This window comes from Hirundo rustica, chromosome 4 (assembly GCF_015227805.2).
Source record: "Hirundo rustica isolate bHirRus1 chromosome 4, bHirRus1.pri.v3, whole genome shotgun sequence".
In the NCBI taxonomy this organism is placed as follows: domain Eukaryota; kingdom Metazoa; phylum Chordata; class Aves; order Passeriformes; family Hirundinidae; genus Hirundo; species Hirundo rustica.
Window position 1 is genome coordinate 28,518,106 of NC_053453.1, and position 487,587 is coordinate 29,005,692.

The 487,587-nt window shown below is 37.7% G+C and overlaps 4 protein-coding genes across 44 annotated transcripts; 3 read left to right on the plus strand and 1 right to left on the minus strand.

The window, feature by feature from the left end:
• Nucleotides 1–3,134: 3,134 nt before the first annotated feature.
• On the minus strand, nucleotides 3,135–36,333 carry LOC120752335 (arg8-vasotocin receptor-like). Of its 4 annotated transcripts, none has more exons than XM_058420460.1 (3): nucleotides 36,223–36,333; nucleotides 9,016–9,253; nucleotides 3,135–7,949 (listed from the first exon to the last, which is right to left on the minus strand). In XM_058420460.1, the coding sequence occupies exons 1-3, from the start codon at nucleotides 36,235–36,237 to the stop codon at nucleotides 7,750–7,752; spliced, it is 453 nt and encodes a 150-aa protein (XP_058276443.1). In that variant the 5' UTR covers nucleotides 36,238–36,333; the 3' UTR covers nucleotides 3,135–7,749. The 4 variants fall into 4 exon arrangements, with proteins under 4 accessions (XP_058276443.1, XP_039919174.1, XP_039919173.1 ...); XM_040063240.2 differs by lacking the exon at nucleotides 36,223–36,333 and adding an exon at nucleotides 24,241–24,516; XM_040063239.2 differs by lacking the exon at nucleotides 36,223–36,333 and adding an exon at nucleotides 9,401–10,077.
• Nucleotides 24,064–60,860, plus strand: PNPLA8 (patatin like phospholipase domain containing 8). The gene is made up of 10 exons (XM_040063236.2): nucleotides 24,064–24,205; nucleotides 24,894–26,106; nucleotides 27,004–27,153; nucleotides 28,339–28,490; nucleotides 29,230–29,324; nucleotides 32,650–32,821; nucleotides 37,516–37,573; nucleotides 39,787–39,981; nucleotides 57,981–58,176; nucleotides 60,014–60,860. The coding sequence occupies exons 2-10, from the start codon at nucleotides 24,985–24,987 to the stop codon at nucleotides 60,286–60,288; spliced, it is 2,415 nt and encodes an 804-aa protein (XP_039919170.1). The 5' UTR covers nucleotides 24,064–24,205; nucleotides 24,894–24,984; the 3' UTR covers nucleotides 60,289–60,860.
• Nucleotides 60,861–78,104: 17,244 nt separating this feature from the next.
• On the plus strand, nucleotides 78,105–225,567 carry NRCAM (neuronal cell adhesion molecule). 37 transcript variants are annotated; one of them, XM_040061077.2, is made up of 35 exons: nucleotides 78,105–78,238; nucleotides 124,559–124,654; nucleotides 145,381–145,537; nucleotides 158,839–159,029; nucleotides 161,375–161,392; nucleotides 163,329–163,434; nucleotides 166,322–166,518; nucleotides 167,414–167,536; nucleotides 167,912–168,082; nucleotides 168,528–168,584; nucleotides 170,587–170,698; nucleotides 172,642–172,826; nucleotides 174,307–174,438; nucleotides 182,310–182,453; nucleotides 183,458–183,569; nucleotides 183,898–184,064; nucleotides 184,148–184,295; nucleotides 184,841–184,965; nucleotides 186,245–186,274; nucleotides 187,664–187,765; nucleotides 190,556–190,753; nucleotides 190,866–190,936; nucleotides 191,819–192,044; nucleotides 192,333–192,448; nucleotides 195,241–195,445; nucleotides 195,605–195,727; nucleotides 196,816–196,992; nucleotides 198,070–198,105; nucleotides 205,430–205,495; nucleotides 206,024–206,149; nucleotides 207,180–207,332; nucleotides 210,785–210,916; nucleotides 213,559–213,637; nucleotides 222,390–222,447; nucleotides 223,009–223,136. In XM_040061077.2, the coding sequence occupies exons 4-34, from the start codon at nucleotides 158,939–158,941 to the stop codon at nucleotides 222,421–222,423; spliced, it is 3,762 nt and encodes a 1,253-aa protein (XP_039917011.1). In that variant the 5' UTR covers nucleotides 78,105–78,238; nucleotides 124,559–124,654; nucleotides 145,381–145,537; nucleotides 158,839–158,938; the 3' UTR covers nucleotides 222,424–222,447; nucleotides 223,009–223,136. The 37 variants fall into 37 exon arrangements, with proteins under 37 accessions (XP_039917011.1, XP_039916998.1, XP_039917004.1 ...); XM_040061064.2 differs by lacking the exons at nucleotides 222,390–222,447; nucleotides 223,009–223,136 and adding exons at nucleotides 215,410–215,547; nucleotides 215,656–219,181; XM_040061070.2 differs by lacking the exon at nucleotides 222,390–222,447 and having other exon boundaries at nucleotides 223,009–225,567.
• Nucleotides 225,568–261,177: 35,610 nt separating this feature from the next.
• CNTN1 (contactin 1) lies at nucleotides 261,178–478,587 on the plus strand. Of its 2 annotated transcripts, XM_040062019.2 has the most exons (24): nucleotides 261,178–261,246; nucleotides 321,214–321,259; nucleotides 399,922–400,051; nucleotides 408,923–409,052; nucleotides 411,718–411,890; nucleotides 413,873–413,968; nucleotides 414,813–415,019; nucleotides 416,280–416,376; nucleotides 416,532–416,713; nucleotides 417,897–418,021; nucleotides 420,060–420,177; nucleotides 421,788–421,938; nucleotides 422,403–422,530; nucleotides 425,167–425,342; nucleotides 436,757–436,877; nucleotides 440,024–440,182; nucleotides 443,377–443,526; nucleotides 446,949–447,019; nucleotides 450,305–450,539; nucleotides 454,127–454,230; nucleotides 460,364–460,550; nucleotides 462,049–462,161; nucleotides 464,583–464,739; nucleotides 476,000–478,587. In XM_040062019.2, exons 3-24 carry the CDS (start codon nucleotides 399,940–399,942, stop codon nucleotides 476,077–476,079), a joined length of 3,072 nt encoding a protein of 1,023 aa, XP_039917953.1. In that variant the 5' UTR covers nucleotides 261,178–261,246; nucleotides 321,214–321,259; nucleotides 399,922–399,939; the 3' UTR covers nucleotides 476,080–478,587. The 2 variants fall into 2 exon arrangements, with proteins under 2 accessions (XP_039917953.1, XP_039917954.1); XM_040062020.2 differs by lacking the exons at nucleotides 261,178–261,246; nucleotides 321,214–321,259 and adding an exon at nucleotides 349,140–349,606.
• The last annotated feature ends 9,000 nt before the right edge of the window (nucleotides 478,588–487,587 follow it).

The window sequence follows — 487,587 nt, forward strand, 5'->3', positions numbered from 1 at the left end:
TGAGTGACTTTAGTGGGCACCTGGTGACCAGACAGGGTCAACTCTCCAAACAGTGAAGTCTAAATTTTTTTGCCACTAATGAAAACTCTTCTAAAAATTACCTTTGACACCAGATAACTGAGACCCTTTAAAATAACTTGAATTAATAAATTAAACATATTAATTTTGAGAGTCTGAAGCAATCTGTGAAGAGCTGAATTTAAAGAATCAGAGCTTAAAAATATTTTCAGAGAAGAATTTTCAGAATTATTTCTATTTAATTTTTCTATTTTTATTATTGCAAGGTAAATCATAATTGATAAAAAAGTGAAATTATACAGTGCCAAAATACTAACTATGAAGGTAAGGGATATTTATACACTACCACACTATGACACTTTCCAGATACTTAGCATACTAACAACATATTTTCGTAACATTCAGTGTAAGAGAAATGTTGAAACTTCTAGAAAAACAATATTGCTTGCACAATTCACTTCCATTACAGATGCAAAATATTCATGAATAATTTGAATGCAATTCAGTTCTGAGACTTCTACCTGAATCAACTCTACATTTCCCTCCAAGACAAAAATGCATTCATAAACTTGTAATTGATTTCCTTACCTGAAGGCAGAGAAAATATTTCATCTTTGAAGCACAGATGAAAAAAAAAAAAAAAAAAAAATCAGAGTATTACAAGATGTAGTTTGTATTAAATCTCAAAATTAAATTTTAACATATAAACATATATCTATCTGGCATGGATATTTTATTGTAAAATTATAGACTTACCTTAGAAATTGATTTATAAACCAGGATTTTTTAGCTTTCTATGGATAGTCCTTTTGTGCCTCCAGTTACTTTACATATAGTGCACATAAAATACTGTATTTTAAATATCAAAATCTCAAATGAATTCTTAGTCTTCTATCAATAATTTAATTGTATCTTGCAGTCTTGGCACAGCTTAAAATTCAATAGGATTAGACTAATTTTACATTAATGATATTCCTCTCATCTGCTTTAATTTACAGAAAAAGAATCTTTATTAAAGGAAAACCTGAAGCTACTGAATTAATAAATAAGTCAGTTATTCAGTCAGTCTGGTTTCTTAATTTCAGTGACTGAAAATCTAATTTTTGTAGTGTCCCTCAGGTGATTAATACAAAATTCAGCTCTTCGTGGCATACAGTCCTTGCTTAAATTGCAGGTAAGATGAGTTTAATTGTCTCATTCTCAGCAGAACAAAACCTCTATCACAGCATAATGCCCTTCTCTTGCAGAATCATTTGGAAACAACGCCAGAAGTATCAGGCTAAGGTGACACTGCAGTGAAAGGAGCCCGAAGATGAAGATATTTACACATCTATATGTTTATAAGTTGTGTAATGCAACTCTGTGCTGTGTCTTCCTTTTATCCTCACGGAATAAAGAAGATGTGAAGAGTGTTGGGCCACAGAGCACCTCTGCCCTCTGGACTCCTGAAATAAGCAGTGGCATCCCAGCAGGACTTTTACACAATGAAGTCAACTTCCACCCACTGATTGCTCATTTTGGTGTGTTCATGCCCAGCTGGACACTCAATACACAGTTTCATGACACAAAAAAAGCACAGGAAGTAGTTATAGATATGCCTGTGCTAGTGCCTTCAGTATGGACATCACCTGAGATGCTCCTTGATCACTTTGCCTGTTTGTTTTCATATTTCCATGTACAGACAGCCTTAATAATACAAATGATCTAGTTCTGCTCATCTGTTATCACTGCTGTTCACAATATGAACACAGAGTGCTTCAGCCTTACAGTATGCAACACTAGCTAGCGCATGTGCTCTCCTAGTGCCATCTTATTGCTGCTTGGGGAGCATTTGGAAGGGAAATTTCCTAAAAACTGTATACATGCTGGGCATGCTTCATCCATGATCCACAGGAGCAGCTGCAGAGCAGTCCTATGGCAGATCCATGGCATCAACCAACTGTATTATGCACATGCATGCTAACATCCAAGCAGGAGTGAGGTAGAGATTAGTCTCTTTCCTGAGGTAACAAGTGACAGGACAAGACTAAATGGTCACAAGTTGCGTCAGGGGAGGCTTAGATTAGATAGTAGAAAAAGGCTTCTTCACTGGAAGAGTTATCAGGCACTGGAAGAGACTCTGAATGGAAGTGGTGGAATCACCACCGCTGGAAGGGTTTAAAAAGCATGTAGATGTGGCACTTGAGAATATGGTTTACTGGTGAGCACGGTGGCGATAGATTAATGTTTGAACTTGATGATCTTGGTGGTCTTTTCCAGCCTTAATGATTCTATGAGTCTATGGGTCTATGAGTCTATGACTCCAGAGCACTAAGCATTCGACTCGCTGTGGTATCATTCCTTTAATAAGATCTTCATTTAAGGGTCATACAATCCAGTATTAATTCTTTGTGTGATGCAAACAAAATCCCAAATGCTACAATAATGTTTTTAACTTCATCTTTCACAGCAAATGTATTGACCTCCAAGATTTCGTATTCACAGCTGGTGAGCTAAAAATGAAGAACTTCTTTTCTGTGGTTTTTCTCACGTATTTTTTGGGAACAGATAGTTACAAATAAACACATATTGTCTCAGAACATGAGTCTTGTCAAGAAAGGATGAGGAATATGAATCACATTCCCAGCAGACTGTAATTCGTATTAAATGTATCAATAAGCAGTGCATTCACATCATGACTTTGCTTGCCAGAAGGCTTTTATTCTCCATGACAAAGTACAATTTTTCCCATTGGTAAGTCAAAAGCTGGAGCTACTCAGCATTAAATCATTTGAGGCCAGACATCTATTAACACATTGAGACACGGGCAAACATTTCCAATGTACTGTGATAGCTAGCAGATAATTTATTCCTAGTATCTCTTCAAAGGTGGTGATACAGATAATAACTGAACTCATGAATACGCTAAGGGATACAAGAACAGCATCTTAAAGCAAAAATTTTAATATCCAAAAAAATGTGTAAACATTAAACAAAATTTTAACATTTTGTACCAAAATTCATCTTAAGGTAGTTTCATGGAATTGAATGCACAGCAATAATACTGGAACAACAACAACAAACAATCTTTATCCTTTTAGCCAAATAAAATATTAGCATCATATATAAAAGTTGCATTTGTGATTGAAAACATGCTTCTCATATTTCAGCTTCATAACTGCTCTACATATATCAGAGTGTCCTAAATTTCTTTTCTTTTAAAACTTATGGTTGGCTATATGATGATTTCATTTAAATAATAGTGATGATGGTGATGATGGTGATGATCATGATGAAGTAAATGATAACGATGAAAAGATTATGATGTCTTTCTTGGGTCTTAGTATTTGTTACTACAATGCTTGAAAAGTGGTCACTAGCATGCTTTTCTAGTTATATCTGCCTCCAGATGTTTTTCTAGTTATATGTGCCTCCCCAGCCATAATTTCCAGAGATCTTCAAGTTCAAATGTTTTTGTTTGGCATTTTTTTAAACTTCTTCCCCAGATGGCAATGTAATATTTCCTCCACTAAGTCCTACTGATTCCCGCATTGTTAACTCAGAATTCAGAAGATTTGTAGCTAAAATCTGGGTAACACACAATTTAACAATTTTTGGTACACTGCAATGGATGCAAGAAGCACAAATTCAAAATTCTGAAGATCGCTCAAAGTGTGAGTCATGATATAAAAAAGCTCCTGATTAATACAGTAGCACTTGAATAGGTTTGCACTGTGTCTCTAGGGCAACATTTGGATGGAAAGGCAAGAAGCCTTTGCTTAGTTTCATTGCCCCCAAAGTTCATTATGGAGATGGATGATATACCTTAGTTGAATTAGATGCTACAACCTACCAGCAGAAAGTGTATGCTTTGGTCTGCTGAACTGGCAAAAAAAAGAAGAATGAGAGAATGGGTATGGCTGCCTAGTTTCACTCAATGTCTATTCTTTTTTTTTCACCTAAAGAGTGAAGTGCAAATTAATAAAAAAATTTATGGAGAGGTTGTAAATATGCCCAGAATCTACACCCTTAATGAGATGACCTTCAAAAAGTCCTCAAGTGGTCATAGCAGGGGCATCATATAAGCCCAGGGAAAAGACACAGCTTCTGTCCTTTTGTTCCAGAGAGACAAAGTGAAGACAACCTTGGCCACCTTAGCAAGGCTGGTAGAGTTTGGGATATATATTGCAGATCATGAAGGGACCTGGGACGAGGAGAGCAGAGAGGGACCTGCTGCTGACACACATAGGGCTGAAGAGGTAGGATTTGGAATGGAAATCAGAGTTTTGATTTGGTAGGATAGATTCCATCAGTTTTTATTTCAGCTTTTCTAACAGCGTGATTTCCTTTCAATTCAAATCTATATGGATCAGCCATGGATCATCCTATAAAGGTCCTCGATAGAGAATAAATTATTTATGGCTGCATTACTACAAGTAATACAATTCCCATTTGAACTGTTTGCAGCCCTGTTTTTCTGCTGTATGAACAATCTGTTTCATAATCATGGATGTTTCCTGTAGATAGCCAGGGCATTCAGGCCCAAATCTCTACCTTATGAAGTCAGAAAACAACTTTCTTTTTTTTTTTTTTTTCCCTACTCCAAGGAATCCAACCCAAACTGAATTTGCCTAAAAGAACTGAATAGCTGGGTCATCTTGCTTTGCCTTTGTCAATTCATGACACCCTTAAGCCAAAAAGTAGCTAACATTCATAAGCTCTTGAGGATACTTTTGTCCTGGTCAGGTGTTAGACGACTAGAGAATGTTAGACAACTAGACAACTAGAAACTAGCCATGTTTGTCTCACAGAATAAACCATGCCAGTTCCAGCTTGTGTCTCCATGTCACTCTGCCAGTCTTCCCCCAACAACGCAGACACAGGAGCGGTTAATTCCACTCAGTATCTGGTTTCTCTTGTCAGAACTAAATTATCAAAGTGAAATTGTCAGGACGATAGTTTGGCACCATCTGTAAAATTTCTCAGCATTATTTCATTGCAAGATTAAAAAGTTTATCATGTAGCACTTCTGTCTTCAGTGTTCACCATTTAAAAGAATGTGAACTGGGACTGGCTATGAAAATACAGAAGCAGTTCTGTACCATAAAAGAATTATCAAAGTATACTGTTAAGAATGCAAAACATGGTGGGTTTTTCTTTTCATTGTACTAGGTTGTTTTTGTATTTTTTTTTTCTGTAATAAATCCATACAGAATTAATAGATTACATTGTCTTTGATTCTTCTTATCTGTACTGCAAAATATAAACTGCTAATTTTTAAGCAAGAATCTAATTCCTTTTAGTGGACTGTGCCTTTCCCAAGTAGTAACAAAACCATGGAAAGTAAAAAAAAATCCCCACCCAGATAACCAGAAAGCATATCACAGTGCCAGCATCAACAACATAGTAATTAATTTCAAGACTGAGAACACTAGGTATTTTTCTACTCAGAATTTATTTGTGTGAGAAAACAGAATCTATGCTTTGATGATAAAGGCTTTCATCTGATAACTGGATTTTTTCCTTTTTGTGGGCTTCCACTGTGCCCCAGGGGACTCATATGTTTGAGTTACTGATTCTCCTATATAGATTAAACACCTTGGCCAGACTGCAGTGTTGTGCCAAAGTCAACCCTCTCTCTTAATGAGATACTGCAATACCTGCTGGAAATCTAAGTGCAGTGAATTGAAAAATATATAGTTCAGATGAAGACTCAAAATATAGAGTAAAACAAGGGCACAAGATGTTCAAACTACAACTTCCAAGAACACTGATGGCGAAATTTACAGAGAGAAAATTTTATTTTATTTTTAATTGTCTTTTTTTTTTTTTTTAATAAATAAGAGAAATCCTGTAAAGCTCACTTTATAAGGATTTTAAAAAAATTAAAAGGAAAAGGGAAAAAGATACTCAAATGAATTTCCCATAATTTGAAAATAAGTTTTGATGGAAAAAAAGTGGACCTGAACCACACTGCCCACTGAGACCGTTAGTCAGTGCTACCCATCAGGTAGGCAGGGCAGGGTATGTCGGATAAGGACACACATCTGGAAAATGCAGCCCAGCTTTTTTTCCTATGAGAAAAAGGAGGAATACCTGTGTTCAAATACCTCTTGACAGACTGAAACTAAAAGTATCCATAGCCTGTAATTTGCACCATAGTACAGCAACCTTAAATTTTTTTTTTTAAGAGCAGGGCTCATGTCAGGGGAAGGAAAATGAAAAAGTCAGAAGGAAAGCACTTGAGAGACAAAAATACAAGTGTTTCGAATATTATAGGCAGTGAACAATCATCACTGAACTTGAGAAGTTCTGATGTTTCATTCAATACATGATGAAAATATGTCTGAGATATGGACAGTTAACACTGCTCTCAGACTTTGAATGAACACATCGAGGTACTGTTATTTGCAACATCCAGCTCTACCAAATTATTTATAGAGCCAGTAACAAATATATCAGCAATGCAGAAGTATAATTAGTAGAAGTTAAACTTCTATGTGATCAGTATTTAGTTTAAATCAATATTTCTTTTACTGCAATTTAAATACTATTAAAGCCCCACAATGTTATAGCTGTTCTACTGATATTTGAGACTGCTAGCACTCAAAAAACTGAAATGTAATGAAACACAGTATAATGTAGATACATTACATGTGACCAGATATAAGTGCCACAAAGATTCCCTGGGAATGCAGATCCATTCTTACCTGAATGAGCCTTGCTCATATTCCTTTCATATTTCTCTGATGAGACTGTAGACATTGAAATGAAATACAGTTACCTGCATATAACACCCACAAAACAGCAACCAAATGGCATTTGAGATAAAGATAGGCAGATTTATTTTTACAGCAAATGGAAATATTTGAATTTGAACCTAAAGGGATACTAAGGAATAGAATAATAATTGGTTCTCTGCCAATAAATCCCATGCTAGAACAAATGGGTTTGAGTGCCAAATGAAAGTGTATACTCTTAGCATCCACTTTTTGTTTAGAGTATGTATATGTGTGTGTGTATGGGGTTTGTGTAGGTGTCCAGTTAACTGCTTGCACATCGGGAAACACATGGAAAATCAAATCCCAAGGTGTGAAGGAAAAACCCCTGAACTGCTGCTATGCTGCTGATACCTCCAATCCACAATGGAATTTGAAACTGAAATAGTGGGTTCAATGTCACAAGCACACCAAATTCTTTTTTATAATTATATTAAGCTGCTTGGCATTTTATAAATGTACATAAAGAGTTAATTTAAACTAGGTGCTAGCAAACTGGCAAAAGCTTTTTCTGACTTTGTGCTGCCATCTCAAGATTTGTCACTGTACCTCAATCACACCAGAATGATGAGCAATTAGTAGTTCACTCTGAAAACATATTCAAGTTTAATTATATCAGGTTCCTTTTCAATTATGTTTCAATTTGTTGGACCAAGTAATAGTAAAATTTTACTACTCAGAAATCCAGATGGGGAAGTACTTTAGGACACAAAATATCTAAGATACTTTTGTGTCTCTTTGTCAGTCTTTACAGGAGCTCATTCTGATAAGACAGTGGTGATTGAAGCACTGAGCCAGGCTTGCACAACACAGAAACTTCCTCTATATGCTACAGAACTGCAGAGAAATATATTTTTTACAACAAAACCCAAATTTTTAGCTTCCTTATCCACGAAATAACGGATAGTGGTACAATATCATTTTGTCTTGTGAACAGAGGGAATGTAACAAAACAACAAAAAGCTCTCAGCATTTATGCAGAAGTACTATTTTCCTCAGGGTCTCTGTCTATGAGATGAATGCTCCCCGTGAGCACGGATTCCTCTTGAGCCGAGGTATTCTCCAGCTGCTTATTTGTGCAATATGGAATCTGGCCACAGAAATACATGTAAATCCATGGGTTGGCACAACTATTTAGATTGCCAAGGAGCATTATAATGGTGAATGCTGAACCTAGAACAAAACAATTAAAGGAATAAGAGACCAAATAAAACACTCTTACAAATATGTCACATTTTCACAGTCTGCTGCTTTCTGCTATATCTATTCATATATTAGAGCTAATCTGTTAGTAGGAAATTGCCATTTCAATGCAATTTGGAATTGCTGAAGGTATAAAGCACACTTTATTTTACGCATTCAGAGTTAAATAGTTTCATATAGCTCTCTTTTGGATGTAGTTGCATTAATTTTAAAAGCAATTACTAAGATGTTAAACAGATACAAATAAATACAGATACATATTTTGACTTAAATGTACGTGGAATAAGACTCAAATTCACACTGACAAGAAGATTTCTTAAAGTTCAGAGACTACTATTTTTATCAGGCAGGACTATTATATTTTTTCCCTTTTTTTTTTTTTCCAACCTTCGTTTAGAATAGGTGAATTTAAAGTCACATATAGAGTCTGCCTTTCACAAAGAGGCAATAAAATCAGTTTCACAAGACTATTCTTGTTTACATCATGGTGTTTGATAACTCTCTTGCTTTTTTTTTTGCTTTAAAAACAGCTGGTTGAAAACTTTTGGTTGTTTCATAGTGTACTACAGAGATCTCATCAATAGGATTTCAATATTAAAAAAAACCAAAACCACATATGTCTTATAACATCACTGTTCTACCCAGTAAATAAGAAATAATTTTATTACTTTGAATAGTCAATTGCTCTTTTTCACTTCAAGAACCCAAAATACTGCTGCTATAATACCTAAAACCTCTAAAAGTCTGAGGCTTTACTGAAGCACATGACACTTTTCACCATGCTGTTCATGAATCTTTAAATTGTTAATCACTCAAGACACACACACAAAATAGACACATGACATTTTGATCACATAACACAAGAAGTTATGTGATCAGTTGAATACAGGAGATAATCAATCCAGGTATTTCTTTTTAATCATCTTCAAATGACCACATGCAACCTTTACACAAAAGCAAAATGCAAACATAAAGCACTCAACAGCAGTGTGCTAGCCTGCTCTGCAGCTATGACTGAGGAGGGAGAGCATCTTACCTTCGGTCACGATGCTGGGGAACCACACGGACCACAGCTGCGCAATGAAGAAAGGTGACCAGCAGAGAACATATGCAACAACTGTCACCACCGTCATTTTTACTGTCTTGATCATAGCCTTTGAAATACAGTTCACGCTGCTTGCTCGGGATGGCAGGACTTGATTCTGATTTGGTGCTTCACATTCATTCTGTTTTTTCAGATTTATATTTCTTCTGATTATTTTGCAAATCTTGACCTGGCATGTGATAAGAATTGCTGAGGGAATGAAGAATATAACTACAAAAATCCAAGTCACATATGCCCTTGGGCCCCAAGGCTGAATAAATTCACCCCAACATTCAAAGACACCTGGAGATATTTCAGTCTTAGAAAAGATAAATACCTGTGGTAGGCTAAGAATCAGTGCTATAGACCAGCTGGTGCAAATGGGGATGTTCCAGAGAGCTCTCTTCTTTTGGAAAGTGACCATAGGGTAGCAAACGGCTTGATATCTGTCCACTGTCATGACCACTATCATATAAGTAGAGGCAAACATGCCCAGCAATTGTAGATACTTGATAAATCTGCACAAGAAATCTGGCCCTATGAAAACATCTGTAATATCCCATATGAGTTGAGGCAGCACTTGGAAAAAGGCTACCACTAAGTCAGCAATGCTGAGGTGAAGCATGAACACATACATCCTAGACAGCTTCTTCCTTCTTCGCCACAGCACCAGTATGAGAATGAAATTGCCCACAGACGCTGTCAGAAATATGACCCCCAGTACAGCAATCTCTACTTGAGCTAATTGCTCGTCTCTTTCTGGTCTTCCAATAGGATCTGACTGATTTGTCAAACTCAGGAATCTGTGAGGAGGAGGACTCTCGGTCTGATGTGTGTTATCCTGCACAGGAAATGAAAAATTCTTCATAATGCACAGAGGCTACTCACAGTAGCTGCCACTTGCGACTCAGATTGACAGCTGTGAAGCACTGGCTGGCAAACAAACCAGCCTGGGTTTCAGGATATCTTCAAGCAAATCTTCCTGCTCATGCGAACTAAAGCAGTGGGACTTGGATCGTGATAAAATTCTGTCTCTTGCTGGCATGCAAAAAGGCTTTATATAGGCTCCCAGCACACAGAGCCTTATGTAACTGCAGAGCCCTCGGGTAGGCTGCAGGGACAGCAGCCAATGGCAGACCGAGCCACACAATTGGGGGAAATATATAAATAAAAGGCAAACTTCAGAGGCTCAATGTGATTCAATTACTCACTTCAGTCAAAACCCAAACTCGTAAATAGCTATGACCAGACTCATACTTAAATGACCTTACTCGGGAGAGTTCTTGCAAAAATTTTTCTAAGCAAACCAGAGAAGCACACTTCAGAAGGATTGGGAGGAAGGTTTATACGTAGATAAAATTAGGTCCCTCAGCTCAGGCACATTGTAATGGCAACCTCCAGGCTCCTGAGGCATGACCACATCCTAAATGCAGCACAGACAAAGAAATGCATTTTCCCATAGCTCTTTTTTTTTTCCTTCTCTTCTTTGGAGCCACCTGGTTCTAAAATAAAAAGAAAAATATTTGTACTGCCCTAAAAATAATATCTTTATTTCAAGACTGCGTCAAGACTTAGAGGTTTTTTCTCAGCAAAATGAAAAATAACACATGTGAAATAAATTACTTTTATTGGGACTGTGAGTCTACTGAGAATTTAATTTAAAAAAAAAAATAAAAAATCAGTGGCAAATCCAACTGTGGAAAAGGTCTCTATGATGAAAAAATATCCAAAGGTCTCTATTCTATTATAGTGCTAAAGTCTGCGAGGTGATTTTTCAGTATCTAAATATTTTCATTTTTGTGGAGTAAATTGTATCATGAACACAGGAAATTCATTGTTCTTCAACTTTCCAGTATGACTTTTGCATAAAGTTAGTGGCAGATAAGAATAGAAAATTTAAACCAATCTCTTTTTTTCTTAATCTCTCAGCCTGCCCTCTTTATCACAAAAGAGATATTTAATAAAGTTGATTAGTTTAATATGAAAAATAACAGATAATTGTATGCACCCTTACTTGAAGCTAGGGCACTCATATCCTTCTGGTTACAGTCAGGAGACTGGTAATTTGAAGTCTTTCTGAAGAGGAAATCAGGAAAGTGAAAAGCAATATCCATGCTGCATATATAGTACATAATACTGCACCTAAGCTGAATAATCACTGTGCTCACAACTATATTATAAGACCAGCTCAGGAAGCTCACAGACAGACTACTACTTCTTTGCCACTAAAATATTTTCAGGTACCAGCAAACAGGTGAAGGGAAAAATTCATAAACAGTATGCTGAGGTAGACTACAAAAGTTTATAAAACCTACATGGCCTCTTTTCTCTTCCTCTTTCCCCCTTATTTGCCAATAGTGCATGAAAGGGTAAGACTTTGAGAACAGACAATAGAGAAGCTGAACAACCTCAGGAAACTTTTCCACTGACAGCAGCTGTAAGTATCCATAATCTAGACTTGGCTGAACACTGCTTCAGCTGCCTGAGTCTACAAAGGCTTTTCTCTAAGACTGTGTTGCAAAGAGTATGAATCAAAACAACTTAATCTAATATACCTGATTTTTTTTTTTTTTTTTTTTTTTTTTTTGCTAAATTAAGGCCTATTTGTAGGAAGCTTGGATTCCTGAGGTTTTTTTCTTTTAGTTTTTCCTCTCAATTTGGAATCTATCTCAATTAGTGGGAAATGGGCATAGCAAGACCACAGGGGAACAAATGGGTTTGCCTTAATCCTCACTCTCCCTTCACCCAGCAACTTGCAGAAGAGTAAGTGAATTGGCCACAAACCATAAACCCCTGGAAATGCTGCTGATGGCAAACACTGAGCTGGAGAGCAGCTGGGCTGATCTCAGCTTCTGTCTTCTGATGGAGACTAAGTTTCAGGTTTGTGCTCCAAAATGATTTACCTTCACCATCCTCACTCCACAACTTGACAAAAAGCCAAGTGGGATCTTTATTCTTCCAGCAAGATATGATGTGAATGGTTATATCTCGGCAAAGCTAGGATTAAGTGGGTTGGAACAGGAACATGTTGAAGAGAATATTAAGTTCAGGGTCAGGTATGGAAGATAAACGTAAATTTATATTTCATTATTAAAATTCAATATCAAGAAATTAAACGCAAAAAAAAAGCGCAGTATATGCAACAGAAGTCAATTCTGGGATACTTTTGGAAGATTAATCAACAGAATGCCATACCTATTTGTATGATTTTTCACAATGCATAAGGTATGGATAGACATATATTTCAGGCAAATGAGTTTTATCAGCTATACATAGAATGGCCCAACAAGAACACACCACTCTTCCTCAGTCTAGACATGCACACAAAGCAGAGTGTCTGGGCAACAGCCCAGGTGTCAGATCCAGCATATGGACACAGGATAAAGGGCAAGCACACTGTGAAACAAGTAGCCTTCGCTATGTTTCCAAAAAGGGTGGTGGCCCTCCTTTACAAATTGGCCTAGTGATGTAAGACTCTATTCCATCTTGCATATAATCAGTCAAATAAATGTTAATTGTTTCATAACTTTATAATTGTGCCCTTTCAATCTTTTTCATCCGTGCAAGCAGATAGTCAGGATAATGTTAAATTGAAATTTAATCCACTCTGGGAATATAACTTGCTGAGAAAAGAAAATTAAGATAACAGATTAAAATGTTTAAGTAGCCTTAGCTATTCTTTTATGCCAACATTGTCCTCCTGTTGCCCAGCTTTGCTTTATTACAAACTGTATTTGTCCAAAGTTATTTTAATTAACTTCTGCTGAACTTGTCAGTGTGGACTGTCATCTAATGTCTGTTAGTTAGCTAAAGGGAGAGATCCAGCTCACAGATTAAGATTCCAATTTAGCTATCTGCTCTGAATTTCAGAATCACACAGCTGCTCAAGGCAGGGACAACACTGAATTCACAGCACTTTGCCCAGGGTTTGTCCAGTCAGCTCTTGAAAGAGCTTAGAACACCAAACCTCCCTGGGTAACTGGTTACAAATGCTTATTTTCATTGTGAAAAAAACTTTCCTTATATGTCACCAGACCCTCCCCTTATTCATGCCACCTTCTCTCATTCTTCTGGCAGGACTTAAGTAAAATCCTGGCTTGGACCTCTTGCCAGCATCCTCCTAAGCAGTGCAGGGGCACTGTTAGTTCCTCTGAAGCTGTCTCTCCTCCACGCTGAACAAGCTACATTGAGAGCATTGTGGAAAATACTGTATTCAAGGAGTTAGTGATCTTGAACAGGACATGTATGTTCTACTGAGCCTTGTACTTAAAGCCTGTGCTGACAGTGGTGAATATTTTGAATGAGATGACATCCCAGTCCATCAGGAAAAAACACATGTGATTCTTTGCCACACAAAAGAACAGGCTCCACATTGTGGGAAGAAGGAGGAGCCTCTCCACAGATAGCATCTGTGCAGCATCCATGTAATGCCTGTCTGATGCTGCACAAAAATGGAGTTCCCACCATTTGAAGGGACCTAAGATTTCCTCACTATCCATATTTCTAGGGTTTACCCTACCTTAAGAAAACAGCTATTTAAACACCTTCCTTATTGTTGCACCCCCTGGTGCAGAGCACAAGCCCAGTTCCCTCAGCCTCCCTCAGTAGGGTACATCTTCCAGCTGTCCGATCATCTTCACAGTGCTATGCTGAGCTCTCTCATGCTCATCAACGCTTTTTTTGTACCTAGGGGCTCCAGGACCAGAGGAAATATTTCATGTGTGGTGACTGAGGAGGGCTGAGTTGGTGGGAAAAAAACACCTGACCTATGAACTCCATGTGATCTGTGTGTGTGTCAAGTTCCATTACAATCTTTGTCTTCCAAAAACTGCATGAATTGCAGTGCATTTCAGATTTTTTTTTTTTTTTCCAATACAAACAAGGAATATATGCTGAAGCAGAAATATATGCATTTTAGGGTTAAATGCCTTTGACCAGTTTCTAAAACCCAGAAACTGTTTAATTTTTGAGAAATATTACTTATTTAATACAACTTGTGAAGGAATAGATCTGCAGTTTTTTACTTTGGAATGGATAAGCAAGTTCTAAACCATTCCTATTTAAGGAAAGATCAAGTGGAAAATATTGCTTTTGATGTAAGAAACCCAGGTCTGCCTCTTTTCTCAGTGAGATTCTGTAGGTGTGAAGAGCTAGTAAATTATTATTACTGCACTTGTCAAGTCATGAAAACCAACTAATTAAGAAGAATTATTTCTTGTGTGATTTGCTACATATTTACAGGATTTTGGAACAATCATTATTTCCTTAGTGCTGATTTGTTTCTATTTATTTTCAAACATTAAAATGTAAAAACAGCTTCCATAGGCCTTATAGGGAGGAAGAGACTAGAATGCGCAGTAAAAGATTCAGTTACCAAGAAGATGGTAGAAACATTTACTTAATTTTTTTTTTTACATGAAAAACTTACTTAGTAATATATTCTGTAGTAGATAAAAGGAGTCAACATAGCATTACATTGAAATTGCCATATTGATAGACACTATGTTTGAGGAGATGTATTAAGTAATGCAAATACATCAGTAGCATGAATTGTTATGAGAACTGTTTCAGGAAGTAGTGCAATGGATAGCAAATTGATTCTTTCCTACAGGAGATTAGTCAAAGTTACACATGAATACTGTTAGCCTGTAGCACAGAGGCATTTACAGCAAGGTTGGTCCGTCCATATTTTTCACGAATGTAATATTGCTTATTTCCCAAACATGATGGATAAACTACTTTGCTGTAAGTCTTTATTTCCTGGACTAAAATTATGTGCACCTTAATGATGCTGTACAATCTCCTACAGTTCTGGATTCTTAAAAAAAACCCCCACCATTAGTATACTAGTTATATTAATATACAAGGTTCTTTGGAGGAGGCTTAACAGCGCAGTTCAACCTCATATAGTTAAAAAGTTACATCTAAAGACAATGTGCCAATAGAAGACAGACACAAATACATTATAGACACTATTACAGATAGCATATAATAAATCATGCAATGTAGGCAGCTACCAATGCCATTGTCACCACACAAGGAGACACAAAATGACGAATAGCATCAATAACTTTATTCCTCAGAAAGAGTTAAGCTTTGATTCAGACAAAACCACTTCTGGGCAGGAAGGAGAGCTCTTAGTGAAGCCAAAAAAATATTAGAAAATGCCAGGACAACCCAAAATCTCATCCATTTCCAGTCAAGATGAACTAGAAACCACCCTTAACTTTTCAAATTAACATTATAATGAACACAGGACAACATTTTGTCCTGCTAACCCAGTTTATACTCCAAAATGGAACTGCACACATCTGTGTTTGGTGTACATGTGTTATGTGTTTGTAAACACTAATCTGCACACACACGACCTGGAAGTCCCTCACTTTATAAGAAACTATGTTCATTTATCAAATGAGTAAATTAACTGTGTATTTAAAGGAAGAGGGTATTACTTCAGTAAGATTAAAGGTTGCATCAAAACAAATGCAGGTCTACACAGCCTTAGAATGTTGGACTGCAACACATCAAACAACAATATTTACTCTTAGGCAATATTTTGGAACAAGACCTTCCTAAATTAAGTGCATCCTCCAGTAGGAATTAGCCACAGGCATTAAAGCCAGAGGGAAAAAATGTGTATAGGCCCCCTGTGACTTGTAACTAGGCACGTCCCAAATACTTACCACAAAACAGTACCACTAACTACGTAGAGTACTACGTGCCTCTTTTTAATCCCTAGAGAGATTACGTCTGAAACAATAACTTTTTAACCTGTTTCAGTAAGAACTTTGTTATTTGCTATTGCTGACCGCATTCTTTAGGTAAATTTCTGATTTTACGGCTGTTACTGACAGCAGTGAGTGTGGGTTCTACTGGGTCCAAAGCCTGGAATCAGTTTGCTTAATTCATGTACTTATTATAGTGCTAGAATTATCTTCCACAATTTGTAAGCTATTCTCTAAGTAATCCTTCTTTCCTACTGCTGCTGTAAAATTTCATGCAATTTCAATAACATGTTTACCCGTAGAGTACAGAGTTTTTAGTCGCTCTTGTACATCTTCCATCATGCTATTTTAAGACAGAAATAAATCATTATAAATCAGTGACATCGGCTTCTGCCAAAAACTGTCTTTTTCATTTGCAGTATTCCAGACAGTCTGGTTTCTCTACCAGGACGCTAAATGGCCTGATAGCTCACCTGCCACAGGGTCGTGGAAAACAACTGACAGATAAGGAGCTTCACCAAGGCTGGTCAGAGCAAAGAAAAATGAAGAAATAATGTGTAACTTTTGGAGAAGGAACTACGATAAACTGGTTTGATGAAGAATTACAAACCACTTTTTCCACAGATGAGAAATTTTAAGTAGGGCTTTTTAATAAGGGCAAAAATGTTAAGATGGTACCTAGTATAATACTTAGAGGTCCAGAGCAAAGATCAGCCATATGTCAATAACTGAATTAAAAGACAATGTAAATAAAGATGGCAGTCAGTTTCTCCAGCAACACTGAGTAAGCAGTTGTAAACACTGTGGATGGTGAATTAACTCCAGCAGATGTAAAGAGACTGTGCATTTTCATCTCCTTCCATTTATACCAAAAACCTTGGGCGACGCTTTTTACAATCATAGATTCAACCAGATGCTGCAGTAACAAAATCCATATCTATCATTTCTTGTGTGCTGAAAGGTAAGAGAATGACTCATGATAATCACAGGGAGCTGAAGAGGAATTTACAATATGACCTCCAGCAGAAGTCTAAAATGTAAATTCTAAGTAATCAACTCCATTATTCATATCTAGTATATAATTATTTGATTTGTACACTCTTGGGAGATAGATGTCTAGAATGCACGAAAGGGCAGAGACCATCGGCTATGAGCAGTGGAGGTACAGGAAATCAAGGACAGATGTGAAAAGGACTTCAGGTCCTGAGCAGGATCCCTGATTTAGGGATCCAAACACCTTTATGTTGTGTGGGAAGCATGAAACTGCTTGGATTTAGCAAAGCAGGAAGATGAACAGAGAAGGACATCACAAAATTCCAGATCCTGATAGTAATCTAGAGTCTTAACTCTGCACAAGAGCCAGGTACCTTTATGCATTTAAAATGCAAAGTCTATAACTCATTTAATGATGTCTTACAAGCACTCCTTCAAGATACAGGCTGAACATTGTCTAGTGCTTTGAAATGGGGTGAGGAAATGGAGTTCCTGGGTGAGGAGAGGAGGAACAGCATGAACAGGAGGGAAGAGGAACAGGAACAAGGCTATTGACAATATCTAGGAAAGGATTATTTTCAATGGAATATTTACCCAGGTGGTACAGGAAAATGGGATTAGTGCTATTTTCCACCTGAGAAGGCTTAAATACACATTTCTGATTTCTTAAGAGAATTTCCTGTGCACCAACTTATTGGCAAGGCAGAACAGAAAATGCTTTCTCCTCTTGTTGAAACTAGGTGACTACAAACATAAGAATTCATGAAACTAAGAAGAAGCCCTGGAAAGAAAAGGCCATGTATCCTTGTGTGTAAAGCACTCCTACGAGAAGGGGAGTGCTTATATATATACATTTTATACCAAAAGCTATTGTGTTCTGAGAATAATCTGAGAAACCAAACCTAGAAGCTATGGACATCTTTGTGGCTGACTTTCTAACTGTGAAACAGGCAAGTCATACTTTGTTTTGCACATCCTTCCATTCCAGTCCATTCACCTTTCCCATTTGGAATAACTCCACCACGGAAAACACCATGGGAATAACTTGGATCTTTTCTGATTTAATTCCATAAAGCTGTCAGCACTGGAAATAGGCAGCCTGACTTTCTATCTCTGCAGCCACAGTACAAGCACTGAGAAAAAAAGATGAGGTGGGATTTGGTGGGATTTGTTATAGTTCTAGTACTGTGTATGGACATCATGATTAGCTAGAAGAACTGACATTTTAGAGTGAGATTCAGAATCTTCAGACCCTTCTTTTTTGGAGGATGTATGTGTGAGGGGAAGGGGATAACAACCCAAAATATTCACTGGCTTCTAGGTGAACTGATAACATAATGTTTGGCACACTAATTTGTAATATTCTGTGAAGAGAATAGCAAATGTTACTTCCACACTATTGTCTAAGATTCGATGACAATAAGGAGCCAAGGAGCCAAATTACTTTGGGTAACTGATGCAAGGCAAAGATACTAAGCAGCTGCAAGGTAAGCCTTACATCAACTGCTCTTTGGATTTACAGAAGACAATTTCACATTGTGACTACCTGGCAAGGACAGGTTTTTTTGAAAGCTTCTCTTTTAACTGAGTTGCTTAACCCTTTCTAAGGCTTCCATAATTTTTAGGTATTTGACAAGAGCAAAATATTGAATGGAAGTAACAGATAAAAAGGCAATAAGAAAACAATGTAGAAAAGTTCCACTTGATTATTTTCAGTGTTTGTGCCAAAAAACACACCCAAATGAAAGATTGCAGAAATTATCCATGCTGTCATAAGCATGTGTTTAATCGTCTTAGTTCTTACTACATTGAGAGTTTTCAGTGAATGTTCATTCAAGTTGGAAATTAATTATTCAATGTTCTAGCCCTGAAAACAAGGAAATGTTTTCCCATTTTTGTCTGCCATCTAGTGTTAAGAGGCAGAATACAAGTGTTTGCAAAGCCTAAAATATTTGCTAGTACTCTAGCACTACACAGCTTCTGTCCATGTCATATTATGTTGATGAAAATAGAAAACAATGTTTTCCCTACGATGTTCCCAATGTTTTCCTGCTTGACTGAAAATGTTAGATTTAAGCAATTACCTCAGACACCATTATTAGCAGAATACTCCTCTACCAATATATGTTACCTTGTCACACTGCTTTGAAATGCGTGGTTTTGGTGGTGGTTTTTTGTTGTTGTTGTTGTTGTTTGGGGGTTTTTTAATTATTATTATTATTTTTTTTTATTTGTTTGAGTCTCTTAGGTGATAGTTCTGTATTTTCAGAATACCACCCATAATCAATATGACAAGTAAAAATAAACTAATGCTATATATAAAAATACTATTCATATAATAGCTTTTTATCAAACATACAGTGAGAGTATGTGTAAAACTATTTTCTCAAAATAAAAACTTCCATATTTCATAGATCAAGAGTGAGAATCCTAGACTGACAAATTTTGGAACCAATATTTCTGGTAAATATCCAATTTTTATCAAACTGCCTCATAACCCATTATGACTTTCTCTCCAAGCAGCAGTCCAAGACAAACATACAAATATGACTGTTAGAAGTAATTAATGGCATTGAAAAGTATAGCATGCATGTAAGTGAATACAGTTAACTCACCTGAATTATTGACACCACAATATTTGGCTATAACATGACAAAAATCAAGTACACCAAACAACTTTCTTTAAAACAGGAAGATTCACCACAACTGATGTGTAACTACATTCACAAGTTTCAATCCTACCTACAAAAACATATATTAACAGGTATAATGAGAAAATATTTTGAAAGCTTTTGACAATTTTTAATTTAGTAACAGAGATGGAATACATTAAAATCAAACTACTCTCCGTGTTGTCCTAAACTGAAGACAATCACGTTTCAAGGGACCACTCTGTTAAGAGCTTGAGTGCTGGGTATGCAACCTAATAGAGATCAACAAAACCCCATAAATAATAACAACAGATTTCTTTCTTGATATTTCCCACAGAAAGTACTGAAATGGAAGTATTTCTCAAATAGCTAATGTACATCCTATTAAAATTTAAATATATCTCAAAATTATTTAAATGAGATGATATTTATATTATGTGAAAATAATAGTTGGCCACTGTCTGAATACCATATGTGGATTCATCTCTCTTATCTAAAAAGCAGGTATTTAGTTAAACAGAATGAACTCATCTTTGACTACTATAAAAGCTTAAAAAGTCTATATTTTAAATAAATTTGAGATAATTTCTTCTTAATGTCATGACTACAGTAAAGAGAATACTAAATCGGCAAAATGTTTGAGAAGGTGTAGAATTTGTGCCTGGGAATACATAAATTTATCTTTTCCTGTCCAGTGTTTTTCAGTTCTATTGTATTGTTTCATGGTTGTCTTGAGAAGCTGATGAATCATGCACCTCTGAACATGTCAGATCAAACAGGTCTGTTCATCCTTGGGGAGACCAACGTGGCAAGAACACATGGGTTTGTGATTGGACCAGAAATGTGAAATCCTTGAATCTTTTCCTTAGCAAAGGTATGAATCAACACACCATTGTGCATATCCCAGTGGAGACAAATGTCTGAGCAGGCACAGGAGAGAATTCTACAATGAGATAATGGGATAAAGTGTGACTGTTTAGGAAGGAACCATGTGCAGCTAAAAGGGATCAGTTGCCTCCTACCTCCAAGACCTTATTTGCAAGTCAAAGAGAGGCAGGATGTGCCCTGGCAGGATGAAGCTATTATCAATCCAAACTTCCTTCTTACTGAAGTTGTAGGTTTTGTTTCACCTTAGCTTTTGCTGTTGTAAGAAAGTAAGCTATCCTACTCAAAGCCAGCTCAGACTGTGGCTTCAGATGGGCCACTATATCTTAAGTCTAATGAGCTCCAACTTGCTACAGCACACTGGCAAATGCACTAGAGCCCTGAGGCTTACAGAAGAGCAAACACATCCAGAGGAGCTCCTCAAGCTAACACTGCAACACATTCTAAAACTATCTGTACTGTGTCGCTCTCATAACAGTACTCAGCTTTTTACATTAAGTAACTCATACATCAACAGGCAGTGAATCTTCCCTGCTTAGCGGCATACGGCACTTAGGGCAGACCCCACTACTGTTTGAAATATTTGGTTTAAAAATTAGCTTAAGCATATCTAATGACATCCTGTGATAAATTAAAAAATAGTGGATACATCTTGACAACACAAGTATACTACCACTGGGTAATACAACCGGATGTGTAGTAATCTACAAACAAGGCAGGCAGACCATACCTGCAGAACAGGACAGAAAGCAGGAGCTCTGGAAACACTATTAGGGAACAGATGAGCACCTGGGTATGAACTGCCACTGTATTGTGCAAGAGGATCCTAATAGTACGTGGCTCATGAGTTGTGTTGATTGAGTACTTCACCAAGGAATGTCATTGTATTGGGTTAATGTGACAAGGTTTTGGTGGGAAAGAGTGGGGAGTGAGACTACAGAGTGGCTTCTGGGAAAAAAAAAAAAAATCAGAAGCTGCCCCTGTGTTGGAAGGTGTCAATTCCAGCAGGCTCCAAGATGAACCTACCACTGACCAAAGCTGAGCCCACCAGCAATGGTGGTAGTGCCCCGTGATAACATATTAAGAAAGGATAAAACCTTCTGTGCAGCAGCAGCAAAAGGGACAGAAGGGTGAGAATACATGTGAGGAACAACGTATCTGAAGGCATTCGAGTCATTGAAGAAGGAGGGGGAGGAGATGCTCCAGGTGTTGGAGCAGAGATTCCCCTGCAGGTCCTGGCAGACCTCATGCCAGAGCAGGCAGGTGCCTGAAGGAGACTATGACCCCATGGGAAACCTGCACTGGAGCAGGCTCTTGGCAGGATCTGTGGCTCCATGGAGAGAGGAGTCCACACAGAAGCATGTTTCCTGTCAGGACCTGTGCCCCTGCAGGAGACCCACACCGGACCAGTCTGTTCCTGAAGGACTGACTCTGTGGAAGGGACCCTCACTGGAGCAGTTTGTGAAAACTGCAGCCTGTGGGAAGTACTAATACTGGAGAAACTTGGGGAAGACTGTCTCCTGTGGGAGGGACCCCATGCTGGAGCAGAGGAAGAGTTTAAGAAGTCCTCCCACTGAGGAAGAACGGGTGGCAGGTACAGTATTTATTGAACTGACTGCAGGTCCCATTCCTCATCCTCCTGCTCAGCTGTGTGGAGAGCAGGGAGAGAATTTGGGAGTGAAATTGAGCCTGGAAAGAAGGGAGAGGTGGGAGAAAAGTTTTAGGACTTGATTTTATTTCTCATTACCCTACGCTGATTGATTGGTAATACATTCAACTAATTTCCCCAAGCCAGGGAAACTTTCCCCAAGTTCTGCCTATGATGGTAAATGGCAAGTGATCTCTCTGTCCTTATCTCAATTCACAGGCCCTTTGTTCTACCTCCTCTCCCCTGACCAGTTCAGGGAGTGACAGAGTGACTTTGGTGGGCACCTGTCATCCAGACAGGGATATCCTGCTCTGGGAGATGTGGATAATTTCACCTATTCAATTTATAAAAAATACATTATAAAAATTATAATATGTAAGGAGTATAAATTTTCCTTTGGGGAATAAAATGCAAGGTAAGAAAATTAATTTTGCTTCTTTATTTGTGAGGAAGAACAGAAGCAGACAACTGGGATCTGAAACTGTAAGTGTGATGCAACCCTCCCAACCATTGCGGTAAGGCCTCCATTGTTCCACCTGAGTACATAGTGCATCCATCCTCTTCTGCCATTGTCACCTGAAGTTCTGGCAACTTCATTAAAACCGTGTTTCAGGCAGGCCACGCAGGAGGAATCTCAGGGCCTGCTGCTGCTCTGAAGCCTGGCTGGGGAAGACCAAAGTGCCCACTAATCCTATCTGACCCATGAAAAACATGTCTGTCATCATTCCCTAAGCATTAAGCAGGAGATGGTGGGGAGCACGTTCCTGAGGCACCTGCATTGAGGAGCTACAGAGCTCGGATAGGGGCCCTTCTCCTCTTCCCAGCCCCTTGCTCCCAGTGACTCCACAGGGCGCAGCATCCAGAGCCCAGCGCTGCCAGAAGCGTGGGGCACAACCTGTTCCACTGTGCCCGACCTGAAAACCAGACATGTCCTGGCCTGCACCAAAAGCAGCATGGGCAGCAGCACGAAGAGAGGGGATTCTGCCCCTCTACTCTGCTCTGGTGAGACCCCACCTGGAGCGCTGCATCCAGCTCTGCGGGTTCTCCACATAAGGACATGGACCTCTTGGAGCAAGCCCAGAGGGCCATCACGCTGGTAAGAGAAACGGAGAACCTCCCCTAAAAACACAGGCTGAGAAAGTGAGGGCTGCTCAGCACGGAGAAGATTGTGTGGGGACCTTAAAGCACCTTCCAGTAGCTGAAAGGCACCGACATAGAAACCAGAGAGGACAAGAAACTAGAGTGACAGGACAGTAAGTAATGGACACAAACTGAAAGACGGGAAATTTAGGTTCGGTATCAGGAAGAAATTATTTACTCTGTGGGTGGTAAGGCACCAGAACAGGTTGCCCAGGAATGTGGATGCCTTGACCGTGGCAGTGCTCAAAGCCAGCTGGACGGGGCTTTAAGCAGCCTGGTCTGGTCTCGCCGGGAGGAAGTTGGGAGCGGATCGTCTTTCCCGTACCACCCAACGCCTCCGCCCTCGGCGCCTCCGGGAGCGCTCACCGGGCGGAGGAGGCACAGCCCCGCCCGCCCGCCCGCGTGCCGCGGCGCACGTCTCCGCCCGCCCCGCCCCGGCGCGCAGGCGCAGCAGCCCCGGCCCGGCCCTGCCCTGGCCTCGCGCTGTCGGACCCGGCCCCGCGAGCCGTCTCGCACCACCCCCCATCAGCTCCGCCCCGCCCTCCCCGGCGGCGGCTCGCGGGGCGCTGGCGCGCGCCCCAGCTGTTTCCGGCGCGCGGAGCGGGCGCAGGCGCAGTGGCGCTTCCGCGCGCCGCGGGTGTTGTCGTGCCGGGCCCCGCCGCCTCCCGCCCGCTCCGCCGGGGCGGCACCGCTCGGGAGGGCGCGGCTCCTGCCTGGCGCTCGGCGGCCGCCTGGGGAGAGGGGGGAGGTGGGAGCGACTGTCCAGCAGGTACCGCCGCAGGGACGGGCCGCGTCGCCGAGCCGCATCTCCATTGGGTCGTGGGGCAGTTGAGGACGGGGGGAATACGATGAGCGCGTGCCGGGCACGCGCGACTCGCTCGCGTAACGGGAGGTGGGCCGGGGACAGCGGGGCCCGGACTCGGTGCTTGTTTACGCTGCCGCTCTCGGCAGCTTTTCTGGGAAACGGCGCAAGGCACGAATAGCGCCCGCGCCTGCCCCCGGGGCCGGAGGCGCCCCCGTGCCTATATAGCCGTGGGAGCCGCGGCCCGGCTGCGCGGCGGTGGCCCGGCGGGACGGGCACAGCGTAGGCGGAGGAGACTGTAAGTAACGATGGCGGTGCCGGCGGTGGTGTTACCTCTGCTGTCACTGTGGAGTCGGCCTGCGCAGGAGTTGGCCTGCATGCCTGCCTGGCGGCCCTTCTCGGCATTTGTCACAGGCGCTGGAGAAGCCTGGGCTTGCTTTTTCGGCAAATAATAGATTTGCGCCTGCGGTATCAGCACAACTTTGGTGTGCTGTGTGAAACGCTGCTCCACCAGTTGCATCTTTCTTTGCAGAGTAAGGATTATGTACTGCCCTTGGCTCTTAGGATGGGCACGTTTCGTTGAACTTTGCTCAGAGTATTGGTGTCACTTCTCCCCTGTGAGGAATTCTGCTAAGGGGTGGTAGTATGATGGCATTTGAAACGTTGTGTCTGCACAAGATAATTTGCTGAAGAAACAGCAATCGCTTTTCTATATGTCATGAAGTGCTTTTGAGAAGAGACGTGTATTGCTCAAGAGGAACTTAAACTGGCCTTTAGGGAATAGTGTGTTGAAATGTTGGGGTGAGCTACCAAATGTCCTGAGCAGTAGATATTCCCATGAGATTATTTGATTTGAATGTTTATCTGTCTTTACCAAAAGGATACATAAGCTTAATCTATTTTAAACAACTCTCTGATTTTAGTTTAACTTGTTTCTGGTTTGGAGTTTCCATTGTTGTGTTTTGTTTTGTTCTTTTCTTTTTCAGACAACACTACATTACTGGACTTATTTATTGACATATATTTTTTGGAATGAAGTAGAAAGCAACATAGAAAAGGTGCAGTTATTTATAAGTAATGACAGTTCATTTTCCCTTGGACGCATATTTATTCTTTTTGGTTAACCCAAAAAGTCTTTGGTGGAAGCAGAGAAACAAATACCTGTGTTTCTGTAGACCTAAAGCCGGCTGGAGGATAAATCATGCAGCACACCTGAGACTTTTTCATACAAGTGAGCCTTGGTGTAAGTGGGCCAGAAGCAGAACATTTTGGTATAACAAGTACATTTATAGCCATGAGTTTTTATACTACAGAGTTTCCAAACTTTTAACTTCTTCTTCTAAAGGACTTACAAGGGTGAGCATTCGCATGTCACGAATTAAGAATACTCTAGAATCTGTTTCAAAGGCAGTGTCTGGCACTCACAGTGAACTGGTGTCACGGATAGCTCGATTAAAGTCCCACTCAGGTACTTTGGGTAAAGCAAATAAAAGTAGTGCAGATGCAAATAACATCAGCACAAATCTAGAAAATGATAAACAAGTTACAAATGTCAGAACTCAGGATGATTGCAACAGAGGCCCAGCTGCAAAGAAGTCCACTTGTGCAAGTGAAAACTTGGAATCTGTGTTAGTAAGTTCAAGCGGCACTTGTCAAGATACTCCAGAAGTTTCAGCACCTACTAGAACCCACCTTTTTCATATAAGCTACTTTTCTACAAATTTTGGAGAGACTTACAACTTCGTAGCTGATCATATCAACTCTTACTTTAATAATTCTGTTATGGAACAAGGAAAAAAAAGGAATGCTTTATTGCAGGACTCTGAAAGTGAAGAGAGGAATAAGCTTGATTCATCAGCAAATACTGTAACAAGTGAAGAAAAGAAAGTGGATTCAACAGGTACTTTAGCTCCTGAAACAGAGACCTTGGATACTGAAAAGACAAGTACTGCTCTCCCAGTGTCCACTAAAAAAACTTTTGCAAACTTTCTTTCATATCCCAGTAACAGCGTACAAGCTTTTGTAGACAGCTACATTGGCGGGTTGGTTCCAAAGTTAAGATCTGATACAAAAGTGTTTTCACCAGAAAAGAGTAAACAGCAAGAACAAGAAGTGCCTGAGAAGAGTGATGAGGACAGAGCAAAAGAAGCCAGGATTGCAGAAGAGAGGGAAAGGCATCTGTCTATTCAGAGAGAAAAGGCAAGTCTTTGTTTAGTGTTAATATATTATTTCTATGTATATTTTACACAAATGTGTATATATGCTACATTAGTGTATATACCTGTATGTAAGCAGAGATACACATACACGCTTACATAAGTAAGTATATACTTATATACATACGTACACATACTTTTACTTATAGAAAAGTACTTGTACTTCCATGTAATATGTATGCAGTGTTCCTGCCCACAGCAGAGAGGTTGGAACTAGATTATCTTTAAGGCCTCTTCCAACTCATACTGTTCTGTGAGCTGTTCTGTGTATTTTGATAAATACATACATATGTAAAACGGTATAGCTTTTATGTTTATATGCATACTATATATAAACTTACATATATGTACTTAAAAGTAGGAATAGATAAATCTGTGTGGAAGTATTAAATGTTTTATGTAAGTATAGATATGTTTATGTAAGTTTATGTATAAAGAGTGCGTGTGCCTATATGTATATATATACACCTCTGTGTGTGTGTGTGGTGTAGGTACATATATTTAGTTCATATATGCATAGAGTCCATAATTACAGACGGATCTAGTTGTGCTATTTTTTTGTAGTTATAGTAATTTTACAGTTCATGGTTTGTTAATGGTTTAAATACCAGAGAGTTGCTATGAAAAACCATCCTAATACATACCGACATATTTGTTTGGTATTCTTGCTGTAAAATTTATTTAGTTTTCTACTAAATAAAGAATCACAAGGTTTTTGTTGATGATTTAAACAGTGCTTACTTGGAACCTGTAGGAGATCTCTAGTACAACATGCTGTTCATTGCTTCTGAGAAATCTTAAAATAACATGTTGAAATTTGTCTTCATAAATTTTACACATTTCTTAGAGTAGTTTTATGTTATCTGTTTGTCTTCTTTAGATCATTGCAAGAGTGAGTATTGATAACAGGACTCGAGCTTTAGTTCAAGCCATACGGAGATCCTCTGATCAAAGAGTCTGCATCAACAGGGTTGAAGAACTGACCTATCATCTTCTAGAATTTCCAGAGAGCAGAGGAGTTGCAATTAAGGTGCAAATAGTTTTTATTCTTAGATAAAAAACAGTCTGATAAATGATTGATCTAGAATAACATAAAACCTCCTTCTGTGCTTTTGTGAACTAGTCATATTTCCTATTTGCAAAGATTACAGTTTGAGTGTCTCTTTTTATAAGTTTTTAGCTGGTTCAAGCACCTGTATATGAAAACTACTGGGAGTTTAGCTAAAGGCTCTTAAGATTGCAATGTTTAATTTAGAAGCATACGGCATGGTCATGTGGACAGGTAGTATAGCTTTTTCCAGTGCTAGATAAAGGTCGTACGCTGTGTTCCCTGTGGCAGTTGACCAGATGGGAATGTGCTGTACAGTTGATCTGTATATGCACAGTACTTTCTATGCTTGTTTACATGCTTTCTTCAAGAGACAGCAAGAAAACCATTAAATAAGTACATGTAATCTAGTCCTACTTGTTTCCTTCCTTGCACTGAGACAGCAGGAGGTGGGTGGTAGATTATTCTAGAAGTACTAGCTGAATCACAGCATTTGTCAACCTTGTGCCTTTTTTCACGAGATGTGACAAACCTGTGACACAGATTGTAGAATTTCTGGAAAAGTGGCCTTTGGGAATGGAGTGCAGGCTAGATGAATCATCTGGGCAGGGTACAGGTCGGGCATTCACATAAATATATGTGAATTACTTTATTATGAACAAGTTTATTCACTACTCCCATTTTGATTGTAATGCTGTATATCTTTGTGGTAATGTACCTTTTAAAAATAATCTGTGTGAGAAAGCATTTTATGTTTTGTTTTCGTATTAGCTTACTTAGAAGGCATTTCTTGTTTTGAAGCAGTGTGATACTCACTAAGCAAATCTGGGTGTGCTTCATGCTCGAGTCTGTTCTTGGCTGATGTGATACTAAGTCAATAAAACTAAACTGGTAAATGTAGCTTTCCTAGCTATTGAAAATATTTACGTATCATCTTGATTGTTTTATTCTGATAGGTAGTTACTATAGCAATGAGGTCTGTACAGCATAATATGGACATCCTTTCTTTCCTTTGTTGCAGAAAGACATGGGTAAATACAGATTTGAAGAAGTTTTCTTCCAAGTAGTATATTACTTCTGTACTTTAATGCCACACGACTAAATTTAAGAATTAATTATTTTGGTTATACATATGGTTAGAATGAAATATCCTTGTGTTATCAACAGGAAAAATTAATCCCATGCCTGTTGCGACTAAGACAGGCTAATGATGAAAGTCTTCAGGCTGCTGTTAGAGAGACTTTAGCTCTGATTGGATATACAGACCCTGTGAAAGGCTGGGGAGTTCGAGTCCTCACCATTGATGGAGGGGGAACAAGGTAAAACTTCCGGGGATTTACATACTCATAAACTTTTAAATACTGTAACTAGAAGTAAAATTTAAGTCTCTCTTTAATAAATGATAGATAAATGCCCAAAGAGGCAATTTATGAGTTACATTTCTGTTACATATGACTATCTAAGGGATGGGTATTTTTTTATGCATTTCTGCTTGAATGGTGTTTGTATTGGTGCTCATTTTGCCATGCACCGTTATCTCGCTCTATCCTAGCAGAGTTCACACCACAGCATGCCAGATACTGTTTCCTGCTAGAGAAGCACAAATCTGATGGTCTCTAAAGCATCTCTCCCAGTTTTTCAGATACATTGAACTGAAGCCAAACAAACCCCTCACTGGAAAATACTATGCCCCAGGGGGCAGTATAGAGCCTTGTTAAGTCCAAAATTTAAGTGCTGTGTGGTTGGGATGCAGCTAAAATCTGTCCTTAGTCTACATGTACAGACATTGATCACCCTCCAGGCCTTTGCTATAAAACAATATAGCTATAGGTGTTGAATACTATTTTGGGTGTGCCTGAGTATGTCATTCATACTTAGTATTCATCATTTGATTTTAACTGTGTTCTGCTGCTCTTATTTCCTGAAATATTCAGGATTCTTACTTATTGTAGTTGTTCAATTAGAATTAGTTATAATGAAGCAAAGGTGATTGAAAAATAATTGGAGCTATGTAAGATAAGATTGCCATTGTATGTGAAGAGGAATTTTATGTTTCAGGGGTTTAGTTGCACTTCAGACTCTACGGAAATTAGAAGAATTAACTGGAAAGCCGGTTCATCAACTTTTTGACTACATCTGTGGTGTAAGCACAGGTAATTATTAAGTCACAAGTTGGGGTTTTGCTGTCAATATAGTAAAAGAACATCTGAGAATAAATACTGATTCTGCAGTTTCTTACTTAGAGTGTAAGCTGGGAAAGTTATGGTTTTTAGAGTCTCTTTGTTCTGAATAAAAACTTTGGGCAGTTCATGATAAACTTTTGGCTTCAAACTGACTTGTTGTTTTTTCAATTTACCTGAAATCTTCAATTTGCACACATAAACCATTATCTTAGATATTTATGGAGCTTTACAGGTTAGTAAGGTAATACGCCTCAGGAATTGGTACCAGGTCAGCCGTGTTTCCTTAATATTAGATTAACAGCAATGTTTCATCTTTCTTAATTACCTGCCAGAAGGACAGAATGTGTATGTAGCAAGATCTTGAATGATCTAAATTAGAGGAAGTGGTCAATGCTGTGGTACCCTCTGTTCATGTTGGTCTGTACAGGCTGGAGAAATGGCTTGGCAGGTTCAGTAAAGCCAAATACAAAGCCCTCCATATGAGAAACCAGCTTTGCAGAAAAGGACCCAGTCTTGTTTTGAACAAGTTGGACATGAATCATCACTGTACTCTAGAGCAAAAAAGCCCCCACCACATTGGTTTGCATGGACGAAGGATCTTTGGCCAAAAATGCCTTGTTATGGGCTCCTCTATAAACCCTTAATCTTTTGGGTATGTTTTTGTACATAAATGTTGAGTCTGATGGAGAGCCGGGTAGATGATCAAGAGACCAGAGCTCATGACATGTAAAGGAGAGAGTGCAAAAAATGGATTTATTTGGTATTGAGAAGAGAAGGCTAAGAGTAGGCCTTTATCCTGATTCAACTAATGGGAAAATAAGGAGATGGTGGATCTAGAATAATTTTGAAGGTGCACAGTGGTAGGGTGAAAGCCAACAGACACATTGGAGTATGGGAATTTATAATTAGGTATGGGATCATATTTTTCTTGCAGGGCTGGTCAGACACTGCAAGAAGTTGTCTGCACAGACAGTGTAATTCAAAATTGGCTGAGCAAGTCCTGAGTAACCTATTCTAATTATACCTGTCAGAGCAGGAGGTTGGACTAGATGATGTCTACAGCTCCATCCCAGACGTAATTATTCCTGTGACTCAGTGATAAGTTACTCCTCCCTAGAAAGCAGGAAACTCCAGAGCATAAGTTTCCCCTTTAAAGACAATGATGTCCTTCAGAAATTATGTTAGACCAGTAGCCGCACAATTATGTTTTCTAACATAGGAGGTACTTTACTAGCTCAGTTTCCTAGAAACCCACATTCTTCAAATATTTTGCTATACTTATATTCTATACAGTTTAATTCAGAAATTATATTAAACAGAACAGCATGAGTAGATAAAGAGAGTTTCGAGAGATTTGCTTAATAGACTCAAACTAGTGAAGGAGAATGTTTAGGTCTCCTAGACAGAATTTGTTTGTAGGCACAATATAGTTCCCTGCTTTACATTTTTAATAGTCTTCCAAATAAATCCTGTACTAGTTAGTTTAGCAGTATGTGGTTGTTTCTTTGGAAGATGGTTTCCCTACAAAATACTTCTCCAGTGTCATCTTCAATGATAATAAAGATGTTTTACCTTGGATAGAGAGACCTTGTGTTCTGAATTTATTCCCATTACTGTCACTAGAACTAACTTTGTTTTTAATTCTTACTTAAATTTGGGGATTTATGACTCCTAGTAAGTACTTAGCATATTCTTTTAAATTTTGTTTACATAATTAAGCTGTTATCTGCAGTTGTCCAGATTGCAGTAATAAATGAAAAGACATGGCTGGGTGAGATTGTGCGTGTCTGCCAGCACTGCTGGCAGTTCTGTTTGTATTGACAGTACATATGCTGATAGTCTTGCAGATGAATGAATTGTGCTTTACCAGATGGATTAAATGATAGGAAGGATGCCTCTTGTGCACTGCACTTCTCTTTTCAGCTGTAGTTTTTAATTTCTTACTTTTGTTCAGCTGTTTTGCCTTTGAAGTTTAGAAATGCTCTTCCTGTGAATTCAGCATCACTGTCTTTGTAGTTACCTTCCCTGTGCTTCTCTTCATTGGGGGTCAGAGGGTGGAAATGTGGGCAGTCACAGAGCAAGATCATTGCAATGATGCTGTAATAGGCCCTGCATACTTTGAATTTGCTCACCAAAATAGCAAATGTGTGATATTACAGAACTGCTGCTGGAGAGTTTAGAGGAAGACAATGTGGCAGAGGATTTGCATAACTTGGGGAGAATGCTGTTTCTCTGCTGCTGAGTGTTGAGTCTGCCTTGAATACTGGCATCTGGTGGTTTGGCAATTGAGAAAGTTTCTCTTGATGAAACTTTGTGTCAAGTTGCCTTAAACATGTGTGCTACCTTTTAAGAAACTGGGACCATCAATCCACTAATGCTCAGCTATCACAGTGGTGAGCATTGTGAGAGTGAAAAAGGGCTTGGAAGTCATGTTTCCTTTAAAGCCATCTGTAACTTCCAGCATGTAGTGTTTTCTGCACATGCACTATATTCTTACTCTATTTCAAGAATTGGCATCTTTTAAAATTAATCTTATTCAAGCCTATGGCATTTATTTCCAGATTGAAAAACATCATGTGTCCTAATTATTCCTAATGCTTAATTACACGTTCTCACAGTATGGCACAACTAGATTTAAAGGTTATGTGTGTCCCTTTCAGTTTAATATATCTAAGTGTTGTAGTAATGCATTAATTGTATTTTTCCACAGTCCTTTTAATGGTGTTTAGCAGCAGTGCTTTTTGAATGCTGTTACTTTGTTCCTACAAGAGTAGATAATATTTTTTGTCAGGCACACACTAGATGGCAGCATGTATGAAACTAATTATAAATGGTTGCAAGCAAATGTAATCCAAACTACTGAAATCTCCTTCATTTTTACAGAATTTTTCTAGAATATGTCTCTACTGACTTAAGAGTTTGCATGGTAGCGAATAATCTGCAGATAAATTTTTAATACTATAGCAAAGGTTTCTCTTGCTCGTTTCTCTTTCCACATGAAAGAGTGGATTTCATTTGCTTTCTGCCATATGCTTGTAATCTGCAAAATGAAATAATGTAATTTTTCAACTTCTGATATTTCTGTTTTTGAAAATAGACTTTTTCTATCTGGTATGTTTTATATAAAGCATGGTTTGTGATCTCTGAGCAGGAATTTAGTGATACAAACGTCAATTGGTCTTGCTGTTTCAAGACAGATATTCTGTTAACTAATGAACTATGTTAACTGGTAATCCATTTTTTGTAATCTTACTCCAGGATACATTTTACATTGCAAAATATTTATTTTTTTCAGGAGCTATATTAGCTTTTATGTTGGGGTTGTTCCATATCCCCCTGGATGATTGTGAAGAACTGTACCATAAGTTAGGATCGGATGTTTTTAAGCAGAATGTCATTGTTGGAACAGTCAAAATGGGCTGGAACCACGCTTTTTATGACAGTGATATATGGGAAAAAATGCTCAAGTAAGTAAAAGATGATCAGGTAAAAAATAATTACTGCAATGTCTGAGTGCATTTGATTTTGTTATTGCTTCACTGGTGTGCAGATTCTCTAAAAAACTAGATAGGATTAACGTATACTCTCATTCTGTTGAAATAGCTGTTTTCATATTTACCAAAATGTTGAAAGCTTTTAATGTAATGATTTATGTTTCTGGGGAATAAAGTAAGTTTTACTGCACTGATTTCTGATTATATTCCTGTATGCTTGCCAGCTCTGCTTAATCTGACTCATTACAGATTTGCTACAAATTTTACTAGCCACCTGCTGTGCCTTTTTTCTTAAAGGAGATTGGTGAGAAATGAAATAATCGGTAGTAGGAATTTTTAACATTTGCTACTATGTTGGAGGGCTTTGTCCATTCCCACTTTCTTTGAAAGGGAAATGAGCTGTAAGGATTGCAGTGAAAAATTATCCACAGTGTCAAGAGTTGCCTGTGAAATGTATTCATATGCATTCAAGAAAAGCCACTAGAAAGATTTATTATATTACAGGTTTTATTTCTTAGTTTTATTCTTCTGTATTTGTATTGATAGTTCAATTGTTTATAATTTTAGCGAACTAATGTTGTAGTTTCCCAACCACCATAAGTTGACCCTGCCACTGAAAGAACTGGAACAATCTTTCCTGCGAGAAAAATGTAAAATGGTAAAAGGTTCTTTCTGATAAGTAATAATAAGTTCCTTTGGGAACGTGTTTTATGTGTTTTATGGGATTAAAAGAGTTTTTATGACATAATAGTGAGAATGCCGGTGCGGTCTGAATTTTAAGCATCTTCTTTTATGAAGTGGAGAGAAAAGCTGCTAAGCATTTCTTCTCTGTGGTCTTGCATATTTTCAGAAATAAGTCCATTTATCAAATTAATATCATGAGCTTTTGTTCTCAGATATCTGAAGCTCTTTTCTTAGAAGTTAGATTTTTCTGTCTTCCCTCATTACCTTCCCCACCTCATTAAAAGAAATATTGTGAAAATCACAATAACCTTGTGTGAAAGTATTTTACATACCTCTAATGAAAGTACTATTATTTTGCTATAGCTACATGCAGCACATGAAGGAGGTAAAGAACTACTCTTGTGCAATAGACAAAAGCAAGCAATTACTATATTATCCATAGAGTAAATTAAAAATTAAATGTGCTGATGAACAGATGACTTCTTGGTGACCGGCAGTGTTGAAGGGAGATGCTATGCCTGCAGAGCATTGTGTTGAAGGGATTCCTAGAGGCTTCCCTGTGGTGTGGGGGACTAGAGCTAAGAAGGAAATTGTAAGGTTATATAGTATCTCTTTACTATGGAAGATTTGACTATTTTCTCTTGACTATTTGAAGATCCAGTCTAACATTGTCATAGCATGAGGAAACTGCTTTATGTTTTGCTTTGAATTTAAAACCATTACTTGTGCTATGCACGTTTTTGTAGTTTAAATGGTAACTTGTCAGCCTTGCTTGAAATAGCAAAAATCCACTGACATTGTGCAGACATTTAATACGTGTTTAGTCCTACCACAATTGTCAATGGTGGTATTTTCTGTCAGAATGTATTCTTGCTGAAAATAATTAAGTTGATGTTTCATCAGGCTAATGTTCCATGCATTCATGGGTTATATTATAAATTACATTTCAGAAAATGACAACTAATTTTGGTTAACTGACATTTTATTCAGAGTACTTTAGGGAATTGGTTTCATGTGTTCTGTATGTCTGTTTTAACTCCTCTTACATATTTCTTGAGTTGCAGTTTGAGGACTGGTTTTAATGCAATTGCAGTTTATGCAATGCTATATTGAATTGCATTGGTAAGAACCTGGCTTATAGTTCCAATTTCTCTGTTTTCTTTTGACTGTTGTTGACATATACAATTTTCTTCTTGCATGCTGTCTTAAGAAACTCCTGAAGAAATTTGATGAGCAGCTAGGAGTTTTCACAAGGTAGCTAAAATCTCATGTTGGGAATTTATAGTCTTGAGAAGCAATCAGTTGCTGTAGAGAGCATAGAATAAAAATTACATGTTCTCTTTTGGTAGGAAAATGGATAAATACGTGTGTTTGGGAATACAAGTACTGATACTTCAGTATTTGTTTTGCCAAGTTAAATATGAATTAACACCGGTCTCTAGTGACTAGATGGGCAACACATTCCATACCAGCACATGGTATAAAAGTCTCTCATGTAGGTTTGGTAAAGATGTTTCTTGGTACTACTGTTGTTACAAGAGGGTAAAAGTTGCAATTTTGCCTTTTGCGTTGAGTGCTCTTTATCCAGAGTATTTGCATCACTGCTATAGTCCATTAGAATGTTTCTTCCAGCATGGTTGGCAATATGTTCTTCATAGCGTTATTGAAATAAGTGTTGCAACATTAGTGACTTGAAGCAATGAAAGAGCAATGTTTGTGAAACGGGCTCGTTGTTTAAGTAGGTCATGTCTAGAGGACATAGGTCACAGACAGACCCAGACAAAGAGATAAATGGAAAAATAGGAATTGCAAAAGAAATTATGTATAAAGTAATAACTGATGAGTGGAAAAATGTAAAATGCTAACAGGATTTAAAGGAACTTTAATATCAAAAGTGATTTGGGTGTTGTCACAGACAGTTTAATAAAACATCTGTATGCTTGTGGTCAAACAAGATGATTCAGTGTGTGATAGGATTGAAAATACAAAAAGTACTATAATGGCATTACATTAATTTACAATACAGTTTCATTTAAAATATTATTATTTACAGTTCTGGTTTCCTCATTTTAGAGAATGTTTCTGTTGCAAGATTGGGGGAAAAGTAGCCAGTGACCTAAAGACAATACACATTAGGAGTCTATCATTAACAAAAACAAACAAGTTAAAGTGGTAATCTGAGACAGTAAGGCATCTTGAGAATTACTGGTTTCTTCTTTTCTTTGAAAATGGGGGACTAGTCAATAAAATTAAAATGAGAAGACTTTATTTTTTAACACAGTATGTGAATAAACTGTGGAATTACTTCTGCTGTGACTTTGTAAAAGAAGATTGAACAGTGAGACAAACACATTTATTTAATATGCAATTACAGTATTAATGCTAGCAACAGAGCTAAAATAAATGTAGAGGTGATATTAAACTTTTCTCCTTAGACTGTAATGTCTGAGGTTGCACAGTAGTTTAAAGGATATCTTGTACCTACTCTGGAGTACCAGTTTCTGGCCTTCATAAAAAACAGGATGTGATGAGATAGTAATTCAGTTTGATGGTTCCCATAATTAAGCAGGGGATACTGCTTATGCATTTTTTTAATCTTTGCATTTGGGGTTTGGGAAAAAATACCTAATACAGACATTTCAGAAGTAGATGAAAGTGATGCAAATCAGTAGATGTCTTTGATATCTCACCTCTGTCAGTCTCATTTCTTTTATTCTTACTTCATGGTTCTGCGTGCCTTCATCTCCTTCTGTAATCAGTGAGTGCAGATGTCACTCTTCCCCTTCTGGCTGGTGATTCTGAGACTAGAATCAATGCAAAAATAAAACAAAACATTGCTACTGGTACAAGAATTGTGTCAGCAGGAGTTTTCCATCATAGGACTGGAACCTGTCTTCCTTCCTTCCTCCTTGTCAAGGACATGTATGCAGCCATCCTTCAAGCACAAGTATTCACTAGAAGAGCAGCAAATTGTCCTAATTGCACATACTGTCTGCATGGAGGACTGCTGCTGCGGTAGCCTTTAAAGCTTCTTTTATCTTCTGACCTGAGTAGGTGGATAAAGGTGTTGTTTTTAACAGTGGAAGCGCTGCTCCCTCCTGTCATGGGTGCAAGCTGTAGATGGATGACCTTGTAACAACAGCACATGGAATATCTTTATTTAAAAGTGTGGCAGTATGGAAAACTGTCATTGCAGAATAAGGCAGATTTGGGTGTTTGGGTGGGCTGTGTTCTAGGGGAGGAAGAAAGCTTGCTGATTTAAAGGAAAGCCTGTTTGGAATCATGATGGGTGACCACATCTGTAGGAGACTTTTACCTTTATTGTTAGCAAATCAAAGTTGAAGTAGAGGTGAGAGGTGAGATTGCTGGCAAGTATGGTGATTTGGTCAAGTTTCCTCTACTGTGCAGAAGGGCTGTCTTCTAGATAGCAATGGGAATACTGACCCTGATATGATGAGAAGTTACAATGCTGACCATTCGTGTGATTTACAAAAATGTATTTATGTGAAAAAATATTACCTCAGAAATGAATGGTAAATGCATATTGGATTACTGTTATGGAAGACTACATGTAGATGTTTTAACTTTCCTGTAAATCATATGGGATGCTGTGTTTCTGTAACTACAGAAGAGTGATTTTTCATTACTGTAGAACCACTTAATAACGATGTTGGTTTTTTTGATTCCTAAATGTAGCAAAGTATTTTGTCTAACTATTTAGCTGAATAATCCTAGTGATTTATGGTTAAGTATGTGAACTGAGTAACTTGAATCAAGACCTCTTCATTCAGTCTTCAGACTTATTTCCAACAGACTAGAAATGTTGGTCCATTGCAGTCAATTTTAGAAATTTGATTATTAAGGTACAATACAAATATTGCTTCTTTTAAATGCAAAGGTCTCAGAAATAAGGATGATAAAAATGCATGTCTTGTTCATGCTAAGCTGATGGAGCATTTTCAATTCTTTACACTTTCTTGTAGAGAAAAAATGGGCTCAAATCTTATGATTGAAACTGCAAGAAAGTCCAAATGTCCAAAGGTAAGTGCAGTTCTCTAAGGTAGAAATGTAAATGTACATATGTCCATATACATTATGTATATTTCATATGTACTTTTAAGAGTTCTGAGTAAATTCTATACCTAGAAGAATATTGGATAGACAGCATGAGCCTTGAAGTGCTTTTCAGGCTTCCATATGTGATAACCCATGCTTTTAAAGAGTAAAAATTAATTAGAGTCTTAAATTTTGGCAGAAATTTCTCATATTTTTAATACTTCTAGCTGGAATATATTGCAGAGATGTTAAACTTTTAAGCATAGAAATACTGGGTCAACATTTTGGGGTTGTGCAAAGCTTGTTTTTTTTCACGTAAGAATTCTAGTGTCTGGATATCCTGTCATGTCATCTGTGATCTGTGTTACTTGTCCTCTGTGTTGCAAGAGGATAGGGTTTCTTCTCACTTTGTTGGGAGTACCTGGTTTTCTCCAGTCACATTCTTGGGCCCCAAGATCTCTTCCTGTATGATAGAAAAGGCACAAAGTCATAGGAGGGGTATTACATACACCAGCAGCACAAGAGTGAAAGATGAGAAAGCATGGGTATTTTATTTTTGGTGAAGGATAGGGTGTGAAGAAAGAGGAGAAATATAATAGGATATATTTCAGAACAATCTGTAATTAACAGGTGTTTTGGTGTCATAGCACTATATTCAATGCTTTACTGTTAAATGGAAGATATTCTCATTTTTCTAAACATAGAAACGTGTGCCTTACTGACTGCGTTCCTAGTCCATGTCTAAAACAAGGACATGAAAAGGCTGGTGTGGTATGTTGCTTTCTGAGAGAGAAGCTATCCTATGTTGACTTGAAAGTTATCTTTGAACCGGGATCTTTGGCTTCCTTCCATGTTCTTCAGTAATAAAATGTGAATATAAATAGAGTTGAAACTAGCTGTTCCCAGTAATCACTTTATAGTGCTGTCAGTACTGGCACTCTTTACAAGGCACAGCAAAATCAAAATAAAACATGAAGTTCTGTGCTCTGCTGCTGTTAAATTCATGGTAAAATGGATTTTTCCAGAAGGTGCTGAGCGCTTCGCAATTTAGACTGTATCATAGAGTGTACATGGGTATTGCCAAAAATGGAAGCATTCTTTAAATAAGTTTTCTATTAAATTTTCTGGATTTATTTTTCTTACTACTTCTGTAGTGCTTATAACTAAATTCTCCTTTTGTGGAAAACAGGTAACTTCTCCTCCATCAAATGATGGAGTGCAAATCAGGCAGTTTTGCTTTTGCATTGTAATGTGGAAGTTATACTTTTGTTTTCTATAAGGATGAATTTACAGTGAATAAAACTATTTAAATTAAGTAGCTGAAGAGTGAAAATGCATACAGTGATATCACAGTGTCAGCTGTGCTGTTGAGTAACATTTCATAAAAACACCCTACTCTGTAAAACAGTAAACAAGATAGAATTGATAGAACACCCACTTGGCTGGTAAAAAGGGTTCTGACAGTGCCAGCCAGGCTGGCTGCAGCGCCTCTAAAGGTCTTGCACATTCTAACACTTGCCCGTAACTACATCTACTTTCTCCTTGTAGTTAGATCTGTAAGATACATTCTTTTTGTCATCATAGTTGGGTTTTTTTTAATGGAAATATAATTTTGGCTTTTCACTTAGATGAATATATGTGATTTCTGTTACTGATATTTCAGTATGCTCACAAATCTTGAAAGACTTACGTTTGCTTCTTGTGCATGAGAAATTCTTACTACAATTCTTTAACTCCAGTTGCAATATTAAGTAATCATTTTATTGGATAAAGAAATTGACAGTTCTGACACTCATATTTAATGGCATTGTTGTTTTGCTGCTTACAGACTTCTGAGAATGAAATACTATTTCAAAAGGAAAAGTATTTTAAAATCATATAGTTAACACTAGCATTTTGTTTAAATATCATGGGTATTCATAACAGAATAGCCAGTGGAAACAATTAATTGCAGGTTAAAAATAGCATTTTCGTTAGAGATTTGCATCTCTTGTTTGTGTTTTACTTTCACTTTTAGATTTAATTTAGATAGACAAATTTAGCTAGACATTATAAAAATGTAAATAAATAATGAACCGAGTAAGATTCCAGAGGTGCATTAATGTATAAATTGAATTTCATATGGTGGGAAGCGTTCATTCTCATATTATGGTTATTATCAACATATATAACTAATTTTGTTCCTCCTCACTCACTAGGTAGCTGCAGTAAGCACCATTGTAAACAGAGGAACACCATTGAAAGCATTTGTGTTTAGAAACTACAACCACTTTCCTGGTGTGAAGTCCCATTATATTGGAGGCTGTCAGTATAAGCTGTGGCAAGCAATTAGGGCATCATCTGCTGCACCAGGTTACTTCCAGGAATATGTTTTGGGCAGTGATCTTCATCAGGTAAGTTGAAAACTTCTCCTTGAGTAAATATTTTCCAATTTTACACCTGAAAAAAAACCATGAACTGAATCTCTGAATCAAAACTAAGCAACTAAGTTGGTATCACAAAGGAAATCTAGGATAGATGGGGTAAGAAAGGATATTTTTAGCTTCTATAGCCCTTACAGAACTAGAAAGGCTTAAAAATCTTAGTCTTCTCAATACAAACCTAAGCTCTTCTGCTGTTGCTTTCTTCTCTGCCTGGAAGGAAACCTTATATGAGTTGTAAATTGCCTCTAACTTCCTGCTTGCAACTGATATTTCACTGAGCATTATTTCACTAAATAGATTGTGTAACTTAAAAACATAACAATATTGTAAAATGTGAAAAAAAGCAGGTTATACACTTCACTGTTCTTTTTATTAGTGCAGAATTTCAGTTTATGGTCTACTTTTTAATTCTTACCATTGATAGCTTATTCAGGTTTACCCTGGTTCTGGGCTAGTAAGAAGAGTAAGAGATGCCACAGCAGTAAGATTAAACTCAGAGGACAACTGCAAAAGAAATTCCCTTGCAGATAAATCAGTGTCTCCTATGAACAGTGCATGCTATTTTATTGTCTTACACCCTCTCTTGATGACCCTGATAAGTGAAGAGGAAAGCAAATTTGTTTCTTTAGTAGTTTTTTAACCACAGGGCTTTAGTCCTCCAGTGCCTCTGTATTATTCTGCAGTTCTTCAGGTTTTCAAAGAATACTTTTTGTAATGCATTATTTTAAAACTATTAGTATTTATTTTAATAAATACCTAATGCAGATCTACAAGATCTACAGTAGAAAAGACTACAAAGGGTGACTGAACCAGAGACCTTCAATAAAGAGAGCATAGGATTGAATCACTTAAGTTTAATGAAAGCATCTGTTACATTTTTCATATTAAGTCATATGATGGCATTCAGCTCAAATGCTAGAAAAAAAAGTAACATATTTTGCGTAATAAGATGTACCTGGATCACATAGAGAATTTCCGATGCTGTCCATTGGAAGACTGTAATATTCTTAGCATTGTAATGTGCTTGATTAGTGAAATGAGTATAAGATGAAATAGAGAAAAATTCATTAAGAGGTGGTAAAAAGAAGCATTGGTACAAACAAACAGCTAGAATTTCATCTGAAAAAGCATATTTCCATGTTTTGATTCAACATTTATAAGGTGATGAAATAATTTGGCTATGTAAGAGCTTATAGAAATTCAGGGGTGAAGGGGGAGGGCTCCCATGGAGGTTAAGATTCAAGAGATTCTGAAATTTCTTTCATTTTATTGTTTCACCTTTTTGTCTAGGACACTCTTCCACCCCTCCCTCCCTCTGTTATCTGACTGCCCCCACAACCTTCTCAGTATGGTAGATCTTGTTATCCTGAAATCATTTTAATCAACTACTATCTGAAATAAGAAAATAAGTTTTTTTGGGGTTTTTAAACCTAAAAGTGGAGTAACATCAGATTCCAAGCCAAAGCACTGCTTGAAATCCTGAAATATGTTCATCATCCATCTGGACAAGCAAAACTGGAAAGAGAGCTGCTTTAGCCTTGGGAGCTGTTCCAAGCTGTTTCTTAACTGATTGAATAGGTCAGTGTTAATCTATGTGAAGAAGTTTTCTTTCTCTTTTCACCTTTCCACCCCTTCTTTCCTTGAATTGAAAGTACTTGGAAACTGATCTATGCTTTTACGTGAATGATAGCTGAATGAACAACAAGATTTTATAACGTCTACACAGTGCTTTACACAATTCTTTGTGTTAACATAGTTTCTGAATTGCCAGACTTGAGGCTGGTACTTATTTCATCTATGTTCACTTTTAAGTCCAGTGTACTGGACTAGAGAATGTATAATTAGTAATAATAGAGACCAAATCCAGTATTTTGGGCTGGAGTGAAGCCTACTTTTTTTTCTTCCTTGCTCCACAGTCTTTGGACAAAGCCCTTCCATCTGATCTTACAAACCCTGTTTCCCAACTTCAGCATTCTTCTCTGTTTGATGTATTACAATTACTAGAAAGCAAGGGCTTAGGATGCAATTCACCTTTGTCAGCCATAAAAACCTAAATATGTTCTCAGTTCTAAAACAGTTTATTGTAGTAGAACTAGATGCTAAATTTCGGATTTAAACATTTTCATATCATCTGAAAAATATCTCTTCTCCCTAGCCAGGAATGTTTAAACACTTGAATTCTTATAGAAACCACCTTTCATGTCTGACATGCTTCTCTTTCTCCAGATTACACTTTTCTTACCACATTTCTACTTCCATATTTATCCAGTTTGTGGGGGGGGGGGGGGTACTTGGATGTCCAGGTGGCAAGTTACTACCTGGCAAATGCTTCGTAACTGTCTTCATGCGGCTTTCTAAAGGAGGTTGTCAATCCACTGCACACTCTGAAGCAACCTTGAATTGCCTTGTTTTAACCCTGGGGTAAGAGCCTCTGTGCATATAGCAGACTGTTACCCTTATTTTCCTGGGAGTTAGTGGTACTTCATTGGAAAATTCAAGATATTCAGAAGTTTTATCTCTGCTGAAATATCCAGCATGAATTGAAAGAAATGCATATGCATAAATACATTTTAAAATAGAATCCCGAATGCAGTCATATTCTTTCTTAAAATAGCTTTCTTATTAAAATATGTTAATATTGGTAACTCTTTGTTCTTACAGTTCATATCATAAATACGGGAACAGTAGATTCATGTTAAGCATCTTTATTCTGAAAATGCACTGCGAGTGTAATTTTAAGTTCCTTGGTCAGTGTTATATAAGTAGTGTATTTGGAAAAAAAAAATTGCTCTTTTCTGTGTGTCTTTTCTGTCTAACAGATTGAACTGCTTTTGAACTACATGAGTAAATGAAGCATAACATTGTTAGACATTTTTGATAGTACTGTGATTTTTGAAAAGTGCATCAGCACAGTGTGCATTAAGTGTACATAATAATTTATGCCAAAGGCTTCGAAATTGTAGTATAGTGCCAGAAAGACGGTATTTTAAGAATACTTTTCATTGATTGGGAACTTCCATTAATCACCTTAATCTGTTTTCTGAACATAAACTGTGCTAGTTTCTTACTAGTTAATATATAACCTCCCTCTGAAGTGTTGATATTTCTAAACAATTCCAGGAACAGAGGTATCCAAAAAATATACATGAAAATTCAGACTAAGTACAATATTTGTTTCCTAGCTTTGAAGTTTGGGACTCTTAAGAATTATACAGAGACCAGATTCTCTATTAGCTTACCAGTCAGTTGAAGATTTAAATCTGAATGAGAACCACTCTGGCAGTTCTGACTGAAGACTCTTCAACTGTGTGAAAATATTTATTTTGATAATGGAAGTTACTGGATGTTTTTAGGGTCATCCTGCATATTCATGGCTTTTGTTATCTAGCTTTTGTTGGAATCAGAGTCCTTTCATAAACTGTATGAAGTAGCTGAATGAGAGTTACATGTAGGGTTGAGATGAATTCTTGAAGTTTTTATGTATGACTCTAGATGTGTATGGTAGAGTCATGGCTGAACTTAACTGTTGGCTTTGACTCACTTTTGTGTAATTGTAGAGTTACATATGCATGTGCATTTGTGTACACACATGCATGCCCTTTCACTGGAAACATTTGTTTGATTTCCTATACTGGGTACTCCCAGTGTAAATTGTATTAATTTTTTTTAATGAGGTAATAAATTAGTTTTACAATTTTTCTGATGTCATTGTTTAGAAAGAGGTTTCTAGGTGCTTGAACACTTGTGCTGCAGGTGGGCTGATGACTTGGTTTGTGAAATTTCTGCAAAAAGCCATGAGTTGTTGCAAACAGCAATATTTGCATTCAGTTCAATCATGCCATGCTATCTGGTTCTGCTCTGTCAAGTAGGAAAAAACAGTGCAGCTGTTGGTAGATGAGGGGAGTAGGATTAATATTCTTTGTGGTTCAAAAGAGGAACACATTAACATTCAAAGGGATTTAATCCCTGTAACATGCATCTCCAGGAGCCCTGCAAGTCAGGAGACCAAGTCATGATGTTACATTATAGAAGCTGTATTGCCATGTCAGTACCTTTATTTTAAAGTATATTTTTGAAGCTCTGAGGGCTCTTAACCTCTCCTCAGTCTTGCTGCAGCCAGTGACTTTTTTCCCCCTCTACTTCCCACAGTGGGGTGTTACTTCTTATATCTATTCTTTTTCTTTTTTTTTTCTTTTTTTTTAATCCTGTAGTATGAGAAACATTTGAAGTGCTCAATAATGTCACTTCAGTAGACAGTAAAGTATGCTGAGGAAATTATCAATAAATTAATTAAAAGAGCAATTTAAAATGTAAGAAAAACATTATGCACCCTTCATTTAATAGCTTTTACAGTAAAAACTAAATTTGTCCCACAGGATTAATTCAAAGGGCAGCAGGGATTGTGTATGTGATGGTGGCAAATTGAACAAAGCCTCAGATTTTTCTCAAATAAAATATACCAAATTTAATACAAAGGACTTGATCACCTCTTTCTTGACAGCTTCCCATGATTCCCCATTGTTGTATTACAGTTATATTTCTTATAGTGCTGATGTTAATGTATAAGATAGTTCAAATAATTGTGTTTTCTCTGAGTAAGATTGATAGTGAAGCAGTTAAATTGGCACCTAGTCTGTTAGTGGAGTTGTAATAATGCAAGTGTAGCAGGATTTATGATGAGAATACAATCTAAAAATAAAAAATGTATATGGTACAATAGTATGATATAACTAAAATTTCAAGTTATACGTTTATTTGAAAAAGATAATTTGTGCTTTTTGCATATTTTTCAAACTTGCCCTTTGCTTTTATTAGGTAATAAATATGTAAAGGCAATTCATCTTTGTAGCTTGTTACAGGAGAGGCCTTCAGAAGTGATTCACTTAGTGCATCCTACCCTAATTGGTTTTACATGGTAGCTTTTAAAATTAGATTCAAGGGAGCTTCCCAGGCCCTAAGAAGACATAGAATATAGGTCACATTGAAGTTCTTTTCATTCTTAGGATATGCCACGGTGATCAGTATGCGCCAGAGCTTATGCAGACTGCGGTTTAATAGGTGTATCTTGTTCTCACAATGATAGAAACAGCTCTTTCTTTGTTTCTCTGTCTACTTGTTGCCATACACATTTGCCTACAGTCCTCAAGGCACTGTTGCTTACTGTTTAAGGAAAAGGGAATTTACTGGAACATGTAAGCTACATGGATATCTGCATTTCTTTCTCTCATGGGTTCCATAGGTTTGGATAGCAGCTTGGAAGGTGGACACGCCCTGTGCAGCCTTTGTGAAATTGCTGTGGTTACTATACCAGTGGTATTCTGCAGAGCAGACTGCTTGAAAGATTCCCTGCAGGGGCTTCCTAAGTGACCTGTTATTGCCAGATTTGTTTAGTATGATGAAATTTGAGAGTGTCTGTTATTTAGGCATTTAACTGGAAGCCTTCTATTTTTTATCTCAACTGTTTCAGGGTGATGTTTTCCTAATGTAATCTTCAGAGTATTTATTTAAAAGAGGAAACAAACCCTTGCTTTCAAATAAGCTGAATTCATTTAACTATTTTTTTGCTTAGACTTTTGAGTCCATGTATCTTCAGTGACACTGCTGACCAGCTAATATTTACTGTAAAATAAGTCTTGTAAAATCAGAGGCGGCTGCTTTGAGTGGAAAATTATGAACTGGGTCCATTCAGTAATCTCTCTACAGACAGTCTAGGTTCTGCACTCATGTTCTGATGTAGGAGCCACCGTTTCTTAGATCAAAAAGAAAAATTTTCGGTTCTTAATAGCTTATAGTTTTTATTTTCCTAGATTGTGTATTTATCCAGCACTGACTTAAATGGGGCTGTATTTCCAAAGAAAATAGCTTTGTGATATTCATTGCAAATAAAAGCCTAAGTATGCAGTGAGACTATTGATATACTTTTACATCTTCCCTCAAGGAAAGCTTGATTTTGATATATAGTGGTCCGGTGCTAATGTGGAAAATCATTTCATGTTTTGTCAACTACCATCCAGTCTCTAATCTGCCTTCTCTGTTTTAGTTTAGGAAACTGCCCTCTTGCCATGGATGCAGGGGATAGGAATAATTTTCACCATGCATGCAAATGTGCATAAAGTTCAGTATCCAGTGCATTCCCATTGAATAGGGCGCATTGTCTAAGCCCTATTTCCTGTACTGAGCTTCTCTTCTGAGGATTAATCCATGGTGTTAATTTTGCAAATCTGAAATAATTTGGTAATGTCTTCAAAGTTTATTTGCATTTCAATGTTTCTTTTACTTGGGGTACATTTACACTGTTATTTTTAGTAGCAGATATATATAGATTTTTGGTTACAGAATTTAATTATTTCAGCTGCCATTTCCAAAGGAAAAAAAAAAATCAGGGAGTACAGAAAAAACCAGTTTCCCTCTGGTCAAATTTAGTCCTGTCACTGTCAGCACAACAGCATCACAGGCTGTAACAAGTGAACACGTAAAGCTGTGTTTGCTGTTGCTACTCTTGTAGAAGGTTATTTCAATAAGGTATTTCATTTTTCTCATGGCCAGAAAATTTCACATTTTCACTAATAAGTCTGTTCCTAGCTAATGGATACAAATTCTTTTTGTGCCAGCACTGTTCTCTAGTTTAATTAACTTTTCTTACTGTAGTATTTACCCTTCAGATGCTTATATAAAAACACTCATATATTTTTTTTAAATTTTCTTAGTCTAAATATGCCAACTGTCTCATTTTTGCAAAACGGACTCTGTTCTCTTGGTCACCCTAACGGACTTCCACTGCACCTGCTGCATTTTGAGTAATTTTCTTGAAACTGGACTATTCAGTATGGTTTTGGCATGACCCAAGACACTTTGTGCAATGTTGAACAATATACCAGAATCAAAATTAGCACTTTTAAATCAGAAACAAAATTCAGAGGAGTTAACTTGGTCAGGCTGGAACGTGGTATTCCACATGTTATCTTAAGAGTATAATAATGTGTTTCCTTTTTCAGAGGATGATACAGCTTAGAATTACACTTGCCTTTCCAACTGCAACTTATATGTTGGTGGGTTAAAAAATTGTGTGATAGGTCTCTACTCAGAGCTTCTTCATGATGGTTCTGATAACAACTATATTTTGTCATCTAGCCATGTACTTCTTAATTTAGGGGACTTGTGAAAGTGCAGAACTTTTCTTTCAGCTCTTTCTCTTTGTCTGCCTGTCTCCACTGTGGATACAGGTACTAGGTAGTTCATGTCCAAATCCTGAACTCTTCACAGCAATTATGTTCAATCATGAATTCACTTTATCTCATACATTTTGTCCATTTTAAGATCAAATCCTTTAGCTGCAAACATACTTTGCTTCAGTTGCAGTGGAATGAAATTAAATGTTTGAGTCAAAATGTAAAGAGTAAAACTGTCTTAAGAAATTTAGGTAGCTTGCATAGTTCTGAAAATAAAGGGGTTTAATTGGCAATCCAATTTTAGTTTGAAATTTCAGTATGAAAAAAAAGAAATTAGTGGAGTCTGTAATACATTTAGTTTGGAAAGTTGACTGTAGAGTTAGCTTATAGCATTGATCCACATGTTTTAAGTAGCATTTATAAATTATATATCCAATAATGAGCCACCTACATTCCCCATGGGTCACTATTAGTCTTTCTGTATTTTTCTCAATGTATCTTGAAGTTCCTGACATTTTACTATTATTTAATAAACTAGCAGCTAAAAATGCAGACCGCTTAATTAGGAAAACTAATATCAATAAGTAATAGCAATAACGTTTATCAAGTTACTGATATAAAAAAGTATTGAGTCTAACTAATATTTCCATTGTTATCTTGGTAAATAAAATTTAAAGGATTTTGAAATTTTGAATATTTAGCATGGTCACATTTCACGAAGATTAGGATATCTCCGTGTCTGGGATTCCTTGCTCACTTGCAGAGGTTTTATATTAATGTAATTGCTTTCTACAGCTCCTAGAGCTTTCCCCTTAGTCCAATATATTCTGCCATAGCAAATAGAGTATTCACATGCTTCTTAAGTTGAATGTTGTCAACATGGACAAAACTTCTTGACCTGAGTATCTTGATGTCATCTGAATACAGAAGGATTTTGTTCAGACCCATGAGCTGGGTGGTTTTATTGGTTGGTTGGTTTGGTTTTGGGGTTTTTGACTGTACTGTTGAATCTTGCCTGTGCTTCACAGGTATAGTAAGAGAACCTGAGTTTGGGTCTGTGTCTGGGATCAGTGTAGGTTCAGCCATGGGCCCATTTTTTTCTTAGGTTACACACTGTGATCTTTGCATTTAATATTACAGGCAATTCATCATTTGGGAAACATGGTTAAAATACATACTGTTTTTGTGATGTGTGCTGTTGTTAGCGGCAGAATTAATGTAATTAGATCTGTCATGCACAACTCACGCTTTTAATGAAATATCTGACAACATATTTTATTTTATTGCCAAACAGTTCTTTATTACATGATGTCTACTGATATTTAGCAACCTTCCTCAGTAGTAAGCATACATTTTCTGTATCTGACATAAACCCATAAATTCAGTGCTGTCTTCAGAGCAGCTGGTCATTTTCTGTGAATTAATGACTCACTAGCATGAGTTAATAATTCAAGATAATCACCTAGGAGTCTACCTCAGCCAGGTATTCTTTCGAATGAATGTAAAATACATTATTAAATGTTTTGCATATAGGAGCATTGGTATTGACAGTCCTCTGAAGCATTGTTCGTGACATTTGGGTGTATGCCAATTGTATTATGGTGTTGCTAGTTATTAGGGGAGAAAAATGATAGATACTGTATGAGAAAGCAGCTGAACTGAAAAGGAAGCTTCTCAGTAAACTTTCAAACATTATTAGGTTTATTTTTTTTTACTTTGTCCTGTGATCTCAGTATAAAGTCTCTATAACCGATGTGGCAGAAGTGCAAATAAAGCTAATGCACCTTCAGTTTTTCTTTAATTGTATAAGAATGCAGTTATGGAAATTCAGTATTGGTGTCATTCAAGAATATAAATACAAATGCATTTAATTTTCATTTTCTGTATAGATGTTTTCTCTAGAATCTTTCCCAATGGCAGTTCAAGGAAAATCCCTTTTTCACTGCACTCTTTAGAACTTTGACAAGTAACTTAAGTGTTCTTGGTCACTATATATTTTAGACAGAGATTTGTTAGAAATATTGGCACCACCATCCATTGCTTGTCAGCAGGATAAAAAGAAAGCTGTTATGCTTCTGTCCTGTTTCATATTTATAAAACTTTATATTTGTTGCCAAATAGTTTGTTAAGGAAAATAAAGATTTCCTGTCTTACTGGGACCTCCTCTTCTTCAGTTTCATCTTTGGTAGTACTGTAACCAGTCTGACTAATTACTCCCAAGAAGAGTCGTAATTCATGTATATTTAAAGCACATTTGTATATATGTAACAGAGCGGGATCATCATGTAATCTTTGTATTGAAAAGGGTATGTTCGTGCTGAATGCTATAAGGGGGGTAGTTTATTGTACAGTTAAACCTGAATGCATAGATTTCTTTTTCATAAAGCATATGTCAAAACCAGTAACTTTTTAGCCCAGTGATGCTTGACTGAGCAAGCCTTAAAGCTTAGGGTACATATGCTGACATTTTCATAACAACACTGGGTGCCCAGAGCAGTGAGAGGACTATGCTGAGATATGAATCTTGAAGTTAGCTCTATTGATAGACGGTACTGCCTTAGGCAGTGAAAGAATTCTCCCCTTTTTTCATTCCTGTCTTCTACTCTGAGGATGTTTGCTGCTATGTACATAAATGTATTGAGATGATTTTATAGAATGTATTGGCAAGGCATACCCATTTACTTATGGAAAATAGAGTAAATATTTTTAAAGTAGTTATTTTAATTTTTCTAAGAAATAACCCCTTATTACTATGCAGCAAGTCCTCAAACTCATCATTTGCAGCAACTAGACTTATCCTTAAGCTGCATATTCATTAAATTTATGTTGACTTTAAGCATAGAATTAAAAAAAATACTTTTCAAAAGTCCATTCAGAATCTTAGCCTGTTTTGTCCTGTGATAGTTTTGTACTAATTCTGTCTTTGCTTTTTTTGCAAAGACAATGAAAGTAAACAACAGAGCAAGTCTGTAAGAGTGAAACAAAATGCAGAGCATGTCTGCATAGGCAGTGAGGTGAAGTGGTTACTATGGAGCCAACAAACTCAGCTTCCAAATATCAGACTAGACTTTCATACTTTATATATCCTTCATTCAGTGCTAGATTATTTTCTTCATGAAGTTTAGCGTCATTTAAATGAAACTGTGTAGCACACAAGGTGTTATACAGAACAATTACAAGGCTCAACTTGGGTCTGACAGAATTAGGAAATGCAATGAGAGCCTGTGAATGTAGAGGATATTCTTGTGAGAGACAGCTGCTCTCCTATGGTAAAATATGGTATGATTTTTGAATTGTAGTATTTTAATTTTAAATAATTATTTTCAAAGTATTGACTTAAGTATGTAACTGGTGACTTCATACCCATCCACCATTATTTAAATAGGACAAGATTTTCAGAAAGTCCTGTGCTACCAGGTTCCCAAGTGCTCTGGAACACTTCCTTTGAGACCTCCCAGTCTATTTTCCTTCTGACTGTAGAATTTGCACTCATCTGTTTCACAGTGTTTAACCAGGCCTTTCTTTACCTCTAGAACTGTGCAAGCAGGGTATCTCCATCAGAGTATTTATTGGAGTATTTATTTGTTTAAAAAAGGTGCATTTTTCCTGCTTTAAATAATTTAAGATCTATAAATCAAGTCACAGAGGAGCCTTGCCATGACCATTTTGCAACTATCAAAACACTGATAGAAAATACTAGCTTCCACTTTAGACTCCTTGTTTACCAACCAGCAGGCCCTAAAAATATGGTTACTGTTGCATTAAGGAATTTTTGTGAAAAAAATCTGTATGCAGAAAATTAATTGGTTTCATCTGGGAATAAGATGTTAAATGAAACAGAACAACTGAATGTTTACCACCTGGAAAGCCTTTGACAAAAGACTGAAAACAGTGTCCCAGTCCCTGACTTCACTGCTTTGCTATCACTGGCAAATTTGGGGTTGCATTATTATTAAGTTCCATCTTAATATTAACTTACCTGATTGCTTCAACTATTTTTAATTTAGAAATACCTACTTTTTAGTTAGAAATTTTTAGAAAGCCTTTTTCCCTACTGCTTGCCTGCATGATGACATTGGGAGAGTTATGCCCCCTTTTCTAGTATCTCCTTGCATTAGCATTCTTACTCCGGCACTTTGTGTTTGGTGTACTGCCAGCAAATCAGGTTGACTCAAGTGCAGAATGGTTTTGCAAAGTTCAGCAGATGGAACAGTGTCTGGCACTTGCCGCTGCACTGAGTGTAGCAGCAGAGAAGGGAAGGGGTGACTCATATGTGTTTGGGAAGTGAAAAAGAGAGTTTGCGACTGGATTGAGATCCAGCTAAATGAGAAGAGAGAGTGAAATGTAGGGAAGGTCAGATAATCCAAGAATGGGAATACAGAAAGAAAAAGGGATCTGCACTGTCTCGGTGCAGGGCAATTTGAGTCAAAATTTGGGCCAGTTCCACCTGTTGTAGATACAGGTCAATGGTTTAGTCATTTGAAGAGTTCCTGTAAGTTGCCCTTTCTGTTAAAGGTTGCAAGATGTGAACCATAGGCTCATTTATATTGAAAACAACCTTAAAAATCCAGCCATTAACATAATACTGCCCAATCCACCACTAAACCATGTCCCTAAGCACCACATCTGAACGTCTTCTGAATACTTCCAGGGATGGTGACTCTACCAGTTATCTCTTCAGTGCGTTCTAATGTTTTTTTTTGTGAAATCATTTTTCTTAAATGTCCAACTGAAACCTTTCCTGGCACTACAAATTTTGCATTTTCCACAAGACTGAGACTGGCCTGACAAAATTTAGTTTCTAATAAGAATGGATTTTGCAATGTAATTTTGCTTTACAGCTAAAATTACATGCATCTGTGATTCATGCATATTTCCTTAAATAGAGTAGAACCTTAGGAAAATTGGAGGAGGAAGGGATCTAGGTGGTTATCTGGTCCAGCCTCCCCTTCAAAACAGGCTAAACCTCAAAGTTGGGTTGCTCAAGACTTTGCCCAGATTAGTTTTGAAAATACCCAAGGGTGGAGATTCCACAGCTTCTCTGGCTCTTATTCTGTACTTTTTGAAAGAGTCTGGGTGTTTCTACTTTAGATAGTGAAACACTGTGATTAGCTTTCTCTTTTTAATGGGGTAAGCAAACATAGTTCCCTGCATCTCTGCTCATATGTTACGTGCTTCAGGCCCCAAACCATCTTAGTGGTTCTTTACTGTACGTGTTCAAGTTCTTCAGCGCTTTGTAACTGGGTATCCAAAGCTGTACAAACTATCTATCCTCTATCTGGCCTTGTGCCTACTGAATACAAGGGGAAAATTACTTCACTTGATCTATTGGTTTTGCTTTTAGACGCAGTGTATGTCGATAATGTAGTAATTTATTGAATATTCTGCTCAGGTAGCCTCTCTTTTTTGGTGTGCACACAGTCAGTACCATCCCATAGGGTCATAGCTAACAATATAGAGGAAAGGAGTGATACAGTGAAGACATTCCATCTGTCATAAGGGAACTGATAATAGGAACCAAAAAGGTTTAGGGCTGCACAAAAAGTTAGCAATGCTTTGTAGAATTTGAATTGTAGCTTGAAGCTTATAGTATACGTTAAAACTTGATGCTCATAGTATAAGTTAAAATATCATTTTATATCAACAAGATTTTTGCACCATCGTATGTGGTATAAATATTCTTATTTTGTTTTGAGACAAACAGGGATTGATGTTGCATCTCTGTAGCCATAGATCAGATAAATTAGCTTTGTTTACTTCCAGTTGTTTAATTGCACAGAAGTAAACTCATGGAAACTGGCATGGATGAGGAAGCTGTTGTTACTTACCAAGACATTCCATACTACTGGCAATCATTCAGTGTTTATGTTTATTGCATTTTGGTTAATGTATTTTTATAAATATATTTTAAAAGCTGAATGCTTACAATAAAATATTTTAATTAGTAAGTGATAAATAATTTAGATGAGTTTATATAGTATTTTATAGCTATAGAATAAGTTCAACAGAATCAGAAAAAATTTAAGACAGCAGATTTAGCAATTCTCCAAAACAAGGTGTGATCTTAGTCTCTTATGTACAACGCTGCGGAGTTGATCACTTGGGAATTCTTCTCCTGCGTCTCAAGGGCAAGCATGGAGAAGGAAATGTCATTATTTCTTAAAATCAATTTTAAAGCATTTAGATCTGGCTTTCATATTTCTGTATTGCTAGTTCAGTAGACTTATTGGGTTGGGTTTTTTCCAGCTTTATGAAGTTAGAGGAATTATTCAGAATCAGAAGGGTTAGTTTCTGTTCCTTAATTTTCAGAATGGAAAATTCTTTGTTGTTTATGTTTTGTTAAAATGCACATAAATGTGAAATCGTAACTAATTTTAAAAATGGTGCAAATGCTTTTTCACAAGAATTTCAGCTTTTGACATAATTAGCTGTATGGTTGCTGGAGCTGCAGATTTAAACAAATTACTGCAGTATTTCCTTCACTGAGTCCTTAATAGTACAGTTTAACTAATAGCATTATTTACTCCTTTATTAGTTGATCATTGTAAGCAAAAGCAGTATGATGAATATCGCTTTTTTAACAGAGTAATCTTATTTGAAGTATTGATTAGGATGTGGTTATTGTCACCCATAATCTCTTTGGAGGAGAAGAAAAAAGTCAGTTGCCTTTCTTAGTTCTGCTTCTAACTTTCAAAAACTGACGTGTATTATCTGTATAAATGCTAAAAGCTGTGTCAAAATTGAAAATCATTAGGAATTTACTGTCATTGCAATAAATCTAAATTGGAGAATGTTTAAATATGGAAGTCATTGCACAAAGCTGTTAGTTATCACAAAAACATTTGGTATGTGTAGGTATTTTATGTTCCTTTGCTCTTTTGTTTGTCAGTATTATAAAAATATTGTAGTATTCTAGTATTATATACCCTCAAACTTCTGATAATGCTAATTTTCCCATGGTGTAGCAATCATGTTTAATTTAATTATATTGACAGTATCAGTGGAAATTATATTGTAAGCATGTTTTAAATCTGGGATTTAAAGAAAGAATTAAGCACCACTATGATAATTATTAAGATTTTAGATAAAGATGCATGGGGAATTATATAGAGAACAAAAACATCCTTGTATTTAGTTTTCTAGACTAAATATGAGCAAAGGGTAATGGGCACTGAAGAGACCATTCATGTTAGCAGTGTATTTGGTGTTTTGAGCAAGGCGGATGGTATCCAGAAAGGGATCAAAGAGCTTTTTGTAGGTCGAAATGAAAGCTTAATTAAAAGAAAGCAAACTCAAAAAACTAAGCTCAGTAATCCTGTTTCTACTTATCTAGCACAGCTGTAGTTGCAAGGAGTTTCTGTAAAATGTTTTTCATCTCTAAAACCTTTTTTATTTTAAGCTACTCCTGGATAGAGTTGCTTTTCCTTATTGCTCTAGTAATGTGATGGTCAGATATTGGATATAGGGATAGGGAGTTCAGGGAACTTTAGAATACGAGGAGTGCTTGCATTATACCTATTCTAGTAAATATTCTGTTTCTTTTATATTTTACTTGTTTGCATAGATTCTGAATGGATACAGCTATCTTGATCTCTGCTATTGATAACGTTCTCAAGCTTAAGTTTTGCCTTTATTACTGCTGGTTTTAAGGCATTCCCAATAAAGAGAAAAAGCTCTGTTCAATTCCATTTCCAAATTAATCTACCTCTTGGTTGGAGTGAAGGTCATTTTACTTCCAGGAAGTGCTCAATATACTTCTTGAGATTCAATGGATCAAAATCTCATTGTCTGAATGCCTCTTAAGCTTACTGTCATTCACACTGATTCTTACTAGTCTTGAAGTATTTCATCCCAGCCTCATCAACTACACTTTTAACATGTAGCTAGTAAAAGATGTCTCTCCTCAATTCCAGAGTAGCATTTATTCTTAGTAGTACTGGGCTGAATTCTGATCTTCAGACAGCTTAAAGAAGCCTCATATCCCCAGGGCTGGTCCTCACAGGAATCATCCTGACACGTGATGAAAGGACAGTACAGAAGAGCTCAAGCCACCAAGGGAGATCTTTCAAGTGTATTGATGATAGCAGCTGTTGTAGTTGATGGTGGAACCAACAAGGAAAGGTGCTTTGCTGGACCTAGTGATTATGAAGAATAAAGAACTGGTCAGGGATATGAAAGTTCAAGAAAACCTTGGCTGTAGTGACTGTGAGAGGATGGAGGTCAGAATTCTAAGAGGAGGAAGCAGTGGAAAAAAGCAGGACTAGAGCACTGCATTTCAGGAAAGCAGACCTCTTCAGAGCTCTGCTTGGAAGAATCTCATGGACTATGACCTTGAAGAGAAGAGGGGTCTAGGAAAGCTGCTGATAGTCAGTAATCACTTCCTCCAAATTCAGGAAAGGACCACCCCCATAAGCAGGAAATCAAGCAAAGATGGCAGGCAGGGATGAGCATGGATATTCTAACTGAACTCCAACATAAAAAGGAAGTGTATAAAAGGTGTAGGAGAGACAAGTGACCTAGAAGCATAGATGTCCTGTCCAGTCTTGCAGAGGTGGGTCTAGGAAGACAAAAGCTGGCCTGGAGAGGGATATGAAGGTCAACAACAAAAGATTCTACAAGTACATAAACAGCAGAAAGACTAGGGGAAATGTGGGCCTGCTACTGATTGGGGCAAGAGAGCTTGTGACACATTATTTGGAAAAGTCCAAAATGCTTAATGCTGCCTTTGTCTCAGTCTGGAATTCAGGAATCCCAGCACCCTGCAGCTAGAATGAAAGTTTGGTGCAAGGAGGACTTGTACTTGGTGGGAGGAGAACCAGGTCAGAGAGCAGTTAAATGAACTGGTCATACGTAAATTCATGAGGACTGATGTGTTGCACCCATGAGTGCTGATGGAGCTGTCTGAGGCCATTGTGAGGTGACTTTGATTATTTTGAAATGGTCATGGCTGTTGGGAAAGCAGATACCATTTGTGTCTTCAGGAACAGCAAGAAGAAAGCTCTGGGGAACTTCAGGCTTGTTGACTTCAGCCCAACCCCTTGGGAGATGATAGAGGAAGTCCTCCAGAAAAGGACTTAAAAAGTCATGAAGGACAAAAAGGTGATCATGAGCAGTCAGCATGGATTTACAAAGTAGTTTACTCATGATTGACCAACCTTGGCAGCCTTCTGCAGTTGGTAGACAGGTAGAAGGCATTGGATGCCGTTTACCTCAACTTTGTAAAGCCTTTGAGATTATCTCTCATAATAGCATAGACAAGTTGACTAAGCGTGAGTTAGCTTAATAGACAGTGAGGTAGATACAGACTAGCTGAATGACCAAACCCAAGTTGGGATCAGTGTCACAAAGTCAAGTTGGAAGCAAGACACTCAACTTGTACCTAGGCGTCAGTACTGGGGCAAATTTTATTTAATATCTTCATTAATGACCTGGATGATTGGACAGAGTATACCTGCAGGAATTCCATAGGTGATACTAACTTGGGAGAAATGACTGGTACATGAATGGTTGGGTGGCCATGCAAAGGGTCCTTGACAGACTGAAGAATTCTTATGAAGTTCAAAAAGGCTGAAGGCAGAGGCCTGCATATTGTGGAGGAATAGCCTTATTACAATGAATTGTAAAGCAGCTTGGCAGAGGTGGCACCTTGAGGTGCTGGTGGACAACAAGCTCAACATGAGTGATGCCCACTTGCAGTAAAAAGGGCTAACAGCATCCTGGGCTGCAGAGGTCATGGGGAAGGGTCCTTCCTCTCTGCACTGCTGAGGCCACATCTGGAGTGCTGTCTCCAGTTTCCCAGTACAAGAGAGACAGGAGCCTATTGAAGTTAGTCCAGTTCAGGGCCACAAAGATGGTTAATGGACTCTCCTGTGAGGAGAGACTGAGTCAGCTGAGAGTATTCAGCCAAGAGAAGGGAAGGCTCAGAGAGGGGATTTTACCCATGTGTACCAATGAAGAATGGGTGAGAAAGATGAGGAAGCTGCTGTCTTTCCAGTAGTGTCCACTGGTAGGAGAAGAGACAATGGTGTAAATGAAAATAGGAAATTTCATCTGAACACAGGAAAAATATTTTACTCTGAGAGTGGTCAAACACTGGAACCGGTTGCTCACAGAGGTTTTGGAGTCTCCATTTGTGGAGATACTTAAAACCCAACTGGACATGGCCTTGGGCAGCATGCTGTAGCTGACCCTGCTTGAGCCAGGGGGGTTGGACCAGATGAGCTCAGTAAGTTCTTTCCAACCTAAATGACTTTCCAGCTCTTAAATCAAGGCTGTAGCATCCTGTGTGATGACTGTGCTTACAAAGTAAGCTTTGGCCAAACTTAGTTCTTGTGATTTTTCTTTTCTAATTAGTTTTGGAATCTGCAGGTAATGATTTGGGTTTTGTTACAGAAAATTGCCTTGTAATATCACTAATACGCATTTAGAGGGGCAGATTTTTGATTAAGAAGTTGTCTATATGAATATCTGTCTTACTGAAAAGGTCTTCAAAAAATGAAGTTACAACTTCTCTAGATATTCCAGTGAATGCTACTGCTTCAGCCTCCCACTTCCATATAATGCAGCAGAAGCAATCACAAGCCCCAGCAGCTGCTCTGACGGTGCCTGGGAGGCCAAGCTAGGCAGCTGCTGCATTGCACAAACAGATTCAATTCAATTTCACAAAAGTTGGAAATGAGTGTTTATTTGTTTTAATTGGTTGTATATTAGGGCTGTGCTAGTTTAATTCATAGTTGCAATTTCTTTTATGACCGTATGTTATGTATAGTAACAATATTTGTATTTCCTCTTAATTTACAGGATGGTGGTCTGCTCCTAAATAATCCTTCTGCGCTGGCAGTTCATGAGTGCAAGTGTCTCTGGCCAAATGTTCCATTGCAGTGTCTGATTTCGCTGGGCACTGGTCGGTATGAAAGTGAGGTAAAGACCAATGTCACACACACCAGTCTGAAAGCCAAACTGACGAATGTTATCAACAGTGCAACTGATACAGAAGGTTGGTGTCTTAAGATACACTTGTACTGTGACTGTCTTCAATTTTATTTATGTTTCTTAGAACTGTAGCTCCAATTCAAAGAATCTTCAAACCTTTTGTCTTTCCCCTTCTCCTCTCTACCAGCCCCATGAAACTAATTGAAGCATGTCTCTTTGTAACTTAATGTGTATAGTTTCAGTACCAGTCTTTCATGTTTTCTGGAGGATAAATCTTTTTACTTGAGCTTGGATAAAAGGCATATTCAGGAATTCATAAAAGGCATATTCAGGAATTCATTTAAAAATCATATTTTCTTATATTTTATTTGTTTTTCCATAACACAGAAATGCTTAGTAGTTAATATAGAACAACGGTTTTCAACAGCTTCAGAAAAAATATTTGATTTCTGATCTTTTTTATATGTGCTTTTCCAAGGACTATACTGTATCTGCCAGTGTTGATGACTTCCATTGCTGTCAGGAAGAGCCAAGTATCTGTTTTCTAAAATAAATTTGCATTCCTAGATAGAAGTACACTGGAACTCTGTTACTAGCAGATTACATCTGTTTTATTTTTATTTTTTATTTTTATAAACAGAAAATATTGATACATAGATAATTGCCCACTCCCATTCAAAAGGAAACTGATACTGTAAAAAGCCAGGGAACAAAAAATGCTCCAGACCCCTTGCTGTATAGTCTCTGTCAGCTGACTGTCACTAGTAGGAAAACGCTAGATTTTGGATTGCCTTTTGATTTTTTACGCAGTTGTGGGAATTGTGGGAAGGAGATATATGCTGTCCACTTTCTATCAGAAAGTTTCATTGCAGCCGAAAAATGAGGTAAGAAATTTGGAGGGAAGAGGAAGAAAGGAAAGTTCATTGTGAAGACCAAAGGAAAAGAAATGGAAAGAGAGGAGAGTGGATTTGAGCAAATGGGAACTTATATTATGAAGAAAAAAAGGGAGAGTATTAAATAGGGCAAGAAAGACTGGATGTGGTGAGACAAGAACAGACATAGCTGAGTAATTTGCAGGAGGAGAGGCCAAGCCAAGAGGACTTCATATTTACAAGAATCTTTTGCTTTGATCTTATCCGTGGTATTTTTTCACTTCAAAATTTTATATGACAATAGGTGTTTAAAAGAATGGAGGAACATGGTAATACAAAGAAGATGGAATGAATGCAGAAGGAAGTGATAGAAATGGAATTTTAAATGAGCCAACAAAAAGGTCTAAAGAGATAGAGAAACAGGTCATTAAAAAAGAACATAAAAATGCATTACATAGTTTTTTTATTTTACTAGTTAACTGAACTTGAATATTTTAAATAAAATGCATGTTAAATTCAAGCGTCAAATCTGTAGTAATATATTTTAAAAATTAATGGTTGTAAACAAAATAAGGCTTTAATCCTACATATTTTTACTTTGAGATTGCAGAAGAACATATCTGTTGTTTTCATAATACCTACTTCTGTTAGTACCAAGTGTAACAAATCACGTGTATCCTGAAATGGGAATATGCAAGTTACATTCCTGCTCTCCAGGATATGCTCTTACTTGTTAAGGAATGGAACGTAATTAAAAATCTAGATAGCTGCAAAGTCGACTTAATTGTCATACCAGTGAAGTCTTGAAATAAAAGATGAAGCTTTTCCAGAGTAAACAGAGCTACAGGGTCATTTACAAGCCTTCTAATGAGAAAGGGGTTTCAATGAGGCAGTGGCAGAAGAATATTTACTCAGCAAAGCAGCACATATTTACTCTTACTGTGTCATTCCAGAGCAGTTGTTGGTCAGAGTGCTTGCAAGACTCTCTCATGTGAATTTAACTGTTTTCTTCACTTGTTTTCAATATAGAAGTTCACACCATGCTGGATGCACTGCTACCTCCAGATACTTACTTCAGATTTAACCCTCTTATGAATGAAGACATACCTCTTGATGAAAGTCGTAAAGAGAAACTCAGTCAGCTGCAGACAGATGGAATTCGTTATTTAGAACGAAATGAAGAAAAGCTGAGAAAAGCTGCAAAAATATTAACACAAGAAAAATCAGCTTTACAGAGGCTTCAGGACTGGATAAAATTAAAGGCTGACATGTATGAAGGCTTGCCATTTCTTTCCAAATTGTGAATAAGTAATGCATGAAAGATAAGTGTAAATCTTGTTCCAGAAAATCCATTTGCTACTGTAAAGGAAGAATAGTGATTCAGGGTAAGGAACATCTTCGGAAAGCTATCAGAATTCTGGAGAAAGCCATTCAGAGTGGCTGTTTCGTGCACACTTGTTACAAGTTTTTATGGTGTTAATTAATTCTGAAACTTAATGAATCTTACTGTTGCTCTACTTTAATTTCTGAAAGTCAGTAAAACTGAAAATTATGGAAACATTTTTGGATGTACGTACTATAATTACGGTGGCAGAAAACCTTTATTTATCAACTATTGGGCTTATTCAAAGCTAATAAAAAAATTAAATCCTCATTCACTTTAGTGTAGGCATTATACCTGTTAGGCTGTTATGTAGGCAGTGAATTTAATAGAAATGTAATGTTCTTGCAAAAGCTCTTTCTGTATTAATTGCACTTTTACGTCTGAAAGATAACATTTAATTTTCTTTTTTTAGTGGATTTTGTACATAACAGTATTGAGTAAAATGTTTGGATGAATATAAATGGCCTATTAAATTATCAACATTTACTGGTATTTTTAGAACTTTCTGCTTATTGGTTTTGTGGGAATAACTTCAGATTGATTAATTTGTTGTTTAAAAGTAATCCCAAGCACCAAAACTTCACTTGAGCAGCTATTCCAGTTACAGGATAAAGAAAATAAAATACTGAAATAGTTAATATGAATGAGACAGTTTCTTAGAGAAAGTTCAGTTTTGGGTGCCAGACTTGAGGTGTAGTTCTGGTAAAAGAGAAAATTAGAAGTTGAGACATCAAATTATATAAATTTCCTTTTGTCTTCCAACTTTGATATATGCATTCTCCTGAAATTATGTCAGGGCTGTGAAGTTAGTATTAAGAACTCTACTCCAGTCCTACTGCCCATTCCGGGGTACTTCCCTGCATTTGCCATGAGGAATATCATGAGCTGTGACAACCCAGTGTGTCAAACAGCATTTTCAGGAAGGTATGTGGCAAGGTATGTCTTCAAAAGAGTGCAGTGAAATTTCAGGTAGAAACAGCTGCTGTCATCTGTTGACATGTACCTCTTTATAAGATTGTTTGCCAGGTGCCTGGGTGAGTGTTTGTCTTGTATTAGAGAGCTACAGTGCATGAGAATATTTACTAGATAAAATATAAGTTCTGTGCAGTAGCTGCAACATCCAATTTCACCAAAATCAGTGCATTTGTCACCTTGCTGTTTGGAACTAATCACCTGCCATTGCATTATCTACTAAAAATAACATTTATTATGATAGTCACCTTCTGTACTTGTTTTAAAACATTGAAAATATAAGGCTGCAGTTCAAAAAGGAACTATGAGGCAGACAGCTGAGATACTTGGAGGTGCTACATAGTATTCTTGACAGTGCAAGAATACATTTGATTTTTTTTAAATTTCATATCTTTTTAATTTTGACCTGTGTTATTTTATTCAGATATTCATCCTTTTCATCCTCAGTTCTCTTCCTTGTGTTTGCCACGCAATATGATCATAATCCAGCTTTCATCTGTACAGCCTTCCTCTTGCATTCCAATTACTAAGAACTGGTTAGAAGAATGAGATCAAACCTTTCCCATAGTGTGAGATTATTTAAGCATATAAAAAAGAAATGTCAACATTATTCTGATAGAGGTACTTTGTACAGAGTTAAACTGTGTTGCTTGCATCCTAAGTCAAAACAGACGGTATCAGGTAGTCTCATGTAACAACACACATTGCACACTTCCTTTTCTGGCACAGCAAAGTCACAGCATTATCCATGTGATATCAAAGGCATTATTCTGAATTCCTAAGTTTCCAGTCAGTTTTTTGGGGCAAGTATTATCTAAGGAAGCATGTACCATAATGAACAAAGTGAAAGTGATAACATTTCCATTTAATTTTTTAATATAAATAAAACCTCGTGTTCTGAGGATTTTATTTCAAATAGGGTAAGATCTGGATCCGTGTCAATACTGTTTTTGCTGGAAGCTGCTGTCTTATCTTCATTCACGCCTTTTTCCCCCCACTTATATTGGTATAACAATACCAACACACTTTTCATAAGTGTGGCTTTTAAAAGTACATGTGGAATTGAGTTGAGCTATAGACTAATTAATTCAGGCTGTTTTAGGCCTCTGTGTACATAAACTCACAAGGTGCTTGTATTGAATGCCTTCAGATTAACTCTTTGATCCTCGGTGTTGCAAGTGCTGCACTGTCTGTCAGGCACTAATGAGGAGTTTGTTCTCTCTTAAAACATTTTAAAATGTGGAGATGCAGTAGGTATTTCACTTGAGCTGTAATTAGTTTTTAGCTGCTTCAAAAAAAAATTAGCAATTGCCCAGAAATCATAACTACTATGGGTGCATTCCTACACCACTCTATATAAAGTAAAATTATTTTCAGGAAGTTTGAGGCATTGGCTGTGGAATACTGCATGATACTTTAACAGCAGAAAATGGAATAAGATCTGTAGTGGAATGAGATCTCACTAAATTAGGAAACAAAGTTTTAATTTAAAAGTAGTTTATTGATAGGGAGCAGGGGAATTAGCACTGGGTCGAATACAAGCAGGTTTTAACTGATCATTGTGATGGACTGAAGAACATGGTAATTCCCTTCAAAGATGACTCTAGGAGGGATCATGAATATTTTGAACAACATGATTTCAGTGCAGCATGGATTTAAAAAGATAATAGATTAGAATGAAAAAAGTACCTCTGAAGAATAAAAATGTTAACAATGGGAAAAGGAATACTCTACTGCAGAACATCATGTTAAAGGAATCCTCCTTTGAAAAAGTACCCCTGGGAATGCTGTGGGGCTATCCAGTTAAAAAACTGAAATTGACTCAGCAGTCACAGCTACTAAAATAACTATATCACTGCACCAGAGAATTCCCTGGCCAGGAAAATGTGAGCAAACCTGAAAAAATTAGATCAATGTGAATTTTGAATCTAGAATAAGCAATCACAAGAAGACAGTAAGTAGACAAGTGTTCTAGGTAACCTGTGCATTCAGAAACGACTACAAGGTTTGTCTGACCAGGTGAGTGTTACCATTTGAAAATGTGCCTGTATCCTGGAAATAAAATCAGGAGCTTTATTGGTGCCCCTGCCCACAGCAATGGGGTTGGAACTAGATGATCTTTAAGGTCTCTTCTAACCCAAGCCTTTCTATGGTTCTGTGATGAATTTAAACTTTAGTTGAGAAAGTGAAAATGTCAAATTTGCAAAATTGACAAAATGTCTTTGCTTTGATTTTGAAAGGCAGAATGAAAGAGTCCAGAGTAGGAAATGAAAAGGATAGGCATAAAATAATCTCCTTTTATGCCAAGTCAGAAAGAGAAAAGCCTCTTAGGTTTTCTTTGATGACCTCTTAGGTCACCTCTTAGTTTATAATTATCTATGCAGAAGGCGATGCTAATTGGAGGAGGTTTCATTGCCAAAGAAAAGAAAACTTTTAAATGTTGAAGTGTGATCACTGTAAGGTACTTCCTGTCAGTGCCCATTCCAGCAGTGAAATGAAGATAATGGTTCTATTGCACAAGCTGCAGGCAGCCACCATTGACTACAATTATAGTTTTGGTTAGTGCTATTAGAGAAAGAGATATTCAGACTAAAACAGATGCAAAGAAGGGCTGCCAAAGGGAAGATTAGGAGAGTGTGATTTGTTTCATCCAACAAAACAAGGGCTAGAAGGAGGGAACCTGCTGCTGTTTAAAAGTACTTCAAGAAGGAAAAGATAGTAGGCTAAGGGACAACACTTGCATAATACCAAAAGTGCTCAAACTTAAAAAGTAAATTTAGCCAGAATGTAAAAGGTGCTAAGCCCCTGAGGAGCAAGGTTAGAGAATGGCTACACAAAATTAAAAGAGCAAAAGAAATTGATTTAATACAAATTTTAGAAATCTGCCTCCTGAAGGGCATTCTGTAATGCACTGTGCCTACCAGTCTCCATGGCCAACTGAATCCCTTTAACCTATGAAGCAGGTGAGAACTCGTTAATCCTTCCTATATAGGAGAATTCATAGGACTGTGGAAGTGTCTAACAGCATCTTCTCTTTAGTTCTAACAGATAAGGATTATGTCTTGTCTTTGATCCATTACTTACATTATTACAGGCTGAAGTAATACAAGACACATGACAGGTGAAGGAAAAATCTGGTATGTACTTAGTATTTATTACTATTACTATTTATTGGTCATATTAATTTTTCATCAGAGATTAAAATACTTACATTCTGCTGGGTCAACAAATAGTGCTGGTTTTCTTCCATTACAAGATTGTTCTCAAAATGACAAGTATTAAATACAAACATAATCTGTTGCAGGGGAGCATGTGTTAAGGCCTCCTCTTTCAGCTTGAGAACTGCACCACAGGCCAGCTGTGATACAAACCCATCGACTTTTACATTCAAATATATAAGGCAAGACAGAAAACCCAGTTGTTTGGTTTTTTTCATGCAGTTGCTCAAACAGTAAGTCAGATTTTCAGATCTTGCAGAACTGTTCTGTTTGAAGGACAGTTTGCTGCTAGACATAAGATATGTTGTTGGTGTAATCATATTAATTTGCAAAGAAAAATAAGCATGCCAAATGCCTCTTCCTCAAACTCTGCAGGAGCAAGATGAGTAGGCTCTTCCCTTGCTCCAGCTGCACATCACTGAGGTGTGAACTCAAGGAGGTGCTGTCCACCAATTCCCCTGTTCGCTGCTCAGCCTCCTCATTCCCATCCCTGAAGTTGTCTCTCCTGGTATGTGCCCATTAATTCCAGCGTGCCACCTGGAGTACTCTGTTGATGGCCTTCACTGTTTGCAGATACTCACAAGTTTTTATATTGTTCTTTCTTCAAGATTTAACAAGAACAATTCTATTTTTTATTTTAATAAATTTTAATAATTTTTGGCAGTTTTCAGTAAATGGGAACCATTAGCAATTTTCAGTATACTGTAAAAAGTAAATAAGCACTGAAATTCTGTACTATTTATATCCCTGGTAATGCACGTTTAATTTAAGGAAATAGTTCAATTTTGCTTTTTATTTATGATTTCATTTTATTTATTGGTTTCTCATATCAATATCATTAACAGCTATTTCCCCATATAGTTGCAATAGCATAAAAAGTATACAGGAGCATTTTGATAACTTTACCTTTCAGGAAGAAGCTGTAATACAACATTTTCACATAAAACCACAGAGACAAGCTGGAAAGATAACTAATACCTTTGAAGTGCAATGCCGAGTTATGCTGTTAGCATTTAAAAGCTTGTTTTTTCTTTTTAAAGACCTTAGAAACTGGAAAGGGAACAGATTTTTGTTCTTACACCATTATTTTCTAATTGAATGATGTAATAATCATCACACTGATACCACAGGGAAATAGAATGTCTCAAAATTTGGATAGCAAATCCCCAAAAGTAACTCCTTAAAAATCTGGCCTGTGTCCAGGGCATCATTTCAAAAAAGATGCTTTTCCATGATTCCTCACTGGCTGCTCTGTGGAAACCAGAAATATGGTCCCGTCATTTTGTAAATCTCATTTGAATGTATTTTCAGGCAAATGAGTCAGTAACAATGGGACAAGACCTATATTGCTAAGAAAGAAAGAAAAAATGTTGGAAGAGTTTACAAGCTGAGTAGGGAGTGTCTATATCATCCTATTGGAAAGTAGGTGTTTCAGGTAGTGTTTAATATGAGGAGTCAAAGGGCAAAATAATTGACACTGCTAAATCTGACTTCAGAGCATTTCTTTCTGGAATCTACTAGGACATAAGCATGCCATGACTTCCAAACTTGAGCACTGTGTCCATTCCAAGCAGGTCTAAACAATCTCATGAATACAGCAGGAAAAACAACAATATTTCTACAGCAGAATAAGTTTTAAATAATTTGCGCTAGATATGTCATAAATCATTGGGAAGAGCTGCAGATTAGTAAGGAAAGCTTAGACAAGATTGTCAGGAAGCAAATGTGCTTTGGACAGCTGTTTATTGTGTGGGTTCATATATATATATATATATATATATATTTATAAATGGTTCTGTATATTGGAGATAGTAAAGAAAAAAACAAGGCAAAATACTTCCAGCATGATGTTGTTCCTATATATTTTATGCCCAGTCTGTAGAGTGCATCTACTTCTGACTGTCTTTGAGAAGTGGAAAGCTTTCCCTCATCTATTATGCAGGGCTTAGCATACTGCCGCCTTTCCAGTAAACACTACTCTTTTCAAACCAATACATTTACAGGAGGTGCATCATAATTCCACTTCAAAGAAATACTGTTAAAAAAGAGATTGGTTTCCTGAACTGCATATATCCAGCATGTGTTAAATCATGGCTGTGGGATTGCTGCTGGGTTTTGTCAGTATGAGTTGGTCAGTGGTATGAGGTGCTGTCCCTATGGCTTGCCCAGAAAGCAGCATCATTACCATGCAGTTCATGCTGCATGGGAGCTTGGTCATCCTGCAAATGGCCCTGCTGGCACAGAACACTACAGCTGCTGGACATAGGCAGCAACTGGGCATTCAACAGATAACTCCTCCTTCACACTGGAGTTGGAACCACTTCACATTAGTGGTCTTTCTGACCAGTCAGGCAGAAAGTCAAAGCACACAGAACAAGATAGTTCTCTTTCCATCTGGAGATAATGAGAAAGAAGACATAGTTCATTATTGCCATTGAGGACACAATGCCTTTGCTTTCCTTTCTCACAATAGCTCCTTGTAAAGAAGAAGCTCTTGCAGCCAAGCCTCAGAAAACAATACTCCATGGTCACAATAGCTCACAGTCAGCTCAAAGTCACTAAAAGCACTGGAAAGGACAAGGTCTCAGGTCCCCAGAATACTTGAAATGTCTGGTTTCCCACTGGGCTTAGAATGCCAAACCCTGAAGGCATTATGAGAGGCTACCAGTGTCAAGAGGTCTATCTGAAGAAGGTTCCCATGATAAGTTCCCCATTGCAAAAGCACTTCAGAGGTGTGGAGTCTCCAGAAGAAATAAAATTCATCTGACAGCAGGTACTGTTCTAGTAGCCTTTGCCCTGGAGAGCATCCCTGACAGACCTGGTGTCAAATGCCCGTCTGACGTACAGGGATGTTTCTGAAATAAGCAGCTATTCTTAGTGGCAAGATGGTGCCAAGCCTTCTCCTTTCTGCCTGGGATAGTTCCTCAAAAGAAGACTCCCATGCCAGCCTTCTGACCCACAGAAACCTACTGTACAATGAGACAACAAAGTTTCCAAGCCAGATTTAGCACTGGGCTGAGGGATGTTCGATCAGGTTCTCAGATGGGTGTGGAAAAGAGCATGTTTCCTGAACAAGCCAAAGGATCAGCATGGGTGCTGCTCTGCTAACCCTACAAGCCACTTGTATGACTTTGGTTGTCACCATGGGGTGACATGGGGATAGGCAGGCTGCTATTCCAATTTTATTTCTCTGTTATGTGAAAGGGCACTCTGCTGCTGGTGGTGGTAAAACGTATTTAGTCCCAATATGTGCTGCCATGCTTTTTTAGAGAAATGCTATCTGTGATTCTATAAAAGCATGCTTCATGGAGGGCCATGGAATATGTGCTGGCAGCCTCAAATCACTGCAGAACACGAGGAGGTGTTCTGACTGAAACTGTGAAAGTCATGTTCCTTGAGGAACATGGATCCTCTGGACAACAGCTGAATCTTTCTCCAGAGCCTGAAAGCATTAGGGATGCAGCCAGAGGCATTCTAAGGGAAGATAATGAAGGAATATGAAACTGCACAAGCAGAGCAAAAGCCTTTTCGAAGTAGCAAAGAAAACTTCTAATTAGGTGCTCAGAAGTATGTACTTTTTAAATGACAGTTCCTGGACAGCTTTTCTTCCCTAGTTACCTAAAAAGAAATGAGAATAAAGAGCTTCTTCAGAGGGTAAGTCTCCTTGTCAGAATGTATTTGTAAAAACAAACACACTGAATCTCATAAACTCTTTATCCACAACAGTAAACAACTGATTAGAAAATGATTGAATGCAGTTAATTTTCTAATCTGATGCAGACATGTTCAAATAGCTTTACAGAGATATAGCACTGTAGCCTTCCTTTAGCTTAAATTAAACGATAACTGCTATAGCTAGTCTGTATTTTAGCATAAACCTCTGGTCTGAAGTCACTGCTATGAAGGTCAACAAATCAGATCACAGAAGGCTCAATGTCAGTGTTTTACATCTTCATACACAGATATACCATGCATATATCTACATATGTGTGTGTATATATATATATACACAGGTATATGTGCTAGAGCTGTGTTGTCTCATCTCTAAGCATACGTATCTATTATTAAAACAAGACGTCACAGTAGATGATGGCAATTAGTGAGCTGTGCACTCAGCTGCATCTACCCTTCCTCATCATGGTGAAGATGTGTAGGATTTCAAAGTTCCGCTCAGACAAGTCATCTTGCCTTATTCTCATTTTGATTTCAAGGTCTAGAACAATAGCTGTTGTGAATCCAGGTCTGGGTTTACTCCCTTAGGGACAAAAGGTATGATAGCATTTCTGTAGGAGTTCCAACCTGAGTACTGTTTCAAGATGTTCCCTTTTTCTTTCCCAAAATAGATCAATTTTTTTCTGTGTCATTGTTGCCCATTCTGAAGAAGTCTTAACATTTTTTAGCTCTGCCCTGTGGAACTTGACTGACTTCTGACACCCTTCTACATCTAAAGCTGTGATGTATAGTCTTGGAAAATCACATGCCTAATTTTGAAACCCAAGGCTGATGTTACAAACAATTGTAAATGGTTTATAGAACAACCTTTGTGCTTATATTTTTCTCTGTTTATTTATGGAGAAGAGTGGACTTGCCTAAGATAGCTCTCTTCATGTTAATTCTTGAATTTCTGGCATAGAAAATAAAATGATAGAAGTGTTACAGAAAAAAAAAGCAGTAGTTCAAAATTGCAGTGTTGCAGCATTTCTAAACCTTTGAGCAGAGCACAAATGTTTCTTAGAACAACAGATGATACAAGAAATGAGAAAATCATTACATAGCTACAGTAACAGAAGATCATACATAGATGGTGCCAAGAGTTTGATTTTTATGGTAATATAATCAGAATAACAACAAGTAACTTCAGAACATAAGTGAAGTTTAGCAGAAAAAAGTCAGTTTGATGTCAAAGGTAATATATATATAAATATATATATATAATGTTTTTGAAGAGATGATTAATTTAGTTGGTTTGAAGGCACAGATTGAAACAGCAAGCTGCAAATTCATCTGTGTATTGATTACATGTACTCATCTGTAAAATGCAAATTACTACTGAATGTGCTATATGAAATTATTATTTAGCATATTTAAATATGTGAGAAAGCTCAGACTTAAAGCTGTTTCCATGATCCATGGTAGTGAAAAATAGTGAGCATGTGCATGCACGCATCCAGAAAAAATGTATCCACACCCAGTTAGAAGTTCTCTGTAAAGAGTACAGGCATTTTTCCTGACTCCATTTTAGGCACTGCATCAGACTTAAAAATCACAGAATCAGTTCCACAGATTCTAAGGTTGGTTGACCCATATTGTCTCTTGCCGTGGACATCGGAGTCTGCCAGGTACACGTGTGAGAGCCAGTGCCAGCCTACAGGCCAGCTTGCTCATCACCAGTTGATGCACCAAGGAGCAACAAAACTGCAATACTTTAACTTTTTATGCTTGCTTCCACTTTGCCTATATTATTAAAATATGATTATCAGAGAATCATTGTCTATCCTGAGTCAGAAAGCCCCTGAGAGAATCATTAGGTTCAACTCTGGGCCCTGAACAAGACAGCCCCAAGAGTCACACCATGTGCCTGAGAGTGTTGTCCAAACACTTCTTGCACTCTCTCAGGCTGCGGCTGTGACCACTTCCCTGGGGAACCTGTGCCAGTGCCCAGCCACCCTCTGGGGGAGAAATCTTCTCCTGATATCCAGCCTAATCCTTCATGCCTTTGTCTTGGGTTCTATCACTGATCACCAGAGAGAAGAGATCAGCATATGTCCCTCCTCTTCCCCTCAGGATGAAGCAGTAGGCTGCTGTGAGGCCTACCCTATTCCCCTCTAACCCGTTTCCCATCTCTGTGGCCCTTCTTTGGAGACTAATAACTTATTATATTTCTTATATTGTGGTGTCCAAAAGTGCACACAGTGCCTGAGCTGAGGCTGTATCAGCACAGAGCAGAGTGGGACAAGTCCCTCCCTCAACTGGTTGGCAATGAAAAAAACCAAACAAAATATCAGTTGCTATTAGTCAGTTTGAGTAAACCAGGAAAATCCTTTTTCACCACTCATGGTGAATGATGGATTATCACACAGTCTGTGCTGTCACTTCAGCCATCTGATTTGAGGCCATATAGCTGGTAATGACACTAATTTGCTTCTGAAATCTTTCAAAATCCTCAAACTCCCGAGCTGAAGAAACTGCTGGACTCCTGTAAGACTCAGCATCACAGCAAGCAGGGAAGCCGTTTCTGGCACTGGAAGAGGCGAGTGATTATCCTTTAAATGTGAGCCCTGCCTGAGCACTTTGGAAGGAGCAAGGGTATTTACAGAATGAAAGACTGACAATTTTAGAATACAAACTGGAAAAGGGTTCACTTCCAGTGAGAGGAAAGCATGAACACCAGGGATCATACATCATCATTACAGGGTTTTGTGTATTTTGAGTGACACACAGCACAGAAGTGGAAGATACCCAAACTTAATGATAATTGCTGTATGTGATAATGGCTCTTCCTATAAATAGTGTAAATAGTGATACAGAGAAGAGTAATTTCCAGTGTTTTTAGAAACTGTGTAACTTTCCTCTAGTTTGTGAAAGGAAAATGATATGCTCTTGCCAGAAAAGAATGGAAAAATAACAAAGTTCAGGGACTGTGTGGCAAAGGGCAGAGTGTTAGGGGGGATTACACAGAAGAGGACATAACAAAGCTTTTGGGTGTTGTACTGAGGAGTGCTGGGCCAGTAAACCATGAATTGGAAATGATTAAACAAAATACAAAAACACAAGCAGAAGCTCATCTGCTAGAGACAGATTTGAAAACTAAAATATACTTGCTGTTTATGTATCAGTGCAATTTTCTGTTAGGAATGAGGAGATAAAAGTACTCCTTCTGTTTATGTTGACGGTCCCACTGCACATAAAACAGGACTTTCACAAATTTGTGGCACCTCAAGTTAACCTCAAAAGCATGTGAAAATTATGTCTAGCAGTATGTCATCTGATAGCATCTGGAAAATCTCAGCATTTTAAAATCTTAAAAATTCCTTTCTTTTGTTAAATGTGTGTAATTACATTTCTTATGAATGCACAAATGCATTAGATTTAATTAATTTCTTATGTTCCCTAATTACCATTTTCAGCATTTTTTTTTTCTGAGCAATTTAAAGTATTTGATTTATCTGGGGCAGATTTCTTGAACCCTTCTAAATTCCCAGTCCATATCTAGGGGTCCATGCAACTAGAACATTCCCATGGGATCTCAGCTCCTCTTCCTAGTTTCAAAAGGGTGGCTGTTCCAGTGATCATCAATCACATCTTCTAAACACCATTTGGTGCCTCAGCTATGACAGACCCTAGGGATTATTAACTATTCGCAGTGCCATTTAAAGATGAGAATACTAGCACACCCTGTAACACTACTCACTGTAACTGGGGATGGGCTGCACAAGGATTGCTTTTCCTCATACCCTGGGTGTTTTGTCAGTGTGAATTGTACATTTTCAGAGTCAAATCAGGGTTTTTTTCTGTGGTATTTTGGACAACCATAAATAAAACCATTAAGAATGAAACCTTTAATTCAAAGTAATTATAGTTTTCTGGACTTTTAAAAATACATCTTTGTCCTAATATGGTGATCAATACAAGAAAATCTTGGTAGTATGTTTGATTATGCAGAAAAAAAAATGAAGTTGATTGTTCACTGTTGTCTGCTTCAGAAAGCTACAAGGACCATGACCTGATATCCCTCTGCTGTAGAGCCAGTTAATTTATCAAGATATTTTCTCACTGCTAAAGAAATCCAAGCATAAGCCATTAGGGCAATGGTGTGTTCATAATTTAAAACTAATTTCATCCTCAGAAGGTACAGCAGATTTAAAGAAAAGGTGTATCCTAAGCAAGCACACTGAAGTCCTTTGGGTATTTTTGTAGTTCAAGACTAAGGGTAACTTCAAAAGGACTTAATTGATACAATTTTTCACAAAGTTTTCTTCTTTGTCTTCTCAGTTTCCCAGGCAAAATCTTAACCCTTTTTCTATGGCTTATACATGTGATTGAAATTTATATTTAGGTATTGGAAAAAGGAGCAGCTTTTTACTTTTACTTTTTACTAACTTTGCTCTTTTTCTCTGTCATCACACAAGACTTAAATACATGCTTAGTTTTTGTGAGTCTGTATGAAAATCATTAAGTTCATTCACATTATGGATATGCACAATAAAGAAATGCATAAATACTTGAATAGGATATCCAAGTGGATAGGAATAAAGTTTCACTAAAGCAATAGTTATAGCTCTGATAGCTATTATTAGGCATTTCCAGAATCTTGGCATTTCTTCCTAGATCATTTCCATAATGGAAAAAACACTGAAGACAAAGTCTCTTAACATGTGAGACACTTTGCTGAAGGATGAAACATGTTAAATCATAACATCAAGCTTGACTTTAAGCTCCTGCATTTGAAAATTGAGCTGCGTAGTATTCAACACTTTAGAAGTCCTTTGGACAATTTGCCTGGTGTCTGTAGGCTTTTGATCTTCATGGAGCAGTTTTTCAAGAACCTTGAACCTTGAGTTATCCTTCTGAGAGATTTTTAACTGTCTCAGCCAACCTCTTCTAATGGAAAAATGTGAAATCTAATTATACATATAAAAAGTGTTTGGTCTTTGCAGACAGTTTAATCCACTGTGTGTGAAGGACTTCCTTTATTTACATATCAGATGAAACATTGGTCCTGTTGAAATTAATATCAAATTTCCATTGACTTTAGCTATTTCACCATGTAGAACACAGAGTCAGAAATAGATGAAGTTTCTGTAATATAACAGGGATCATATTAAATACAAATTTTATAATCCTTTCTCTCAAATTTCTGAAAAGTTCCAATGGTCCTTTATATCCCTTGAGATCACCTCCTGAGCAAGGACAAAGGTACTGTTGTCTGCATATGATGGTATCTGCGAATGTTTTTAAAAGTTCATCTCTCCGTTTTACCTGAAAATTTTGGTCTCTTAGGCATTCTCAGAGAACATACACTTGATTGATTAAACTTAGCACAAAACCAAGTTGATGGTGCTGTCTTCCTGCAATTAGAATTGTTCAGGGTGTTTTACACATTCTTAACTCTTTTCCCAGCCTTTGCTAACTAGCAGCTAAGAAATTGACTATTCCTAAATAAAATGGTGTTTTCATCTCTCCTTCTGAGGTATTTCACTTTCCATGGAATTATTAAATACTCACAGGCACAAGAGAGAATGCTCTAATCATTAGTCAAGGTATAATTTAGACACTCAAGCTATTGGGGACAACTGAGGCCACTTTAAAATCTAACAATAGCAACAACAAAAATGACACCAAAAAACCAGCAGTGAAATATGTGTAGACATAGGGTTAAAACTCAAGTTTCCCTACACAGTCAAATATATCGATTATACTTTTCTTGCTTGTGTGAGGTGTATTTTATGTGTGTAATCTTACTTACTCTCAGTGTTGAACTATCCTCGAAGGGTGGATTGAAAACTCTACCTTCATCCTCAGATGTTTTGTAAAGTTTATGCCCTGAGAAGTTGAAGTTCATTAAGCAAAAGAAAGAACTTAGCCCAGAGTTCCCGCTTTCTTTATCAGCTCTCTAATGATCAAACTAATGAAAGATGAGGCAGGTGACAGCACCGACAGTCCCTCCCTTCCTCCTACTTCTCAAGAACAAGATCATGTCCTTTAATTTTTCATTCAAGCACCTAATTCCTGAAGGAAGTTTCAACCCTGTGAATCTCTGGCAGTATTTGCCACTAGCTTTGGATATCTAAAGTCCTAAATAGGCATGATTTCCATGTGGCAGTCTCCAACTGGCTCTTTGCTTAGCCTCCTAGCCTTCTCAGGTTCCAGCAGAACTCCGATTTCTTGTAAGGGAAACCTAGGTGGTTGCTTATGAATCAGGCATGGAAGTACCTAACTCGAGTCACAGATTGTCTTTTGAGAGACCAGCTCTGAAGCCTGAAATTATTTTTCAATTGTTGACAGCACATCACAACACTTCTGTGTAATGTCTTTCCTGTACAATCCTCTTGCTACCCTACTTCTCAACATATTTTACATCAATACATATCCTCTGCCTGGTGCTCTGTGAAAGTCAATTTGTTACTGTTACCAAGAAGTGCTTTTAACATTAGACATTATCACTTAAGCTTTTGATCTTGTCTTTGGTCTTTTTTCTACTTAGAAATATTCTCATTTCATGCTGCTGTAGTAAATAAAAACTAGCTTCTGAAGAGTATTAGTCCAGCAGTTACGTGCATTTACTTTACTACTATGGTATAAAAAAACCCAAACAAATAAACAAAAAACAACCAAAAAACACCTCTGAAAGAAATATGACGTGCCCATAAATAAACTAGATTCAAATTAATCTCAAAAGTTATTTATTGTTTGATTGAGGGCCCCCCAAAATCTACTGAATATGATTAAACTAAATTTTATTGACTTTCAATACATTCAGTGGAGTATACCTCACCCTTTTACTCTGTGCAATGTACTTTGCAGACTGCACCATTCACCACTGTACAACCTCAAAACAAGTGGAACAGTGGGACAGTGGGATAACTCAAAACCACATGGATGGCATTCAGCTGAGTATATGCAGGCTCTTACAAAATGTCGACATTGACAGCTAAATTAGACACCCGCTGGTCCTGTTACAGTCAACACAGAGAAACAGGCATTTCTAGGATGCAACTTGGCTTATTCTAATGTAGACATCTAAAATAGGTTAGATGAATCATACACTGAAAGTGCCTATTTCTGGTTCCCTTTATGCTCAGTGGAGAGAGTGACTAGCTCAGATGCAGACATTCACATAGTAGACGTCTAAAGTTAGGTGAGATGAACAACCAAAGATCTCTTTCCACATCCATTTTAAATGTCTGCTTTAGGAAGAAAAGTCAAATAATTATTTTCAGCTAACACTAGCCTTTACCAATGTGTAAGCTCTCTGAGTATTTTATTTGTAACCTCTTCCTAAAAACACTTTTCAAGATCCAGATCACAACTGATATTCACAACAGACAAGTTTTTGATGGAATTTTTCCTTTGTCACAATACTGCAATTATGAATCAATTTTGTATCTCAAATAAATGTGTTGTGTACCCACCTGATCAGTGCTTCCCTAAACAAAGACTAAAAAACTCTAACAGATGAATATAGAAGAAAGCAGTAGACCAAGGCTGGCAATAAAGGCATGTGAAGACTATGTTCGGAACTGCCCATCCATGGATATAATTGCAGCAGACAAAGTGAGAAGAAAGGCTACAAAAACGAATGTGATGACTTCAGAAAAGATGCAAGGCAGCAGCGAACTCTGATAGCTGATATTCCTTCAGCCACAAAAGTCTGTTTATCATAATGGCTGTTGTCTATGCCACCAAGTTCACATGCTTCTTTTTGGTTGGTGCTATCGTCCTACTTTCAGTATGGGTAGCAGTCATCCAGACTAGCAGATGCCATCACCAGCATTACCAGTAGCTGTATAAACCTTTGAATTTACTTGTTTGCTAATAATTATGCCACAATTTGGGAAGATATATTTTGTGCTATTGAATGTGTATATCTGTTCATCTATGTAATATAAAAAAATATAGATTTAACATTTTATGGGGAATCACAATGGTGTAATCATACCAGCTGCAACACTTCGGTTTCATCATACATCAGTAGAGCTGTTTATTATATCAGTATAGAGTTGTCTTTTATGCCCTCCCTGCAACAGTAAAGTCTCTTAATTTACATAGGTTTTGGGGTCTAATTTCCACCGAGTTGTTTGCCACAGTGCACTGGTTTGTGCTTATAAAGTATTGTATGCTGGCCATCCAAATACTGACCAGATCTTTGATCCTACATTTTAAGAAAGGTAAACTTTCAACTCAAATCTTTCCCTTCAAGTGTCCTGCAGTTCTACAGTCCACCTCCTGAAGGTGAAGGTTTGGCTCACCATGTTGCCTATGGAATCCATTAGGGATGCAAACAGACAGATAATTTCTCAGATGGTTTTCTCTCTGCATTTTATACCTATATTTTCACGAAGCCAGGAATGGCTACATGATCTCCTGATGGAACACAATATTGTAGAAGAAAGATCAGGCAATATCCTAGCATTTTAGGGCCATCTGTGTATACACTGATGCACACTTACTTAGACTGTAGTGTTTCTGTAGTTAAATCAGTTGGAAACATGGGAATTGTATAACAAAAAGGAAAATGTTTGCAAACAAATGAAAGTAAAGAACATTGGAACACTCATCTCTATATAAAATGGCTTTTCTTCACATTAATCTAATCTTCTTTGCATATTCTGGTCTCAAACATTAATATCCTGGCCTCAGATTGATAGGAGTTTGAATATCTCCAAAGTCTGAAGCAGTAATGTCTGACTTATTGTTTAACCCATGGATATTTATATGCATGTGCTATATCATTTACAGAATCTATTATTCATCTCAAGTGTTTTTCAGAAGGTCAGATGTTTAGATTTAACTTGCAAGAGTAGTAATGTGGTTTCTGCAGAGATGCAGAGTAAGGGCTATTTGCTCGTCCTAGGCATTGTGTTTTGCACTATTAAGTTATGACTGTAAAATTCACCTTGAGAGCTGTTCCCTGGAATGTTAACCACTACAAAAGTTGTCACCTTGCAATGCACAAAAGGCTATTCCTACAGCGGCTGATCCAAAGGCAAATTCAGCAGCAGCAGCTAATCACATTTACTACATATTAAAGGTATAGTCGGATTAATTCCGAGCAGTACTGAGCACAGCCCATAGAAGTCTCAAAATTACATCAAAATAATTTCTGATGTCGTGCATTAAACTGGTGTGAAAGGGAAGGAGAGTTCTGTGAGTGGTGTGTTAAACAGAAAGGTTAATTGGGAATAAACCCTGTTCCCGACTCTTCTTCAAACGGTGTCAAGCAGCGCTTCCCTTTCAGTGACCGCATCCAAGTGCCCGCCTTCCTGAACTTGTGAACTCTAAATTTAACGAGTTCAACAGGACAATTCTCGAGTGTAAAATAATATCCTTGTCTCCAGTTTGGGAACTCGCTGAAACCATCTATTTAGAGGGGCACTGCCGGGCTAAAATAATGCGGCTATTTAAAACAACGCCCGTGCCGGGGGGGGCAGTTTCGAGGGTGCCGCCGGGAGCGCTCGGCTGTCCCCGGCCGGGGGAGGATACGGGCGGGGCCCGGGGGCCTGCCAGGCAGGCACGGGCGCTGCTGGGGAGGCTTGGAGCAGGCTCGGTCCGGGAGCCCCTGAGCAGCGGTACCACGGCGATTCCGCCGCGGTTTTAACCGAGGTGGCGGAGGCAGCGAGCGAAACGGGGAAGGAGGGAAGGATGCCCAAGATGGAGGCGCGCCGCGCCTCCTCAGGTGCGAGGCACCGCGCCCCGCCCCAGCCCCGCCCCGGTCCCCGCGCCGGCCGCGCGCCCGCCGCGGCGCGGCCCGCGCAGACGCGCGCGCCTTCCCCGCCCTCCCGCGGGAGCGCGCCTTCCCCGCGGCGCGGCGGGGGCGGGCGCGGCGGGGAGGGGATAGCGCGGGAGCGCGCCCGCCGCGGTTCTTCTCCCGGGGCTGCCGAGCGGGCAGCAGCAGTAGGAGGAAGAGCGCGAGTACCCCCTTGACCCTCTTCTCTCCGGGCGGAGGGGCCGCACGTTCCCGTGAGTACCGACCTGGCCGTCTCCGTCACCGCGCCGCGCATCACGCTGAGGGAGCTGCTGCGCCCACCGTCGCGCCGGTGTCACATCCCGCCGGTGCCTCATCCATCCCTCCGCACCGCCCGTGCCACATCCATCCCTCCGCACCGCCCGTGCCACATCCGTCCTCCCGCGGCGCCGGTGTCACGTACCCGCAGCGCCGGTGTCACATCCCCCCGCAGCCGCCGCCTGGACGGCGAGGAGCCGCCCGTCCTCCCGTGGGTGCCGGGCTCCTCCGAGGGGCGGGCGAGGAGGCAGCGGCTGAGCCCGCCCGGTGCCGCGGCGGCCGCTGCGGGGCTTTGTTGCGGCGGCGGCCGGTGGCACCTCCCGGGGCGGGCGGGTCGGGGCCGGGCAGAGACGCTCCCCGGCTGCGACGCGCCCACGTCCCCGGGCAGGCTCGGTCGCCATTTCGTGCGCTGCCCGGCGGGGGCGACGGCCGGGCGTGTGCGGGGGAAGGAGCTGTCGGTGCTGAACTGCCGCGGTCCGCGTTTCGGCTCTTCGGCTCTTGCGCCTTTATTTATCGCCCGTACTTTTTTTTTTTTTTTTTTTTTTTTTTTTTTTTGCTTTGCTTTGCTTTGTTTTTTTTTTTCTTTCCCACCTCCTCACAATTGCGATTTTGTTTAGGTGTAAAATAGCTAGAGTGTGTCTGAATTGCGGGATTTTCGTGTTTTCCCTATTTTGGCTTCTTGATGGCGATTAATGCACAGTATCGTGATGAAGTCTGTTCAACGAGTGCACTTGTCTCTTTGGTTATAAACTAATAATTAACCAAACCGCAGTTGTTGCTGAGGTCTTCAACATAGATGTGTTAGTTTTGAAGTCTGAAATGTGTTTAAACCGAGGCTTCGGAGTCTAAGTGTAAACAGTACTTGATTAATAGTGCCAAGCTGTTTAAATATTTAAGATCATAGTGTGCTTCAGCCCAGTCAATAAGGCTGTTCCATATTGACAAGTACTCTGTGAAAGGAATGCTATTGCTTAGTTCTCTGTGTAATTGGGTAAAACAATGGAAAATGTGATATATAGCTCTACAGTGAAACCTATAGGTCATGACATGATGTTCTTTTATCCATAAAGGTCCGGCTTTTGTGTGTTTATTCAAAATAACCTCCTACTGAGTGATAAAGCCAGTATTAAACACCTGGGTTTCTTTTTTCTAATGTTCCATCTTTTGTGTATTTCTTTCTCCGTGTCTGATTTTGATTCTTAATTAAGTATATTGTGGAAAAGGCAGATGAAACCTGAAGACTTTATTGTATCTAAGAGATGCACTATTAATCATTTCAACATCTTCCATAATTTAATGTAATAGATGTGATAATTTATGGGTAATAGTTATATGGGTCTGTGCATAAAACAGGTCACCGTACGACATCAGAAAGCATCTGGACAGTATTTTGAGTTTGAGAGCAGCGTATATGCCAAGAGGCTGATCTTACTGCTGTTCTTTGGCAAAAGATATCAGCTGGAAAGGGAAGGATAGGTTAGTGTTACATAGCTCAAAGGACCTAGAAATCAGGAAACTGAGTTGCAGGCGCAGCATCTTTTCAGTATTTGTCTAATGCGTTTGATGTTATAATTTGTGTGAATACACCTCAGGCATTTGTTTAGTTTTCAATAGAAATTGCAATGCAAGTGACCAGAGCTGCTAAAGAGTGTGATGCCAAAGTCGGTGAAAGTTACTTATTTGAATTTCAAAGTACTTTGAAATTCTCTTGGGTGTCTAAAATTAGCTGTCAGACTGTATCAATATAGAACGGGGAAAGTGTTACATTCTGAGAATATAGAATGTAAAGAAGCAAACCCAGAAGGCTGATTGGTGGTGACAACTTGGGATCCACTGAGTGAATTCACATTCTGGGCTGCACAAAGGGGGTGTAGTTAAAGGCAAACTGTACAGCTGTGTGACCACATCGGATGGTGGAGTAGTATATACCATCTGGTGCCAAGGAGGGAGCTAGAACCTTCTTCACAACTCACAGATAATTCCACAACTAATCATACTCGTATGAGTATCTTATTTCTGTCATTAGCATTACTGGCCACAGTAGAATTATTCAAAAGCAATAATGTTCAAGTTGAATGAGATCACCAGAATCTGAGCCATAGATACTGTTCCTGATCCTCTTGAAGAAAGCATATTATTTATCACATATGCTGCAGCTTGTTTGACAAAAAAAATGGCTGTAAAAAGAAAATTCAGCTATTTTAAATGGGTTTTATTATAAGAAAATGAAATTACAAATCCAGTGATGCATACGGATACCTCCTGCTAGCTTGTTGCACTCTGATGTTTCTCTCTGGTGCTCAAAAAGGTGACAGCAGAAGCTTTAGTAACCAAGTTAAGAGTTTCTTGGGGTTAATGAGATGTCTCTCTAATTGTCAGATTTTATTATTTTGCAGATTCTGATTTCAGGAAACAGTAATGCATGTTGCCCATTCTTCCTGCTTTAGCGAAATGACTTGCCATGGTATCAGGACATAAAAGACATTGGATACACTAATGGTTTGGCATTTTTAAAGCAGATGATTGCACAGCTCAAGTAGCTCAATCAGCCTAAAAATTAAATGTCTTGCCTGCACCTGTGAAATTGCTGTTATTCAGTGGTTTTATTAATCTGTCTCAATCACCTTGCACTGTGATTACTTAACTTCCATTATACTGAAATAGTACAGTAAAATTGTGCTGTTCAGTTTTCACTGGACTTGCTCATTTTTTCATGTTTTATGAACAGAGTTGGTAAAATGGGAAGTCATACAGAGGAAAGTATATCTTGGTAATGAAAGTTGAGGGAATAATGTAGGAGGTAGTGTGTTGGGCAATATGCAGTGAATTTGATTTTGCCTTCCTGAGTGGGCTGATAGTATTTAAAAAATTCCATTATACTTTCTCTGCAGTGATAATTTGTTGCATTTTAAATTGGTAAGTGTGTGTATTGCTTGTTCAGTTGAGTATTAAGGACATTGTAACTTCTGCATTTATGAATACTGTCTCGTAAATGTAATATTAAGGGAATTTGTAAAGAGTTAATCTCTAATAATAAGATTAACATGATGCACTGCAAGTTTTGTCCTCCAGTTTGTTAACTACGAAAGGATAGTTGCAAGCTAGCTATATTGCTTTCTTCTGAGCTACTGGAGGCTGGCTGAGCTTTCAGTTATTTACCTCAATAGAAAACTGAAAGGGAAAAAGTGAACAAAGGAGGTCTGTTTTGCCTGTCCCACTTGCTGGGCTGTTGTCTTAGCCCTTTTCAGTGAAGGAGGGGGTAGAGCTGGGTCAGAGTTGAGGAACATTGAAAAGGAATTCAAGTCTTATATTGAAATGTGAATGATAGCTTAGTTTGAGAGCCGAACACATTTGTTTGAATTGATTTTTTTTCTGTCTGCAGGAGCTTTAACTGACAGATGGTGATGGACTGGCATATAGACTGCTAGAAGGTACAGCTAGATATGTGTTCAGACCGTGATTAGATGCTCAGTAAACAAGTGCATATCTGATGAGACTTTTAATACTGGAGATACTGATGCTAGACACTGTGTGACACACTAGACATTTGATTGTGTGAATTAAGGGCAGACCCCTGCAGCTGGCATACATTCAGGCTTACTTGTCTAGCCTAATTGCATTGCAAATACTCCTCTGGATTGATCTTTAGCTTCTCCCTTCTAGTAAATGTTGAATAAGTACAGAAATGTTCATCTGGATCCTCTATTAACTGTTGTTAAGAAGCTTTCAATTTTTGTTTTGGTTTGCTTTATGAACTGGGATCTATCTTAGTATTCATTTTGTGAATACACTGTTTTCCTACACTGTTTTGGTTTAGAAATGGCTCGATTCATAATGTGATTACAGCTTTCCCCTTGTTAACTTTTTAGTATGGAAGCATAACAGCTTGAATTATAAAATGTTTCTGTAAGAGCTCACAGTACCCCCATTCTCCTTTAAGCAACTAAACTTTATGTAAAAAAGCAGCATTTGATGTAGAGCATCTCAGATGCATGAAAATAGCCAAGAGAGGAAAAAAAGGCTAGTTCAAATTATGAGGACGTGACAACTTTAAAAAACAGCCTCATTAGAAAGGAACTAGCTGTCTAAAATGTCAGTTACATCAGACAGAATTGGTACAGATGTTGTCTCTCTAAATTCTGTAAATACTCAAGTAAGGCTGCTGTATTTGGATGCATCCCAGTTGGAACTGAGTTGCCCTTATACTGTGTCTGCACCACTAGGTATGCACGACCTTTTAATTTCCTCGGGTTTAAAGTGTGTAATTGTTACTGTTCAACAGCTTGTTTGAGGAAAAAAAAAAAAGCTGATCCATAACTTCCCACTTGTATCAGTTAGTCTTTGGCCACTAATTAGGTTTTTCTAGACAGCCAACCAAAATATTAACACACCATTTTCTTTTAGACCGTTACCTAAGTGAGGACTTGACTGTTTTTACATGAGTGCAGATTGTCTTTTTCTGATCTGTGCCTCTGACTTCAAATTTTCTTTTCTCTGTGTTTTCAGTGCTGCTGTGTTTGTCCAGCATGATTCTGAGGGTTCATGTAAAGAACTGCCTTTACAATGTCACAACACTGTAGGGCTCTGTGTGTGTCTGTGTATTTGCAAAGGCAGTGTGTAATCAGTGAGTGCAGAAGTCAGCCTTTGTACCAGATTTGGAGTCAGGAAGCAGTTCCGCTGGTGGAGAACAATTCCATGGAGTTAACGCGGCGGAGCACGGGCACTGGACAAGGGAAGGCTTCCCCACTGAGTATCGTAGCAGGGTAGTAGAAATCAACAAAATTCAGAAGAACAGGAAAAACAAATCTTGAGAGGGACCACTTTTCAAGAATGTTTAAAGAGTTAAGTGGTGTTCATCAGTAGGCTTGTACACAAGCTACCATTTGTAACATGATCGATGGTTTTCTTCCCTGTTTCTCTGGTGTTTAGGAGGAGGAGTAAAAAGTAAGGTTTCCCACCCTCCTGCTGTTCCTATCTCTAAGACAGTCAAAATGTAGAAGGTGCTTGATGTGCCTTCCTTCTTAGAATTTTCAAGTGATAGCAGGAAGAGAAAGCTTGGCCACATCTCTTCTTTGGGTGTGATAAACAGGTTTAGTGACTTGGTTACTGCTGCTTTGAGTAAACTGGAATCTGTGGGTCACTCCACCCAGCCCCACCACCACCTGTAGACCAATGCTGTGGTCTCTGGACAAACTAAAAATATAACAGGAAGTTAAATCCTCTTGTAGTGATGCTCTTTTGAAATGGAAGTAATTTTTAAATTGTAAACTCAGCTGAATTTGGTATTTTTTGTTGCATTTGTTACATGGCAACAAAAAAATCACAACCCAGTGTTCCCATTGAGTGAGATGAGATGTTGATAGTCTGCACTAGCCATTTTACTGATTTTTCATCTCTTCTGACTAGGCGATGCCTACTAAAGCTCGGAAGAGCAAGATATATTCCTTGTTCTTTCCCATCCTTTCAAAATTGTACAGGATTTGAGTAAGTTTACAAGAGAGAACTCTTAGGAGGAGAGAACAAAGAGGGAGTTTTTGCATGCAATGCTCAATACACTGAAGCCTCTAGGCATTCCCAAGTCTTGGAACTGTAAGTTTTGTGTTCTGGTCCAGCTGCTGTGAAGAGCTGTGTTCTCTCACTGGAGGGAAAGCTTTTTTATGTTGAGAACAATCAACCATTGGAATAATCTCCCCAGACGAGCGGTTGATTCCCCAACACTGGGCACTTTTAAGATGCATCTGGACAGACTGTTGGAACATCTTGTCTAGACTGTGCTTTCGCCAAGAAAAGCTAAACCAGAGGTCTTTGAGATCCTTTTCCAACGTGGTGTTTCTAAGGTTCTGTGCTATGTTCTTGAGAGTCTTACAGAAAATCCACAGTCTTCTAAGCTCCCTTCTGATGCAGGTATCATTATTGTTTCCTTGGCCTAGGTTTGGTTAGGGCATAGAGGCAGATAAGAATTATCACAATTGCTGCAACTCAGTCTAAGTAGTACTACAAGGGTGTTTGGAACACCTTTGGCCTTGTGAAGGAACTCATCGTTGGTATTGGAGCAGTATGCACCTTATGTATGGTTTGGTTTGCTTTTTGCCTACTGGAGTGATTGTGTCTTTATAGAAGTTTCTGTACAGTGGAGCTCTGACACCTGTAATGTGAAAATAGTCTTTCAAATATCCCTGATTTCCCTCAGAAGCATTTCTTGTATTTATGGACCTTGGAGTCTTGTAGCCAATATTTCAATGTATTATGCGGTGCAACATCTTTCCCAGACAACAACAAATTTATAACCTCAATATAAATTGAAACTTCAGGTTTCTGGTTTTCTGCTTTTCTGTAGTTGGAGTGATTTAAAAATTATATCTAAACTTCGTTCTAGACAGGGACAAAATGACAAATATTTTAACTTACATGTGAGCTATTTCTCAGTGGTAAGGTTGAAATGTTGCAATTGCATAACTGGAAAATAAGCCAATCCAAGCTAACTAAAAGCTAAATATCTCTTAGACCTTGTAGGTAGTATTTGTATAAAGGGCATTTTTAACTTAAAAAAAGATAAAAAATGTTGGAGCATATAAAAAGAAAGAATGTGACCACCAGAGGGCAGACACAGTGTTTAATGACTCCAACCCCAAATCCTTTGAAAGGAGTCTATGCCTATAAAAATGCAGTGAGAAAATGACTGAATAAATGGCAGAGTAAAAATGCACAAAATTTCATACATTGACAGAAATATTATACTGATTAGTGTTAAGATGAAAGTAAATACATCTGTTAGGAACTTACCTGAGTGGAAGTCAGAGAGGTTAATCAGATCATGCAGTTGAGCTGTGAATAATGAGTTCTTAAACTTAACTCACTTGCCTTTATACTGAGTCCAGTAGTTTTAATTTGAGCATGTTTTTCATTTGAAAATGAAAAGTACACTCCTTTCTCAGTAGTTTCTCCCTTGTAGTTAAAAGAATAAAGAATCTTTCTGAATTAAATTTCATGTTTTCCCAGTGATACCCCAGGATTTACATATACTTTTATTAATAACTTTTATTCCTTTAATGTGTGTAATTTTGCTCTTCAGAGTGTTATGGAAAATATTTAATGTTATGGACCTAAAATTAAGTGCTTCAATAAATAACCTTTTTCAGGAAAGCTGTAGTGTAGATTTTAGGGAAAGATGATGTCTAATAATTTTTATTTTGCTTACTTGATGGGAATGTAGGTGTTTAATTAAAGCAAGTCATGTTTTGGCTTTTACTGCTCATGCACTGTCTCAAGTTACAGCGATAGTGTCTTTGAATTACTTTCCTCCAAAACCTAGACTGTTTTTTTGAGGAAAGAAAGGCCTGTAACCCTTTGTTTGGAAGCCACAGTATTCTTTACAATCGTGTCTTAAAACCTTTGGTTGCTCTCTGGGGGACTCAACTCTACCAGTTATGCTGGAGCGAAGCATCATCAAAACAGTCTTAAATGCTGCGCCAGATTTCCAATCTCCCCACTATAATTTCCAGCAGGCACGGTTCTATTAATAGCAGAATTTCTGGAGAGTTCCTTTGTAAATGGTTTGCAGGTATCATCCCCAAAACTTTACCTGGAGGAATTTCTCCAAGTTACTACTAAAGTTTTATGTAGTTCACAACTTTCTCACCCTCTTGGCATTGAAATACAGGAATAGGTTTCTCATCACATCCAGAATTGACAGGATCAGACACTTGAAAGTGTCTGATAGTATAATGGGAATTAACTATGAATATACAAATATTAGTAAGTCATTCACTTGAATAATGTGTCCTAGCTTTTCCCCACCCCCCATGTCTAGAAGCCTAGAAACACCTAAAAATGAAATCAGAGTTGCAGTTAACAATTGGTTGATTTTTGCACCTTAAAAAAAAAAAAAAGTCTAACGTTATGAGACCTGATAGCTCTCTACAAGGGCTCCATTCTGTTCCCTGGATACAGTGACAGAAACACTAATGCTGAGAGCATCTGAAGCATCACAATCTGTTGGAAGTTAAGTGGTTGCCAGGGCTAATGCCAAAGTTCACATTAGTAGGAAGATTACTCTTTGTGTTCATTATGTTATACAGACATTCGTGTATGGTTTTGTTCCTGAGGTAAAGCTGTCCTGAAAGAATCAAACATTGCTGTGAATTCCCTGCTTAGTTTAACTGAGATTATATTGAAATACAGCCCAATCATACTTGTGACAGCAAGCTGTAGTAAATAAATACCATTATTATTATAGATTGGAAAGTTCAAATTGCAAACTCATAGGTAGCTTCCTTGATTGACTGTGAATAAAAGGACTTATTTATTGGAATGGAAGAGAGAAGAGGAAGAAAGTGCTGAAACCAGAAGAAAATGTGAAGATAAAGTGAGGGGAAACAGTGCAAAGAGAAGTCTATTTAATTACATACAAATAGGTACTAACAGGATAGAGCTATGATATATTGTTTACTAAAACAAAACCTTGAGCCACAGTTTTAGTGAGTGATGCTCATAACTCTGAGGTATTGTCTGAATTAGTAAAGAATGAAGTTTAAAAAAGTAATTTGTAAGATTCTTCTCATAAATGTTGCTCATCTGTTCCTTTACTTGCTGCTCACAAGTGGAAAAATGACCTTTCTGTAATGGTCCCTTGATCTATGCTCCAGTGATTATTCTACACACATCTGAGTTTTGACAGAACATTGGAATGGAAATTGCAAAATAGTACAAGAACATATTTCTGGGAAGATGCAGACCAATGCTGATCCCTGAAGTTGAGTGCCTGGGTTATCCTGGATAGTAGAGGATGGGGTGAGACTTCTGTTTCTGAAAGCATATTTAAAAATAGTTGAATATTTGCTTTTATTTGTTGAAGATAAATATCTGTGGTTGCAGGAAATAATTTATAATTCAATATGATGAGCTAATGTACTAGTTTAATTTTTGATTGTGTTCAAAACTAGAATTCAGATTAGTGGAATTAGGAATTGTTTCATAATTACAGTAATGCTCCCCAGTTTTAACATTAATTTAGTTTTATAATTAACAAAGGAATGAACTGAACTGATGGCCTTGAAATATGACTTGGAATTTAAACATTTTAGGACTTTTCAATATATTGCTATTCAAATATTACTATGGGAAATAAAGATATCGATAATTTTAACATTAAATATCATTGGAAAAAAACCAACCCATCGCTTTTCAGATAGAACTAAAAATGTAACTCAACCCTTGCAATGTAATTCAATTTCTGAACATTAATCCTCTAACAAAGACTTGAGCAGAGACCAAAATTAAATGCTTGGAAGTCTATAAGTAGGACCCAGAAGAGCTACGTTTTTTACTCCCTTTTCTTCTTTATCCTTTTATTTCTGTTTCTACCATCCAGTGATAGATTTTTAAATACCTGCTATTCAGGCCTAGGCAAGTAATTAGTATGTAAATCTTGCTTTGAGTGCAATTGAGTGTTAGTAGGCACAGAAATGTAAAACAAAACGTAGTTTCCTTTTAGGAAGGCTTACATACTTTAATCAGACAGTCAGACTTGGAAGTATCTTAAAACCTTTGTTGTCTAATGACTTCTGAATTTTCATACAAAATTATTTCACAAATTTCTGTGTGTTCTTTGAGGCTGTGGCTATCTGTCCATACATTACCAGTCTTAATGAGATTGTAGCGTATGATTACAGCTTCCAGACACAATTGATGGGCACTATGCAGTACAGTTTTTTAGCACTTAGGTTTTTCAAGAATATTAAAGCTTGCTTCATTAAATAGATTCATATTGGTGAATTTTGTTACTGTTTTATTGTGTCACTGTTCAGTACCACAGTTTAAAAAAATGTGTGTGAAAGGACACATGGTTAGCATAAGTATTCCACTTTGAGAAGCACTTCAGGTAGCATGCCTTGCTCATCAAAAGTTTCCTTTGCTGTTAATGAAACTGCATTTGAGGTGATGACTCTTATTGGTGATGTGGAAAGGAAAACTTAGATTTAGATCAAACTAGTTTAATTCTGAATAGTGCTTCACTAGCTTCAGTACTGGAAAGCTAACAACTCTACTGTAAAGAAAATAAAATATCCTGAATACGGCTGAGGACAGTGCCACTAATACTGTGTTTGGAGAACAAGCATGGCCAGGTTATACTCACTGATTTCAGCATGAATGATATTCTGTTGCAGTGAAGTTATTGATTAGATACAAAGCTTGATGACCAAAGGTGATATTTTTGGGATTTCATTCTTTTTTGTTATACTTTGAAGCAGGGTTTGGGTGGAGCACCCCTTGCACATCCAGCCAACTGTCCCAGGAACTGGTAGTGGTTTTAAATGCTACACTGGCAAGTTGTAATCAATAGAAGTATTATCATACTGTAGTTTTAAATAAAGATCTTTCCATTATGTGTATTTCTGTTGATTCTCCAACCTGTGATTTCAGTAAGGTGATTCCTGTTTATTTTTCAGGCTATGTATTAAGTGTGTTATAAATGTGGGTAAGAGAGCAGTAGAGTAATTTTTTGTGCTGTGCTGTCTGATCTGAGGTCAGTATTAGTGAAGGGATTTGTGTCCATTCACAGTCAGCAGTTCAACTGACTTCCTTGACATCTGTTACACTGCTGAGTGTTCTTCTGTAACTTATTATGCGTATGCATGTGTTATCCCTGTGGCTTTTAAAAAAAACTTTTAATAATTTTCTGATTTCTTTACTGCCTTGGATAATTGAAATAAAACTGTGCTCGTAGGGAAGGAAATGAGGGTGAGAATGACTGATGACTGTACTGTGCACATCAGCATCGGTTCCCAGCTGGTCCTAACCTGTATTTGAGATTACTGCTGCTCATCATTGTCCATTCAGTGCAGTCATGGCTGACCTTTAAGGAATAGGAAAACTTTTGGAATCGCCTAACTGTTTATATGAAGAAATCAAAATAAGAGCCAACTTGTCTGTAGTGTCTGGGTTTTTTGAGAAGCCATAGTTGAGAAGCTAATTGCACTTGGACAGAGAACCTGTAATGCAATGGTAGGTGCAACCTTCACTTGGAAAATACTGTTCTGATCCTGTCTGGGTAGTAATTTAAAGTACTTACAGGAACATTGGTAATACAGTGAATTTACTTCAGCTATATGAGAAAAATGTGTGAGAAATGAGTGGAGTTCTACTTCTCCATCTGGTGTCATTATCTTAAAATTACATGAAATTGTCTCAGTGTTACTGGCTTTTTCTGGTCTACCATCTATGTAAAATGGAAATAATTCCTCTAGGCTTGATCTGAAGCTTGAATTGGGCTTTTGATCATTTGCTGTCATTTAGTTCAGTGCAACTTTGATAAAACAGGTATTTCGAGGTACTATGCCAAATATCTAAATTTGGAAACCATTAAGGAAGCAACACACATGCAGATAAAGTAGGCTTAACGTGTCTGACAAATTTTGTGAGATGACCATAATGTGTCCTTGAAAAAGACAATGTAATCCCTTGTCTCCAAATAACTTTCTCAATGTTGTTGCACAGTCAGCTGTTTGTTTAAAGAGTGAATGGGAAAAGTTATTGACAGTTTTCTGTTGTATTGAGTAATGCTCATCTGGGGAATCTAAACTGTTGGATAGGGTCCTTTATCACATGGTGGTGGAAGCCTCTTCATCTGGATTAAATGAGACTGCACAAAATATTTTCTGCTGATTATGCACTATCTGTTTCTTTCAGTTTACCATAAACTATTTGATTTTGTATTTCCTGGCTGTCTTGCATATACACAGGACATTGCGATGTAAATAGGAACAGTTTCAGCTTCCTCAGGGAGTGTCTGGGAATGATGGATTCTCAGCATCAGATGCTGGTCATGCTTACAAACAACTCCAGCTGGCCTGTCCACAGCTGGAGCTGCCTAGGGAAATGTCAGGGACTGTCCATTATTCCTGACTGAAGAGGTCCTGTTTACCAGCTGCCTTGTTAGAAAGGCAGGTGAGAGTTTATTCAGTCATCATTCTGTGCAAATGCTCCAAGGGACTGATTTGAAATATTTCAGTTGAACAGTTCCTGGTCCGTGCTGGAGGCTGGTGAGTAAGTATGCTCGGTGTGCGCGTATTACCCTGATACCTGGAAAGTGCATATGGTGTTTGGAATTTAATTTTGTTTTTCTCCACAGTAATAAATTCTGTCTGTCTTAACACAATATAGAATATATAAGTTTAGACCAAATTTTAGTAGTAAAATCAGGATAAAGAAACACATTTTACAAACTTTCTGGAAAACTTTTGTGGTATTGTTCTGGAAGCACACTATGTCTTAAGTAGTTTCTATGCTAGTGTTAATTGCTAACTTTACAGCCATTGCTACTAACAGCCTATAATGTTTCAAACAGCCTACTGTAGCTTCTGAAACTGGATGTTCTTATTCTGATGACAACATGGTGTACAAATGTTAATACTTCGTCAAGCTGGTATAGCAGTAGAGTTGAGCAATGGGAAATTCCATTAAGCCTCTGAGCTTTCAGATGATGAAGGCTGGGCAAGTGTTGCCACAACTGTATCCTTTTCTCTCCTGCATCTGCTTTTAACTACTATCAGAGATGACACCTTGGGATACTTGTTATTATACTGGGAGTATGCCAGACTTGGTGAAACACGCAGTACTTGTATATTCAAATTTAAAGAGACCATAAGACTAAACTAAACCAGATCAGGACTTGGAACCCTATTGGACTCTAGGGTATTTTTCTGACAAATGTTACTGTAATAATTGAACATATCTGTAAACATAGTGTTCATTGTGTGTTTATGTGTAATAAAGTGGAATCCTGTCTTCATAACTTAAACTCAGCTGTACCAGAATCTAAACTATTTGGTATAGGGTAGATCTCCCCAATAGAAACTTTGTTTTTAGCATTTTGCATCTTGTTGAAAAATAAGAACTTTCTGAAGACCAGTCCAATGAAATCTTTGTCTGTCTTTACCTAAAAGCATTAAGGAATCATTAGGATAGTGTATTTAACTTTGAATTTGTTCCTGTGCTGAACAGAGTGAGAGGCAAATGTTTAGACCAGGTGACTTTGAGAAATCCTTTCCAGCCTTAACTACCCTAATTATTCTGATGTCTTCTGTCCATTTCAGAACAAGTTTGTCTGTTGTTTTTCTGTGGACAAATGTTTCAGAGCATTGGAAGAAAGAACATTCTTTTTTCTCCCAGTGACTGGGTCATAGAAGAAGTGGGAGATCCTGGTTCTGTCATTTTGTTTGTTGGGTGTTTTTGTTTGGTTGGTTGGTTTATTTAGTGTTTTTTGTTTTGTTTTTTTCCTGGGCTTCATGAGCTCTCAGTCACTTCTGTGCACTGGGTTCTAGCTGCCAGGACGCAGAACATGTTACATGAAAGTTTCCATCTGCCCTGAGCCCCTGTGCAACAGGGAGCGAAAGGCTGGCAGAGATTGTATGCCAGATTATGCTGTCCAGTGAGGCTGTATTCTGTAATAAACCATCAGCAGCCCTGTTCGGTCAGCTCTTCTCATGTGGAGCTTGAAGTTGGATCTCCCATCATTATGTATGTGCTATAGCAACCTGGCTGAGGAAGAAGTGAGCAGAATTATCACTGTTCCTGCTTCTCAGGAATTGTGATCCCCACTATATCTGACTTTTGGAGTTCTTCAAGAGAACTGTTGAAGACTTCAAGTGCTCAATCACATCTACTTAGAGATCTGTAGAGTGTTAAACCAAAGATAAGTGTTTATCTACTCAGATCATGTGTTGTGTGCACAGCTGGGGGAATGAAGTTGACTCTCTAGGAACTTCTAAAGCTAAACTGGAACCTGTGCAGTGTACTTGGGTATCTGCCTACATTCTGGGACTTTTTTTATGCTACAAACTATATTGCTGTTCAAAATTTAAGTGGGATAAGGTGAATTTGCATAAGTTTTAATATCAACTTCCTACATAAAGTTATAATCTGTTTTGTTCTATGGCAAAATTTCGTTGTTACCATCCCATCCCACGGATGTGAGTAATTCACCAAACTGGAACATTATACTCTAGTTTAATTTCCAAGGTTAAGTGATGATAACTCTCTAGCTTACTTTTTGTACTAAAATACTAAACTTCAGTTCATACCACTGTGCTATTTATGTACACCACAAATGCTACAAGGACTACCCATAAAATAATGAAAAAGGCCCAAACCAGGACTACTACTTGAGTCCCGGTTTGGATGTTGCATTTGGCAACGATTGGCAGACATTGATTTGATGTCACAAGTATTTTTAACAGGATTTACAAAATGCAAATAGCATTATGTAAGACAGATTACCTATGGCTTTAATACAGGATTGTTTTTAAGCCAGAGGCTACATTTTGCTGGGTTATGTATGTTTAAAACAGAGCACATTAGGATTAGGCTTGGCTGAATACCATTTTCGAAATCCTTGATATTTCAGGTTAGATGACTTCTATTTTTTAATTTAAATTATGAGTTGAAAATTTGCATTTTGATTGGTTTTTAAGTACCTTTCAAGGTGGATAGCTTTGTCAGTCAGGATTGTTACAAACAATCTGATTTGTGTTGGTAAAATCAGAAATTGCTGTAGTCCATCACACCCCCATAAAGTTTTTTTCAGAGAGCTACTTGGTTCTAAAAGCAGCAGAAAAGACCAAATGCATTTCCTGCACAGCAGAACATATGGGGACAACACATCACATTGCCAAGCAAGTCAGTCAGGTGCTGGCTTTGCAATGAGCCATGAGGAAAATCTTACAGGCACCTGAACTCCAAATAATTTATCAAAGGCCTCATGTGCACAGTACCACAAGTTCTTGACCTTTAGGTGAATGAAATTTCAGGAAATGTACACAGCTGGCATGGAATAACTTCATGTGACTCTGCATTGTTGCCATTGCTTTATGCTCTGAATGCCTGAAATACGGCACTCCCTAATAGACAGGCTAAGAAAGTCTCTACAGTGGTAATGTTTCCTACTGGAAAGGTAAATTGTTTGATGTACTCAGCAGCCAAAGTTTTCTATTAACAGACAACTGGAAGGATGCCTTTTTGTCCCCTCAGAGTAATTTCAGTTTTTCTGTTTCACATACATTATGCCTGGTTTCATTCAAATATGTTGACATCTGATTTGTTCACCAGATTTCTTCCAAGCCTTTGTTACCCTAGTATTTTTCCCAGGGAAACATTTGACAGCATTTCCTGCATTACAAGGTACATTTAATATATAGAGGCCAAGGAAGGAAAAGTAGAAACTTTAAGAGGAAAAAAAAAATTAAGCACTTGTGACATGTTAGTATTGCACATAAATATGCAAGAAAATCCCCCCAACCTGTACTTTGCATGTAGATGGTTTCTTCTATTTTAAATAATAGGAATTCTTGTATTCTGTGACATGTATTTATGTCTTAGTACAACTAGATGGTTTTCCCATCAGCTTAGTTGTAATTTCTGTGGAACTCACTTCTCTAAGCACCAAAATACAGCTGCCAAATGCCACAGGCCATAAGAACTCTAAATGTTCTTTAAATCAGAACCTATCCTTTTAGAAGATAAATTCCTGTAGTATTTTCCATCTGCCATTTCTAGGGAACATTCAAGTAGATGCTGATGCTGTCTTCAGTGGAGGATCATGATTATTTCTGAGACCTGAAAAGTGGATTCTGACTTTCAGAATTTTAGGATGGTGATAATTTCTGGTAAATTTTGGCTGGAAGACACAATAAGAAAAGCTCCTTTTAAGTGATAACATACAATTTATGTTTAAAGAGACAAAAATATAATGAAGTATGAAGCTTGATGTTTCTAAATACCAGGGCAGGAGCTGGGAAAGCCCATGGCTTCCTGCAAAGCTCAGCTTTCCCTGTGCCCCTGAGTTCCACGTAGGCAGGAATTAGTTCTGGGGACATCATGCTCTCAGTTATTTGGTGACAGCCTGATCAAGGACTTAGCAGTGTTTTACATGGCTTTTACACCTCTGCTCTTGAATAGATGGGATTAGCGGGGGTTCTTGGATTTTACAGTGTGTACCCTGAAATGCGTACGGAGGGAATGGGTGTGGAACAGCTTGTGATGGAATAGTAGAACAGCAGTGATTGCTTCCTGGAGTGACAGTGCTGCTGGAAGAGATGGGCCCTTTCTCTTATGCCTGTTGAACTACAGGTGTTGGCTTGGTTTTGTTCTCCAGTAGCTTCCTTGTTACTCTCTGTGCTGCCTTTTGGTCAAGCTGGGCAGTTTGCAGAGCACTTGTGCCACAGGCAAGTCTAGTATGAAGCATGATGCAAAGGGGAGGTTTAACATCTTCCAGTCAGAAACTATTTCCTTTTCTTTAGACTGATACAGGGAAGGGGTAAACATCTACACCTGTGTAATAGATATACCCTCAGAGTGACACCTGCTAGCCTCCACCATGTTTTTACCCCATAAACTAAATTAAATGGGGAAAAAACAACAACAACAAAAAAGGCGACAGCTCTTCTCATGGGTACAAATGGGCCAGAAATTGCCAGGAGTTGTTAAGCAATGAGTTAGCAGAGCTGAGGTAAATACAGCAGATGTCTAGTAAGTTCTCTACAATCACCATCTCGCACTAGTCCTTAAACTGAGCTGTTTCCTCTGAAAGCAGGAGAGTGATAGTCTACCTGGGGAAATAGAACCACTGGTTTAGCAGCTCTAGACAGCTTAAGTCCTAATGCTGAGTCTGATCCTCCTGGATGCAGTCTTTCCTGGAGGAGGCTGACACAGCACTCTGACCAAAAGGACACTGGTTCTTTTTCATGCTGTGGATGTGAGCAGGGTGATGATCTAGCCTCCTGTTTTCCAAAGCTGTGTTAAACCACTGTGGCCCAGCCTATGTTACTGCTTGCTCAGCCTGTTCTAAGAATCCAAACAATTAGCTCTTGATAATATCACCTAATTCCACTGTGAAATAAAAGAGAATGGGTGGTTAAAAACCTCCTGACAAGAGCTGTTTTGCTTCAGATAATGCAAATGAAGCATCCTAGCCCAGTGAGCAGGGAGCTTTTTGCCTGTAGCCACAGGTCTTTGTTCCCTTTCCTGACAGACTGCGTATCCATTCATCTCTCTCATTAATCGGAGCTACTGCTACAGTCAGTCGGAAATGGTAAGTGTGTGTCTAGCTGATGTTGGTCTCCCTCGTGTTTAGGAAGTCTCTGCACAAGCACATTTAGCTGTCTTTATGTTTGAGCTTGTTAATGGTGACAAGCTAATATAAATTAATTGGCAGATCAATGCTTACTCCATTCCCTTTGTCAGATATGTGAGCAAAAACTAGTATCTCTGCATAACAGAACTGCTAAATGTATTTCAAGAGAGGGAATATTTAGCAGAAAATCTTACTTTTTAATTTTTTTTTTCCTGGAATGTGGTATTTTAATACAATCTTTTCCATAATCATTTTGAGAAAGCAGAAGTTGGACACTATTAATCCATGATGGGCTTTGGTGAGTCTTAGTGAGAAAATACTTGTATCCTAAAGCCAGTTGTTTAGACAGCTATTTAGAAAGCCATATTTTAAAATAATATGTGTTATTTCTAATTAGAGAAATAACAATTTCTATACTTGAGAGAAAAGAGACAACTGGAAGATTGTTTTCAAAACTGTTTCCCAGTGTGGCTGTAGACTTTTTTCTGAGATTTGGGGGAGAAAACATGTTTTTGAAAGAGGACAAATACCACAGCAGATGCAAATGCAGCTGTATCATGGAATTATACTCTAAATATCAAAGATATATATAATATACATTTTTTAAAAAATCATCTTTTGTTTCCGTGTTGTTTTCCCAGTACTTGGTTTGGTTTTTGTTCACCCAGTGATGAGTGCTGCACGGACCTTTGTCTCATCATAAACTTAATCATAAACCCTGAACATAAATCCAGTAATTTATTCTAGCTATTTTTGACAATGAATTCATAATTCATTATATAGCTATCTTTTGGGTTTGCTATTTTATTGTCTTTTGACTTTGTACTGCAAGGCCCTTCTTCAGTTAGTTGTAGCCAGTCCTTATCTTTACAGTCACAAGGATTTTGGAACTCTAGGAGGCTCAGAGTTTACTCCTTTTCAAGGTCATCTCTGAATACACTGAGCAGCATAAGCCTGATAATAGATCCCTTCAGGACTCAGGATAACCTCCATTCCCTCTGACATGATTACCTAGTCAGAATTTTAAAGCTGACCCTCTCAAAGTAAGCAGAATCTGTAATGAAGGCTCCAAGCTTGTACTTTTTCCTCTCCCACGCTTAATGCCTGGTCTGCATTTAGTAACCAGTAGTTCAGTAGCAGTGTTTTTAGATAATTTCTCTATCTACTGGTTGCTGTGGTTTTAACCTGCTTTGGTGTCCTAAAATACAGACTTATCCTGTGAGACACCACTAACTCTAAGCTATGGAAACCTGGAATGAGGAACGGGGAGAAGGGCATGCAAGGGAGGACACATTTTAGATCTGTTTTATGCAGTAGCTCATTGGAAATAGTTGGGAAGAAATTCATAGCTGACTACAAATCAATGTCCTTTTTTTTCAAGGCCTAGTACTGTACTGTGCGTTAGGATTTTGAATTATTTTTAAATAATGTAAATGAAAGTCTGATCATGGATTTTTCAATTTTTACCAGCAAAACTTCTTTAATACTCAGTTCCATGTTCGAAACAAACTTTTTATAAAATGGAAATGGATACTTGGACTGAATTACTATAATTGTTTTAATTGCTTATGGTATAAATGCAGAATTCAAAAGCACGTAACTGCTCTCTCCCAGAGATGTAATCATTTAATGATAGTCACAGTTTTATATAATCTTTGTATAAACACTTGTTCCACTTCAGTTGCTGATTCAGTATATGGTAACAGTTGAAGATGAGGTTGTTGTGAGTGCAATCCATTATCAAATATTACTGACCTTTGCATCATAAAAGCAGAACTAAAATGTATCAAATCTGCAAAATGGGAGGTTGTGTGTGGCATGATGGTGTATTGTTTTGGGTGTTTGAGCAGCTGCCAGGTTGTAAAACCAGGCATTAGAGGTGGGGAAAGTGGCAGCAGAGCCTCTTGCCAGTGAGAGGATGGTGTGATGTGACTCAGTGCTCTCAATGACCATGAATGACTTTTGAGTGCTCTTCCAGACTTTTCCTGGATCAAGATAGCTGTAACTTTGGGGCAGCCTGACAACATTGCCTTTCTGTGTAGTCATGTTGAGAAATTTGACTGATTCAGACTCTTTTTTAAATAGTTGCGTGTGTAGTGGCTTTTCTGGTTTTGCAGTGCGTTGGTTGTTATGTGCTGAGTTGGACTGGCAGTAATTCCTTGCTATAATATATTCTTTTGCGTATTTTTTTCTTATGATTCAAGTTTCCAGTAAATTGGAAATAGCCTTCTTTGTTCTGTATTTCTCCTCTCCTTTCACTAGTCAGTGTCAGTGTAAGGATTTCATTAGGCAGGACAGTAAGAAAGGACAGACAGTTGGCGAGGTGACAAGAGAATGAAACCTCAGAGTTCTCAAGGGATGATAAGTGACTGGTAGTGGCAAGATAGCAAAAGATTTCTTTGAAAGAACTGTGTGGAAGAAGCAGAGAACTAAAAATGTTTCCAGCTATATTGAGAGAAGAAACAGACTGCAGGCTAGAAAACTCGGGGAAAAAAATGGCAGAAAAACCACAGAGAGAGGATTGCCTTGATGTCAAGGTTCAAATTGAGAAGAAGAAAATGCCTTTGCATTGTAACATACTAGAAGACCATCAAATTTCTCAGGCAAAATTTGCTCTTAGTGAAGCCATGTCACCAATCGCCCTCTTATTTTCCATATGCCTAAGCATTGTTTCCAAGAGTATTCACCCCATGATCCTGTCAGGCACAGTAGTGAGATTGGCCTGTATTTCTGTGGGTCTTCCTTTTTTCCCTCTTTTAAAAATGGGAGCTATACTTCCCCTTTTCCAGTCAGTGGGAACTTCATGGGACCGCCATGACTTCTCAAATATGATGGACAGCTTAGCAAATTCATCTGCTGATTCCCTAAGGGCCTGTAGATTGATCTCATAAGGTCCCATGGCCTTGTGCACCTTCAGGTGCCTTAGATGGTCTCAAACCCCATCTACAGTGGGTGGTTCTTTACTCTGCCAGTCCCTGCCTTTGCCCTCTGTGATGTGGGTGATGTGCTTGGAGCAGCTGACAGTGAAGATTGAGGCAAAACAGTCACTGACTACCTCAGAATTCTCCATATCCCAGGTAACCAGGTTTCCTCCTGGAGAGGGCCCGTATTTCCATAATTTTCCTTTTTTGGTGGATGTACCTGTAGAGCTTTTTTGTTGATTAAGTTCTGTCCGGGCTTTAACTTTCCTAACCTGATTCCTGGTCGCTTACACAATCATTCTGTATTTCTCCCAGGCTACCTGTCCCTGCTTCCACCACCAGCAGGCTTCCTGTTTCAGTGTGTCCAGGAGCTCCTTATTCATCCATGCAGACCTCCTGGTGGTTTTGCCCTCTTTGTTAGGATGCATTACTGCTGAGCTTGGAGAAGGAGACTTTTGAATATTCACCAGCCTTCTTAGCCCCCTGCCCCCCTTTCCTTCCAGGGCTTTATCCCATGGTGTTCTTCAAGCAGATTCCTGAAGAGGCCAAAATCTGCTATCCTGAGGTCCAGGGCAGTGAGCTTGCTGTGTGCACCCCCCTTGCCCCAAGAGCCCTGAACTCAGGCTAATCTGAAGTGGAGCGGCTGGTGTTGCCCCTGTGGCATCTTTCACTCCCTGTTGCACTGTTGCTCTCAGGCTCATACACTTTATACAAAGTTTATATACTTTGAAAGGGAGTGTAAGGAGTCCACATTGTCTCTAGGGCAATAGCCTTATGTGCAAGAGGTTTTCTTTCAGTCTCTTTCTTATCAAAGAAATATGCAATTAGAACACAACAGAAAGTCCTCCCATATTCTTTTCCTGGGCTGGATTAATTAAATATATAACAGGCTGTTTTAGCACCATCTCTGTGATCACAGACATGCTGGTAGAGAATCGAGCTGACAGATGAAGGCAGTACAAAGCACTACTGAGGAGGAGTCTGTCCCAGCTCTTTTTTCCCCAGAGTCCCTGAGGCAGTTCACCTCAGCACAGTAACCTATTTCAGTCTTAGTGGGCTGGGCAGCAAATTTCATTAAAATACAACTAAAATTAAATACAACAGAACTTATAAGACAAGCTTGATTAGGAGACAAACTGTTAGATTCATATTACTCCTAGGTGTTACTTGATCATTGTAATTTTTATTTGAATTTGAGAGCAATTATCTGGTCTAACTTAATCTTGATTTATAAAAAAAAGGATTAAAAAAATCTTATGCTTTGGAAGGCTTAAAAATTACAATTTTTGTAGTTGATTTGTGTCTGTTAGAGCCAGAGTTTACTTTTTTTTTTTTTCAAGTCAGACTGTGTCTAATGTTCATCTTCTGAACTGAGATGTCTTGGGTACAGTTAGAAATAACGTTGGAACTTCAGTTTATCCCTAAGGTCAGTCTTACACACTTGAAATGATAGTAATTTTTTGTGAATTGACTGAAATGGGGTCATTGTTCATTGAAAGGGGTAAAATTATTCTACTCCTAGGTTTCTGAATAAGCATAAATGCATAAGGTGGGGATAGGCATGAAACTCACTCTAGGAAGCATCTGTGAACAGAGGGGAACTAAGGCTGTCCTGCCTGGAGATGCAGAAGTTCAGGCATGAGGAAATGACACTTTGTTTTGATTCTGCGCCAGAAAACAGGCTTGTGGCCTTTCCCCTTTAGTTCTTTCCTACACTTTGTGGGTTGTCACCTACGTCGTGTGTTACATCACAAATTTAGGTCAGACAAGACCTGTTTTGTTAGACAGAGACGTAATTCACCGTCTGGGAGCAGACTTGGCCTGTGAAGGGGTAGCAGAGCTCGCGTGAGTCTGAAATGGGCAAAGAGCCACCCAGACTCCAGCAGGGGAACATCAGACACTATTCCTGTGTAGATCTAGTGGTTAGCACTGTGAGGCTCCCTTCCTTTCCTGGTGAGATTATCTGCCTGTTTTCATGGATTTCCATGGACTGGACTATTGGTTTTCAACAAAGCTTGGAGCTCACAGAAGAAGAAAATGATACTTGTTTTAAACTGATTTTGGTCATCCTTACTAATTCCCTTATATTTCAGTCAGTTCCTCTTTCCATATGCACCTACCAGCGCCAAGGTTTTTATATACATTCCTAGGTGTTGCATGTAGAGACATTTCTGTTAATACTTAGTCCATTACCTGTCTTAATGCTTGTTCACTTTGGCTGGAATAAAGAGGCCTGACAATCTGTACCTGCCTGTGATCCACTGCATTCTGGAACTCTGAGAAAACTTGCTCATAGATTTATGGATGGCGTCTTGGTTTGAAAGACAGGTATCTGCTGGGGAGGGGCGGGGCCTCTCTAGGAATGGGGAATTCCAATCCCTTCCCTCCAAGTTATTATAATTTAGAAGACTAAATGGCTTTTCAGTCAGAGCTATGGGGAAAGGAATAACAGTTCTTTACTAGTAAGTATAACAAGGCAAACAAACAACAACAACTACAGCATTAATAATAAACAGAACCAGGAACCTCGAGGAGCTTTGTTTCACAAACTCCGGGGCAGTCTGATCCCTTGGGACACTGAGAGCACCAAGCTGGAGTGGTGGAAACTCCGGGGCTGGTGGCTGGAACGGTGGGGTGTCCCCAGCAGGCAGGGGGCAATGTCCCAGCAGGGAGGAGGGGTGTCCCGGCAAAGTGAGCAGTGCTGAAGAAGCCGCAATGGCTGGGCAGGGCAGGCGAAGGGGCTCCCAGTTCCTGGGCACTCCAGCAGATGATGGTTGGTGGTAGAATTCCCAGGACAGGACCTTCCATTAACAGTGGACTCCTCACACAGCGAGCAGCAGCCTGACTGTCCTCTCCTATGCCGAGAGCAGGAAAAAGAAACTCGGCTCCCCCCCACCCCCTCCCGTCCTGTCCTTTTCCCCGTCTCCCTCCCGGCCACGTCTTTTTATGTTAGTCAAGTACCCTCTAAGTATCAGCAGTCTGTTTCCTAGTAACTTATGGGGAAAAATTCTTTAAGACATAAAGGAACAAATTTAACCCCCAATAGATGGGGGTGTGTTAGTGGGAATTTACTTACAATTAACTTTACCAAAACATTTATTTATTTGCTACTGAACACATTTGCTTATCAGTGTATACTCTTTTTTGTTCTGGCTTGACCTTTAATACAGAAATCTATTATTTCCCAGTGCTGGCGATTTCAGAGTAAAAAAGTAGTTCAGTGACTCATAAACATGCTCCCATGTGTATTTGTGGCTTAGTAAATAAGGCTTCATTTTAGTGATACTCAATTTTGGTATTTAATACTGCGTTTCAAAATAACCTAAGTGGTTATTTTTCAGCTTTTAAAAAAAATGTTTAATTAATTAATAATCTAGGAAAAAAAATGAAGATTTTTATCTAGGAAAGTGTTAACCACTGGGAAATAATTTTACTGCTCCTAGTATTATAGCAGGAAAACCTGTTCTCTGTCATTCACAGTGTAAAACTAAATTATGTCTGTTCTTGTATGGCTAAATCTTAACTTCACGTAATGACCAAAGATTACTACTCCCTAAAAATTCTGCACACCTTGGCATTTTTTTTGTTTGTAAGATCATAGCAGCTGCTCCTAGAGTGGACAAGTGTCAGTGAAGTACCCACCCAAAGTGGAAGGCTGGATAAGCTTGGTCAGGGAGGCACATAAAGTTCCCACTCAGTGCTCAGCACTGGCCCTGCCTGGCCTTGGGCTGTCTCCTGCTGTTTCCAGACAGGGTGTTTCTGCTCTGCTATCCTCAGCAGGTGCCAGGAGTTTGGTTTAGGTTCACTATTAGATCTAAGCGAGCCTTATGCATTCATGCATTAAATGGGAAGCTGACAAGCTCTCTTGAAGTTTAGGGTGCTGGGTGTGTCTAAAGTCTCTCCAGTAAGCAGCCTGAGATTCCAGCATGAGGTTGAAAGACCTAGTCTGACTGTTTACAGCCTTCCCAAGCTTGGCAGGATTTACTAGCCCAAGGCCCGCCTGAGTGTGCTGCCCCTCACAGGGTATCTGAAGCTGGTTATATGCAAATTTTCATACAGAGCTGCTTTACATGGCTGTGCTGTTGTTGAGCCCACCTGTACCACGCTGCCTCTGGTACTGGGACCAGCAGCAGAGCCCTCAGAAGAGGCCAGATAACCTGTAATCACCATGGGAGTCACTGCCAGGTCCCAAGCTGCCCCAGAGATTGAGGTTTATAGCACCTGAGCTGCATCAGATGTAGCTGTGCTGTGCCATGGTGTCTACGGGGATACAGGGGAAGAGATAAAGCAGTTATTTGAGACAATATTTGTCTCAGTTTTAATGTTAAGGAGTCTCGGTTTTTTATTCCAAGATTCAGGTGGTTTTAGAGTCTTTCTGCCTTCTGCAAAGCTCTGAGCCAAATGCAAGAAAGAGACGGAGTCTTCAGGTTCTGATTTTTCAAGGCTGCATGCTTTGTTTATTGTTTCTTATCTTACAATTTTCTCAGTGCCCAACAAAGGTCTGTGCAGCTGCTCGGGCATCTGGTGACTCCTCGACTCCTCCTGGACTGGGCTGTCGCTATCTTTTATACTAATTGTTACCTGTTCTTTATTTATCATCACTTGCCAATGTCTATCACTTATACTAAACAGGTCATCTCTACTTTGACTCAATCCCTTTAAACTACTTTGTGCCACCGTCACTGCAGAAAATGGAGTGAGGGAAGAAGAAAGAAGAAGCAGGAGACAACGCCTCAATCCTCCATCTTGCTCCCATTCACTTCAATACCAAAAACCCAAACCTACTGTTTTTTTCACCCTGTGATAAGCTAAACTACTATCTTTCACACTCTTGTGGCTAGCAATCCATCCCGCAGTACAGGAAGCCTTTCCCATGGACTGAGATCAAAGCCAATGTCCCTCTGGGCTCTGTGCCAGGGTCCCAGACCCCCCTGTCCAGGTCTCTGACCCTCCAGGGCAGCCAAAGGAATGCCCTGGACTCCAACAAAGGAGGAAAGTAAGTATGGACAGCTTGTAATGAGTGGGGGTGGAGGATAAAAATGAGAGAGAAAAGGAAAAAGTGTGTCAAAAGTGCATCTTCACTTGTGAGAGAGGGAAATTTCTCTAGTGAGGGAGAAGGGGATGTGAATAGTGAGGTTTTCCAGTTGTGAAACCTGGACTGTTTCTTGTGTGCCTCCTGTTGATAGTGGTTTGATAGAAATGATTCAGGGGCTAAACTGTGTGGTCTCTCCTTCAAGACAAGTATCTTTACCCAGCCTGATGTCCAAGGCAGCAATAAATGACACCTTCTGGACTGGCTGAGTGCCCTAAGGAGGAATATCTGACTCCTGTTCTCGTGACTGTGTGCTGGAGCATGCAGTGACCCACCTACAGTGAGAGGAGTTGACACTTCTCTCATACTGGCTTTATTCTTTGGCTGAGATCAGTGCCCTGAGAAAAGGAACAGGGTGGGTTATGTTCTGCCAGGGAGGAGTGGGTGTTGAACCACTGTAAAATACAGTGGTCTTAACATGCATAAGATAATTGTGGTTTCCACCAGGTTTGGATCCCAGATGATTACCTGCTGTCCCAATGTCCAGCACCAATTCAAATAAAGTGATAATGAAGTGCTGCTTCACTCGGCCTATGAATTAGGAAGACCCTTCCCCTCCTGTGAAGTACTTACCTGAGATCTAGGGCAGAGGTTTTTTCCTCTGGTCTACTTCATGGAATAAGAGTTTTAAATTTCAGTCACGTAGAAGCCTTGGTTAAACCCTTGATTGCCTAAATGAAACAGAGAGAGAGAAAGAAATCCCAGTTGGTTTTTGCAGTTCACACCAAAGGCTAAGGTTGTCTAGACTTTCCCATTCTACTTAGCTTTTGGAGAAGTGGCAACGTAATTTTTTGTTTGTTTGTTTCAGGCTTTTGTTGTTGTTTCATTATTTTTCATGCAACTAGGTCTAAGAAACTATAAACTCCAAGAAGGAAAGGGTTTTTAGATGGAGAAAAGTGATAAAATATGTATTTTAAAATATTTTTTAAAGCTTTAAATAGGCATTTGTAGTTGAAGGTTGACTAGTGGAATACTTTCTGTAGTGTGAGAGAAAGGTGTGGTGTTTCAGGGTGGGCTTTTTTGCCATACAGAAATGTAAAACTTCTATTTCATGTTTATTGTAGTATGGAAAGATATGGAAAACAGAACTTGGGTGTCAGGCTCAACAGGGATTCTTATGACTTCTTTTCATGTTTCCCTCCTGCTTAATCTTGTGTAAATCAAGAGAAATACTTTGTTATACTTTCATATAATGTTGTAATTTCCAGTCACGGTTAGTGTGCTTGATAGGCATTCTTATTTCTTCAGTAATTAATAATGATTGTCTAAAAATTGTTGGGATTTTTTCCTCTGCTGCATTTCATACGCTGCTTCTCAGGGAAGGCTAAATGACTTCACTGCTTTTGACCTATTTCAGTTGTCATCATTGTTCTGTATTGAATTCTAGGATGCAATGTTGTCATTCATTTAAATTCTTTCTCTGCCCTGTGAAGACAGCCAAAGATGCCTGTGTATCAGAACCACTTTTGTTGAAATAATCAATGAGGTTCAAGATGATCTATAGAAAATGGTGGGCGATCCCCCTTTGCTGGAGCATCCTTTGTAATCCTAAGGATGGCACGTCAGTGTGGTATGGCAGTGAGTGGGCTCTAAAGAGCAAGGGTGCATGTGGGGTGATTCATGGAGTACTGAAATAGGATGATTTCAAGTGAGGCTTTTCTAAGTTCAAGTGCAAAATGCAGGGAAACGTTTTCTACACGTATAAACACTGTTTGGGAGTATGTGAAATATTCATTATTTTACATTTCATTTAAAGTATTAAACCAGCCCAACACAGCTCTGGAGTTTGTCCCTGCTTTCCCTCCTGTTGGTAAGTGTGCTGCCTCATTAACTTCCTGGCCTAACAATAAAGGCCTTGGAAAGACTTTTGTGTATTGCCAGATAGATGATGCAAGGCATAAATACAGCCTTGGGAACATCTTTAGTGTCTTTCTAAGTGAAACCTGAACATAAAGGTTGGTATTTTTAACTGACAGGATTTCAGTAGACTTGAGCTACCATTGGAGCCTAAGTAATTTTTTTTTTTCTTGCTGTACTCTTCAAAGTGGTGTAATGAGGGGGGAAAAAAAAAATATTACAGCATTTCACAAGGCAAGAAAGAAAACCCCCCATGGCATCTGAGTGCTGGTTTTGACGCTTTTTAGTATGAAGGAGAGTGATGACAGTAGCCTCCAGTTCAGATAATGATTCCCAGTTAATCATTATTTGTGAGAATGTGCTGTATTAAGAATTCTATGCTTTCCTGACATAATTTTCAATTAACTTAATAGCTGTTAAATTTGACTTGATTTCTCCATGCCCTGCTTAGCATGTCTGGCTTTGGAAAGCCTTGTTTTCCTCATTAGCTCTCTGTATCCTCAATTATATTTTTTCTGCCTTCAACAGGATTGTAATTTAGCTTATTAGATGTTCTAGCATAGAGTGATACCTAGTCAAATGTCAGATGTTTGACAAACTTCACACGATTTCCCCAGATGACTTCTCAAGGAATTATGAAGCTCTTTTGCCTTCTAGCACTGGACCCATAAACTATTTTTTGAGCAGAATGAAAAGAATTTATTCAAGGTGTAAGAAGAAGCATACCCAGTTTACTTTTTAGACAAAGTACTTGCAGGTTTTTACTGGAGAAAATATTTTGCTTTTTCTCCTTTTATTTGATTACCCAGAAAGTGAAAGATGCAAGAAATTATGTGCCAGGCAATACTTATTTATTTTTTTAACCTGAAGGCCATCTTCCTTTTAGACCAGTAATTCCTGACAAAGAAGTTTTTGCTCAAATGAGCATCATGCTAAATACAAAATTTAGTGATACTGCTGAAAGTGCACATTCTAAAGGAAAGCAAACTACTGTTGTCTGTTCTCATTTCTACAGAATGCAGAACATTCTATGGAATAAAGATATTCTATGGAACTTCTGTGGAACTGTTTTTCAGGGGTTTTTTTAAGTGTCATTTAAAAATGTTTTGCAGTTTCTAATTATTTAACATTTTTAAAGCCAGTATCTTTATGTCAACAGATAAGCTGGGAAGCTTAGTCACTTACTGCTCTCTATTAGAGGGTCAATGTTTTAAAATGGAACAGTAAATTGAAATGCTTGTTTTCTGGAGCATGTTGTTAGCCCTCACATTGGAAATTTCCTACTGAAGCAGCGGTGGTGGTAGGGAAATTAGCAGCATTTACTTAAAATACAAATCTCTGCCCACCATGCTTAAATCATCAAATATTCAAGTGTCCTTTTTAAAGGCTTATTGCATAGTCAAAGCAGTCATATACTTTTGTTTCTAATAACTGATCTATTTTATTATAGTAAAATGAGCTCACACAAAATGTGCACAGCTGTCTGACTTGTATGGTTGTGCTGATCAGTGTGTATTGCAGTATTCCTTATGCTTAAAAATATTGTATTGTAGGTATATGGTGGAGGTTTGCTTTTGTTAAGGTCAGCCACTTGGGAGTTCTTCATTTGGTGAATCGTGTAGGATGGTGCAGGGATTACATGCCAAGTCACGATCCAGTGCTTTGAGCTAAATTTACTTCCAGTGTGCTGCTTTTGAATTAAAAGCTCTTCCTACTGGCACTGTTATGTTTCAGGCAGGAAAGGAGCTGTCCTTTAGCTGCTCCTTGGTGCAGGGTTCCTGTCAAGGGTCTGTGCCTCGCAGTGCAGGCTACTAGCTCTAAGTTCAGGCTCTAAGGATCCCAACTGCTCCCCTCTTCTTTTAGTGGATGGCATGTATGTGTATAGGAGGATGCTTCTGCAGTCCTGAATACAGAGGAGGCTTTTAAGAATGTGGAAACACTGAGCCAAAAGTCAAGTGTTGCTCTGAGCAGAGCAGACCTTGCTGAGCCATCTGAGTAAGCTGTGTGCTGCACCAGATCTGGATGCAGCTTTTCCTCCAGTTGCTTTTAAAAGTGATTGAGAACAACTTCCTAATTTAAATACTTGGAAGGCAATTACACCTGAGAAAACTGTTACACAATACTGAGCTAAAATTAGAATTCTGTTCAAATCTGAAGATGAGTTTTTGTTATGTATTCATTCCTGTTTTGAGTCATTTTAGTTCATACATATGGGTACAGTGCTGCCAAATTGCATGAAATAAATATAACTTGTAACTTTAAGCTGTCTGACTCTAGTGTTTGCTGCAAGCTAGATTTGTTTGAAAAGTTTCAGCCAAAGTAATTTGGTCACTTCCGAAGATGATGACAGATTAGAAGTTATTAAAATAAAAAAAGCCACCGTTTTTACTTAGAAGCCTTTCCCTTCCTGTACTTTGTCATTGCTGTTACTAATTACTGGCTGAATTAAAGAACCTTTGATAAATTTCAGCTTGTCTGTTTTCAGTAGCAAGGCATAAGCTGTAACAAATACTGTAACTATACTGAGTGTATCCCCAATCATACCTGCAGGTGTCTGACAAGGCTTTGTATTTATAGTAATAAGCTGTTGGAGCTGGCCAAGTTTGGGGCTTGGCAAAAGAACCAGGGACTTGGGAACAGGAAGTTTTCCCTTTTGTTAATAATGTTACTTGTCAGTAATTTTGAGGAATGAATAGCTGGTAATGTGGAAGGGCAAGGAGAATCAGCAAGAGGGTGAATGGTTAGGCCCAGACTTTGTGAGAAGTTGGGAAACTGATGAAGCTGGAACTGGGAATTGCTAAGCAAGAAACAGATCCTTCCCTGTTAAGCTACTGGGATAAGGTGTCTGTCTTGACACTGGTAAGTGCTGCATCCTCTAATGGCATGGGCACTTACACACTGTGTGCTGTCTCCTTAAAGTCCTACGTGGTAATCCTGTGTCTTTCATCAAACGATGGTTTTAGAAGGTTCAGCTCAGTGTCTGGTATATTGCCAAGACTCCAGCTCAGGAGGATCTTTTTCATAGCATGGCCTTGGTTATGTATGTTGTGTGTTCTGGGGAACGTAAGAGCATACAAGAGCCAGGAGCTGCCTTAGATGGTCTTGGAGCACTGTTGGCTGAATCAAAAGTGATGCTGTCCATTTCCAACAGCCACCGAGTGAAGTGATAATTTAAAAAGCCAGCTGAGGGAACCAAACACTGGATGGTCAAGCAGATCAGTTCTTAAGCTCCTGCACAGACCTTTTTTGTACTCATGTGTTGACATGATGAATGAGAAACAGATTGACCTAAAGGACTGGAAGCTTGTTTATGTGTATGCATTTGGAAGACAGAAAGGATGAGTGCAGTAGGTAAGTGCTAAAAACAGCTGGGAAGTGAGGCGATACCAGGAGAAACCTAAAAGAAAAGCTGAAGCTTGGACAGCAGAGAGCATGAGACGAGGTCAAGGTGTAGCAGTATACAAGGTGGAATGCAGATGCACAAAAGGTTCCTCTAGGCTGAGATGTGCTTTGAACAGTAGCCATTGGACAGCTTCAAAGGTTGACTCCAAAATTTTGGGGTCATCTTTCTATTGCTGTGTATTCCACAGCAAAAGTCTAAGTTGTCTCTTCTGCTGGTGGTGTTTTATGAAGAAGTTTCCTCTTTCATTTTTCTTCTCTTTAGATCACTTGTGCAGAGGCAAGGTCAGCGTTTCAATCACTTGGAACAGATCTGAAGTTCCAGTTCTGCTTTTAAGCTATGTCATTATTTATAATGAGGAATAAATAGAATTTATATTCCCAAAAATTTCTCTGAAGTTTTACTATGAAAGATTTGCTGAGAGAAATAAAAAAAAAAATTCCAAAATAAAGCATTCAATAGAAACATTAGAATAAATTTGCAAATGTGGTAAGAACTTTAGTCTCATAGTACATGTGCATGATAATAATTACATGATAAGGCATGCTGAAACTGATATAAATAATCATTTACTTATATAAGGGGTAGGGCTGAAATTGTTATTGGAAAATTTGATTTAATTATTGTTATGGTTATGGAGATCAGTGTAAAGATAACATCCTTAACAGTGTAATAACAGTGTAAAGTTCATCCTACCACGTACTATTTATGAAATATATCTGGAGTTGGATGGAGGGAAAACACATGTAGAAAGAATCCAGAGTGTTAAATATCAAAATTTTCTGGAAAAAACATTTTGCAGAAACTCCCCTGTTCCCTAGGACTGAATTCCCAATTATTTCTAGAATGAACGACTTGTCTTTTTTTTTTTTTTTTTTTTTTTTTTTCTTTCTTTCTTTCTTTCTTTCTTTCTTTCTTTCTTTCTTTCTTTCTTTCTTTCTTTCTTTTCTTTCTTTTCTTTCTTTTCTTTCTTTTCTTTTCTTTTTTTTCTTTTTTTTTCTTTTTTTTCTTTTTTTTCTTTTTTTTTTCTTTTTTCTACCTACTCATAGTCTTAGGGGTCTTTTTCTCACTTCTTTCCTCTTGGGGTTCATGTTTGCAGTGTGGCTGAAGCCCCAGCTTCCAGGCTTAGTGACAGTGCTGTCTTTGTGGTGCTGGCAGGTGATCTGTCAGCTCCTTTCCTGCCAGGCAGTGGGGGTTTGCTGCACACAAAACCCCAGTTCCCTCTGCCTGTTGGGAGAGCACAGAACTTGGCGGCTTTCATCATTTGCCAGCTCACAAAAATATGTTCGGTTTTCCAACCTTGTAGCTGAGACCAAAATCATCTCTAGTGGAAGTTCAGTTTTGTTCCTAGCCTCTCCTCTTCAGGAAAAAGCAATTCCTAGGTATTGTAAGGAAAGAGATTTAGGGTTTATTTCCTTCATATCTTAGTTTTGCTGCTTATTAGAGGAGTCAGGTGGTTTCTGTGGATTGCTCACTTCTCAGCAGGTGGTGAAAATCAATTTGATGCCCTGTAGTTTTGACAGGTGTTACCAATATATGTACTGGGTGCAAAATGAAAATAATCTTGCTGTTGTTCTACACTGACTTGTCTACTCCAGACTATGTTGTTACCAGTTTGTTGCTTTAGTTTTGTTTCCAGTGTTTCAAAAGGTGCCTAAACTAGCTTCCTAAATACAAATGCACTTTTTACTTGCATCTGATACTTAAAAAGGATAAGGACATATTCCACACTGATTTCAGGGAATGAAGCAGAGATTTGTTGAATGGGAGGCTGATTTAGACTGTCAGATACGTTTAGCAGAAAGCTAAACATGCCATTAACACAGGTACATTACAGTGTTTGCTAAAAAAGAGGGCATGATTTGTACAGGAGGATTCTGGCCACTGCTGACACTTACTTGTAACACTGCAATTTGAATTGGATTGGGAACTGAGGTCAGGAGGATTGGGCTGGGGAGAGGGTGTGGTGTCCTGCTAGCTGCAGAGTGAGGAGACAAAAAGCAGAACCAGGTAAGTCTGGGAGGCCCATACAGAGTACAGTGAAGTACTAGTATCTCTTACCGTCACCTTGTCATCACCAAAGTTTTTTGTCTTCTGAAGCTTGGGTGATTGTCATACTGGTGTATATCATCTGCTCTCTAGCCCTGAGTCATTGCAGCTCTCAATAGAGAGAGGCCACCTTGACTGTTGCCGTGTTAAGTAGTGCTTTGCAGCTTGTAGAATTCTCTGTAGAACTGTCTTCCATTTAAATCTATAATAAAATATTTTTTTAAGCTTTCATTTTCCGAATAAGTGAAGGTTCTTGTACTTTATTTGTGGCCATCTGAATTCTGTTAGCTTCTGTATTAACACAGAAGGGATGAGGGACTATCTCTTTTCTTCAGCTGTTTTCTTCCTTTTACTTTGCTGTTTGCCACCTAATTTAATCCAAGTTCAACATCATTTGTCAGGTTACATGGAGGATGTCATGTCTTTGTAAGGCTGGCAGAAAAGTGAACTTTTTAACAGAACTGCCCTTAGCATGAGGCTTCAGTGCATTTAGTTCTCATTCAAACATAAAACCAGAATGACGTTCTTAAATTATCAAAAGCCATTGTTATTTTATCAAGACTTTTTTTCAAAATAGGTTTTGTTTTTGACTTCCAATTTTTTTTTTTTTTTTTTTTATTTTTTTTTAAATTCAGAAAGCATCACCCTGTTGGTAGTGTTGTAATTGGCATGAAGACACAATTATTCAAATGTCCTCAGGAACTGGAAGCTGAAAGTTTTGCACTCCATGCTTTAAACCTGAATCTCTATCTCAAAAGAGTTCTTTAATGAATTTTTTTTATTTTGCTAAAATAGACATCTTGCCAGTGTTTAAAGTCAAAACAACATTAAACGTTAATAATGCTAAAGCTTTAACTTGCTGTGTGTTTTAAACTGTGCTTCAAAGTCAGTTGGTAGCACTCAGTGTTAACCTCAATCAATATATTCCTGTAAATCCTTTTAGAGAACCTGCAATGCCTATTTTTTTTCTTATACTATTTGTTTGCTTGTTTTTTTTTCTTCCTTTAACCTGTTTGAATTCCAGTTCCCATCTTGAATTTGGCTTTGTCAAGAGTATACACTTACTCTCTTGCTATTTGTAGTGTTTTGAGATTAAAAGTGTTTTTGAAGTTGTTTGCTGCCTGTGGTCCTTGCCCAAGTATTTTTCCATTTTTCATAAGGACCACTGGCTGTTCCCATGAGTTATCCTAGACAGACTATGACACTGTGGCAACTGCAGAAAATAAAAACAATCTGATTTGCAATTGGAAAACAGTTCTACAGCAACAACAGAAGAAAATATGCTTTTTATTTTATTTATTGGTTTACTGAATATGTCTTGAACTCTCCAATCTTTGTTTTTCCATAATCGTCCTTTAGGTTTTTACTGGTTTTATGTACACCCTAATAAACTTTACTGTTCTTTAAAGGAAAATGAAATAGTAGCTAAAACAATTAACTGGTTAATTTTAGATTTAGGTATATTTTCAAACAAGCCCCCTGAAGCTTAGCAAAGTGAAAACAGAATTTTATTTCTGTGTTTGTAGAAAAGAATCGCTAAAAGCTTATTTACCAAGTCAAGAGGCCTGCTTGAATAATCTCTTATTTAAGATGAAAAAGAAATGTTTTCAGTGTTTTGAGGCTAAATCATCATTTTTTAATAGGCTATGTTTGCTAAGGTAACATCCAAATACGTTTTGCAGAATGTCAGTAAGACTTTGGTTTATCATAAGTTGGCATTTCACCCATCACAGATCCTGAGCCAAAATATTTCAGTTTAAAAATGAGGTAACATCTCTATTGTCATGTTTCAGGAAAGACTAATAATATATATTGATACCACAGACCATAATAGTATAAATAAAATAATCAGGTTAGATTAAAGTTTGCAGTAAATAGTGAAGGTAGAGAAATACTTGAAGGTTGCTGGGGAGAAGTGTAAGTCATTGGAACTGGGGATTTTCTTAACAAGGAGAGGTAGTACTGAGAGAGAAGTAAATTAGGAGACCATGTGATAAATGGACGTTCAGGCTTTAAAAGGGGTATTCATAGATCCCTTCTATACCAAGATTTTTCTTTGTGTGTCAAAATAGTGACTAATATTAGTATGCTGGATAAAACAGCATCAAGTTTAATCATGGTCTTAGAACCCCCTCAAAGACAAACCCCTTTCTGAGTTCTCATTTGATTACTATGTATGTTGTAAACTCATCACCCTCTGAGGCATGAAGCTGCATTTGTTTGGTGCATGTGCTATACTTTTGGAAGAGAACACAGCACAATTATCTCAAGCACCTGTTGGAAATGCACTGGTTTCCTGGGTATAGCAGTTTGGAAAACAGAGCTGCAGGCTCTTGTATAAGTAAAACCTGTCCTACAAATGGAGATTTCCACTGTGTTTGTGAAACAGGTAGCTATTTTGCAATTCTATATACAGCATACAATTTGGTAAGCAAAAAAAGTGCTTTAAATGGATTATATTTGAATATAGAAATTATATGTAAATTATACTCCTCCTTCTACAATTGAAAAGTAAAATAATTTGATACCTTTGGACTTGTGTCATACACTGCTAATGAACGGAGGAGACTGTGTTATTGCAGAGGGACTACATGGCCTCAGGAGGCAATCTAACATAACTGTACCCTGGTGTCGCGGCTGCTAGAGTTACAGCTGTGCCATTTTTCCAGCTGCTGCAGTTCTGTCTGTGCAGCAGTTCTGGCTGCTACAAACCAGGTTTGCTGTACAAAAGGCAGTTAGTAAATAACTGGTCTGGATGGTTGGCAGCTCCAGATGTGTGAAGTAGGGAAAAACTATAAAGGGCAAAAGTTCTTTGGAGTTTTTAAGCAGTGATAAAACCAGTTTCTATGTGTGTGTGAATATTTAATCTCTTACTGCAGAAAAGACAAAATCATGCAATGCATGCAAATCAAAACCTGGACCTGTGAGTTTGGATGTGTGGTAATTTGGCTGTAATGAATGTGACATTAATTCTTTTAATAAAAATTCCATATTATAATATATAATAATAACAACTTTATTTCTACATGGATCCTACCCATCCTTTTTGGTCTTTTTGGATAGCAGATACAACCTGCTACTTTCTTCTTCCACTGCCAGTATTTACATAGTGTATTTTCTTGCTGAAACTATCTTTTCAATGGGTGATTTTATTGTTTAGTTCATCTCTGTTGCCGTATAGTTTTACTATCTTTAAAGGAAATACAAGTAGTTAAATTTTTTTTGTCGTTGGAGACGTGAAAAATCTATTATGCATATGTGGCTTCTGCTTAATATTCCCACAGTGGCTACTATAAAAATGAAATATTTATTCTATTCATGCAGCCCAAATTCAGCAGTTATTTGCTACACGAAAGCATTTAACAACTTACAGAATATTAATGACACGTAGTCTTTGTGAAGATGTGAATGGCACATCTAGAGATAATACTTTGAAATCACAAGTATAATTACAAGGAAAAATACCAAATGTCCTATTTCCATAAGTAATGCCAAATTATTCAAATGTATTTAAGATGAAATGTAGTTCTGACCAGAGTGCAGCAAGGAATGGTTTCAAGCCTTTGGGGGGCGGGTGTGTGTGTGTGTGTGTGTTTGAGTTTTTTTTGTTTTGTGGTGTTTTTTTTGTTTGTTGGTTTGGTTTTTTGTGTTTTTTTTTTTTTTTTTTTTTTTTAATATATATATTCAGGTCAATAGTTGAAATTTGTTCTAGATCAGTAGTCATGAAAATTAATTTGCTTATCAGAAGATTGACAAAAAAGTCTTTTTAAAATTGAGACCTTGAAGTCTTAATTTTATAGTATGAAATGGTTCTGCCATAGTGAAAAACTTGCAATGTTTAAGAAGTTAAATCTGAAAGCAATTTAGTGTGTATTTTTGGGATAGATGTTCATGATTTAGTCTCAGAAATAGAAACCAGGTTTAAAGTGAAAGTTTGTGGAGGATGAAGCCCAGAAATGCAGTTATGTGCAACTTTTCCCTTTTGAAAATGGTCAAATTTATTAAAATGGGGGCTTCCATGCCACAGCAACTGTGCCCACTGTGGGTGTGCCTGTTCACACAGCTATCATGTGTAGCTGCTCAGTTTTTAACATCCCCTTCCCTTCCCCACTTTGTGCCGTTCCAGTTGTGCACAGCAGTGGTGCCTCGAGGGAAGAGCTGGAACACAGCAAGACTGGCACAGAATCAGGGCGTCAGGAGGTGTCTCCATCTGGTTTTTTATTAAGACTGCTTTACTGCTGAGTGCTGGTTTATTGAATGAAAATCTTATATTTGAAACTAAGTGGAAGAATTATTATGGCTTTGTGTCTTTTCCAGCAAACAGCCTTGACTGCAATACTTGCTGGAAGAGAGACTTGAGATAAAATGTAGCTCTCTGCTAGGTAGATGCAACTCCCCGTGGTTTTTCTATGAGGAAAATCCCTAGTCATTGTCATTGTGTTTTAGGATCGTTGGGTAGCATGGACAAAGGGGTAGAAAAAAGTATTTTTCTTTTTTTTTTTTCTTCAATATGTTCCTCAGATGTGATCTACAAGGGAGAGAGATTGGATTGTCTTCCCTGTCTCTCTAAACAAGCTGTGTCACTGAGGGGCAAAGTGCTGAAGACTGGGTGAGCCACAGCCAGTGCTGCTCAGTGTAAAGGAGCACCACTTTCTCCATGCTGTTATTTAAAAGAAAATTAAAGCTTTCTGTGCCAGTGCTTTGGGGAGCCCAGTTCTTTTCTATGCTTGGCATGCTCTGTGTGTATGTACTGAAAACAGCCCTTAAGGAGTTTCAGGTTGCTAAACTGAGTTTCACGTTGTCAGTCAAGTTATTGACAGAATTCAAGCAGACAGCTTCTAAATTCTATCAAAATGATACAGAGGAAGAATGGTAGATAGCTAGAGAGCGTTCAAGTAAAGTTTAAAGCACTGATAATTTGATCTTTCTATGTGTGATGGTAGATGAGGGTGGGCAGAGGAATATCAGCAGCTGAATGTGGCCTTTATTCCTGCCAGATTTTCTTTGTGTAGTGCAGGCTCAGGTATAGCGCAAATAACACATGCAGAAGTTCAAGCCATATATGCCTTACCAAGAAAAACAAAACTCTTGGACAGCTGAAGCATCCCAAAAAGATATCTACATCCAAAGAAGACTCTATTTCAATATTTTTTTTCCTTCCCTTGAGAATGGACAGAATCTTGATTCTGTCGTGTTGGGATTTTTTGTTTGCCTATTTGAATGATCTTTTAAATGATGCTCTTTGAATGGTGCTTTTTGTTTTGTGTTCCTATTTGGTTGGTTTGGCTTTTTTTACAGAATCAAGATTGTAACCTCACTTTGTAGCTGTCATCTTCATTATCTTCTTCCTTTCCCTTTCTTGCCCAGGCTTGATTCTGTGTGGGTTTTGTTTGTTTGTTTTGGGGGGGGGGTGTTTGTTGTTTGTTTTTAATTAGTAGATTATGTAAATTCATTTTGACTATGCACTTGATGTCTGTAGTTCAGTAACTTCTAGTTAGCTACAGGCACTGCAGAACCAGCAGATCTGTTTTGTTCCTGAAGCTGCAATTGGTTTTCTAGCTGCTGATAAATATCCACATCCTGAGGTTGGGAAGTGCACATTTGTCTACACTTACACTGCGTTTCTGTATATTTAAATGGCTTTAGGCATCCAGTAGTCAAGGATACTCATTGCGCACAAAGAGGAAGGGCAAAGCATTTGTTTCGCTATGAAAAGGGATGGAGAACAGTGCTAGAGAAACGGGTAGTATAATTAAAGTTAATGCTGTGTGTCTTACTATGGAACTTCCTCATTCAAAAATAGCATGAAAACATAAAGAGAGCCCATGTACAAGACTTAACTGGATGTGCTGGTAAAATAATCAAGTGAATGAACCTTGAGTTATTTGAAGAGGACCCTTCTCAGTCAGCTGTGCTGGAATCACTTCGGGGAAATCTCACACTCCTTGGCAACCTCTCTGTGTGATAAATGGCTTATGGGCCTTATGTATGTGAACAAAGGCTCTCCCTGTAAAGGATTAAGAGAAATGGAATCTGTATGAGTCTGCATCCCCCGAGCATTGAGAAGGGGTTTTCTGTATCTGGCAGATAGTCTGCTTTGGATGGTACAATAAACTTCAGAAAAATGTAGAAAGGAGACAAATGTCTAAGAATTGTGATCAGGACATACATGCTACAATTATTTTGGAATAAAGAATAGTTATTCAGGTCTAGTTAAAAATTACTTAACCTGATTTCTCTACCATAATGTGTTGGTAACTGGCTATGTTCTTGTATAGAGAGGGCATCCTGTTGTTTGTAGGAAAAAAATGCAGAAGGAATAAATGATTACTGAGAGAGCAACAGCAATGGTTTAATTTAAGTATGTCCATGAAATTTCTGTGGCATCAGCTTAAAGCCAGTAGAAGTGGTTATGATGAAGTTTTAAAATAAATTCTATAATCCTTAGAGGATTCTGCTCTTCACAATTTTGCTTTGTAGCATCACTTAATTTATTAGATACTCTTTAAAATTTACCTCTCAACCCAAGTACTTGGGTTGACTTTTTGGGATAAGGATACGGAGGTGACTGTGAATAATGATCTTGCATATCTTGTTGTCCTTGTGAAACTGTCTTTTTGAATGTCATCTCCACTTTAAAGTATTTTCAGACTTCACAATCATAAAGGCATTCTTCATAAAGAAACTCAAAATTTTTACACACAAAATTATGATTGCTGAAAACTTTACTGGTAAAGGAAATTGAAGCTAGAAAATGAAAAATAATAAAAAAATCAAGTTTGTATATGCAAAAACATGGCCAAGAGAAGATGAATCTATCAAAACATATACAAGGAACAAAGCTAAAGCAAAGCTATGCATTTCTTTAAGTCTCATGTAGGAAATGGAAACATTTTGCCTCTTGCTTTTCAAACAAACAGTAGTACTAGTAATATTATCCAGTGTGCCTAATCTTGGTTCTGGTGTGATCATCAAAATGAAATACCATCTTGGTTGTTTGGGCATACCAGAAGACTTAATGGTGTACCTTTCAATACTTTAAAAATTATAATATTGACATGACTTCAGTTGTAATTGTTAGGGATACAGAAGCTTTTAAAACATTCAATGTGCAAAGTAACTGGTAAAAGAAGCAGCCCATTTTATTATCATACTGTGATTGTGAGTCTTCGCTCTTCATTGCCCTAACCTCAAAATAGGGAATTGTGTGCTGTATGTGCACATCACAGATTTTTTTCTGCTTAAACAGTTCAAGAGGTCAAAAAAAAGTTTTATATTACACGTGCTAATAGGTAAATTGTGCCCTAAGTCATTCATAATGGTTATATTAGTTTAAAGCTTCCTGAGGCTAAAATGGTACTAAGATTAAAAAAAAAAAAAGTGCATATTGCAGTGAACATTTCCAGAGGCAGACATGATTATTTCTGTTGAAGAAATAAACTATTGTGACTGAAAACCTCCTAATAAAAATGTATTGGGAAGTAAAGGAACCATTTCAAAGGCTTCTTTTTAAGTCTCCACCACAAAGAGCCTGTTTTATTATGATAGCTGCTGTCCTAACATTCAAGTGACAGATTTTGCTATGGGTTTTGAGCTGTCCATTAAATATAGCACCTCCATTTTTTGAGTGTTTTGAGTAGCCCACTGAGTAGTTACTGTCTGAAAAGTGGGAGTCGCAGTGGGAAGCTGAAGGGGAATGGGCCTCTGGAGCATTTAGTGTTTAATGGATCTACAGCTGTAGTGAAGCAGTGTGCAGAAATAATTCTGATTAGGCTTGGTCAATCAGATGACAAACTGAGCCCTACACCTCCATCATTCAGCTCTAAAATTTAGAGGGCGATTTCTGCTTAAACCCAGTTAAACACAAAAACTCTGGTCAATCAGTTATATATGAGCTGATTTCTTGATATAATATGCTGTCAAAGGCAGAGGGGAGCAAATAATTAACCTACTGCATTGCCCAAATTGTTTTCTTCTGGGACTTAATTTTGGAAGGAGTGATTAAAACCATGAAAATAGTTTTGAGAATTGAGCTTTTCCAATAATTAAATGTAACTAAATAAAAACAACAGACAAATACTGTGCCACATTTGTGACATGGTAAGTACCCTCTTATTTACAGTTTCATGTCTGCTGTTGTTGTGTGAATGTACAGCTCTAAATGTGCAGTTAAAGATAAGTAACTGAATGGCAGAGGTTTTGCCTGATTGACACTACACATTTGATGATAAATTTCCACATAAAACAATTAATGACCTGTAATGGTAATTACCCTCCGTTCTTTTATCCTTCTTAGCTAAGTGATTGCAGCTTTAGAATCAAGACACATATATGAAGTTTGAGCTCAAATTAGGATACTCTGGTACTGTTTTGGCAAGTTTAAGTGTTAAGGTGGATGCCGTCATTACTGAACCTCACTGGCATTCTGCTTTGAAGTACATTATGTCAAGCTCTTGCTTTTGTGAGGAAAAACATTGTTGTAAGAAGCCTTGAAAATGGAATAGGTTTCAAAAGGACCAGATGAAGTTATTGTTCTGAACTGACTTTGGTGCTAATAGAGACTGACAGAATTGATCCTGCTACTGCTGCCTATAAAAAGGTGCAAATCCCTTAAAGTTAGAAATATTTTAACTGGACTTAAAAAACCGAAACAAATGAACAAAAAGCCAAAACAAACAACCCCCCTCAAACAAACAAAAAATAAAAATCAAACAAAATCAAAGCAAAACCAAAAAAGTCAATCAAACAAGCAAAAAACCTTCAAACCAACCACCCAACCAAAACCAACCACAACAACCACACACACACAAAAAAAACAAAAACAAAAAAACCCCAACCACAAACAAAAACAGGAGAAAAACCTGGATTTGTAATGGAACAAATGAGAAAGTTTTAAATACAGTTTCTTTCTTTAGGAGTTGAAAAAAATGTTAGTTTTCTGTACCAGTGTTGCTTCAAGGTAGTTCCTTGGAAAGGAAGGTGGTTGGGAGGCTCATATGGTGTATGAAATCAGCGTCTTTAGGACTGCAGGCAAGCACATTTGATTCCTTAAAATGTTTTCCTTTATTTCTCATTACATTTTAAATTTCTTCCTTACACTGGAATATCACCACAGAGATTGTAATTTTTGCAGAGATCTGTCACGCTGGTTTTTCTGAATTTTTTAAAGCCTTTTGATTGTTCGTAAGATGGAGTCAGACTTTTTAGCTTCTGTTACAATATTAGGAGCAGTTTTTGCCTTTTCTCACACATGTAACATAAACAAATCCTTTGTTTTTCATTCTCTGTCCTTTGTTTGCATATTTCTAACCTGAAAACAATTGTAACTGACAGTTGGTCTGGCCATTCGGCTGGGAGGTGATAACTCCAGAAGCCAATCCACAGCCAGACCCACAAATGTATAAAAAGTAAGAAATAAACAGGCAGAAGGGCTCTCGGCCTTGGCTCTGCCTTGGGCTCTCTCAGAAGAACATCTCTGTCCTGCAAATCTCTCGTCTTCGTGTGGTTGCTTTGCTTGTCGTGATCACAGAGATCTGTCTCTTAAACATGCTCTTGGAGATAGGGAATTGTCCCACTGGCAAGTTGTCAAGTAGAATAACTGTAAAGGAGAAATGAAACTATATCTCTAAATAAATAGGCAAGTCACAGGTAACTGCTTGGAAGGAAATTGTGAATAATATAAGACCTGGATAAAAATCTTAATGTTGATTGCAGTTTTTTATGTACTACATATAATGAAAAAGCATACATACATACATATATATATAGTTGTTTAAATTTTTAAATTACTCTTAAAAACCGAACAAATGGGAAAAATGCCTAAATAGCGTGAGCGTAATTTTATTAAAAGGTTCATGCAGCTAAGCAGATTTAGCTCTGCTTTTCTATAAATACAGGGAAATGTTTAACCCCTATTGTATGGCCACAAAGCCTGTGCTGATCACACAGAAGCTTGGGAGGGCCGAGGACAAAGCGACGGGCGGCTGGAAACGGCCCCTCTTGTATGTGCCCCTGCACACAGGCCAGCAACAGCAGGGCTTAGCACCAGAGTTTCGTCAAGTTTGCAACTTGAAGGGGAGTGTGGTACAAATTCTTACCATTTACGAACAGGAAGAAAGGAAAGAGTAACCCACCAACAAAGGAAGAGGACCAAGACAGCTGTATAGCTACATACACACGGTAATGGCTGAGTTGCCTTTTCTAGTACTCTCAGTCACTCAAATAGCTGATATTTATGTATTAGTTTAATTTATTGGAATAAAGTGTTGTGGAAAAATTCAGGTTATAACTTTGAACAGGAGAATAAACCTATGCTATGTAACTTACTGGGAACATTCAACTTTGATTAATAGTCTAGGAATTGAAAAAATGAGGTTATAATTTGTATCCATGAAGGAAGGGCATGACTTTGCAACATATTAAAGATCAGATGAAGTCTGTGTTCTCTCTTGGTTAGAATGATATGCAAAAAATTTGGGCATTATTCTTATGGATGTTAATGTAATCTAGGCTGGACTACCCACTCTAGGAACTGTCTTCATGAGGGTGTGTATCAGAAATGAAAATAACAAAAAACTACTTTTGTTGTATTTCCAGTATATTTTTTTCCATTATTACTTTGGCAGAATCATCTGGGGTTGGTCACACCCTGAAACAAGATAGATATGACAGCAAGATGGATCACTGCCCTCATCAACCAACCAGGGTGGTTTCTCCTTTTCTGAGAGCTCCTCATTAATCCTTAGCTCTGAAAGAAGAAATTACACAAGGCTGAACAATGGAGCTCTGCAGTACTAGATTGCATAAAACTGTGCTTAAATGCATTAAATATCACAAAGCAAATATTTTATATTAAAGAACTTTGCACAGTATTTTAAAGTAAACAGAAACTGAATTATATATATGTGTATATAGGTACATTATTAATTTTATGTGAAAGCGGCATATTGTCTCTATTGCTTTTTAAGGTTACATTAAAAATATTAAAGTGTCTTGACATTTTAAAGAATATTTTGGAGTACATTTTATGTTAAACCATTTAGTCAATCAGATTATGAAATAAAAAATGGATATTTTGGATTTTTCACATTTGAGCTTTTTACATAGTTACCCATTGGAATCCATGTATTTCTTTTTCTAAATTTAGCTTCCCTGAAACATATCAACAGTTTTACAAGAGAAGCAACAATACTATGTAAATTATAGTTATTTCATGAACATCTGAACAAATAAGTATGCAGTAAGCATAATGTCAGGTGCAGAAAATTAAAAAGTGTGCTTTACGTTTCCACGATATTTTAGTGACAAAGCACATTATATGACCCCAAATATCTCATAAATTTTAAAACACATTTCATCTAATCTAGGGACTTGTTTTAGAACCATCATTTTTACCCTCCTCCTTGATTTTTATTTCCGACTTGTTTTTCCCCTTCTTTTAGTGAATCCTAGAAGTCTGGAAAAGACTACCCATGGTGTCAACAGAGCTGTGGTTTTCTGCTGTGTATCAGGTCTTATACAAGTCATCCCTGGGTTTCAGAACATGCCTAGCTTTTAAACAATGCCCTTGAGGCTACAGATGTTCTTAAGCGGCAAAAACAAGAAGACAGGGACAAATACCTGTCATCAAGGCAGGCTGGTTGGCAAGGGCTGGGCTACATCTTCATTTTAATGCTTTAGAAAATGAGTCTCTTATAAAAGAAGGCTGACCATAATCTGCGTGTGGTTTGGGCGCTGTGGTGTTCCTGCAGCCCTGATAAGTAGCTGGTGTCTTTTAGTTCAGAGAACCTGGGATAGTGGGAGCTGTGTTGCAGCCCATCAAAGTCATAATATTACAGGCTAATAGTGTAAATCCTGGGGTCTGCTCCAGTGGGTCCCACAGAGGCAGGCAGAGGCTGCAAATGAAGATGCAGTGCCTGGAACACGAGGACTGCAGGGCTGGCAAGAGTGGAGAATCAAAACTTAAGGCAGTCTTACCCATGCTGTTGTTTGGAAGGATTCTTCAGGCTGGAACGTTCCCTAAAGAACATTCAGGTTTTGTCTTGGAGACAGTGTGCTGGGGGACTGAACCAGCCAGGAAACAGCGTGAGTGGCAAGGTGGATGTAGCAGTACCACGGTGTCATGGGATCTATGTGATCACTGTCAGGCTGTGCTGTGGTCAGTTAGGAGCTGCACGTGTGTAGCACAGCTGAATGCAAGTTCTGTGTTGACTTTGGCTCATCCAGGTCCTGCTGGTTTGCAGGCAGCTTTTCCAACAGAATATGGAGGTGGGGAGTTGGAAGTGATTTGAGTGCCTGAATAAAGATTAGGGCAATGAAGTGAATCTCCTAAAAGAATTTCACCATAGTGAAATAAATTATACACATATGTCAAAACTCCTGATGTTACAAAGATAATGTATTGTTTCTGATGTTTTATTATGTAAGAGCAGCAACTTGTTTTGGAGGAACATGGTAAAAAATTTATGAGAAGTGTTGCTTCTTACTGAAAGAAATAGCTACAAGAGAGTTCTAGTCACCAATTAAGGTTTGGCCAACTGGCAGGCCAATCTAACAATAAAAAGTCTTTTAAAAGTATATGGAAAGAAATTGTATGATTGAATTATCAATTTGATGAGAAATTAAACTGATCTTCCTGTATCACCATTGTAAGCTGGGATGTTGCAGTCTCTCCTGGTTTACTTCACAAAACAGCATCACTCTGCAGTTAAGACTAAACAAGGAACTTTAATTACTTTCCTACAAATAGAATGTATATATTTTTATGTATGGGACACAAAATAACAGGTGCTGTAGTGATGGTAATTTGCTGCAGTTCATCACCAGTACACTGAAATAAGGACTGCATATTGTGGCAAGCATAACTGGGTTTGCTGATAAGCAAACCGTTAAAGCTGAAAGACTGTAAGGGGAGTCCTCAGGTTTTTGAAGCTCACTTTCAAAATTCCTGGTCCTTCTTGAGCCTTGCTTATTTGAAACTCCTCATGTGCACTACCATGGAAAGATAGGCAACTTGTTCTCAACAAAACATTAAATGTGTTTAAAATAGGTTAAAGTAACAAAAACTAAGAGATGAGAGGAACTTGTTGCAGAATTCTTGTCAGTAAATGAAGAAGGTAGCAGCTGAATTCAAAACAAACCTCTCCTGCTGTGTTTTTGGTGCTTTTAAACTGGGGGAGGAGGGGAACAGGGATGTTAGTCCCATCCTTCCACTGGAATTTAGGATATTCTCCTAGGAAGTGGGAGTTAAATTAAAAATTTCCCTTAAGTCACAGCCCTGTCTTTCAGGGCAAGTACTGTCTGTGACCAAACATTTTCTTGCAACAGAGGCCTGCTGTCAGCTGCTACCACCTCTTCCAGTGGATGTCTTTAGAGTTTTGGACACCTGTAGCACAAAGAGCACTAAGTGTTTAGTCCTGAGGTACCTAGTGTGCTTTAAGCTGGGTTATTGAACACTGGGAAGAAGTTCTTAGGCTTCCTGATTGCCTTGCTCAAGCTTTGTGCAGCACTGACTGGTTATCCCTAATGGTGCAGTGAATCTGGATAAACTATGGTTGCTCTAGTTTGATCTGATGTAAGTGGCTATTTTAGAGAGCTAAATGCAAAACACAACTTTGAAACCTAGGGAGCTGCTTTTCTTTCAAATGCTTCTTGTTTTCCTTTGGCCCAACATATATTAATTAGTTACTATTAAAATATCATTTACTTTGACTTAATTAAATTTAGTATTGCGGCCTTAGCAAGGCATATATGAAGTATTTGTTCTAATTTAAGAATGAATGTAATTATTTGCCTCTATAAATATTTCAGGTTGTGTGTTATTTTTTTCAGGCAAGGCAGTAACATAAATACCTGTCATACAGGAGATAAGAAAAGGAGGAAAAGTAATGAGAGAGACCAACTTTCTCAGAAGTTATTTGTACAAAGGTGAGATAAATTTTCCTTCTAAATTTTATTTTCCCTTGCTAAGTGGGGAAAAAAGTTCAAACTACTGGCATTGATTTTCTATCTCTCAAGTTTCTGTCTTTGAATTCAGCTTCTATTATGTATTATCCAGGATAGTCATATAACATGTTATATGATTATTTTTTTTTTTTAAATTTCAACTCAGATTTTAACTGAAGGTCATATCAAAGTGTGTTAACTAGAAAAGCAGCTAAAAATATTTCATAGCTTAACATAAATGCAGATAGCCTGAATCATCTCTGATGTTCTTCTTTAGTGGAGAAAACAGGTGTTGGGGAAAGTCAACTAGTGAATCACTGAGTCTGGAAAAATGGACTTAGAGAGAACATGAAATATTATGCAAAAAAATTGGAAGTTTTTTCTTCTAACATAGACCACAGATTTAGTGATGGGAACATTCTGAAATCTGAAGGTCCTAACAGCTTTTCCCAATCCCCCATGAAAACCTCCCTGCTCTTGTGTTTGCATTGCAAACTAGTTTAGTACCTGCATTTTTTAAAACAAAAAATCTTATTTGGTGGTCTTGAATGTGGTGGTATATGTAGTTAAGTGGAACAGAACTTCTATATATTTTACAGTATGTAGGCGTGGATGGTTGTAAAGCATTTTATCCCTCATTTATGTGGCCAAGCAGACAGAGCATCTGAAAGCATCAGTCACATATTTAAAACAGAGAAGGGAAGAGACGGTCACTGAAGCATTTTGACTTCTGAATTACTTGCTGGCAGTGTTACTGAAAGTAACATTTACTGCATCTCTCCCTGCAATGAAGATATTTTGTTTGCTTGGTTGTTTTTTGCGTCTTCTGAAATCATTCTTGTGTTAGTCACTCAGGAGTTAAATGCATCATTGGATAAAGAGAACTGTTACTGTAAGGTTTTTAAACTAGACTGCTCTGAAAAAAAAAAAAAAAAAGACCATTGAAGACTCTGAAAGGCTTTTTGCATGGTAAACAAGTTAAGGAAGCTCTGTAGTTCTTTGGCTTCGCTACTGGCTGCTCTCACTCACCAGGATCCTGGCACCCTGTCACTGTGCCTTCATCGCCTCCATTGCTCCAGTTCTCCTGTCAGGGAATGCCACCATACAATACATCCCCTGGGGCTAATTGGATGAGTGACAACCAGCCAGCTCCAAAGTGACAAGTGTTTGAATGCCTAATTGGGTCAGTGCACAGGTGCCTGCTCTTCATGAATGAGATGTTCTAGCTTTTCTCTGTGACGTTCTCTTGGTTCCTCTTATTTTTCCTACAGTTGTGAAACAAAACCGTCAATACTTTGATGTGAGAGAAGAGGGTTTATCACAGGAGAGGGATGATTTCCCATTACCCTCCTTTGGTTAAACTAGCTTTACTGCTTGAGTACTTGCTGGAGGAGACGCACAGAAATTCATTAAAGTGATGGAAGTTTGCTGATACAAATGGACATTTCAACAGACAATAAGGCAAATTATTTGGCTGGTGAAAACAAATACATTGCCTTAATCTCTGTGTTAGGTGGTTCCCATACTGTTTAGGGCTACAGGCAATGGGCATCAGAAAAAGCATGGGAGAGAAAAAGATCTTCTTTTCTTGTATCTGCACAGTGAAGCTTTTCCTAAGTCAAGTAAACAACTTGCCTTCGTATACTGAAGTCAAACACAGCAACTGTTTTGTCTTATTAAAGGCTTGGTGTGTGCATAGAAAACCACTGACATTTAGCCCATAGTCTATATTGATGGATAGATGAATTTGCCTTCCTTTTGTCTCTTCCACAAAGAACCATAGGATACCTGGTTAGAAAGGGTGTCTGGTGATTGTCTAATAAAGCAGCTTGCTGCTTGGGCAGCTGTTGTGCAACCATAGAGTAGAAAAGGGCTTTCCTTTGTTTAGGTGGAATTTAATCTGTTTTAGTTTTTGCCTATTGCCTTTTACCCTGTTGCTGGGCACCACACAGAAGTATTTACCCTTATCACCCTGAGGTATTTATACACATTGGTAAGATCGCTTGGAGCCTTCTCCAGGCTGGAATCTCAGTGCTTTCAGGCTCACCATGTCAGATGCTCCAGTCCCATAATCATCTTGGCAGTCCTACACTGGACTGAATTCTGGAATGCTTATGTTTGCTTGTACTGGGCAGCCCATGAGTGGACACAACCCTTCAGGCATGTCTCAGCATTGCTGAGTGGACTGGAATGATCTTGACCAGCTGACAACATATTTTCCTAATGCAGCACAAGACGCTTTTGGCCTTCCCTGCTGCAAGGCTACACTGCTGGCTTATCATCTTGCTTGGTGCCCATGAGGACTCCCAGGTGTTTTATCTCACTGTCCATTTCTGTAGTCTGTGCTTTATCAGTTTGTCTATGGGGAATTCATCTGCTGCTCTCCTGTCACTCATTGAGTGATGTTAGCTGGTCTGTTCTGCCCAGAGTGTCTCAGTCCCAGCAGGTGCTCCTGGCAGGGTGGCTCCAGGATATCAGTCTCCCCAGTTCAAGGTTTGTTTAAAACAAAATTCTCACTTTTGCTTTGGCTGACTTGAATGTGTATTTCTAAAATAATGCTTTTTCATTGGTGTATATTTAAAAGTGTGAAGAGAGTTATTTAAACATAGTCAAGTTTGAAAATATTCTAAGTGGTGTGAAGTCAGCTAGGTAGCTACTGTCAACACTGTTTGTACAGCAACTGTTTATGTTCCTCACTGTCCTTACTAATAAAAACCTGCTGATGGAAGTGGAAAATAAGGAGAAGAATGGTGTCTCACAGATGATTAAGATAAACAGACTGAAGAGAGGGTACTTTTAATTGGTAGGAGTCAGAGGAATTGTTTATAATAACAGAAGTAGAATTTTTCGACTTCACATTATTCCTCATAAAATTTTATTGTGAAAAATGCCCTCATTCTAACAAGGCTGGCATATAATCTAGGTAAATTTAGGAAACTTGATAAGAGAAATTGCCTGGAAAAGAGAAGCATATTTTAATAATCTGTAGTTTCCCAACATCAGCAAAGAAAGGATGAAGAGAGTTTCTTATTCAAGAATCAAAATGTAAGCATTTTACAGGACAGAAATTATCTCTAGAAATCAGAGATGTTTTTAATAGATTGGAAAATGGAAGGCTCTAGAAAGACAGCTCTTCTGTTTTCATTTGTGGTGGAAGGACATCAATTTATTTATGATTTGAAAAAATACCTTACAAAGCTTTCATTTATTGATAATAAACTGATGTGTTTCATAAATGTGTTTACAGCTAAAAAGAGTTTAAAGAAAAGTAGCTGTAACTAATTTAGGGATCACAGCCACTGTAGTTCCATTGAAGCCTGCCCAAATGTAGTAAGTATATAGTGTCTAGGATAATTTTAGTGTTCGTACGAAACATTAGGTTTTGTCCAGCTTTGTTTTATTTTTCTTACTTCATAATCTCTGATTTCCTCATATGTAGATTAAATGGACCTCTTTAATAACTTATTCCTGTTTTAGATGTCTTCCTATATGTTTTTCAAATATGTTCAAAAAGGACAGCATGTAAGGAAAATACATAATCCTGAGTTTCTCAGCTATTGATGTATGCTCATCTTACAAGAACTTTGGGTGATGACTTGTGTAGGATAAAAGTGATACTCCTACATCATTGCAGATCTGAGTCTGTTCCTGTGGTAACTGTGCATGCAACCACTGATGCCATAAATAAACATTTTATAACTTTTTTTTTTTTTAACATAATGTTAAAAGGGGAAGGATGGTAAAGAAAAGAAACATTAAACCAAGTTTTATTAGTTTGAAACTCTGCGGATCATTAACAGCAGCAATTAAAAGCATTTTAAATTTTATTAAGTCCATTACATGCTTCTAAATGTACAATCAAACATTTCCTGAGTGTGTCACTAGTTAGAAAGAGAACCAAAAGCAAGTTGCAAGTTTTCCAAGTTGACAATGCTCCCTGTAGCTGATTCTAGTTTAATTACAGAATAACTACTAGATTACATCTAGTTCTTTCTTAGTTAATACTTCAATAGCTTGGGCATATCTTTGTATATGTATATTGTATATTATAAAGAAGCATAGGAGTAAAATATAGGAGAGGTATTGAAACAGTAAAGTTTATAAATCTGACACAATTTTTAAGCTTCAGTGGGAGAATTTCTTTTTATGTAAGTGCATATAAATTTTACTTGTGACTTAAGTTCTCCTGAAGTTTGGAAGACAGTAAGGTTTACATAGTTTTGTCAATAACCTTTCCCCCCCATAAAATAATATTGCTTCAGGTAAAGCTTACATGTAACTTACACACATGCATTTACTTATTGCAGCTAGTCTGTAAGGCGGATATATAACCTGATCTTTAAAGATTCGTCAAGCTATATAATTAGCAGAAAAATACAATACGTTTTTGACGTCTTCTGGTAAAACTGGAAGTCAACCAGTACAGCTTCCTGTTCAAAGCAAGGAAAACTGTAGTCAGAGCAGATTTTTCAGGGTTTTGCCCCATTCAAAAATCTCCAGTGGTGGAGGTTCTATAGTCTCCTTGGGCAATACAGTATGTCCGTACCAGCTCTACTTGGGAAATTTCTTATTTAAGTCTGATTGAACTTTTCTTTGCTGTCGTTTATTACTAGTGCATCTTGGCTTTATGTGGTACACCTTGAAGTCCATTTGTGTATTTTCTGACATCCCCTTTCTTCTGTGTCTTTAGGGATTGGTACTAGGGATATACAAAAACCTGAGCACCATGCTGACTCAGTACTTTTTAAAATTCTTAGATACTGTTGCATTTTACTTACTTGCCTTACATCTAAGTTTACTAAATATTTTTTGGAGTATGTTAACATGAGAAATGGGCAATAAAATATGGTCCTGAAAGAGAGCTGCAGCATGGTGCCAAGCCTTTCTGTACAGAAAGTTATAGAAGAGTTAGTAAATATAATCAGCGTACATATCATTATGGGATAATCTGGATAGATAGATTTATGCATCAGAAAAATGTAATGAAGGCAGCAAATGTTGTACATTTTAATATCTGGAGGGTTTCAGCCTTTGCTGAAGGCTGATGTCGTTTTGCAGAGGAGTCAAAATAACCCTTTAATTATCTGAGTATTTTTCTAGTGTTTTGCAGCAGGACTGTATTACGTCTAAATGTATGTGAATATTTAAATGACTGATACACTGTAGCTCTTCATTTTAATTTTGTACTATTTCTATCAAGGAATTAATATTCCTGAAGTGTTAAGACGGAGTCATTGTGTATTATTGGTTTAGCTACATGTTCATCACTGTTATCAGTGTTACAGGTTGGTAGTGCATGGAGAGGTATCTGGAATATGTGGATTTATTTCTAAAAATGTAATATGCTAGCAAATCTAGATCTGTGTTTTATATAGACTAAATAAAGGGCAAGTAGTGTCTTGTAACTAACTTCTCCCTTCTCTTAATTTCCCAGTAAATATCTGTGTCAGTTATTTCTCCCTTATCAGAACCCTACAGTAGCACCAGGGGAAGGCACGGAATGAATAGGAAGTAATTTACTGCTGAAAATAATAGTAATTGCTCCGCTGAATGGGCTTTAATCATGATTTCGCTGCAGTCTTCAAATTCTGAACTGTGTTTTGTTATCTGTCTCTAGGAAAAAAATACCAGTCCCTTCACTGGGATAGGAATTGCTTATGGTTTCAGAGCCTCAGTTTCTTCTGAGTAAATTGAAACTTAGCCTTCTGAAACTTGCAGAATTGTTCAGAGAAGCCAGATAGAAGCTGCATTTATTCTTTAGGCACTGCACTGCTCCCAACATGACACTGTGTGTATGTCACCCAGAATTAATTCCTCAGTGACCCCTGTTGTCTTCAGAGCAGGAGGAGGCTGGTGCCTGACATCAGGACAGTTTTCCATGAGGGGCTTTGCTTCTTCAGTGCAGAAATTTGGCCTATTCGCAATTCAGAGGCCCAGCAGAGACAGAGAAGAAGCACCTCTAGTATCTCTGGCTTGTGGGCAGAGGGAGCGCTGTTGGTGCGCTCCAAATATACATCACATGTGCTTCTGCAAGCAGGTCAGACCAAGCTTATAATAACAATTTAGCTTCCCTACAATTCTTAAAGCTTATTTTTAATTAAAAATGAAATAATGCCATTAAAGTTAATCCTTCATGATAATGCATTCCAAAACCATTAGCAGGCCTGAGTATCTAGTGTGTACAAGTCGTGATTTTTCTGAATTGAAAATTTAAAGAATATTCACTAAAATATTAATAATAAAATGTGTCATGAGTGATTTACGGCCTGTAGTCTAGCATAAAACTTTTTTTCTTTTTTTGTAGAGGACTTGTTTCCAAGCAAAAAACCCCAAATGGATTATTCATTCTGTGCTAGGTATCTAGTATTATTGCATCTCAGTGTCACCTCAGTTTACATTTTCCTAACAGATAACAGAATTTCCAGAACTGCATGAGTTATATAGTTTACAGTATTGTGAGATGAATTCAGCACTTTCAGTATTTTTGCTGAAGTTATTTGGTGTTTTCTTTTAAAATGTCTCTAAAATAGATGATTGTGGTTTAACCTCCATATTTTCTATCTTATGAGAATTTTGACTCTTTTTGTTTCATTATTATCATAGGTTAGCACAATTTTGTGTTCTAGTTACAGAAAAATGTGAAATGTTTTTCCCTGCCATGACCGTAGAGTGGTTCTGCGGGGGGGAGGACAGGGACCTATCAAGAAGCTGGCCGGGATATTGGCAGCTAGTTTGACTAATGGGAAATGTTGATGCGACTTTGGAGGGGACATTTAATCTGCTGCAGTTGAGTCTCTCGCTCGCTTTGGAATCAGCCATGAGGTAACATCGGAGGCTGCAGGCTGGCCCGGGTCAGGCCCTGCTGCCCCTCTGGGCGGCCGGGCTGGGCTCAGCCGGGCCTCTGAGGGCCGCTGCCCGCACAGGGAGGGCCTGGGCCGGCTGAGCCCCTTTCCCCTGCTGCTGGCAGAGAAGAGCGGCGGCTGCAGTTCGGCAGTGCAAGCCCAAGCCACATGCTTGGACCGCGGCAGAAGGGGCCAAGACATGGCCCAGCTTAATCGCTGCTGGCAGCAGAGAAAGAAAGCCTGCATCTCCATAACAACTTTAAGCTGAGCCGGCCTGGATGAGACAGAGGGGTGGAAAAATGACATTTACCAGCTTCCTCCATCAGCACAGCTTTGTATTTTCTTCCGCCTCATGCAGCCCTGCGCTTGCGCGTAGCCCTTGCAGGCCCAGGTGGATTTAACCCTTTCCTAGCAACATAGAGCATTTAAAGTACAACTCTTCCTTGAGAGAAAGAAAGAAAACAGAGGGTATGTAGAACAGACACTGAATAAAGTCAGTTAGATTCGAAGTGAAAGAACTAATAATATTGGAATAGGAATGAAGAAGTGGACATTTTTAACTGGACTTCTCTGAAGTAAAATATAGAGAAATGGACTGTTCCTTGTAGCAACTTAGTGTTGTTGGGGAGAATGCCAATTCTAATAAAAATTGAGGACTGATGTAATTAAAATTTATTTGAGAACTTTAAAGCCCCTAGTCCTGGGTTAAAAGGAGGTCTCAGCCTTTGAGAAAAAAATTATTTTAGACTAGAAGAAGTATTCATAAATAGTACCCCAGATACACTAAGAAGCTTTGCTGATAGAACATCACAGTCTGTGAAAACTCCGGGTGGCAGCAGATGTGTGACATTGGGAGCACTGGACTATTTTGTCTTGTGGCAAACGTCTTCATGAAAAAATCTTAGAGAGACTCTTCTCCTAAAGTAATGAGTGATTATGTCTAAATAATGAAACTGACTGAAAATCACAAGTTGTGTCTTTCTATGTTATTTAATACGAAAGTTAATAGTTTGTAAGGAGAGAGAAGTGTGTTTTAAAGTGTCATTCTGTTTTAATTTAGGTTTTCTTTTTCTCAACTTATTTTTCATTCTTTTAGTGTGTGTCAATAAAACTATTTTTGTTCATTTTTAAGCTTAAGCCTGCTTTGTTTTTTTTTCTCCTAATCTCTCCCTCCCACAGAAGAAGAATAAGTACGAAACCCCTTACAATTATGCACAGTTATTTATTTTGAGAAGCGCTGAATGTGAGACTCTAGAATTGCTTCAGTTACCAAAAGGAAAATATTTTACTAACTTCATGTTCTTCTCTACTGTATTTCTTATGTTTTGTCATTTGAACCTTGCTGACATGAAATGTATGGTACATAGTCAATTTGGAAGACCTGCCAAGAATGGAAGAACTGTTTAAGGGAGCTGAATAACTGCAGATGTTTAAATTTCTAAGAAACATTTTCAGACAGGAAACATTTTAGTTGTATTGCCGATGTAGTTAGACACTAATGTTCTCAAAGTATTGTTCCAGTGGAATGCCAGATTCCACAAAGAATGGTGAGAGGTTCTACTTCCTGTGTATGGCTGTATTTAGCTCATTAAATTTCATCCAGTCAAATATTGATTTTTATGAGTGAAGGGCAACTCTGCCCCCTCACTGACTGTGGAAAGATGAATTACAGGCTGTTCCCTTGGAGTCTCTCAAAGCTGATCTATGCCTTGGAAGTTTTGTTGGCAATTTACTGGGCAATTAAATTCCCAGGAAGTACTTCAAAGGAAAATGGATCTTTGGCTGGAAGGAGTGGATGTTTTCCAGCCAAAGAAAAGAGAAAAATATTGCAAGAAGATTTAAACCCTGTGGGTATATATTAAATAACCTACCACTAACTGTCAGGTCTTAGTACCAGCTCAAGTGTGTTCAAACAGGTTCCTCCAGTCCACACCACGTGAAATGGCAGCTCTCAGACCACAAAGGTTTGGAAGGTGTTGACTCCTTCACATCTAGAACATCAGACACCAGAAGGATGATTGATATGCTTCCACCCATTAATGTCTTTAAAATAGTTGTAAAGGTTATGAGGTAGAACCATATACTGAGTGATGGTGTTGAATAGCATAAAGCAGCCGTTCATCCACACAGTAATAGTTGCCTTGGACTGCTTGCAGAGCCCTGAAGAAACTGACAACTTCCGTTCATGCAAATTAAATGGATTAAGTTTCTTACCATATACTTCAACTTTTTTTCCCAATACTTCTCCATGTCTCATTGGTTCAGCTAGTGGAGTGTTTGCTGTTGAAAGACTAGACTGTAGTTTGTGGGTTTGGGGCCTTTGGGATCCTTTCCAGAACAATGAGGTAGTTCAGGAATGTGGAAAAGTGATATATTCATGAGTTATATTAGTTGATATAACATGATGCAAAGGCACAAAATACTCATGCAGCCTGCAGATACTAAAGTTGTTGTGAGATTTAATGGGAACTATAAAAGAGTTATTTTTTACATTAACATTTGAATCTTGTTTCTTTCCTTACACAGTTCTCACAATACGCTACCAGGTGTAAAATACAATTGAGATTCTCAACATTTTCACATGAATGTTGCTATCAGCTTTTAACTTAATTTATAAGTAAGCTTTTTAATCTGAAGGTTTTGTAAAACCATTTTGCAAACTACAGAAGTATCCTTTGTACAGGCAGTTGAAAATTAACACAAGTCAAGAAACGCTGATGGAGCATTTTTTTTACTCCTTTTTGGAATCGATGCAGAAAAGTGATGAATAGCTTATGCCTAAACTATAAAGAAACTGGATCCATGCCTATTTTTTTAAAAACCAAAGCTTTCTTTCCAAGGTGTTTTGATGCTTATTTGTTGGTTTCAAAGAATTAAGTTATGAAGAGGATTTGAGAGTTGATTCGTCATACTGCTGTTCCAAAAGTCATGCAGATAACCTGTATGAAGTTGCAGGAGGATTTGTCATTGATGCAAGGTAATTTTCATTGATGTAACTGTTTCACTTAAAGGTCCAAGAAGAAATCTTAGTTTATTCTTCTCACAAGCACCGTATAACACGATCTGCTCTTCAGCAAGTGAAACAGAGCAATCATAAAAACCAGGAACAGCTTCGACAAAACAGAAACTGATGTACCCTGTTAGAGGGCAGCCCTACACAAGATGATACCTGGAGTTTGACAGGCAGTGTACTTCTTATATACTCCTTATAGTTCTTCTTTGCTGTACTTCATACAAAAGCAGCTAGGTTTTCTTGAGTGCAAAGAGTCCCATCTTATGGAGTAATAGAAACTTCTGAGAGTCTCATGATTAGGGCCTTTTGCTAGCTTAAACATTATATGCTAAAGACTTACTATACGTTTCCTCGTACTGTGTAGCTATATGAGCACTAGAACTGGCTCCCTAGGAAGGTGATCACAGCACCAGCCTCTCAGAGTTCAAGGAGCATTTAAATAACACTTCCAGGCAAATTGTGGGATTCTTGGGACTGTCCTATGTAAGGCCAGGAGTTGGACTTTACGATCCTAATGGATCTCTTCCTACTCAGCATATTCTGTGATTCTGTGATTCTACCACACTAATGTGCAAAGTGTTGTTGCAATCTTTTTCCATATTCAAAGTCATTATATGTTTTTATCACTGCACAAAAGGTTTGCAGCTCTCTTTTCTGGTTCTCTGCTGATATAATAGTACTTTAAACTCAGGAGAAAGAATTTTAGAACATTAGTTTCTGTTGCCTAGGTAGATATTTCCTCACTGAGAGCTGTTTGAATACTATACAAAAAAGTGTCTTTTGTGTTCAGTATAATAGGGGACATAGATGCTCAAATCAGCAATGTGAATTACTCTTCTTAGGGTGTTCAGTGCTTGAAAACCTGTGTCTGTTGTTTCTGAGTTTGGTCCAAGGTGTTCAAGTAGGATCTTGTGTCTTGTATACAGTATTTCATCTTCTCAGCTTGTTCATTATCGAGTCATTACATATCCCTGAGTTCCATAGGGTCCAGTGTTGAATGACCTAACCAGTCAAGAACTAGGTTTTCTTCTTTGGAAAAGTACAAATAAACAAATATATGAACACTGAATTGCAGGTTGTAGCAGCAAGTGTTCCTGCACCCATGATTGTTCTTGCAGCTGCAGTAGCACATCTGATCTTGTAAAGGTTCAGCTCTTCTCCTATACCTGTTCAGTAGAGGGCTTTGCTGTAGGTCTTGCCTTCAGGAGAGCTTCAAGAAGAGGTATTATACAAGAAGTGAGCCTGTGAGAGAAAAGTTACAAACTACACAGGCTTAGGACCCAATCAGACTATAGGGCAATATGCTGTGTGTGCATTGTACCTTGACAGGTGTCAGCACTTATCTCTGTTCTGTGTGCAGTTTCCATCCTTGTCTGTTTGGTACAATGGCTTCCTGTGACATGTGTCTGTCAGTGGCTGCTCTGTGAAGCCCATGAGATATGATTGGCACAGCACCTTTGCTCTCAGGCACTCTAGCACCTTGCTTTATTCTCACAGATCTCAGGGAGGCTTGACCTGTACTCCACTCCTGAATTTAAATCACATTGGTTCCGCACACCTTCCATTTTGCCTCCAGGAGGAACCCATTTTGTACCAGGTGATGTAGCTTCTTTGTTACTTGTACTCATCCAGGTGATAACCTTATTTGTTTTGGATGCATTTTTGTCTAATTGAACTTAGCAGCAGAATTCCTATTGACAGTACATTAAGATATAATTCATTATCTTTGGGTGTCTGTGGTGAGGTTGCATTCCTAGTGGTATATGAGAACTGATGGAATTAGGGTCAGAATATTTAATTTACTTCTCTAGTTGATTTTGTGAAGTTCTTTTCATCTGTACTAGTCTACACAAGTAGGAAGATCCATACAAAAATGACTATGCTTTTTTCAGCATAATTAATTTGAAAGGAGAGTGGCCATAACAGGATATAGAGAACTTTCTGTGACACATTGTGTTCTGATTTTGGCTTGGATAGAGTTCATTTTCTTTGCAGAGACAGTACGGGGCTGCCTTTTGGATTTGTGCTGAAAGCAGTGATGATAATATAGAAATGTTTTTACTGTTGAGCAGGGCTTACACACACCCAAGGCCTTTTCTGCTTCTTGTACTTCCAGGAAGTTGGAACTGCATATGGGGCTTGGGAAAAGACACAGGCAGAACAGGTGACCCCAACTGACCAAAGGGAGATTTCAGACCATGTGACATCATGCTCAGTGTACGCTCTGGGGGGAAGGAGGAGGAAGGGGGGATATTTGGAGCCCTGGTGTTTGTTTTCCCCAGGAACCTGCTCTCCTGGAGATGGCTGAGCATTGCTGAGCAGTAAATTAATTTCTTTTGGTGCTTTGCACACCTTTTGCTTTTCCTATTACATCTGAGGATAGAAAACTAAAAGTTCTGGCCCCAAACTTGTTAGGCAGAGGCAGGAAGAAGGACCTCAGCTTTCAACAGAACTGAGGTAAAATCTCACTGACCCTATAATGTTGCGGTGTAGGCACTATGATCAGAGGGGAAAAGTGCTTACAGTATCACTTTGCATTCACTTGGGATCAGTGTTAGAATATTACAAAATAGTAGATGATTTCAGACTTCTAATTAAACACCAGGGATTGTATTCCCTCTTGCAAAAGGTGAAGTATAATATTTGTGATATGAAAATTGTCCAGTTGTGCCCTTTCCTGCAACCATTGTCTTTTGTGAAATAGAAAAACTATTACATTCGAAAAGCATCTGTGGGGCATCTACATTTTCAGCCTTTTATTAAATGGTTAATCTGTATGGGATTTGTAGAATCCAAAGCAGAAACATTGTTAAACAATGCATGCTGAGGAAAACATAATCTCATGTTTATTCCACAGAGGCTTTTGGTTTTGTTTTGGGATTCATGAACTCTCGTGGGCCTTTTAAAAATTAGCAGATCTGAGTACTGTAACAGCTCAATAATGTAATCTGTCTGGCATCAGGAGCCCTCTTTTGCAGAAGCTAAGTGTCTTTTGCTATGTGATGTGGTCCGATAATATTATAAAGCTCTCTGGCTCCACCAGAGAGTAAATAACGGAGTATCAGCAGTTTGTAAAGCCTTTTAATACTGCTGAAAGAATAGATAATGACAGTGTACAGTACTAGAACAAAACAGTAAAGACTGGAATATACAAAAGTTGATGGCCACTTAGTTTCTAAAATAATTACAGTTCATGTGGTTTTGGCTTTTACAGCTTTTGAGTATAAATTCTTTTTGTTGAATTTCTATGAAGTGTTATTCCGGAAACACATTTCTGCAAGAAAACTGTCAAATGTTTAGCCACAGAAAGCAAAAACAGTTCTTTGAAATCTGTCATCTAGTCATCTGTCTGTGTATTTATTAGTTTTTGAAATGCCACCAAAGCAGCCATGAATTAAAATGGAAAAAATTGTTTTGAAAGATATATTCTTCTCGTGTTAAAATTTATACTAGAGTTTTGTAAGGAAATTACTGGCCTAATCTAGTGGCAAGATGACAGAAGAAATTGAATTCTGCCTGGCAAAATTAAAAAAAAAAATAAAAAATTGAATCTTTGAATTACTCACAGAATGCTTTTGTTTTGTAATTCCTTTAAAGGAAATCAAGATAGTGTAGAAGAAAGGATGGCCAGACTCTCTGGGAGCAGTAGAAAGTCTCTTTTGTGTCTGCCTACTGCAGTGCACTCTGTCAAATGGCAAAAGGAAAGGCCCTACTCACTGTCACTGCCAGTACCTCTGTACAAAAAGTGTGCTTTCTTTCATCAAGAAAGATTAACATGCTTTTCATTGCATTCTGTAGTCAGTAAGATCATGTGTAAATTAATTTTTAATTTCTCTGCACAGTGCCTTTAAATGTACAATTAGCTTAGTAGAAAACTTCCTGCAGAAGTTCTTGTGCCCATTGACATCCTTCTATTATTGTTACTAAGACATGTGGTACTTCTTTCATGTTTAAAGTACCTGTCCACCTTTAGAGAACAAAATAAATGGTTAATTATTGTTCTGAGATAAAGCTTCCTGATGCTGATAGACTGACTTAGCTACTGTGCTTTGTCTTGACAGAGCTAAATGCTTTTCCACTCAGAAACATTTCTCCACAGAGAAGCCTCCAAAGAAATAAAGGATTCCTACAGATCTGAAAAGATGACAGCTAGCATGTGTGCTCTCACTGACAACACTGCAAGAGAGAGGCTTAAACAGAGCCTGAAAAGTGTCAGTGGCCTGGGCAAAGTGGAGGCGGTGAGCTGCTCCACCAGGGTGCTGCCTGAAAAGACCATGAAGCTTTGAGCACAAAAATAGCACTGGATTAATTTTTGAAAGAATTTCACATTAGACCCTCATAGAAGAATTAAATGTGTTTTTTAAATCTACTTTTTGGAATAACAGTGGGATGCCTCTTGGCCAGCATTCATGTCAAAAGCAGTATTTCTCTTCTTTTACTGTATTGGCAGTGTTTTACAAGTTCCTTTTTTCTTTTTTTTTTCTTCCTAAAAGGATAACAACAGTTGAAATGAAATTAGTAGTCAGAACCTTTTACAAATTTGTATTCTTCTATGAGCTTTTCTTTAACATGGTGCACAGTTTAGCTGATTATTTGAAAAAAATAAATTTAAAATTCTGATACTAGCTCAATGAGTTCTAATGGAGAATGTTGGGTTAATTCTCCCTCTTTGTCACATTCCAGAATATTATATCAACCTAACAAATTTTCTGTCAATAATCTTTGTTTGCACCCTTTTCCATAAATATCTTAAATATATTATTAATATGTTTGTCTGTATAGTAACTTCAATATAGTAACTTTATCACTTATGTACACCATAATTTTTATAGAAAAATAGAATTGTTTGGGTTGGAAAGGACCATGGGCAGGAACATTTTACATTAGACCAGATTGCTCAGAGCCCCAACCAGCCTCTCCCTGAACACTTAAGGGATGGGACATCCACACTTTCTCTGGGCACCTGTTCCCAGTGCTCCACCATCCTCACAGTAAAGAACAGTTTCCTAATATCCAAGACAAAACTACCCTCTATCAGTTTAAAGTCACTCCCCCTTGTCCTGTCACTACTTGCCCTTATAGAGTCCCTCTCCAGCTTTCTTTTAGGCCCCTTTAGGGGCCTTTAAGTCTCCCCAGAGCCTCTTCTTCAGGTTGAACAACTCCAATTCTCTCAGCCTGTCTTCATAGGAGAGGTGCTCCAGTCCTCTGATCATCTTTGTGACCTTCCACTGGACTTGTTCTATCAGGTACACATCTTTCTTGTGTTTGGGATCCAGGTGGGGTCTCATGAGGGCAGAGTAATGGGAGAAAATCACTTCCTTCAACCTGCTGCCCACACTGCTTTCATGCAGCCCAGCACATGTTTGGCTTTCTGGGCCCCAAGTGCCCATTACCAGGTCATTTTGAGCTTCTCAACACGCTCAAGAGCTTCTCTTCAGGGCTGCTTTCAGCCCATTCTCTGCCTAGCCTGTTCTTGTGCTTGGAATTGCCCTGACCCAGAACCTTGCACTTGGCCTTGTTGAACTTCATGAGGTCTGCACAGACCCACCCCTCAGTCCTGAGGGTCCCTCTGGTTTCATCCCTTCCCTCCAGCGTGCTGATCACACCACATAGCTTGGTGTCATCAGCAAACCTGCTGAGGTACACTTGATGCTGGTGTGCGTGTCACTGACAGAGATGTGACACAGTGCCGGTCCCCCCACACTGACCCCTCCAGAACACGACTTGCCACTGGTCTCCATTTGGATATCGAGTCATTGACCACAACTCTCCGAATGTGACCATCCAGCCAATTCCTTACTCACCGAGTGGTCCATCCATCAGATCCATTTATCTCCAGTTTAGGGATGAGGATGTCATGCAGTACAGTATCAAATGCTTCACACAAATCCAGGGAGATTATGTTAGTTGTTTTTCCCTTATCCATTGATGCTGTCATCCTCTGTCAGGCACAGTTTGCTCTTAGTGAAACAATGTTGACTGTCAGCAATCACCTCCTCACCTCTTTCCTGGAGATTCTGCTCTTGATCTCACTAAGCACTGAGGTGAGACTGACGGGCCTGTGGCTCCCTGGGTTTTCCTTTGTATCCTTTTGTAAAAATGAGGGTTATGTTTCCTCCTTTCCAGCCAGTGGGAACTTAACCAGACTGACACAGCTTCTCAGATATGATCAAGAGTGTCTTAGTCATAATTTTCCTATCTTTAGAAATAGAAGTTTTCAGATACAAAATTTGTGCTATTTATAAAATACATCCTGTTAAATATATGTGAAGGATGATACTATGTTTGAATTATTTTGCAGGAAACTGCATACATTGGTGTATGGTAGTTGCCTATGCTTTCTTGAATTATTTTATTCCTGATAAACCAAATACACTAATTTATTCAAGTATGATTAAAAAGGTTAGTGGATATAAAACTCAGTCAGGGAAGTCCAGTAAAGGTTTGACATTCCTTTTTACATGACGTATGGAGTTTGAAGAATATATTGCTTCTCTTCAGAAGTAAAAATTCACATATCTAACAGCTTACACTAGGAGTAATAGTGCAACTCATTAGAAAGAAATACAAGGACGTGCTTTGAATCATAAAGATGGGAAAAATAAAATGTCAATATTCTTTAATAAAAATGTTCAGTGAAATTTATGAATGTGTCTGTCATCTTATGTGTCTGAGATATGGTGAGAGAAAAATCAGTATGGATTTTACAGCCTACTCTGCTCTTGTGATACAAACATGTCACAGGAAGTATGTGAGGGCAAGAGAACCAAGTCTGTTCTCTTCTTCCCTGTGTGTGTTAGAAGAAATTCTGCTGAGGATAGTACAATTCTATGCTGTGAAGTGATATAAATGAAGTAGAACTCAGTCCAAGTTAGTATTCTTTTTAGATAGATTGTTACATCTGAAGTCAGTTTTCCATGAGGTAGAAATTTTAGTGCAGGATTTTTAATGTTAGGAGTACTGTAGATTGTTTATGGCATCCAGCAGTTGAATGTATTTAAACCTGAAAGTTTTAAAATCTGGAAGGAAATGGGATGCTATAGTAGAAAGTAGTTCAAAAAGAAAGTATGGCTGTGAATCGCAGACACATAGACTGTGTCCTTGCTGAAGGTCATGGAAAAGAATGTCTGAATGAAAGTCATTCAGAATAATCAGCTGTTCAAAATACTGGATGGCTGATTAGTCTGAGTGAAAAAGCCAAGCGTAAACAAAATTTGAAGACTGTGATGGAATTCCTTGGGAAAAGCAGTAAATCTGCAATTCTGAGGAGTACTTGCCGTAGCAAAGTAGGTGAAAAGAAAGCCTATTTGGGAGGCTGTCTTTGAGGAACATGTTTTAACTTTTATGTGCTTGGTAGTGATTTGAAAATCAGTGGATGTTGCTGACTCACTGTTTATTGAGTCTAATGGATTAAGTAAGAGACACTAGGATCTTTATTGGATTTTTTAAAATTAATTTTACATACCTATTTTCAGATGTTTGCTTCAGAAGGAATTGTCCTTGGCTTTGCAGAGTATTCCTTGCCAATGCTTCAGTAGGGAGTCAGCGTAGAGTGATAGGAATACTTCAGTATTACGTTCACCTCGCTCAGATCCATCAAGACTTAGGCTAGGGATACAGTTTCACATGTTGCTTTAATTGTTTCATTTCGGGCTGTCTTCCAAAAGAAGTAGTTCCTTTGAGAAATCTCTGTCCTGTCAAAACCTGATCTTTTCTTGCAGAGGTTTGTTTTCCCTTTATCAGTGAACTGATGTAGCTCGCTGGGGATGCTACAATTCTTAAATGTGAGGGGAGAGGGCAGGGGCTTGCAATGAGGAACAGAAGAGCTCAGGACCTCTCCATATCTTCTTGACAGCTACTTCTCTTTAGATCAGAGCAAGTCTAGTGGGAAAATCCACCCGTTTTCATTTAAGTAAAAGGGAATGTTGGAGAGAATGCTAAGGTTTGATCTTGCAAAAAGAAAGGAGTATAGCCAGTGAACGGGTGGCCGTAATTCCACCCCTTCACACACACACAAATGTTCTATTTTAATTCCTGGAAATAATTTCCCTTCATAATTCTGTGACTCCACCCAGCAACCCAAAGAAGAAAAGTTGTTGTTCTAGTCTCTGTGAACCTCCCTTTTTTCATCCCTGCAGTTGTTTAGGGTATATGGAAGATTTAAATACTAAAAAGTACCTTCTAATAAAGTACTTCAATGATCAAGAGATTACAATGATTGCTGGCAAATAAGGGGGAAACTACTTTTCTAACCTGGCCCTTAATGCTTCTATAGTAGCAAACCCAGTTGTATAGATGAGTTTATTTATCAACCCATTTGGTTTAATTGGATTTGTTTTCTGAACTCAGATTTTACTGGGGGCTTTTTTTGGTGCAGGTGTCTTGACTCAAATACATTAAAGTGGTTAATTTTGTTAAAACAATAGTTTAACTACAGTTCTGTCCATTTTAAATATTTGAGTTTTTCCTTCCTCTTTCTGTTTTCCCCATGACATTCAAGATCTCTGCCAAACCAGCGTGATGGCTTAGGTAGACTTTCTCTGATTAAATATGTGAGAAAGCTTGTATGTGAAGTTCAGACAGTCTTGGTCACGCCAATCTTGATTTTACATCTGGAAATACTGGTTTTTGACATTAAACAAAAGGTTTATCATACTTTTCCCAGCATATACTGATGTGAATACATCTTGCAGCATTGAAAATAGCCAAGATTATCAGCTGTTGTGGGAAAAAATGGAATGTGGTTTAATTAAGCAGAAATTTATTATCTTACCTGGCAATTACCCAGCAGCAAGCATTATATGTGAAAATACATTTATTCTGTTGGACCCAGCCTTATGCTGGGAACTCACTATCAAGATTAAAGAAGAGTGAGAAAATATGTTATTTCATCTTTGCCTTCTCCATGATTTCACTGACAGAGCTTCCAGGCAACTTCTTTTTAAAGAAACCAGCTCCTGTTACATAATGAGTTACGAAGTTAAAAATGAAACATGAGTATGAATGCAGAGATCCCTGTGAAAACTTGTACACATTTTTAAAACAATGATAAGTGATACAAAAAGCCTGGTTGCCTTTGTGTTCCGCTGGCATTTCAAATGTGAGAAAACCAAAACACTTTAAGATATGAATCTTAAAGGAGACACAGATTTTTTTTCCTTTTTCTGCTATTCAAGTTTATAGGAAAAGTATTCATATGTCCTGCTGAAAACCCCTGAATGTGTTGATGCCTGTTTTCTGCTTTTTCCTCCAGGAAGAGGATTCCTGCAATGGTTTCTTTGCTCGTTGTGACTCTAGTGACTGCTGCAGAGGCAACCAGCTTGATAGAACCCCTTTCATATATTTGATCCAATTCTTTATAAAACTCGGTGCAAAACCCCAATCAAACCAACAAATGTAGAAAACCTCAACACATTCCCCACACACCCATCCTTAGAATGTTTTGTATGTACTGAATGAGAAACATTGTTTTCATGCATTTAGAGATGAACATTGATGTGCTGCCTTAAATTTGACTTTCATAGGAAGTGAAGCTTTTAATTTCAAGTTAAATGTTGCCCAGAAAATTTGAACCTAACTGAATTGTAGAATGTAGTTATGAATTTACCTTGTTGTTTAGGCTAGAAACTGGTGAACTACTTACCAAATCATTGCAGTGAAACAGCTTGAGTCAAGTTCCTGTAAGGAAAGAAGGAGGAGTAGGAGAGGGGCTGCCCTAATTTTGTGCCTGGGTTTCCTAGCCAGTCTAAGCTATTGTAACTGACTTCTCTGTAAGGGTATTATTGATTTAGTATTTGATTGTTCTGACAGTAAGAAAAGCCATGTCTCAAACCCTCTTCTGGTTTCTTCCCATGATGGGCTTTATTTCCCATCACCCTTTCTCTCACCGTAGATGGCTGCACTCAGCAGTATGGAGAACAGCTTTTCTGTCAGTCTGGTGGTGCTGGCTAGCTTACAGGTTTTGTGAAGGAAGGAAAGGCAGTCCCCTTCTGTCTTCTAGAAGGAATGGGACTTAGGAGAAATCAGGATGAGGGAGGGATGCAGTACATTCACAAATGCTTGTCTAAGGAAGGTCTTGTCTTTATTTTTTTGCTCCTTTTTGGAAGGAGGCCTTCCAGTTCTGTAGTGCTCACACAGGGGTACTTTCATAAACATCAGGAACCTACCTGGTGGGTAGAGTTGCCTTTTTGTTTCTGCTATGTCCATGTGGTCTGTGAAGCATTTCCCAGGAGCCTTATCTTAGGTTTCACCTTCTTCCCATAGACCATATAGAAAATTTGGTAAGACATCCCAATTTCCATATGTCTTGATTTCCAGAAGCACTGCTTTGAGATAAGTTATTCTTTTGAGCAAATCTGAATTGGGAATTGAAGCTGTGGAACCCTAGGGAATAATGCCTGAAGGGAGGTTAAAGGTGAGAGTGCAAACCAGGCTGGATTCAGAAATGTAAGAACAGAAGATCAAAAATTTCTTTCTTCCCTATGGTGCAGTAGTTTCTACATGTCCTTACAAACCTAATTAAAATAACACTTGATTAAAATGAATACAACAAAGCACAGTTTTAAGTGGTACTATATCTCTGGATAAATTGAAAAACCAACAAAATTTAATTATATATTAAAAATTCAAGAGTACTTTCTGGTTTTAGTTATATTACAGTTTCTCTGGTGTATAAGTAGTAAGGCAATTTAATGCAAAATTAAAAATCCTGGGACAACATCATCTCTCTCAATTCAAATTAGCATGTCTTAGAAAAGAATTCTGGCCTTTAATGTTGATTTATAGCAATTTTTCATTCTTTATGTGCTGAAATCCGAAACAGTGTTATGCTAATATGGCTGTGTCACCTGCAGGTGTTGCTTGAGAGTCGAGTGAACAGTCCTTTGTATTTTCTTCGAAGTATCGATATTTCAAGATGTGTGAAGGAGAAAGGTCTAACTGACGAGCTGCCTTGATACACAGTTATTCTAACTATGACTGGATTGACTGAAAGTTGCCTCAAAGAGTAAGGTAATTTATAAAAACTATAAAACATAGCCAAGTGTTTGAAGTAATCAAAGCTAATGAGGAATGATTTATTTTGACTTTTTAAACGTTTTGCCTTCACTGTTATAGTTCCTTAAGTTTTTCTGTCTGAAATGTTCATATTTGATACTGAATTTGCATGGAAAAGGTGCATTAGATGTTACAACAGGAAAAAAAAATAGAGCTGGCAAAATTGAATTAAATAATTTTTAATAGTTGTGGTGTGAGAAATTACTTTTAGTGTAGTAGTGAAATTGCTTTAGTGCTTCTTAGTGTAATTTGAGAGAAATTTGGTTTTTATTTTTTGTGTATGTCTAGAAATTGAGCAAATAACCTTGTTTAGGAAAAAATGGTAGTTTGGAAAGAAGATGGATATGTAATTATAAACCAGTGCCTTTTCATGAAATAGGAATTCAGTTCTTTTCAGTGCTACCTCATTTCTCTGCCTAGAGATGTTGTCATAACAGGCAGATACTTCTCTGGAAGCCTCACTGTGTAATACAAATATTATATATGTATACATGTAAATAAGCTCTTTTTATCTTTGAATGATTAAATGTAGTCATTCTCTAGTGTGGATAAAATAATATGCTTATCAGTCTGCTAGTACCAATGTACAGTCTGGTTTACAAGTTGTGTAGTGAAGTGCTTTTGCAGTACTAATGACAGAATTTCAGGAATATTTTTTGTTGTTATTTTGGGATTTTTGTACTGTGTTTTCCTCTTGCAATATTCTTTTTCCTTCACCTTGAAGAATCTTTATTTAAGTCAATATTTAGTATTATTTTATGGGAGGATATTGTATATGCTTAGAATAATATTCATATAATGAGAGAGAAGGTAATTCTGACGGAAAAAAGCTTTTCCTTATCCATTGGTGTGACTGTGCAGGACTGTGGTGAGCTTAATTTACACAGAAAAAATGCTGTTCTTGTAATGTGTGCTGTTTGCATCTGAGATTTTGATGTAAAGGATAAATTAGTTTTAAAAAGTCAATCAAAGGAATTACTAGTGAACACAGCAATATGAAAGAAATTTCTTTTATCTCCTCAGTGGTAATATGCATGTGAAATTCAAATGATTCTGTAAACAATGTAAATTTTTACATCAAAATGTTTACTTACATAATAGATGTGAAGTCCTGGGTAATTTTTTTTGTTTGTTTCATTAATGAATAGCGTAGACATACAAAAAAAATGCAAAAAAGTGTTCCTAGTTAGGGAACAAACTGGATTAACTTCTTGATGAATAAATGAGGTTTTTTTCACCCTTAAGGTTTAAATTAATGATTTTATTAAAAGGCATACTCAGGCTCTAGTTACTTGCTTTGTTCTATTCTGCTTGCTTAAATTGCACCTGAAATTATGTTATTTCAGTGGTGTTTAATGCCTTCTCTGATTCTTTTAAATGTGAAATTGAAAATATTCTTAACATATAAAACATATTTCAAATGGAAGAGCAACAGCATGGAAATGTAGCTTAGCACGTCCCATTTAGGTTTCAGTTTTTTAATGATGTTTTAAAACTGTATTAGAAGTGTAAGATTTATTGTGAGAATTAAGCCACCAGGTTTTATTTTTGATACATTAAACTAAAAAATACATTCATTTAAAAGCCATATTAATCCTTTAACATTATAATAGCAGAGGAATTTTTCACATTTACATAATTGTGAAATCCATAAAAATAGGCATTTATTTATATATTTTTTAATAAATTCTCTTTTCTTGGAATTTGCTAATGAAGAGACAAGAAAATGGCTGGAGAACAAAAAGTTAACAGAATCAGCTGCAGTAGAGATAGAGCACATCTTAATCAAACCAAGATTTAATTAAGCCCGATGAAGCCAGTCACAGATTTGATTGAATAACACTGGCAAAATGAAGGATAAATCTTAAAATTATGAATTTTAGTAAATTATATCTGTTACTTGAAGTCTTCCCACTAAAATAAGATAACATTTCCATTTGGATGATGTGGTTTAATAGTGTCAGTAAATGGCTAAAATCAAACAGTTTCTTTTCAACAAGAAGAAAAAATATAGTAATAAATGGAAAAAATTCTGGATAACAGTAGACTCCGGGGGGAAGTAATAACAGGTGCAATGCTGGTTTATCCAGAATGTCATCTATGCTTCCAGAGTTTTGATCCAAGGTACTTACTCTGCTCTGAACTGAAAATGTTCATTTTTACAGAATGATAGTATCACAGAATGGGTTAGGTTGGAAAAGACCTCTAAGATCATCACATCCAGCCATTAACTCAGCATTGTCAAGTCCGCCACTAAACTATGTCCCAAAGTGCCAACTGTACACGTCTTTTAAATACCTCCAGGTATGGTGACTAAGCCACTTCTCTGGGCAATCTGTTCCAGTGCTTGACAGCTCTTTCAATGAAGATTTTTTTTTTTCTCATAACCAATCTAAACCTCCCCTGGCACAACTTGAGGCAATTTCCTCTTGTCCTATCTCGTGTTACTTGGGAGAAGAGGCCAACCTCTACCTTGTTACAAACTCCTGTCTTAAGGTCCCACTTCACCCTGCTTTTCTCCAGGCTAAACAGCCCCAGCTCCCTCAGCTGCTCGTCATCAGATCTGTGCTCCGGACTCTTCACCAGTTTTGCTTCTCTGGACTTGCTCCAGCGCCTCAAAGTCTTGCTTGTAGTGAGGGGCCCAGAAGGGCCCCCCAGAGGGGCCCACACAGCACTCGAGATGCCGCCTCACCAGTGCCAAGCACAGGGGGACAATCCCTGCCCTGGCGCTGCTGACTACACTATTGCTGGTACAGGCCAGGTGCCGTTGGCCTTCTTGGCCACCTGGGCACACACTGGCTCGTGTTCAGATGGCTGCTGGCCAGAGCTCCCAGATACTTTTCCACCGGGCCACTTTCCAGCCACTCTTCCCCCAGCCTGTAGCAGTGCCTAGGGTTGTTGTGACCCAAGGGCAGGACCTGGCACTTGGCCTTGTTGAATCTCATGCAATTGGACTCAGCCCATCAATCCAGCCTGTCCAGGGCCTTCCCTCCTTCCTCCCAGCATATCAGTGCTCCCAGCCAACTTGAGAGTTGCCTGCAAACTCACAGAGGGTGTACTTGATCCCTTTGTCCAGATCACTGGTAAAGATACTGAACAGGATGAGCCCCAATAGTGAGCCCTGGGGAACACCGCTGGTGACCGGCTGCCAGCTCGCTGCCATTCACCACCGCTCTCTGAGCCCAGCCACCCAGCCAGGCTTTTAGTCAGCAAAAAGAGTATGCCCATCCAAGTAATAGGAAGCCAGTTTCTCCAGGATATTGCTGTGGGAAACAGTGTCAAAGGCTTTACTGAAGTCTAGTAGACAACATTAACAGCCTTTCTTTCAACCATTAAGTGGGTCACCTTGTCATACAAGGAGCTCAGGTTGTTCAAGCAGGACCTGCCTTTCTAAGATCCCTGTTGGCTGGTCCTGAACCCCTGGTTGTCCTGTATGTGACACATGATGGCACTCAAGATGATATTCTCCATGAACTTCCAGTTCCAGATGTTGATGAGGTCCCCTTTCTGTTGTACCTTCTCGAGGCTGAACAGCCTCTTAATCATCTTTGTCACCCACTGTGGGACCTGCTCCAGGAGCTCCATTTCTTTCTTGTCCTGTGGAGCCCAGAACTGCACAGAGCGCTCCAGATGTGACCTCATTAGGGCTGAGCAGAGTTTCAAGGAAAACAAAAAAACAAACAAACCAAAACAAAGGCAGCAGAGAAAAAAACCCAAACTTGAATGCTAACCTTCCCTGCTTTATTTTATCTATACAATTAAGGTGTCAAGCTGCAACAGGTAGGCTTTCTGATAGTGATGAAGTTAATAAGAACTTTGTGAGTTGTTATGCATTATTTGAGAATGAGGGGAAATTAGAGATGTTCATATAAAGATGTGGTAAAAATCAATTCAGAAATCACTTTCAGAAAATCTTGAAATAGACAAGCTCTTTCTGACCATTGTTAGGACACTATTCACCCCTGCACATATGATCCTCAGGAGCATTCCCGAGCATAGCGACCTGGTTATGAAATATACCATGGCACTGGTGATATCTGCAAACACATTATAAGTTGGTTCATTTACTTAGGTCTCACATAATTCTGCTGGGAGCAGTGGCAGCACGAATTAGTGCTGTATAAAGCAGGAACAGACTTGATTTGCACAGCTATAATCATGGTGAAGATTATCAACACTCACTTTCAGAGAGAAAGGCAAGAATATTTCTGTAATGTTGAAGTGTTTGTATCAGAGTTATCTGTTCATTTCAGTTTTTAATGGTGGGCAGGTAAAAGATTTAATTGTAAATACTTTAACAGAATTATTTAAAATTAAATGAGTAAACGGGCTAACTTTTACCTGTTGAATAGGTGTTGCACATAGGTGGCTAGTCCCCAACCCCCATCACCAAAATAATGTACCCAGGGCAGCTAGCTGGAGTTTGTACAGCTTGTTCCCTTTGTGCTGTTTACCCTCCTTTGTTCATGTACTTGTTAAGGTTTTATATCTGACAGAATGCCTTAGTCCTCAGTTTCTGGCAATGTCCTTATTCTGAGTGATCCCCCTCTTTAGCATAACTATTCCAGCATTTCATGCTAATATTAGTGGTTTCTGCTCTACTTCCCCGAGGGAGGAGTTGCCCTGTCTCTGAATCAGATTCTGCTCTTTTGCACAGTATGGTTTTCTCAACAGTATCTCCAGGATTGCAGGAATACTTCTGGACAGTCAGTGCTTTGGGGGTTAGTTGTAGGGATGCAAAGAAGATAATTAACCAGTGTAATACAGAGTGTATTACCTTCTCCTTAGGTACCTCTCTGAAACCCCTGCTCTGAATTCTGATGGATAGAAAAAAGTTAGGAAAATAGAAAAAAAATCAATTTCATCACATCTCCCAGGTAAAGGAATCAGTATTTTGGGGAGTATTTCAACTGAGCATCTTCTTTGCATATTTACAAGGAACTGAACTGGGAGTCTTCATTCCCAGGGTCAGGGTCAGTAAATGTGTATTTTCCTTCTGCCCACTTTGCAGTTTTCCTCTGGCTCTGTTTGCACACGATGGTATGTCTGTCAAAGCAGGCTGATGATACACTGATATTTTTTCTCATAAGCACTGTTTTATTCTATAGCAAAACCTTTCAGAGGGAAAGAGATGGTCTACATGAAAATGTTTGCCTTGTTGAAGTTTGTGCTGAATTATTTGTACTTAATGAGAGGTGAGATCATTTGCATGCTCTAACAGTATCAAAGTGTGAAGAACTATCCTAATGATACCATCATCTAGATACCTGGTTTTACCATTGATAAGCTGTAAAAATGTGTTTTCTTAGTTTATTTTGTCTCATTTACTCTGAATTCTTTCTAACTTACTGAGAATTTTAATGATCGAGCAGAATTCTTTCCTCTCCTTGATCCCCATATTTAGTGATTTGTTCAAGTCAAACTAGTTCTCTCTAAACCAATGCAAGTTATGTTTTCACTCCCTCCTTTGTAAACTCATGGTCTTCATCAGGTTTGCAAGGTTACACTCTGTTCAAACATCTCAAGCAAGTCTTTGAAAGACAGTTGAGTATGTATACATGCATCAGAGATGAAGTGTATTTGTTCAGGCTGTCATGACTCTAAATGACTACTGAAATATATGTCACTAAACCATTAGCTTTGTGATCCATTCCATCATTTTTCTGTGAGGGGATTAAAAAGGTAAAAGAATCTGAATCCAATCAAGAATTTAGGACACCGGAAAGGACCCAAGCAAGACTGAGACATCTGTTTAAATTCACAGTACAAATGTGCTGTTCAGATGCTGATTTGACTCTGGAGGCTTCTAAACTTGCCAGGCTTACCTACCTATTTGAGGGCTATCCACAGCTTTGCTTGGCCATGTCTATAGTCACCTCAGCCAAAGAAGTTTATAATTTAGGCTGAGCAGGATCTAAAAAGTAAGTGCTGCTCTGTTTAAATCCTCAAAAGGGCCAAATCCGATATAGACCTTCAGGGAATATGTGAGACAACTGTAAAATGACAGATTAGCCTTGCTCCAGTGTTTTAAAAAATCAGCCCTAAGTGGTGCTTTAAGGATTCAAGTCTGTGACACATGACTGAGCTTACAGGCTTACCTGCAGCCCTTAATTAGATATTTGACCTCTGTACTTAATTGTTAATTAATTTGTTTTCTTTTTTTTCCCTGCATTTTTTGATGCACATAGATTGTATTTCTTGAGCAGACAATTGAAATAAAACTGGAATTTTTAAGGACCCCTATCTCTGCTTTTTTGGCTGTACCCAGTGTTCATAGTGATTTACCAAGGAGATCTAGTTAGCAGCTATGAAATTTTAGGTTTCAGGGAAGAACAACGCAAACCCTGCTCAGTCCGGGCAGGGCCAGAGGAGTCAGCCTTGTGCAAGGATGCTTCAGCTGTGTTGGTGTCCAGTGACCTGGTACAAGTGCAGTTCAGTGGCAATGGAAGAATGGGTGGATAATTGAAGCGGTTCTCTGTTGCTGGTTCAGCAGTTAATACTGAAGTTATTCTGGAAGCAATGGGATCTCGTTGTGCTGGGGCTGTGCAGTTGTACTGTCAGTACTGGTACTTGTGTTGAAAGAGCTTCTGTTCTCATGGCAGATGTGTTGGTCATTGCCATGGTGGACACAAGCAAACAAATATTTAGGGTTTTTTAATAGTCTTAGATACAGGGTCAGCACTGTTTTCTGATGTTGTTACAGTATTTCAAGTAACACGATGAATTGGAAGAAAAATTATGACGCATCATATTAGGATGGAAAACTTCTTTAGTCATAGTAACCATTTGCAGATATTGAATAATATGTGTTGAAGATACATAACTTTATGTCATTCAGCAAGTCTAGGTGTGATGGTCTACCTGTGAGCTCCAGAGGAGCCAGTGGGGAAGACATCTGGTTCATAGGTTTTCATTTTTAATATGCTCCTTAAGACTGGAAGAAAGCTGGTGTTCTGCCCAGATTCAGAATAGACAAGCAGATTGAGCAGGGTAAATATAGCCTGATATAAATCACTGTGAACATATGGAAAAAGCTGATTGGGGACTCAGCTGATAGGGAATTAAAGGCCTTGAGTAAAATTGATTCTGCTCAGAGTTTTATGGAGAGTAGGGCTTGTGAAACAAATGATTGACAAAAACCTGATTTTAATATTTTAATATCTGGTAAAATTACAGGTTTGGTAAGGTGATGGTGTGAGTGTAAAAGACTTTGAAAAGCGTTTGACTTAACTGCCACGTGAAACCAAGTAATACAAACATGAATTGAACTGTGTAACAAAACAGACCAGACTTTGATGAATAACAAACCAGTTAGCAGGTCTTAATATAGGATTGTCAGTAAAGAAGTTTCAAGGATTAAGTGGCTTTTCCATAGCGGAAAATAGAGAGTGAGAGTAGCAAGACTATAAACTGTCTGGATTGGGGAAAGGAAGGAGATCACTATGAATGCTTAAGTACATTCTCAGAGCCAAAACAGTAAGGCTGAGTGTAGTGGTGGTTCAGGAGTGTAACCAGGCTGACATTTTTTTGCTGTATATAGAACCACTGAGAACATTTAGAGTATGGCACACAAAGCCATCTGCCTTTATAAAAGAGCTTGAAAATGGCTAAGTGCATATAAACATCTAACCCTGATAAGTACCTGAAGCATCTGAATTAGTCCTGAGGAGATCTTGTTGAATTCAGGAGTTCTATCTGATGAGTTAATTTTTTATCCAGTTCTTTTTAAATGGATGTCCCTATAACATGTACAGTGCAGCCAAATCCAAAGCAATGAGCTTAAGTTTCATAAACGGGAGGTCACAAAAGATGATTTAGATGACTTTAAAGGATAAATTTATAGTAGATTGTGACAAAAACTCGGAGGAAAGCAATGTGGTGTTTTCCAGGGTTCTAGAGGATGAGAATAGTTCAATTTGATGTGCTTTTAGAAAGTTTTAAGAATTGTTCCTTTTTATTGACACCTCTGTTCAGACACTCTAAAGCTATGTGTCCTGTGGTACGTAGATTAAGACCAGCTACCTGGAAATAGTTCATAACTTGGATAATTTACATCTAATAGGTAAGAGATGGATGGGGAAAGCAAACCAGTGGGGGCTGAACTTACTGCAAAATTATTCAAGAGCAGAATTTTGAATGCTACTCAACTCTGTCAACACATACATGGGTGTTTAGTCTATTACGTCATGGTACCTCCATAAAAACATTTAGAATTATTCTTGTTATATAGCATTATTGTTTCTAGTAGTGCTGTGTCCATGCCACTTAGGTAGTACAATGCTAAGTGGGTTGTTATCTGTTTCTGTTTGCAAGATTTTTATTAAATAATTGTTTCCAATTAGTGGGGGTTTTTATGTGACCTATTATTGCAAATGCTAGATAACCTAAAAAAGAAGCATGACATTCAAATTTATTTGTTCAAAAATGTTTCAAATCATCTTATTAATACTTGCATAGTTAGCATAGTTGTGTAAAACACATAAGTCCTGTAAAGACCTTCCATTAAGTGATAAGGGTATTGCAGTTGTCCCCAAAAGCAAGCATTTTGTGCTTTTTGATTGTAGTCTTCAGCACCTTTTTTATGTACAAATCATTAAATACCTTCATACCATTTGAAATTGCTTTTCATGTTTCTGTAGATTTGACTGCTATGAAACAGATTTCCTTGAAAACTGTTTATTTTTTGTATATTCCAATTATATCTGATTTTCATTGTGAGAAAAAATACAGGCATTAGACAAATGAAACAGAGGAAGTTTTTTGCTAAGTAATAATTTTTCTCTAATCTGCACTGGCTAACTTATTCTGCATTAATTAAGTCATGTCTATATGGAAGAGAATGCTTTTTTTCCTAATGTGTATGAAATATTCCAGTTGTTCTGTCTTGCAATTTAATAACCCTTTCACATTTCTTATAATGATTTCCATTCACATTTCTAAAGATGTTTTTGTCTTAAATATAATGTAATTGAGTAGAAATGCATAATTAGTGGTGCATCAAATCTCTCTGAAACAATATTACATTTAGAAAATACTGTCTTAACTTTGCACAAGGTTGAATTTCAGTAAACACGCTTCCTTACGCTCTTACATCCTAAAGAAGAAATATTGCAGCAACACTTACAAGGAAATTAAAGATGCTGTATGCTTCTGTTGAAGATAGCTAGAGGAAAAATGTGTCCTCTCTGTCATTTGGAGTGTCAATTGACTCAGCCTTGAGGTGCCAATTGATAGTGTGTGTGTCTGTATTAATATTCCAATCAGAAATCAGTATTATTCTGTACTGGTATAGTATAGTAAAATATCCTCTGTGTGTGCATGTGTGGATGTGTGGGTATTTGCTCTACACTCGTGGATACTGTTCAGATGTTAACACTCTCTTTGGCAGCTCCTCACCTGACCCAATGGTAATTCTTCTACAGTGCCTGGACACAATTCAGGGAGTATCAGAGTGAGTAGGTAGGATGGATACTCCTTCAAAGGGGAAGGATGTAACCCATTGTGTACCAGTGTCTTCTCCCAAGCTGCGAGGGAGGGGACAGTCTCAAATTGCTCCAGGGAAGGTTTAGATTAAATATTAGGAAAAAATTCTTTACTGAAATAATTATCAAGCACTGTAACAGGCTTCTCAGGGAAGTTTTTGAGTCCTCATCCCTGGAGGTATTTAAACACATGTAGTGTGGCACATAGACACAAGTGTCAGATTTGGCAGTGCTGGGCTGATAGTTAGGCTTGATGATCTTAAAGGTCTTTTCCAACCTTAACAATTCAGTGATTCATTTGCTCTTGAGCTCTTAAAATTGAGAAGATCCTTGCTCCTTTTGATTTACAAAAGGAATCTTTAAGTCTGCCTTCCAAATTATTCCTTCCACATACATGCTGTTTTTCCTAGTTCTTCAGTGTTTGTGAAGTATCTGTTTTTGCTGTTTATAGCCAAATGGTCCCAGTGAAGAGATGACTGGGAACAATCAGTATTTTGATCTTGTGCCATACAGTCTACATCAGGCTCACCTCAGGTTCTTTCATTCTTCTAATTGTGGCTTTCTGTGGGTCATTTTTAAAAAGCAGTTGTTTGGTTGGTTTTTTCTAAGTGAAAAAAAAGGTTGATGTCTCTCACTTGATCCTGGTTCTTTTGTAATACACAAATAAAACCCTTACCTTTTGAAATTATACTTCGTGATGAAACACTGCTCCACTTTGCTTATGCATTTTTATTTACCTCGACTCCTGTTTGCTACCCCATAGCTTCAACCTTTAGTCCATGTTGTTAGTCACAATCAGCAGCTCATCAAGAAGCACAGAAGACATAACAAGTGACATTTTGTTAGGTGCATATCAGATACGGAGGTATAGAAAATCTTATTTTGTACAAATTGGTGAGTAAACTCCTGAACTAACTGTCACAATATAGGTGTTTTCCTATGAAAGGGGTAGGAAAAAATGTCTGAGTTACAAGAGATTGTAAATAAATTATCTGGAGGAAAAGGCAATCTGTTGTATAAATATTTCATGTTTTGCAATCGAAGCCTTTACATAGATATGTGCTTAGAGGCCTGTCCTTATTTTGTAGCAGATAATGTTTTGTCAAAGCAATGTTTAATTCTGCATAGCAGCTGTTGTATTCATACTAAATTATGCCAGATTTAATCTTGACTATATTCAGCAAGAGCACCCAGTTGTGCTGACAACCCTAAAATAATTTTCTGTAATGTTCTATCGCAAACCCTTTGGGCACATTGGCTCTCTGAGGCTGAATTCCCATATTATATCCAAACATCCTGGCAGTGGATTCAATAGTTATCCTACTGGAACTTTGCAGTAGCAGAGGTAGACAATATGAGACAATTTCTCAAGAGTATTACTTTCCCAATCATATTAATTACCCCTGCCTGATTCACCAGCGCTTGTGTATTCATTTGTACTTCTTCAAAGTGAATGCTATTTAATTTTACAATACTCTCAAATCACTGCAATACTCATTTTACATGTCGAAAGAACAAGACAGTAAAGTGGATAATCAGGTTTTCAGGGTTTCATAAGGAGAACTGAAACTTTGCGTGGAGAAGAAACAACAGAAGTCAAGGTTCACTTGTGCAATACTTCAAAGAGTATCCTGTAAACCCCAGGTCACTCACTGCACAGTGAGGGCACCTCGATAATTCAGTGATACTGTAATAAGGAGATGGCATAAAGATCAGGAGAACAGTGGGTTAAAAACTAGTTTAACTGGAGAAGAGCAGACAGCTGTAGTTGATGGAATAAAATCAGCTTTTCTGGAGAGCACTTCATTGCAGGAAATGTGTTGGGCTGTTCTTAGGCACTTTTGACCGAAACTCTACTCCTTCCCCTTGCTCTCTGCAGCAGGGTAAACTGAATGTGCCAAAATGGGGTGGAGGAAACACTTCTCACCTTTCCCAGATCAACCCCCAGCAATTTAGGGTGCTCATTTAAAATGTAAGAAAGTTCAGTTTATTTTTTCTTGGAAAGTCTGAATATTTTTCATGCATTGCCTGCTATATGTCTGAACCCCTTTCTAATTATTTTGTAGGTAGGCACGCCACCTTGACTACTTGTGCAGTTTCAGTATGTATAAATAATTATGCAAAGGCCAGAACTATGGTGTAGTCTCTTCTGATGTATTTTGTAATTTTTCTAATCTGCCATGATAAATAATTAGTTGTTACATTACAATATGTAGTCCTAGAGATGGTTTGGAATGTCAATAAGCAACTTGCCCTCTCCCATGATGCCCCAGTCAGCAGTTCCCAACAACTCCAAGTAATACATGTCTAGAATTTTATCCTACTGAAATATTCTTATTTTGAAAGAAAAATCTGTTTTACAGACAGTGACAGTAAGAATCAGGGAGTTTGATGTCCTAGGTTTGGATGAGAAGTAGAACTCCACACCTCAGTTCTAGTTTCTAGTTCCAGTCTCTGCTCAGAGGGCTGTACAAAGAGAAAGATAATTTACAGCGGCAATTAAGAGGCATAATTTCTTCTGTAATGTGAAAATTCAGGGCAATTCTTACCATAGGCTGGTTTTAGTAACTTCAGGAAGTACAAACAACATTTAATTTAACATGCATAAAGCGGCTGCTTCTTTGCAACTTTAACTCCCCGTAGACTGGCTAGCATTGTGTTTCATATCTGTAGTCAGAACTGAGCAAGTGTTCCCTTCAAGGTGTATTAATGCTGATCACTGTGAACTTTCTGATCCATCTGGCATCTGGAAGGTACTTTCTCAGTGGATGTCCATTTGCTGAGAACGCATTGTGTAAGCATCGTTTGGACTTCTAGGGCTGCGTAGCTCTTTGTAGGTCGCTGGTGATGCTGATGGGGCTTGCAGACAGCTAGTTTTCACTCCTCCAACTTTCTTCTCAGCTAGAGCTTGGTCCTGAATGCAGAAAATAAGGAGGGAGACAGAATCATTCTGCATGGCTAATATGATCTCTCATGCTTGGCTGAGGGGGGAAATCGAGCACATTTCAAAGAACAGATTTCCCTTAAGTTTCATTTCTGACAGTTCGTCACATCTGAAAGGAAGAGAAGAGTGTCTGAGAATATGCTGGCAGTTAATTAGATTTTGGGTTCAGGCTAGAAATGACAAAGTATTTTGATGTTATCTATTTTGAGAGGAATCAGATATCCAGAAATAGGAGCCTAGGTACAGTACACATGGTAGCACCTCAGCACCTTCATGAAATCTTGTGTATTCAGTCTAAAGCTGTTTTATTAGAAAGAGTTCCAAAGTAGGGAGAAGTGGGATACTTATACTCAAAGCTGTAGAAAGATTCCACAGTTTACTTAGCAAATTCATGGCTTGAAATCTTTTCATTGGAGTAGATGCCTAAAATGCTTCTTTCCAAGAATGGTGCAGGGTGCTTGAAGGAGAGACTTAGGTGAGCATCCAGAGCTTTAATCCACTCAATCTACTTCAGAAGACTATATCTTTAGTATATACTCTTTTTTAATGAGATGGATTGACTGATGCTTTATCCTTCTTAAGACAGGCATTTGTATTTCCATTCACTAAGGTTATAGGAGTTCTTCAATAACTTCTTTAGGAAAGTGTTAAGACCTAGGTGACCTAAGGACTTGTGAGTTTCTTGGATTTCAGTAGAATGCATGGTGTAACTCTTATCTTTAGATATAGTATTTAGACTGCTTGTATTTCATGATATTATTAAGATGCATGTGATCATTTAAGTCTCCACTGTATCCGCATATTGTTCTTTTTTTATTATTATTTACCAGGTTTCTTGTCTATACTTACATAACTACTGCAAGCTATCTAGTCTTACGAAGTTGAGCTTCACATTCTTCAAGTGTGATTTACTCAGTACAGCCTAAAGCAATGATGAAAAAGATGAGCATTCCTACAAGCAAAACTTCCCTGGTCCTCTTTCTGTGCCAAATTATTTCTGCACTGGATGTACCTCTTGACTGTAAGTATTAATGTGATAAATAAATGCAGAATAATGGAAGATTAGTTAAATAATTTCTGTAGGAAGCTGAAGATAACTCCAGCATGGAGCTAAAAATAGAGTGTGGTCACTTCAATCAGGACATTATAATTATGAATATTTACAATTACTTACTGAAGATTTTCAAAACCTGTGCATATAAAATGAGTTATGTTGTTCACTTGAGGAGGTTTAACAAAGGATTCTCACAGAATCCTACTTACACTTCAGTGTGCCTTTGATCAAATTGAAGAAGGGCAGAAAAGCCTTGCTAATTATTTGTGAAATTAAGAACATATTGATAATTTTCTAAAAATCCCAGGATAATTCCTGCTTGCTGTAAACAATCACCCTTACCTTCAGAGAAGAGGTTCCCAGGAGTCGATATGAGAGCTAATAAAAAATTCAAATACCTAAAATTCAGACACTCAAAGCATCTTTTTGTTGATGCAAAAGGGTAAGTAAGACTCTTGGGTTTCTTAAGTAGTGCCTGAAAACTGTTAAGGACTTTTACTTAAAAACATGTTAAAAATGTGCTGAGCAGGGAACTCCATGTTCCAATGTGAGGAAACATCTGGAGGAGGGGAAATCCCAAGATCTGAAGTTCTTGTCTAATATAAGACTCTGTTAGTGAGGAACCTCGAAGGTAGCACTCCTTGCTGAAAAGGAAGCAGTGGTAGCTGCTGCATTTCATATTCTCAATAGCTAATTTTATTAAATTACTCATGTTTCAGGTTGCTGTTTGCTTTCTCTTGATCACATTTTCAAAATTCAGTGAACCATGTTGCACCTCTCAGTGACTATTCATTTGTTTAACTAATTACCAAGAAGAGAACATTAGGGCTGGTGTTTAATTGATGGATTAATACATCAGTAAATTTGCCTGTGATTTTAATTTGCATGGTTTTCTTTACCCCTGTGGTTTTGATACCTTCCTGCCTTCCAGAAATGCACGTTTTTCTTTAATCATCATTGACATACATTGCAAGTGCTTCGGTGTTTTGTTTTTCCCCATGCATTTTACAGGCCTATCAAACCAATGACCTGTGTTTCTGTAACAAAATCAATATATATGAATCACATCCAACTTGTTGTGTTGTAAATGCATTTAGAGCAAAAAGATGTGGGTTAAAAAAGGCCTTGAAAGTCTCATGAATAAATTAATGTGTTACTTTAAAAACATAGTTTTTCTCTTTAAACATCTTTGCAGGCTATATATAGTGTTTTAAACCATCTTATAGTTTAGCAACTAATACAAATCCTGCACCTCTCTAATATCATTATCTTAAGAGCAAGATTTTGGGTTAAATTTACCTGAAATGCATCAAGAGACAAAAATGAATAGCCCTCTTGGATGTATGATTTTAATTCTGTACTGAGAATTTAATTCCCTTCTACTTCATGCTTAATAACTTTGTGAGATCTGATAAAGTCACATACTTGAATTTTTAGCCAGAAATTACATCTAGAATGGTGGTATTGCTTTCATAAATAATGATGAGAATGGGCTCTGGGAGAGCCCCACAAGGGGAAGGACTTCTGCTTTTTTGTGGGTCTTCCCTGCATATCCACCATAGAGATCTGGTGGTGAGAACACACTTGATTAGTTGAATATTTAGGTTTCATCCAGGTTAGAAATTCCTGTTCATAGCAAGTTCATTAGTTCCTAGTCAGTGTCTCCTCAAAGCAGGCAAGGAATGACTGAAAATGTAGGGGACTCAAAGACATTTGGCTTATTGATAAAGAGACATGTTTATACAAAACACTGGAAGTAAGCAATAAAGATCTGACAGCTAAGATGAAATTTTTTTTGTTTAGTTATTTTTCAGACAAAAAAGGGTTGCAAGTCTGTTGAGTAGAACTAGGTGGTTTTGTCTTTACAAGAGTAATTTTAGCCTGAGGCATTCTCTTTGTTCTTCCATGTTGGTGGATTGATTTTGACTGCAGCATGAGGGTAGTGCACTCCCTTAATTCTGATTTGCTGCTGTCTCCTCAGTTATTAGTGTTTTATGTCCTTGCAAGGCCAAAATCACATAGCATAGTTGCTTTTAAAAAGTCAACACTTCAGGAAAGTTTCTCATACCAAGAGCTTTAAGATAAATGTAGTAATATCTGACATAATGGAAATTGTGGCAGGAATTTCAGCCATCGCTGCATGGGTTGCAGTGCTGAATGCTTTAAATGTTTTCTTTTTAATGGTGACCAATGTACTACTCAGAGATACTTATCTTCCCTCTCAAATTTGCTAATTTTCTCTTCACTAACAAATGTTTCTCTTTAATCTCCATTTGTCCATTCAACTGCTGATTCTGATGTGGGAATAAAAGCAAAACTTCTAGAAGAATGTAAGTTACTTTTCACTAAAAATAGGCTGCGTGCTGCTGAAAATTAATACAGTTTTTGTTGCAGAATGAATTTGCAGTCCAAAAATGTGTGTTTCTGACATTTTGCTGATAATTTGGTTTGCTTTATCTAGATGTTTTGTGCATGCAGTGTTCAGAAATTACTACTGTACATAAAACATTCTGATATTCTGAATAAATTAACTGTGTGATTTTTGATGATGTGCTATTTGAACATTGGAATCTTCACTCAATATCAGCATGTGCATTGTTTTATTACTACTTTCAGGAGTAAATATATTTGATAAAAATAAATTTATTGGAATATATGTACTTTTGTACTGTTTTACCTATCTGATAAGGACATATTTTTATATCCACGGTAGATATAGCTCTTTAAGTAGACCTCATATTTTATTGGTTCTAACTTAGCTTTAGTTTTATGGTTAATTTAATAATTTTTAAGTGCAGTCCATAACACAGGAGTGGAGATTCCAGGTATTTGATGTACATCAGATGGAATATCCTGTAGGTTGGGCAGTATTTGTGTCATATTCTTTTTCAGAGTGTATTTGCTTTTCCCAAGTAAGCATCTGACATGTACTGACCCTGAGAAATGCCTCTCTTAAAGCGCCGTGTAAAAATGTTGCCTCCCTCTTTAAAGGATTCTCCCCTGTGCAGTGAGGAGCAGAACCCAGCTCCCTGTGGCCTGTTCTGTTCTGTTTACCTGCTGTGATTTTTTGATTCCATGATCTGATTTCTTTTCATTGCTGTTTCTTGCAGGTAGGATTTTACAGACAGCTACCTCTGTCTGTGCCAAGGAGTACTTAATGTATAATGGTATGCTTAAGGAAGACTTAAATAAAAATCCCAGTTGTAAAATTTTAACTGTCTAGAGTGAGGCATGAGAACACAGCTAACTCTGATGATTGCCAGTGGCTAGAAATTACCCCAACACACTAGCAAAGGGTATTGCTGGACAGATGATTTACAGCACTAAGACAGGGATGTTCATGGGCATGTTATTAAACAGGTTTATTTAGGTGACACTAAACTATAAACACATGAATAATGTTGAGGAATTTCTCACAATCTTATTATCACAAACAGTATTTTTTAACGCAGAAATGGGCATAGATAATGGTAATAGGTTATGAATTACTTACAATAGGTAGACCCCAACTACTTTATCAGGTGAATCATTTTTTTTCTGTGCTACTTGCTTTATAGTACTGAGCAAATCACAAATGTTAAATGGTTGCTTCTTCTGGGACAGTTCACTAGACTGAGTGTTTTTTTAATGGGTTTCTTAAGGGGAATCAGTGCTTTACTTTTCCTACATGTTTACTTTATTTGGAAACTAGATACTATTTTTTTTGCTATTTATGTTATGAGCATTTTTTACTCCTGAAAAGTAGTCCTTAAAAGCATGCTTTGTAGATTAATGCTGTATGTTAAGCACAATAAATGTGTGGCAAGATTTCACCCACAGAGAATTTGAAAATACAAAAAATGTTTAGAAGCACAAAGCAATGTATATTTTTTCCTTCTGTGTGGTAAAAAACCATTTTGTGGAGGTTTATGTCTTGCAAGTCTTCATTTCAGATTTGTTGGACTTAGAATTTGAGTGTCCTTTGGTTTTGTGAAAATCTGTTGAAATCTGAGGTATAGAAATGATACTTTCATTAAACTTTTTGGCCAAGATCTTCATCCGCTGTAAATCAGGATATCTCAGTAGGAAGTTAGTATGGCTACGCTGATTTACAAGGGTAGAGACCTTCAGCCTCCTGATACAAAGGGTACTTTCTATTAAGGGTACTCTTCTATTAATGATTCGGTTGCTAACTGCAATTCTTCTTTCTCTGCTTACAAAAGTGTCTTGGTGATACTTTGAAAATATTGTTGAAATCATCTCTCTTTGTTGTATTTCATAATGAAGTGTCACAACCTCCTACGATAACTCAGCAATCTCCAAAAGATTACATTGTTGACCCTCGAGAGAATATTGTAATACAATGTGAAGCCAAAGGAAAGCCACCTCCTAGGTTAGTAGCTTTTTTGTTGTTGATTTGGTGTTTTTTTTTTCTTTTCTTTTATTGGCCTAAGGGCATGGAAGAACTCTGGAGTTCAAGGAGAACATACTGTAATTTTTCTAAACTAACAAGATCAAGTTTATCTATATAGATGTGCTTGCACATGCAAAAACATGTACACTTCTGCACCTTTGTAAATGACATAGCTACCAGATAGTGGCACAATTTTGACTCTTAAAACACTTGATATTTAAATGTTTCTAGAGTCATCAAGCAATTGTAGCATTTTTTTCTTCTCAAAACTCTAACAATAAAATAATACTTGATTATTACAAGAGCAGATAGGTAAATGCCAGTGGAACACACTAGGAGATATGCTGTACTATGAACTGAATGATGTGCCAGGTTTGGGCATAGTTTAAGCAGAATGGACATTGAATAAAGTCAGACTAACGCTAATGCATTTGAATGTAATGTTTTGTAAATAATTCCATTTTATGAGGATGATCTTGAAATATAATTTGTCAGAAATTAGTCTGTATAAGTTTTATTGTTCAGCAGCCTTGTGCATTTAATAGCCTTAAGTTTTGGTGTTGGCAGAAATGGATCAGATTCCTGATCATCGTCTATTTTAATATCCTCTTTTAGCATCTTGAAATATTTGGAATGTACTCCTTTCAAGGTACTGAGTACCTGCACTGGAAACATCAGTAGCCATTATACATTCTGGCATTGTTAGTAACTGCTTCTGATTGCAGAGACTATGAACATAGACATGTGTATCTCTCTGGTCCAGCAGTGTTGTGCTACACCTTACTAGCAAGGTTCATCTAAAACTGCTCATTCTGACGCAGACAGAACTTGTTAGATGTATTTTTTCTGAATAACCAGGTTTTTATCTGCATTATTCCTGCTGATTGCCTTGACATCATTGTCATTATCATGCTGGGCAGCAGAATGGAGGAGATGGAGATTATCTGGGATACTCTTACCCTACTCTCACCCTGTTGAGGACAATAATGCCACAGAGCTGCTGTGTTTACCAGCATTTTAATTTGGCTGGCCCAATGCCACTTTTAAGAGTGTGGGTGTTGATCTCGAGGACCAGATGATTATTGTCCACTTTGGGACAACTGTATTGCTTCTGCAGATGTTTCTCTTGAACAATTATGGTTGGAATTACCAGTGAGAAAAAGAGTGCTGTCTGTGAGACTGACAAACTTGAGCCATGTGCCAAGGCTTTCTGCTCTACATCCTCATCTTCCCTGTCAAACATGGATCAGGCTTTCTTCCCATGCTACAGAGGAAGTGACGGGATTTAAGTAAAGAATTTTCTAATGAGCATGAGCTTGTGTTTAGTCTTGTTTATTTTTTAAGATGTGACATTAATTTAATTTGTATCAGTAGTTAGTCTGGTTGGTTCATCACTCTTGATAACCTGCAAATGCATGTTGGAACTTGAGCTGCTCCTGAGCTTTGAAGTCAAAGGTAGACTTTCTCAGCCTGCAGTGTGAATTGTGTGATATGTGTGATAACTTCTTATTGGTCAGAGCATCTGGCACAAATGTTTATGGGTATGCTGCTACCTACAGCTAGAACAGCAAAGACTCTGAATGGCATGTATCTCAAATTCAAGGGTCTGTACCTCAGTCTGTTCCCACCTCTTATTTGAATCTGCATTACACTTTCTTGCATCCTTAATATTCATGGTAACCGAAACCCCAAATTCTGAAGCTTCACCTGCAAAGTTGTAAGAAAGAGGTTCACTGTTGGTTCACTCTGCATGGTAGTCCTCCCAAAAACACTTCAGTGTGGTGCAGCACTGCTGCAGGTCTGGTTCTTCTGTTCCCCAAGACAAGGTGCAAATATCATGTCCAGTCCTGCCCAGCTGCTGCAGAAGGTCAGAACAACTATCTGAGTCAGTTAGAATTTGAGCTTTTCCAGTACCATTTACATTTATACTTTAGGAAGCATTCTAACCAGCAAAAAGAGTGTTTGTGCTTAAGATTCTGAAGCTGAAATATGTAACAAGTACAAAAACTGCTGTTCACAGCATTTGAAACCGTGAGTGCTCAGCACTTCAGTTGCTCAAGTGTTGTCAAGCTCTCTGTGACTATACTTCTGACCATTAAGAGAGCATAAGTAAGTGGTGTTTACAGTAATCTAAGTTGTAGACTGTGAATCTCTGCTTCTTTACAATTTTTTATGAGTTCTATTAGTCTTCGTTTCTAATGGCTACTTTTCAAAACATCTCTTGTTTTGAGTAGCATCAGTATAAATCTACTAGTCTAAATAAAGGCTATCAGACTATATAATTTCAATTAGAGAATTATATTTGCATTAGAATAATGAAAAGAAATCAAACTCACTGCAGTCTTTAATTCACTTGCATAACTTCAAAATCACCAAACCAATTAAAAGAAATGGCCTCCTGCTGGGGCCTGAGATGACACATTTCAGCCCTGAGCAAGTTTTTAAAGACAGGTTTATGAACCCTTTCAACAATAGGTTTTATAATGGAAATGCTAATGCAGCTGTAGCAATATCTGTTCTTGCAGATGTTACCGCATCATTGTTAGTAGAAAGGAAATAAATTTTTTTCCATGTATGATTACCCTCAAAATTTTTTACTGTATTTTTGAAAAAAAAAAAATTGACTTTGAAATAGCTCCTGTTAACAAGTTCAGTCAAACCTTTTATCTTAAAATATTACCAGATTTCTTATAGTGAAAGTTCTGTATTGCTTTATTAGTTAATTTAGTTTTGGAGTGTGTCTTACTTATCTGCTAATGAAAAAATGACATGTATTTTTGTTAATTAGTTTTTTCTTCTTTTTCTTCATACAATCTACAAAAAGAAGCTCAGAATAAACTTTTCTCCTTTTTTTAAATTGTTTTAGCTTCTCCTGGACACGCAATGGAACTCATTTTGATATAGATAAAGATGCACAGGTAACAATGAAACCAAATTCAGGGACTCTTGTCATAAATATTATGAATGGTGGGAAGGCAGAAGCATATGAGGGAGTTTACCAGTGTACAGCAAGGAATGAACGAGGAGCAGCCATTTCCAACAATATCGTTATAAGGCCTTCTAGTAAGTAAAGCTCTTAATGTTCAATAAAGTGTGAAACACTTTGGTTTTCTTCTTTCCTTATGAACTTTTTGCCTTTTTGTTTTCCTGTCTTAAAAATTCAGTCATCCAAATGACCATGCTAGAAGTTATTGCCTGTTTTCTAATACTCAGGTATAATACTGTATTACATGTTCTCTCAAATACTTTTTTTACAAAACTTTAGTAACTGAGTTTTTTCTTGATACATCATAATAATCTTAGAATGTTTAAAACTGAGTTGTATGTATGACACTACTGCTAGAATAAAATATTTATAGCCTTAAGGGTTTAAGGATAATTTATTGACATTGATGGTATAATTGATGATAATGATTTTTAGCCTGTTTATGAAGTCTGTATTCCAGAGTTTTTGTAATGGCTTTAAAACATAACAGATTGGAACTAAAAAGAAGATAAAAATTATTAATTAATGGTAGGTTGTTTCTACAGCTTTTTATGAGCTTTATCTCAGTTTCGTTTTCAAGCTTCTCAGCTTAAAATGTGCTGTTCTCACATCTTAATTAAAGAGTGTGTGTATCATACTGCTTCAAAAATGTCTACCTTTTTTTTATTTTAGCACACCACCTTTTTTTTTCAGGTATTGTTAAAAGTTTGCAAGATACTGTTATAAAACCTTTAGTGAGTAGACAAAATAATTTGAATCAGTTGATTATACTTTCAATAAACCATTGATGTGCTTTTCTTCCAAGAAAACATAAAAAAGAACAAATATAAAAACTTTAGCAAACATTTAAGGACTTAACATTCTGATGGATGTAGTTCTTCCATTTGTCTGGAATACTTTGTGCACTTTCCCTTTAAATTTTTGAGGTTTTGCCAATTCATAGTTTGTCTGTGTCAAAATTACTTTCTATAGGGTCGCCTTTGTGGACGAAAGAAAAACTAGAACCAAATCATGTTCGTGAAGGTGATTCACTAGTACTGCACTGCAGACCTCCTGTTGGCTTACCACCACCTATCATATTTTGGATGGATAATGGTGAGTTTGTTTTTTATGCAGTTGACATTTTGCAACTTTTCTACATAGTGGATCATTGCTTACCAAAACCACAGATGGTGAAGTTTCACTCTTAAGTTAAAATTCAGTGAATTTCCATTTCTGTAGAACAGAGGAAACAAGCAGACATACAGCCCAAAAGCATGAAGCCAAAAGCAGCTGAGATCCTAATGTAAGTTGTAGATCAACCTACTGGGGAAGAATGGGTAGACAAGGGATTTCATCAGGAAGCTCAGAAATGTCTATATATGTACCAAGCCACAAACAAGTGTAATTGAATGAATGTGGAGTCTGCAGATCATAGTAATACAGTGTGTCAATTATATTTGCCATAAATATGTTCTTGTTTTCCCTTAGCTTTCCAAAGGCTGCCTCAAAGTGAAAGAGTTTCCCAAGGTCTAAATGGAGATCTTTATTTTTCTAATGTACAACCAGAAGACACCCGGGAGGACTATATCTGCTACGCAAGATTTAATCATACGCAAACTATACAGCAGAAACAACCCATATCTGTAAAAGTATTTTCAAGTAGGTATTCCATCACCAAGTTACATACTTACACAGCATGTATCCAGAGTTCTCAAGTTACATGCTTAAGTTAAGTAGTGTTTTGCTAGGAAATTTTGTTATTTAAATTTTGAATAAGAAATTACATTACTCTGTAAACTTGAAATGTAATCTCCATTTTTCTTGAAATATAATTGATTTTTAAAGCTATAATTTTTCCCTTTATAAGGCTTTGTGTTTTGAAAAAATGTTTATAAATATTTGATACATAGAAAAAACAGTGTAAAAAATAGCAGTTTTCAGATGTTTTTCCAAGAATATTAAGTTGTTATGATTACTGTAACTATTGAAACAAATTAATCAATCACTTGATTAACTCACCGTGACCATGTCATCACCTTTTGATTCCCAGAACTTTTATTTATCCCTCTTGTATGCTTTCTTCATGATATTCTGTTTATTTCAGTGGATTCATTGAATGACACTATAGCTGCTAATTTGAGTGACACTGATATTTATGGTGGTGAGTTACACTGGTCCCCACTGGTACTCCTTGTTTCACAGTAGCATTTAGTTAACTAACTTCACCTCCATGGCTACTTAATCTTTTGCTCCTTTTTTCAGTTTCTAATGAAGGTATCAATTAGTGCTGGTGATAATACATGCTTTACAAAGGGAATGCGCAGTGTGATCCTTTCAAATATTTAATGTTTCAAGGCTCTTGTAACATATGGCTAATAGAAAATATAAAGACTTATAATAAGAGTGCTTTCACACTGCAGATTTTAAAAACTACTTCTATACCGTGTTGATTTTTTATATTTTTCTTCATATTTACCTAGTAGTTTGATTATGTTCATTATCACTAGAACTATAATGTCATGTGCTGCATAATAAATAACAACAATTAAGCACCTAACAGATCCACTTCACATTTTATAACGTGCTGAATGTACCAATAAATTCGTAGGGGTAGGATAAATTTTGTTTGTTTGGTGTTTAGGCTGGTCTTTCCATTAATCTGTGTTGAACGGTCTTATGTATGTTCTGAATTAAATCCTCCTGAACAGATGTATGTGTGTTTAGCAAGGCTGACTTTGGAGCACCTCTGATTCTAGACTCTCCGCTTGATATTGGGTGATATAGAAAATACTTGATATTTATTCCATTTTTTGTCTTCTTCCTTGTGAAATGGGGCTTTGTGCATTTTAAACCATAACTTAAGTGAATCTAAAATAAAACATGGGCACAGAGTATTTTACTTCTCCACATAAAAATTACGTGTTATTCAGGAGGGACAAACAAGAAATAAGCTCCCAAACAAAAACAGTGTATTAGCTACAGTTAGTGAGGAAATCACTGTTGGGTTGGCTCCCAGCTCAGAACCACCATGGGTAATTCTTCTGAACACTCAGTCTGGCCAAGTGAGTCAGCAGCCCTTGGCAGTGCCAGCAGTTGAGTTGTTGCTGTGGCTGTCGGCTGCTCTGTTCTCCCACAGCTTTAAGTTGTTTGTGTACTGGTTATTAAGGAATTCACAGCACATACTGGATTAAAACAAAGTGTTGTATTTATGTTAGTGTATCAGTAAATCCTGTACCCTAACAAGCTTTGAGTTTATTATGTTTATAATCTCGTTTTTAAAAAACAAAATGATTTACCGTAATGTTTCAGACTCTTAACAGCACTTCAGAGCAATTTAATTCTATATTTTAAAATTGCTACAAGAGAACATTAGAGTATTCACAGAACACACTCTGTAATTACAGAAAACTCTTACTCTGAATTCCATGAAGGCATAGGAAATATCATATACTTCAAAACCCAACAGAGTATAATGTCAGAAATGAGTCTTATATTTATAACTGCCTGTGTTATTGCTTACAGGTTAATCAAAGTTCTATATTGCAAGACTGGGGAACAGCTTGAATTAAAGTTAAATATATAGTAAGAGAAAAATACAAGGATTAATTTCTTAAACAATGCCTCACATTATCTAGAAAATATTAAAGCATATTCCAAAGCAGACTGTACCTTTCACTCCCTTGGTTTATATTTCTGATTTAAAATAACTTTGCCTTACTTTTATTTTGATGGAAGCCCAGTAGATTTCATTAACTTTCAGTCTTGCACTGTGCCTCACACCAGTGGCCTTACTCCCCATAATAGTTCTGTTGAATGAAACAGCAGCTACTGAGGATTAAGACTGCATAGTTGCCTATGCAAAAGCTTTGTATCAATTGTTCCTGTCTTTTAATAACAAAATTTCTCTTCTATGTGTTCAAAACTGTGGCATTTAACAGATATGTTATGTCTGTCAAAAACCTAATGTGTTCAGCTTTGTAGTTGTGCTGCACAATTACTTTTAATCAAATGGCCAATGTGGAGCAAAATCTCTGTTCAAAATGTGAGAATGGATGTATGCGCTTGATTGGTATTAGTATACGCTTTAAATTTTTTTTTTTTTTTTTTTTTTTTTTTTTTTTTTTTTTTTTTTTTTTTTTTTTTTTTACCTTTTCTTGTTCCAGCAAAGCCAGTTACAGAAAGGCAGCCAGTTCTTCTAACACCAACAGGTAGCACAAGTACCAAAGTGGAACTCAGAGGAAATGTGCTTTTGTTGGAGTGCATCGCAGCAGGATTGTGAGTTACTTTTGAGACTTTTTTTTCCTAAATATAAATACAGAAAGAGAGGGGAACATTTCAGAGATGCTTAAAATGTGGCCACTCTATAAGTTTATGTGTTTCAAAGAAGCAGAAGCGTAAAATGGAAAGAGCTTTTTTAAGGAGCACCACCATTTACTTGGGCATCAGCAGACTTTGGAATGTGAACATGTATGGCCTCTGCCTTCTCATACCCCCAAACCCTATGCACAGGATATAGGTTGTGCCATTGTTTTTAAAGGACACAAGCAAGAAATTCTATAGGATAAACTCAGGCACATATCCACAGATTTGCAGTCAGAAATAACTCCTCCGTTGTTTTCCTAAGCTTACAGTCGTAAGGTTCTCAAATTATATAAAAATAGATAAGGATTTCTTGTTCTAATCCAAGAAAACTGCTTATATGTGTTAATAATTACTTAGTAGATCCACTAGGTGGGAATCACTGAAACAAATCTTCAGGTCCTTACATCTAATTTCTCATTGTAATTAACCTTAATTGGTACTTGTTTCTTCAATGCAATGCAAGTTTGCTTCTGCTCATTATTGTGCTAAAAGAAAATTACTAAGAGCAATTTAACTTTGTGAGTTAGGTTGATCTTTAAATCAGTTTCATTCTCAGGAAGAAATCTGAAAATAGATTGGTTATAGAATAGTAGCGGAAAATCTTTAGTACCTATTTCAAGAACTGTAAATATGTTTACAGTGCACAAAGGCATATCATGCAGAGTGCTCTCAGGTAGCCATGAGGAAAGCCAATAATTGCAAATCATGTACCACAGCCCCACACACGTGTTCACTTGCATGAGCTCCCCGGGGCACAGGCACAGCTTGATCTGAGCATCAGTGCACATCTGTCTCAGCTGTGGCCTGCTCAGGTGCCTGCCCCAGCAGCAGCAGCAGCAGCAAAACCAACCCTGTGAGTGGCTGTAGCATCAGCACAGGTAATCTTCATCTGCAATATAGTTATATGCCATTTGACAACCCTGCAATAAAAGTATTTGGTGATCCAAACTCCAGTAAAATGGCTGGATAAAACCTGTGAAAAAAATACAGTGTAATATATTTTTATATATTTTTATATATTTTGTGTCTTTAGCTGTCATATAATGAAAAAGAAAAAAACCCAAAAATCAGTGAGGGAATACTTGTCCACTAAGGGCCAGATGCAGATTTTGTTTGAAACAAACAAATCACTGACACCATAATTAAAAGACAGCTTTGCTAGGTGTCTGCGTTATAAAATATGTTGGACTGCTAAGGGAACATTTGCCTAGAGCCATTACTATCTGAGGGAAGACATTCTATTCAGTAAGCAACAAATTGTGATTTCTTGTAATTTTCAAAATGTATCTCCATGTGTTTGAACAACTTTCAGCTTCAGTGGACAACATGGGGCATAGCCAAGATTTAGACCTGGTGCAGTGACAGGTAGCTATACTTGACTCAGCATTGACATTTTTTTTCTTGATTTCTCACAAGAAATGTTTCTATCTCCTTACAGCTCTTTTGTAAAGTTTATAATGATCATGAACCATTAGGATGTATTGCTCACACAAAGGACAGTTATAAACTTGTCATTTTATACAAGCTCCCTTTAAAAGCACCATAAGCATCAGTTTAAAAGTAGAAGCTTGTCTTCATTTATTAACCATCAGGTTTTTTAGATTAATCAGAAGACTAATGTATTCTGCAATTATTAATCTTATGAACAGATGGCCATTGACAATGTTAGTGTGACTTGTCATTTCCTAGAAACAAACGCTGGCATATTTTTCATATTTGTTGGGTGTGGCCCAGAATCTGTGTAGAGACTCTTAAAATAATTATTTATAAAGCATATATTAAAAATATTAACATATTGAACTCTTATCTTCCTTTTCTTCAGTCCCTAAATTTGTTCTGTGGTTTTACTTCTCCAGACCCACTCCAGTAATCCGCTGGATCAAAGAGGGTGGGGAACTTCCAGCCAACAGAACATTTTTCGAAAACTTTAAGAAAACTCTCAAGATTATAGATGTTTCAGAAGCTGACTCTGGGAACTACAAATGTATAGCAAGAAATACATTAGGTTCAGTTCATCATGTCATTTCAGTAACTGTGAAAGGTAATACTAAAATTATGCTCAATGTAATGTTGTCAAGGGTCCAGGATGTAGGATGGAAGCAGGCTTTCTAGGATGAAGTATAGCTAAAAGGATGAATGATAATAGTTAAAAATCACCCTGAGGAAACATTCAACTGCCTGAATTCTAACACTGGAAAGCCTTTACTTACCTATAATATCTTTTTTCATTCTTTAATGTTACTTTGTAAGCATCAGGGTAAACTGGTATTTTACTGTAACAGTAGTAAGATAATGCCTTAGTTTGCACAAGTACGACATTTATTTATATCCTTTGATTATCTGTTATTAGACTGCATCTTTCTCTTGTTTCTCTGTCTTCCTCCTCATCTCTCATCATCATCTCATCCTCAGTTTCTCCATTTTGCTTCTCTCCATTCATATAGCCCAGATTATTTCTTTCCTCTATTTTGCTATCTTACAGTCTTACGTTTTTCTTCCTTTTTCTCATTTACTGATATTTCTGGGTTCTTGTCTTCTTCATGTTTTTTACCCAACATGATGCCTTATGGTTCTAAAAACATTGCCAACATGTTTGTCTAAATAGGAATTGTAAGTATGCTGTGAATACCATGGAACAAAAAACTGTAATGACAGTTAATTAGTCATTGAAATAATCAGCTGTATTGCTTGCTTTGCATGTTCAATAGTAATTTATTTTGTTGTAGATCAGCATCTTTTTATGATCACATTTAATCTCCTTTCTAAGAACAGAAGTTTAATTTTCTGTTTGCATCTGTCCATCAATCTAAAGTCTGAAAATTAATTGCAAGATATGATAATATGTGCCGTTTGTGGTTATTTATTATAAAAAAGGATGGAGAATGAGAGTATCTTCCAGTAAGGACAGTGTTTCACCCATTTAGATCTCTGTGTTTTCATCTGTCTCAGGTAAACATCTGGCCCCACTGCAATCATCCATTGAATTGAGTGAGACCAAGGATTTTGCCATTTTAAAATTTCACCCTTGACATGAAATCTTTTTGTGTAATCAAACCTAAATTCATTCCTAACAGCCTAATTACTAAGAGCATGGATATCTCTGCAATTAATCAAAAGACCACTGTAGTGCCTGCAAATGCCATACTCAGATGAATTGTGCTTGCTTTAGGAAAGGCAAATTAGATTCAAAGCAAGCAACCCTAAATGAAGCAAAGATCCTCTTGTTTATCTCAGAATTTTAATGCAGTGGGTGACCAGAGAATCAGTTCAGCCAATGTGTGATCTACCACAATTGAGTATCACACACACGTGTGTATATATGTGTATATATATATGTGTGTGTGTGTGTATATATGTATATATGTATGTGTAAATATAAAGTAACAAATATGAAGTAACAGTGTAGCTGTAAGTCTATATCTACACATGCCTTGTTTGAATTATCTTCTGATTACCATGCCTTATGATTTTCTATATATAATTTTGGAAAATAATTGCTGCCTTTCTTTTCTTAAACCCAGCTGCTCCATACTGGATAACAGCACCCAGAAACTTGGTCTTGTCTCCTGGAGAAGATGGAACACTGATCTGCAGAGCTAATGGCAACCCAAAGCCTAGTATAAGCTGGTTAGCAAATGGTGTTCCCATAGCAAGTAAGATTCTTAATTACCTTACAGGAGCATGAGTAAGAAAATATGAGGAGTCTCAGGGTGGTTTTTATCAAATAGATGTGAAGAGCCTGCATTTGTGTAGTTTTTGCCTGACTAATGCTAAATCATAAAAATGTGATAAAAATGTGTGTTGCCTAGGAATCCTAAATGTGACAGAACAAGTGAAGTCCTCACATGTGGCAGTGTGGATATGCAGAGCACTTGTAGGATTTGCAGTACACTGCAGGATTTGCAGCTTAGTATATATTTGAGCCTTCCAGGCTTCAGCTCTAAGAAGCTGCAGCAGCAAAACTGTCTGAATGTGTCAGCAGCTACCTGGGAAACAGTTTGTGCCAAGTAGATGTCAAAGAAAAGGAACCCCTAAGGCAGTGGAACAGCTGTTTCTGTGTGCATGGGTAAGAAAAGCAGCCCTGAACTGGTGATTGAGCCACTTAATTGCTGCAGTGTTAGGACTGGCAATGCTGTATGACAGACACGAGCTGCTATATATAGTACAACTTGCCACGGAAAGAACTTGGTGGAGGACACTGCAGTGTGGTGTCAGCTGGGTGTGCACTGAGCATATGCAGTACTGTAAAGTCACACTTGGTTCTTCTACCTTTATCCTTCCTCTTTCTCAAAACTATAATAAAAACCAGACAGTCTCACCTGTTGACTCATGAGAGATAAAGTACTCTAAAATACTGGTGTTGCCATATTCTATTAGCCTTCTGTGAATGTTTACATTCCTAGTGGAGTCTTCTCCACGCTTGTAACATAAACAAGTGGTTGTTTTTCGCATTCCTCTCTGATGAGGGACAACTGATTGACTTCTAGCCTGGCCAGTGGGATGGAGAGGTGGTAACCTTGTTCTCCAATCCCTGGTCATTGTCCAGAATCTATATAAATGAGGTAATCCAAATGAAGACACCTTCTTTTGCTTTGGAGTTGGAGCAGGAGTATTATTTTCTCTTCGTGTCCTCTAATGACATACTGGTCTGCTTAAAGTATGACAGTGTCCCTTCTGTCACTTTCAGAACTTTAAGAGTTGTTTTAAGTCTGTTGACAAAATATAATTCACCCAGTTTGGCATGTGGAGAAGGATTGTCTACAACCTAGATTGTCTAGAACCTAGGTAATAGCAAGAGGTAAACGAGAACCCTCATTACATATATTTGAAGTATTTGGTATACAAAAGAGATTAAACTTGCTTGTAGAGAAAAAAATGCAAATTTGGGGGGCAAAATAAGGCTATATACTGAAAAAAATAAAAATACTTAGCAAATAACCTGTTTCAGGAATCATAATTAAATGGAAGGTGAGATCTACATCCTGAGATTTCAAATGAGAAGTTTCAATTGATAAATAAGTTATGTAAACTGACATTAATCACTTCATCAAACAATGGTAAGACAGGAAAACAGGAAAATATCAGTGAAATTTTGTATAGTATATATTTATAAATAAATGTATCATAATGCATTTGTTATCATCAAAGTTCGGTACCTGCCCTTCACTTTCCGTTCTGGGGTTTTGGTGGTCTCATCTTCCTTCGTCGTTTTCTGTATACTCACCATTCACTTTTTGTTTATTTGTTTGGAGGGGATTTTTATCCTGCAGTTCTTGTAGTTTAACTAGTATTTCAGGCCTCTTGACTAGTAAAATCTTTTTCACCTGGTTATGAGAGTCAGCTTTGCCTTGCTCATCTTCCTTATCAAAGCTATAGGACAAGTTGTTCAAATGACCGACAAGTACATTTTCCAGTAAAGCAGTGACGAGTTCTGCATTCTTTCACAGTAACAGTTAAACATTAAGAAAGAGAGTTTTCAGAAGCAGTGCCAGGATGCCACCAAATTTCCCAAATACAAGGGCAGCATATATCAGACTGGCCTTGAGGAATCAGTGCACAAAGTCTTGTTGAGGGGAATTCAGTAAAAATTACAGGACTTTAATTAAATTACCCACTCAAACTCAGTAGGGGAAAAAAAAATATAAAAGAACACAGGAAATAAGTAAGTGGGTAGCTCAGCCTTATATTAAAGGTCACTTTCACTGCTGAGAAAAGCTGAAGTCTTATCCACATTAAATATTTAAGTGCAAGTTGATTGGATGCTGCAGTACACTGCATCTGTCAGGGCATCTGTGAGAAGCATCGTGATCACAGAAAGTGCAGTTCTTTAAGATGATTGTGATTTTTTTATTATTCTGAGTTATCAAAAGCTGTTCTGGAAATTAGCAAGTACAGTGTGCGTTTTTGTTCACTTGTTACTAAATTATAGAATTGAGCCCCTCATCTTCCAGCTGAATGATTAGGAAATCACTGTAAAAGGAAACTAAAGCAGCTGTTTCAGCTTCAGGGCAGTGCTGAGAGAGCTACACCCATGGCAGAATTTCAAAGAAAAAGAGCTACATTTGAATTTCAAAGCCCTGCTGTCATCTTATATCCCACAATGTGCCTCTTGTGGCCTAGTAATCTGTTTGCAATACTTTAATTTTCTGTTTTTAAGCACAACTGGGAGATACTTAATTCTTCCGGTTTTGTTTTTTCATAATAGAGTCAGACAAGGAAGGGGAATGTTGAAGAAAGAACCATTCGTCTGTATCTCAGTCAAAGGCTGAGGTTTAAATATCTATAGGGGAAAAAAAAAAGAGTAGAGAAAAATGTAGTGTGTGTTAGCAACTATAAAATGAAATTGCAATGGTGTGAATTTTGTTCAATATGACACTAATCTGGGTAAAAATATATTTTTAAGCAAGAATTTAGTTTCCCTGAAATATTTTAATTAGGTTTCTTCAACAGTCGTGCTGAAAACACCAGCATTTCTAAAAGAAAAAGCTGCCTTAGACATGTTGGAATGATAAGGACCTAACCTAACCTCCTAATGTTTACTCACAGGAGGAGTGTGTTGGACATGCCCAGTCCCGTTAAGGTCAATTAGGATTACTTTGGCATGTAGCAATTGAAAGTTCAGGCCATGACTCTGTGTTGCGTTGTGTTTCAATTAACAGTCAAGATCTGCGTTATTTATATCACTGCATAATCCGTTGTGTCTTACTACTTAGATATTCAGCATGTTTTTATGAAAGGGAAGCCATGCATGAAGTATGTCAACTTTTAAGAAAGTAATAACCCAGATTAATTGGGAAGGGGAAAGGCTTTCATAATTGGACTTCAGAAAGGCATTGCAAACACTGTACAAAAACTGTTTTTTTGGTCCAGTGGTTTATAGTTCATGATGAGCTATTAAATATTACATAGAGACACTTATATTTATACAAAGTAGTGCAAAGGTGCTGTTTATCTTCTTTCAACACATTTTCCTCTTGTTATATCACATTTCACATTGAATCTCTGGGTTTGAGTTAGTCTCCATTAGTATCACACTGAATTTAAAGGAGAAACATTAGCCCTTAGATTTCCTTCATGAAAAGCCTTGATAATCCCTGACTGAAAGATTCATCATCCATCATTTTCACTGAGAATACATACCACAAGCTGTTCACCGCAGCCGTGGGTGGGGAGAAATTTTCTGGACCCTAATGCCCCCAGTATTTCAGTCTTGCAGAGAAAACTGCTTGGGAAGATCTTTATCCACAGCTTCTGCTGTCGTTGTGTTGGAACTTTGCATCTGGTCTAGCAAATTCAGCAGATGAAAAAACCTTTGATGATCATTTTTTTTTCAATTCTGCACAAAATAATCAAAGGATAGTTATAGTTAGTGCAGGTAATGCTGAGTCTTTGGAGACGATAGAACTGTCAGAATCAGAAACTCAGGAAAAAAAGTATTTCAGTGATCACAGGAAAATAATACTCTGAGGAGTGAGTGAGATTGGTAAGAAAAGGAGGAGGACATTATTTAACATTTCAGTTATCCATGTTTTTTTAATCCAGATTGTTTTCCCTTCCAGTTTTAAAGTCTAACTGTATGTTTTCACTGCCTCTGTTCAGAGAGCGTGTCATTGTCTTTTTTTTTTCAAGAAAAAAAGTGGTTATTTAACCACTAGGTGGTTACTTAAACATACTAGCAAAAGTAGTTGCTTAGGCTGTCAGAAGTATATGAAACAGATGGAAGTGTGCATTCAAATGAACAGAAGTTATTCAGGGTGCTGATCTCTAACTATGAGAAAAGTATCTGATGGAGGCCCTGCCTTCTCTATGTAGAAATATGCTGAACATGGCTAGAGTCAAGAAGCTGTATCATTGTACAATGCAATGAAAAAATTAGGTGAAACCAGGTCTTTATTCAGAAAGGACCGAAACACATTCATAAGCTGAGATTCCATGTTATTGGGAGCAAATGTTGGCTGTTAGATGGCACATGTTCACCTGTCTCGTAACAGCAGCAGAACTCCTATAGCAAATCCTCATAATTCATTATCCTGTTTGTACAAGGCCATTTAAAGAATTAAGTAGGTTTTTGCTATTTTGGCTATCAGTGCCAAATTCAGCTTTGTCTGATGTGTCACAAGCATTTTCCCCTTCACATGCAGCTATCGAGTAATGTGATCAGAATATTCATAAACACAAGCAAACAGTGCTTGAGTGCCCCTGCCATCCCTCCTTTTCCCCAGAAAAAGAAAAACAAAAAAAAGTCCAAACCAACCAACCAACCAACCAAAAAACAGAGCAAAAAACCAGATAGACTGGTATATGGAAAGGGCTGAAGTACTACATGCTATTTTTCCTCAGCTTTTACTAGCAAGACAGACCTTCGGGAATCCCAGGCCCGAAATACCAGGGGAAAAGCCTAGGATGAGATGTACCCTTGGTGGAATAGGATTAGGTCAGGAGCAAACTGAACATACGGAAGTCTGTGGGCCCTGATGGGATGCAGCGAGTGCTGACTGAGCTGGCATATGTCATTGCAAGAACAGTCTCCATAATCTGCTTGATTGTGGTAGCTGGGTTGAAAGTGCCTAAAGATGGAGAGAAAGCAAATTCTACTCCTGTTTTCAACAAGAGCCAAAAGAAGAAACCAAAGAACAACAAACTGGTCACCCTCACCTTTATTCCAGTGAAGGTGATGAAGCAGCTAATTCTGGAAACCATTTCAAGGCACATTGGGGACAAGAAAAATTTTAGGTGTAGTTTTCATGGCTTCACCAGGGGGGTGACCAACTTGATATGTTTCTATGATGAAATAAATGAGTGGCGAGATAGATGAGAGCAAGAGCAAGAGAGCTAGACTGCAGTGAGGCCTTCAACACTGTCTCCCATTAGATCCTCATGGACAAGCTGTTGATTTAGGGGCTGGATAAACAGATGGGGGTGGATAGAAAAATGCCTGAATGGCTAAACCCAGAGAGGGTGATCAAGGGAACAAAGTCCTGCACCTGGGGAGGAAAGGCCTTAGTGCCAGTACATGCTGGGTGCCATCCAGATGGATGGTGGCTTAGTAGAACAGGACTTGGGCATCCTGCTGGACACCAAATTGACCATGAGCCAACAATATGTCCTTGTGGCAAAGAGGCTAACTTTATCCTCGGCTACATGAGACAAAAGTATAGCCAGCAGGTAGAGGCAGGTGATCCTTCCCCCATCTGGACACGGTTCTGGATGACTACATCCAAGTGGCCATGCTTGAGCAGGGGGTTGGACCAGATGACCTCCAAAAGTCTGTTCAAGCTCAATGTTTCTGTGTCTGTGATTGCAGCAGTGGGTGCTTCAGACCATTAAAGAAGCTGTATTCAGCAGTTGAATAGATGCCAGTCTTAACAGGGAGCTTTTGAATCAGTGCCCTTCAGCACCCACGTGGCTAGACCAGTTAACAGAAAGCACCAGCTAACCTGACACTGCTGTCTTCTTTCCTCTTGGGATCCCAGCTTGAAGCCCTTTTCAGAGAACAGGCACCTACCTCCTTTCCTTCAGATAGCTCAAAGGGGATATCCTTTTTTTGTTCAGTACAGCTGTGGGAAGGGAAGATGCTGCCCCTCTTTTTATACTGTAATTTAGTGGTTAGATAATTCTTTTATGATGCAGTTCCTTCAATCATAGAGGATTGAACTAATGGCTTCCATTTCTTAGGAGTGGCCCTACCATCATCCTCTACGGGATTATGTGTTGGAGTGCGTGTGAATCTGTGCTCCTACTAAAGAACTGCCTGTGTGCAGAAAGTGCTGCAGGATTCAGAGGGTATGAGTGGGGGGCAGCCCAGAGCTCAGGGCTGGAAGCAGCCCTGCTTGGAATGGTTGTGGGCAGTTCTCCTTCCTTATGGGAAGAGCAGTTGTGCCTGTCTTCTATTTAACTGTGATTTGTATGCAGAAACAGACTGCTTCCCGCAGCTGACTGGCCTGCCTGCTGGGCTACTCACCTGCTCAGGCTATTTTCAGCCCATGAATCTTTTAATGAAAATGGCATTTACATAGAAAAGGAAGCAATGTGAAACATGGAACACAATAGGAAGTAAAGCAAAAGAGAGAAAAATATGTGCCAGCAATCCAGAAGTCCAGAGAATAAGCATTTAAAATCTCAGTAGTACCTTTTTCTTCCTTCCTGAATTTTTTGAATTTGTGATGTTGGTTTGAACTCAGAGTGATGGAAGACCAGAAAAAACAGAAATTGAAATCTGTTCTTGAGGCAGCTGTTTGGAAATTGTTTACGTGAAAAATGGCCTTAGATTTCATCCAAGCTGGAAATACCCTTAAGCAGAAGCACAGAACTGTTACTTCATCTGGTTACTTTTGTGGAGAATTCAGTAGTAGGTACTTTAAGAAAATGAAGGAGAAATGTCTCCATTTTCTTTACAGATGAGAACTAAGGTATTGTCTGAATCAAAAGGTTCCTGTCACAGAAAATTGATGTTTATTTAGTTAATTGATCTTTTTTATCTGTTCAAATAAGAATTTCCGTATATGAGAATGTGTTCCACAAATATACTTTTTCAAGCTTCAATAAGGGTGTCAATTTTGATGATGCAGCCAAACTAGGACCCATTTATTTATGTATAAATAAATCTATTTCTCATATTAGTAGATCAGTAATTTTACCATTAATTTTCATTATTAATAATATATGTGCTTCTCAATACAATAATAATATATCTCATAATATATGCAGTGCAGTGTTGCAACCTAAGATTTTTCTTCATTATACTTCTCTATTGCCATCCAGTTGTATCAGAACTGACAGCTGTTATTTTTCTTCAGTATTTTCTTAGAATTTTATTTTCAGTTATGTCCTGGGTGCTTCTATGGTGCAGAAGCTGTTTAACAGCTCAGACCCCTCCAGAACAGCTGAAGAAATGGCATTGTATAATTCTTACATAAGGGATAGAGTGCCACCTACTGAATTGCTAACTGCTCTTGTGAAGATTGTTTCTTGATTTTGTGTGAAGCAATGCCTATTTTTTAATCTGAGATCATTTAAACTGAGTATGATAATTTAAATCTGAATATGGCTTTTTTTTATATTTGGAAAATTATTTATGGTATAACAATTGATTCAAAACTTTAAAGTCACAAAGAACTATGTCATTGTATCAGCATTTTCTTTTGATATTCAGAAATATTTCTGTATTTTTCTACATATTGACTGTATTTGCCTGAATCTTGTCATATTGGTATTTTTTCCTCTGTATTGCATGAAAAATACAATCTCAGTTTCACTTCCTTGGAAAACAAATTTAAAAACCTCCAAAAAATGGGAACTCTACCATCCTGAGTTAATACCTGTAGAATTAGAAGAACTTTTAAAGCTGAATTAAAATTCAAATTTTTACCAGTGATCAGTCAACCAGGGGAAAAAAAAAACAACAAACCCACACACATAAAGGGTATATTGGTCTTTCAGATTCTTCCTTCTTTTCAGAAGTATGAAACTTGCAATCCAATAGCAGTTTAGGAAAAGCAATGACTCTTCTTCTTTACACCAACAGTTGCCCCAGAAGATCCTAGCAGAAAGGTGGATGGTGACACTATTATTTTCTCACATGTGCAAGAAAGGTCAAGTGCTGTCTATCAGTGCAATGCTTCTAATGAATATGGATACCTGCTAGCAAATGCATTTGTGAACGTTCTGGGTAAGAAACAGACCTTATATTTTTCTGTTTTCTTGTGTGTTCAGTTATGTCCTGCTAATATACAGACTCTCTGCTCAAGCCTTGCTTGAGGTCTTCACTGGGAATTGATCTATTTCCTGGCTCCTGTAAAGAGCAAGCGTATACGTACCTTGCTTTTTCTAGGAAATTCCTGAATTTCACTTTGACTGTTCAAAGTGAGAAGCATAGATGTGAAAGCTGGAAAAACTTGGAATAAATTTTATCTCTTTTGGATTTCTTTATGTAAGTCAGTCAAACAGAAGCCCGACAAAGAAGGCAGGAATTTATATTGCTTAAATTAGTACATTTCAATACAGTTTCATTGAGTCTAGATGTTTTGGATTAATGGAATAGATGATCTCTAAGTTGCTGTTTGTTGTAAGGGGACATGATTATGCATTTGTCTCTAAGGATTCCCTGGCATGTATTTCTGATTACAAAATGTGGCCCCTCTAATTCTTCTCACTGAATTTGACAAAGCTAGTAGCAAAATCCTAGGCAGAACAGCCTCCAGTGACTCTCCTGCAGGAACTGGCAGATATGTTGATTGACACTGTCATTTAAAAGAAAGAAAATGTAGGTGTTAAGACAAAAAATGCATCCTAGCTTCTTTCTGCCTGCAGGTTTGTTTGGAATTGGATAGTTTGGTCTGTACCCAGGAGATTATCTTCTTGAATTAAATACTGATTGAAATTTTCCAATTGAAATCATTGCCTTTGGTTCCCATCACTATTACTTGTAAATAGGCAAGAAATAGTTGTTTTTCACAAGATAATTTCCCTGCATTAATTTTTCCTCAGGCTAGTACGAGTAGAATGTATTTGAACCTAGACTGAGACCTGAAATAATCTCAGAGAAAAATGTTTATATGTAATTCTTTAGGCCATTCTTGATGCCTTTGTGTTTTGTATTTGTAACTATACTTTTAACTATGTATTTACTATTTGGAACTTTGTAACTAGATGCAGATATCTTTGTCTTTTCAGCTGAGCCACCGAGAATTCTAACTCCTGCTAATAAACTGTATCAAGTCATTGCAGACAGTCCCGCATTGCTGGATTGTGCTTATTTTGGGTCACCTAAGCCTGAAATTGAATGGTAAGCTCTAGATGTGCTTATGTTACAGAAGATGAGCCAGTTATATCTATGGAAATGAACACTTAGTGCTGTAAAACTCTTTAAACTCCATTTACAATTTTTAAATTGTGATTTTAAAATATATGCTGTTTAAAATTCACTGATATGATATTGCATGTACTTAATGAACCAGCAGTAAATTTATGCCTACAGAGTCAAGTTTAAATTTCTTTGGGTGCTTTTATCTCTATTTTCTACAGTGGCAGTCCTAAGTTGGTATTTTATTGATAATAAAACCATACAGAATTTAACTGTGATGCTGGCTAATGATATTACTTCTTATATAAAGGTTTAAGGGAGTGAAAGGTAGCATCTTGCGTGGAAATGAGTACGTTTTCCATGATAACGGAACCTTGGAAATTCCAGTGGCTCAGAAGAATAGTGCTGGTACATACACATGTGTAGCAAGGAATGAATTAGGAAAGATACAAAATGAGGTGCAGTTGGAAATTAAAGGTGAGAAATTAGTCATTTTTTCATCACTGATTAGTACAGAATTTCAGACTTTCTGAATATCTAATTTTAATTTTAAATTTCAGATCCAACAATGATCATCAAACAGCCAGAATACAAAGTGATTCAGAGATATGGCCAGGTTTCTTTTGAGTGTATAATAAAACATGATTCTACCTTGCTACCAACAGTAACATGGTTGAAGGACAATGATGAACTGCCAGATGATGAAAGGTAAGGACCACATAGTTTTTAATTTTCAAGGTCCTTTTGTCTGCTCCTTCTTCTGATCTTTGAAAAGAACATGTTGACCTATTAACATTTTCCAAAGACTGGTAAACATCATGGCTATCCAATATTTGGTGACCAAAGGACTTACCTATTGTGATGAAAATATTAAGATAGAATTAAAAATAAAATTAGATGTAAACATTTATACAAATTATGCACACTGACCTTACAGGTTAAGTGTAAGGTAAAAATAATTGACATAAGAAACCAAACAGATAACAAAAAACTGTTTTGCTCTAGATCACATATATTTAAATTTTGTTTGAATAAATTTGGAAAGAAAATCACATTAGAATAAACAGTTACTGAGGGAAGATGGTCGAGAGCAATGAAGAAAAAAAAAGCTGATGTTGTCTCATAGCTTAACTTGGCTAAAGATAGCTGTTTAGGTATGCACAAATATATGGGATTTGATAATGTTTTATGCAAGTTTCTTACAACAGTGCCAGTTATTGAAAAATCAGTGGCTGAATCTATTGTATTTACAGGTTTCTAGTTGGTAAAGACAACTTGACCATTATGAATGTAACTGATAAAGATGATGGAACATACACTTGCATAGTTAATACTACTCTGGACAGTGTTTCAGCAAGTGCTGTGCTTACTGTTGTTGGTAAGAATACTCAAACTTCTACTGTTTAGTATGAATACAGCATTAGATTTAAAGTGAAAAGCACAAACATAGTTTTGTTTTTTAGGACAGGATAAAGGAAATGCCACCTATGTGTCAATGTGTTTCAGTTTTTAAAAAGTGTAGTCTCGCCTTACAGTTTGCATTTGAATCAGCTACTTAGAAAATGACTGAGTAGCTACAGGACAGATTTGTGCTGTATAGCTTTTTATTTTGACCACATCTGAGCTACTACAGAAGATTAAATTTTGCAGAGTATTTCAACATTAACATGGTATAATTGCAGAATGGTTTGGGTTGGAAGGGACCTTAAAGGTCATCTAGTTCTAACCACCCCGCCTTGGGCAGAGACAACTTCCACACAACCTTTCTGGGCAACCTGTTCCAGTGCCTCCTGATGTAAAAAATATCTTCCTAATACATAACATAAAACCACTCTGCTGCAGCTGCAGCCATTCCCCCTTGTCTTATCACTACATGCCCTTGTGAAAGGTCCCTCTCCAGCCCTCTCCAGACTCTTGTAGCCTGATTAGGTGCTGGGAGGCTCCTCTAAGGTGTCCCCAGAGCCTTCTCTTCTTTGGGCTGAACAGTCCCAACTGTCTCAGCCTGTATTCATAGGAGAGGTGCTCCTGTGCTGTGGTCACCTTAGTGGCCCTCCTCTGGACTCCTTCCAACAGGTGTATGTCATTGTTCTCTTGGGAGAATGTTATCTCAGGAATCTCTTAGCTAACTTATGCTTCAGAAAGACTGAGCATAGTTGGTTGTATGACTTCTCATGGGTTGTATTTTTAGTTTAGTTCTCTGTTAAGTTTTTAAGATTGCAGATTCTTGCCAAATATATTACTTTGCTCCTCCTCCAATTTGTAAGAAAGTTTTAAGTAGATGCCCTGGATGATTCTTACATGAGTTCTATCTGAGACTCAATGTCAAGTATGTTTATGTTTTGTAATTCTGCTGTGATCTTATGCCTATCCAGGAATGATCTAAGCCAAAAAACTAGTACTTTTTTAGGCATTTTTATAAGATTGCTTGCTTCATTTATTTTCTTAATCTATCCTTATTTTAAAAAATTAATAAAATATTCAATAATACTATTTTAGCTCTTCAGTGGAAAATTATAATGTATTTTTTTAAATTAACCACTTAATCTTTATAAGTTAACTTCTCTTTGTCTCTAATAACTACAGTCTTTAACTACCTACAGTATTCTGTTTCTTTGGCTACTAACTGATTAAATCCTTTATATTAATGTTCTTTTCAGCTGCTCCCCCAACACCAGCTATCATTTACGGTAAACTAAAACAAAGTTATCTTTCTACATCATCAGGCAGATATATTTCTTATTTGCCTGTTGCATTTTTTTTCACCTATTTTTTCTCCTTTTCCTCTGTGTGTCTGTCTTTGTGTGGTTTCATCCCATATTACCAACTGCTTCATTACTGGAGTGCTGGACTTGGAATGTTAGAGTGCAGGCTGCTTTATATTTAGGGAATAAATGATTTTCAGAGATAAATTGTTTTTAATTAAGATTTGGTATAGTATGGCACTATTTTTCTCATAGACCACACTGTAATACAAATTAGTTATATAATAAATATCTAAAATGTAAGTCCAACTCTTTGGTGAAAGGTAATTCACTATTAAAGATGTTGCACCAGCCATATTATGTTTTCTGTCAACATCGGTTTTGCAGCTTTGTAGGCCTGCTCTATTTTATTGAATAGTTTATCTTCATTTTGCACCACTCATAAGATGAATATGACCGTATTGACCAGTTTGACTTATAATTGATGAAATTGCCAACATTTTAAAATTAAAGTTAAAACAAAAATATATATATATATATATAAATAAATCTGTTAGGCACAGTCTTAAATTTAACAGTATAGAGCCTTTAATTTGGTAGCATGTTTTCTGAATTTGGGGGTTCAAATGGAGTATAATAAGCTAAAACACTTTTAAGTATAAGGTTTTTAAGCACTTTTATGTAAATCCTATCAGGAAAAAGATTCAGTGAAAATGCTTATGTATCCTTATATGAACCTACTTATTAGTCGTGATTTTTGTGTAACAAATCATATAATAAATTACCTTTGTGAATTTGGAACAGACAATTACATCTTTTGCATTATAAAGATGTATAATAACAGCTTTTATAATAACAGTATTTCTGAGGCTTTTTAAAAGAACAGCAAAAAATAAATAATTTAGTAACTTGCAATTAGTTTCTGTTTGAAGTATACTTGCCTTGAATTCACATTAAAAATATTTGTAATGCTTCTAGAAAAGCTTCTTTGATTTGAATGCTTTTTTATTTTTCCATGTTGTATGAGTTACATGTATATCTGTTACAGTAGATAACACCCATAATCATTGAAAGATAAACTGCATTTCATAATTCCTCACATCTCATCACATTTTTATATCACAGTGCACTCAGACATAGATAAAAATAAATACCGATTCTTGTTGATGCAGATAAGTTTCCAGGTTACATCAGTTCTCCATTTTTGTCTGTTTTGTAACGGCTGCATGCTATTGGTCTTTAAGTCATGCTTACATAAGTGAGTAGGTCTTCCCTGCTGTATTTGTGCAATTCTTTGATTGGAATGTATGGATTTTTTTCAAATATAAAGCTACATATTCTGGTGCAGTTACTTTGTGTTCCTTTGATTTGCAGCTCGGCCAAATCCACCCTTTGACTTGGAATTGACAGGTCAGCTAGAAAGGAGCATTGAACTCTCATGGATACCAGGAGATGAAAACAACAGTCCCATTACAAGTATGTTTATTTGTATCTGCGGCACTACACTGAAAGCCTTGTTCTAACTGTTCTCAAATTCCAAATGTTTTGGAATATATTTTGTGTACAGCATAGGAAAATGATAAATTAATTCTCTACAGCTGCCATGTATTTACATAACATACCCTTAATAACTTACTGCATAGCCAAGCAGGAAGTCTTATTTACTGCCCAGAAGAGCTGGGCTTTTTATTCAAAAACTTGTGCTAGATAACATAGAAGTTATGTACACTGATATGTAGAGAGCAGACTTGTTCGTTGCTTGTGTGCCTCTGAAGAGAGCTACTAACATCTTCCATTAGCTCTTCTGTAATTCTATGAATTTGAAATAGCATCAGTATCACCATCGTCAGTGATTATCCACCACTACTGGTGCAGAAGTTTGTCCTTCATGAAAATATATGGTAGATAGTTTTTCTGGGTTTTTTTCTAGTCCAGACAGTTAAAAGAATAAACCATATCCATAAAACTAAACAATTAAATATCTATAAAATTTTGAGACAGTAAATGATCTTAAATGCTGTTATTCTTCCCAGTAAAACATAATGGAAGACTCTTGCTTACATTGAGGAGACAGGATAGAGGGGGAGTTTAGGAGCAAGGAATAAAGATATTAGTGTTTGTTTTCCAAAAAATCATGGGATCAGAAAGACTTTTTGGCTTTACTTTTTCCCTATGAGCAACTTAATTATTTCATTATTTATGCAGTGTGTTTTTACTTGATTATTATTATTAGATAATAACTGCCACAAGTTGCCAAGACCAGTGTCCATGTTATGTTTGGAATTAATTAGTTAGACTGACTTACTGGGTGTTGCTCTCCAGGGTTTGATGCTGGTCAGTATCAAGACTGAAAAAAACCCATAAGGATCAGATAGCTGGAAAGGAAGATCTGTAAAATACAGAATTTCACAAGTTTCTGAACACAACAAAGATTTTGACTGCATTTTAATGAAACACTAAGTGATTTTTCTGAAATTTTACAGTCTCAGGCATCTCTAATGTATCTCAACTAGTAATATACCTTAAAAACATAATACATAGAAGGTCAGTGTAAATAGTTGAATAGTGACTTATTCAGATACATATACTTTTATTAGTATTCTCATTTTTTTCATGCCAGAAGACACAAGTGTTGTCCCTCTGTAGCAATAAGATCACACTGTTCCAAAGAAGTTAATCTAGGCAGTGTTGTCTCTTGTAGGTTTTTCTAGAATGAGATACTGCTTGCACTCTCATATTGAAAACTGAACTCTTCTAACTAAATAATGCTGTGTTTAATTATAATACAATTTATATTGCTGCATGGTCTTCTTAGAGGCTGCAAAATAAGGCATTTGGCTCCTAAGTAAGCCTATTTCTTTTGCTGCTGCTATCACTTCAAAGTGCAGATGAAGACTCAAGTATTGCATTTCATTAGGAGTGATCTGTTTGCATAATATGAGTGGCATACTAGAATCTCTCTGAAAGTTCAGATAGTTGTTTTCTTCCTTGAAGTTGCCTATAAATTATTCTGCTAGAGTTGCAGGCAGATCGCTAGTGACCAGGAAAGGAAAAAGCGGTAGTGAAAACCTTTTTGGCATATAATATTCTTACCTTTTCAGCAAAGCTTTTATCCAGAAGACATCCCATCCCAAGACCTTTGTCACTGAGCACACAGCAGCAGCAGCAACTCAGACAGTAATTTGGGTTCAATTCTCCCTCTTTCTCTTACTACTTAAGTCAGAATGAAATCTGCCAGCCTTAAGCCCAGAAGGCTATGATTAGTACTAATTACCTCTTTTACATCTTGCTCCTCAAATTGCGGTGCATTTTTCCATGTGTACTCTAAGTATTCTAAAAGAAATTTCTAGATGCTGCTCCGAACTTTTTTAGTAGTGCAAACAGGATGAATCTTGAGTCATATTCTATCTCCACCCACACATGAGATAGAGGAAAATTCTTGTTACACAACACACAAATATTTTATGCTCAAGGTTCCGTGGAATGTACTCAGACTGTGCATTCTTCTCCCATTTATTTATTGTGTCCTAAAAATTCCTTCTAATTCTTTCAGAATTCATATCTCGTGTCTTACAGCAAGGTATTTTTGGCTGTTTCACGCCTGTAAAAAACCCCACATCCTTTTGTCTTTCATAATGCATATGATTTTCTTTTTGGAATTCTACAAACCTACTTATCCTGGAGGTTATATACTTCATAGGGTCTTAATAGTAATCATCATTATGTTCACACAGAGAACTCTCAAGAAATTTAGTTTCTGAATGTACATTCCCTGATTTAATATGAAGATAATGAAAAGTGCTCTCAAAAACCTTCCTCAAGTATAGGTTCTTGACTCTAAATAGATTTTCATTATGCCAGTTTCACTGGGGAAAATTGAATATTCGGGGAGTTTTAAATTTATACAGGTATTGCATGATGTCTGCTCGATACAAGTAAGAACAATGTATTTGGCAGTCAAATTCCACTTCCCTTGCTGTGATAGTTCAACATTATTATGTGTTACCTAGAGAGATGGCTGTATTAGTGACAGTAGCAAAGGATAAAAGTAAGAGTTTATTTATTATGTTTCACCTATATTTCTACTTTTGATATCCACATTATAGATTTGGTTTATGGTTTATGTATTTACATGTCAAGTTCCATGACTTTTGAAAAGCATTGGTGGAGCAATCCCTTCTAGCTAGCTCATTCAGAAATGCCTATACTTGTCTGGGAAGCTGTTTCAAGTTTTGACATAAAGTTGGATTCAATTCCCGCTTGCAGACTTTGTAATTGAATATGAAGACGCTCTGCATGAACCAGGAGTGTGGCATTACCAGACGGAAGTCCCTGGCACTCAGACAACGGTGCAGCTGAAGTTGTCTCCGTATGTCAACTATTCGTTCCGTGTGATAGCTGTCAATAAGATTGGCAGAAGTCAGCCAAGTGAACCATCTGAGCAGTACCTGACAAAATCTGCAAGTAAATAATTATTCCCACTTACCAGGGATTGATTCTTGCTATGAAGAGCATTGAATGTGCTTGGAATCACACAGCAGCTATTCTTGTTCACGTGTAATTACTTTATTTTTAGGCCCTGATGAAAATCCTGCTAATGTACAGGGGATAGGCTCAGAACCTGATAATTTGGTAATAACATGGGAGGTAAGATGGGTCTTTGTTCAAGGTTTCATTTGTATTCAGGTTTGTGAGTAGCTGGGGTTGGTTTTTTTTGGTGGGTGGTGGTTTTTTTTGGTTTTTTTTTTTTTTGAGAACCATTGATAAGAATATCCAATTGCTTGCTTTAAATATTCTTGAAAACGAGCTAAATTCAGACATTCCCCCATCTTCATTTTAATGAAAAACTGGATTTTTTTTTTTGAAAAATATGAAAATAAGTTAAGGAGGGGCATTTTTCCTGGAGTGATTTCTCAAGATAAGCCAATAATTAGGTAATACAAGATGTTTTGCTGCCAGTTTAGGAAAACTTCAAAATATAAATACAGGTTATTTCAAGTAGAGTCTAATTTTTAGAGTGAATTCTAATGTGAATGCTACTTCTACTGTCATCTTTTGTGATAAACTACATTGTGCACTTTCCCACCAGAACACTTCTGCTGAAGTTTTCTCTGTCATGTCCTTACCACCATGACAGGAGCTCAAGGAAGCCATGTATAACCAACTCGCCCTCCCAGGCAAGAAATATTGCCTAGGATACGCTCTTTACAGGGAGTTGGTGCAAGTGTGGTTTTCTCTCTTCCACTTCTTAAGAAATACTTCAAAACAAAATATATATACAGAAATCACAATGTGTTGTTTGTGTAAGAGTAAGCCATCAACATAATTCAATGTGCTTTTTACTAAAAGGTGAAAAGCAACTGATCTCCTGTAAAAGATAAATTGCATAACTTTCAGCAATGCTTCTGTGTTGCAGAGTACAGTGGTAAAATTAGAGTGACATTCTATAAAAGAATCAATGTATTTCCTTTTAAGTTAAGAATTTTCAGATGCTTCAGAATATTTAAAAAATATTTCTTTTCATTTCAGCCTTTAAAAGGTTTTCAGTCTAATGGACCAGGGCTTCAATACAAAGTCAGCTGGCGCCAGAAGGATGTTGATGATGAATGGACATCTGTTATAGTTGCAAATGTATCTAAATATATTGTGTCTGGTACACCAACTTTTGTTCCATATGAAATAAAAGTGCAAGCTTTAAATGACTTGGGGTATGCACCAGAGCCATCAGAGGTGATTGGACATTCAGGAGAAGACTGTAAGTTTTGTAGTTTGACTCGGTTATCCTAATTAAAAAGAATTAAATGTGTAACCTAAATGGGTATTTAAATTATTGAAATATTGATAAGGGGGATAGTAGTTATTTTTTTAATTAAAAGGAAGCAATTCAGAGATAGTAAGGCTTCATAATACTCTGCAGTATCAATCCTGAAAACATAGAAACATTTCAACCTATTCAATGAGTACAGTGCAGACTCATTCTAAAAAACTATGTTTATGGGGTTTCTAATTCTAACTAGGTGCTTGTTGCATCCTTTCCACACAGTGCCAATGGTTGCTCCAGGCAATGTGCAGGTTCATGTTATTAACAGCACATTAGCAAAGGTGCATTGGGACCCAGTTCCACTAAAAACTGTCCGAGGACACCTTCAAGGGTACAAAGTAAGTACAATCAAAAGCATTCTCTTCCTTGTTTATTAAAATAGATCAGTCTTCCTTTATGAGATTGTATCTGGATTGAAGTAACTGGCATGTTAGAGGGCTTGAGTTAGACAGACTAATTTGAACTATTTCTGTTTAAGTGAAAGGAGGTAAAAGAAATATTTGAAAAATTAAAGCAGTAAAGAGTATATGGAGTAGAATAAATATACACCATACTTATAAAATGGAGCAGTCAAATCATTGAAACTGAACTTTAGTGCCCTATAGCTGGTTACTAGCTATGAATGTGAGTTTCTGGTATGTGGATATCTCTTTCCTGTCAGAAAACACCACCATCCAGAGAGACTTAAATTAGTTATGTATGACATAGAGTGAATGTAGTTTCTGTGATGCTTTGCCATGCTGACTCAATAAACTCAGATGAGAAACAGCACTTCACTTGTCCCTTGAATGTTTATCTATTAGATGACAACTTTATATCAACCTGGTATTTCACACACAAATGGACAATCAGAAGAAAATGTCTATTATGTAAGGATTAAAGAGTTAGAACCTGGTGAAATTTGTGTAATTATTAATCAAGTTACAGCAGCACTAAAGTTCATAATCTAAATCACAAAATTTCTGTTAAAGATCTATAACAATACCAAAACCAAAGACCATAGACACATTTCTGCATATACATCAGGTGTTAAGCTCAACAGCATAGTTACAGTGAGTTGTCATCATCCAAAATTTAGATGGACATTTCTTTTTTCCTCCAACTTTCAGTGCCTGAGGGTTTTCTTCTGTCCTGTAATCACTAATGGGATCGCTTTCCTTTCCATGTGATCTAGGGGGTTAGTCATGTCATGATTACTTCTATTTAATTTGTTATGCTTTCTCTATATACAGTGTATATATATATATATATTTTTTTTTTTTTTTTTTTTTTTCCTGTGGGGAGGAGAGCCACGCAATTACACAAAGCTAAGCAAAACTGAACTCAAATAAGTTACTTGATAATAATAAATTAAACAAGCTCACAACCAACAAGGATTGACAACAGACCTGACCACTGAGTAGTTTTGCTGTTCTGGCTAGGACAAATGTCACAATTACATATCCTTGAATAAGTTGCAGATGCAGCAAGAATATTTTAAATAATTTTTGCAAATACAGCTAAATCAAGCTAAAATAGGTTAAAAACTAGACAAGGCATGAGAGATCATAAGACCTGGTGGATAGCTATTATTATAAAGCTTTCTCTCAATACAAACTGAAAGCTTTTCATGGATAAAATATCTTCATCATTGACGTAGTTTACAGAGCACATGATGAACCCTTTGTAAACACAGAAGGAAAATTCTACTAGCACACTCAGGCTTTCCTAATTAATAAAATTTCTGTCAGAAGCCCAATATACAGTGTTGCACTGGGGACAGATTTCTTAATAAAGAGAGAACTAAGAGAGTCTGAAGAGTCACGTCTTGAAGGCAATGTGTGAACAAAGCAGGAACATGTAATTAAGCAGCAGTCTACGTACAGCACATAATTCATATTTTGCTCTTGTATTGATCTAACTATTACTCAATATACTGTGGTACTATAAAGTTTTTCAAACTTAAGAATAAATTACGAAAAATATGATGCACTCTCGTTTACTATAGCTTACAAGTTTCAGTACCAGTAGTACCAACACTTAATTTTCTTAGCTTGTAACTGATTTTCTACACTAGTTGATAGGATGAGAGCTAGAGGATGACAGCAGGTGATACTGAAAAACATTAACTCAAACCGTGTAAAACACAGTGGCATTTAAAAGTGATTGGAGTGAAATGGTATGTTAAAAGCTGGTGTAACATTGCTTTATAGCTATCTAGCTGAGCTTTGCAAGTCTTAGCAGACCCTTTTTTTTTTTTTTTTAACTCCAATGTGAAATCCCAGCTTCCTTAATTAAAGAGGTGTTTTGCCTTTGACCTGAATAGGAACAGATTTTTTATTCATTTAGATTTCTTAATCATCTTTAGCTTGTGATCATATGTGCTTGAAAACAATGCTGTGAAAAATAAACAATTACATATTTGAGGATGACAATCCTTGGAGTAACACAAGTCTTTTGGAGGGGCTCCTATTAATATCCTTCGAGTTATCATGGTAGAGAGACTGTAATAAAGAGAGTGCAGTGGAAGTACCTCTGAGGCTCATATGTAGTTTCTTAGAAACTCAGCTCAATGGACATGGGAATCAGCTTTCTCATCTGATCAAACTGTCACATAATTGGAGGAACAGTTTTCCCATCCTTGGGTGGAGATCATTCCAATACTGTAACCTTAGAGTCGTTTCAGAACTGATCTTTTTCCAGCTCAGTCAAATGTTTTAATTTGTTCCCCATTTAAAGGTAATCTGACATCAAGGAATAGCATGGTCAGGGATGTGATCTAACAAGGAGGCAAAGTCCAAATCTGCTTTGGAAGGCCTGTAGACATCTTACTGAAAAAATGGATAACTTCTGCCTCACGGATAGACTGGATAACAGGAGAATGATCACAGACCAATGCAGTTCCCAACCAGAATTTGCATCAAACTGGTTTTGAGCATTAGCAGAACTGGCAGGTGGTATAGACTGTTTCTGGACGAGGTCTGTTTCTGGAGTAGGAAAGCTCTATGCTGCGTTTAACCTGAGATTATTAAAATTGCAGTTATTTCTACCTAAAATTCATGGATGTTAATGGAAAAGCTTAGAGTTTAGAAAGTCAGAACAGCTAAGCACTCACTGTAGATTATTTCTTTTTTTTTTTTTTTGTCTTTAGGTTTACTACTGGAAAGTGCAGAGTTTATCCAGAAGGAGTAGACGACATGTAGAAAAAAAGATCTTGACTTTCAGGGGAAACAAGACTTTTGGAATGTTACCAGGGCTGGAGCCCTATAGCTCTTACATGCTGAATGTTAGAGTTGTTAATGGTAAAGGAGAAGGCCCAGCAAGCCCAGACAAAGTATTTAAGACCCCTGAAGGAGGTATGAAATGAAAAACCAAGATATTAAACTTAAATGGGGTTTACTTGGACTTTGTAAAATAATAATCTGTCTCAATACAGTTATATTCTTAAGAATTAATAATTTATGACCTGTTTTAAGTTAATCTACTTTGTATTTACTCTATGTTCTTTTTAAAAGTTCCTGGCTCACCCTCCTTTCTGAAGATTACTAACCCCACACTGGACTCTCTGACTCTGGAGTGGGGTTCACCCACCCATCCAAATGGTATTTTGACATCTTATACACTGAAGTTTCAGCCAAGTAAGTTAAATATGAATATATTTTGGGGGTTGGACTTTTGATCTTTCAAATCTTTTCCAAGCCAAACTGTTCTTTGATTCTGTGATACAACTCTAATTTAGGCAATGTATCCACCAAATAATAATCCATTTATTAAGAAAAAATTATGTTAAATTTATAATGTACAAAAGATATGATTGCATTGTAAATATCAAGTTTGAAAAATACTAATATATTTTGATAATATAGATGACTGTACTTGGAAAACTTTCCTTGCTGTAGTACAAGGTTAACATTTTTATTACTTTCATTACTTCAAACCATGATTCACAGAAAAATGGAGGTGAGATCCTACGTATAAGTGGCATCCAAGTTAGATGCAAGATACCACTACTTACAAATTCTATTTTCTAACTGCAGAGAAAATGTCATTTGAAGTAAATCAAAGTATGTCCAATTATATTGTTGTCTGCTTTTTCAGTTTTCATGGTATTATAATTCTAAAAAGAAAATTTTGTAGAAGTGCCATTTACTCATCTCAGACCTATTAAATCACTTCTTTTGGATCCTAGCTGCTTTCTTAGCCCAGAAATTTCTCAGCAGTGACACTGGAAAGGAAAGAGTGTCATATACATGGAACAGATAAAGGAAGCTTACTTTTTTCCACTTAGCTAATTCTACTGTTCTTTGGCATTAGACACGAGTAGCTTCAATGTTTTATTTTCTTAAGCATACTGAACTTAGATTTTTTCAATGGTCAGGGCTTCAGTTCTGCATAAATTCAGATTATTTGAATTGAACTAATTTGCCTTGGATTCAGACATTTGTGAGAATGAAACTTGATCTTGAAAAAATTGCTGGTATTTCCTGTCTCCCAGATGGATTTTGGCACCTTTATACAAAGGTGACTTTCTTTTGAAAGTGTAGATGCAGCAGACAAGCAAAAAAAAAAAAAAAAAAAAAAAAAAAAAAAAAAAAAAAAAAAAAAACAACAACCAAACACAAAAAAACCACCCCCATATAAACAAAAAAGCGCCTTTTTTAACATGAGTGTATGCAAGTTTCCTAATTTTTTTTTTCTTTTTTTTTTTTTTTTTTGGTAACAACAGTCAACAACACACATGAATTGGGTCCCCTGGTAGAGATAAGAATTCCTGCCAATGAGAGCAGCTTGATATTAAAAAATTTAAATTACAGCACCCGGTACAAGTTTTACTTCAATGCACAAACTTCAGTTGGATCAGGAAGTCAGATAACCGAGGAAGCAGTAACAATTATGGATGAAGGTAAGATGGGTATGTATAAGGAAAGTCCATTGAGTTTAAAAACCAACCAGGTTGTGTTAAACATCTGTATCTAAATATTGCTGCTGCTTCCTTTCCACTAAGGAAATAGGGCCAAGCTATTTTTTTCTAGAGCTTTCTTAACTGTGTTATACACTAATAAAGTATTTTAAATACTTCTAAAGAAAATACAAGTAAAAGTTTTCTGCTATAGTGGGAATCCCTGAAGAGGTATAAAGCCTCTTCTTTTAATATCAGCTCATAAGCTCTAAGACAGACATTGGCCTTTCTGGGCTTCAAGTTTTATGTAACTTACATTTTCAGTGGTCTTTGTCTATTCACCTATTCTGCATCATTGACCAACTTTGGTCACAGAGAAAATGGAATGATCATGGAAGGATGCAGGTTTGTGATTAGAGGAAGTTATTTCTTTTCTGTAGTATGCAGCAGCTTCTGTGAAATCTAAATTGCTTTCACAATACTGGCAAAAACCTGTAAAACAGTTGAAATAAATTTTTCATCTATGTCCCCAATTAACTGTATATTAAGCACCAAGTATATTGTTAAATCCTATTACCATTGATTTTTATATCTGTAGCCATTCTAGGGCTTTGTTAAAGTTGCTTTTTAATTAAATATGGATGCTTAACAAAATAATAATTTATAGCAAACAGGAAATTTGGTAATTTTTTTATCATTTTGATCATCTTAATAATTTGGTACCATATTTTCACATACTTTTATGCTCAGTGAAATGATGGTTTATTGGAATTGCCATAGATGAGTTGTTATTCAATGCAATTTCTCTGACAGGTTATTAAGTTTGCATATGAACTGCATTTGTTTTAAATCTTGCACCCTAACAAGCATGAGCAATACATTTTTTTTAAATGCATGTACCTTAATTTTGTCTTGTAGTAGTCTGTCAGGGTTCAGCATAAGTGGATTGTTTCTAATTTATTTGAATTAATACCTTTTAACTAGTCTGCATGCTTTTTATAGTGAAATTACGTATGTGTACTTCCTTTGGTGTTGTATCTAATTATATAGTGTTCCTATTCTTGTTTTCCTCCATTAAAGCTGGTATTCTCCGTCCTGCTGTAGGTGCAGGCAAAGGTAAAATGAAACTGCATGATTTATTAATGTGTGGATTTTGCAGAGTTGCAAATGGGGAAATTGCAGTGGTAAGGACAGAAAATCTTGGACTACACATTTTTGTACAAAGTGTAAGCTGGAAGAAAACAGTTGTGGGGGATTTTTATTTTGCTTTGTTGGGGTTTGTTTTCTTAAGGAATCCAGAATGCTTATTAATACTTTTCATCTGTTTATTTTGCCACAGAGTTCCAGGGGAATTCATTAGCTTTGCTCCAGCAAAGTCTAATTATTTCTGAGCATTTAACAGATGTATGTCATTGTCATAAATATTCAGGATCCAGGTGCACTAGCACTGATTAGCTGGAGTAGAATAAACAACACTTTTGCAAAGGAGATTCATTTACTGCTTGTGCCATGCTCATTTTTTGTTTTAAAAATCTATCTGCAATCTTGTTCTCACTGTGGATTACTGCTACCCACTTGAACACATTTACTTCATTTGCAAGCCAACTGTGCTTAGGAGACAGATGACTGACAATACCCTCTGTCTACTTCTCAGTTTGAGTATCAGATTGAATATACAGGCAAATGTCTTCCCACTGTTTTAGGTTCACAGATCTTGTGAGTACTTGGGGATATTTCAGTATCATCCTTATTCATGCATTTGGTAATATTTTGTTCATTGTTGTTATTCTTTATGATGCAGTTTTGCACACAGTTTTAATGAATTTTGATACCTTCATTGTCATAAGCAAAAGCTGTCCTGAGATAGCTCAAACTCAGGAATATCTCTCTATACAGAGGTGTCACTGAATGACAGAGGTGTCATTAACACTAATGAACATCTGTGCTTCAGATTCTCAGACCATAAACATCACAAGTCAAAATCTGTATATGCAATACTCAACATTTTTTATAAACTTAGAAGAGACAGCATAAATTCTTTTACATATAATTTCTTTTCACTTGATTATCAGGTGTTGTGAATGATAGCAGCCATAAGAAACAAATTAATTTACTCAGACTGGTGTAAATCAGACAATATATAAATATATGTATGCCTGCATTTGGGCACATATAGTACATATTTTTATATGTATGTATAAGTGTATTATGATATCTGATGTGTTTCTGATTAGTGTGTGACATTTTGGAATTATTTTGATGAAAAATCTTTTTTTACTATTTTAGTCTAGTCGTATCTGAGAAGTCAGCACAGATTGGAACAATCAAACTGGCTTTAGTCCTGGGCATGCACAGCAGAAATGTAAATTAAGTTCTCATTATTTATAGCAGACTCTAAAAACTCATGCAAGGAAAAATGGATTCTCTGTGTGAAACTGAGGTCTAATTATAGCTGTACGTGGCTATCGGAAAGTCTCTTATTTGTAAGATCAGCTGGAGCAGCTCACATTTCAGAGCTGTCATCTTAGATTCTCTGAAAACGAAGCGCACGTCTTTGTTTGGTTCCGTGTTGTTTATGGTTTCAAAGTTTTCAAATATCCCTGTAGCATATAGCTCTTGCTATTACAAAGACAACTTTGGACCTGTGAACAGCATGGAACTAAAGCCATGACGTGTTAGGACATCTGAGTTACGCAGGTCTGAGATGAATGTTCTCAGTGGTTACTGCATTACCATGTTAGCTGCTTTGCTACTGATCAGGGACCACAAGTAAGGAAAAGGAGGATTGTATTATTGAGATCAAGCACCAGATTACTTGGTCTCATGGGTGGGTGGATTTGGAAGATGGAAGTGCTCAGCCCACTCAAAAAGTAGCTGTACCCAGCAGTGAACTTTCCTTCCTCTGCTAAGTGCAGGAGGGCCTATATGTCTATATAGTTCTTACTAATTTGGACCCAAAGCCAGAACAAATTTAGATATTCCCAACTTTTTTGTGGTCTATCAAAAAAATATCAGGTTTTTAATTTTGAAGGGCAAAACTTCCAGAAAAAATGTAATTATCCTTTTTCTTTCAGTTTGAACACAATTATCCTGGAATTTAAGCAGATAGTAGGTCCCAGATTCAGCCAGCCTGAGCTGCTGAACTGAAATTTCTGCATTTGTTTTTTCTACTGGATAGCTGCCTGTGAAGACCTGCAGCTTGGCCAGTCACATACATTAGACACATGGTCCTGGAAGAATTGGAATAACTTAAACCTTAGTGAACTGTGCCACTTGGGACATATTTAATTTCTCAGAGTAAAACCATAAATTAAAGTGCAAATGGATATATTGCTGTGGTAAATCTAAGGATCTTAATAGATTCAATATATTTACTGTTGCAAGCCTACATGATTAAATCATGAGATGTTATTTACTAGATGAAAAAGCTATTCTATTATAATTGATATTCCTATTTGACTTGCACTGTCATTTTTCCTTTCTAATACTGTAATGTTATGAATTACATAAAATTGATCAAATTAATGGTACTACAAAGAAAAAAGAAATTGTTTTTCTTAGCAACCTATATTCTAAATGTGTCTGAAAACTTAATATGTAAAGCAGAATTTATTATACCTAATGTTAGATATTAAGTATGCCCTGGTATTGCCATTTATATATTGGCATCCAACCACAGGTATGAGGTAACAGAGGTGTGAGAAAAATGGGGTAATAACCCAATTACATATAAAATAATTACAGTAGCAGCTGGAAAGGAGTCTTTTCTGTCCTTTTCCATTAGAAGTTTTTAATAACTGTCCTATAGAGGAAGGAAGAGAATTCCTCTTTGACCAGTGGTAGAAATTAAAGTTGCTGGTTTAAATAAAGAATCATAGGGGTGCATGTTTGTTGTAAGCTGAAGTACAGGGAGTCATGGCATGGCATGTCAGCCTCATTTTACAAGCCTTCTCCTTTTTAGTTTCTTTTTGATTTAGTCAACATTTATATTTGAAAACATGTTCTTGTAATCTGCATGCATGCAAACACTGGTAATTGGGAGTCTTGAAAAGCAATTAAAATGAGTTTGTGAGGTCACAGTAACCTTTAATTGTAGCTAGTGCCTCCTGTCACTGGTACTCAATCTGGTCTGTCTTTTTCATGTGAGTACTAGTGATAAATAATACTCCCGTTTGTTACAAGGAAGAAAAAAAAGTAGTCTGTCCTCTAGGTTTGGAACTATTATTTCGGGGGTTTTGGCTGAATCACCAGTATGTAACTCCTCACTGTAGGCTAGAAATTAGTCTCAACTAAGTTTGTATCTCTGATCTCTTTGTAGAAGATCATCTCGGCTTTCTTTGTTCAGTACAAAATGCAGTTCTTGAAATCATTTTCTCTGCCCACCATCTGTTTTCCCTCCCTCTTGAATCACTTCACATAATGTCCCCATGTCTTTTGCTAACAATTTCAAGCTGCTTTTACAGTCAAGTTCAGTGTAGTATTTTTGTATTGCTCCTTCAGCCCTCCTCCTGCTGGATTTCTCCATTATGTATTTCTGTGATTCTTCCCGTACAGCCTGCTATGCAGAACCACAGCTTTGTCCTCTTTTAAGTTCACTGGGAAAAATGCTGATGCTATGCATGCTAGACTAGAGGAAATTATCAGTATCACTGTGCAAAAATTCCTGCAAATACCTTTTGCTTTCTAGATGCCATGCCAAATGCTCATCAGTGAGATATTTTTGTGCGTTTCTTCTTTGGCTTCTGTGTTTCTTACACTACAGAAATGATCTTGCAATTGGCCTAAATAATCCCAGAAGTGACTAATGCCCATTTCTCACTGCCAGAAATGGAATTCACTCCTACTGTTATACTAAAGCTTGAATTTCATACTATGAATGTTAAAAAGGCAAAGGAAAATAAACCCCTTTTCTGTGTCTGACAGGCTCTAGCAGAATCTATTACCTTTATTTTTTTCTGGTGTGGGTTTGGGTTTTTTCCCTTAAGTTAACTTTTCTCTTTATATATGCATTTTGACTTAATTGTGTATGATATATTGTTTTGTGGGGGGGTTTATCTCATTTGACACTAATCTTCAGATTTGTGCTTGGCACTCACCCAACATTTTTTTTCCTGAATATCAGGTGAATTCAATGAAAATTCCTGAAGTTTTGTCACTCTGGGGATTATTTGATTTATTTTTCTTCTGGACTAAATTTTGAGAAAGAGTACCTATTTCATTATTAAAATACCTTCCAATTTCATGTCCTGTCTTATTAAATTCTATTGATTCTGCAGCCTGGCTGTAACTGATATTTGTAGGAACTGTGTTCCTCAAAGGCTGAAAAATTAAATAAAACTTTACCAAAAAACTCCAGTAAAAAAGCACTGGAATTAATTTGAAAAGAAAGGAACGTTTTACTTCGAACCTAAGCCTCTTTCTCAACAACTGGCAAATGCTTTTATATGACACTACAGGAGAACCCTACTTAGAACTGCCAGCTAAATTTTGCATTGTATTGAGGCAGGTATGAAAAAGCTTAATTTGCCAGAGGCAGATGAATAAGAGTGGGTCCGTATAAACCTGTAGCTTCCTAACACTCCATTCCCATGTTTTTTAGAGTGATGCTTTTGCCAGCACTGCTGCACAGTGTGGGGCAGTGTTACAGATGAGAAACACAGTGCTCTGCTCTCCAGGACAAAGTTTTCTGCCCGCCCCTCTCGCCCCCTCTTCCCTAGCTGGTGTTTGCGCACACTGGGAGCTTGTGCCAGCTGACAATTACACATTTTCCATTTGTGAACAGTGCTGGGGAACATATTGAAGAACCGGAAGGTTAATTATAATTAGAGGTGTGGTGATTGAGAAGACAAAGAGTCTGGGTGGATTGACTGCAAGCTTTAAGTGTCATAACCAATTCACCTCCAGGCTTTCATCACCTCAGGATCCATCAGCCATCTTTTGTGTTCTTCTGTGCGTAGTCACGTTGCAAATATGGCACATTTAACAGACTTTAGTAAAACTTGGCAGGCCTGATAGCAAATGAGACCAAGCAATAGCGCAAAAGAAGAGAATTGCAAAAATAATAATTTTGTAAAGAAATTTACTACTGAACAAATTTCCTGGTGCACCATATGTTAAAAACCACAGAATTTAAATCTGACCAAATACTACATGTGGGTAAATTTGTACAAACAGCTATTGGTAAGAATCAGATACATCTGATAAATATAAACATAAATCAGTCACTTGAGAGGATTTAGAAACTAAGATACCAAGGAAATTAGGCTAACTTTCAGAGCAAACTTGATTGTTATATGCACTCATATGAACAGAAAGACTTTTACCAGATATTTTAATCTAGAAGGCAGCTCTTTAATGAGAGTAGAAACTGGAAATTGCAGACGGAAAAATACCCCACAAGCTAAGACTGAGCGATTATTGAGTTTTCTTAGTAACTCAGAAGCTCTCCATCATCTGGAGTCTTTCACAGAAGATGATGCAGTTTTCCTTCATCCCCAAGTGGTCAGGCATGAGAAGGGAGAAGTTAAGGGTAATGCTGTGGCATCTGTTTGCAGGAGTACAAAACAGATTATTGCTAACAGTTTTTTCTGTCTTTAATATTGTGACAAATATCAGTCAGACAGTTGGGCTGCTAATTATGCATCTTCCATGGAAGACCAAAATCCAGGACAATATGGCTTTGAGAAAATACAATTTAATGAAACAAAACAAAGTCATATTTCAACTACAAACCACTTGTTTTCTTGGCAAAGCAAAAATGCTGAGATGGTTATTGAAACAAACACCTGTTCCTATGTGTAAATCAGGAAGGAAGTTTATACATCCTGTCTGCAATCTCAGACTCTGCGCCCTCTAAATTTAGAGACTGCTTTTCTTTCCTCTTGCTCCCTCCAAGTGGCACAGAGAAACAGAATCTAATCCCCTTGCATTACCATAGTGTATATGGTTACATGCTATATTTCCCATAGACAGCTCTGGCTTTGGTACTTCTTGGGGTGGCTTTTGTCACTTAGAGACCTAGATGGCTTTTTTTTTTTTTTTCCTAGCGCTTTCTCAGTTATTTTGTTCAGGTGGTTTTAACAATAAATAAATCTATTCTTTATTGTTTAAATAATATATTCCTTATTATTTTGGTTGGTGAAAGAAATTATATATAAGCACAACTTAGTGACAAAAACATCACATTGGGGAGCAGTACAGATTGAATTGTTGAATGAGTCTACTGGAACAGAGTGAAAAAGAAATACTTGATGCAAATATGGGGATAAAAAAATTATTTTGTAAAACATTGTAATAATCAGAAAAAATTATCAGAAGAATGGATGGAATTTTCCTAATTTAGGTATTTAAAAAAATACTCAGAAACTATCGTTTTCAAGACATGATACTCATATTATTTCATCTGTTTTAGGGGCCCAAGTAAGCCATTTTCTCTGTGCATATAACTTTGAACTTTTTCCAGCTGGCCATATGGACAACGCTAGCCTGTTAGAAGAAGAAAATAATTTAAGTGGATAGATGAATTCTCTGCAGCCCCTTTGCCTTGAAAACAGGCTTTTGCTCATTTTCTAATGTAGATGAAAACATTGGAAATCTGTCATTTGTCTGTACTGAGACTAGATTTTTACCTCTAATGTTTCATGGTCCTTTGGGAAACATTTTTAATGTTCCTAATAGAAAAGATATTTTTAGCAGGATAGAAAAGTCAGTGGCAAAGTGAGGCATTTTCAGTTAAAAATAATTTCATACCTTTGAGGAGCATCCTCTTTGTATCTGCCCTATTACAGCATTAGAACTATTAAAATCTATTTTTTCATTAGTCTTAGGCAAGCAGAGGCACTGAGCTATATGCCCATTTGTAACAAGCATTACTGGAGCTAAAGTATGAGCAAAGAACTAAGGTATGAGCATAGAAGTGGCTAATTTCAGAATGCTGAAGAGAGAAGCTCTTATTTTGACAGATGTGGGCATTTTGTATATATGTGAAAAGTACTGCATTATTTACATACTGCTTTTTTTTACACCAAAGTGGCTGCAGTAAGACACAGCACCTTACAGTGGGCAGCTCCTTGCATTCTGGTGGTTTGTGTCCTTCACACCAGAGTATTTTGATACTGGCTTTCCAATGTCTGATGTCTAGTTTTCCAGTGTCTAAAGGAGCCATGAGTGCATAATATTACCAAAAGCTGATTTGGGGAATGTCCTGTGAAAAGCAAAGCCGTCACTACATACATACTTCAGTTTGTTTTCGAATACATGTGTATCACTTAGCTGTTTCATATCTTAACAAGTAAAACTAATTGAAACCTGCATGATCTTAGAATGTGCATGTGTTATTTACTTAACAGGTAAGGTTTTACTGTATTAGTTAACTGCTACTTTTTGATGCAAAATGTTTTTACTCTTTATTTTTTCTTTCCTACTATCTCTGATGATGAAGGATATTCAGAAATCCTTTTTGCAACTTCCCCAGTCATGCACACTGTCCGTCCAACATTCTATAAGGGTATTGTCTTCCTTTTTTATCACTCTCATTTCAATAGAGCCAAAATCCTATAAGGGCTTACACATGGGGGCATTTGCAGTCCATTCAGTGCCATGTGCCATAAAGGGAGGAGCGTACCACCTTCGTACCTCCCTTCTGTCCTACAGTTCCCATTTCCGTGACAATTCTCATTTTTCAGCTGTCTTCATTTTACTCACAGATGAACAGAAATAATGTTTTTCAAAATTTTGGCAGTTAGGTACTGTTTAAGTATTTGGCAGTTTTTGTGGTAACAGAGCATGCTCAGTAAAGTAATAGATTTTACCTTATAATACCTTAGTGTAGTAACTGCCTGGGATTAAATTTCAAAATACAGTACTTTAGTTACTAATTTCCAGTAATAGAACCAATGAAAAATGTGCTATGCTTTCCCTCTATATGGTCTAAATTAACATAGTAACATTGTTGGTTTGTTTTTTGTTGGGTTTTTTTTTTAATGTATGAAGTCACAACTGCATATTCTGCTTTGTTTTTCTATTGTGTATTTAGTTCAACCACTTTATCCAAGGATCAGAAATGTTACAACAGCTGCTGCTGAGACCTATGCCAATATCAGTTGGGAGTATGAGGGACCAGATCATGCGAACTTTTATGTTGAATATGGTGTAGCAGGCAGTAAGAAGTCATTTCATTAAATTCTGATAAAATTTTTAATGTATTTTTGAAGATTTTTATAGTAAATGGGGCCTTAAGTTGACCCAGTGTTAATGATAGCTCTGAAATATCTTAAATTATTTTTTAATTTGATCAGGAAGATCAAATAATTTTCCTTTTAATAAACATCAATGTTTAGCAGGTTTTGGATGAATAGATAGAATATGAACCTTTGTTCCTTTGTATTGTTTTATAAATTATTTTAAACATGAACTTCTAAAAATGTAGTTTGCATTAAGTTGTTTATCATGAAGTGATTAAATGTGTAAAAATATGATTACTTTCAAATAGGAGATAAGGATTTTCCTAAATTATGCACAATTCAGGAAAGAAAAAAGATTAAATAAGATATCCTTTGTTAAATTAAACCTTAAAATGGGATATAAATCAATTTATGTACTCTTACTGCCTAAAACCAGGTTTAAAACTTTGGTAATAATTAAAACAAAGTTAGCTAATAAAAGCAAGATACTTCTTTTCAAATACCCCATCCTTTTAAAGCTATGACTAAAGGTGACTAAACTGAAAATTGGACTAGAGATGCATTTTTCTGGATATTGGCCAAAGAAATAGCTGAGACTGTCCTAGAAAAATGATAAAAGAGAAATTCAGATTCTGAATTAGAACTTCTTGACCAAAATAAATATTGACTGAAAGTGCAGAAGTGTGATTTAATTTAATGACTAAATCTGTTTTAATATATCTCATAATGACAAGTTCAATAAGCATTTTAAAAACAAGTTAAATTTGTATTTCTTAAGTACAATGGAACAAATGTTTAAAATAGTTTCATAATTACTGTACAACGTATTCTTCAATATGTTGCATGCAATTTATTACTCATGATTTTATAATTTTTGAGAGAACACCTATTTTTCTCAGATGATCCATAGTTTAATCAAGTAACTGTCAGTAGTATTTTGTCTAGAAACTTTCAGTAATACAGAGAAAATTAAAATTCCAATATGTTGTTTTCCTAAAATTTTTATAGGCAAAGAAGATTGGAAAAAAGAAATTGTAAATGGTTCTCGAAGCTTCTTTGTCTTAAAGGGTTTAACACCAGGAACAGCATATAAAGTCCGGGTTGGTGCTGAGGGCCTGTCTGGTTTTAGGAGTTCAGAGGATGTGTTTGAGACAGGTCCAGGTGAGGCACACTGTACCAATTCTGTATCGTAGTCAGAATCGTGGTAGACCAAGTGCTGAAATGCTGAACTGCTTCTAGCCAAGAGGTGTTGCAGTTAGAATCTTTGCATGTTCCTTTTATAGAGCAATGTTAAATGATTTTATAAACTCCTAAATAATGCCAGTACATTTATATGTAGATTATGAATGTCTCCATCCTTTCAATTTACTCTACTTGACTGATGTTTGTACTAGGGGCAAGATATGCCCTGCTCCCACTCCATCTGTGTGCTGTGCACTGAAGATGACCTATTTCTTGTATTTTCAGTTAGTATAATTAGACAGCTGTATTTAAATATCTCTTTTTATAAAGCTAAAATATTTGCATAATCAGAAATTGCAGATTCAATTTGATGTCTCATGTAATCTATACCAGTGTTAAGACATTCCTACTTGTAAATCTCTCTTTTCCTGCCATATACTAGTTTTATATGGATTTTGATGTCACACATATATCCTGGGAATCAGTAAGGCTGTTCAAATTTCTTTAAGTTCCTTATATTGCAGTCCTATTTCTTCATAGCAAATCAGCAATGCCTGCCAATTCCACTCAGGAAAAAGTTTCTATTGGAAGGTTTTTTGATGTCATGCTGAATATGTTGTTGCCATCACATGCCATGCCATCATCATGTTCTTGGTCAGCTGTTATTATTTTTGTCTTTGCTAGACACTTCTGCTCATTCCAAGTATTTTGGTCAGTGCATAGTTATATAGCAATAGCCCCACCAACTCCAGAATGTTGTTACAAGAAAGTTACTTAAATATGAAAATACACTTGAACATTATGTTATAATTATCAAGCCACAATATAGATAATGGGTATGCCAGTTTGAAAGTGAGCACTTTCTAAAATTTTCTCTTTGTTTGCTTCGTTTTGTTCCATTTCTGTTCACAGTTTATCATGTTGCAGGAAGGTTTGAAAACGTGGTGCTGAATAACAGTGCCAGGCAAATACGTACGGGCTGAACATAGAGCCAGAAAGAGCTAGTAGTACAAAAGCCTACCTGTGAAATGTTATGCAGATACACATCTGAAGCCTAAAGGAGATGTAAACAAGGATCAAGACTTTAATATAATTCAAAACAAGCTGCATGGAAACCTTCCCAAAAGCATCTTTCTGCACAAAAAGTACTGAGCTAGTAGATAAGGACTTCTGTACTTACCCAGTCCTGTTGATTGATGCCCTTTGTAGTTAAGGAAGAAGGGACACTTTAGACACTCCTTTCTGCTTCTTGATGATGGAAAGTTTCAGTGTTCAGCATGAAATTATAAACATAGCCTGTTTCTTACAGAAAAATCTTGTTTCACACTGTCTTCAGCCTAGGTCAAAGCTTTTAAATGCTACAAAAAGATGGAGGGGACAAAGAGGTAAACACTGGAATATATCTTTAATTAGGAATAAAACTTTGATATTCCAAACGTGAGGCTTTTCCCACATTTTTTTCTTTGAGAAGGATTCCTGCAGAGCTTCTTCACAATGTACAGGTTTATCTTTTTGGGCATTCCCAGTACTGTGTTCTGCATTGAATCCTGCATTAGTGGTTCACCAAGATGCAAGGTTTTTCTGTCTAAAGCAAATAATTTGCTTAGCGTAGGCAGGAAATGTGCCATTTTTAAAGATGCACAGAGATCAAGAAACCCTTTCCTACTAGAAATGCAGTAAGTTAATACAGGAAGCTATATAAGTAAGTTTTCATCTTCCTATCTACCCTGCATATTTTTATGCATGAGTTGTTTAGCTTGATGCTCTTTCTTACTACATTTGAATGTGAATTGTTCTTTTGCATTTTGTTACAGTATGTATTATACAACATTTAATGTCTTACTATGAATGCAGATGTGCAAAACTCAAAATAATTATAACCTTAATATGAAAACAAAGTTTTTTATTTTCATTTGTAGTTCAGAGGAAGATTCCCTTTGTGATTTTTTTAATTGCCACTTTTTAATATTTATATATATTTATGTATATTTATATGTGGCATATTTAGGTATACAAACTATATATTTATATGACATGTAGAGACTTTTATGTAAAAATACTTTAAATTCTTGTGCATATAAGAGTCAGTTTCTAAAATATCAGGAAACATAAACAAGGGCTGAGAAATCTCCTGATTTTATCTCCACAATAACCAGGCACTTTAACTCATTGAATTATTTAAATGAAAATCAAGTCATAGCTTTGCCCAGTAATACCAAAAATAAGCATTTAAATAAAGAGTTAATTTTAGCATAGTACTTCAAGGGTGGAATACACACTGGTCTTCTGTATGGAATGCACTGGAGATACTGTATCCAGACATCAGAAATACTTTGTATTTTCAAAGAATCCCTCAGGAATTTGGGACCATTGGCAGCTGCTTTTCCAAACTACCTGTCTCACATTCCTTCTTAATGAGCAGCTCTTCATAGAGTTTCATACTCTTGGGTTTTGGGTCTGGAGAAGAAACTGAAGAATGAATAAGATAGGTTTGGATGGATGTTCATCTTCCTCAATGTCATATTTTCTTCTGTTTGGAGCATGTATCCCTAACTCCTCGCACTCTTCCCATTTTCTCCCAGCAGCAAATCCTAAGTTGCCTGTAGTGTGTTTCCAACATTGGAGTAGCAAAATAAGCTTCACCAGAATAATCCTCCTACTGTGTTGGAGTCCAGTAGATCTAGACCCTAGACCACATAGATAATTCCTGCTCTTATTATGCCTGCAGTATTTTCTTTGTAGATTACTTATTATTTACATTAGCTTCCAGCTAGAGTCAGCATTTGGAGAGAAATAGTGCCAAGGCTGCCCCATTGCATCATGTTAAGCCCTCACTAATGCTAAATTGTGGCAATCATGATAAATTAATTGTAGGATGAGGTATAGGTTTGAGGAAAGAAAGAAAACCTGGTGCTTAATAAGGTTTTAAAGGATGCTTCATTGTTGATTTTTAGTTGCAACTGAATGTTAGGGCCCTTGAATGACCCATCTGTTTCCACATTTCAGAATGATGGGAATGCATTAACTAATCAGTATTGGCTTTTTATTAATTTTGAGAATGCGGTTGATATGTTTATGTGAATTATAATTTGCAACTTCCTTTCAGTAGTTTAATTAATTCAAAATAGTTGAGAATAGTTTTGAGGTTTGTGGAAAATAATGTAGTATGTGCATAGATTTTGCAAAGTAGTTGCTAAGCTTAAGTGTTAGCAGACTTCTTATATACTGTAGAATAAGTTCTATGCATAGGTACTTGTAAATACTCTGAATAATGAAAATACTCACAAAATACAGAATCACTGTTTCCTTAATGCTATATATTTTTCACAGTGAATGTTATTCTTTAATGAACATTATATTGGCTATTATTTCTCTGAATTAGCATAGCGTTTAAATGCAGCAAAACATAATTTTTCTTCTTTTATCCCTAGCAATGGCAAGCCGGCAGGTAGACATCGCTACTCAAGGATGGTTCATTGGTCTTATGTGTGCTGTTGCTCTTCTGATCTTGATTTTACTGATTGTTTGCTTCATAAGGAGGAATAAGGGTGGCAAGTATCCAGGTATGCTGTTTAACCAGGAATAGTAAAATTCATCCGTTGGTAATCCATTTAGACAGATCTCAGGCTTACTGGAAAGTTACATTTGCTGCTGGTTTACATTTACACTGTGTATATGGCAAATCAGTCTTATCATTTGCTGGGCCTGACAGGAGCCATCGGCCTATTGGCAGAAAACCTACGTTTATTTTTGCATAAGAGAAGGACCTTCATTCCTGGAGGGTCATAGCAGTGCATGTTTTATAATTTTTCATTAAAAATTGGAACTGTACAATGTATGTCTTCTATCAAAACATGCGCCCCTCCTGGTATACATATTACAAAAGGCATGTATGTGTGTGTATGTATGTTTATGGACATATAGATATCATATATATCTTTCCCTGGTCTTATATTTCTTTCTATGGAGTAGGTACATAGACCAAAGCTGTCTTGAAAAGGATAGTGAGAACCAGTTTGCACAGTGCGGCCAGATAGGATCTCAGAGCAGCTGTTGAGGTATGAGTAGCTATGAATGAACTTCAAGTGAGCATCAAAGGATAATCTGATTTTTCATTCTCCTATTTTAGCCACAATAGAAAGTACAGTTGCTAAGTTTCATGTAAAATCTTGATTTCATGAAAAAATTATTTTCTCCTAAGGTTTGGAAATAAGATAAATGTCCAGACTCTAGAATGCTTATTTAAAGTCGACTCAAACTTCTTGAGGTCCATACTGTTGATTTGGACATGAAAAAGATGGATGCATTTTAGAAAAATACAAAAGAGAAATCCACACTTGGTTTTATTTTCTCCTGCTTGTTTTGACCAGTGCACTTCTGAAAACTTAATGTCAAGGAACACTAAGAATTTTAGCTCTTCATAGGGAAATTTGCTGAAATAGAATAGCAGATTATTTTTCTGAGAAAATCACTTTATTAAGTACAAGAATCCTACTCTGCCCAATCTAACTGTTAGATTGTTTTACAGTGACAGCAAAGATTTGTAGTGACAGCAAGAATTAGGTAAGAGAAGTTTCTGTTCCAGCTGGCTATGGCTATGTAGAAAACAGATGAATAAGGAACATAGTGTTACATAGTTATATGACAGGCTGAAGACATCATCTTAGGGTGTTTTCCTAACATTTGGATTTTTTTAAAGAGAAAATGAGATAAGAGAGGATATTGAAAAAGTGATTCAGATGACTGAAACAAGTGAAGTGATGAAACTGAAAAGAGTAGGGAGGATGTGGAGTGAACCACCATCTAGAGGCAGGTAAAACAAAGGTTTTGAGTAAAAGTGCAGAGAGCAGTTGGATGCTGAGGTTGTCATTACTTTGTGGATCCCTGATATTCTGTCCTTTTTGTTGCTTCTGCAGTATTATTAGTTGTATGGTATACGTTTTTTCATGCGCAGATACATATGCATATACACACACATACATAAAGATGGACCTGGACTGTTTATAAGATTTCCAGAATCAGTATGTACTGGTGTTTATAGCAGTGACTTCGTATTTCTTGGGTCATTGCAAATGTACTGTTCCACAGGTAGTGACAAATGGAAATCACTAAGTTATGAAATCTATGAAAATTTAAGTTATGAACTCTTGTTCATCACAATTTTTGCATGTCATCTTGAGGTTGCCTTAGTAAATACTGTCAGGAATGATTCATATCCTCTTAAATAACAGCAAATAAATCAATGATGTACAAAGAAGGTGTGGAAATTACCAGAGTAAAAGACAAGAGATTGTGTATTGGATTATATAACTGTATCTGCTAGACAAGGGAAAGATTTGAATAGACGCCAGAAAAACAGAAATGAAAAGGCAAAGGGAAGAACCATAAATAGAATTCCTTAAGTCAGTATATTGTTTTATCCTGTCAACAATCTTAACTTATATGAATACATGTCATCTGTAAATATCTGACTCCTCAGGTGCTAGTGGGTTTCTGTGTCAATGTGCTGCATTTATTACTTTATAGGAAAAAATTATATGCCTGGATTTATTCTCACCAGTGAACAAGGATTAAACCTGAAACCAGAATGTGCAAGAAATACAATGGTGTAAAATTTACGTTCCAGTATATGTGACTTTGCATTGGGTTTGATCATGTTGTAGAAAAGAAGAAATTAACAAACCATGAGAATGGGTTTTCAGAATTTTTTGAGAATTATTAATAATGGAAAAAAGTATCTAAAATTCTCTGGAGGCTTCCTACATGAAATTAAGGCAGAAAATGTACAAACTGACAGTGAACAAAAGTGAATCTGATTCAGATTGAGAAGAATATCAAAAAGAAATAGAGAGCATTGTTAAGTAGAACTAAATAATTCAAATTTGATTAAAAAATAACTCTATTAATAATCCAAATAAGTTATTTTAGTAGGGTTTTTAGCAATTTTCTCTCTTTAGTGCTAGAAAGAAAGAAAAGTTCTGTTAATACAAAATGTCATACAGTCATACTTGAATGAAAATAACATTCTATAACTAATTAACTGATCTTTTTCTTAGAGAAAACATAATAGCCTAAGGCCCTCTTTAAAAAAAATAGTTTTATTCAAACCACATTTCTGCCAAATGTGATCAGTTTGAGAAATTAAGGTCTTAGATTTTCTCATCTTGCTGTTTTATGATAAAAATGACTATTTCAAATATTTTAGTGAAGGAAAAGGAGGATGCACATGCTGATCCAGAAATACAACCTATGAAGGAAGATGATGGAACATTTGGTGAATACAGGTGAGCAGCTGATGTGGTTTGTCATGTTCATTGTTCCTGTCACACATGTTCTGTACATAGTATCACACTTACTAATTTAAGACTAACTTTTTCTTCCATGTCAAAAATTCTGTATCCAGTGTTATTTAGAACTAAAAACAGCATTTCAACCACATCATTAGAAAAAAATTATCCAAGCTTAGTATAAGCCATTTGCTAATGCAAAGTAAAAACCTGATTCAAACACAATTGCATGTGTTTGAAAGTCAAAGTGTGGAGTCTTTATTTACAAAGCCATCTTTCAGATAGTTCAAATGCCAGATACAGTGTCCTTTCAGTTAGGGTACTGTGTTGAGCATTATAGTTTTTGAAAATCAATTTCTAACTGGAGCCTAATGAAGACAATCTTGTGTTGACTGGAAAATGAATACATTTAAAATAGCTGGCAGTACTAACATCTAATCCTAATAACAAAGAAGTGATGTACACAGGGGTGAAGGAGTGTCCTACAAGAAAGCAAATCTCCCTTTCACATATTTCAGTACAAGATATATAGCAAGCAGCTTCAAAGCATGCAACACCGCTCGTATTCCTGACTCTCTTCCTTTATAGTAAATGCAGTCCAGCCAAATCTGGCATTACCAAAAGCATGCCTTGGCAAGACTATTCATACAACAATTATGAGTATAGCTTATTAAGCTTATTATTAAATAAGCAGTTTATTTGGTTTTTGATTAGCACAAAAATTAATTATTTTCTAAATAGGTCAATATGATTATGTTTTACGTAGGTGTTAGGTAGTGCATTCATGTGTCAAAAGCAGTGTAGAAGTCCTTTATTATTGCAAAGATTTGGCATTTACAAATGTACATAGAAAAATCAGGTTTTTTTCAAGAAGGATGTACTTTGTTGCCATAGCTTCTTCATAGAAGGGAAATGTACATCTTGATCTGACAGGACTAGATGTGCAGTTCTGAATGCTAAGGAGCAGTTTCTGTTTATTCTTCTTTGAAAACAATATATTCTGTTCTTAGGTTAATGAGTTCAGAATAGTATTTTATTACAGCTGTAAGTGCATATGAATTACCTAAATTCAACTGATAAAAAGGGAAGTGGGATGCAATCTTTGGAAGTAGAGTTTAAAAAGTACTGTTTAAGTTCTCCTGGGAAGCCTAGTTTGCATACTCCTTTGTTGCTCCACTGGTTCTTGATACTTGGAACTTTCATCAGCAGAAACTGACCTTAGTACAGAATTGTACAAATGATACGACCTCAATACATTTTCTCAGGCCTGGAATAAGTATTCAAGCCTGCTTTCATGTGTGACCTGTAGCAAGATTTGAATTTATGTCTCCATTTAAGTGAGATGAGTTAATCTAAAGAATGATCTAGAGCTTTATTAAATTATTTTAAAATGCATTTATTCACTCATGTCTGGTGAATATGGGCACATGTATGCCAAGTTTTCACACTTGTTCACCCGAAAGAGTTTATTCTATGTACCCTGCAAAAACTCCTTTTTAAAATGTATTTCTGTGTAATTAGTCTATACTGGGCTTTCCTCTTTTTTCCTTAGAGACAGGGCAGGAGCAGCAACCAGTCAGATTACAGAAGATATCTTGTCATCCTCTCTGCAGCCCAGCATCACTGCAGTCACTCAGTTCCCAGTTTGTCTGCCTCACATGATGTGGTGCTTCTTTGAGGAAAAAGGGTATAGGGTTTCCCTTGGAAAGAAATGTAATTTTTGAAAGATCTAGGAATTCGAATATTTTGAACTTTTTTCATCACTTCAGGTCCATGTCTGCTTGGACAGGAAAGAAACTGGACAAGGAAAAGAAAAGAAAAGGTAGCTGTGCCAATTCTCCTGAAGCAGTCCCTGTCTTTACCAAAGCAAAGTCTGTGAGATCTGACAGATCCAACTTCTTCAGAAGGTCAGGGGATCAATACTCCAGCACCAGATCAGAGACCTCCTACACCAGGAGGAGGGCTAGGCAGTCTTCAGAGCTTACAAGGGTTCGTTCTGTCTCTGCTTCCCTCAGCCGAGAGGAAAAGAGGTCAGACGAATGGAAGTACAGGCATGGCTCTAGACATCATGCTTCTGAGCAACAGATAATGGGGTCGGAGGAGGAGGGCTCAGATTCTCAGGCAGGACAGCCATCCCCTTTCCAGCAACCTCTCAGCTGCAACTCAATTGGTGGCTTACTGCCAAGGCAGCATTCTTCTCTCCAGCACAGCCAGACCCCAGACTGCAGCTCAGATTCAGAAGACACTCAGAGCTCCTGCCAAAGGAAGGTAAGACCTTCTACTGCTACTCACTTCTCTGAATCTGAAAAGAATTCACTAATGAAATCTGTGATCTTGCCTGAGCTGGCCACTGTCTTAAAGGATGCTTTGACAGCAGCCAAACAAAGCATAACATCTGTGGCACAGGCTAGGCCCCATTCAGTAAAGCATCCCAGAGTACCAATAGTAGAAGTTCCACTGGTTCCTTTGGAAGCATCTGGGAGCAGTTCCCAGACGTCTGTGTCTGATCCTATGGACAGCTTAAAAGATCAAACAGCTTCTGGGAAGGAGAACCCTGAGGCTGACAAGGCCTTGGAGGTTGAATCAGCCACTGAAGACAAGGAGGTGGCATCTGAGTCCCCTGCAGAAGATCCGGAAGGACCAGATCCTCTGCGTAAATTTGACATGGAGAATCAGAATTACCTATTTGAACACATAAAGAGAGTGCTAATGCTAAAATCTTCCAAATCTGAATGTGCTTCAAAAGAACTGCTTATCCCCACTGAAGAAGGCAAGGTAGATAATGCGCTTCCTATCCCTTCAGCTGTGGAAGATCTTGTCTGCAGGATTTGGGGAAATCCTGAAGCCAACCATGAAGCCCCACCAGTCCTACATAAGCTCTATCCTTTTCCAGTGGATAAAGCTGCTTTGTGGGGGAACTTGCCTGAGGTAGACAGAGCATTGGTTACTGGTGATTCTGTACTATCAGTTCCTGATAATTCATATGCTCTCCCTAAAGATCCTACTGACAGAAAGATTGAGGAAGCAATTAAAAGATCTTTCAAGCTAGTTGCAGCCCAGCTTGGAGTATCTATCTACTGCACTTACGCTTCTAAAGCTTTACTAATATGGTTAGAGGAAGAACGAGCCAGATTCAAAAAGAAGTGGGTCCCATCTGGTGTCATGCAGAGGAAACACAGGCTGTGTAAAATTGCAGCTAATTTTATCCATGATGCAGCTGAGGATTCTCTTAGCCTCACTGTTAAAAATGTGGCATGCCTCACTGTAGCCTGGAGAGCTCTATGGTTGCGTCCTTGGGGCTCATCGCTAGATCTGAAATGTAAACTTCTGTCTTTACCGTACACAGGGGGAAAACTGTTTGGTGAATCCTTAGTCCAGATCATGAAGGATTTCTCAGAACACAAACACTCCTTACGTCCGATGAAAAAAAAAAGCTCTGTTGGAAGCTCTTCCTGTTCTCCTCACAAGTGTCTGAGCTCCTTGCGTTCTCCTCCAAAGTTCAAAGGAGGGAAGGGAAAGTATAAAGTCTCACAATCATTTCATGCCAAGTATGAAAAGACATCTCACTTTCAGAGAGATACCAGACCATCAAGAGGAACTTTCTAAGAACACAGACTTGCTTCCTAGTTTCTCAGGAACTGGGAAGAGTGGAAGACATGGAAATTTTCAGTATTTCTGGACAAATAGACACAGTGATTAGAAAATTAATTGTTTCTAAGTAAGATTTAAATTATGAAATTACTTAAATCTTAATGACTAAATAAGATATTCTAGAGAAATCATAGCTCTCAGTTTTAGGGGAGGGTGTTTTCACTTTTCATTTCTAGGCTTCCTAGTGGTCTTGGGATGGTTTGGATTTGTTCGAAGTTTTGCACTCCTCAACTTCAACTAAGAGAATACGTTCTGCATGAGAAAGTAGACTGTTGTCTGGTCTGCAGGACCAGACAACATCAGATTTTTCTGCCATATTGAGCTGGTGAAGGAAATAACTCTTTAGGAAATGCAGGTGTTGCAGGAACTGTGGAATGATTGTGGATGCTATATTCCTGTGACTGAATGGATTCCTTCATTTTTACTTTAAAAGGGAAAACAGTACCTCTGTAGCAATCTGCACTGCATTATTAGTGGTTTTCTGAGTTGTAGAAGACTGAGACAGTAAATTGTGGACATTTTCTACACTAAGAATCTGCAAGAAACAGATTAAGTACCACAGATGTGTGTTGAGGTCAGCATAGGTGTATAAATCAGCCTAAATTTTCCTCCTGGTCCATAAATCAAGAGAAATTAAGAAGTTATGACAGCTACAGACCCGTGGGTTCATGGGTAGGAAGACTTTGGAAGCAAGGCACTACAAGGGAAGGACGAAAGTCTGCAGAGTGTTCTTAGATGAAACAGGACAAGGCAGCTACAGTAGTAGGCTTGATAGTGTGGTAACACAGGATATTTGCACATTTTGGTGAATTAGCTTGCCTTTCTTCTTCAATATTTTGTCGCACAGTATTTTTCCTAGAAATTCTAGGATGTGCTGTGAGACACTATGGCAGAGAGTTCTGGGATTGCTAGATAATACATTACTCTTCCTTCTTCTGAGTTGATTAACAATGAAAATAAAGTTTGTAACTACAACTGTCGGGTTTTTTTCTCTTGTAGTTACTTGTCTTGCAGCTTAGGTGTGTTTCCACAGGGATCTAGCCATAATTTGTGCCTCAGGACTGTAATTCTAAGCTTGGTCCCTTCCAGAACAAGAGATTATCTCAATGGACTGCCTGAAGAACTGAATAGTCCAATTCGATTTGGCAGTGGTCTTACTGTATTCTAATTTACACACTTACTTTCTTTGACAGTTATTGTTTTAATTCTTGAGTACTTGTGTGATTAACAACTTTTTCAACACATTGCTTTTTAAAGCCAGAACTTCATCACCCAGTTTCTCCAGCTTCTACCAGGATTGAAGATTGAGTATTACAGAGATGTTAATGAAAAACTACTCAAGAACACTAATATAGGTGTGCTTGAGTCTTAGCTAAATAAGAAATAGTAAAATGGTTTCAAATCTGGATTGACACTAATAATATTAGGACTCAGAGTCCTAATAATTTAGGAGTGTGAGCAGATACCTGTTAGGTGCAGGGACAGATTCTCCTGGAGTATGCAAGGAAGCCATAGCAGAAGGTATTTCAGCTGCTTTACCTGATTGCTTTTACTTAAACATTTCTGGGCTATTGACCTGAGGTCACAGAAAAAGGAATTTACTGCCAACAGTTTTCATCTTCTGCATCTACTTTCTGTGTCTCATAGCCCACAATGCCTTAGCCACTTTGTTTCATGTTGCCTTTCACCTGACAGTTGTGCTCTAAGGAAAAGTAGTATATTGCTAACCATATATTGAGTCTTTTTGCATGTCTATGAATGTGGCAAAGTTTAGTTGGGAACTAGTTGCCTGCTGGACTGCAGAGGCATCGTAAAAGTGTCTTCCCCATTCTGACTGGTTGCTGCATGTACCCATATCTAAGGAAGAAAAATTGAAAAGTTGAAAGAAGAAAGGAGATTTCAAGGTACATATTTCTTTCAATAACTGATAAGCTTGTGAAATTAAATTACTTTTTTTAAGCTAATAAATTTGTACTTTGCACTTATGTTATTGTCACCTTCATAGTTCTTCTATCTCTTTATAATTAGCTTCAAGTTTGAAATGTTTCATTAAACTAAGAAGAAAAAGGAACATATTCATATAATAGCAATCATTAACGATTAATACTTAAATCATGCTTTCAGAGTATGCTTTAATATTAAACACTTTTCTAACTGAAAAGAAGTGTATGTGGTATATATAAATCCTCTAAGAAATTTTCATCCTTAAAAAGATACTAGTATGCAATTTATTTATACAGCAAAAAATAGTAAAAGTATGAGTACACTTAACTTCCACGGCTCTAAATAAAGAATTCATACCCATTCTCACATGATGTTTGGTTCCCTTCCAATATTGTTTTCTGACTATTAATTATATGCACTGCGTAAATGACACTTTCAAAAACTTCTTCTATTTCCCAGTGTAATTTTAGTCAACCCAATTCGCACTTCATTTTTTAATATCACAGTATTAAACGAGGTACATAATAAAGTCAGCAAGCAAAACCACAAACAGAAACTGAAAGTATGATTTATCCTGATTGCAATTTAGAATAGTTTTATGAACAATTGTAAGCAAGGTTGGCAAACCTTGTGGGTACAGCATCAATACTTACGGTTTTACCATGTTTTGGCATTATAATATTATATATTCTACAGCCTAAAGTGTTCTATAGCTCTTCCCAATGTAATTCAGCAGGTTTTGCAGTTTGCTTCTTGGCAACAAACAGATAATACATTCATTTTGCTAGAGCACCAGAGCCCCTCCTGTGTTTTGAATTCTCAGGGTAGCAAAAGTGTTGTCCGAAACATTGATGTGTTCACTTTTTTCTTCTTCTCCTATTCGTTTGATGTAGAAAAAATGGTACTATGGTATACATTTTCTTTTCTGAACCAGGAATGTAAAGCATCTTGGATAATCCCGCTTGTTTTTCCACTGCCAGAGTCCTGGCAGAACCTCTTTCTAAACTTATATAGTGCAACAAGTGAAGGAATCGCTGGGTTCAGATTTGATTTTTGCATTTGCTGTGACTGTGCTCTCACACCAGTGACCACTTCTGTGCACATACACTCCTGGGTAAATCTGGAATTTTGTTTGGTTTCAATTATAGAGATAGTAGAATTCACATACTGACTAAAATACAGAAAAATTTTACACACAATGCAACCAACTGTGTAAGTATTTCTTCATTGTTTGTCTTGTACATAAACTTTGTTTGCAAAAATATAAATAAGAAAACCATAAGAGCTACACAAAGTGGAAATTCTCATACTCAGATTTTTCTAAATTGTAAAGGCAAATCAAGCTTTTCATTGGATTAAACACAAAAATGTTGATACTTTTAATACAGTAGCGGCATATTATTTATTTATGTGTATTCCAGCCTAGTGAATTATACTGGCTAGGGTCATACTTTAGAATATTTGCACAGAGATTCATGACCAATTGGAATATGATGTAATTGCAATTTTAATTTATTTTAATTTCTGCATATTATGGTTTAAGGAATTATGAAGTTATTCACTTGAAGTTAAACAACAAACCATATGCCAGTGTTCTTTCCTTAACAGTCTTACCAAGAAAGCAGATATTCCTTCGGAGTAGGACTGGTTACAATTTCAAAGGGGGAGCTGGGCCTTCATTTGACTCATACGGCCTGTTTTAATGACTATTAACACCTTCTGATGGGGGCATTGGAGAAACTACATTGTGGATGAATATCAAATACTCTATCCCATCTTCAACCTTTTAAACATAGCATCCTTCCAAAATGAACTCTCTTCAGTAATGTCTCTTTAATCTGCTTGTGTTCACAGTGTTATAAACATTTTCACTTTGCTGCTGGATTTTTGAAACTTTGGAGTACAATCTTTTAAATATTACTGGCTTATATGTTTGCAGCACCAGTGAGCAGAGATCAATGACAGACATTTATCCTCGTGCCTTGTACACAGCAATAAGTAAAACATCAGGCCTGATAGAGTCACATTTAGTTTTGCTTCTGTGTGCTTTGAGCATGAAGATTTTCTTACATGTAAATAAGAGAGATATTTCTACCACTTTTTTTCTGGTGTATATGCAGAATGATAAAATCTCTGGTATGCTCTTCCTGTAAGTATATGCATATTAGAGGTGGCCTTCTTATAGTACTTAATAACTTAGTGTTTTCCAAAACAAAAATAAAGGTGATGAGATGAGGAGAAACAGCTTGATGGAAAATGGGTGTAATGGTTTTCTAGCAATAGTTTCTACACGGCTTTTGTTGGCTAACTATATGAGCTGTGTGGTCTTGTACATCCTACATTATATATAATATGGTTTCTCTGGGCATTCAAAGGTATTATAATTAGGAAAAAAATGCATTATTTGAAGAACTAAGATATTAGGCTTTAGGAATTAGGGGGTTAAAATAATTTGCTGAGTATATATTCAGCTTAGTGTTCTAAAAATTGTAAAATGTAATTTTGTTTCTTTAATACTTTATATGTGTTTCTTTATATTTCCCATAAGCTGTGAATCTAAATAAAAACCTCAAACCACTTCCTTTTTTTGTACTCTATATGCAAATCAAGTCCCATGTTCTGTTTAAGACAAGGTAAATAATTGCACCCAACACTGCAGCTGGCAATAGTGGGTTTCAATTCAAAATGCTTTGGAGCTGCTGCTGAAATCTTCATCTTGAAAATGAAGTGCGGTGTAAAGGATTCTAAAAGAGCCTAACTGTATCTATTGCATGAAATACAAGCCTACCACAGCTGCAAATTTATTTGAGGATGCTGATGGTGCTGCATCTTTTCCACTCACAAAGGAAAGACCACAGTACTTCACTACTGAGATATCCTCTACTGGCGTTTCTTTCCTTTCCTTTCCTTTTTCTGTTGTATTCCAAATCACCATCATCATTGTAAGATCATTATCTGTCATGGAGTAGGGTAGGGAGATGGAGCTGATAAGAAATGAAAAAGAAAAAGCATGCTCTCAGCTAAATTCTAGCTACTGTAAGCTAAATTGTTGCTTTACTTATAATACAGTAAATATTGTAGCAATTTTAAGAGCAACTTCTTATTGATAAAATACTGATCACTATCAGGATATGGACTTTGCTTTTCTTCTTAGGCTATTTTCATTTGTTTCTTCTGCACCCTTTTAATGGAATATATAGGTCTCTTGAAAGGTAAGGTTGAAAATTGCAAGTTTGGCCTGCATTATGTAACAAATTATTTGAAATGCAGCACTTTTATTTTCTTTATACTAGTAAAGAAAATCAGTATATTTCATTTAACCAAATTCATTCTTCATTCATTTTCAAGGAGTCAAAGAAATTAAGAAGTTTTAACAGACTAACTTCACGGCACATCATAAGCTTGTTACTTTGGAGAACAAATAAATTATTTTTATAGCTTTACAACCCAATTCTTAATGCTTGCAGCTGCATCTACATGGCCTCCAAGCCAGGGGCCCAGGTCTTACCACTGAAAAGTCATGCACGATGGGAAAAAAAAAAATAAACCACAACTGCCCCTCCCTCCACTGAAGACATTCTCTGTTTAAACCATTCTTACACCATGTTTTCATGTGAACTGCATCATATTGATTTGTCTCTACAATGTGATGTGGGTTTACTAAAGGACTGTAGGGCTGACACACGCTTTTCATAAACTCTGCATGCATGGCTGATTTTGTCTTAATAAATAGTGCATCAGTTAATCCCATGTTTGTTTGTTTGTGTCTCCAGCGATGCAGAGGACCATAAACCTCTAAAAAAAGGAAGCCGGACACCTTCAGACAGAACTGTGAAAAAAGAAGACAGTGATGATAGTTTAGTTGACTATGGAGAAGGTGTAAATGGTCAGTTCAATGAGGATGGCTCCTTTATTGGACAATATAGTGGTAAAAAAGAGAAAGAACCTGCAGAAGGAAATGAAAGCTCTGAGGCTCCTTCTCCTGTAAATGCCATGAATTCATTTGTGTAACCACAGAACTTGATGCCCTTGTATCTTCAGTTTGCTTAAAGCACTTGTACATCCTCCTTCTCATACTATGAACACACAGGTAACGGAGCTCCTCACCACCAGATGTTAATGCTATGAGAATATGCAGGTTAATACCAGTACACATCATAATGACACAGTAAATGGTATGTTACTATGAATCAAAACAGAAAATTCAAATTTTGTTCAAAACTTGGGTATTTTTCTTTTTTTTTTTTTTTTTTTTTTTTTAAAGAACTGACACAAACAGTAATATCAACTTGTAATTTTGTTTCCTGTTGAAAATACAGTATAATGCATGGAAAAAAAACCCCTACACAACTCACAGATAATCTTGTGTACACTATAAAAACATGGTTTGACAATTTGTTATGCAGTCCTCTGCTGAATCCCTGGATATGAATTCCGTTATCATTGTCAGAGTGTTATAGTAGTATTATATAGAACTTCAATGTCTTTGTGGACATTGTTGTGAAATTGGTGACTTAATGTCTAGCTATCATATGTCTTTTTGCAAGACAGTTAGGAACAGTATGTACAGTATATAATTGCTAAATGATTTAAGTATGACACTTGCATTTGCTGATGCTTAATGAGACCCTATTATCTGCTTTGCTCCTATTACTTTATAGCCTTTTTAATCTACCAAGTATTACAGCAGTACAGTGTTCTATTTTTACATCAAAACACATTGAATTGATTTTAGAGCATAAAATATATGCATTGCAATGCATTTTGGAATTTGTACAGTCACTGAAAGAAAAACTTTAAAAATGAGGGAAAATATTCCAGAAAACACAGGGCAAAGAACATTCAGTGCCTTTATACAATATGCATTCCATAATGCGCTGTACTACTAAATCAGTTGGTGCAGTAAACTGTGATTAGCAGACTACTGTCATTGCCAAATAAAGGAAAAATGTGAAGAAAAAGAAGTGTTATAAAACTGTTGTGCTAAAAATGGAAAGTTTAAAATATTTTAAATTACATAAAGAAGAGTATGATTTTTTTTTCCCTTTTAAAAAAGCTTTCTACACAGTTACAGCACAACATGTTTTCATGGCCTTAGAATACTTAAAACAAAAATGAAAATGAACAAGCAAACAAAAATCCCCAAACACAACCAATGTTAAATTATTTACTAACACAGCAAGGTATAAGCTCTCATAAAATAAATCATTAAAAACCCAAACCAGCTGACTCCATCGGTGAGAGCACATTTCTCTCTGTGTCCCAGCCTGATCAGTGTGGCAGCTTTGTAATTATCTCCAGCCTGAAGCAGTGTGGGGGTTACCACTCGGAACTACAGCATTCCATCTGACAAGTGCTAATACGGTTTATTGGTAAAGGATTACCCTTATCGGTTAAAAAAATTCTTTTTTCGCATACTTTATCAATCAAATGTTTACCTCCAAATATAAAATTTTATAACAACCTATGGTTGAAGGAATGCTCAGTTTCATTTGCCAATAAATTGGTTTTTCATAACTTGCATCAAGTTTAATTTTAAGTAAGCTTTTTATATGTAGATATTTTGTTGAATTTGTAAATACACTTAAAGCGTAGACGCTATATGCTTCTAGGTGTTACAGACAAATAAACCAAGAAAGCTTATGTTGTACTGTGTAAGAAGTACTATAGCCAATGGTGTGCATGGTATTTTAAAGCATCTACTTAGTTTTCTGTTTTTGTTTTTGTGGGAGGGAGGTGGGGGTTTTTTGTGGTTGGGTGGGGTTTTTTGTTTGTTTGTTTGTTTTGGGGTTTTTTTTGTTTGGTTTGGTTTGGGATTTTTTGTTTTTGTTTTGTTTTGGTTTGGTTTTGTGGGTTTTTTTTTTTTGTTTTTTTTTTTTTTGTTTATTTTTTCTGTTGAAACAAAATAGTGATCTGCTCATTTACTGCAGATTCCAGCTGAACCATTCAGAGCTTTTGGCAGTGCACTACATTAGCCCATAGGACACCTTGCAGCTTTCATGTATATATTGTAGGTAAAGCACAACTGAAGTAATCCCAAATGTAACCCAGCTGTAATAAGCTTCTTTTGCACCTTTGAGCTTTACATTGGTCAGTTTTTTTTAATGGGACACGAAATACAAAATGAATTATATGAAAATTGATTACAAAGCACAAAGAGAACATTTCTTAACAGGATTTGCCAGTGGTATTGGTAAAAAAGAAATATCATTTTACTCTTATTTAATTGTAGATGCTGAATTATCTGTGCATGTAGGGGTAAACATACAGGCTCACTTCTGTAATAGTGCAACAGATTTTGTATTAAAAATAAATGTGGTTTTAAAATTTCACAGTTTGTTCTGTTTACACTAGCAGTAAAAATCACATCGGATTCATCTTGTAATTAAGAATTCAAAGGGGAAAAACAGCATGAAAGAACTCTGACAGAAGTTGTTCCCATGATGTTACAGAACTTCCATTGCTGCCACCAAATTATTTACAGAAAGTTACCTTCACATGCCATTTGAAAAAATGGTAAATTTGTCTGACCATTTCCCATTGAAATCTACTATTTGCATTTTACTTCCATAGATGTTTTTGTTATTTATTTAATCATATTACTGCAAAGAAAAGAACGGAAACAGTCACATTCCATACTGGTAAGAGTGAATGAGAGAAAGTAAGAATGTTGATTTGAAATTAAGAACACTCAGATAGGATCCCAAATGAGGATTTTGTGTCCTAAAGGAATTGTCTGACATACAAATTTATGGTTATCTGTTTTTAAATAGTATATGAAGTGAGGAAATTTTAGATATCGTCTTTTACAGTACACAAAATCCATTGCAATGCTCTTTTCATATCTTGTCTATTCTATATATGAATGGAAACAGACTGGGCAGGAGGGCATCTGTTCTGCATAGAAGACTGCAGGAGAGCCATGGATTCCAAGAGATGCAGGTGCTTCAGGAGATGTATCCAAAAGTGATATGTGGGCATGATGCTTGAAAGAGGGATCTTATCACTGAATCAGAAGCCAGTCTATCAGCCTCTCCATGTGTAATTGGAAACTCCTGGATATTTCAGCTCCTGTCATTTGCACAGACTCAGTTCTGGCACTTCTGTCTTCAAATGTCTTCACACTATCTTCAGATACTGGCTGCCTTGGTTTGATACAGGTATCTGTTGATTTTTGCAGCAATGTAAATTTTCTGGGAGATAGGAAATACAGCTATTTATGTGTCAGTTAAAGAACATTTCTGAAAAGAGGGGTCTAAGTTCCCTAGGCTTAGTTGGGAAGAAGGATTTCATACAGTAACAATTTTTGGAGACACACATACGTTATTTGCGCATGTTTTCCAAAGTATACTAATGCATATAGTTGCTACATTTTCTTTTTACTGATACACCTTTGCTTTTGATTTTATTCTCACTGAAGTGATTGTATAAATCCTGAGGGAATTAAAGAGCATACCCCAGTGGTAATTTTTCTTGTAATCTGTTCTCACATTGTTCCTAGGAAAATACAATTTCCTCATGGTTCCGTGTAGTAGAGGCAAAGTGGCAGAAGATTTGGAAACCAAATTCTCTTTTAATGATACCTGGTCTATTTTGAAACAGAAACCCTAAGAATTATATTGCCTACCATATGGAAGTGTTTTCTTTTCTGAAAAAAAGAACTGGGGAGAAAATCAGAAAGAAAATGAGATTCCAATAATTTCTGAAATGCCGTTGTCCTTTGCTGTATTTCTGTACAACTCCATCTCTGTTTTCCCCCTTCATCTACCTTAGGAAAGAACATTTCAGAGAGTTGGCAGAAGCAGCAACTGGTTTTGTGTGGAGATGGAAATAACTGAATCTGCTTCATGTAGGAAACTACCCCCAAATGATGCCCCTAGAGTAAAAATAAATCCAACTGGCCATCATGTTTTAACCTCTGAAGGGATTTCTGGCTGCTCTTTGTACATGGGAAGTGGAAACTTTAGACCAAACTGTCAAGATAAATACATGGCAGCAGGACTGTGACCGACAGTAGATGACATCTGTTGTGACTGTAAGCAAGGAGAAAAATGGTGATCCCACGGTTCTCTTGAATTTTGGCAGCAAAAATATACACAAAGTTCCTTACTGTGCTCACATGCAAATGAGCTGGTAAAAAAAATTGTGATCACGTTCAATACCTGAAGGATGGATTCTTCATCTGGGGTTGGAGAAGTTTGCCCTGTTGTGAATTTGGCACCACTGTTTTTTTCCCTCCAGGAAAGCTGCACAGGATAAATTTGAAACCAGCTGGCAAGTAATAGGTTTGCACACGTTTAAATTGGAGAGAGTCAGGGCAGGAGACAGCTCCTGTCACCTGGACCCAGCCAGCCTTTTGACCTGTTTTATCTTGCCCTAAGGTGCTCAACTAAAATAAAGAAGTTTAGAAGGTAGTGTGGTTTCCTTGCCAGCTGAAAAAAACCCTATGGCCTCTTGTCAGAAATCTGAGCCACTTAGATTTAATTCTGCCAGGCTTTCTATCACATATTGGGTGTAAGTGATGAGGAGAAACATACCTGGTCCATGCTGTACAAATATGGGTTTCAGACCTGAGCTTTCAAACAGGGAAAAGTTAGACAGTCCAATTCTTGTGCCAGACTTTTTAAAAATTACCAGGTTTTGTGCTACATTGAGGAATGAACTACATTTACCTTTGACAGTAAACTGTACTTGACATGTATCTTCCAGAGGGTGCTGCTGTATTTCCCACGCCCCAAGACCTCAGAAGAGGGATGCTTTGGCTCTGAAATCCAACATCTTACCTGATAGAGGATAGCAGCCCACTCCTCTGCCCTGTGTTTGCAAAGATCTAAAGGGTTTCAAAACTTTGCAGGATTAGGGAACAAATTAAAGTTTTCTAAATGGCAGTGTTCAAGATATATTTCAAGTAGAAATATATTGTTCTACAATATATGTACTGTATTGAAAGGGAGTTATGGTCTTGCTGGCATGAAAAGTTTGCCTATCTGGTGTGGCAAGAAGGGATAGTGAAAATGAAACTGTTGGGGCAGTGAAAATGCAAGAACAAAAGTAAAATATCTGAGGTTTCTTGGAAAGAGTTGAGAAACAGCCTGTAGGATAGTTGGCCTGAAGGGCAAAAAGACAAAAACAGACACATGGCAGAGGCAGCAGGAGCCCATGCTAGTGTGGAGCAGCAGAGCCTGCTGGGTGCAGACCAGACTATCTGTTGGTAACAAACAGCATAAAATAGATCAATAGGATGTCATTCTCCTTCCAGATTTTTAAAATATTTTTATTAATTTAGTTACTGTTCCAAAAGATGTAGAAAGACTTACCAGTCTTAAAAATGTCTGTCAAACAATTGAAAATGGCCAAGAAGCTTGTAGGTTTGGCATAGGGGATGAAATAACCAGCTGGACAATCAAACACACAAAGCAGTTGCTTTAATTTCCTTACTTTTTGAAGTAAGCTAAAACTATCTCGTGGAAAGCACCCACTTTCCAGGTATAGGACAAGGCAATCTGAAGAGATCCTTTTGCCTTTTCTTAGGAATTTGACTAGTGGTGTTCCAGTAATATGACGAAAGTGGGCATTTTCCTAGCTATTAAGGAAGATACAAGGGAGCCACACAAACTGTTTGGTAGATGAAGAACCTACACAATGAGGACTACAAACATGGAATACTGGAATTAATGTTTTTAAAGAGATTCTTCAAGAATAAAACTGAAGAGAGGGAAAAAACCCCCCACTAATTGCAGCAATTTTTGGACAAGTCAGGGGAAAGATGGATGTAAAAGAATGCTGAAATGGACAGGAATAGATTGATTTCCAGTAAGGAGAGGGAAAATGGCCTTCGCTAGGCTATGTGGTGGCCTGTAGGCACAAATACCACATGAAGAAGCACAAGAAAACTGGTTACCCTGCCTATAAGTGAATACTATAGCTTTAATTTTCTAGCAGTATACAATCACGAATTTTTGGTGTAATTATATAACTTGAACATTTACCCAGCAAGAACTATTTAGCTGAGATTGTTTTTCCTTCCTGTCCTTTTCACCACAGGTGCTTGGTTCCAAAGTTTTGCTTTAGTAAGGAAACAGCCTGTGCAGTTCTACTACAATTAGGGAATGACCATAATTAACCAACTGACCATAAATTAGGCAATGACCATAATTTATCAATTACCAAGGTAATTGATAAATGTCCCTTTATCAAAAGGGAAACTCATATATATTTTTTTCTAAAACAAGCTGATTTATCTTTTTTATAATGAGAGGTAGACGAGTCTTCAATCACTAGCATATAAGTAACAATTGGCCACTAGAGGGAAGTTAGAATTGGTGGTCAGCAGAAGCATCTAAAGTTCACATCCCATGTTAATGGATATGGATGTGCGTGTGTATCTATATATAAAGACACTATAAAATACTGGTTAAAAAGAATAAGACACAGGTTCATAATAATTTGCTTGTTTTGTATAACACATTAATTGTTTATCTCTGCAACAATGGACTTACTCTAATTCAACCATTTGTTATCATGATTGTAAATTGCAGGGACATTTGGGGTTCATTCAAACAGAATTGCTGTTTGAAAAGTAAACTGGCAAAAACTATGGGACAGGGATGCTTGGTCTGAAATTCGGCAGATAGCGCTGTCCCAAAGGGACAGACGCAGACGAGGCAGAATCAGAAGGCAGACAAATGTCTTGTTAGGCTGTCAGTACCCAGATATGTGTCTGCAGGTATGTGTGCCTGGCACTTGTGCAATAATAAAGATTTAAAAAATGGTGTTGACCTGGTTGGTGTGTAGCCAGCTATCTCAGCTTTTGCAATTCATGTGAAGCCTAAGCTGCCACAGTGGGTTTGGAAAAGGTGCTGCCTGGTGCTGCTAAACCTGTGCAACTGGAGGGGGACAGGTTCCCATGAGAAGTCCAGGAGTGCAGCCTGGCTGGGCAATTTGTAGGGCAGCAGTTCATCTCACTGAAGTACCGTACTTGATCTGTTTTTGAATTTGTCAGGATTGCCCTTAATCTCTGTCAAAGAAGAAAAGCTTAAGGTCTTGGCGCATGAAGATGGGAATATCTCGTCAGGCAGCAGATTGCTCTTGGCGGGAGCAGGGCTCGGCGCAGCGCCTGCTCCGCGCCCGCAGCTCTGACAGTCTTTAGGCCGCTCCTGTTAGAGCGTGTCCAGGACGGTGACCACCGTTAAGTGTTTTGATCAGGATGGGTAACACACAGCACATTTTCAGTGTCGCAGCCCCGGGAGTCCTGCTGCTCTGAAATGAAATAAAGAAATGCTGAATTGATTCATGTTGTCCGACAGCATCATCTTCAGAGGGACCCTGCCTGCGGGAATCAGCTCAGCGTGTCAGGGCCCATTCATCTGAGGAGCTCTGACAGAAGCTCTGCCCTTTGGGATTGGCATCACATCATCCTTGTGGCAGTGAGGGGTGGAAGGGAGAGGCAGGGTGTGCATGGCTTTGTAGCTGGAGACTTGTTGCATGGATCAAGGCAGTAGAATAGAATAAGAAAGCCTGAGGTGTTAAAATACCAGAAGCTTTTGAAACACTACTGTAGAAAAACTGTCGTATATCAGCATCATACCAAACAAATAGATGGATGCTGCTTTAGAGATGGGAATGCAGTCACAGGTTAATGATTAACAATGAAGAAAATTTAGCTTAGCAAGTCTTTTTCTTTTTGCTGGTGGTGAGAGCAGAGATGCTGAAAACAAACCCAGGACAGAGGTTTCAGATGGAGCAGGCAGTCTCCACCCTGCCAAAGCCACTGAAGCTGCTTTCATTTACACCAGCTGAGACTAGTGCTTGTGGCATTTTAGGCAGGTCTTCAGGCAGAGCTTTGAATATAATGAATATTTTTTTAGTGAGTAACTGTCTAATAGAGTGTCAGGGTCTCTCCACTAATGACAGCAGCCTCAGCCTCCAGTGGAGACATCACAGCTTCAGCCAGATTATGTGTTGGAGATAGTAATCTATCAGAACTGTGATTTTTTTTTTTTTTCCTAGAACATGTATTTCAGCCTGCAACTGAAAAACATTCTACTAAAAATATTAAAAAAGGCAAAACACTTTGATTATGTACCTAATTTTGGTGAGATTATTGCTCATCACTTGTTCACTAAGAATTTGTAATAATAAAAATAATGTAACAAACTCATTTCAGAAACACAGTCCAGGTTTTTATGAGTCTTGCTTTCAGAGTGTACATTTTAATTCTATACATAAAAGCTTGGAGAGAATCACTGCAATATCCTTTTGACTTCTATTTCTAAAAGCTTCTATTTTAATGGCTGGAATTTGATGTTCCGTGTTTAAAAAAAAAAAAGCAGAAACAGGATAAATTTCACTATTACTCATAATCTTTTCTGCAGGTTCAGTTATGGTTTTGGTTGTGTGTCAGGCTTTTTTTTTTTTTTTTTAATACATCTAATAGGATAGGTTTCAAGAGTGATTTATATCTATTCGTCACTGGATGATGAGGTTCAGAGATAAGTCAGAGAAAGATTATTGTACACCATAATATAAAGGTTTCCAACACCATAAGACTTTGTCAAAAACCTCATGTGACAATCAGTGCAACCTAGTCCTGCATTTAGCAAGTCATTCCCTGTAACTCAGATTTTAATGTCAAAGAAGCCTTCCATGTCAGACTTGAATTGGTATAAAAATACACAGATACTGGATTTGAAATGTTCAGCTACTTTAAGTGACAAAATAAAAGCTAATATATGAAACACATGGCTTGTTCTAGTTCAAGAAAAATGAAAACCCAGAAAATTATGGGGGGGTTAGGGGGTTGATTTCTGTTGAAAATAACATAAAGTGAAGCATATGGGAGCAGAAATTATAGTCTTGCTAAAAATCTTGGCATTACTTTATGTCCTGGTCTCACATCAAGGGCTACAATTCCTCCACCCCTACACAGCCTTAAGAAGCCAGCTCTGCTCTGAGGCAGGGCTCTCACCCAGGGCCAAATCCTACTGCCATCCCAGAGGGGAAGAGTTATGGGGGAGAAAGATCCCTAAAGGAAGGCTAATCCTTGAAGGACATTTGAATTTCCACTCCATTAAAGTGCTAGATGAACATCTCACACGGTAACCAGGCACATACTGAAACAGTTCCTGCAAACAGGGTGGCTGTGGCCACTAGATTTAACTTGTCTTAACAAATATTTTGTTATGTATTTTGCATTAAACTCTATAAAGAGCTGACACATCCAGAGTTATTTATACAAAAAAAAAAAAAAAAAAAAAAAAAAAAAGGGAGAGAGGCTTTGTGCAGCTTTATTTGAGGCCAGCAAATACAAATAGACCAGTGTGTTACCACATAGAAGATCAAAGACACATGAAGATGCCCACCTCAGTTGGCAAGATCACCCCTTTTCCTTACACAGGGCAGAGATTTGCACTGGCACAGAGATGAACACTTACCAAGGTTAAGAGAGATATCAGCCTACCCAATGTCATGAGGCTCCTGATCATGGGAATGGCCCCGAGCCACTTTTGCACACTTAAAGTGTGCAAAAAGCATTATTTTCCTAGAATAAGTTAGTATGTTTCCTTTGCCAGTATGGGTAGAGCCTGCCTGGTCAGAGATAAAGGGGAAACCAGCATCACCCAGTGTCCAGATCTTTCTGAACTAGTGTGATCTTGGTGCTGGCAGTCAAGCTGACACCACAGCAAACATCCACTAACCCTGCTGCAGGGTGAAAACAGAGACAGATCAGGACTTGGAGCTATATTCCTAAACTCCTCCTGAATTACTCTGCCTGGAGTTACTGATCACAAGTGAACTGTGCTAAAGCCAAAACAGGGTATCATGGTTGCTGAGGAAGGGCATGCTTTGGTGTGGAGAGCCATATGTCATTCTTGGGTTCTCTTTTGTCTTGCCATAGGGTTCTCTTTTGTCTTGCCATAGTGGTTGACTCTTGAGATAAGCTGTGACATGTAAAATCAAGTGGCTACTGTGGTTTTTTGTTAATTCACATTGTTATGTGTAATAAGTGTTCATGCAGTAGCTGTGGATAGGACAGACAGTCAAACTAAGTACTGAAAATTAAGCCCTGAACATACTGTGACTAGACCACCCATTAGTGCCCCTTACTGATCATGTGATAAATGGGATATTTTTACTGCATGTTACACTGTTGTGCTCTTACATTGCATGCTGGTCAGCAGAACACTTGGAACGATACTGTTGACTTTTGGCTTGCTTTTTTTTTTTTTTTTTTTTTTTTTCCCCTTATAGAGACACATGAGACTCATGTAAAGGAGCAGGAATTTAGACATCAGCATGGATTTCCTAAGCACATGAACTTTACAGTAGATCTTCACTTCCAAAAATCCCTTCCGAAATGAGTACACACACACACACACACACACACACACACACACACACACGCAATTTTGTTGTACGAAACGAAAAAGCATTTGTCCTCACTGCATAAAACACTCAGAGAGCTAAATCCTGAGATAGCTTGTGTCATGCAAAATGAGTATATTCCTGAAATGCTGCAGGTTGGTGGCTGTGAATCACAGTGCTGCTCAGGAGATCTGTAATGTTTCATTGCTCCTAACAGCAACAGGTAACAAACTAAAAATGCATCAGTGCAACTCTTCTAAAACTGAATGCCTTTGTGTTTAACCCCAGCTCTAAGTACCACACAGCTGCTTGCTCCAAATGGTTTGCCTGGATAAACATGTTCGTTGAAAGGTCTGTCCAGATTGAATAGCCCCAGGCATTCTGCTTCAGTTCTGGCATGGGTCCATGCATCACCCTTGCAAGAAAGGTTGTCAACTTTAATAATCTATCCTCTACTTTTTCTTCACTTTCTAAGATAATAATAAGCTGAAAACATGCCTCACCTTGAAGTGCTAGCCTAAATCATATTTGGGTACAGATAAAATTGAAATATATAATGATTAAAATAAATTGCACATAGCTGAGCTGCATGTGGCTAAGTGCTAGTAACGTTGATATTGTAATTACCAATTGCACCCCTACCTTTTGGATAGGTTTGCTCAAACCACATTCAGCATGTATACATATTTCCACTGAAATATACTCAAGTATTTTCAGTCATAATTTCTTAGAACATTCAAACCAGTGCTGAAGCCTCCCCTTGTTCCAAAGGTTCAGTATGGCTTTGGAACATTTAAGTTTGCATCAATCTGTATTAGAGCAAACAACTGAAGCTAAGCCCTAATGCAAACATGCATTTGGAGTGTTTTTGACTCTGCACTGGCCTCAGTGCATTTGTCTCCAGCGTTAATTAGAAGCATCCCTGGTCCAGGCTCAGTTCTGGGACCTCAACCAGCCCCACAGCACTGCTGTCAGCTCATTACCAGGCTGTCTTGGAGGGCTCTGCAAGTGCTCTGTAGGGTCTCAGAGGTACCTGCTCCCAGTTGGCAATGGGGACAGGACTGTGTGAGCTGTGTGGATCCCTTCAGGGCTGTCTCAGCACGTTCCATATGCCAAACAGTCGTGCTGCAGGAAGAATATGACCCTGTACCACTACCTCAGCTTTAGACTTGGGGAGGGGGAAGGAGGGTGAGGCTGAGCCTCAGTGGGGGCAGCTAATCCCCTGCAAAGTGGGCTATACACAGGGTTGTCAAGACCAGCTCTGGGCTCTTTGCTCTTGTGGCTACCACCTCATCCTACAACTTTTATTTGAAGACATAGACATAGCTGCACTTCTCTGGTCCTGTGACAAATGTGGCACCCTGAAAAGGGAGATAGGGGGACAGAGAGAAGGGATCCTTCAACAATAATTACTTTAATTAAAACACCGCCAAATTACCCAATCATCTATTCTGAGAAAATAAATAGTTGGTTTAGAAAACCAGTCTCTGCATGTGTACTTTTGCAAGCAGAGCGGTGACCATGCCTACTGGAATGCAAGATCCCACTGAGTTCACCACACTGTGAAATAAAATCCAAAGTAGGGAGAATATTCCACTCTTCTGTGAGATTGAAGACACACCCCAACTAATGACAGTATAGAGTAATTGATCTTGTGTGGCTGGTGTATTTTATTACAATGCTCAGCTTTTGTTCTATGAACACAGTTGAGTTTTATGACAGGTTAGTTTTCCAAAGCTGCTCTCTTTTCTCTCTCATATGTCATGTTCTATTTCTTAAGATAATATGCAATTAAATTCCATTGTTTGCTTAAGGCACAAGAAATCATCACTATTAAAGATGTCTATTTAAACTGTATTTCTCAAAATATTTTAGTTTTTAAGGACATGAACTAACAGCAAAAAGTGAACAGGACAAAGTGCACAGATCAGAGAACATGCATGTATTGTATACATAGGGTGACCAGTATATATGATGTAGGTGTACCCAATTTAAGGTACATTTCATGTATACAATGATTTAAGGATTAACACCCCAACAGAATTCAGGGTAAGTGCCGAAGAAGAGAGCATAGGAGGAGTGAGGATGTTGAGGAAATAGGTAAGCAACAGATCAGAGAAAAAAGGCAGAGATAAGAAAAGTATAAGTGACCAAAATGAGACTTTTCTGCCACAGATGTATTTACTTCTACAGCTTTGAAAGAAATGAATCTCTAAGATCTTCACATTGGTTTTCTATGACTAGGCAAGAATAAATCCACCTAGAAAAACTTTATTGTCACTAAGACATGGAGGATTAATGAATTAATGATGTTTCAAGCATGAACCTTGAAACAAAAAGCTGACTGCCCAAGCCTAAAAGGAAACTGCCTGCCCATTGCTGCATGTACACTTGTGTGATGCCTTAAAATTTTTTTGTTGGAGGGAAAAGAACAATTTTACACCCAAGTAATAGCCACTCTTCTGGCAAATAGTAGTTAATAAGACATTTATGGAGAATTGAGTTGATTTAAATACTTTATTCTAAAGTGTATTCAGCAATCATGTTCTCACTAAACGGATAATCAAATAAGTCACACTCTCCATTTAGAAATGCAGTTCATTGTTAATGGACCTAATATCTGGGTGCACAGTTTTTTCTCAGAATCCAGCCCCCTTTGGAGGTCACACTGTGCTAAAACTTCCAAGCTGAGAAAACTCTGCTTTACGTTTTGGATAGTCAAACCACATGTGATAGACTACAGACATGTATGTTATCAACTTCAAAGTTAGTAACTTCCTGTGGGTAATAACCTTAAGGGTAAATTGAAATTTACATGGCAGTGAAGTTAATGGAGAAAAGATCAGATTTCCACTGTTCATACCATATACTTTTCCAGCAGATTCAGCTTGCTGTTGTGCTGCCCTGACCACCGTGTGCCCTTCTGGTAATGAAAGAGACAATGTCAAACTGCTCCCACTGAGTACGACTGAAAAGGTGGAAACAGACAGATCCAAACCCTTTATGAAAATGAAAAGCCAGGACTGTCAGAATATAGGCAACTTGGAAGAGAGATCTCAACATAATTAAATAAGTCTCTTTTTACTGCTCTTATGTCTGTGATTTTCCTCCATGAGAACAGATCCATCACCAGAAGGAATCCTTTATGGTTGTTATTATTTATGTTACAAGCGCACAGTAAGGCTTTTAGAGATCCCAATCTGTTAAGTGATTAAGTGATACTAAAAATGTGATTGGGTCCATTATATCCAATTTAAGTTGATTAAAAAAAACAACTTAACTTTTGACTTTAAATTCATCTTTATTCCCTCACAAAACATACTGATAAGATATTCCCCTATTTTGAAAATTCTCTTAAATAGCAGCCAACTGTAAGTCTCGGACATACGTCTTAAATCCTTCTGCTAAGAGTAAAAATGCACATTATGGACTGAGAGAGGAAATGGAGACACAGCAGGACCCATGGGACTTGCCACTATCCACTTATTTCTCTAAGATGTTTATCTGGATCAGTCCCTCATAGCAGAAGGAACCTTTTCTTCCTTAACTTTTTTCTTCCTCAAGAACTGAAAGGGTGTTCCTCAAGGGACAGTTGCTTATAAAAAATATATTCACCTCCAACTAAAAACAGAAGTTAAGGTACACAGATTTCTTGTAACACTGTTTAGAGATCCCCGAGCAAGCTGGCATACAATGTAGTTGTCACTGCAGGAGCTCTGTGAGTGTTGGTGGAGAAGGGGAATAATGGGGGTGGGGATGAGCTATTGGTGGTCAAGAGAAAGGTTCCCACTTTCTTCTGCCACCATCTTCACCATCTCCAGACTCGAGGGAGCCCTCTTGTAGGCATTGTATTCAATGTGAAAGCTGAAAGCTTTTTGAATAGAAGTTCATTACTGCAGTTTCACTGCCTAATCTCAGGGGAATTTAATCTGTTAGTTAAGAAATGGGAGTGTACCTTCAGAGTATTTTGAGGAAACAGCCACAGTAACACCTTGGTGAAGGCTGGATACAATATGGATTTGTCCTGTGACAGCTCTTAAGCTCTTGGCCCTAGACCTTATTTCTTTTTACATCAATAAAGTTTAGGAATTTGAATATTAGATTTAAAATTAAGCAAGCAGATGATTTAGCAGTTCGGGTTAACAAAATAAAATGTTACAGTCTGAAAAATTAATGCAGGAAAACAGGAATTGAACTACAAATTTTTGGTAGTTTACATTTTGAATAGGGACAGAAATCATGGGACTTATAGGTTGTAAATCTTTATAGAGTCTGGCTGTAGGTGCAATTAACTATCAATTTGGAATCAGAAAACTCAAAATATGGGCAAGTTCATTAAAAAAGAAGGATAAATGGAGAGCTGTGCAAAAAATCCACTTGTCCTTAAATCACAAATTTACTAAATCAAATCTCTGCCCTTGAAGATATTTCAGTCTGTTAAATCCTGGCAAGGGTGATTTGAATTCATTGTGTCAGGAGTATACTCCTCCTGCTGGAATGAGGTTAGCAGTTGTTCAAGCAGGAAGTAATAAAAGCAATTCAGCCTCCTCTGAGGAAAGGTAATACCACAACAACGTGATTTTCTGGAGATAATGCAGCATTAGGCTGGTGAATGGGTTGATGTAATTGATAAAAGGTAGACTGGAAACTGTGATTACTCCAGTGAAATATTTCACTCTAAGAGAAAAGGCATAAATCATGATATGTACCTGAAAAATAGTCTGACATTATGCCCAAGAAAATAAAATTGCTACAAACACACATGGGTATCATACAAAAAAATTCAAGATTATATTGATGGCAATAATCCATCACCCAGCATTTTAGTTATCAAGTGTGAACATCTAGACACCATCCAAAATTCAAAAATGGACAAAAAATAATACTTCATGAAAATTTTAGTTTTGCCCACACAGCTGCAGAAAGCAAAAGCTGAACTCTGACTCGTTAGTACCCTTGGAGCCCAGTTCTGTTTTGAATTGACATGGCAAAGAGGTAAGGTACCACAGCCCTCTTCCATGGTTGGGTCCATTGCTATCAGTGATGAGATTTCACAGTTTTGTACTGTGATGAATGGCTGTAGGAGATGTGCAAGTCAGCACCCTAGCCTTCAGCTGGACATGCCACTGAGAAAAGGTATTTTTTCAAACAAATGCATGGTATCTTTTTTAGTTATCATTCCTAAATGAACACAGAACACAAGAAGAAGCTGAGCCAGTGAGACAGGAAGATAGGCACCAACTAAGAGTAAAAGCACTGATGGCAATTTGGCAGCCTAAGGAGTACTGGAGGGATGATAATGAATAGGAACTGTTTTTCCAGGCACTGAATACAGCTACTGTGATTCAGATTTGGAAGCCGTATAAAGGTCTGTAAAGAGCAGGAAAAAAAACATTATTGAGACTCCAGTTCTGAGCAGATCCTATGTAACCCCAGGGGTCAGAGCTTGGTGCTATGATAACACATCCAACTGCTTAACTGGAATGTTTTCATAGCTACATATAAAATGATTTCTGGGAGGACACACTTGCAGCTGAACCATTTATGTTTATGGGCTGGCTGGGTTCAAAACATGTCTCAGGAGCAAAGATGCTTCCTGTGACTCTACCTTAAGTGTACATATCAGAGTAGACATCCTTCACTCCATGCTGATACTCTTTTTCTGCATTGGAAACTAAACAAATCTGGACTCTGCAGTGTCAAAGGAACCCTTAAACACTCTCACTGGTCCAAAATAGTTCCTTTCCAATTTCATGAGCTGTACATTATCAAGTGCAGAAAATGTAGGGGCTTCAAAAGGACTCCATTTCTACTGTAACAACTTTCCCTTTCCAAGAGATGGACAGAGATTTGATAGAACTACTAATATTTAGAGAGAGAGAAAAAAAAAATGAAGGAGGCAGAGGACTACAACTACTGTCTGGAGCTGTTACTCTGTTTCAGGCAAGGGAGAGACAAGATGAGACCCAAGTCTGAACAGAGAGAGGCATAAAAACTCACGTACGATGGGATACCAAGAAAATATTCAATGGTTGATGTGCTGAAAGCAAAGAGAAACTGAGTTGGAAGACACAATATTCTTTCTTCCATAAATGTTGCAAAATCTCTGTGCAGAGAAGTTTCACAAAGCGAGGAAAAATGTGGGCAGAGGAGCTTTTAGAGGCAGTCACAGACAGCTCACTTGGTAGAAATGCAGAGGTAAGGATGAAAAGGGGAGCTACATGGAACAGGCTGAGAACTCCGTTTTGGAAAGGAGACATTAGATACCAAAATGGTAAGCATAGCTTGGTATTTCCATTGCATACATACACAATGAAAATTCTTCATGAGTGTATGTGGTAACACTGGCAAAACCCCATTTATTTCTGAATTATTCACTTAATAGGAGTTTCTGCATTTTGCCAGTATGAAAATGGCAATGTAATTAAATGGGTGTACAAACTGAGTAGATATCATGGTCAAACAGACATAACCTATTGCAGGGAAATGCCATTGAACTTGCCCCATATAATTAACAACCAATCATGAGCTTGCTCAGGCCCTGCAGAGATGTGCTTTCATTAGCCTGAGCTGGCTATTGATAGCTCCCTGCATTTCCATCACCCCCTGGAGCACAAGGCAGCACTTCACAGGTGTCTGTATTCAGGACTGGTTGGTCAGGCATGGGGAAAGACTGCTAGGGGCCAGCTGGGAAATGATTTTTTAACAGCTGAACTACAGAATCCAAGGCAATTATAGAAAATTAATTCAGTTTGTAAATCCAATTAAAAATAAGTTATAGGACCACAAAAGCAAAGCTTTTTTATTGTAATTAAAGAAATATGCTTATGCTAATTATTTTTCTCACCAGAATGCAAAACGATATTTGGTGAGTATAGTTCTGTATTATCAGCAGTTTACAAATATCACAGAAATTGTGCAGATTTGAAAGCTCGGCTCTGGTTAAGTGAGAAATGAAGCAAGTCTAAGCAAGTTCCCACACAGAATCAGGAACTGTGTCAGGCTTTTGATTTAGTGGCACCAGAAGCTACCAAAGGTTTACAGCCAGCGAGATTCTCACAAATGAAGAAGCAGCTCCTTGTTTAATAATTTTAGGCTGCCCATGTACACTGGCTCATAGCCAGAAGTTTGAAAGTAAATGAGCACAGCTTTTGTGGGAGTGCAGGAGTAGCTCCCAGTGACTGTGTGATTACTGGATTTTGGCATTCATCTGATATACATGATCATGTATTCTAATGAGCATGTTAATGTTATAAAAATGTGATAAAATAAGCCACCAGTGTAATAACTGTTTCTGTTGTTATTTTATGTGGTATTACATATCTTTCAGGTTATCAACATGGTAGCACAAAGAAAAAAAAATCAAAAACCTTTAAAATAATGTAATTCAAAATTGCTACGAAACACCCCATTTCCTAAATTCTAAAGGAATAAATACAAATTTATCATAAAAATCCAGACAATCTTGGCAATCTCAATTTACATATCTTTTTCTTTAAGTGTAAGGATAAGGATTCAGAAAGAGGGATGCTCCTGAAACGGGTTATATTTTATTCTCAGTTTTCATGAGCAATATACACTGACACTGACCTGCCTTTCTTGAGGTTAGGAAGTGGCCTCTCTACCTAGGTAGAAAAGATATAATAAATGAAGTACAGTTGTGAACTTTTCAGTGTTGTGACTACATGATAAATACGTTTAAAATACATTGAAAAGATCCAGGTACTCTCTCTGGCATTTAATTCCCCATCTTTATTCATCTGGTGAGATTTACGACTCTTTCTGCCTTACTCAACATGGCCACAGCTGCTACACACAAGATACCAATCAGGTGGAAGACCCATATAGCCTTGGCTCCTCATCTTCACTGACTTTTTTCGTCTTCGAGATGTCTTTTTATCATTGGGCTTTCCACAATCACCAAAAATTTTGCATAACATCCCAATACCTTCCAAGTGTTTTTCACTGTGTCTTCACAGTCCTTACTAAACTTCACAGCCTTGTCCCAGTACTTAACCTACAAGATTCAAACTGCTTCTATCCAAGCAAATACAGGAAATATTTGACATTGCTGCCAACCACTCGGTAGCTGAAAAACTGTAAGGACTCATAGCAGGGCTTGAGGAATGTGACACCTCTTGCTTGGGAGGATCATTGCATAGGTTGTGTGCTAATTCTGAAAACCAAAGCAGTCAAACCCATGCAGCTGTCTAAAATGGAACTTCAGGTCGGCAGAGGGACTTACTTTTCTCTTGAGTGTTTTCAGAGCATGTTGTTCCCTCCTTTGCCCAGGAACCATTTGGGTGTTCTGCCTCTGGGACTCCTGGAGGGACAGAGCCAATAGAAAGGATACAGCCACATCTGCACATTAGCTGCCTTCAGCTTTTTAGGATTTATTGAAAACAGTGGTGGCATCTCAACTCTTACAGATCTGGCCAATTTCAGCCCTACTTTTCTTTCAGTGTGCTGCAGTAATTATCAGATGATGAGAAACTCTTCAGAGCCTGCCTCCCCTGGCAGCAAGGCTGTCAGCTTCAGACAAATCTTGGCTGTCTCCCAGTGCAGGGCTGTGAGCCCAGACACTGATGAATGACCCTCTTCTGCCATATAGACACAGGACACACATTACTTTTGAAGGATACTGCTGTGAGGTGAGTTGCTCAGCTGTCCTTGCATTTAGTATGCTAAAATAATGCCCTTGTGTTTTAAGGAGGTTGTGTCATAGAGATAGTAGACTTGTTCAAGATAGGTTCAAAGAAGCCAAGAGTTTTGGGAACTCAGGGAAAGCAGGGCTGTGTTAACTCTTCCATCTAAAGTGAGTTGATAAAAATCCCCAAAACTTGCAGTTTTTTCACTTTTCTATCTGTTTACTCCCTGTTAAAAGCACTTTGTAACTCCTTGATGAGCACTGTGTCAATAAGATGTCTATGAGGCATAAGGGACACTCAAATAGTTCCAAAATATCTCCCTCCAAATTGTGGACAATATTCCTCTTACTCCATTAATTCAAATGACACTGAACTCACAAGAGAGGTAACCAAGGGAGGGATAAACGTAGGCAAAGAAATAATTTGCTTGGTTTGCATTTTCTAATCCTCTTTCCTCTAAATGGAATACATATGTATATCGATATATCTTGAAATATCAAACATACAGCCATCTATGGCATTTACTTCAGCTGACAGAGGATGAGAGTGCCAATTTTTTTGAATCCTGGTGTAGAGCCTTCCTCGTGTTTGGATGGTACTTTGTGGGCACCCAATACTGTCAGTTCTGACTCTGAATCCTGGCATCTAAGGACTGTAGCTCTTCTTGCCACTGTGTCCTCCTCTGACTTTATTAAACGTAAGGCTAGGACCAGGTCAGCCTGCTGAGATGAGAGAATACCTAGTTTAATGTGTCACTGGCATTTATGGGTTACAGAGATGGCAAAGAAATTCATTCATGTAATACAGCCTGCACATTTCAATGTGCCCCAAGGGGAGATATTTGCTGCAAAGCACTGCCATAAATACATGCTTAAAAAATTAGTAGCTTTCGGGGATAAAAATTGAACTTGAGCAGCTATAAGGATGATTAGCTCCTTAAATCTCTTCTGTGAATCCCATTAAATTCAACTTCTACTGCCTGAAGAGCTTCTGTCCTCTCCCCCTGCCAGCTCCCTAGACAAAGGGAATGTGTAATTCTGGACAAAATATTATTCTAACCGAAGGCTTCCCTCATAATTAAAAATGAAGAAACACTGATCAGTTCCGAAATTACATGGGATTCAGCTCTGTACAGAGACACCATTTCTGACCATTTCTGACCGGTTTTGCATTCCTTTTACTGACCTGCAGAGTTGTTCACGAATACTTGAAAGCTATTAACTTCCTAAACAACCTCAGAAGCAACCAAGGAGCAAATTTAGAACCACTGAATTTTCAGAGAGTGCTTCTTTATTGTTGCCTCTCTGTAGAAACAACACAACGTAGAGCCTAAAATTATTCCCTTTTTTGGGCTTTAAAGATATTGCAGTACCATACAATGGTGCAGATGGTGAGAAAAAGGGCCTGTTGCTGAGAGGATCTGCTCCCTTTCACAAAAGTTTGAATTCATTGTGACCCTATCATCCCTTCTATGTTTAGCTGAGCTATCTGGAACCTGAAGAGAGCCTGGAATCTGGACTGCCTCCAAGATGCTCCCATGCACACTCAGCTTGTCCTTGTACACAACCCGAAATTTAAGATGCAGTTTCTCCCCATGTCATACAACCCTGAACACACAGTGTATATTAACCCTCTGATCTCCCACGGGCACCTGTGGAGGCTTTCCACATTCATTTTGATAAAAAGAATAGACATCTAAGTGTTTAAAGCCCAGATTTTGAGAGGCACAGAAATGCTTAGTGATGCACGTAAATAGCTGTGTGGGGTTCAGGCTGCATAGAAAATTACAAGAAGTTGGGACACGAAGTTGGTGAAAAGCACCTGGATAAGGGTCTTGTGGAGATGAAAAATGAATCCTAGGAAAAAAGGGCAAGCACATTAGAGAAAAGAGACATCTGCTTTTAATGTGGGACAGACATTTTGAAAAAAATTGTTTGATTATCAGTTGTATTGCTAATCTCTGGTATTTAATGGAAGCATTTCTCACACATACAGTCCTGAAAAACCATGCAGTTTGTCTGATTGCTCCCTTCATGAGCACATGGTCACAATTAATTTAAATTTTAATCTTAACTGTGACTATGTTTTTCCCAGCCTTGAATCAAGTGTATGTCCCCAAGTGCTGTACCGGCACTGCATGAACCCCCGGAAGAGAGGCTGTTTGACTGCCAGCCAAATCCTCATTAACCCGCTGACTATTCCAATCACATGCTGACCAACATGTCCAAAAGGGTCAAGGAAAATAAAGGTCAGGAGAGGGTGGTGTTGTCTGCTGGTGATGTAAACCTGTGTCCCCACAGTGGCGCTGCAATTTCATCGCTGCACCTGATTCAAAAATACACCAACAGGTATGTGGAGTCTTGGAGAATCTACAGTGCATTTTTGGGAGATAAGGGAACATGTTTTAATATGAGGAGGGAGGCTGGGTTTGTCTCATGACATGTGCATGGATAATCCATTTCTTATGGAATTGGTCTCTTGCATTGTAAGAACACTGAAATAATCACCAAATGCCAGATGTGACAAAAAATGTAATCACCCTGGTTTTGACCCTATTTTTAATCTTGTGTTAGATTTTTATTTAATACGCACACTTACAACTGATCACAAACAATAAGGAGGTTTTATGCCATCATGACAGAATGAGTGCATATTATGCCTCCAAATCTCACCATTTCAATAAGGGATCTGATGAATAAATAAAAGTTAACGTAAGCTCTGTATTAAAAAGTTGCCTCCTTTTAAGTCTCCCTCTCTGACCTATTATCTCAATTATCTCCTATATTGCTACTGCAAAGCAAAGGCTTAACTATAATAATATTCATTAGTTTATAGCCCATCTGATGTAATATTTAAAAGAGATCCAAATCTCATTAGCATTTTCTCAGGTCGTTACTTTTTTTTCCATGTCTAAAACTTGGTGAAGTTTTGAGATAGCTTGACACAGCTTTCCTAACAGAAAAGCAGGAAAGGCTGCTGGATGATGATTTCCTTTGTGGATAAAACCAACACTGAATTCCTCAGGTTTGATTTTGCACAGATGCTGGTACAAAACACAAGAGTTCAAGTAATCTATCTGAAGGCAATTCTTCGCACCTTTAAGCATCCCAGAGAGTCAATGAGTCATTAATTTTACCATCAGACAGACGGTTTGTCAAATTCTTTTACTATGTCTTGTACCAAATATAGAATATCTGCTCTCATTACTACTGAAGAGCTCTCAGATGTGAGCATTGAGTGCGTCTGTAATTAACTACAGCCTGTCTTTTTTCTAAACTCATTTTTCCAATAGTAAAGCAACATGCTCTTCAGCAGCTTATTATTACAGCTGTAAGTTGGTAATGATTTCAGGGGCAAACAGAGCACTGTGCCATCCTTCCTGCATTCAGCCTGAAGGATGGCCTATGGCAATTTTTGCTGAAACAAAGAGTAAAAATGTTTAAACTATTTAAACAAAGATATTGTTACCTAAATTTTCAATTTCTAATTGCATTTCCTAGAGTGTTTTGACTTAGCCATAGTACCAGGATGCTCATAGCCTCTCTGTAGAGAAAGGATAAATACATATTCATGCATTTTATCTTACATGTCAAGCCAGAAAATATGTTTTAAAATTGCATTATTGATGTGGGAAAGACAAACACTAAAAAGTCTTGAAGTGCTAAAATAAAACTTTTATGCTCAAGCTTAAGTTGCATTTTTAAAATGCATGGATTATAGTAATTTTTTACAAAATAGGTATAGACTATTTTCTCCACCAAGATGTTGTCTCAGTATGCATATGCTAAGTAGTATGTGAAGTAGCACTGTGACCATACTCTGGGAATGGGTTAGCATCATTTAACAGGTAATGTTCCTCACAGAGCTTCAACCAGTTTTGTCCACCTGATGCTGTTTTCCCTGCCAAGGCATTCCTTGTCTCTCCAGTAGCTCTAACTGATAGCTCTCCAATGTCCCCCTTTGAACTGTCTGGTCCACCTTGGTCAGGACATCAGACCTAGCAGGTATTGAGTCAGGCTGCTTCCAGCACAAGACCAGGACCAGGACCAGGACCAGGACAAGTGAGAAAAAGGGTGTCCTAAAGTTAGGCAAAAAAAGAAGTTTCAAGGAAGGTTTGGCTTGCTACAGGTAGTTCTGGGCAAACACAGATTCCCTCTCTGTTGTTCATGCAACTCAAGCTTGTTACAGAACAGGGAGCAACAAAGCATGTTTATTTGTGAGGATGACACATAGGAGCTCTGAGATCGAAGCTGTACTAGTAAATTAAACAGCCTTGGGTTACTGACACCCACTTGTCTGCACTCTTAAGTGATGGCATAGTTTAGACCTGGACTAAGAAGCACTCTGACAAACAGTTCACTGGCACCATTCGGAAACTAGCACAGCCAGGGACCTTTCCCAGCAGGCAGTGGCAACGAGGCCCCCCTGCTGTACAGAGATTATACTGATGCCACGGGCAATGTCAGGCCAGCTGGTCTCTGTACCAGACATGGCACATTTAGGTTTTTTTGCCTGAATATATTCTGATTCTGTTGCGCTTATTGTGCCCTGACACATTACACCTTTAACCTGTAAAACATTGGCAGACTTTACTCACTTAGGCAGTCATTTGCCTGAGTTTGACCAATATTACAGAAGTAACAGCACAAAAACTACACCACTGTCTAATGACAAAGATCATTTCCATAGGATAAAGTTATAGGGTTTCCTAAAGAGAAACATCAGCACTTTAGGAATCTGTTAAAAACTGTATTTGTTAGACTGTATTTGAGAAAAAGTCAAGTTGTATGCCTAAAAACATTCTAGTTTGGCAATCATAGAAGCAAGTTGAACAAAATTTCCTGATGCAAATATAAGGTGACAGTGATAGTACAGTTACTCCAATAATGACACCTTTAGGAAGATCTTTAGCATAAGGAATAGTAAGACTGTAGAGATTATATTTATTTTTCTTAGTTCCACCAGCACAGCAACAGAGAGCTCATCAGCCTCAGGAGTGTTGAACCTGTGCTGTGAGCAGCATCTCTGCTCTCTCCAGCACACTGCTGGCTAGTAATTTATATTTGGGATACATCAAAGCCTTAATTTTCAGCAACTTTACCTTCCTTTTGGTCAGGCAGAAAAGAAAAATTGCATTCCTTCTCCAGAATCTCTTTAAAAGGTCAGCTCACCGAGGGGGGCAGGAGGCTTTGGAAAGCTGCAGGAATAGCATGTGGGCTGCCACATAAGGTATGCTCAGCTGGTGTTCAGCAGCTGTGAGCTGATAACCAGTATAGAGCTCCAAAAACACTGCTGCCAGGCTGCTAGCTTGTTGGATTTTGTGTTTGGAATTTTTTTTTTTTTTTGCTACCTAACAGTGACTTTCTGGTCTTGATTTTTGCTTTCTGTATGTATGGCTTTAAAATTCTCCTTTGCTATGGGATCTTTACTGGCAATTCCATCTTTTATGCCTTACTGATGTCAGGTTTGTACATAGAAGGAGCTTTTCTGGCATGTAGCTGCAGCATTTTGTTGAGATGACTGGGTCTGTTGGAAAGTATCACCTAACAGCATGACAGTGTCACTGTCATGAGTCTAAATGTGTCCTCATGTGTCTAAAAGTCCTTAATTCAGCTGGAGTTAACTGGACACAGATGAATTTCAGATTCTGCTTGAAAAACAGAATGGAAAAGTAACACAGGATCTTCCAACAAACATGACCCTGGGTGTCATCTATGGGTGCTTTGGGGCCTGTTACATGGTGTCTTGGGGTTCTCCACAACAGAAGCAGCCTGGCCACATCCCTAAGTGCTCATCCGCATCTGCTTTCAAGGCAATCCTTGCTTACCCACACAGGAACAATCTGCCTCTTGCTTCAACCTAAGCCAAACACCAGGGGATTAAGCAGAGACTTTTGCACTCCCTTCTGATTTGCACTCAGTCTGTTTTCTGATCTTTCACTTGTTTTATATTCCTACTGTGTTATGGAATATCTCACAGCTATTTGGGTCTCTTGCTTGGAGCACCTGCTTCTTTTGAGGAGACAATTTAAATCATAGTAAGGGGATATATTGTTGTTCTCAGTGTTAACTCCAGAGAGCAATAACCCCGTGGCATTCTGGGATCTGCTCATTTACTCACCTGTGAATCTGGCTTTTTGTGTATTTACTGTTTATTTCTAAAGCAGTCAGGAGCATGTCAGTTATCTGGAGGTCACAGGAAAATAAACAAATATGCACATTAAATATTGACAAATCATTTTTCCTACTGCATTTTAAATGCTAAGCTGGAAATTAGGAGCTTGACCTAGCAAATTTCACCATGTACATAGTTTCATTAAACTCATCAGCAATGAGAGGCCTTTGTGTGTAAGGGTCTTCAATCTTTCCGTGAGACTGTGACAAAAAGGTCAATAAATTTCTCTAACAATGTCTGAGTTTCAGTGCTTAGCAGTTTAGGAGAACACAAGAGTTTTATCTGTTATACATTTTAGCAAAGCCACATTCAGTGTATTACTTTTTACAATATGCTGATATTTAGGAAATAAAGGCATGTGCTGGTTGAGTAGTTCCAATGCAGTAGTGTTGCACACCAAATTTACAAACACTTCACACTGCAAAAAATATTAATTTTTTTTTTACAAGGTATAGTATCTTTATTTTTTCCCTTCTTCGGCAAGATTATGGGGTTTTGCCTTGGAAAAATCCATGGAAACTTGTTGGGGAGTCAAAATTTCATAGTAAAGAACAGGAAAGTATTGTAGCTGTTACAAAAGGAGTGGAATTAACTGGCATCCCTTTCTACACATTGTCTTTTTTTATCTCAACACGAGTTCCAAGTAGCTATCTAAAAACATGCTTATAATGAAGCTCTAGGGACTGCTGCCTAACACCCTCTTGTACAGAGAAAGGTTCTTCAACCTGCTATTTCAGGACTCTAATGCATCTGGGTAATATACATTGAATTCTCAGAAATCTTGTGATCCCTAGTTATTCCATTAACTGAACTTATTCTGTGTTATATGCAAATTATTTATTTCCTGTGAAACTTGATGGGCTTTTTCAAGATGACAGAAAGAAATACATCTCATACTGTATATATTTTCAGGGATCTATGCGTAGGGCAAATGTCTAAAGAGTGATCTTTGTTCATCTTGACTGGCTTCTGTATTCTGGATCCTCAACCAATAAAAAAACAATTATAATGTATGCACTTGAGGAAACATTGTCTCTAGTTGCCCCAGAGTTAAGAGCTTCCTTCTATTTTTCTCCTGCAAATAACTGACTGAGAATTATTCCAGCACTGTGCAAGGTAATATTCAGAAGGGAACCTGGTAATTAAATGCTTCTGCTAAGCGGGTACATATACTGCAACCATTAGAATGGGCTCTGACTGTCACAGGCAACCCCAGAACAGAGCATCGTAATAAAGAGAGAGAAATATACTGGGGGCAAATGCTGAAGAGGAGCAGGTGAGGAGAAAGAAGGGCGAAATGGAACAGACAGGAATCATGGAACCAGTCAGGATGCCTGACCCTTCAAGGGAAGCTCTGGTAAAAATCTGTGTATCTGGTAATGTTTCAATGCTATATTGTTTAATTTAACACAGTTGTTGAGTCCAGAGGAAAACTAAGTGATCTTGTAGGAAGAAATTTGGTTTTGTAGAGGAAGGCAGGGTTAAATATTCAAACACTGAGGCTAAAGAGTGCATACTGTTCTTTTCTCAATTAAAAATAAGAGTTTTACGGAAAATCCTAATATAGGAAAGGGAGACATTTTCAAGAAATAATATCTTAGGCAAGAAGTCCCATGCTCCTTCCTTTTAGATTATCTTTTAATGATTGAAAATACAATAATCAGATAATGAATACATAACTCTAGACATAGCAAGAACCTAACCTTCACACTTCATCTGGAGAGCCCAAGGGAAGGAATATTATGCTTTTCAATCTATGCAGTCATTCTAATTCAAAATAAACACCAGTAGTGAGCAGTTTTACTCAACAGGCTCTTAAGCAGAAAGACATTTGCCCTGATTTACATATTAATTCTCTGGTTTTAACATCATTTGCATGATACTTCCTTCTTACAGGGTCAGTCATTTCAACTTTGTAATTTCTACATCCTAGTTTTATCTGCAGTTGACATGGTAGGGGTTAACTGAGAGGTGGAGTGAGGTCTCCCTATTACCTTCTCTTGCAAACAGCTGCTGGTCATCAGTTATCTAATATTGTTAGATCAATACTGTTGGACTCTGAATACAGACATACCAGATACATTTTTTTCTTAGAGAATAAATATCTTAGGATATTCACCATGGAGAATTTTCCAGCTGAGCTATTCATCAAATTTCCCTCTAGTCTGTTGCATGGTGCTCTGTGTTATTTATTTTCATATTGTATTTTGTTATTTATTTTTGTTGTAATGGTTTGTTCCGCAACCCGTTCTCCTGAGAAATGTTATGTTCCAAGGTTTGTCCCTGCTCCTCTTCCCTGTCAATCCTCCCATATTCCTCCCAGTCCCCTCCTACGGGCCCAGCCTGTCATTTGACTGTTACTCCCAGGTTCTAGAGAGTTCAGGTAAGGACATCGAGTGATAGGGCAGGAGCCGAGGAAGTTCCTCTCTTTATGTTCTCATTGGTTTTTTTGAATGTCCCTCCAACTCCCACCTTGTCCCTCATTGGATGTTGGTTTGTCTCCTCCCTTAGTCCCTCCCCTGCATTTAAGCCCAGAGGTCCTTGCCTTGGATGCTCTGCTGGAGTGGCTCCCCTGAGGTTTGGGTGTTCCATTTGGGACGGAATAAAGACCTTGGATTTTACCCTCTAGCTGAGTCAGACTCCTTCCTCTGCCGTCAGCGTGGTCTCTCCCATGACGAGGAGAAAACCCCCTTAGCCGCTCCTCTGGTTCCCACGATCCCAAGGAGTGTTCCCTGTCTGATGGCAGTGTCAGAGCTAGCTTGGGTGGACAGAGCCGCTGCTCCGTGAAGGACATTGCGACATTAGTCAATGGAGAATAATAAGCATTTCTGTTCATCTCACCCTGATAAGGGTATCTTCAATAAGTTTAATGAATTACATCCTAAAATTGCCTCGTTTCTCTGTTTACCGTGAATAGAGATCAGCATGAGTTGTGTGGTTGTAGGCATTTATAGAGTAGACACAGGAAGGTAGGTGAGATTAATCACTGCCTCGGCATTTCCTGTTTCTCTGCAGTTTCCTCTGTTTCAAAATTGACAGGTTATGGTATGGTTGAGCAGGTTCCAAGCAGGGTAATAAATGAAGTAGACATTGTTTGTGTTGCACTATCTTCTTATTGAAAGTAGCAGGTGTTTCCATCATCATTCAGTTAATGCAAAGTAATATGGGCAAAATAAACTTTTACAGCTTCAGAATACAATATTGCTATGGCCCGGCTAACCGGGCACTGAAGATACCCAGGAACTGGTTTTGCTATTGCCTGTGGCTCTTGAGACAGGAAAACAGTCTAGCTGAGATTTAGACATCATAAGACAATCAATCACAAGGCTGAATGAGCTTTAAAGAGATCACCTGCTACGGACAAACTCCTAAGGAAAGGTCATCTTTTTTGAGATTATTTTTGTCTTTACAAAGCTCCCAAGTTGCAGACTGCAAACCCCTAGTATTTAGGTGGTAGTATAGCCAGTATAAGCTGATGCTTCCTAGTTGTAATTTATAGCCACTACTTCTTGTCTTCCCTACTATGGGCTTGAACAACAGTTGAATCTCCTTCTCTTCCACCTCTTCCATAACAGACTGCTGTCATGACACCAGATAGTTCCCTGTTCTCTAAGCTAAACAATCCCATTTTGTCTGATTTTTTCATACAATGCAGTGACTCTTCTCAGCATGTCTCAGCTCTATCCAACTGCTCCACGTCCATTTGTTGTCATGTCCAAAAATAAACATGGTACCGTTATAAAACCTTGCCAGATCTGTGGCGGGTGGAAGGACTGGTTTACAAATTGTGTATGTTGCTGTTTCTAAGTCCCAGTACAATGTGTGATTTTTCTTGCAGCGCTATGACACTGTTTGCCTGTGCTTGGGAGTCAGCTCAGAAAACCCACAGACCCTTTCCTACACTACACTGGTTTTCCTCAGATAGATTCTCCACTTGTCCACTCTACTTTGAAGTAAATTGTCCTCTGTCAGGCTAACTCATTGCCATCTAATCATCTTTGATTTAATAAGTGTGATGGGTCTTTGCATGCATTGTTCCCCTGGCCCCCCACACCCCTTCACCATCTCTGATGGCCAATATGATTTGTGTCAAGATGCAAACACCAGGTGGGTATTGCAGGAGGAACCATCTTGCATAGTTAACATGCTCCAGTGATGGGGGAGATGAAGGGTTTGCCATTTACTTTGGAGCTCATCAGCCTGCATACAGGTATAAAGTGCTGCTGGAGACCTAAGGTTACAGGCAGCTTCTATGTGGACTGCTCCCTCCACACACACCCCAGCAGGGACTTCTGCAGGCTGTGTTCACCCCAAAGACAGGAAACACTCCCTGTTGTATGCATGAATGAAAAGCACCAAGATACAGTCAAACAGGGCAATGAAATCCTGAAGTAGCTACATAGATGTTTTGTTGCTTTTAATTGTGAATTCTAAAAGGCCAAAGACTGTGAACTGGTATGCTTCTAGCTGAACCAGCTTATATTACAACTCTTTAGAAATAAACTGTTGACCAAATCTGAGACTAAGTGGACTGAGCCACACCTGGAAGTTTAGAAAGTAAGTGGGTCTCACTGAAGCTCTTGACTCAACAGAAGGGACCACAATATGAGTGCAGTCTAACCCATGTAATAGATGATAGAGTTGTTATTTACATGCTGCACTGGCAAAATTTAGACACTGTATTAGCAACAAATCTAATCACAATCATCCACATAATCACTGTGTCCTACTTCTCGTGTCTGGCCGAGAGCCTTCTCTCCGCTATTCTGCCACTGCAAGCCACGCAGTCTCCACAGCTCCTCTCAACAATGATTAACACAACAATGATTAACACTAAATATTAACACTACACCAAGGCAGGCCTTTGTCATACCTCCCAGACACCTTCCCATTTTGACTCTGAGTCACTGCTAATTACCCTGAGTAGTCTTTTCCAACTGCTTTTGTAGGCAGGCAACAGCCTTTTTATCTAAATAATCCTCCCAAATTTTCTCAGTATCTATTATGACAATCTTTAAAAAACTCCTAGTACTTAACTTCTATCTTTCCTCAATATATGTTAGGCTGCTGTATGAGGAGGTTAAACCAGTCTGTTACAATTTGGTCTTGACATATCTGCAGAGAAGCAGACAGGCAGGTTAACAAAAGGACCCAAGTGCCACCTAACTATCATTTCAGATATCTAAGATCTGTATCATACAAACTCATATCTTCTAGTAACTTAAATTCCCTGGATTTTATGTTTCTTGTAGGAAGTGTTTATTTTCCCAAATACAGTCTGCACCCCAGAAATACGTATCTCCTAAATCCCAGCAGGATTAAGAATCTCCAGCTGAAGCTTTGTGGAAAATAAATGAAGATTTAATGGGAGAGAAATGAAGAATACGAAATTGTGTAATTTATCCAGGTTAGAGACCTTCGAGTTCTGGTTGCTGTTCAGAACAGTTTCTACATATTCCATTAGAATGTCACTGGATAAAAAAAAAACAAAAAAAACAAAACAAAACAGATGGATAATAGGCTGAATTTAAATTTTTCTTTCCCAACTACTCTTTGAATAGAGGAATTGTGTGCATTGCAGTGTAACAATACAGTTTGTTGTGATTAGTCACAAAAACGTTAGAAACTAGAGAGGCATTAATTATCAACTGTAATTGTTGGGGGGGGGTTGTCCTCTGAGGTATTATATCTGCTAAGCACAATCGCACCAAAACACCAAGGAACAAATCCTAACTTCACTGGAGCATTTTATTGCCTCTCCCTTTATTTCTCTACTTTTATGTCCTTTTAGAAGAAAAATACCTTGCTTGAAAAAATATGAGTGAAAAAGTATAATCTTTTGAAGTGAAAGTTTCTGGTCGAGTTTAAAGATTAGCCTTTTATTAGAAGATCTCAACTACTGAGCAACCAATTTGCATCAGTCCCATGAGAATTCTTTACATTAAGTTTTGTCATTTTTAGTTAAGAAGATTAAAGACTTTTTGGAGCTCAAAAGAAGAAAGTTTATTGGATGAAAATCAGGACATAGTCCTTTTCATTACTCTCTTCCAGACAAAAATTGTTCTAAATTCATTTGTACAGAGGAACATGCATACATGCCTCTATCTATCTCAATATCATCTCTCTCTGTCTCGGTCATCTTTCTACATCTTTACCGATATGCACATGCAGTCAAGACACAGTGAACAAACAGATTTCAGATATGAATGGAGGTTTTGGAGTTGTAGCCTTTTCATTAGCACTAGCAGGTATGTGACAGAATTCTATGTCCCTCATGTTGTAGCTACAGCATGCTTTTCAGCATCTACACAGTCATATAAAAGCTCGCCACAGCATTCACACAATGCCCAATCTTACCAGGACACAAAGAAAGAAAAGCTGTAGTACAACTTTTGAACATGGTAAAGCTGAGGGTAGGCAACCTAAGATAGGATATTAAGAAAACAAAGATACAGAGAAAATGTGATATTTAAACAAGGCTGTTCTGCAAATAAAATAAATATTAAAACTAACTGAAGGTGATGGTGGTCTTTGGTGATGCATTTTGATGCTGCTCCAGTACATAATTTTGATACACCTTATCTCCTGTACTGGTGATCATCACGCAAACATGCTGGCAAGCATAAACTTGTCTGTGTCTCTACCACTGAGATGATATTGTCGTTGTTTTGTTTTAGACACTTGAACGGTAAGATCTTCCCAGAGTAGCTTTGCAAGCACTGCAGCAAGCACTGCAGCCTCGACACAGACATGTCTGTATTCCCCAGCTGAAGACAATGGCAGTAACAAAGAAGCCACCCACTTCTGACTTTGATGGCAACTAACAGCAGAGATAACAGTAGACATACAATTTTTAGCACTAATCCTTCTCCCATTTCCTCTCACAATCAGGCAGGGCTGTATCAGCTTCTGTATCTTGTCCTGTCAGGCAGATTTCAGATAAGATTTAGGAAAAGGAGGTTAAATCCCACATTGATAATAAGCAATGACTAGCAAGCTAGTACAAATATAAATGTACTAGAAGTCCAAGGCATCTGCCACACCTTAGGGGAAAGCATCCAATACTAATGCTAAGTATATAGTACACAAGTACCTTCTGTGACTGAGAGTCTTCCATTAGAAATGCCCCTTCTAGAAGAGCTTCTTAAAATATCATCAAAAAATTGTTTAATATTTTTCAGAAAACTGGAGCATGCTGTAGCCTCTAAAGATATCCTGAACCCTACTGCACAGAAATTCCTCTTCTTTGAAGTAAATTAATGCTTTCTTTTTGTATGTCTGATGAATATTTTATTTTAAAAAGTAAATAAAAAGTGACATAGAAATATGCATTATATATTTCCCTCACTAAATTATGCTGAAAGAACACAGTAATCCAGAGTCCAAAGTAAAGATTATGTTTGCATTGTTACAGATGTTTGAATGAAGTGACTTTCTTTGAAATCTGTGTATTTTCTTGTGAAAGCCTTACACTGCAGCACGATTGCAATAGCAGAAAGTGCTTAAAAGAAGTTATCGAGACAGGAGAAGTAAGCTCCATGTCTTTCACAGTCTGTCTGTTACTGTGCAAGCCACTTCAGTCATTTTTATTTTCAAAGACAGTAGACATGCTCTCTATTCTCCATTCAACTAGCTTGAAGTGCCAGTCTCAGACCTGATTTTATGTAACCTTATCTAACTTCTCCCTTGGCTATAAAGAATATGGAAAATGTTTAGCATTTCTGAAAAAAAAGGGCATCTAGTTGCTGAGATGTTTGCAGTTTATCTAGTGATTTCCACATACCATTTTGTTTCTTAGAGGCATATACTGAAATGAAGATACTAAAATCTTGTCATATCTGTGCTTTGGAAGATGGGAACTTTGGAGAACATCAGGAAATGCACTCATGGTCACAATGAAAAAAAGGGAATTTTTACTTAGCATCCCTTAACTGCAAATTATGCCTGAATCAGTTGTTTGTTTTGGACATAAAGAAATATTACAGAGATTCTGTATCCCATATATTCACATTTATACTGAATGAGACAGGAATTCTTAGAAGAAAACCCACTAAGCTCTTGCAAAACTCCAATGCATAAGATTAGGGTGAGAAAACTAAGGTAACACAATACCTCTTAGATTTATAGACTTGCAACAGCAGTACTAGTACTCTATTTCCATAGTGTTTATGCAGATTTTCACATATACTTAAGGAAAATGGAAGTATTTTTCCCATATATGAAACTGTCAGAAAACTGCAGAATTTTGTGTTCATGAGATGATGGTCTGTCACCTGGGATAAAGGAGTAACTGTGGAAATCAACAGTAATCAATAGAATCAACATCCCATATGAGAAACAGCTGATACACGACTACACAGTCTACTTTCTAAAAATGTGTGGTTTCATTTCCTTTTTTGTTTTGCTGTGAAAAGGCTGTGTCTATGCATCTGGCTATATGCATCCATGGAATATGGGCTGGACTGGTGAGCAATTGTACTTTTGACTCTGGAGAGAATCTGTGCTATTTCTGCTTCTCTGAAGTTGCACTTGAGTCACCTGTACTGCGGTATCCTGGTACGAACTCACAGAGAAAAGAATTTCAGGCAAAAGTTAAATATTTTCATTTGTGGGTAGATACACAGGAAAGCTGAGATCTGCTTGCTGAGAGGCAAATCTAATTTTATATTCACCCAACCCATGACATGATGTGACTGGTTCTTAAATGAATTGCAGTGGAACTTATAGCAACCTAATGACCAAAGTTTGACTGATATCCAGAGCATATGGTAGCAGTCAGTGATCAACAGATTGTAAACATATTATAATGTCATCCTCTTAATTTCTCTCCTGCTCCAGTTCTTTGTCAGATATTAATATTTTTGTTTGTACAAAAAAACCCGTCTGAGCTCTAAGCTACTTTTTTTTTGCCAGACCTCAAGTTCTTAATCCCTTCTGAGGAGGGATATAGCGACAGTATTCCCATTACAAGAATAGTTGAAAAAGTTGCTTCTCATTAAAAGTATCTAATTTTATCCTTTAGCATCCTCAAAAATGTCTGAATTACCTTCCAGAAACATTTGATTCATGAAAGAGATCAAGCATAGGAAACAACAGCCTCAATGATTAAACTTCAAGCTATTGAGAACAGACTTACATGATACAGAATCTAATTTCAACCTTAAGTCTTGCCGTATGTTCTATTTTAAGCTCTATAATTAAAATTACCTTTCTGATGTGTTTCGTTCACTCTGAAAAGCTTGGAATTCAATATGAATGGTGTTCAGCTCAGTTAAGTCTGAGTCTAAAACTTTCTTTCATCTGAAAATATTTAATATCATCGGAAATATTTTGCAACATTTGGGAGCAATGAAAAGGAACTTGTATGTGTCGATTTCATGGATGATAGACTTGGGTATAGCCAGAGTTCAAATTATCTCTGCAAATATACATGTGGAATTCAAATAACCAAGGATTTTAAAACAGATTGTTAGCCTTCTTTCAGCAGCATAACCTGCAGCAAGATTCTTCAAAGGCATACTCAATCTATTTTATTGCATTACCCTCAACCAGGTAAGACTCCATAGACACAGAGTTGAGGGGCAAATTAATTGTTTTTCGTAAAATCTGCAGTTGGAACATGACATTCATTCTATGCTTTTAGTAGTATCCCAAGGCAGCACTCGAGTATGGAGTAACATATGGTCATTTCTGTATGTTTACAAGAAAAGCCATTTTTCAAATAAACAGCCATTAGCAAAACAATAGGGGCTTCTAATCTCATTAATCCTCTAAAAGATTGCTGGGAGTGGGTAGGGGTATATAAAGCTCATGCTAGCCTCTGTCTCCATTTTATTACAATAACACAAAGCTGTTGCTCCTGCTTCATATTCCCTTCCCCCCACTTCCTTCCATGGTGGATGCTATGAGTATTGTAAAAATATGAAGTGAGGTCAGTGGTTAACTATTCCTCCGTAAGTGCTGCAGGCTGCAGCTATGTCTATTTCATCCTTATGTTTGATCCCAAATGACTTTTGACTCTTTCTAGGGATCCCTCACAGGAATCAAGTACCCAATGATGTAGACATGTATACGAACTAAAATATACATTAATTATAGGGAGAGTATTATGGAATAATGAACAGCAGATGATTACAAACACACAGGGTGGTGAAAACACTCCGTTTCTGCTTTTCGCATGTCTTCTGTTCCTGTTTTGCTTTACTGACTCCCTGACTCTAGTGAAGGATGTTTGAATCAAGCAAAGGGAGAGACAGACGTTCTGTGCAGTGCAGAGACACCCACTGGTATATTTAAGTAAAAAATTACCCTGCTTCAGAATGTGTAAGACAGCCATCTTAACCGCTAGCAAATAATAAACTGAAATTACTGAATATTAAAGAGGAACATCCTTCAGAGACTATTGTAATTGTTAAATGCACAGTGGCAATATATAGCAGCCCATGCTGTACATCAGAGGGGACACGCCATAGCACTTCTTCCCCAACTCATCCCAGAGCTGACTTTGTGTTTTAGAGCTTCTAGCAGCAAATGCAGCCTGAGGCAACTGAACGTCATCCAGAGCAGTTGTAAGACCGCTCTAAATCCTGACAGGGGCTGAAACAGTTTTATTGTCCTCACCATAAGAAATCAGTTAAGGCGTCTAAAAACTGACGTACATGTGAGGTCTGTGCCAGAGATTCAAAGCTCGCTAATACTTCAAATGCCTTCTGTTTCATGACTGTATACTATGCCAATATGCATAATGTGACCTGTTTACCTTAATATGCTGTTCAGTCTTTATTTCCCTTTTTTTTCTGCACTTTTGCTGCCACCCAATTTTTTCCCTGGCGTGTAATCTCTGTCCCTGTTGCTTTGAGAGCACACCAACGGTGACTGTGTACACATACAACGGTCAGTATTGGATTAAGGCGCAGGAATTAAAAGATCCAAGTCTAAATCTCTAACTCCGGAATGATTAAGTGAAAATCTATTGGGTTGGGGTTTTTTATGAACTATCTTTTTTATTCTTGAACAAGCTTCTGATCCATATGGTTGTGAGAGTATGAGCTCACTGAACTTGACATAACCAAATTTGGTGCAATCAGCAAAGAGTTAAGCCATAAAGTAAATGCTATCTTGTATTTTAGAGTTCAAATCCTTTCAGATGTGAGAACTACCCAAGATGTCAGCTATAAGTGAAGTGGTCCTCCCCTCCTTACTTCAAGTGGCAGAGAATAAAGGGAACTGCAGAAACCTGATTTTTCATAACGGGAAATGTATGTTGCCTTGGTGTTACTCCCACCATAAGGATTGATCTTGAAGAAACAAGGTGCCTCAGGCAGAGCTTTGGACTAGCTGAAGTTTTTCACTCTGGTCATTACTGTTATGCAGGTGGCGCAACCTAGTCAAGTGTTATTTCTGCTGTCCATGCTAGCAACTGTCTCTTATCTGTCATTCTCTGTAAAGATAAAGGTTGCAGCCCCTGCTACCATCAAAAATTGCATTTTATATACAGGGTCAACTCATGTCTCAAAATTTTGCAGGTTCCATGTTCCATCCCTCATGAGTCCTTCCTGCAGCAGTCATCAAAAATTTAGCACCTCATGACTTCTGTGGATTGTGTCTCCACTTCTCTGGACCTGTTTGCTTTCTATTAAGGGGGTATGGAGCAAGCCTTATATTTGTCTTTTTTTTCCCCCACTTGGAGTTTTGATATCTGCAATTTATAATGTGAAAAATATCCTAAGACTAGGGCTCAAGGGACAAGTAGATGCTTTAAAAACAAATAGCTAGTCTCTATGGTAATGAAAAAGAATTGATAAATACAGTCCCACACAGAAGACGCTAAGTTCAGAAAATAAATTGAGGGTGAAGACAAATCACGTAATTTCAAAATCATTCTCTTAGTTTGTGAGGACGGTATGGGTTGAAAGTTTGAACCTGGCCTTGCCGAGCATCTCTCGGGGGTCCCGAGCATCACGACTCTTGCCCAGCCTTGAGGTCTATCCCGCCTCTATTTTGATGCGGCCCGTGGATGCCGGCGCAGAGGAGCCACGCTCGGGGTAGGGGCAGCAGCAGCCTAACTCGGGCTTCACCCGCCCTATGGGCACCTGCAGCGCGCACGCCTGTGCCCCTCTGGCTGTCTCTATCAGCCTGTGCCTGCGTGTCTGTGGCTGCGTGTCTGTGACTGTGTGTCTGTGAGAGCAGCAGCCGGTGCCGCACAAGCTCCCTGGACAGCGAGGGGTGCTGTTCCACCTGCAATCACACGTCACGGACAGCGGACGGGCGCGGACGGAGGGATGCCGAGCCCCCTTCTCTCCCGGCCCTGCTCACCTTCGCCCCTCCCGCTCTGCAGAGGCCCCTCTCATCCCCCTCACCGCAGCCAGGGCTGCCGGCCGGTACACGTCTCCGCCCCACGGCACTCCTGACCCCGCTTTCACCATACTGCTTCCATCACGGCTCTCCTCCCGCGCCTCGGGAACAGGGGACACGAGCACCCATTCCCGCTCGCTCCCCCGCTCTGCCTTCATCCCTCCCCGCTCCGCCTCATCGCCCCGCTCGCGCGCGCTCCCGCTGGCTCGCGCGCGCACGAGTGACATCACCCCCGTCCAATCAGCCGCCGCCGCTCCCCGCGCCCCGCTCGGCCCCGCTCGGCCCCGGCGGCCCCGCGCGCGGCCGGGGCGGGGGCGCGCGGGCGGCTGTCAGCCCAGCCGAGCCGGGCAAGGACGCGCCGAGCCGAGCCGGCCGTGCCGCCCGGGCAGGGCCGTCCGAGACGTGCCCGCTGCGCAGCGGAGGTGCGGACGGCGCGGGGTGACGGCCCGGCCGTGCGGCGGCGGTGCGCAGGTAGGGCAGGGCTCGCTCGGCAGCGCAGCGGGGTCCCGCGTTAGAGCGGCAGTGACGGAGCGGCGGGCGGCCACCGGCACGGCGCGTCCTGGGGAGGGGGCACCGCCCCGGGTGGGTCCCCTCAACGGCGGCGAGTCACAACTTTGCGGGTGCGGCCGGGGGAACCCGGAGAGGTGGGGCAGGTGCGGGGCGCCGGGGCAGCCCAGAGCCCCGCACGGCTCAGGGTGGGACCCGTTCCTTTGCGGCAGCCGGGGGCGGTGGCCCTTACCCGGCACGGGAAGCTGGGCGGGCAGGGGGAAGCCGCCCCCACCCAGGGCGCCTGCCCGCTGGGCACGGGATTATTCGGCGCCCCGGACTGCCGAAAGTGGGCCGCCTGCCCCGGGTAATCCCTTGGCGAGTGCTGTCCCCGCCGATCGTAGGCTCGGCGGGGGGATGCTGTCTGCCGAGGGACCGGGATGCTGCCGCAGGGGAATCCTCGTGCGCGCTTTCCTCTCCGTTTCTTATGGCGCACGTACGGATTTTGGCAGCGTGTGTAAAAACGCGTCCGTACCGTGCTCTTCCAGCGCATCATTTCAGCACCATGGTCTGCGTGCCGGAGCAGCCGCAGCCTTGCGCCGTACGCTGATGTATCTGCGTTTTGGGTGTGTTTAGTGGTGACGAGCTGAAAAGGGTGGTTATTTTTTTTTTTTTTTTTAGTGCACCTTCTTGCAGTAAAAATAATAGCGTTTCACTTTGTTATCTCCTTGTAAAATGCTAATAAAGGCTTTTTTCAGTGCCGCGTTTCCGTAGCTGTCAGTAATTCGGAGCGGCTGTAGTAACCTGGTGAGGGCAGAAATGCCATTGCTGAGCTCCGCTAAAGGCACCTGGAGCGTCTGAGCCTGCCCGAGGATGCCGCGCCTGAGCTGCACCTCCGAGAGCCGCTCTTTAGGAACTGCAGCTGCTCTATGAAGCGCTCTTTAATACTGCTTATGAAATCTACAGGAGATTATCTATGCAGTTAATCAACTATGCTCCATTTAGTAATGAAAGTAAACTGTGACCTTCGAGCTGTGAATGTTTTCGAGTGTAATATTCTAGCATAGTCACAGTTATATAACAATATTATAATACAGTTCTATTAAAGCACTTAAGGGTTTGTTAACGTTTTAAAAAGAAGCCGTTATATAATTATTAGGCTATACAACTTAGGGAAAAATATGCCTTTAAGATGCAGCCACCTGTGCAGAAGAGGCTGTATCAAAGGAGGTATTAACAAGTGTGTTATTTAGACTCTTTTGAATAGACTTACTTGTAAACCAGGAAAAATCGTGAACGTAGGCCTTGAAATTACATAAGACAGGGGAAAGCTTTCTGAAATAACTTGAAGTTATAAAAATTATCTGTTTTTTTTCATCTAGCATTAGTAACTTCAAAATGTCCTTGTAGTGCAAATACTGTACTGATCTCTGTGAAAGGATGATCTTTGGCCCATGTTGTATAAATGATAATGCATCAAAATTTCTTTAGTAAGAACTCACCTTAATGTTTCTGAAAACTGTTGGTAGTATGAATCTTTTGTTTGGTCATTTACATTCAAATATGTGTTGCTTGTTTTATGTTTTTGTCTTTAGTGATAGTTGACATAATAAAAAAATACATCTTTTCCATCTCTAAATTTTGCAAAAAGTAAAAATAACCTAAGCAAAACACTTCTGTCCTGGTCCATATTTGTATTATAAACAGTGCTGTTTTAAACCAGCAAGAGATTACCAGCTTCACTTTTGAGAGGTGTTGAAAAATAATGCAACCGCAACACAGCTTCATGGTAATGCAAGAACCTACTTGATTTTGTAGAATTTTAAATTGAGTATCTTAAACACCTTTTGTAGAGAAATCCCACATTATTAAGGTTATGGAACAAAGAGATTTTAAGTGCCTTTTTGAGCATGTACTTCTGATACAGTCTTAATTACATGATCATATAGTATTTTTTTTTCCCCACAGGAATCCTGTCTTTCACTGCATGGGATAGATTGAGCTCACTTAAAAGAATTCAGTATTTTTCATTGATCGTTGTGTGATCCCATTATTTATTTATTCAGTGTTACTCAGCTCTGCTTTGAAGACAGAACTGATAACATCTACATGAGCTTTGCTGAAGGGCTTATCATTATGTGATCAGAATGCCCCACAAAGTATTAGTAGTTTATCAAACACTACCTAAGGTGAGACAACACTTCTACAGATGGTGAAGAAAGGGACAAAGAGGGTTAGGTGAAAAGTTTTCACTCATTTTTGGTGTCCAGTTTGAAATTTCTGCAATTCTTGTAAATATGTTTGCTGAAGGTATACATGCTACTGCTTTTATAATAGTCCTGATTTCTCCACATCTGTGATTGTGTCTGAAGAGTGAATGGGGAAAAAGAAAAAATTACAATTAATCACAAGCTACCCAAGTTTTAGGTTAAATGGTTTGCTGCAAGTCAGTAAGGGGAATGAAGGAAACTACAACAGAGAGAATGTTAGCCATTCAAGGCTTTGTGGCATATTACAGAACCCCTGTCCCTTTTTCTTTCTGCAAGTTCAGTTCTTCAGTAGATAAAACAAGAGTCCTACCTGCCTTAAGTTCTGTATCATCTTCAGTCAAGGTAACTGAATAAGAAACACTGAGTAAGAAGTTTATTTAAGTGTTGTAAAAAACCCAACACACTCAAGGGAAGTTAATTTTGGTTGCACAGACAACAGTTTATCATTTTATACCTCCTGTTAGTAACCTTAATAATGTTCTTTTGTTGTTTGTGAAGTAAAAGGTGTATACATGTCCCATAAATGTCATTAAAACCTAGAAAATCAAATTTTAGGGAACTAAAAATAAAAACCAAACTTGCCAACAAACCCAGAAAATGCAGAAAAATTTCAGTTTTCCAAGTAAATTTCTTATTGTTTTACTGTATTGGACCTACAAAGAAAATTTGGTTACAAAGAAGATTGGAAAAGTTTAATCCTTTGCAAAAAGCTCCTGAACTTTACCATCATGAGTGATATTATAAGAGTGCAATCCCTTTTATGTACAGCAGTGGTAAAACAGGATGGTGTAACTTGTAATGCATTTGCTCAGGTAGTGGAAACATGGTGGAAGACTGAAGTCCTTTTTACTGTAGTCTTTAGAATGTATTGTGGTGCATGAGGGCTCTTTTGCTAGACTTCTGCAAGCACAGTCCTTTGCATTTTGTCATTTATATGTATCCTAATGACAGCGCCTTTATCTTCCTGTAGCTGGTCCCTCTTAGTGTTTTAGGTATTCCTGGTCTTGACCATTCCAAAGTTTGTCTTCATACCTCACTCAGTCCCATCTCCTTGCTTTTTCCTCCTCATCCTGACTTGCTATGTCAGCCCAGTCAAGTCTCCTTTCCACAGTCTCCAGTCACTTTTTCTGTGCTTTTATCAGACATTGGTCTCAATTTTTATTCCTCCTAAGAGACTGTGAGATGGCTTTTGTTCTTCACTGAAACAACACAGTACTTTCTTCTTAGAAGTTGATTGGTCTTTGTTACATTTTCAGAGATAAATGAAAGAGCACAGCATTAACTTGAAGGCTGTCTATGCTGTTGGCTTCAATACATAGTCATTTTTTGAAGAAAAATTATTGTGGTTTTCCTCCATTGTTCCTTTTTAAAAATTAAAATCTTAAATTCTTCGATGTGGTTTCTAAGTGTATATTTTATATGCATTGGCAGAAAGCAAGGTCATACAGAACACTTTGACTAAGTTGTTAAGTAGTAGTAAACTATAGAAATGCTGAGAAACCTCAGTAGTCCAAATTATGCAGAGAAATCAGCAATTCTGACTGTAGCATATCCTGTCTTTTTGCTTAACTTAGCAAAGTTTTGCAGGGTTCTGTGCTGGGAAATAAAGTAACAGATGATTTGGGTTTTGTTTGGATTCACACCAATTTCTTACATTTTATCTCAAGGATTTGTTACAACCTCTTGAGACAAATACTTACAAAAAGATGATGTAAGCCTCTCGCTGAATTGAGATCTGGATAAAACTGGTGGAGTTACCACTGCACCATAGGGGTTTTGTTTTCATCAAGTAGTCTTTTGGATGTGGTAAAATAGTATTTGCCGTAACTTAGTAGCTCTTGTGTCTTAAATAAGGGATATGGTTGAGCTATGGTTGTGATACAGTGTATTAAAATGAAGAAATATAAATATACATATTTGACAAGTTCTTTGCTTTTATTTATGTTATGTTTTTATAATTGACACATAGTGAACAGATTATATGTTGTTTCCATGCAAATGAGTTAGCTTGGAGATCAGGATTTTGTCATGAAATGAGTGATCTTTTTATACCTTTATTGGAAACATCCTATTTTAACATAGACAATTCAATTTTCTCCAGTTCAGCAGGAGTTGAACAGATGCATTACTGTTAGTTATTCCTAGTCAAGCGAGTACTCAGACTTGTTAGACTTTGACTGGAATTTACTGCTCCTTTTGATTCTGCGTGAAATTGGGGTTTTTTTCCACAAAATATGAGTAATGCACTTCAGCATACCAACTGCAAAATGTAATTTGTTTGTAAAAGTCAAAGAGATGTTTACATGTTCAGTTGAGCATTAGAACAGGTTACTCAGAGAAGTTGTGCGGTTTCTCTCCTTGAAAGCATTCAAGACTGAAAAAATAAAGCCCCGGAAACCTGACCAAATGTCTTAGCTTTCAGCAGACGGTCAGGCTGCAAACCTCCTGATGTCCCTTACAATATGAATTATCCTATAACATCCCTTGTTCTGACTTCTCTTACAGCATAAAATACCTTATGAGATTATTCTGTCGTTCCCAACGTGGGGGGAGAAAGTCAATGTACAGTCTGAACAGTGCTTTCTGAAAGGACAGCTATACCAACAGACAAAATATTCAATGTGTGAATGAAAAAATGTTACAGACTAAATGCCCTTTATAATTTTCCTTGGTAATTGTATTGAAATGCACTACTAGATTCACTGTGGATTAGTTGATATTTTGTGATAGGTCTGTTTTCAGGGAGATTACATAGCAGGATTCAGAAGCTTCATCAGTTGACACCATGCTAGAGTCTAGGGCTCGCTCTCTGCCATCCCAGCACTGGTGCCAGAGGAACACTACCCCCAAGCAGGCTGATGGGAGCAGTGGCTTAGAGCTGTAGCTCTGTGGCACTGAGATGAACAACAGGCGCAGGCTGGAAGCAAGAACAAAGACGTGACTCTCCTGCTTGTAAAAAGCCAAAGGGTTTATTCAGAGAACAAACTGTCAAAGGGACACGGCAGAAGAGCCCAGAACCTGTGGTACAACGACTTATAAATGGAGAGGTCCAAGGGGTGGGAACCCGGGCTCAACCAATAAGGAAAGAGAGTGGGAGGATCACTAGGAGTGGCTTATAAAACAATAACCAGTGAGAGGACATAATGGGAGGGTACAACCTATACAAACCAATGGTGCACCGAGTACTATGGAACTTCCTAGAACTGAAGGCAGGGACAAAGAAAGATTGACAATCAGGTAGGTGGGGAATTAGGCAAGATGTTTGCTCATGGGGAGGACTGACAAGGAACAGTCTGGAAAAAAGGGCAGGGTGAGGACAGATGGACAACTTGAGGGAGGGTACAATTGCAGGGATAAACCAACTTCAAAACATGAGCAGGGGGGTACAGAACTTTTAACCATTGAATTTTTTAACCACTTAATGCACCACCACAGTCAGTTAACACTTACGTTGTAACCAGTTGTAGTTCTTAATCTTTAAGTTCATAGGAAAGAAGAATTGGGTCTATTAATACAACTATTCTTTATGAAAGAATTTCATACATTTCTATTCTTTATTTTTCATAAAAAATCTCATACTCAAAATCTGAATGTAAATGTTTAAAACAAAGTGATGCTGTTTAGTGGAATATGTTCATGTTGTCTCAGTGTTGTTCCTAGTTATGGTGCTGACTGAATGGGGAGATAACTGGGTGCCTTGTCTTAAGCAGAGGGTCGAGACAACAGAAGAGTGACTGATTCTAACACATCAGCTTCAGTGAGATGGGAAATTTTGTATTTTCCACCATCAGGACAGAAATCCATGTAATTTTAAATTATTGTGTACTGTAAAAACACTGATTTTTTTTTTTTTTTTTTGGTGCCTACTTATAAGTCAGTTAATATGTGGTGCAGTGTAACTTTTTGAAACCTGTCCTGATTTTACGAATACCATAAATTAACCTTTCACAGATAGTTTTGTTTTTCCATTTGTCTTTTCTTAAGACTTTTCATGTTTAAGATTCATCAGAGCTTAGGAGAAATAAAACATTTTTTTTTCTTCAGTGAGAAAAGAGAAGCAGTCATATACCTCAGATATTTCTTAATGAAGAATTACTTCAAGATATCTGTATTTCCAACTAGAATGCTTTCTTTGAGACTAGGAATAAAGCTGACTTTGTTTTGATAAAGGCAATCAGTTGTCTTGCCAACTACTCAGTGATAAGACCTTAAATAAAGTTAAAAATAGATTAAATGTATCTATGTTGTAGGGCAAGACTTATTTTCCTTTACCAAGTATTATTAGCAAACTTGTAAAAGTGCTTAGAAGGATAATATACCTGTTGATAAGGCTTGCTTTTTCTAGAAGTGTGAACTCTCTATTACTAGTAGAACATTGCATTTTTTCACTATGATCATTTTTGAGCAAAGCAAAAAGAAAATAATTAAGATAAATGAGGAAGAGCAGCTAGAAATAACACCTTTTTGTTTTCTGAATGTCTTCTTCTGAAGAATAAGGTCATCTCTGTTTTGTAGTATTGCCAGAAGCCCAGCTCCCCTTTCATCAGCAGTCTGCAGTTTATTTCTTTTATAAAAATGAACTTGGGAATATTGAACAGTTTCCACTTCAGATTTTCATTATAAAGGAGCTCCCCGGGAGACCAGCTGCTGTTTAAATAGATCTTGGGAAGCCAAGCATTCTGAAACATTCCTTTTTTCACCTTCTTCTTGTCACTTCCGGAACTCGCTTTGCTCTGTGTTTTTCTTACATCTTTTCCTTCTGACTTTCCCTGACCCTGCAATTTTTCCAAAAATTTTTAGCATGTTTTGAAGAAGTATCCAGTTCTGCTGCTTAGACTAGGTGTAGCCATGACATCCTTGAAAAATGCATAAACAGGCCATCACAATGGCAGAATTAGTCTACAACTTGACTGTAATAGGGTGTTTTTGAAATAAAGGTGGAAGTTCAGCACTTACTGCCCTTTAAAAATTACATATTATTTTGCTTTTGATTGTTTTAATTTCTTTCTTGACATAAGTACTCTGCAAATATTGTAAAACAAGCAGATAAAACCCAAACAAAACCATTGAAGGATAACTGTTGGAAGGTACCTATGCTGACTTCCACTCTAAACATCTACTTACACTTACACTTTAAGTGATACTTACACTTTCCTCTTTAAACATTTTTTGTTTCAGTTTTGCATTAGGCCTTGTTAGATGGAGTCTTTGGATGCTTTGGTTGTGGGTTCTTTATTTAGTTAGGGTTTCTTTTTAGTCAGTGTAGGAGAAAAGGTTTATTGTCAGAGTTTTAAGGGAATGCTGAATAAGATCTTAATTCCTTTGCCTCATCATAATAGTTCATTGCATCTTTAATTTCTTGATGTTGATCTGCCCCATTCAAAAGTAGAGTTTTGCAAACTTTATTCCTGTATTAACTGAAAAATACATGGTAAATATATGGTAATTCTTATCTCAACCAATTTACCTGATAATTCTTGTCTTTTTATAAAGAAATTATACGTGTGAGCATATATGATTTTAGATGAAGAATTCATTTCCTTTTAAGTATCTGGTATTCATATAGTCAGAGTCTGGAAAGCACTGACAAAACCTAATTAAAATTATTAAAAAAAAATTCTTAATGGAAAAAATACTTAACTGTCTTATTTGACACACTGACTTCATCCAGTCGCTATTAAATTAACTTATATTCATATACTCAAACATATCTGTGTACAAGGTGTTCCCCCTCATGCACTCCTATTTGTTTCAAGATAGTGAACTGAAGAATAAAGTTACCTCTATTAAATACTCCCAAAAACAAAAGGGAAGAGAATTAGATAATCTCAAGTAGGATGATTTTGAAGAACTGTTTAGAAGTTACTAATTCCATTATTAAAATGCCAGTGTAAAAATTATTTTGATTTAATTGCAGCATATTACTGAAATGAACAAGTACATTTACTTGGTGGAAGATGCTTTTTATTCTTCTGGGGATCATCTGTCAATATGTGCAAAAAATGAGTGGTTACTTAAGGAATTTCTTGGACTGAAGTATGTCTCCCTGATTCATCTTGGAAATTTCATATTGACCAAGAAACAGAAGTAAGAACAATATAAATTCTCTCTCTGGGATAGTAGAGCAGATAATTGTTTTAAAATACTAAGTAGCTTTTTGTTTTTAAAGTGATGGTGATCTGGGTTTTATTAGCTAAGAATACTTGAGATAACTAAAGGGGTTTGAGTGAAAAAGACATGATTGCATTTTTATTACTAGCATTATTTTAGTCCATTTTTTATTAGGCTGGATGATTTCAAAATGTGGTTTTGGAGTCTAAAGGAAAGTAGTATATGTGAGAAAAAGGGTTAATTTGCACTTAACTGTATAGGTGAAACACAGAAAAAGGCAAATGTGATTAAACCAAGTATTTTGTTGTTGTGAAGATTGGAGTTTACTTACCTGCTGCACAGAATGGCAGAGATTGCTACAGAAACCTAAAGGCATAAAGAAAGTTTTCTGGTTAAAACAGACTCGGGTTTGTAATAAAGCACAGCTGTTGCCACTTCCGCTCACATCCTTTTGTAGAAATACATTCTATGGGTTCTCTACCGACCAGCTGACCCAGTCTTAAATGTGGCTGGATCATAAAACCCGTTTTGTCTCATTTCTCTGAGATCTCATTTGAAACATTCAAAAGATAAAAAGCTTTTTTTTTTTTTTTTAATTCAGAAGGTTTAACTCCAGTCAAATGTGATGTTTGTATGTGAAGTTACAGCATCTTCACATAATCCAGACTTCGCCTATGCATATACTGAAAGGAAGCAGAGTAGGTGCACAGGATTTATTTTAACTTGGACAACTCTGAAAGAAATATACTTCAATGCATTACCATATACTTACGTATTACCTCGGTTTTGTTTACATTCATTTAGCAGGCTTTTGTGACCTACTAAATACTTTTAGCTGATCTTATCCTTGGCAGTGTTGCTAACATAGTATTTAAGTGACAGTGATTAGCCTGCAAACAGTCACTAAGGTTTCCCAACACTTAGGTGTGTTGGCTGTTTTTTTGTTTTTAAAAAGTATCAACAAAACAGCCCCCCAAACCCAACAAATACCGAGCACTATAGTTTGGTACAAGTGCCAAGATAAAGGAGAGTTTGAAAGGAATATATGTAGGTTTTTAGCCACTGTTAAAAAAAAAATCACATAAACCAATGAAAACAGGTCAGAATTTACTGTTCTGTGATTATTTAACACTACCAAAGCACCTATATATTTTTTGTAACAACTAATCAGCTTTCAGATACTCTTTCCAGACCAGCTTGAAGGAAAACTGGATTAATATAAGGACAGTGAAGGATATGGATCACCTTGCAATGCAATTTCTATTCCAGCAGTTTAGTACCTATCTCCAGACAGCTGCTTGTTAACGTTAGCATGCTTCTAGGTAGAACAGTTTTGATACTTGTTTGTGATTGTTTAAACTAAAGCCCTCCAAACATATAGGATATTCTTGGCCTATTCTTCATGGACTGTCATGTTTAATGAGGAATTGAACTTTTTTTAATAAGTACTAAGTGGCTTTATAGAAGAGTAAACATTTATTTTGTGGGTACTGGCTAGATACTATGCTATTTAATGGGGTGTGCAAGCGGCCAAAGGGTACTTATTTGGCATGTCTTGGATCCATTGTAATCTAAGATAATAAATTAATTAAAAAGGGAATATGGTCATTTGTGTAGCTACTAAATTAAATTTTTGAAATTTTGGTCTGCTAGCAGGCAAACTTCAGTTCAGCTTCATAAGAGATAGGTAATCATTCCAATTCCACTCCAGAGGCTAATACTTGCCTGTTCTGGGAGAATCAGTTGTTAAATACACATTCTCAGTATTTTTTTTGCTTGTCAGTTGATCTTCCTCCTCTGAATGTTCTGTCAGAACACAAAATTCAGAGTTAAAAATAGGTGAATTTAATTGAGAGGACTTTTTGTTAGCTGTTTACACTCGTTCTTTAACTTTTATCATCCAGATGCAAGTTTGGGATTAGATTGCGCTTTCTCTGGATGAAGATACTTACTATAGTATAGAACATCAGTATTTAGGTGTTGGGAGTAACTTCACAGAACGCAGACACTTGTGCTTCCTCTAAACCTTCAGGATGTTGCTAAGCACTTACATAAAAATTGTATTTATTTTTGTAGGTTTCTGTCTCTTAATTTACAGGGTAATTTTATTGATTCTGACTTAATTATTCCTGTTCTGTGGGATCTTTACCTGGGAGTTTGTTTAGTATTTATGAAAAAATGCCAGTGTGTGCATTTGGGTGACATTTTAAAACTTTTCCTGAAAAACAGCAAAATTTTCTGTTGCTGAGTATATCAATTTGATATATTGTTTGTACTCATGCTTGTCTCCAAATTCAAGGCTCATTAAAACTTGAAAAACAGGCTTTCGTTCTGGATTGTTCTTTCATCTTCCCTGGAAGTTCTCTTGATGGCCTGAGAACTTCAGTAGATGTAATCTCACATCTCAGGGCAGGGAGTGATGAGAAGCTGGGTCAGAGGAGGCAGTAGCTAACAAGAGCAAACACGCATTTCTTAACTTGCCTAGGTTGTTCTGTTCTTCAGTCTGAAGTTGTTTGCGTGAGTTTAAAGTCACATCAACAATTTCAAACAAGTATTCTGATTTTGCCCTACTCTGGATTAGGACTGTTCTTAAGTTTGCTGACCATGTTTTCTCGGTGCAGTGAGATATAAAAGCAGAAATATTCTTTGCAGACTTTTAGAAATATCCTCTTACCATTTTACGGACATTTGCAAATGGTGTTTTGGCTAGATTGTTAAAAATTATTTTATTTAATTTTGTTAATTCTGACTGCAGAAGTGTATGAAAACATTGCTGTGTCTCTTCTCTCTCTGTTGGTCTAGTGACAGTTGGCAGGTGCTGGCTCCCAGTGAGAGCTGTGAGTTGCACAGCTTGGTAATTGGCATTGAAACTGAGTAAGGAAATTGCCTCCTTCTCTTATGCTACTATGCAGGCTTTCAAAGACAAGTTCTTTCTCTTTTCCTTTTTCCAGAGAAAATCAGTCATTATTAAATTTTCTCAGAGAAAAAGGGCATACATGGGGGCAGCATGAGGAAAAATTACCTGCTCTCTAAATGACTTGTGTCACTAAGATCCAGCAGCTCAGTCTCACCTATATCTCTGAAAACCAGTCTAAGAATGTTTGGAAATTGAAAAGGGTGCTGATTGCGAAAAACTTTAGGGATACTTGTGTGATATGAGTGGCAAAAGATATTGCTGTAAAAGGATGAAAAAAGTTGGGTCTGTAGTTATACAAAAAATGTCTCCTTTCCCTCTCATTAAAAATCAGATTTCTGTACTGTGCATCTGAAAATATGATTCTTTGCTACTTTATTTTTCTTTCTTTTTTTTTTGGTTAGTTGGTATTTTTTTTTCTTTGTGTGTAGTTTTATTTTTTTTAATGGAGCAACAATGACATTAATAGTTGTTTTGAGGGATATTACTGTTGAGAGATACTTAAAAAGTATATTTAGCTTTGAACAGTTATTGGAGATTGTGGCAGTGTGTATAGGTACAAATCACAGTGCACTTAAGCCCAGAATTACGGAATTCAGAGAAATCTGTCATTCGTTGAGGCTAGTGGAGTCTTTTCATGCATCAGATATGAGATATGAGATCTGACCTGATCGTGTCTTGGAGTTTGTAGTACCTTTTCTTCTCAATGAAAGTGTAAAAACCCCATTTACTTGAGTACATTTTCAGACACAATTTGTATAAAGAACAAAATTACATGTTGACAAGATGCTTTGTTCTGCAGGTGTTGTAATGCATGTCGGGGTATGCAGATTTAGTCCTGATCTCATTTAGAACATCCAAACATGCTTGTAAATTTCTCTTTTCCCTGATAAGGGAGTGAGTCAGAGAGACAGATTCCAGTGAAAATGTATTAGAACAATTTTTATCAATTAAGCTTTTAATATGAATAGAGTAAGATACTTGCATGGTACATTTGCTTATCTCATGCTGCTGTTCCCACTGTGCAGGTGCACACTGTGACACAGTCACTGTCACACAGACACTGTCACACAGTCACTGTCACACAGACACCGTCATGCAGTCATTGTCACACAGTCACCATCACACAGACACGGTCACACAGACACCATCATAGTCATTGTCACACAGTCACTGTCACACAGTCACCATCATACAGACACGGTCGCACAGTCACCGTCATACAATCACTGTCACACAGTCACTGTCGCACAGACACCGTCACACAGAAACTGTCGCACAGACACCCTCACACAGAAACCGTCACACAGACACCGTCATACAGTCATTGTCACACAGTCACTGTCACACAGACACCGTCACACAGACACCATCACACAGACACCATCATACAGTCATTGTCACACAGTCACTGTCACACAGTCACTGTCACACAGTCACCGTTATACCGTCACTGTCACACAGTCACTGTCACACAGACACCATCACACAGACACCATCATACAGTCACTGTCACACAGTCACTGTCACACAGTCACCGTTATACCGTCACTGTCACACAGTCACTGTCACACAGACACCATCACACAGACACCATCATACAGTCATTGTCACACAGTCACTGTCACACAGTCACCGTCATACCGTCACCGTCATACCGTCACTGTCATACCGTCACTGTCACACAGTCACTGTCACACAGACACCGTCACACAGACACCGTCACACAGACACCATCATACAGTCACCGTCACACAGTTACCATCACACAGTCACTGTCATACAGTCACTGTCCCACAGACACTGTCACTCCCAGTTACCCATGTGGAGCCCGGCCCAGCTGTTGGCTGCCCACAGGAGCTGCACTGGTGTGACAGTGACCCCTGAGCAGGTGTGCACAGAGTCCCTCACAGCTGCCCCAGCAGCACGGGCAGACCTGGTGTGTCTGAGGGTGCACAGCTGCCACGGGCACCTGGGATGGGGACTGACCCGCGCAGCCCCTCGCTGGCACTGACATGGCCTGGAGGCCTTACACGCACGACAGGGGCTTTGGGTCATTCATGTCTTGAGAGGGCAACAGGACAACAAATCTCCATAGCCTGATAGTGATTGGTAGACACCTTCTCAGCATGTATGGTTCTCTTTCTAGTTTGCTCTTTTCTACTGAGTCCATTTAGAGACATTCCCAGCAACAGGATTTTTATGACAACCAACCCTTGTACAACTGATACTTTATTGAAAAACTGCAATGGGTGTCACTGACCTGTGAAACATTTTGTCAATTTTCTTTCAATCGTCTTATATTTGGAATTGAACTTTAATCAGTTTGAATTTTGAATTTCCTTTTTGTATTCTTATTTACTTCTATGGGGGTTTTGTTATTTGTTTCACTGCAACCAAGTTCAATTCCGTTTTCCGATTGTTATAAAAATACTGACAAAAAAATGTCACGTCAAATGCATTTCAGGACAATTTTATCTAACGTTTTAATGCAATTCCAATACAAATATATTTATTATAACTGAGTAAACTATTTCTGCAGAAGCACTCATCTTTATTTTAAGATTATTCTTCCCCTTTTTCAATCACCAATATTATTTTTCCCTTTTACCAAACTTTCATATTTTGAATTTCTGCCATTGAAGCTTGTGTTACTGTGAAACTTCCAGTTGATGCTAAATATGGAAAGAAGCTGAATCTGGTGGTTTACCATAATTTAAGTTACGTTGCACCCTCTGCAGATTTCATACTTCCTAGAAATAAATGGAAGAAAGTTTTATGGATTTTCAGTTATTAGCTGGTTATTAGGTCCAACATTAATCACATGTGCAAGTTTGCATTGGGAATAATTTAGCTGACATCAAGGGAGTAGCACTGGCATAAAACTGTTGTTTTTAATGAGCTTTGTCTGTAGGCAACTTTGAAGCTGAAAAATAATTTACATAAAATGTCGTCCACAAAAGTATAGATTAATTCAGCTTTTTAGCTGCTATTAATTGGACAGCTTTCAAAGTACTATTTGTTCACTGCAAGTAAGATTAAAAGATCTGACCTGTAAATGTTAAGAGCACTAAAATTACTCTTCTGTCAGTGCTATTCAATATTGCTCTATCAACAGATTTTACTACATAAAATTAGTCCCATATATTGCATTTCTATGTGCTTGAACAATATTCAAACCCTCTTCTAAGACAATCCCCTTGTAACCCACTGTCTTAGCTGCTGGGAGGTAATTCTAGGTGTCAGTGTAGATTCTTTAAAGCACTGTAGACTTTTTACAGAACTTGTAGTGATGATCATTATGATCACCATCAGATGATCTCTGAGTTTTCTCATGTAGTACTCTGTCACTTTCCATGGATAAATATGTAGACCAATGATGAAATTTTTTATCACTCTACAAAAGCCATTTCACTAGCTATTTCATATGTTGATTTGGCTGCAAATGGAATTACTATATTTGAAGAAGAATTTTTAAAATACTGCTTATGATCTAATACATTTCATTACTGATGAGTCATAAAAGCGTCTCTAATACTTCAGAATGCAGAAAAACAGAGGTTCTGCTTTTCACCTCTGAAAAAAATGGAATTCTTTTGAGTCTTGGGAGGAGACACCAAGCTAGTTGGATTTACCATTGTATAAGAGAATGTCTCTGCTTTTTGGTGTTCTGTTTACTTAGTATTTAATATATTCTTAGATATAGACTGAAATATAGTGTGATGTTTTAATTTAATTTCTAGACTTTTAATTACCTGAAAATGTCATTTGGATCTGATATGTTCCTTTGAGCATATTGGCTGCAGAGTGTTCACTTGATGGTTTCACTATATGGGGTTGTCAATTTAACGTGATGAATGGCTCAGTAATTCTGGAGTTGTTCCATACTTCGTAACTAGAGTGATGTGGGAATCCCATTAATTCTTTAAAATATCTAGTTCAAGTTCTTTCAGAATCACTGAACTGTATTTTTAAATGGCATATTAATATCTCTAACTCTAGCATTAATTTTTTAGGAACCTGCAAGTAAATTAGACAGATTTAACGAAAATTAAATAAAAGCTGTGTTCTCTCACAGACTTAATATTTGTGTCTTACTTTGTTTTTTAAATTTTTGTTTTGAATTATGTTAATGTAACAAAACAATTTGAATTTGTCACCACTGTTAATATGGACATGTTATGAGTAAGTATTTGAGTACTTCGGGAAGAGCACACTGACTACTGTCCCACAACTACTGTCTGAACAGTGCAAATCTCAATGGTCCTTTAATAGCAAGTTTCCTTAAACTGTTTGCCAGTGTAATTTATTTCCTTTCAGCTGCCTCTGTAGCTCAGTTTAGCTCACAGATATGCAGAGTATCTCTCACATAATCCCCTTAAGACTGCTTGTATTTGTTATCTTTTTAGGCACAGTGTTTTATCTCCTGTGAACCCATTTGATACGGGTTTCTGGTCCTCGTATGAGTGATATACCAAGTAATGCCCGTGTACATGTTTTCATGGAGGATTGTGAGCATGCTGTTTTTGTTGATGTCCTGTATTTTAGACCAATTTTTTCCCCAGTAATTAAAGCTATCAAAAGGTGTAAGCACAGCAAAAAGTAGAAAAAAGTTTGAATAGTTATTGTAGATCCAAAGGAGGAGGAAATATACTGAATTTCATTGCCTGATGACAGGAAGATCTATTTCAGTTTAAATTAATAACTGATGCTGCAGTTTTTTGTTTTGTTTTGGGGTGGGTTTTTTTTGCATAATGATAGTTTTAGAATGCTTATTATGTTTAATTTTGAGCAAATTTTATGTTCAGTTTGGGGATTTTGGTAGCTGTTCAGACAAAAATATTCTCTGTCGACATATTCAGACAGATGGTTGGCCTGTACAGTATGTGCAAAGATGTTCTTTTCTCAGGGACTAAATTTCAGCTTTGACCGTTAAGAGTTTGGGATTATGTTCATTTTCCTTCTTGGATTCAGATGCTGATGTAGCCCCTGGAGAGTAGTCTTCTGGTTATCACTAGAGGCAGTAAAGGAAATCTGTAAAATGGAAGAAGTAGGTCATGGTTTACGTTCTGGTCTTGGGTTTATCACTAAGTGGAGTAATAGAAAAGTCAGTGCATTTTGAAACCTCAGGGCATCATTCGTTGATACTGATACTGTCATGAGGAGGAGTTTGACAGGTCACTGATTAAGTATTTGCATGATTGGATTTCATGAGAAAAGATGATGATGATGATGTTTCAGCTTGAATTTCTAGTCAAATAGGGGGCTGCCTCTGACTTTTTCTCCCATTATTTAGATGTGAAATTGATTTCAGTTTATTTGTCTGTGAAGAATTTGCTTTTTAATAGAGATCGCCATTCTAATGCCTTGGTAAATTCTAGGTAAAATACATTAGAAATCACTTTTAAAAACTGTCATTTTTTACAGCTTATTACAGCTTAAGAGACCTCATTTAGAGGTCTCTTGCAAAAGAGAAAAATAATCCTGACTGCTGAAATGATCCCCTGGTAGAGATTTGTTGTTTATTTGTTGATACAAATAAATGTGAGTGAGCCATCTGAACAACCAGCAATCTAGAAGTCCTGAGGCAAAAAACATGTCCCATTGAATCAAAACAGATGCATTGCAGAGTTATTAAAATATTTTGCTTAAATTTTACATTCCTTTTGAGTACTTGTGTGGAAGATGTGGAAATGTATTCTACCTTTTTTTTTTTTTTTTTTTTGTAATAAATGGGAAGGTAATAGGTTTGTTGTTTCAGCTCCCTGGAAATATATTTGTCCTACTGAGAACTGAGAAACTAAATTCTGCTTACAGACTCTGTGAGTTCCTGTAGAATTTAGCAAGAAGTACCATAAAATAGTCTAGAAAAACATTAATAAAAAATAGTTTACTAAAAAAAAAATTATAATTAGTTATTCCCACCTTTGTCATAGTGATAGTTTAATGTTTCTCTTTATTTTAGGAAGACAAAAGTGTAAGGAAAAGATGATCAGAGGAGTATTTGACAAATATGCTTTCACATACTAAAGTTTTAGGTGTAAAAAAGATAGTAATTAAACACTTGCTTATTTTAGATAAATATGAATATGTATTAGTAATGACTCCAAAATTGAGGTCATTCCAGTTATTGTAATTTAGAACTTTTAAGTATTTTGATTTGGCATTTTCCACCTGCTCATGCAGGTAGCAGTCATACATAAACAGATGTATTTTCAACAAATTACATTTTCATTGAGCAATGAGAGAATTTACTAGTATGTACTGACTTTACATGGCCAGATTTTAGTAGTGGGGGGCCACAAGGGTGGCTTCTGTGAGAAGCTGCCAGAAACTTCCCCTCTCTAACAGAGCCAGTGCCAACTGGCTCCAAGGCATACCCAACACTGGCCATAGCCAAGCCCATCAGCAACTGTTCATTACCCATCTCTGAATTGACTGTTAATAAATTAAGCTGACTTCCCTAAAGTGGAGACTGTTTTTCCTGTGGTAATATTTGATAAATGATTGCTCTCTGACCTTTTTCCATGAGCCTTCCATTATATTTTTCTCACCTTTGTCCAGCTGAGGAGGGGACAGCGTCAACCCACCACATAAACTAACTTCAAACAGCTAATTTTTTGTCTAGGCATCCAAAGTGATCTTGGAATTGAAAGAGAATAATGGAAGCTTGTTTGAATTGGGAAGAAACCCAACTGAATTTGGTTTTTGTGGGATGGTGGGATGTGAGAGATTTTTTGTTTCTGTTTTGGAGATTTGTTTGTTTGTTTTTGTTTCCCTTTTTTTTTTTTTTTTTCTCTTTCTTGCTTTGTTTTTTTTTGTTGTTGTGGTGCTTGTTTTTTAAAAGACTTCTGCATATTTCTTATCCTGTGTTCCAGCACAGATAGCAAGCAAACACAGACAACCTAACTTCTGTATTCTGAACCATAAGACAGTGGGGAAGCAATGTTTTATATCCTTGTAGTTGGTTTTCTTTGTTTGTTTACATTTTTGATATGTGTATCTGAGTTATGACTTTATGCTTGCTATGAAAGTATTATTTTTTCGTTCTTTTAAGCTAGACGTTATTTAAGTTACTAGAATTCACACACTGCAGTATTATTGTAGTGGTTACAGCAAAAAAGTGGTGAGAAATTTGGTATTTTTGTCACATATAAATGGCAAGAGTTCAAAATACAACATGCTTCCTAATAAAACTCTGAGCATGTAAGGATGATATCATGCTTTGCTTTGAGCTGACCTGCTGTTTTAAATAGTTGGGGAAAATGATCCCTTAATGTCAATTTGCTTTTTTATTAAAATAAATAATAGGATTATGGGGTAAAATCTCATGTTACTGACATTTTTGTTTTCCCTTCAGTCTGACAGTATTTGTGATTTGTAGTTATATGATTTCTATTTCATAATGTAATCTGCCTCAAAAAATGGAAGAGTGCAGACTCTGGAGTGGTTTGTTAAATGCTGTTCTGCCACAGACAACTATCATAATTGGCTTTAATAATTGGCTTTTTAGCCCTGTTTTCTGGCTTTTTTTGAAGAGCATTTAATGAATCAGTTTTTTCATGTTTTCTTCAGGAAACTTTTAACCTGATATTCAGCCTTTCTGATCTGCTGTAAGGCATTGTGAGAGGACAGATAGAGATAGTGCTGGAGGCAATCCTACTCCTGATATATTGGAGCTCTGTTAACTATCAACGAGTAGGAACAGCCTTGCCCTCATAGCTATGGGTGTGATAAAAGAATGAGTTAGCTGGTTGGAGTCGCTTGGAGTCTGCTGGCCATGCTGTGAGGAGGATGGGACAGGAGGTTGTGTGAGGGACAGACAGGGTTAAGTAGCTGTGCTAGGGATAGGAGGAGCTAGCCTGAACTGCAGAAGGAGAGAAAGAGCCAGAGCTTGGTGGAGCTGCCCATGGGAAGCTGCATAGAAAAGGTGTGAGAGACTTTTAGATAACAAGGTGCTGATACTTGAAGCCTTCTTTGGTGTCAGTAGTACCTCCTCTGTCAAGGCATCAGTAAATAGCTTGAACCTACCTCTTGCCTTGCTAGTAATTCAGGCTATGGGAGGGTATGAGAAAGCTTTCAAGAGATGAGATGAAATCCGGGAGGTGTTTCAGGGAGAGCGCTTTGTTGTTAAGGAAGATGCCTTTGCTATAGTAGAGCATAGAGCATATTCCTGGGAAGCTGCTGTAATCTGACATTAAATGACAGTTTTTCATCTTCAAAATACAGTTCTTTAATATTTGTGGACGTCTCAACTCCTTCAAATGCACTATAAACCATGTCCTTACAGAAATGGTTGTGTTTTGGTTTTAATACCCTACATGAGAAGAGCATGCGATTTGGTTCATCCTGAGTTGTGATATGTAAACTTTATGCCTTGGCTCCTTCCAGCTGTTCCATCTGTATGCTGGCTGGCTGGACTGCAAGGGAAGAGTTACCCATGCAGGGTGACCTGGAGCCCCCATGGCGTGGGTGGCCAGGCTGCCAGAGCAAGGCAAACTACATCTGGAGGAGGGGCTGGACTCTGCTTATGTGTGATACCAAGTGTTTATTATGTGGAATTGTTTCTATTCTTTCAAATTTGTTTCCCTTTCATTATGAAGGTGTTGTTCAGGTGAAATTAATCTTAATTTGTGTGCACCTATTTCCAGTTGTGGGAATTTTGGGGGGAATTGAGTGAAAGGGAGTGCAAAGTTAGATACTCCAGGCCATATGGATTTGCCTGACTTTTCCCCTCTGGTCTCAGTGGGCTCAGCCTCTCTCAAAACGAGAGTATAGTTATACCTATTCTTAAATTTCCTGTGCTTTGAGCAACAGATAACTAACACTGTTCCAATGGCAGCTTTCCACTAGTACCATGAAAGAAAAATTCCTTCAGGGTGAAAACGCTTCTCTAATGGTTGCCATGGAAACACAGAACTGCATGATTATATGGATTAATATCTCAGCTACATGTAAATGTTCTGCAGCCTTCTCTGCCTTATCATTTAGAAGAAACATTGATTCTCTAACCATTAGTGCTTTCAGCTCCGTTATAGCTTAGATTTGGGCCAAGCCTTTAATGCAGAAAAATAGATATCTGTTTAACTCATGATTTTATTTCAGTCCTGCTGCCTGTTCATGAATTTAGTAAGCAACATTGTTTTTGTGTTATTGTTGCATAGGGTGCATTTTGTAGTTTAATTTAATATAATCAATTCTTCAAATACTGTACTAATATTCAGGGGATATGACTGCTTTTTTCCCTGTCATTGTCTCTGTGACATTTCTGGTAAAAAAGATTCCTCAAGAATATTCCAGAGGATCTGTAAGACAGGGGTTACAGTCAAATTGATCATAATTGCCTCAATATGCTGCTTGTTATCGCTGGACGCAAATGATTCCAGTGCATTCTGGTCAGGTAGATGAGTCACCGTGCAGTGTTGGAATGTCAAATTTCTCTATCCAAGAGAGAATTAATTATTTTAAATTATTTTAAAAAATAAAAAATATATAAATTATATGTAATAAAAAGATAAAAGTATAATAATATAAATTATATATCATAAAAAATTAAAAGTATAATAAATTATAATTATTTTTTTAAAGTAATGTGAAACTTGACTTAATGTCTATTGGTTTATCTTTAATAAAGTAAGGATTAACCCAAATTTATTTTTTTTTAATGCTGTATAACTTCGTGACCACTAGCAGCATAATTAATGATCTTTTAAATGTCTTCATTTCTGTCGAGTAACTAACATGAAATGTAACTTTCTAAAGATAATTTTAGTCTGATCAATTTCTGTGTGGAACAAGGTTTTAACAATATATTTTTATTTCATTCTGATGGAGGAATTTTCACTTTGTTCAATAGCTGCATAAAGGTACTCTTATCCCAAAAGGGAAAAAAAAAAAGCATAAAAAGATCACCTCTATGCTTCTTTGTTATATCTAAGTTTTGCTTTATAATTGTATTTATTTCTTTAACTGCTATCTGGATTTACACTGATGCTTGCAGTGTTTCCATTGGCCATGCCAGCCCTTGCCCTTTGCACATGTCTCCAACAAGAGCCTAGTGAGTGAGTCTTTGTGGTTTGGTGCATAAGTTGGGTTAAAGTTGAAACAAATTTGTTTTGCTTTGCTGAAAATATATCTTAAGTTTGTTTATACTTATTAGTTCTAATATTTATCCTGGTTTGGGGTTTTACTGTGGAAAGACCAAAAGGACTCTTTGTTGAGTTTGAAGTGATATTTTGTAATTAAAAATTTATTCTCTTGTAAAGATGTGACTGTGGGTGGAAGTTTATGTTTACAGAGAAGGTAGTCTGGGCCACGCAACAAGCTCTTTTTTATCTCAAGAATGATACATATGGTAATAGAGTGTACACGGAGCTGACTTCAGTGTGGGGGTCCAGATGTGTACATATATCTATAGGTATCCCTACACCTCTGGATATGAACTATATAATTCTTAGTTGACAATGTTCATTATTTGTAATGGCATGGTAGTTAGTAATTCAAATGTTAGCTGCTTTTTAATGAGCTGAGAATTCATGTTGCCACTCATATGTCTGTATTTATATATGCATATTGTATGAAAATTGCATGCTTATTGTTTCCAGGTGCTGTATAGCTTTAAGGCAATCTCAGCACTGTTAGCCAGAGCATCTCCATTTTCAAGTGTGATGACTCTACTGAGGCAAGGTGGATGCCAAACAAAGCCAGCGTTTATATGGTGAGACCGCATTGAGATAATGTTCAAAATTTTAATGGGCTTTATAGGTAAAGAAGAACATCTTAAATTCTGTGCGGCTTGACTTGCTGCTAATCTGAAATTGTGCGTGCAGCTCCTCTAATGCACACAAAAAGATGAGCATTTGAATACTACCAATGAGACTAGACGAAAGTCTGAGAACAAAGAAGAATGTGGGTTTTTAAATGGAAGAAAAAGTGAATTTCACAAATAGTATATAGACATTTAGACTCAAGGTGCTGCCAATGCTCAGTTGGAATCACAAACTGTTAACTATGGAATTTTTGGAGTACTGGTTCTGCCTAATATGTAAATGTGTAGGAGTAATATTCGGTCTTCATACCTCTTGGTGGAAATAATCTTAGGAACACTTGCCTTGTAAACTGTAGTATGTGAATCAAGAGACCTATGTTCAGCTGCTTGTCCTGCTAACTTGTAGCAAGGGTCTCTTGCTGGGGCATGGAGAAACAATGCTGAGTTCAGGAGTTAATATGGTCCCAAACAATTTCCCAAGAGAGAGTTTGTGTCTGCTTAGCTCTGTTGTAGGTTTGCAATAGTGGGGCCATGGGCTATGGCAGTGGAACTCTGTCAGGTAATATCGTTATAGCATCTTTAATTTCTAGATTAGAGAGCTGTATAATACATATATAACTTGAAGAACATACCAAATTTTAAAAAATTCCAAGTATTGCATGCATTGGCCAGATATTTAGCAGAAGTGACATTTGAAGGTCTTTAAAATCTGATTTTGTCACTATTTATTTCCCATCCCTCAGAACAATTTGTTTAATTTTTTCTTTCACTCTGGAAAACTTTTATTGGTAACTAGTCTCTATTTTATTCCACAGAAGGCGTTTCTTTGGGTTTGTTGGTGTATGTAATATAATGGGCCATCTGTGATTGCTTCAAGTTAATGGCTGAGACAGAGAAATATTTTCTCTATTTCTAGACAAAAATGCCTGAGTCTGGGTGAGTGTAGATTCATCTGTGCCAACAACCTGCTAATCACATTTTTCTTTGGGAGTCTGTTCTGAAGCTGAAGAAAGCTGTAGTGACTAACTGTGGATTGACAGATGACACTTGCAGTTAATCTTTCCCAAGGCAGATCTCCCTGTGAATAGGACAACTTTTTCTTCTGATTCAAGAGGAACAAGTGTTTTTGAGAGAGAAAGTTTCTGAGTTGTTCTCATGCTTCTGACCTAACCACCTCTTTAATTACTCAGTGACACTGCTGAAGTGATTTACAGGCTCATTCAAATAATGGAGCGTGGTATCAAAGTGTGCAATGAACTCAATTTGGTGTCACACAGTCATGTCAGCAGGTTGAGATGAGTAGTACAGTTCCAATACCAGGGAAACAACAGTGCATATAAAGAAACAGTTCAAGAGTAGTCCTTCATGAAAAAAGATGGGATAGTTTACTTAAGAGACCCTATCCAAGGACTAATGGGGGAACATAGCAGATCTAACTATACTGATCATGTCACTCAGTATTTAGATTCAATGTGGTTTTTGGCCAAGCATACACTCTGCATTCGTAATGAAGGCAAAATGGCGCATCCCCAGCTATGAGGAAAAAGAACGGCCATCTTCTGATCTGTATGAACTGCATCTCTATTTTCAGCACAGTCTGAGAGACTTCATCAAGCATCCTAAATATTCTCCAGCTCAAGTGGACTGTAATTCACTGACTACGTACTGGTTGTAAGATTTGTTTGTAGATAAAATAGGGTTGCTCTTAGTAGTTTAATTCCACTTCAATTTTTTGTTCTTTCTCCATGCCCCCTCTGCCCCTTCCCCTCCTTCCCTCAGTTCTCTAATTCAGTAATTTATTTCAAGGTCTTTATTTGTTCTGCTTTACTATCCTGGAAATGTGTGGCTCGTAGAAAGTTACGGGTGGTTATCCTTTTGATTTAGGAAGTTGTCATCCTTGTTTTGGGTAAAAAATTCAATACAAACTAAATCCTATGAAAACTCAGGACAATATAGGTGCATAACAGCAGGTGCCTCTTCCACTGTCAGTAACTTTACTGTTAGCAGTCATAAACCTGCATGACCTCAGTTTAAATTCGCTTAATTGGGTTAATTGCTAAGGAGACAGTCTAGGAGAATGGGGCTCAACAATGGTGGCAAAATATGCCTGTGCTGCTTAAAAAATTCTTGAGCAATTAACCAACAATTTCTTCCATGATATCACACTGATGTAACTCTCAACAATGCACCTAGATAGTGTTAACTATGCTGCAATTATAATTTTGTACAGATCACGTAAGTAGTTTTAGAAATGGTACGATAAAATTAAAACATTAGTTTGTTATGAGCGGATGTCTTTTAGCCAAAGCAGATTGGCGCTGTTTTTGCCATGAACTAACACTTCAGTTTTGGCTTCATCTCAAGGACAGTAACTGCAGTAACTGGGACAGAGGTCTTGGTGGCATGCCCTAGTATTAAAGGAGGAAGCAAGTACTGTTAAGTCAGCCCAATTTTGCCTCAGAAAAATTATGGAGAAGTTACAAATTAACATTTTTGGTAACAAGGTTCCAGGCTCTGTCATTATTTCATGCAAGCCTCAGCCACTAACAAACACCTCTCCTTTGTGTATTTGTGGAGTGTTTTTATTCTTTTTCCCCATTCAGTTCAGGGTGAATAATTCCCATATCCCATTAAACTGTTCACCAGTCGTTGATTGTACAAATTAGGTGTTCATTTGAAAGTATACAAGTATCATAAAGTAGTTCACACTAACTTTTACACTTTTTTAGGATGAAATTATGTTTTAAAGCAATGACCTTGACGCATATGTTTGAGCAAAAACGACTCAGAAAGGCCTAATGTAACTGGTACTAAAGAAAAAAATGCATTTTTGGTCTTGGGGAAATTGTTCCAGAATGTAACATTTGTTTTATGTGAAAGCACTATCATTTAAAACAGGTGAAAGACTAGGTGTGCTTGTAGAGAATCCCTCAAGGTCCTTAAAATAAACCGTTTACTCACAACAGATAGTGGATGAAGAATGAAAAAGGGTGGGAAAGGCAAAGAGGATAAAAAAACACAGGCAGCAATGGATGGATGTTCTTAGTATATTGCTGTTAATTTCATTGCCAATTGTGCTAGATACCCTGCTTTATTGGTGAAGCATCAATGTTTGATTATTTTGTTAACTGGTTGATGTTTATTGTGCCTTCTGAATTATGAAGAGGTCATAAAAAACCCTTAGCCTTGCTATGCATTAATTTGTGTGCCATTTATTGGTGTTGCTGCAGAGCTAGATGTGTTGTAAAGTGGAACATCAGATTACCAAATTAAGTATGTCAGAGGGATATGTGCTAAAAATAAAACTTGGAAGTGGTCGCAGTTTGCTTTTCTTAGAAGTTCTAAATGTGTAAAATATAGAAGACAACTTCAAGCCTATACTTGAATAGGATTTATTTTAGTGGTGTTACTTACAGTCTGCATCATTGGGGGACTCTTTCGGTTATTTCTTTCAGAACTGGATCAAGCCCAGTGATGACTGAACCATTTAAAATCTCCCAACACTTTAATTGTCAAGTATCTCATTTTTTATGTGGCCTTCAGTCTATACTGGCAGGAGAGTAGTGCTTAACCCTTCCAGAGGTATGATTTTCCAGTATGTTGCATGCTGTAGTCATGGCACAGCATGGCTCTCAGAGGACTCTCTGACATTTGTTTGCCAGCAGTGATAAAACTGTCCATTGTAGTTTTGCTGACAATCAACAGTGTGATTATGGACTTATCTGGTACTGTAGAAATGTGTGGCACATTGACAGCTGCAAAAATGATTTAATTTTGGTTCCATACAAGTATACAGCTAAGTGCTTAGTAATAAAGCAACATTTATAAAGTAAATATTATGATGACTTAATGCACCCACAAAAGTGTAATTCATGTTTCTTGAAAATGAATGATGAAACAGGAATTCTATCACATGAGAAAAAACATTTGAAAATTATAAAATACAGGTAGATGAATTTGACTAATGCTTTTCTTGAATGAATACAATTTGAAGTTTACTAATCATGTGATTGTTTCCTTCAACTAAGTAGAACTTCATTAACTGGATTTAATACTCCATAAATCTATTAAATGAAAGAGCCTTAGGATTTCCTTAACAGAGAGGAAGTATGATGTGTTGTGTGTTGAAATGGTACTATTACTTTAATATCAGTAATCCAGAAATTATTGTGAAACGTAAGTAATTGAATCAGCACTGTTAAATATGAAGAGTGTGTGTACATGTATGGGAGTATGTTCATGTGAAATCATGAATTAGAAAAAGGAGACCTTTTACCTCTACAGAATATTCTGAATTGGAAGGGAACCAAAAGGATCATCGAGTCCAGCTTTCCCTACAACTATATGAAAGCCTATACAGCCATATGAGAAGTCTCCAAACTCATTTATCAATCATATGAAATAATAATAAATGCTAATTTTATTAAGAAATCGTGTAAGTGTTTTGTTTAGTTCTTGTACATATATTCCAAAGCAAAATAAATTCTTTCACTACTGTGAAAGATCTGAAGGCTTATAGCTCATACAAAAATATTTTGTGGTCTAGCAAAAACACCTTGCGGTGACTGACTTGAGAAGCTCAATTTATTTAGTTTAAAAAGAGGGGTTCAGAGTTGACTTAATCAAAGATGGTGAATACCTGCTCTGGGAAGAGAAAGCTACTGTTAGAGAGTCCTTTAATTTGACAAAATGCAGCAGGACTGTAAAGCTGGAATTTGAAAATGCAAGAAACACCAGTAAAGTACAGTAAAATGTATTTTTTTAAAGAGAAGGGTTATTTATTCTTAGATTAACCTTAACCAAGATGAACTATTTCATAAAAGTTGTGTGTTAGTGTTTTTAGAAGTTATGAGACCTTGACGCATTAATTACTGATGATGGTTGGTGGTATGCATTATATATGCACACACTAAACTGTTACTATGGCCATTTTGGTCATAGTGTCTTTATTGAGTGCATGTCCAAGTGGTCCTGTCATTGCTCAGTTTCACTGTCATAGAAAACTAAAAGTAATTTGTGGTTTAGTATCCTTAAGTGTTAACTACATTGTGTATCAGCAAGAATCCCTCTCTCTGGCATATATGGCTTTTCATAATATATTATAGGAGTATATTGGCTGTTGGATCTGGGTTTTCGAATAGCGGGATGGGACTGCCAGGAGACATTTCCACAAGCTTTATTGCGGCATCAGTCTCAGTACAGGGTGAGACAGTTGAAAGATGGCAAGAGCTCACCTCTTGCCAACAGCAGCCAAAATTCTGTTACAAAACCTTTTAGAAGTCTTTTGTCTTTTAGCCAACAGGCTAATGCTAAAAGGTTACAAGCGTCTACTTAAGCCAATCAATAAATGCTACACATACACCTTACAGCATACAATAATTGTTTGTTTTATATTTTTTGTGGATCAGAAACTTTCTATGCTCCAAATATTTCAAGGCCTAAAATTCAACTCTGTTTCAAACCTCTATCTATGTAAGCTTATTGCAACGCTGTGAAAGTCCTGTGCTTTTTCAGTTCCCACAATTTTCCCACAAATTTCCCACAATTGGCAAAGAACATTACAGTAGTAGTATGTTAGTTTGTGACTGAGGCATACAGGCAGAAGAACTAAACTTGGATTTGTGGTAATGTCAGACCAAACAGAAAACCTAATTTCTCAGAAGCATAAACTGTATATAAATGATTTAATATAATCTATGTAATTAATGTAGTCTATGCCATATGAAAACAAATCTAATACCTAACAGCCTAGATTTTTTTAAGTGAAGTATTTTCAAATCCATTATAATGTTGTCTTACTTTTAAACATTTTCATTGTTTATTTATCATAGAGTAATGTTACTAGTTTCTTTCCATATGAGATTGTTGTAAAGTGTATTGGCAAAAGCTCTAAGATCCTGAGATGGTAGAGACTACAGAAGTATAGAGATGAAGTGCTAGATAGAGGTCCAGCTTAAAAGTCATATGGAGAGACTTTTCATCCAAGATTGTTCAGGAAACCACTTCATTAAAACAATTTCCCATTTTCTTTCTATTGGCAATTTTCCAGTAGTTAAACAAACAGTGACAGTAGGCAACATCCTCAGCATACTACCATTTGTGTGACACAGCAAATACCAGAATAAAAGTAGATTCTTTCTGAGTAGCCAGACAAAGCCTCTAACACATATCATTTAATGTTCTTGGCGTGCTGTTACAGTTAACAATGGGTTGCAGCAGCTCATGAGAAGTTTTCAAAATAGAATCAGGGGAATTAATGAATTTCACCCAAGTTCTTGGAAGAACATTAGAGTTCTTTAGTCTTCAATCACCTAATTCAGTAATCTAATAAGCAAGGAAAAGCCTTTATACTGTAAAAATTACTAAGCTACATGAATCCCAATCAAGTTGCTCTTATGTTCCAGTTATGAATTTACTTGACTGAATAAAAATGCCTTCTCTAGTGTTCATTTATCTCCAGCCTTCCATGCCTATTAAATATTTTCATATGCTTGATTGCTTGAGAGCTGCAGTCAAGTACCTTCAGGTCTGTATTTCCTTTCCTTTTTGACATACCCTTGCTCATTAAATTAGATCTCTTGAGAATAATATTCCATAAACAGGTTGGAAACAAATTATGTTAACTCCTTGGAAATACTGTGAAGTATTTTTACCCTAACTGGGGAAGTGAGAAAGTATTACTTCCATAGTTATACACAGATTCCTTTCCATAGTTAGTTCCCTTAAATGATTTTATCTTCCTCTAAAAGGCAAAAAGATTTGTGTCAGCTGAGTCTAAAATGCAAAGAATTTTCTTTTAGGTAGAAGCTGAGAAAATCTGGACAGTGTCCACAGTATGGAGCCATTGCTGCTATCTTTCCCTTGCATCTGGCAGCCCTGCTACTCTGCATTTCTGTGCTCAGGCCTTAGCAAGTGTGGGTAAGTCTAGGATGTTTTCATGATCCCTCAGAATGCTTCCTTAAATATTTTGCTGATGCTCATCTAACCCAATTGGGGCATCCTAAAGGTAGATATTTATGTCTGAGTTAATCACTCAGGAGGAGTAGACGTAGTTCCATAATGATGCACTTAACCCAGTTTTCTCTGAACATGAAGTGAATGTAAGTGCCTGAGACTCATGTATTTAAAAAAATAAATATTAAATACTAGGTCAGAGGAATTCAAACCTTTTTTTTTTGTCACCATTATATTTTGAATTAATCTCTCTCAAACTACCTAATTTGGAGATGCATGATAACAGTATTTGCATTATCTTAGTTTAGCCCAGGTTTGCCTTAAAAGGCTGATCGTCTTCACTCCTTACTCATGATGAAAGGGAGATGGACTATGCAGACTGTGATTTAGCACAAGAAACTGAATAGGAGACACTTTGTCCAGAAGAGGTGTTCTGAGGGAAGTAAGTTGGTGATAGGAGGTGATAAATGTGCTTGAATAGTCCAGTGTATGACTTAAACCCATTCAGTTTATTCAGACATTTTATTAGGCTGAAAGTATGTAGCAAGTCCTGTAGAGTGACAGTTCTGCAATGCCTAGTGAGGCTTGAAGCAGGTATTCCTGGAAAGCTGAAAACATGCTTTTGCTGATGTCTGGGTGCATCTGTACACATCTGAAAGATTATTCCATAATAGCGCCTGAACGGAAGGAACTTTTAGATGGATTTGGTTCATGCTCTTTATTCTGAAGTGGAATGTAGTAGATTTTCACTCAAGAAGAAATTGCTCCATTTGTTCCCCCATCTCACCAAAAAATACCCCAACCACACAATCCAGCGCTTCATTTTGTTTTAATGTCTGCTGCAGTTCAGTGAAATTTACAATTTTAAGTACATGAAAAGGAAACAGAAAAATAAGTATGTTTAATACACTCTGAACAATTCAATATGAATGTTCATTAAATGAACAGGTATTGTGGCTGTTAGAAAAAATGTTTCTGAAATGGTGTGCTGAAAGTAAACACAAATATGCTAGACATTTGTGCATACCGATTTTGTATACCTGATCTGTTTCAGCATTAAAAATTTAATGTAGGCTGTATTTTTGTTTTACCACAGTCAAAACTATGTTAACTTTTTGAAAATAATAAAATTCAATTCCTAGAGCACAAACAGGATGCAAAATGTTCTGCAGGTAAAACACAGGTCAAAGTATTAGATGCACACTCTACTTTTTTTTTTTTTTTTTAAACATTTAAAACTGTTTCTATTCTGAATAATGAATCTGAAGCTAATTTTGCAACAATGAAGCATAAAAGCTAAAGTTCATATCCTCAAATGTCTTTTTATTTGACACAAAACAATATGTTGGCAGAAATATTTTTGGAAATTGCTGAGAGCATAAGGGACAGAAAAAGATCTCAAAAGAGATTATATTTCTCACTCCTTTTTCTATTATTATTAATGTCAGTCCTCTTTTTGGGCAGCTTACTTATTTGATAAGCATTCCAGAATATATGTCAGTCTGTGTAGCCTTATACTACTTTTTGATAAACTCTTAAGACTTTTAATCCAGACCAGCAGGTAGATGGCAAACCTGCGTTCACGTTTCATAACACACAAGAACGATCTTAGCAGGTCAATTGTAGAGCTCTTTCTGTAGGTGGTGGTGAAACTATCTCATATTCCACACTCTGAGGGCTGGAGAGGGAGAGCTTCACTGAGATTCTCCCTTCTGCTTCTGGATGTGTGATGAACAGCTTTCACCAGACCACTGATGTATTTTGACTTCTGAAATAAAGAGCTGAGGTACAGATGGTTATGCTTGCTTTGTGGGTGAACACTGGAAATTAGTGAAACAGGAGAGTGATTTAATATTTTGATTCTGTGATGCCATAAATCAGCTTCTGCTGATATTTTAATCTAAAATTTTAAACTGATTTTCTAAACAAAATCCAGTGTTTAAACTTTCTTCCTGAAATATTTCAGGAAGAAAGTTTAAACATCCAAATATATTAACATATATAAGCATATACCTCATAATGATGTAAGCGTGCAGTCACAGTTTTCCTGTTTCCTAAACAGATATTATTGTAAGAGTCAAGTAAATGTATAATTCTGTTTTAAAACTGTCAAAGCAATTTTATTATCATTCCATGAATTCAGAAAAATGAAGCAGTTTGAACTTAATTTCTTTGATAGTAAGTCCCTAAATGAGAAACTCTAGTCTTTGAAGCCTGTGTTCAGATAAAAACCATGAAAAGTTTCCTACTTGCACATACCTTTATGTCAGTTTTCCATGTTGAATCCTCTTTGATAATTGCTTCAGAATGAGAACAAAGATCCCACTATGTTCATGTTAGTCACATGTTTGTAAATGATGAGTTGCCAGTGCCAGTGATGGCTTTGTTCTGTTGATTAGGCCATGCTGCCGTGCTGTGCAGCTTGTCCTGAGTGTGCTTCACTGGTTCAGAGCAACGCGGTGTGAGGGGGCGGCTCCTGCACACGCAGCAAACCTTGTGCGTGGGGGCTGCCTGTGGATTGCTGTGCAGAGAGCTCTGCAGGAAAATGCAACTTTTGGTCTTTAAGCTTGAGTGTGCTAAATGTTTGATTCTTGGCCTGCTTTGCGTGGTGTTTCCAATCACCTTGCTGTGCTATTTCAGGACTATTCACCAACTCAGTTTGGGAGATCCAGGCATTGGGAGTCTGGAATATTCTTCCACCACGATCTGCAGCTTCACTGTTGTCTGTGTCTTCTCGCTGCCTTTCCTTCTCTGTTTTTCTGACTGAAGATTCCACTTAATGCAAAAGGACATATGACTAGTGGTGTTAGCAGTAAGAAGTACTTCTGCTCTACCAGTCTTTGCTGGCTGGCTTTCTTTTACATTGTGTGGTTATTGAGGTTTTAAATGTGATTCGACTAAGAAAGATGATAGGAGTTTTTTCTGTGTGACCTGGTAAAACATTTCCTTACTACTTTTCTGTGTGTATAAAAGGCTGCTGTACTTGTACTGAAGTTGCAATTTTGGATGCACTCCTTTTTTTTTTTTTTTTTTTTTTTTTTTTTTTTTTTTTTTTTTTTTTTTTAATTTCAAGTGTAAGGTGAACAGAGATCACCTGTATGATAAATTCTTTCAGTAATTTTTCACATAGCACAAAAGTTTTCACATGAGAGTTTTGAACTATTTATTTGTGGTGTGCTTTGAAATTGTACTAAGAATGCAGTAATATAAGTAGGTGAGCATGCTTACATATGACAAAAAATACTGCTTTATTAGAAATACTTTGTCAGTAAATTAATGGGCATTTTAGAGGAAAAATTAAGAAATATCTATGAAACATTGAGTCTTTTCAGAGCACCTGCAGTCTGATTTTTATCTGGGTGTTTTTATGTGATTTTATTAGCATGTAAATTCTAGTCTTATGACATTGATGATCCAGAGTTTCAGGACAATGAAGAACCACTTTTAAAATAAACTCAGTTAATTCACAGAATTTAAATTTCTTTGAAATTTCAATTGAATTTTGATTGATACAGTGTTTTGCTACGAAAAGAGAAAAGTTAAAAATGTTAAAACTTAAAAGGCTCACATTTTACTGAGATAAGTGTCAGTTGCCTCAGATTTTTTAAATATTATGTACAAATGTACACAATAAACACATAAAAACCTGTTAGCATTTCTCTTTACTAACAGAAGATAAAACACTGTGCTAACAATTACAGCATCTGGTTTTGCTCTTTTTGCTCATGAGCTGCTATGATCTACTTTTGCTCATATAATAAAAATTAATGGTAGAATAATGTTCTCTCTGATACATGCTGCATTGCTCAAAGAATTTATTATGTAGCATCAATTCAGTTTGTGCTCTGAAGTGATAATGTCATTACTTTATGTTCAATAAGGCTGTTGGGTTTTATATAGAACTAATTACTAAAACCAGCCTAATATAAATTTAAAATATGGCGTCACCAAGTATGAAGTCATAATAAATTGAAAAATAAATGGTTTAAAAAAAATTAACCTTGGTTATATTTAGTATGTGCGTCAGGGGTTGGTAAGGGATATGAAAAGGATGCAGACTTTTCCCAAACCTCATTCGCTATCTTTTTGAGTGGCATGCACAGTATGCACATTATTGGAAAAAATAATTCATATTTATCTTATCTCTTTTGGAGATAAGTGCTAAAACTTACCATTTAACTAATTAAACTTACAGCTAGTGGTTAGAGAAACATACGCTGTTGCTGTTTTTAAAGTATGACAGTTGCTGCAGAGATTGTGTACTCAATCACATTGAAACATCCTTGTAATTGATCGATTGTTGTGAAAATGAGTCAGTTTTTTAATATATGATCAATTGAATTAATTTTCAATATTACTAAATGAAGAAAACAAATTACTATTTTTTTTTAGTGGTACAAGGGCTTGGTACAATGATTTTTCTCCTCAGCAAGTAGATTATGTACAACCAAATTTGTTACTACACATTTGCCCACTCACATGGTGGCATGAAAAATAGCCTAGTCTGTGAAACCATTAGAGAAAATTAAATTCGCTAATGGGAATAAAAGGTAGCATCTTCTCTTTGAGATGATCAACCCTGCATGTGTGATTGCTTGCTAAGACAGGAGACGTGGGCATGAGGAGTCTGCTGCCTAGGCATTCTTGGTTACCACTTGGCACTCTGAAGTAGTGTGAATATAGTCTTCAATTGTTGATGCAGAAAGCTAACAAATCCTTTTATGGATTTGGATAGATAAACTCAGGCACTGACAATGGAACATGGCGTGGGGCTTATGGGGGCAGGGCTGACACATGACTTTTTTAGTCACTGGACTTAAGGTCCTTAGTTGTGTTTCTCGATGAATGAAGCTGAGAGTGTGGAGAGGAAACTGCACTCATAGGAAGAGGGGAAGTTGTCTGGTCTCTCACCTGGGAAGCTTTTGAATCAAATAGAGATAAAAAATGCAGATTTACATACAGTAACTGAGAAGCTGGAGGTTTGTGCCAGTGGCAGCTCACATGCTTGTTTCATTGAGCTTTCTCATCAGGCTCTGGAAACTACCCTGTGTTTGCTGCTTCCTGTCACTTGCTGAAGGGTCAGAGTACTGAGACGAGAGTATCTTTTTTTGGATCTTCTTTGAAGAGAGAGCAATTCCTTAAAGAAGTCTTGCTGTCCAGTGTATTATGTAGAACACCATTCCCCCACTGTAGTCACTCAGTATTTTAAAATGTGAATTAGTTGTAACTGATGCCATTATGCTTGCTAAGCATGTGAAGCTAGATCTGCAAAGCTGCCTCAACAGCTGTTCTGCAGTGTTGACTTCATTGCTGGTTTTGTAATTCTTTCTGTTTTCTGCTTATCAAAGTGCTTATTGCGCAGATCCAGCAAAGTGTTCATCGTCTGTTCCCCCATTTTACTCTGTGGAGGGGGTGGACTTTGGAGGGACCTATGTTGGAGTCTGCTTGAACTGAAATGTTCAGAAGGAGTCAGCTACATCTACCACCTACAGCTGGCATCTCGTTTTTAGCAATGGCCATTGTTGCAGATGAGCTTGTTTGCAGAGCTTAGAGTACTCTTCTTCTGACTGTGTCTTCCTGTGCCTGTAATTCCTGGTGGTCCTTCTGGCCTCTGTGGGTTGTGCCAGGGCCATGCTCCACTGCTGGTACTCTGGTCTGCCATGAATTTACTAGGTGCAGTCAGAAGGTCTTTGCTTTGTGTGTTGTCCTCTGTCTTCCTGGGACTAGGTTTCTTTGGCTTTGGCTGGAAGTTGTCCCGGGATTTGTCACAAAACCTTATTTATCAGTTGATTGCTGAATACTATGTCCCCCAGCTGAAAAGCTGCTCTGTGGGGTCTAGCTGCCTACACCTGAGCTATGTTTCTCCTCTGTGTACGTTTGGATTGGTTTTTAATTTCCAGGTCATGCACCACCTACCAGCTGGTGTCCTGAGTACCGTGCTTTTACAACTGGCGAAATGCTTCTCCCAAAAAATAGAGATGTAGGTTTTTTACCGCCTTGAAGAAACTGCAGTTGTACAGCTCCTTCACAGCACTGCTTGACCTGCTGCCAGCTTCCCCTGCCACTTCTTTCTCCACTCCCCATGAGGTGTCAACGCTTGGGATGCTGGTAGAAGCCCTGTCTCAGGGCAGGAACAGGGATTGCACTTCCAGCTGTTTAACACAGATGTGGGATGTTGCCAGTTCCTGTTCAGCTGCACATTGTGAGTAATCTTACTGTTGCTGCCTTTCTTAGCTTCTGGGCTACTCTTAGTCCTGTGCCAGTTGTTGTTTGGACCACTAATTATAACTGGTGTTGCTATTAAAAATCATTCCAGATTTTGTGATTTCCTTAGATTATAATTAAATATTTTAAATCATGCATTTATTTCTGAAACTAGAGAGACAACCTTGCAGAATTTTATTATACCTGTTACAGCTGATAGAGTAACTGTAAAAAGGCTGTATTTTCATCAGGACAATTTTTTCAGTGACCCAAACTCCTTTCCATTCTTCAGTGTCATTTAGGTCCATTCACCTGCTTAAAGCTCCAAGATCTAGCTTCCCGTATCTGAGAGTGCTGATTCCTGTATCTGATATTGTATTGATGCTTTTTAAAACTAAGGTTGTTCTCTAGAACTGTAAAGTTGAGATAATTTTCTTTTGTCTGTGAAATAGCAATAAAGAGTATAATTATTTATAGATCACTAATCGCAATCAAGTAAAATCATGAGTATAATTTTGGCATCAAATATTATTTTGTAATATTAGTTAATTAGCTAAAATAAACATCAGAAAAGGTAATTGTTGGAAATCACTAAGAAGCAGAATTTTCTACTTACAAGTAGAAACTACTACTCAGTGAATTCTCTGCTTGTACAGGCAGAAGGAATTTCTGCTCCAAAAACACAGAAAACAATGGCATTCTTTGTACTGTGAGAGGCAATTTTCTTTATTCTTCTATAAATCTGCTCTGCCATCAATAGAGAAGGTTTGGCATCCTCCTTGGTTTGAGCTGGATCTTCTTGTCCTCTTATATTGGTGTTAGTACTTGGAAGCCCTCAGAATGATCTGGATTATTAACTGTTGCAGTTAAAAAGAAAAATGGTGTAGAAAAAGTCCATAGTGCTGGTGGCAACCAGTGACTGATCTAGACATTTAAGCAAATCTTGGTAATCTGAAGGTGTGTATCCAGTTAAACTGCTGTTCTCTGCTCTCTCTGTAGTCAGCAGTGGGAAGGAGGCTCCCTCAACGAAGAGCCCTTCCTCCAGATGTTCACCAGTGCAGATGACTAACTCGGATGATGAAGCAAGCATCTTTTTTAGCTTTTTTAGGCATCAGCATTTAGATGAGAGCCTTGCTTTCTACTCAGACTGTCAACCCTGAACTTTGCATAATTTTAATACTTTACTTTCTTGAGTAATTCTCATTTTGACATTACAAATCTGTAACTTGTACAGCTGATCAGCAAGTGACAGAAAAAAGGAAATTTGTTAACAATTTGTGGCAAACAGTTTAGAGGTGAAGTTCTGCATATTGAGCTATCGTTCTCTAACACAGTTTTTGTAAGAGCAGTGCCATTTTCTTTCACTGAATACAACCGTCTACTAACTGAGCTAATTAAAATTAATATTTTATTAGTGACTACCTATTTTTTTTTTAGTGACTTCATTACTAGATAATTATGTACCATATTTTGAGAAAAAATAATGAGGTGAAGTAGGCATTCTGCTGTTTCAGCCTCCAAGTACACAATCAGAGTAATTTATGAAGTGGGTGTTAATAGTATTAATAATTCATACATACATAGTATTAAAAATTCATACATAGTATTAAAAATAATAATAATACAGTGAATTTCTAATTCATACATTGGTACTATTCCTGCTCTGGAATATTTGTACGGGTCACCCTTTGTCAGCATTGCATATACTGTCCAGCCTACAGAATGTTATTATTTCATAGTTCAATAAGAACATATTTTGTCCAGATTTGATACATAATAACTTGACAGGGAAGATGCAGGGAGCCAGAAAACAATTATTTTGTTATTTGAATTCCTACCTGATTCGTTGCTTAAGTTTTACTGTTTCTTGTATTTATAAGCTGAAATACAGTAATTTTACCTTAATGGCTTTTGACCATAAGTTATTTGTCCATATTGTACCTGTCATTATTCATAACTCCTAAAGACAATTTAAATGAGTGGTTGCATTTTGCAGCTATTTTTGTGCAATAATAAATATTAATTTAGCAGTAAAGAGATCACATAGGCAGAATAAGATGTTTCAATATTGATAGTTGCCCTCGGAACTTTAAAGGCTTAGCACAGTGTTATGAATTGAGTCAAGCACAGGGTACTTATTGCATCTGTATCTGCAAATCCAGGTAATAAACTGGTTAATTCTAATGTTACTTTATTTCTCAATCTTTTAATTTGCTTTAGAAAATAGACAAAAGAACAGTTCTAAATGAGAGTGCTGCCTAATGGGCTGGGTGCCCAAATCCCAATCTCCACTTTAATAGGAGGTTTCTAATACAGTGGGTATTTTCTCTGACTGATAATTCCCCAGGTTCCTACATTGATTTTGTTCCATCCTCAAACATTGCTATTCTTTGCAGGCAATACATACCTAACACATGAAAGTGCCTGTCTCTCTCCACTCATTATATAATGAGCCTACACGCCAATGGTGGCTTTTGTAAATTGGACCTCTCTGTGATGTGCTGTAATGAGATGGGATGAATCTTGATTTAAGTATTGCTTTACCTAAATCCTCTGAAGTGGTCAGTATCCTGCATGTGTTCAAAGAAAGAACATCTCATGCTTTCATGTCAGAGCAGACCTATGGCAAAATGCAGTATGGTCTCAGCTGTTGGGGTTTTTTTTGAAATAAACCTTTGAAAGAAACCTTTTACAGTCAGAGGATGGGTTAGCTGTCTTTTTCTGGAGAGCACTAACCAAGAACTGGAAGACCTGACTTTCAGCCCAATGCAGTTGAGGTTTTTCTGCCTCAGATGAGCTCCTTACATGCTAAGCTTAATTGTGGGAATGTGGATATGGGGTGACTCCCAGTTTTGAGGACATGTTACTAATATTTAAAAAGAATATTTAAGGTTCTGCTCTGTCTTCTCCAATGATGAGTGTATGCATTTCTTGTCTGGGAATATGCAGGGCTGGAACATGGCAGTACAAGTGAATTTCCATTCTCTCATGTGGATATCCAAATAACCATTAGGCAGTAAAGCTATTGCTTTTGCTTCACCTCTGCTTACCTCTGCTTCTTAAAACTAGGTCCAAGTCATTTTGGTCTGTTTCGGTACCTCACAGTAAATTTTTTTGCTGCCTCATGCAGAAAAAATATTTTCTCAGGAGCACAGGGACAGCAGTACTCTTCTGTTTTGTGTTTCAGGGTTCTAGTTCATAGCAGAGTCAAGGTCTTTTTGAATAAGAAGAGGAACAGGTGAGTTTTACAGTCACTGAAAGTGTCAGAGAGGAAGGGACCTGCTCATGATAGTATTACTGTAGCGTTTCCTTGTATAAAATAAGTGAGTAAGAAAGATCACCGCCCATTTTACCATCCCTTAAGACAGAAGCAATTATCAAGTTCTAATCCTAAAGAGATGAGAAAGTAAATGAGGAGGAAACAGTGTGAGGTGGGTCTTTGTAGACTGATGTAGTTTGTTAGTAATATCTGAAAGATGTAGATGGCTGGAAGGAAAGGGATTGTTTACACGACCCATGTTCTAGTCTGTCTGTAAATGAACTGGGATGACATTTTAAGATCTTACTCAGGGGATGAAATCTAGTTCTGATCACATGAAAATGCCAAATAGCATTTTCCTTAAGGTGCCTTTGTCTTACTTTACTTTTAGGTGAAAACAGGCCCTTCCACTCCTTTGCATCTGCCCTTTCTGTTACTGTAAAATTGGCCAAGCCAGAGAGTTTCAGCCAGATGCAGCTCATGGGATGGTTCAAATGTTCAATGGTCTCCATTGGCTAAGCCCAAAACTGCTGGGGGTTGGGGGATGGAGAAAGCCAGCCACTCCAGGGTCAGTGTTCCACATCATCCTAGAAACATATTAAACATCCCATCTTGATGCATGCAAAATGTAAATATTCTACCTAGGAAACAGTTTTCACCAATCTATTGTGCAGTGTGTCTTGTGCAGAAAGGTTTGCTGACTTTCCATTGATGCTTTGACAGTTGCTCATGAAAAATTTAATATGAGCATTTAGTAAATACCAAAGTTCAATGCCTCTTGGTTCAATACCTCTTCAGACCATTTAGGCAAGACAGAGCTGATATAAAGCTGATGTAAAGTTATGAAGATAACAAATGGCAGTAGAGAGGTAATGCTTTTACCTTTTCCTGCTTATAACTGTAATGGAAGAAAACATAATAGGAAACTACAAATCATACTAAACTAAACATGATGATTTAAAATTACCACCTTTGAAGTTAATGCACAGTAAACTGGTGGAATCAAGTGACACAAAAATCACTGAGGGAAAAAATAATGAGGGATAAATAATGACGAGTAATGCTGCCTTGACATTTACGATCATCAGGCCGAAGATAGGGAGGATGGATTTGTTGAATAACTCTGCCGTGAATTAGCTAATAATAATCTTGGGTTGGAAGGCAGTCCCTGGGAATCAGGAAATGGTTGTCCACTTGAGGGGTTTTAAAGGCTTTATCAGCTGGTAATTGTAATACAGAATGAGAACAGTCCATTAACATATGGTTGTTGTTTTAAAGAATGACAAAGCATCAGAATAGTTTGGAGAAACACCTTCTAGAAATGTACAGGAGCAGACCTGTATCATATGACATGGCAGGATGCCTCAAGGTAGGGAATCTTTTCTGGGAAACTACAAGAGGAGAATTTTGGGGGATAATTAAGAGCTGTTGCTGGATGTTTCAGTATTTTTCTAATACCTGTAGCAGCCTGAAGAGTTGCCCTGAGGAAAGGATGCAGAGTACAGCTGAGCTGTGGAGTTCACCACCTGTATCTGGTTATTAGAGGGGTTGACAAACTCCTGAATAGTATTATACACTTTTTTTCTGAGACTTTAAGAAGAACTGTGTATTTTCCAGGGTTTTATTTAATACATTTAAATATAATGTGAACTATTCAAGTTTTCCAAGTTCTTTGCCATTGGTAGTAAGACTTCATTAATTTTTTTGAGGGGGGGACTGCTGTATCTATACAGTATGTACTGTTTTCAGTTCTGCCCTTGAAATATGTCTTACATAAGGCTGGCAACCTGTGATTTTTTTCTTGTCAGATATTTTAATTACTTCAAAAATTTTAGATATTAAAAACTGGTGCTTTCTAATAGAATTGTCACAGTAGTGTCCTGTTTTAAGATTCAGTTCTCACGAGGGCTAGGCACTTACTGTAAGTTTAAAATTCATTAAGAATACTTCTCAGGAAAAAAATAAGTTTGTACTAATGAGTTAGGTGCATTCATAGTAGTATAAGCTACATACTGTACATCACTCTGGTTTTCTGCAGGTAGAAGTTCAGAAATCTCAGGTCATTTCTCCACTTGTATAATTTGTCACGTTAAGAAGGTTTTCATTAAACTTAGTATTTTGATTCATTTGCTGACTTTGGTTCTTTCTTGCATCTTTGCAAGATTGGGGCTGAGTCTCATTTTTTCATTTGAGTTGTCTTTATGCTTTTGGGTGTTTGATACTTGAATTCTATAAACAACTCCACCTCGTTGAAAAGAACCATAAGTTCACAGCTTCAGTGCATGTAGTTTTTTGTATGCAAAACTGTAGCTTAAATCTCTTTTCCAGGTTTCTTAGGCATTTGATACATCTCAGTAACAGGTAATTTAAAAAAAACCAAAAACCTATCAGGTTCCTATTGCTTGTTTTTTGCATCTTTTGCCTTATGTAGATAAATTATGCTGATTTGGTAATTAAAAATCTAGTAAAAACCCTGTCAGTGGAAGTTACTGAATAAGCACTAAATGAAGTCACTTCGTTCATTGCTAATAGTAAACATTAGGGGTAAGACTGACTGCTTTTTTTAGTTCACCTTTTTGTTAAAACAGATAAAGGTTATTTTCATCTCTAGCATTTGCTGGCTGGTCACTGTGTTCCATGTCAGAGGGAGCCTTGAATAATCTCTTTGAAGGCAGTATTGAGGCAGAGAATTAGCATTCTCTCCAGCCAGACTCCATTGCACACAGGTTGATTTCTCATTTGTCATGGCAGTGTTTTCATTAGGTCAGCTGAAAAACTGCCCTTCTCTCCTTCAGAATGCAAAATGAGCAGGGAATACAGCAAAATGAAATTACAGAAATAAATGTTAGATACTGTATGTCAATTAACCATGAAAGCATTGGCATTTAATCTTACACAAATTTTAATAATGTGCTTCAGCATACAAAAAACAAAACCGCAGATGTTTTGCTCTGGAGTTAGAATTTGCCTTCTCTTTGTGAACTGTAGAAAACAAGGTTAAATTCTATATATGAAGTGAGATTGGGCTGCAAACTAGTTGAGGAAGTAGAGATTTATCACCTCTCTTGACTCTCTCCATCCCTCCAAAGTTGCTGCTAACACTCAAATTTGGAAACAGGGTCAAATTTGGAAACAGGGAGGTTTGACAGAAATTTGATGGGTTCATGCAGAAAATGAAATAATAAAGCTGTAGCAATTCCTGGCACAACAGTAGTTTAAACTTTCATTGCAAAAAACTACCTTCCCTCTTACATTTTCTGTAAAACAGCAATGGTACAATTCAGTGGGGATTTTGTAATAAAAAATCCTCACTAAAATATGGAGAAAGTTGCAAAAAATATGTCCCTCTTCTAATATCCTTATTTAGCCAATCTACACATAAAGAGTTCAGTTAAAACATGCTGTTTCATTAATTTTGTAAAGAGTATTTTGGTTTAAAAATAAATATTTTTCATGCAGGAAAAAAGTACACAGAACCATCATAAGAATAACAGATGACCAAAGAAGATCAGATAAAGTAAGAAATTAGCAGTGTGTTTCAATTCACATAGGAAGAATTCTCTTAAATTTAATTTGTTGTATTATAAAACTGGTCCTTCAATACTACCTGAGTTATTTTAAATAAACAATTCCTAGCTAGAAATTCAGTAAAGTAACGTTTTTTCATTTTTGTCAGAAAAAAATTCATCTTAGTATGGTCTGTGCCTTGGACCTGTTCAAACAAAACCAGATCTCTACCACATGCTGGATTTTAATAATAGAATTACTTCAGACTTCTAAATTACATAAATAGAGCAGGCAGTTGTCAGCCTTGAAAATAACTCTTACATTCAGCTGGTGGATAGGAAGATGTTTATTTTGGGTTGTGCAATTCCCATAATGGGGAAGAAATTACTGTTTTGCTGTCCTATTTTTATATTGCTGATCAATTCTCTTTGCACAGTAAAGATACAGTTCTGATTCAGATTTACGATAGGATTTGATCACTCTTGAAGGCCAGAGAGAAAATTATTCTACTTTACTATTTCATTCTTGGGAGTCAGTTGCATGGTTTAATATTCTTGCCCTTTATTTAATCACAGATTTTGGGTTGGTATCAAAACCAAACAGAAGCCCCAGAAGTGCAAGAGTCAGTGCTTGAGACTCGAAATACGCCTGGCTGCAAAACACCTGGCCATTGCTGCCAGCTGCATCTGCCCCAGCTGTGATAGCGGCACTGGAAATAGCCTAGAGCTGCCAGGGGAAATGTCAAACCCTACCTTCTTCCCTGCTTCATAAGAGAAACAGCACTGACAGAAACAGTCAGCTTTTATTTAGAAAAAGCTGCCTCAGGGAGCTGTAGAATCTGTTGGTCTGGTGCTGCTCTGGAGAAAAACTCAAGCATGCTCTGCTCTCCTTGGCAAGGCTCTGTGTGAGCTTAAGCCTAAGTATTTGCTTGTCTTGTTTCTGCTCTCTAGGGAAGTAATCTGCCCCCTGTGAACAAAAGTGTGAAGAATTCATAATTTTACAATAATAAAATATGTCTGATCCTATGTTTTAAATACAGTGTTTTCAGATACCAGAGGCTTTGTTTTTAAAAACTGTATTTATTAAAGTCTGCTGGCTTCCCCAGGTCATTTCTCAGCTGGAAGTGCCAGCCCTAGCCATGGGGGAAGCAGACTCCAAGGTGTGCCATCAACAGCTGTTTCTGACACTATTAAGTCAAGCCTGGTAATTCCAGCACAGGTTGCATGAGACTCAGTTGTCACCAAAGAAATGGTTGTACCATCAGTTCTAAGGGAAAGCCTCCTGAATGAAAGGCTCTTGCTGTCCAGAAAAACAAAGATTTCTGGTCATTGTACTTTTTCATCAGAAATTACTAATTGCACCTCCCTGAGGTCTCCAATGGACAGGTTATTGTGAACAACTTTTGCACCGTATTGATACTGAAGAGGATCTTTTTTCTCCAAGCCAAGTCACTGAGCTTTCTGCTTACAGGTGTTGTCAAAAGAGTATGTTTGGCTGCAAGTCATGTTCCAGACTGACATTTGTGACTGCTAAGGCCAGTAAACAATCAAATACTCCTGCCGCATAGGGAAGATTGAAACAGGACTGAAAAAAAAGGTGTGAGATATCAATTCCCACAGAGCTTAAGGAATACTTGACTTGGATTTCTTCTGGCAGCCAGTAACCAAATACTACTTTTGAAGCCTCATATAAAAAAAATTGTCTTCTGTTTGCTATTTATAGAAATACCATGTGAATGTTGTGTGAAATTCAAATACTAAAGCACTACATTCACAAGATTCATACTGCTCTCTGGGCTGCTAAATATAATTTGACTAATTTTTCTTCTAATTTATCATGTTTCTCTTTTAATTTTTTTGTTTGATATGTTAAAGCCATGTGAGATAGCATGGTGTCATTTATATTTGCAGTCTGCATAGTCCAATTTTTTCTTGCCTGTTTTGGATCTTTCTGTGTGTGTGTGTGTGTCAGCTTTTTTCAGGGACCTAACATCTAGTTGCTTTCAAAGGAAGAGAATAGTTTACAGAAAGGCACACCAACATGTTTGTGTGCTCTTTTTTGGTTGTTAACGGTTCCAGCACATTCCGCAGTGCACTCAGGAAGAGTGAAACACCAAATATAGGCCAAAGTTTCTGTATAGAAAATGCAGGTTGTCTTACAGTGAAAGTCCAGTGGATTTCATTTTGATATATGCATTCATTTGCAGTGACAACAAGGAGCTGAGCATTATTTTCATCGTATAATTTCAAAGTGTTTTATATCAATGGAGGAAAAATCAATCTTGTTCACGTTTTCATTCCTGTAGGCTCTGATGTAGTTGTGCTGTAATAGAACTTTCATACAACTGCCAGAACCAGCCCTGCAATTCAGCCTATTGGTGTGTGTAATGTATATTTTGTCAGGGCTAATTTGAGCAATGTTGTCAACAGCGTGCTATAAAAACGCTTGTGGTAGCTGAAGCACAGGATAACTGTAGGAGGGCTGGAGTAGCTCTTGCTGCTCTGAAGTGCAATCAGAAATAGTTCAGACACCATAGAATTTGACCCCACTTGGATGTGAAAGGGGAGTGGAGAAAGAAGGACTTTAATCCCTCAAGTGTGATTCAGCATCCCTGTGTCTCTGTTTAGCATAATTTGGGATTTGGCACCCTGTGTGTGTCTCTCTCTGTTGCAGAACTGGCTGGCTGCCAATGTCAGTAAAAGTCATTGTAAATCCTTCCTCTGAGGAATCACCTGCGCTCTGGGGCAGAGGGTCCTGTACAGCTTCTGCTGCACCTCCTGCTGTCATCAGCCCTTCTTTCTTTCTGCATGCTAGAAAGGATTTAGGAATGTGATAACTTCCTCTGTGGGCTTTATGAGCCATTCTTGCCACATCCTAAGTTCATTTGTATTAGTTCATTTACTGCATAGTCAAGTTTTTATTGCATTATTGAGCTTCTGTGTGAATAAAAGCCTCTGTGTGAGAGGAGATACTGTGCTGTCAACATCTGCTGAAAGCTAGGATTTGTGATGTATGTCAGAGTCCTGGGAGTTCTTCAACTGGGGATGGTTTGGAAAAGCAGCCGTTGAACAAAAAACTAAATGAAAATTCAGCATTTGTCAACTCTTGTCTGTCAGAATTCGAAGATGGATAGTGCATTACTATTTAGAACATTAGGAGTTCCTTTTAACAATTAATATTGTTCTGTGCTGACTGTATTCTTGTTACTATTTATTCCCTGCATTCATGGGGTTTTTCTGCAAGGTGGTGTGTGGCCTAAAATAGGAAGCTTTTCTTCAGCAATCTGCAAACTGATGAAGCAGTCAAAGATGTAGAGCAATCATTTTTGTGGAAAATACTGAGGGAAAATTGCATTCTCAGTCTCTAGTGACAAGTAAGCGTCTGTTTTTTCCTTTGCATTAAAAGACATTACAAGGTGACAGGAGACATTACTGCTCCTTTAATAAAAATGCTGTTGAAAAGTACTGGTGAGCTTTTTCCTAGGATCTGCTTTCTCCACTTGGCATTCAGGGATACTTACAGCCAAATGTACCACAAATTGATATGAATGTGAGGATCTGTAGAGTGGAAGTTAAAGGCAATTTTTACTGATTTTATATTGGCATTATTTCTCCTTTAACTCAAGAGAGAAATAGCGTCTATTAATTTTTTGAAAATATTTTGGGAAAGGTGCAGGGTTAGTAACTGAGAAAAATACAATAGTTTCCTGTCCTTCAGTTGGAAGATACAGTAAAAGATTTTTGTTGCCCGTAGTGGAAAAAATTTCTTGCAAAGTAAATATCAGCAGAAGTAAAACAAAACAAAAAACATGGAAAGGGAAGTTTTTCCCAATGGGTTTTCAGGGTGAAAAATGGAAATAAATACTGAAATATTTCTTACCAAGACTTATCTGCCTTACCTTCTGATTTCACTGAGGAAAAGTATGTTTTCTTTTTTATTTAATTTGAATTCTGACGATTCGAATTAAAACTGTTTGAACAGGAACAGTGCTACTTGATTATATTTAAACTGTGTGAGGAGTTAAAATGCAGACTGTTAGGCATCTCTTGGATGGCCAATAAATTGCAATTAAAAGGCATGAGAAATAATTTAACATGTCTTGGGAAAGTCTGTAAAAGCAGTTTTTATAAATTTCTATAAAACACAGGAGGCTTTATGTGCAATTTTATGAAGGTTCAAATTGGCAGCTAAACTAGTTAAATACTCTGCCTTTAAAGTATCCAGAAAGACTCTGCTGCAAAGCTTTATTTTATTCCTCAGTGTTCATGGATGTTTTCAGTTGTTTAGTTGGATCTGTCAAAAGTGCAGTACAGTTCAGCTTCCATCTGTAGTTATAATCTCAAAGGAGAACTTGAAGACAGTCCTTGGTATATGCAGTGAGATGAAAGAATAAAAAACAAAATTGAATTTTTGAGAGTAAAGCAACTTTAGAAGAATCTTCAGATATTTTTCTTTCTCAATTCCAAGTCACTCATGACAAACATAAGAAATTCTCATTTGGGGTAGAAAGAGTTCTGGGTCAAGAAGCCAAAGGTGATGGCTTTAGTCAGTAGTTGAATTGAACTATACAAATGCAGCTCTGTTTTAGTTTTAAGCAGTAGACTGTCTGGAATATCTTGCCTGCTACTTGAGCTCATCTAGTATCAAGCCACAGCTAAAATATCTAAGTTTGGAGTGTTGGTTTCCTACCCAGGTAACAGGCAACTTAGCGGATTTTCTTATGTGAAAGTAAAACCATGATTTTGAAATATCTTTGGTTTTAAAAGATGAAATTTAAGGATGCTGAAGTTGCAGGGCCAATGACAACAGGATTCTAACTGTAAGGAAGTGAGTTCATAAAATGTTGATACTTTTCTCGGATGACATTGCATATACAGAACTGAGCTCCAGTTTTTGTGATATGTCTGTTAAACTGAATGTAGTATTTTAGTCCCTTTTTTTTTTTTTTTTTTTTTTTTTTTGCTGGCTCCCAGCTGTCCTAGAACCTTATTTATTTGAATAGATTTAACTGTGGAAAAAAACCAAATAGAATAAAAACTATTCCAGCTGGATTATGCCATACTTTTAGCAATGAATCTGTCATTGTGTCCATCTGAATCGTGGCAAGATTTTTCTCCTTTTTCTGATAGACATAGTTTTCTCAGCAGTTATTTATTTGAATTTCAGAAATGTAGTTTGCTTGCTAGGGAACACCGTGGTCTAGCAAAATGTTTTTCTGGTCAGGATTCTCTTAAAACCATACTGGATAGACATAGAAGTTGGGCAGTTATTTCCCCCGCCTCATTCTTAAAGCTATGAAAAAGGAAAAGCACAGCAGAAATTAGATTTGAGATAAACATGGTTAGCTCAGTTTGATTGTTAAGGCTTCCTTAATAAAAATTTTAAAAGCAATAAAAGAATAAGCAGATTGGACCACTCACGCAAATGGAAACAAGCTTTTTCTGGGAGTTTTTAATCAAAAATATATAATTATGGGAGGTAGACTAGGAAAGAAAACTAAAGGCATTTTTTAAATGACTAGTCTTAAAAATAAGTAAGCAAAGAACATTAACCATCTGTACAGATCTTGCAGTGTTTTTCCTGTAGCAGGCACTTCCTTAATATTTTGTAAATCATATTGATCTTCCAGAAATTCTCATAAAGTCCTCACTATCTTCATTTTTGGTTTATCCTCCTCTACCCCTAGTCTAATTTACTCCTAGTGTATGTATAACATACAGGATAATCCCTTTCAAAAAGGTGTCGTTTACTGACTCAAAAAGTTGTTACATCCCAAACTCATTCTCCAGTTGGAAAACATTTCAAAATTGTTGCCTGTTTTTCCTATCATGTGCATTATTTTTGAAAATTACAATGTAAACAAACCATGAGGCATTAATTTATAACCTAATAATGAGAGATCTGAAATAGATTGGAGGAACCAGTTCCCACTTGCAATAAAAAATGTTATCTTGGCTGTGGAGAAGATTTCTTCCAGCATATCAGTTGTGTAAAGCAGTCCCAGTGTGAATATATTTCATAACACAGTGAAGAAATTCACTTAGTTTTTTTTTTGGGGGGGGGGGGGAAAGCATATTTCAAAGTCCATTAATCTCTGGAACATGGGACATTAATGCTCTTTTTGGCTTTTAGCCTTCTAAGTGGTGCAGTATAGCCAGATTTCATGAGCCGTCCAGTCAGACCAGGCCAAGGCTTGCAGAAGGCATGGAAGTTCACCAGGTATAGTTCAGACAATTGTGAGGCACAACTCAGCATTGACACAGAACTTAAGTTTGATAGGGGTGTAAACAAAGGTAAGTTTGTCTTTTGGTAGTGTTTAAAGTCATATTATAACTTCCTTTAAAGTTGTTTTGTCTTACATAACCTTTGATTTTGAAACTTAGCCTTGGTATATAAACATACATCTAATGAATGTGTGCTCCTGAGAGGATAAAAGCAAACAATAAATCAAATCTAGATTTTGTGCATCACATAATCCATCATCTTTGGTTTATACAAACATATGCTCTGTGCTTTCAAAGGACCATGTCGGTGAGGGCAAGGTTCAAATCACCATGCTTGAGAGAGCGAGAGTTTCCTAAGCAGTGCACATCTGTTCTTGAAGTACTTTTATAATATGCAACCATGAATTACCTTCTCTAAGTTTGTATTTTAAAGAGAAACCTAGGACGATGTGGACGCTGTTGAGATTGTATAGTTATTACAGAGTGTTGTTGATCAGTAGAAAATTTAACAGCGATTTCAGTCAGGACAGAATTTGGCTATTATTTTACAAAGTCTTATCAAAATCCAGATGGAAGAAGTGATTTATTTATTGGCACAGTCTTTCTAGAAATAACTATAAAATTAAGAGAGAATCTTGTAACATAAACATAGCATCACATACTGAAATCAACATTTATTTTTTCTAGTTCTTATTCTTTATAAGAACTAGAAGACTTTTCGAGACTTGTTAGAGCCATAGAATATCTGTAGTAAAGTCTGGAAGAGGGGCAGAGGATTTTGTTTTCTCTTTGTCAGGGAGGATCAGTAAGGTCTGATCTCCTCAGAGGTAGGAGGGAGTTGGTGCAGTGAAAAGAATTGCTTTTGTGGTCTCTTCTGCAAAAGAGGAGATGGATTTACTCAGTCTGATGTTCTCCTAGGCTGGAGGTGAAGGATAGTCTGGGAGAGCTCCTTTTAGGCAGATGCTGCAGGAGCCATTCAGTCCATGGTGGTAGTGGGGAGCATGACTTTCAGGATGGGCCAGAGCAGCAAATGTGTCCCCTCTTAAATGGGGGCCACAGTCCACTGTTGACTTGTCTATTTTCCCTCCTTTCTTCTGACATAAGGGTAAGTTCTTTGGGGGATGTGGGTCCTTTTGTTTTCAGAAATAAATACCTAGTAGTGATTTATTGTTTTTTCCTTGTACTTTTTATTCCCTTATCCTTACTAATAGGAGAAGGAATGGAAAGCAAAGCAAATGTAAATATTATTCTCTTCACCTTGTAAAGATCAGGGTGTTCTCTGGGGTTCAAAGAGGATTTCTTCCCTCAGGTGGGCACTCATGGTGCTATGAACAAAGTAATGGCTGTCAACAAAGTAAAAAAGATGAGACAGAGGACAAAACCAGACTGGTAATTAATTATGGATAATTGGTATCATTCATTCGCTTGTTTCTGAAAGCAGTCACAGAATATCTCCCTTGTGAGTGATGAGAGCAAACTAGAAGCTAAATATTCTTTCATTGCAATTCTTTATAAGAATTTTCTTAATATTTCATGATACATGGACTAGAAAATATCCACTTATTAGAATAATAGACATTTTATGTGTACACACACAAACAAGTTGACTGCACTACTCTGCGTCTTCATTCCTTCCCACCTGTCATTTGCCTGTCTTGGTTTCTTCTGTCTGTGAAATCTGGGGAAAATGAGCACTGTACTTTGAAATGGCTCAGGCTGTGCTGGATCCAAGTTTCATGACTCACTGGCAGCTGCAGCAACGGAGTTTTAGCAGTCCATGTGCGGATAGGAGGTAACATCTCACTTCTGTCATGCGCTGGCAGAGCGCACAGCAGCCACGCAATGTGGCCCCATTTGCAAACACAGGAGAAGCATGACTGTTGGAGCTGTGTTTTCTCTTCACACAACTGATCTGCATCTTCTGGATCAGGTAAAAAAAAACCCACAGGCTAGGTGGAAGCATCCCACAGGCTGAGCTGTGTTGTGCTGTGTGACATGATACAGGTAACAGAGCCCCAGTCTCTCTGGACTCTGTGATCTGACATAATATACATAATGTTAATCAGGAAACCTCTCATCGTGCTTTCATAACAATCCTATTCTCATTTTTTATTACATGGGCCCATTTATATCCCTGAGAGCTTATCTTAGTTTTCTTCCCTGTCAGCGATGTCATCCAAAATCTTAAAATTCAGTGCTTTATTTATTTTTGCCAGTGGAGAAATCTGTTTTCCATGAATAGTAGAAATGTAAAACAGATGATCAGAACTTTAGCACAGTTATTCTCCCATATTAACTGTCCTGTATTTAAGGTAATAGTGCTTACGTTGTCATCCTTCTCACTCTCCTCCAGTTTGGGGACATTGTCACCGTGGCCATAAGCTGTGCAGAAAAAAGATAATGTGTGTTCCATCCACTTTTCCTTTCCACCTGTACTCACTCAAACATTGCCTACCTTTGATGCAGTCGGGTATAAAAGTGTATAGTCCTGTCTGGTTTTTCTTGGGGCACAGGTCAGTCTCTTCAGCAGATACTTATTCAGGATCTTACGTTTTTATTATGAAGCTAATCGTAAGTCCAAATCTATATACCATAACAGTAAGATACATACTCTGATGTTTTTATTGTATTGGTTCAGAAGGGAGGTGACTCCCTGGTAGTGTAGTGCATTATCTAATGGGTTCAAGAAGTCCTGTGAGGCTCTGATCTGGCTGCATGCCTAATAGATAGGTAGGTTTCTAACTTTCAGCTTTTAAACCCAGCAGGCTGGCTTAATAGAAAGATGAGGAGATGGACTTTTAGGCATGATATAAACTGGGTCTAGAATGCCAATTCTGCCAAACCATGAAATCATACATACTGATTTTACAGAGGAGACTTTGGTTGACTGGACACCAAAATAAAATCATTAAATCATTCAACACAGAATATGAGCTGGCATTCAGAAGTTGAGCAGTAAGGAAAAACAAGATTTGTTGCTACTGATGAGATTTTTAGACTTAAAAGAAACATTTTTTTTGTTTTATGTTTATTTTTAACATCAAAAATGTCTCTGTGGAAAAGTAGTTTGATCAAGGAGCACATGATAGAAGAGAAATTATTTAAATTTTAATCCAGATTGAATCCAATCCAAATGATCAGTATCTGACTAGAATGAATATCTGACATTTAGAGATGGTAGTTCATGTGACAGGAATTGATGATATAGTTCATTTTTCAATGAAGTAATTTTACATAAAGTAATGGTTTATTTCAGAGAAGCTATAAAAAGGGAAAAATATTTGCTTATGAGCCCAAGAAAAGCTGATTTTCCCTGGCTATATATAAATGTGAGGTTTACATTAGTAGAATGGCAGAAAAGCCCATAACATGCTAAGGATTTCATAAGTATCTCGTTTTCCTGAGAAACATTTAATGAAAAACAAGGGTCTGCATATTGTTTAGCCTCTTTTTGAGGAAATGAGACATATATGACTGTACTGTGCACTTGCTGGTGTTTCTCTGATAACTTTTGTACATGTTGTGTGATTTCTAATTCAGGGTTGAGGAGGGACGCAATTTCCCGAAATAACTGTGACTGATCCCAGTAAGGAGTGTTATCTCATGGTTACCTGTTGTGCCGGAAGGATACACACCTGCAGAACTGGTTACACCTTGTTGAGTTCTTAAATGTGATATATGGCAGGTTGTGGGGACACCCGGAGGACATCAGTTGTAGATGCTGTGGGATAGTGGGTAATTCTGCAGGGCAAGGGAAGGAGCTGGAATTCTTACTGAGGCAAGACAGACAGGAGAAGCTGCAGAATTCATGTATCTAAGGCTTCTTCAGTCATCTGTTCATTGAGCAACTTACATGCTCTGTGAGTATTTAAATAAATGCAAAGAAAAATTGCTAGGTATTTTCTGGTTTAGTACACATAAGTGAATTGTTAAGCAAGATGGAAGCACAAGTCAAATATAAAAGAGGTTTTTTGCTTGCTAGTACAGCTAGAAGTATATATTTTTGTGTCTTGTAAACAGGTACCTTTTTTAATGAAAATGTCTCAAAAGCATTTTGCAAATGAAAATGAAATGCTTTCAATGTATCATGCTTTTAGCAGCTCTGTTCAGTGCCATGTGCAAAAAATAAAAACTGATATCCAAATACTTCATTTCCTTTTTTAAAGTTATTTTATTGCATACCATTTAAGCACTAGTATGTTTGTTCCTGAGTCTTGATACTAAGTAGTAGTATTTTGAATATCACGTCTGATTTTGTCAGAGAAACATATTAGTACCTTAAGGATTGCAGAATTATTAGTACTTTGTTTTCTAATTGGAGTATTTAGATTAAGTTATTTAGTATTCTGCTACCTTACAGAAATTTTAAGGCAATCCTTCTCCAACTCCTACTAAAATTTTTTGGTTGTTTCCAAGGAGCTGATACAATGTCCTTTCTCTTTTCGTAAGTAGAGCTAAATCCAGATCTCTTTTTAGTTCTTGGGCATGCACTCACCAGTTGAAAAGCCTGTAATGAAGAATTGGATCATTTGTTTAATGGGTGTTCTGCATGATAGAAACAAGGGCAGATGCAGCTCTTTGCTCTTCCCAGTAAATCCAGGCCTGTGAAACATGCTTAGAAGTGGTGACAGTTTTATGTTCTTTGGAGTAGAAATTAATTACTCTTTCTAAACCAGATGAATTAGGGTTTAGCAGGTAATGCAGGTTACCTCTGAAGCCCAGAAGTCAGGAATGAGCAAATTTAAATGATGTAGAACATGTAATTTGCTGCAATATTTCTTTCTATTGATTCCAGTGATAATTAAATATGAACCTTTTGGCAGTTCCCAGAACATTTTTATCAAATTTTACAATGATGCATTGAAGGTCTCCATGTCCAGAGGTGAACAGGCTTGTTAGCATAACTCAGCCTGAGCTGGTTGAATGCACTTTGCTAACATTATTCTCAAGGGTAAAAGATGATTTTCCTTTTGTGTACTAGTAGAAATATATTACAGGTCTTTGACAACGCTAAATTTGGAGGCCCTTGATAAATTGTTTGAGCTTGGTTCACTCTGGCAAACCTTTTTGATTTGATGCTTTTGGTTTCAGTAAATGCTTCTATTGTAGCTATTTTTTCAAACTGTCCCATTGTCTTTCAGAGCAAATACAGGAGTGATACAATATGTGAAAATGAGGGAGTCAGTAAATGTGATTTTTTCCACTTCCTGATAAATTTTGTGTGAAACAGGAAAGCACTTTTCAAATCCAGCCTTAACTGGGCTGGTAATTGCTCTGGTCAGTGGTGAACATCCTTGGTATTAAATATTGGATATATCACCCTAAGCTGAAATATTGGTACCTCATTGAAATTCTTTATAGATGTACCCTCATAATGACCTAGTGCACAGAGTGACCTCACTTGTGTGGCTGTTACTGCTTCTTGTGTGAATGAAACTTGCTCACAGGAGGGAGTCTGAGTCATTTGTGGTTGTGACCAAACCCAGGTAAGAGCTATGTTGTGGTTTAACCCCTGCAGACCTCTAAACACCAGCAGCATGAAAACAGAACAACACAAGGGATTTATTCACCACTTCCCATGGGCAGGCAGGTGTTCAGCCACCCATGGGAAAGCCATCACAGGTAATGGTGCCTGGAGGAAACAAACACCATCCCTCCAAATATCCCTCTTTTTCTTCTCCTTCCCTCGGCTCTGTGTGCTGAGCCCACCACATGGTCTGGGATATCCCTGTGGTCAGTTGCGGTCAGGTGTCCTGGATGGGTCCCCTCACATTTCCTTGTGCACCCCCAGCCTCCTCACTGGTGGGTTGAGGTGAGGGGCAGAAAAGGCCTTGACTCTGGGTAAGCTCTGCTCAGCAACAGCTGAAACATCCCTGTGTTATCAGCACTGGTTCCAGCACAGATCCAAAATACAGCTCCATACCAGCTACTGTGAAGAAAACTAACTTTCCCAGCCATAATCAGCACATGCTAGAACAGGGACACCTCACAAAATCTTATACGTCTAATACTCAAAGTAGAATTGTATAAGCAAAATCTATGGCTGTCCAAACATGCTCATTGGATCACTGAAATCCAATAACTAAGTTCTGTCCTGGCAATTTAAAGGTACACAAATGTCACCAATGTCAGAGCTTGAAAATACCACTTAACAAGAAATAGCACAAAGTGAATTTCTTTTTGCTGAATATAGAACAAAATTTACTAATTCCTGCAACATATTGGTTACTATTTAAATATTCCCATATTTTTAGAAAAAAATAATTTAATTGCCCAGCTGTCAATAAATGGTATATAGGTGGTGAAGATAGCTATGAAATAGAGGATTTTCTTGGTTTTCTGGTGTTTCTTCAGCATTAAAATAGTATAGAAATGCGGAGGCTTGCAGTTTAGAGTGATTCTAACTTGTTCCCTGCTAAGACATTTGGAATACTACATCTCACACCCAGAGGATGTTGCAAAGAGACTTTTAATGTTTTCTAGTGCTTTAGTGTGTGGAAGGATGGTAACTTACATAACAAAATTTTTTGTTATCTCATGTTTTCTGGAACAATAGTAACAAAACAAGCTAGAAGGTTCTCTAGAACAAAGGGTCGTTTAATCAAAAAGAAGGAACTTTGTGTCTTCATCAAAAAGCAAGCACCTCTGGTTTTTGGTTTGTTGGGGTTTTTTTAACCTTTTTGTATTTATAGCAACAGAAATTCATATGTACACTTCCCACAGGGAGATCTTTTTGGCTTTGCCAGAAGCCATTTCTGTCTTGCATAAATAATGGTTTATGAAGGAGGTTTTGAGCAGAATTTCATATTCTCCAATGGGTAACATCATTGCCTTAAAGTGATTAGTTAGAGATTTCTTAATACTGGGAGGGGATCTCCTGCAGTATTGTATGGAATAGACAATATACTCTTCAAATGCAAATAGTTTATATTATTTCAATAATACTTTAATATGTTGGAAATCCTCTTAGTGACACTACAGCTAAATTAGTGGTAGAATGATAATATAAAATGAATGACTTGCTATTGAAAGTGGAGGCAGCATCCGTGTGCTGTTTGTATAGGCTCAGTTTCTGAAGAAAGATTAAATAAGGTCCTGGTCCTGCCTGATTACTTATGTGAATAAAGTTCCTGATATGTAAATTTTTTCAGGATAAGAGCCTTTGTAATTTCCCAGGCAGGAGCCATATCTGTCACTTTGCTCTGTGATACACCTCCAGTATGAATTAACTTACAATACTCAATTTTAATTCCTTGAGAAAGCAGATTTAAGCTTCGACCCTGAGTTAAAATCAGAATAAACAGGGAGCAAGCATTGCAGAAGCTCTTGGCACACTGACAGTCGTTCTCTTTTGCACTGTCGAGTTGACTTGTTTATAGCCTGGGTTTGCAATGAGCTCCTCTGCAGAAGGGTGAGACCTTGGATCTCCACTGCTCACGGATCTAGTTGGCCCTGTTTGCAGACTGCAATAGCTAATGGAACAGCCTGCAGCCAGTAGAAGATGATGAGATGTTGCCGTGATTAACCGAAGCGATTTTAAAAAATTGCTTAATGTCATTGTAACTTGGTGGTGGCAGCTGGAAGTGTGTTTTTTGATGTCTTCAGCAGCAGCTCTGCTGAAAGCAGGCACGGCTCTGGTGCTCAGCCTGGGACTGCAGGGGCTGTGCCTCTGTTTCAAGGACTGATGTGAGGAGCTATGGTTTATCTTTAGCTATAGGCTTAACTTTCTAATCAAAATGCAGCTGTTATTTCAGGCCAGCTCCTTACAGTTATTTATGCAGTTAATACACAGATTTTCTAGTGTGTTTTCCATTCTCTGGTACACACTCACCCTTTCAGCATCCTTTGAGTCTGCAGTCTGGTAGTGTCAGTACTTCTCAAGGATAACAGAGGGCCAGATGTGTGAGGTTACAATGAGTCAGTAGCACATTGGTGCAAGGACGAGTGGCCTGCTAATGGTGGGGTCCCTTACAGCCTTCTCATAAATCCACTAAAAGACATTTTTACATGTTTTCTAGGATGGTTGGCTTACTTGCACTTTCTTAATTGATTCCCAGTTCCACATCACACTTTTTCTTCTGTTTACTGCTGCTAAAACTGATTTTACCTGACTCACTCCTTTACAGCGTGACTTACATTCTCTGGCTCATGCCTTGGGTATTTTCCTGTGTCAATGTTGCGCTACGCTTTGGGGGTTTTTCTAGGGTCGTAGATTCTGTGGGTTTTTTTCCATGACACTACAGTTAAAGGTACAGTACTAAAGTTTATGAAGGAGCTTTCTCAATATTTGGCTTCTGATGACTGGAAATTATTACGCCAGTGCATACCTTCCTGTGAGTGTGTCTGTTTTTCAGATGAATCTAAGCCTAGCCTTCAGCATATGAGGTGAATTAAGTTAACATCTGAGCTTAAGGAACACTGGTGTCACTTCTACAAAAAAGTCCCAGAAAAACCTAGGCTACATAATAATTTTTCCCAGTTTTCAAGCTTTTTTTTTTTTTTTTTTTTTTTTTTTTTTTTTTTTTTTTTTGGTATGCAAAGGATCTGCATACCATAGGAAAGGCCATATGTGTGGGAAGAAGAAAAAAGATACTTAAAAGGATTAGGTGGAAATGCAGAGGAGGGCTTTATAAAAGGGTGGGAAATTGTTGCTAACAGTTTGACTAAAGCTACTAGAAAAACGTCAGAAGTCCTTCCTGTTCCAAGTCAGTACTGAAATTTTAATGCAATTTATAACTTTAGAAATGCTTTGTCTTATGGCTCATACCAAGATCTTTTTTTTTTTAGTGTGACAAACTAGCGTATTGATTTTTCAACTGAACCTTAATATTTCTAGGTAGGCAACAGCTTTGTGTATCTTTGAAACTTGTAATATCTAAGCTCCTGACATGCACAAAAGACAATGCATGACTTTTTTTTGTGCAGGATTCTGAATACTGTATTCCCAGCCAGAAGCCATTCCTAAGCAGATCACGGAGATACCAGTATCTTTCTGATACAAACCATGTAATTGTCTTTGAGCTTGGTAAAGTTCTTACTTTTCCTGTGTTTCTTGTCCATGGGTGATGTTTTGCATGACATACTCCTCCTATGGTGTCATCCACAATGTATTCATATATGTGACAAGTACTACAAAAGGGCTTTTCTCTGAGTGGAGGTTAATTTATAATGGCTTTTTTTTTACAATTGCTGTGCACAGCCAGTGCCTGGTGCTGAACTGATGGGGTCTTCTGATTAGTGAAGTCTGAAAGTGGTGTTTTCAAGGTCACCTTTTGATTGCTTTGGTATTACTGTGTTCAGCAGTAATCTTCATCCATCACAGCTCTCCCTCATGCTTCAATGTGTGATTAAGGCTGAAGAAATGAAGATGTTGTAAAATTCTATGTGTTTTTCTATAAATTTTCATGTATAGAGATTCATGCAAATCATTTCATTATCTTTTACAGCCCAGTGTGAATGGGAAAAGTGGAGTAAAACTGAAAAAAAAAAAAAAATTCTGCCTGTCTTCATTCTGTTATGAGCTAAAATTATGAAATCATATTTTCCTGATACCTGATGCAATATTGCGAATCCTTGTAGAATGAATACGATTGCTTTCCCAGCTAACTCAGTGGCTTGAGTCAGATACCAGTAGATAGAAATACTTTGACTTCACTGCTGTTCCTCAAATATGAAAGAGGAATATGGTTTGATGTCTGCCAGAGTTGTCTGTGGAAGATGCTTATTTAGTTACCAGGAGTGAATCTTGCTGGAGCATCTCCTTCCCTTGCTGTGCCCTGGTGTGTGGGCAGGGGAGCTGCTGAGCTGTGAGGACTAAATTTGCTGATGGTTTCTTTAACCTTTTATTTTTCTTCTTACATTGCACAGCAGTCATAAACTTTGGTTGAAATAAATGAATGTAAATCTTTTAACAAGTGCAAAGTTCAGTGTAAAATAAGGGTATGATAGAAAATTAGATTTATAGAAAGACTATTGTTTAGTAGTGTTAGGGAGTTTCACTGAATATGGTAGTAAATAGTTCTCATGCATTTGCTTTAGAAAAATATATAATTAGCCTAGAGAATGCTAATAAGAAATTGATATTCTTAAAATGCATGTCATTTCAGAAAAACATTCAGAATCTTGATGCTGGATTTTTTTCCTCTGTTTTAATTTATTTTCCAACCCAGCTCCTCAATTTTGAAGCAAGCATGTAAACCTTTCTAGTCAGAGCTGAAAGAATGACAGAATATATTGCATTATTCTGATGATGTACTTAATAACTTGTAACTCCAAGAACTTCATACTCAAGATGAGTATCTTTCTTGAAAACCAGTTTTTATAGTTACTGTGACTTCTGACTATGCAAATACGTACTCAGCAGGGAAATGAATAGAGAATAAAACTTAGACATGGCAAAGGGAGTATTTTTCGTCTGTGGCTCTGTAAGAGTAGTTAAAATTATTAAAAGTAGTTTCATCCACATATTCTCAGTAGTAGAAATAATAAAATAAATAGAGTAGTAGAAATAATAAAGTTTTATAGATGGGAAATACCCTGATATTCTGCCCATGTCAGCAGGAGCAGAAGGATTAAGCTCAGGCGTCTTAACATGTACACTAAGTGACTTCTAAATAGGGAGAAGGGATAAGCCCGAAAGTACAGTCATCATCTTCTCTCAGCACAGTGAAAAGTATTGCAGTAAGAGTACAAGAGAAACAGAGTAACAACCACACCTTGACTAAGCTACCTACAGAGTAATTCTTTGGAGCATGAGTACCTAGATTATTTTTATGGTACTCAGAGAATTAACAGTTGGACTTTATATATCTAAAATAATTTCATATCTCACATATTTAAATCATTGACCTTCTGGCTATGAACACAAATTAAAAATCCTATTTATAATATGAATGAACTACAGTTACAAAAGGAAATACAGAGATAGGAGTGAGGTGAAATTCTATTCCTTTTATGTAGCAAACTTCTGAAGTGAGTTTTCTGTATTATGCAATGGTTGGGGTTGCTGTAGATCTTTGAAGCATTTGAAAATTGCAAGTAGTGCCACTGTAGTGTAGTTCCTGCCTTTGATCCACTAATCAAGATGTATAGTGGATGTTACTCCCAAACTTCTAAGAGAGGCAATTGAGATTTGGAGGTAGTTTGACAGCATCTACTGCTGTGAATCAGAAAAGAGTTGGGATGAAAAAAATCATACCCAAAGTTGTGTACTTTTTTTTTTTTCTGGAAGGGCATGCCAAAATTTGATGGATAGAGACAAATATAAGGTGGGGTCAGAAGAGATACCACAGAGGGAAGAATTATGTGTTAGAGAAAGCAGGAGTTTGGTGATAGTATGTGTCTGAGCTGGTATCTCAATGTAATTTACTTCAGGAGAGAGCTCTAGCATCAAGTGTTTCTGATAAGGTATTAATAACTTGGAAAAATAGCTAAATCTTCACCCAAGCCAGTTTGTAAAGGTAGTCTATAATAGCTTGTTGTGAAGTAATCATGAAAAATAAAACCACACAAGTTTACTGTACTTTTAAAGTTTAATTTTAGTAGAATTCTATGGGTATGTCCTATCTTTATACAAGAAAGTGACTAACTAGACAATCACAGATTTACGAATGCTGGAAATACTTGAGAAAAGCTAATTGTATGAGAACATTATGAAAATATGCATAGCAAATTCTAACAAATGGTAACTGAAAAACTGGGGATTGAGGAAACAACTAAACCATGTTTTTATTCAATTCTAGATACTGCCTCTGGATCTGCAGTGAAGCAGAGTCTACCTTATTGGAGGTTGGTGACTTATTTTTTCAGCTCTTACATAAAATTTTAAAGTAATCTTTCTGAGAGGCTGAACCTTGGTGTCATTGACTGATGTATTGACAAGCTGTTTTGTTGAATGTTTCTGTAGGACTGGACCCAAAGGGATCAGTGTAATATAAGCAAATGACAGTGATTCTTCATATTCATTGTGGTTTGGAGTGTTTTTGTGAAATGCCTCCTGGCCCTTCTGTTTCACATACTGCTTCAGTTAATTGTAACTTAACAAACAAATTAATGTAGATCAGACTTAAATTTTTAGTCATCCTTAGCTAACCTGTCTGAAGAATGGCCCAAAAATCCCCAGTTTTACTGTTCTTATAGAGTCAAATATTTATCTGAATCTTTAGTCCATTTCCAAATTACTATGACATTACTTTTGTATATATGACAGTATCTAGATTATAGGCTGGTTCATTAATATGTATGTATTGTATAGTATGACATGACTGTTCAGTTTTCTGGGGAGAGCTAACTCATCCGTTAAGCTGTTTTTATTTACCTTCTCTAAAACTGGTTTCTTCATTAACAAAGATGTAAGTGCAGCTTATTAACAGTTATTTGTGATTCCAGCTGTCTGATCAGAGTTCTGAAAGTTTGGAATTGCTTTTCTATTTGGATTATGAGTATGATCTCATACCTCACTATATTAGTTCCAGCCCTTACACAGCTGTGCATAGGCTCTTAATATGATTCACATACAAGTGAAGCTTCTTACCAGCCAGATCTGTTGGAGCCATTAGCATTTCTCAAACTTGCAGCAAATGCACACTGCTGCAAGTAGATGTTCATAGGGCTTCTGCCCTCTGTGCTTACAAGAGCATTTTTTTCCACGGAACAGGTATTTATGAGACAGATCTTTCATTCCCGAAACCTGTTCTCTATCTGAGATGAGTTCCATAAAATTCTTCACACACTTCCTTTTCTGTTTGAGAAGTTTATCCACCCTTGCATTGTTCCTCACACTCAATTTTCCAAGTACGTTATACTTTCCTTACTGATAAACCAATAACTGGCATGGCACATGCTGTTGCTTTCTTATTCAAGAACTACAGCAGTGTCCTCTCACACCTGGCAGGCGCACAGGCTAGCTCAGTTCTGCACTGCCACAGCGAGGATCGGTCGGGGTTACAGGCAGGACAAGTAACCTCCTCCCGGTAGGTTCTTGGTTCTCCACACCAGCGAGTGGACCTGATGGAGTTGCGACTGCGGCGACGGAAAAAGAGTCGTCTCTCTTTAGGCAGGGTAGAAGGTAGTTTATTAAGGGGAGTCTGGCAAAGAGCTCCGCCTCAGACCACTGCTGCCCAGAGAGAGCAGAGATCAAAGCCTGGCGGCCACTTATAAATGGGGGAGGGCTGACAACGGGTCATCCAGCCAGGGAACACGGGGGTGGTAACAGGGGTGTCAACCTTTGAACCATTAACAAATCACAGGAGGGTAGGAGGGGATTCCCCAGGCACCAGCCTACCACTCGACACCTCTCCTGGATCTTTCCAGAATCCAGGGAAGGGTCTCGAAGTGACAGACAGGGTGACCACGAGGAGAGGGGGGGAATTGACAGGATGGGTACAGATTGACAGAAAACGTCTGCTTAAATACCTAACTCATAAAGGGGAAAACTATTACAAAACACAGGGGGTACAGTGGACTAAACCATTACAAAAATAACTTAAAATTTTACAAAAATAACTTAATAACTTAATAAAACCACTCTCACACCACTACAAAGAACTGCTTATTTTTCTGTATGAAGGAGCTTGTGATCTCAGGAGCAGCTGGATGTACCTGATGTTTTTTGTCTTCATTCAAAATGGCCACAATCTCCTACTGTTTCTAATTTATTTCTTTCATCAGTAAAGATGAATATTACTTTTATTGTTTGCCGGGGAAAAAAAGGAAAATGAAAAGCAAAGACCCTTACAGAGGTGTGGAAGGTGTAAGTACAGGAGCGTGCACTTCCCTGCAGTGGCAGATAGCATTGCTTAATCTCTGCTGGGAGAGCTGCCTGCAAGCTCATCAGGTAGTGCTATGGTTTGTGCAGCTGCACTGAGCCACAGGTCAGGTGTAATGTAATTCAGTACTTTTCCCCAGGGAAGGAAGCAGCTGGGAGTGAGCCACTTGTCTCCTGCACAGCTTCTCCCAAGCTCCTGGGATGCAGAGAGGAAGCACGTCACATGCAAAGCATATAGCTCTGATCACCATCTTTAGACAGTGCCTGTCCTGTAACAGAGAGGCTGTGGGTAGGGAGCCCAGCTGGAATGCAACACTGCAGCCTACCTATTCCTCTCTGACCTTATGGGATTATCCAGCGTTTGTAGGATCTGCCAGTCTTTCATGTTTTGTTCAGGTCTTGGAGAGATGCTGAGCCATGCTGAGCTGCCACAAGAGGAGCACCCTCTTGCAGAACTCAGCGCTGAGACCAAGGCTGCCTGTTGTATACTTCTCTTAGTGTCTGACTGGGACATGATTCTGTGGTAAGACCAAGCACAATGGCTCTCATGTATTTGAAGAGAAGGTTCAGATGCAAGTATATCATTCTTCAAGTGTTGAGCAGAAGTAATGGTGGTGTGTTAACTATTGCATAAGCAGTAGACTCTCATCTAGAAATCTCTTGGAGGTATGCTATGAGCTAATTAAATATCCAGACGTTCAAAACTAGTGCTTTTCATATATAGTTGTATTTCTGTGAAGCAGTGCAGTGTCTTCCTCATTGCAATGCTTCTGAGCATGAAAGATTAGATCTGTCTGGTTATAACTGTTACTTCAGACTAAATACTTGCCAGCTGTCTTGCAGAATTCCTTTTGGATATTTTCAAATGACCAGAAACGGGTCCAATAAGCATTTCCCTGGAAAGGCCTTCATTGGATACATTCTGCTTATTATACATTAATTTCTATAACTGTGCATCTCCCTTTTATACTGGAGGCATTATTTTCAAATAATGTGTTTTAAGATGCTTTTGGTAAAGGCGTAAGCAAAGTATGAAGGCAGATCTGTTTTCCACATAGTAGATTGTTGTTCAAGACTTTGTGCCAGCCAGTACAGAGTGCAATCATGTCTTATTCCTCTCAAGAGAGATGAATTACTCAACTGCCTTGGCTTCTGCTGCTCCACATTCTTATCCTTGTACTGCTGGAGTGGTCTGCTCTTCTTGTGGAGCAAACTGGCAGAAATTTAAATGTGTAGCAAGCATTGTGATCTTGGTAAAAGATCTTCACCTGAAATCTGTTTCAGATATGCACCAGTTTTCTCAACAGTGCAGTTAATTTTGCTTTTGAGATTTCTGTGTTTAAAAGAAAACAAACAGATTTTTGTTTCAATAGCACTGTGCACAGCAGTATCTTACAAAACCGCTGCAAATTTGAAGAAATAGAGTAATTGATTAATACACTGATACATTGTAACAGATGAGGTAACTTATGTTGCCCTTCTGTTGAGAAAATTTTATTCACGATTATAATTTACTCAGGTATTTGACACAGTAGGGACTGTGAAAAGATGAACTATGTCCAGCTAAGATTGCCCGAATCAATAGTATTTGTGTCTTCAACTAATTTTCTTGTGAAATAGTCAGGACTGTGTGCCTTCGACATTTAATTTTTTAAAGTTTGTGTTTACTACATGCATACTTGAGTGTAGTTACTGCTTCAGTTTCTTAACATGCCTGAGTACTTTTTCACCCTGCTTGGGGTTAAAATGTGACTGCCATGTTACTGAAAGGCGCCTCCCAAGTCGTACTGCCACTGGCGACAAAATCCTTTAACTTTGGTAGGACAGTATGGAAGCACATATGTAGCTATTGCAAAGCACTGAGTACAGTATTATCAAACCAGCAGGAAATACTCGGTGTCAGGCATAGATATTTACGAATTCGGGGTGTCCAGAGAAGTCTTTGCTAGAGTGGACCACAAAAGCCTTGGAGAAAACACAGTAACTGAAGTAATGGAGATGGTGTATACAAGTTTCCGAAACAACCCACAAGCCCTTCATTTGCAAAAGAAAATTAAACTATATTTTGCTCAGAAGGACTCTTTGCATAAACAGTATAATTTGTTGCAGAATAGGGGCAGAATACTTGCAGATGCACAGAACCTTTCCTTTGTTCATGTGTCAACGCTCTACTCCCTAGGCAGAGCTGATGGAAGGGAGATTATCCAGATATTTGTCAAGCCAACCACTGGAATTAATGCTGGGGTCAAACACCGCCTCCTTTTCTTAAGGAAGTGTCAGGCACTTAGATCATGGGTGTGGTGAAATCTATTTGAATCAAGGCAAGTCATTAATGCATTATGTGTTGCCAGTTTTCCTAAGTAAATAAAAAGTGATTCATATGGATTTAAATAGATTGTGCCAAATGACGTTGCAGGACTCTGACATCTTTGATATGTGACTTTTTACTTTGCATCAAGAACTGTGTGTGTTTTTCATTAGAAAGAGTCTAACTCTGCAAAACAGCGCTTACTGGACCTTCCAATAATTATGCAAAGGAGTTGTTACTTGTAGATTTTAAGACCCAAAAGCAATTACTAGATAGATGCAGATAACAGAACCTTTCTTCGACAGACTTTAATTTGAAACGTATGGGAGTTTTTTTAAAGATGTCTCAGTAAGATGCTCCATTTGTTGATACTTGCATTATTAAAATGTTTATTCACTAAAAAGCAACTCAAGAGATCACAGATTAATGTTTACAATACAAACTTTTTAAACAATAGGCTGTATGAATCCCACCCAGAACCACTCCAGATAGTATGAAATCTGTTACTGTCTGCTGGTATTTGTGGAGTACACAATTTCATCTTAGCTTTCTTTTGAATAACCAGATAGGTTAAAATTCTTTAGGTCCTGCCTGATGCAAGTTTGTCAACTATGACTAAATAGAAACTTTTCATTTGGTCTTAAATATTCTTTTAAGGTGTTGATTCAAGGACTAAATGCAGAATACTAGTAATAATTTCACTAGTATCGTACTGTCCTAATTATACCGAATACAAAAGAATAAATTATATACTCATTCTAAGAATATTTATTGTATTAATATATAATTCTCCTGTTTATCACTTCAAGGATGACTAAAACTGCATACAAAAGTGCACCTTCAGCTGGTTTCCTGGTCCTTGCTGAGTTTGCTTGAGAGCCTTTTGGGATATAGCTCTCCATTTTAAAGATAAGATTTCATGCTTATTCTTCAAAATAATACCATTCGAAAATTGAAAAAGAATAGCAGAAGCATAGTGCTTTGTAACTGAGAGTTGGACAACAATCTGATCCAAACATGAATTATAAATGACTGAATAGTGCATACCTGATTTTGCAGATGTGGTATAACAAATTGCTGAGTTACATGTCCTCTGCTAATCCTGCGTCATGGTAATTTAAACAGCAGTGCTGCTAACAGTTCCTTATTTCTTTTTAATGTCATCTACATACACCTGCATGTCTATACACACATAAATTAATGCATACACACAAACGAGAGGTTTTAATGGGATTGTTCTCTCCTGGATTATACCTGTTTTAGTCACTCCCATGGATGCAGTAGGATGGGATATTTGCTTGCTCTTACAGAATAAACTTCAGAGAATCTCAAAAATCTCCTTTGAAGTATTTGGTTAATACAGAGTGTATCCTGGCTACTGTTTTAAGCTTTGAAAGTTTCTCCAAAACTTATCAGCATCTCCCTTGAAATGCAGAGCAGCAAAAATGCCAGAACAACATCAAGATTTAAGCAATTGCTTCTACAAATTAGATTATTATTCAATGTGATACTGCTGAAGTAACATAGAAAAAATCTCATATTAGTTGAAATACTGGTGTGGAAGAGTTCCGCTTTTGGGTGTGCATTATGTGTGGACAGGAGGGAGACCATCTGCTGTCTACTCTGTGCTGTGTTCTGTGCTGTTCTGGTGAGAAGATATGTGTGGGGAGCTGATGGGAAAGCAGTGAGTCTGTTTTGGTGGCAGCAGCCAGGTGGGCTGTTCTCCCAGGAGACAAGCTATGGGCTAGATAATGAATCAGAACAGTGGCTTCCACAGATGGAGGTGATTCTGGTGTTAGCTGGGTTGGCCGATGTTCTTGGTAGACTTGAGTCTGCCATCGTCAGAGTCTGTCACTGCAGAACACTTCTGGAGAGGCGGCAACATTTTTCCTCTGAGTTACGGCAAAGGAAATGTGCTTTGTCAGAAAAATATTGCTAGAGGTGATCTCTGCAGAAACAAGAGGGGTGGCGGCCTGCAGGGACTTCTTGTTTTTACTGGGGATAACTTAATTTTGAAACTTGAGTTTGTTTCTAGAGCTCTGTCAAAAATAGGTAATCAAAGTATCAGATTGTGCAGGGTGATGTATGTATACTGCTGAGGTATATAAACTGATCTAGGTGGCCGAAGTGCTTCCTATCTCTATTCTTCGGTTGATATTTTTTGTTTCATTCTCTTCCTTTCCATTTTACCCCATTTTTCTTCGGACATTTTTCTCTTTCTGCCACTGTTTCAATTGTTCTGGACTAATTGCTTCGAATGAAATGCAATTATCTCATACTAAAAAAAGAATTTTAGACCACTAAACTCCCAACAGCTATTTTTCCCTTCATTTAGGCTTGCCTAAAGAAGGCAAAGAAGACTGAAAGTATGGGCTCTTAAACCACATCTATTCCTTAGAGATTTCTACCAGCTTGTTTATAACTGTAGCAAAAAAACCTACCTAATCCAGTAATCTTATAAGCAGTAAGTAATTTTCTTCCATAAAAATCACCAGTGTGGAGCAGTGAGGGTGACAAACTCACCAGCTACCATCTCTCTACCAGGTCTGTACAGGGAAAAGCAAAAAAGGCGAGCACATTGCTTTATGACCACAGACTTGATTGTGTCTTGAAAATGTTCCTTCTTCGGTTTCACAGCAGAGTTTGAAGATTAAGACATTCTTCTAAATTAAAATGTTCTTCTTCTAAATTAAAATGTTCTTCTATAGCCACAACATGCATTGGAGTTAATAAAGGATTTAAATTAAACAGTAATAGAAACTGAGAACAATGTTCCATATTTCATTTCATGGTGGTTAAGGAAAGTCAGCCTTATTTCTATTTCATTTATATTTTGAAGTTCAAACTCAGGTGAAAGCTGTGGCTTATGATTGAAGTGTCCCTCTTGCTTGGGCTATTGGGTTCTCTTCCCTGTTGTGGCTGCATGCATGTCTTGGGTATGTTCCAGTTGTGTGTGTGTGTGCACGTGCGTGCTTTTTTTGTGCCTGCAACATTACTTTACAAAATGCCAATTATTGATTTTTGCAGTGAAATTCAGTTGAGCAATACTCAACCAACTGGTCACATTCTTGTGTGGAGAAGTCCTGGAAGAGTGAAATTTATGGTATTGGTATTTCAGACCTATTGTTTAGGAAGCTCAAGGATTAAATTAGGTGCTTCAGTAGACCACATGTGAGTTCTTAGAGTACATTCCTGATCTGCATTAACTTGCTGTCAGTTATGTGCCTCCTGATGACCAATTCTTAGAGAAATTGTCTTGAAGATAATACTTAAGGTGGGAGATGCAACCTGTGTATTTCTGCTCTCTTCCCCTCATTTTATAGAAAATGAAAAACAGTACTTCTCAAAGTGAATGATTTCTGTGCAGGATGGGAATATGTCTGTGTGGATTCAGTGTTGGTTCTGTGAGCAGCACCTTTATCATGATCTCTGTTTTGACAGGAGGCTTTCATTTAGCTTTGTATAGTCATTTCATAACAGACATTTGCATGTAATAGCCAAACTGCATCTGGGAAATTGTGACAGTGGCAATCAAACTCTGGATGTTTTTACAGGTGAAACAAGCAGCTAGTTGCCAGCAACACTGCTCAGCCTCACAGAGTAGGGCTGGGAAGGGGAACCTGGAAATTCCTCATGAGAAGTGCAGAAACCAGGAGGTGTCAGAGGGTTTTTCAGAGGCTTTCCCTGAATGGAAACCACCTGAAGTAAACAAGGAGCATTATTCTGTCCGAAGTGCTCAAACCAGACCTGGACTAGTTGTTTCTCAAGGGTCTAGCTAAGAAAGGAATGAACAGTCCATGTAAGTTGTAGGAAGGAAATACTTAAGCAACTCTGGGTCTTAAAAAGCAGAATTTCAGAGACTTGAGATTCTAGTGAAAGCCAGTCCACCCTTGGGGAAGGAATGGAAAAGACAGCAGTAGGGTAGGCAAGAGATGAATCCTGTTTGACCTTCACTTTCAATATGGAGTAAAACTAAAGCTTCTTTATATTCATTATAACATTTGAGCCAGAAGTAGAAGCTGTAGACTCATGAGTGAGTAGCTAACAGAACAGCTCTTGGACCTGGCTTGTGAACCGTTCCAGCTCCTTGCTCTGCCTGGTTTAGGCACAGCCCTGGGGCTGTGTTCAGATGCGCCTGTGATACCGGCCCCTGTCAGTTTGTACTCCAGCTGCTCAGCCTTGGAGGTGTGTGAGGATAAAAGTATCTCATCACACATTTAGATTGGTTTCAATTTGATGAAAACCTACAGCTGAAAAAAAAAAAAAAAGAATCATGAATACAATTCAAATTCTTTTGGGAACCTATTTCACGCAAGAACACATCATATATATAAATTATGGTGTGCAGGGTACATATAAAATTCAAAATAAACATTTTAGGATATACTTTTAATGTATATTTAACTGCAGTATGACAGTCCTAAGTTACATAACTCAATAAATTTAATAAGCGGATGAAATTTTCATAGAGCTTGTGCTGCCAGCACTGCTAATGTAATGGAACTTCAATTTGGTATAACATTTTACTGTTTCCTAAGGAAACAAGGGTTGTGCAACTGCTTTCTGCCTGTCAGTCCTGTACATCAAGTTTTGAACTAGCTGTACTAGCTCCCACTAATAGGAGGGAGGTTTTCTGGGAGCCTTCAAGAGAATTAAGTTCTTACAAGTTTCACGGTGTCCATGGCTCAGTAAAGAGGAAAAACCCAAATCAGTGCCCTCCTGAGTGAAAAGCTATTACACATTTTCCTTGGCAGCAATCAACATGAACATTCCTTTGGGCTAAGCACAGCAGGTGGTGTCTCCTGCCCCAAAGAGATGTCAGGAAGTACATGTGCTGGGAGAGAAGCTGAAATTATTTTGTTTAAGAAGCATGAGAGAAGTAGGACTTCAGTCTGTAGGAAATCTTGTTTCATGACATCTGTTGACCACATAACAAATGATTACTTTTTTTTTTTTTTAATTTCACCATTCATGTTTTCAGTTTTCAAGTAGCGTAATTACTGAATTCACCAACCATGCAGTTTTAGACATAAGATGCCTCAGAGATGAGAACAAGTGAAAAACTGAGTCTCTGTACATTTATGCTTAATGCATAATGTTAGAGCTATTTTGCTTCATATTATATCTTTAAAATCATTAGCTGTGAACCATTTTTTGTTTTTGTTCTCTGACAGTAGTGTGAGATACAGCTCAGCTGCCCAATATACAGCTTCAGAAATACTTTTGTCTGGTCTTTCAATGGATTAACATTAGTCCTCCTTAAATGTCAATCCAGAAGACCATTTAAAAACCCACACTTCTTTACAGAGTAACAGTGAATTTAAATACTTCACCATAGGTGTTATTTTGAGAGCTAGTAGTTTATGTTCTTATTTTTGCTAGTATCAATATATTTACTTTTACTGTACTGTGACAAAAGGATTTGAGTCCTATGAATAATTTCTAAAAGCAAAGCATAACATTAGTTCAGAAGTTTTGCTTTTATAAAAGCTGGAATGGCCTTTGGCATCAAGCCAGAACAAAGAAAGGGAAATCAAATAACGCACCTTATCTAGGTTGAGTGAAGAAAAAACCTTTTGTGAGTACGGAAAAGTTTGTTAAATTTGACATCTGACTGACAGTGAGAGATGTAGATTCCCACCTTGGGGAGACGTAACTACCACTGACCTGCCCTTGTCCTCGAGTCACCAGTGTTGCAGTCAGCTCATCAGGAGAGCCTGTGGTAAGATAAGGGACGCAGAAAAACTGGTATTGCACCCAGAGGAGATCAGTTTTAATAAAAATAGGAACACTTTGAATGAAATGTGAATAGTGCAAAGAAGAGGGCTTATGATCAAAACCAAGGGTAAATGATCTGTCAGCGTAAAGGCATAAAAACATCTGGAACAGGTTAGACAATACCGTCAAAAATATGAATAGGTAGACATTTTAGACAAATGTTTTGATGCACAGGTGAACTATTTTGCAAAGTAATTGTTTAGGACAGTTCATTTTGCAGATCAAATACTTCCAATGAAGGCATAGTTGGAGAACTACAATTAGATCAACAGAAGTTGGCCATCTGTATATAAAGTTCCACCTAATTTTTCAAATAATATTAATAAAGAAGTGACATAGTAATCAAATTACTTCAAAAGTATTTTAAAATTAATAGAAGGAAACATATTTTGCCAAGTTATTTATTGGCATTACCACCACAGTTTATTCTATCTAAAGAGGTTAACAGAATTCCAAAGGACAGCCAGAGATTATTGATAACACTGATAGAGGGTGAGAGAAATACATTTCTTTGTGTTTAAGGGCATAAGGTTAGAAAAGATTGAGGACAAAGGTGTTCCTTGAGGAAATCCAAACACTTTTCTCTTTAGGCTCCTAGTTGCTGCTCTTAGGATGTTGGAGTAGATTAAGCTCAAGCTTTGGATACCTGCAGCATTTTTGCCATCTGTGGTATACTCCAAAATCCTGATCTTGGGACACGTGCACGCTCCAACAATCCTCACCTGTCAGACTTTTAATTTAGAGGATCTCCTTAAATACAACATGGCTTCTTTCCAGCCTTGATATATTAGGAAAGTGATCCCCCTTGAGAAAAGAGCGGGACAAGAAAAGGCAGTCAAGATAAGTTATCATTCAGGTAATCATCTCAAATTAGGACATAGCTGGAACATGGCATATAACATCAACACAGTCATAAAATAAGGAATAAAGTTTGTTTTGTATGATCCAGCCTATACAATGCCATGGCATGTTTAAGATGTTTAATATGTTTGTGCCACCAGTGCCAATGTAGGAAGGACTGTTAGGTAAACTCTTAGAGCAACAACTACATCAGGTACTGGGCTCTCCCAACAGGCTGGGAACAGGTCACCTGCTGCTGCTTCTAGAGCTGGCTGAGCACATGGCATACAGATGAACTTCATAGCCTGGACTGTCACCTTGTTTTTCTTCATAAAGTGTTAGTGTCAAGTTTGGGACCCATATAGAAGTGCATGTAATTAGTGAAATGTTCTTCAGTGGTAGTGTGGGGGTTCTTTGCTTTTATTCCATTTGGTTTCTGAAACCTCTAGGATTAACCTTCAGCCTGAATGAGTCAGGCAATCCACTTATGTTTCACTAGCAGTGCACTATATTTTCAGCAACTCAAATATAATTTGTTCTAGTACAGTTAATGATATATGTAATTGTATTTTCTGGTACTGAGCTATTTTTAATAGAGTTGAAACATCATGCAGAATGTGAACCTTAAAATGGCCTTTACATTTTCTCCTGGTTTCCTGCCTCCTCAATATTATGTCCTTTTGTTCTGGTTGTTTCTTATGCTCCAGGTAAGCAGAGGGAGATAGTATGATTTGAAATTAAAGGCTCTAAGTATGTAATGTTTGAAACCCATCAACGTTACTTTAGGAACATCAATAATCTAAATGTAAAGGTAGGTACCAGGGCTAATCGAAGATGTGTGTTATATAAATGGGAAGTGGATAGAGAGATGGGAAATGGGTGTCTCCAAATGCTGTGTACTCTGGAATAGAACCTAGTGGTCACTAGCTACTCAGGGAGAAGACAAGTAGGAGCCCACACTTAAAATTTGGTAGGTTACATTTAAAAATGTATGGAATGTGGACAGAGCATTTGAAATGTGATTGTATGTGAAACTTCTCATTATGTTTCATTCCTAATTATGCTGAGTTCATTTAGATGGAGAAGTCTCTGTCTAGCACAGGGCAAGAGCCAAGAGGCGTAGGCAGAGGTTTTATTATCAGACACTGGTGATGAATTCACTGGACTCTATACATCAATTTAAATGCTTAAATCTACAGCCAGAGAATATAATTGGTCTGAAATAGGAGCAAAAGAAAAAAGTAAAAGGGAGAGCATGATCAAATGTTGTAGAATAAAAAGGCAGCAAGTTGTTCATGTTCTCAAAAACTGCTGACAATTTATTTGGGTTCTTGGGAATTCATTCTGCTGTAGCAAAATGCAGATAAAATTTCATTACAGAAATTCAGAGACAGTATTCCTTGGCTACTACTGTTTTCCTGGTTGATGGGGAAAAAAAAAAAAAAAAAAAAAAAAAAAGGTCTGCACTTTCAAAAAGCCTTGCCTAAATTTAAGGCTGAGCACTATGATGACTGGTGGTGTTTTGTAAATTTCTAGTGTACTGAAAAAAGTCTTTGGTTAAAAGAGAATATATTTCAATAGGGAACTCTGAAGAGGTGCACTGCTTCTTTTAAGCAGATGGGTAGGGAGTTTTTGGGAGTCTTGACATGCTGTGACAAGCTCACAGACTTACAGGCAGGCATTCTGTATCAGGTAAGATAAAAGGGATTGGATCCCTTTTCACAAAATGGTTTGTGGGAGAACTTTAAGGGTCATCTGGTTCCAACTCCCCTTCCTTCATCAGGGACACCTTCCAGAACAAGTTACCCAGAGCCTTGTACAATCTGACACTGAACACTTCCAGGGATGGGATGTTTTTCCTCTTCCCAATTTCTCTGGTCAACCTGTGCCAGTGTCTCACACCATCACAGTAAACGAATTTCTTCCTAATATCCAATCTAAACCTATCCTCCTTCAATTTAAGGCCATTCTCCCTTGCTCTGTCACTACACACCCTTGCGAAAAGCCCCTTTCTTGTCTTCTTCTAAGTACCTATAGATACTGTAAGGCACTATAAGGTTTTCCCACAGTTTTCTCTTTTCCAGTGTGAACAGCCCCAACTCTCTCAGCCTGTCTTCACAGGAGAGGTGCTCCAGCTCTGTGATCAGCTTCGTGGTCCTCCTCTGGACTCCTTCCGACAGGTCCGTGTCCTTCTTCTGTTGGGGACCCCAGAGCTGGAAACAGTGCTCCAGGGGGGCCTTAGCAAAGTAGAGGGGCAGAATCATTTCACCTGGCCTGCTTATCTTGCCTTTTTTTGATGCAGCCCAGGATATGTTTCACTTTCTGGGCTGCACATGCACATTGCTGGGTTTTATTGAGGTTTTTGTCCAAAAACATTCCTTTGTCCCTAGGGCTAGTCCTGATCTACTCTCCAGAAAGATTGCAGAGGCTTGGCAGTTTGTCTGTAACTACTGTGATCAGCTCCTACCCAGTCCAAAGGCAAATGTCACCAAGATGTTGATGGAAATGTGTTCCTATATTTCTTCCTTTTCTTCCATAAATTACAACTGAACATCCAGTTACCTACCCCAAGCCTTTGTTTCTGAAGGAGCTTTTGCAACTTCTTGGAAAATGTGTGTAAAGAAAAAGAAAACACATTTCAAAATCAGATATGGAAGATCTGATTCAGGGTTTGCCTTCATGTCAGACACTTAAATCATGGTCTTAAGTACCAGTTATGGATCTTGTAATCATCTGGCTTTTTGCTGTATGGTTCTTTGGGGTTTTTTTTAAAGAGTCTTTGGCTCCATAATGGATCTTTTTCTTCTAAATCATTTCCTGTAAAAGTTTTCATTTTACTTGGTAGTGTCCTAACAGAAAGCAGCTCCTTGGAGAATGTATGATAATGGTGTAATATTGAGGCAAAGTTCTGGCAGGATTTCATGGACTATTTTTATAATGTTTCTGCTTGGTTTTCCCATTATAGGCTTAACAAAGCCAAGATTATCTTAAGCATATCAGTCCTGTTCAAATCCAGTTGGTTATTTTTATGATGAAAATGAACATTTTAAAGTGCTTTGCTGGATTGGGGCCCAGATGATTGTTACATCTTCCAAATTAAAGCTTCCTTGATCATCTTAATAAGGGAATTATAGCAATAATTATTAATGAAAAGTAGTACTGTGTAAATTCCCCTGTGAATCGAACTGCATGTAGGAATTAGAGCATTGGTTCCAATAGTTCATATATGTGCCTTAGCAATCTTAATGCAATTTATTTACTTTCTTGCTTGCTGATTATTATTACTATTTCTGGTAAAAATAAATCCTTTGTGACTTGGAGGTGGACTGTTTGGATCACATGGGAGTAGATAAAAAATCTTCAAAATTTTCCTGTTTGAGGAAAGCAAGAAAGTCTGAGCAGTCTGAGTTGACCTTGAAAAGGTAAAAATCTTTCTTTTCAAATCTAGGAAGAAAAGCAGCAGAGATGAAGAAGTTAGGAGCCTTCGCATGTATCTTGGATCTAGGTCTTTATATCAGTGAAAAGGAGAATTTGAGAATAAAAATTACTTTACATAGTGACAAAACCAAGGCTGGGTCATTTTGACAAGTCGTTCCAAGCCGTTTTTAGTGAGCATTTCTACAGCTCATTGAGGTGAACATTGAAGAGAAATGGTAGCACTAACACACTTGATCTTTCGTGGTGGTTTATGCATCATTGATTCTTGACTCTCCATTGTGATAAACATGCAGGGGAAAGTCTTTACTGCAAGTATCCGTTGCTGTCAGTGGCAGTTTTGAATGCTGAAGCAGTTCAGGGCAGGTCTCATTTTGCTTGGCTGGAACAATATTTAGGAGTCTTTTTAAGCTTTTCCTTTTTTTTTAATTAGCCTAGGATAATTCCGAGGAAGCTTCTGGATGTCAGCAGCCCGGAGAACTCATATATTTTCCTCATCCAGCTGGATGATGGGGAGCCAATGCTCTTACTCTTAGCAGCAGATTCTGACAAAGTCCAAGGCTTGGGTGCCTGCCTTGGGTGCCAAAGTTATGATTAAAAGTCCTACTCCTCAATTTCCCATGCCAGCAGTGCTCCCAGTCTGGGGATGATTGGTGTCCAAGAGAAGCATAGTGCTGTGGTAGGAGGAAAGCTGGAAAGGGCTTAGAGAATGTGACTGGCTGGAGTCACAGGTGAAGTAAATGTCATGAAGTACCATGCATAGATAGAAGTGGGCAAGAAATCGAGAACCACAAAAGCTGGAGATGCAACTAGGTTTCTGTTGGGTTTTTGTTTGTTTGGTGTGTGTTGTGTTGTTATGTTGGTTTAGGTTTTTTTCACTTAAAAATGCTCTGAGTCTGAATCTTTAAAAGAAAACCCATAAAAGTGACCTACTTTAGTAAAAAGGGCAAAGGCTATCACAGGGCAATGTTGCAACTACTTGTATTGCCCTACGTCTAGACATGTTTTTGAGGAATTATTTTATAATGAACACTGTAGGTACTTGTGGGAAATGGATTTGTAGAGAATTCTCAATGCCTGACAGAAGGCTTACATAGTATGCGCCTGGATGCAAACTCTGAGGTAAGAAATGCGGACTTAGAAAAACCATGGGATAGGACAGATCTTGTTGAGAGAGAAATGGAATTAGAAACAAGTTTCAAATGATGGCCTTGCAAATAGACTAGATACTTTGGAGAAATAGAACTATGAAAGATGTATTGTAGTAGACAAGAACCCACAAGAGGGCTAATTTTAGATGATTGGCTTTAAGGCATTAACAGCATTGTGTGGCAAAAGCTAATAGGCCAAGAAACGCTTATAATGTATTGTAATGACGAAATAGTTTGACTTCTGATTGTGATGGCATGAATTGTAACATATATACTGTCTCACCCTTCACATGAGACTGAAAATGGAATAAAAGTTTTTAAAATGCCTCTCAGTTGCCCCATCTCTAGGTCAGAAAAACATATAATCTGATAGGTACTCTCCAGACACATTGCAGAACTACAGAGAGAATTGTATGAGACACATTTTCTCCAGTTTATCTCTGATGTGTTTGTCCTCTGGTCATAATGCTGTGCCAAATAAAGTCTTGTTTGTGCCGTCATTCTTACACGTCCCACACCTCCAAGCATTTGATACTGGTTATTGGTTTCCTCTAACAGCAGTTGGATGATTCTTTTTTTGAATGAGACCATATATCAAACTGAACAAGGTATCAAGCATACATGCATTTTAAGAGATTTTCCTTGATAACAGAAAGATGGACTGAGAAGTCAGAGGATTTCTCTTTTTTTAGTAATTTATATGACAAGCTTGTGTTTGTTGTCGAACAGAGGTAAGTAGCAGAGGTTTACCTTCTTCCTATCTGATGACTTACTCAAGTAGACCAATGGAACTTAAAAGGTAGTTTCATTACAAACAAATTGATAAACTGTAATTAAATAAGAAAAGCTGTAGATAGACATATAGAAATAAAAGGCTTTGAATATCCATCACTTCTGCTGTACCTTTGCAGAGCTGGCTTTTTCCTCTGGTATGGTGAAATAAGTATGCAGTTCCCTCTGTCTCCCCTGATATTGTAACCAGATCTGCTCCTTCCTTACCTCAAGGAAGTTCCCGATCCAGTCTGGGATTTCTTATTTGCTTTGAGCTTCATGGCCCCAGCTCGGTACACCCCTGTTACTGCAGCAACTAACCCCCCTCTGCATGGCAGGCAGCTTTTGGGTGGGTGACATCCTGGGACAGAGGCTCTCCAAGGAGGCAGAGAGCACCTTCTGAGTTTGTTGAGCTTCGGGAGCAAAGCCTGTGGAAAATTCATGCTCTTTCCTTCCCTTGCTTCCAAAGGCCCCAGATTCCTCTGTGCAACGTGTGCAACAAAACTACAGACAGCTGACTGAGTTACCTCAGCCCTCTACAGAACATACTGTGCACAGTATTTTTACTCTAAACATCATCATTTAAGATACACATGCATCACTTGAGGAACCAGAGGAGGAGATAGCAGAGCCAGTGAAAGTTCTGTCATTGGCGAGTTTCATAGGGTTTGGTTTTGACAGACTGTGTTGTCCTCCATGCAGCGTGTCCCTTACATAGATTTTTGTCAGAGCAGCATAGTCACTGCACATGATGAAGGACAGTGATTACTGCTTGCTGGTGCAAACCCACCTCCTCCATCCAGCCTTAGATAGGTGTAAGTGAAAATCCTACAATGTAACCCTCCCATTGATAGTCCCAGTTAGTTATGTTTCCTTTTAAAGCCACAGTGCTGTTCATTGGTATCTCAGCTTATTTTTATGGTGATAGCAGATAAACATAACTAACTCCTACAAAACAAAGATTTCCTACACTGCAACAACCCTGCAGTCCTGCTGAATCTTATAGAAAGTGCCAGTAGCTCTATGGCAAAGTTGGAGCCTGTAGGTTAGCAAACCGATTTTTCAAACCTTGGCCACAGTTTTAAGTTTGTAGAGTCATTTAATTGTCACTAATTTGTGCTCCATGTTTTGTGCAGCGCAGCAGCAATTTTGTTTTATATTAGGAAATAAAAAATGAAGATTCTGGTAAGAGACATCTGTCAAATTCAGTGCTCCCATTGCAAAAGATTACTAGCTTTTTAAGATGTGATAACATATCAGTAGTCTGGAAATACACTGGTAAGATCAAAATTGAATTGGTTAGAGGATTCCTGTCCTTCATTGTCAGGTTATCTTAGAATATTACTCAATCTGATAGGAACAAAACCTTTTACGTGCTTTTTGGCAGAAAGTGCACTGAAAACAAGGGAAAGAGGGAATATGGCCAATATGACTTTTAAGTTCAAGACTAACAATTTTCTCTTTAGAAGTCACTAAATAAATATACAAAAATATATAATACAGTGTATATATAATACCGTATCTATAATATACTGTATATTATATACTATATATAATATAGTATATATTATATATTGTATATAATATACTATATATCATATATAAGAATATAGATTATAGAAGATAGAATATAGAAATATGAACAAATATATTTATATTTCATTCTCTAAAGGATAAATTATGTTACTTACTTTTAAATTTGTATGCCTGCAGTTTTATTTTAGACCATCCTCATGCTTGAAAGAAATGAATAAATTCTATGAGAAATTGGGTGAAACTTCACTATAATGAAACTTCTCAGAACAGGTGGGCTGTATCAGTGACATTTAGTTAAATCTTAAGTGCCAGATGGTATATTTGCAATTTATTTCAGGATTTGGCCATAGTTTCATTGTTTGTCAGTACCCATAGCTTCTACTGCTGTTATAAATAAAAGCTTTATATACAGAATGGAGTCCATCACTTTATGTAAACCCTAAAAATTATAGCCCCCAAACACTCAATTAAGCAAACACAAAAGGATAGTGTCTTCTGATATTCTTCAGAAATAGAGTTTTCATGCAGGGTAGCTAGAAGACTTGTATATTTGTACTTTTTTTTATGTTGCTACTTTTCCTTCATGGACCCTTATGGTGGGTTAAGTACATGTCCATTAAGCTGTTCACTGAAGTTTCCTTTCCTTTGAGACATTTTTCTTTCAAGAATATAGTCTCTGTATGCCTGTTAATGTCTCAAGTGAAAAATAACTAAAAAGTTAACAGGAAACTTGTGTCAACTCAAAGGCCCAAATAGTTGAATGTCAGTTATTCATCTCACTAGTCAGATGGAGATCTGTGAGATGAACAACAACAAAAAGACAGTAATTTACCTGTTTTGAGAGTTGGGGAAGGGTTGACAGTTTTTTAACTTCTGCATCCCACAAGGCAGAGTATTTGGTCTCATAATGGGATTCAACTCCTATGGAACATTTCCTGTATCTGTCAAGGACCTGCTGATAGTTTTTGCAGACCTCAGTAATTAAAAGAACTTTTAGAAAATGTTCTTTAATTTATCTTCACAGGACCATCTACACTTCGGTGCAGATGTCGGTACGTATGTCTCTGCAAACAGCAGAATGTTGCAGTCCTTCAGCCATCCCATTCTTGGCCATATAAATAAAGATTTTTGGAACTATGTCAGAAAAAAACACTGGCCAATGACTAGAAAATACTTATTTTGCATTTAATTGCTTAAGTTTGTGGTGTTGGTTTTTCTTTTTTTTTTTTTTTTTTTTTAATCTGTGAAGTGTTTAGCCTAATCTGTATATATATTTAAAAATGGTGAACATTTAAATGTGTATAAAAGATGTATTTCTGATGCTGTGTCATCATTTTTTGTTTTGATTTTTGCTGCTAAAATCAAGTAAGCTGCAGTTGGGAATTTGGTTTTAGTAGTATTGCTTTAGCTTCTTCTAAAACAGGCAAAAGAACTTGCATACCCTATGTAGTGGTTGCAACCTCTTACATTTTGTAGTTCATATTGTATGTGGTGCTTCTCACAAAGTGCTGTCTACTATTCCTTTGTCTGTTCAGACAGTTTTAGGCATCAGTCTGTTCATTCAGATTTCAGCATCACCCCATGGAAATAACCTATTCTGTATGTGCTGGTGAAATATGCTTTTTGTTTGTTTGTTTGTTTTGTGAATCTGCTTTTTGAAAAAAAATCACATAAGACCCCAGAAATTTTTTGCAGGATTATGCTTTGGGGAGGAGGAAGTAAAAAGTGACATAAACCAATCGCATTGATACAGGTTAGAAAATAAGGCTTAAAGGAAAGAAGGCTTCTTACTCCCATTTTTTATAGAATTTATAATCTTGGTCTGGCTTAGTGTTTTCCCCCAAAGGTGAAAATGTACATATTTAATTGATTCTCCACTAAATTCTCACTGATAACAGAGTTTTCTGCTTCTGTTGATTGCTAGGCACTTCCCCTTGCAATCTATGATGCATATTTAGAATTAATTTCATACTGTGTTTTCATTTGCAGTTAGCGATTTCTCACAGTGCATTTCTAAGGTGGAAGATTAAAAACATGATTGTTCCTGGATTTGGGAATGCATATTATTACTTGGGAAGATCCTTCCTAGGAGAACCCAAATGTCTGATTTGGTTTTTATTTGGAGAAACACAGTGGTTCCCAAGCTGAAATAAACTTCTTTCCTCTATTTGTATTTTTATCTTCATTTTCTCTCTGGTCAGACAGGGCTAATGCTGTGTGCTGTGTGATGGAGCTGTTGATTCAGAGAACTGTGAACAAATATAGATGAAAAAGTCAAAAAGCCATGCTCTGGCAAAGAGGAGAAAGGGCTAGTGGTGAATAGCAGAGGATGATTGTCACTGACAGTGCAGGCTGTTGGTGAGATAGAAGTAGGAGGCTTTCTGTCGATTTTGTGTTGCTTTTTTACTGGCATGCTACTGATCTAGGTTGACCTGCATTTGAAAACACCTGGTGGTACTGACTGGGAAGTATGTTTGACGTGAGCATGAAGATTAAATACTGGCTTCCCACTTCAGTTTTCCTGTGATTTTCATGCACCCAAATGCTATCTCATGCTGCCTATTAGGAATCACCCTGACATTTTCTTAATTCGAAAGTGTAGTATTACATTCAGAATTAGTATGGAATGGAATGGAATAAAATTAGGCAAGTAAATTGTGTATTTTTTTCTAGCCTTCTAGTGGCTTGTTATGGGAAATGGCATGCTTATTTCCTCCATCAGTGAAACGGCAAGGACAGCAGACCAGTCTGAAAAGCGGCTATGTGATATGCTTTCTCTGAGTTTGCAGACTGAGTAGAAAACAGATAAAAATTCAAACATGCAGATTACAAAGTGAGCAGGAGAAAATGCATTCTGACTATTGTGTACTTTGTCATGACTATTAATTTGCAGAGAGAATATAAGTTGGTATTTCTGTGGTTTGGTATCTGAAACACTTTTTCAGGGCACCAGATTCCTATGGCCACAATATCTCTGAATCAGGACCATGCTGTTCCCCAGTTTTCTGGAATTGGCAGGATGCGTTCAGCAGAGAACTCTGCTACAGCAGACAGAGTGACCACAGTGGGCACTGTCATGATTTCAGTTTCACCCTTCTGACATGTGCTGTGCTCTGGGGAGGACCTCAGGCCTGCCCTGTTGCCATGCTCTTGTCCAGTGATCCAGATCGATGGCTGCCCTGGCTGCCATCAGCCCAGCCCCAAACTGGAGGCCATGGACTTTACCTCCGAGGCGAGGGCTGCCTGTGGCTCTTGGCTGCCCATGCCCCTGCCCTCGCCCAGTGGCCCCTTCCCACCCAACCCCAGCAAGATGTTTGGATGCTGCAGTTTGTCTCTTGTTTGTATGGTAAAAGGCTTGTCATTAAAGCATTTCAGTCAGCTGGAAACATTTATTGGCTTGAACGTCATGCTTAAAAAGAGCTGGCAGCCCTGAACTTGTTGCTATGCTCTGCACAGGCAGTGGCCCTGAATTTCTGCTCACAGTAATGGATACTTGGCTTTTTCTTTACTTTTTAGCTAAACACATAACTCACTTGATTCCTGTGGTGTACCCTGAATTTTTGTACGTCTTTGAATGAGGATATGGGAAAGAGTCTGTCTTTAATGCAGGTGGCCCAACACGAAATTGGTGCCGGGTCAAGCATAGGCTTGCTTTGTCAATCCAGTGACATAAGTTGTTACTGTGATGACCAGTAAAGCAAATGAAGGGAGTTCTTAACTAATGATAATTAGAACAATCAATCCAGAGGTCAGGAACATCGTAGAGGAATGCATTGTAGAGTGCAAAACCACCAGTATCAAAGATACAGGGAAAAACTGTATCAAACAGATTGTTTCTTAAGCTCAAAATGTATGAAGAGGTTCAGTTGCTCTAAGTGTTGGCCAGTTGGCCTGACGACAAGGATGTGACCAAAAAAATCACTTGAAGAGAAGACCTGAAGAAGAGAATTTTCCCATCAGTGTTACAGACACTCTGTGGAGAAATACACTGCAGTAAGTCATGCTGCACTTGATGCTAGTTTTGGATCAGCAATGATTTGAAGTAAATCACTCTGTAAACATTGTAAACCATTTGGAGGGGAGTTTTGTGTGCTATCTTGTATACAGCCTTTGTTGCTGTTTGAGTGCAAAGGCCTAGGAGAACATGAAAGTAGTACTCACTACAGCTCTGTATCTGTAACTGGCTCTTTGAACTCTTGGGGCATTGGGAGTGGCATTTTTCTCAGTATATATAGAATCTTTTTACACTTTAAATATGGTTGATGTAGTATATGGTACAGTAGTCTGTTGTACCAATAACTATGGTTACTATATTATTTTATTATTATTTTATTTTATAATATAACTATAAACAAATAGCATATTTTAAGCCTGTGCTATATTACAGAATACAGTATAGTATATGTAGTAGGGACAATCATATTGGCATGCAATTTATATAATTGTATTAAATGCCATGATTGTTTCTGGATAATGATTAAAGAGAGCATTTTCATATAGTTAGTATCTTTGACATCTTGAAACACTGACTTAAACAGTAAAGTGGAACAAGCAGTGATTTTGTTGTGGTACATGTTTAGGTATTGGTAGCAAAGTGGTCCACAGAAGATCAAAGTCACTTTTTCATCTTAAATTACTAAACTGGCAGTCTTAATTTTATTCAGCCTCATGTGACTTCTTACTAGGAATTGGGGCGCAGCTCAGATTCTGTGCCTGACTCCATAGTTTTTATGATATTCTTTCCTGGTTAAATTTCTACTGTTCTGTGCCCTCTGCTACTTTCCATTACTGTGGTGCTGAAAAGTCAGAGTCATCAAACAGAGATCCCTTTGAACAAACAAGAAGTCTGTCCCTCTCCCAGTGAGAATTACTCATAGTAGTTATGAGTGGAAGTATAACATAAAAGGGAAAGACAGATGGGGAATTGCAAAGAAACTGAAAGAAAATCAGCCATTGAGGATAGTGGTCTCAGCTTTCCAGAGCAGCCTACATGCTGTCAATTTAATCTGGAATTATCATAGCAAACAAGATTTAAGAAATAATTTGAAGAAGGGCAATGCAGTAACTTTGCAGGTGTTGCAGAGTTCTTCCAACATGTGTAGTGTAATGGGAGGAAGCATAGAAGTGGTTCACTGAGAATTTAACAAGGGCATAATGAAAAATAACTTGCAGGCTAATTGTGAGTTGGCTGTTCAGTACCAAGTGAGAATAATAATGAGAGTGATCCATGGAACCAATGTGAACTTGCTTTTCTTTGACATACCAAAGAAAGAAGTGGAGGCAAGGAGAGAAATAACACACTCAGAGCAGCAGTGCTGCTTGTCCAGGCCAGAAAACAAGATTTTGGATTAATTTGTTTCTGAGATTATGAGAATCTGGACATGGGTATTGAGTACATATTAAAAGACTTTGTATGAGCAGTATAATACAGAAATATTTTGCAAGTCTGGGTTTAATGATCTAAGGATGATTTGGGTTAGAGATAACACTCAGACTGTACACAGTGATTCAGAAAGGATATGGCAGAATGAGTTTGTGGGGGTGGGTAATGAAAACCCTAATTTGTCTATGTGGAGCCTAAGTTGATGCCTGAATTTACAGTATCAGAAATACTGTCTGAGATACTGATTTGAAAAGAATGAGGTAGTATTGAAGTAGAGGTGCACCATCTAAAGAGGAGGTAGTAGTTGACACCATGTCTATAGATAAGATTGTACTGGAGTAAAATTTTAGGAGGAAAAAAGACCAAAAAAATTCTCCAGAAAGCTTAGAAGAAACAATGAAGTTGTTCCTTTGAATGACATCCAGAGCAACAGTTAGGGATATCAGGATGAGACTGTGCCAAGGCAGCCAAAATATTAGAAATAAAAACTCCTAAACATGAAAAACTATTGGCATGTCAGGAAGAATGAAAAATGAGCCCACTTCCTGAGGCCTGGATAACTGCAAATGATAGATTTAAAGAGTTCTGTTTGCATATTTTGAGTGCAAAAGGTAAAAGCCATGAAGAAAGGAAGAGAAAAACTTCAAGCAGTAGTTTAACACTATTGAAGAGCAACAGGAACGCAGGAAGATGTACTGGTGGCTGAGGGAAACACTAGGGTATTTTTTCTTTTGTAGAAGGAAAATTGATGAGAATGGGAAGAGAAACAGCTGTGGGGAAAGGAGTTTGTAAAGGAGTGGGAAACTCTGAAATGGCTGTGGCTCTAAGGAGAGTGGAACAAATAGACGGATTGAGCACAACCATTTTCTGTGCTTCAGGGATGAGGTAGGGACAGGAAGGGTAAACAAAGGACAAAGAAAAAATCAAATTGCTGTTACGTCTGTCTATTATGCCATTATATCTGTTGGAGAAATAGGCATATGGAAAGAGGAGAAACAGGAGGATTTGAGCACTAGAGTTGAGTAACAGTCATGGATGTTACAAATAAATGGTAGAATAAAAGATTTATACCTAGAAAATGTGAAGGAGAATAGAATTAATTGTTGTGAAAAACAGGCTTTGCTCAGTGTAGGAAGAGGTGGTTCTTAGGGACATGGTTTAGTGGTGGACGTGGAAGTGCTAGGTTAATGGTTGGACTTGATCTCTAGGATCTTTTCAAGCTAAATGTTTGCATGATTCTATAAATCAAGGCTGAGGTTAGGCTATAGTAAGAGAGAACAGCGAATGAAAAATAGAGGTGCATGAAACAGCAGAATTTTAAAAAACTAATTACTGAAATAAAATGAAGAGTTGTAAAATGTTTATAAGAAATGGCTGAATTAAATGGTTTTGTGGTCTCAGAATATACTCTGCTAGAAATGGGATCCCGTGATTGAGAGTACCTGACAGTCTACTGCGTAGCGTGTCTTAAAACCTTACGTGCTGTGAGTACTTTCCCTTTCCAAATTGAAAACAAAGTTCACAATTCTGGAGTTTCTAGTTTGAAAAGGTAATTTTCTAGGAGGGCTGGGAGGCTGTGTATTGTACTGGAACTGGTTTTCACAATGAGTGATAAATCTTTGGGGTTTTTTCTTGTGGGCTTTTGACATCTATCAAGGCATAGTAAAAATGAGAATGTCTCATTTACATGAGAAGTGTGGAGTAGGAGGAGTAAAGCAAGGAGAGCAGAGAATTTTCATTATGTCCTTTTTATCATTAGCAAATCAGGGAATGCTAAAAATACAATTGATTACACAGAGAAGGCAATCAGCATGGATTGCCATATTGTTACAACTTCTGTCGGCATGGATTGTTGGATTTTTTTGGGGTGCTTGTTTAACACAGTGAAATACCTAGGCAGTACTTCAGTGTAATGATAGCTATAACACTCCTGTTTGTGTTTGCTGACACCAGTAACTTGAAGAAAACACTAGTTAGTTTCTAGCTCTTACCCTTCTAAATTGTAAAACCCTTCTTACCTTTGTTATTTTCCCAAGAAAGTGTACCAGTTTCTAATTGTATTGTTTGTACTTCTGATGAAATTTCCTGATAGATATAAGACTTACTTCATTCTCCAGAGCTTCTAAGTCTTCCTTTGAGGAACCCACCATATTACATACAAGTTCTAAAATACCAGGCAAGTATTACAGACATTTTATCAATGTCTTTTTCCACACAGTTATTTAACTGATGTATTGCAGTACCAATGACATAGAGCCATTTTCCATTTCAAACTCCTGAATTCAATGAGTAATTTATCTCATAATAAAATGCAGAAAGTTAGTTTCTTTCTGAGTCAGTGATCAAAATTCATATTGTGGACAGAACTGTCCAATATGGCACTTGTGTTATGACATTTACATATGAAATTAGGTTTAAGCAATTGCTCGTTTTCTTTAAGGAATCCCAAACAGCTTGAAAAGGGAGAGTGATCCTGTTCCCAAAATTACCATGTCTCCTACGCTATGTCCAGGAAATATTCTTGTTAAACCACATGAGGGGAAGATACAGTGACAGAATGAAATTTGTAAAATGAGTGGTCTACATGATAGTACCTACATGTGATTGACATGTTCTCAGTCTGATCCTACTGGTCAGAAATCTAATTGACAGAATCCACAAACATACGAACGATTCAGCTTGCCCTTAAATAGACCACAAGAGCTGAACAGATTCTGACAGATTTCTGACAGAGAATGGGCAATCTTACTCTTGTGTAGGCATATGCTGCTATCTGTCCACTTTTAGATGTCTACTGGAGCACACTCCCAACACAGCAAGTGGGAGATGTCCACTGTAATGGTACGTGCCAGATGAACTGTCTGCAATGCCTACATGAGCATTCTTTTCCCAGTAAACTTCCCACTTTGAACTGATTAGAGTAAGACCAGAGTGAACTCATGGGGATTGCATGACCTGGGGCATGAATCTCATCTCTGTCACGTTCATTCCCATTCTAATCTGATAAATTAAGCAGACAACATCACATTTTTTGATATGACTTGTACCTTCTAGCTTAATGCTTGTCAGAGATTATTGTGACCCAGCACTCAGTACGGTAATGGGTCAAGAATTTCAAAAACTAAATTTCTGATTTTGATGTATCCCAAAGTAGTGATTAACTGCTGTTATATTACAGCTTTGGTAGCTGTTGGGAAAGGATGTACCAGATAGACGTATGGGAATGTCTTGGAGATGTGTTTGCCAGCCCACTGAAATGTATGGGCATGCCTTGGCATGAGGGAAAGCAGTAGATGCTGGGTGTACTGAAAGGTGATTGCTTTGGTGAGAGACAAACAAACAAAAACTTCTTCCCGAATTTCTGCTGAAAAAGCCTCTATTCATTCAAGTTTCCAGACTGTATGCCAAATCTTGCTTGCTCCAGACAATTTTCCATTAACTTACTTGGGAGGACTCTGAGTGTGTACAATTGCAAGACAGTTGATGCTTTAGCCCAGATTCAGGTTTTCATCAATATGTGAGTGTCTCTGTGCTGCAGTTTCATCAAGATTTTTTGTTTTGCCAGGAATAAATTATTATCTTACTAACCTCTTGATTATATTTTAACAAACCTCAGTAAGAGTTCTTAATTTTAGTGAGGATGATGTATTTTAGTGATTAAGGAGCAGACCCAAGCTTGTCAAGGGTAAGAAATAATTCCCTGGCTTTCAGGAAAGTACAGGTCTATGTGGTTCACACACTAGTGACTATGCTGCTTGGCAACATCGGGGTAATCAAAGATCCTTGTTATTTTATTTTTAAATACTGCTTTGGAGTTTTACTTCAGTCATGACTTTATGTTTTCCTTTTGTCCATCTTTTCTTGTGAAACACTGGCAGTTGTGGTTTTCCTGTGTATGGGAGGAGAAGCACGTGGCAGTCAGGGATGGGGAATGCCTGGAGGCTGCTGAAGACAGAGGCTGAAGAATACTGGGTTGATACACTATTGATGAAGCTCGTTTAAATGACAGGGGTGTAGGATAAAGTAGTATTATGCTGAAAAGGCTGGAAGAATGTTCAGATCTGTGGGAAGAAGTAGAAACTCTGAGATGTGTTTTAATTGATCTGGCAGATACAAATTATGTGAGGTGTGCTAGACAAAAATGATGTATCTACGTGTGCCTATGCAGACAGAATATAATATATGCACTCTAATGAAAGGGTTCAAGTGAGAATGGACTTGTTTCCTGGTACAAACATGGTTCAGGTGTGTATGGGGCAAAGAATATGACGGGGTAGAAAGCTTTTATATCTGCCCTGTGCTCTCAGAGGTTCACTGTGCTTTGAACATGGGGTTAGGTAAACATACGTGCTTCTCATGCTGCACAGAGTTAAAGGAGAAACAGTCTGCAGAGAATACAGACTCCAAATAAAAGGCTCAGATAACGCAGCATTTTTTGGAGGTCAAAGAGATGCAGAGTCCAGATTAAACGCTTTGCAATAAGTAAATGCCATGCCATGTATGTTGGAGTTACACTTGAGTGCTGCAGGGGAAAGCCCATGTCTGCATCCTGTTTTGGATGGAATATTGTTTGTTGCAGCAAAGCAATTGCCCAGCCCCAATTGTTTCAGCGATGAGCTGATCGATACCCCATTACTGGATGTAACAGTTGCTGCAGGAAGTGCACAGAAAATTTTAATGCATGAATTATGCATGCTGTCCTCATTCTTTAGTCTCAGAGCATAGTGACAGAGATTGTAAAGATGACTGGGGTAGTTTCTTGCATAAAGTGACTGCAGTGAAATGCTTCATATTTTCATGCATACAAGCGGCATTGAGTGGGACGGCCTATTTAAGAAGATATAAATCCCTGAGCATACAGCACAGAATGCTTGATTTGAAAGCATTGCAGCCATGTACAGAGCCGGTTTTCATGCTGTCTAAACCTGCTTTCTACTGAAGGTTGGCTGAGGGATGCTAATGGCTGTGCTCTGCTCTGAGGTCACTGTTTGAAGTGGGTTGGTTTTTTTGTTGTTGTTTGTTTTTTTGTTTTTTTTTTAAATTTGCTTACTGCCGCAGGAGAGGATCTGCGAAGTTTATTGGTTTAAACATCCTTTTATTTTTTCAAAGATGCAAACTTGGAATAGTTACTATGAACAAAAGGACAAGAAGAAATTCACCATCTAAGGTAAAAAGGGATATTTTTTATTTGTGGATTTGAGTGCAGTAGAGGGAACATGCTGAGACAGGATTATGATGATGCAGTGTGGTTACATTGACTCACATACCTGGGCTGGAATGCAGAGTCAGGATTCTCAGGTGGATGTAACTGCAGAGATCCTACTAGTCTGATTATTTTTAAATGGTTGTTTAAATGTTGCTGAGACTAAATAATGTGTTTGAATCCTGCAGTTTGTTCTAGAGCGTACATTTCTGATCGGTTTTTGTCTGCTGTAGATGACTGCGTTGTGGGGAGGGGCAGGACAGTCACTGAGGTGATCAATATAATAATATGATCTATTTCATTAGAGGTCCTAACTGAATAATAACAATGAAATTTCATTGACTTTTTTCCTCTTTCTGTACATTTTCTGTAACATTTACAAGCTTCAGTAAAATGTGTACCAGGAAAATGCATTCCAGAATCTATTGCTTATCTTTCCTGTAAATAACAAAGATGATCATATTGTTTTATTTTGGATGCAAATCTGAGCTTTCATTCAGTGAATAGACAAGCCTGTCCTTAACAGTCCTTCAGAAAACTATGTACTCTTAGAAGTTTTACAAATAAATACAGCTATTTCTAATTATGGTATTTGCTGAAAATTAAAAAAAAAAAAAAAATTAAAAGCATTTTACTTTTTTTTTTTTTTAATTTGGCAATTTTGGATGTATTCAAGAAAATTGTCTAACTGATATAGATGTACAGTAAAGATACCGCCTTTTAAAAGAAGATAAGTTAAATTACATTTTTTAAATTAAATTATTTACAACAGTAAATGCTGTGGTAAATTAATATTTTTCGCACTTTCACATTTTAGTATGTTGGAAAAAGGAGTACAAATGCTTTAGCTTTTGCGTTCAGTAACTTGAAGACATAATCATACTTTAAAAGCGATATATTGTCTGAGAGAGAGTATTGAAAAAATAGCTAGTTTAATAAACCTGGGAGCTGTTTCCTATGTGATCTCAAAGAGCAAGGTATTGCCAGTAAGCATTACAGGCATTCACAACAGGATGCTACCCTTCCTTGGGTAAATGCCTTTTTATTTTGAGTTTACGCTGTGATTTTACACTTGCATCTAATAACGCCTGATTGGCCAGTTTTGGATCCCTGATTCCTTATGCCACATTTGCAGAAACACATATGGAGCCCTGTCTCATTGAACAGTGTGTGTTTGCTTGTTAATTACGAAATAATCAGCTGGAAGAACGCTGTACCAGAGATGAGGCGTTGCTAGTATCGCCCGACTGAAAGCGAGCGATCGATCATCGGGCAGAAGCGGCAGTTTTGAACCCGCCGTTCTGTCGGGGAACGCATTGCTTGTGGGGAGCTGCCCCCCAGCTGCTCATGGCGCGGGGTTCTCCCTTTCAGCACCCTTCCCTGCCGTGCTGGGGAAGCTGCCGGGCCCGGGGCGCGGCCGGCGGGCAGGGGCGCTGCGCGGCCCGGGAGCCCCGGGGCGGCCGGCGGGATGCTGAGTCACAGCGCGGGGCTGGGAGGGGCGCGCCGGGCCCGCCGAGCGGCCACAGCGGCGAGAGCCGGCCCGGGGAAGGGAAACACGCCTAGAGGGAACGGGAGCCTCCAGAGGGGAGAGAGAGAGGGGGTTAAAAATCCTTCCCGGCCAAGCCTGGATCTCGCGTGTCCGAATGCAAGCGCATTCCTAGGCGTGTGAGCTCTGGGCCGGGAGCGCGGCGGGGACGGCAGGGAGGAGCTCACATGATGCTAACGAGGGAGACGCGTATAATAGCTGGGGGCTCGCAAAGATGCTAGTCAGTCTTCATTTGCCGTGGAGGATTTACTCCGTTTTCTCTGCTTCTGCCATGAAATATTACCTGAAATTGCAGATTAAGGAGGCTTTTGACCGTGAAAACAAATGTAAAAATGAGAATAACTAACAGCAGAAAAAAAAAAAAAAAAACACCACTTCCTAAATTCCTTTCATTCAGTTAATTAGGGAATAACTAACTTTAGTTTTCATGGAAACTAAGTGAATTAATGGAAATGTATTTCTGTGAGAGAGAATTTCATATGTGTGTGTTTAAGGGTTGCTTATTCAAATACTGAACTTGGAACATATGTGATTTACTGAAGTATGGCTCAGCTGTTGCAATGCTTTGCTGCCATATCCAGATGTATCAGTGAATGAACCTTGCTTGTGTTCTTTGACTGTCATAAATAAAAAGCATTACAGCCATAACCACAGCGGCATGGATCTTGTAACAACATTCTCTCTTTTTTTTTCACGTTGAAGGTGATGTACTAAAATTACCTGTTTAATGAGGAAATAGATATATTAATTAAAGTTGAAGAATTGGAAATATGGTTATTCTCTAAAAAATAATGGCTGGGTTTCCAACACGTTTGAGAGAGGTATCCAGGGCCCATTGAAATTGCCTAGGGACCATGATTGTTAGTTGCTTTGGCTGAGATTTGAGGGGAGTATACATAAATATTTTAGTCACTACAGAGCAAACAGCCTGAATAAAAAGAAAGGAAAGCAAAGGCAGCCCAGCAACTATTTGCTGTTAATATAGGTAGTTTGAGGAAAAACAGATTCTTGTTGTTGATGTTGTCGTTGTTGTTCTGGTCCAAAATCTCCTCATGTAATTAAGTAATTATATAATTTAAAATACCAATAAGTAATCCATGGTGCTATACAGAGAAAAGGGTCAAGAAGGGACAATCTTGCAAGTATCTTATTAGTAAGGGATATTGTTAGGGAAAAAAAAAAAAAAAAAAAAAAAAAGCAGGTTAGTGTGGACTGGAGTGTCCGTTAATAATGTGTTAGAATATTGTCTTCCTTGTTCTCATTATAAAGCAAAAGATTCAATTACAGTACTTTGTTTTCTCAAATTGCAGCTTTGCAAATTTTAACCTACTTGGACTTAATTCTGGAAAATTGTCTTTTGATAAATACATTTACAATTAGAGAATTGATGTGTGCTACCACATCTTACCTATTTTTTTCTTGCTCTGGGCTGTAGAGCAGATCATTCAGTTAGTAACTGAAGGGGTGACTAGTAGAAAAATCAGGAGCTTTAAGAGCTGATGCTCAGGCATCATGTGAACTTGAGTGAACACAGATCAGTTCTCACTCCCTGTTGCAGTGAAGTATCATTGGCATACTTCTGAGCTATGGCCTTGTGATAAGTAAAAGGAAAGTTTTTTTCTTCTGCTTGATATTGGCTTTCATTTGTTTCTATAAAGAGAAAGCAGAACTAATGCAGATTAGTAAGAGGAATTAATAATAGGAATTAATGCATATTAAATTATCATGCAGTTCGTATTGTTCCAGAAGTGGCAAAATACTAGATTAGCTGTAAAGAAATTTTTCTGCATGTATCTTTTCAAGCAGGAGCATGCTTCTAAATTATTCATAACACATTAAAAAACACTTTTTTTTCCCTGTAATTCACTGTATTATGCACTGTTATTAGTTATTTTTGGGGTTTTTTTACATTTCATCCCATGGTTGAGAAGTTATCATCGAGAATAATGAGATTGCATTTGAATGATTAAATAGGTCTTCAGACACTTAACAATCAACAATTGCATAAAATAATTTTAAGCAAATAATGTATAGATAGTTTACCAGTGCTTATCAACAGAAAAATATATCTGTATATAATACCTGCTTGCTCAACAAGTCTGTTCCCTAAGTTTTCAGCAGTAACTGAGAACAGGCACGTTTCCCTTCTTGTTAGCATTTTCCTTAAATAAAATTAAAGGGATGATTGAGTTAAACTTCACTTACTGGTAGCGCCAAAAGCTCATTTGACTTAGCTGAACAGTAAGAGAACTGAAACTTCTCTTTCTTATTGGTGAAGACATTGTTCACAGTATGGTGATATTTCATTGTATTAGAAATGAGGTCTTTAATCTCTTAGGAGAAACTGGTAAGAGAAGCCTGTGTCATAGGATTTCTACTGGTAGCATTTTTACTAAAAAAAAAGGCCGGCACACTAAAGATTACTTTATAAAAATAATTACTCACCTGCCTGCTGGGCTGGAGGCTATAAATCCATTGATTAATGTAGGTCAGTGAAATTACTTAGAATTTTTCAGCTGAGATTCTTGAGCTACATCACATTCTTTATTTTAAAAATGGGTTTAGTATCTGAAAACTTGGTCTGGTGTGGTTACAGTACAGCACAAAGGACTGGAGGAACAGTATAGCAGAAAATAAAATAGTCGTAGACAGGAAAATCTGTTCCTCAAGGTTGGATGTTGGAAGCAGGTATACTACATAACATAATGGCACTGAAATTTGCAGACCTTTCCGCATAGGGAGTTCAAACACAGGCCATTATTCTGGGTGTTGGAATGTGAGTTAACCACAATGTTTGTTCCTGTTCAGTCCAGCAACCAATCTCCCATTCTGAATCTTTCTTCAAAGGCATGGGAATGATGATCTTATTCATTAGCTGTGAGGCTGTTCCCACTGCACCCTGTTACAGGATGAAATAGATTACTCTTGGACTGTGTGTTTGCTTCTGTGTGGCAAAACCCAGCAGACTGTAAAAGTGTTTTTGCTTGCTCTTGATATCAGATGAATGCCACCAGTTTGACATTTTTGTGTCACAAGACTTCACACTTGTTGTTACTGGCCAGAAAATAGTGTTAGAAATGAAATGCAAAATTTCATTGGATTAACTGATGGAAATGAAAAACTGTGTTATTAATCATACTCATCTAGTTCTGGAAAGGATGTTTACCTTGATATCCCAGCAGACACCTGGGGAAAGCTTAGGCCATATTTCCTCATAGGAAAACACTGACATCTGAAAAAATTGAGTCTTTTAACTCATTAGACAGGCAAAACAATGAGTTACATGTTAGATACCATCATCAGAAAGTGCTTAGAAATTTGAGAACTTTGTATCCAGCCTTTGTGACAGATTCTAGTTTACGCTCTGAAGGGAAGGTTGAACTGTTCTTATGGTCCAAAATATGTAGCCTTTCATGGTAGGACTGGAACCAGACTCTACCTAAATTTGCTCTTGATTTAAGTTTCCAGGTCTGGAATACTGGGTCCCTTTGAAAATGCCCTTAGTGGGGGATGAGTGGGATTTCATAGCTAGAGTGGTCACAAATTTGGGTAGTCTTTGTCTTCCTCCTGGGGCAGAGCATGCTGTTCCCTTGTGCTCTTTGATGAGACTGTTTCATGTACAGCCTTGGGGAGAAGTCTCAGCCGGGAAACAGCCAAGGGCTGTGAGCTGGAAACTGGCAGACAGCTTTCTCTTGCCAGATAAGACAGAAGTACCAGAGGGATTTCTGCTTTGTTTCACCTTTTTTTTTTTACTTCTTTTAGAAAACCTGTTTCTTAGAGTAACTTAAATTGAGTCCTTTCTGCTATATTCACATGTAGTTTAATGTGCATGAAACCAGTAGAAGGTTCCATTGCTGCTGCTTCTGCAGTCTTTCAGTGTGATGCAGAAGGAAAAGGTTTTAGAATGGAAAAGGGGGAGCCATGCAAGGAAAAGCAAGATCTCTGGATTCCCTCAGATCTTATAAGGGTAGTCTGTTTGGAGTGATTTAGGTTGACCTAGGGTTTGAAGCTCTCATTATGATCAGTTTTGTTATGTGAATTCCGTGGCAGCTATTTAATCACAGCTTTGCCAACTTCTCATAATAATTTAGGATAGGGTGTTCTCCAATCTAAATGATTCTATGAACCTAATATCACCAATGAGGTGTACATGAATTACTGATAGTATTGATCAGGTATTTCATTATGCAGAATTACATTTTTAGAAATTTTGATTTGTCCAGGCAACACAATCATCTCTTCTATGATTATTACATCTTGCGTGAATCAGACACTTCGAAACAAAGCTCAATATGAATAGAAATAATAGCATAGAAACGTATTCTCCTCTGCTTCCCTTCACTGGGATTCATGGGGATCAATATAAACTGGCAGTGGCAGCCTCAACACAACACTGTGCTGCTTTCCTACTACAGCTAAGGTTTCAGACAACCATATTGTCCATGGAGGCTGTAAGCCAAGCTTGGGAGCTGTACCTGAACTGGTTATGAATTACATGTAGCTCAGGATCATCACACTGGCTACTACTGCCAACACTGGTCTTTTGATCAGTAGCTTCTGATCTGAGGCCTGAACAACATCATACTTTGAGAGTTATCCTTCCTTCATGGAAAGGAAGAAAATGTGGGATGTTAACCCACCCAAATAAGTGCTTTTTATCTTAAGACAGAAAGAAATTCTAAACTGGCTTTTTAAGGCATTACTACATTTATGATGGTAATGTATCATTGTGTTGATTATGGCTGCATTTATAGAATTAGTTCTGCACTTTGCTTCATTACTGGTTTTATACTCCACTTGAAACAGTGGAAACTACTGGGAGATAGTTATATAGTTCTACTACTCTTCCAGAAAAAAAATAATAGTTTTGCTATGTACTGGGTTCAGATGCTTTGTTCTTTACCAGAACCAAACATTGCAGTGGAAATAGGAATGTTCTGCCATTTATCTTTTAGAATTTGGGACCTGATTTTTTCTTTTTTCCCCTGATTTGAAGCAGCTATTTGAAAATTACCTGGGGATGGAAAAGGGGGCATTTGTGCTGCTAGAGTTAGAGAATACATTACAAGTTTTCTTAAGGGCTAGAGAATAAGGTGCTATACAAGCCAAAGGTGTCTGTTCCATTGTAGCAGGTGGGTTTTTTTTCCCCTTTTACACCACCCTAACTAGAGGAGTACTTGATGCTTCCCAGCACATTATGTGTGCATGGAGTCCATTTGATCTGCTGAGACAGTGTGCTGTAGGCATTGAAACATGCTCAGCAGAGCCAAGGTACCAGGAGAAAAACCAGTACATCAGTTCCTGCTGAGTTTCTCTCCTTCCTTCCTTCTCCTCTCCCAACTCCTCATCCTAGAGCTAACCTCTCTTTCTGCTCTGCCTCCTCTGCTCTGCTGTTCTAGGGATCATGTAGTGAGAACACCTCAGACCCCAAAGCACCACAAGGAATCATTGCTGGGTCCAGGGCACATCATCCTTCCTTTTGGCCTTTGAGCATAAGCTCTTCATCCTCTTACTACACGTGGAAAGTGTGTTACCCCCTCCTCTCTTCCTGTCCTCCTAGCCTGCACAGCTGCTCTGAAATCTACAGGCAGCTTTCCCATCGGAAAAGTTAGACTTTGCTAATTAATAATTTGACACTAATGATGTGTGATACTCTCCTGTGTATTTTCTCTTCATGGTTTTAGTAGTAGGAAGCATGGAAATATCCAGAAAGAGAAATTTATCATTCAGTCTATTTTTAGCATCCCTAGGGTTTCACATGTCCTGTATGAAATTGTAGTTTATTGATTAATTCACTAAATAAGCAAGGAGAGTTCTCATCCAGATGGCAGTGCACAAGCAGCTGCAACCCACAATACAGCTTCAGAATTGAGACAGGATGATTTATAAGGAAAACCACGTAAATAAAGTTTTTCTAAGGAGGCCTCATGTCATCTCATGATCCTAGTAGAGCTAGAAAATGCAACAATATTCTGCACTTGGAATGCTCCATTGCTGGGCATTTCTGCCTAGCAAGAGAAGGATACTCATGCCCAGAGTTTTCCCTAGTTCTGTAGGGCTTTAGCCATACCTGCAGAGATGGGGGTAAAGATCTGCCTCAAAAATAGCAGCTCACTGCTGAATGCAAGGCACTGAGTTCAGCCTTTTCCAGCTGTACTTCAGTTAAGTCCTCCAGATTTTATTGTTTCCTGAAATGGGACTAACACTGATAGCAACAGAGGGACGTACATGTGTATTTTACAAAAAAATTCTGACTCTTGCACACTGGAGCACTTAACTCCTGGATTTTACCCACATAGAGCAAATCATTCTCATATTGAGTTTAGATATTTTAGTGGCCTTCAGATTATATACAGGAAGCACCTAACAGAAGTGTTTGATTCATCATATATTCTGTATTCCAGTTGTTCACATCTAGTCTGATTAATTCTCTGGTAGTGCTGAGAGGAGGACATGGATGTGACATTGCAAGAAGTATAAAACTGGAAGAATTTTGTTGTGAAGTGTAATAACCAGACTCTTGAAAACAAATGAAATAGCATAAATGTGAAGCATCTTTAGCCTTAGAGCACATGGGTGAGTGGAGTGAAGGGAGTATGAAGAGTGTGCAGAAGGGAATGACTGTCATTGTTTCTTGTAATTACTTCATTCACATCTTGGTCTGTAGTGAGAAAAGCTTCAGAATAAATGAAAGAAAGTATTTTTTATTTAAGGAACAGTTAAACGGTTTGTGTTATTGCTACAGGGAGTATAGGTGTAAAATGTTCTTACACAGACTGAGAAAGTGATGAGACAAGTTTGCAGAGGAGCAATCCATTAAAGACTGTTAGGCAGAAGGGCGCTAACTGATGTGGAAAGTTCAAAAATCCCCAGGTTTTGCAAGGACAGGGTGTTCTGGGGAAATATGGGGCAGCATCCTGGCCAGATTCTCCGGGGCCCTGTTATGGGCAGGACTGGCAGATTAAATACACTCTGGTGTTACCTTGCATGTTGTCTTCAGGTGTTAAGATGTGGGTTCTGCCAGCAATGTGGCTGGCAGCCAAACAAGCTGCTGTGTGTGGTGCTGTGGAGGTTCTGGGCAGTAGAGCTGTCCATATGCAGGTGACCACAGGCACTGGAATGCAGCCAAACTTCTCAGGACGTTCTGGGTTATGCCATGAGCCAAAACTTCAGGCCAAAATGAGGAGGTTACTATTCCTAGTATTGGTGATAGTTTCTTCAGAGGATGTGTACCTTCTGTCACTTACTTGTACATTTACAGAGTAAGATTGTCTTTGTAATTTTGAGTTTAGCATTTTGGAATTTTTTTGCTTGTTTGTTTTTTTTAATGCTTTGTTTGCTATAATCTTCTAGAGTAAGTAATGAAAAATCCTTCTAGACATTGCATGTTCTATAAAATAAGGGCATGTTCACACAGGGAGTCAGATAAAGTAAACTAGTAAATTGAAATAGACACAGACACACTTTGGTGTGAAAGTGCTGCTTACATATACTGCAGGACCTATAGTGAAGCTGTATCTAGGATCACATACTAAGAAGACAGAAACTCTCTTCTCCTCCTCCCCCCAACATCTTCTCATTTGAATCGCTGTTTGGGACACATTTGAATCTTTATTTGGGACACAAAAATAAAACAGACTACCTTAATATTCACCTGAAATCTAGTCATTAATGAGGTAACACTTTAAAGAAGGAGACACCAAACAGTTGAGTACCATCAGGTGTAAAATATTAACACTCCCCTCCCCCCCCCCCCCCACCCCTTACCTGTTATTTCTGTTAGGAAGATCTGCCTGGGCTACGGCAACAAGTAGTCCATTGGTAGCCTGGTAACTATCCAGACCATGAAGATTTTTTAATATGGACTTTTGTTGAGAAAAAAGAGAATCATTATTTTCCAGAGTCTGGTAAAGAGCCATTGTCAAGGACTTCATCCAAGTAAGCATTTAGTAGTATTCAGAAAACTGGTAGTGTTGTTTATTTTGCTGCCATCATTGCTACAGAGCATCTATACCTACCTGAGACACCCAGGACTAGCTTGTCACACAGGATATTTTGCATGGAAGTGGATACAGTTCAGATTTTTTGGGGAGCATAATGCAAGGCCATGAGAAGGGCTGTACTGGACCAGACCTAGTGCAGCATCCTAGCTTGAATAGTCACGAACAACAAATGCTTCCCCTGCTTTACCTTCCAGCTTCCAGCCTTCAGCTACTCAAAGGATCCCTGATCCAGAGCCAGCTGGTGGGTGTTCAATAGTCTCTGATTAACCCGTCAACCAGGAATTTCTTTAATCTCTTTTTGAAGGGGTTTTTCTCTTCAAATGCTCAGAGAAGCATTCTCATGACACTTCTCTCTGCACTTGTTTTCAATCCAGTGGGAGTTTAGAAAATTCTGTCAAAACTACCTCAAGCAGGGGAAATATGAAGATAAAAGATTTTGAAACCAGAAATAATGTGCTTTCTCAGAGAAACTTCATTCTCTTTACTACTAAAGTGTGTCTTGGATGCTATAATGTGCTTCCTCTTTGTTCTCCATAGTGGAGATGAGTGCTGTACCTTAGTGCTTTTCAAGGTGACTCTTAAGGAGTTTTTTCTCTTTTACTGTATTTCTGCTGTGCCTGCAGACACTTCACAGGTGTTTGTTTTCCTATGCATCTTACCATGAATTACAGAATTTCTTATACTGTCAGCTATTTTCAATGGAGACAGGAGGAAAAGAAAAAGAGAAGCAAATGTGTGCTGCTCATTTCTATACTTGCCATATTTGTTTTCTCTCTTAGCCTGAATGAAGTATGGACAACTGAGCCCTATATAAATGTCACTGTTTTGCACTAATAATTTGGTTACGAAATTCTGTTAAAAAGTGAAAGTTATGATGAGACTTAGGAAAAAAAGCTCCAGACATCCTTTTTCAGGGGTGAAAGGAAACATTTAATGCTATAGTTTCTGTTTGTAGTGGCCTTCTATGCTTACCCTGATTTTTGTGCACTTCCAAAACCTTTCACTTACATTAAATGAAATTTCAACCACAATGTGTGACGAAAGAGGTACCTCAAGTGATTGACAGCAGTGGTTCTCAGACCAAATGAGCAAATGGCAAAATGAGAGTGGTCACTAGATGTAGCCGGTTGTGAAATGAGGCCCAATGCCTGCCCAGTGGCCTGATCCTGTGATTTGAGGGAATTGCTGTGAATTGATGGTGCCATGCAGCGCAATCCTTCCTCCTTTCCTGAGTGAGGATTTGTCATGGGAAGTAAATACAAGGGCTGGGCTCTGCTCTTGGTTGCAGTGAAGGACAAATCAAAAAGGGTAAGCTCCTGTCTTGTTCAAGTTCATCAAATTTAATGTGAGAATAGCAATGCTTCATTCTTTCCATGTTTATTAAACTTCTTTATTTGGCATAAAATGCTTGGGAAGCTCTATTATAGTTTCTGTTGCATGCAGAACAGCAGCTTTTGAGCCTTCATTGGGAGTCTTATGACTTTACTGTGGAACAGATGATAGCTGTGTCCTTGATTTTTATGAATTTCTTCAGCACTGGAAGATGTTAGAACTCTTTCTGTGAATATTCTATACATCTTTGTTGGTATTTCTTTCTGTGTAGTGCTCAGCTAGCAATGGTTACGTATAGCCCACTCACTGTACCTAATTATTCAAAGACATTTCTGCAGTAATGTCTGCACTGGAACATACCAAATAGAGTATATAAACCAATGACTTAGGTGTGTCTGTTCATGGAAGCCAAAAGAACAATAAACAAACAAACAAACAAATAAATAAAATCTTCATTTATTAATAATAATTTATAAATAATGACTAAGTAAAATACAAGGGGAAGAAGTAATATCTTTGGGGCAGCAGTCTGAGATGAGGGATTTCTAAGATGAATTACAAGTTTGAAAGTGATGGTTAAGTTTCACGGTGTGGTCATTTCACTGATTTGATCCAATTCCTGTCCTCTCCTTAATGAATACTGAGTAGCTGGATTTAAAAAAAAACTTTTAGTCACTTAATTTTTTTGAGCCATAGGACAAATACCCAGTCTTGCAGGTTGTGAACTCAGTTAGATGTGCTGTGGAGCCACGCCTGGCAGGCTACTGTGGCCTATGATTTGCTCTGTCACTGGAGTGAGAGATTCTGGGAATGCCACCAGGGTCTGGAATAGCCAGAGGACAAGAAAGATGGTAAGGTCAATGCCATTTTCATTATCAAATCGTATTGCATGCTTGTGTATGACTTTGGAGTGAATAAAACCAAAATTCATCTTCAAGTTGTGTTTGTTTGATCTAACATCAAAAATGTAACTAGAAATTCTCAATAGCTGAGGTTCAGAGTGGTGTGGTGTAGAGTCACAGAGTCATTTTTTAAAGTGTGTATCTTACAAGCAAACTCTGTGAGAAAATTTGAAGCAAATTGCTTAATCTAAATCCTTTCCCTGTATTCCAGTAAGATTTTCTTACTGGTTCAAATGTATTATAAAAGGTAAAAACAACCTAAAACAAGAAATGGATGAATGTTTTTTCTTCGACAGTTCAGAAAAAGCTCAAATTAGATAACAATAGGTTAATTTAAAAATTATTCATATTTTGATAGCTTGGGATAAATTAAGATTTTAAGAGTAGCTTTAAGGTTTTTCCAGCTAATTTCTGTAGATAATATTCTTAATATATACAGCCTTCCTGCAATATAGATCAGTTGACTTAAAATGCACAGTTGATTTTTATAAGTTATTTATGATGAGGCTGAGAACTAAATGCTGAACATACTTAATGCTTTATACCATGAGAATCAGAAATTTTGCTCTTTTAATTTCTTTTGATATATAGTTAATAAAACTTGGGCTGATTTAATATTTAGCAAGCAATGCTCTTCTTTCTCTCCCCAGAAAGAGTGCAGGATGTGATTTATGCACTATGCTTAGACATTATTTTCTCCAGCACTTCATTTAAAAATGATTTAGATTGTGAATTATCTGGATATAATTTTAAAAAAAGTTAGGATGTTGAAATAAAAATAAAGTGTTTTGTCTAAGGGGCCCAACAGGAAAAGCACTGAAAAACTTCTTTTATTGTCTTGCCCAAGAAATGGTTAACTGCAAATATTGTTATTTTTTAGCCCAAAATTTGATGCTAATAGAAGAAGGATAGCTGTAGTCAATTAATGAACAATTCCTTCTCATAAGCCATCACTAAACTGCTTTGCAGTGGCCTATTATATAATCTAGATAAATTTTCTAATGTTACACTACGTTGTCCTGCATGTTTGCAGGATTGCTATAGCATGTTAGCATGTTTGCTGTAATTAAGATGAATTACTTCCTTAGATGTTCCACCAGATTGACTCTGTCCATACACTACATTGCACAACTATATTGAGAAAGCAACCCAAAATGTTCAGCTGAAAGTAAGATGTTTATACCACTTTATTTTTTTTAATCAATAGTCAATCTTGATTATTCTAAAATGTGTAGGATTTTTTTTCTGAGATGATCTCTCTCTCTCTCTCTCTCTCTGCCCCTTATCAACGTATGCCAGAAGTGTGTCCTTTGGCAGCCTGTGGGCTGTGCATAATCTTAATAAATAACTTGGATGTGCAGTATGGAGAAGCAAGAGGAAAGAGGAAGGACTTAAAGCATAAGTCCATATCGATCCATAGCTCTGAAATATAGAAGACCATTTCTGGTCTTGGTTTCTTCCTGGACTGATCCCCCACACCACAGTTCTCTACAAAAGGATCCAGAGGTGAAGCTTGCAGGTTTGCCTGAGTCCTCTTGTGCCCCATCTGCCAGTTTTCCTGCAGGAAAGCACAAGGTTCTCATGGTTAGTCTTTCATTATGGTTATTTGAATGGTGAAGAATGGTGGCATTACTTTTCACTATGACGTGAGTAATTTCCTTAGGCCTCTCAAACCTTAGATGTATGACAAGCTCATCTTAAAGTGAAACGGAACATCTCCATATACTCACTCAAATAGGAGGTAAGGGTGGAGCTTGACACAGTGATCTGGAAAACTGCAGGTGCCTGAGTAAAAGCTTATGATAATCAAAATCCAGAGACATAAAATGCTATTGTATTCAAATTGTTCCATGTTTATTTCTGAATTAATTTTTTGAACATGGTGTTTTCTAGTGCTTTATTAATAATAATTTTATTTTAAAATACAGGATTTTAGAATAAGGGAATCATTGTGTTCTTTAACTTCTTTCAAAAAGATCTTAGTTTTTAAGGAGAGTTGTTCTCCTTTGATGCCCCTCCTTTGATGCATATAGATTCCATTCAATGAAAAGCCAATTTATTTTTTTAGAAATAATCCCAGAATTAAATACTGTTCTGAAGAGTTATCTGTGAAGTCTGGTTTCTAGACACCATCCCTATTCAAATGTGCTTGTTGTCATTAAGTTACCTTGTATCATATGCCCAGGAGCGGAAATTTTGCTGCTTCTCTTCTGTATTTTTTTACCACTGCTAAACATTAAATCAGAGACATGGAAAGAAAGCGTGCCTAGGCACCAAACCAAGTCCTTCCTTCCTCAGATGTAGTATCACTGCCCTCCGGCTTTGTTGGGCTGAGATGCAGTACCCACACAGTTTAAATGTGCTCTTACAGATGATTGGTTTCAGTGCAGTTTAGTGCAGCACAGCAAGTTTTGTGACTAAGACTTTTAAGTCCTTTTACTGTCCTTCTGTTCCAGCTATTCTGGAGGTGCAGGGGAGCCTGCAGCAGGGTTTGTTAGGGACAGCATATCTTCAGATATTTCAGTTAAGAGAAATTGTAAGGAATCTTTCAGTCCCACTTTTATTTGTACAGACCAGAAGTAACTCTGCTGAAGTCCTTAACATTATATCATTAGGAAACTAGCACTTCTTCTTGCCCTTGCATTTCATTCTTACAGCTCTTAGGCCTTGTGAAGTCATTAATTCTAAAGCACAAACAGGAACAAATCTGTCTTTTGCTTGTTGCTCTCTTAGTACAAGGCTGATGGGAGAGCATCTGGTGTTATGCAATATCCATGATAATCAGAGATCGACAAAATGTCTTCAAGACAGTGGTGTTAACTGCAATATTTTTCAGGTTTAATCTGAGTAGAAATCATTAAGCCACCTCATGGGATGCAGATAGTCCAGGTTGTTCTATTCAGGTTCACTGATGACATCAAGCATGTACCGATGAAGAAGCGTGTGTGAACCTACCTGATGTTATCGGGGCACTGAAAGTTCATCAAGCACATTTAGTGATGAGCAGGCAAAAATTCTTTCTGGTGGAGCTCACTCTGTGGTATTTTGCTTTGTCACAGTTCTGGAGTCCAGAGCACATAGCACCAGAAAGTGCCCACTTTAAAGTGCCCACATTAAAAATTTCTGGGCTAAAAGTTCCTCTGGAGGCTGAACTCTAAGGCAGTCTTAAAGTAGCTCCTCTCTCATTCATTCAGAAGTGAGCAAGTTAGGCCATCTTATTTGTACTGTGCTGGCTTTTTTTTTTTTTTTTTTTTTTAAACCCCCATTTCAATTTGCTGGACCTTTTTTAAACTTTTGAAGATTTCTGTCTAACATGAATACAATGGTATTCTTTCCTGAGGTCCAGCTTATTCAAACACTAATTTGAATAAGATAGTTCAGTCATTAAACTCGAGAAAGTCATCCTTTGATTGGACTGTTTGTTCAGTGAGGCTAGCCATTTCCTTATAAAAATCCATATTTTCTGCTCAGCCTTTTTCAGTATATCAATCAGTTCCAGATTTATATAGTTTCAAGTGTAGTGGCCTCCTTAGCTGGAGAGGCATAAAATGAGAGTGGGGCAGGAAACCAGACAGCAGGAAACCTCTTGACTGTTTTTCTGTCAGGTTTCTGAATCTGCTCTTCATCCAAGTCCCTTGGCAGTGAAATGAGCCATCAAGAAGATTTCTCAGGCTATCAGGACTGCTGGTGTAGCCAAACACAGCAATTGTACACTGTGCCATGGCTGCAGTGGCAGACATCATATTTGCTACAAGCAGATGAAGCCTGTAGAAGGCTAATAAAAAATAAATTGAATTCCTTTTCAGCTTTGAGCTACTTGTTATTAACATTTACTTAGAATAAAAAGTTAAGAATATGAAGAGAAGGTTGGCCAAGTTGATTTTTTTGAATCAGAGAAAGAAATAGCTGAACTAGAGAGACTTGAAGGAGTTATAATGGACATTAGGAAGTAAGTCATAGTATATAGATGAATCTTAGTCTGGATTTCAGTTTAAAATAATACCACAGGAAAAAAATTGAAAATTAATTTCAGTACTTCAGTGGCATGCAATTTTCTTTAAATAATTTTATTTTAATACTAGTTATAGCAAGCATAAATTGCAGTGGTCAGAAGGGCATTTTCATGGTAACTTTTATGCCTTATTCAACATTAACAGAAATCATCAGATTTAAATAATAAATGGGTGATGAATCAGATCAGAGAATAGGCAAGTCATTTTTTATTTTGCATCATCTAGATCTGTTGTTCTTCAGCATGTGTGTATACACAAATTGTCACATAGATGTGTAACACATGCTTGAGTCATTTAAAGACTTTGCCTTCATTTTCTGTCTTACTTTTTAATGGAATTATTTCTGATTTTAATGAAATGTGCTCAGATTGATTAGACTTTTTTAAAAGGAGCTCAAAGAGCCACACAATTCTCATGAGATGTAGGAACACAATTGATAGGGGTTGAATTATTTTGTTACACAAACTGGAGCTGTTTGCAGAAGTGTTTTAACTTAATCAGCTAAATTCAGAGGTCATATTAAAAGAAAAACCTCTTTATTTTATTTAAAACCATAGTTAATTTTTTAAAAAATACCTTTAAAATGATTTCTGTAGCAAGCCATACTGTAGAACAAGGTAACAAATTAATCTAGCATCAAATGTGCTGCTTAAAAAAATCTACCTGCATCTACAGGTAAATATTGTGATAAGCCACGCCCAGGTTGTCCTGCTCAAGCAGATTCGTAATTAAAACAGACACATATGCACAGCGGGTCACAAGCAGAGTATGAAAAAAAGAAACGGATAGGACGAGAGCAGAGGGAAGTTTAATTCAAAAGAAATGAAAACATTAGAGTACAGCTTCCAGATGCTCCATTCAGGAGCAAGATGAGGACAAAAAAGAGCTTCAGGCATTTAGAATCCCCTCCAAGCCAGCTGTTTGCTATGAATATTTGTTAGTGCTTATACACCACACATCACAACCGGGCACAGGAGTTTACCACAGGAAGCTGGGGGTGCCGTGATGCCACACCCTGGGCCTGTCTGTGTGAGTTCGGAGAGCTTCAGGCCTTTGCAGATCTGCCATGCAGATAGTTGAAACTATGTCAGTTCCCTAGGCTGGAGTCCTGCTGGGGCTGCCTCCCGAGACTGCAGAGTCTCAAATGATTGTCTACAAGCAGGCGTTTGGATGAGGATGTTTTCCTCTCTGATCTCAAGCTATATAATGCATCAGTATATTTTTCCCAAAATTTCAGCCTGGATAGGTTAGAAATTGCTGTAAGAGTTGTCTGTGCAAATGCTTGATATTAAAACTGTGGAATTAAAAAAAAAAAAAAATTACAGAACTTAACTAAGTTGTCCAATTGTTCCTGCCCAGCTGACCAAAGGAAGCCAGTTGATGTAATCCCTTTGGATTTCAGTAAAGCTTTCAATACTGTCTCTCACAGGATGCTTCTGGATAAAATGTCCGTCACTCAGCTGGATAAGCATTTAATGTGATGGGTGAGCAACTGGCTCATGGTTTGGGCCCAGAGGGTTACAGTGAATGGGGTGACATCAGCCTGGAGACTGGTCATCAGTGGCATTCCACAGGGCACCATTTTAGGGCCAGTGCTCTTCAAAATCTTAAATAACTTGGATGTGCAAATGTATATTAAATAGGTTTACTGATGACACTAAATTTTGAGGACCTTTTGATTCCCTCAGAGGCAGAGAGGCCCTGCAGAGAGACCTCAACAAATTAGAGGCCTGGACAATCACCAGTTGTATGAAGTTTAACAAAGACAAGTGCCAGATTCCACACCTGAGATGGGGCAACCCTGGATGTACAGACTGGGGAAGGAGGTGCTGAAGAACAACGCTGCAGAAAGGGATTTGGGAGTCCTGGTCAGGGGAAAGTTGAACATGAGTCAGCTGTGCCCTGGCAACCAGAGGGCCAGCCCTGTTCTGGAGTGCATCAGGCACAGCATCGCCAGCTCAGTAAGGGAGGGGATTGTCCCTCTCAGCTCTGAACTGAATATTTTGTGTAGTTTTGGGAGCCGTAATATAAGAAAAATACTAAGTGATTAAAAAGCATCCAGGGGAAAGCTACAAAGATGGTGAAGTGCCTTCAGGGGAAGCCATGCAAGAGGTGGCTGAGGTCACTTGATCTGTTCAGCCTGGAGGAGAAGAAGATACTGAGGGAAAGCCTCATTGCAGTCTACAACTTCCTTGTGAGGGTAAGAGGATAGGCAGGCACTGATCTCTTCTCTGTGGTGACCAGTGACAGGACTTGCAGGAACAGTCTGAAGCTGTGTCAGGGGAGGTTTAGGTTAAATATTAGAAAAAGATTCTTTACCCAGAGGATAGTTGAGCGCTGGAACAGGCTCCCCAGGGAAGTGGTCCCAGCACCAATCTCTGACAAAGTGCAAGAAGTGCTCTCAGATGCATGTTGTGACTCTTAGGGATGATCCTGTGCTGGGCCAGGAGTTGGATTTGGTGATTTTTAGGGGATCCTTTCAAATCAGGATAGTCTGTGATTCTATTTTAAAATAATAAGTTAAAGATTCATTTTTTCTTACATGTATATCTAATGATATTGCCAAAAGTACACAGTAAAGTATGAGATCAGTTTAATTAGAAAATGAGTAGATTGGAAGTGTTAAATATCAAATGGAAGCCTTCCAATAATGGGTGTCTTGAAGATAAATGTCAGTGGATTTGCTTTGTCACCTTTGGACCTTTAGAGGTTGGAGCACTGCCCCTAAGATGGTATTAATATAGTTTTCAGCTTCAAGAAGCAAGAAACTTTTCTGAGCTTTTAAAGTCAGTTTCTCAAATCCTTAAGTAAACACGATTAAGCTTTCAAAAATCCTGACAAGCTAATTCCATTCAACTCCAAATGGATATGTAGATTCACAATGTTGAAATGCAAGTAATTTTTATTTAAAATGCTATATTTGAATTTTTGACCTACCTTTTAAGAACCCAGTTTTACTAAAACAGGAACTACAAGTTATCCCTGACACTGGATCACATACGAGCTCTCCTGTTAGGGCAATGCAGGCACTCCCACATTGCTAGTGCTCAATCACAGAATCACAGAGTCAAGTAGGCTGGAAGAGATCTGAGATCATCGAGTATAACCTGTGACCAAATACCACCATGTCAACTTGACCATGGCACTGAGTGCCATGTCCAGTCTTCCCTTAAATAACTGCAGGAATGGTGATTCTACCGCCCTCTTGCGCAGTCCATTCCAACGTCTAATCACCCTTTCTGTGAAGAAATTCTTCATAATGTCCAACCTAAACCCGCCCTGGCACAGTTTTAGACTAAGCCCTCTTCTGCCACTGGATGTTTGGGAGAAGAGCCTAACCCCCACCTGTCTGCGGCCTCTTTTCAAGTAGTTGCAGAGAGCAATAAAGTCACCCCCAGCCTCCTTTTCTCCAGGCTGAACTGAACAACCCCTGCTCCCTCAGCTGCTCCTTGTGGGACACAAGCTCCAGACTCTTAACCAATTCCATTTCTCTTCTCTGGACATGCTCCAGAAGCTGAATGCCTTTCCTGTAGTGAGGAATTACAGTGAGGAACTGGACAGTTCTGTGTCCAGCCCAGAACTGGACACAGGATTCAAGGTGTGGCCTCACCAGTGCCGAGTGCGGGAGGGCAATCACCGCTCTTGTCCTGCTGGCCACACTATTTCTGTTGTAAGCCAGGATGCCACTGGCCGCCTTGGCCACCTGAGCATACACTGGCTCATGTTTAGCCACTGTCAACCAGCACCTCCAGGCCCTTTTTTGGCAACTTTCCAGCCACTCTTCCCCCGTCCTGTAGCACTGCCTGAGGTTGTTATAACCCACGTGCAGGACCTGGCACTTGATCATTTTCAACCTCATGCTACTGGTCTCGGCCCATCAATCCAGCCTGTCCAGGTCTCTTTGAAGGGCCTTTCTAACCTCCTCCGGCAGATCAACACAGATTTCACAGATTTGCCAGTGGTAGATTCAATTCCCTCACCCAGATCTTCAAAAAAGGTCATCACTGTTTCCATATACTAATTATCTTCTTAGACAGCCCTTCTTAACAGAAATATTTTTGCCTCTGGTCTTTTTTCAAACTGGAAATAAATTTGTGATTATGTGATAATTAGGGGACTGAAAAACCTTTTTTTTTTTTTTGCTTTACAAAAACCTGTGTGGTAGAACGGCTGACTTGAAATTATTTTCAGTGTCCTGAAAATCCATTTGATTTAGTAACTGGCTTTGAAATTACATGATTGATGAAATTTCTTCTGAGGAAACTGATGTAAAACTTGTGCTTCACATGCATCTTTATTTTAAATAAATACTGTCTTTGGGATGCATTGCACGGGTAACCTGTTCCACAAGAGACTCTGCAAATAGTATATATGCAGCTTGGGAATTCAAATTTATTATTTATTGTATGCAATAGACAGAACTTAAAAGCTATGAAATACCACTCTCAAAAAGATGTTTCATGTGTCCCAATATTCCACAGTGGGCATCAGCCATGTGGGGAAATGATGATCTATCTTCAGTGTTCCTGAGTTGCCATCTTCCAAGTCTTTTTTTTTTCACTCTTGGGGTTTTAAACCTTGGGGGTTTAACCTTAAAAACCTGGCAGTTCTAAACTGTTACGTTTTTCTTATGGACTTCTGTGCCATTGTATTTTACCGTCTCAACAATAACACCACTTTCTGCACTTTTCTTACCTCATGTTAACTGTAGGTGACGTAGTGGTTTACACTTTCCTGTCACTCTTCATGAATAAATTGGAGCAGCGGCTTGCGCAGTTGGGCTGTGCTCTGGTGTCACAGACAGCTGAGTCCTGAGGGTACATGGCCAGGGTTCAGTTGTGCCACCACACCAGAGCTGGACAGAAGTGGAGCACCAGAAGTGCAGGTGGCCTGAGGTGTGGAGTGAGGTCCCTTTTGCTGGTTCCTCCTCACTCCTTCTGTGGTCTCTGCAGGGTCCGTCACTGGTACCCTTCCACCCACAGTGTTGGAGTTTGGAGTGGAGGAGAATGAAAATCCCAGAACTGTTTGAAGTGTCTATAGGATGGCATCATGACATTTTCTGGTGAGGTTTCTGTTTCTTTCCTGGTTACTGTTAACCAGCTTTGAGGTTTTTTCACGGTTAATGAGTTGATTATCTTGTTGGCTCCCTCTAAGAAATTCAGCAGAAACAGGAGTTCTACTAGAATTTATATGCAGTTTTGAGTTACCATTCCACTGAAGATTTAATTTTTAAAAGAATAATTGCTGCTTTCTCTCATAACATACATAAATACCTTAATTTCTCTGCTTTTTTTTTTCCCACAGAAACCAATACCATTACATACTGTGCTCAATTCCTAATAATTAAATTACTCTTACTAAACATGTAGCATCAATGACTGCAAAAAGAATATAGCATACATAAGGAATATAAAAATGCCATGATTTTTAGTCTGTGCATGAAGAATTATTACAGAGGAATATCTCTTAGTAAGTAAATTTCAGTTGTGTCTTAACAATCAACATAAATGGTGCAAAATAATATATTTTACTGCATTTTCATTAATTACAGTGGTAAATTTATTAGACATAATACATATATATGAAATAAGGTCTATCAGATCAATTAGAATGCTTAACCGTAAGTCTCAAGTTATTTATTCTGAGCCCATAAGCAATGCAGTAGATTTTGAGAAGCTTTTGCAAAAATACAGTATTTTGTGGCTGAGTTTACAAAGCCCTAGACAAAACTGTTTTAAAAAAGAAAGTTTTAAATTATTAATTGTAACATTACGTAATTAAAAGCATAAAACTTAAGTGGAAAGCAATAAAAACAAATTATTACGATTTATTTTACTTCCCCTACTTCCTTCTGGGGACATCAGAGCAGCTGTAATTACTGTATGCAAGCATTTATGCTTGCCAGGGAAAAGCTAAATACATGTAATTGATAGCAACAGCTCTGTTTCTCAAGTGAGGAGAATGAGTGCTTGTGCTTACATTCAGTAATTGCAGCCAGTTTTCTTTTCCCAGTTTGCAGCAAGTGACCTTGCCATGGTTTCAAGGAAAGATAGCTGTGTTCTTCATGAGCTGGGGGGGGGTAGAAAGCAGATAAATCCAAAAGAACCTGAAGCTTACAGAAATTGAAATGATAATTCTCTAAATGAAACAGAAGCTCATGGCTTGCTGTAGTCTGAATAATATCTCTTTATCTGTGCATGCTGAATTTCACTTAGATTGTAGCCTGTTGTCCATCTGCAAGATGGACACCTAAACAAATGTGAACTAGATGTATGGAGAGGATGCCTGCATGTAACGTGGCACATTCTCTCCAGTTCCTCAGAATAGCAAGGCACTAATAGGTGTTCTCCTTAAAATTTTTTTTCCAGGTTGCCGGTCAGAAAGAATGCTCTTACTGGTTTAGCTCCACTGATTTGAGATGAAAAATCGTTTGTTCTTGTCAGAATGGTTGTTCAGAGTTAGCCACATAGGTGCCTGTGATGAGGCCATTTGGTACATTGTATCAAATCTATGGGCAGCCATGCAGATGGGGGAGCTTGGGTAGCTCTTGTTGGAGCAGCCCTTTTGTTGGCAGGTTGTGTAGATAGTCTTGTGTTTGCTGCTCCAGAGTGAGCTAGCTCCAGTGGCCGTGGGTGTTTGTGTGAGGAGAGGCTGCTCCTATTCAGGAGCTTAGCAAAGCTGAGGCATTGCTTGAGTACTAGAAGCAGATGAAAAATACATGAGGTAGGATAATTTCTCTTCTTAAATTATTATTCTGTATGGTTTCTCCTGGAAGGCTGTATGTGACATCTGTGGATATATATGACAGTGTGAAGCTTCTTTCTCCATCAAAGCAAGTTCATGCAGGGTGTTTGCAGAGCTCATTTAAAGCTGCCCTTTACAGTTAGCATACTTAACACCCCTTTTCTGCTCAACTTAGTGTAACTGCATGACATAGTTAAGTTAAACTCAAAATGATTGTTCACAGCTTGTAGTAAGCTTGGAAGGCTGCTGCTACTGCTAAGAGCCAGAGAAGAGTCAGAAAGTCTGAAGGCTTTTTAGTTTTTTCCTCCCGCATGAAATAACCTCTGGTTGTGCCTTTATCACAATTGCCTTTATCTAGAACTCATCATAGCTACAACTGGACCAGTAGTATTCCCAAGTCTTGATGCTTTTGACTGCTGCTGAGATCTGGATTAATACTTTTGGAGGCTTGTGCTAAAATGCGGGGCAGGTTGAGTGATAATGGCTGATTTAGACCCTGTTTTTCTGTATGTGAAGTTACTTTTCCCAATGTTCATCGCTTGCCATTGTCAGAACTGAATTTCATCTGCTATTTTACCATTTTACCTTCTGTAACTTGGTATCATGATCTCCTGTAATTCTTCACAGATAGCTTAGATCTTACTGCCTTGAAGAGTGTTCTGTTTTCAGCATTCTTTATTATCTCAGTGTTGTGCCCCATTTCATCACCCACATGGATCTGCTGTACAGTAGAATATCTCCCTCTGGTACCCTTGTTCCATTGTCAAAACCAACCCATTATGTCTACACTTTTCCCCCCCTTATTTTCTGCTTATTAATCTACAATAAGATATTCTTGAAAGAAGCAGTATTTTCCAGGGAAGTGCCCTGTTAGCTATGGTAGAGGCTGATGCACGTCTCCAGTATCCCTTGCTTTGTGAGTTCTGGGTTTGCTTCCTTCACAGAGCCAATCAGCAGAGGAGGATGTTTAATACAACACTTATATGATTAGGCTGTTTTTTTCCCTTCTTTCAAGATTTGCCAGTGGACTACAGTAAATAGCCAGAAGAGAAAAAAAATACCACTTTCATTAGAGCTGTATCATTTTAGATGAAAGGAATCTTGTGTCATGATTGAATTCCAAAGAAAGATAAGAGTAGATACATAAAATTTGGTGGTTTCTAGCTTTAGCTGTTGGGATCCATCTATTGCAAAAACCTGCTGTTTAGATTTGTGGTAAGTGTGTATCACATTTTACATGGCCGGTAAAATTCATGGTGTGGTAGAACATGAAGATGCTAGCACATAATGAGGAAATTTTCAATTCTGTGATGAGTTCACAGAAGAGTAAGTACAACAGATGATATTCCAGAAGCCCTGCTATACCTACTTAAAAGGAAAACAGAGCTTGATGTTAGGAGTACGATAATTGAAGTAGTATGGTTGCTAGCTATAAAATTATTTTTTCTTTGTTCACTTCTTCAAGTATTATTGAGGCTTGGTGAGTAATTGCAGCTTCTGGAGTAAATTGGAGAAATTATAAAAGTGAAAAGCAACTGAAAGAAAAGTGTTAACATGACAGTATTTCAAACTCCCAGTACTGCCATTTCCAAGCTGTGCAGCCTGATAAATGCGTGTTCAGCGGCTTATTGTGGAAGCACCAGTGACATCCGGTGGTGGCATCCAGTTAGCTCCCAATCTGGTGACCTGTAAGTTACCCAAAGATCTTTGATACTCAGCCATTTGAAGGTGGCAGTTCAGGATGCCTTTATGTCCTGACCCAATTCATCTTATCTTTGTTTTATGCTTTTCATTTTGGTAGAACAGGATTTCTTTTACTGCTGCATTGACAGTGAGATTCAATCACTGCCTCCAGCTGGTGTTGCCTTTTTTGTTGCTCTGCATGATATCTTAATTGGCATAGAATTGTGGAAATCTGCTTGATATTATGAGCTGTATACTTTAGCAAAAGAGTCTAGGATCATTAAGACTGCATAGTTGACTTCCTGCAGTGCCTATTAGGGATGAATTCATGTTTATTTGTAGTGTTGACAACAGAAGCTGAAACCATATATCCTTCTACTTTACGTAAGAGAAATTGTAATACTCAGCTGGCTACAAACCGTTATTCCTGTATTAGATTTCTCTTCAGGTTTTTAACAAGTTGTACTCAATTTGGTCTCTTGATACTCAGCATTAGCACGAGACAAATGCAGTTAGGATGTTAATTGTCACACTTAGTAAATGAAAATTTAATGACAGTAACAACTGTCTGGCATTCAGCTGCCCTCTAGATGTATTATCAATTAGAAGGAGTGACTAGTTTTTAAATGCATGCATTTTCAAAAATAATATCAGTGGTTTGTGAGGTTGCTCGTTTCTGTTGGAGGTGTAGATGAGAGTAGCTAAAGGCTAGATTCTTCTCTCAGTACCTTAGTGTTGTTTGGTCTTTGTACTACTACCAGCAGAACTCAGAATATTGGATTGTAGTAGGGCTTTGCATATAAAAAAACCTGAAAGTAGCCTCTCCAACAGGAGTTATGGTACTTTATTTGTATTTTCCCTCAAGACACAATCTTACATGAAGAGGCTAGTTCTGCAAAGTGAGAAACCATGTATTTATTTCCATTTTTCAGCTTCATTGTTTTGTTGAATGCTGTATTCTTTTCTGAGAGGGACCATAACTGAGACTTGTGTACAGACAGACATGCTATGTATCAGGGAAGATAAATCTGGAAACCGGACTGACCTTGTCACTAAATCAGAAATGGTTTCAAGACTATGCTCTTTATAAGCATTTTGTCTGACTCCTTGCAGATTTGTTCCTGAAAGGAATAGAAGGTACACATCTTGTCATTTTTTAATATATCAAAATGTTAGGAGCCAGGGACCAGGCTTGTCACACCTAACTTTATCCATCCAAGTGAGTTGCATGAGCTAGGTGTATAGTCTGCTTTGCCATTCGGAGGGACAAGTGAAAGAAGACAATCAAGCACCCACTACGACTCTTAGATCTTTGGTAGGCTGAGCTGTTTTTGCAGTCAGGAGATCTCTATCCTCCAACAGTGTCTTGAATGACTCTGCTCTTAAGTTTGTAGTAACAGTGCTTCAGGATGTGCTTCAGAGTATTAGCCATTGCTTCTAGATTATGCAACTGTAAAAGATGCGCATTTGAAAAATCACCCATTAAAATGTGATTTCCCAAGCATTAACTTGATTAGTTTGTTGTTGTTTGGGGTTTTTTTTTGAAAACAGAAGCATGTTTAAAATCATTGGCTGTTTTTAATTAAATTTTCAAACCATGAATGCTTTTCTTGAATAGCTATTTTAACATAGTGCTGCTTTTCCACTGTGACCATATAGCAGGCAAATAGCTTCTATAAACTATAGGATATTACGTGTTCTGTAGCAAGTCTTGGAGCTTGTGCTGATTGTTTATACCTCAATTATAGTGACAACCAGTGTCCTGTACATTTTGTAATGAAGCAGAACAGGCGTTCCCTGTTTATTGCTGATTATTGCTGTTAATTCCCTGACTAAGAGAATTTTAGGTCTAAACTCCACTAATTAGGACCCTGTAGCAATGTAGGAAAGTTTTTATATTAGTTATCAAACTGCTAGTTTTATTATCTCTATCAGTGTTGTTGGAATAAATCTTCTTAACAATTTATTGGACAGATGTGTTGACAAAGAAAAAGAATCAAATCAAAATATAACCTAAATGTCATTACTGGTAAAATGTATAACTTCTAACAACACTCAAGTCCACTCATATTCCCAATTCCAACATGGCAGAAAAGAACATTCCACCACTAATCCTAATACCACCTAGGGAAAAATCCTCAAAGAGCAAGTTTTTAAAACATGTTTGTCTTCAAATATACTAATTTATGTTTATTATGTAATTATATTATAACTGTTTTATATATTTTTTAATTTGTTAATTACTGAAATACCTTTTGCTAGTATTCAATCCCATTTCTCTCAAACATTTGCAAATGTCTGTCCATAAAAGAGGCATTTGCCCAATAGTTACACTCTACTGAAATTACTGTTTGTACAGAAATTTCCAGAAACATGTGAAGGTACTATTGGATACTGCTGAGAAATTGCAGCAATGCAGTTACTGAAAATCACAGTAATCAAAGGAGTCGACTCCATGCTCCACTTCTGGAACTGCTCATCCTCCAGTTTTAATGAACAAAGCTCTATTCAAATCAATTTTTAGCCATGACTCAGTCTCCAAATTCAGTCTAAATAACTATGTGTAAGGATTACTGTAAGGTGCCAATTTTGTGTAACTGTGCCAATGATAATAAAATGGAATAAATGTCCAAATGTAAATAGCTGTAAGATAATAAAGCTGAGACAGTGAAGGGTTGGAGATGCTTTCAGCTAGTTACATAGGTAAATTTGATACCATTTACAGTAAAATCTTGGTCTATACCATGTAAATGGAAAAGAGTCCCATCCTATGAAACTCCATTGAGATTATCTGATGTTGCTGACTACAGCAGATGAGATACTTTGCCCATTGTCTTCTCTTCTTCAGAAGACAGTAGAAAGGTATTGTGGTGAAATTGCATCAGTGTTTCCTCTACTGTTTTTAACCCACTCAGGACTGCTCTTTTTAGTACTGTCCAGCACATTAAATAATTTTCCCCTTCATGCTTACAGCATATTTAAAAGCAAAATCTGCTTGTAGAAAGCATTGCTAAGGTGGCCTGCAGGCTCACCAAACCACAGTAGATGGGCATGGGCAGACTTTTCCCATCACTGAGCAACTCAGTGTGCAGGAAAGTATGAACTTTGCTGGAAATGCCTGATTATGTTAACCTTATGATCCAGCAAAAACACTATCACCATAATGTCTGAAGTACTTTCACAACAAAGAAGTGAAGTGAATACAGAAGCATTGCAGCTATTTTCACTATGACAAGAAGCAGGTTATACCACAACAGGCGTTATAAGGCATTTTCTGTCCCCTCTTGGAGATGGGCAGCCTCCTGGATTTTCTCCTATAGAAAATGTCCTTCCAGGACAACACATTTCATTGGCTCTGCATTGCTGCAGTCAGTTCCTGGCAGAACAGTGAGAACTCTCTCCTGAAAGTTAAGTATTTGAGGAGGGCACAGACCAGTCAGGGCTTGGCAGCTATGACAGGGTGAGTCCTGTTACTTCACCCTGAGCTTGTAGGCTGTGAAATACCTCTTCTCTCTAATTGCCAGAGACCAGAACAAAATAGGTTGTAGGCTCTAACTTCCATCACTAGTGTCTTCTTATTTAGTTTGGGGGTGTTTCTTGGCATTTGTAATGCAGATGATCCTCCTGAACTGAATATTAATTTGTTTCTGCAAAAACTATAGTTTAGTTTTGAGAGACATTGTGTAGGTTTGTATGAGTATTTCCTTGCAGGGACAAAAGATATATTTTTCCTACGGCAATTTTTTTTCAGGGAGTTACATGACCTTGTACACATCATGAAGTGGATAGAGTTCAGGTTTATTCCCATGACAGAATTAGTATTTAAATTGTAGAGACAGACCTTTTTAATGTTCTTTTTAAAAATAAATAGTTGCTTTCCTGTGACATTTAAAAAGGAAGCATGTGTGGGAAATCCTTCATTAGAGGCTGAATGACAAGGAAAAGTTAGAAACTCAGGAGGGAACTAAAAGCCTGTGTACCAGTTATCTATACAAAAATAGGTCTCTTTTTTTTACTACCTTACCAGTAAATAAAAGTTTGTGTTGATGTGGTTAGTTTCATTGGAAAGCAGTTGTCCATGTCTTCAGGCCTGATATGGTGTCAAAAAAGGACCATAATGGTGCTGGTGATACATAGGATGATAATACAAAGAACACTAAGATATAGAACTGTGACTGCTGAGTTTTTAGGTATTCCTGGAAAGACAGGAAGTGTAGCAGGATTTTTAAAGTGACTTAACATTTGAAAAAAAAATATAGCATGTATATAGATTTCCATTCAGTCTAAGCCACATAGAAGACTTCAGCTTTGGAAACAAGAAGCAGGACTATAGAATGAATTTGCACTTGAATGAATATCTTTGTGGATACTTTTTTTTTTCCTTGAACTAAGTACTACAATTGTTTATAAGTGGTTTAAAATTATTTGTTTATTAAATACAAGTATTACTCTAATTCCTTAATGTATGAAAAGCATAAGATTAGTTGGTAGATAGTTTCTATCAGTGTGTGCAGAATAATGGCAATTAAGTGTTGGAAGAACATCAGCTTAAAGAGGATAGACATTTCTCACCACTACTGTTTTCCCTTACTTTTTTAAAACTTGTAAAAAAAAGAATAATTCTATGTGTTATGATGAGTAAAGGTAGAATGCTTTTAACATTTTCATGGTCAAATAAAATGATGGAACTTTTATGAGCAAGATCAACATTAAACAAGCAAAACACAAATTTTGATTTATGTTTTATTGTACATATGTATTTTCCTTTTTTATTTTATTTTATATGTATACTTTTGCTAGCAGTAGACATCAGTTAATGGATATCTCCAAAATTAACTTTTAAAGAACTACCGTTGTGATAAAAATCATCTTCACTTTCTAAAGATTGGTAGTTCAAAACATGCTAGTAAAAATTAAAGTGTAGCAGAGAACTAGAAAACAAAGGGTGTGAATTTGCTTTGTTTTGCTGTAACATTCTGAAACTGGGACAAACAAACTTGGCATTGGGGCATTTGGAAGTAAGCAGTCTCCAGCTGCTTTCATGACATAGGAAACTTGCCACACGATTACAAAAGCATGGATAATGCTTCAGTGATTGTCCTGGAGCTGTCCTCTGGCTCTACAAATGGAACTTGAATTTTGGCTGGCAGTGAACAGTAATAATCCTTTGGATGCTTATAGAGAGCACAGGAAAGTTTTAAACTCTTAATTTCATTTTATTTCCTGCAGACATGCAGAGTATGAAGGTGTCTCATTTATCTGAAAGCTAGCCAGTTGTCTTCACCTTAACTTAAATGTAATAAGCTATTTAAGCTGTTTGGTACAATAAATTTAAAATTTCTTTCCTTGACTACATGTCTGATGCAAATTGTTACATTCTATTAAAATTACCCGTTCTGTGTCTCTTTCCCGTTGTGTACAAGCTCAGCTCTTTGTGTACTTTCAGAAGGAGGTGATGCAATTTCTCAGGGCCCGGAAAAGCAGGCTGCTCGGCAGGGGAAGGCACTGTGTGAGCCAAGACAGGGCCAGTGTCCTCAGTGACACCAGTACCGTTTGTGCTGCCCACATCACCTCGTTACAGTACATATTCAGCCTGCTGCAGCAGCCTTCCCCACTCACCTTTCATACACACAGACACATGCAAACATGCAGATCCTTCCATTTCTTATGACTGAAACCATACTCAGGTACATGTACCTGTATGTAGACATACACCTTGCTCTTTATAACTGAATAAGAGCAGAGATGGAAATCAGGAATCAGGAAAGAGTCTGGATTGCCAGTCTGAATTCCCAGTCTGGACTGAAGTCAGCCAGGCAAGGTCAGGTTAGGGCACAGGTACCTGCAGCATTTCTCGGGTAAGAGCCCAAGTGCAGCACAGACCCCAGCCCATGGGTCAACATATGCATGAGTGGAGGCCTCAGGGAGACTCCTCACAGCCCAGTCTCATTAGTGGGTTGGGGACCTATGGAGTGTGTTCAAATAGGTGTGCAAAATAAAAAGATACAGTTCAAGAACAGCAGAAGTTCCTTCTATCAAGGGCATTCCCAGAATCTGTGGTAAACATTTTTTTTTAGCGTGGCATGGAATCAGACTATTCTTAATGGCAAATTGGTGCAGTGAGGTGGGTTGAGTACTCAAGCCTCCAGTCAACATTTTATGAATGTAAACATTCAGTCAAATGAGTTTTGAGATTTAAGAGAGGGTATAATTATAGTTTATTTGCTATTCATACAATTTTGGTATTTATACAATCTTTTGAACTTTTATATACATTTATAAAACAGAATCTTGTATCCTATCTGAAAACATGTGAATTTGAACAACTTTCCGATTTGTACTAATTGATCCCAGTTATAAAAACAACAAATATTTGTCTTCTTTGCATGTAATCTGCAGCCATATGCTAAGAACATAATGCTTTTAAGACCGTTTTCAGTTTGTTTATTATCTATTTTTATTTGGAAACTTTGTTACTGTTTAGTTTATTGCTTAGTATACTTAGTAGTATACTGGGTTTACTTAGTATACTAGTTTACTACCTAGATATGTAGTACTGTTCAGTACCAGCTCTGCTTTTTCAATTCTATTAATAATTTCCTGCACAGCAGTTCTACAGGCACACAAGAGCACACCTTTGGACGTTGTTATTTCCCCCATTTTGTGATGAGTGAGTGCCATCCCTGTGTTTCTGTGCTAGATAATAAGAATAATGATACAACCGTGTCTTTTTACCTGAAATTAAGTTTTAGGGGAAGCTTCTGGAAAGTGATTTCAGATCTGATAGAGAGAAATCTATTTTTTTTCTAATAAAACATTTTGAAAAAAGCTGGTAGGTTTCTTTGTCATGGAAAGCAGGATACCAGATATGTCAGGAGCTGCAAACATTTAAAGTTCCCTGAGAACCTGCTTCTGTGTAATCTGGGTAATATAAGCCACTCCATCCTGATAGAAGCTGTGTATGAATCCACGAATCTGCTATCATTTACTGTTGGCTGCAAAGGCAGGAAGCTCAGTGGGATGCTGGGTGAAGGACAGGACCCTGAGCAGCTGATGAGTACATTGTCTGAGCTTCCTATCATTTGACCCTTGTTCTGGCAAGCGTCCAGTGGCACCACTCATTTTCTTTCCCAAATGACTCATATTTTATACCCCTTGAAATATGAAGATAAGAACTGGAAGCAAATTGGTGATTTTCAATTATGTTTCTCTCCACTTCATTTTTACATATAAATTAAATCAAATCAAACACTGTACACTGTGAATTACGAAACCAGCAACATCATATGTACTGGCATACTGGCTTTCTGCAAACTCTAAAGGAAAGAAACATGTAGGTATTTTGTTAGGACTGCCACACATTAAACAGTCTCTAAATTGTTATGCTCTAAGCTTTTACGTGTGGTAAAACTGCATCTGTGAGAGAGATCTTTGTCATCTATCCTGGGTGTCATTGTTTACCCAACTGAGGTACTGGGGGACAATTTAGGAGGAAGATTTAGACTAGGTGGTGTCACATGCTGAGACTCACCATCAGGACCATTCAGCAGCCAGCTTCATACTGAAGTCGTATCCTGCTAAACCCACATTTATGGAATAGCAGGAAACAACTCTCTAGTTTGGCACAAGGCAATATAAAGCAAAGCTTGGGAAACCTTTTCAGGAAATGAACTGTATCTAATCCAGTTTGATATAGTAGGCAGCATATTATTAAGCCAAATCACCATGTTTATCCCTTTTTTCTTTGCACCCTTGTCCCTGAGGCCAGTACCCTTCCCTCCTCTGGGCAAGCTGTGGAGTGTATTGCAATTGGAGGGATGAGAAATCCTTCCCTCTGTCTCCTCCCCTTCTTGCACCCATGCTATCTCTCATGTTCATGCCAGTACTTACTGCTGAATAAGATGCAGCACTCCATTAAAACCCAAATCACTGAAATAATGAACTGTAAAAACTTGCCAGGGGCAAAGTGTGTTTTGTTAAGATACCAGGAAAGATCCACAGGTGCCTGGTCTTTGCATTTACTCCCATCAAATGAAAAAGAAAGCAAGGAAAACAGCACAACTACTAGGAGGGTATCCTAATTTTATTTTGAGATTGCTTGTATTTTCAGTACTGAATCCACTTTTCCTTTTTGCCCAGTTCTGTTGTGGTTTTTTTCCTGTCATTTTTCTGTCATCCTCTGTCATGTTTCTTCTTCCTTGCTTTTCTTTTTGAGTGATTCTGGTCAGGTGAAATGGTAATTGGCTCCCTGACAGGCCAGCTCAAGGATTTGCAATTTATTTTTGCCTGTCACCTGTTGAAAACGGTCTGAAGATTCCTTCTCTGCTGAGAGAGGAGTCGTTTAGTGAAACAAAAGCAGCAGCTGCATCACAGTAGGGATGCACAATAGTTTTATACATCACTTACTCTTTATTTGTTAGGAGACATTTGGACAGATTGTTGCCTGTAATTCTCTACCTAGGAAAAAAAGAGTCCATACAGTGCTTAAAATCATCTGCTTTCTGTTTTAACTCTTGAAATGACATTTCTTATCCCACAAAACCTTCTAAAAATTATTTAAATACAAGCAGAAAATTGTACAGCTAAAACATACTTCTAGTGCAGTGCTGCACATATAACCTTATCCAGAATGTGGAGTAGCACAGTGGTGAATCAAGAGGCTTCTCAGGACCCTTTCAAAATCTGTGATTCTCTTAGACTGACTTGTCTGAGAATTCAGTTTATAGTCCAATGCCATAATAGTCTTATTCACACAGAAAAAGCAGCAGCCAATGTATTCATCATTTCTTTACTTATTCCCCACGTGTTATGTTGAAGCTAGAAACACTACAAATATAAATGGTTGTGTTGTATTTCTGTTTTCATTAAAAGAAGGGAAAAGTAATAAAAACTCTAAGATTCATAAGTGGGTAACAGCCAAGAAATCTGAAGAACACTGTGGTCACTTTTTACCTCCTTTATTCTATTTTTTTATGCGCCATCACACTGACCTTTGGCAGGTTGTTCCCTATGGAGAAAGGTTATTTTCAATCAGCTAGCCTTCTTTAGTCTTTGCCCAGTGATGGGTTTCAAACATCCTTTCCAGTGATGGAATTTCATATACTCTTTTTCTTCGCTTTTATTCCTTTCTGAAAAAATATTTTCTGTCCGGGGTAATGTGATAACATTATCAGTGCATACGGTGCAGTGTGTTGAACTAATTGCCAATTAAATAATAGGGAAGGCCAAGATCTAACAGAAAATCATTGTGCACAGTTCATTAACTATGTTTCTGGACTACAGAACTGAAAGCATGCCATGCAATTTTTAAAAACAGGTTTAAGGAATGAACAGTTTCTTCCTTAATACTGAGTAGCTGCAATGCAGAACAGAATGGAAAGATAGGCAAACAAGCAGTTCCTGGATTTTCACTTCCTCCCCCTCCCCGAGGTAGATATTTGTACAATTCAGACATTTCTGTGGATTAGTTTATCATCTCCATGAGGTGAATGGCTTTTAAAAAGACATGGGGAGTCTTGGAGATAATCAGTATCTTAGTGCTGTTTGTAAATACTGTTCTCTGATGTTCAATTACAGACAAATAGGAAATACTCAGTAGGACTGAGGAAAGCACTGCAGATGCCTTTTAGGCAGATTTTAGAATACCTGAGTAGCTTCATAGAAAAATCATGAGAATAATGGAAATATTTAAAAGTATGCCTTATCAAAAGGCATGAATACCATAGAGTACTTAATTTGCAAGAATTCAACTAATTGCTACAAGCAATGGTAAAGTACTATAGGGGGAAGTTTTTGTTTAGTAAATAAAGGTAAAAAAAGGCTGGTTCTTGATACTCCTGGTTCCTGGCACTAGACAGATGCAGACAAGAAATTGAATGGATGTACATGTGTTTATCTGAATGTGCTTGAAATTAGGAAAAAATTGGCCAAAACCACCTTATACTGAGTGTCATCACGCAGCACTTACAGGATGGCCAGGGTTTCCGACCCAGCCAGCATGGGTTTACGAGGGGTAGGTCATGTTTGACCAACCTGATCTCCTTTTATGACCAGGTGACCCACCTGGTGGATGCAGGAAGGGCTGTGGATGTTGTCTATTTGGACTTCAGCAAGGCTTTTGACACTGTCTCCCACAGCACACTCCTGGATAAGCTGGCAGCCCGTGGCTTGGACAGGAGCACTCTTCACTGGGTTAGGAACTGGCTGGATGGCCAGGCCCAGAGAGTGGCGGTGAACGGTGCTGCATCCAGCTGGGGCCAGTCACCAGTGGTGTCCCTCAGGGGTCTGTGCTGGGGCCAGTTCTGTTCAATATTTTTGTTGATGGTATGGATTTGGGTATTGAATCTTTCATTAGTAAATTTAGAGATGACACTAAGGTGGGAGCATGTGTCAATCTGTTGGAAGGTAGGAGGGCTCTGCAGAGAGACCTGGAACGATTGGATGGATGGGCAGGATCCAATAGGATGACATTTAATATGTTCAAGTGCCGAGTCCTGCACTTTGGCCACAACAACCCCCTGCAGTGTTATAGGTTGGGGAAGATGTGGCTGGACAGGAGGAAAGGGACCTGGGGGCACTGGTCAGCAGCCAGCTGAACATGAGCCAGCAGTGTGCCCAGGTGGCCAAGAAGGCCAATGGCATCCTGGCCTGGATCAGGAATGGTGTGGCCAGCAGGAGCAGGGAGGTCATTCTTCCCCTGTACTCTGCACTGGTGAGGATACACCTTGAGCTCTGTGTCCAGTTCTGGGCCCCTCAGTTTAGGAAGGACGTTGAGATGCTTGAGTGCATCCAGAGGAGGCAACAAGGCTGGTGAGGGGCTTGGTACACAAACCCTGTGAGGAACGGCTGAGGGAGCTGGGGTTGTTTAGGCTGGAGAAAAGGAGACTCAGAGGTGACCTTATCACTCTCTACAACTTCCTGAAAGGTGGTTGTAGACAGCTGGGGGTTGGTCTCTTTCTCCAGGCAGCAACTGACAGAATGAGAGGACACAGTCTCAAGCTGCCCCGAGAGAAATATTGGTTGAATATTAGGAAAAAAATGTTTTACAGAAAGGGTGATAAAGTACTGGAATTGTCTGCCCAGAGAGTTGGTGGAGTTACCATCCCTGGATGATTGGATGTGGTACTTGGTGCCATGGTTTAGTTCAGGTGTTAGGGCGTGGGTTGGACTTTATGATCTTGGAAGTCTCTTAGAACCTAGTGATTCTGTGAAAAACAAGAAATGAGACATAAGGACTGTGTTTGGGTAAGGAGTGGGAGTGTAGAAGATGTGAGAGTGAATAGTATTTCATCTTGAGTAATGTTATTTGAAGTGTCAGTATTAAATTAATTGGTGAAAATGGGTAAAATGCTTAGAAAAAAATAAAGGAAAGGAGAGCGCTCCCAAAAATATTTTTAAAATATTTGAAAATAATATTTTTAATAATTGATATAGAAGTCAGTCTTAGAAATCTTTGCCTATAGCATTTGAAGTATGAAATTTAAGGTTTCTCAATACTCTTTGACTTACGGTCTATTGCATAAATTTAAAATGTACCATGAAGCTTGTTTTTTTAACAGAGAAGTAGTGAGCTCTATCCAAAATACATGGAGGTCTGTTTGTTTGTCTTGCTGCTGATGAAATGATGAACGTCCTGGTTATAAAGATGTTTCTTTCTTCAGGTAATTTATTTCTATGCAAATGGAACATCTTTCACTATAATTCATAACCCAGTATCATCTCCAGACCTTTTGTAATTGATGTAGCTGTTATCAAGAAGTTTTTCTTTTACAGTCATTTCTTTCTATATTTTTGATCTCTTGATCACAGCTTTGTTTGCAGCTTCCACAGCTGTTTTTAGTATTCAGAAAAGAAGTAGGTTGGAGTATTTTTAATTGTTCAGAGCAGTAAAAGTTGCTGCTCACTAAAAAATAATCTACTTAGTACCTCACTGGAGCATGGTGCTTTATTTTCTGGACTCACAGTGTCCTTTGTGGAAAGCATTAAAAGGAGGTGCTGTAAAATGGTGTTGGGAACAGGGAACAAGGCTTGTCAGTCTGAAAGGATCCCACTCTGAGGACACATCATGCCAGGATATCATCATCTGCCTTCTGTCTGCAGCTTGAGGTCTTAAAAGGCAATGAGAGCTCTGAGGTAGGTCGGTGAGTTTCAGCCAGCTGATTCAGTGCTGATACTTTCTGCCTTGCAAGAAAGCATTTAGTAGTTACTGAAGACTTCAAGATCTGGGATTGTCACTCTGTGCCTCACTAGAATTTTACCATACATCCCATCTAAATCATTCCAGAATGAAATTCCAGATTTTTGGGTTTATTATGTTTTTTTCTAGAGTGTAGCAGTACCTTATTGTCTCCCATATTTTCAAGCCATACTTACGACCTATAACCAGGATATTCCCCAGTCATCTCCTTCCTTGGTATGCCAGAGAGATTGAACAAGGAAAGTTCTTGCCATAAGGCATTTTCTCTACTCCTTTTGTATATAAACATGTATTTTACATATCACCATGCTCTTTTTTTTTTTTTTGTCTCTTTAAAAAAATCACTCAACATCACAATTATTGATGTTATTCACATATGAGTCATGCTAGTTCCAAGCAAATTTGCTTATTTATACCAAGCAAATTCACATGATAATTGTACTTCTTAGTAATTTAATCCCTAAGGGTCATGCAGTTCTTTTAGGCACAGCATTGTCCTGGAAACCCTAGTAAAACTGCTTTTCTACTGTATCCCTTAGATGTTTTTCAGAGTTGCTGCTGTCCAGAGAGCATTCATTCTGCTTTACGACCTCCATAATTTATTCCTTTTTGTGCTGAATGCCTTGGTTTTCTAAGCATGGAAGAACACTGTGGCTGCTTTGTACTTACTGTTGCGCTTTTTAAAAAACAGACTTTTTTCATTTGCGGTTATACCAGGAGTGAATTTACATTTACTTCTAAATGACAAGTATTACCAAGCTAAACAGCTCAAAAACCTCCTCTGAAATGTAATTTCTTTTTCCGTGTCCTTCCTTTGGCACTATTACATAGGAAATACCCAAGACTTGAGAGCTTTGCTTGTATCTTGCAGTTGTGTGCCTGCCTGGCAGCACGAACATCGATAGAGTTCTGAAAGGGAAGACATCAGAAAGGAAGTTTCCTGTGTCAAAGTGACCCTGAAACATTGCCTCAAAAAGATATAACTTAAAGTCTCTTGTTGAAGGAAACTTTTACAATGCCTGCTGTAAGAGCTGTTAACAAGGGCTGTCAGACTTCTTCCACCTGAGTGTTATTGTAAGATCTAACCTGTGTCTGTTGGGAATTAGGAGGAGAAGTGGGTTGTACACCACATAGGAAATGAAAAATTAAATGTGCGAAATCAATAACAAAAAGCTGGTGTTTCAAACACAAAACAACTGCTTAGAACCATCTTCAAGGTACATATTCAGTTTTGAATACAAAGTTATTCAAAATATCTTCAAAATATATACAGATTTTAGTCAAGTTCATTAAATTATTTCACAACAGCAGATGATCACTTTCAGATAACCCTCCTCAGAATTTATTTAAATTTATTATTACATTTTTGCATTTTATTTTAGCTAAATGTTTTCAATAAAATTTATGAAACATTGGATGAGTCACTTTTATTTTAAAACATAATGGAGTCCAAGAGCTCTTGATATTGGTCACTTAGGACCATCATCTGATCATTTCTCTCTGTATTTGATTCAGATGCATTTGGTGTTTTTTGTAGGTTCACACTCTTGGTTGGATAAATCCAAATTGACAACCACAAACTTTTTTTTTTTTTTTTAAATACTAACGATGACTTAGAAGAAATAATCTTTAGGTGTGCCATGAAGCATAAAATAGTGGTGTTAACAGGAACACTTAATGAAATAATCTGACCCATTATGTGTTATAGACGCAGCACTTTTAAACTTGTCTGCTAGTGACTGTTTTCATCAACCTTTATACTAGAAAACAAAATCAAGACAGAGGAACGTTGGTGGTAAACAAAGGAATGAAATTGTCCTTACTTTGGTTTTTCTCCTCAATCTAGTTGTTTATCTTCTGATAAGACTTGTAGACAGCTATGAAGTAACACAATTTACTGAAGAATATCGCGGGGAGTCTTAAATAATCTCCTCAATTATAATCTCAGGTGTCAAATATGAGAGCAGAGATGAAGAGAATTTTTTCTTCATCTGTATAAAAAAACATCTGTTCTTGACCATGTCAGAGTAGTCATAGACAAAGGGGATTTTGCCCATGTAAACCAGGAAAAATCTAGCTTTTATTCAGTTCTCATATACAAGAAAGGAGTATATTAATGTACATTGCTTCTCGATTTTTTGGTACATGCTCTATTAGAGTATCTCATGCCTCCTGGAGTGAAGTTTGCTGCATGTCTTCTGAAGCTCATCTTTTCATCATAATCTAGAACACTTTATTCCCATCAAAACCCTAACCTTGGTCCTGGGGTCCTAAACCATCACGTTATTTCCTGTGTTCCACTGTGCTTCTACTTAAATCCTTCCATGCCGATATGCCATAGTGACAAAGGACTGTATGCTCTGTTGTCGTATTTCTGCTGAAGAGTCCAAGGAATGATCTGCAAAAGTTTGGACTTTAGATCATGTGTTGGATCACAAATACTGAAATTTTAGCTCTTCAAAATTGCCCTTTGCATTTCTGTGCATTGGCTATAAAAGGAAAGCAAGATTACAGTATTAAAATAAATTACCAAAGCAAAGAGTAATGTAAAGCATATCTAAAGATAATACTGACTTGTCAAATTTCAATGTCTTATGAAAGGATTTTTTTTGTTATACCATCAGCACAGAAGCTGTCTGTAGCTACTCTCTTACAAGAAGAAAAAGATGATTTATAAAACTGTGATGCAAAATGCCTGGTTTGTTTAATTGTGTATATCAAATATTTTGTAGTTATTTTCCCTAGAAGATTTTTTTCGTATTGTTGGTTCTGTAATGGAAATTATAAATTCTTTTTCACCCCAAGAAGGAAGATACCCCCAAAGAATATTGCAGAGCAAAAATTGTACATTGTATATTTAAAAGATGATTTATTGTAATATTTTGAGAAATGGAAATACTAAATGGCTACATTTGTGTTGCTATAATGATTCATTTGACAGATGCATTAGCAGATGACAGAATGTGATATACAGCAGTTCTGGGTAGCTACATAGCCTTTTAAAATATTCTTACACATGCTAAACTGTGTTCTCATATCTCTATCAGTATGAAAGCACAGAGATTCCAATGAATGTAAAGATGTTATTTAATTTCTGGTATTGGTTGCTGTGAGTAACATTTTGTCTGTTCTCTTGTCATTTTAGCTGTACGCTGGGGGTAATTTTATCAATTTTTTTTTACAGATAAATTGAATGTGAAAAGTACCTTACATGCTTCTCCATTTAAGTTATATCAATTAAGAAAAGTTAAGCACTTCGGGGAAAAGGTCAAGGGAGAAGAACAAAGGCAGGCATGATAGAAAGGATGTGTAAAAGTTAATGGATTAAAGCATCTATAAATTGTTTCCTAGAAAGGCATTAAGGTGTGGATGTTCCTAATTTGTAGATCCATGAGCATATCACCAGCGATATTAGAATATATGCTGATTACTTTGCTTTTACTGGGTAGAACAATGACTGCAGGTGATAGTATGCATTTTTTTCTTAGGTAATGGGTTTCTTGCCCTTCAGTTGTGGTATGAGACAATGAAAAATAAGAACATTAATATTGTGTGAGTACTTGATAGTACAATTTGAATGACCAACCTTGCTTGTTGAACAGTTTTGACCACACATAACCCCCAAATAAACCTAAGTAATTGGAATAATAATAATATATATTTTTTCCCCTTAAGTTGGAAATCGGGAATTAGGAAGTATCACTCTTTGGACAAAGATGAAAACTTTGAGTCATAATAGGGAAAATTAATAAAATTTCAGTGCATATTCACTGTCTGTCCAAGTTTACTAAGCAAAGACTATAAACATGGTATATTTGAACCCTCTTCAATGTTGAAAAGCAGGAGTAGTAAGTACAGAACCTAAACATTACATACTTTCTCATACTTTCAAATCAGAGCTATTATTCAAAACAGGTAGGATTCTTGTTTTCTTGTTTCGAAAAGATTATCTTTTTCAGACATAATTTATTTCAGTTTTCATTATACCTGTTTTGTGAGAAGCTCCTAAACAGGGAAGACTTCCCCCGTATTGGAGGCCATGTCAGGTCCATATCAGAAATGCAGTAAATACAGATTAGCTGTGCAGAACCTGTAGGCAGTTGTTTAACGAAGTCTGTGGGGACTCTCTGCCGTGGAAAAACATGCAGTTGCTGCAAGATATGACAGCATTACTTAGTAATTAGCACTTTTTGAGTGAGGTTATTTTGATTTCTTGGCTTATCACCATAGTGAAATAGCATCTGTGAGAGAATACAATCATAAGTTCAATAGAATAGTTATCAACTAAAACATTTTGAATATTTTCTATAAGTCGGTGGAAGTGTACTTCCTAATGTAACTAAGGAGAAATGTGTTTTCTTGTGGCTGATGTGCCTAAGCTGTATGTATTTACATACCAAAATATATCTTTTGACACCAAAATATGGGAATAAGATCCCTGAAATGAAGTTTTCTAGGCTTCATTCCTGCAAACTGGTGATTTCCTCTTGTGATTTTGCTGTATGTTTTCATTCTCTATTTAAATATTTGCAGACATGTCAGTAGATCAGGCTTTTGGCTTTCATATGTCTGTATGGGGTTTTATTTGTTTGTCCTTTTTTTTGTTTGGTTGGGGTTTTTTTCTTCTTGATATTCAAGTATAAAAAACAAAGCAGAATGTTTTGCATGTATAAAATCAAACTATTCTCTTTTGGTTTTATTTATAAACCTGTTATTGCTTAGAAGCGATCCTAAAGAGTTCTCTGCATTCAGTCATTAAACTGCTTGGTCATAGTTTTTATAATATAATTCTCATACTTCACATCATTGTAGGAATTCAAGATCAGATGCATTTCAGTGAACTTCTTGGTTGTTCTGGGGGGAATTGCAGATCTGGTTGCCTGTGCAAGGTGAGCCTGCAGCAGCTCCCTGTGCCCGTGAGAACCTGCAGTGCCGCTCCGCAGGTCGCAGTGCTTGCACAGCTTTGTATGTGCCTGGCCACCTTCAGCAGCAGTCGCTAACAGAAGCAGCCCCAAGAGCCTCAGGCTGCCTGGCTGATCAGGATGGATCCATTAGTGAAAAGCACATGTGCTTACACGCCTGGACCCCTCCCCGCCATATCTGCGCTTAGGCACCCACTCTGCCCAGGACCTGGGCCTGGATGCCCAGCTGTCCCCAGCTGCTGGCAGCAGCAGCAACACCAGTACCTGCTCCAAGCCTCTTGCTGTACTTGCTGGCTATTTCATGGATGCTGGCAGTTCCAAACTGGCATTCACACCCACACAAACATATGTAATCAGGTGCCATAGCTGCTGGCACCCTGGATACATGGACCCCTGAAGGCTGTGGCCCCTTGTCGAGTTGCCACCACTCAGACCTCTGACACATTATGTTGTCTCCTGGTGCTGCCACCACAGAGACCTGGGCTCATGGTCACATCCCAGTAGTGAGCACCTGTGCATCTATCCACACATATGCACCCAGAAAGGAACCTGTCACCCAAAAGAGTCACAACTAGACCCTTTTGTCTCATTGCCTGTCCATTTTTCCATCTGTTTTCTTTCTCGATTCACCTTGATTTAATCTAAATGCAATTGTGAGATCAAGAATGAGTATCTTTGGGAAAATACGATTACTTTTGTCAGGTGTAGTGGTTCTGGCACAGGGATTTCTGAAGGCTGTTCTGATGGTGGATGTCCTTGTGTCCCTCCTTGTTGACTAAATGTTAAGAGAGATTTCTGTACATGCTGTTTGCCTCTGAGGTTCTACTGGAATTGACAGATAACTCATGTATGAAAAGTATGAACTGACAATTAGGAGTCAAGAAACTAAGCTTTCAAAAAAAATTTTTTTTTCTTTTTTTCTCCCCCAAAGTCTGAAGACTAGAGAAACAATGCTTTAGTTGTAGTTTCATGAAACCAATAGAATGAAACCATTACTTTTCTGCTAAAATCTTGGATCTCACCAACATGTGTTCTGAAATGTGTAAGCTTAAAACCAAAAGGCACAAATAATGTATTGTTCCGAAATCCACCAGCAAGTTCTAGTAAACATTGAATTGATTTTCCTTTTTTCCGCCTTTTTGCAGCTGCTAGTCTGATTCAAGCTGTTTATTCATAGGATGAAAGAGATGTTTTTAAGTATTCTCAACAGTTCCAAGTGATTGATGTAAATTTAAAAAAATACTACTCTGATTTCAAGAGAGTTGCTAGGAAACATGCATTTTGAAGATGAAATCTCCCACTGAGCTTGTCTTTGGCTGTATAATAAGAAGTATGTTTTAGGGTATCCCAAGTTACAGATTATATGGATAAACTGTTAAAATATTATGTATATAAATACATCTGTTGTGAACCTACTGAATATACATGATTCATTCCAGTATCTCAATTTACTGTGGAATAACAAGGTATTACTAAGTTAAAAAAAAAGTGAAAATCAAATGAAAATGCCAAGAGCATGATAAAGATTTTTATACAGTCTTAATTTCATTTTTCTGAAACATAAAATGATTTTTTTTCTTACAAATGGATCTCTTTAAGATTTAGTATCAATATGATGTTTTAATTAGTATGTTTTTTTTTCTTTTATAAACTTTAACAAAATCTAAAGCTCAAAAAAATAACAATGATTATACACTTAATTTTTCTGAAGAAGTTAATGTCTTTTGTCCCTTAAAAGTTACTGGCCAAAATAACCTAAAAATCTGTGTTATCATGAAGGAATACCCAGTTTCAGTATTTAGTATCCTACAGGATGCTCAGGACTTGGAAGGAGGTTTATTGATTTTTCTTGCTGGAGTATTTTACCAGGCAGTCTTTAAACAGCAAAGCCCTTACAGCAAGCTTTCAGAAAAGTGAATAATGCCTGTGCGTTATGACAGTAGTAAGTGTTCTTTTTCTTATTTATTACCTTAGAAGAAAGAGCAACCAGTTGCTGATAGAGCAAATAATGTGGATAGGGACTGTCTGTCTGACCCTTTGTTGCTGACATGATAATTAAAGGCAGTGCATAAGTACCACTAAGCAATGCTTCATGATCTGAAAGTATTTCCAAACTATGTTTTTGCAGCTGACTTAAGTAAAGTAACTAAACTGTGTTAATGATTAATGGTAAAGATGAGTTGTTGAGCTTAGCACAAATTAGAAGATGCCTAATATTCCTGAAAATATGTTTGTAATAGTATTACCAGATGACCTTCATTACAGAGATATTGGTTAACTGCAGGCTGAGACACATATATGACCGCTCTAAGGCCCTTGTAGGGAAGAGAATTAATGTTGATTCGTAATGAATTGGTGGAAACAAATAAGAAAACTAAGACATATTGTTAGTTGTGTGAACTATGAGGACAAAATAACAAAAAGACAAAACAGAGAGAAATAACAAAAATGGGAAGGATGATACAGCCTCTGTCGATGCATTCTTCCTCAAGTGCAGGAACGTGCATTTGCCTTTGTTGAATTTCAGACAATTCTTCTCTTGTCTATCTCTCCAAGCTGCTGAGGCCCTTCTGAAGGGCTCACAGCACTCTGGGGTATCAGCCTTCCTGTCAGGTTTGTGTTGTCTGTGAACTTACTGAGGATGCATCTTCATCCAAGTCATTGATGAATACGTTAAACCATACTGGGCCCAGTACTGAACCCTGGGGGACACTAGTGACAGGACTCCAACTAAACCCTGTACGGATTATTATGACACTATGGGATCTGCTGTTCAGCCAATTCTCAATCCACCTCACTGTTCACTGATCCAGCCTGCGCTTCCAGAGTTTTCCTATGAGGAGTGCGAGACAGTGCTGAAAACCTTGCTGGAGTCGAGCTAGAAAATACCCGCTACTCTCCCCTCATTCAGACAAGTAGTTATTTTATTGTAGGAGACAATGTGGTTGGTCAAGCATAATTTTCCTTTAAGGAATCTTTGTTGCCTGCTCCTGATGGCTTTCTTGTGGCTAGAGATGGCCTCCAGAATGAGACACTAAATCAGCTTTCCAAGGATTGAGTTGAGGCTGAATCTTTGGAAAACCTGGGTGACCTTTGCTTTCTTCCAGTCCTCAGGGACCTTTTCTGATCACCACAGCATTTCAAACATAATTCCAAGGAGTCTTGTTAGGGTCCAGCAAGGACTGCTTTGAGCATCTTTTGTAACCAGTGTTCCCACTCCATTTAGCAATGGACCCGTATTAGCACATTTAGCAATGGACCCTTTGTTTTCCTTTAGTTATTGGTGCCATTAAAGAATCCCTTCTTCCTCGTTATTTTTGTCCAGATTTAATTCCAGATGGTAGTAAATTCCAGATCACCTCGAAGTTACTGATTCTTTGTATTTCCAAGCTGATGTTTATTAAACAAAATCACAGAGCTGGTTGAATTATCCAGTAGTGATAGGATCACTACATAATTTAGCCTGTTAAGATATATTAATAAACTGATTCTTGGCTTTTTTTTTTTTTTTTTTTAAATTATTGGTTACTTAATTACACCTGTAATTGCACATTTAACTGCTTATACCTGTAAGCAGTTAAAAAACAGTTACTGGACGGGAAGAATTAGACTGCATGTTGCTTCAACTTTGTGCTTTTTTGTTATGTCATTGCATATTGTCCTTGAAATTGTAAATTCTATACAAGAAGAACATCTTACTTATGGGCTATCAAGTTGATGTGCTTTTTAGCTGGATTTCATTCATGTGAGAGTGTAGCTATATTCTTTATATAGAATGAAGTGGAAAACATTAGAAGCACGACTGTTGGTGATGGACTATTTGGGCCAGTGGGCAGTGTTGTGAGTGGTGGATTTGAGATTCCACTTCCACTTGAACAAATCTGTCAAAAACAAAGATTATAATTATAGAAATCATAAGGATATGAAGTATTCCAAAAGCCTTTATGCAGGGAACTAAAGTCACATTTGTACACCTAAGTGAGAGCCAGCTAACACCTGAAATCTTCTGTCAATGCAGCAGTGCTGTAAGAATAGGACTGGCTTGGAACTTTGCTTACAGCAATCCCAGACCACTGGAATGAGACAAATCTGTGCAGTGGCAAGGAACTTCACTGTCATCACTTTTCCAGTAATAGAGAAAGCTATAAATACTAGTGGCTAAAGTATTGGACTCAAAAGTAAATTGGATTGGGTATGGCTGATGGTTGAGAAGCCAGACTTATGAACAAGATTCAGTGCCCTTTTTAATGTCACGTTTTTACCTAGATTGTCAGAACTTATTCATTGATCACAAAATGAATTTGCAAAGTCCAAAATAACAGAAAAGGACAAAAAGTGATACAATAAATAATATGCAATGAACATACTTTTTTTTTTATTAAAATGTGGTATTTCTACATACTGAGCAAATAATAAAATTTGTGAAGAGTTACTTATCATAGAAGAAAATGCCAACTCTGTTAAGAAAATAAAGACAAGGAGCAATTACATGCTTACAAAAATCACTGAAAGAGTCTGAAGTAAAAACAAATACAAAACACTGATTAGGCTGAAGTATTGTATGACTCCTAAAAGACTTTGATTATGACTTGCCACTGTGTTAATTTGCGAGTGAATTATTGCAATTATATATATTCATTTTTTGAAAAAGGGTAGAGAACCACATATTTCTTCTAGATTGTTGTATCTATTTACAGTCTAATCTGGATGGAATCTCTACCAATTCTAAAACTTGAATGTCTATAATTATCGTAATTTACCAGGAAGTGACGATCATAACAAGCATCTTGATTTACCCCTTCTACCTAAGTGTACCATTGCCAGAGCTCCTAAACACTTTCTTCTGCCCCCTCTCTTCCCATTCAGCACTTGGGGTTCCTGACTGGAGCCCAGAGTGGATGTTGGGGACTGATGCAGTAATCACACTGCTCCCACACTGAAAGCCTTGGCAAGCAAGGTTGAGGAAAGCTCTTCTGTGGTAAATGTTGAGATTTACTGACAGAGGCAACTGGTAATTCTCATATACTTTACTTCTATCTCCTTCACTTTTCCTCTCTGCCCTCTTTTCTACAGGCCCTTTTCAGTTGGTTTATTGCTTCCATCTTCCCACTTACATGTCCCACATGGCATCCCTTGCCTCTGTAGAGTTCTTTTCTTCGTCTCCTCTTCACCCCTTCAACATCCCCTACTGTTGCTCTGCTGTCCCTTGTCAATGCCTGTCTCTTCTTGATTTCAAATCTGGTAGATTATGTACCTTATTTGTACTGCCTTTGATCTTGAAAATCTTTATTCAATTGACGTCAATTACCTGCTGCTTGTAATTTCTTTTTGTGTCTACTCTATAAGTGCTTTATGTCCTTGCAAAATGATGATGTCATCTACATGTTTGGATTTAGCAGGGAAGTGATGGAGTACACTGTCCACTTCCATAGCTGTAAAATAGGTGTCTTTTTCTATTTAATAAATACCAAACTGCACTTAAAGTCTGAAGAAAACCACACAGGATATGGCAGAAAATGTAGACATTTTTGTAAAGTGCATTTTGAGATATTAAAGAATCCTTACAATTGGATACTATAGAGAGACAGGTTTACTGTTGTATCCTGGAAAGAATTCTCATCCTCATGAAGCATCATGAGACACTGCAAGCCTCCAGAAGCACTCTGGCAGGTCCCCGTGTTCAAAATGGAATGTGCTTCCCATTCAGCAGCAAATGCCCCAGTTTTTTCCACCTCCTTTGGGAGGATTGGACTCCAGATAGCTCACCAGGACTTGTGTTTTTTGAATCTAGCAAAGGCTCTGTAGTGGTGACTGGCTCTTTCGGTAAACTGAACAATCAAAAAGGAGCTAAGAGTGTTAATGAGCATTAGTTAGTAATTAAACATGGCATGGTTGCAGTTGAATGCATGCTCATTTTATTATGTATTTTTTAAATGTCTTGTTTGCTGAAATTGTGATGCTTGTAAGAAGAAAGATCATGTACTATGCAGACTGAAGGACATATGTCTAGGAATGTAGTTGCTCTCTGATTTTTCAGAGGAGAAAAGTGACTTGGCTCTTCATTTGTTTGGGAATGATTTTTAATTAGTCAGCAATATCCTTCTCACTCTGCAAAGAAAAAAGGTTGAGAGCTGTAAAGCAAAAGTGGACTGTGCTGCCTAGCACTACAGCCCATGGTACTGCCTCTGGCACCTGGGCTGCTCCCTCAGATACTCTGGGACGACTCCTTGGGTGGCTGGGTGGTAACAGTGCACAGCTATGCTGCCTCACACGCACAGCAATAACCTGCGTGCTGTCTCATCTCATAGCAGCCAGTTCTGCCAAAATTCAGCAGAGCGATGTGAAATAGCTTCTCACCCACAAGCTGAGATGAATCAGGAGTGATGGCTGTGCCATATATACAGAACCCACTCAGCCGAAACAAGTGAGAGTAGGGAAAGGATTTGAATCCTGGCAGGGTGGATATTTTTCTCTCTGAATAAAATAAAGTATTTATAGCACTTACTGACACAACTTTTATTTACTGCAATTGGAGCCATTGTTCAAACCATTATTTTTTTTCTGAGCCAGCAAAAAGGGATTTTTGGAGAACTAGAGGACATTGTATCTTTCCAAAATCAAACCTAAATTCTTCTGAAGAGAGGGAGGCGGGATCTTCCATCTATGACTATAATGTCAGAGAACACAGTGCTCTTAACAGTCTCCTCTACCAATACACTTGAACACAGTTATTATCACCACGAGCTGCTGTGTAATTAACGTTGTTCCCTAAAGAGTTCCTGCTTCTTTGCTGTTTAATTATGTGCATTATTTCAGCATAACTATGCAATTTACTCATGTCATTTGGAAACAAATGTTTCAGGCAAGGCAATGTCATATCACAAGGATGTCATAGCCAAGGCATGGCTGCTAGAAAAGTATACAAAGTCATTTCTTGATCTAACCTTCCACTGTCTTCTGGATGAATCATACAGATACAGTAATTCATACACTGGTTAAGGTAGATACCTGAAATAGTTATGGATGTTTTGTTTGACAGAATCTGAAGAAACTTTAGTGCCAACAGAAGTGGAAAGGTAAAGATGTTTAGTAAATTTTTCTCCTTGGATCCAGCTACATTAAGCATGTGTGTCTGTTGGCAATGCAAGAGCCTTTCTCTAGAAAATATTTCTAAATTATTCTCAGTTCTGGGGAATCACTGTTTAACCCTTGTCTGTGTTTTGATGAGCACGGTTTTCATGTAACAACTATAATTGTAGGGTCATATAGCTTTTAACTTTTTATCAAGGATTTATTTTGCCAAAAAAGAGTGGAATAATGCGACATGCAACAGCTGTAATTTCTGAGCTGGAAGATTTTCTTGTGATATTTCTTGTCATTTTCCTGCATTATGAGTTTATCAAAACACTCCTGAAACTCTGTTCTAAGGAAAGTTCACTGTTTGAGGCATGTTCAAATGAGTATCTTAGCATTATTCTGAAACAGGGGACAAGTAAAAGGGCCCAGTGGCCAAGGCACATTCCTAGCCACCTCCGGGAAAGACATGAGACAAGTGTATTTGTACTTATGTTTTGTAATTTTAAATTGCCCCTTTCTTGGTGTTGGAGGTGAGAAACAGGGCAGTTTCAAAACAAGATCTAAAATATCTGGATATTAGAAATTAATAATTTTAGTAAAAGTTTTGACATGGAAAGGGCAAGAGTCATGGTAAAAGGTGGATGTCATAGTCATTGATTCCTGGGATGTTAGGCTGGAAAGCAGGAACATTGAGGTTACGCCTTGCAAAAAAATGGCAATGCAATGTTAGAATTGTAGAACCACTTAGATTGGAAAAGACTCTTGAGATCGAGTCCAGCTGCTAACCACCCAGAACTGCTCAAGTCTACCACTAAACAGTGTCCTTAATCTATAGGATCTTCTTTTTTAGCACGCACCATGTGCTGGGATGCATGTTACTGAGGAGTGTTTAAGTGTGTATAAGGGTATTTTATAATGAAATAGTAACAAAATGAGTATACTGAGGGGACTGGATGATATCAGCATGTGCCTGAGATACAATATTCTGTCAATGGTGAGCTGGAAGCCTTGCTTTGTGTGATGTTCTTAACAAGTGCTAGAGCAGAACCAATCAAGAAGCAAGAACGAGGTGTGATGTATGTAAAGGATGTATTTATATATTTATGGCAAGAAATCCATCAAAAAAACCTAGAGAACTGCATGCTGCAAACATGATGACAAATGCAAACATTCCCTAAAGAAATTGAAAATAGTCCCCAGCAAGAAACAAAAAACTAACAAAATACTCTGATTGAAAGAAGTAACAAATCTTACAGAAGTGTCTGAAAAATAATTTATAAAATCTTAGGATATTCAAAATAAGCTGCATGATTTTTCAGCTTGGCTTTAGTATATATACAGGCAGAGTTTCGCCCATATGGAAAAGAGAAACCTTTGAAAACAACATTGCAATAACGATTATATTCAGTATTTAAAATTAAATGCATAAAAAATAAAGCCTTTGTAAAGGACCATTAATTGTATATTAACAGTTTAAAATAGTGATATACCAGACAAAATTAATCTGAAAGAGATGCATGTACTTCAGTTTCACTGTTGTCTTCTATTTACAGACTTTGAAGTCATGAATTGTAATGTAGTATTTACTGAGACGGAGGATAGAATTCAGAAGAGAAGTGTAAAAAAGGATGTTTAGTTTTAACATTTACCATATTATACTATCACTAAAAAATCTGAGTACTCCAAAACAGAGTACTCTCTGAATTATAAAGATAATTAATTCTGATGATGCATTTATTATTCAAAAAATTCTACATTAACTCTTAAGTATTCAGTTTAGTCACATAATATGCTAGGCCAAATGTGATATGAGATAAAGCTTTATATCAGAATTATTCACTCTCTTCTTTTTCTGTAACAGGCATTTTTACTTCTCTGAATGATGGTATTGAAGTGCACAATTCCTTTTGAGATGATGGCTGAACAGAAGATAACCATTTGGTTTTTCATCTATCATCTTATTACACCCTGCTTTGTCTACTCCCTGGCAGGTAAGACGATCTCTTGTGTTAATTCATTAAAGTAACTTTTAGTTTTATGTGTTTCAAGTGCAATTAGAATGTTTGTATGGCTTTAATTTATTTGTGCAGACACAACAAATTACTAAATGTGAACAATGAAACTGGTAGGAAACATATTTATTAGAATGGCTGCCATAATAAAAAGTTTTTAAAAAGACAGATCTGGACTTTAAATATGGCATTGTCTAATTTGATATAGAGAATGAAATCTTTCTGTAGATTATAAAAAGTATATTAATTGTCTATTGTGCCATTATGATCAACATGTTTAGAATAATGAAAAACAAAATTCTATATTATTGACACCATCTAAAATTCACAATTTTTCAGAACCCCAGGTAGTGGTTGTTTTCATAATAGAGTGGGGTATTTCTGCAGATTCAGACTGCAATTTTTAATTAAAAATTATAAATTTTTTCATAAATAGAGATGGAGCCGTAAATATTAAAACATTCTGGAGTCATATTTCTAGCATCTGCATTTAGAGAAATGTTTACAATTGAAATTTTAGTTCCATTTTAAGAGATAGAGGGAAGTCTGTGAAAAGGTAAAATCCAACTGTTCCAAACAACTTTGAGACTTGTAAAGCTTGTTTCAGATTTCCATGCCAGTTTAAATGAATGCTGGGCTTTAGTTTCTGGGATGAATTTTACTGTTAGCGTAAACAGAGCATGTGCAAAATAATGACCAATATTTGAAAAGTGCAAACATCGTGTACTGATGTTTTGGTTAATTTCAAAGTAGCCCTTAGATCTTTCCCTACTTTATGGATCACATACTTGCTTAATCTGGGAGATCATTTCAGGCATTGGCTCAATTTCACTACCATCAAACCATGTTCCTTATATTGAGTCAAAAAATCTGATTTAAACTGTGATGTCAAACTGTGATGTCAGCTCTTTGCCTTTAAGAAATTAGTCCTGAGCTCACAGGAATGATTTCTGGCTTAGAATGTAAATTACTTTATTCTATGGTTTTGAATGCTGTTCTTTACTCCGCATATGAGTTTGATGGCTGTTACCCTGGTTTTTCTGAGCCTTTTGATTTTCTTAAATGGAGTCAGATCCTTTTAGTTATTGTACAATATTAAGAGCAGTTTTCTACCTTTCCCACAGATGTAACATAAACAAATCCTTTGTTTTTCATTCTCTAGCCTTTGTTTGCATATTTCTAACCTGAAAACAATTGTAACTGACAATTAGTCTGGCCACTGAGGCTGAGGGGTGGAAACCCCAAAAAGCCAATCTTCTGCTAGACCCACAAATGTATAAAAAGTAAAAAATAAACAAAGGGCTCTCTTCGCTCCGCTCCTTCAGCTGGGAGCTGGATCAGAAGAACCTCTGCGAAAATCTCTTGTCTGCGTGTGATTGCTTTGTGTGTCTCGGTGACAGATGGCAGATTTACTAATGCCTAATAAAAATCAATACCTTCACAATATGTGAAACTGCGTGTTTCAAGAGTTTTTTTCTTTGTCAAGATATGAGGCTGGCTGATAGCACCAAAATTAAAACTTTAAACTCCCCACTTTAATTCAATACTGGGCTTTTCCTGAAAGAATAATAATAATAATAATAATAATAATAATAAAGACTGTGAAGTGCTATCAGTAATGTTACACACATGATTTTGCTCTGGACCTGTTGATATCAAACAAAACAATCAGCTGCAGTAGCCAGATAAGTGCTGGACGCTGGTTGATAAAAGAGGTGACTCAATCAAGGAGAACAAATGTTCAGGTAATTTCTTGACAGGCAGGATTGAATAATTGATGTTACTGTGTATTCTGCACATTTTGTGCCTATTAGCCAAAAAAACTTTGGCACCAGAACGTAGCGGCTGGCAAGTGCCTGAGAGTGGCTTTGGAAGGTTGTGTGCTGTGAGGGTCACAACTAAGGGACATAGCAAGAACAAAGTGGGCTATCACAACACTGTGTGTGGCATGAGTACACACTGTCATAGCAAGGTTTGTTTGATCTCTCAGGGGACTGTTCTTGGCACTCTTAGATTCCCACAACAGGATAGGAGCCATTGGTGTGAAGGATTGTGAATCAAGGCCAGGTTCTAATAGTGCTGTTATCCTTCAGAGAAATTTCCTAACTTACCTTCTGCTATGGAATAAACGCTTGCGTTTTTCGTCAAAAGCCAAAGGTAAAACCTGTAACCATCTCTAAAGGTATGGCACCGCCCTCCAATGTGGAAGATTCCTAGTTTTCTATAATCATAGGGTGTTTATTACTGCCAGTGCATTACTGCAAGGCTGCAAGTGCACACGCTGTCTGCTCCTGGACCTGCTCTGCTTCACATCAATCATTAAATAACCTTTTGAGTGGAGAGAAAATCTGCTTCTATCATCTAGGGTTTATGGCACTCATCCAGGTTATATAATTCTGGGTTTGCAGTCTTTGCTCAGTCCCAGCACTTGAATTTTGCTGGAGGGTTTCTCATTTCAAATGGGTGTGAGAGCTGCTGGCAGTTAAGTCTTAGAAAATTTTCCTTTTGAATATATTTCTTGGCAATGAAAATGCCATTGTATCCGGAACATAGGTATCTGCAGTAACCAAGATGAAACATAACAGGTTGCTTGAAAGTATTCTCAGTGTTGTTAAAACATGAAAGATACTGAAGAGAAAGAAGGAGCACAAGTAGAGTGATCAATTGATCAACACTTAGGAGGTGATCTTTCATGCTTGATGTTATCAAGGGGAATGCTGGCAGTGTCAACAGTAAGGAGAGGATGTGTAAACTGGGGACAGTTTTTGAATAAAGATCATGAGTTCTCATTTAAATATCAAGACAGACCAAGTTGCAGACTGAAGAGATAAGTTAACTGGAAGCAGATGTTGAAAGCAGAGCATTTAAGAAGTTGTTTTAGAACCTTTTAGCAAAACACACTTTCTCTGGAAGTATATTTGTCTCCTCTTGCCTTCTGTGGTGCTGCGTCTACAGTTCTAGGTGATCCTACTCTGTGAATTGCCTTTGGTGAACTCGTCTGTGACCCTGTAGGATAGGTTTTTGCAATTCATTCTTTCTAAACAGACCTACTTTTATATTAACTGCTCTGGACCCAGGAAACTGATAGCTTGCAGAATACATTGTGTTTTGAGATGTCTCACCCTATAGGTGTCCCCAAGTTCAAAGATATCATCCAAAAAACCTGAAAGTATTCAGAATTAATGTGTTTGAGAAGCTTTAAGACTTTAACAGCTAGAAGTATTTGGGAAACAGAGAGCTAGCAACCTGAAGCTGCACTGATTTGAGATGTTCAGAATTGGGCCTGAAGTTATGACAAGGTATTCTGAGACTCTATAAGCTGAGGGGTTTTATTTGTTTTCAAATGATTCTTTTTCTCACTGCAGGAAATTCTAAAAAAAGTTTCCCAAAGTGAAATACGTATGTTTCTAGAAATTCAGAGTTTGCTTTGGTGTAAACACCTTGATTTTTTTTAGCCAGTTCTATTTTGTGATAATCAAAGGCAGAAATTGAGAACTGTTGCATTGACTGGCCATTTCTCATCAGTGGTGAATGTGCACTTACTTAACTGAAGGGAAGCAAAGATTTTATGCATCAGTGCATCAAAGGTATAGGCAGAGATCATCTTCGGCAATGAGACAGGAACAGTATTTATTTTCCAGGTCAATAAATACTTGAAATGTAGTCTTGCAGATATAATTTGGTGAAAAAGCCATAAATAATTCGGTCTTCCACTTTCTAATAGAACAGACAGTTGTTACAAGTGTTGCTTTTCAGAGGGCACTTTGAGTAGTGCAAGGCAAATGAGAGCAGCAAATCACTCCTCAGAGAACATGTCAGTGATTGTCAGTCCACTGCCAGAAAAGTTATTTCATGCCTATTACTGATAATATTTGACTCTTCTCCGCTTCCCCCTGACATTTCTCCAATGCACTTCCAAGTTGTCTTTGACTTCCCATTAGATTCATGTCCTAAGTCTGAATTTCAAACTTTTCTGTCATCTGCTACTTCCCATATAAATCAGTGAACTAAAGTGTATCTTCTCTTGGGATGCTAACTTATTACCAAGAAAATTAAGACTGTTTTTCAGCTACAGCTTGTTTTGTTCTTCCAAAAGACTAATCAAAAGCTGAAAAGACCCTGGATTTTATTGTGTTTAATGAACAGTAACTTACATTTGGCTATGAAAAGAATGAGTAGTGAAAAATATTCCTGTGATAATTTATTCTCATAAAATTGTTCTACAATTTACCTTGGGATTTGATAGTGCAGGGGCAGACAGTGTCTGAGTTTGGGTCAGATCATGACTTAGCTTGTCAGTCTAGTAAACTATACTGAATTGTGCAAAATGAGGCGATAGTCCGGGTAAAAAGGTCAAAAGCCCTTCGGCTTTTTAAGCAACCAGATTTCCAAAAAACACAAGGAACTGAAACTTTAGAGAAGGCTGGTAAAGCAAGAAAGCCAGTAAGATGCAGAGCCTCACAGTGCAAGACAGTTGTTTTAATGAGTTCATGGGGATGCTGTTAGACAGCATGCTGAATTTCTGATTGCGTTGCTGATATTTCATATGCACCAGGAAGGCTTGTGTGGGGAGGTTGTGCAGAATAGCTGCTGCACTTTTGCTTTGTCCCTAATTTGCCGGTCACTGGCTTTCCAGGGGATCAACATGTTCGGCTCTTCAGTCACTTTTTGACTTAGAATTTTAAGGAAGAACCACCTAAAAATTAAATATTGAATAGGCAAATGGGATTATGTTTAAAATAAAATAATTGGTATTGGCTGACACTCCTCTTGGCAGTATGAGAAGACAAGAAAACTGTACCTTGTTAGGCACAAGTGGAGAAACTTGCTCTGCCAGGGGCTGGAGCTTTCCATACTTGAAACTTGTTATAAAGGAGAAACTGCATCATTAACTATGTAGGTCTTCAATGTCCTCACTGGTACATAGGAAATAGAAGTAATTCCCCTGCTCCTTTGGGTCCCCAGAAATAGAGGTAGCCTTCCCAAAGACAACTGTAGTCTTTCATATAATACGAAGTGGGAGTGCTGGAGTGGTGACCTTTTCTGTTTGAGCACTGACTGGCTCTCAGAAACTGATTTCCCTTTAGCATCTTGATGACTTACCCCTCTCTTCTCCATCATGGTGATGGCTTCATTATGAATTTTTTCAACCTGAACACATTACTGCTTCAGCTCATGAGCTTCCCATGAATGCCAAGTACAATTTTTCCCACATGACCAAGAGAAGTAAAAAACACAATCAAGCCCCCAAACCTTATTCATGCTTGGACATTTTCCAGAACAGTAGGTTCAAAAAGGCATTTCTGAACTGAGGGCTAGAATCTACATTATTTAGAGCTTTTTATCATAGCATATAGAATTATTCACATTTTCTGAAGAGACATAATAATTTTCTTCCAAAAAAAGAGAAATGGATGGATATACTTAATACCTGTTTACCTTGTCTGTCTTGTCCCTGCTCGGAACTTAAAAGACCATTTCATGCTTCTGCTGAGTGTCTGACATTCGTAAATAAATAATCATAATATATTTGGTGATCACAGTGCTCAGAAATGTGGAAGTGCCCTGTTTATGTTCCTGCAAGCCTGGTAGAAATACTTTGGCGAATTCCCAGACCATCTTGTTTCTGAGCATGAGCTTCTCAGACAGAAGTCTATCCTCATTTCTCTGACATGCTGAAAACAGTACAAGATCTAAATATCAAATGGTTTCTGGTCTTGCAAGGCTAATGCAGAGCCTGACAACTTAGTTAAACTGATAATGAATGACTCCAAGACTCTTATGTTCGGCATCCTTTAGCACTCAAAGTTAATCTAGCCATGCACAATGTCAACAGGTCTTTGTCCCTCTCTCATGTTAAAATATGTAACTGGATCAGCGCTTTCGGGTAGATCAATACTCACACCTAGCAACTGTCTGGGGCAGCCAATTCTGGCCACATTAAGTGCCAGGGAAATAGATAGGTGTACAGGAAGCAGAAAGAGGAGGAGAAGACTTATTAGAAAATGTCTCTTAGAGAGCAGATGACAGGACCACCTTCCAGAGGGAAAGATTCTTATAGAGGTTCTGTAATCTCATCAGTTGAGAAAAGATTTTCTTGACCTTTTTGCAGACTTCCTAATGCATTTTAGCACTATTGAAAGGTCTGAGTCTTGTCTTCAGAATTCACTGAAGAAGGTCTTCAGCAGTCAGGTGATAGCTTCCACTTCAATTTAAAATACTAATCATAAAAAATTTACCCAAAACTTAGGCCACTGATTGAGATACTGTCAGATCCTCTTGTCTAAAGCAGGACCCAAACATAGGAAATGTGCTCTTCATCACATCCCCTGTTTGGCTAATATTTCAATTTTCTTCTTTCTCTACTTCTCTTTTTCATGTAGGCACAACTTCAGTAAGCTGATGCTTTTCCTTGTACTCTTAGTTTTCCCTTCTTCACCCTCCAACCTTTGTCATGCAGTCATGGTACTTCATTTAAAGTATGAACATTTCTTGCACATCTTTTCACAACCCCTTTCCCTTCTCTTTTCTCCCATGTGCTGTTTCATATAATTGATCCATGCTTTCCTTGTGGCTGAGAAGGAAAGGTTTATTGTTTGCCATACCTGCAATTCAATGTGCACATCTTATTCTGCTCAGACACCTGAAACCAGATTCATAATAGATTGGAGCAGAAGTGCCTTTTCAAAGCACATTTGATAGGTGTGAGACGCAGGCAGTATTATAATTAATAGTGCTGGCCACATTAAAAATGCATGCCATGAAATGCCTAAGTGCTCTGTAACATCATTTGAGTCCTAAGGTGAAGAGTCAGCTGCATATGATATGGCTATTTGCTGCTAGAGGGTATTGCTATTTTGTATTCATATTTAAGAACTGCACAGAACATGCCATCAGGTTTCTGGCTTGTTCATTACAGTTTCTGACTAAGTTCGTGGATCTTGCCTTTTCAGTCTGAGATTTGTTCTTTTGGTCTAGCAATAGATAGATTTTTATATCGTGTTGTGCTTTAAAATATGAAAGAGAGCAGACCATTGTTTAAGGGCTCTGCCTTTCCAGCTGCTCTTCTTTGCTTCTTTGAAAGAATTCTCATTATGTGAATTAGTTTTTAAAAATTAAATTGCCTGACCATATATCTCACAGCATAACAGTGTCTTCTGCACCTGCTCCTGTCCTCAAGGGAAATGGTGACTTTTTTCCCCCAGATCTGAAGTCAAAAGGGAACTTGCTTTTTATCTGCAAACAGTATACTTCGAGTGCTGTAATTTAGTATCCATGTGTGAATAGGGAATTTAGAAACAATAAAAAAAGATATCTGCAGAAAGAGTTTTTTTATGTATATGTGGTATTTTCACACTGGTATAATTCACACTCCTTAGGTATATAGAGAGACTCCTTCTTCCTTTATAGGTTTCCTAAAAACTGTCTAATTTAGTCTAAAATATTTTAGGACCAAACACAGGACTTTTAAGGGCATGAGTACAAACTCATAATTTGATTTAAGAACATTGATCTTTTACATTGTCAGTTTATTTACTGATCTGAGATTTTTTTGAATTACAAGAAGTGTAACAAATTTTTATAGGCAGTCCAGATACTAAAGCAAAATGTCAGAATTTTTTCCATCCTCAACCATTGCTTTTGAGTTAAATTATTCAGCCATCTCTGAAGATCTTATTAGTTAAAACTGTGTTTGTTTTGTTTGCTTCCCTTGTATTGCAAGATTCTATCAGTGATTTTATAAGTCTCTGGCATCTCTAGGATTTGGAGCAAGGCTCTGAACTGAATGGAAAGTGAACCTGTTAGCAGTCATGTACTCCTTTGTTCTCTCATGAATTTGCTTACAAGTGTCCATACTGTTACTTCAGTCTCAGTAGAGACCTGTGAGAATTAGACAACTGTGTTGTTTCAAATTTTTACCTATATGGAGCATCCACTGCCTCCTCACAAAGTCATTCTGTACCTAGATTGTATATTTGACATTTTTAAAGAAAAAAACTGTTACATCCTGAATTTACTGAGAAGAATTTTCCTAGAACATTCCACCTTTCCTCTTAGTCTTGCTTCTTAGACCCCAAAAGTGCTACCTTATATGCTTGGGGGAGATAAAGGAGAAGGGAATGCAGCAGGGGTGGGCAGATCCTACCAACTTTACAACAGCATCCACAAATGAAGGATAAAGACTAAAAAATACACTTTGTGTTCAAACCTGTTTTACATTCACTTTTAAGTGCTTGATTTTGCAAACTGAAATTATTTTCAGTGTAGAACCTTTTCTAAATTATATTTTGGAGTGTAGAAGCTAATACATACCTCAGCTTAAAAGAAAAGACAGATGTGATCTGGAAACAATGTAATTTTGGGCTTTGATACCCAACATAAGTGGGCTTTTTGTCCGATGTAGTGAAGATTCTGTCTAAATACAAAAAATTACTGGAGATGATTAGGCTATAAGATCAGTTGTTTTGGATGTGGACCTTTTTAATCAGAATTTGTTGTTCACTGTGAAGTTGGTCCCACTGTATTTTTAAGGGACATATCTTCAGTTCCTAATTATCTCCACATTTGGCCTAAACAGTGACAAATAATTAATTTCACCAAAGAAGATACACAAGATAGTATTAGAAGAACAAAGTGTGAGTCACTTTGGTTCTCAGAAGGCAGGTTCTCAGTGAAAGACAGCACTTTTGTTACCCTTACTGCTCCAGTTTTGCTGAAGCACATAGAATTTAACTTCGGGTGATTTACTATTTTGCCTTCACATTTTGATTGTTGAATGTGTGATGCAAATTCATCTTCAATTTGACTGCTAGTTAAAAAGTGATAAATTTGAAACTATTCTGTTTTCAGAGGAAGGAAACAAAGGTTATGGACCTGTTTTTGAGGAGCAGCCTATTGATACCATCTATCCAGAAGAATCTTCAGATGGACAAGTTTCAATGAACTGCAGAGCTCGAGCAGTTCCTTTTCCTACTTACAGGTAACATCTCATTTTCAGATCTTGCATATTTTATTATGCAGTTGTGTTATTAAATGATTAACTGTCTTAGAATGTTGGAGTAAAGTCTTCAAGGTGGGAAAAAATGGAGAGATAGGCAATTTTTGAGTATAACTCAACCTTGATTTGATTTGCTAAAATGTCTCATCAGTGTTAAAAACAGAATGTTATGTTAAATATTTTCAGCTTTTGAAAGAAATACTGATCCATATGTAAAGTTTTTTTTTTTTAAAAAAGTGACCTTCAAAAAAGTTTAAGAGCCTATATCTTTCCAGCTTTGGCTAAGGTTGACTGAGATTTGAGAATTTGTTCTTTTTGATTCAGAATGGCTTTTTTAAATTCTATTTTGCTTTGATAGGAGAAGTACTGATTGTTGAACTGGGATGTTCTACAAAGTGTTGCTTTTGCATACACTGTGTTGCAGAACAGTGATCAAGACTGTGTCAACTAGGCTACTGAAGGCATGAAAAACTTCCTTCTGAAAAAATGTTTCAACTAGTTTTAATAGATTCCTACATGACTTCTTTCACAATAATTACTTTATTGTAGAAAGCAATACTTTGTTGTGAATTCATATGAGTTTGTCAGCCATTACCTGCTCATTGTGTAAACAGAAATGCACTTAAGATTATCAGTATTAAGGCTGTGACTAAATTACAACCTGATCACAAGCAGAAAACGGCTGTCATTGTACTAAAGACAGACACAATATCTTGCCAGCAAAACAGATCCATTTCAGTAAATTACCCTATGACCTGCCCCCAGTACTCACTTATGTGTATTCCCAGACTGGTTTCTAGAACAGAAAAAACAATCAAGTCTGCTGGATATTCCTTTAAATGTGTTACAGTATTGTGCTCAACTGTGGTATTCCTCCATCAAAACAACTTACTTCATCTTCACTGCCACTTTTTAAAATATGCTAACAGGTTGTCTACCTGTACAGAACCACCATTTGAATATGATACTGCTACATGACATTTTGTTGCACTTACTTCCTCTTGCCGTGCTTGGAAAGTGTGGAGAGACTACATATGCTAAGATCTGATTGATACCCTTTGATGTACTTCCCCATCCCTTCCACCTGGTCCAGAGACTCCCTCAACCCTGTCTGCAGGGCTGTAAACACACCATCTGTAGATGATTACAAGCTCTAAATAATTTTTTACATTCTTCTTTATCTCTGTTGTGGGCTCAGCAAAATGTGAACTAGCAAAATCACTCTCCAAGAATTGCATTGCACCTCCAGAGCTTCTCCGTCTAGGAACAGATCTGACAATTGGCACTGATAGGTGATGTGATGATAATTTCAATACAGAATAAGGCCACTTTTCTTATTTCCTGACACTATTTGTAGTATACCTTAATATGTTATCTTCAACTCAGCCCTTTAACAGTTATTAAGCCAAAATTCTTGTATCTCAGGGGCAAATAAGTCCTTCCTGCCATTTTCATTGCAGGATGAGCTGTCCTCAGGACATTTATAGCTAGATATTTCTGAACAGAGGATATATTTATTTTTTTGTAACACAGACATGTATAGTATGTCTCATAACACTGAAGTGATACCTCTAGAATTCTGTAAGATCAAAATGCTATTTGCTGCATCTTTAAAATTCTTCTATTTCATTAGATTTTTTAAAATATATATATATATATATATATATATTTTTATTCATGCCACTCTTACTATTGCTTCTTTCTGTGGCAATTGCAAGTTCAACTTCCAAATGAGACCTCTGCATATTTTGGTACATCTTCAATAGTGAATGAATAGGTGGTGGGTGTGTTATTATTGTCAAATACTAATGCCTAACTTTACCTTATGAAAAAAGAAAATATTTATGCAGAAATAATTTTATGATCTTTAAATGTATTCAAGTTGCATCTTGGCTGTCTGCATGAGCCAGGCAATTCCTTTCTAAAGTAAGGGGCTCCCTCCTGTGGACACAATAATAGATACAAATATAAATCGTGGGTACTGGTACCCACTCCGTGTTTTTTCACCTTTCTTAAAATAAGTAGAAATCGGTCGGAACTGGGCTGCCAGTTTCTGTCATAATCTCTTAAGTGAAAATTGTGGTAATTCAGTGAATTGGCTCTGGAGTTTTACCATAACTAAGGGAAGAGTGTCCAGCAGTTTACTGAAGCAGTAGTAAGTAGGTCTTATTTGAAACATGCCACGGTTTTCGCACTGACTTTACTAGCACATTGTGTTTTATAAAACATTTTCATTATCTACAGCAGGTTTACAAAAATCTATCATTACCCCATACTGTAAAAGTGCAGAGGGAGTACATTTTTATCCAGTCTGACCTTAGATATTTATTTGTGATATGTTTAAAATCCACATATTTCGTGACTGGATAGCTCATTCACAGCCAGCTCAAGCATCTCTTACTGCTTGGCCAGCAACTATGCTTTAGCAAACTGTGTCACATCTCTAAGAAGGAAGAACTGACACTGTTAGGTTTAAAAGACCTTTGGAGTTCAAATCTGTTCCTCTTGCTGAAGGAAAACTTATAGTAGTATATTAATAACTTCCTGCATAATTTTTAAGATTTTATGTATTATTTTTCTCAATATAGTTCTTACCAGGTTTGCTTTTTGGAGCCAAATCTTACATCTGGCTTTTCTTTTTTAATAGGTGGAAACTCAACAACTGGGATATTGATTTAACAAAGGAGCGCTACAGTATGGTGGGAGGCAGACTTGTTATCAATAATCCAGAGAAATCAAGGGATGCTGGAAAATATGTCTGTGTAGTGTCAAATATCTTTGGAACTGTCAGAAGCAGTGAAGCCACTCTGAGTTTTGGATGTAAGCCGTTGTTTATGTCAGAATATAGAAAAATTATGGTTAGATAGGAATGCCCAATGTTTTAATCTGTGGTGTATTGTGCTAACATGTGCAGTATCTGTAGTACTCTGTAAAAAACAGTATTTTAAGTGCCTTAGCCTGCAGAGATCAACACAAAATAAGTTTGGAAGCATTTTATATTCTTTAGCATTCAGTTGACCTAACATAACAACGTTCCCAGTGGGTTGTTGTTAAATTATTAATTGAAGAGAGTCATGGAGCCAGATCTGGAGATAATAACGTCCGTACTCTTTTAAAGTCATGGTGGGACCTGAGGGGAAATAGTCACAGAAGAAAGGCTTGAGTGAGGGCATATGGTGATGAGGTGCAGTGCAAACACAACTGCAAGAGGAAGGCACAGCACTTGCTAGTAAAGTATGCCCTGACTCGTAGGCTACAATGAAAAAACCCTGCTGGGGGAACTTTCTGTCAACTTCTGACAGTCAAGAGCTATTCTTGTGAAGACATGTACATATACAAACTTGCATATCACCAAATACATGAACTGTAAAAAATTGATGTACTAAATGAAGACTAATACAAAATTTTATGGACTTAAGACAATGTTTGGGATTTTTGTTTTATTTTGCCTTAAATTGCCTACTTCCCAGTTATATTTTATCATCAGAGGGCAAAAAAAGGAATCCCCCCAAAAAAGAATCCGCTCTAACTGGGGACCATCCACAAAGCCCTGGGTGCCCAGACACTCAGGGTTTGGTCCCTCTCTTGTCTTTAACCAGCCTCCATAAGTAGAATTCACTCCTTGCTGTAGAAGATCAGACATGTAGTGAAAAATTCAGCTTTCTGATAGTACTTGTGAGACTGTGGAACCACAAATATTAGGGAAAATCAAAAGCTATAATGAGCTGATGGATCATGTCATCGTTGATACAGTCTTAACCTGTATTTACCCAGTGTATCTTCTAGAAAAAAAATTGAAGGCCAGGTTGTTATTTCCCAATGGAGAGCACATCAACATTCTGTTTATGGGTTGTTTATTTATACCTAAAACAGGCTTTAGTCCAGTCAGTCCTGAATAATCAATAGGATAAAAAAAATAAACCAATAAACTTTAGAGATGAAAATAATAGAACCAAAACAGTCTGAGGCATGTTTTCTGTCTACCAGCTCACTGGCTGCATGAGCTGAATGTTGATAGTGTACTGAAAAATTATGCTGAACAGAACCCTTATAAACAGTGTTTCAATATGTAAACTAAAGTAGGGCAAAGAGGTAAGGAATAGTGAAAAGATAGTTGAAAACTGATAAATATCTGTTTTAAAAAGCCTGCTTTCATTCTTATTTATACTGTTGTACTTCTTCCTGTCTCCTTTTTAATTATCACCTACCTATAAAAGACCATTTCTTTCTACAATCACTGTTTCTAAAGAGCCAAATAGAGTTGCTAAAATTAATACAGAAAATTTCTGATCTGTGGTGTCTCTGATCTTTACTGTTTTTTATTTTTCTTTTGCTTATGCATAAACTGATTGAAAAATGTCAGCCACCATTCAGAAGTGCTCTAAAGTCTTGACCAGCTGTAATTTTTCTTTGCTATCAAATTGACTGAAACTGTGGAACAAAACTCAGATTCTCTCATGTGGTTTACCCATTGGTCCATCTAGGAATACTGTGCATACTTTTTAGATCCAGTGCCTTAAAATACAGTAAAATATTTTAAACCTAAATACTCTTAGGGATAAAGCTTGTATCACTTAATTCTTTCCCCTGGCATTTACAATTATGATGACAAAAATAACATTAAAAAATTCATTCAGTAATGACAAATAAGCAAAACTGGCATTAGGGGTCAACAAGTTTCTACCTGCCATGTATTGATGTATTTCTATACTAATCTCTACAGGACTGAAAGTAATGGTAATAACAAAAAGTTAATGTAGTTAAAATCCCTATTCTCCTCGCTTTGCTTGTTTAAAAACTAGATCTGGATCCCTTTCCACCTGAGGAACGTTACGAGGTTAAAGTGCGAGAAGGTGTTGGAGCAGTGCTTCTTTGTGAGCCCCCTTACCACTACCCAGGTAATTCAGCTAAAAGTGCTTCATTTTCAATGCCTTAAGAGTAAAATATAAATTAATATTTATTTTTGCAAGTTTCCTTTATATTTACTTGAACAGTAACTTTTGTGCAGCTTGAGAATCCCCATTTAGGTTAGGTTTGTCTTTTGAACGTTTGACCATACGTTGACAATTCATTCCACCTAGAAAAAGTCACCTCAACAGCCATAATCATGGGCTTCTGTTAAAATCATGGAACAGCAGAAGCACCTCCAGAGGATCAGAGATGAGGTTATTTATTCTCTGGAAGTGACTTCTTCTCATCATTAGCTACTGAAGAGCCCTGCAGGCATTATACCCATAATCTCAAGCATCTGGAGTTCCATCATGAGAGTTGAAATTGGCTGTTATCATTTCTTCTACCTTGTAAAATGGAATAATGATTTAGTTTTCAGGATCACTTTAAGCATTGCAAGGAACTGAAGAATGGAGACATATTAGTTGTTAAAATATTGTAAGGTTTTGTCTAAATCACAAGACTGGTGAAAACTTCCCAGCTTCTCAATTGCATAAGGTCAAGACCCAGCTGCCTCTCTCATCCCATCCCACTCCAGTTCCTGTGGGATGGTTGTGCCCAGGGCAAGGTGTGCACACTGTAGCCCAGTAACCTGCACTGACAGCAGCAGTGCCCCAGTGTTCAGTGTAGACAGGAATGAGCTGGCTGCAGAGACATGTATAAATTTCTCTCACAGAAAAAAGATCTATAACTTAGAAATCAGACTCAAGTGAGTTATATGCAGACAGCACTCTGTGGTTTAAATAGCTGATAGTGTTGGGTTTTAATATTGACTAAAATATTTTCCTCCAGATGACCTCAGTTATCGCTGGCTTCTAAATGAGTTCCCAGTGTTCATTGCTTTGGACAAACGACGATTTGTGTCACAGACAAATGGCAATCTCTACATTGCAAACGTGGAAGCATCAGATAGGGGCAATTATTCATGTTTTGTGTCCAGCCCTTCGATAACAAAGAGTGTATTCAGTAAATTTATTCCACTTATTCCACAATCTGATCGTAAGTATTTATTGGAAGTACTAAGCACGGCATTTTAACTGTTTGTATTATAATTTTGCTAACTCATAATTATTTTCATTTCTGTCAGGAGAATTATATGGAAAATTATAATGGCTACTGCACAATGTACTTGTTGTTTCAGATGCAGAGGTACAAATCATTCCCATACACAGTGAAAACTTTGGGAAAGAAATTAACATGGATTAATTCACAAACTTCCTTTCAAATCATTGAGAACAGAGTTCTTATCCCCAGAATCCCCATCTCTTTTATGTGATAAGCCCCTGATCTCAATCCCAAAATCCCAAAATCTTCAATATCTTTTCTAGTCTTGGCATTAGTTCGAAGGAGTACAACTGTAAAGCAGAAACTTTATGTAAGTGTTGATGAATGCTTCAGGATTTAGTTTTTCCCCCCCTCCCCCAAGAAAATCCCCCATGAAAAAGGAAAATCCTTTTCTCCAATGAACCTTCCTATCCAATGGTGGCCTAAGAGCTTTGTGTCTCACGGTCAGTCTCCTAAAACACCTCTGTGGCTTTGTGTTACTGGATTATTTGCCACCATTTCTTCAGGAGAACTGCATGTTTTCCAAATTGGAACCAAATTCCCTTTAGCCACTTCACACTTTCAGTCACTAGATTCTCATAAATTGATCATCAATTTTTCAGCAACCCTTTTATCTGTACAATTTTCCATATTACTGATTGAATTAGTATAATTTCAAATTAGCAATCTTTGACCAAATATTCCAATATTCACACTGCCATCTTCAACTAGAACTGCAAGAGGGTTCCTACAGGGATTGCTAATAGGGAGATTTGATTACATTTACATCCTTGTGCACTCATTAAACTGTAGATGTGCTTGCTCTGGCTCCTTCTTACCCTTACTGAGATAGAATTGATCTTAAATTCAAAATAATTCAAAATATTCTATCCAGTAAAAAACCTGTGGAAAACAGACTCAGGGTTTTGTCTGCCCATACATAGAGTACATCATCATCCTTCAAATGCAATTAGAAATTCTGTAAAAAATGTTAGGATTTGTCATCCAGAGAAAGATAACTAGTTGCTGGGTAGAACAATTATGCCTTACTAATAAAAGTTCAGTGCTTAGTCAGACTTTATAAATTGACAGGCTATGTTTTGTCTGGACTTTTGTCTGGAATTTTAAGAAAAGTTTTACTGAGCTGTGGATATCTTAATAGCTGTATGACTTTCTGGCATGCCTTTTTTTAGAAGCTTTTATTTTTCATATTAGGAGCAAAAGTATATCCTGCTGACATCAAGGTGAAGTTCAAGGACACGTACGCTCTCCTGGGGCAAAATGTGACACTGGAGTGTTTTGCTCTTGGAAAGTAAGTGTGTTTTAAATTTATTGTGCAGCACGAATTACTTTCATAATTCAGGAAGTGAAAATACATATTTCATGATCAAATGCTCTTTTTGTAGTCTGCAATTTAACCACCAGTTCTTGAACATTCTGATTTGTACTTTACTGTACCTTTTCAAGTCCGGTTCCTGAACTCAGATGGAGTAAATACCTTGAACCCTTGCCAGCCTCTGCTGAGATAAGCATGTCTGGTGCAGTTCTTAAGATCTTCAATATTCAGTATGAAGATGAAGGACTTTATGAGTGTGAAGCTGAAAACTATAAAGGAAAAGATAAACATCAAGCAAGAGTTTATGTACAAGGTAGGAGGAACATTTTTATTCTTGATGATCTGTGTTGCTGTTACTTACGTTTGAAATATCTGTGTTTTCACAGTTGATGTCAGTATTGATTTGTACTATCATCCTCTCGCACTGCTGTTTAAGTTAATAGAGCAGCATCAAAACTCTTGCATTAAATTCCAGGCCTGATATTTATGTATTAATTGAAAGACTACTCAATTTTTCTGGTTATGGTAGATGGTATATACACTTTGAAAGTTCTGTGTTAATATACTTATGCATAATGTAAATTAAATCAATTTATAGTACTTGAAGTGAAAGAACTTCTGGGAAGAAAAAGACCATTAGGTTTGTTAGGATTTCTTGTTTTCTCATTTTGTTTGTGTTTTCTGTCTTAGCTCTCTGTCTTACTAGCTGTGCACAGTTCATTATTCCTCCACCCTCTGTCACTTCTCTTAATGCATTTGGTTAGATTAGGTAACCAAAAATTGTATCTTACTGCTCATAGTGAAATCATCCCACGTAACTTGGCTTCTTGTCTGAGGTTCATGCCACAAAACCATTTCATGAAAAGGTCACACATAACATCTGAACCACCTTCAAGATTTATGTCTCTTCATTGGCTGTACAGAAGATCTTCTGAGTTAAGATCCTCAGTTAAGTGCTAGAACTTCAGTAGATCAAACTCAGAATTATTGTGGGAAGGTTATTACTGCTTATAATAAGTAAAGCTAATAATAATTGGTTTGTTTGCTTAGCAAAAGCAAATATGCTGGACCATTTTCAATATCAATTTCTTACATTCGCTGTTAGGACCAAGAGAATAATTTCCGGGAGATCCTTTCAGTATATGTGCAGTTCTGCACAATTTCATGTCATTTAACTGTCATTTTCATGGTGCTACTGAGTGATTTCCATGCTGAATAATCTACAGATCAGTATAAGTAGTAATATCTTATGTCTTCTGTCATTCAGGAAGCATTATTTCAATTCCATATTTTCTTCTCACAAAAAAATAGTTTGAAGCTTTTATGAATCTATGTTGTAAGACAAAAACTTCTTTTTTGTGCATCGCTGGGTTATCATCATTACTTTGAGTTGCCTGTTTAAGTATCATGGAAAAAGCAGTGGAATTAATACAACATAATGTTAGTTAAATATGTATGGGCTATATTTACAATGCATCATGTATTTTATTCTGCAGCTGCTCCTGAGTGGGTAGAACATATCAATGACACAGAAAGGGACATAGGCAGTGACCTGTACTGGCCTTGTGTAGCTACGGGAAAGCCTGTTCCAACAATTAGGTGGCTGAAGAATGGTGCCTCGGTGAGTGTATTGCTGTGGGTAACACAGGCTTGAGTGATGAGCTCATGGAAACAGTTTTTTGAAGCATGCATTACTAAAATATTAAAAGAAAATTAATTGTAATGATCCAAATATTTGCTGATGCCACTTGCATGAGGCATTAAAATCTGTTTTTTAAAGTTTCATCTCAATCTTCTCTTATTTCTCCAGGCTATTTAGTTTTCAGCTTTGAATTATGAACTTAACTTATGACCACATGTTTAGGAGGTGAATATCCCTTTTTTACCATGCCTGAATAAGTAAATGTCTATCAGCTTCTCTTTAAAATTAATCTTTTTTACCACGTTAAACATGAATGGGTCTTTAAAAATATAAGACAAAATAGTCATGGGAGATAAGACAATAAAGATTATTTTTTAAATTATCAGTGGTCTTTCTGTATTCTGTATTTTTTTCACATTTTTCTAGACATAGAGTGTTGCAAATGTTTAGGTGGTGTTTAAAAGAAGTCTAAAGAAGTAGTGTTTGCTAATTTAATACTATTACATTGGATATTTGGTTTAAACAAAGTATATTTTCTCTCCTAGAATTATGGAATCACAGAATAGCTTGTGTTGGAAGGTGCCTTAAAGATTGTTTAGTTCCAACCCCCTAGCCATGCGCAGGGGCATCTTTCACTAGTCCCAGTTGCTCAGAACTCCGTCCATCCTGCCCTTGAACAATTCCAGGGATGGGACATCCACAACTTCCCTGGGAAAAACTTGTTGAGGCATTTCAACAGTGTATTCAAAGTCTGTTGCATAAACTATATGAAAAGCCATTTAAGAAACAAGAAAATGCAAGGGTAGAGTGCAGCTCTGCATCTGCTGAGCTGTGATGACTCTTATCTTGGCAAACAAACAAAAGACAATGAGGCAGCTTGTTTTTTGACGGTATATCTTAAGAAAAATGTATGGTGTTGGAGGGAGAACAGGGATATCATGATTTGCTATATGGAGATGGCTTAAACCAGGAAAAACAATGCTTTTGTCTAGCTTTGGTAGTTATTACAAACGAATAATCTAACAAGTGAGTTACTTGCTGCCCACTAAACTTGGCTTTCATTAACGAAATCTGCATACTGGATTGCAGAATGCAGTGTGTAATTCTCCAGTAGTACACCAGAAAATTATGGTGTGTGGTTCTGTGATGATAAGATGATTTCCAAATGGAAGATAGCAGAAATATGTTAATTGTCTTGAAAATGTAATTTGTTTCTAAATCAGATAACTTGTAATTAGGCATTTCGTTTAGCATACAACAAAGATTCCTTGTATAAAATCTGATTTAAACATTTTCACATAAAACAGTTAAGAAATGTTTCCTTTAATCTGTTCTCTTTTCAGCTATGCACTATTCTCTTAATCTCCCACTGCTCCATGCACTCCATCCAGTGTACTTAGATACAAGAGTTAAAGCTTTCAGCTTGATTTTCACAAGAAAAGAGAATACATTAATGAGATCTTTCAAAAACTGTTTGACATCTGTTTGTAATTTACAAAATACCCCACCTTAACTACCTTCTTTTGATTGACTATATTTTTTTATTATTTACATTAAAAAAAAGTAATAGAAAACAGTTTGTACTATCTATCTCCTGGAAGAATCTTCTGAAAAACTCCTACCTCACTGAGACTTGGTTTGACGTTTTCCTGTAAAAAATGCATTGTAAAATGATGTACCAACAGAAAGTATTGACCACTGAGCATGGCATAACAAAGCTTATGTGCATAAAATTAATTTAATTCCTTGTTTCTTATTTCTGAATCAGTAGTGTTTGCACTGATATGACCACAAGGGCGTAGAGAATAAATTTGTCTACTGCCACTCATCTAGGACTTTTCCAGAAACTTAAGTGTTGAATGACAATGAATATTTCTTTAAAGAAAGGAGAACCAGTGTCACTTGGGGAAAAAAAAAAAAAAAAAAAAAAAAAGAATAAGAATGTTCATTGGTGTGGATTCTTCAGTTTATGCAGTTTATGTTAATATCTTGTCATTTTATTGATTCTGTGTTTTAGTTCCGGAAAGGTGAACTAAGAATGCAAAGTCTGACCTTTGACGATGCCGGCATGTACCAGTGTATAGCAGAAAACATGCATGGAATTATTTATGCAAATGCTGAACTGAAGATTGTGGGTCAGTGGGATTATTTCTCCATTTACTATTTCAGGGTTGAGTAAGATAGCAGTTGTATTTGCAAGTACTGTTTGGTAACAGATTCCTGTGAGGATGAAGCTAAGAACTCTCACTCAGTCTAGGTGAGATGGGGTTTATTTGAGCTCGCTCTGGTTTTTGACAACAACTGGAGGAATGAATTTACCAACTTGTGGGGCATGTTTTCTGTTCATATTTGCTTGTTCATATGATGCTTGTTTCCTGCTGTTCCCCCTCAGAGGAAGTGATAGTGCTGAAGTTCTATGAAGCACATAGAGTTACAGCCTGCACTTTTAAGCTTGCAAAACTGGTTAAAAAGCACTTTATTTTTTTCTCACATAAGATCACTCCTCTGTGAGGCAAAATCTGCTTTTTAAGAAAACATGTTGTCAGTTACTTGGCCTTTGAAGCTTTGGTCTTCGCTCTCCACTTTGGTTTTGCTTTCTACAACCCCTTACACTGAAGTCACAATGTTTGTATGCAATATAGCTGTGCCATTTGATGGCTGGATGTAGTTATAAATCCATTGTGTTTTCCTGAGGAGCATGCTGTTGAAAGTTCGGCTCTCAGACCCAGAGTTCTCAGCCTTAAAACAATTTCTGATGTTTTCACTGATTTCATTAGAGCAGACACACTGGCTATATGACATATTTTTCTAGCTTTCCCTGAGGTAGTTGCTGTTTTTCCATCTCACACTTGCCTTCAGACTTTCCCAAGAACTAAACTATTCTTGGTTTTCCCAACCCATTGTACAACAATGCTTCATTCTACACTGTTCTTACTTTACTATGTAATCACTACCAGCTTGGTTTGCACAAAATGAGCACATTTTATTTGTGTGTTTTCAAAATTCAGTGTTGGTAATACGGCATATTGGTCAGAGTTCTGCTCTGTATTTCTGTAATTAAAGAATAGCTTTATTTCCCCAGGCTGTGAACACACTTGCTGGCATGATTAACAATGGCATGCCAAGATACAAAAGAATTTCTTTTATTTGGTCTCAAATAAAGAGAAAATTGGTAAGCAAAGATCTGACCTCAGAGACACAAGTGTGGTGCTTATGACAGTCATGTCTCTATACTCTTGTACATCTCAGAGTGCACCTAAAGCCAGCTGGCCAAACAGAAAACCACAAAGTATAAGAAAGGCACAATTTTAGTTAGTAGAGAGGGTTAAAACAACTGAAAAGTAAACCCAACTATTCTTTGGAATTTTGATTGACTGAGAAACTTGTTAAAGAAATCTGTCTCCAGGAATCTGAATTTTATTAGAGCTGATCTAAAGACCTTTTGAAAGGGAGGAGCTTTCAGTGGACTTTGAATTTGTTAGATTAAACTCAGATAAAAGTTCAGAAATCAATGGAAAGAAGCCTCTAGTGTTACACAGCACAGAACTACATAATGAATTTTGTGTTTCTTGTAGATCACCATGTACTTCCGAGGATGTCTGTATCATTAATATTTTTCCCACTAGTCTGAAAAATGATCATTTGTAAACAATTAAGTAGTTCTGTCATTTATTGTATGTTGTGAACAATTCTATTTTGCAGTAAAATCACTGACAGCAGTATTTGTGTTAATTTTTGTTTTCAGCTTCACCTCCTACTTTTGAACTGAACCCTATGAAGAAGAAAATCCTAGCAGCTAAAGGGGGGCGTGTAATCATTGAATGCAAGCCTAAAGCTGCTCCTAAGCCAAAATTCTCCTGGAGCAAAGGAACAGAATTGCTTGTAAATGGGAGCCGGTTAGTATTGACTGTTAGTGAACACTTTGAGCCTTAAAAATGTAACCTTATGTATCTGTCTATCCCCTAGGATGGTTCTCCATTTTGCGGACTTCAGGGACAAGAGAATGTGTAACCTCAGGAAAATAAATACCAAAATGTTGCTGGCACTACAGATTCGAAGAGTTAGCAGGGTATCCAACTTTACCCAGTCTGGTTTAAGTAATGAATTGTACCATAAAACTCTAAGAAAAAATACTTAAATGAGTACAAGTGAATAGAAGTACATTCTCTTGCTCCAGCAATCTGAGACATCTAATCATGTCACAGTCTCTTCAATTTTTTTTTTACTGTAGGCATGTTTATAAATCCAGTAGTTAGATGTGAGCTTTCAAATTATGTTTGTTGTTTACAGTTCTACAGGAAGCATTGCTTTCTAATATAGAATCTAATTTCTCTTAGTGTATTTTTTGCACTTTCCATAGCATACGTATCTGGGATGATGGGAGCCTGGAAATTATCAATGTCACAAAGCTGGATGAAGGTCGCTACACCTGTTTCGCAGAAAATAACCGAGGAAAAGCCAATAGCACTGGTGTTCTAGAAATGACAGGTAAGCCTCTACCCTTGTTTGGGGTAGAATCCCTTAATTCAAAATGGCTAATTTTTGTTTCAGCATTGTACTATGTTTTCAAGATGTTCTACATATTTTAATTTAATTCCTCATTAACACTGAATTGATGCTTTTAAAGCATATTGCTCAGTTGAAACTGAGTATGTTTGCATCATTTCTAACACTGTATCTCAATTTTCAGGAAATACAGTTGTAACACGGTATTTCAATTTTATCAATTTTTGTTCTTTCCGTAAGAGATTACTAAACAAGATATATTCAAACTACGTATTTTAAAGCATTCAGTCTATTTGGTAGCTGAGCACTCATGCTAAGGTGTGATTCTGGGGCCATGACTCAGAGAAATGGGACTCCTGCTGACCTTCCTTAGTGTTGTGGTTTTTTGTTTTGAAGGGGGTTTGGTTTGCTTTGCTTTGCTTTGGTTTGTTTGTTTTGGTGGTGGTTTTGGTGTGGTTGTGGTGGTGGTATAAGCATGTTTGAGAGAGCATTGCTGTTAAATAAATGTGCATGAAATTTGTGAGATAAGGATGTATATCCATATGATTGCACTTCTAAATTACCTTCCTTTATCAGTATTTTTGTTTACTGAGTACTGATATCCTTAATTGTGTATTTTAAATCTGATGTCAAATAACTAAATGACTGTAGACTATAGACAAGGAAGAACTTTATTTAATACCTTTATTTAATACCAAGCATTCTTTAATACCTATGCCTGTCAAGTACTGCTGATAGTGGAAGGGTCATTTGTCAAATAGGTTTTTAATCTCTGTTCTAGAAATCATGCTGGATGTGACAGCTCAATGCTCGTGCTAATGTAAGAGTTAGTCTGTAGCATCATATGACGGCAATTGTCAGGCCAGATACATTCCAGATTTATTGTACCAGATGAAATGTAAAACTGTATTTTGATGTTTACAGTTTCTTTTTATTATCTTCTGCTGTTTCATGTATCTTAATATTACTTTCAGGCATTTAAATATTTTGAAAGTTTATGTAAATAAATATATCCAGCCCCTTAATTGTTATATCTTCTAAAATCAGGAAGAACATTTGCATACTAAAGTCGCACAGTGAAACAAAATACAATATGTTTGTAAACCTTATAAACTAGTACAAAGAAGTTTTAAATTTTGAAAAATGCTGCCCTGATTCATCTAAAAATGAACACCAAGAGTTTAAGACTTCTCAGCAGAAACAGAAGAGTCAATTGACTTACTTCAAAATAATTTTCACATTGTGGGCAGTGATCAGGGTTGATGAAGAATGCTTTGAAAGCAGCATTCTCAAGCAGATTGTGTGGCCCATAAAACTTATCAGACATTGCACATGACTATAGGAAATTAAAAAGTTAAATCTGAAGCTGACAGGCACTGCAAACTCTGATGGTTTTTCCCAGTTGCTGTTCATTCCCTGCCGCTAGTCCACTCTTTCAGCATCTTTTTAGACTGATACTGGTACTGAGCACACAGGCACCACCACACTGGAGCAGAGCAAGTATCCTAAGCACTGTCCATATGGAAGGCCCTGGAGACCAGATGTTGACATGTTGCTCCAATGCACTGTGAGATGTTCCATATTGCAAAAGGCAGTAATTGTGCCATCCTTGTAGTCTCAGTATTGAGCAGATTTTAGATCATTAGAGTAGGATCTGGGGAAGAATTTATTTCTGAACCAGATTGACAAAATACTGGGCTTACTGAGGATAGTTTCTTTTTCTATGTATGATGGAATGGAGGGTGCTCCTTGGAGCAAGCTCAAGCCTAGGTTTTAACTGATGGCAATAACTCTTTTCTTATGGCTATTGTCTTCCTACTTTTGATACCCTACTACCACTCTCATATCAGCGGGACAGATATCACCTGTCATGGCATAAGCAAGATGTTCTGTGGCTTTTAGATTTATGATAATAATTGTAAGCAAAGGAAAAAAATCTCACTGATCCAAAGAGTTCCTTCTGGAATAGTTGCTAATTTGCCATATGAGTTTCATGTATGTGTCAAGAGCTCGAGCAAGTGTCATGAGATATGTCTGCTTTCTTTTTTGTTCCTGTAATAATAAGAGACATTGCTGAGGGATGTTCAGCTTTCTTCCTTTTCCTGTATTGTTTTCTCTTCTTTTTCACATGTATCTGTTTAGACAATTTGTTATGCATCTATTATATTGTTTCTCAGTAGATAAATTAAGATCACAATCCCTGCAGTGCTGTAATGGAAATCTGACCTGGCCTAACCAAGTATAACTTTTCATTCATTAACGAGACAAGATTTAAAACATAGGAAATATGTTTCTTATTCTTGAAATAAGAAATGCAGCATAAGTCATGTAAGATTCGTCATGTGTGTTCTTTCTACTTGAGACCTAGTCAGTGAATAAAAATAGTTGTGATGTGATTCAGAGATTTAAACAGCTAAACAGAAGTCAGGTATTTTAGTTGTAAAATATTTTCTTTGTTGTCTTCAGTTTGGTCCTTTGAAATGTAGTTGTATGAATAACATGTAAAGTAGACTTTGAGGTAGTGGTTTAGTGTATGATCAAACATTTATGGAGCTGAGGTTATATTTGAATAAACATTTATTTATTGGAATATTCCGTGTTTGCCATTAACTTCACAGAAGCTACAAGGATTACTTTAGCTCCGTTGAATGTTGATGTCACCGTTGGAGAGAATGCTACCATGCAATGCATTGCATCCCATGATCCCACATTAGACCTGACATTTATTTGGTCTCTAAATGGCTTTGTAATAGATTTTGAGAAAGAACACGAACATTATGAACGGAATGTTATGGTAAGATACTATAGATCCTTATTTAATACATAAAAGCCTAATTTTGTTTGTCGTGAATAGTTGTCTTTTCTGTGTTGGTTCAGGTCCAGGCCAAGACCGTAAAATAGAATTAGAATTCAGACACCTTACAGAGATGTAGACACTTGCAGGCAGATACCTGGAATCAGATGTCTAAATTGATCTAAGTGTTTTGGTATCTCAGATAAATCACACTATAATTATTAGTGAACATAGCTGGTATTTAGGTAGCCTGATTGTAAACAGGGTGCAAATTACCTCAAAAAATTTGCCTATGCATTCATTTTTACTTAACCACGTTTTTCTCATCAACATTTCTGGAATTTGGCACAAAACTGGGCCAGGTGGTAGGTAGGAGTCAAACAGTCTGTAAACACTGAGGAAGAACAGTTTATGTGAAGGCTAAACAACTTAATACAAAGACACACATTTTCATATAGAACAATCATAGTTCCTTTGTATTTGCCTGTATGATTATGGTTGTGTTTTTAGAGCCTTCTATCAGGTTCATTTAAAATTAATATCTCTATTAGAAATACTTTCTTGTTATGTCTAATCACATGCTGATTTGCCTAATATTCAGCAACCTCCGAGTGGTTGCCTACTTGTGTAAATATTTATTCTGTTATTCTGGATTTAAATAATACAAAAATCCTCCTATTTAGATTTTATTTATATATATTTTTATATATTTTTATATATATTTTTTATAGTAGTTGTAGTGTCTGGGAATACCAGGGACCATGCTTAGTTTCAGATCTATGTTCAAGATGATGTACCAATACCCCCTGAAATTTCCTTCTCCTAGGCTCCTAGTCTGGTTTTCCACGGACCAAGAGATTCCTTTTTTTGCTTTCAGTGTCTGTTTATCTCCATGTGAAAAGATGTTTAAGGTGTAACTATTTTAGTGTGATTTGGAGCAAAACAGCCCTTCGAGGAGTCAGGAGTCGCCTCAATCTCCTCATTTGCTGAGTTGTAAGACGTAGTTCAGAAGCCACAATGCTCTCTGTCAGTGAGAGTACATGTCCTTGTCCAACAAGCCAGTAGAAGTATGCTAAGATCAGCTGATAAACATTGAAACCCAAAGACATACACTGCTTTCTGCAGTAAATCTCCTGAAAGTCTATGTCCACACTCAGTAGCAGGGTAGTAGTCTTAGGAGCAGGGAAGTAGTCTGCAGTGTGTTTTGTGTTGCCTCAGGAATTAATAAGTATATAGTTACTCACCAGCACTCTGGCATCCTTCAAAACTCTTCCTGCAGGTGGCCATTAACTCACACTTTTGATGGGTCTATATTTACACTCTTGTAGAGTAATAATGCATAGGAATATCTTGGAAAAGCTTGAATTGCCTCCTAATTGCATTAGTTTGTCCTTAGATAAAGACTGGAATGCATCTGAGTTTCAGACAAAATAAGAACTTAAAGAGTAATGCCCCAGTAAACTTACTCCTTGTAAAACAGCAAATAAAATCAGTCTGTGTCAGTTTTATTTAGTTGATTGCTTTTAATTGCCTGTGTCACACAAAGAAATTTGTTCCACAGAACAGAAAAGCAGACTGACAGTATTGTTGAATCTGTTATTTCAGTGTGGAAGGAAGGTAAAAATGCCTTTATCAGGAGAGTTTGTAGTGCAAGCGAAAGGAACCTGAACTTTCTCTATCTGTTGGTCATCTGCAGGTGTTGAACATACTAAACAAAACATTTCTATATCACTGATATATACTTCTGGGGTTTCTAAATAATTAAAATAGAAATAAATTGGATATTTTTTTTCTTTTAGGGGAAATCAATTCTGAAATTTAATCCTGATTTCTAGCCAAGCATTCAAAGTTGACAAATATGGGACCAAATAAGGCCTCAAGAAAATGTGTAATTCTCTTAGAAGATTGACACTATTTAGTTCTCAGCTACCTGTTTCATATTCCAGATAGCCAGTGGTCCTGGACTCCTGATCTCAAATTCTGATTATCTCCACAGTATTTTAGACCCTTTATTGAAGTGCTTCATTTCAAAACCAAATTACCCCAATTTTTCTAAACAACCTTGGTCTCTACAAATTTTCTGTGGTCTGTGGAGGAAGGGGAAGAGGTGCTTCCCTTCATGTAGATGTTGAATCTTGTCCTGGAATGTTTCCTTTTTCAATAGGTTATAGGGATGGATACTCCACAGGATTCAAAAGATACTGAAGAAATCCTAACTCACTTAAATCTTTAAAATTAAGTAGTTTAGATCTAAATACCAATTAATTTACTTGTCAGCGTATAACTCCTGAAGGATATCCTTCTTCCTGAAGGATATTTCTTGGTTGGTTTTGTATTTGATCTGTCAATACTGGTAGAAATCAATACTGGTAGAAATTCTTTTTGCAGAGGCATCTTCTTGTTTTGTATTCCTGAGCCTTAATTCTGGGCTTTCAGATGCAAAACAATTGCAAATAGTCTTTGTTACTCTTCCACAGGCACCTTGGTCTTTATCTGGGGCAGAGGGGACAGTAGGATTGCATTTGAAGCCTGCCTTTGTAGGTATTCGGTGGTTCAGTGCTTAAGTAATAAAAAACGCAGAATTTTTAACAAATTCAGAAAATCCAATGCAGTGGTCTATGTAGGATACAATTAAGAGGAAATATTCACTTTCTGTATTTCTGTTCTATTTGTTTGTTATTGTATTGTTGCACTAAGGGTTTTTCTCCTTCCTGGGCAAGCAAAGGGATTTTCTCTTCTCTCCTGCCAGTTTCCCTCTCCCTGGCAGTTCTGAGCTGAAGTCACTGGGTGGCAGGTTTGCTCAGGCTTTCTTAGATGTAAAGGGTGAGCTGGTTTACATTTGACAGCAGCCACCCGAACTGCTGAGCTTGAAACATGCTCACCAGCACTTCACAAACACAAAAGAAAAAATATTCCATTGCAAATATTAAAATTTACTGGGTATATGAGGCATGTGCTCTGTGCTATAATTTCCTATTGAAGGATCCTCATCTGTCCCTCTGATAATATCACTATTAATTTATATGACTATGCAGATCAAGTTGCTGAAACTTGATAGAGCCACAGTATTTTAGTTCTCACAATAATGCTATAAATATTGTCATATTGACATAATGAATTGCTAAATAAATTCAGGTAAACACCTGCATAATTCTTCTTCCTTTAAATGCAAGCTTTGGTATCTCCATCACTGCTGAAGGCAAAGCTAATTTGCATTACATTAATACTAAAATTAATTTCTCAAAAGAACATTTGTCAGTTCTGTTTATATTTCATGACAGCAGTATGTGAAGGGGAAAAAAAGAAAAAAAAAAAAAAAGAAAAAAGAAAAAAGAAAAAAAAAAAAAAAAAAAAAAAAAAAAAAGAAAGAATTGGTTAGCTTCCAAAGAGTCAAATGGAATCTTCAAAATCTTAATATTAAATACATTACTTTCAACTTTATGTATGGTTGTTCCTCTGATTCTTTGATCGAAGAACTAAACATTAGTGCATCTTTTCAAGTCCCAAAAAGATACAGCTCTTCAAGTAATCTGGAAAACTCTAATGTGTGTTTGTTTGTTATTTATAGATCTGCTTTTTGGCATATATTTTTAAAGATTGAAAAGATTACTTTTAAGATATTTATATTAAAAAATACATACAGTATCAAAAGAAGAATATTCTTTTAAGTTCATTACAAAAAAAGAGTATTTTTTAAATACTTTTGAGTCGCATTAGTCCATTTGTATGAATAGTCACAAGAAGGAACTCCGTAATTTAACTGTGGAGTCAGAAACTTGTACATAGTCTTAGGAAGAGTTCAAATTTAGACTGGAATTGCCTTAGTGACATAATGACACAAACACATTTAAAAAATGCTTTCCATACCAGCAGTATTTCTGTTTGCTACATTATTTATTATCTACATTAGTTGTCCTAAGTGATATCAGTGAACCTCAAACACTGATATTTTTATCACCATTTTATCTTTAATTAGTTAAATGGAATTGCTGTACAAGCGTTCAGGAGGTTGACCTGCTTGCAAATAGCTTTCTTCTTTAAGTATTCAAAGAAAGAGTAAGTGGTGATGGAAAGATACAGTAAAGGCAAATTATGAATTTTGTCATAGAGACAACTGATGTGCTTCCTCCTCCATTTTCTCATATAAAGGGTCGTTTCCCAAGCTGATGCTGACACACCTCAGTGTCCTGACTGCTACAGAGCAGGAATCTCTGCTGAAGACCCGCTGAATCGACACTGACTCTGAAGTGTGAATTCTGAGTTTGCCGTGTTCTCTCCAGTGTTCATAGGTGCAGGGACATGGCACAAAGGCAGACAAATACATTCAGCATAAGCTTGCAGGACCCATAGCTCAGGCTCTATTCAGCTTTGAAGTAGCTTCTGAATCCAAGGTGTCTGTGCATAACCAGCTCTGTATCCCTGCAGCTATCTTGTGGTTAACCTGCAGTAGTGTAGACTTCTCTGAATACTGAAAAGCTTGCTTTTTCCTTATGCAAATATTATTCCTCTTACTTTATCTCTCTTTGAAGTACAGAAAGCTTTACAGTCTTCTAGGATGACACTCAATATTCTGGGCATACACAGCCAGACAGCTACTCTTCATTTAAGTGCAACACACATGGAAGAGCCTGTTTCTTTGTTTAATTGTTAAAGGCGGTTAGTCCAGATAGCAAAACTCACACTGCAGATTTTTGAAAGAGGTGAGATGAAATCTAGATTGGAGACAGTGGTTGCCAAAACACTTTGTTTGTATCTTCTCCAAAACTGATGGTTTTGTAAACAACAGAGAAAAAGTTGAACTATAAAAATCAGATTAGAAGAGTAGATTTATAGCTGCCTGGTTTTTGTACATTATTTTAAATTGCAGTTCATTGGCTGGACATGGATAGACAAAGTTATTCTACTGCATGCTCCTGCTTTAGTAGATTGCTATGGAGACAGTTTTATTGCAACCCAATCTGTTCTATGATTCTGTGATTTCACTGTCACCTGCAGCAGAAAATCTACAAGGATTTTAATTTCCATTTTTCTTCATTGCTTTCCCCAATAATCCTCCTTGCAGAGTGTTTAGTGTAGTTCCAGCTGCAGACAAGAAATTTAATAGGAAGTCCAAGAGAACTGAAGAATTGGAGTAAAATATTTAGATAGAATCATATAATAGTTTAGGATGGAAAAGACCTTTAAGAACATAGAGTCTAACTGTCAACCCAGCGCTGCGAAGTCCTCTTGTAAACCATGTCTTTAAGTGCCACATCTACACGTCTAATTACCTCCAGAGTTGATCATTCAACCATTTCCCAGGGTAGCCTGTTTCAATGCCTGACAACTTTTTCCATGGAGGAATTTCCAATGCCTGAAACCCTTTCCATCCTTGTTATTTGGGAGAAGGGACCAACCCCCACCTCACTACTTTAGGTAGTTGTAAAGAGTGATAAGGTCTTGCCTCAGCCTCCTCTCCAGGCTGAACACCTCCAGTTCCCTCAGCTGTTCCTCATCACACTTGTGTTCCAGCCCCATCACTAGCCTTTGTTGCTCTTCTCTGGACTTGCTCCAGCACCTCAAACTCTTTCTTGCTGTGTGGGACCCAAAACTGAACACAGTACTTGAAGTGACTCCTCACCAGTGCCAAGTACAGAGTGACAATCACTGCCCTGGCCCTGCTGGCCACACTTTTTCAGGTACAAGCCAGGATGTCAGTGACCTTCTTTATCACCTGGGCACACCCTGGTTCATGTTCAGCTGCTATCAACCAGCATCCCAAAGTCCTTTTCCACTTGGCCACTTTCCAGTTACTCTTTCCCTGTCCTGTAGCGCTGCCTGCGGTTGTTGTGACCCAAGTGTAAGACCCACTTTGACCTCATAAAATTGGCCTTGGCCCATCAATCCAGCCTGTCCAGATCCCTCTGCAGAGCCTTCCTGCTCTCCAGCAGATCAACACTCCCACCCACCTTGGTGTTATCTGCAAACTCACTGAGCTTTCATTTGAACCCCTCATTCAGGTTGTCAGTGAAGATATTAAACAGGACTGGCCCCAGAACTGAGCCCTGGAGAACCCCACTGGTGCCCAGCTGCCAGCTGGATGTAACTCCACTCACCACCACTCTCTGGGCCTGGCCATCCACACAGTTTTTTCCCAGTGAACAGTCCACCCATCCAAGCCAGAGGAAACCAATTTCTCCAGAATAATGTTGTGGCAAATGGTGTCAAAGGCTTTCCCGAAGTCCAGGACACAACATACGCAGCCTTTTCCTCACCCACTAAACAGGTCACCTTGTTGAAATCAGGTTCAAAATAGGAAAGCTCAGTTACAAGCTGATCAGGAAGATGAGGTTATTAATGGACTAGAACAAAGCCACAGTTGTGAGCTCATTTAGTATCATTTTTGAATGTATTAAGGTACAGATGATTGTTGATGAAGCATGACCAACCAAATCAACTGCTTACCATTTTGGTTTTTGTTGTTGTTGTGGGTTTTTTGTTTTGCTTTTTGGTTTTTTTGAGTGTGTGTGGTTTTTTATTGTTTGTTTTTGATGGTTTTGTTTTTGTTTTTGGTTTTTTATGAAAGAGAGTTCAGGACTCTCTCAAGGTACTCTCTCAATATGCTGCTTTCAATGTCTTGATGTATTAGGGAGGTGCTTTAGACATGAGTGAGCTGAAAGTCACTCTAAATACTACTCCAAAGCTACCCTATTTTGGGTAGGTTTGGAGTAATATTTAGAGGCAATGGCCTAATAATAACCTAGTGAGCATGGAATGAGATGGATGGAGTCAGTGGTTAAGAGCAAGGAGGGGAAGGAAAGTAGAAGATATAATACTGAGGGAAAAGCCAACAAGTAGTTTTCTCTGGCAGAAGCCTTTGAGGAAACTTATTCTACTTACAGCACATAGAATTGTAATTAGTTTAGAAGATGAAGATCTGCCAGCTTCTGTGCTAGAACTAAAAAATACTGTACAAAAGCAGTTGACTGTGGCATTTATATGCTTGAGAGACCAGGCTACCAAAATTCATGTACCATCTGTAGTTAGATAGCAGGAGCTGAGGAAGCCAGGTGTGAACACTACTCACAGAAATTTAGTTTGCAGCGTATTGTGAATTTTTGTCATCAGCCATAAAGCTGTGAGCCATGAGCATAAGTGAGCAAGTACCTAAGATTTTTCTGCTGTTATAAGTGAAATAACAAGGCCCATTACCACAGGGATGCTGGTACAAAGCACAGTGTCCTCAGGAATTCTCAGTGGTATGCTGAATGGAGGAGAATAATGTATTTGTTGGAAATACTTCCCGGTCCACATCTTAAGCGTAGAATTAACACTGTCCATCTTTTACATATAAATATAGCTCACTGAAGGAGAAGATTCTTTAGTGGGAATGTACTGTCATCATTATCCTGCTGAGTTTTTTATTTATGTGTAACTATGGCTTATAAAACAAAACAAGCTTTCAGGTGACTAGGAGTAAGACAGTAGTGTTGCACTGGTGGTGGTGTCCCCATGTCTCTGATGTGTCTATCAGGAAAACATCTGTAATCATATTTACATTAACATACTTCAACAGCTGCTGGATTATTTGTTCTGGTTTTAGCAACTACACAGCTAATTTTGTACTGGCAGGATCAAACCAATTCACATGAGCTCATTTAGAATTAATAATTTTAGGGGCAGGTAGTAGAAAAAGATTTTTAAAATTATTTCTAGCTTTGGACAAACTGATGTCATCACCAAGAATACAGTCTCTTCCCGATTACTTCTTATTGATTCTCTTACTTTTTTACATCTACTGTGTATTAAAAATGCTGAAGCTCAGAAGTCTAATTTTAGAACCTGAATTTAAAAAGACCACTCTATCTCTGCTTACCAGGTACTTCTATTTCTGCCAAGTTAACTTTCTTATTAGGCCTTGTAAGTTTTATATTAACAGAAGTTCCTTTATTGTCTCTGAGGGCCCAACAAAGTGGATAGACACCATTTTCAATCAAAACACTAGATTCCCTTAAATGATACTTAATTGTACAGAGGCACATTCTGATGGCTTTTGGCAATCTATTGCACTGGCAAAGGTGATGGTCAAAAAACCATTGATTATCAGAAATAGGTCATAGAATGCTATTTTTGATACCACTATTAAATCATAAATATAGGGCTTATATGATGAAAGTATTTGCTTGAAACTTGGTGAATACTGAGTGGTGAACCACAGATGGCCTTGGAGCATCCCTGAGTATTGCTATCACTATTTCCAGTCTGTGATTCAGTCCTGAGTTAAGGAAGGCATATTTAAACATAGCCAAGTTGAGGTTTCTGGATGAAAACATACAGTACATTCATATCTAATTTGTGGACAGAATTTGCTGATGCCTGTGCTCTTTATTTGCATGGTAAGCTCTTTTACCACCAAGAACTAAGGCTTCTTCTGAGGTATGGAAAGCTTCATTACCAACTGCATAAAACCTTGCTCCAGGAGAGCTTCTGAAGCAACAAGATACAACACCGTATCCGTGATTTTTTTAAACTATGTTACATTTTTCCATCTGTTTTTTCATCATTTAGGTTATAAGACCACATTCCCGTAGGGGAAATTATTGTTAGGGCAATTTTATGGGCACATCATTAATAAATACAATAAAGTATTTAATTAAAGTGCTAACATAGAAATTGATGAGTACTAGTCCTAGTAAGAATTTGTAATCATGTGTTATTGAAGAAATATAATTATGAGAATTCTGGTCTATTTCTAAACCTTATTGCTTTGCCCAGCATTTGCCTAAGTTTATTTGGAGATAAAAATGCAAACTATGATCAGAGAATCACAGGCACTGTGGTTCTTTCTAGGATGACATTTCATGTTAATAAGCTAATACACAGCGGTCAAATGGAGAACTGTTTATCTTTTTTATTAAAACCAAAACCTATAAGAACAGAATTAAAAACGACAACAACAACAACAACAACAACCACAACAACAACAACAAAAAAAACCCCAACTACCAAATGAAAAATAGGAACTGAAAACTCAAAGAGTTTGTTGTTTTGCAGCATCTTTGTTGTAATTTTTTGGAGGACAGAGGAGCAGGTAGCTGCCTTCTTTGTTCCCATAGGGCTGCTGACACTCTGACTGATTTTTCTCCTGGAAGCTGATGGCAGAATTGCTCAGCCCACTGTGGGGCTCACATGTGATTAGTCAGGTGTTCAGCCAGACAGTGTTCACTTATGCAGTAATTTCAGCAGATTTTCATAGGATGCTGTCTGCCACAGCAGTCTCCTTGAGATTCTCATGAATAAACTGGGGAGGCATGAGTGCAGAAATTACACTATCCCAGATTCTCCTCATCTCTGTAGGCTGCATGCACTTTGACAAATCAAATTAAAAGCCATGTCATATTAACCTGAAGTGAAAAGTGTGAATATATATATAGATACACATTTGGAAATAGTTTAATAATAACTAAGAGAGAAATGGTCTGGAATCGGAAATACTGGATTGTTCACTAATCCAGTAGATCTGTTTGATCCTTGCTAGCAGCACTTGTGTTACTCAAAAAGAGAGAAGGCACAGTGTAACCTGCCTTTCTTGCTGACCATGTAAGGCAATCAGCTGAAGTATTGCTGATTGCTAGTATTGCTAGAACCAAGCACTTTAATTTGTGCTTGATTCTTCTTTCATCCAAATATTTATTTACCACAGTCATTTCTTAAATATGTGAAATCTTATGTTGGATCTAAAAAAATTAATGTTAACAGATTTCAGTTTGTGCTGAATTTTTTTTTTCCAGCAGAAATTGAAGCTGGCAACCAAAATCCTCACTGGAGTCTGGAGAGGAGAAGGGTAGTGTTATCTGGGTATTTTAATCTCCCCTAAATATAGACTATAAGCTCTCATTCTAGTTTCAGAGCCTTTGGAAAAGATTTAACCTTACTTTCTTCCCCCATCCTTTTCAATCAGGAAACATAAACTGGATAGCATTAGCTTTATTTCATTTCTTCTGAATGTCTAAATGCAGAGATACAGCCCATAATATTCAAGATTGTCCCAAAGGGGTTTTTTTGTTACCAAGAATCTGTGATGATGATAGCACTAGTTCTTACACCTAAATTTTTTTTGCAGTTTCATTTTGTACATGTCATTTTGCATCTGAATTGCTTTTATTCCTTCATGTAAAGGTCTATGGATTGCAGTACATTATCTCGTTGTTTCATTTTGGGGAGGGCTTTCAGTTTTATTTTTGAACAATTTTCAGTGAATTAGGAAATTTGAATATTGCTCCTATTGATATAGTGTAGTATAAATCCATGCTTTAATTTTTTGTAGCACTTTTACTCCTGTGGAAGTTCAGATGTATTTTGGAGAGAACATTTTGGGGTTTTGTGAAATCCCTGTAAGACTAACACATGTATAACCCATTGATTTAGCCTAGTAATCTTTTTCTGGAATAAAATGCAGGATTGATAAGCAAAATACTTCAGGTGAGTCATTTTTTAACACTTAAGTTAAAGTCTTCACATAAAATGTGTTTTTCATTAAGAAATAGCTCTGATGCACATAGTGGTCTCTGTTCTACTTGTTGTTTTACAGGTGCACATCTGGTTACTCAGAAGGGTCATAGGATAAAAATGCTTTATTCTGATTGCCTCTCTGTACAGCCAGAAGTAGCCAGTAGCCCACACAGCCATCTGAAAACATGGCTGTGTATTTCCCAATAGTCTAGAGTTGGTGAAGAGTGTTGAAGAAGGAGAAGGGTCTGGGAAGATGAGTGTATGAGCCTTGCTGTATGTTAAATTGCTTCCCTGGGGTCCTGCTGTTTGCCAGGGAGCTGTGAGAGCTGAGCAGAGGGAAGAGCATGTCCAGCCTCACAGGGGCCTCAGCAACAAGGGAGGGCAGAGGAGTACAGGGCAGGTCTTGGTGCACATTTGTTTAGGCTGTGCTTGTAGCCTCTCTGAGGTAAAAACTCAGGTACTACTTTAGGATTAAAAAGGAAGAGCCAAACAGCATCCTGCTCTGTTAGTAGGACTCCATGACATGCTATCCTGTCAATAAATAACCCTGTGTTTAAAAAAAAAGCAAGTAATGGTGCAGAAAAACCATCTGACTGTGGTTTATTAACAAATTCTTGACTGAACTTGGTGTTCAGATATGGGCTTCAGAAAGAGGGAAATGTTGGCTTGTTAATAATCATTTACTAAGTTGACTGTTTTTTTCATGTCCAGTAAAGAGCTGCAGCTCCTCAGGAAACACGGGACACTTTCAACAGCTGTCCTATAAATCAGATGTATGTTTGAGAGTGATCCATTCTCAAAGTAAGCACTTACTTTTTAGAAATAGCAACCACTGTAAATCATTTGGGAGGGATGTGTAGACAGGTATCACATAGCTGCACAGGGATGTTTACCAGTTTCATTAAGTGTTGTTCTTGTGACAGATTAAATCCAATGGTGAGCTGCTGATTAAAAATGTTCAGCTGCGGCATGCAGGGAGGTACATGTGCACTGCTCAGACAATCGTGGACAACTCCTCAGCTTCAGCTGACCTTGTGGTAAGAGGTAAGTTTCTCCAGATAATATAGAAATGTGGCTGGTTTTCACCTAGACAAGACACCAAGACAAGACTGTTTCTGATTGTTTAGGATATGTGATTTCTCATCAACAGATGGCAGAAAATGATATGACAAGTGCATAAATGAGCAAAGTTGTAAAAATCTACTCAGGGTACTGATCCAGTTGCAGACATTTCGAGGTTTAACTGAGCATGTATTTTCCTGAAAAGAAATAAGGATATTTTGATTATGGGTAATTTCCTTGCGTGAAAATAATTTTTAGATCGTTTAATTTGGTGTTCATTATTAAAAAGAGATTTCAAGGATCATTTCAATGTATCTCCTGGATACATTTCTAAGTCATTTCTCAGTTTTCATAGAGCTGTATGGATTAAATTATTGTGTATAATATTAGGCCTACATTAAAAGGATTCTGAGTTTTCAAATTACAGAAACCAAAACATCTGAGGTTGTTTCTCACTCAGTTTTTATCTGATTCATGTCTGTTAAGTGTTACTGCAGTCTCAAAATTATGTTCTTGCTCATCTAGTATGTATCCTACAAGATCTGGTACAATGTGAAGTTTTAATAGCATGAGTTAATGTCCTTTGGGCATTTTGCTCTCTTTTATGCCTGTGGGCATAATGCATTCTGAAGTGCTAATGCTCTGTTTTGCTGACAATTCAAAGCTGATACAACTTGCAAGTTGAATTGCCTTGCTCTTGTGTTTTGCCCTACATTCGAGTTATACCACAGAGCTGTGTAGCAGCTGAAGTATAGCTAGTGTCGTGGTTCTGAACTTCTGTCATCTCTCTGGTTGTTGTGCAGTTGAATATTTCTGCATTTAATTTTTGCTGGGTATTAACAGCCCGTGAAATGTCATCAGTTTGGATAAAATGTCAAAGCAAATATGGTAAGTGATGAAACTACTGAATAGATCTGCAAAGTAAAGGAGTAGGATCTGTTCATATGCCTTACAATTATGTAAGCAATTCCTTTTAAAAATTAAAAGGTGCTTTATCAAGCTTCCCCTTCCCTAAATCCCCTTCCAACCCATAATTAGAATCATTGTTCAGAGACTATTTTGTAGAAGAAATTAGCATTAATTTTGTTTTCAAAATTCAGATTTTAGTACAATGAACACAGTTCTGCTTACAACTGCCTTTTTTTGTAAGACTCAGCATCTTACCGGGGCAAGAGTAAGTATCTTATGAAAAATGACAAATGTGGGATTGTAGTTTCACTGCATTGTTATGGAAGAGGCAACGGCGGAGTATGAAAACAAAGAGCTATGTTCCAGAGCATCTCCTCAGTGGAGTGCTAAAGGATAGCCACTGTCACTGCAGGCACATGAAGATGTTTGTCTGTCCACAAAACAATTCAGCAGGTCATATGGATTGTTCTATGTGATCTTGTTTAAATTGCTTGCGATGTTAGTACATCGAAGACTCCGCAGCCCCCGCGTGCACCTACAAACCTTACTGCCCTGTGTTGGCCCCCCTGGGGCTGTGTTACACACGTGCCTGCTTCCAAGCTCTGTCTCTGGCCCTGCTTCCTGGATGTGCTTCAGGCCCGTGCTGTGGGTACCTGCCTCCTGGATGGACTGCTTGGATATATGCAGCAGTTTGTCACCTGGATGCATCCATTTCACTTCCCTTGGTACCTGGGATTACCGTATCAACACCCGGCTCTGCCCACTATATTTAGACACGGTGGAGCCATGCCCCATTGCTAAAGGGCCTACCAACCTTGGGGTTAGTTGTGGATCCAGTATCAGCTTTCCTATGGGGCCTTTTCCTTTTCCTATGGCCCTTGATGTTTCCTGAGACATGCCATTTTCAGAAGCTGCTGGTGAGGCGAGAAGCTGTAAGAGGTATCTTAACGAAGAAAGAAGAAAAGTTGTGACTGATGAACCTTTCCATACCTTCCAGCCTGAGGGCTTTTGAAGTGAACACTCTTGCAGGAGAATGGGTCTCTCATCACACGTTATCTATGTGTGTCCTTAGAGCTGGGAGAGCAAATATGCATGTTACCAGGGTGGAGAGCTGACCAACAACCCTCATCTTAAAAAACAGCTCTTAACAACTTCTACTTTGTGCATCATTTGTGAAGAGTAAGAAGCTGTTTCCACATGCAGTGAGGTATTTAGTCCTTACCTTGAAAGGGAGGTCCAAGGAATGGAATTACTTGCTTGAAGGATATATTCATTGAAACAAAGGAACAATGATATATGCTAGTATATGCTTTCAGTTCAGTTAATTTCATTTGAGTCCTTTTGCTTAGCTGTATGGAGAAAATAAAGAGCTCAAGAACTGAAAATATATTTGGCACACCGTGCCAATAGATCTGATATAGAAATCTCCTTACTTTTTGGTTTTGTTGTTGTTGTTTTGTTTTGTTTTGATTTGATTCTCTGTGGTTTCTCTGTAAATAGTGCAGAGAAATATATTATGGTATTGTTGGGTTTTTTTAATATTCTCTGGGACTTGTTCCATCAGGTTGTTGGATAATTATCTGGATCATGTTGGCATATTATTATCTCTGAATGTTGAAGCAGAAAATACATCTCAGTAGTCCTAATGCATTGTATCTGTTTTTACACAACAGTTAATATATATCAGATAACTGTGTATCATATGAAACAGAAGCACAATAACAAAACCAGAACTTTATAGGAACTTTGAACCTGATGAGGGGTTTACCACATTGGGGTAATATGAAGGCCAAGAAAAATGGGAAGAGATCTATAGAAATCTCTTTTAAGGTACGATTTTTCTCCAAAATAAGTTAAAGGGTTTTCCACATAACTTGCAGCCAGGGCCTGTGTGGCACAGGTAGAATTGTAGGTTAAAGTTGGGTGTCCAATAAGGTCATCATTAGACGGAATTTGAGAAGGAAAATTTTTTTGGTTTTTTTCTGAGTTCAGTTTTGTTTGGTAAAAAGGGTAGCAATATTTTCAAAATACCATCTTTTCACTTAAGATTATCTCAATATTGATTAGGCAAGCATCATGGAAGTTTTATTTTGTAGTTATAAAATCCAAGAGCACCTGTCCTCTGAATCATTCTGTAGAGTATTAAAAGTTGATGAACTGTAATATTTTCAGCATATTTAATTTCTTAGTTGTATTATCCTTTGTTTTTTTTCTCCCAGGTCCTCCGGGCCCCCCTGGAGGTATAAGAGTGGAAGAAATTAGAGACACTGCTGTAGCACTTACCTGGAGTCGCGGAACAGACAATCACAGTCCTATTTCTAAATACACTATCCAGTCAAAAACCTTTCTATCTGAAGAGTGGAAAGATGCCAAAACAGGTAAGAGTAATGCCAGAACGAATAAAGACAATATGTTTTAAAGCATTTTTGTTAGAAAGTTTGACTAATCAGAAAGTAATCAACAGTAGAAGGAAACCAGGGATGCTATTAATGTCTGCTGCAGGTTTACTGTCCTGTCAGGGTCTTATCAACTGTTTTGTTCCCAGCATTTGGAGCCTGAACTGAATATTAAGAAATACAGAAAAGAACTGGCCAGAGTTGCTACCTGGTTTTTGTTGGTGTTTTTTTTTTTTTTTCCTTGTTGCCTGAAACATTCAACATCAAGTACTGAAATCATAAAAATTTATTTACAGGTTAATTTGGATGAAAACTGCATGTCTTCATTTCTGTATTTATTATGGAGAAAGCTGGTTAAAATTGTCTCCTTTTTTTCTGGGAGCAGACTAAGTTCCAATTGCATTAAAATTGGCATCCCTAGAGGAAACATAGCAAAGATTATCCTTCTAACCACTGGATGTCATCATTGTGCCACAAAATTGCAGTTAGGGGAGCCTACCTGAGCACAGGACAGGCTAACAATTTTTTTTTTGCAGGATTTAACATAAAAGCATAAATTTTAAAATATTTTAAGCTACTAGTATCTCTGAATGCATCATGAAGGATAGCATTGTCACAAGCTATACAGACTTTTCCTATCAATATGCGTCATTATCCCAGCCTTATAATTTGCATCTTAAGTGCTTTCCTGTGGAATTAAGATATCACATACTCAGCATTTCTAAATACTAAGAATATTAATAGTTTCAGTGATTGTCTTCCATTTAAGTTTTTACTTGAAACTACAGATGTGTAAGAAATAGGCTGACATATTGAACTGAAAATCTGTTATATTTTTAGAGCAAAAAGTTAGATATAGTAGACCTTCTGTTTATAATCATATTTTTATTTCAGATTATGTTGTATATGTAGTTCGCTTGGATATGGTTTCTTCCATCAGCCAGCACTGATATTTTTTATGTCAAAGTAGCTTGGAAAATAAACGCAGAAGGTTCCCCAGCCCCTTCTTATCTCTTAAATCCTATTTAATGGCTTCTGTAGAATAGATTTCTTTGGACATTAAAAAAAAAAAAAAAAAAAAAAAAAAAAAAAAAAAAGTTGGAGCTGTTCAAGTAACTGATTATTTGGTTCAGTAACAATACATGGAGGAGGGAGGATCCTTTTAGAGGATAAATGAGTTAATTTTATTGCTTATTCATTCTGTAGTTTCCAATTAAAGAAAATGTGGGAACTGACACTGTTTTGTTTTGTGCTATGTTACTGGAAATGGAGCTGTAGGAGTTAACATAAGTGTGGGTTTCAGAGCTTCATTCTGTTTCATTCAGAGCAGAGACCTGAAACCACTCTTCTCACTTCTCAGGAAGATTCCGTACTTGCAATGTTATAGGCATGATGGGATAAACTTCTCTGCATCTCTGAAGTTCTCTACTTTCTCAGAATTACTGAGATAGTCTTTGAGACATGCAGTCTGACTGTGAATCTTACCCTAAAGAATGCTGAGTGGGATTTACATCTTGAGTGGGACAGGGAGGAATCTAGGTTGTTGAATTCCTTTTTAAAAACGCTATTGCAAAAGATATATATGATTAATTTCTGAAAAGTTGGAAGTAACTATTCTGCTGTTTTCAAAATCCTTACTTTTTCATTTGAACCACACTTAGGAATTTTGATAAGTAGATGATTCCCTCAAAATAGTCAAAGTCAACATAGTAACCATCACTACAAGCTTTTATTTAATTGCTGAGCTGCTCCCATTTTGATTCAGTGTTAACTTTCAGATTAATGAAGGATGATGAACAGTCCAAATTGGTCTGTCACCAAATGTTTAGGCTGTCAATTAATGCTGCTAATTTTCAAGGCGTGAAACAAGTAAATATACTTTGGCACTGCGTTTTGGAAATTGTTATTATTAGTCCTAGCATTATTCTCCCAACCAAATCATTCATCTCAGGTTTCATAATACTGAGTGTGTTTTGTGAAAGTGTATTCTACTTCACAGTATGGAAATATGTGTGAACGGATTATGTAATAAGTTGTTTACATTTATGTTTTTCTTTCCAGTTAAGAGGATGATATTCTCATTGTGCCAAGTGTTCATAATTGTTCTGGGAATCTATAGGACAGTAAAGTTAAATTAAAAGATCAGATGTCCAGGAAGGACATTGAAAGAATGTTACATTTCTATCACAACTTGGATGATGTGGAAGGTTTGCAATTGCTTTACTGACTAGATGGAAAAATAATTTGAGTAAGGATGAGGGAACGTGGTGGACAGGTAGAAAGAAAAAAGGAAAGTGTTTTCCTTTCTCCTTCAGGACCTCACTTTGGAATGAAATTTAATGATCATTAGGAAGAGGAAAGTGGTGTCACCATCTAGTGCTTACACTGTTGTTGCCTGGCTTTTTTGCAGGCATTGCATTTATATTTTAATTCCAAATCAGCTGCCTTTCTCAGTTCTCATCCTCCTCTGAACACAAGACTAATTTGACAAACAGCTCCTGTTTGTCTATAAATGAAAATCCTCTGTCTTCCCATATATGCAGATAGCTGTAGAAACAACTCCTGTTGTCTGTGAATTGCAGACAGTCATGAGTTACTCATTTTATTAATGATAAAGAAGCTCATCCTTATGAAAATAACAAGTTTTTGCACAGGAATTACGAGAACATTTACCTTTGTTGATCAGAACCAGATGGCAAGTTTTAACATGCTTACTAATTAGGTGCATCAAATTAGGACCACATTCTATAAACCACTCTTCATCAATTGATTGAACCCTACATGTCTAGCCCTTGTCTGTCCGTGTAATGAATTTTTATTTTACTGCTTCTGCATTACAGATTTCTCACTGCATTTTTCTGTAGGTAAAATGAAATTCTACAGTTACAATGTGTAATTAGTAAGAAAATCTCATAGCTACATGTATTAGTTCACACCCAGTTAAAACTTAGAAGTCAATAAGGATTTATCCAAGATAGTGTCATAGTTTCCAAATTCTCAGTCACTGCTGTGGGTACTCCTTGTAAAATGTGATATGTGGTAATGTACAGCATCAGTTTTCGTTTATCTATCTATGTGTGGTTGCAGAATAGTGCAAGTTTTGTCACAGTCAACCACATTGTTACTGACCTAAGTGTGAAAATGTTGTATTCTAAAGCATTTAATCTTTGTTTTAGACCCATCAGATATTGAAGGAAATATGGAATCAGCTACAGTGATCGATTTAATTCCATGGATGGAATATGAATTCCGGATAATAGCAACAAACACTTTGGGGACAGGAGAACCCAGCATGCCGTCACAGAGGATTAGAACTGAAGGCGCTCGTACGTAAACAGATAATGTCTGGTTTTTGTAAAATGTGATTCTTAATTTTTACATTTGTGTTTACCAATTTGGTAATTTTAGGTTCTACTTTAAGAAAAGGAATTTATAAGATCCAGTGTGCAGAAAATAAATTTTCAGCCACCCTGTACTACAGACTGTAATAAGCAAGTACCAAAGTCTGAAGATATGATAGCCTCAAAGCAGACAGAAAGGAAACATGATGACATGGCAGATTTGTCTCCATTGATGAAACAGAATCATCCTGCATCTTTCAGAGATCCCCCTCTGTATCTGTCTGCCAGGCTGTGTGTGTATGAGTGCATGCACATTTTTGGGACTGTGGTTCAGGACTTACGAAAAAACATGCATGCATTTAACAAGGAAAATCTCCATTTACCATTTGTTTTGTATTCTAACTAAAGAGTACATGGCAGGATGTGTGTTCTACTGGATAATACCAGTTTTCTGTGATTGAAGGTTTGGTCTGGTGTCTTCTTACTTCACAATGTGACATTATCCAACACGGTGTAGTCTCTTATCAGTCTGGTTGCTCAGTGTTAATAACTCAGAGTATATTTAAGGACAATCTTTAGGTTTAGGCACATCCTTTTTATAATGAATACTCCAAAATAAGGAATTAGATGTTACTGTTCCAGATAATACATTCTGGTTTGACTGTACAGAGGAGATAACAGCAGTGTTATAGGGGGTAATGTATCACTGCACAAAGACTGCATCCTACGAAAACTGTATACCACAGAGTAGCACCCACTTGCAGTCCAGATTTCTTTACAATCATTTCCCATAGCTTGAGTTTTGAAACTAAAAATGAACAACCAAAGTATGAAAAACAACTTTTGCAATTACACCTTCTAGGTCATAACTTTGATTAGATATTATTTTCAAAATAAAATGTATTTGCATTGTAAGTTTCAAAACATCCATTAAAGACAATTTTGATCCATTAAAATTTTGTTGCTTGGGGAGAAAGAAAAGAAATTGGTTAAATTATTTTTGATAGGGAAGGAAAAGCCACAGACCTTTAATACTAAAGTAAAAGATAATCACTACCTCAAAAATGGACTACTAGCATTATATGTCAAGAGCTGCATTCGAAGGCCCAAGAATCTACAGAGGAGAAATATACACATTCTTCTTTGAATGCCTGGTGGACGATAGCCATTTTTAAAAGGTTGGGAAAGACACAGATAAGGAGAGAAATAATGCCAACGGGGGAAATAGGGATAGTGTCCTACAGTTTGAAGTGTGCTACGTTCGTGGCATTTTTGTAGCCTCCCCAAAAATTGCATACTTTCCAGTTTTGTAGCAGGATGCACACTTCTTTTGCAAGAAGTGCATTAGCTTGTTGTATGATTCCCCAGGCACAGCATCATGCTCTGGCAGATGGTGAGACAGTTTTTGGCAAACCATGCAAAATGGTAATGTAGTCTTCTTAGGTATCAGTCAGCACTTCTTGTCATGACAAAACAGGGTATAAATAATTTCCAGTTTACAGATTCACTTCTGTGCCCAAGTGTGTTTTCTGCCAGGAGCTGGAATTTATTATAAGCAACAGTAGGATTTGGGTTGCATGGTCAACATCAAGGGTACTACAGAAGCAGTACACACAACTGCAAGTGCATTTTCATGTAATTGTGAAAAAGGTAAAAAAACAAATAACAAGCCATGTCCATATATTGTAGTTATCATTAATATTTTCTGTGTTAACAGCAACAAACAGTTCTGTGTCTTTGTTGTACTATGTGGTTGACAAATAATGTCTGTTACACTTAAAGTTGTCAGTGTCTTTTTCAATTTTGAAGTCTCTCTTTGCTAGATAACTAATTTCAGTAACTTACTAGCATGCTAAGACTGTGTGCAGTGGGTTTTTTTTTTTTTATTTTTAATGAAACATTTTATTGCTTCATCAATAACATTTCACAGTAACTTCTTGAAATGCAATGAATCAAGGTCTAGTTTTATGTATTTTACCTTCTGGGTGCATTAGAGTAATTGTGTAAGTATAGTTGTATAAGTTAGTTACCTAGTCTTAACAGAGAGAGAAACCTGGGTTTAATTGTTGAGAGAATGAGGAAGATTCCTTTGAAAAGAATGACTTATTGGACTTTAAACAGTCAAGTTTCTTCTGTTCTTTGGCAGCCTATCTTCTTTGACTACTTCAGCTTTCTAGCAACCCTCCCCTTCAAACATAGCTCTAAAGCTGTATTTTTCTGATAGACAGTGTGACTACAAGGTCAATAACAAACTCGAGCTATCTCTCAAACTGTCATATGTTTAGTCTTGATCTCCACTAATTGGTTTTCAGAAAGGCCAGAAATAAATAATGCAAACCATGCATTGACTGCTGATTTCAATTGCAGATTTATTTTTACATATTTTTATCCTCTCTGAAAACGTTAGTTCTGCTCTGCTTTGTGTTCCTCTTCAGCTGACCCTCAGAGAAGGCCTCAGCAAACATCTTACTTACATAGTGCTTGAGCACTGTGACTTACGGCTTTCACTGATTGGTGGAGAAAATGTCTGATCCAATTCAGAATTTTTTAATGCAAACGCATTAATTTAGGTAGGGTAAGTAGCTCATACATGCACATCTGAGACGCATTTTATGCCCTGTAGGTAGGCTATCATGTCCTAAGTTTTCACTGGTACTTTGTGTGTCCCTATTCAGTGAGACAGCAGATAAATACACAGAAACCATAAAGGATAGCCATAGAATCATTGCACTCAATGCAGAGTCTGAGAGAAATGACAATATAGGAATGATTTATAATGGAGTCCTTGGAAGTATGCTGCTTTACCACCCAGCTTTGCACCAGTGATAGATCAACACATCATATTTCATTACACAGAATATCAGTGTAAAAATGCAATTAGTAAATTATAAAGTGCTATGCCAGTTTTGCTTAGGTACATCTACCCATCCTGAACATGACTATCAAGACATGTGCCACTAATCTAGAATTCAATTAGGCTGCCAGTGCTTCAAAGACCCGTGGGTTTAACCTTACACATGGCAAGTAAATCCATTGAAGTAGGTGGGACTGATGATCACAGTGTGTTAATGTAATTACACTTGCAAGTCCACAGTGCTTGAGCCCTTGGCATACCAACATCTGAGAAAGCACAAGAACAATACACAGTGTGCTTCTCTTAAGACTAACGAGAAATTTTCCATTCCTGAATATTCAGTTAAATATTTGTAGATCATACAGAGAGAAGGAAGAATGATTGCTAGCTATGGTTACAGCTGGCACATTTCCTGAAGCAGTAGCTGTACATTAGTCTTGGCAGATTGCACACCATCATTACTTTAATTGTGTGTGCCACGTGTGCTCATTGGCCTTGCAGCTGTCTGCTGCATACTTTGTAGTAATTTTTCTTGTCTCTTCTGTTTCACTAGCTCCCAATGTGGCTCCTTCTGATGTTGGAGGAGGGGGTGGAAGCAATCGAGAGCTGACAATAACATGGATGGTAAGTATTGCACATGCAGGATGGCATGAAACCTGTAATATCTTATCTCTGATATTGCTCCTCCTGAAATGTGTGGATGGTTTGTCTTTGGGTCTTGTGAGAACAGGATTGTATATAATCTATAGGTTTTCAGACTTTTCTCATGAAAAAATACATGAAAAGGAATGAAGAAGAGAATACCTTAGGGGGTTATGTGTTGGACATTTCTGAAATACGTAAAACATTCTAAAACAAAGACATTGAAACACATACTAACTATGAAGATGCAGTTTTCATTCTGCTATTGAAGCAATGGTTTTGAAAAGTTACCTATACTGTGGATGTAGGTAAAGCAAGAAGGGAAAAGAGACACCAAGCTAAGAGGAAAGCAAAACTTCAGCACAAGAGAGGATAAGGATTTATAAACTAAATTGCATAGGCAAAAGTAGCATGGAAGAGAGAATTGAAATCTACTGCAGGTTATTTGGAAGGTAGGGAGAAGAAATTTAAAAAAAAAAGAATTATTGTTGGATTCATGTCAGGGCCTATCAGTATCCAGGAAAAACAGAGTTACAGCAGCATTACCTCTGCTGCAAAGAAAGATGGTTCTGTTATGCTTGAGAATATTACCAGCTTTGTTTTCTGTTGACCTCTCTGTTCACTGTCATAAGGCTATGAGATAAATAAGGCACAGTATGCCATTTGTGTCTTTTGGGGAATAGTTGTTTCATATGTAACTGCTGTTACCTCTAGGAAGAGTGCTTTTTCTTGTGGGAAGTAATGTAAAGATGTCGTAATTCCAATAGCTGTATAGGGATTCTCCTTATGATTATGCAGATTTTAATCCATATGCATATTTCCTTCTTTTTGGACTTAGGATTGATCATATGTCTGTGAAAGTTCTCAGGTATGACAGAAATAGCCAGCCATCTCTTTGGGCTATCAGATTTGGGCTGTCCTGGCTGGATTTTGTTTTGAGGTTTTGGGGTTTCTTTTGCTTTTTAACTGAGTACAAAATATTTATTCAATCTTCCTAAGTATTTTAGCAGTGAAGAAAACATTTCTAATTTTCTGAAACAGAAGGTCTACACTTCTGCTACAATATATTGGAAAGGTTGTATCTTAGGTCCCCTAATAATAGGTTAGGAAGTAAATGTGTCCTAATTGGCTTAATTCTGGTCTCTTATTTTTGAAGAGCAAAAGAACACATGCAATGGATAGGTGTAGAAGACCAAGATTATTTTACTTCGCAAGCTTTTCTTCTAAAAACTTTAACAAACTACAAAGCCGCTTCTTGCATTGCATGTAAAGACTGGTGCTCATGCCGTTTCCAATACAGTGGTAACTTGGCTGTGACCAAACTAAACAAAGAAAATATAACCAGGAGAATAGTGACTATTGCAAGATCAGAAGTACAAGACCACTTATTAGTATTTCCTGTACACCCAGGCAGATTTATATTTTCATTGTTTCTCTTACCTAATGTTATACTTTTCACACCTGTTCTGAGTAGCTCCTTTAGTCAAATTAAGCATGGCTTCAGATATTTATTTCCCAAGAATCTTCTATGCTATGTCTAGCCAGGGTTTTTAAATAGAGACTGTAGATTCATGGAATCTGACAGACAACAATATATCTATCTCTAAGGCTAAGATAAAAATATATATTGATTTCCCCAAATGTGTTGACATTTGCATATGCTACTCTAAATAGTCCTTAATTAAGAAGAAAATAGTCCTTAATTAAGAAGAGAAGAACAAAATGTATGGCAGGTTCATATGTTGCTGCCAACCCCTTTTCAGCTTCTGCTATGATTCATAAGCCCAGGTTGAATGAGACAGCCAGAGATACAATCAAAGCTCTTCTAAGACTTGTTTTGAAAGAGGAACTGAGAAGGTGAGCTAGGAGTGGCATGCCCATTCTTCCTCATTTTTCCCCATTTGTCTTTCCCTCTCCCATTTTTTTTTCAAAATTTTCAGCGGATTATACAAACTACTCACTTACTTGTGCCTACTTAGTATGTGCAGCCATTGGAGGGAAAGCTGCTTTCAAACGTCATATAAGACCTTTCGGAAGATAATTTTTAAGTGCTCGTCCTGGCTTTCTAAAGTTTGCTCTGGTTAGGGCCTCATCCAGTCTGCTTACTTTGGCATATGAGATCTAATTCTGGTTTATTTTAAGTAGCTGGTTACAATGATAGATTCAGAAGATCAGCTACGCTGAAATTTCATAAAACCTTGCTCAGAATATCTCCACATATGCTGGCTGAAATGCTGCAGTAGTGGGCAATCACCTAAGCAGAATAATTACTCTCTGTGTCACTGCTCCAAGACCTTTGCCTCAAGATAAACTATTTCATCCCCATGAGGTTTCCATTAGGGAAAAAGGTGATGCAGGAAGCTTATTTTCAAAGAATGCTTCTGGTCAATCTCCTGATGCACAGATGGATGACTTGGTTTTGGCTGTTGGGTGCAGTGTCTAATAGTTGTGGTAAAAGCTCCATGGACTGAGAAGGGATCACTGAATGTAGAGCATTGGTATAAGAGGAAAAATCTGTTGTGGCAGATTGTCTTCCTTAATTTTATATTTTCCAGTACTCCTAGGTATAGGATATTATCTGTAGTTTTAAAAAATATTTTGGATAAGTACCTTTAACGCCTGTACTGCAAGTGGGATTCATTTCACTAAAAGATTTACCAGTTAGAGGCTAGGTAGTCTAAATCAGCAGCTTGATTCCCTCCATCATCAGTGAAAAGTGGTAGGATGAGTCATTCTTTGAATGTGTCCATCCTTCTCTATCAGCTGTGCCAGTTGCCTAGGTGACAAACTTTTAGTAAATTAATGTAATTTGGGCCAGCCATATAGATTTTGTCTTCACTCTGATTCTTTTGCAAAAATAATCTATCTCCACACGTACATGGACCCATTTACTGGCATAGTATGTCTGTGTTACATATCCACTGTTCCTCATTCCTTAGGTCTTTTTTTGCTAGCTACAGCTGTTTCCTTACACAATTATTCTTGGTTTCTTTTTGTGGGAGGTAACATGATGTGTGTTGCACTGAGTTCAGATGAAGAAAAAGATCTTAAAATGCTTTCCTAGCAAGTACAATAATACTGCAGATCTAAGAGGGCCTATTTTTAAAGGGGGTGGAAACAAGCCATTGAAGGAAAATAGGATGAAATGAAGGTTTAGTTCAGTGTTTTTACAATGTACATATCAATGCTTTCTGCATTATTTATATTTCATTCTAGACCTAGCTGTTTACAAAAACTAACTTTTTTTTTTTTTTTTTGTCTCTACAGCCTTTGTCAAGAGAATACCACTATGGCAATAACTTCGGTTATATAGTGGCCTTCAAACCATTTGGTGAGAAAGAATGGAGAAGAGTTACAGTTACTAATCCTGAAATTGGCCGATACGTCCACAAGGATGAATCAATGCCACCTTCAACTCAATATCAAGTAAAAGTGAAAGCTTTTAACAACAAAGGGGATGGGCCATTCAGTCTCACTGCTGTCATTTATTCAGCACAAGATGGTGAGTAAATGTTCCAAGTGAGTTTTACACTATGGGTCCAGATCAGCACTACCAACATCAGTAGAACCTGGTCCGTGACACTGATTTGTATAGCAGGATACACCTTCAGCAGGGAGGGTGTGCATTGCTCACACAAAACACTTGTTCTGAACAATCAAGCTTCCACTTTCTGCTTTCTGTGTGATGCAGAGCACTTGGCTGTACTTGCTGGCAATAACCAATACACAGCAGCATGCAAGATTCTTCACACAGCTTGTTACAAGATTTAAGAATATAGAAAAATAAATTCTTATCTTCATAGTGGTTACCTAAAACATTTAGGTCTTTATTCAGCAATGCTGCAATCTTAATGCATGGATTTAACAGATGCTTATTTTTTTTCTTCTTAACAGACCACACTAAAGCCTAGTATTTTGGTAGATCAGTATCAGAATTTAGCCCAAAATTGTGGAGGAATGATAGTTCAATTGTATCTAGTTATATTTTGAGCATGTTTAGAGTCTCATATAAATTATCCCTGTAACATTCTTTATTCTGGTTTGCATGTTAGAGCTATCAAGTGAGTAATTTAATAGAAACCTCTTTCACATTCCATTAAAATATTTTTCTTAATTCTTACTATACTTATTTCATATGCTGTGATCGTTAGGATTGAAGTTTAAATGACATTTCCAAACTTAGCAGAAGAGAGAAAGTACTGGAAGAAAATTTACCTTAAATCAGAAGAAATATATACAACATCTTTAATTGTGTTATCATCACTCAAGCCTGTTCTAAAAAAATGGGGTTTATTAATTTCTGCCAGAAACCTAAAGAATTGCTAGTATTTTTCTTTCCATAGATCTCCTTCACAAAGTCAACAGATGTAGACCAAAGAGCCAAGAGGAGGGATATGATAACAGGGCCACATTCTCACACTTCCGATTCTGTTCTGTACTCTGTGTACTTTATGGAAGATTTATGTTCATGGTTCCCATTAGCACTAATGGGAACTTCACTCACAGATCGGCCACACACAGAGAAAAGACTAAAGAGTCCTCAATACCAAGCTGGCTGATGAGGATAATACTAATCTTTTTCTCAGGAAAGCGCATCTAGGAAATCATCTTCAACAGCTGCTGCAGCAACGCAGAGGGGTTTTTTTGCAATTGTATAAATAGTAAATAGCTATGGTGCAATGAAAGCAGTATTGGTCAAATAACACTTAAGTATCCATCCTTGCTCAGAGACTCTATCGACAACTGACTGATAAGCTCCCACGTGTTTATCCATTATCCATACCATGTCAGGACTGGCAGGTGTGTTTGCACGGTCTCTAAAGTCAGGGATGTGGTAGAGCCTAGCAGCTCAAAAAGACAGAGGTAAAGCAAATCTGCGGTAGTGCCAGCTTCCAGATAAAGAGGTCACTTGAGTGGCTGCTGATGTTCTAACACAGACTTTAGCAAAGTCCAGACACCTGATAAAAAGCATTTGTGGTTAAATGATGCCAGATGCAGACTGCAAAAGAAATAGAAGCTCAGTGAGCCTAGTTCTTTGATTTCAAGCACAAGAGTACAAATCTTACCAGTAGTGCTCACAGCTCCTGTACAAAGCTGTGACCCTGACCACTGGCTATATCCAATCCAGGAACTTCAGGGAAAGTTAGAAGGAGTTTCTCCAAGCGATGTAATGGAAATTACTTTGAAGAACATTGAGGAGAGAGTTGTCTCCTGGCATCAGGATGTGAACAAAATCACTTCCATACCTTGTAGTGTGCTTACTGGCTGCTAGCCTGAACTTTGTATAGTTTTGCTTAGAAGATATTTGCGTGATGACCACTATATTTTCAGTGAAGGGAATATATTGTTATGACCAAGTGATTTCTCCTTTTATTGGTAGAAATACTGAATTAGAAAGCTGTAAGAAAGCAACTGATGCCATCTTTCTGGCTCAGGAGAGGCTGCAAAATATTTATAGAACATTAATGACAAATAGGGATGTAAATTGTTTGCCGGTCATAAACAAGAATGAGCAGATGAAATATTGTTAGAGTATTATATCAGCAAAATCACTGGCAGCTAAAACTTTTCAGAATGAATGTGTTTTGTTTTTTTTTTTTTTTTTTTAAGTTCTGTAATTGATAAGATAGAGAGGAGTCTGACAGTGATTTGGGAATAGATTAGATGATCACAACTATTCCATCTGTACTTCTGTACCTTTGAGTCAGCAAGTGATATTATTACTGTTAAACAACACAACTTCTCAAAGGTATTGGGGAAATCTTAAAGCAATATGGTCATGCAGTATTCCATACAGATAGGTGTAAATATCCATATATATAAAATTCCACTTTTCCACTAAGTTATGTATTCTATAACAGGTCTGTGTTTCTCTAGTTGTAACTGTGGGCATTGTTATTCCCTTCAGTGACTGGGAATTTCTGTGTTCCCACATGTAATAAGCCAAGTTCCATGTCTGACAACTGCTAGTCATATCTGCCATTGCTAGTAGTGAGTAATGATTGCTAGTAATGAGTGCACAGGCCTCTTGCTTATCTAAATTCCTGTCATTGTGAAAACAATTTTGCAATAATGTATAATTTTTTAATTAGACATTTGCATTATTAACAGCCATTGAAAGACAATTACAAAAGGTAACTTTGCATATAAGATTATTTTGTTACCAAGGATACTTTTCATGAGAGATGTTAGTGATTTTTTTCTTAACAGTGGCTGTTTTGATGCATAGTTGACTGGATGCCCAGTTGGAAGATTAAATATATGAAAGCTTTCCTCAGCTAGGGCTGCCATGCCTGTCTGTTGCAACTTGTTTCAAAAGATTCACGACAGAGAACTGTTGTTAGCATGGAAAACTTCATCTTTTACAGATATTGCTAAGTTTATGCCATTCTTAATTCCTTACCTCATTTAAAATTCAAGCAGCATTGAAATGAAACTAGACCTTAGTATGCTAAGCCCTGGATAAAAGTCTATTACATTACGATGGTCTGTGCTCTGTGTTGGCTGCTGTTCAGAACTAAGAATGCAAACAAAATCAACCTTATGATGTATGCCTTACAGAAGGTTGCTTTGGATTATTTCACACCTAAGTTCAAGTTTGTATGTTTCCCTGGGCAGCTGTGTATCTAATACCTGCTCCCACAAATAATTTGTATTGTTAGGACTAAGTGACATACACAAATATTTGTGTGTAACCAACTTTAAAAATCTGATGCTATATAATATGTGAGCTGCTGTCCCATTTAGTAAAAGATCGCTGGATGATTCATTTTGTTTATCAAAGGCTGTTTTCAGTTTACACAAATTTCAGTATGAAATCAGTTGAAGCATAAAAATACATAGTCTGAGCCAAGTAACAGGATCATTGCTTTGTTTTTACAGAGTAATTTTCCTTTCAGATCATCACTGGATTTGAAGTTTACTCAAGAAAAACCTGATTAAAGACTAACACTTGGCTCAGTGATGTCAGGAAAATTATATAAAATACTGAAAATAATATAAAATACTAAAGTGAGAAGAGTCCCTGTAAACAAGTGTAACATTACCACAGGATCAGATTGAATATTTAACATATGTTTCATCTTCCAGCTCCAACTGAAATACCTACAGATGTGAGTGTAAAAGTTTTGTCATCTTCTGAAATGTCTGTTTCTTGGCACCATGTTTCTGATAAATCTGTGGAAGGCTATCAGGTGAGTTTAGTAGCAACACTGTCAATCTTCTTATTCATTTACTGTCAGTAGTTATAGCCAACAGTAATTCCTACTCTAGCATTCCATCTCTTAGGGTTTACTTCTCTTTAGTTAGCATGTTCCATGCAGATTTTGCATCTTGAGAAACAGATTATTTTTGGTGTGATGTACTTCATTACTAAAATAGATTCAGAAATGTGTGTTTACACTTTTCAACTAAGAAAAAGCTCCATTATTTAATAAAAGAACATTGTTTATTTTATGTAATTGAATGACTATCTATAACTTTTTAAAACTACCTGAAAATAAATTTTGGGTGTAATTTTCAACACATACATGAAATTGTAATTAACTCCGGCCCACTTAAATTACCAGCAGTTATTAATATATTTCACCCACAAACCCCCTAGTAAGTAGGACTACTTGACAAATGCCCAAAATCCAGCATAACAGAGACACTGCTATTGTGCAACAAAGCAATGTTTTCTTGGTGGTTTCTATTCTCCACATGAAAAAGAGCTTTGGGGCATCTTCCATCTGGTCCATCTCAATGGTATTACTGGTGAAAATTGTTCTTGTCCTTCTGCAGAGATGTAACAACCTGGGACTGGGTGCAATGAGAAATGGCCATGTAGTACTCTAGCAGGGAAGTCTTAACATCATCCATGCGTAGTGGATGCTGACAAGCTCTGCAGTGTACAGTCTGTTTACATTGGCAGCAACCCAAAATAGGGGTTTTTAGTTTGTTAGCAACTTGCCTTGTGATTTAAGTTTCCACCTCCTTGAAGATATCCTCTACGTTCCAAAACAAGGACATACAAATGAGTACTAATCTCATGGAATGTATCTATTTAAATAAAAACTATGAACAAATAAGTCATACTTGTTTTTTTTTTTTTAATTTCCTGATCTCTGTTTCTGTCTCCGTGAGATTTATGTAAAACTTTTGTGATACCATAACCACAAGAATAGTGTCCCATGTAAAGGTTGATTGTGTACAGTACAGACATAAAGTCTTAAAATTACAAACAGAGGACACTGGGGTTTGAGGTTGATACTGATATCAGTGGTAACTCCTAATTTACTAAAGCTGCCCACTGGTTTGGTGTCTTGTAGAGATTTTGCAACTAGAATAAGGTGGGCAAATTGATGGTCATATCTGCGATCTGTGAGCTCAGCCTGTAGCAGCATTGCACTCCCAGGCTGGACAGTCTCCCCAGAAACTGAAGCCTTCACATGTGGAATAACCTGAACACACACTTGCCACACACACAACCAGGGGACTTCTGGGAATGTAGAGTGTGGCAACTGGTGGAGAGTGGAAACTGCTCTCTCTGGTGGACAGATCAGCAACAAGGAGTGCTGATAGAGGCTGGGATTACAGTTGTGATAGACCATGGAGATGAATGTTCAGAGTGTAATAGGGAATAGGGTAGGAAAGCAGGACGGACAAAGATAAATGTGGAAAGAATGTGGTAGGAGAACATGCCCATAGGCAACCCATGTTTGGCCATTTTTAAAAATTTTACTTTATTTGATGTAAAGACATCTGAGTTGTGTCAAGGGACATCAGGGGAAGAAGGGGGGGAAGAGGATTTAGCAGGAAAGACCAGGATGAACAGAACATATAGAAAAAAATAGAAAAAAAAGGAAGAAAAAAATCAGAAAGAAATGAGAGGGATCTTTGGGCTGAAAAGAGAAGTCCAAACTAACTGTTAGAAAAGTAGGATATCCTGGGAATGGACAATCTGTTACATGGACTATGGATGTTTGCGGTGTGGCCTTGTTTTGATAGCTGTAGTGTAATTTCATCTACCTATTCCTGGAGAAATACACTTTCACAAATCCAGCATGAACTGACTGGCTTGTACGTGTACAGTGAGTAGGTACCTTAGAATATAATTTTATCCTTTTTTTTTTTTTCATCTTTTTATAAGACAGTCTCCTAATTATCAGGACTATGTAAAAAATTCCATCTGGCTAGACAATAAACAGACTGATAGTCCCAAATTACTTCCCCACAATGCTCAATAAGGTATTAATTCTGAGATCTTTTTCCCCAGGGCAATCACCAGTCTCACTCTAGTAGAGGGGGAAGCAGCAAAAGGAAAGCCTGTGCTTCTTGACTGAGAATAAAAAGAAAGACTTGTGTTCCTGAAGATCAGAACCCCTATGAGTACTGAAGGAGCCATAGGACAGGGCAAAAATAGAGAGGGTTGTTCTGGAAGGTTAAGGCCACAGATAGCATTGTGAAGTTGCAATAAAAGTTATGGTGGAAGGAGTATTCAAACTGCATTATAAAATTCTAGTGACTGTCTCTAGAAGGCTCTATTGGCATTGATAAATATCTACTGTGTATTGGCATTGATAAATACTACAATATTTACCTTTAAATTACTGCTCAGGTGTAACAGAGGTTTATAGAAACGATTATTCACCAGAGCTCCTTCTCAGTTTCCTTTTGGTCTTTATTATTACTTGAAAATTGCATAATTGACTTTTGAATGCTAGCATTCAAGAGATGGGAGTACCCTGAGCAAAGAACCTGAGGTATTTCACCTGTGACACAATGCTTCTCACACCAGGAGGAGTCAGATTTTCCTGACACTAATGCATGCTGTCAGGATGACTGCCCCCATGGTGATGAGTGTGAGCTGATACATTTTACCATTACAGAGGAGTATCCTCAACTCACACTTCAAGAAGAGATAAAGTATTAAAACGATCTCCATCCATATAGAGAATTTAAATTTATGAGTTCTTACAATAGACTGCTAATAGCCACATCTCTGCAGTACATACAGCACCAGCAACAGTATCTGTATTTCATGCTGCTTCTATACAATAGATGTAGGTTTATTTTTTTAAACAAATTTATCTTGTTGACTGAAATAGGATATTCGCATTCTTTCTTAATATGAATAAAATATATTTTTATGTCAGTCCTGTGTAGAACTTCGAAGAATATGGAAGCTTTTGTTTCGCAACACTTACAGAAATCGCTTCAGTATATTAAAGTCTGAATAGATGAGAAGACCATTAAAGACAGGTTTTTCCTGATTTTAGCACAGAGGGCTGCACTAATTCATGATGGCTAAGGCATTCCTTTGCACAAATCACAATTGGCTTGTTTCGCACAAAAACTCTACAGCTTGGTTTAAATCCCCTTCTGTGTTGTCTAGGGATTCATTGCCTATGGATTATTCTAACAAAGTAAATGCAGAGCACCAGGAGTAAGAAGGCTGTTTAAGGCTACTATATAAGCTCTTTAAAAAAAAGAGAGGGGCTACTTATTAATAGGAAGAAGTGACCTTTTGAAGCTATGTGGCATTTAATTCCTGAGGCAAGAAAGAAATTTCCAAATTATTTCAAGAAAGTTTGAAATTATTTAAATATAAAGTGGGAAATGTAGGAATAGTATAGAAAAAGAAAGTAGTTTTCTTAGCTGTCAGGGAAGTAATATTTTTTTTACCCCCCCCTCCAGGAGTTGTTACAATGTTCCAAATATGTAAATATGGCTGTGTATTAGAGAAGAACTTTCTGTGTTCATGACATATGGCTCACACACTACAGGAGTAAAGTCCACAACATTGCAGCCAAGAACAATTGTATAGGATTTCAATTTAGGATTTCAATTTTATTTAATTTTTAAATTATATTACTTCTGTCTGAATGTTATATGTTCTCAGTGAAGAAATTTGCGTTTTCATTCACTGTTCTCATTTCCCTTGTTTGATGCTCTGTATTCCTCTTGTATTACACCTTTAGCATCCCTGTACTGCAAACGAACATTAAGATTGTAAAAAGCTTTGCAAGGCAGAGGAATTCAAAGGCTTCCAGAATATGCCACCTAATTTATAAAAGCTTCATATAAAGTGTATTTTCTATCTTTAGGTATAGCTGTTACTTAATTAACATAATAGATCATACTAAAAATTAATTAATTAGTTCTCAATGGACAGCTAAAATCAACAACAAAGCTACTATTGGTCCTGTCATGGTTAATAAACTTTTGGCCACCTAGAACTTTACAGACATCCTTTGCTGCAGGCTAGAAACTTGTTTGAACTTAGAGACAGAGATAGACATGACGCTCTCTGCTCCTCATGTACACACCCTCTCTCACCTGAGTCAGCCACTTACAGTTAATACCTTATGGTGTACAGCTGGCTGCATTCAACAAGACCTGCTTATCTAAAACAGTGTGTTAATTATAATCATGTAGAAGAAACTCTGACTTGAAGATCACTATCAGACCTTCAGCTGAAATGGCTGTCACAGTTTCAGATCCATGCCAGTTTGAAACCATTCATCCAGTGGAGGCTACCACTCTGCTGCTGAAGCCTGCAGAATGGACTGGGTGCAGAGTCCTCACTCATTTTAGGGTAAAGGCTGTGTACTCAGGAAAATAGCCATCTTTATAAGTATGAATTTTATGAGTGTGACCTCTTAAATTACAGTAAACTGATCTTTAGTATGGTAGTGGATGATACTTTCTAAACCGAATGCTGGACATACTTCTATAGAATTGAAGATTATCTTTTTGTGCCTGCTGAAAATCAGGTGTGCATGCTGAACTTAAAAAGTGAAGCCAGTTTGGTCTGCAGATACAGTGTGATTCTCCCTGCAGTAGGAAAGCGTGACAACGGCCACTAAGATGTCACATTTTTAATAATCAGTGAGTAACACTGGTGAGAAGGATTGTGGCAAAAAACATTGACAAGAGACAAGCTACAAGAAGTATTTAGTTGACAGTAATCTCTGTGTAGTGGTACTGTTCTCACGTCCAAAGATATTTGAAGTAGGTAAAGAGAAATCCCCTTTTAAATCCCCTGCATGTCTCCTTATTCAACCACAGCATGTGTTCTAAGATTAAAAAAGCAGTATTTTTATTAATTATTGTAATTTAGATGTAAATGGGAGAAAATAAAGCCTCACCGAACAAGGGTTGTACCCACAACTTGTAAAGAAGAGAACTGGGATATTTTTCATGAACAACTAATGTTGGAAGAACAGAAGGTTAAAGCAGTTACTATTTAAAAGACAAGATGACAGGATACCTCATGTCACCAATAATGTCTTACAAAGTAAGATTTTTCCTGGAGCCTGAATTTATCAATGTTAAGTTCTTCCTAAAACAATTAAAACACCCTCATGTAGCATACACAAAAATCATTATGAAGTCAGGCAGAAGCTGAGCAAAAATGGTGGGGGTGAAAACACCCAGAATCAAAATGCAATGGGCACAGCTTTCTGCTCTTTCAGGTTTGTGCAGTAATTTAGTCTTATGCAAATGGTTATAAACCAGACAAAACCCAGAAACTGATAGTGTTTCACTCTCATTTGCATCTCACAAGGCTATGCAGAATAGGTCCCTGTGTATGTGAGGGACTGTATGGAATGGCATCACTCCATAGGAATTACACTGTTTTCACCTGGTGCTTGGTAATGCATAATTAATTAAAGTAGGATGGAACAAGTTCTTGGGGGAAAAAAAACCCTCATGGAATTTCTGTGTACTCTTAATTGGCTTTGTTTTTTAGGGTGTTAGAAACTTACAGTCACGTTTTTCCCATATTTTAAGTGTTTTCATGTTCTTCATCTACTTTGACGTCATACTGTGCTATGAAACCTGATTGACATGTCTTATTGTGCTATGAAACACGTGCAGCTAACATGACTGATTACTTTGCATTTCGTAGACAGAAGTACAAAAGGCCTAAATTTGTAAGACATTCAATACAAAATAAATACCAAAAACATTATCAGAGTTTAGTCTCTACTAGTGTAAGAAAATAATACTAAAGTTCAGAGTAGAATGCAAAAACAAAACAGCAAGAAGAAAATAGTCTTGTTCTTTGAAGGCATTTTCCAGCTCTCAGGCTTCTAGTGATTCAGCTGAGAACAAGTTAAACCACTGTGAGAAAAGTTTACATAATAAATTCTACATTTATTTCTGTTTCTTTATGCCTATACACAACTTGGTTAAAATCACAGCCTGTAGAAGGAATTCTATGCTATTGCTGTTAGAGTTCTTTTAGCTGGCTTATATCTGAATATATAGTATAGAAATTATAAATTTTTTTTATTATTAAATGTGTTAAATTTAACCCTCCAATTGGCTTTCTTACAGATTCGTTACTGGGCTGCTCATGATAAAGAAGCAGCTGCACAGCGGGTACAGGTGAGCAATCAAGAGTATTCAACCAAACTGGAAAACCTGAAGCCTAACACTCGCTACCATGTAGATGTGTCTGCCTTCAATAGTGCAGGCTATGGACCTCCCAGCAGCACCATTGATGTTGTTACCAGGAAAGCACGTAAGTAAATAGGTTAGCATTAGGTTATGTATAATCATGTCCATCAAGAAACATGGCTTCTCATTCATATACTGAATGTTCTCTCCTCATGTGGTATTGCTTCTTAGTCTGAAACTTTCTGCTAAAAATCTCCTTCCTCTCTTTTGCTGCCATGTATAATGGGGATATCTTACAAAAGGCTGTAAAGAAGCTAAGATTATAAGCTCAAAGGAGGGTCAGAGCAAGCTCAGATCAGGTTGCTCAAGGATTTGTCCATCTGGATCTTGAAAACCCAAAGGGATGGAGACTGTACAACCTCTCTGAGAAACCCATTCCAGTCCCTGACTTACTCTGAGCATCTAGTCTGAGACTCTTAATCATTATTGTGTGTTTTTGTTACTTGTCCTCCTGCCACACCATCCAAGAGCCTGGATCCTCTTGATAAGCCCCGTGCTAGGACAGGGGACTCTTTGGTACCCTCCAAAACTGTCCTCCAGGTTGAACAAGCACAGCTCTTTCACCCTTCCTTCACAAATCAAGTGTTCCAGATCTCCACCAGGCTGGTATTGCTCTGTTGAAATCACTCCAGATTACCAGTGTCTTTCAAGTATTGGGAATCCCAGAGCTGGACACAATGTTCTAAATGATGAGCAGTTGAGACTACCCATTCCTTAGGTATCTATACACTGCCTTTCTGTTTAGTAAGTAGCAAGAAGGTTTCTGATGATTAAAATGTGACCAACTGCCATTTTCATCACCAGCAGAGCAGCAGATTCAGGCAACCTTGAGAGGTGAATGATCTGAATCTCACCCTAGAATTAATAACCATAAGAGGTTTTTTGAATATTGCTCCTGACCAAATGAGGATACCTAGCACTAGCATTGACTGAGCAATGTAAGAAAAGTATCTTGTGCATTTAAAACAGTTATCTGGGCTAAAAATGCATGCAACTAATTTGAGGATTTCTGTCAGTAAATTATGTATTGTGCAACTTGTACCTGCAGGGTTTATTAATAATAGTCCATTTTATAACCTTACTATGTAAGTTATAATTAATGGCTTCTGCTGTGGAGTAATTCTGTTACTACTGAACTGAGTTAAATTATGTAGAAATGGCTGTAAATAGTTGATTAAATATTTGATCTCAATGAATAAATATGACACCACATTTCTGGGAGGTTCTGAAGGTAGTTGCATGCCAGCAAACACTTGTGGTCAGCAACACAGTGGAGGATAACGTTGGCCACTTCCATTCTGGCAACGCAGAAAGGCAGACCCGCAATGCAGCCACTGCACAAAGCCATCTAAAATTGCCTGGCTGGAGCTGTAGCAGTTCATTCCAGGAAGGAGACTATCTCTTACTCATATATATGGCAGCCTAATTTCCATTTTCAAATTTTCACATTTTTACATTTTTACAGTTTTACGGTTTTACGTTTTTACATGTCTTAATATAAACACCATTGAACATTAATGAAATCTCATTTATGTGTACATTATACATATGTTGCTTTCCAGCTCCAAGCCAACGTCCAAGAATTATCAGTTCTGTGAGATCTGGTTCAAGGTACATCATCACCTGGGATCACGTGAAGGCAATGTCAAATGAGTCTGCTGTTGAAGGATACAAAGTATGATATCTGAAAATATTTTTTATCTTTATGTATGCTTCATGTAGTGCATTTTATAGACAGTGTCGGATCTTTGTACCTAATCAGACTTACACTTATGTACGCACGCATACTTGAATGCCGAAGAGGAAGGTATCGTGCTCAGCAGTCGCAACAAACCAGCAGGTCTAGGGCAAAGCCAGTGGGCTTAGTCAGTATGATGAGAAAATATTGGGGCACCAAAATTCATTTGGGTGGTAAGCAATATTATAGGAAAGTTCATAGTGACTGCAACAACCTTGTTTCCCACATGATCACATTTATCGTCTGTTGACTTAAAGTTGTAAACTTTATAGTTTTTCCTTGTATCAGTATGCATTATTCCAGTTTTCCTTTCCCATGTCCATCAGGGCTACAATTCCTGGAACATGAGCTTTTTTAGTCGGGGAAGGTAGAGAAAGGGAAGGAACCTCTACCAGTTACTGTGTAACTGCACCAAGTGTATATACTGACTATAGGGCATTGTGTTGGTTCAGCACGGATGGTAAAAATTTAGTGGTTAGTTCTGAAATTGACAGCTGGATTACCTAATTAAATATAAGGAAACACCTCTGGGTCATGCAGGCTTAAAAATCAGGAGGATCTCGGGAAACTTTTTCTTTCCTGCCTTGGAACAAGTAAGGGGCTGTCCCGCTCTGCCGTGTGGCCCCCGGGGCCTGGTGGCCCGGCTGGGCCCGCGGCTCCCCCTGCTACAGGGGAGCCGGGCCTGGCCCTGGCTGTGCCCCTGGCCTCCTCACAGCTGCCAGTGACGGGGAGGAGAGGCTGCAGCCCTGATAGCAGCTCTGGGCTCGGCAGGGCTGGCCCTGCTCCGCCACGGGCCCCTCCTGGGGCCTTCACACAGCCCAGACGGGCCCTGCTTCTGCTGCTGGCCGGGCCGGGCCCACCCCATGAGACTGGGGGCGGGCAGGAGGCCCCCCAGCCCCTCCGGTGACTCCCAGGCAGAAAGAGAAGGAAAAAGAGGGGGAGAACCCCAGCCGCTCTGAGAGCCCTCGGCCTGAGTGACCACCGCAGGCCCTGGGCAAAATATTAATTCTTTCCTGACACAAATGAAACTTCCAGAGCCCTAACTCAGCGTTCTCTGAGTCAGAAGAAAAAGACAGATTGAACCGTAAGGAGACTCAGCATAGATGCAAGTCAATGGAGAGAAAGTAAAAAGACTAATTAGGAGAAAGGATTAAGGAGTTAGCCATTTTAAGATGGACTTCTCTTACTAAGCCACAGTAATGAACTGTATATGCAAATTATCCCTTTAAATCATAGGAAGAATACTCATTTTAAAGAGATGTTTGTTCAGATTTATAGATTTGAGCAAAGGTATCTGTGATGAACTAAGTAAATATTGAATTAGTGGCTGTGATCCCATGAGATAACTTGAACAGAAAGAAATGAGAAGCCCTCTGCACCAGTGAAGAAGTAAGAAGACATCTCTTTGCTGAGATGAAGAATCCTTTGCCTTTGGAATTGTTCATTTTTAAAAATGACACCCCAGTATCCATGAGTCCATGACCCACAAGCAGCTGGTTTTGTGACAGTTAAAACCCACAAGATATCCTAAGCTGTCATGAGAAATTCTATGGTAACTAAGAGAGACTCTGCCTAAAGAATTAATAAAAGACTATTTTCAAATAGTGAAACTGACCGAAAATCACAGGTTTTGTCACTTTATGTTGTTAGTAGGAAGGTAAACACTTGTGGGGGTATACATTTACTAAATTTAGTAAACAAAAATAAAAGTAAACATGAAACCATTACAGGCATATAGAAAACTTCAGATATGAATTCCTATTTAATGTTGCTGCTTGCTTGGCAGCAGGAAAATTAGTATCATATTCTTCATTTGCAAATTTGATTGAGGAGTTGAACTCCTTCCTGGGAATTGCTAATAGTGTTTCACAGAGATTATTTCAGAAAGAAATGGGATCTTTTCTAAAGGTCCCACAAGACATATACCATCCCATTTGCAATATTTTAACATCATTGAGGGTTAATAATAAAATTGATAATTGTTTCATTTATGAAAATGGTCATAAATTTTATGTCAGAAAGCCCAGCTGAGTTCTCATATTTTGATTTGATGGTCTCTGCCATCCTGCATTATTATTCTCCGTCACTTAATTACTTGAAATTATTTTTCAAAAGGTGGCATAATTTTGTAACAGAAAATGAGAAAGCATCCTGTCTAGATTCACTTTTTCACTTTGTTTAAATATGGAAAAAAGTTGTATTAGCCACTAAGTGTGTGTGTGTGTGTGTGTGTGTGTGTGTATATATATATATAAATAATGTCTCATATGAATAAAAACCTAATACTTTTTCATTGATGCACTCTACATATATAAATGTCTCTTTGTGGAAATGTAACATTTACCACGACTTTCCTAGGTACTGTATAGGCCAGATGGACAGCATGAAGGCAAGTTGTTTTCCACTGGAAAGCACACGATAGAGGTCCCGGTCCCCAGCGATGGTGAATATGTTGTTGAGGTGAGAGCACACAGTGAAGGAGGAGATGGAGAAGTAGCCCAAATAAAAATTTCAGGTGAGCAGATAACTTCTCATTTTCTTGGAAATCTTGGACTGTTTTCCTCTTGCATGCTATTGGGAGATGGGCACATCCAAAATTGGAAAGGTAGCCCTTCAGCAGTGACTGCACTGAGAATAAGAGTATAACTTAAAATATTTCTGAAGACTCATAACACACAGGACACTTCTGTAGCAGTCCAGCTCAATCCTGGAAGCACTGACAATCTTCCAGATACCAGGTTACTTTTCTGGTCTCCCCACTTAGGCTACCACTTCTGGTAGTGTCCTACAAGCATAACTACATGGTGCGGGCCTCAGGATCTACGTGTCCACTTGCAATAACCCCATAGTTCCTAGCAGCTTTTTCCTCTACCTCATTCCTCTGTCAACAGTTGCTAAAAGGAAAATAATAGAGGAGTGGTCCACAGTGATGCACAGACCACTTACCAGGGAAGTTCTGCTTCTCAGTGAAAAGGGGATCTGTGGCATAAAAATTATAAATAAGCAATGAGAAACTCCACTTGCTCTAATTTGGAGTGGTCTGGATGATTGGTAAAGAAAATAAGGGGCCGTGGCTTAGGATAACTCAAATTGGGTCAATGTCGACTATAAATACAAGTTCAGACATGTTCTGCACATCTCTTTCCTGTTAGTTTTTATATTAAAGTGGTTCCTTGGCACTATTTGCTACAAAAGAGAACATGTGAATAGACATCAAGGAATTGGATTGCGAGGTTATGATTCAAACACTTACATTGTATTCTTGTCTTTTTGATTTAAAAAATTAGAAAACATTATTATTATTATCATTATTTTATTTAAACATTTAGAAAGGATTAAATGTCAACAATATTTTTGTCACAGAAGCAGTGCAATCGTTATTGTGGTTTTTTAAAAAGAACAAAGCTTATGCCATATTATCTGTACTGTGAGGGAAGCTGCCCATTCCTAGAGAAGTGGACCTCCCATCTGCAGATTTTCAATGATATATACGGCTTATATCACCTGGTGTGAGCTCATGAGTATCACCATTTTTGTTTGTATGAAGTTTGTCTTTTGTGTATATTTTGTTCTAATGAACACCTGCACAGTTGACATTTTTTGCCTAATTTTAGCATCTGTGTTTATCTGGCTTTGGTGTCTGGGCATTGTTTCCTTTTATAGCTGTTGTTAGATTAAAGATTCTAATACATTGTTCCCATTAAGAAATGTATCTGTACTAGCCATGTGACTAATCAAATGTTAAAAAAGAATTGTATGCCTTGAGTTTCTCCACAATTACATTTTCATCAAGTCTTAAATAATTTCATCAACTCTTTTCTTCACCTCTCTGGCTTCTGAGACTTCCTTTAGGACTGTATAAGCACTGTTCCAACTCAGCTGTCTGCAGAGATGGTGTCCTGCCACACTTAACTACTTCAAGCAATATTCATGAAAGGCTTTCAATACCCATTTATTACCTTGCACGGGGCTATGAAATGATGTTCATCTTGCTTGTCCAACACCATCTCTAAATCTTTCCTGGAATCCTTGCTTACCAGGATACAGTCTTATTGTTTTCAGAGTACCACCACAGCGCCATGTCTCTTTTAAACTTTGTGTTTAATTTTGCCTGTGACTTTTGACAAAGCACGGTTGGTTTGAGTGGTTCAAGTCCCTGTGCTGTCTGAATTTTTATATGAATGTGTTGTTGTCTCTATATGCTATTTTTGTTCCATTGGTGTTTATTTCTGCTGCTTTTGGTAAAAATATTTGGACTTCTTTCAGTCTACTGGTGTTCAGTGAGGAATTGACTAGAAATTCAGTGGCCATTCTTCAATAATTGTATTTTGAAATCTGCTGGTGCTGAATCTGTTTAGCATGTTAATTGTGTGTACCATGTTCTACAAGAATATTTTGGTGTAGTAAGTCAACCTCTTAAAATAAGCTGAAAGATATTGTGTTGTACTGTCATACACCGGGACAATCACTTTTAACATATTTTATAAGCTGCAAGAAGTTGAGGCAACTGCTGTCTTCAGGACATGTCCTAAGGATTTTTGTATCAAACATGCATTGCAACCTGCCACTTGTGTGGTGCAAAGACTCTTTAGGTCACAGCTCGTAGATTACTTCCCAGACCAAGAGCATCGTGTCAGTACAATGTCAAGCCCAAGCTGCTCAGTCTTGCCAAGACTCTGACCTATCCCAAGTATGCCTGTAGAGAATTAGCTAACCACTGGGAGTTAGCACCCTACAAATGCTAGTTTGCAGAGTTTTGTACTGAACTGTCTTCCACACTGCAGACAAGTTCTCATTCATAAATTCTGCCATACACCAGCTAGACAGACAGGGACTGTGCCTCTGGTGGCCTAGACAGAGGCAGCATTCCCTGGATTCAGTTTAGGAAAGTCTGAAAAAGAGACAAAAGGCAAGGTAATCTCTTTAGAATACATAGTATACAGCAAATCAGTCAAGAATTTCAGGTTATTTCTAGGCCGCTTTTCCAAAAAAGCAGAACAAAGTATAGTTTTAACACCTACACATGGTAAATTATGTCTGCTGATTTTTATTCATATGGAAATCTTCCAGTAATGCATCAGGGTTTAGAATAATTGCCCCAAAAGAATGATAGTGGGTTATTTCTTTTTTTTTTCTTTTTTTTTTTTTTTTTTTGTGTGTGTGTGTGTTGGGGGGGGGGGGTGTCCTTTTTTTTGTGGTTTTGTTTGTTTGTTTGTTTGTTTGTTGTTTTTGTTTTTGTTTTGTTTTTTGTTGTTGTTTGGGGTTTTTTTGGTGGGTTTTGTTTCGTTTTGTTTTGTTTTGTTTTGTGTTTTTTAAATTAAATTATGGTTTTTCTCAGAGAATTGCAAAGAGAAGATGCAGTTTGATAGGAATGCATGCTTTGGTGCTTGACTAACCAAAATGGAGGTTACATATTTACACAGAGAAGTAAACAATGGCTAAAGCAAAACATAAGGCATCTTACCAAACTCAGAGAGGAGTATTGCCTTACGTGACCTTTAGACATCTGATTGCAGAGTTTGCAAACCTACCTAATGTTGTGCAGGAGTGAATGGGGAGAAGCAGATAGGGCAGAGGTTCCAAATAGCCTATATGCTGATCAGGAATGGTCAGATCTTAAACAAGGAGTGTCCACAACACCAGTGTGTCATCCAGATGGATGTTTTCCTGCTGTTCACTAGGTATCAAAAGCAAAGCAATCTACGTAACAGAGTTAGGTGTCTAATCTCCCATTATAATCAGTTGTCTTCTAGGGTATAATTCAGAATGTTAAACAAAGCCTGTAGCATTTGAGGTGCCCCAGTTTACCAGGGACATCCACACAATTCTGACAGGCATGGCATGAAATATGGGGAACCTGAGGCCTTCTGGATAGGCAGGTCATCTTCATTTGGAAGGGAAGTTCAAAGGGAATGATTCCTTAAGGGGCAAAATTCATTGGTCCTTCCCTCCACCTGTTCAGGAGATAAACTTCCTTTGAGACAAGTAGAAAAAACTGTTTATTTAACAAGCAAAGTATTTATAAGCATAAAAAATTAATATTAAACAATAAAACCTTTTGTTGTTTTGAATAGAGGCAAATTCAGAAGGTCCTTCTGTAGTTCAGAGTGAGTCCTCTATGGGTGTTTTTTGGCTCACTGAGTGTCTCTCAGTCCCTTCGGTGCTGGAATGCTGCGTCCTGGGCCCCCAGTGGGCCACAAGCATGAACTCCCAGTGTTTTTTCTGAGGTTTTGGTCCAGAGCAGGTTTAAAAAGTTCCTGGAAAAGAAAAAGCCACAGTCTAGGGAACTTCGCTGCCTCAGCTAGCTAAAAAACTAACTAAAAGCAAAGGAGATCTTTCTTCCACTCCCTGTCCGTGCTGCAGACAGCATGCACCAAGAGAGAGTTGAAGCTCTTAACTCTATGTTTTTGAATATAGCCAGGAAAAAATTCCACCGATTTTCCTTCTCCCCCATTTTGCTCTCAGATATAGTTTTAAAGGCACAAAACTTATTTTTGGACTAAACAGACAAATGGGAATACAATTCAGCATCATAAAGTCACCCCAGGACACAGGTGGAGGCCAGACAGGACACCAGAAGACATCTTTTATCCAATATGTCAGGTTCAGGAGCACTAACTGGCCCATGAGGTTATAACATTGGAAGTAAAATTGTAGCATGTTTTAACTAACATAATTATACTTGAAAGGCAAATGGAAAAGAAACTAGAAGTAGATTTTATTTCTATCTCAATTCCTTGTTTAAGGGAAAAACTTCCTTTTTGTCTCCTCATCCTCTTCTATCTCCCACAATATCCAGTGACCTGCAAAAGGTGGAGCAAATATTCTGCAGATACTTTGCTGCAGGATATTTGTATAATATCCTCATGTAACCAGTCAGCTTCCAACAGGATACACTATTTTAGTTGAAAGTGGTGTAAACAAAGTTTAACAAACACAGCTATCTCACGTGCATTTCTTTTTAGTGAACATCTTGAAATAAAAGTTCTTATCATAAAATCACATTCTGTATATGTGCATTCCAGCATGCAGCTATAATCAGTGTAAAATACAACCATGATCTTTTGCATTTTATTGGCCAGTGCCTGTTGTAGTGTAAGGAGCTTGGGGATATTTTTCAAGCCCATTATAATAAATTAATGAGCTACACAATTTAAAATTCATTCTTGAGTTACCACAACGAGGTGAAGGTTGGAATGACTTGTTTAACCTATGGAGTCTTTTCCAATAGTTAATAATAGGCTTATCTGTTTCCTTTGAAATACAATAAAGGCTAATAATTTTTTTTTTTTTTTTTTTTTTTTTTTTTTTTTGTCTCTTGCATGATTTTTGGATTGCAGTGCTTTGTCATATTACTAATATTAGTGTAATCAAAGCAATCTTGCAATCAGTAGGAGCTAAAACCATATGGTGCTTGGTTCTTTTTTTGCTTCTGCTTTATGCCAGAGTAAGGAAAAATAGAATCAAGCTCTCAAGTTTTACAATTTCATCCAGGGTGGGAGAGAGGGGAGGGTTACTCTTCTCATTTGGATAAATATTGGGGAAGAAAGGAAAATACCGTACACCTTCAGTTTCACATATGAAATCAGGTTAATGTCTCAGTTTAAATAGTGACTTAGACAAAGAATAATTTATGTATTGTATATGCTTATAGCAAGAGAACAACATTACAGTTTCTCTGTGTTCACTGCACATATATATATACACACACATATGAATACCATTTGCCAGAGGCACGTTTTAGGATCCTGAAATAGTATTTACTTTGAAGTACAGCTCTTTCAAAGGAAAATCCATAAATTTTGCCTGTACCAATTTATACAATCCTTTTAATTATTTATCTTTTAATTTTTTTCCATTACTATTTGAAAGGGGGCAAATGTTTATTGCACATATTAGTGTCAAGTAAGTCAGATGTTCATTCCCTTTTCATGAGGCATAATTATAATCTTTTGATTATGATTTGAAAATGTCCATCTGTTGCAAAGATTGTTTTAGTAATAAGAGGAGGAGAACACAGGTAAAAATCATAAGTAACACTGAATAAAAAAGACTCTACCTAGCTGGAGCATGACACTTCTTTGTTACTTGCCTTGGAACTTCTTATGCATCTGGTACAAGAATATAGCAAAAAGCTTCTAAATTAAAAGTACATTTCCAAAAGAGCTTTCCTCTGAAAGAGTAATTTTCAAAATGCATTTGCTGTTGTCTCATGACTCAAAAATTATGTAGAAAGTACTCAGAATGCCCTCTAACCTTGTGCATGCATATGCTTAAATCAACATACTTTGTTCTCTGGTATTTTTCTTGATTTCATCATCACATACCATTTCATCACAATTCTAATTTATTGGTATTGCCTCTTTCCAAGCCTTAGTTTGATTGAATAAGGTGGCAATTTCATGCATTACAACATACTCAGTGATAGAACAAGCATTTTCTTGAAAAGCCATATTCTCATTAATTTCAATTTTTTCTCTTTTTCTTTATTCAAACTCAACTGTTAGACAGATAGTGGGAATATTTTCATACCTAGTTATGTTTTCTTAGTCTGCCCTATCCTGTGATAATCCCTGTTTCCTTTCTTCCTTTCTGCAGTGACTTTAGTGCCCGATTTAAGATTATTTTCTGCCTTGCTGAAGAGCAAGGCCAAATTAAAGCTAATCTGTCCTGTTGGACTAATTTATTTTCTGTGATGCTTCCCAGTCTATTATTTTCATTGTCTGCATATTTTTCATGTTGCTCTCCAACCCTAGGTGCTGCTGGTTCACACTGATCATTCCTTGCATTCCTCATGCTTTTATTTGTTGTGTGCAGAACTTCAGAAGAGTAAAATATTTTATAAAAAAAATACCACCAGTGGTCTTCTACTTTACTCTCCATGCAAAAGAATCTGTAATGAATCTTAGTATGTGTGAAGGGGAAGAGATATTTGAAAAATAACCTATGCTTACTGACAGCTAAGTAATAACAAAATGACTGAAATTTTTCTGAATTTTCTTGGAGTCCAGGTCATCTTTTGATGTTGGCAGCCCAGGCCTGTGGCCAGGCTAGAGTCAATGAAAAAGAAACCCCAGCTGCTGCCTGTTGACAATGCCAGAGTTCCAGGTGCTATTGCCAGAACAAAACAAAAGGTTTCCTTGACTCTGAATTTTCAAGTAAGAGAGGATAGACTAACATCATGGAGTGGAAAAACCACCCAGATCATCATCAGCAGTTCAGATATGTTTTTCTTAGGATAGCTGAAGCTGTTCCCCGGATGCACATCAAACCTTAGCACAGCACAGGGCATGGACAGATGGACAGACAGCTTTGTTTCCATCCCATACATCTACTCTGCTGAAAAAAACAGTAAATCACAGAGTTGTGAATCATTCCACAGTGCCTTTCTTGAAAGGCTTATGGCACAGGCAAGAGGAAAATTTCCTCGTGCACAAACAAAGGTTTCCTAGACAAGGGAAAGTTGGACACATGATTTAGTTATGATGCCAGTGATGCAAGATAAGTATATTATAATTAGTTCAGTTATTTTCCATTTACCATGAATAGGGATAACAGAATTTAAATCATGGCAGCTGATACTACGTATTTCTTTTGCAGTAGTCTTTCATGAAGACAGTATTTCCAGCTGGGACAAGAGCAATTTCTTTCCAATAGCCAATTGAAAGAACAATAAACCCACTTCTTTATTTTATGCAGTTTAGTTTAACAAAAATAAATTATTATTTTCCCCCATTTCTGTTTTTCTGTTCTACCTGAGTAAATATGAAAACACTGAGAAAACAGATACAAATGAAGCCTAATAGCTGATAAAGGAACTAATGACTGGAACGGGCAAAAATCCCTTCATTTTTTTCAGGTGACTTTTTTTTTTTTTGCACAGTAGTGGACAAACTTAGAGGCGAGGAGAAACAGAATATGAGAAGGCTCTGCAATCAACCTTTCTTATAGTAAAACGAGAGATAAAAATGAGACAGCCCTAATGGAATATAGGTCCTTGGATCCTGGACCAAATGGAAAGTATTATTTACAGGAAAATGGGTAATGAGTTAGGTCACTCTTTTAGAAAAAAAGAAATCTGTTTTGCAAAACAGACAAAGGCAGACTGTCATGAGTTTTTAGGTTGCTCAAAGAATCATCAGCAAAGGTATCAACAAAAGCAGATTTAATGTAAAAATCAAAGCATGACAAAGTTTGTTGGCAAGCTTCACTCTTCTACTTACTAGATGGACAATACACGTAGAGAAAAATCAGAACAAAATCTAAAATCAATCACTCTAAAATTAAAATCAACCTAAAATTATCTACATGAAGGCAAGGAATGGAAAAAGGTATGGATAGAGATGGGTAAAGATTAAAAGGAATAAGGGAGACTCTCCAGTTGTGTCAAAAGATTTCAAGGGGACCCCCTTACTGAACTGAGCCTTGGACTTCAGCAGTGGTTTAGGCCTAAAGGTTTTAGCAGCACTTAATCAATAACCTAACTTGAACAATTTAAGAAAAGATTCTGTAGAATTTACTGTAAGCACATCAGTAACTCTCTTATAGGCCTGACTTACAAATCTAATATACTTAAGAATCTAAGAGAGCAACATTGACAGTACATTTGCTATGGCATATTCACATTCACATGCACACAGACCTAAAGGAGTATGTGAACATTGCCTGTTGAGTTCAGTGAAGAGCTCGTGTTGAATGCATTTGCATCTTCTCAGCAGGCAAAGAGTTGAGCCTCAAGGAGTGGGATTATCAGGCCAGGCTCTGTCGGCATTTATCAGCAGTCCTCCAAGCATAGCAAGCTTGAGAGTTTGCTGGCTCTCAGAGGCCCCACTCAGAGGGAGGCTGCAGCTTGCTGTGATCTGGGAGAGCTCAAAGGTCCTTTTTTTTTGCACAATCCAATATGAAAAGTAACTGATATTGGGAAAAGGGCCCAAAATATCATATATAAAGATAAGTAACATTTAAAGAAAATAATGATGTAACAAATTGTCACAAAGGCTTAGGAAATACATCACTGTTTTAATGCCTATTTCATTTAGTCATTGATTTAATTTCTTTTGAGGATATTTGGAAGACCGTTGCGTACTGTTCAAGATGTCAGTAAAATTTAGGCTCTCCTTTCAGAAGTGTCAAAGCTTCATCCTGGATGTTATGCAATTGAGATGGCAACAGAGAATTTAAAATACTAATAGAAAGTTGTGGATTAGTGGGACTTTACAAGGAGTTCCTGTGATGCATAACGATCTTGCTGAAGGGAAAGCCATCCAGCAGTTCTTCTTTTCATTTACTCGTACAGATAAACAACCACTTGTGTGAGAAAGGCTCCTGAGACAGAAGAAAAGTTAGGTTAACTGCATGCATTGCAAGCAGATTTTATTTGATATTAAACTACATTCTGACTACATGTTTCTATAGATAGTTTAGTCCTAAACTTTAAAATATCAACTACAGGAATTCTGTTCCAGACAGTAGTAAAGCCTGTGCAAGATTTCATTATTTTTGCTTGGGACTGTTGAGGAGAAAAAAACACCAAAAAACCTCACAAAAACAAAACACACAAAAAACCCAAAAACAAACAGACAAAAAAAACACAAAAAACACCCCCCACCCCCAAACCACAAAAAACACCACCCCCCCCCCCAAACCACAAAAAAACAGTCAAATTTAAGGGTATGTGTTTCATTTATTTAAAAGAAATTACTCTTGATAGTAAGTTCACACATGGTGCATTAGAGTGGCAGTTGGGTTGTGTGATGCTGATTTGGTTTTGACACTGACTTTGATGGCTTTAGTTTGCAATTGCTTGCACTCTGGATACATAAAATGCTGGTTGAGAGGAGAGATCACACATTGTAACATTGAGGAGAGAAAGAATCTTTAGGCAATACATATATTCAGCTCATACCTGGCCAGACTTCATAGGGAGCTTAATAATCCTTCTCTTTTAATTTACATGTTACGTGTTAATTTACATGTTAATCCACATGTTTATTTGTACACGTCCATTAAGTCTTTATCTGGCATTTCTCTAGCTTTTAAAGGTTGGTTTGTTTGGGTTTTTTTTTACCTGACAGATCACAATTGCATTACTGCACAGAATTAAATCTTGTAGTTTGTTGTTAGGCAGAAGTTTTCTTTCATTCATGAGCCACAGGAGTGTACTGGCTGTCTTGCAATGGTGAATAGTGTTTCCAGTAAGGTATGGATCCTCACATGTAGGTCAGTAATCTAACAATAAAGAAAAATATTATCTGTTTAATGTGCATTTATCCTTTTAATGTGCTGTTCAAGGGTAGGACTTGCTTTATTTAAGAAAGCTGGTAAATACATCTCTGCAACATTGTCTAAACCTGGTAAAGAACCCCTATAATGAGGTGAACTGCTAACTATTCTGGAGCCAGTAAGCACATCTCAGGGAAAGTTTTATTATTGCTTTCTCTTTGTAGAATAGCAACATGCAAACAGATGTTTCCTTGTACTTGCACATCATTCAACTTCAGTCAGCAACCTTTTTGTCTTGTTCTCCTCTATTAGAAATGTTCAAAATATTTATTTGTGTCTTTCAGCTGCATTATCCTGGTCTGACAAAAGCAGAATACATTTTCTATGGATATTCTTAAACATAAAACCTGGTTGTTTTTTTTTTCCCTATGGCTTCATTCACTAAGAGCCACTACTTAGATACTTAGGAATAAAAACTAAATGTTAATGTGCCTCATAAATCACTAAACAATAAGATGAATATACCCCTGTATCTTCACAGTTTGTCGTGCTGTGCATGTTTTTAGGCCTGCTGAAATCTCTGCTGTCCAGTTTGTGTATTGCCTTCTTGATATGGTTCTTCTTTATTTGACATTTTCTGGAGAGCTGTCTAGTGGGCCTGTTCCAGCAGCGCCTCAGGACTGTCAGCACCAGCTACAAGCATTTCTGTGCTTAGTGTTCAACAGCAAGCTGAGCAGTAAGCTGGGTCCTGCACTGCCCATCAACCATGCTGGGATGAAAGACTAGCCAGTTCTCAGGCTCCTTTGGCCCATCTCCAAGACTGACAGCCAGGCACAGTTTGGATGAGTTATTTTCTCACATAGATGCTTCTTCACAGGGAGCTGGACCATCACAACACAACTGCTTAACAATATCTATTCTTATTTCTGTTTGCCAGAGTGAGTCATGTAAAGTTTGTAAGCTGTAGATTAATATTTTATGTCTTAAAATATTTGTTTAAGAAGTAGCCTTGTGGCTTTAACAGACGTAAATGCCATGATGCTAGAAGTCAGCCATCTGGACTTTGTAATCTGGCAGGTAAACAAACGGACCGGGCTCTTTGACATCTCTCAGATTATTGCTGTTCATGTGAGCATTAACATTTTCAAAGGTGTCTCTTTGCTTTGTCACATTTCAAAGACTCAATTAATTTTGTTTTCACATGCTTAAATATTTATTTTGACCTTTTGCCTCCTGGTATAATAACCTCCTAGCTTGTTGGACTGAACAAATCAAAATGCACTGATGTGTCCTGAATGGCCTTGTTTCTTGTATAAACATGCTGCATAAACACGCAGCTCTTGCAGAAGAAAAGAGTGAGTCCTCTGCCTTACTGTAGCTAGTCTCTTTGTCCATTTCAGATTATCCATACAGGTAGGGGCTGTGCTGAGATGTGCCAGCTGGTTTCCAGCCTCCATACTCTGTGGACCTCAGGATTATTCCCCCTACTGCAAGTAGTGCTGAAGTAAGACCAAGTAAGACTAATACTGTGTTGTTTTCTGTTTGATGCACAGGTGCCACTGTTGGAGTACCAACTCTGCTTCTGGTCCTTGTGGTGCCTGCCCTGGGTGTCCTTGCCTGCTCGGGATTCTGAATGTAGCTAGCTTCACTTTGTCCTCCACCTAACACAAAGGACTCCCTATGAAGATGAGGACCACGATTCTTTTTGATTCCTGTGGCACCATCCTAAGCCAAATAAATTACACTTTAAAAAGAATTACCCTACCAATTTCCTATGAACTTTAAGAGGACTGAGGCATCCAGGAACTCCTTCATGAAGTAAATCAACTTTTGAACGGCTAAGAAATATTTTTAACTTGTTCCAATATGCCTTATAAAACACTTATGCTGATCTGTGACAGTTGCATGATTCGGTCCAATGGGGCAAGTTACAGTGTTAAAACCCAATAACATAGGCTGTACAGTGAAAGTAAAATCACCATACGTAGGTGCTTTAACTTGAATAACAAATTGTGAAATATAATAGAGATTGAAATGTTGATTGTATGTGATAAATGTAAGAGTACTACGTCTGTCTGTACTATCCTATATGTTTCGTGTACTGCATATTTTTGAATAGCCCCGTCATCATTCATTGGGATTACTGGTTTTTAGAGAGACAGTCAAAGCAAAAACATTTCATTATTTAGAGCTATATTTCTTGAGGTTATTGGATAGAATTTGAAGGAATTGAAATAAAAGTCAGTGATAAGGATTTTTGTTTGTTTGTTTTAAGTATGTTCAGAATACACAAGGCATGGATAGCATGCTCAGCTTAAAGGAATTTACCTGTGCTTCACTGACCCAAGATTTATTATATTCTTCTCTTCAAAGAATTCTGTTGAAAAATTCTGTTACGGTAATTGTTGCTGGTTTTGGGAGTCAAATGTCAGCTTTCAGGGAAGCAGCGTAATGTATTGGTTTTGATTTAGTCTTATTCCTATTGTTATTATTAAGGTAGCAATATAACACTTAGGAGTTTGGAGATGAAGTCCATGCTAAGATCAGCCAAGTGGACCATGAAATGGTAGGAAAGGTATGTTATTTTTTAAAGTTAAAAGATTTAAAATATAAAAAAAGAAAAAGATATACAATAAATGGCAAAAGCAGAGTAGCACAGTGAAAAAAATTATTATATTTACATTTTTATGCTGCAGACACCAGGTGTTACCTTCCTGTATTGAAGGCGTACATTTGGGAGAACTATATGCTTTTTCAAGAACTTGATATTATTCTAATGTTCATAGTGTTGTAAATAAGAGTTTTAAAGTTCTGAGACCATTTCTCTATTTGATAGAGTACTGGATGATCCAACTGTGTGTTAGTACGTGAAAGTCAGATCCCAACTGTTAGTCAAAGCTACATGTTTACTATGGCCTTTTCAAAATGGGAACTCTATTAGAGACAGAGAATGTTTTTGTTCTGACTGTGTCTAGAGTGTTTCAGTGCTGGGTTTCTTTGTTGGTTTGTTTGGGGTTTTTTAAGTTGTTAAAGAAATGCAAATTCCTCTCATTTTCCATGGTATGCTGGGAATTAGTTTGAGTGTGAATGATGAAGAAACAGTGATGTTGAATCAGCTGGCTCAAGTAATAGTGCAATGTCTGATGCTTCAAGAATTATAAGCTTTGAATCATATTTTATTAGCACAACCTTGCTAGCTACTTAGAAATAGATTTTATCTTTTTAGAACTGATACTGTAGAGGTCCATAATAATATTTACATGAAGCAAGGATAGGTCTATTAATAATTTACACCCCTTTCTTTTATTTGTATAATTTTGTACTATATATTTACATGTAAAAGTGTAGAGTCTTCATTAATAAATATCAATAATATGGTTTTAATTTAATTTTAACTCTTTGTTACAAGATGAAAATTTTTTAAATAGGCAAAAGTGATAACTCCCCTACAGAGGAATGTCAAAGTGTCAAACACTACTGAGTTTCATAAATTGTATAATTATTTGAAAGATAAATGAGCTGTCTTCATACATAAGAAACTTATATGCTATAAGCCTTCTGTACAAAAAAATGTGTTTCACTGTGTTTCATTTGGTTTTGTTCTTTTGCAGTATGACTCATTTTTATATAATATACAACCACAAGTACATCTTTTGCCAAATGCATGATTGCCTTTTACTTTTCTAATACATGGTGTAAGAAGCAAAACTCTTCATTTTTGCATGGAAATTACCTGGGAAGGAAAGCCACTTCTCTTTTTTTAAATCAGCAACATGGATGAAGTAGGTGTCACATACTGATCAGATAGTTGGAGACTTTTCTGTTTCACATAATTGTGTAAATTTGACTGGGACCTTCAGCTTCAAATTGTTGAAATTGTCAAGGAAAACTAACTAATGTATCATCTGCTTTAAAATGCAAGGTTCTTAATTAAAGTTTATATAGATAGACATATTTGTTGTTTCTTTATATTTCAGGAAAATTGATATTGCTATTATTTGATACTGATGAATATTGAACTGGTTTTTTAGTTCCTTTTTATCTTTTATTTTCAAATGAGTAGAACAGGACTGTGCTTTGTCCTTTTTATGAATGAAAAGTAAATGACAATTAAATAAATGTATTAATGTTACTCAAAGTATTACAACTGTCTTTTGAATTGGAGCTTTCTAATTTCATAACAGTGATGTGGTCATCTGTGATAATAAAGGCGGGGCTAGAATGAAGTCCTGTGTATCCCTGCCCTGCCTTCTTGTGACTATTGCAGGAGTTAAGGAGCTTTTCTGGATTATTTGCTTTGATTGTAGGTGATAGAAAGATGTAAAATCTGTAACAGAGATCATCCTGAGAGCTTTTTGGCACTTTTGGAAGCAAGAGATAACTAAGGCGAGTATTTTTTGAGGCAACATTTTCTGTTCCAGTAGATGTATGTTGTGATTTAACCCTAACCACCAACTAAGCCCCACACAGCTGTTTACTCACTGCTTGATCATGAGTGGGGAGAAAATCATGAGAAGAATAAAAATGAGAAAGCTCATGGATTGAGATAAAGACAGCTTAACAGGAAAAGAAAAAACAATACACAGATGCAAAGAAAAACAAAGGATTCACTCACCACTTCCCATGGGCAGGCAGGTGTTCAGCTGTCTTTCCCTACCAGGGAAACAGGGATACATCATGGGTAACAGTGACTGCGGAAGACAGATGCTGTCACTCCAACTGTTCCTCATTTCCTTCATCTTGCTCCAGCTCTGTATGCTGAGGAAAGTGTCTTACGGTCTGGGATACCCCTTTGATCAGTTCAGGGTCAGCTGTCCTTGCTGTCCCTTCCCACCTACTTCTGCACCCTTCTCCTTTTCCTCCAGATATGATCCATTTGTCTTTTTAACTTTTCTACCACTAATTCCTTTTGCTTTGCCAGTTAAAAATTATTTTTTATTTCCGAAAACAGAAGAAAGGAGAGAATGCACAAAAATCCTCATGAATGGAAAATAAAAGATGGTGTTCACATCTCAAAGAGAAGTAGCACTGTCTTTTCTTGCCAGGTTAACACATTCATCTTTTACCTCAGTGCCAATTAACGAGGTCTAAAGATCATGAAAAGACACGTCCTTCGTCCTTCACCTTAGCTGGTCTTGACTGTGGTTTATTCTCTTGATTAATATGAATAATACTGGAAGTTATGCCAATGTTTATTCTCCAAAACACTTTGGAAGCTCATGATTTATATGGTAACTTCAACAGGCAAGCCCTAGTGAGCACTGATGACTGGATTCTTCTGGTCTATATTTAAAGAATCTAATCATGTCTTTAACACCTGATGCCTTTAGTCTTTATGGTGTTGTCACAGCCACCAACTGTCTGCTTCACAAAAAGGTATGGCATAATTTCTTTCTCAAAACAGGCAGGAGACATGACAATATGTAATATCATTTGCTAGCAAAAAGGCAAATCCAAACAGAGAATACAAAGATACTGACTGGGCATCATTTCCTCATGGCTGTCATGGTGCAGCTATTTACCTGTCCTTCAGTTATTTGATGCCTGCAGAAAGCAGCACATAGAGAAGTGTTTCCATTGCATTGAAGTAGTCCAGCTCAGGCAAGCACACCGGCGAGCAGAGCTGTTGTCCTCAGAGAACAAAGCCTCTGGCCAGACATGGAAACAGTGCCCTGGCCTCAGAAACAATACATCCAGCACAAGCCACTGAATTCTCTTCAGTGGGAGGAGAGAAGCAAGTATCTTCCAACATAAAGGTCCATATGATGTGAACAAGGAGGATTTCAATATCCAGTGAGCCCTGAAGCGAAGAGCCTTCGGAAGTGCACAGCAGCTTGGACCCACATGCCAATAACTGTGCTAGCTGCACATTGACATACATTTCTGATTCTCACAGGGAGAAACACATTAAAAAATATCAAATTCCCAGAGGCACTAAATTCAGGGAATTCATCCCCATCCAGACAGCTCTCGATGAACGGCTACCCTGAAGTTGCCTGCAGCATGGTAGCACTCATGGGACATGGTAGGTGAATTGGACTGGTGGAACCAAATGGCATTTCCAAGATGCTCAAATCTTGTACTGCCCACACCATTCATTAGGCACTGTTCCTGGCCAGTGCTTCTCCCAGGATTGGTTTTCAGATGGCACAGCCCTGAGCCACGGCAGAGCCTCTGACAACCACTTGGCAGTGGAGGAGTTTGTGTTACAGGGCTGGCACTACCAGGTGCAAGTTGGGATGTTAGTTTACAGTTTAAAATCTTCAGGGTTACTGTAGGTTCCACAAAAGCTCAGTCCTTACTACTGATTTATCTCCATCTGCAGTTCAGAAGGGAGTGAAGACATGCACAGGGCTTTAGGGAAAGACTCTGTGATGAGGCTTTTGCTGACCCACCATTTGCACTTCAACATTAAATTATTACTTGTCTTGTGAGTCTATGACAAGCCAGTAACATTCATGAAGTCATATATTGTTTTCTCTGCTCAGAAGGTTTTTAGCTATAGATACTGAGAAATAAGCATCTGTCAGATCTCTGTTACAGGACTGAAGCAGTTAGTTATGGATCCTTATTTAACTATACTCTGACAGAATAATGCATATCACACTCCCTGTAAATCTACCTGCAGCTCAAAGAGCTGCCGAAAATCATCCAGCTCTCCATGATGCTTCTCTAAGCCTCCTCTGAGAGAGCACCTAAGTAGCACTGCAGGCCTCTCACTCATGTGCCAAAGCCACGGTGATGTCTCCTCTGGCATCAGATTACAAGACCCTTCAGGCAGCTTCAGTACCTGATTTATCCCTAGTAAAAAGCTCACGATGGAATGATACAGAAGGGTCTCCAGGGGTGGGTGTATTTATATATGTGAGCCTTGTGCAAGTAGGTTAAAGCATGCACTGGGATTGTAACATAACCTGACAAAAATTAATACCTCAATCGAAAAAAAGCCCAAAACAACAGAGGGAGGCTCTGCAGTTTTATGTGGCAGCTTTTATACAGGCAGGTTCAACTTTGTGTTCCAAGAGCCAAGAAAGTACACACAGAATGACTCCACTGGGTTCTGGCTCAGCAAACATTTCTATCATCAACCTACAGTGCTGGCTTCTGTGATGCTGCAGAGGTGATGACTTAGACAGCAGTACAGAAGTGGGTAAAACAATTCTATGTAAGTAAGGGAGGAATCTAATTCAAACAGTCAAGACCGAGCCAAATGTGCTAATACAAATGATCTAGAAAATAGCATTAATTTTCACTGTTAGTAACTGTGTGTTGGCATACAACAAAATAACCTGCTCCTTTGGGGTTTATTGAGTCTGGGACATAGGAAAACAGGATTTTTTAAATCTAGAAACAGCATAATAGCTGGCTTAGTCTTTTTCTAATCAATACTCAGCAAGCTATAAGCCTTCACTCTGTCAGGAACACAGGGCATAGGGGCATGAATTTAGTTAACACAGTTTATTTCCCTAGTTGGCATCTTCCAGGATGTCCTTGCTGCAATTTGATAACTTGGTAGCTTCTGGCCAGTGCTCTCCCACCACACAGCCTTCCAGCAAACACAAACAAAAATAGATATTTCCATCATCAAAATACTTAGCTTCTCTTTCTTTCTTTCTTATTCTTTTGTTGTTGTTTTTGTTGTTATCTCTCTCTCCTTTTCCTCATTCATCTCCCCCTTTTCCCTTTCTCTCTTCCTTCTCTCAAAAGAAAAACTGAATAGGAACTTGAACACTGGTAATAAAAAGCCATCAGTAGGAAATATTACCACTAATTAAGCTCTAAAACAAGGAAAAATTCCTTTATGGTTATCCAGGTGTCCAAGAAATTTTGCAAGCACTCAATTTCACAGGTACAGTTCTGGTACAACAAAGAGCATGACTTACTCTGTCAAGCCCTGCATAAGCTTCTTCCCAAAGCTCTGAATCAGATTTGGAAGATCAAGGATTTATTCCAGTGATTTAAAAAGATGTGACATCAGTGTCATGGGCATCTTAAAGAACTTGAAGCCATGTGCTCTGCAAAATAAACAAAAACACATGTTATGTGTTACCCAATGGCCAATATGCAATTTCTAATCTAGTTTCATAATGAACATGATAGATATTTGGATGCCAGCATTTATTCTGACACACTGCATAGCAGAATGAGGGGGGGAATATACCTAAGATTGGCTTTGTGTTGAATGACAAGGTGTTTTCATCAATTAAGGATTTATGTGCCATGGACAACTTACTCCACCCCAGCTCAGGTACCTCCATGGCCAGCACTATGTCTGGCAGGCGTACCGATGAGCCATTTAGCCCTGAGACAGGCTGATCACCCTCACCTCAGCTGTGCTCATTGCTGAAGCTAGGTGGGAACACCTGGGTGGCTGAGCTTCCTCCTAAGGCTATAAAGGAAACTGTGGAAAACCGTGTGCCCTAAGGAAGGCAACCAACCTATGTGTTTTGGTTTTTTTTTTTTTTTTTTTTTTTTTGTTTGTTTCAAGATCTTGAAATGCTGGAAAACTTAGATTATCAGTGAAATGCTTGAACTTATACCAAAAGTAAAATCTTGTGGGATGTCTGCTCAAGAGAAATTGAGTTTGTACCATCCTAGATGAAACTCAGGGCCACAGAAATGAAGGAGTTGCTACTGTGGAATACACCACTAGAGGAATAACAAACTGAAAAGTAAAAAGATTCTTTCTAATGATACCAGTAACAAGGCAAAGTCTTGTTGACAGTATTAGCTTCTCAAAAATTAATGAAAAAGAACCTATTGTGAGAATAATTGCATATAAACTATGATAATGTTGATGTTATGCCAAAAACAGTCATGTGTGGTGAGAATTAGTATAGAAAATCAAATTCCAGGGAAGTCAACTCCATTTCTCACCTTTAAAAATTTCTCACCTTTAAAAATGGGAGATCTCACATTTAGTAGATCCTTTTCTAAAATTACAACTATATGATCATTAATTTAAGTTTTTTTCATGTTTATTTGTAGAAAGTGGAGGTGTCTTTTCTGATTTCCTTATTCCTGACTTACTAAATAACAGTTTTTCACTGCCTTAGTGTTCTCTGATGACTTCCTGGGATAAATAGGAAAAAATAAATTACATCTTGTAGCTCTTCATCCCATTAGTAGATATGGACAGGACCTGTAAGTTAGTTTTGTGTCCAAACCACTGATAGAACTGTGTAAAGGGATTGAATAGTAGCTATACGAAATATAAAATCACCTTGCTTCTCTCTGGTATAACTGCAAGCAAAATCTAGCTAAAGAAAATGTACACTTCATTAAGGACGCGTGAAAAAGCATTATGTGATTTTTTGACAATACCCATTTAAAATATCTTTGATTATTTTTTACTTCCTTTGGCTCATAACAGGAAGCCTCCATTATTTTTCTTAGCAAGATGTGTGCTCAACCAGAAGCAAAAAGTAACTCACTTCTAAAAAACAAGGAAAATAAGGAAAATATGTAGAAAGAATATGTTAAAATTTTTCTTCAATTATGGATGCTAACTTTTCTGTCCATTATGCATAAAAAAGTAATTTTCTTTAATGGACATATTAAAATTAACTCTCATTACAAGCTGATGACTGCCAGATGTTAATAAACTATTTCTAAATGCTTATCATTAGGTATTTTAATGACAAAGCTCACAAAGTGTTTCATGCTTATGTGCCTGTAAAATACAGCACGGAGAGCAATGGCTATATACTCAAAACTTCAACAATAAAGCATGATCACAGAATCGTAGAACGGCTTGGGTTGGAAGTGACCTTAAAGATTTTCTAGTTCCAACCCCCCTGCATGGGCAGAGACACTTTCCACTAGACCAGGTGGCTCAAAGCCATAAGGAAACAGTTGATTTCTACCAGTGAATAAGAGGAAAAACCTTCACTTTGGCCCAGGGTAGTGTAAGAGCTGTCATGGAACCTTTCTGCCATATTTTGTGACCAGTGTTCCATTTACAGGTAGATTAATTTGTTGGCTAAATCTTCATCCACTATTTAGTCAATGCCTGCATGCTGGATCAACTGTCAAAAAAAAAAAAAAAAAAGCAACTTTTCTAATGCTTGGGCTGAAGGGGAAGAGTTAACTAGCATGTTTTTTACTCTATTCATCACATTATCCATTAAAAAAAACCTTCCCAGAAGGACAACACAAGACCTGATCCTGCCTAAAGGCATTTGTGGGTGTTGCTGACTGTAATGACAGCAGACCGGGACTGAGATTGATTCTGGAGGATGCACACAGCAGTGGTATAAAAGAATTGCTTTCCTTTCTAAAATATTTATTTTCTGAAAGTTGTATTATTTTTATGACTCTCCTGCCTATTTTTGTTTGTTTGTTTGTTTGTCTTTGTAATGTCCCAATCCATGCATCCCAAGCTCTTTCTGGGTAACTTTAAAAGTCACAAAGGAGTTCCTAAATTTTCATTTTTGTCATGCTGCACTCCTTGAAATCATGGAGGCACAGGAGGAACCTTGAACCTAACTTCTCTCCTGTAATGTGTGTCAGGGGAGTTCATTTGTCAAACTCCGGTCTATTTAACTTTGCAATGAACTCAGTGAGGCTGGCTTTCATTCCAGCTTTATTGAATCTACCCGAGAGCCAGGGGAGTTGTGATCCCAGCTGACATCTCACAGAGCCTCACCTGCAAGGCTGGGAAAGCCTTTGCCCTCCTGGCCACAGCTGAGATTTGTTGTGTAATTGTTCTGTACCTCCCTGAGTACACTTTGGTAGGAAGGGAGAAGCTACAACTGCACAACAGGGAACAGAAAAAAGACTGAAGCACCAAGTTGTTATTGTTACTGGGAGAGAATGGGGTTTGTTTGGCATTTGTGCAGGGAATGACAAAGCTTTCCTAGGGAAGGTCTTCATGCCTCATGCTGGGAACTCCTTCTTGTGGGCAGCAGCTGCAAGCAGGCTCACTCCTTTGGCTGTGCCAGTAAAAGAGACAAGAAGAGAGCTCTGTGTTTTCAGCAGAAGGAGAAATAACCACTAGCGCCTGCTTTTTCCTCCACTGAAGCTGCTACCGCCACAACATATGCAGTAGAGACAGCCCTGCACATCCACAAGTACCCTGACTTCAGGGAACAGCATGAAATCAGCTTGAAATCTCCTCACCTTGGTAGCTCAGTGCCTTTCAGCTGTACTCAGAGATTTTCAGTTTTCTCATGTATGGTTAATGAAATTTAGCAGCTACACATTCTAATGGAAACCATTAAAGCACATATGGAAAATCTAATTTTCTATATAATTTTGATCAGTTTACAATATCTTAAAAGAGCTAACAGAGTAAGTGAGCTTTTAGCCGGAATAATTTCTTAAATCACTAAATCATTTCAGTTCTGTATTTTCTGTTTACTCCTTTCCTCCATGTAAAATTTCTCTTATTCTTTCTTTGGATCAAGTACAACTGGCTGCGCTTAGAAGGTATGCTAAAGACCTGAACAACATGACTGACTTTTTTAAATCCAGTCCTCAAAGTCTAAAACCCTCGAGTCTAAAAATATCATTCTTCTTCCAAAGGAATTTGGAAAAGTATACAGCAAAATGTGAAAGCAGTTCCCTATGGCTGTCCCCTTTGCACAGCACCCTGGGATTTACTTGGGGCTGCTCAGGTTTCCAGGTCCTTCTGGAAAGATGGGCAGGGGCCTCTGAGCAACAGTTCTGGTCAGTGAATGCCAAGATGCCTTGCACACCACCCTCAGACACTAGCTGGAAATAGGAGGAATGCATGATTTTTCCTCTCACTGAGTTGGTCAATGTCCCTCCAGTCTGTCACAAGGGCAAATATGTTCGGTGGTGGGGGTTTTTTTTTGGTTTTTTTTGTTGTTTTTTTTTGTTTGTTGGTTTTTTGTTGTTGGTGGTGGGGTGTTTTTTTTGTTTGTTTGGGGTTTTTTGGTTTTTTTTTTGTTTTTTTTTTTTTGTGTTTTTTTTTTTTTGTTTGTTTGTTTTTTGGTTTTTTTGGGTTTTTTTAATTGCTCTGAGTTTCAGATCACATCTCCAACACCCCTGGGGACTCAGTAGGGAACTGACCATTGCTGTTGTTATGAGGACTTGCAGTAGTGATGAGCAACAACTTTCCACCTTGGAAAGTCAGCAGCACTAGGAGAAAGGGAAAGGGAGGGCAACAGGTGCTCACGGCAAAGAGGAGACAGTGAGTCAAGAGACACAGCCTTCAGGCACTGCTGGGCTGCTGTGAGCAGGCTGACACTGCCCAGACACAGCTGCTCCCCTTCCATGGGGCGCAGAGGGTGTATTGGCCTGGCGCAGGCTAAGGCCTCTGTCCTTCTCTTCTGTCCTTCCTATAACATCCCCTATACTGAGATTACCTGCTACCTAACTCAATGTGCAGGGGTCCGGATAAGTGATGGATGGGAAAAAGCCTTCCCAGCTGAGAAAGGACTTCTAGCAGCCAAAGATCTTGCAAAAAGACAGTGATTCCCCAGCCAAAATTATTTGCTTCTCTCCAGCTAGGCAGGCACATCCTCTGCCCCTCCCCGCAGGGTCCCATGAGCCGAAAGCCAGCTTTTCCAGCTGTGACACAGTGGGGACCTATGAGTTCGAAATTGAATAAGGCCTCGAAGTGGCTCATTAATTTGTAGGATGATGTCAGCAAAGCCTGTTTATGCCTACTGAGAGAAATCAGACACCTACCAGCTAAAGGAACAGCTAAGCAATGCTGTTTTGAAGATAGCAGTGGCGCCTAACTGGTGGGATCAGGTACCTACATACCTTTGAGGTACTTGGCCAAGGAGATTAAGTGACTTGCCCACAGTCACACAGGAAATCTATGGCAGAGCCAAGAACTGATCCAACTTTCAAATTACTTAACCACAAGATTATCATTCTTCCATGTATTAAATTATTAATTCTGATGCTTGTCAGGAAGCCTAAGGCATAGGACGGGTGCTTATTAATTGGAGCCAGACACATAAACATGCACATTGATTTATGTATTCATATATTTAAAACTGGATGAAAGAACTATCTGGTATCTCATTTTGGATCTTTCTTTAGTCGCTCACCTCCTGGTTTACATAGAGTTGAGGATGCGCTGGAAAACAACCAGTTTCCTCCCATGTATGGAGCACTTGCTTATGGGCCTACACATGCCATAGGATTCATTAGAAGTCGGGAA

Coding starts and splice junctions, on each gene's coding strand:
- NRCAM (XM_040061048.2), top strand. CDS start 158,939: ATGATGAAAAAGATGAGCATTCCTACAAGCAAAACTTCCCTGGTCCTC. Junction 182,454..183,457: donor TGCATTTGTGAACGTTCTGG/GTAAGAAACAGA, acceptor TTGTCTTTTCAG/CTGAGCCACCGAGAATTCTA. Junction 192,449..195,240: donor GACACCTTCAAGGGTACAAA/GTAAGTACAATC, acceptor TTTTGTCTTTAG/GTTTACTACTGGAAAGTGCA.
- CNTN1 (XM_040062019.2), top strand. CDS start 399,940: ATGATGGTATTGAAGTGCACAATTCCTTTTGAGATGATGGCTGAACAG. Junction 416,714..417,896: donor AGCAAGAGTTTATGTACAAG/GTAGGAGGAACA, acceptor TTTATTCTGCAG/CTGCTCCTGAGTGGGTAGAA. Junction 420,178..421,787: donor TGCTGAACTGAAGATTGTGG/GTCAGTGGGATT, acceptor TTTTGTTTTCAG/CTTCACCTCCTACTTTTGAA.
- PNPLA8 (XM_040063236.2), top strand. CDS start 24,985: ATGACAGTTCATTTTCCCTTGGACGCATATTTATTCTTTTTGGTTAAC. Junction 39,982..57,980: donor TGGGCAGTGATCTTCATCAG/GTAAGTTGAAAA, acceptor CTTAATTTACAG/GATGGTGGTCTGCTCCTAAA. Junction 58,177..60,013: donor CAGTGCAACTGATACAGAAG/GTTGGTGTCTTA, acceptor TTTTCAATATAG/AAGTTCACACCATGCTGGAT.
- LOC120752335 (XM_040063238.2), bottom strand. CDS start 9,931: ATGAAGAATTTTTCATTTCCTGTGCAGGATAACACACATCAGACCGAG. Junction 7,950..9,015: donor CCCCAGCATCGTGACCGAAG/GTAAGATGCTCT, acceptor GTTTTGTTCTAG/GTTCAGCATTCACCATTATA.